Here is a 576,716-nt window from a genome sequence, read left to right as displayed (position 1 = left end):
AAGTTAGAACGCAAGCTTCCAACACAAAGAAGACCCCAAGAACAGAATGGCGATGTGAGGAATGCCAAATAACACTGAGTGACACTTCTCTTTCAGTTTGGAAAGTCCACATAGATAGGGAGAAACGTGTTAGAAAACATGTGAAGCTTGATATTCTTCCGTGTAATACCACGAAGATTAAAACTTTGATCCAGAGTAACCTGAAAGGGTTTCTCTAAGCATCTGCTGGGACCAGGAGACATGTGACATCACCGAGGGCTTCTGAGCATTCAGAAGCTTTTCTGAGTTCAGCTTGGTTGGGCATACTTTGCTGTATAGATCCATCTAGTGTGTCCTTAGTATCAGTGAAAGATGTGTGTATTTTCCCATCACAAATGCCTTGCTAATACTCCTATCCTGAGAGGCAACACATTGCTTTAATTCAGGTTAGGAGGCACAACTCTAAAACCCCACACACCTTTTTAAAGTTAACCTTCTTATTTTAAGATAATTGTAGTTTTGCATGCAGTTGTAAGAAATCTTCGTGCCCTTTATGCAGTTTCCTGCAATGGTGACATCTTGCAAAATCACAACCAGGCTCTCGACAGTGATGCAATCCATCGATCTCATCCAGATTCCTGTTTTGTTTGTACTCATTTGTGCGCGTGCGTGTGTGTGTTTTGTCCTATGCAATTTTATCACACGTGTAGGCTGGTGTAGCCACCATCGTAGTTAAGATAAGGGGCATTGCCAGCATCATGAGGATTCTGCCTGGTGCCCTCTTACAGCCACACCCACCTCCCTCCAGCCCTCTGCCCCTCCTTAGCCCGTCAACTCCCACTCTGCTCTTTTTTTTTTAAAAGGACTTCCAATCTTTTTTTTTTTAAGTTTTATTTATTTATTTCCCCTTCCTGCTGTCCCCCCCCCCCCCCCCCATTGTCTGCTCTCTGTCCATTTGCTGTCTGTTCTTCTGTGGCCACTTGCATTCTTGTCATGCAGCACCGGGAAACTGTGTCGCTTTTTTTGATGTTGTTGCATCATCTTGCTGTGTCAGCTCTCCGTGTGTGTGGCACCACTCCTGGGTAGGCTGTGCTTTCTTTTGTGTTGGGCGGCTCTCCTTGTGGGGTGCACTCCTTGTACGGGGGACACCCCCACCTGCCACGGCACTCCTTGCGCACAGCAGCACTGCCTGTGAGCCAGCTCACCACACGGGTCAGGAGGCCCTGGGGATCGAGTCCTGGACCCTCCATATGGTAGGCGGATGCTCTTTCAGTTGAGCCACAACCATTCCCCTGCCCCCCCCCCCACTCTGTTCTTGATTTCTATAATTTCGCCATTTCAAGAATGTTATAGAAATAGAATCAGACAGAATATAATGCCTTGGGATTGGCTGTTTTCACTCTCCATAATTTCCTTGAGATCCAACCAGGTTGCTGCGTGCATCAATAGTTTCTTCCTGTTTTATTGCTGAGAAGCATTAATATTTCATGGCATGGATGTACCACAGTTTGTCTAATCATTGACCCTAAAATGCTACCATTTTTAAAAGTGAAATATGTTGAATTTTAAAAATCAAACATACTTTTGAAATTCCCCTTGGCTAAAACTTGAAAGTTAAAAGGAAAAGAAAAATTTGTCTTTAAGATGTTTGTGTGTGTTTTCTCAATTTTTATGATCTGAGGAAAGTTTTTGTGAATCACAGCAGGGTACCGTTCTTGATCACCACCTAAAACTAACATCAAACAATACATGTAGGAGAGACTGTTTTTGTGCCGGATGAGAATTGTGTAGTGCTCACACAAGTACTTAAAATGAACATTATTTTGCCCTTTTTGTATTTTATAAAACTCTTGATTTTAGATATTTATTATTTTCCATGAATAAATAGAATATTCTAACCCCAACTTTTAACATCCTGTGCAATATATCCTTTCAGTCTTCCAACAAAATTATAAATTACTGTGCTTGATAGCTATCTTAAAAACATGTAGCCTTTTAAATAAATGAAATACCTCTTCTGCAAGTGATGTGGATTTTTCCAGCTTGCTTGCAGATGGAATAAACGAACTGCTAAATACTTCTTATTTTTAACAGGCCTAACATCCTCTTTTTTCATTAACAACACTTTAATTTTTTATTTTTTAAAGATTTATTTTTATTTATTTCTCACCCTTTCTCCCCTGCCCCCTCCATTTCTGCTCTCTGTGTACATTCGCTGTGTGTTCTTCTGTGTCTGCTTGCATTCTTGTCATGCGGCACCGAGAAACTACGTCTCTTTTTTGTTGCACCATCTTGCTGTGTCAGCTCTCCATGTGTGCGGCACCACTCCGGGGCAGGCTGTGCTTTTTTTCACATGGGGCGGCTCTCCTTACGGGGCACGCTCCTTGAGCATGGGGCTCCCCTACATGGGGGACACCCTGTGTGGCACAGCACTCCTTGCGTAAGGCAGCGCTGTGCATGGGCCAGCTCACCACATGGGCCAGGAGGCCCTGGGAACGAACCCTGGACCCTCCATATGGTAGGCAGATGCTCTATCAGTTGAGCCACAATCACTTCCCTATTAACAATACTTTTAAAGCATCAATAGTTATTTAAATAATATAACCCCAAAAGCCCAACTCACAATTTTCTATTTCCATTAATTTGTAACAGTTATTGATTTTTGAAAAATTGCAAACACATTCTCTGCCTATAAATACTAGATCTAAAAGAAAGGATGGAAACATCAACTATCTTTGATTTAAACCACTTTCTAAGATTTCTGGAAAGAATTTTTATTTATTTATTTTTTAAAGATTTATTTATTTATTTCTCCCCCCTCCACCCCCTTGTTGCTTGCACTCACTGTCTGCTTGTCTTCTTTTTAGGAGGCACCTCTCATGTGGGAGGGAGGGGCTCAATGGCTTGAGCCACCTCTGCTCCCCTTTTGTTGTGTCTCTCGTTGTGTTTCCTCACTGCATTATCTCGTTGCATCATCTTCTTGCATTTCAGCCCATTGTGTCAGCTCACTGTCTTGTTCCTCTCTTTACAAGGCATCAGGAACCAAATCTGGGACATCCTATGTGGTAGGCAGGTACCCAACTGCTTGAGCCACATCATCTGGAAAGAACTTTTAAGAAGCCAGGTCACTTGATATGTTAATACATTTATAACCCTGTGGTAACTTTTTTACTGTGTTTATGAAGGTAAATTTTAAGGTTTTTTCCTTAAGTTTTCAAACTCAACTCTAATATATATCCCATGTCTTTATATCTCCTACAGCAACTAAAATCACTAAGAAATCTATCATTTCCTTGTCTTTAAGAAAAAGTTTTAATTTCTTCTTTTTTAAGCAAAACGTTCATGGAGTTAAGTTTTTAGAGTCTGTGTCCACTCTTTCCCAGAAGTCAGTTAGAGGTTCCTGTTAAGAAAAGCAAATGTGAAAAGAGATTAGATGGTAAAATTCATCTAAAGCAGCCTTTGGAGACCACTGCTTTTCTTCACATGTCCGAACCATTGGGACAGAAGGGAAAGACAAAAACAAAAGAAGACACATAAAGGAAAAGCAGTCCAAAGCAGCAGCGACAGAGGACTTCCCGGGGCATTTCTCAAGGTCTGGGGCTGAATTGTCATAACCAAGCAGATTAGATTCTTCCAGGAGTTCAATGATTATTTGGATTTATGGGCAATATCTTTTAATGTATATGTAAAATTTCAGTTCATCTGTTACACCAAACAAAGGGTTTTTTTTTTTTTTTCAGAAGATGCACCTGAATCTTAGTGTGTCTCCCATGTGAGGAGTTGTGGGGAATCAGATGCCTGGGATTGTCATGTCTTTTAAAAAAAGCATAAACTTTTAAAAAAGTTTAGTTTTTCAAAACTACATTTAACTCAGTGTTGAAAACAAATATGTCAAAGGTACTTTCTTTTATAGAAAAAAAAAGTTCATCTCTTCATATATCTGCAAACACATATTCTGGGATTGGGTGGAGGGATGTTTTTGTTTTCTAATTTTCTACTTTTTTTGGATTGTTTGTATCCTTTTAAACTAATGAGCAGGTTCTGTTTTTATTTTTTTAAGTCAGCTTATTCATTCATTTATTTTCAATTTTTGTACCTACCTACTTTTGAAATAACTTCAAGATAAAACATCAAAGCATTAAAACCACAGGACACAGATAACCTGAAGGAAACAGAAGGCAGAGATGCTCAATGATGATTATAGTCAAATAAGCTATGACTGGCTCAAGGCTGCCTGGCAACTCAAGAATAAAAAAAAAAGAGTTCTGGTACGTGCAATTGGGTTGAAGTGTTTGATTTGTTTTTTTGTTTTTGTTTTTGTTTTTCTTTTTAAAGAAGAATGCAGTGAATTCATACACTTCTGTACAATTTTCCTAGAACTAAACTCAAGCAGGAGTTTCTCATATAGATCCTTGAACGACATTTTCAACTATCATTTTACGAGAGAGAAATTCTGTTCAAATAGATAATTCTTGGAACCACCTACCATAGAAGTCTATAAATAGCACCTGAGTAGAGGCATTTCTGGGATTCTGTAGTCTTGATGATAAAAACACATAACAAGGAAAAGCACTCCATGGGAAATCATAGAAAGTTCCTATTGTTTTATAGGGTGGCATTTATACAGTCTTAAACATGGAGAGAGATGCTGGTCTACTCACAATTGCCTTTCTTGGGTGGCAAACCCACACTCAGATTTCCAGGTGCAGATCTTAGTCACATTTTCATTAAAGCATGGAGAAGAGGAAGAGGTGGAAATAATAAAAATTACTAGAGAACAAAAAGTCCTCACAATCACTCTTTAGGACAAATAAAGCATGTAATAAGAAAAAAAACAAGTCCATAAGTGCTGTCTTTCTTTTCCATTGTTTGCCCATAATTTATTTTTATGTAGTTATCATCAGAGTGTACATGCAATTCTTTATTCCTTTTCCCAGTGTACATTTTTTCAGGAGCATTTTCCCTACATTGCTGGATACTTATTTTACCTGTCACAAATGTCTTCTTGCATTTTCTATATATGTAAATTGGTGCCTTAAAAATGTAGAATTACTGGGTCAGAAGCTTTGGGCATTTTGATGGTTCTTAATATATACTGACAAATACTGACAGACTGATTTTCAAATAGGATAATTTTCAAGATTAAGTACATTGGTTTTATTTAAATGTTTACTTTTAAAAGTACCTCACTCCATTTTAGGTTGAGCATAAACGCTATGTTTAAGCAAACATTTCTAAATTTTCAACTAAAAGTATTTCTTTTTCAAACATAGAAAACATCAGAAATAGAATGTTTTGTCTGTTTTATCAGTTTGGTTTTAGTGTTGCTGTTATCAGTTTACATAAGCTTATTATATAATAAAGATATTAAGTGTTGGTCATAGATTTTTTTAACATGGCCAATGTGTGAATATCAAACACGTTCCCTTGTCTCTTCTATCACAAAACCCTCTCCACTTCCCAGCTGGTGAATTCTCCAGGAGTGCAAGCTGATTTTTTTCGTTAGCCTAAGCAAAACATAATTAGGAAGATAAATTTGCTACTACCTCACACTCATACACAAAAAATCACATGCCATTTATAAATCGGTGTCAGTTCTACATGGCTTTTGGATTTCTTAGAGAGTCACAGCAAGAGGAGTCGTTCAAAGACTGAATGTGGGATGACAAGTCATTTACACCGCTATGACAGTTTACTTTTCTGTAAAATGGGGGAAATTATATTATAGCGTCTTAGGAGAAAATAACTAGGGTGGGAACAATTTGAAAAGGCTTTAAAATGACACATACAGTGTGATGATAATATTAATGATAATTCCACAACAATAAATATAATAACTAAGATTATCAATGGGATGATTTTATCTCTGCTACTTTGTCCCAGGTGGGTAATTGTGGAAATGGGATCTACAGGATCTAAAAAGCTAAAGGGGCCAGAATATATCTGGCCCAATCACATCATCTGGATTTAATTTCTAATCACAGTTAGGGCAACTGACATACATGAAGATGAATTTGATTTTTCCCTATGGAATGTTCTTTTTCTGGATAAAATATTAGATGTGGTAAAATATAAAGAGGAAAATAAGCATCATCCATAGTACTTAGAAATAACACCTATTACTTTTATTCTTTTTCTTTCCTTCTTTAGGAGTATATTTTGAAATTCATGTCCTTAAATACATGGATGGCACTTTCATGGAATTATGTTTTGCAACGAGGAAAATGACAAAGACAGGCATGTTTCTATGTTTGGCAAAGGATTTTTTGCACTTGTAGTTAACTTTCTATGGGTGCACGACTTTAAAAGGTATGACTTGCCTACAAAATATTGTTGAAAATTGGACTGTTCTTGATATATTTAAGTCCTCTTAAAAACAAAACGAAATAAATGAAACAAAACCCCAGATAATAAAGATGAGAGGTAATCCTTTACCAAGTAGAAAAGAAAAGGCTACCACACCTCAAAATAAGTTTCTGTCTACAAACTTATCGAGTTACCATTTGTGCCTGCAAACAGCTGATATGAGAAAAGAATACATCTACAGGAGAGTGGGTGTAACTCAGTGGTTTGAGTGCCTGCTTCCTATGTATGAGGTCCCAGGTTCAATCCCCAGTACGTCCTTTAAAAAAAAAAATCTGCAGAGATGGTCAAAATAATATGTCCTCTCTTGGTGAGGTGTCTTCAAGATGGTGGGACCTTCTTTTCCTGGGTTATGCGGCACACTTTTTTCAGACAAATAGATTACATTCTGGTTTCTTGGGCAAGTTGTGATTTCTTCAGCTCCTTCACAGCTTTCTTCAACAGATATTTCTTGCCAGCCATCAGGTTTTTGGTGTAGAGCTGAGGCTGCTGGGGAGGCACAGAGGCATAAGGTTTATCTCCTTCCTTCTAGAAAGTTCCACATACTTCAGGGAGTTAGGCAGGAAAACCGGTGGCCTTCAGTGAGGTGAGTGCTGTAATGTGGAACACAGTTGTCCCTTCTGCCAAAGGTCAGAGTCTGTTTAAAGTCTAATAAATCTGAGAAAAATAAGCACATGGTAAAGAAAAAATTAATATGAAAGGCTTTGATTTATAATACATATTACTTAAGATGTTTATATTACTTTTGGTCTGCATCAATGCAAGACTTTAAGGAATCAAATTTCATTAGAACTCATTGTTTTAGTTTCTTAAAGTTGAATATATAACTCCATATTTGATTCTAATTGAAAACAGCAGCTAACATATTTCTGAGCACTTACTGTGTACTAGATACTTTGCATACTCTACTCCCATTAATTTTATCATTTAAAAATTATAATCTAGTGTTTACTTGTTTTTCCTGAAAAATGAATATACATAAAGAGTTAAATAACATGGCAAAATAGTTCTGCAAGCTCACACACTGTGTAGGTAGCTGAGCTCGGGTCTGAAGTCTGTTTATATGGTATGATATGACAACCCCTGACAGGGACTTGGATAGAAGAAATCTTTACCAAAGAAGAAATGAGACATTTTTATTTCATCGAAATCAAATGAAATAAAGAGAAAAATCAAATGACAGCAGTCTTGTTTTGTCATATGGGAAACTGCAGCAATTTTTTACCTAATCATGTAATTATTTTGGACTTGGAGATTTCTCTTAATGGCACAATAATTACATATCTTTGAAAAAAATAATTCTCTCCTTTTTGGGCAATGTCACTTATTTGTCATTTTGGTAACAGTTAGTTAAAGGCAGAAGGGGAATTTTACTGTGTCAGAGAATAATCATAGTTTGCTCTGGTAGTCTGTAGTTCTTAATGACACACTGGATATCATACAGTAATAAGTGCTTTTTAAAAAAATGGAGACAAGAGTATGGAAACTAGCTATTAATTTGGGATGGTGTGGTTTAGCTAATGCAACTTGTTATTCCATTAATATTGTGTCATTAGCTGCCAGGGAAAAATAGAAGAGTTATGATGACCTTGTAAATTACATCTGAAAGAGAGAGGGAGAGGGAGGAGGGAGGGGGCTGAGAGAGAGAGAGAAAGAGAGAGGAGAGGGAGAGAGAATCCTTCTCAGTCTTCCACTGCACATGAAATTCTTAGGAATATATACAGAGGAAAAGGGACGTTCAGTTTTATCATTTGAAAAGAATGCAGGAATATTACAATAAGCACTTGAGTTTTTTTAAAAAAACTAAAATGTTTTCCAATGGAGGTTAAACATTTTTGCTTTTTTAAAAAGGCATTTCCCCGTGGCTATAGACTATTTTAACTCTTTTCAAATACCTAAATTTAGAAAAATTCCATATAGACTTGATTTGTCTCTGTTACACAGACTTCGTTGCTATGACAGCAACATGATACAATTATTTATTGCCATGACAATCTGCTGTAGGTTTTAAAAATATGTTATCTATTTTTATTAGTGTTGTCAATTGTGCTGGGAAGGGATACCGCCACTCCACATAATTGAGAGCCTGTTATGCAGGGAACACGTGGAATTCATTTTGCAGGAGAGGCAGAGCCCGGAACAACCCAATTCCTTGGAACCCTCAGCAACGCGTCCCTCCTCTGGCAACAGCGTCCTTCCCAGCAGTCTGATTGCAGCGAGCGTTTCCACAGGGGATGTGCGGTGTTTTTGCTTTCCCTGTGGTTTCAGCACTGCCAAGTTAGGTAAGGGTCAAATTCTAAGAGGACTAGGGACAGAGGACCTCTTGCACACAAGGAATCTGTACCTTTTATATCTCTCCAGGAGGAGAGGACAATATATGTGCTTCTGGAGGCTCCCCTGCTCTGAGAAGGCGGCTGGGATTGTTTGTGGACGGTTGGGGGTGTTAGCTAACCCAGTTGCTCCAGAATGGTGCTCAGGGGTAGCCGGCACAACTCACTTCCCTCTTTCCTCTCCTCCCTGTTCTCCCCACCTGGTAGTCTTGTAGAGAGATGATAGAGATAATAATCCTTTAGGTGCTCTGGAAGTGTTTTATCCAAGAACAGAGTATGCTGTCAATCAGCTAACAACCAGCTAGTGAAAAGTCCTGGAAATTTAGTTTCCTTTGTTGTTTCTAAAATATAAAACTTTCCTTTTAAATCCATCAGAAAAAGCCTCCCTGTGGTTGAAATGTCTATTAAACATTTAATGCGTGTTGTGTGTTACACAAAGTGTTTTGGCTGTCTGGGCTCATTTGTTACTCACAACAGTCTGATGAGTTAGCTGCAACTATTAGACCCATTTCCACAAATGATGGCACTGAGGTTGCCCTAAGGGGAAACAAGTTTATGGGTCATTTGGCTGGTATGTGGTGGGGCCTGCCTGATGCCACCTGCTCTACATAGCAACTTGTGCAAGAAAGGACATTCTCATCCCTCCCTGAGACCTGGTTAGAGAAGAATGTCCTTGACGGAAATACTTAATGGCAGAGCTATGCTCTGGGAGGAGGTGAGGACTGATGCTTGCATCTTGGAATCCCCAGAAAAATGCCTGGGTGGGGGACTTATAATGGCTTGGTGGTTTAGGCGCAGATCACCACTGCAAAGTTTTTTGTGCCTGGTGAATGTTTTATCCAAAAGAAAATATGGCATTCCTGTAGTATAAAAACTAATCTGATCATCACTCACCAGCTTGTTCTGTTGTCCTGAAAATTTCTCTTTTGTTGCCACTTGTGAAAACTAGGCTTATTAATACAAATCAATAAGAAAAACACAACCCCTTGTTCCAGTGGCCATGGAGAGGTGATTTCCCTTTCCCCCCAACTCCCCCACAAATTAAAAATAAAGATGTATTTTTAAAAATCAAACTCACTAGTAATCAAATGGGCAAATTAAAACAATGGAATGACTTATTTTGTCTTTGTGTTTGTTGTTATTTTAATGATAATATCAAATGTTGGTAAGGATGTGGATAAGCAAGCATATCTGGGGTTATTTGAATTATTTGAAGTCGTCTAGGAAGCAATACGAGACTATTTATCAGAAGCTACTTAAAACTTGACTGTGCTTTGCTCCAGAAATTCTGCTTGTAAGAATGTATCCTAAGAACATAACAGGATTTGCTCAAAGTGTTGTATACAAATGTCACCAAATACTGAGTTAAATTGTGGTAAATTTGCTTGACTACCACGCAACAATTAAAACTCATGTTTTAATGTAAACTCTGGTCCATGCAGTGTGGCAGTGCTCCAGGGGTATTCACCAAGTGCAATGAAAGGGGAGGTTGATGTGGGAGGGGTGGAGGAGGGGATGGGGAGTGGGGTATATGGGAACCTCTTATGTTTTTTAAAAAAAGAAAGAAAAAAGATATTGTATTTTAAAAATGAAAAAAAAATGAACAGGAGCTACTTTAGTTGCTTAGAAGCAGCTTTAAATAAATAAATAAATCAGAACTGCTTGATGGTCAGAGATAAAGTATAATATTAGTTGTGTCTTTATTAGTTTTAAGGGATATTAGAGGACCCTGAAGTCAATGCCTTATTCCATTTTCTGCTGTGTATGGAGAGGATATGATTCAAATTTTGGGATTGGACTGGATTTAATAATACCTGCTCTGCCACTTAGTAACATGCAACCATAGGTCTTACTTTCATCTTCTGAAAAAAGGGCTTAATAATTGTATCTTTCTCACGGGGTTGTTGAAAGGAATGAGTGACAATACATGGAAAACTCTTATGATAGCGCCAAATACACAGGAAGTGCTCAATAAGTGTGAGCTTTTATTATTATTTTTTTAAAAAGACTATTAAGCAGAGGAGAAACAAAAAACAAAAGACAAAAACCTAACGTTTTGCAGAGCAGGTGCAGCTCAGTGGTTGAGTACCTGCTTCACAGGTCCCAGGTTCCGGGTTCAATCCCTGTTACCTCAAAAAAATAAATAAATAAATAAAACTCACGTTTTTAGAATATATTTAATGATATGATATGTCATTTGTGATGGACTACATGAGAAAAGCAGGTTACAAGTCAGAAGGATGACAACTATGAAAAATAAATATCATCGCTGTAGATGATTAGAAAACAGACAGAAAATACTGCCACATAAATGTTTACTCTGGCTATTTCTGGGTGGTGGGCTTATGGTAATTTTTATTTTATGACTTGTGCTTTTCTGCTTTTTTCTGGGATTTTTTTCAATGAATACAATTTACCTTTGTGGATGTGAACCATATACACATATCCCTGGGCAGTTGACTGTGATAAGCCTGTGGGGCAGGTTCCAGAGAATACAAAGAGGAAGGACCATCAGATCATCCTCTACTTGTCTCATTTCAGACAGAAATACAATGGCTGGAAAATATTTGTCCTTCTGTGAGAGGAAGTGGGAAACTTTGGTATGGTGGAGCATACTGAAGTTTCCCCAATCCTGGATGGATTTTTTGAGTGATCGTTGGGCAAACGCAGAACTGAACAGAAGTACCTTGGGTGAAATTTATATTTTACTTATTTTTAATTTTAAAAAGGAACAAGTCTAAAATATTTTTGGAGTGACAGGGGGTTTGAAGAGTTCATAAGCATTTGTACAAATAACCCTTACTGTTATTTGCAATGGGACAAGTACTGTTCATATTTTCAACAAAAGGATGTGTTATCATCAAAAAATAATTCCATATTCTAGGTCATGAGATGGTAATGGACATCAAAAGATGGATTGGTAGGAAGCAGCTGTGGCTCAACTGATAGAGCATCCGCCTACCATACGGAGGGTCCAGGGCTCGATACCCAGGGCCTCCTGACCTGTGTGGAGCTGGCCCATGTGCAGTGCTGCCACGTGCAGGGAGTGCCGTGCCACACAGGGGTGTCCCCCGCATAGGGATGCCCCTCGTGCAAGGAGTGCACCCTGCAAGGAATCAAACCCCCTTTCATGTAAAATTACTAAAGAATAAACTGATAGTGGATTCTCTGAATTTAAATAAAAGGATTATTGTTTCTGGAAAATTATTCCTAAGAACTTTTTATTTAAAACTTAAAAATAAGCTATTGTACATAAAAATTGCCATATCCTTGTGTTAGAGCAGAAAAAATTCTCTTAAAAAATTGGTCTTCATATTGATGTTATAATAGAAGACATAAATATCCAGAATTATTTTTCTTCCAAGATTTTTCCTATAAAACCTTGACTTCGTGTAAGTCACATATTTTCGTAATGTCAAAACCTTGGTAAAACACATAGTGATGATGATAATGATGAATGCCTAATATTTACAACAAACGTTTACAGTTTCAAAACAACTTCAAACATAGCATCTCCTAGGATTCTGCAGAATCAACCTGGCAAGGATTCCACTTCCCCACCCCACCCCCTGCCATTTTACAAATGGTTTCATGGTAAACCCAGCCTTGAACTCTCCCTGGGCTCCCCACCCACCACAGTTTTCCAAATGAATTCCTGAGATTCCTTTAGGTTTCTGAGTGAATTCCTGTGATGTATTTAATATTCATACATGAAGACAGTATTTTAGGGGCACTTATAGCAAAATTTATCAAAGCATAGTGCATGAAGACAGAAAATACATAATTCTTGAGAAGACCAAAAAGAATATTATTTCTTTTTAACTATGAAGTAGAAGAAACCTTGCAGTGTAACATTTTGTAGATATGAAATAGCTTTAAAATGAACTATATTTACAAATAAATACATGGAAAAAACTAATGCTAGGAAATACATCAAGACGGTACCAACCTCACAAATTATGCCACCTAATGAAACTAAGAAAATGGCATGTAAATAATCAGAGTTTCAGACTGATAGAACAACAGGTGACATGTTAAAGAGAAAAGGCATGTGTACAGATTCATTCATTCAGTCATTAACTATGTGCCAGACAGTATGCTAAGCACTGGTAATGTAGTTGGGAGAAATACCAGAAGGAATCCTGTCCTCCTGGATCTTAAGTCTGGGGCAAGATAGATGTCAATCAAATTTTCACTTGGAGGAGTGTACAACTACAAACCATACTTATGAGCCATCTAACAAAAGAACGCAGTGCCTTTAGAGTACTACTAGAAGAACCCCACTTACTCTTGGGGTTGGGTGAGGTATCCATGGGAGGATCCAGATATTTTAGGGCCTGAGGCTATATAAGGGAAGTCTCTATTAAAAAAAAGTACAAAAATACAAATATAAAGCTAGGCATGAAAATGAATATTTATTTAGAATGAGAAAAGAAATGGTAGCAAATTACAATATGTTTAAAGCTGTAAATACCACAACATAAAACAATCCTCTTCCCCTATGAAAAAAAGAACCCTATTTTGTGTTTTGTGTGTGTGAGGTACCTGGGCCAAGGACTGAAACAGGGACCTCATATGTTAGAAGCCTGCACTCAACTACTGAGCCACATTGGCTCCCTGGAGTTGGTTTTATTGTTTGTTTGCTTTTTTGTTTTTAAGGAGGCACTGGGACCTGAACCCGGGACCTCCCATGTAGAAAGCAGGCACTCAACTGCTCGAGCCACGTCCACTCACCCTACAATATTTTTATTAATTACTTCCAAGATTTTTAGGTTTATTAATGTTAATTGCCTCTACATTTTTTGGCTACATATTCTTTGATCACAGTTTCCTATGGTAAAAATTTGCAATCTATTTTTCACATGTTGTTCTAGCATTGATTGATGAAAATTTATTTTTATTATTGACTATTGAAATGTTTCCTTCAGTTCTCCAACTCGTTAGTGGTGATCTCATGTACGCTACTGCCCTGAGAATCCCAAAGCAAGCTGCTTGATATTTTGGGGCTGCTGCAGAGCTTGTTTGAAGAAAGGGCTCTGCTGCCAATTAAAGAAACAGGCAGCACAGTAAAAAGCTCTGTGGCTGGTAGTCAGCCTTTCGCACAGCCCCTGTCCCAGAGCTGGTGTCATGGTTTCACTCTAGCTTGAGCCAAATCCTCCCCAGGGGTGAGGGTGGGCTGGACTCTTCTCTGCAGAGGTCTCAGGTGTACTTGTCATCACCAGCACCTGCACCTTCCGTGAAATGCCCAGTTCAAACATGCTGCTCTCCCACTGTGCTCTCCCATTCATCCTGCGTCCATATGACAGTTCTTCAGCCTCATCAGGGTTGTCACCTTTCACCATCCATCCCTCCCGCCTCCAGTTGGAGCCACCCATCCAATCTCCAACCAGAGTCAAATCTAATTCGTTTCCTTTTCTGTGCCTGTACCTGAATAGCCAAATGCGATTCTAGACATTTTCACTACTCAGCTGAATGGTGCAACTTTACACATTTCATCACAAATATCATATAGTCCTCTCACTATGCAGCAATCCTCCTTTCCAGAATAACTGATTGTTCTCTCTTCTCTGTTCCTTCATACTTCATTTAGAACTGGAAGCCGTTGAAGGCAACCACCCCCACCTTCTCATACCTTAGTCCACAAACCTGCTTCATCCCTCCCTCCAACTCCATCTTCCCTCTTCTTACCATGCCTGCTCCAATCAGACTCACCTCCTTCAGTTATCCACTTCTCCGTTGGACTCTACCCTCCCTCACCCATTCCTCTTTCCTTTCCTCTCTCCTTAATATTAGTATTCAAATGCTCCTGATGATCTCCTTTTTTTTCCTCCAATGGAGTTGTTTGAATCAGGATTCAAACAAGGTCCACACAATGCATTAAGTGAATATATCTCCTTAGACTCTTCTAATCTACAATTCCTCTTCTCTCTGTTGTTTTGCATTGCAATTTATCTGTTGAAGAAACTGGGATTCTGTGGAGTTTCCCATTTTCTGGATTTTGCTGCCTGCAACCATGTTGTCTTAGCATGTTCTATCCCTTGTATTTCCTGTAACTTGGCAGTTAGATCTAAGGGTTTAATCAGATTTGGACTCATTATTTTGGCGAGATGGTAGATGGGTGGTGGTATGTACTTCCTGTTTTGCTGCTGAAAGGGGCCCATTATGTCTGATAGAATTTTTTTGTTGTTGTTGTTGCTGTTGTTAGTAAGATTGATCAACGTCTCAGGTGCAATCAGTCCAATCCATAATTTCAAAATCCCCATCAGCATTTCACCTCCTGAACTGAGTAGCCATTGATTCATTGCTTACATGCATTGTTTAACTAGGGGGTGGGAAGTGGTGATAATTCCATCATTCCTTCTGTATTTATTAGCTCTGAAAAAGAGTTACCCTAATGAACTATTTAGTAGCTTTGAAATAAATTTCATTAAAGAAAGACAGTATAAATGCATGTTTCTTTACCTTTATTTATGACATATTAGAGTAATGAATTGGTATCTAGCAAACTCCAGTGGTGAGCAATGATTTTTTAAAAAATATCATTATGAACTCATTGAATTATGAACTGATTGATATTTTTAAAAACTTATTTTTTATTTACTTCTCCCCCTCCTATTCCCCCCATTGTCAGCTCTCTGTGTCCATTTACTGTGTATTCTTCTGTGCCTACTTGTATTCTCATTAGGCAGCTCCAGGAACCAATCCTGGGAGCAGGAGAGAGGCGATTACTCTCTTGAGCCACCTCAGCTCCCCTGTTCTGCTATGTCTTCTTATTTTCTCTCCTCTGTGTCTCTTGTTGTGTCATCTTGCTGTGCCAGCTCTCTGTGTTGACTGGCACTCCTGTGCGGGGTGGTTTTTCCGGAATGAGGCGGCATTCCCACGCAGGGCGGCTCTCCTGCGCAGGGCTGCATTCCCGCATAGGCCAGCACTCCACGTGGGCCAGCTTGCCTTCACCAGGAGGCCCTGGGCATCGAACGCTGGACCGCCTATATGGTAGATGGAAGCCCAATTGGTTAAGCCACATCCATTTCCCCTGATTGATTTTTAATTGATCTACTTCAATTCATTGCAGCTTTATTCTTATTGTTGCTCAGATTGTCCTGACTTTGGCTAGTGGGAAGTCTAATAGATTTTGATAGCTTTCCTGCTTTTAATACAAGTTCCAGGACCTTCTTAAACATTTTCTGCCCCATACCTGACATTGGCCAATTCTCCAAAGATCTCTGGCTCCAGGCTCCTTTTACTGGGAAATGGTATTTAGAAACCAAAATATGGGTGCTCAGGTAACAATGAACTTTATCAAGCATATGGGTAGCTTTCTTGTAGAGCACTGGCATTCTGGATTGTCTGATAATTTCCTCATGCTGTTGTTTAACTTGTTCCTCTACTCTCATTATTTTCTACTTTCTGAAAATTAGGTCTAAAGGTGCAATCATATTTAGGTCAAACATTTTTCTGGAAAGAGTATCTCTCAGGCTCTTTGTTTCCTTTCTTGAAACACAGCAGAGGGCATGTAATGTCAGGTTGTTCCACTGCTAGTAATGTTAACCTTGATCATTTCTTTAAGATGGCCATAGTACTCTCTAATATAAAGTATATATTTTTCCTATGAAATTGTTAAGTAATCTGCAGAGTAATGCTTTGACACCATGCAAGTATCCAGTTCCCCAATAACTTCTCACCTAATGGTTTTACCAGGCATTGAACTCTTGCCTCAATCAGTTGTTAAACTGGAGTTTGAAATATGCTAATTTTCTAATTTTACGACTCTACCTACATTAATTGGCTGGCATTTTTTTCCATAATGAAGTACTTCCTTTTCAATTTTTTTGAATAGTCATGAATTTCTATTTATATATTCATGAATCTTTATTCATTCAATATGTTATAATCAATCACAGTTTTTAATCTGATGCTCAAATTTTCTAAAATTGGTTAGTGGGAACTCCTTGGAATTTGATTTTGTGTACTTCATATCTACATTAGTCTTTGCCTTGAGCATTGCCTTGCTTTCTGGTATGAGATGTTCTAGGCTAATCTAGTAGATTTCTTACCTCAGACTTGGAATCGAATCAGCCATTTCTCTCAGGAGCCCTAGTTCCTTTCAGTGGTAAATGGTAGGTAGTTAGAGATCACAATCTAAGCACTAAGTGTGCTCTTGCTACTGTGTTACCATTGCTTCTAGGCCTCAGTGAGCAGAGCTTATAAACACATTTTATAGAAAAACAATATCATAAGCTCATATTTCCAGACCCAATTTAAAATTAATGGGTTTTACTGGGTTCTTCTTTAGTTTTATGCCTGTCTTTTCTTTTCTTTTGAAAATCCTGACTTTAGTGCCATTAACCTAATCACTTATATTACAATATGGTTTCAAAATAAAATACCAATTTTACTACTAAAAAATAAAGCTGTGGAATGCAGGTTAAGATTTCTTTGTGGGTTTTTTTGTCCTTAGATTGTACCTCACTGAGATGTATAGTCAAAATGCTGCACTTTAAAGTCTTTAAAGTAAATTTCTTCTTTATCTGGTTATGCCACCAACACAACATAGAGTTAATTTCAGTCATTTCCATGTTTCAATTTGCAAGACTGATTATCACCCTTTCAATTTGACTTCATTCTTAAATAATGCAGAATATTTTCATGGTTTCAATATTACAACTCTGTACCAAGGTATCTTCATAATCTGCCTTCTACTTTGTTCACTCCCTTCTTCCATAGGACCCATGTTAGTTGTTTCTGGTCTATTTTTCCATTGTTGTTGTTGTTTTTTTAAATTAAAAGCAAATACATCTATATCTATATCTAATCTACATCTATATCTATTTCTATATCTATTTATCTCTTCACCCCTTCATTCCATAAAAGGCAACATTCTTTAAACATTGTTCTCCATCTTGCTTTTTTCACTTAATAATATACCCTAAATGGTACCCTGTATCTCTATATGGAGATCTTTCTCATTCCTCGTAACCACTGCAGTGTCCTCCAACTTCATCGTATGCAAGCACCAGAGTTTATCGAACCATTTCCCATGTATGGTTATTTGCCATTTTAAGTCCTGCCCTGAGATCAAGACGATTCAGAGAATGGGATGAATCCACAGTCAGAAGGAAAAGAAATGGTTGTGGCAGGGAACTGGATGGGAAGAGGGGAACCAAAGAAGATGCATCAGCCACTTGTTGGGATCTTCAGCAGAAGTTCTCATGTAGGGAATCTTTAAAGAGCTCATGAAAATTCCCATGACAGAGTCAGCTTCCAACATCTTCTAGACTCAGAGTGCCCAAAACACCATCAAGTGAGGACTTCCTTATGCTCTGATTTTTTCCCCCTCTTCTTCCTTTAGCCAATTGGGGAGGGGAAGAAAAAGATGGGAAAAGAGGGGCTAGAAAGTGGACAATATCCCCTTCCTTTGTTTTCCAGGCTTTTGTTGGAATGACCATATAATTGACCTTCCAAGCTGGGACAACACTTTGAGGATTGAAAGGGGGGGGGGGTAATAAACATAAGTAAAATTATACGGTTTTTGAAATATTTATTTATTGACCAACAACTAATTTTTTTATATTGGATTTGTAAAATAGTTCTATTGAAAAATTATTTTTGAAAATACAATTATTTCTTTTTAAATTAATATCTATCTACATACACTAAAGCGAAATATAAAAACTCCTTCATGTTGATATTCTGAGCATTAAGAAAACATACATAGAACAACTAATCTTGGTGCATATTCACATACTTTTATCAATTTCTTAGCCTTATCTATTCTGATAGAATTCTTTCTTCAATACAGCTTTTCATAAAATTGCCTGCCATCAGCCTCAAAGATGCATTTTATAATAACTTTGAAACTGGTGACAATTTCAACTGTGTCTTCCTGCATATCATGATAACTTTAAGGTGAAAATACTCTTTCTAAAAAAAAAAAAAGAAAAAGAATTCCCTCTAAAAGTGTCAAGGAACCTGGTATGCTCAGATCAAATTCTGTTAAATGAAATATTCTATTTTTTCAATATTTGATATTTGCAAACATTTTAACCAAAATATTTTCACAGGTATTGTCATTTGTATTCATTCATAGAACACTTGCTTGACAAATATTTGGACAAGGCAATATTCATCAAATAAACTGTCTCTATTTATGATTCACCAAATTTAGATGCTGTAAAATTTTAGCCTTTTCAATGTCATCCCATTCTGTTACTGATTATAATACTAAATATCTAATGAAAATAGGAGCCCCATTATAAGACTTTCCACAAGTAGAATCATTTCAAAGCACAAATAGAGAATTTCAAAGTTAAGTCTTGTAATCTATTCAGTTTTTTTTACATTTTTTTTCAAGATTTATTTATTTATTTATTTATTTCTCCCCCCCCCCCCCCCCCGGCTGTCTGTTCTCTGTGTCTATTTGCTGCATCTTCTTTGTCCACTTCTGTTGTTTTTGGCGGCACAAGAATCTGTGTTTCTTCTTGTTGCATCATCTTGTTGTATCAGCTCTCTGTGTGTGTGGCACCATTCCTGGGCAGGCTGCACTTTCTTTTGCACTGGGCGGCTCTCCTTACGGGGTGCACTCCTTGCGCGTGGGGCTCCCCTACGCGGGGGACACCCCTGTGTGGCACGGCACTCCTTGCGCGCATGAGCACTGCACACGGGCCAGCTCCACACGGGTCAAGGAGGCCCGGGGTTTGAACCGCAGACCTCCCATGTGGTAGACGGACGCCCTAACCACTGGGCCAAGTCTGCCACCTCTACTCAGTTTTATATGTTCAGTTCCTAATTTGCTTTCATGGATAGAAATATTTAATATCTTCCTGTCTGCAAGTTTTGTTTTCAATAATTATAATTCACTAAAAGGTTTCAAAAACAGATCACTTTTATTGCTCCATTCTTTGAATGTTTGATTGAATATTTCCAAATGATTTGAACAAAATATAATAAAAATGCAACCAATAGTTAAAAGATGCATCTCAGAAAAGTTTAATCCTAGTATGGGTTTGTTTATAAATATTTCTTCAAAGGCTCTAACATTTAAAAAATCTTATTGATTATAGGGAAGTGGATGTGGCTCAAGCAATTGGGCTCCCATCTACCATATAGGAGATCCAGGGTTCGATGCCCAGGGCTTCCTGGTAAAGGTGAGCTGGCCTGTGTGGTGAGCTGGCCCACGCAGAGTGCTGGCCTGTGCGGAGTACTTGCCCCATGCAGGAGTGCTGCCCCCCGCAGGAGTGCTGGCCCACGTGGAAAGCTGATGCAGCAAGATGACACAACAAAAAGAGACACAGAGGAAAGATAATAAGAGATGTAGCAGATCAGGGAGCTGAGGTGGCACAAGAGAATGATCGCCTCTCTCCCACTCCAGAAGGTCCTAGGATCAGTTCCCAGAGCTGCCTAATGAGAATACAAGCAGACACAGAAGAATACACAGCGAATGGACACAGAAAGCAGACAATGGAGGGAGGGGAATAAATAAATAAATAAATATTTCTTTAAAAATCTTATTATTACAGAGAGCAAATATACATATATATAAAAGCACATATTGTCATGCTGAAATATGTTTTGTACTCACTATCAGCTGAGTTGTTGATTGCAACAGTTTTGTAGCTCAATTACTAAAATACATAATGCTTTTTATGATAACCAGCCTTCTATTTTGAATAATAAAATGTTTTCAACTTGTTTAGTTGCCATTATGAATTACCTGTGTCACAACCAATTCCAAATATATTTCAGTTCCATTAATTCCTTAACTTACAGATAACAATGTTTTTACCATAGTACTATGCTCCATCAAAACTTGTAATTATATTGTCACCCAGAAAGCAAATAAACTCATCTTCAGTCTTGACCTTATCTGGTCTTACATAGGTATACATATAATGTTAGATGCTTAACTGTTGACAGGGCGAGTCTCCAAAAACTGACTTTGACTCCATGACTTGGATGAAAATATTAAATTATTATCAGAGTTAACTGTTTTTCTGTTTGAAACATCTGATATTGCTAAGTCTGGCATCACTGAACTATTTGAAAAAAAAATTCTGTTAATGAAACCAATACAGCTATTATATTTCACTTTTCATATATCCACAGGAAAGTGTGGAATTGAAAATGAGCAAAATTAATTTAGAAGAAAGATATGATCTAAATGAAAAGTTATGCTCCACAGAGTGATGTGTAAACACACTTTCTGCAGCTGTATATGTTTAATGCAATAGATATTATGTAAGAGAGAGCAGAAAGTTATGGGGCCTGCCTAAGTTATACTCTTGGATAAATTTTAAAGAAATAATTGGAGAGAAAAATTCAGTTCTATTTTTTTATTATATCTCAAGCATCCTGCCTACTTAATATATCCATTACTTATGAAACTTGCACGTCTCATTTAATAATATTTGGAACTAAAATTTGTGAACAACATGAAATCAAATAAAAAGACTATAAGCAACCATTAAAATTCAGATGTGTTCTCTTGGCTCACACAATTGAAGAGATTTTCAGGCTCACTGATTCAGGACACCAAACTATAATGGCAGGACTTTGTCTCCCTCACCTCAGTTTCTCCAAATGTCAGCCCACTTTTGGCGTAGTCAGCACGCTCAGGTGAGCTCCCCCTCCTGAGGTCGAGATGGCTGCTGTCTTGCTGTAGCAATCTCTGTTTGCTGAGATTTCCAGAAAAGTACTGGCCATGGGTCTCTAAGTGGCCAGGTTTGGGTCACATGTACACCCTGAACCAATTGCTGTGGCCAGCAGAACACAAGTATCTGATTGGCTAAGCTGGTGTCACACCACTGGGAAGGCACAGGAACGTCTTTCCAGGCGGGGGTGGGGGTCAATTTATGAAACAGCCTACCACCCATATGACACAAGAACTTGGAATCGGGCTGATAGAAAGTTATTTTAAATATTTATCTCAGACATCTGAGCCCCTGCTTTATTATGTTGCTGAGTAAGAGAACCTGACTGATATTTATTTTATTTCTACTTTTTTAATTGCTTGGTCACTCGTTGTCCTCAGCCTCAAAGAAGGTGTTTCTCTATAGTTGATGTGCAATCATAATAATGTGAACCTCAAAGAATGAGGCTTATTTTTTTTAAATACCATCCAAGAAACTGGTCACCAAGTGACTTGTTCTTCCAAGTCAGATATTTAAAACCTTTGAAGGCTATACTTTCATTCCAGTGCTAATAATAAAAAAAATAAATATTACGATCTTATAGAGAAGCAGATAGAGCATCTACCTACCACATGGGCGGTCCAGGGCTCAAACTGAGGGCCTCCTGACCTGTGTGATGAGCTGACCCACGCTCAGTCCTGATGCGCACAAGGAGTGCCATGCCACGCAGGGGTGTCCCCCGTACAGGGGAGCCCCACGCGCAAGGAGTGTGCCCCGTAAGGAGAGCCACAAGCGTGAAAGAAGTGCAGCCTGCCCAGGAGTGGTGCCACACACAAGGAGAACTGACACAGCAAGATGACACAACAAAACGAGACGCAGATTCCGGGTGCCACTGACAAGAATGCAAGCAGACACAGAAGAACATACAGTGAATGGACACAGAGAGCAGATACCTGGGGGTGGGGGGGGGGGGGAGGGAAGGGGAGAGGAATAAAAAAATAAATAAATAGGTCTTAAAAAAGAAAAAAGATCTTACTGAGCTTAGTGTGTGCCAACCTCTGAGTTGGTTACCTTCTCTGGATTATTTCACAACAAACCTATAAGGCAAATAGTATTGTTTTATAAATGAGCAAGCTAAGGCCCAGAGAGATGTTAAATGTAAAACTTTCAAAGGCAGAGAGAATAAACATATGTCAAATTCACCCTGTTTGAGGCACTCAGCTGGAATTCTGAGCCCAGTCTGTTTGGGCTTTAAAACTTGGGGCTGGTTATACTGGCCCCATCATGCCTTACCAACAGGCCGGGGAGAGAAAATATAGACACAGAAAAAAGAGATAAACACAAGGCAGATTAGAATAACAACCTCAACTGAGCACTAAAGGTACCAAACATTTGGCAGAGGTAAGGAAAACACGCAATTACAGCACACTGCTACCTCGAGACGTGCGCAGTGGCTGCTTGTCCCGTTTGGTGGAATTCGTTACCTGGGTTTGTGTTCTGTCTCAGAGGTGACACCTGTTTGCAGTCACACTGTGGCTCATTGACCTGGGCGCTGAGCAGTCATTCTGGATTTGGGGATGAAAAGAGTCATATGAACGGAACATTCATTCACTCCCAGGGCCACGTGCCTGTCAAGTGTGAAGGCAGGTTCCCATAAGGTTCCTCTGTGCCCAGGGAAGCCTGAGCCAGCTACAGCATTCTCCCTGCTCCATGGATGTCTCTCTTCACCCTTTTTCAGGGCTGTGTTGACTATGATTTCCTATCCTCTCAACTGAAATGGTTTAAGAAATACCATTGCTTCTATGAATTCTTCATACTTATCCTTGAAAAAAGGGTTTAATGGGTATGTTTGGAGATGTTACTATTTGCTTGTTTTCAGCTTTAAAAGCAACAAAAAGCCTACTGGTTTTCATTTTTAAAAAAGTTTAACAATCCTTTGTTTCCAGGGGATCAGCATTTCTCTGTTGGAGAGAATATGCTGTGTCAAATCATTTTAGAATCGTGAGAGTACATTTTAAGCTACACAATGCTAATGTTATCAAATAAATATTGGATCAAAAATATAGCTGGTTAAAGGTAAAAATCTGATGACTTTTAAGTCAGTTAGATTAAAATAAATTCTATTGATTTATTTCTGCACAATAATGTACTCAAACCCTTTAAGATAAATACTGATTTAAAGAAGATAAATTTTCAAGGAAATGCCTTTCCTGACCTGGACAAGTGGAAAATTTTGTATGAAAGAACACAAGGAGGCAATTCCTGAGCATGGTGGGGTGATAGTTCATTTGAATGAAAATAGGTAATGAACAAATAGAAAATACTGAAATCAACTGTGACAGCAAGCACCACTTCCTCTTGAAAAGGCAGGGGCCTTGGAGCAAGGTATCCCCGTGTTTGTATGCATGTATGCATATGTGCATGAGGGTGTGTGAGTATGCATGTATGCATGAGTGCATGTGCATGTGTGTGTGCGAGTGCAGGGACTGCTCCAGGAGTAAAATTTCAGCCACTGCATCTCAGGCTGAGCTCCCCTCACCATGCCTCCCACTAAGGAGAGGTCTGCTCCTTGCCAAGGTAACTGGGGTGGGTCAGTTTTAATTGGGAAGAAGGTATTTTGATGGTCACCGTGATAGCTGATGTGCCCTGAGAACTTACCACCTGCCAAACATTTTTACAAGCATTCTTTCATTCAGCCCCCACATATTCTTTTGAGGAAGGTCTCATTATCAGCCTCTTTACTCAAGAAGGAAAACTGGGCTTAGTGACATTAAGTGACTTGCCAAAGTTACACAGCTAGCAAAGGGCTGAACTGGAATTTTATGAGAGATTTTGTACACCCCTGGTCCTAAGCAGTCCTGCTTCTGGACTCTGGGATTCAATTAGTAGCAATAATAACTCATCAAGTCCTCTGCTCAGACTGGTGGGCTAGAGGCGATTATCATCCCCATTTCACAGATAAGCTTGTTGAGGTACAGGAAGCTTAGGTAACTGGCCCCAGCTTTCATGATCCGTGGCTCCTGCAACCATGCCCTCCACCACTCCACCATCCTATTTGTCAGGCAACCAACTTCCGTCCCTTTGCACCATTCTGGGGCAGCTTTGGTTCAGCCTTCCAGTCTCATGATGGGAGTTTCAGCAGCAATTAGATGAAGAATCTGTCAGCTGCTCCTCAATTACAGAAACTGCTCTAAAGAGCTCGGGTGAAGGACTGCAGTTTCAGGCTGGGACAAGAACAAGCAGTCTGGTCTCTTGCTGTTACTTAAAGGACAGACTAGGATGGCAACTGAGTTAGTCACAAGACAAATGAAGGACGGAGCCACAAGGACTGATGGGAAGAAGCTGGGAAAAATAGTATTTCAAGTGTTCATTTGGATATACAAAATGTCTTCCCGTTTTTAAAAATGTATTTGCTAAATGTACCCTGGCTCTTTGGGTTGCAAGGGTCAGGAAGCCCAACTCAAATATAGCCTCAATAGGAAATGGGAATTTCTCAGCTCACCCAACTCAGAGGTCCACTTGTGTTCCTGACTCGAAGCTCAGTCTAATCTCAGGTGCCAATGATGACTTCAGGTCTCTCTACTCTTTCCACCTCCATTCTGCTGCCCCTGTGCTGTGGATCATTTTCTCCTGTGACCAGGTAAGATGACTGAGCTTAACAGTCCCAGTAAAAAGCTCATTTCACCCTAAATTTCTGTGTGAGTCCCCAGAAGGAACTGGCTTTGCCCTTGCTTGGGTCATGTGTTCATCCTAAACCAATCACTGTGTCCAGAGGTTATGATTGGCCAATATTAGGTCATGTGTCTACCCTTGACCAATCGCCATGTCCACCTTGGGTCGTGCACTCATCTTTTGGGAGAAAAACAAGCACACTGATCACACAGATGAGGGAGGAACATTCCTCAAAGAAAGGGATTCTGGACAGACGCAAATGCCATGTCTACCACACGGGGGCCTTCCGTTTTAGCAATTTATTAGGGAAATTATTTCGGCTGCAGCTACCCATGTCTGGGGAGAATCAAAGCACACCCACACAAAAAATAAGGAAAGCTTCAGGAAGAGCTTGTAAACACTTTTAAGTGTCACCTATGAAAATTGTATCAGGCTGAGCCTTTCCAAGACTCTTCAGGAGTGTTGGGAATTTAAAAATAATCCTAACAGAAGAGTCAAAGCTAGTTTTGCTGGTCCTTGTGGTTGAAATGAAGCACGCAAGATGGAAAAACCAAAAATCTCCCTCCCTGGCTCCCCTGCCAGTCACCTGAGCACTTCTTCCCCAGGTGTCAGCCCCACAGCTTGGGCCACCTGTGCCTCTGGGGTCAAGTTAAGGACCATTGCCTCCAGAGCTCTCCTCTGTCTCTCATAAAATTCACATCTTTTTATCCCCATTTTCAAAAAAAAAAAAAAAAAAAAAAGCAGCAGCGGCTCCTCCCCCACAAAGCAAATAGAAAACAGCACATTCTAGGAAGGCGCTCCCCTGGCCAATGTTTGTGCTCATGTCATTACTAAATATTCCCGCTTCCAACAGCTGCCCACCTCTCCTTAATGACTGCTCTATTTCACCAGCCGGCCATCCATAAATCCTTCCCAGCGGTCCACTCTCAACAGGCCACTCTCCTCAGGCCTCCCAGCCAGGCTGCCAGGGCGTAAACACTCTCCAGCTTGACAGTTGCTCCCGCCAGCCTGCCCTGCTTGGGCCTTCACAGTCATCTCGAAGTCCTTGCTTAAGGAGGATCAGATATGTGCAGCTCAAAGGGCACAAGTGCCCCAGGCAGGGTACTAACGAGGTGTTTATGGGGCTGAGACGGGCCCCAGGCAAAACTGGGCAAAAGGTGTGACCTGAGACATGTTTGAGGTATTAATGTATAATATGTTTCCTTCTCTGTGTTTTTTCCTTTCTCCACCCCATTTCCAAGCAAGGAGTCAGGCCTTTTGTCATTCTTTACCTCAGGGATTTTTGCTCTGTGAAAGCTTAAAGAGTATGTGTGTTTGGGGAGGGGGTTCTTGTCACGGAAAACTCCCAGCTCATTGGACAGGTTTCTGCTTGAGGTCCCAGAGTAGGAGTGAGGGGAGTGTCAGAGGAGAAGAAAGGTTTCTAGAAGGATCCTCAGGGACGCTGGATTCCCCCTGCTGAGGTTCCCAGACCTCAGTGCTACAGAAGCTGAAAGACCCTCAGCAAGGCCCCAGAAACTTGAGGGACACCACGTTGGTGGCTGCCATGATGGAAAGCACTGAACAGCCCTCCTGGGCCATGGGGGTCTCTCTGACTTTGGTGATACGTTGCAACAAGGAGGAATCTCTGGCTCTGAGTCAGGTGAAATTTCCCACCAACTCAAAGGGATGGGGATTCTACATTGTCTGTAAGATGTTTTGTATTGTTTTTCTCTTTGTTTGGTTTTTTTCCTTAGGAGGTACCAGGAATTGAACCCAGTACCTTGTACATGGGAAACAAGTGCTCAAACCACTAATCTACACCTATTTCCCTGTAAATTTATTTAAATCTGAGGTTGGCAGAATAATGGACTCCCTCACCCCCCCACCAAAGATGTCTCCATTCGAATCCCCTGTGAATATTTGTATTCCATGACAAAGGGGAATTAAAGTTGCAGATAGAAATAAGGTTGCTAATCCGTTGAGCCAAGATAGAGAGATTATCCTGGATTATCCAAGTGGGCTCAGTGTAATCCCATGGGTCCTTAAAAGTGGAAGAGGGAGTCAGAAGAAGAGAATCATAAAGAAATTTGAAGAGGTGGCTCTGCTGGCTTTGGTGATGGAAGGGGACCAGGGACCAACGGCTGCAGGTGGCCTCTAGAAGCCAGAGAAGGCAAAGATATGGATTGTCTCCTAAAGGCTCCAGAAGGAGCACAGCTCTACCAACACCTGCCCAGTGAGACCCTTGTTGGAATCAACCCATAAGACTGTAAGATAATAACTCTGTGTTATTTTAAGCCACTGATTTATGGTAATTTGTTACAGTAGCCACAGGAAACTAATACAAAAGAAAATGAATGAAATCAATAATTCTTACACACTGGCTTTTGATTTGGCTCCCATCCTTCCATGTAGGATCTCTCCTTCCTTGGCTGTGTTTCCACAGTTGCTCATGTCTTAGGGTTCCCACTGAAACTCCATTCCACGTATTTGAACTCCACAAATATCCTTTGCGTGCCTACTCTATGTAGAAGGTCTGAGAGTAGAGTGGGGGTGGAAATGTGAATATGACATTGCCTGCCCTCAGGAGCAATGAGCTAGGGAGAGATACAGACATACGTGTGACTAATTCAGGCATAAAGCAGGCTGTGGCAAGTGTGGTCAGAGAAGAATGAACCAAGTGTAACAGGAAGAGTGAGATAAATATCCCTGGAAGAATATGGATTAGTCATCTCATTTGAGGAAAAAAGCCAAAGGCAGTCTTGAACTAAAGCAGGGATAAGAACTACTTAGCGTACATACTTCAGTTATCTATACCTTGTCTCTGGCAGACATTACTAATCAATCACTAATTCCTCTTTTCTGCAGAGCTCAGATTTCACTTCAGAATTTTTCTCAAATCTAGTGCTCTTGGCAGGCAATAACAATTGGAATGAATTTGGCACTTAACGTTAAAATCTGTGGCTAAGGTATATAACCCACTGAGATAGTGTCAGGCAAATAAGGTAGAAAATGTAAATCCCCACTTTCCCTCTTTACTCCTGCCTGGAGTGCCCCACTTGGGTTTTCTGTGCTCCCCCTACTCACTGAGGTTTGTCTGGTATCTAGAGTTTCTAGCCCTAAAACATCTCTGAGCTGTATTGCAATTGTGCAAGACCAGACAATAGTGAATACCCACTCACACACACACCACCACCTCTGCCTCCAGGTAAGAATGAAAGAATTCCGTAGGTGAAAACAGGAGGGTTCAGGAATGAAGTATTGAAAAGCTGAGCCTCCAAATGTGATTGTTCTTACTACCCAAGCATCCCTGGAGCAGTGGTAAGGAGGCCTTGGGGAAAGGATCCAGCACCCTAAAAATTCCACAGAGGAGACTGTGTGGTCAGCGAGGTGGACGATGGAATAGATGCTGGCATGCCCCTGCCCAGACTACCTATTTTTAACATTTTATTTGTAAAGTTATACATACTCACTTTTTAAAAATTCAGGCAGTTTTCTTTTCCTCTAGCCTCAGTCTAACTCCCCAGAAGTTACAGTAAGTCTTTTTCTTATCCATCTAGAAAAGTTCAATGCCTACATCATAGATACATACGAGTAAATATATGCTCGTGGATAAGTGCCCCCTGTCCCTCTATAAACACTAATGGAGTCAAAATCGGGCTGAACACACTCGTTTTCACTTACTAATCTTCCCATGATAGTACATATGAGGTGGGGGCAAGGCTGGACTTTGGAGTTGGATGGCCTGTGATTAAATCCTGGCTTGGGCACTTGCCATTTGCATGACTTTGGGCAAGTTCTTTGAAGTCTTTATTCCAGAAATACTATTGAAATACATTTTCCTTTACAGAATTTTTATTTTTGGCCTGGTATAGTATGGTGTATTTGGCCATATAATTTTCTTTAAAATCTGCGATATCCAGCATGTGTTAATATCTCCGTTTGGTCTACTTTCAAAAGAGATGCCACAGGCAACTGTGGCCCGATGGCTGTTCTCAAGGACCACACATTTTCCTAGTCCTCACCTTCAAGGCTGGACCACTGACCTGGGGGAGTCTCTCATCGGAACACTCAGCTGCTGCTGTCACCCCTCAAGGAACTGCTCAAATAATTCCCCTCTTTGAAGTGTACTAACCCATCCCATGCTTCCCATCTTAATTTGCCTTGTCTGCTGTAACAAAGTATCACCACAGCCTGCCTGGCTGAAACAATAGGAATTTATGGTCTCACAGTTTTGGAGGCTGGAAGTCCAAAGTCAAGGTGCCGGTGGTATCACATGCTTTCTCCGGAGTATTCTGGGTATGGCTTGACGGCAACCCAATCTAGGCCTGTCACAGGGCTGTCTCTCCCCCCATCTGTCTCCGCTGACTGTGTCCACGTTTCCTTTGCTTCTTGGGACTCCATCATTTTAGATGAAGGCCCATCCTGATTCATCTTGGTCTCACCTTATCTTTTAAGATCCTATTTCCACATGGGTTCACAGCCACAAGATCAGGGCTTAGGATTTGAACATGACTTTGTGGAGAACATCATTCAATCCCCTGAGAGCACTGGTCACACCTTCAGGTGGGCACGGCTGTTCCACTCAGAACAGGTCCGCATTTCTCAACCCTTTTTCTATATGACTGCCTCCTCTCCTGGACTAGGAGCCCCTTAAAAGATGGGACTTGGGAAGCTGATGTAGCTCAAGTGGGTGAGAGCCTGCTTCCCATGTACAAGGTCCCAGGTAAAATCCCTGACTCTGGAACTTTTTTTTTTTTTTAAGATTTATTTATTTATTTATTTCTCTCCCCTTGCCCCCCTCCCCCACCCCGGTTGTCTGTTCTGTTTGTCTATTTGCTGCATCTTCTTTGTCTGCTTCTGTTGTTGTCAGCAGCACAGGAATCTGTGTTTCTTTTGGTTGCGTCATCTTGCTGTGTCAGCTCTCCATGTGTGTAGCATCATTCCTGGGCAGGCTGCACTTTCTTTCCCGCTGGGTGGCTCTCCTTATGGGGTGCACTCCTTGTGCGTGGGGCTCCCCTACGCAGGGGACACCCCTGCGTGGCACGGCACTCCTTGCGTGCATCAGCACTGCACGTGGGCCAGCTCCACATGGGTCAAGGAGGCTCGGGGTTTGAACCGCGGACCTCCCATGTGGTAGATGGATGCCCTAACCACTGGGCCAAGTCCGCCACCCTGACTCTGGAACTTAAAAAAAAAAAAAAAAAAAAAGCTGGGACTCTGCCTTTAGACTCCAGTGGATGCTCGTTGTCCATTCTAAAAGAGGGCACAGTTCTAAAGAGTTGAATGAGTAACCTGCTCTCCCTGCCCTCCTCCCTTCTAGGAAACAGCATGGTGTCCATCTGGTTGCCTGAGCCAAAAACCTTGGAGTCAGGCTTGATTTCTCTCCTTTCTCATACCCCACATTCCATCCATCATTGCATCCCAGGGTCCTAATTCCAAAACATATCCTAATCCCACCACTTCTCACCACCTCCATCACCACCATCCAAGTCAGAGCCACAGTTATCTCTCACCCCATTATGCAATAGTTCCCTCCCTGTCTTGCTGCCTTCTCTCTTGCCCGCCCCCAGCCCAGCCTTCACTCAGCAGCTAGTGGGATCTTCCTACAGGGGAAAGCACATCCTGCCACTTGCCTACTCAGAGTCCTCCAATGACTTTGTGCCTTTCCATGGCCCTTAGAATAGAATCCAAATGTCTTGCCATGGTCTTTGGGGTGCCATGGATACTGCCAAGCAATGCGGCCTCATAGCACACACTCTTCTGCAGACACCCCAGCCTTCTCCCAGTGCCTTGAGCACGCCAAGCTGTCTCCTCTCTTAGGCCACCTCTCTGGAATGGTCCTCCTCCTGTCCTCAGCTGGCCCCTTCTCTTCATTTGGGGTTCAGCATGCAGTTCACCTCTTCCAAGAGGCCTCTGATTGCCCTTCTAAGAAAGCCCCCCAAACCTCCCACCAGCACACCACCCTGTTTTACTGGCTTCACTAATCCCTTTGAAATAATTTCTACTGTTCAGTTGTTTGCTTATTTATGGTCAAGAATATAAGCCCAAGAAAGCGGAGAGTTTCCCCTGTCTTACTCACTGCTGTACTTCCTGTGCCTTGCACAAAGCCCAGCACATAGTGTTTGTGGAAAAAGAAAATCTTTGTGGAATGAAGGAATGCATGGTCACCTCGTTGGGTCACTTTTCCTGGAGAAGTTGTGCCTTGATTTTAATGAGCTGCTATTCCAGTGCCACTTGCTAGAAGGAAAGCTGAATTTGGAGAATATCTGATAGGATGGCTTTAAAGGCATTTGGTTGCTACGGTGCTGAATATCGCTTTTATTATCAAGGCAAGTGACAGAAAGATTGGGGGAGGTTAAAACAGCGGAGAAACCCCTTTGAGGAATGGAAACTGTTAGAGCCAAGGTCCCGGCCCAGAGCCACCTTGGATCCTTAATGCTTTGAGACAATTAAGGAGCAGAGGAAAAATGCCTACATAATTCTCATTTCTAAAATAGCATCCCAGGCTTCATATTATTGATGGTATTAGCAACTAATTAAGAAATCTTGACATTACTCAAGAAAGATATAATTGAAATGGAGTCGGAAGAACTTTCGATATCTATAATAAGCCTAAAGTCAAGTACTAAGAAGATGTTCCTGATGAGTCTTCCTGAGAAAAACCAGGGTTGTTCAAACCGATGTGTCGTCAAAGCCTTCAGTGGGGTTGCATTGCCTCTAAAAAAGAATCACTGTCTGCATTTACATGTGGAGTCGCTGACTGCCATGAAGTATGGCTATAGGATCAGGCGAGGCTGGGCCACCTTTGGGTTTGGAAGTTGCTGTGCCACACTTTGGGAAAAACATTATCCAAGGATAATGAAATTAATGCCTCAGTAACATTGTGATGCTCTTTGTGGGAAAACAAAAGGATGGTCTCAAAAAGCAATGTATTCTATTAAAAGGGCTACTGGTATTTGGGACATAACCAAAATCTGAGCTCTATCTGGATAATCACCAAAGAATAAAATTAAATATCTATCAGGGTAGTTATTGAAGACCAACAAACTCTGTGGTTCTCTACAATTTTCTGGCTTAACATACTTGAAGAATGTGACTTATCCCCGACTCCAACAGTGGCTCCCTGTCAGGGGAGGGCTGGAGGTGGGAAGGGAGTACAACCCTTGAGGCGGGTGTGGAATGGACTTTGAAAAGCCCCTGGGGATGATTCTAGAAACCTCTCCTGGTGAACTATGACCACCAGTAAGCTAAGCACTACTTATTCGTTACATTGAATTTACACTTTAAAATATGGATCTGATGGAAAGCAAATTAGTGTTTCCCTGGAGTTCGGGGTGGGAGTGGAAGGAACTGAAATGGGCATGAGGGAACATTTTGGGATGATAGAAGTGTTCCAAAACTCGATGATAGTGAGGGTTACACACATCAACTAAACACATCAAACCATACATCTAAAAATGGGTGAATTTTATGGTATATAATTATACCTCAACAAAGCTGCAAAAGGAATGGATCGACCTCATCTGTAGATACAATGTTGGGACATGTCCGATCCCAAGCTCGACTTCTCTACCAAACTTCTCCAGCGTTCCCTGTTGTCTCAGTGAATGGAGTCCTCTCCACCCAGTTGCTTAAGTGTCTGCTATCTTTGGTCACTAGTCTTTGTCCCCTACCAGTTTGTTGGTCTCCACACATTACCTCTTTAGTATCCCTCGAATCTGTCCATCTTGCCCCATCCCTGATGCAACTCCCTAGTTCAGGTTGTCACTGTTGCTCTTGCAATGCTGCGCTTGCCTCCCAGTGATGCCTGTGCCTTCCTCTAGGTGCCTTCCTCCTCTCTCTTAAGCACAAAATTCCCTCAATGGCTCCCCATGCCCCTCAGGATAAAACCCCAGCAGCTTAGTAGGACACAGCTTACAAGCCCTCCCAGGACCTAGGATCTGCTTATTTCTCCTGCCTTATGTCTGGGCAAACCAACTCTAAGCCAAATTGACCTCTTTATCTTTATCAGTTTCCTGAAACAAGATTTATTCTACTTCTTTCCTTTCCTCACACAGCTTTCTCTCCACCCACAATCACCACTTCAGCAGAGACAGCTGGTTGTTTCCCCACACCTCCCCCTCTTCCTTAGTAACAATCCTAACTTTTACCTGAGCATATTGCCATGCAATTAAAAGATCTTATTTTCCAGGCTCCCTTGCAGCTATGTAGGCAAAGTGAAAAGTTCTGATCAATGAGAAAAGCAGAGCATACATGCAGGCCTTCTTAAAAGGAGAGCCTCTCTCCCTTCAACCTTCCTGCTGTTTGGAATGAGGTTGCCATGGCTGGAGCTCCTGCCGCCATCTTGGACTGAGAGTATACACGGGAGAATGGAACTCTGTAAGGCAGTGCAACAAGATAGAGGAGGCTTGGGTTGATGACACCAGAGACCCTCCATATTAAGTCTGGACTTCAGTTTTGTGAGAGAGCAGTTAATTTCTAGCTCTTATCAGCCACTATTTTGGAAGGTCAGTGTTATTTGCAGACAGATAAGATATTATCTTGTGTAAAGAGTGCTTTCAGATATGGTTTTAACTGATTGACCCACTTTTCAGTCTAATTCTCATTTTTCCTGTAACACTTAGCTGAGGAGACACTTACCCTGGGAAACCATCTTGGCCTCCCAAGCTGAATCAGATGCCCCTCCTCTGACTTCCACAGTTGCCTCTGGCACTTCTTCCCATCATGCTGCTGCTATGGATCAGGTCTGCTCACATTTGGTCTCCATGACCAGATTCCCCTCCCCACCCCAAAGGAAAGGACCTCCTCTCATTCCCTTTATATGCATGTTTGCTGAGTAATAAAATGGTTTAACACCTGTATTAGTTAGCCAAAGGGATGCTGATGCAAAGTACCAGAAATCTGTTGGCTTTTATAAAGGGTATTAATTTGGGGCAGAAGTTTACAGTCACAAGGACAAGAGTCCAACTCAAGGTTACTTCTTTACCAAACTCTGTTGCCACGTGTTGAAGCAAGATGGTGGGTGACATATGTGAGGATTCAGCCTTCTTCTTCCCCCTTAAGGCTCCATGGGTCCAGCTTCTTCCAATCTCAGCCAAAGGGTGACATAGGGCTCCTCTCTCATCCCAGGGCTCATTTCTTTCCGGGCTCAGCTGCTCTGTTCTCTTCAAAGTTCAGCTGTAAATTATCAGGCGAATTGCTCATCTCTCTTCCCAGGGCCACTACTGTGTGTATGGAGCTGTCTCACTTCTGCATTTCTTCTCTGTCTATCTACTTCCATGTTCTTTTATATAGTGTCCATTTATATAGTCCACCAAGGAGGCAGGGACTCAACCCTACATGTCCTAATGACATGGTCAAATCAAAGCACTAATCTTTTTTTTTAAAGATTTATTTATTTCTCTCCCCTCATGCCCCCACCCCAGTTGTCTGTTCTCTGTGTCTATTTGCTATGTCTTATTTCTTTGTCTGCTTCTGTTGTTGTCAGCGGCATGAGAATCTGTGTCTCTTTTTGTTGTGTCATCTTGTTGTGTCACCTCTCTGTGTGGGTGGCACCATTCTTGGGCAGGCTGCACTTTCTTTTGCACTGGGTGGCTCTCTTTATGGGGCACACTCCTTGCGCATGGGGCTCCCTATGTGGGGGACACCCCTGCGTGGCACGGCACTCCTTGCACGCATCAGCACTGCGCATGGGCCAGCTGCACACGGGTCAAGGAGGCCCGGGGTTTGAACCGCGGGCCTCCCATGTGGTAGACGGATGCCCTAACCACTGGGCCAAGTCCGCCACCCAAAGCCCTAATCTTAACATAATCAAATAATACAATCAAAAGGTATCATACCAGAGGAACAGACCAGTTTACAAACATAATCAATACCTTTTTTTTGAACTCATAAATAATATCAAACTGCCACAACTCCCAAGTGATTAACCCAAGGGGAAAACTCAAATTGCAATTTTGAAAGGAACTGAGTGAGCAATTTTTTCAGTTTTATATCACCTGCGCCTCTCTGAATGTATCTGTAAACAATAGGTCTGGATATATTGTATACATCAATAATTGTTGCAGAAAATACAAAAACTTCACTTGCAATATTATGAAATGAGCCAGGCTCTTGAATTCGTAAAAGGTTGGATAAATCGAAATTTTTCTATCAAAGTACCTAAGGACATGCTAAAAAGTTACTGACCCTGGAAAAAAATAACAGGAAGGTCAAAGAAGAAAATAAGTGACTGCTCTAGGACAACCACTTGAATAAATTCAGAATAAATGTTCAGACTGGAATATTGATTTCAAATAGATTCCTATCTAGTTACAGATACCACTTCCCTGGGGACATGTCAGGCACACAAATCTCAGAATGCCGGATTAGATTTTAAAGCCAGGGTTGTGGTTTTATGATCAACAAGCTATGGGAACCAAAGTGGAAATTCAAGATCTTAAAGGCCAAGTGCATGTTAAGAGTGGGGAGAGGAGAGGATTAAAAATAAGAGCAATTATGGAATGAAACTTAAGTCTGAATCAGATTAAAGGGAAAAGGCACACCTATGAATTAAAACCAACAGTTCAAAATTTGTTCTGTGCACCTTTAGGATAATTTAAAATGCACAGACCATCAGAATGGCATTGCAAAGGCTGTCATCTCATTTGGAAGTGCCAGATGATACAGATTTGTAGTAGGGTTACATGAGAAAGACATTTTCTTAATTTCAGCATCAAACAGCAAGAGAATAAGTGAATGCCTTGCACGTGAGTCTAAATTGTGATATTTTAATGCACCTAAACTCTCACGGAATCCACAAAGGCATCCCAGCCTGGAACTGAACTCCAGGGAGGCTTTTAGCAATTTAGCATCTCATTTCACGTGGGAATGTACCCAAGAGGCCCGCAGATTGGAGACTCTGGCTGTTGCTCTGAGGCAGGGTGGGTTAAATATTTCCTACCTAACCACTCTGATTATTACCCCAGCAGCAGGGGTCTCTCAGAGGATTTGACACCTAGAGGTGGCGAAGGTGTGGCAGACAGCCCTGTTTGCTGGAAATACAAGGGAAGCGGTGTAGGCACTAATATGACCTTCCCGGGGCCCAGTGGGGGGTCGTATTAAGCTCCAGAATGATATTTCAAAGACTCCGTAGTTCTGGGGTGTTTCAGGATGGGGAGTGCAGTGTGTGTTGGGGCGTGGGGGAGAGGAGGCAGCAGCATGAGTAAGTTACCCAACACCTGCCCCTGGTCCCCAACAACGGAAAAGTTCAGTTAAAGAAGCGATGAGAGAATAAGTCGATCCCAGGGCATGTATTTCACAAAAGCTCTTAAGTGGTACCTTGAATCCTGCTAGTCTTAGGACTGTGCTTGTTACTTCAATCAGGCTCATAAACAACCAGGCTTCACCTATTTGGACTAATTAGGAGAAAATCCATTGAATCAGTGCAGAGCTTGATGTGTAAGTGCCACAGGGATATATTTTTTAAAGCAACATTCCCTTATGCAAATGCTGTCTGGTGCAGTGAAAAAAGAACTCTGGATTTGAAGCTAGGGCTCCTGAATTTGAGTCCTAGCTCATCTGCTAGGTCACTAATACAGTGACGCTGGCTGCTAATAAGACCAGCAATAATTTGACACAGATGCAACCTTGTTTAAATTCATTTTATTCATTCCTGTGTATTTCACAATATAGCAGCAAAAGAGACTTTGGTCCCACGTCACAGATTAGGAAACTGAGAGGAAAAAAGCTCAGGTTACACACAACTAACAGTGGTAGGGCTGGGGTTTGCACCTACCCTGAGAGGTGCCCCTGTTCCCACAGACACTGGCCTTCCCAGCTCGCCACACAAACCCACCCAGTTGGCCGTGAACCTCCCTGATCTTCTTACGCACTTGTTGGATCAGGTTTGAACCTGGCCGGCCTCTGAGTCGCCTCCTGCTGTAAAAGGCTTGATTTCCAAGTACCTGGAGTGAGCCAGCATTGGCCGCTAATTCAAGGTGCTCATGAAGGCTTTGTTTCATCAAGCACAGCCATGAATGTTATAATTTTTAATGCACGTTTGTTGTTTGTAAATACCTGCTTCTAAAATGCCAGAGACCTCCCGAGAAGAGGGCGGGCTCTCTGGCATCTTGTCCACTATTGATTTATTTTGCAAACCTCTTTAAATGGAGGAAAAATACATAAACTCGAGCCGTGGCCCTGGCTCTGATAGTGGCTCCACACATCGCTTGGTAACTTGTCAGATGTGCACATTCCTGAACGCCTCTGGGGGGCGGGGACCAGCATTCCGGTTGTGACGTGCCCGCCAGGCGATGCTGATGGACGGTCCAGCCTGACGGCCACTGCTCGAGGAGCGCTGAGTCTCACGAGATGGTCCTCAGTGTTGATTTGGTGCGGGCGCCAGTAGACTGGGCGTCCCTTAGATTGATAAGTGAACAACACTTGCAAACAAGAACGCATTTCTGGGTGCCTTCCCCTAAGCAGGGGAGGAATGGAAAGAAAGGGAAATTCTGGTAGACTTGGAAGGCAAAGGGTGGGGCTCGGGCGGCGCGGGGCTGGGGGAGGAGAGCGGAGCTGGAATGCGGGGGGAGGGAGCTGCCCGTGCGGTGGGAAACTGCACCCAGGGCCCGAGCCTCAGGAGCCAGAGCTACGACTGGTTGATATAAGTGTCTCCCGCCACCCGCCCCTGCCCCATCCCAGACGGCCCTGGGATCCTCCCCTCAAGACAGGGCTCTGGAGGGTGGAGGGCGTCTCCTCGGGGCTGCTAGACTCGGGGCCAGTTCCCTGCGTGGGAAACTTGGCTGCGTCCCGCTGGTGTGTTCCGGAAACCTCCGGGGCTCGCAGCCCGTCGTGGATCAGAGCGGGGTCCCCGCCGCGCCGCGCCCCAGCCCGGTCCCCGGAGCTAAAAGAGGAGGTGTCTGGGCCGCTCGGGTTCCCGCGGCCTCCCCGGGGCGCTGTGAACTCGCTGGGGTTTATATAACTCGTGCCTTTCACGGAGGACTGCGCGACGCCCTGCATCTCTGAACCGGGGGAGAGCCGAAGAGCGGGGAGCAGGGAGCGGGAAGGGGGTGGCGCGCGGGGGCAGCGCCTCCCGCCCACGTGACCGGTCAGATGACTGCGCCCTGGGTTTGCCCCGGCTCATTTACTGTAATGCCGAAGGTTTCTCATCAAAATCAACCCTTAGTCAGCCCCGAGCGACATGTGATCTGAGCGCAACAACAGCTCAGTGCGAGGACGCGGCGGCGCGGCTGGTGCTGGAGGGGCGCGGGCTGCTCCGGCCGCAGCTGATTTTTGTGGGAATTGGAGCTTTTATGCTGAGTCGAGGAAACCGACTGCGGAAAGCGCCGGGGAGGCCGGGTCGCGCTTCGGAATAAAGATTCCTCCGGGTCGGCGGCAGAGCGGCCGGGAGATTCCGGCCCCTGGATGTCCGCGGGCAGCAGCCCACCGCGGCCACCTGGGGGTCTGCGGGTGGGTGCTCGGAGGCGAGCGCCTGTGCGTGGCAGACGCTCCCGGGTTCAAGAGGAGGAGGCTGGCGCGGTCCGTTACCCTTCACGGCTTCTCCAGTCCAGAGGCGGTGCGGGGGCCAGCGCCAGCCTCGGCGAGCTGGTTGGAACTGCAGACGCTCCGGCCCCACCCAAACCTCCCCAGTCCGCCCGCCTTTGATCACCAACGCCCGGGGCCCGGGGAGCGCGGTAGCCGAGAGCACACGTGTGCCCTGCAGGCTGGGCGAAGAAGCCAGCCACGAACGCGGCACGGCCGCCTGCTACACCCGGAGTGTGCGCACGCTACACCCTGAGCTTTGACTTAGGGCCACTTGAAGGAAGTGACAGCCAGCCCAGCCCACCCCGAGCTGAGTCAGACTCTCTCGGTTATGCTTTGGCGGTGCCCCGATTGTGGTCACTCCCTCCAGCTTACACACAATTTGTTTACGAAAAAAAGAGAAAGGAAAGATGGAAGGGAGGGAAAAAGGAAGAAAGACGGCAAGGAAGGGAATGAAGGAAGGAAAGAAAAAATAGGAGGGAGGAAGGGGAGGAGGAGGAAGGGAGGAAGGAAGGAAGGAAGGAAGGAAGGAAGGAAGGAAGGAAGGAAGGAAGGAAGGAAGGAAGGAAGGAAGGGAAGAAAAAAGGAAGGAAAGAAAAGATGGAAGAAGTGGAGTGGCTCAAGCAATTGGGCTCCTGTCTACCATATAGGAGGTCCAGGGTTCGATGCCCAGGGCCTCCTGGTGAAGGCAAGCTGGCCTGTGTGGTGAGCTGGCCCACACGGAGTGCTGGCCTGCGCGGAGTGCTGCCCTGAGCGGGAGTGCTGGCCCACGCAGAGAGCTGGTGCAGCAAGATGAAGCAACAACAACAAAAAAAAGAGAGACACAGAGGAGAGCTCATAAGAGATGCAGCAGATTAGGGAGCTGAGGTGGCACAAGAGAATGACCGCCTCTCTCCCACTCCAGAAGGACGCAGGATTGGTTCCGGAGCTGCCTAATGAGAAGACAAGCAGACACAGAAGAAGACACAGTGAATGGACACAACACAGAGGGCAGACAGTGGAGGAAGGGGGCGAAATAAATAAATATTTTTTAAAAAGAAAAGATGGAAGGAAGGGAAAGAAAGAAGTAAGGGAAGAGAAAGGGAGGGAGAGAGAGTAAAGATGGAGGGGAAGGAGGAAGGGAAGAAGAATGGAGGGCAGGGTGGGAGGAAGGAAGGAAAAAGGAAAAGGAAGTAAGAAAGGAATGAAAGAAGGAAGAAAACAAAGTAAGAAAAAAGTGGGAGGAAGGAAAGAAGGAGGAAAAGGTATCTTTAAACAGTTAAAAGAACGAACACCTATTTATCTTTTCACTGGAAACAGTTAACTCCATAAGCGATTTCCTCTGTAAAAGAAAAACAAATGAGGTAGGGTGACAGGCTTTGAAAGGGGGAGAGAGTTGAGGGAGTGGTAACCTAGCTTTATTTACCTGTAGGGCCTTGTTAAGACACATTTGCCTGGAGATAAAAGGTTTTCTTTTGAGACAATCCCGAAATGACTTTGCTTGATTCAATTAAGTAAGGCCTAATGAAAGAGAATTCCAGCTTCGAGATAAGCATCTTCTCACCAGGTGAGTTGTAAATACTTTCTGACCAGGTTTAAGAGGAAAGCTCTTAAAAATTTAATCTATTTTAAAAATGCATATCCTTGCCACAAATTGCTTTGAAGAAGACAGGCTGCGCTGATTGCACGCTGAGATAATTATTCCCTATCACCACTTAGGGAACAAGGTTTTTTTCTGATAAAGACTACAATGTCAGTCTTTGTTAATGACTTGGGAGAAGGAGAGAATGTATACAACTGAAGCAGGTTTTATTCTCCTGCCTCCTTTCCATGAACCCCGTTTCAGACTCAGGCTCTGGGAAACTGGTAGTGTCTTGGTTTATGACCTGGTAGTGTCACATGAACCCATCAGAGTAACCTCTGCTCACCTGTCAAATTCCTAATCCCGAGAGGAAGGCGAGAATCTATCTGATTGGTCTATAGGCTGCGACTCTGAGACCGCTGCTTATCCACCCCGAGCAGTCCCCTGCTTTGTGCTGGGTCCACTTTCCTTCCTGAAGGAGTGGCCCTCTGCGTGAGCCCCGGAGGGCTTGCTGTCCAGCTCTACAGAGAGGGATGCCATGAGTGAACGAAGCCATGCTGGAGTGTGGATGGTGCTGAGAGGACAGCCCAGCCCTCCGTTAGGGAAAATATGGTTGTGCAGGACCCACACATACAGGGGTGCTGCCCCTCTCCACCCACTGTGCACGGCAGCCACGGCTTGTTTCTGACAGCTCTCTGTCCCACCGATTCCTTCTTAGGACGGCATTGCTCATTCTTTCGCATATTCATTCATTGAGTAACTTTGATAAATGCTTATTAAGAATTATAACCCAAGCACTGATCTGCTATGGAAAGGTGGTATAGATAGCAAATGCAATGCCATAGGCTGTAAAATATATGACAGAGTTATGAAATTTAAAAAAAAGCAGTGATTTGGAGGGATAACTTTTGAATGGGAGATAAGAAAGTTCTCTTTGAGAAAGTAACGAGAAAGTTCTCAAGAGCCAGGCAGAAGGCATTCCAGGTAAAAGAACTGCCTTTGCAAAGGCCCTGAGGCAGGAAGGAGCTTAGAGCAAGGGAGGTGGAGGGCTTGGCCCAGGAGATAAACCTCCTGAAAGCAGGCCCTTGGCATTTAAGTGAAGTTATTCTTGGTTGACATTTTATGGGCATCTCTAACTTTAATGGTAAGTGCATGAGAAAGCAATATAAAATGACTAAGAGAGTGGGCTCTCCGATTGGAAGATCCAGATTCAGATTCCAGCTCCTCTTACTGTTTTTGTGACCTTGGACAAATCACTTTATATACTCTAGGCCTCAGTTTTACTGTAGAATAAAGAGAAATAAAACTGACCATCACATAGGAAAATAGATAATTTATCGAATAGCTTAAGTCACCAAACAATTCACCAAATTTAGCAATTTACCAAAATCTTATATTAAAAATATTTTTATGAATATTTTTAATGAATGTGAATATTCTTCAAAAATATATATCCTTATACATTCAATATTCATTCAAAATATTTAGGAACATATTCAAGAATATATGTAGTGCATTAATATGAGCTATATGAATATTACTGTTCTCTTTTTTCTCATTGTTTGCTTGTTGGTTTGCTTGTTGTTTGTTTTTCTTTAGGAGGCACAGGGAATCAAACTCCCATGTGGAGGCAAGTGCTCAGCCACATCTGCTTCCCTGAATGTTACTATTTAATTTAGTCAAATAGAGAAGTGTTAGAAAAGACTCCCCTTCTTTACGTGCCCTAATTATTTTCAGCAATAATTATAAAATGAAACAAATAGTGAAAATGATCAGAGAAGAAACACAAACCCTAAAAATTTTCTTTTATTGAATATTTGTTTATGTCATCTTGCCAGGAAAAAAATTGAACTGAAATCTCTCTTTTTTTTTTTTTTTGGTATTGTGCAGAAAAAGGGAAAAAAACAAATCCAATTATTCAATAGTTTTTATACATACTTAGCATTAAAGTTGAATTCTTTGGTTACAATCTAATATAATACTATTTTATGTAAATAATTGTTCAGCAACTAGTAAGTGAATATTAATAAAACCAAAACATCTGAATTTTAGGCAACTACCAAATCATACCACTGTTGTACTAATTTATTTTCTTGATTTGTTCTTTAGTTTAAAACAATAAACAATTAGAAAAGGGAAATACATTTCAATGTCAAATTAAAATTTGTGCTCACCAAATGAAAACATTGTACTTTGCAATTCTCAAGTCTCTTTCACTGTTTTAAATTTAAAAACACAAATAAAACTCAAGTGGTCACAGAGAATGACAGAATTGAAGTAAGTCAAGTTCTGTTTTGTCTTTGCAATCCGTGTGCCAATGGTGTATTCTCTGAATCTACAATTTAAAGGCAGGTGTGTATCGTAGCACAGAGCTGGTAACGCCAGCTGAGCCAATGCATACCATGACGGTGACAGATCCTCTCAACAGGAACCCACATAACTGCAGGGAATTCTGTAATTGCGAATTCTGTAGAATACAATGTTTATTAAAGAGTAAGTAATAAGAATGTGTTTGTTTGAAGTTTAAACTCAACAGTAACTCAGCAACTGTTTAAAACTTACACTAAAAAGACCCCTGCCCCACTTCCAGGCATAGCACAGTAAGGAGATCAACCTTCAGTTGGTTTTATTATTGCCTTTAAATCCTGACAGGTGGAGTTCTGCCCCTGCCACCTCACCACTGCACTTAAAAGCCAGGGACACGGTGACTCTTTATGATTATGATACAGGGTCCTCTAAGATAGTGGGGTGTAGGACCACATCTAGGAAGACTTCCTCCAAGCAGGGTTCTTTTTTAAAATTACTGAGTATAATTCATATAACACAAAATTCACCCTTTTAAAGTGCACAGGTGAATTCTACTTAGTATCTGCCCAGCCATAAGCACTATCCAATTTCAGAGCCTTCTCATCACCCCAGAAGAAAACCCCTCATCCATTAAAGCCACTTCCTGTTCCCAGCTCCACAGGCAACCACTAACCCACCATCTGATCACTTGAGCTGAGATCTCAGCAGCGAGGAGAAGAGCAAATTGGCAGAGAACAGCATGAACTGTGTTGAGAATTTGAATCATGTCGCCCACGAACGACAAGGTCAAGTCTTAACCCGCATTCCTGTTGGGTGTGAACCCATTTGTAAATAGGACCTTTGAAGATGAAGGTGTGGGCTCTTTGAAGATCCCATTTAGATGAGCCAGTTTGAATCAGGATGGGCCTTAATCCCATATAAGGCAGAAGAAATCCAGCAGCAGTAGGCCATTAGAAGCCAGAAGCCAGGGGAAATTAGAGGAGCAGGCACAAGCAGAGAGCTGGCCAAACGGTGGAGATAGAGATGCAGCTGCAAGCCAAGGAACCCCAAGGACTGCAGCAAGTCAGCACCAGAACCCTACGGACTCCAGGAGAAAGCCTGGCCTTCGAGACCTTGATGTTAGACTTCCAGCCTCCAAAACCGTGGAACAGTACATTCCTGTGGGTTAAGTCATCCCGAGTGTGGTATTTGTCTTAGCAGCCCTGGCAAACTAAGACAGTCAGCAACTAGAGGAGAAAGGTATAGGCAAGGAATTAACAGGAGACCAGGGCATAGAGGGCAAGGGGGAAGGGCTGAAGCTAGGTGCAGTGAAGCCCCGCAGGCCACCTGCAGGACTTCGCTAGATCTCCTAAGAGCAAAGAGCCCTTTGGGTCTAATACAGAGCCTTCCATACAGTGCATGCTCAGAAAGTGTGGTTGAATGTGTGGACACATGAAAACGTCTTTCATGCCCTCTTAAAACATCATAAGGGATTGCTTTATTTTAAATGTTCACAACATAATAGCATAAATATGAGCGATAACTGTGTAGTCATGCTGTAATCTTACTGTTCATTTTGTAGAAGTCTGATTTAGACTTTTTAAAAAATTATAACACAGATATATTTTATTTGTTGACAAAGTTAAAAACAAAGAAAAGCACAGAGAAGAAACCATAGATCACCCAAAATTTCACCACCTAAAGAAAAACACTGTTAATAATTGGAAATGTATTTGCTTCCAATCTTTTCTCTAAATATATATGTTAATTTTAATAATCATTTACTATATATTGTTTTGTAATTTCTTTTCACTTAACTAAATATCATGGCTATTTTTCCATCATTAAACATTTTTACATAATTTTATTTATTATTTTTAAAATTTTTGCTTAAATTTTAAATAGGTCTTCCCTGCATGTGTGACAAAATTTAAATGATGCAGAAGGCTATACAGTGAAGAGTAAGTTTCTTTCCTACTCCTCTTTCCCAGCTACCCAGTTCCATTTTTAGAAGGCAACCATTATTGGTCCGGACTTTTATACTAACCAAAACCTGAGTTAAACTTGGAAATCAGTGGTAGCTTATCTTCTCAGGAAGCTGAAATCGAACTTGAAATTTCTTGTTGTGGTTTGACAGAATGGACAGATGGCGCTCAGACCAGGGATCTGGAGCTGGTGGAATTCAGAGCAAGTTCTTTCTCATTTGAGTTTCTTATTACTGACTTCTCCCTTCCTTTTTTTATTCGAAACTTAATATGTCCACTTAGTCCCCTGGGAAGACCTTGGACCTCCTCATTTAGGGAGTCAGACCGAGAGAGCAAAAAGTCTCAGTCCCTCTCCTGTCCTTTGCTTCCCTGTTAAGCTACGCATCCCCCACAGCCACTTGTATTTGTTTCTTGTGTTTCTTCCCAGTGTCGCTTTATGCAAATACATGCCAATATGAATATGTAATCTTCCTTTCCCTCTTACTTGCAAAAAAAAGTAGCATACTATATACACAGTTCTGAAACTTGCTTTTCTCACTTAGTATGTTATGGAGAATTTTCCTCATTCCTATTTTAACAGCTGCATACTATTCCATTGTTTGTTTAGCCACTTTCCTTTTGGATACTTGAATTGTTCCCATTTCTTTCCCCTTACAAGTAATGTTATAATGATGAATCTTGTTTATATTTAATTTTGTTCATGTGCTGCTGCAGGTCAGCTCTCAGCAATGCGATTGCTTGGGCAAAGGTGGTCTTAGTGATTTTTAAAATACTTTGTTACCAAATTGCCCCCCCACAGGAGCTGAAGAAATTAGCACTTCTACCAGCTATGTTTCCCCCCAGCCTTACCGTTGTCAAACTTTGGGGAATTTTCCAAACTGATGGGTGAAAAGTAGTACCTTGGTGTAGCTTTAATTTGCATTTCGTTCATTAAGCATCTTTCATAAGTTTAAGAAACCATTTGTACTTCTTCTTTGTGAACTCTCTCTATCCTTTGCCCCTTTTCTATTAGAAGGCTGTCTTTCCATGTCTCAATTTCTAGGAGCTGTTTATATATTAAGGAGGTATGAGATGGAAACAATTTTCCTCAATTATTATTTGTCTTTTGATTTTGCTTATGGCACTTTTTGCTCTCTGGAAGCTTTTTATTTTAATATAATCCAATTTATGTATCATTATTTTTATGGCTCTGGATTTTTAAGTCATAAGGCAGGCCTTTTCCACTTCAAGCTTCCAAAAAAATTTTATTCCAAAGAATTTTGTCCATGTTTTCTTCTTATACTTTTATGGTTTAATTTTTCACATTTAAATATCTTATCCATTTGGAGCTTATCTTTATGTTCAGTGTAAGGAATGGATCCAGCTGTATCTATTTTGAACGGTTATCCATTTGTTCTAACACTTTTAAAAGGTTGACATATACTTCACTGAATTGAGAGATTACTTCTTTTAAAGATTTTTTTTTTTTTTGCTTTCTGTCTCTCTTTTCTTTTTAAAGCTTTAGATTTCATAAATGTTACATCGGAAGAGAGATAGCTTTTTTCCCCTAAATTCCTGTATATCTCTGGATCCATTTCTGGATTTTCTATGTTTCCATTGGATATCTGCATATTTGACTATAGTGTTTTCATTACTTCCACACTATTTTAATTATTGCGACTTAGTTGTATGTTTTATTTTGTGCACGAAGTCCCTTCTCATTTCCTTTCTTTTACTTAGTTTTCAATCTAGTCTTGCTTGTTTGTTTTTCCCATATAAATATTAGAATCAGATTGGCTCATGGCAGGTGGGAAGCATAGCTATCGTTTTCAGGATGGTATTAGCTTCCCATTGGCTTTTCTTTTTTAAGATTTATTTTATTTATTTCTCCCCACCATCACCACTCCCCTTTTGTTTGCTCTTTCTGTCTGCTATTCTGTGTGCTCTCTGTGTCTTCTGTTTAGGAGACACTGGCAACCAAACCTGGGACCTCCCATGTGGGAGGGAGGCACCCAATCACTTGAGTCACATTCACTCCCTGCTTGTTGTGTGTCTCATTGTGTTTCCTTGTTGTGTCTCATCGCTGCGTTATCTTGTTACCTCCTTTCATTGCGTCCTCTTGTTGCATCAGATCACTGTGCCAGCCCCTTGTGTGAGCTTGCAGTCTTGCTCATCTTCTTTAGGAGGCACCGGGAACGGAATCTGGGACCTCCCATGTGGTAGGTGGGCACCCAACTGTTTGAGCCATATCTGCTTCCTCCATTGACTTTTATTGATTCATTCACCCTTAATTGCAAGTTTCACCTAGACAGGTCATTTAGCTACACACTGAATAGCTCTGAATTTGTTCTGTTGATCCCTGTTTTTCTAACCAAGCCCACTCCTCCTTCCCCACACCAACCCCCATATTATCATTTTCCAGGAAACCTGGCGCTGCAAACCCTTTGGAGATAGAATTGCCCTTGCTGGCTTCTTGTGCCCACTCCATCTTCTTCTCAGTATTAAGAGAGGAGGATGGCCCCTGCTTCTCCACTTTGTAATCTAGGTTGATTAAACTTAACACACCACTTGGCAGATAACAAGTATGTATTTAAGGACTAATCCACTTGAGACACAGCATTTGCTGGCCATGATCATCGAGATTGATGTTCTGAAGCTGGGTAGACCCCAGAAAAGTATGTTCTTAAAGGTAATCCATTCCCGTGGGTGTAGTATAAGTAGGGCCTTTTGATGAGGTTACTTCAGTTAAGGCATGGTCCAGGGTGGGTCTTAATCCTCTTACTGGAGCCCTTTATACAAGAATGAAATTCAGGGAAACGGACTTTGGCCCAGTGGTTAGGGCGTCCGTCTACCACATGGGAGGCCCGCGGTTCAAGCCCCGGCCTTCTTGACCCGCGTGGAGCTGGCCCATGCGCAGTGCTGATGAGCGCAAGGAGTGCTGTGCCACACAGGGGTGTCCCCCGCGTAGGGGAGCCCCACGCGCAAGGAGTGCACCCATAAGGAGAGCCGCTGAGCGTGAAGGAGGGAGCAGCTTGCCCAGGAATGGCGCCGCCCACACTTCCCGTGCCGCTGACGACAACAGAAGCGGACAAAGAAACAAGACGCAGCAAAAAGACACAGGAAACAGACAACTGGGGGAGGGGAGGGGAATTAAATAAATAAAAATAAATCTTTAAAAAAAAAAAAAGAATGAAATTCAGACAAAGAGAGAGAAGGGTAGGGAAGCTGAAAGCTGAAGCAGTGAAACTTGGAAGAGAAAGGAGATTCCAGAAGATGCTGTCATGTACCTTGTCATGTGACAGAGGCGCCCAGGATTGCTGGCAGCCAGTCTTCAGGAAGAAAGCATCACCTTGATGATTTGGACATTTTTCTCCGTCTCAAAACTGTAAGCTTATAAGCTAATAAATCCCCATTGTTCAAAGCCAACCCATTTCTGGAATATTGCTTTTGGCAGCCCAGCAGACTAGAAGAGAGGCCCAGGCACAGAGGAATGAGCACTGTGACTAACAGCAGCTGTCCCCCCACCAGCCAGTTTCTGGAAGCTTGAGACCTTCCCTCTGTTGGGCAGCAAGTCCCAGGGAAAGAGACTGAGAATTAGGGGCATGGGGTCTCCTTTGGCTGCCATTCAAAGTCATCTTCTGCAGAAGTTTTCTGCCTGTTGGACCCAGCGCCCAAACAAAACAGGAGAAGCAGAAAGAGATGATCCTGGGAAGCTGGAACTGTGAATCCCAGAGTCCTCTAAATCACCAGTGAGATGAGGGCAAAGTTGTTCACCCTCTTCTTACCAGGGGAACCATCTTCCACAATTACAATGTGATGTGAAAACCTTAAATGGCAAAGTATGCAAAAAGAGAGTTATTATGAGATCCCTGTGGCAATATAAATCTTCTACAGCTGTGTTCTTTGAAGAACTACTTTTTTTCTCTTTTTAGGTATTTACTCAGTTCTCTCAACAAGGCGACACCACAGGGGTGGTGGTAGCTGAAGATGCAGGCACAGGACACTTACTTAGATACAGAATTTCTCTCGGTTTTCTTCTGTGTGTGGTGCATAGTTACTGCCTTGACAACGTATTTTCATAATCCCTTGCAGGGTGAAGTCTGGTTACCTTTACCTCTCCATACCCCTATAAACTAACCCAGTGCAAACCCTCTGGGAGGGCTGATCTCTTGGTGGCAAATCATTTCAGGCAGACACTTTCTTGAATTGGGAAAAGAACCCCAGAAGCAATCCCATTTAAGGGAGTCAACATGTTCTGTTCGTTGCCAACATAGTTCAGAAACTCCTGCTCCAAAACATGTCCTGAGCCCGCAGCTATAAATTAGATCATGTTCTGGCACATTCTCATGTCTGTGACATCACCTCCACCTTACGCCTCTGCTTTCTCTGTAGAGATCTTGCTGTGTTTCTCCACATCCCTTAAATCCTGTTTTCAGAATCATATGATGCTTGAGTTCTTCCTGGGAGAGATAGGCTCAGACAGCTCCGGCTGATGGCCCAAGAGTATGTTGCCCAAACAGACAGGTGTGCACAAGCCCAGAGGAGCACCTGGCACAGGTGTTTTGCTTTCACTTAGAGGGACCTGTCAGGTGGCCTCAGGAGGCGAGGGGAATGCAGACATCACAATCATCACCATCACCGGCAGTTCCTGTTTATGGAGAGGCTGAGACACTCGTGGAGCTTCAACGTTCTACCAACCATATCCTCACAGGTAGCTCTGCCCATCGGTGAAATGGGGGGACACAAGAGGGCTTGGCAGGGGAGCCATGTGGCTCTCTGTTGCCTTTTGCAGGCAAGAGGATGAAACAGCTGACATCTGTTTAGGGCGTGGGAATTCTCCGATAAAGTAAACCAAAACATTTCATTAAAATTCATTTCCTTTTCTCACATCTTACTGAAAACAGAAAAATATTTCAACCTTGGCATAGCCACTGAATTATTCATCTGAAAATTAAAAACAAAAAAACAAAAAAGAACCTGATGCAGTGCAGCCTGGATCCTCCCTGCCCTCTGCTCGTGGTCATCCTCTTCCTCTGAAATGAGGCCGGAGCCCTGGTTTCCCGCTGTGGCCAGTGCCAGAGGGAATGCGTTCTGCCTCGTTTTCTTGTGAGAGGAGCACTTGCGCTGGAAGCGTGGCTCCGGTACTCAGAGGGGTAGGGGAACTCCAGGCTTGGGCACACCGGGGAGATTCAGGACAGAAGCCCTTGAGCTTCTCATTGCTCCACTGCCAGGTTTCAGCTCCTGGGCAACTTGTCCCACCGCTGCCTTTGCTCTCCATTCTCCTTGGCTAGGGACCCAGCCTAGAGAGATGGGGGAGGAGGCTGACACTGAAAGAGTGCCAGACCTGGGGTGCATATACACCCCCCCAAACACCTGCACTTAAACACTCCCACACACAACCTCACACACATTTACACACCCTCAGCAGGCCCATAGGGACCTATGACTGCCCTCAGGTTTCCTCTTTTAGGTTGGCCATTTGAGACTTCTCTTCCCTTCCAAGGCTGCCTTGGATGCTCATTTCAACCAGATGGCACTTGCTTAACAGTTTAAGGCAGGAGCCTGTTGACTGAGTCTCCTCCAGGCTCTGGGCCCTCGGAAGAGCCGCTCTCTCCAGATCTGGCTGCTCGGCCAGGTTGCGCTCTTCGCCCCAGTCCTCCTCAACACCTCTGAGTACTCCCCCTTCTTCTGTGCACTCGGGTAAGCAGGGGGCCCCTTCATGAGCGCTGGGCCTGTGGTGGCCATGTTTTCTGAAACCCAAATCAAGACGTGGGTAGACAAGTATGGGAATTCTTAAGGGATTCTTTGAAATCTGGGAAGCCTGGGCACATGGTGGCCCAAGTGTCCGATGGCCTGGGGACTTTCCAGTCATGGGTCTTCCTTTTGGGAGATGATCGGAATAGTTGGTGGCTTTTCACTTCACGTGTTTCCTCAGCCTCTCCTTCATGGAATTCACTTATTTCAGTTCTCTGAAGTGCTTTATAAATAAGGATTGCGTCTTCTTTCATTGGTGATCCTGGATGCCAGATCGTTTAGAAGCCCTGGGTTAACCACTTGGCCCAGAGATGCCATATCTACACATTCGAAGGAGAGGGAGTGCTGAGGGCCCACCCCTTGCTTGTTTCTGTCAGTATTTACCAGATTATCCCGAGGATCCTGAACTCTTTCATTTTGCTGCACAGATAAAGCCTAAAGGTAAGTTAGAGATTGACTTCCTCTAAAATACTGGAAACAGTTTTGTGAGAGGAGAATACATAAAGTGAGTGTGGTCCTTGAGTGTCATGGCCAGTACAAGATGTGTTGACAGCAGTGACTGGAGGATCACAGGGTGGCAGGGAGAGAGCAGATGGGCAAAAATCGGGATGGAACATTGAGACGGGGTTGGAGCCGAAGGCTGAGACCAGTGGAGGAGTCCCAGTCTGGGTGGCTGAGGCGAGGCTTGGCTGCTCAAAACCAGCTGGTGAGCTGGAGCCAAAGCAGTTTCAGAGGGTATGGCCAGGCCTGGATGGAGGCAGGGGAGGTGCTAGGAAAGGTGAGAACAAAGCAAATGGCCAATAGTCCAAGGCTGCCATTAAGATCCCGAGGTCCTCAGGGACTAAAGAAACAAGGAAACCAGAGACAGTAGTTGAGGCATGGATAAAGACAGGCTTCTGGCTCAGAACTCCTGAATGTTTCCAGGAGGCAGGGCCCATGGGAAGGGAGTTAGTCCAGTCTAGGTGCACAGGTGCCGTGTGCTCCCCCATGGATGTTGGCATCCTGTTATTCCATTTAGACAGTAAAAGCTGGGGGCTTGTTTGTCAGAGCAGCTGGCATTGCCCCTACAACCCTCAAGGCCATTGTGGAAAAAATTTGTCAGATTAGCTTTATACTGCCAACATATGGGCTTTAACATAAGAAAGAAACAAACCACTATTCTTGCTTTCTCTCTGTTGTCTCTGAAATGTCTGTATGTCTCTAAAATGTAATTTCTATTTGCTAATGGGGGTTTTCTGCTATACACAGTGAATCTAATCTTAAGAGAGAATGACAATTGCATTTGTCCCTCATGATGCATCACTAGTCTCCCACCTTTGACCCTTAGAGCCTCCAAAATACTGGTTATTCCAAGGATGGTTGGTGCTTCCAGTCTTGGCTACTTCAGGAACCAGCCCTTGTACCTGGAAGGCTTGGGCACCCTGACATGGAAAAATCCACACTGGCTTGACAGATGACTCTGTCAGTGAGTGATGACTTACCAGCAGGATTTACTACAGAGACCCTTTAGGTAGTGATCTTCCCAATAAATAATTCAATAATGATCTCTACAACTTTCATAATTCTACTGGGACATGCGGGTTAACAAACAAATATGGGACCTAACTTTGGAAAGACTCTTTCCATATGATGGAAAGCTGACCTAGCTAATGGCAGTGTGAAATTATAAACCAGGGCATTGCCACTTCCAGGTGTGAAAGTCTTGCCCTTCCTCTGTAATAGTTTCTGAGGAGCTCAAAAGGCCCTTGGAGCTGGCAGCTTGGCCTGCACACTTAACTTACTGCTACAGAGATAACCATTACTATTTCCCATCCTCTGGATGTCCGCTATGATTAGACCTCAACTCTGGAGAAATCTTGCTTTGCCCATAAGTGGGAATCCACACCCACAGTTCTGGAAAACTACTGGGGAGGAGACCCCATGACCCCTTTGGGAGGGCTAAGAGAGTCCATCCTTCTCTAAATCAGCCAGTCATGGAGTGGTGGAAAAAGAACAAGCTGTTGGTCAGACAGAACCAAGTTCACACTCCTATTCTGCCGAGTTACAAGGTATGCAAGTTTTGCCGAGTGATATAAATTCTCCAACACTCAGTTTCCTCATGTGAAAAAATGGGACTGATTCCTACCTCATGAGGACTAGAAGTCTTAGATGTAAAATTGTCAGTAAATGTAGTTATTTTGGAACACAAATCAAAGGCACTCTTGCCCCAGAACATTCTTGTATGACTTGACACAGGTCAGTCTTCATTCTTATGTACCCCTCCACTGCAACCTGTCAAGTAAGAATCCCAGCTCTGCCACTTAGCAAGATGATATGAGTACCAACCTCCTGGGATGGTTGTAGGGATTAAACAAGTTAAAGTACATGAAGCACGTAGAAAAGCATCGAGCACATAGATGTATTCAGTAAATTATCACAGGGCGTGATTACTTGTTGGTTTATCTCACTTGCCTATTAGAACTGAGAGCCCCTTGGGCTTTGAAATCTTGATTCTTTACCAGCCACAAACTCCCATTTGTTGTTCAACCTAGTTCTCAGGATACTCCATGAATTCCTGTGGACTCACTGGCTGGTCTGCTTATGCAAGGAAATGCGGGCTGTGGCTCCTCTCCAGGATGAAAAATCATGGGTCACACACCAGCCTCTGAGGCTCAGGTCCCATGTGTAAACTGCTGGATGATTCCTCATCCCCCCAGAGTTCAAAGGATGGTACACAACCCATTTTTCAATGTTTCCTCCTTTTTTTTTGTTTGAGCACCCACAACCAACCCTGCATTCGGGGCCTGAACATTTAGATGGAGGTTTTTTGCTTTGTTTTTTTCCAAGAGGTGCTGGAGATTGAATCCAGGACCTTATACATGCAAAGCAGATATTCAACCACCGACATCCACCCACTTCCCTAGATGGATTTTTAAAAAATTAATTAATTAATTAATTCCTTTCCCTCACCCTCCCCACACCCCCACCCCCGTTGTCTGTTGTCTGCTCTCTGTGTCTATTCACTGTGCGCTCTTCTGTGTCTGTTTGCCTTCTCTTTAGACGGCACTGGGAACCGATCCTTGGACCTTCTGGAGTGGGAGAGAGGTGCTCAATCTCTTGCACCACCTCAGCTTCCTGTTTTGCTGCATCTCTTATTGTCTCTCCTCTGTGTCTCTTTTTGTTATATCATCTTGCTGTGCCAGCTGTCTGCTCAGGCCAGTTTGCCATGCAGGCCAGCACTCAATGCAGGCCAGCACTCGGCATGGGCCAGCTCACCACATGGACCAGAGTACCTTCACCAGGAGGCCCCAGGAATCGAACCCTGGACCTCACATATGGTAGATGAGAGCCCAATTGCTTGAGCCACATCCACTTCCTAGATGGACTTTCTAAAAATTATTTATTTATTTACTTTATTTTCCTTTATTTATCTCCCCCTCCTCCAGATTATTTTTTCTGTCTGCTTGCCTTCTCCAGGAGGTACTGGAAACCGAAACTGGGACCTCCCAAGTGAGAGGTAAGTGCCCAACAGCCGGAGCCAGCTCCACTTCTCACAGGCTGTGGTGTCTGCTGGCTTGTGGCATTTGCTCCTTGTGGCAGGAGGCAGCATCTAGCTTGTGGCAGTGGGAGGTAGCATCTGCTCATCTTTTTAGGAGGCACTGAGACCCGAACCTGGGACCTCCCATTCAGTAGGTGGGCCCCAACTGGTTGAGCCACACCCACTTCTCTAGATGGAGTTTTAACGTCACTGGGGAGCAACATGTATTCTGCTTCCAAAGATGAAAACACACAATCTCGCAGTGTGACAATTCAACTTTTTCTTTCTCACAATCCCAGAAAAGCAATGGGAACCATATCTTCTCAGCTCTCTATCTTTAAGGACTGTTTGAGACCCAATTATAAGTCAAAAACTCATTTAACTGATAGCTAACCAGCCATCAGATGTCACTGAGGATATCTGATCTATCCTTTTTATGTCCACAGGGAGGTATAAAGGAACAAGGAGAGAGGGGGAAATGCTAGAAGTGGCAGTAACACATATCATTAAATAAAAATGTGACCAGTCTTGATTGCAAGTGTTGTCATCTTCATTTAACAAGCAGGCAACCGCACTTTCATTAACCCTGCTAGCTGAGCAGCAACTTGTTTAACTGAGGTACTGGGGATTTTGTCAAAACCCACCTTAATGAAAACGCCGGGGCCACCTACCATGAACTTTTCTCTATGACTTCATTCTTCGGCAGTGATCAAGTGTAAATGAACTTGTTTACCAAGATGAGAATGGCCGTGTTAATGAAGTCCTGTCTGTGTCACCACAATGACAAGTAATTTGTGCACAGTTGAACTCAGGAGAGTGGGAGGAAATAGCCAGAGAAATTTCTGCTTTAAAGTTTCTGTAGAGATGTCTTGGGCCAAAGTTAGTGCTGTCAACATTCTCCTTTTCTTATAATTGTGTGTCCATGGTAGGGAAAAAGCTTGTTGCTGTGCCTAATGTGGTAAACAAAATTATACTGTACGCAACGGGAGGAAAAGTGAAATAAGAAGCATTGGCGAATGTATTGAGGGGTATAAACTGGCCAGTGTGTGGCTTTTCTGAAATGAATGCATGAATATGAGGACCCTAATTATTGCTTTCAATGTATTAAGTATGGCAAAAATAGAGAATGTTGCAGTACAAATCTGGCTGTGTCTCAAAGAGGCTCTAGAAGTAAATGCAGACGTTTTTGTGTACAAGGCATTACATAAAACTTCCTTAAGAAAAGCAAGGAGTTTTTTTTAAAGATTTATTTTTATTTATTTATTCCCACACCCACCCCCAATTGTTAGTGGTCACTGTCAGCTCTCTGTTTGCTGTGTGCTCTCTGTGTCTGCTTGTCTTCTCTTTAGGAGGCACTAGGAACTGAACTTGGGACCTCCCATGTGGAAGGGAGGCGCTCAATTGCCTGAGCCACCTCACCGCTCTGGTTTGTTGTGTCTCTCATTGTCTTTCCTCTTTGTGTCTCTTTACTGGGTCATCTTGCTGTGTCAGCCTGCTGTGCCTGCCCATCGCACCAGCTCGCCTTCTTCAGGAGGCACAGGGACCTGAACCTGGGACCTTCCATGTGTGTGGCCCAATCACTTGAGCCACATCTGCTTCCCTAGCAAGGTGATGTGTAATACCTTATTGAGTGGAGCTGGGGGGGATTAATTTAACTGTTGTTCACGGTGGTGTTCTGTATCGGGGACTGGCAACCTGCAGTCCAGGGGCCAAGTCAGTCCTACTGCCAGTTGTTTGTCATCAACATTTTATTGGAAAAAAGCCACACTCATTCATTCATGTATTGTCTGTGACTGCTTTCATGCTACAGTGGCAGAGTTGAGTGGTTGTGACAGACCCCTATAGCCTGCAAAGCTTAAAATATTTACTATCAGCAAAAGTTTCGCTGACCCCTGTTCTATGGGGCACAGTTATTTCAGAGAAGGTACACATGCCATTGATGAAGTGATGGACAGGTGAGCCAAGGAAAGAAAAAGCCACATATGCCAAGATCAGAGTCTATACTGGGGAAATTGGGGCCTTTAGTTAGAGGTTCCAACGTGAACAGGGAATAGAGAGGGCTGTGTGGGTTGAGATTCCATGTTTAATAAGCAGTCTACCCAGAGTATAAATCTGCAAGTGCTTGGGTACAAAGAGAAATTACCATGTAGGGTTTTTTTTAAATAGAGGTATTAAACATTTTATCAACTCATGGGATGTCTGACTCACAAATAAATCATATCAAAATCAGAACTACAGTAGAGTGAAACATCTCTTTGGAAGCTCCAACCTGGGAGGGAAGGACCCTAACTTTCTCGCGCAGACTGGCGGGGGTGTCTCTGGCAGTTGGATTCTTTCGCTCTTAAGGCTTTGTATGGAAACCATCACCTACATTTGTACTGTTGCTACAAATTGAGAGCATTTTTCTCATGCTTAATGGACCTGTTGCCCAACGGGATTCTTTATGACAGACCAGTGCCTACCTGTTCAATCATCCTGTGTTTGGAATCACTAATCCAGTGGGTAATAAAGGAGGTGCTGGCTGTGGTGTTTGCTGGGAGACAGAGATCTTTGAATCCCCGAAGGTGGGGTGCAGGATGGCACTGGGTCGACACTGGTAAGATTGTGTGATTATTAACATAGTAAGAACTTTTTAGCTCAGATAGCCCAACACCTGGCCTTCTATTCATCCAAGGTGACTTGTAGGTCAAAGAGTCCTAGTAAAACTTTTACTGCTGCTTTCCCTTCCCTCTTCTCTTCGTGATGACAATGACCACTGCAGTGATAATTGCTGACCCGTATCAAAGCACAGCCCTAAGAGGTGTTTCTGTTTTGTTTTGTTTTTGAGGTACTGCGGAATGAACCCAGAACCTTGTACGTGGGAAGCAGGTGCTCAACCTGCTACATCCACTCCCAATGAGAGTTAGGTTTTGTTTGCTTTTTTTCTGTCTGTTTGTTTTAGGGAGGTACTGGGAATCAAACCCAGGACCTTGAACATGGGAAGCAGGTGCTCAACTACTTGAGCTACACCTGCTCCCCCTAAAAGTTTTAAACAGACTAACTCTTTTAATCCACACAATGGTGTCAGAGTCCATGACCTTAATTTTATCTTAATGGACCTCAGGTACACAGAATTGGATTATTATAATCTTGGTCCATGGCATGCTCTCTCATGAGCCCCTTTTCATTTACTGATGAATTTGCAAATTGTCTTCAATAAACATGCACATACAGAACACACACACAGTCTTTTTGGGTTCCCCTAGGAGAGACCCCGAGACTGGGTTTGATTCCAGATGGTTGACTGGCGAGGTGCAGATGAGTGGAAAAAGTGAGACGAGGAAAAGAAGGCAGCAAAGAAAGGGTCTGTTCTAGAGTAGCAACTGCAGGCAGCAACAAGGCTTACTCCCGGGGGCAAACGCTGGGAAACACATGCCTCAGGCTTGTCCAGTGCGTCCCAGGGGCGAGGGCGTGGGGCGTTAGTCCCTGGCTGGCAGGTGCTGAGGAGTGGGGAAATGCTCTCATCCTGGGAGCTGGAAGTTGTCTGGAGGACATGAAAAAGCAGGGACCTGGGCAGTGTTTCTCAACATTTTGTTTGTTTGTTTGTTTGTGTTTAATCATTGCTACCCCTAAGGAGTCTTTTCTTCTTTTTTTTAATTGTCTTTTTTAAAAAAAGGTAAATAGATCACACAAAACGTTAGTTGAAAAAACATGCGAGGTTCCCATATACCCCACTCTCCACCCCACCCCTGCTCCTCCCACATCAACCTCCCCTTTCGTCAGCGAGGCACATTCATTGCATTTGGTGAATGTGCCACGGAGCACTGCCACACCGCATGCACCATAGCTTACATTTTGGTCACAGTCCCCCAGTCCATCCAGTGGGTTATGGCAGGATAAACAATGCCCTGCATCTGTCCCTGCAGTATCATTCAGGACAATTCCAAGTCCCGAAAATGCCCCATATCACACCTCTTCCTCCCTCTCCCTGCCTTCAGCAACTCCCATGGCCACTGTCTCCACATCAGTGATACAATTTCTTCCACTGCTAGAGTCACAACTGTTCTATAGTAGAATATTAGCAAATCCACTCCAATCAATATTATATTTCTCTATCCTGTGGTCCCTGGGATGGTGATGTCCACTCCACCTCTAAATCGAGAGGGGGCTTAGATTCCACATGGCTGATGGATGCGATTCCTAAGGAGCCTTTTAAAACCTTTTCTTTTTCCCTGATTGTCTCCCTCCCTCCACAAAAAAATTTTAATACCACAGATCTATATCTGTTTATGTACTATGGTACATAGATATTATGTCTAATTTCATTAATTAATATCTAATTATTTTTTGCCTGCCCAAAGAACCACTCTTCTCCCTATTGTGGGACAATAGTGGCCCTATTGAGAATGTATGGTCCATGTGACACGGGCAGGGCACTGGAATCATCATATATATGTAGATATGAGTGTGTGTAGATGTAAGTGCTGTGTGTATATGTATATATGTATGTATATATCAGGCCCTGCACCATACTGCCCTTTACTCTTTTTTTTTTTTTTGGAGGTATCAGGCATTAAACCCAGGACTTTGTACATGGGAAGCAGGTGCTCAACCACAGAGCTACATCTGCTCCCCAATGAGAGTTGGTTTTTTCATTTGTTTGTTTGTTTTGTTTTCAGGAGGTACTGGAGATTGAACTCAGGACTCATACCAGGGAAGCAGGCGCTCAACCACTTGAGCTCCATCCTTTACTCTTTCCCTGTTCAATGAAGTAACTGTTGGTGTTGAAATGGTGGACAGAAGAGAAGTACAGCACATCGTTTCATTCTTCCAGGCTGAGGGATACTGTGGGGGAGAAGAGCAAGAGATAGGAGAGGGTAGGGGACAGATTTGAAGCAAGGGATTCACTTTGACGATCCACCACAGCAGAAATGAAGCCCTGGCTTTCATTCTTTGCAGGGATCTCTAGGTAGTTTTGATCCCACCACCAACACCGTGCCCCGACAGCCCCAGCACAGTGTGATTAGGCTTTGCCTTGGTACTTTGTGGCTGTGGAAATCAGATCCTTGGGAGAATGTGAACAGCCGCCCCTCTGCCTGAGTCCCGCCACAATCTCGCACCGATGTCAAGCTAACTTCTCATGTTCCCAAGCTGAACAGCAGTTGAACAGATGGTGGCTGACACCTTTCTTAGGAGTCCTGGAAACCCACCAGTCTACCCACTGAGGCACGAAATTTTTAAAAAGGGATCTGAAAATGTGGTATAGAGAGAAAAAAAATCACTAAAGTGGGATGAGCCCAAGAGAAGACCATTCTGTTTATAGCAGTGGAGGAGAGATCTCCATCCCAAGCCAGGAGTTTGGGGGTGGCGTCCCTGCTCTGTCCAAGGTGAGAGGAGCCTCCTGACCAAACCTGGTCCCTGGGGAAACTCCTGCCCCCAAAGATTCTGCAGATGAGCTCGAGTAAAGCATTCCAAATTTTTATACTTGCCTTAAAATAACAGAATTTCTTCCAGCTTCTAAATGGAAGCTCAAGTTGTGAACATGAGATTATAGAAAAAGTGAAAAGAAGAAAAGGAAAAGCAATACACCATGGCCTGCATGCCTGCTTTTACCTTGAGAGAATACAACATGCTACAACTCTAGAGCAAGCCTTTAGCACTGGAAGAAAGGGAATTTTTTTCTGCTGGTTCCTGGATAGGAAATCTAACTAAAGAATATCTTCCAGGGGAGAGGGAAACCATAGCTCTAACCCATGAACTAATATTTTGAGAAAGTGTATATACTTGCTTCTATGCCAAAATATTTCACATTTTTAAGTAAGTGGGACAATAATTGTAGCATATAACCCAAGACACTAGACCAAGTTCTCTCTCCTTTTGTTAAAATTAAGATGAGATGTCTACATAGATTTGTCCTAGTAGCAAACCATATTTCAACCTCAGTGAAAATTTAGATTACTAGAAACTAAATTACTCTGGCGTTGTCGCACAGAATTTTAAGTTCCTACAAATTAAAGGCAGTAGGACCATGAGAACCTTTATAGAAACAGGAGAGAATCTTAGAATATGAAACATATCATTATTTTAGAACTGGGTGGAATCTTAAAATACATGGAACCAAATCAATCCTTCACTTTACAGAAGCAGAAACTGGCATCCAGAAAGACCAAGTAATTTACTCGAGATTTTCGGCATGTGGGCAACAGATAATGGAAGAATCCAGATTTCCTACCTCCACTAGGGCTTTTATCCTCCTAACACAAAATGAGAAAATTACCCACAGGTTTACTAAAAACCTCAATAACTGAGAACCTGGGTCAACAGGTTGGCATTTTAGAAACTTTAAGATGGAAAATGTACTCAGTTCTGTGAGAAGGAGAGAAAAACAATGTCTTGAAATGGCAGCAAATAGGGCCACTTTTACATTTACCTAGTAGAGAAGTGTCAGAAGGAGTCATGGAAAGGATAACAGGAAATTCTCATGGCCAAAAAACAAAACCCCATATCTCTTCTTCTCTCTCCCAAGAGATATGACATGGGGGCATTTTCAGGACTTGGAGTTGTCCTGAGTGGTACTGCTGGGACAGATGCTGGACACTGTATGTCCTTCCATGGCCCACTAGATGGACTGGGGGAGAGTGTAAATTACAATGTAAACCATTATCCATGTGGTCCAGCGTGCTCCAAAATGTCTTCACCAAATGCAATGAATGTCCAACGATGATGAAAGAGGTTGTTGATTTGAGGGGGTGGGGGTGTATATGGGGACCTCTTATATTTTTTTAATATACATTTTTTTTTAAATGAAGAGAGGGAAATAAAAGGAAAACCAAAAACCTGTGCATATATATGCCACACACTTTTTTGCATATGCTTGAAGAGCAGTAGTAAATGCTTCATTTTACAATTTAAAAGGACTTTTCATGCACATGGTAGTAGTGTGGTTATCCCAAATAAAGCTTTATTGTAGAACCACAGACACAGAGTGGAAAGCAAGATTAAGCATTCTGGCCAAAATTTCCGTAGCAAAAGGAGGAGCTGGGATCAGAATTAATTAACACATGCCCTGACAGCAGATCTCTTTCCTGGAGCAGGTTTTCATAGAACCATGGGATCCCTGGGGTTGACAGAAAGCAAATTCAACATATATGAGATGGTCTTTTGGGAGATAGGAAGGAAATATTAGACTTTTTGTTTTTATTTTTGTGTAAAAAATTTTTAAAATAAGCTACTTCATTAATATTTAATATGTGGCTCATACCACTGCTCTCCTTTCATCAAACATCACCAACAAGTAAGGTATCAGGAATCGTGGGGGAGGAGTCAGTATCTGTAGTGTAAACAGGTTGATGGGGCCTGGGAGCACTCTCTCAATCATCAAGCCACCAGATTAAGAGGATTCACACATTATAATATGTAGTTCGAAGCAAACTAACTCTAACAAAATGGGCAAGTGGAACCTCTGGAGGTGTTAATGATGAGCTAGATTATTTGGACTAACCGTCCCACTGAAAGCATCTCAGAATGCTAGATAAAGTATTTTTTAAATCTTAAAACATCAAGAAATTGGCAACATAGGAATTACAAGGTAATTGATATATAAAAGTGTGATTCCTGAGAATCCTGGTGGTCATGACATTTGTTGTTCCAAGTACATATACACATTAGTTTTGACAGCATTTTGGGGGCAAGAGGAACAGAAATCCAAACCATTAGGAAACCTTTCCCTAAATAAACTAGGACTCCAAAAGGAAACTCTTTCAAGTTATGAGTAATCCAGAAGTGAACCAAACCTTGGCATGGATTTGCAGCCCAAAGTAACATCATTTGGGAGGACCCAAATGCTGCTGGCTGTGAATTTCATTCAAAGGAATCTCAGACTGTAGTTCTTTTAGCCACTCTGTAGAACAAACACAAATCCTCTTATGAGGAATTCTCCTCTCCCTTGATCCCAAATTATTCCTAATGACAAAAATCAACATACAGTGAAAATAGTCAGGCATACAAAGAAAACAGGCACTGTGAATGAGAGCCAGTGAGGACTGTCAGAAATAACATAAAGTAGAAATATTCTTAAAGCCCTCATATGTTGGAATTGACAAACACAAATCATAAAACAAGTACGCTTAAAGAAATTAAAGACAACCTTAAAAATATATACAGAGAATGGGAAACTATAAAAAGTGACATAGATTTTAAAAAGAAGGAAATTGAATTTCTACAAATGGAAAGTTCAAGAATTGAAATTATGAACTCAATATCTGCATATAAAAAAACAAGCTAGACATAGCCAAAAAATATTTAGTGAAGGGAAATGGATGTGGCTCAACCAATTGGGCTCCTGTCTACCATATAAGAGGTCCAGGGTTCAATGCCCAGGGCCTCCTGGGGAGGGCAAGCTGGCCCACGCAGAGTGCTGGCCCACTCAGGAAAGCCACCCTGCACAGGAGTGCCAGCCAGTGCGGAGAGCTGGAGCAGCAAGATGATGCAACAAGAGACACAGAGGAGAAAAAATAAGATGTAGTAGAACAAGGGGGCTAAGGTGGCACAAGAGAGTAATTGCCTCTCTCCTACTCTGGAAGGTCCCAGGATTGGTTCCCAGAGCTGCCTAATGAAAATACAAGCAGACATAGAAGAACACACAGTGAATGGACACAGAGAGCAGACAACAGGGGGAACGGGGAACAGGGAGTGGGCGGGAGGGGGAATAAATCTCTAAAAAAATTTTTTTTAGTGAACTGGAAAATATGTTAGAAGACATTTTCCAGAATGCAGCATAAAGATGGAAAATATATAATAGAGGATACAAGATATGGAGGCTATAGTAAGAAAATCTAACATCCATTTAAGCAGAGTTCCTGAAGGAGATATTAGAAAGAATGGTTCAGGAGCAATATTTGGAGAGTTAATGGCTGATAATTCAGTCACTGAATTTCAAGAATAATAAATAAAGAGAACCTAGATACATAATAGTGACAAAGCAAAACACCAAAAGCAAACAAAAAAATCTAAAAGCGGCCAGAGTAAAAAGAGATACTGCCTTCAAAAGAATGACAGACTGACAAATGACTTCTCAAATGCTACAATGGAATGATATCTTCATGAGTGGAACAAAAATGACTGGCTGCCAACCAAGGATTCTATACTCAGGGACAATATCTTCCAAGAATGAAGGTAAAATAAAGATCCTTGCAGGGAAAAAAAGTAAACATTGGGAGTTCACCACAGTAGGCCCTTATTAAAAGAAATTCTAAAGGCAGAAAGAAATGGAGCCCAGATGAAAGGTCAAAATGACAAGAAGGAATGAAGAGCCAAGAAAGTAGTATATGGGTAATTATAAACAAACATTGACTGCATAAGATAATAATAATAGAGTTTTGTGAGAGTAAAAATAAAAATATAAATTAAAGAGGAAATAGTGGCAGTGACAATTCTCTTTTCTTGCTCAAAATTTCCACATAATAACAGAAAATGTTTATACAAAGCCTGTGACAAGGTATTTTCATAAACCTTAAAATGTAAGTGGGTATGGACAAGCTACCAATGATAGTAAGATCTGCATGACATTGGAGTTTGTGTAGGAAGAAGGAAAGGAAGCAATAGAGCAGCATTTGACGGACCTGAAAATGGCAGAATCCCAAGTAACCAAGAGTATTTCATTGGAAAGCATGGGAAGCCAGCAGAGAACAGCAGTTGGAACTAGGAGGAGCCAATATTGGATGCAGGAAAGGGTCATGAACTCTAAAAACCGACACACCCAGGCTTCCTTCTAAGACAGAACCCACACTGAAGGGAAAGTGCTGGGAGTGGAATTAAAATTGAGTGATAGGGACAATATAGATGAAGGAAAGAGAAGTTTCAGACTAAAGCGGGAGAGATCAGAGAGGAAATTTCTGAAAGCATTTTTTGAACACTACACAAAAACAATGGAAGTTTCTTGGACCTCTCCGGTGATGATTAAGTCCAGGTGTCAGCTTGGCCAGGTTATGGTGCACAGTTGTTTGGTCAAGCAAGTAAGATCGTCACTGTGAGGACATTTCTTGGATTTAAATCATCAGTAAGTTGATTGCATCTAAGACTGATTGCATCTACATTCAACTGAGGAGATTGCCTTCAACAATGAGAGAAGTCTCATCCAATCAGTTAAAGGCTTTAAAAAGAGAAGTGATAATTTCAGCAGTCAGAAAAGAGAATTTCCATTTTACCGCAGCCAGCCAGCTTCTCCTGGGGAATTCACTGAAAACTTTCATTGGAATTCCCAGTCTGTGCTCCAACCTACGGAATTTGGACTTGCCCATCCCCAGAGTTGCCTGAGACAATTCTTAACACAATCTCATAAAACTTTGAGATACCTCCTATTGGTTCTGTTTCCCTGACTTAAACAGCTTTGGTACTGAGAGTGGTTCTTGAGAAATAGAACCTTAAGGATGAGATTTCTGAATTGGTTCTGGGGATTTTTGAATTGGTTCTCTAATCAGATTAGATTCAAAGCACTAATGACTATTTCCAGTAATCAAAATGGCACTGATAGCCCATGGTGTGACTTGGCAATAGAGATATGCAAAATATCACCATTGGTGATGGAAATAATTATGAAATGATTGGAAATAAAAGACACAACCAATTCAGAAATGAGGACTGAACTAGAAGGAATATGAGAAAGAATTAACGTCTCACAAAATATAGAAGGTGAAAAAAAAACCTTTTAAATTAAAAAAGAAATGAGAAAAGAGATGGAAAAGGATTTGAGAAAAAGTGACAATTGTTGAAGATGTGTAAAGCCCTAACATATGGATACCAGCTAACTAGAAGAAACAAACCATATGAGGAAACCTGACAAATACTAAAGACTGTAATCCAGGAAGACTTGTTTAAAATGAAAAACAAAAACCAAAAACCAACACAAAGGATTTGAAATTACATGTCTAATAAGTATACCATGTATCCGCAAATAAACAAAAGTCACCAACTCTGACAGACATTCTAGTATAAATCCTAGACTTTGAGGAAAAAGAAAAAGAAATTCCTTAGGCATCTAGGGACAAGAAAACAAAATTCATTATGAAAATAATATCATACAGGGTTTTTTATGTATATGTATTTTTATTTTTAAAAAGATAGTTAGATTACATAAATGTTACATAGTATCATAGAAGTTTTGACAGCAGCATTTTATACTAGAAAAAATATATAGTAACATATTTAAGATACTCAAGAAAAGAAAATATGCACTCACAACTTCATGCTCATCAAAATTGAACTTCAAGTGCAAAGACAAATTGTTATCAACATGCAACTAGTAATCAGCCAGGATCTGTTCGGATGAACTGTTTGGGGAACTCCAGAGACCAGGAGATCACAATGCACCATCAGGGAAGAACAGGAAAAGGAGACTGACCAATTGCGGTGAAGATGCATAGATTCCTCCACACTGTAGAGACAGTTGCCCAACCCCTAATGCTGAGACAGGCTGCTCTAGACCCATTCCTTGGATGAGAGCAGAAGCTTTTTCCCAGAAGCAGGGGAGGGAAAATGGCCTGGCACCAACTACAGTTGTTGATTGGTAAATTTGGCTACCTAGATTCCAATCTTGAGCACAGCTGAGGTTTAAAACCTGCCCAAGTCACCAAGAAGCCAGCAGCATTTGCGCTGTCTCCATCCCCAGCAGGAGTGGAAGCAGGGAGCGGTGACTGAAAAACACCCCCGGGGCAAGAGGGGTCAGATCCAGGGTGCCCAGTTTGGAAAGCCATTGCTTAGACCCCCACACCCAGCAGGCGTGGAAAGTGAATAAAGTTTGAACACTTTCTCAGGGCAAAGCAGGTAGATTCACACTGGGCGCATTGCCCCCTGGAAGAACGGGAGGTGCTCACTCTCTCAGCGGCAGGGCAGGCAGATTCACCAGCCCACCTTGAAGGGCTGCTGCACTCTTGGTGTCCCTGGACAGAGAGGAAATGCACACTCTCTCTGTGGACGATATGGGCAGATTCACCCTTCCGACCTTGAACAGCTGCTGCACTCTCATCCCCAAGGTGCCCCAGGAAGGAAAGGAACCAAGAGCCATCTGATCACTCTCTCTCAATACAGTGCAGAGTCACCTCACCCACCTGGGTGGGGGTGGGGGAGTGCAGCACAGAGGGTGGCAGTTGATCAGAGAATTCAGATTTCAGCATCTGGGAGCTGTGCAACAGTTTCTCCCAGGTAGGCTGGTGACCTCAGCCTCGACCATGTCACCACCAAGAGCTAAGTCAGCTGGGAATTAACTGCACAGAATAACCTTAGGGGGCAGGGGAAAATGGGATAAAGAGTGCTATCTGCTGGGTACTTTAGGGAAGCCTAAATTGGGGGAGACATCAAAGAGAAGATTGAAAGCCTGTAGGTTCTCTTCTCCAGAGCACACTGGAATCTATCTACACTTCCTTCATAGGTCCCTTGAGCCTGTTTTAACTTGGAAACCAGAACTGCGAAGGTTGTCTCCAGGGGGACACTTCTCCCAAAATCCACCCTTCTGGAAATAGTAAGAAAAGACAAAAGGAGTATTAAAAATATAAAGAGGCAAATACAGAGCACAATAACAATTCACAAAGGAAGCTTTAGAAAAAAGTCAACCAATAAGGAAGTCATTGGCTAAAGAAAGAAACTGAGCACAGAATGAACACATTTTTAAAAAATCATATGCAAAGACACCAACGAAAAATTATAAGCCATCCTAAGAAAAAGGAAGATATGGCCCACCCAAAGGAACAAATTAAACCTTCAAATAAAACACAGGATTTGAGACAACTCATCACAAATAGCCAAATAAATTTCCTTAATAAATTCAATGAGATGGCTAAAGAGATTAAGAATATTAAGAAGATACTGAACACAAAGAAGAATTTGAAAGTTTGCAAAGAAAAGGAACAGACCAGATGATGGTGTAACTAGAAAATGACCTTGAATAAAAGGGTTAACTTGGACCAGCAGAATATCTCAGTCTACATATAAAACCAGGAGTTAAAAATGCTTTTTGACCTGAATCAAGGGGGAAATGGAAAGGACAAATGAGTTTATATGGCTATGAGTCTCCAAAAAGAGCCGGGAGGTTATCAGAGGGTTTGCCCTTATGCACAACTCAGCAGAGTCCCAGAGACAGATAAAGTAGATACAATCCTGGGTGATGGTTCTTCTGAGGGCTACAGAGACCCACAGATTCTATGGACATGGCAGACGGAGTTCAGTGCCATGTCAGTTGGCCCTTCTTTGGAGTTTGTGTTTCTGTGTGATGGAGCTGGACTCAAATGTGATCTTTTTTCACAAGCCTCTCCTGTTACTTTTACCAGAACTGTAGTTGGTGCTGGGGTTTAATATATACCCAGGGGACCTGAATCTCTGGACTGACCATATGATAGCCAGACCCTGAGCCTCAACAGACTTCAGCTCCTACACTCTGGATTATTGGACTTACCCCACTCAGCTAACATGGAGTTGAAGAAGGTCAACCACCACACCATGGAGCCAAGAGTGCCTACAACTGAAAGCAGGAGGATTGCATCCAGCATCCATGTGGAATCTAAGGCCCCTCTTGATATAGATGTGGAGTGGACACAACCATTCCAAGGTCCACGGGATGGAGGAATAGAATATGAATTAGAGTGGACTTACTGATATTCTATTCATGAAATATTATGATTAGTAATAGAAGAAAATGTGGCATTGGTGTGGAGAAAGTGGCCATGGTGGCTGCAGGGGGTGAGGCATGGGAGAAAGAGATGAGATGTGGAGGCGTTTTTGGGACTTGGAGTTGCCCTGGGTGATGCTGCAGGGACAGTTACTGGACATTGTATGTCCTCCCATGGCCCACTGGGTGGAACATGGGAGAGTGTGGGCTATGATGTGGACCATTGACCATTGATATGCAGCTGTGCTCAGAGATGTATTCACCAAATGCAATGACTGTCTCATGATGATGGAGGAGATTGTTGCTATGGGGGGAGTAGTGGGGTGAGGGGGGTGAGGGGTATATGGGGACCTCATATTTTTTTAATGTAATATTTAAAAAATAAATAAAGACAAAAAAAGGAAAGAAATGCTGGAAGAGATTAAAAATACATTGGAGGCATATAACTGCAGATTTAAATTCGATGAGGACAGAATAAATGAACTGGAGGACAGCATCTGAATTTGAAAAGACAGGAGAATAGAAAGAGAAAAGAATGGAAAAATGAAACAGGGTCTCAGGGAATTGAAAGACAATGTGAAATGCACAAACATACATGTTATAGGTGTCTCAGAAGGAAAGAGAATAGAAAAGGGGTAGAAAAAATATTTGAGGAAATAATGACTAAAAATTTCCCAACCCTTATGAAAGACATAAATATCAATATCCAAGAAGGAAAACACATGCATACAGAATAAATCCAAATAGACCTATTCTGAGATATCTACAATTCAGAATGTCAAATGACAGAGATAGAGAGAATTCTGAAAGTAGCAAGAGAAAAACAATTCATCACATACAAGAGACACTCAATAAGACCAAGTACTGAATTCTCATCAGAAACCATTAGGGAAGGAGGCAGTGGCATAATATACTAAAGGTTCTGAAAGAAAAAAACTGCCAGGCATGAATTCTGTACCTGGCAAAACTGTCTTTCAAAAATGAGGCTGAGTTTAAAGTCTTCACAGATAAATGAAAACTAAAAGAATTTGTCAGCAAGAGACCAGGTTTACAAGAGATACTAAAGGGAGTGCTGCAAACTGAAAGGAAAAGACAGAAGAGAGAGAGGCCTGGAGAAGAAAGTAGAAATGAAGATTATTAGTAGGGTAACAAAAAGGGTAGAAAGACTGATAATAGAAAGATAAGTCAATGGAAAGTCAAAAGATATAATGGAGGAAGCAAATAATGCCTTTCCAGTAATTATGTTAAATGTGTTAATGGATTAACCTCCCCAATCAAAAGACACAGACTGGCAGAATATATAATAAAATATTAGCCATCTATATGCTGTCTACAAGAGACTCAACTTACAAGCAAGGACACACATAGATTGAAAGTAAAAGGCTGGAAAAAGATATTCCATGCAAACAGTAATCAAAAAAGAGCTGGAGTAGCGATACTAATATTGGACAAAATAGACTTTAAATACAAAACTGTTACAAGAGATGAAGAAGGGCATTATATATTGATAAAAGGAGCAATTCACCAAGAAGAAATAACAATAACAAATATTTATGCACCTAACTAGGTGACCCAAAATACCTCAGGCTCACACTTGCAAAACTGAAGAGAGAAATAGATGTCTTTACAATAATAGTTGGAGATTGTAATACAACACACTCATCTTTGGATAGAACAACTGGACAAAGAATGAATAAGAAAATAGAGAACTTGAATAATATGATAACTTAACTAGAACCCACAGACATACATAGAACATTACACCCTGTGGCAGTTTGAGATTATTCATGAACCCCCAAAAAGAGATTATGTTTGTAAACTAATCTGTTCCTCTCGGTGTGATACCCTTTGATTGTATTAGATTCAGCTGAGATGTCTTTGATTAAATTATGTTAAGATTAGGGCTTTGAGTCAACCATGTCATTAGGGCGACTTAGAGTTAAGTCCCCACCCCCTTGGTGGGCTATATAAATGGACACTTACCCAAGGAGAACACCAAAGCAGACAAGTTAGAAAAGAGAGAGAGCTCCATAGATGTGGAAGAGGACTGTGATCTTGCAGCCTGAAAAAGGAGATGAGCCTTTCACCTAACATTTTACAGATGATCTTGTGAAGATAACAGAGCAGCTGAGCCCAAAAAGAAATAAGCCCTCTAGCCTACAGCTGAGATCAGAATAAGCTGGGCCCACAGAGTCTTAAGAGGAAAGAGGAAGGCTGAGCCCCCGTGGATATCTGCAGCCATCTTGCTTCAACACATGGCAACAGGCATTTGGTGAGAAAGTACCTCTTGTGGTACCTGGAGTTGGACTCTTTAGGGCCTTGTAACTGTAAGCTTCTACCCCAAATAAATGCCTTTTTCAAAGCCAACAGATTCTGGTACTTTGCATCAGCACCCCTTTGGCTGACTAATACACACCCCCAAACAGCAGGATATATGTTCTTCTCAAGTGCTCATGGATCTTTTTCCAGGATAGACCGTATGTCACAAAACAAGTCTCATATAAATTTTAAAAGATTGAAATTATTCAGAGGACTATCTCTGATCATAATGGAATGAAGCTGGAAATCAACAACAGGTAGAGAAAGGGAAAACTAACAAATATGTGGAGGTTAAACAACACCCTCTTTAGCAATCAGTGGGTCAAAGAAGTCACAAGAGAAATCAGGAAATATCTCAAGATAAATGAAAACATGAGCACAACTTGTGCAAACCTATGGAATTCCGTGAAGGCAGGGCTGAGAAGGAAATTTATAGCCCTCAATGCTTACATTAAAAAAGAAGAAAGAACTGGGAAGTGGATGTGACTCAACCAGTTGGGAGGTAGGTTCAAGTCCTGGTGCCTCCTAAAGAAGACAAGCAGACACCACTCCCACCAAAACAAGCTAGATGCCGCACTCTTCACAACAAGTAGATGCTTAAAGGAGTAGATGCCACTAGCCAGCAGACACCACAGCCCATGGGGAGCAGATGTGGCTTAGGCTGTTGGGCATTCACCTCCCACGTGGGAAGTCCCAGGTTTAGTTCCTGATGCCTTCTGGAGAAGGTGAGCAAACATTCAGCAGACAGACAAGAGAACCATCTGGGGGAGGGGGGGGGAATAAAAATTTTTTTTCAAAACAAGAGAAGAAAGAGCTAAAATCAAAGACCTAACTGAGCACATGAAGGGACTAGATTTTTTTTTTTTAAGAAAGGGCAAACTAGTCCCAAAGTAAGCAGAAGGAAAGAAATAGCAAAGATTAGGGCAGAAAGAAATGAAATTGAGGGAAAAAAAAAACAGAGAAAAACAACAAAATCTAAAACTGGCTCTTTGAGAAAATCAATAAAATCAACAAACCCTAGCTAGACTAATGAAGAAAAAAAGAGAGAAGATGCAAAGAAATAAAATCAGAAATGAGAGGGGGACATAACTACTGACTCCACAGAAATAAAAGAGATCATAAGAGGATACAATGAACCTCTCTATCCAACAAAGAAAACAATGTAGCTGAAATGGACAAATTCCTAGAAACATGCACAACCTACACTGACCCTAGAAGAAATAGAAGACTTCAACAAACCAATTACAAGTACGGCGACTGAAATAGTCATATTAAAAACCTCCCCAGGATGGAAAACCCAGGACCAGATGGATTTATAGGTGAATTCTACCAATCACTCAAAGAAGAGTCAATACCAATCTTGCTCAAACTCTTCCAAAAAATAGAACAGGACGCAACACTACCAAAGTCATTCTATGAAGCCAATACCATCCTAATACCAAAGCCAGGTAAAGATAACATGAAAACAAAATTATAAGCCAATTTCTCTAATGATTATAGATGCAAAATCCTCAACAAAATACTTGCTAATCAAATCCAACAGCACATTAAAAGAATTATACATCATGAGCAAGTGGGCTTAATCCCAGGTATGTAAGGGTGGTTCAACACAAGAAAATAAATCAATGTAATATATCACATTACTAAATTAAGGAAGGAACATCACATGATCATCTCAATTGACATGGAAAAGGCATTTGACAAAATCCAACATCTTTTCTTGATGAAAACTCTTCAAAAGATAGGGATAGAAGGAAACTTTCTCAACATGGTAGAGTGCATCTATGAAAAACCCACAGCAGGAGGTCCTCGGTTCAAACCCGGGGCCTCTTTGACCCCTGTGGAGCTGGCCCATGCGCAGTGCTGATGCGGGCAAAAGAGTGCCATGCCACGAAGGGGTGTCTCCCACAGAGGGGAGCCCCAAGTGCAAGGAGTGCGCCCCATGAGGAGAGCCACCCAGTGCGAAAGAAAGTGCAGCCCTCCCTGGAATGGTGCTGCACACACGGAGAGCTGACACAACAAGATGATGCAACAAAAAGAAACACAGATTCCCGTGCTGCTGACAACAACGGACGAAGAAGACGCAGCAAATAGACACAGAGAACAGACAATGGGGCGGGGAGGGGGGGAGAGAAATAAATAAATAAATCTTTAAAAAATTAAAAAAAAAAACCCAGAGCTAACATAATGCAGGGAAATACATTGTACCATGAGGATGCAATCAGCAAAATTTAAAGCTGAGGCTCTGCAACAATAAACTGTCAGGAAAAGAAAAGGACGGGGAGGGGAGTTTTAAATGATAAGAGACTTAAACATCAAAAAATTTTAAATGAGCAAGGCAATGTCTAGGGATGCATATTTGGTTAAAACTATTTAAAAAAATAACAAGGAAGTATTAAGTATAGAAGTCAGGATGGTGTGAAGAGTGGTTACTTAAGGGTTTGTGATTGGAGTGAGACATATAAAGGTGCTTTTTGGGTGGATGGCAAAATTTCATTTCTGACCTGAATGGTGTTTATCCTAAAATCATTCATTCAGCCATACATGTGGCTTTCTATTAATAAAAAAAGATTAAACCATAGATTGAAGTACATGGCAATGATGCTATATAAGATCAAAAGAGAGACAAGTGGAGTTAAAATGGTCTAGGGTCTTTATGTTGTCCTGAAACAGGATAAAGGTATTGGTCAACATTAGATTTAAGTATGCCTATTGTAATTTCTAGAATAACAACCAAAGAATAGAAGCAGAATATATAAATCTAAGAGTAGTAGAAGAAAAAAGTGGAATGATATAAACAATTCAAAAGAAAGCAGGAAAGGAGAAGAAAACGAAACACGGAACAAGTAGAACTATTGGAAAGCACAAAATAAGATGGCATATTTACACTAATATATCATAAATGTAAATGGTTAAATGCTCCCCTTAAATGATGAAGATAGTTAGACTGTTTTTAGATTTCAGCTACATGCTGTTTTTTTAAAATACATCTACAACAAAGGCCATAGAAAAATTAAATTAAAAGGTTAGAGAAATGACAGAAGAAAGCTGGTGTGGCTATATTAACATCAGACAATATAAGCTTTAGGATGAACAGTTTTACCAAAGATAAGAAAATCACTTCATAATGATAAAAGATTGAATTCACCAAGAAGATATGTAATTTTATGTGTATATGTACCTAGTATTGTATCCTCAAGCTATATAAAGTAAATATTGACAAAACTATATGGAGAAATAAACTCTCAATCGAGGGGAATTTTTTAAAACTTTTTATTCTGAGATATTTTCAAACTTATAGGAAATTTTCAAAAATACTACAGAGAATTCTAATATACCCCTTACTCAGTTACCCAGATTTACCAACTTTTAACATTTTGCCAAGTTTATTGTATCATTCTATCTATCTATGTATCATAGTTGAGCGTAGATTGCACATAGCATGCTAATGTTGGAGATTCTATAACAAAATGAATAAGTACCTAAAAAAGATTTCTGGAGTATTACCACATATTAAAGTTTATATGAACAATTTAAGCATAAACAAATTAAAGAAATTTGCAGAACTGACACTTCTTCAATTCCTAGTAAAAGCTTTTTGCCACATTACAAGATAGAAACGATGATCTAATCAGATCAGAAAGAAGTCTAAAGAATGTTATATTTTCCAGGCATAGTATTTTATTTTTAAAAAGATTTATTTGTTTTTTTGTTTTATATATATATATATAGCAGTTGCAGTGTTTATGAAATTTTGTCTGAGTGATGAAAAACAAAGAATTTGGTTGTTTGGAAGCTAGTAAAGGAAAGATATAACATAGAAGGTATATTCTCAATAGTATATAACTCTATTAAAAATAACGTTTGTGGGAAAATGATGTAAATGTAACCATACCAGAGAAGGCTGCTTTGATTGCATTTTTTTAAAAAAAAAGTTCCAGGGTTGGGTTTCAGAGAAAGCACTACAAATGAAGTTCATTTACCACATAATTCAGAGGCAAAACATTGCATTAGAGAATTTTGAAGCCAAAAATAAGCAAAGTATTACAAGATGTCATCAGTGTGGTTCATTTTTTGAAAACAAGGCTTTTAAAATATAGTGAGATCTTTATGCAATGTTATAATGCCAGGCAGTGATTTTAAGAAACAGATACTGTCTTTTGTGATAAAAAGAAAAAATGCTCCTGGTTTACTGACATTTCTTGGGATGCAAGTGGTTTTCAATAATAAAGTTATATAGCAGGTAATATTGAAGAAAGAAACTGATTTAATCTGTATCTTCAAGTAAAAGTGACACTTTTAACAATGAGTCAGAAATTAACTGTTTTTCAAGAAAACACACTATTGAGAAATGATTTTGAAATTATGTTTTGAAGTGTTTTCAGCATGTTGTGATTTTATGAATTTGTTATCAATAAACTCTTCTTTGTATGTATTTTAAAATTTAGAAACAGAATTTTAATTTTCCAAATGAAATATTTAATTGGATTTTGAGCCCCATGATTAAAAATATAAAGCTGCAACACTTTCCAATTCAGTTTTGAGAATAACTGATTGACAGCAGAGAAGACAAAGTATTACTAACCATATTTCATTTAAAATTTTGTGGTCAATTGATGGTAGGACTGAAAAATGAACGTCATGATTCATTGATTATGGCCAAGGATCCCTGTCTATTCAGAACAGGCATCTTTAAAAATTATTGTATATAGCTCAAGAGTTATTAAAACCCATTATTAAACTAAATTTAGAAACAGACCTTCACATTACTGAATGTTAGACCAATATAAAAATAATGAAATATTTCAATCACATCACTCTAAAACATTAATAATCAAATATTTTAGCAATAACAAAGGATTTTATATTGTTAAATAAATTAAAAATTAATTTAAAGCAGGTTTATTTCATCTATTGCCCATCCTTTGTTTACTGTGAAACATATCCATAATATATAATTTGCCATTTTAACTATTTTTTAAGTGTACAATTCAGTGAAATTACTTTTTTTTTTAAGGAAGTATTGAGGATGAAACCTAAGACCTAGTATATGGGAAGCAAACAAACCACTGAGCTACACCCACTCCCCATTAATTACTTTTATACTGTTATGCTAGATCACTGCCTTCCATTACCAAAACTTTTTCATCACCCCAAACAGAAACTCTTTAACCTTTTTAGCAATAACTCACCAATCCCCAGCCCCTGCAACCTCTAGCCTACTTTCTGTCTCTGAATTTGTTTAATCTAGATATTTCATGTAAGTAGAACCATTCGATATTTTTCCTTTTGTGCCTGGCTTTATTCACTCAGCAAAATGTTTTCAAGGTTCATCATGTAGCAAGCATGTATCAGAACTTCATTCCTTTCTATGGCTGAATATATTGTATGTGTGTACTACATTTTATTTATCCTTTCATCTGTTGATGAACACTTGGATTGTTTCAACCTTTTGTTTTTTTTTTTTTTTGGTTTTTTTTTTTTTTTTTTTTTTTTTTTTTTATGTTTCAACCTTTTGGATACTGTGAATAATGTTGCTTTTAATATCCATTTTAGTCCCTGCTTTCAGTTCTTTGGAGTATACATCTAGAAGTGGAATTGTCCAGTGTGTGCCAATTCCATGTTTAACTTTTTGAGGATTTTGAGGAATTATCAAACTGTTTTCCACAGTGACTGCCCCATTTTGCATTCCCACCAACAACACATTAGAGTTCCCATTTCTCCAATCCTCACCAACACTTTCTCTCGTCTATTTTTAAAAAAAAAAAATAGCCATCCTAGTATGTATGGGGTAGTATCTCATTATGGTTTTGATTTGCATTTCCTTAAAGGCCAATGATGCTGAGCATCTTTAATATACTTATTGACCATGTGTATATCAAGTCCTTTACCCATTTTTAAGTTGAATTGTTTCTTTGTTGTTGAGCTGTAGGTGTTCTTTATATATTCTGGTTATTAAACCCTTATCAGATATACGATTTCCAAATATTTCGTTCCATTCTTTTGGATGTCTTTCACTTCCTCAGTTTATCTAGTTTGTCCTTTCTAATGTCTATTTTATGATATTTTATTGCAGGCATAGTTATTATTACATAAAAGCATGATAAACATTTGAAATAAACAAATGCATATGTATTTGGGTTGCTTCCTCATAATATTTTGCTGATGGGTGTACTCAGTCAAAACCCTTTGAATGCACCCCTACATGGTTCGTTCACAAACCACCAAATCCCTCCAAGTGCTTGCCCAGAGGATGCTCAAATACATCACATGCCAAGGAATGGCTGTGTCCCAGTGGCCCAGGGGCCCTTGGAAGGGGTTGGAGATTTCCTCCTTACACCAAATCAAAACCTGCTCCCTGACACGTCTACCCATTGGTGCTGGTCTCTGATCTTACAGTACACAACACACTCTATTTCCTCCTTTACCTTCACACACTGTAGACCATGCCCTGACTTGCATTGCAGACTCATCTGCTTAGAGTGGATTTTCACTAATTTTTGCTTGTCCAACATCTCACACCATTCCTAACAGCAGCCAGGGGCCTCTTTGTGGGTTTTGCCTGAGAGGCTCTGTGACAGCAGCCAGAGGCATGCAGATGAGGTCCCAGGACTTTGAATCTTGAGCAAGGAGAACAAGCTGTGGGACCACTGGAGCTCATATCTCTCCCCCTGGGTCTTGTATGCCTTATGACACAGACACACACAAACGCATCTCTCAGTTTGCCAGTTGTCCCCATCTGAGTAGATGGCATCTCATTTAGCCAGAGACCTAGGAGTTATTCTTGCCTCCTCTCTTCCCCTCCACCCTTTCGAATCCATGTGCCCTTAGCTCTGTCTCTAAAATACCTCTCGAGTCAGGTCATTCATTATTTGCTTCCTAATTGAACAGGTGGACCGCCTCCACCTGTTTTCAGGACCTCTACAGCAGTCTCTCTCTCTCTTTTTAAGTCCTGGGCTGGGGACTGAACCCAGGACCTCGTATGTGGGAAGCCAGCTCTCAAACACTGAGCCAAATCAGCTCCCATGAGTTGTTTTTTTTCATGTGTTTGCTTGTTGTTTTTTTGTTTTTCGGGGGCACTGGGAGCTGAACCCAGGACCTTCCATGTGGGAAGCAGGCGCTCACCTGCTGGAGCCCATCTGTTCCCCTCAGTGGTCTCTTAACCATACTTCCTCCTTGGACATCTACAATCCGTTCTGCTTTCAGAAGGCAGAGTGAGGCCTTTCAGCATGTCAACCAGATGGCATCATCCCCTCGTTCACATCCTGCCAGGGAGGCTCCCCATTTCACTCAGAATCCACAGTCCTCAGCCTGGCCTGCAAGGTCCTACCCCATCTGGCCCTGGGCCCTTCTTCAGTTCACTCAGCTCTAGCCACACTGGGTCTAACTGGCCCTTGACGGACAGAGTCTCTTCTAGCCTCTGCACCTCTGCGGGGGATGCTGTTACCCCAGAGATAGGCACGGCTTCCCCTTCTCTTCCTTCAGGGTTCTCCTTGGGTGGCTTCCTTGGACAGGACTTCCCTGCTCCCCTACCCCCGTCTAAAACAGATGTCCCCTATGCTGCATCTCCCCATGCCCTGCTTTTCTCTTCCTCATCAGCTCTCATTGCCGCTTGTCATTGTGCTATCGATGGATTTGCTTGTTGCTTGTCTTCCCCAATAAGGCTGTCAGCTCTGTGAAGGGAGATGCTCTGTCCACAGCTTTTGAACAAGGCTTGGCAACTCATAGACACTCATACGATGCCTGAAGGAAAGAAAGAGGGCTCCGTGCGGCTCTGGGATCCTTGTTCATTTCTCAAGCCCTGTCCTTCTGCCTACACAGGTTTTATGAGCTCTGATACCTTCCAACAAATGCCTTTCTTGATAAGCCTCCCAGCATCCATTTCTGTTACTCCCTACCATGAGCCCTCATTGATATTCTTAAAAGCCAACACCCGCATCTCTTTCTGGTGTTCTTTCCACAGTCCCTTCCCTCTCCTGTGATGGGAAGAGCCACTATCCTGTTGGGGGAGATGTGGAATGACACTGGGTGAGGAGGTGCAGCTGGGGGGTGGGGAGGAGCCCCACTGACTTTAATTTCTGTCCCATCTCCAACTCAACTGCCCGGTCCCCTAGGTCGAACCAGAGTCATTTCTCACCTGGATCCCCCTGCCCCCCTCCCCTGCCAAAAGCAGCTCTTCTAGTAAATCTGACCCTCTCTAATTCACTCTCCACACTGCAGCCTGGACGATCTTTCTAAACTGTGAACCCGACCTGCCACCACCAGGCTCCACGCAGCGCTCAGGATCCTGCCTCGTTCGCAGCATGCACACCTGCATCTCAACCACTCTGACCTCCTGCGGTCCGCAGACCCCAGTGCTCTGGCCAGCCTCTGCTCCTTCGTGTGCTCTGGTCCCTCGGCCCTGCCCTCTGTATCTAGCTAGCCTTCAGACGTTCACTCAGACGTCAGCGCCGGGAGCAGGCCCTACCCACCTGAGCCCTGAAGCTTTGATGGATTCTTCTCTCAAGCGCCAGCCTCGCTCTGCCCGAGGGTCCTCTCTGGCCACGGCAGCAGGCTCAGGTTGCTCACGGTGCCCACTCGTAGTGCCGGTGGGGACTCCACGCTCCCTGAGAACACTTGTCAACCAAAGAGGAGCAGAAGCTGATCAACACCCCATCTTCCTCACTTGGTGGTGAGACAGTTGTGAAGCGTATTCTGTGTGGTCTCCCAGCATGTCTCCAGCAGGACTGAGCTCCAGCTGCCCACAGTAGTAGGTTTCCTTTAGCATACCCTTTACTGACTTCCTTCTCTGTCTTACTTCCCAGTTCTTTCTCTGTGTTCATCTCCCAGAAACACTATCTGCCCTCATCTCCTGTCTCAAGGGCGGTTTTGGGTAGAACCAGGTGAAGATGGTAGATCTCCCTTTACATGATCTACAGTACTGGGTGCCTCACCTTCAAAGCATATTGTGTAGTTTGAAATATAGGACTTATGATGATTTCGCTACTGTCTGTCTCTCCAATAGATTCCAAACTCCCTGAGGGCAAAGTCCAATCTGTTTTGCTGCTCACTGACTCCAAAGGCACCTAGTAAAATACCCAGCAAATATTTGGGAAATGAAAAAATGAGTCCTCGGGGCCTTGGACTAAAAGTGGTCTCATGCTCTTCCTCTCTCTGTGATCTGGGGCAAGTCACAACGGGATTTCCTTAAGCCCCATTGTCCTCTGTGTAAAATGAAGCAAATAATGGGGCCCCTGCCCGGGGCAGTTAGAGGAGGAGATGAAATTGCATGTGAAAGGACTTAGTATACTGACAGCGAATGCTCAGTAGCTGACAACTGCTGTCACCAGCCTCAGGGTCAAAATAGACCTGCCTGGTGGGGGAACCCGAGAAGCAAAATCAGAGTTTCAGAAAGTCAGAGAATCAGGAGAGAGAAAGAGGAGGAGGGGACACACCTGGGCAGGGTTGGTCTTCCCTTCTGCCTCCCCCCTCAAATCCCCAATGGAGACCCAACATCTCCACCCCAGAGACAGTGGTCAACACAGGAAGGGGAGTGGGCTGCACGCAGAAGGCAGGACCTTGCCCACCTCCCTACACGGCAGCCCTCTGGGTCCTGAACGTGGCACACACCTGCACGGTCTTGCCCTTGACTCAGGGAACTTTGAAACTGGCAGGAAAACAGCGCCTTGGAGTCTTGCAAGTGAACATCCTCAAGACTGAGTGAAAGTGCCTGTAAGTTCGTGACACTGAAAAATTTGCCGTTTTGCTCAGGTCTCAATCTGAATTGCAGCTTGTGAGTAGACTTAGCCAACAGCCTGGCGTCCAGCCTCAGCACGAATTTGGAATGTTTTATTTGTGGCTGTGTGTGTGTGGTGATCCTCGTTAAAGGTCTACAGGGATCTTTAATTCAATAACTTCAGTAAGGCTTTATTATTGCATTTCCCCATTTATTTATATATCACTAGATCATAATAGTATACACGTATAAATATATTTTTACATTTACTTGCATGTATTCATGATATGATGGCATTTTACTATATGTTTTATATTATCATATATTACATCGTTATAGCATTTTGCTACTGGAGGACATTGAACTTTCTTAGGCCTGAATAATAAGGGCCAAGAAGGGTTGATGAGAGCGCGAACCTGAGATTAAAGCCAGCATGGAGGAACTCAGAGTTGTGATATGGATAAGGCCAATTCTGAATCATGTTGCTGAACTCCAAGGATCAAGCCATGTCTGAAGATGAATCTTTTCATTTTCAGTTCTATCAGCCAACTAAATCCCCTTTTCACGTAAATCCGGTTGGGTTGGGTTTTTTTGCAAAAACTGTCAGAGTCTGTACCAGTATGTAAACTCTCTCCAACCGGGGCTTGAAAGGGCTCCATGTGGCTTTGGGGATTTAGGGAGACAAAAATCAGGAGACCCAAAGATGGCTGCTGGCCACTGAGGTTTGTATCTGCATGAGTACTCAGCCTTACATCACTGTCTCCCACAGCCACATCCAAGAAACAGGGACTGTTACAGCAAGTTTGTCATACTGAGGAGTCAGTTATAATCCCCCTTCCATGGAGACCCTTCAGTTCCCACAAAGGACTATTTGTGACTTCTCTCCTACAGGGCTGCCCATAATCAAAAGGGCCCATACCCTTTGGGGCCACACAGATCCTGGTCCTGCCATATACTAGTTGTGATTTTGGCAAATTTATTTAACCCACCAGATTCTCAGTTGCCCATACATGCAATGATTTTATCTACACTCTAGGTTTTTCTGTGAAGATTAGAATGTACATGAAGATTAAAATGTGCATTAGAATGTACATGAAGGTTAGAATGTACATTAACTAGTTGGTAACATATAACTGACACTTAAAAAGAGGTGGCTGACTATACTACTAGTCAAACCCCTTATGCTACAAGCCCTTTGCTGGGTGCCTGGGCTGAGGGCTTTCCCAGGCAGGATTCCATATGGCCCTCACAGCCCTGTGAGGTGTGCATTCTTGTGCTCTCCTTGGGCCAGACCCCGTTTTAAGTCCTTACCTACGAAGAAATCATTTATTCCTCTCAACAGCTGAAGTGCGAAGAGGTGAAGGAACATGTCCAAAGCCCTGAAACTCTGCTCCCCAAGTCTATGCTCTAGATCTGTGGGTGCCCCGACCCTCCCAACAGTCCCTGAGACGATGGCAGTGCAGGTGACTTTCCTTGGGTCCACCTTCTCTAGGCATGAACGAAGGGCAGGACTCAGGCAACTTACACGGAGTCCAGTCGAGAACTGGGGACAGTTTTATGGTGGGGAAAATGGTGGAGCCCAGAGCGAGGGCTCAGGGACCGCCATACTCCAGTTTACCTCAACATCCTGGTAGGAGGATGAGGCAGGGGCCAGGGGTGCCTCATTCCTGACCCCCTAAGGAATGTCTCTTGGATGGGGACCTGGGCTCTGGAATGTCAGGGTAAACAGACGGGGCAGACGCTGTGTCAGAGGGACAGCACTGGCTTCTCACTGGAGCTTTACGCTCCAGCTAACATGACTGTTCTCAGAGTGATCACCAAAGACAGCGAACCTGGCCTCTTGTGATGTTAGGTGGAAGCCTCACTGGAGGCACTGGCCAACCTAAGGCCAACTCGTGATTGGTCATGAGTAGGGCACAGGATCTAGAAAATTCCTGAAACTTTAGAGAGGGAGACTTAACTACAGTTTACCAATTTGTTCCTATTGGGGAATTGAATGTAACCAATAAAGCGATGACTGGAAAGTAATGGTCTACAAGATATTCTTGCTGTACTTTTTTCCACAGAAATATAGTCTGTAGCAAGCTGAGTAAATCTTTGGAAACACCCCAAAACTGGTAAAAGCAGCTTTTTTTTTTTTTTACTATTTTGTGAAAAAGAGTGTGTGAGAAAGCACATTTCTTGGATTTAAGATATTCACACAAACTTTCTTTTTTAAAAAAGAAAAACTGGCATCGTTCAATCTGAGGTATACATGAAACTGTCACTGCAGTAACACTTAAAACTTGCCTATAATTGTGTGACTTGGAAAATTCATTTCTTTCCAGATGAAGAAGACTGGAACAGGTCTTCAGAGTGAAAATTATTGTTACCCCCTCCCCCCTCCCACCCCGCAGGAGGCAGATGAGACAACGGAGGTGGCGGAGGACGGGGTGGGGTGTTCAGGCAACCAAAGGGGCTGCCTGCGACTTGCCTAAAATAGAAAATAAAAGTTAGCAGCAGTTTCCCGCCTAGCAGGTCCTCTTTGGAGTCCCCTGTGGAACCACAAGTACCCCTCAGAACGCTGCCCGCAGCTGCCTCTTTAGAGATGGAGGAAAGGTCTCCCATGCCCTTAGAGTGGAAGCGAAAGGGCCCTTGCATTCCCATTTCTGCTTTCCCCAGCCGGGGTCCCCAGAGAGGACCTGGGCAGCAGGTTCACGCACTAGATCCGCCTCCTCACAACAGTAGCGTTTGTTACCCTTTCTGCGAAGAAATTCAAATCACGTTTATGTTTTGGCTCTTTGTAAAGGTTTGGAGAGTGAGACACACTGCACGAACTTTGTGTGGAGCAGTCGTTAGCGGGGTAAGGTGGGAATGATCGGGGAACCAGCCGTGGCTTTGAAATGTGAAGGACTGGGGTTCACATCCCAGCCTGGCCTCTCCCTGTCCGCCTGACCTCAGCCTGCTAGAGCCCTTTGTAAAATGGCGATAGCTCCTCTCCTGCTGGTAGGGTGCGAGGGTTGGCACTAAGGTTGAGCAAGAGCGGGCCTGCACGTGGTGAGCGCTTTAGAAACTGTGGCTTCTCTGTTACCCAGACCACAGGAATGCAGGTGGCTCATTCGCTAGGCTCACCTGAGGGGCTGGAAAAGGGAGGGGGGAGAGGGAGGAAAGGAAAGGAAGAAAGAAAGGGAGCTCCCAAGCCGGGGCAAACCTCCACACAGTATCTTACTCATTCACCATAAAGAACTTGCATCCCGTACGGGAGACCTTACAGCGGATTCCCGCATCCCATCGCGCACCCGCGAATGGTTCACGTGGAGTCGACACGGCAAAGTCACACACCCTCCCACTGAAGCAGATTTTCCTATTTGGAAAGCTTGACTTTCCCTTAAAAAGGCTTTGTTTTCTGCTTTTCCCATCTCCTCTTCCCCTCCTCGGGCCCCCACCCCGCCTCTCCGGCTCCCCCTACTTCCACCCCGCCTTCCCCCAGCACAAGCACAAAAGAAAATCCCCCGAGACCGAGGTACCGGAACCTGCGAGGCTTGTTTACCAGCGCGGGCCTCTCCCGAGGCGCTGGGCGGCAGCGCCACCTCGCGGCGGGAGCCGGCACTGCCCGCTCGGGCCCGGGGAACAACTGCGGCCGATGACCCAACGCCGCAGGCATCCGAGGATAACCTTTCCCCTTTCTTTCCAAGACCAAATAAGGGGGCTCTTCCCTCTCGGAGCCGGGCCTCTGGCGGTTAGGCCAAGGGGCGTGGAAAGGAGGATCCGGGAACGAGGCAGACGGTCTGCACAACAACCGACCACATTGTTCCCGCGGCCGCCGGCCTCCCTCCTCCGGGCGGGCCCGGCCTGTGCGCGGCGGGCGGGGCGCTCCCTGCAGCGGGGCGGCGGGAGAGCGGGGCCGGCGGGGCCCGCGGGAGCTCCGGGACCCCCCGGCCCCCGGCCCCCGGCCCCCGGCGCAGCCCCGCCCCGCCCCATCGAGGAGTGGAGGGCGGGGTCCCGGGGCTCCGCCCCCTTGCGGCGCTGCCCGCCCGCGCTCTCTGCAGACCCTCGGCGGGCCCCCGCGGAGCCCCGGAACCCCGGCCGGGGCCGGGGGCGCAGCCGGAGGGGGGCCGGGCCCGGCTGCCAAGCCTCGGAAGCCTGGAGGCACCCCCAAGGAGGGGAGTCGCTGGTGGTTTGCAGTGTTTGGTAACCGCAGAAACCGAGATTTGACCTATATTTTCTAACATGGCCTCAACTCCAGCTTTCGTGCTAAAAATCAAAGTGGGAGAGTTTCGACTTGACTTGCTGGTTAATATGCCTCCTGCTTTATGTTCCGGAATGCCACCCTGAAAGTTGGGCCCGCCACTAAAACCCGCTGGCTTTCCTCTCCTTCTTAGGAAAGGGGGGCGTGGGGTGGTGGAGCAGGCAGGGTCGTCTGGACTCAGGAGGCTCTACAGTTCCCCGCACTGCTTCCCTCCCGTGCACGGTGTGCTGCTGCCCACCGATGGGTGGCCGGCTTCTGGAGGGCAATCGGGTCATATTTATCAGGATTTTAAAAGTGGATGTCTGTCTTTGGTTATTTATTTCCACTTGTGTTTATCCCGTTTAGGTAGTTGGAAGACTGCACAAAGAAAGACTCTATGTACAAAGATGCCCTAAACCCTGTTTATAAAAGAAACAGCAGTTGGCATTAATTGACCATTTGCTATGTGCTAGAAACTGTTCTAAATATGTTACAATACGTACTCACAACAGCCCTATTGGGTGAGTGTTACTAATAGCCCCATTTTATACAGGAGAAGCTGTACACAGAGAGGTTAGACTTTTCCCCAAGCTCACCCAGCCACAGAGGAACAGAACCAGGATTTGAACTTGGGCAGTGGGCTCCAGAGCGCGTGCCCTTGACTGCAACACTAAATGTTTATTGGCTGGGAGTCAGTTGATTTAGTGTACATCTGTATAATGGGATACTGCCTAGCCACTGAAATGGTGAATTCGATTGGGAATACTTGGCATGGAAAAAATGTCCGTGACCTAGTGCTAAGTGAAAACAGTGTGCAAAATAGGATCTTGTGGCTGTGGGGAAGGGCACTTGTGGCTGAGCTGGTGAGTCACCTACTGGCGGTAGAATTTCAGGTGCCTAAATTCCACAGAAATTAGACATACAGGTGTGTCTTCTGCATTTTTTTAACTGTTTTTGAAAATGGGTGCGTATTATTTACTACTAAGAAAGGCTGTCTCTTGGAAAAAAGGAAACGGTAAATGTTTCTTTGATATATACATATGTAAATATACATATTTACGTATCTGTATCTATCACTGCCAGGGCTCTGCTCAGATCATGCTTTATGCATGCAGTCTTTCCTGATCCCTGACGTTGGAAGTTTCCGCTCCGCACATCCCTTTTGTTTGTGAACTTGTGTCTGGCTGGGCACTCAGCTATGTGTTACCAGCTAAACTGTAAACTCAGGGAAGGGAGACATGTATAGTGTACTGGGTTTTTGTTTTTGTTTTTTTTTCTGGTATGTCCCTTAGTGCCTTGCACAGTCTTTAACCCATTGCAGCATCCAAACATTTATCAATAGATCGTTAGTAACCAAGGAGGCTGACCCACAGAAGAATTCATGGCCTTATTTAGTTGTTTGGCATCTCCCTTGTTAGCCAGTCTGTGAGTTCCGAGGAGGGGCCAGTCCTGTGGAGCTCCCCACCCTGGCACTAGGACAGGGGTTCTTAACCTTGTCCTTAACCCCAGACCCCTTTGCCAGTCAGGTGAAAACCACGGACCCCATCTCAGAATGCAGCGGCGGACAGTGTTATGACACTCAACATGGGCATGCCTTTATATTAAATTTTAGGATTATTCAAAATCACATTTTACAACTTTCCCGTAATTTCAATACCTGATAACCTAACACAGTTCAGCGTCTGTTCACATGGTCATTTTTGGCAGACATTAAGAAATTCGAGTTTTCCCATGGCATCATAAAACCCGCTCCGCCATCCTTACCAACCTTTTTTGCAGGCAGTTATACACTGCACTCAGAACATGCTGCATTGCAATAATCATATTAAATCCACACTATACTGTGTATTATTTCATAAATACATCACATTTGCACCAACATGTCCCCACAAGAATAATGTTTTTTTGAATTTTCAATTCAAGCTCATGAACCCCCTGAAATCTTTCTATGGACCCCTGGTTGAGAACCCCCGCCCTAGGACAAAGCCTGGCACACAGTAGGTGTACCACAAATGCAGGGGCTTTCATTGGTTCTTTAGCAGCCTCCAGTGGAAATATTTGACTGCACATCTGTGATGTGCTTCTCCCCCAAGAGGGCTGCTCACCTCAGACCCACAGACTCTTTCTGTTGAGATCTCATTGCTCAATAGGGCCCACACCTGAGCTGTGGGACATAGTCACACATCTTTGGCCCCATCAAACTGGGAGTGCAGGCCAACCCCACTGAAGCAGCCCCTCAGCTAGTCAATCTGTCCCCTGTCCCCAAGAGTTCCTGAGAGTTGTTAGACACCAGTCTCCTGAGTCGCCTTGACAGCAAAGGACACACATCCATGTGGTCCTGTCAAAGCCTCTCTTGACTTGAGGACAGCAGGAAAGCAGCTCTCCTCTTCTCTTGGGTGGGGCTGTTGTTCTCTCAGCTCAGCCTTCTCCAAAGAGAGGCTTTTTATACATCTTCTCTAATATCCATCAACCAAATCCTGTACACTCAAGTGGGTTTGTGTTTCAAGAGTCAGGTGACTGGCTTTGTGCTCATCACTCTGGAATGCAGCTTCTCCATACATTGGTATCTCAGTTGAAACTTCCAATTCAGCATCCTGAAAAAAAAATTTTTTTTTAATCAACTGAGATAAAATCCCAGCATCTTAGGATTTAGCCATTTTTTCTCTGTGTAAGTTCATATGAACAGATAGAAAACATTTATTACCACACCAGAAGGCAATGATAGTAAGGGAAATGGATGGGTTCTTAGACAAATAGTATGAGAAATGGTAAAGATAGTTTTAATCACTTTGTGTTGTTTTAAGGGGTTAAACCAAATTCTTGCATTGCAGGGAGTAAGGTATGATGTGAGTCTGGGATAGACCCCAAGGGCAGGGAAACTGTGACACTGGCTGGTGGGAAGGTGAACTCATGAAAATAAATCAGTTCGATCATCTTCTCTCTACTCTCAAAGCCTTGCACATGTTCCATGCTGATTATTCTGTCTTTCTATCAGACTATTAACAATTATTGAAAAGACCCACTTTTGGAGACTGTGCTTCCCCTGGCCCTCCACCTCTGCTTCTGTCTCACAGTATCCTTGAGGGAAATGTTAATCATCAATTAGCCAAGGCCTGTAAGTTTCTTAAATAGATTCTCAACTTTTTATATCATATGCAGTTTGTATTAGTCAGTTTGAGATAGGACACGCTGTAGTAACCAACAATCCCCACATCTCAGTGTCTTAAAATAACAAATATTTATTTCTTTTTATTTTATTTATCACCCCCTGCTGTTGTTTGTACTTGCTATCTGCTCTCTGTGTCTATTAGTACTAGTTGTGTGCTTGTCTTCTTTTTAGGAGGCACCAGGAACCAAACCTGGGGAACTCCCCTGTTGGAGGGAGATGCCCAATCGCTTGAACCACCACTGCTCCCTGCTTATTGCATCTCTCATTATGTTTCCTTGTTGTGTCTCTTCATTGCATCTTCTTCTTGTGTCAGCTCGCCATGCCAGCGCATCACATCAGCTCACTGTCTTGCTCATCTTCTTTACGAGGCACTGGGAACTGAACCTGGACCTCCCATGTGGTAGGTGGGCACCCAACTGCTTGAGCCACATCCTCTTCCAATTTATTTCTTAATCATGCTTCCTGCCCATTCTTGACAGATGGGGGCTTTGTATTGCATCATCCTCACTCCAGTACACAGGTTGACAGAGCAGCTGTTAAGTGGAGCATTGTCATTTGTGTGGCAGAGGTAGAGAGATTCATGCACTAACTCTTAAAGCTTCCACCTGGAAGACGCACACATCATCTTCACCCATGTTTCATTTGCCAAAAGCAAGTGCCATGGTCAGTCCCATGGCTAATGCCAATCCTACCATGTACCTGGGAAAAGGAGAAATATTTGATGGACAGTACTAAGGACTACCCCGGGGCCCTTCCCTGAGCCCTGCTGGGTGCATTCAGAGGATGGCTTTCTGAGAAAGTAGGAATAGGACAAAGATCAAAACTAGGTTAAATATTTTGAGTTAAAAAAAAAAAGGATAAGGAAAAAGTTATGCCTATAAGATGGTGGTGGTCGTGGGCCCTGTGGATAGCCAAAAAGAGAGGTTTAAGAGAAATGGGTTGGGTGGTAATGGAAAAACAAGCCAGGATCTAAGAAAGATAGAGAATGAGGGAAGACATTCTCATTGTCATCCTCTTGACTTCACTAGATACTCACACAATGGAGTTTTCTTTGTTGGTTTAGTAGATTCAGCTTGGAACCTCCCGGCTGGCTTCTCTTTGCAGAGAACTTGAAAAGCCTCCTGAGCACAGAGAGAAAATACAGATTTTATACTTTGCTCTCTACATTCTCCTATCTGATCCTTCCAGACCTGCCCTAAGCCCCCTAGTGGGGCTTCTACCTTCCTTTCTTCTTAAAATACTCAACAGTAGAGAGACTAGTACAGTGACCCTCCATGTACACATCAGAGAAGGCACTTGCTGCAGTTGTGTTGTTATTGTAACATCACTGTGCTAAGCCCTGCACAAACTTGGTGTCATCCAGTCTGCACAATAAGCTTTATTATTTGCCCAACTTTATGCATGAGGAAATCAAGACTCAGAGAAGTTGATGGCTTGGCTGAGGACACATAGCTAGAGAGGCAGAGGCTAGCAGGGCTGCTGGAGGGCGCTACAGCCTCAGGGACAAATAAGGGTTAGTTGGAGTCCATGGAGGGAAAGGGATCAGGGCATATCTTTCTTAACAAAAGCCCCTGAGTGAATTTGGCTTCCAGACCAGCCTGAGCTGGGCTCATTTACACTGAGCTTGGCTCTTTTTTCAGAGGTCAGAGGAAGAAACAACATCCACAAAAGATACTTTTTCCCCCAGAAAGCATCACCATGAAGTGGAAATGTAATGGACCCATGAACATGCATTCAGCCATTTACTCTTCTGGTTATTCGTTCCATAGTTATTTACTCAGCACTTCCTCTGTACCAGCTCCGTGCCTGCTCTGGGAATATATAAAGATAAGCCTCTCCAGCTGATGGACTGGATGACCTCCAGTGCCTTCACTGGAGCCTCAGTTTCCTCACCTGCTATATGGGCATAATGACAGTCCCTACCTAGCAAGATAACTGTGAAGAGGAATAGGGATCATGCCCATAGATGATTGGAACCCACTAGCTCCTTCCAATGCCCTCGGGCAGGGATAGCCTTCAAAATATTGAACATGGGAAGACACAGGCACTGGCCGACCGGAAGGGAAATCTGAGCAGTTGGAGCCAGGTTAGCCAGTGTCTGAATCCTGGCCTTGGCATTGCCGTGTTTTCACAAATAGATGCTAGGGCAGCTCGAGGTAACCGGAGCATGTGGATCTAATGGAGGCAAAGCTGCCCAGAGTTAGTTGGCTGCTTGACCCCTGGCTGGTTTCTTGACCCCTTCTGGCTGAGACCCATCTGTGTCACCAGGGCTGGCAAGCATGTGAGGGTGGCCCGCCATCGCTGGACTCCATTCCTGGCCCCTGTGCCCCTTCCCCCACCCTCACTCTTGTAAGTGCTGGATCTTTAAACTTTGAATTCTGAAGTAATTTCAAGGTACAGGGCTGTTGTGCAAACAATACAAAACCTATACAGAGATTGCCAACATTTGGGTATCCCTGGATACCCAAAATCCATCAATTTGCCACCTTTGCTGTATCATTCTAGCAATCCATCTATCAATCAGTCTATCAATCTATCTTCTAATTATTTGAGAGTAGGCTGTACACACCAGTAATGTTTCTTGAACTCATAATACATCAATGTACATTTCTTAAGAGCAAAGTTATTCATTTGTATAAGCACTTTAAGTCCAGTGATCAAGTTAATGAGATTTAACATTGACATAAAGCTTATAGTCTATATTCTAATTTTTCCTATGTCCTAATAAATCCTTTTGAGCCTTTTCTCTTCCATTATTAGATCCTGGCCAGGATCATGTCTTACGTTTAATTGCCATGGTCTTCTTAGGTGCTCTTTTTTAAAAATTTTGGAAATATTTACATATAAACTTTCCCATCCCAATCCCTCCCAAACATACCACTCAGTGAGATTAATAACATTCACAAGGTTGTGCTGCCCAAACTACCATCCACTACCAGAACTTTCCCATCAGCCCAAAGATAAACCCTGCCCCTATTATGCATGAACCACCCAAGCATATTTAAAGAGTAAAAGATTTATATATATGATATATATCACTATAACCCAGATCTTCAGCTTGTGCTTAAAGCCGTGTCTTTTGCTCCAGTGCCTGGAAGAGTTGAGGGAACAGCTTGTTCCTCTCGCCTCGGTCAGGAGCCCTTCCTTACAGACCTGCCCTATCCAGAGTTCCCACAGAAGACTCAGGTAAAACACACCTGCTGGAGGGATCGTGTTGTAAACAAAAGCTTCCCCCCGCTGCTGATGTGAACCCACCAGAAATAAGTTAATTGATGCCATGCTGCTAACAGGCATATTACAAAGCCGGCATCAATTGTCTTTTACTGTCAATGAGGATGATTCTGAAAAATAAGAAAAGAAAAGAAAAAGGAAATGTCTCTAGAACAGCATTTTTTTCTTTCAGGATGTTAGACTCGCTGCATTTCATTACCCAGAGCAGGTTCCCTCCTCTTCTTTCTCTTCCTTATTATTAAAAAGCAATTTGTTCCCATGTTTTGTGTGGCTATGTTTAGACCTCATGCTAGAAGTGGAAAGAAGGCTATTGAAATTGGTACTGGGATTGAATTTAGGAGTAAGAAGTCAGTTGGTACTGTTTGGAGAAATCCACATGGAAAGGTAATTTCCAGGGAGAAACCCTGACAGTTGTGTGAAGTATTGATGCATCATTATGAAGGACTTAAAATTCACACTTCTTAGAATCATTGTCCCCATTTGGAAGCTACCAGAAGAGTGAGATATTCTTTTATGTGATCATGAGAAGTAGTGCTGCTGTGTGTGGTTTACTCTCCCTCCCCCTTACTAGCTCATGGGGACTTGGAAATGCTAATGAATTAGGTGACACATGGCTATTATTACACCCACGTTACCAATAAGAAACTGAATCATCAGAAAAAAAGCGCTGTGCCTCGTGTCAACCTAGAGGTTCATTGGGAATGGCTTTGAAGGAGCCTGCTGCTCCACCCTGGCAAACGTCAAAGCCAAGGTTAACAGACAAAAGGTCACCTCCTAAATTCTCTGCCCTTCCAACCCTCTTCCCACTGTGTGGAAGAGGAGGGAGGCAGTGGGAGGAACGCTGCAGAGAAGTGACAAAGGCGGAAGTTGGAAGGTCTCTGCACACCTGGGGCTGGACCGCTGGTGTGGATATTGATAAGAGAAGGGAAAAGGAGATTCCAAAAGGAGCGGGGCTCTAGAGCTGCAGCCTGGGAGGGCCCACTCTCTTAAAGCTGCCTAATAAACCTACACCCTAGTTCAGCCCTGAAGAACTAGTGGGGAGGGAAGGGAAGTAGGGCAGCCCTGGAGCTGTCCTCTCCTCTTTTCGGCTCCTATTTTGAGGCCAGGAGCCTGGGACAAGCTTGCTTCTCCCAAAGACAGCTGAGGAACGATCACTCACCTTGGGCTTGAGCTCAGACTCAGGCAGACACCTAAGCTTGGGCAGTTTTGAGGGGGTGGTAGGTCCTGAAAATGTTGTCATTTCAACAATGGGAAGGATTTTGTGCTTCCATGAGATGGAAGCCTAAGAATAGCTTTAGGAATGTTCTTGAAAAATCAAACAGGCACCCCAAAATTTATGGATACCAATGTTTGAAACTCTGCCCCATGCAGGTGCAGAGTCTTGAAAACAGAAGTTGCATGCAATCATCTGATGTGACCAGTTTGGCCTAAACAGTGTTTTGAAAAGATGCACTTTCATACTTAAAAATCTGGACCTTCTACTTTAAATATCCCTGAAAATCTGCACCTGCTTTTGCAGTTGGCCAGCCCCATTCCCTCTGGACTCCAGGACCCACTCTCGCATAACCATATTGCCTGTAAGACCCCCCAATACGGAAGCTGAACATCAGAACAGACCAGTCATGTATGATTTCATTTGCACTCTTCTTTTTATTATATTCATAGAAGTGTTTTCCTTTGTACCTGGACAGCTATTAAAAAGGGGAAAATATGAACACTTAACACACTGATGCTGCCTGCTGGTGCCTTGGAGACATTTGGGTTTGTATCCCTTGATTTAGAAGATTGTCTCTTCTGAAGGCCAAATGCCAGTGAGGTTTCCTTTGGGTAGCCTTTTTCCTAAGGAGGTTTCTGGACAAGCTGTGGCATCCAACTGTTGTTTGTTTTTGAAGAAATAATAATAATAGTTAATATTTATTGAGCATTAACTCTCTGTGCCTGGCAATTTTCCAAGCTTTTTATATGAATTAACTTACGTAGCGCTCATAAGAATATGCAGTAAATACAAGGATCACTATTTTTTTGTTGTTGTAGACAAAGACACAGAGGCATAAAGAAGTTGAGTAATTTGCCCTGTTTTAGGATTTAGCCCGAGAGACCGTGAAGTTAACCACCATACTGTACTGCGTGGGTGTGTTTTTCCTGGGAAAAAAAAGGATGGGCTAACCCATGCTGCAGTAACAAACAACACCGAAATCTCAGTGGTTTGAAAAAACCAAGATTTATTTCTCCCTTATATAACACGATTATTGACAGTTGGCTGGTGTGTCATTGTCATCCTCACTCCTGGACCTGGACAAAGAAAACCAGCCCACCTGAACCTTGCCCTTTGCTATGGCAGAGGGAAAAGAAAGCCCTACAGTTGCCCATCAGCTCGTAAAGGCCTCCCCTAGGAAGTGGAGTTCATCATTCTGCTCACATTTCATGGCCAAAGCAAACCCCATGGCCAAGTCTGACTCCAAGTGGTCCTCCTGCAGAGACTGGATTTGGATATAGGTGGACAGTCTACACCACAGGAGATGGAGCTTATGTTGCAGAGAGATGTTTGTGAGCCTCAGGGGATAAGCGGAGCTGTTTGGGGGCTCAGAGGACAAAGTCTGGCACACAATTAGGAAGGAGGCTTTTCCCTTCCCCCCCTTGCCTATCAGGAATACTGGCATGGAAAGAGCACACTTCAAAATCCAGGTTCTTTGCAAGTGCTCTTCACTCTGCATCTCTCCTGCCTACCCAACCCCATACCTCATTAGCTCCTATTCGTACTTCATATCACAGCAATAAATTCACTTGCCAGGGAAGTCTCCCTCTTGCCTCGGAGTGGGTTAGGCCTTCCTGTTATTCTCTTTCACAGCACCCTGTAGCTTTCCTTTGCAGCACTTATGTAAGATTATCATTGCATCTTGATTTGTGCGATAAGGTGTGTTGCCCTGTCTTCCCTAAAAGGCTGCAAGCTTCACGAGGGCATGGAGCCAGGAGACTCCAGCTGGTAAGATTTTGAGGACTCTAAGAAATAACTGAGCAGAAATCTCGAGGGATCCCGAGGTCTATCAGTGAGATGGGGTTGAGGCAGAGAGAGCCCATAGAAAGGATGAGCACGATCTTATTATAAAGCATAACCTGAGTCAAGGATCAGTAGCAAGTAGTTTACGGGAGAGGGGATCCCAGGGGACACTGGTAGGGCTGGGGGGTAAGCCAGTGCATTAGCAGGTAATGCGCTGTGGGCCGTTTGAGAACCATCCCCTGGAGGACTCTGGGAAAGGTGTGAAATACTTTCCTCAGCGCTAGCTCATCTGAGGGGAGGGGGCTGCGTGTTTACACTCCCACTTCTGTCAGTCAGAGGACCAGCGAGCAAGCTCCCAGGGGCCAGCTGAGAGGATGGCTGCACTGGCTCCTACAGCAAGAGAAAGCCTCAGGCAGAAATGCAGGTGCTGGCGGTTGGGAAGGGCCAAGTAATATGGGCAGGGCACAGGCAGCTTCACTGAGGAAGAGCAAATTCACCCATGCCCTTGCCGTGGCACTCCTGTCACGACGAGAGCTGAGGCACTGTACTAAGGCCTTCCAAGCCTGACTTGCATCTTCTGACTGTTTGGCAGTGGTCTGGGAAATCCCTGCCATAGCCCTCAGCTAATCTTGTGTAGGGTTTATATTTATGTCTTGGCCATACCTCTACCGCCATTTCATTCATCATTTCATTTAATAGACCCTCAAACATTTCTCTAGCCCTTTCTGTTTGGCAGGCACTCAGCTGGAGATTGGAAGTACGAAATCAGAATAACCAGTCTCTGCTCTGCAGTAGATTCTTGTTATTTGGAGAAGTGCTAAATAAAAAAATTAAAAAAAAAAAGATTTTATGTTAAATAAGTTTGGAAAGCTTTGCAAAGAATCAATCACCTCTTCTTGAATAATCATAAAGCATATATGACATAATAAAGGCTCTGAGAATGCCTAAAAAAGAAATTTAACTGTTTTGTCCAGGATTTCCAAATGTATTTGACATTGGAACCCTAATTTTAAAAACCAAACGGCCTGTCTTAAAACTCCAAGGAACTAGAATTCTGTGGATCACACTTTGGGAAAATTTGGATTTCTAAAAGATTATTGAGGCAACTGATGGTCCGAAGAAGCACCAGCCTTCCCATGAATTCTGGATAGAATGGCCCCTGGGAACTTGAAGTTCACAGACTACTTTATGGACTAAGAGGTATGAGGGAAATCTCAAAACCATCACACCTCCTTGCTCTGGGAAATAATAGCCACCATCTCATTCCTTGTGGAGTTGGCGTTCTTTGTTCTAGGAGACACATAAATTATGCCTTCATTAAAAATCATTATTTGTAAATTCTGATGGGGAAAATTCCAAAGGGTGGAAACACTGATACAGTAATTACACTTAGTTCTGAGGTTAATTTTATTGCAGTTTTCCTTAAATTACGGTGTCTTGACTTTGCTCAGAATCATTACGACTTAAGCACTTACAGGAAATCAGCATATGGCTCTTTAATGAATCAACAGTGCATGACCAAGAAATGTGGAGGATGGTGTTTATTCCGAGATCAAAGGGAGAAAAATTAAGCCCAGAGGTACTTGTTTTCAGGAAAAATTACACTCTTGTGTGTTAGGGGGATGGTAGTCTTCTTAATTTCACAATTTTACTCCTGACTCTCCTATTTAGTCCCACCATGACATCGGAATCTATAAATAGTGTTTGAATATTGCCCTCCTGGCTATTTACTTCACAGTCAATTACGTACTTTTAATTAGGAGAGTTCCAAAGAGCCTCATTCCATTTTGCCCTTGCAGCCAAAACAACAGAGGGTGTGGCCCTTCCACAAAGAATGACTTTCTGCAATTGGCATCCAAGAAAAGACAAACTTGGAAGGACCAAAGGCGCAATCAAATTCACGCTTAAAACACGACGAGAATCTGTTTCCAAAACTTAAGAAGATGCATGCTGACTACATATAGTGTGACGCCAAAGCCAGGTAGAATACCTGGTCTCAGATCTGGTCTGTTCAATCTTAACGAGCTCCCTCCCTCCTACTTCTCCTGCAAAAGATTTCTGCAAAAACCTGGTTGTTGAAATGCTTCACGTGGACAATCTGCCATCTAGTGGGCACTAGGACAATTGCAAAAACAGCTTCACAGGTCACGTGTCAAACAATTCCAAAAGTGGGCTTCAGACCTGCGTTATTTGTGCCACACAGCTCTTTAACTTTGCTGCACATTACAGTCGCCAGAGAGCATGTTCAAAATCTGATGCCTAGGCTACCCCCCATATCAATTAAACCAGAATCTCTGGGAGTGGGGGCCCAGGGATCGGCATTTCTCCAGTGGAGAGCCAACACTGAAAACCGGTGATCTTTAGAACAAAACAATGCACTAAAAGAAAGACTTCATGCCGTCATTTCATATCGCATGTACCATAAGAGGGTTTCAAGTACAGGGATTCCGCAAGCCCCCTTCTTTACAAGTGGATGATTTTTTAAAATAGGATCAACGTGCAAAATACCAGAGAAGTTACAAGCACAGATGGGAGTCAGCTTCTGTTCAAATCCCAGCTTCATCACATACCCGTTGTGTGCAGTGTCCAGTCTACACACCAGGGCAGATAGGACCACCGGCCCCACTGACTGTCCTGGTATTTCAATGTATCAATAGCTGTGAAACACTTGGCAGTGAGACCGCTGCATAAAGCGTATGTGAATGTGTGCCATTATGAGTCCAGAACATTACCTTACATCTTGCCTTTTCAATTTAATATATATGGACTATTGCCTCAGTCAAAGTACAATAGATCTAATTCATTCTTCAATCACTGCAAAAAAATCTGTGAACATGTGTCCTTTGAGGCTTAGCATCCACCCAGTGAATTTGTTGTTGAATGATATGTACATTTGACATTTTAACCTGTGATGCCTGCCAGCTTATTTTACCAAAAAGGATAGTAATTCCCTCTCCCACCAGCATTGTATGAGACGGTCTGTTTCCAATACACCTCCATAAACATTGAGTGTTATTAAGTATTGTGAGCCTTGCCAATATGATTGGTGAAAAATACTTTTGCGTTGTTTTAAGTTGTAGTTCTCTGGCTAGTCATGAGTCAGAGGATCTTTTCACGCTTCAATTGGCCGTTTTCATTTCTTCTTCTATATAGTGCCCAGTCATGTTTCTTTTGGGTTGGTTGGTTGGTGTTTTTCCTATCAGTTGCAGTAGCTCCTTGTATATTAGGGATATTAACTTGCCAGTCAAAAAAGTTGCAAATATTTCTCCCAGCCTGTCTTTGCATTTTAACTTTCTATAGACAAACCACTCAGTCTTTCACCTTCCAAAGTCTAGCTTCTCTGTATTGTATAAGTGCCCCTCTATCTTGAGGTTATATAAATTTTCCTTTAGATTTTTTTCTTTTAGTTTTGGTTTTATGTTTTTTTTTTATTTAGAGTTTTCATCCATTCTCTAAGATCAATAGCCACTTGTGCCAATAGCATTAATTAAAGAAACCATCTTCTCCCCCACTGAACCAAAATGCCATTTTTCCATATATTAAATTTCAAAAAGGAATGAAGCTCTGTTCCATGTGACATGGATGAACCTTGAAGATATGTTGGGTGAAATAAGCCAGACACAAAAGGACAAATACTCTGTGATCTCACTGATATGAAATAACTAGAATAAGCTGACTCATAGAGTCAGAAACTAGAATATAAGTTACCAGGGGCTGGGGTGAGGGTAGGAAATGGGAAGTTAATGCTTAAATTGTACAGAGTTTCTATTTGGATGGATGGAAAAGTTTTGGTAATGAATGGTGGTGATGGTGGCACAACATTGTGGACATAATTACACCACTGAATTATGTATTTGAATGTGGTTAAAGGGGGAAATTTGGGGTGTATACATGTTACTAGAATTAAGAAAAGAACCCGTAGAACTGTATAATACAGCAAACCTTAAGGTAAATCACGGGCTATGATTAATAGTACAATTTAAAAATGTTATTTCATCAATTGTAACAAATTATCACACTAATGCAAGGAGTTAATAGTAGGGGGAATATGAGGACCCTCTATTAGATGCATGATTTGTCTATAAACCTACAAATTCACTAATAAAATTTTTAAAGTTCCATATATATTCAGATTTTCTTGACTTTTCTTGTCTTCTAATCAATAAGCTTCTTAAGGAACGAAAACTATACAGTTTTTAAAAATTATATGAATTTTGTAGTAACTTTTAACACCTGGTAAGGCAATCCTACCTCACTGTTCTTTTGCAAAATTAAAGATTTTTGTTGTCAATTCTAGAACATTTAGATATCTTCAAATATAAATGCTAAAATGCAGGAAAACACCGTTAATATTGATTGGAATTATGGAAATATTTATTTGTAAAACATTGACACTTTTATGATAATTAATTCTTCCCTTTCAAAGATATGCTGTACCTTGCCATTTGTTCAAATACTGTTTTTTATACTCTTTAATAAAATGTTATAGCTTAATTCAGGGGGGTCGTATAACTTTTGGCACATTTGCATAATTATTTCTTTTTTTTTTTCTTTTTTTTTCCGAGGTACCGGGGCACTGGGGTTTGAACCCAGGACCCTCATATGTGGGAAACTGGTGCTCAACCACAGAGCCACCTTGTCTCCCGTGAGTTGGTTTTTTCGTTTGTTTTGCTTGTCATTTGTTTTTATTTTTTCTAGGAGGTACCAGGTACCAAACCCAGGACCTCCCATGTGAAGCAGGCACTCAACCACTAGAGCCACATCCGCTGCCCATCATTATTTCTCTAATGAAATAAAATATTACCCATAAAGCACTTAGCCCAAACATCTAGCATATAATAACTATTAAAAATGTTAGCGAATATTATTTTTATTATTATTATCTTCACTTATTCTCATTTAATAAAATCATAAGAAAGATCAGGCTTGAAAAATTCCTAGTTAATAAATTTATTCAGAGCCTCAGTATTGTGAAAATGTCAATTCTCTCCAAAATTGATATGTAGAGTCAATTAAATTCTAATAAAAATTGCAGGTACAGTGTGTGTGTGTGTAAATTCACAAGTTCATTATAAAATGGATACAGAATGCCAAGGGCCAAGGTAATCTGGAGGAAAAAGAACAAAATAAGAGGACTTACATTACATGAAACCAGTATTTATTATGAAACTCAACAATTAAGGCAATATGGAATTGGAGCAAAATTAGACAAATAACCAATGGAAGGGAGAGAAGGTCTAGAAACACAAACATATGCTCCATGCTCTATTTCTGACAAAAGTGATACTTTGATCATCAGAACATTAGGAATGTATGATCTTTTCAATAAACCATGCTGGGTCATTTGGATGTTAATATGGACAAAATTTATATCAATCCCTATAAACACACAATACAAAAATCAATTCCAGATAGATTATAGATCTAAACATGAAAGATAAAACATGAAAGCATATAAAAGATAATACAGGAGAATACTTTCACCATCTTGGGGTAAGGAAAGATTTCTTACAGGACACATAAAACACAAAACCTAAAGTAAAAGTTGATAAATCGAACTATATTAAGACTGGGAACCTCTGTTCATTAAAAGACACCATTGATTGGCTCAACGTATGGAAATCAAGCTATATAATACATCATATCAATGAATAAAAAATGCTCAGGGGTATACAGGAACCTCTTAATGTTTTTTAATATAACATTTTTTGAGATGTATATATCTTCAAAAAATACAATTTACAAAAATGGTGGGGGTAGGGGGTGGGCAGTGGGTTATATGGGAACCTCTTATGTTTTTTAATGTAATGTTCTTTGTGATCTATTAACTTTATTTATTTATTTTTAAAGATTATTTATTTATTTCTCTCCCCTTCCCTCCCACCCCCGCCCCAGTTGTCTGTTTTCTGTGTCTATTTGCTGCGTCTTCTTTGTCCGCTTCTGTTGTTGTCAGCGGAATGGGAATCTGTGTTTCTTTCAGTTATGTCATCTTGTTGTGTCAGCTCTCCATGTGTGCAGCACCATTCCTGGGCAGGCTGCACTTTCTTTCGCACTCCTTGTGTGCATCAGCACTGCACATGGGCCAGCTCATCACACGGGTCAGAAGGCTGTGGGTTTGAACCCTGGGCCTCCCATGTGGTAGGCAGATGCTCTAGCCATTGAGCCAAATCTGCTTCCCAAAATGACCTTGAAAAAGAACAAAGTTGGAGGACTCATATTTCCCAATTTAAAAACTTACTAAAAAGCTACAGTAATCAACAATGTAGTATGCATAAGGAGAGGAATGTAGATCAATGGAATAGAATTGAGAGTTCATAAATAAACACATTTATCATCAGTTGATTTTTGACAAGAGTCCAAGACCATTTAATGGGAAAGAACAGTATTTTCAATAGATAATTCTAGTACAGCTGTTTATCTATATGCAAAGGAATGAAATTAAACCCCTACCTCACATCATACACAAAAATGACCAAAATGGATCATATACCAAAATGTAAAAGATACAACTATAAAACTCTTAGAAGAAACATAGCTGTAAATCTCTGTGACCTTGGATTAAGTAATGGTATATCTGATAAGGGACTTGTGTGCAAAATATATAAAGAGCTCTTACAACTTAATAATAAAAAGATAAAAGCACAATTTAAAATTGGACAAATGATTTGAATAAATGTTTTTACAAAACATAAAATGGCCAATTAGCATAAGAAAAGATGCTCAACATCATTAGTCATTAAGTAAATGCAAATCAAAACCATAATGACATACCACTTCACATCCTCTAGGATGGCTAGAATAAAGAAGATGGACAATAATTAGTATTGGCGAGGCTATACATCCAAAAAGTCTTGAAAATATATGTCCACACAAAAACTTGTACACGAATGTTCATAGCATAATAGCCCCAAATTGATGAATGGATAAACAAAATGTGGTATATCCATACAATGGATTATTCCATCATTAAAAGGAATTAATTTCTGATCCATGCTGCAACGTAGATGAACCTTGAAAACGTTATGTTAAGTGATAGAAGTCAGGCACAAGAGGCCATGTATTACATGATTCTATTTTATAGGAGATGTACAGTATAGGCAAATCCACAGAGATAAAAAGTAGATTCATGGTTGCCAGGGATGGGAGGTAGGAATGAAAAGTGACTGCTAATGGGAATGGGGTTTCTTCTGGGGGTGATGAAAATGTTCTGGAATTAGATAATGGTGATGGTTGTACAACCTTAAGAATATATGAAAAACCACTGAATTGTACACTTTAAATATATATTTTAAGGTATGCTAAAGTTATACTTCAATAAAAGGAGACACCATGAAGGAGATGAAAAGGCAAGACTCAGCATGGGAGAATATATTTGCAAAATATATAAGCAGAGAGGTTCTAATCACAGATACACAGAAGGGCTTATATCCAGAATCCATAAAGAACAAATCAATGAGCAAAAAATCTACAGCCCTACAGAAAAATGGGCAAAATATGTGAACAGACACTTCACAAAGGAGGTCATTTGGATAGCCAATAAATATGTGAAAATATGCTCAACCTCATTAGGCATCAGGGAAATGTGAAACCCCTATACTAATACTGATTCTAGTACTAATCTTAACCCTAAACCCTAGCACTTAACCATCAGCCATAATAGGTATCTTTAAAATCCTGGGATGCTCCAGGAATATTGTCTTCTACCTTATCCTCAAAAGGAAACATAGGCAGTGACTTCTAACTCCATACCTTAGTTTTGTTTGTTTTTGAATTACACATTCTTTTGAATTTGGCTTCTTTCACTCAACTTCATGTTTGTGGAATTCATCCATGCTGCTGCATGCAGCAACAGGTCATTCATTTGGGTTGCTGCTTTGCATTCCATTGTATGAACAGACCACAGTTTACTTATTCATTATTTCCGTTGTTGAGCATTTGGGTTGTTTGCAGTTCTTGACTATTACAAATCCACTCCTATTTTGAATGAAAGAAGCTAGATACATAAGAACATAGTGATTCCATTATCCTGGATAAACCAGTGTATGGTATTAAAGGTAGGGGGCAGTACCTAGGAGGGGACACCAGGGAGGCTTCTGGGTACTGGTTATCTTCTGCTTCTTTATCTTGGGACTGGAATACAGGTGTCTGGGATAATTTGAAGAGCACACTTAGGATTTGTGCCCTTTCACACTTCAATCAAAACCTATTAGGGAACTCACAATTCACCTGGGACTAAAAGGGGCAATATATTTCCTTTGCCATCTACAAGCTACCAAGACCACTTTATAAAGACAGGTAAGCTGGAGGTATTCTAGAAAGAGGGATGGCGCATGGTATGACTGAAGGCTGAGGGTTCCTGCTTGACTGCCAGTCTTTGGATTCAGTTCACGGCCATCCTCTATTTCCTTGATGCACAGGCTGCATACAGCACTTCCTTGCATCTTCCCCCAATCCTAAAGGTGGTGATAGTGGCTTTGCCATCCTGGCCTATAAGTACAAGGTTATCATAGCATCATATGATATTATGAATGACAGTCGGATGCACTCATCTTTTTGTGGACTTGTGTTACTGTAAGGAGGTAAATGAATTACTAGCAGTGAAGGGCAATTGGGCAAAAGGAGCACAAGAAGAGAGTTCCTTAATCACCTCCAATTCTCTTAGATGGAAACAAAGATAACTGTTCCATTATAAGTTGCTGGATAAATCAGAATGAAAACGCACATGCCAGTTTCCTTTCAATGGTCATGGAAGAATGCCTTTGGCGGAGCACCTCGGAAGAGCTAATGGTTTCACACATGGACTGTCCTCTGTCTGGCATCTCCACTTGGCATTCTGACAACTGAAGTGTAAGTTACAAATTACATATTTTCATCTATTAAAATATAGTTTTTAAGAACAGTAGACTGGAAGTCTGACATGTGTATTGATTTTTATCACATTGTCATATAAGGATGTTTCTAAATACAATGCCTTTCTGCTTAGAAAATGATTAAATATACTTAATAATACAATCAAGTCTCAATTATCTATACTGTGAGGTGTGCGTTTTTTAACTATCCTAGAATATTTTTAATTCCAAGTTGGCTTTCAGTTCCTTGACGCTACCCTACATAGGTCCCTATCTGTTCATCTTCACTCCTTCTGCCAATAAAGTTCCTTGACCCCTACCCCTACCCCTAGCCCTAGCCCTGCCCCTCATCATCACAGCAAGAGGGTGATGCCTAGGACATCCTGTCAGGCTGGCAGTGCCGATCTGAGGAGACAGACGCCATCTTTGACTGCTTTGTGTCCCATGTTCAAGCCGACCCTTAGGTTAGCAATAGGCCACTATTAGCTCTCTCTTGCCCTTCTAGAAAATTCCCCATATGCTTAAATAACTGGACCTTTGGCTCTCAGTTTTTTGGCCATTCTCACCCCTGGGATTTGAGAGAAGATGAAATGGCTAATATCCACAAACTTGCTACCTGGACCCATTCCCTCCACACAGGGCAGATGTGATGCCTCATTCTCCTGAGCTCGGACACAACCTCAGAAAGATGACCATCACGATGGGTCACCACAGTGGTTGAAAAAGTTGGAGAAAATAGACTTTTCTGCCTAGAATCACTGCACAGTTTGTTTCTCTCACCGTTTTTTACCCTGCAGACTTACTACCTTCCCAGATCAGCCCCCTGTCCTTTGAGATGCCCCAGCCTCATAGGCACTCTTTGCCTTGGGTGGGGACCAGGGGATCAGGGTGCAGGTTCCCTTCCTTGGGAATCACACTCTCCCTCTGACCTTGCCAACAGCTCTTCACTGATGATGGGGCATCTTTTCTAGTCTGAGGGTCAAGGGCTGAGTGGGGATGGGGCAAAAAGCTTTGCTCTTCTTCTTGGGTATTATCCCAGATCTGTTCACACTGCAGTTCCTTCTATGACCCCAAGACCAAGGCTTTGGGAAAGCTAACACCTAGGCCTGAGTCTGTGGGCTCTCACTTTCTGCTGAATCTCCCCTTTCCTGAGGGATGTGGAAAGACTACCTGCTGGAATGGGGAGGGAGAATTCAGCTGGTATTCCAAATATTATCCACCCCAAACCCCACCCAGGGAAAGGAGAGGAAGCAAGATCTACCCCGAGTGTCTCATGCCTCATATCTAATCAAATTGTTACCAGATTTTATCTAGGTTCTTGACTATGCTGCAGAAATGAATTTCAAGAGCATGTCAGGTGAGTTAGGTCAGTAATTTATTCAGGTAGGGAGGGACGAGAAATGGAAGAAAATAACAGACCAGGGGTCCTAAGTAGAGAGGAAGGGGTTGAAAAGTGATGAAGTGGGCTGATTTACAGACTACAATTCCCCATTATAGATTATAAATGCCCAGGTTTTACTTGCATGGCCACATGGCAGAGGAAAAATGGCGTGAGCAGTGTGCAGAGGGCAGGAGAGCACAAGAGAGAGGGCATTCAGGCCTCACTGTCTGCTTTTTGAACCATTAATCATTCCACCCCCTTTGCTAATGGCAGGGGAGGAGTTCCAGCTGTTTGCTGTTTTGACTGATTATCCCACTCATCAATCCCCCCATGAGGGTCCAATGATAAAGTCTTTGGGAAATATCCAGGGCTTCTCCTGGCCTCCAGAAGAAGTCTTGGTTCTGAATAGCAGAATCTTGGGGATGGGGGTCTTCCAGCAGCCATCTTGGGGGTTATTGATGTCCATGTGGACTCTCTTCCAGGTTCCAGTTCCATTTATTGACCTATTTTACTAGGCTGCTTCAAAATCCCAGATAATGACCAAGTTTCCACCTGCACCAACAGTCAGGTCTGTCCAGGCATCCTGGTTTACAATGGTCAATATAAATTACTTCTGGATTCATGCATTATCTTGGGTTAGCTTTTCACTGTGGCCCTCCACTAACTCAGTTAGTGAAGTCTGGACTGGTTTTGGATCTGTTGCCCATCACTGAGATCCTTGTGCCAAACTCCAGTGTGGTCCCAGCGGAAAAGATAGCTGGGACCAAACTGATCTCCTGGTATTTACGTTATCCTGTGACTCACCCTGACTCATCCAGTCACGCCTAACGAGTCATTCAAACCTTTTGTGGCTTGGGCTTGCTGCAAAACCCTCATGACATTGGCCCCCTCCCTTCCTGACAATTGTGTTGTGCAAATAAGTGAAACACTGTGCTACCATCACCATTAAAAACAACAAGTTATTGACCTCGAGATACTTTCACATTTATTATCATTCCGATCCAGAGACTGTTTCAGAAAAATTTCTTGATGTGACATACCAATAGAAGGGGGGAGAAATTGTTCATTGATAAACTAAAAAATTCACAGTTTATCTTCCAGAATTTCATCCACTAGTATTTCCGTTTTGATTGGTTTTCTGCTCTTGGTTCCCCAAGCATGTCTTTATTCCACTAACGAAAGGCAAACTCATGTGGAGGAGCAAAAGTGTGTTCAGCTCCTTGTGGTCTGTTTTTTAACAATTTGAAAGGTAACTGTGGGAAGAAACAAGGAATCTGCCTCAACAATCTTGGTGAAGTGGCCAGATTTGCTGGAATCAATAGGAAGTTTGCAGTCCAGTCAACAACCCCCTTATCTCAAATCCAGTGAAAGACTTGACGAACAGACTGGACACCCCCTCAGCTTCACACTCTTTCCTCTGACCTCACAAATCCTATTTTCTGTCCCACCTCTTCCCTGATTCTCTAGCAATATCAAAAATTCCCCCAAATCCCCATCCAAAAGGCAATTAATAAGTTCAGGATGGGGTTTCTCTGATAATATTATTTAAATAAGAAAGTAATATAATAAAAACCTATTTGATGGAGCAGATGCTTCTAGAGGCACACACTTTAATCTCCCAGAGTTATCTCCCCTGCCATCCATGCTTCTTCCTAATTTCATTTTTGCACACGCTTTCATTCTTTCAACCAATGTATATTGTAGGATGCCTCCATGGGGCACCCAATCTGAGGATGTATTAGTGAACAAAATAGACACTAGCCCTCCAAATGTGTTCCATCAGTTTCAGGCATTCTCCCCTCTCTCCCAGCCCCTTTCTACACTCTCCCCATTCTCCTTACTTCACTTGTCTTTGGCTGATTCCTGAGACTTAGGAATCATTCTTGATCTGTGTCTTCCCCTTTCTTACAGGTCCATCATAGAAACCTGAGCCCATCGGCGACTTGATTTCATTTGGGGACCTATGATGGACCATGCCCACAACCAGAGGAGAAACAAGCCTCCTTAACTTACTCTCTGTGACCTTAATTTCCTTCCCCACCCCCTGTTCATCATGGGACCACAGGCTCATGATAGACAGAAGGTCACTTCTTGTCCTGCCAAAAGTCTTTTCTTGATCCAGGCAGGTGAAGTTGCCCCATTGCCTGGGTGTCTCTCCCTCCCCTCCCTCTCTACCTCTCCCCTCCCCTCCCCTCATTTGTGAATTAAAGGGTTTAATGAAGCAAAACCATCAAAGCTTTGTGAACACATAAAAACAATAAAAGAAGTATTATAATTACAACATATATTTGGACATTTTTAGAATTTATCTCTTTGTGATTTTGGCAAGGAGGAATAGGAGAGGCAAGATTGACAATTGTCATAAATTCAGCTTTTCCTGAATGAGACAGACATAGTTCAGGGACTTTAAGGCTTATAGGATTTTAGAGGCAGAAACAGCTTTTATTAGTTACCTATTGCTGTGTAAGAGATACCTCAAGTCAACAAATATTTATTATTGCGTAGTTTCTGAGGGCTGGGAATCCAGGAGCAGGTTAGCTGGATGGTTCTAGCTCTGGGTCTCTCATGAGGTTGCAGTCAAGCTATCGGGGCTGCAGTCATCTCAAGAATTGAGAGGTTGGAGAATCCATTTCTACATTCACTCACAGAGTTGTTGGCAGTCCTCTGTTCCTCACTGGCTGTAGGCTGGAGGCTTCAGTTCCTCGCCACTCAGGCCTCTCCAAAGGGTGGTTTATGACATGGTATCTGACATCCCCCAGAGTGAATGATCAATGGGAGAGAGAGCATGACCAAGATGGAAGCCCCTGTGTCTTTTATAACCTAATCTTGGACACCATCCCCACTGGCATATTCTATTTGTCACACTGATTATCTCTGGTACAATGTGGGAGTGAATACCAGGAGGTAGGGATCCTTGGGGGCCAATTGGAGGTGGGTCCCCATAGGACCTTAAAGATAATGTCATCCAATTCCTTCAGTAAAAGCTGAGGAAGCTGAGGCCTAGGAAGGTTGAGCTGGCCAATATCTCACCACTGGATAACCGCAAAACTGAGACTAGAACTAGGATCCAGACTTTCCATACCCGAAGATATCTCAGGCAACTCTTAATTTATCCAGTGTCTACTGAGAGCAAAGACTGGACTAGGCAGCAATGGAGATTCAAGGGTAAAAAATATAATCATGGCTCCTGTCCACAAGTCTCACAGGAGCGGTGAGATCTACTTATTGAAATTACCCAGTAGACTGGAGCACATTTTATCAGCGAGTTGTACCTGAAGACCCATGAGAGTTTAAAGGAGGCCTGGTTTTCACAGGTGCCATCGGGGTAGGCTTTGTGGATATGTGTGGTAATATTTGAGTTGGGCTTTGAAGTACAGATGGATTTAGGCAGATAGGGATGCGTGGGGTGGGGCTAGGTTTAGTATCCATGATTTAACCACAATATCTCCAACTCTAACTCTGTGAGGTTCAAATAGGACCATAGGGCAGTATTAATCAAACATTCACTATCTGAATCACTTTCTTGGCTCCTGATGACTAAAATTTGGGGTTGTCTGGAATGAGAACCCTGGCAGCTTTTCTGAAGCATGAGTTGCCTTGGCTGCCACTGCTGTTTTTACTGGTGGGGCTGATATTTTGTGACTGAGGAACTGAAATCAGCTTCCTGACCATGGCTATCTATGTCATCAAGACAATCCACAAATACAGTGGGAAAAAATTTTAAGTACAGTTGGTGGTTGGTGAGTTGATGTCTGCTGCCCATTGACCTAATTATCTCTGAGCTGGTCTTGGAGATTTATTGAGGAGGTGACAAGACGTTTTAAAGGGTGGACTTGGGATGCGGGGGCTGCATTTCCCAGACTACAGGCCAGGAACCCTCAGGGATGTGGGGGTGGAGGAATGACTAGTGGATATCAATTATAGAATGTGTTCAGATCTGACCCATTATTCATCACATTCAGAAAACCATTGGGGATTGATGAGTGCCAGGCCAATATTAATGATTAAAATGTAGATGGCATCATTTTGATGAAGATTTTTCAAATAAATCAGGACCTATTAATGGGTTAAATTTGTGGGTCTAAGCCAGCATTAAAAAAAATTAAAATAGAATGGGCTAGAAGAGAAGATTACAAATAGAAAATATTGGAGGGATAAGTATTGTATTATGGAATTTTTGTTTCATTTACTTACACGTATGTGTATTAGGTTACAATGTAAACTATATTCCCTTTTGATTGTGGTAACAGGCAAAAACATTTGAAAGCCATGGATTAATAATGATTATGCTCAATGTGAGAGAAGAGAAAGGCATCCAAATTCAACCACTCTCATTGAATTCTTTGCTAAAATGCAACAGTGCTGATGGCAGGAAACATACCATGGTGAAATGGAACATGAGTTTAGGTTGAGGTGGATGGAAAAAAGGAGTATCTTACTAGTTATGTATTTATTTTAAAATGTTTAGAAACGTAAAACTGACATTTCAAATGGGCAATATCATACATATTATTGCTTTAGTTTAGAAATCAACTTTATTGAGGTATACTTTACATACAATAATTCCCACTAATTTTAAGTGTACAGGTCAATTAATTTTGACAAATGTATATGGTTGTGTAATCACTCTAAAAGTCAAGATATGGAATAGTTCTATTACCCCAAGAGGCTCTCTTATTCTGCTTTTCAGTCAGCCCCTTCATTCAGCCCAGCCTCTGGCAACCAGTGGACTTCTTACTGCCAATATAGTTTAGCCTTTTCTAGAATTTTATGTTAATGGGATCATACCACACAGGTGGTCTTTTGAATCTGGCTTCTTTCACAAAACAAAATGTTTGAGATCCACCCATGTTCTTGTGCATATAATTAGCTTTTCCTTTTATATTATTGAGTAATTTTCCATTGTATAGATATACCAGTATGTCTACCTGTTCACTAGTTGATGTTTCCACTTTGGGGTTATAATGAATAACTGCTATTAACATTCATGTATAAGTGTTTGTAATGACATATGTTTTCAATTCCCTTTGGTAAACACCTAAGAGTGGAATTGCATCAAATGTCTTTCTAATATAAATACAGTATATTTAAGAAAATATGGTAGTCAATTTAAGGAAAAAGGTTAAGCAACTAATAATATAGACAGTGTATAGATATGATAAAAATTTTAGAAATGGAACTGAATACCACCAAAAACAAAGAACACACTCCTCAGTAGATACCCTCGGTCCTCTAAGACATAGCTGGAGTCTACTGCTCCCCCTTCATCTACCCCTGCCTTGCCCACCTTCTCCCCAACCTTTGTAGTTCCCCATGTGCATTAGACTATCTCATGTCTCCCTGATTCTATAAAAAGTGTGCTTTCTTCTGGAAATGTCCTCTCTACCTTTTATGCCCAGAGAACCTACTCATATATCAACACTTAGCTCAAAGGTCATCTCCTCGTGAAGCAGTTCCCAACAAGTCCCACCTCCTCCATCCACTGACTGGTCACAGAGTACCTAGATGCTGGATGTGTCAGTCTCTCTTCCTGGACTATACCTTTCTTGAGGGCAGGTCTCATGAATTTCTTTCATTTACTCAATAAATATTTATTGAGTAATTTTTGAGCACCTGCTATGTGTTGAGTTTTAGATTGTGGGATGCATCAGGGAACAAAGTATACAAAAATCCCTTTCCATGTGGTGCCACATTCTAGTGGGGTGAAATAGGAAATTAATATAATAAGTAATCAAATTACACTGTGTATTAAAAGCTGATTAATACTATGGGGAAGAAAATAAGGTAAGAGAGAGGGATTGTGTCTGGCAGTAGGGAGAGGAGTGCAGGTTCCAATTTCAAATATAGGATGGTCAGGAAAGGTCAGGTTGAGAAGGTGACATGCATTAAAGACTTGAAGATGAGCAGTCATGCACAGATATTTGGGGGAAGAGCATTTCAAGCAATGGGAGCAGCAAGGCCAAAGGTCCATGCCTTGAGGATCATCAAGGAGGCCAAGGTGACTAGAACAGAAATTAAAGGGAAGGTAGACCAATAGGTAATGGGGACCTACCTCATGTAGGGTCTTGTAGGCCATTGCAAGGACTTTGGGTTTTAATCTGTATCAAATGGGGAGGCATAGGAGGGTGTTGAGCAGAGGAGAGAGATGACTCAGACTTTAAAAAGAGAAACCACCTGTACACTAAATTGAGCAAATAAGTAAATATGCTGTAATAATGAAAGCCAGGTTTCTCACTGTCAGAGGAAGAAGTTACAAATAAGCAAAGAGGGAAGGAAGGCTAGAATGAACTTGAACTTTGTGGGTCAGAGCTTGTGTATAGATAGATGCAGAAATATAGATATGTGTATATACATGGATACATGAATATAGATAGATAGGTATGTATATATGTAGATATATAAAAATAAAAAAATATATATATTTCCTTGCTCTGTCCATTGACAGATCTAGACACAGTGATACCCCACTAGCAATGGACACATTCAATACCCTGATTGTGGTCTCTAGGTACCATTTTCCAGTGAAAGGAATCACAGCAATTGGGATCCTAGAAATGGTTGATTCCAGAGCTAGGACAGGGAAAATACAACATGAGCCTGAAACATACTGTGGTGCCAGAAAGCAAGGGAATGCTCCACAAAAAGCAAGGAAATGCTCCACAAAGTGGAAAGAAGATTGTGGGGACATGTCAAAGCATACAGAAGTCAGCCCGAAAGAGCTCCCAGAAATAAAGATGAAATAATTTGTGAAGCAAAATAAATAACAAGTATTGGATTATAATCTAAGGAAAAAATAAAATATCAATGGGTCCATACTGATATAAAGGATTGGATAAATAAATAAATTGAGGAGAGTGGACAACTCTTAATTATGGAAGAATTCCAATGAATAAATGTAGAAGTAAGGAGGGAAATAGAAAATCACCAATAGAATACCACAGTAATAATTTTTGCAGGCAAGATCCACTGATGAATGCTAAAATTAGTGAGCAAAGATTGAGGAAAGCCAGGACTTTCGCAGAGTCTCAAAATATTTCCCCCCAAATATTCATTAATTCTAAGGGGAAAAAGATAACTTGACAGTTGAGAAACTTAGTATCTTAACCAAGTGATGAAGGTTAATTAGTATCCCCAATAATAGACACATTGACATTGGGTACCTCTTGATATGAATGTCACTCCTATGACTTTTTTCCCCCTTAAACTCAATCTTTCATAAGAAAACATAAGCCAAACCCAAATTAAAGGATATTCTACTAAATAATTGACCAGTTATCTTCAAACATGTCAAGGTCACAAAAGGCAAGGAAAGACTGAGGAAATGTCACTAACTGGTGGACACTAAAGAAGGCTGACAAATACTATGTTATACCAATGTTAATTTTCTGGTCTTGAGAGTTGAACCATGGTTATGTAAGGTGTTAATATGAGGGGAAGTTGGGTAAGGATATACAAGTATTCTGCAACATTTTTTAAAAAGATTTATTTTTTATTTATTTCTCTCCCCTCTTCCTGCCCCCCCCCCCCCGGTTGTCTGCTCTCTGTGTCCATTCGCTGTGTGTTCTTCTGTGACGGCTTCTATCCTTATCAGTGGCATGGGGAATCTGTGTCTCTTTTTCTTGTGTCATCTTGCTGTGTCAGCTCTCTGTGTGTGCGGCTCCATTCCTGGGCAGGCTGCACTTTCTTTCGTGCTGGGTGGCTCTCCTTATGGGGTGCACTCCGGGCATGTGGGGCTCCCCTACGCGGGGGACACCCCTGTGTGGCACGGCACTCTTTGCGTGCATCAGCACTGCACATGGGCCAGCTCCACACGGGTCAAGGAGGCCCGGGGTTTGAACTGCGGACTTCCCATATGGTAGGCGGATGCCCTATCCATTGGGCCAAGTCTGCGTCCCATCTGCAACATTTCTTAAGTCTGAAATGATTTTAAAAGAAAAATAATAGATGATGAGAAGCAAGGAAGAAGCAGAGAGGTCCGTGAGGAACTGCTTGGATGGTGTTGGTGCTCACCCAAGTCCCTGACTCCTCCACAAGAGAATCACCCTAGGTCTCCAGGAAGAGACACCCCATCCCCGCAGTCTAGGGACAGACCCCAGACAGTGACTGACGGGGCTTCTAAAGGTGGCCATTTGGCTCAAGGTGGGACTAAAGTTCTGGTGTCATTTGTGCTTCAGAATTTCCCACATGGGATCAGGTCAAAGCTGGTCTCCAGCTGAGAACATAGCCTTGCTTACCTTTTCCTCCTGCCCTATGCTGCTTTCCCAGTCCCCTTTTCCTGAAGAGTATTCCTCGTCAAACTGACTTGAATGAGAATCCCTACCTCAGACTGTTTTTAAGACACTTAACTTAAGACAGCTGGTCCCAGGAGTGGTCCCAGGTAGCATCCTCTAGAGGGTGGGATTCTGGCGCTCGGTCATGTGGCTGTGGAATGGCATTGAGGAACCCCCTCACTGGTGGCAGGTGGAATATTTTCAAAAAATAAAGTTTTAAATTTTCGAATAGATTTAGACTTACAGAAACGTTGTGAAGATAGTACAGAGTTTCCCATATACCCTACATACAAACTCCTCCAGTATCACACAATTTTTATAGCAACTTTATTGGGATATAATTTACATACCATAATATTTGTCCTTTTAAGGTACACAGTTTAATGGTTCAGGGGGCAGGAGATAGTCATAATATATTCACAGTCTATATTTACATCATCTGTATCCTAATTTTAGAACGTTTTCATCATCCCCAAAAGAAACCTCACGTCCATTAGTTATCACTCCCCATAACCCCTCCCCGGCAACCCCCTAACTTACTTTCTGTCTCTGCAGACTTGCCTGCTTGGGTCATTTTATGTAAATGGAATCATATAACATGTGGCTGGCTTCTTTCACTGAATATGACGTTCTCAAGGTTCATCCATGTTGTAGTATGTATCAGAACATCATTCATTTTACATGGCTGAATAATATCCTATCATGTGGATATACTGCCGTTTGTTTACCATCATCAACTGATAGAAATTTGGACTGTTTCCACTTTTTGACTATTATGAATAATGCTTCTTTGAAATTTGTGTGTAAGTTTTTGTGAGGACAAGTTTTCAATTCCCGACCTAGGAGTGGACTTATGGGTCACATGGTATGCTTAACTAGACATCCCCTGTGCCAGAGTCAGGGCCCCTGGCAAGGAAGGAGTGGGATTTGGAGACTTGGGATGGGGGTATCTGGATAGCTGCAGCTAAGAACCCTGAATGTCCATCTTCTCCAATATCCTCTGGGCCTGTAGCAGTGACTCATCTACTTCTCCACCCCCTCGATTCCTGCAGAGGTCAGAAACAAGGCAGGCGCCTTGCAAGGCAGAGCTTGCCCTTCAGGATTGACCACCACTTCTCTCCTGGCCACCAGAATCCAGCCTCAGCCAGCCCAGCAGGGGAAGTGCTGGGCCTGCCAAGGACAAAGAAAGAATTATACACCACAGGTGCTACAGAAGCCTGCCACCATGGGCCAGCAGGGCCTGGGATCTGGGTGTGGACCCTGAGGGTGTGGGGTCCAGGTGGGCAGAATATGTGAGGCTGGATAAGGATGAGTGTGACGCAGGACTCACTCCTGGCAAGGGCCCTGGGTGACTGTTCTCGTATGCTGCTGGGATGACTCTGGGAAGTCTGGAAAAGTGTTGGCCCACTTTAAGTTAAGTGGAAATGTCAAAACTGCTGAGGAAGGGAACAAACGATCAAAGAAGTGGGCCTGCTACTCTAAGACCAGGAACCCCACCTAACTGGCCAAGTTCCTTGGGAGCTTGAGGACACTCCAACTACCAAAGTGATGAGGAATGCATGGGTGATGGGCACAGAAAGGTTGAGTAGCTCAGTGGTGGCTGTCCTTGGGAGGAGGAGGAAGACCCGACAGTAAGAGATGCTGGTGCTCCCTGGCACAGATGATAGGATACAGCAGTGTTTTCACACTTTATCACACATTAGAACCAACCAGAGGGCTTACCCAACCTAGAGGTTCTGCTTCAGTAGGTCTGGGTGGGACCAGAGAATTTGCATTTCTAAAAAAGTCCCAGGTGATGGTGCGGCTGGTGATCGGGGGACCACTGGATACAGGTTAGGAGGGGGCAGGAGATGGCCCTCAACTGTCAGACGCAAGGTGAGCTAGATCACTGTAAGGAGCAGTCAGTTCGGAATGGCGACCTTGGAGAAGGGGAGCATGACTTAAGGGACCTATGGAGGTGGCATCTAGGACGTGGTGTGTCATTCCTATCTAGGTAAACCTAAAGAATCAAAGCACCCTTATCAACAGCCATGATCCAATTTCCCTAGGGAAAGGTGTTACCCAATTTCTAGGCCTGAGTCAGTTCTCAGACCCAGAACCCATTGACCAAATGGAGGACCTGGCAATCCCCATGGCCAGTTGCAATGCCCGAATCCTTCCCCAAAGAACTACAGTCATTTACACGGGGAAAGAGGAACCCCCATTTCTTCCAAGGCTGATTGGGTACCGTAGTAGATTGAATTAGGTACCCTGACATTGACATGCTCTTATTCTTAATCTGCATTTCTATGGGTGTGAACACACTGTAAATAAGATCTCCTGAAGATGTAATTTCTAGTTAAGGTATGAACCAACTGATGAGAATGTGTCTTAATCCAGATTACTGGAAGCCTTATAAAGAGAAGAAATTGGGAGCCAGAAGTTGGAAAAGGCCACACAGTAAGAGGACAGAAGTCAGTGGAAACTGGAAGAGCCAACAAAAGAAGTGGATATCACCATGTGACAGGAGGCCAAGAAACTCCAAGGATTGCTGTCAGCTAGCACTGGAATGCTTGAGACTCTGGGAGAAAGCCAGCCTTGCTGATACCTTGATTTTGGACTTCTAACCTCAAAACCACAAGCCAACTGTTGTTTAAAGCACCCCACTGTGTGTTATTTGTCGTAGCATCTCTGGCAAACTAAGACAGGTAACTACTACTGAGTTTGAGTTGACACTGGCTGATCCCCAGGGATCCAAACCACCATCATGGACCCCTGTTAACGTAGGGGGAAATGGGGTCACATCATAAATACATGTGGCCCAGGATCATCTCATAGAGAGACAATACGTGGGAGAGTCACTGGCATGTTGCTGGTAGTTAAAGGCAGGTGATTGGTTAAGAGCAGCAAGGTGCAGACAGAGGAGAGAAGAGACGTCTTGCCAAATGCCTAGTGGTCTGCAATGAGGAGAGTGATTATGTACATGTGGCAGCACTGGGGAAAGAGAACTTCCTCCCCAGAAGCCTCCCATACTCCCCAGGCTGACTTCACAGGGAAAGAGGCTGTGGCTCCCTCCTCTCTGTGTTGCAGGGCCCAGCCTGGCACCAGGAACAGGGTGAGGACTCAATGACTCTTTCTTGAATTCTCTCCCATCATGGCAGAACCAACGAGCTCCATGGAGAACGTGCTTATAAGGGCAGTAACCATGAATGCACTGCTCTTCTTTGGAAGCAAATTGTTCCTTTTTTAGTTCTTATGAAGAAATGAGAGTCTTGTTCCTATTGGGAAGCTTACCCAGGGGATGTTTCTTTGCTACTTGGGTCCCTTCCCAAGTTCATTTGTAATGTATATGACATGACTTTCCAAATTAAGAGAGCGAAGTTATGTAGCTTAAGTTACTGGAAAATTTTTTCATATGACAAATTCTATTTTTGAACCTCTTGAAAAGGCAGTCTATACTGCAACAAACACCTGCTTTACTCCTATGAAGCAGCAATAAACAAATGATCTGCTCACCCCAAAATAGCCAGAAAAGCCATGACAGGGAGAGGAAAGCTCCTGGCTCTGAGGAAGAGTGGCTGGATTCAAACCCTTTTGAGGTGAGGTAGGATGTTTGTTCCAAGTGCCTTTACATTCTCATCTTATATAGTCCTTGCAGCAACCTCATGAGGGAGGAGCTCTCTTCATTTTACAGAGGAAGACACTCTCCTACTGCTCCCTTCATTGGTCTGTCTGACCAGGGACCTTGCTGAGCTGCCTGTCGTTTGCATCTGTCCCCGGGGTCTGGAGCATCTCCTCCTGTTCTTCCTGAGACAGAGCCCTGACCGGGGGTTTCCATGTGACCCTGGACGTCGGGCCTTGTGGCCAGGCCCTGAGTGCTGTGAGCCAGGCACCGTGTGGCATGCTTCACACACAGTGTGACAGGGAGAGTGGGGAGACCAGAGAGCTGATCTGCCACTTTCTACTTGCAAGACTTTAAGCAAGTTGCCTGCTCTGTGCCTCAGTTTCCTCATTGTTAAAATAGAGCTGATAGTGCCTGCTTCACAGATGGCAGTCCCGATTGTAGGCGCTCGGCCACGTAAAGCACCTGGGTTGGCATGAGGTAGGGGCTGCACAAGGGCTCTGATTGGCTAACTCTGGTTCTCCACAAGGTCCCGGACCAGCAGCACCCACTGACTCAGAAACTCTGGGGGTGGGACCCAGCAATCTGGGCTTTAACCAGCCCTCCAGTCCTTATGAACTCTAGGAAAGGGCCATTTTGTTCTGGTTCTTACATGGATAAGGAAATGGGCCCAAGAAGTTGTGCCCAAGATCACGCTATCAGTAACTGCCAGGACACAAAGCAGCTCCCTGTGCCACTGTGCCCAGCTCGGACCTTACTGCCAGTCCACTGGATTACCCTTCCCCCACTTGCTTCATTTGATACTTGGCCAAACCTGTGGTAGGAATACCTTTTAGTCCATAAACTTAAGTGTGCAAGAAATGATGACATCAGGCTTCTTTTTTTTTTTCTTTTTAGGAGGTACTGGGATTGAACCTAGGACCTCGTTCATGGGAAGAAGGCAGTGAGACTCAGTTTTTTCTTTTGCTTGTTTTGTTTTTAGGAGGTACCAGTGGTCAAATCTGGGACCTCATACATGGGAAGCAGGTGCTCAACCACTTGAGCTACATCTCCTCCCAACAGATTTTTTTGTCTTTATTTATTATTTTAATGTTACATTAAAAAAACATGAGGTCCCCATATACCCCCCACCCCCCTCGCCCCACTCCTCCTGCCATAACAACAACCTCCTCCATCATCATGAGACATCCACTGCACTTGGTGAATACATCTCTGAGCACTGCTGCACCTCATAGTCAACGGTCCACACCATAGCCCACACTCTCCCACAGTCCACCCAGTGGGCCATGGGAGGACATACAATGTCCGGTAACTGTCCCCACAGCACCACCCAGGACAACTTCAAGTCCCGAAAACGCCCCCACATCACATCTCTGCCTCCCACTCCCTACCCCCAGCAGCCACCATGGCCACTTTCTCCACACCAGTGCCACATTTTCTTCGATTACTAATCACAATAGTTCATGAATAGAATATCAGTAAGTCCACTCTAATCCATACTCTATTCCTCCATCCTGTGGACCTTGAAATGGTTGTGTCCACTCCACCTCTATATCAAGAGGGGGCTTAGATTCCACAAGAATGATGGATGCAATTCTGCTGCTTTCAGTTGTAGGCACCCTTGGCTCCCTGGTGTGGTGGTTGACCTTCTTCACCCCCATGTTAGCTGAGTGGGGTAAGTCCAATAAACCAGAGCCAGCAGATTTCTTTTTACTATATCTCAACCTAATGATTATTTTGGGCCCCAATTTTCACCAGGGTGATGGAAGTTCAGTCTGTCAGTGAAAGGTTCTGGCTTCTTTCTCTGGGGTTGCACCAGAGTTGTTGAGGTCTTACATGGTGCCAAGTTACTGGGATGGTGGCCTACCTGGTCCTCATATCACCTGCCTGTCCTGGCATCCACCAGCTTTCCATCCCACCCCTAGAACCCTTGGTCTTTATCAGAGGCTGGGACGATAGACCATTGTGGACAGTTGAGTGGGTTGTCCACTGCACAAAGTCACCTGGATGAGGGGACGAGTGGGAGAGAGATTCAGCCTATGCTAAACTTGCTAAGCCATGCATGTGGGTGCAGGGCTGCTTCCACTCTGAGGAAGGGACTCCTTTTCCTTTGCATCAAGGAACCATTCACTGACCAGGCCATGCACCTGTGGGTACATTCACCTACCCAGCAAGGGTGTTTTATCTAATTTGCACAAAGGTACCTCAGGTCTGCTGCCCTCCTGCTGCTTCTGGGTGGTGCACTCAGGAAAGGCTCCCCTGGGCTGCAGCTCCTCCCTAGGGTAGGCTACCTGCTAAGGGTGCACCTGGGAAGCAGGGCACAGGTGTCTTGCTCTCTCCTTGGGGTTCTTCCCAGGAAGGGATGCAGGCTGCCCTGTGCAGGACCCACCAAAGGCTGCACTTTCTTCACTACCCTTCACGCCCATACACCAGGGCATCCTTCTCTTGTTTCCAGGGAAGCTCTACTCTCCCCAGCCTTCTGCTCTCCTCAGGATTTTCCACCTTAACATATTGTCTAGGCAGAAGTCCTCCTCCAAACCCCTAAAAACGTGGAAACTGGAGACCAAAGTTAGGAGGACCTTGCAGACTTGCCTTTCTGTCTGGGGCAAAGCCCTTCCCTCAGGCAAGGGGCAGAAAGGGTAAGCTGGGGAGGGAGGGAGAGGAAAAGCGAGAACTACCGGAGGGCGTGTAAATCCCTTCATCTCCCCACGCCACCCTCCCGAATTATTCCACCATGCCTGGGAGCCCGGTGGAACACGGGCCACAAGGCTGCAGCTTTTGAGAAGTAGGAAAAAACCAAACCCTCTAGCCTCTTTCTCCAGCCCAGCAGATGGGCCGACGGAAAAGCCCTTCTCCGGCTTTCCGTGAAATTGTGGCTCGGCCCCGCCCTGCCCCCCGAGTTCCCATGCACCGCGCCTCTTCCCCCAGGGTGGAGGAAAGCGCCGTCCTGGAGCGCGCGGCCCCGGGCCCTCTCGGTCCTCGCGCAGCGCCCCCTGCTGGATGATCCGGAGTCCCGCCCGGGGGACCCGCGCATCCCTTCTTGTCCTTTGGCCGTTTTTACACATGACGAAAAGCTTCTTACTGTGAATCTACTGAAAATCAGCCAATGTTGCTAAAGTGTAACTTTTCTTCTCTCCAATTCCTTGATAGCCCTGAGTTCTGTTTTCAATGGAAATTGTTAACAGGCGGGGTCTATGGTCCCCGAAGTGTTTAACCTAAACGCTGTGGTTAAAAAATCATTTAGACCAGTAGAGGTGAGCAATTTCTTTTGTATTAAGTCAATTTCAGAAAAAAACATTCTAGAAAAAAACATTTATAGACCTTTTTTTTCATTCAAAATAAAACATTTTATTTACTCCCATAGGATATATATAGTTGTATGTACACAATATTTTTTCTTACACTTTAGATTATGTATTGAAGAGAAGAATGTTAGTAAGAAATAAGGGCTGCAGCACTCCCCTCGCCCCCATTAAGCTATTAATCAAAGAAGGAATTAATAATGGCAGGAACATGCAGGCAGCTTTCAAATTTTTCTTATAAACAATAATAAAGTAATATACAATACTCCTTCTTGTAAATTCCATTTACAAAACTGATTCTCACACAATGCTTTCATTGATTTTTGCCAAACTCTGGTATCCCTAGCTAACCTATGGTTACAGTTAACAACTGACTTGAGTGTTGGTTGATATTTTTTACTTATTTTAACAAGAAAGTCAAAAGTGAAATAACTAAGGGACTTCAATCATTTGCCCACGTGAAGATGCTTTTTTTCACTGACTTGGATAATAGTTTTGAAACTGGGAAAATATTGCCCTGCATTTTTGTGCCATTCACAACTCAAGACACAACTGCCACTAAATCTAATCTGTATTAGTGCTTTCTTCATCACTTTTAAAAATACACAAAATGCAAGATATGGGCTATAGTTAGTAGTAATACTTTGACTGTGCTCTTTCATAATTTGTAACAAATGTTTCACAACAATGCCAGGTATTGGTTTTGGGGTGATATAAGGGAGCCCTGTATGATGCTATGCATGTTTGTTTTGTTAAGTTCACAACTTGTTTATATATGTTCATATATGATGATATACTTCAATAAATTTTTTTAAAATAAAAAAATCTAGACAATCAACAAAATCATTAACTAAATCAACAGTACACACACCATAAATCAGGTGCTGATTTCAGTGGTGTAACTACTCCCATCATGACCAATTTCAAGAACCCATAAGATGCCACTGGGCACAGAATTGGGACACAGGTGCAGTGGCCACTGTATACAGGATTTCCAACACCCAGATACCTTAGACGCGCACAACTTTGAGAACCGAGAATAGTAAAAATGCAGTAAAATAATTAGGAAGCGGTCATTTTGAGTACTTAATACTTTTGTTTTGATATAACTAACTGTAAGCTTCTATAATTTAATTGTTAACGATAGGGGTGTTTAACCACCAGCTCACAAATTCCTGAAAATGGAACAATTAGCTCTCAAAAACCAGAAGCAGCCAGGTCCAGTACACCACTGCCAGGCTCCTCACTTCTGGTTTCCACATGGGGAGGCAGGAAGAGGGGAAGGTTGGGTTTTCCTTCCCTTGCTCCTTCCTGCACTGCATCCCCCAGCTCCAGGCTCCTTCACACTCAGCCTAAAGTGCTTCCAGGCTTCTGCCTTTGGTTGGTCCCTTGTTTCTTCCTTTGCTCAAGCCACACCTTTGTAAATAGTCCCCTCACTACCAATGTTCCGTCAACTTCTCCCTTTGCGTGCACTTCTGCTTTCTGGCTGGAAATGCCTGCTCACATATTTAAGAATTGTGTGTCCTTAGGGAAGTCACTCAACTTCTCCGAGCCTCAGTTTTGTAAGGCTTCTGGAATGCCACTGGATATTATTTTGAAAGATTAACCAATGCCCTATAATCCTTTCCCTAACCAAGCTGTACCCTGCAGCAGTCATTTCCTTAGGGACAGGATTGAGAGAAGTGCGGGAAAGGTTTTTGAGATTCAAAATCTCAGGCCCCGAAAGGCAGGCCAGGCAAAGTGTCCTGCTAGGAGACTCAGAAACATACCCTTACCTGGAGGAGAAGCACTGAATATCTGAGACGGTCCTCTCACCAAGCAAAGCCACCCCTGCCCCAACCAGGAGGGGTGGGACAGCAGAAACTCCTGGTGGGGGGGGGCAAATGGCCACAGGTTGAGTTCATCCAGCTGTGTGAGCTGCCCTGTGTCCCACCCCAGGACAGCTGCTGGGCCTGGTGGGCTTCCAGACAGGACTGGGCCCTGGCAAGAGCCTGGCAGAAATGGGCAGAAGGATGGATAACGACGGGTCCAGGGCCCCCTCACCATTCCTTGGCTGAATACCCTGACACCCACCCCCCAACATAGCCTTAGCTCAAAGGAAGGTGAATTCTGAATCAAAAGATGTTACAGTTCAGAAAAACAAAGACCCACTCCCTGCCCCTGTGTGAATCTGGAGACTCACATCTGCCACAAGGACGGGTCCTAGAACTTTCTCAAGGGAACATCCCTGAACTGACTTGCTAATCAACCCATCTTTCCATTCTGTCTGCAATATACGCTGCTGCGTGGTATCCCTGCAGGGAGGCGCCCTCCAGCCCGTGGATGGTTCTCCAGCCCTCCCCTGGGCACTTCTGTCCCCTCCATCCAGAGGCACTCCAGCCACGCGCCAGCTGTGCTTGTTACCGAGCTCCTTAAGGCCACCGGAACTTGTAATTATCATTCCTAACCTAAATACTTGTGATGAAAACCAGTAGCATACACGTGTGAAAAGAGCTGTGGTTCCTACCACAACCACTGCTTGCTTTCATAAAGGCCACTGGTCGGGGGAAAACAGTTTAGGTGTAGGGGAGACAATTATAAAGTTTGGGGAGATGTTAGGAGTCTAGAAAAATTTCGCTCTGGAAGGACTTGGCAGGTCTAAATTCTCATTCCATCGGAAAGGAACTGATATTGGACAGTGTAGACTCTGCCCCCTGTGGGTAGTTTGTGTAAGAAGGTAACTGTGGAGCGCCAAACGGTTGCCCTTCCCTCAAAAGAGAGTTTTTGGTTCTACATCAAAACACTAGCAAATGGAAGTGTATTTATGCTTTAGATTAAAATAGAATATTTATTGCACATATATGTGCGTCTATATACTTATGAGCATATATTATATATTATAAAGGAATATTCTATATGACATATTGTATATATATGTGTATATGCGTAATTTTTAAAAGTAAAAAAACCGCGGATCTCCAGCGAAGTCCCTGTAACTGAGCGGGATTACAGGACTCAGCATCTCTCACCTAGCGGGGGCTTCGGTTTTCATCCACATACGCCAGGGCACACACTTGGGTGCCGCAGGTACGTGTGACATGGCAGCGACAGGAAACCCTCCCCGGCAGCTGTTCCTAGGACCCTGCCCGGCGAGCGAGCCACCCCCGGGCAATGATCACCGGGCCGCGCCCCGACGCGGGACTGGGTGGCCGCCGGTGCCAGGGTCAGTCCGGCAGGGGGCGCTGTCCGCCAGCAGTGGCCGCGCCGGGGCGCAGCTCTGATTGGCTGGAGGCCGTGGCCCGCGCCCGCCCCGTCCGCTAAGTGCCGCCGCTCGCCCGCTCCGGCTCCAGTCTGCGGGACTCCGGGGCGGCGGCGGGGCCCGAGCGGCGCGGCGGAGGGGACAAGACCAGGGCAGGAGGGAACCGGCCGGCCGCCAGAGCCCCGCACCCAGCAAGATGCTGTCCTGGCGGTTGCAGACGGGCGCCGAGAAGGCCGAGCTGCAGGAACTCAATGCCCGGCTCTATGACTACGTGTGCCGGGTGCGGGAGCTGGAGCGCGAAAACCTGCTCCTGGAGGAGGAACTGCGCGGCCGGCGCGGCCAGGAGAGCCAGTGGGCCGCGGGGCAGGCCCGCTACGCCGAGGAGGCGCGCAGCCTGCGGCAGCAGCTGGACGAGCTGAGCTGGGCCACGGCGCTGGCCGAGGGCGAGCGCGACGCGCTGCGGAGCGAGCTGCGGGAGCTGCAGCGGCTGGGTGCGGAGGCGCGCGCCGCCCGCGGCCGCCTCGACGCCGAGCTGGGCGCGCAGCGGCGCGAGCTGCAGGAGGCGCTGGGCGCGCGCGCCGCCCTCGAAGAGCTGCTGGGCCGGCTACAGGCCGAGCGCCTGGGCCTCGACGCGGCCCACGAGCGCGAGGTGCGGGAGCTGCGCGCGCGAGCCGCCACCCTGACCGTGCACTACCGCGCCCGCGCCGCCGCGCCCCCGCCGCGTCTGCGGGAGGTGCACGACAGCTACGCGCTGCTGGTGGCCGAGTCGTGGCGGGAGACGGTGCAGCTGTACGAGGACGAGGTGCGCGAGCTGGAGGAGGCGCTGCGGCGCGGCCAGGAGAGCCGGCGCGAGGCCGAGGAGGAGACGCGGCTGTGCGCGCTGGAGGCGGAGGCGCTGCTGCGCGAGGCGCAGGAGCTGGCGGAGCTGCGCGCGCGACTGGAGGACGAGCTGCTGCGGATGCGCGAGGAGTACGAGCTGCAGGTCGAGGAGCGGCAGGTCCGTGTGCGGGGACTGCCTGGCCAGACCCCAGCGCGGAGTGGGGCGTGGCGGGGGGGGGGGGGGGGGAGCGCAGAAGCGCGCGGTCTCGGGGGCCGCAGCCCTTCAGCCTGGGGACTGCCTTTCCGACGGGTGGGGCTGGCCCAGAGGGTGCTGAAAGGTGCTTGGGAAACCGACCCATGAGGGGGCCACGCCTTGCCCAGCCTTGGATAGAGTGCGGTTCTTTGGTCCATCCACTCAGCTGGGCGAGTGCCCTGTGGCGGGTTCCCGGTGGGTAGCCCTCCCTCTCAGATGATTAGGTTGTCAACTTGTTTAGAGCTTGACATGACTAGGTGCTGCCTGACCAACGATCCCTTCAGCCCTAGGTTTAGTTTCATAGGCCTAATTCACATAAAAGCCAACCAAGCCTCTCAGATATACAAAAGTGACAGGCCATGGTTTTGGGAAGGCTCCAAGGCAATAGCCAGCCCTTACCCAAGCCATTCAGAATAGCAGCCCCGTTGGCTAAAAGCCTCCCTCCGCCTCCCCGGGAAAAGTTAGTTTTCCGTCTCTTTTGATTTTGCCTGAAAGACTTTCCAGCTGGAAGTAGCTGGTCTTGGCTCTCTGGGCGGCTACCTTGCTTGTTCTTGGGAGGGGCAGCAGCCTTAATGCAGAAGAGAGCTTCATCAAAGGCATTTTTCTCACAGTACAGTCTGATGTCGGATCTCTGGGTAGTGTAAAAGTTGTGGAAAATCAGGTCTCTGCAGCAGGATGTTTTTGCAAGTGCACAGTCATATAAGCAGTTACTATTTCAGAGAAACAGAGCCCCAACGCTCTGACACGGATGGATGACACAGGCTGATTTACTGTCTGTACGCTCAGTCCCGTCCTAGCATTTGGCCCTGGGTCCTGCCCAGTCTTGGCCAGAATGGGAAATATTCCCAAACCATACTCTCAGTAGTTCTCCTGGCCAACAATTTGAAATAACGTCCACACAGTTTCAGAAATATTTTGAGTTTAAATATTTTGCAGCTATGGGACTGATTTTGTGCTTTCTATAAATCAGAAGTGAAGGGAACATGTTGGTTGTGGCAGTGATGACTGGTTATGTGACAGGTGTCTACAAATAATCAGCAAATAGCTCTTGATTATCCCTGGGTTCCCAGCAGGTAATATTTAGTATCCAAAGAGCTGCAAAATCATGAAAAGCGATATGGTGCTCAGTTGGAATTTAATCTTTTGGATTGTGGATTTTGTTTAACCTCCATCTCAGAATTTTCGAAAGCTTTCTCCCCAAGAAATGCAGTTGTCATGGAGCTTTTGACCAGTGAGTGTTGTGAATCACCAAAAAAAAGGAATACCTCCCAAATGTATACTGTCCACTGCACCCCTACCACTGTCTCGAGAACTGGAGCTGTGCAAACAGGCTTGCAACATGCTTTTGGGGAGGTAGTCTGTGGTCTAAGTCCTCACTGTTCATTTAAAGTTGTGGCTCACTTAGCTAGCTCGTTTTGGGCCTTTATGCTTTAGTCCTCTGGGTCTCAGTGTTCTTATTTATCAGTAAAACTCTTTTCCCCTCTAATGAAACCCTAAGGGGAACCCCAAATATGGAACAGGTAAAAGCTGAGTTCCTCTGAGTGGAGGAGAGATTGAAGACTTGAGGGGTGTGGTTAGTTGTCACCCTCAGGCGCCTTAACTCGGGGACCCTGGGATCCACAGTGGCAAGTGGCTTCCCCAGGGTTGCCCTGGGACCAGGGCCCCCTCAGCTTTCCGCCCAGTGATACCTCTCACTTATTGGAATTTGTTTCTTCCCTTTGCAAGAAAAGAGCAAGGAAAGTGTTGATAATAACTTGGATAATAATGTGTGGAGGTTTCATCACACCAGATGTTACCAGTCACTACAGTGTCCATACCCTGAATCTTTTCCCAGTTCATTTAAAGCAACTGTATTTCAGATTACATATCAAGAGATTCAACCCTGAGCATTAGTACAAAACAGAAAAAAGACTTCTAAAAATGAGAGGAATTATGTTAAAGACAAGTATTGATGATTGAACACTCATGATTTTCAACAATGCTATAGCAACTCACTTCGGGAAGACTGAAAATATCCTAAAAACTGATATAACTGATATGCTGTAATCAGTGCTTTCCTCCATGTTCACCTTTATTGAGTGCTGCTTGCATGCCAGGCCCCAAAGGGGCAAGCCCTTTAAACATGTTCCCTCTTGGTCCTCACTCCAGACCTATGGGGCGATGTTGATGTTAACCCCATTTACAGATGATGAACCGAGGCATAGAAGTCATGCAATTAGTAAGTGGCCAAACCAGGGTTTACCTTGGGTTCCAGTGCCGCAGCATCACTACTCTCCTCTCTGTTCCAGCAAAGAGAAACCCTTAACAAAACTCTCTTTGCATTCATAGGAACTTGGGCTTGTTCTGTCTCAAGTCTAGCTCAGACGTGCCTTCATGAACCTGAAATGCCTTCAGACCCTTGCAGCTGTTGTCAGAACAGTTTTATTGTTGTGTCTCCTGCACTTTTCTTGCTGAGTTCTGAGCAGGGTAATAGTAGCCCCCCTGCCTCCTCCATCCTGGAGGTGGGAGCTGGATCCAGGGGACGGAGGGCCCACAAGTATTGCCCTGCCACCTCCTGACTTCTCTGCGCTCTGCAGCTCTGCCCCCTTGGACTTGACCTCAGGAAAAGTGGCCTTTCCAGAGGGCCTCTGGGCTCTCTCTCCATGGGTGAGATTTGCCGGCCTGCCCTATGCCCCAGATTTGCCAGAGAAAAATTTACTGAATTGACACCCAAGTTCCCAGAGGTTTATACCTGGCTCAGATCACTTGATGCCTTAGGAACACACCCTTTCTTTCAGACTGCAGGAAGGGGCTTTGAGAGGAAAAAAAATTCTAGACGTTTGTGATTTATGCCAGCCTTGTGCTATAAACATTAAGACTTTTGAGGCTATTTGTGAGACTCTCCAGTCCCTCAAACACAACAAATGGGAACTTTTTTGATCAGAAGGAGAATGAGAATGAGATGTGGGGCTTGGGCTGGATTCAGACTCTGCCACTAACTCTCTGGGAGGTTTAGGTTCCTTAACCCTTCTGTTGTCTCAGTCTCCCCATTTGTAAAGGCCAGATAAAGTAAGCAGCTTGCAAGGCATGTATATTTGGATGCTTATTTATCCAACTAACAACTATTGAGCACTTGATATATGCTAAGCTCTCTTCTTTTTTTCCAGGAGGTACCAGGGATTGAACCCAGGACCTCGTACACAGGGAGCAGGTGCTCAACCACTGAGCGACCTCTGCTCCCCGAGCTCTCTTCTTAAGTGCCAGGGATATGGCAGTGAAAACAACAGCAAGCAAAACAGAAAAATCCTGCCCTGCAAAGTCTCTTGGGACCCCTCAGGGAGCAGTCAGGAGGCCAGGGTGGTGGGAGCAGATGAGCGAAGGGGAGAGAGGCTGCTACCAGACTCATGCTTTTACTAGGAGGCTGTGGAAAGCCTCGGGAAGGTTCTGAGCAGAGGGGCGTGAGTCTGACCTGATGGTTTCTTAACAGAATGTCTCTGGTGCTGTGCTGAAAACAGACTGGGTGTTAGCATGGAGATCTTTTTAGGAGATGATTGCACTCATCAAGGCAGGAGGTGCCGAAGGCTTGGACACAGGCAGCAGTGAAGGGGTGGAGGCTTGGACCTGGGGGCGGCCTGTGAGGGGGCTGACAAGTTGAAGTCATCATGATTTGCTGATGACTTGGGTGTGGCCATGAGAAAAAGGGAAAAATCGGGTGGACTCCAGGGTTTGTGGCTTCAGCCAGTGGAAGAAGGGAGTAACCTTCACCGAAGGGGGTGGGCGCAGGGGGCAGGTTTGGGAGGCAGATCAGGGTTCAGTTTGAGATGCCTCTTAGATACCCATGTGGAGCTGTAATGGATTATAAGATGCCATTTGGGCAGGGCTGCTGTCTGCCCCAGAGATAGCATTCTATTAATGCTTGTTTTATTTTGTTGTTGTTTTTTTTAGCGGGGGGGGGGGGGGGGGGTGGATACTGGGGCCAGGATTGAATCCGAGGACCTCATAAGTGGGAAGCCAGTGCTCAGCCACTGAGTTATATTGGCTCCTCTGAGTTGGTGTTTTCATTCGTATGTTTGTTTGTTATTGTTTTTAGGAGGCACTGGGAACTGAACCCCGGACCTATCGTGTGGGAAGTAGGCCCTCAACTGCTTGAGCCACACGGCTCCCAATGCTTGTTATTTTTTGTGTTCTAATTGAGCTCATTCTAGTATTTAAATTCTCTTTGAGCTCTAAGATCCTAAGTGACTGTGACATTTGCAAGCTCTTCCTATCTTGGGTTCACATTCCTGGCCCAATAAGGGTAGCTCACATTTGGCTAAGAGAAAGTGATCCTGACGGCAGTGTGCTTTCATGAGTATAGCCCTAGATTTCATCATTAGTTGTGAGGCTACCCCAGAATTTCCTAAATAGCAACTGAAAAAGGTGACCTTTCTCCCAAGCTTATATAACATTAGGTGATGCTGGTTCTGCTTGGGTTAAAATTAGCCATCCATTACTGGTGGCTCCCGTGCTCCTGGGCTGGCTAACATCTTGAAAGCTTCTGGCAGAGCAGAGCCCAAACCTGAAGCTTCATTGAAAGCAATTCCAGTGGAGTTGGTTATGATTCTGTGGAGACTTTGAGGAGCCAATAAGTCTCAGTCCTACTTTCGAAAGTCAATGAATTTTCCTTTGACCATTTAGGAAGATTTGACTCATATGGATATATAGCTGGAACTACGCTTATTTAAACTCAAACTCAGTTTGATTTTCTTTTCCAGATTTTGTGGGCTGCAGAACCATTCTGTGCCCTCTTGGAGAAGAATCTCTACTTCCTTGATATGGAATAATTTGTGGTTGGAGAATTGTTCTTTTTTTTTCCTAAGCAGTTTAAAAACACTTGAACTTCTTTGAAAATAATAAATTACTATAATTTTTTTTTTAAGATTTATTTATCTCTCTCCCCTCCCCACCCCCCCCACCCTGGTTGTCTGTTCTCTGTGTATATTTGCCATGTGTTCTTCTTTTTGTCTGCTTCTGCTGTTGTCAGTGGCATGGGAATCTGTGTTTCTTTTTGTCGCATCATCATGTTGTATCAGCTCTCCGTGTGTGCGGCGCCATTCCTGGGCAGGCTGAAATTTCTTTCGTGCTGGGTGGCTCTCCTTACAGGGCGCACTCCTTGTGCGTGGGGCTCCCCTACACGGAGGACACCCCTGCGTGGTGCGGCACTCCTTGCACGCATCAGCACTGCGCATGGGCCAGCTCCACATGGGTCAAGGAGGCACGGGGTTTGGTAGACGGAGGCCCTATCCACTGGGCCAAGTCTGCTTCCCTCTATAAATTTTTGAGTATTAAGATTTAGGCCAAATTTTCTTTAGTAGAAAGGAATAATATACATATATGTAATGCACATTTTATATTGTAACCTTATACCTGAATTTATACTCTGTCCAAAATGGAACAGGGTAAGGGTGAGGAGCCCTGAGTTATTAACCCTGAGACTTAATGTTGTAGCTAATTTTAGGCAATTCTGTCATGTAAATCAACACTTGGTACATGGACTGCTTTTCTCCTTCTAATGCTAGCTTTGGTGTATGTTAACAAATATTCACCATGGGGCCTTAGCCAACAGTTTATCACTCTACTCTTTTGCTTTAAAAGCTAAGTGGTTTTGGTTTTGGTTTTGTTTGTTTGTTTTAGGAGATACCAGGAATTGAGTCTAGGAGCTCCTACATGGGAAGCAGGCTCTCAACCACTGAGCCACATCCACTCCCTAATGAGATTGGGTTTTTCAGTTTGTTTGTTTGCTTCTTTTTAGGAGGTACGGGGATTGAACCCAATACCTCGTACGTGAGCAGGCACTCAACCAGTTGAGCTAGATCAACTCCCCTTTTTTTGTTTTTAGTACCCCTTATATATACAGAGAACCTAACAACAATTATTGGCTTGCAAATAGACCTGGTAAGAGCAGCAGAACTATTTATGGGCTGATCATGCTATTTTTTTTTTTTTTTTAAAGTAAACTCCAGCAGTACCTGGCATACTGTGAGATTTTAGTTAAGCTCTTTCCTTGGTTTCACAAACATTATGTGTTTATTGTGGACCTTCACATCTTGCCAGGTGCCTTTGGTGGCAGGATTGCAGGACGAAGATATATTCCCTCTTCTGATGGTTTTAGAATTTTTTGAATTGTAAAATGATATATATATTTAAAAATACAGCCCAGTTCAGTTCATTGTCTTCAGGAATAATGAATGCTTTTTTCCATTAAACCTCAGAAGTTAAAGTATGTGGACATATTTCAACATTTAAATATTTGCTCATTTGATTATTCCTTGGAGAACTGGTTAATGATCAGGAAGAAAACGCACAACTATAAAATGCTGCAAATGAAGCCAGGGTGTTTATTAATTAAAGGAGACTGTCCATTTAAAATGGTAAATTTTGAGCAGGGTGATATTAACTTGATCATTTCATTTACAGTTCAATTTATCAAATATGGACCGTGTAAATCCATTTTTCTAGAGCTGGGAATCACTTGATCCCTGCCCTCCTCTGGTCTCTCCCCAACCAGGGAGATGGGGGCAGTGTTGATCAGCTAGTGTGAGTGAAATTGTGATGAGTGTGAGTGCAATGTCAACAAGCACTGAGGGAAGTCCAACCAAAAAGGGAGATTTACATCCAGGTCTGAGTTTTGACATTTATACCCAGAATACGTTATGATCTCATGGGTGTAACTTTTCTCCCCAGATGATTTAAAGTAGTTTTTCTAGATGAAACCAAGAAAAGAACTCTGTATCAGCTTGCCTGCTTATGATTGGGGAATTCATGGTTTGGGGGAATTCCATTTCAAATCTGAGTGACTTATGTTTTAAATATTGTCAGCCCCCTGCTTTGTAGTCTTGGCTTGTTTTCAGTAGCATCTTAGTCAACCAGTTTGATGCATTGAGCTTCATAAGCAGACTGATGTCTGAACTGCCAAGATGATTTCGATAAACAACTAAGCATTCATCATTATGAGAGAGTATGAATAGAGAAGCCAGTATCCTATCAAACTCTTCTATGTGCAGTAAAAAAAAAATCTCCCATATAGAAGAGATACAGTATTTGAAAGCATCCTTGCAAATAATGTGTCTTTAGTAAGCCTGGGGGTTTTCATCTCTTTTTATGTCCTGAACTGCTGGTACCTCTAGTTCAACTCAGCAAAGCCCCAGTTCTCTGATCTGAAGGCCCCTGTTTTCTCTTTAGAGAGTGATCAACTGCCTGGAGGATGAGAAGGCAGGCCTCACCTTGACCATAGCTGACCGGCTGCGAGATTATCAAGACCTCGTGCAGGTGAAGACTGGCCTCAGTCTGGAGGTGGCAACCTACCGGTAAGAATGCTATGCCGAGTCTTCCTGAATGAACTCAAAGTGTGAAATCAGTGTGGCCTCTAAGTCCCTATGGCTTTGTGCCCAGCAGCTGGCAGCCATTGGCACGCCCAGGCAAGGGCTCCAGGGCCAAAGGAGTAGGAAGAGCAGGGACTCATTGAGATAACTGAGCGGGTGTCTCCCAGGTGATGGGAATAGTGTCTTAGTTTGCCAGGGCTGCTATGACAAATACCACGCAATGGGTTGGCTTAACAACAGGAATTTATGAGCTCATGGTTTCAGAGGCTAGAAGTCAAAAATCAAGGCATCAACTAGGAACTGTCTTCCCTCCAGCGTCTGTAGTGTTCTGGCTCTGGCTTGCTGCAATCCTTGGGGTCCCTTGCTTGCATCTCCGTCTCCTGTCACAGGGCCGTCTCTCTCCTTATTTCTGCTCTTTTGGTGTCTGTTGACCACTGGCTTTCTTTGATTGACTGTGCCCAGTTTCTTTTTATAAAACACTCCAATTGTACAGATTTAAGACCTACCCTGATTCAGTTGATCTGCCCCTTAGTGAAAAATAATGTCTTCAAAAGGTCCTGTTTACATGGGTTCACACCCGCAGGGGTGCAGGTAAGGATAAAATCTTATATTGGTGTGGTATATTTGTTAAAACTGAACAAATATTGAAGCATTGCTGCTAACCATGGTCTATAGTATACATTATGTTTTACATTTTTGCATTGCCCAATTTTATAGGTTTTGACAAGATGTATAATGACTTGTATCCATCATTGTAATATCATGCAGAACAATTCCAATGCCCCCAAAATGCCCCACATTCCACCTGTTCTTCCCTAAGAACATGCCTTTTGAGGGGGTACATAATTCAGTCTACCCAGCTAGTTTTGGCTGTGTCCCAGGCATTGCTTAAGTGTTTGGCTCATGCCAACTCATTGAAAAGCTTAGAAATCAGGTATCCTGTTTACAGATGTGCAGACTTCGCTCACAGAAATCACAGAGCTAGAAAATGAGGAAGTCATGACTTGAACCCAGGAAGTCTGACTTCACCTGCTTGTTTGCTGTTGTTGCTTCAAACCCCAAGATTCTGAGTCTGCCTCTACCCTACCACTGGTTTGGCTTTGAAGAATGGCATCTCTGTTGACAGATTATCCTGGTGCTCTCAGGCCACCAGCTTTATTTACTAAGCTGTTGACATGAATTCAGGGTAACCAACCCAGATCAAAACGTCAGAAGTGCTGGGCAGGGCAGAAAACGCAGTCTGGTGCTACCTCTTGGTGTGACCCCTTCCTGCCCACAGGTAGTAAATGGAGGGGGGAGTGGTGGTCTTTGGTGGATGTGCTGCCCCTTGTTTCCTGGCAGCTTTCATGCTCAGAACCATTAGGGGCTCTGATCTCTAAGACCTACAGTGGATGAAATTTTAGGGACCCCCACATGTTCCCCACTTATAAGAATAACAGTAGCACGCATTAGGGAGCCCTCCCTGAACCCTAAGTACTTTGCAGCTATTCACTGCTTGCATATCCCTCTGTGGCGCATACCATTCCCCATCTTACAGTTGAGGAGTTGAGGCTGGAGCCCAGGCTGGTGAGGGGCCGAGCCAGGCATGCCTGGCTGCAGATGCGTGCCTTACCCACCAGGCCCCACTAAGTGGACAAAGGGTCTTCTTGTCTCCCAGATCGTCGTGAGCGTCAGTCGATCATGGCATGGAGGAGCTTTGGAAACTCTGCCTTGGAAAGCCAGTGGAAGGCACATCGTCAAGGTCCCTTCCACCAGTGCCATTAACAACAGAGGGGCACCATTAGAGCTGGAGAGGATGAGAAGGGGCCAGCGTCCACTCCTCTGGTTAGAGGCAGAGGAGGGGCAAAACTCAGCGCCTGGTGCAGCCTCCCTGTGGGCTCTCTCCCTCCATTCTTTTGCTCTAAGAATATCGAAGTGTCCTTTGTTGCTTTGGTGTCCATGAAAAGACAGAGTGTCTGGCTGGGGGATGCTCGTCACCACGGCACAGCCTGGGGCTGGTTTCGCTGTGTCTGTTGTCAGGAAGCCTGACGGCAGGCATCTGTCAGCTTTCTTACCATCAGGGAAGAGAGAGCAGGGTCCCAGGGAGGCTGCTAATGGCTGAGGCCTGCCCAGGGGTCCAGCACCCTCTGCAGAGCCCCCCACTGAAGTGAGAGGAGGTCCTGGGGCCCAGCCCGTGGGGCGTTACGGGGTTAATCAGGAGTTTCACAGTTGCAAGTGACAGAAACCCTTGTCAGACTGGCCGAAGTCAGAAAAGGAATTTATTAGCTCTCACAACGGAAAAAATCTATAGTTTCAGGCACAGTTGGCCCTGCCCACCCTATGCCAGGATGGCCCCCAACTATGCAGCCCTAGTACCAGGAGGGGCCCTTCCCCAAGCAGTCCCACGAAGCCCCTGGCCTCAGCCCCCAGCTCCTGCCCTGAGCCTGCCCCTGGAGCACTTTATAGAGTTTGGGTGGGGTCCACCTCTTGGGAGTCACGTGGACCAAGATTGGGGCAGGAGGTGCCCAAGTCAGGCCCTGTTTTGAAGCAGATGCTGGGCAGGCCTGGAAAACAGACGTCTCCACTCGTGTTATGTTACACCTGATGTAGGATGAATTTTTCTCCCCAACGGAAGCAGTTGGGTTTTTCTGTTTCCTTTTTATAATAGTTTTCTGGGTGGAATTGTGAGACTGGTACATTGTGCTTTGTTCCTTTGGAATCTTGAGCCCTTGCCTTTCCCACTTCGTCCTGCCCCCTGTTCTCTGGCATCTTGTCTGAGAGCCCAGGGCCTGCTTTTATGGTAGGGCATTTGCAACCCTGCCAGCTTGGCTTTTCTCCAGGGCATCAATCGAGAGCCATTTCTGTCCGCCCTCAGCAGCTTGACTGTCTTCAGGGACAGAGTTTATTGCTTCTCTCTGATGCTGGCATTTTCCTAACCCAATTATGGATCAACTTGGCCATCTCCAAGGAATTTAGGAGCAAGTAGTACTTTTAGGGAAGCCAGTGATTGATTTCACTCTGTCTTTCCCCTGTCCAAATTTGAACAGGAAAAATCAGGAGCCTGTTGGCCTCCCAGCCGGCTTAGATTCTTGCAGGCCATCCTGCTCAGGGTTTAACCTGGGAGACCTCCACAGACAGAAAAGACCCGGGCAACTGGCTATAACTCAAATCTTTGTTCAAGCCAAAAGCCTAGGGCTATTTTTTAAAATCACGGATGAGTGTCCTGAAGATGAACCCTGGTTACCACCTCCTGGAACTCTTTTTTAGAAACCCTGCTGAGAAAGGTGCTGCTGCTCAGACTCTGAGAACAGGTATAAATATTCACTGGGTGGAGGGCACTTATGTGGTTTTGACCCTTCCTTTCACAAGTGCGCATTTGGTCTTTGCCAACCTTGACCCGTGCGTGGCCTTTGGGAAAGTCGACCTTCCTCCCGCTCTGCCTTTAGAGAGGGCAGCAGGGCTTGGCCGCGTTCCCCTGGGGCCACAGCCATGGGCCAGTGTGGTGAGACCCCCTCGGAGCCCTGCCACAGGCGCTGGGAGTGGCTGGCCTGCAGCTCGAAGGGCTTCTTTTTCAACAGAACATCATCCTGCAGAACGTCTGGCTTAGCATCTTACGCCTAAGAGAAGGGGCGGTGGCTTGCTAGGGCTGAGAACAAATTCCAGGGTAGCTGGAATGCCCACCCAGCTCTGGAGTGTTGGGGCACCTCCGAACCCAGCTACTCAGCCCTTCCTTTTCACCTTCATTATGCAGGAGAAATACCCCAAAATACCAGTAATAAAATTTAAACACAACAAAAGAACCTAAGACGTGAGGCTTTCATCAAACCCTGGCGTGCCAGTTTATGGCCAGGAAGGAGATTCCTGGTGCGTAGACAGGCTGGTGCCCTCTTGTGTCTGTGTGACCTGCATGGCTGTGCAGCCTTAAACCTGTGCTGTGGGTGGAGATGCTGATCGGCCTGGTGACATCTTCACAAGGTCTGTTCTTGGAGTGTGAGGCTTTGGTACACTAGCAGCCTGGTGGTCAGAAACAGGGTCAGGCAGGCTGCTCAAGTGGTCTGCACCTGGGAGTCACCTGGTGAACTTGAAAAAGCATTGGCCCCTGGGGCCACCCCTAGAGCTTCTGATTTAATTGGGGTGGGGTGGGACCAGGACTTGTGTGTTTAGCAGCAACCCACATGACTGTTGGGTGCTGCCAGCATTGACAACCACTGCTGGGGCCTGCGTGCTCTCCAGACTGCAGACCAGATTGGCTGCACTGGCTCCAGTAGCCACCACGTGTTTGTTGAAAATGCAGAATCTCAGGCCACCCCAGACCTATCGAAGCAAATTCTGCATTTAAACAAGATCCCTGGTAATGTATGTGCCCCTTACTATACACCTAGAGGAGGCAGCAAAAGAGGGATCGCTGTAGGAGGGAGGAGCAGAGGAAATGTTTAGAGATTTGCGTTAGGCCCTCTTGGAGGTCTTGTCTGTGCCCGATGGGTATGGCTGTCCCCATGGGGCCATGCTGGACCCCCCAGGGTCCATGCCATGGGGGGTGAATGGGAGAACAGGCCTTAGCAGGCAGAGTGCCGGAGGGACCCAGGTGCTGAGGTGGAAGAGGGTGTGTGTCTGTGGGTGGGTTCGGGGGCTCTCGGGTTTCCAGGAGTTCTGGGACTTGAGCAATGAGGGCCTGGCATCGTGGCCCATGGATGGGGTCTTGGAACCCGCCTGGTACAGGTAGTGAGGAAGGGGCCTGAGGGCCGTGGGCGAGGGGCGTGATGATCGCCCTGTGGTTCTGCAGCCTGGACCACCAGCAAAGCGCCCGCCCCATAAAGGAGGCGCCTCTTAAGTATCAGTCACTTATCTGAAGCCGATGGACACTAAGGCAACATCCAGAACCCACATTGTCCCAAACACTGCCGACGTGAAGTCGGAAGAACCTGTCCCAGCCTGAGAAGATGGGAGGATTTGGTCCAAAAGTTAGAGATTGACAACTTTTAGAAGCAAAGTTAGACAATACAGTCCCGTGTGTCTCTCCCCACTCCCCCCCAAAATGAAAAGAACCCAGTCATCAGCAATAAAAGGTTCCCCAATATTTATATTGGGGAAAAAATGATACTAAAAATTGAAATAAAAAAATGCATAAATACCCAGGAATACACTAAATGCAGAAAACTGTAACGCTTGACTGAGGACCATAAAACCCTTCACAGTAAATGAAAAGGCCCATCTCAGGTCTTGGGTTGGGAAGACAGTGTAACCTTCATCAAAATTCAAAAATAGAAGCTTTTTTTTTTTTTAAAGAGGGTAGTGGATTGGGCTATTCTAAATTTCACCTGAAGAAGTGGGAAAGCAGGACCAAGATGATTTTTCAAAAGAAAAGTACTTGAAGCAGGCAGAGGTGGTGGTGTCTTGCCTAGCCAAACATGAAAATGTAATGCGAAGATTAACTGCCTGGAATCTTCAAGGAAAATGTTTTTTAAAAGGTTAGGTGAAAAACATCATCCAAGCACTTTGTATGGATGTGCAGGGGAGGATGCCAGAAGCATTTGGTTTTATTTTTCTGATTGCGGTGGGCAGAAACGGCACTTTTTTAACTGGGAAAAAAAGTCTAGATCTAGATTGCTAATGAAGTGACACAGATTACTTATAATATCTTACAGTTTCATCATTTTCAGGCTCTTTCTCCTTGTTCAATCATATTTTAGACCACCTGTATCTTTTCACTTGTCTGTTCCAAGGGACACCTTTCTCAGGAATTTCTAAAGGTCTTAGAGAAATTCATTTTCTTGTATTAAACCAAAGCATCATCCCATTTTTTTGAGAATTTATAAAAATGTACTAACACAGAGATATACCTTGTTGTTAGGTGAAATATATGAAGTTACTAAAATCTTGTAGGTTTTTAAAATACATAATTTAAAGTATTAACTAATACATTCAGTTGCAGATTTCCCCCTCATTGCATCAACAAATTAACCTCCAGTTAACCATAACATTAGGTTAATCCAGGGAATCTTAAACTTTTTTGTTCCACAGACCCCTTTGCCAGTCAGGTAAAAACCATGGACTCCTTACAAAGTCCACACTATACTGTGTATTATTTAATAAATATATCATACCCATACCAACATATCCCCACAAGAATAATTTTTAAAAAAATTTAAATTAAAGCTCACGAAACCCTTGTTAAGAACCCCTGAATTAACCAGAATCACTTCCTGTCTTGACCACTTCAGTTAATTGGGTTAGCTGAAATCAGTGTTCTTCTGAGGGCACTAGGTGATGATCGTGATAAGGGCTAACATTTATTGAACATTATTCTGTGACAGCCATTCTCCAAAGAATGTGACACTTATTTACTTATTGAATTACCACCATCACTTTATGACAGCTCTCCATTTTAGGGGAAACTGAGTCACAGAGGGTTTTTAAGTGGCTTGCCCAAGGTCACAGAAATGGGAAGTACAATCGAGTCCAGGCGACCCGACTTCAGAGCTGGCTTCTCTGTGAACCAGTCCCTGGACTTCCTCTCTCTGTTTTATCAGTAATTCTCTGTTTATCACTCGAGTTGTTCCAGCATCTGGTGTTGACGAATAGGCTCTTGGGAAGCGATGTAATTCTGACTGCAGAGTGAATGACCGGAAATGGTCCAGCACCATTGCCTCATCATGAACTTTCATGTAATATCCGTGGTCGTTCTGGTTGAGGACAGAACCTTTCCGATTCTGCTGCTGTCTCTCCGCTCTGTCCTGTATTTGCTTCCGGTGTCTTCCCAGTGGCTGACTGAGCGTGTGCTTGTTTCTGGGGCATGGAGGAGGAAGCACTGCCTCCTTGGCAGGCGCTGCAATGCCAGCCCTGGCCCTGCCTCACTGGTGACCCAGCTGCCCCTTAGCCCTGCCTGGGGCTTGGCTCTCCTCGTGCATCTGAGGAGGCTGGCGGAAGTTCTGAGGCTCCCGGGGCCGGCGGCCTCCTCTGCCTTTCTGGAGCGCTCCACCTGCCTTTAGCCAGGGAAGCACCAGGTGAACCACACGTGGACTTCAGGGCCATGGCAGGCTTCCCCACGGGAAGCCATCTTATCCTCACTTCTTGTAGGTGTGCAATGCAGTAGTGTCATGCCAAATAATAGTGGCTGTGCCCTGAAATTCCACTGCTGTCTTCTACACCTGAGGGAGCACCCCCTGGGGGCTCAGGTAGATGGCAGGTGAGCGACTGGCCAGAGGCCCTGTTGCAGTCATTTCTGCCCAGTGAATTTATGGTCAACGCCTTCGTGACGCAAGGGACCTCTCTCCTGCACGTGTTTGCTTATTTTCCTGCTCAAGAGGCTGCCTGCCCTGGAGTTGTAGGAAATGCTCACCAATAACTGGTGATTCAGGGAGCTGGCATTTTTCACAGCCCCGTTGGCACCTGCACAGATTTCCTTCACCAATTTCAAAATAACTAGGCTCGATTGGCAGCTTGGAGAATGTTCTACCTATTTCTTAAAGCTGTTCAAGGCCAGTCCTTAAAACTGCTCCTTTAAAGAGCTTTTTTGGAGAAATCATACATTTCCGGCATCTCATTAGAGAGATTCCGTTTATATGTGCCCTTGCTAGGTGAGTCTTTTGTGCTGTTGATGGAGAGCAGGATAATGGGTCAGTTACTGAGATGGCTGTGAACTTGACACAGGAGTTAAACCTGGGATGGGGGCAGGGGTATGCGGACCTGCCTAGCTGGGGTGGGGGGTAATGAGTTCTTTCCCAATGGGATCTTCATCCTCCCATGGAAGAGCTCTGTATGGGCATCATGAATGGAACCACCTAGAGTGTGAAATGACTTTAATTTAACATGTTCTGTGGGGTCTGTCTGCAGGATTTGTACTTCCAGAAGCCGTATGCAATGCCAGCGTTCCTGATCGCTTAGGGAGGTTTGGCAGCTCGGGAGCCAGACTGCCTGGGCTCTCACCTCGTGGCCTCTGTCCCTTCCAAGCCGTGCGGCCTTGGTCGGGAGACCCTTGTCTCTGTGCTTCTTCCCTCTAAAGTGAGGGTGAGGCTCACAGGCCCAGCGTCAACAGGCTAAGACACCAGACAGGCTAAGACACCAGACACAGGCTAAGACACCAGACACAGGCTAAGACACCAGAACCCAGTGTCAACCAGGGTTCCCCAGGGCCCTCCCTATGGGAGGCTTTTGTGTTGGGTCTCATCTGTCCCTGCCCCGGACCCTGGGCCTTTTGGAGGGCTGAGGCCCTGTCTTAATGTACCTGGATTTGCCCTGAAAGAGGAACAAAGCCATGCTCCTCTGTGGGGTAGGGGAGGACATATTCTCCCCATCACAGACATACTTTCTTTACCCTGACCTCCTCCCCAGAATCTTCTACTGATTTTCCCTTGGACCCAAGCTCCTGCAGGCCTGCCATCCTCAGGTCACAGCCGGATCTGCAGCAGGTACTTTCTGTCCTGCCTTCTCAGCCCTGGAGTGAGAACCCCTCTGGGACTCTGGGGCTTCCTGCTGAGCAGGCAGAGAAGACGGGAAATAGAACCTGGCCACCGTCCTGTTTAGGCCGTCATCTCTCCTGCTGGTCCCGGGGCGTGGACTCTTGCAATCTTTTACCCTGAACATCCCCCTGATAGTGCAGATCTTGGTGTTTTCTCAGAGATGGAATCTATTTGTATTTCTGGAACCTTGGTCATGAAGGTGTGGGCTTCGCGGGATGGTGTCCCATTTCATGACTCTGACAGTGAGTGGAAGGGACTCTGGCCAGGCAGTGGGATCCAGGCACCTGTCCTCCTGGACTCTGCGTAGAGCCAGCATCGACACATATGTGCTTCCATGACACCAGTGTAGACTGCCCCTAGCCGTCTGCTTTGCTTGTGTCCTCCGAAAGGCACCTCCTTTGCTTTTCTCAAACTGCCAGCAGGGTCCTCGCATTTGGGGGACTCATATTTCACTAGGTGGAAATAAAGCTTGTCACCAGTTTGCCTGAATCGCCGACATCCCTCCTCATGTCCCTCCTCTGTTTCTGTGCCCAGCTCTCAGGAGCGAAACCAGCATTTCCAAGTGGGCTCGGGTTTCCGGTGCCCTTTGCCATATTCAGTGTACTTCTTGGAACCGTGGCTTAGTGATGTCATACATTGCTCTAGCAACTGAACAACTGTTGTTTGCTATTTGTTGTTTGTAGCCTAGCCACTCCCCCCAGGCCACAGACTAACTTATAATCCCAGGACTAAACCACCACCCACGTTAGGTGTGTTGGACCCAAAGCCTGATGTGTCCACTACCTCTCATCAAGGCCGTAGTCTTACGTTGTAGACTTGGAGAACACCAAAATGAAGACTGTAGAATTTTTAGAGTTAGAAGTGGCCAAAGAAATCACCTAGCTGAGGGGCTTCCATCCTTTTTATTATAGGAGATGGCAGGAAGCAGCTCTGGATGAAATGAGGTTGCTGAAGTAGGGGAGAGGTGAGGGAGGGGGTGGCTCAAAGCGGTTCCTTTTCCTCTTCTACATGCCCACCTTGCTTCTCCCCTCTCCAAAATGCCCCCAAGGAGCCCAGTTTGCAACCACAGACACAGTTCAGCTGCTTGTCCTGGTCCTAGTCCATCTGGGTAAATGCACTGAGCACTCAAAACCCTGCAGGCTACCTCCTCCCCACTGGGGTTTGGGATTGTTTTGGGGCCCTCTAGACCCAGGTGAGCTCATTCCATATTTCCCCAGAGAAACAAGGCCACGTCTTTGTTCTTGGGGGCCCTCCATCTCTCAGGCACCAGGTTTAGGAGGGCTTGGTTGTCCAGCTCTCCTGAAGCCCTAGCCCACTCAAGTTCACGCAGCTGATACTGAGCATCTGTGGGTGCTAGGGACGTTGCAGTGAGCAGAACAGAGAGCTGCCCAGGGTCGGCTCACACCCCTGTGGTCCAGCCCCCTGCCCACAGCCACATCATCGGATTTGAGTCCTAAAAACCCAGACATGTGACAGTGCGGTCAGGAACCAAATGCTACGTGATACATTTTATTAGAGGTGCTTCTCATTCTTTTATTTTCTTATGAATGATTATTTTTAAATTACTTTTTGCAGAGCCTTACTGGAAGGAGAAAGTAATCCAGAGATATTGGTCTGGACTGAGTATATCGAAGACATGCCACAAGGTAAATATTAAAAAGGTCATTTATTTAACTTTTAAGATGCTTTCCATTGAAACTATTCATTCTGTGGATAAATAGTAAGGCCCTATTTATCTGGAGGAATAGGGATTTGATCAGGTTTTTCAGATAACTGTAGTTTACCCCTCTTTTAAGTACCAAACAGATACTGGTTTAATGCAACATAATATAAATAATAATAGACGTGAGACCGTGTGGGGAGGTGTTTGATATTCATTCATCTAGCTAATATTTTTAGGGGCTGCTTCCTAAACATGGTGAAGGAGGAGAAGGGAGTATAAACAGTGGGGAGAAGGTAGATATGGGCTTGTTCATCACACCCTTTGAAGGGAACATCTTTTTACAGATCAAAAGTTGGGTTTTTGAGATGAGGGGGGTATTACTTTATACAGCAGGCAAGCACCCTGCAACTTACTTCCCAACCATGTGGCAGAGGTGGGAAGGACCACACTTTGCAATCCCTTAGGTTGGTATGGACAGCTCAGGGGGAGGTATGCAGCAGGTGTCACCCACCGGGGCTGAGGGCACCCTTCATTCAGGCTGAAAGCCCATGCTTCCACTACCTGCAGCACTGGTATGGAAGAGTGTTCATTAGAATCCTTTTTTTTTTCTTAAAATACCTAAAAGCCCTACAGAATCCTAAAGTGCATTTTGGTTACCCATGGACAGATTAAATTATGTACAGTGTGTTCAGTACGTACCTCAACCCAGCCTTATTTTAGTCTTTGCAAGTATTTTAACATATTCAAAATCATGGCAGATTGGGAATGCATCTATGTGATACCTTTATCCACAGGATATTTTAACAACCAAGCTGGATTGATGGTAGATTTAAAAAAATTTTTTGCATCTTTATTTTTCAAAAGCAGCATTCTTCCCCAGTAGACATTTCATGGATAGACTCAGAATCATACTGTTGGTTCCAGTTACTTAGAGAATTTCCTTTCTAATTTTACAAGTGACTTTGAGAACAGCAATGATGTCCATAAGTGGCTATTAATCTGATACCTGCCTGGCATCGGCCAGCATCTGATGAAATGGCTTCTGTAAACTAAGAATTGTCTATTCACTAAATGTCAAGGTTTACTAAGTCACCTACAATGTCTGACATGTGGATACATAAATGGAAAGTCATCCATCCTATAACCTAAAGAGAGTGTAGAGAGAGGGGAAAAAGGGTATAGGACCAAGCTCTGATGAAGACAAGTGTTTTAAATGGACTTGCTGATATTTTGCTAGTCCTGTGATTTTGGAGGCAAGGAAGAACAAGAGCTCAGGTAGAGGGTTAATGGGTATCTGTGTTTCATTTTAAACTCATTTTCCAAGCTTCTTGAAGGGTAAAGAGACTTCATGTCCTTAAACTAAATTTACTTGTGCAATTATGGATTATGCCAAAAGGAAATAAACTTTTAGAAAAAACAGTATTGGTTGGGAATTCTTCCATTAGGGTTTAAGCTTCCCAGTGATTTTGAGTCCTGTACTATTTGGTTGCATTAACTGATTGTGGAATAAATGAATGGACGAGTTCCTAGATAGGGAATTTAGAAGTGCTTCTTAATCTAATGCACTTATGTTTCTTTGGTGATATTGCATAAAATAATGTTGGCCGAGTTCCCACAACATGATGGGGCTAAAGCTAGTCTGTGATCTTCCGCATCTCTTGTTAATTAAAAGCCAGGTAGTTCCCGCACTGATTCCTGGGGATCCATCTTCTGGCTGGATCTGTTTGTTCTCCTGTGTCCTGGGATCTGTCAAAAGAGGCATCTGGCCTTGGCCAACATGGGAGAGTCCAAGGCAGGGTGAAGGCTCCGTTCCCGCTTAGTTGGACTGGGTGTGGAGAGGCAGCAGGGGGTGTTCTCAGGACCACCAGGGGGTGCCCTTGGGATGGGCCGTGCCCCACCCACCACCCGTAGGGCAAGTGGTCATGGGAGAGTTTGGACACGCCAAGATGTAGCACTCTCTTTGGACAGTACTGAGCAGGAAGCCCTGTAGACTCCTTCCCAACTCCAGGACAAAAGGAGAACAAGTTGTAGCATTGGTAAATGTTCTGCTTCCTGCACAGATGCCTTTTCAACCTAGAAGGCTGTCTAGTGTAAAAATAGAAGTCAGATAGCTTGGAAAAAAAAGTTAAATTCCTCAAGAATAGTTGGCTCAACATGAAAATCTGAAAAATAAGGGCATAGTAAATGGTAGAGGGTTAGTGCTGTTTAGTGTTTAATGAGGATTTTATGTACTTTGTCATTTCAAAGCTCTTCTCTACTGAAATAAGTAGAAGAAACTTCTCAAAAAAGGGGAAACTTACGATTCCAAAAGAGAAGATTGTGGAATTTCAGCCGTTAAACTATGCACCATGCTTTATAATCAAATGTTTAATATTTTTTATTAAGATAGATGAATACTTTAAAACCAATAACTGGAGAAAGCTCTCATGCTGAATTATTTGCAGTACTGTATTTTATTGTGATGAGATTTTAAAAATTACTAAAACTAATTTGGGGATTGAAAGTATTTATAAAGACCTTTTTGTGGTAATACTTAATTCCAGGGGTTCTTAACCAGGGGTCCAAGATTTCAGGAGGTTGTGAAAAAAAATCAACTTGTTATCTTTATTTTCTATGACCTCTAACTGAAATCTAGCATTTCCTTCACTTATGAATGCATGCAATAAATAAATTACAGCAGTATTCATTTCACCTGACTAGCAAAGGGGTCCATGGAACAAAAATGGTTAAGAACCCCTGCTTAATATGATGGGGTGGGGTTTGACCCATGGTGATGCCTTTAAGATGAAAAGAGGTAATGATGACTGTCGTTTTAATGAACCTTTTGTTCAATTTTACAGATTTCAGAGCCTATCAATATGCCAACTCAATATTACAGAGCGAAAATGAAAGAAATCTTTTTCCAAGGCAGAAAGCTCCTTCAGCAAGTTTAAATCGCAGCTCTACGCTGTATTCTAACCTGTCAACCCACCTTGGATCTCAGACAGCCACGTCTATTGGGAGTGCTGCCAGTCGAGGCCTCCTGGCCTCAGAATATTCTTCCTCAGCCACCAGCAGGCAGGAAAGCTCATACGAAAAGACTGTCAGCAACCAAACAGGTTTCAGAACTTTCTCTCCAAGCCGTGGTCTTTTAAGAAATACAGAAGCGCCAGCAGAAACATTCCCCAGTAGACCAAGAACAGAAGGTAAACTTGATGCCACCACATATTTAGCCAAAGATTCCACCGTTACCCGAGAGCCATCTCGAGAATGCCGAGACAACGTGGCAGTGGGTGTATCGAAAAGTGCTCGGTCCAATGAGAGAACCATCATTTTGGAAAATAAAACAGAATCTAAAGCCACATGGGAGCAACGAAGGAATATATCAGGAACGGTCAAACCAAAGCAAGAAGAGAAAATGTTTGATTCTAAAGAGAAGGCTTCAGAGGAAAGAAACTTAAGATGGGAAGAAATGACAAAGTTGGATAAAGAAACAAGAGAGCGAGAAAGTCAGCAAATGAAGGAAAAGGCTAAAGGGAAGGAACCATTGAGGGAGAAAACCACGAAAGACAGACAGATACCGATTAGTCTAGAAGTATCCCGGGACAGCACACCAGAGGTGGCCCCAAAAAGCGCCCAGACACCCGTAAAGAAGGATGCTGCTGATGCTGCAGACACAGGGACGGGAACAAGAGAGACAAGGTTCAGGCTAGACACCAGCGATGCCGCCAGCTCTCTGAAGGGTGATTCCACAACCGAGACCATAGCTGAGAACATTGTTTCTAGCATCCTGAAGCAGTTTACACAGTCTCCTGAGGGAGAAGGATCTGAGGCGCCTTTTCCAGACACAAAAGTCACTTATGTGGACAGGAAGGAGCTTCCTGGTGACAGAAAAACAAAGACTGAAATCATCGTGGAGTCTAAACTGACCGAAGACATTGATGTCTCGAATGAAGCTGGCCTGGATTATCTTTTAAGCAAGAATGTGAAGGAAGTGGATCTGAAAGGGAAGTCAGCTGAGCGGATGCTAGGGGATATAATCAATCTTGGTCTGCAAGGAAGGGAGGGTAGAGCAAAGGTCGTCAATGTGGAGATCATCGAAGAGCCCATGAGCTATGTAGGCAGTGAGGTGACAGGTGAGTTGTCCACCCCATTTGAAGTGGAGGAGGTCGATGACATGCCTCCGAGTTCCAAGGGGCTTGTTGAGGAAGAGAATGGTGACCGGGAAACAGGCAGAGTGTTTTCAGTTAGTCAAAGTAAAAGCACCAAGCAGCCTCATCAGCACATAACTCATGTTGAAGAAGTGACAGAGGCAGGTGACTCGGAGGGAGAGCAGAGCTATTTTGTGTCGACCCCGGATGAGTCCTCTGTGGGGCATGACAGAGACGAGGGCTCAGTGTACGGGCAGATCCACATTGAAGAAGAATCCACCATCAAGTACTCCTGGCAAGATGAAATAGTGCAAGGGACTTGGAAGAGCAGAAGGCGGGACGGCGCATTGGGAGAGAAGGTCGTGAAGCCGTTGGATAGTCCAGCTCCCTCTGTGGAAGGCGACGTGGATGCTTCTCGCTGGAAGGAACAAGTCAGAAGTGGTGAATTTCATGCTGAACCCACAGTCACTGAGAAGGAGATTAAAATACCACATGAACTTCACACATCCATTAAGGAGGCCTTCTCCAAGGAGCCCAGACGCCAGATGGTGGAGGTGATCGGGCAGCTGGAAGAAAGCCTTCCCGAGCGGGTGAAGGAGGAGCTGTCCACCCTAACCAGGGAGGACCAGGGCGAGCCTGGGAGCATCTCAGTAGACGTAAAGAAAGTCCAGACCCCTGACGGTGGTTCTGTGACTTTAGTTGCTGAAGTCAACCTCTCACAAACTGTAGACGCCGATCAGTTAGACCTGGAAGAGCTAAGCAGAGATGAAGCTGGGGAAATAGAGAAAGTCGTGGAGTCAGTGGTACGAGAGAGCTTGGCCAAGCGGCACGGCCAAGCGCCTGAGAGCCCAGACAGGGAAGATGGAGGGGACACCCCTGCTGGCAGCTTTCGCTTTAAGCGCTGGGCCACCAGGGAGCTGTACAGCCCCTCTGATGAGAGGGATGAGGCTGGCAGGGCCTCTTGCAACAAGGAGCACATGGCTTCCCAGGGCCCAGTGTCGGCCACCGTGGAAATCAGCAGCCCAAGGGGCTTTGCCCAGTCGCAAGTGCTAGAGGACATAAGCCAGTCTGTAAGACATATTAAAATGGGCCCCACTGAGATTTGGAGGCCTGAGCAAGTCTCTCCCAAAGGACCCACTTCAGAAGTGTTAGAGGTAAGTGGAGAGGGCCAGCTCGATCAGACAGAGCGCTCAGTAGGAACCAGCTGGTCTGTGAGGCATTTGACGCTGGGTCCTAATCAAAGCCAAACATCCCAAGAAGTCATCTTCCGAGGGCCAGTCCCTGCCTTTGAGGAGGAGGGGGCCGCTGAAGAGCCTGGCCAGGCAGAGTTTCCCACAGATAGTGACAAATCGGGGCAGCACATCACACTAGGCTCCAAACAGTTTCATGATGAAAAGGAATCTGTTTTTCAGGGCCCCATCTCCAGGGCAGGGAAGGTTGGTGAGAATTTTCAAACTGAAGAATCAGTGGGGACCCATACTTCTGTAAGGCATCTCAAGTTAGACCCTAAAGAAGGTCTCAGGGAGCAAATCCAATTCACAGTCCCCCTTTCAGACCAAATGGAGTTGGGTATCAGAGGAGATTCTGTACACACTGAAGAGTCCCCAGGTACTGCCACATCCATCAGGCACATCAAAATTGGTCCTCGGGAGCACCATTTCACTGAGCAGATAGTTTTCCAGGGACCAGTTCCCCAACCTGAGGAGTCGAGCGACTCAGAAAGCATTGTCCACAGAGAGGGTTCAACAGACATGACCCGAGCCACGCGTAGTTACACTTTGGGGAAAGAAACTCTTATGACTGAGAAAAGCACCTTCCAAAGAGTCGTTTCTGCCTCTCAGGAGGATAGCACAGGAGATGCATCAGGGGCAGAAGTGACAGCGGACATTAGCAGGTCCTTTAGACACATTAGACTAGGCCCTACAGAAACGGAAACCTCTGAACACATTGTCTTCCGTGGACCCATTTCCACAACATCGGCACGTGCTGGTTCAGGGGATTCCCCCGAGCTAGGCGAGGTAGGCAGCAGCACATCGTTCAGGCACATTTCACTGGGCCCCAAAGAAACCTCGTTTACCTTTCAGATGGATGTGAGTAACGGAGGGGAGATTCCCGGCTCCGCCAGGTGGACACGAGAGGCTGCGGTCCTCTTCCCTGGAGGGAACGAAGCAGAACCTCACGGTGTGTCTGACAGTGGTACCGGGAGAGATGCTGGCAGTAGGCATGCCCAGGCAGCAGGTGTGAGTTTCCAGGCCTCGGCTGGCGCTGGGCACGAGGCCCACGGGGAGAAGGGCCAGGAACGGGCCATGTTTGATAAGACGGTGCAGCTACAGAGAATGGTAGATCAAAGGTCAGTGGTTTCTGATGAAAAGAAAGTCGCCCTCCTCTATCTTGATCATGAGGAGGAGGACAGTGATGGACACTGGTTTTGAAAAGCAGAAATATTTTGTTTTAAATTATTCACTAACATGCCAACATGCAGAGGCCTTATTTTAACAGGGGGGCACTTCACTCTTTATTAAAAGCTCCCCCTTTTTATTACTTTCTTCAAAGGGAGCTCCAGGCAGTGTCAATTTACCTTATGGTTAATATGTAAAGGTTTCAGATGAATTTATGCCATAAAAGGCATTGGAATTTTATTTTTGAGATTGGAACGTTCACAAAATACGTTTTATCTCTTTAGTCTTAAAAGGTTCCTTTTTCTGGAGTTTTCTCTCCACTTCTGAAGACAATTTCTACCAGTTTTGCACTCAGTTGTAGAAAATGCCTCGCATCTGTTTTTGAAACTATAATTATCTATAGGTAAGATTATCTACAGTAACCAGAGTAAAGTAATATATTAAAGAGCAAACTTTATTTGCATGTGCGTATATGAAATAGTAAGCTAATCTTTTAAGGGTAAAATAAATAGATTTTTCTCTTTCCAAAGTCTTTCCACAAAGAATTTATTTCAGCAGACTGCTTACATTTTAAAAAATCCGCTAAATGGTTTCGTCTTTAGGAAAAAGTTATTTGCCATAGAATTAAACTCATTTTAGCATTTGAATGAATTGCTTTCTATGTGCAGAACTTCAAAGAACATAGTATTTTATTTATGGAGAAGCCAGCTGCAGTCTATTGCGGTATTTTAAATCAACATATTATGTTTGCATAGGTTCTTGGAACATTGTACTAGATTGACGTGTAGGTGAGAAGATTACTGTGAATTGCTTATGAGAGTGGTTCTTTTTTGGGCGCACTCAGTAGTTAAGTAGTGTGTAGCCTCAAAAGTGGTTTTTTTTTTGTTTTTGTTTTTTTTTAAGCTCATTACCTAAGTTTTGGAACAGCCGGTGCCTATCAGAGTACACTTAGTTTCTCTGCACTGTCACCCTCAGCACCTAAGCATTTAAATTCACTGGTGGGAGGTAGAACCTGCAGACAAGAATTTTGATGCCCAAACTGTAGCTAGACTTGCAAGATGGGGATGCACAGTAAAATCTGAAACACAAGAAGCCCTTCTCCACCGACCATAAATGGGATGGTGTTCTCCCTGAGCTTAAAGACCAAAAGGGTAAATAAAAATGACAGCAGTCCAACCTCATGAAAGTTTATGTACTTTCAGCACAAATAATTACAGTTGGGGTGTTTGGTCCAGGGAAAGGAATACCAAGTTAAATGGAATAATTTGTCTTGAGGTAGGAAGTGGGCACTTCTCCTACTGCCCAGCCCAGAGGCACCAAGAAGGACCCCAGGGGTGGGCCAAGGCCCACTTTTCAGAGGCCACAGGTATACCAGTAGGTCCGCAGGTATAGACCCCCGAGCTTAGGATGGTAGAAAGAATGCTCGGCTGGATAAGTGTTATGTTACCCAAGTGTGCTGTTTTCTAAGCTTCCATCTTTTAAAGGTGTAGAGTCACAGGAGAATAGCATCTCCTGCCACACGACATTATTTTTGCCCACACTTTAGTTCCTTTCACATAATGCTGTCTGACCTGTACCTCCTAGTTAGTGGCAGGTAACTAATTAGAGGTCACTGAGTAATGATGATCCAAGGGGTCACGCCAGCCTTAGATCAGTGATCACGGGGGTGGCGGTGTCTGAAGATCCTGGCCCCCCACAGTAGATGGAACCCCCCACAGCCTCTCACAGCACACTTTGCAGGTCATGGCAGTGTCTACAGTAGGTGGTCTATGGAGAGAGCCTTTCTGTAGTCAATAAGTGGAGGAGAAATGCAGTTCAGCTTTGAAGATGACTGTGGGACAGAAAGAAAGTTGATTTGGTTTGTAAAAGTTTAAAACCTTGCTTATATTACCTGCCAAGATGAACTAGCGATGGGCATGAACTGGTCCAGAGGCCACTGTTCCACAGTCAGAGACTTCTCATTTGTAATATAGCCAAAGACTATCTCATTTTACTTCAGTGGAAATTCATATTTGTATAAGTAATTTACTTAAGGGCATTTGGTCAAGGTGCCCAGTCTGTTTGCATGGCAACACAGACTGACACTGAGAAGTCTACTACGTGGGTTAAAGTGGGCTGAGTTTGATACACGGATCCCAGCTGGCAATCTGGTAAAGGGATGCTAATGCGAACAGGTTATTACTGGGTTATCATGGCCCATTTCTGTTTACTTTGGGAAATACAATGAATATCTTAGAGCGTAATTTTTATCTTCAAGTCAGAATGCATATCCTTAAGAAGTATCCATTACTGTATGGAATCCTGGTTATGTTTCTGGATCACCCGGGAACAGTGTGGGCCTCAGCAGGTCATCCCATAGCTCCCATATTTTTTAAACTAGTCACTTGGAAGACAACAGAAATCAGCTCTGTAGTTGGAGGGGTGGGGACTCAGCCAGTCTTTTCCTATCTGTTGTTTTTAGGCAAAACAGTATCAATGGAATGTTTTTCAGTTTCCCACTGGTTGCTTTGGTATTGTTTGTTGAAACTGTATATTCAGATTGGAATCATCTAAAAAGCTGATTTTGCTAACCTCCTGTTCATCCCAAAGACAAATGTCACAAGAACGTGTAAAAATAAAAACCTAAGAAAAACGATTCCATCTTGTTTCTGAAGAGAATGAATATTCTCCAGGAGATTTTGTTGTGGTTTCTATGCAAAACGCCAGTGAAAGCAGCACCGAATCATCGGGGAAATCTATATGGAAAGTTGCTGAGTCCTTAATTCCCCATCTGAATCAGAACATGATAATGATCAGCACAGGACTAGAAAGCATTGCAGACAGAGTATAAACCAACTGGCTTGTATTCAAACACAGACCAAACAGTGCGTGGTAAGAATGTAGTTGTCACAATCTCGGGAATTCTAACACCAGTAGGATGGCCAGGATGGGTGGGATGGAGGGGTTTCCTGGCATGGGAGACTTGCAATGCTAAAACCAAGGACAGCCCTGGGCATACCAGGACAGTTGGTTACCTCACATGCAGGTGGGAGGGTCAGTCAGTCGGCCGTTTCTGAGGAGCTTGAAGAATCTTAGGTGACTGAGTCAAAGTGGCAGCCAGACCCTTACCCATTTGTCACCTCCTAGCCTCTGCAGGGCCTTTTACAAATAATAGTAAGTCGGCTAGCTGTCGTCATTTTATTTTGCAGTTAACAAATGTAATGGATGGCAGACATCTGGTGGAACATTCTGGAAGCCAGTCTTTCCATGCAGGGCGGGGTTGGGGCTAGATTTAAACATGTGTGTTTTAGTTTCTGTGATTCTAAGATACTGTCTTCCAAGAAACACAGAAAGGAAGATCAGATTGCACATTCTTTCAAAAAGCTACCATGGACTCTAGTGTGACATATATGTAGAAGGTTTGCTCTACCATCCGCCTAGAAACCTGTGTCTTCAGCTCAGTGGGGCCCTCTTGGTGGGTAGTGACCATAGCACATATCTTTTTTGCACATTGCTGCCATCAAAATATATTAAAAAATCTCCCCAAGCTGTGAGAGATTTACAAGTGTCTGTGCACTGAAAAACAGATGGGAATATTGCAAATATATAAACTAAGGAAAAGATTTGTATATGAAAAATGTTGAAGCAATTTATAATTGTGAGGTTTGCAGTATTTGCTAAAGAATGAAATGTTGAGGAAAAACCTGGGCTGGGCAGAGGTTGAAATGGAGTGTCTTTGTTTCCAGGATACTAAGACAATCATACAGTGTGTTGGCTTAACCAACAGGGATTTATTGGCTCATTCCTCCTGTGGTAAGTAGCGTTCTGGCTGGCCCACAATCCTTGGGGTCCCTTGATGTTCCCGTCACATGGCCACATCTTCTCCATTCTCTTCCTGGTTCCGTTGATTTCCAACTTCCATTGATTTCTGAAGCTCCTGCCTGTGGCTTTCTCTCTATAAGGCCTCCCGAAACAGGGTTAAAACTCACCCTGATTTGGTTGGTCACACCTCAACTGAAAATACCATCTTTGGAAGGTCCTGTTTACAATAGGTTCACACCCACAGAAACGGGTTAAGATTAAGAACATATTTTCTTGGGTATTATTCTACCACATGAGGATATCGGCTCTTAAACCCAGGGCTGGGCCTCCTGTGTATGTGTCTCCATTTATCTTAACTGGTGATTTAAGCTTTGTGTCTTTTCTTTTTTCATTGATTTTTCCCCTTCACCCACTGTTCAATAATAAAGTTTAAAATGAATTTAGTTGTTTTTCCCCCTCTACAAGGTGGGGGACGATGTTGAGTGCCAGCCTTACCACATGTGTTCTTTCTGGCTCAGAAGGGGAGGAGGAAAACTGTGGCCAGCCATGGATGGGCCTCGCATGGACGTCAGGGTGTACCTCTCCAGGCTTTAGGCAGCAGTACCCACTTTCTTCTTGGGGTGCCCCATTCCCATTGCATGCTGCATTGGTGGGACCGTTAAACAAAACCTACCAGCCCTATTGGGCTAGTCAGACTCTTTTCAGGAATTTTTACTTTAATGGGGTAATCCCAGGATAAAAAGCCAACAATAGGGGAAGCGGCTGTGGCTCAATCAGTTGGGCTCCCATCTACCATATGGGAGGCCCTGGGTTCACGTCCTGGGATCTTCTTGTGAAGGCAGGCTCGCCCATACGCTGCAGAGTGCCCCCTGGCCCACAAGTACAGCAGAGAGCTGACTCAGCAAGGTGATGGAACAAAAAGGGAGACAAGTAAAAACACAGAAGAGCACGCAGCGAATGGACACAGCAGACAACAAGCAAGCTGCAAGGCGGTGGGGAATAAATAAAAATAAATACAGACACACAGAAGAACGCACAGTGGATGAACCCAGCAGACAGCAGGAGGGGAAGGGAACAAAAAAAAATCCAAACAACCACCGTAGTGTGTTTCCCTCTTAAAACATGGCCTGTGGGAGTGGATTTAGCTTAAGCGGTTGGGCACGTCCTTCCCATATACGAGATCCTGGGATCGATCCCGAGTAGCTCCTAAAAATAAATGAAAAAACCAACTCACGGGGGAGCAGCTGTAGCTCAGTGGTTGAGTGCCTGTTTTCCATGTACAAGGCCCTGGGTTCAAGTCTTGTTACCTCCTGAAAAATCAGCCTGTTCGTTCCTGGCACCTGCCCTGGTACTGAAACTTTCTGAGGCCTCCTTATTCATCATTTCCTGCTAATGACTGCCCCATGTTGCCAAATAAAAATTCTTCTCCACCAGTTATCCAGAATTGGTTTCAGTAGTCCAAGCACCCTCGCTTGGAGCTCCCCAGCCTGTAGGCATGCCAGGAGTGTATTAATGGGGTGCAGGCTATTTCCTCAGCTTGCAGGGTGACCAGGCGGGGTCTGGAGTCACTGAGCTGAACTGGGCACGACTGTGTGCGATGACACCCAAAAGGTTGAAAACCCAGCCCCATTCAGGAGGTAGAAAGTGAAGATCAGCTCACCTGCCATCTCTTGCTTGCCTGGAGCTTCCCGGAAATGTCGGAGGGGAGAGGATGTTTTTAACCCTGGTGGTTGTAAGGGGAAGGCAGGATGACATTGGAGGAGGCAAAGGGAAAAAGAGGGAGGAGGAGGGAGGAGAAGAAGAAGGAGGTAACAGGAAATTAGGTGGTTAAGGAAGATTAAAAGAAGAGAAGCGGGAAGAAGATCTATAAGGGGAAAAATCCTAGTGGGAACCAAAAGGCAGAGCAGCCACTGCACACAGGAACAAGCAAGAGGACAGATGTGGAACACTGGGCACAGTGCTAACTCGGCGGGTGGGGCTGGGGGGGGACGCCCACCAGGCAAGTGGTTTTACTCAGGCCACAGGCCTGCCTGGCTGCCCCCGCCCCAGCCCCCTGCAGCCTGGGTCCATCTCTGAGCTGATGGGGAACCCTCAAACACCAGCCCTTCAGGACTAACTAAGGCCACCCCACACACGGGAAACTGAGGTCCACTGACCACTAACACTCATCCCGCCCCACCCCGCCCACGTGGCTTAACCCAGGGGACACAGTCTGGAGGGCAGGTGGCCCCTGCCAATGGCTGTGCTGACAGGAAGCAGTGGGGGAGAGCCACACCTTCTCCCTGCCTGGAGGGCAGAGGCCCCAGGAGGAAGGCTGTGACAGGACCCCTCTCCTAGCAGCCCTCAGTCTCCCCCTGCTCCCCCTTCATTTCACATCTGGGACGAAGCACACATTTATTCCCTGTAAGAGAGTACTCGGCTTTTGGCCTTTGTGACGCTTCCACCGTCATCACTGATGAATTCTGTCATTTTAGGTTTCATTTCTAAGATAGGGACTGTGTGCATCTTGTTTATGGTTGTGTCTTGTTTATGGTTGTGTCCCCCGGCTTAAGCACTTGCTTGCTACATACTAGGTGCTCAACCAAATCTGTGGCTGGGCTTGTGAATGAAGCCTCCTGGGGCCCCTTCCCAGACTCCAAGGAACTCTGAAGTGAGGCTTCCTTGAGAAACACATAACTGCAGCAGTTCTAGGTTTCCCTTTATAAGCATTTATTCTCAATCCTCATACCTTCCTATGAGAAAGGGCTTTCACCAGAATTTTCTCCAAATCTGACTCCAGACCCATGCAAGAAAGGGCTGTGTGTGTACAATTAGATGGCAAGTCTCTTTTCCTGCACAGGCAGTTTTGAATTTTCACAGGGAAACCTTTCAGCCACAGTAGGGCTAATGGGCAAAAGTCTGCTGGCAAGAAAAAGACGTAGGTGGTTAAAAAGAAAAATACTTTATAGAAGCACCAGCTCACAGGGGCTTCCACTGTCCAAATGGGCCTGTGGGTGGTTTGTGGTAGTGTCGCACACAGTGGAGCAAACGACCTTGAAAATCCTTACAGTGGCTGCTGAATTCCATCTTCTAGTTGGGGAGAGAGTCATAGAGCACCCTAAGTTTACAGCGTGACCGCAGCTTGCTTTGGGAGTGGTGGCGGCCTCAGTCAGCCACGTTGGCCCTAGCCTTCCCCAGCGCGGCGCAAAACGTCGGCCTGGCTCTCTCAGGCTGCCGCGGCTTCGCCACCATCTCCGGAGGCCTGCAAAAGAGCGGAGGGTGGAGGTGAGCGTGGGGGGCCTTTCCCAGCAGGTGCCAAGTTACACTTCGTGAAGGCACCTCAGGAGGCAATGTACCTGAGGAGATTCTCAGCCTCAGAACATAAAACACGACATTTTTCTCCTTTTTTCTAATTCCTCCACTTTTGCTGGACTGGAACTATCCGCAGCTGGCTCAGGGAGCAGTACACTGAGCAAAAAGGATGGACAAGACTGGGCTGGAGCCTCGTTGGCAAGATTTCCCTGCATATGAGGGGCCAAGCCACGCACTCGGCCTGTGCTGAGGCTGCGCTCCCTGCCGGCTCGGGGCTTTCTGGAGCAGGACTTCACAATCGGCCCCAGGCTCTCAGTGGGGGGAGGCTCTTGCAGGTGGGGGGTGCTGTGCCTGGGCTCAGAGATGTGGGGGCAGCCTGCAAGGGGATGTCAGAGGACAGGCTGCCCAGGCCCTCACTCCTCCCCAGCCCCGGCCCTGACGGGCACCCAGCAGAGCTCACTGCATGGCCCCAGCAGACCACGCCAGTGCTATGTGTCCTTGCCCTCCAGCAGCTGAGTGAACCTGCTGGTCTGTGGGAGGAAGAAACGCAGCGTGTGTTTGTGACCTTATTCAAGAGCTATTCTTCGTAAAACCTGGAGCAGGATGACATTTTGCAACTGAGTTTTCAAAGGAACTGGCTTTGCAGAGTCTATGAGTTATGGGAAGTCAGTGGAACTTTCCATGGATCACCTCAGAACCTTAGAGGGAGCCATGGCAATGGAATGAGATACTCGGAGAAATAATGCGGGGAAAAACCAACTCACTTGGACAGAACATCAACAGCCTGCTGGGTGGCTAGGGTCCTCTTGTCCTGCGGTCCATACAAGAGGGTCTGAATTTGAAGGCACTGCAGAACACCAAGTTGCATTCATGAGGTTATGAAAATGCCACTGAGAGAATTTGCAGGAAAATAAAATTTCCCTCTAATGAGAGAGAGGGAACTTCATTCATGGACTCATGCTATGACAGAATTAGTCGTCTTGGGGCTTCTCCACTGGGTCAGTCTGACCTTGGACTTGGAAGGCTCTGAGGGGCCCAGGGAACAGATGCACAGTTTTAGCATCATTTCACAGAGCTCTCCATGACTATTCATATGTCCACTTTGTTTAAAAGGTAGCATTTCTTTAAATAAAGCTAAGACCATTGATATTAGCCAGAAGATACTCTCCAGTTTCTATTTTTAAATGGCCTTTGCTACAGCCAAGAAGGTTTTTTTTTCTTAAAAAAAAAAAAGTTTGCTCTGTTTTTGTAATATGAGCTTCCTATATTCATTACTCCAAAGTAATTTCTTAGTTTTGAGAAGTTAAATAGTCGCTTTATGGATATTCCCTGCTGGTTTACTTTGGCTTGATTTTTCCCTTCTGCTTATTGTCTTGCCTTTTGATTGCTTATCCCAGGTCCAGAGTGAACTCAAGGAAAGGTGATAAAACTTAAAGTTGTGTCAAAAATGGCCAGGATAATTGTGAAGAAGGATGTGAAAGAACTTGTGTTACTGGATGTCAAGGCTTTTTTATAAAATTATAGTAATTAAGACTGTGCTTTTCATCCAGGGATAGAATAGGATAGAGAGCCCAATCCTTGATATGTGATAGAAGAGACCTTGCAGATCAGTGAGGAAGTGACAGATCATTCAATAAGTGGTACTAGGGCCAGGTTTTTCAAATGGAAAAAAAAAAAAAAAGAATCCTGGTCCATCTGGTCCCATACCAAACACAAAAATTAATCTCAGATAAAGAACTAAATGTGAAATGCAAAAATTGGAACTTTTGAATGAAAACTTTGGAGACTATCTATGACTTTGAAGTAAGGAAGTACTTATTAGACAAGATCCCAGATAAATCATCAAGTAAAAGATGGATAAAATGGAACTCTTTTAAAACTCAAAACATTTGCACACCAAAATTTACCATATGTGCAAAGACTAACCACAGATTAAAGGAAGATATTTACAATGAGCAAAACTGAAAAAGGATTAGCATTCAGAATACAGAAAGAACTCCTATAAGGCAATATGAAGAAAACTAAACCTTCCAATAGAAAAATAGGCAAAAGATATTAACAGATAGCTCAAAGAAGCTGAAAACTGAACGGCCAATAAATATGCTAAGTCTAGTCTTACTTGTAACCAGAAATGCTAAAAAAACTCCAGTGAGGCACCCTTTCACCCAGCATATTGCAAATATCATAGTCTGATAATATCAAGCTTTGTCAAAGATACAAAGCAAGAGGAATTTTTGACTGTAGATTGGTACAATCATTTTGTAGAGCAATATGGCAATATTTATTATTTGTATAAGTAAATTGGGCTTTATAAATTGTGTATTATATCATATGTATATCATACAAATGTTTGATATTTGTGTGTATTTATTCACATAGATGCATTTCATGATTATAGAGGGGGGAAAGCATTGCAGATGAACACATATAATACATACTTATATGAAGTTTAAAAGCATGCAAAATGGTACCATAGTAAAATAAAAAAGAAAAGCATAAAGAATCAGATAGTCTCAAATTCAGGATAGTAGTTACCTGGGGATGGGGTGACATGAGACATACAGGGGACTTCATCTACATGGCTAAAGTTTTATTTCTTGCATTGAATAGTGAGTTCAGAGGAGTTTGTTATTATTACTCTTTCATACTTTACTGCATGTCTAAAGTATTTTATACTATATTTTAAAATTATTTAGTTTTTCTACATGTTAACAGCTTGATTAAAAAAAAACAAGTGTGAGGATTGGGGTCTTAGTACTGTTGGCTATTCATTGTCATCTGCTAACCAATTTTAAGTCCTCAAGAAAAGTAAAATGCAAGTAACCAAAATGCTTTGTCTTCATAAGCTGTGGGAAATGTCAAAGTGTTCTGAATGTTTGGTTTGATTTAGGACTCTGATAATTGGTTTTCTTCTGTTGGAAAGAAATATCATTAGGCTGGAATATGGTAGCATTTTTCAAATAAATTATTTGCTACGTCTCAGTTGAACTATATATAACCTAGAAGTAGTAAAATTTTTCTAGGTTATCTTACATTATTTCATATATAATTCAAATTGGCAAAGGCCAGGACCCTGGCTTTGAAAATCAGCTTTACACCTGGTCTGGCCTAGTCTGGATGGCACCAGCTTTGCTTGACTCTGCAGATAGATGGTTATGGCCTTGGAAATTTAGAATTTTAGAAAGTTCTGTTGTTGCTTTAAGGGGGAAGGGGTAGAGACAGGTTTTGGGTGGTACCTGGCGAAAGCTCTTCTAGTCCTTCTCTCCTGCTTGGGAAACAGCTTTGGAAGCCTGGGCCTATCTCCTTTGCTGTGGGAACACTCTTACTCTACCCAGGGCCCCACAGAGAAGGGGCTCCGCAACAGACCTCCTAGCGAGAAGCAAGCATGCTTTCCCCTCACTGCAGGTTGACCAGAGGCCTTTTTCAAGAGCTGGCGCTTCCTGCCAGAACAGACTTCATTTTTTCCAGTGTGACAAGAAATACCTTCCCTCAGTGTGAAAGAGCGGGTCTAATTTTAAACCGACAAGATTGTTCCTGTTTACATATTCATGAGTGCCTCCGATTCCACTCACTTTGAGGAAGGCTGATGCCGACACAGCTTGGTGTTAATTCATTCACTGCGGCATTAGAATTTTACTGACATTATGACGATTATTCGAGACAGTTCTGAGGTCTCACTTCGGTCGGCCTTACAGATGGCCTCCAAAATTGAATACTCTAGAGGAATTTCCATCCAGTCTTGTTAGTTCTGGAAGCTTCCTCTTCCCTAACCCTTCGTTCACTTGGGAAAGAGATACCAATAGCTGAATGATCATGAATTCCCACGAAGAATGCCAGGACAGTTGATAAGAGTTTATACAAATTCTCACTGGCTCTACCAACCACTTCCATTTCTTCAGAGCTCGCAAGGGGAACCACGGGAGAGAGGAACATGGGTACCCTTTTCCATAGTGGTGCCCAGAGAGGTGAAACCCATTCCCACCCTACCCCCAGGACTCCAGTCAGGCTCCTTTCTTCCTGGTACCAGTAGTTTTTTTAAAGAAGGCTACTTATCACCACGAAGGAGATTTGTCTAAAATTCCAGCTGAAGTGAGAGGAGATGCAAAGAGATGTCAAATAGGAGACTGGACCAGACCTGCAGCCTTTACCCAATCTCTTTTATGATTACAAGGCATGAAAATGGTTCATCCATTAATTGAAATAGTCTGCAAGAGATACTTTTTTAAAAGCAAAAAAGCCACTACTGAATTTTACTAGAAAATATTTTACACAGCTGCATACATATTTATTTAAGAAACGTACATTGGCTTTTTGCATGTTCTGCTGTTTTTAGTTAAATTTGCTTAAGCAATTTTTTTGTGGGGTAGGCATTTTGATCTTTTGTTAAAAACACAGACATGGACAGAGACAAAGTCAATAAATGTTAATTGAACCTATTGAAAGCCGGGCATGGTAAACATCTCACTGAGCTAAGTAAGCCTTGACATTAGAACATTCTCCACTGTAAACAAAGGTATTTGGTGCTCTCCAGATGCTTTCCCAGAGTCCAACACACTCCTCTTGGAAATCAGCAACACCAAGTTCTTTGTCCTTTGCAGTGGACAAAGAAAACGGAAATGATGAGTATGCAGACAGAGCCATTATGTTGCTGATATTCTCCCTGGTTTGGTTGGCAGTGGTTGTGGGAAGTCACTTAGATTTCCATATTTCTTAAATACCAAACAGGGAGATTGACATCCCCCTGAAGGAAGACAAAGGGGACCACTCCCCTCTATCCTGGACTCGAGCTTCCAGCCATTGGCAGGTGTGGTATTTGCTGAGTGGATGAATGTTTAAAGGAAGAGAGAGAGAAACCGGGACCTCTTACACGGAACCTTAAGGATGGGGTTGGCCCATAGGGCTTCAGGGATAGGTCAGTCCCTGAAACCTCTGGCAGGGAAGCTGCACTGTGAGCGCAGCCCTCAAACTTTCAGAATCATAGTCCCATCAAAGAGCTCAGGGGCACCCTCAGTTCAGTTGTAGGAAGAGTGCTGGGTGCTCTTTGCTGCTTTCTCTTAGGAGCCATTTGTAAAACTAGGGTAGTTAAGAGAGGATCTTAAGCCTTTGAGGCAAAATTTAAAAATAAGTTTTGACATGACTTCTAGTTTTAAAGGCTAGATTTCTAAGGAGCCCAAGAAGCAGGAAGAGGAGCCACCAGCTCCTTGTCTTCCCCACTAGGGCCTCCCCCTGTGCCCCAGAGCTGGCACCTCCCCAGTGGGACAAGGGGCAGCTCGGTGGCAGCTCTGGCTTGGGGAGAAAACCCCACAATAGTTAAACACCAAAACTCACAAGGGTGCATATTTTTCTGCTTTGGGGGCATCTCTGAAAATATTGCAGCCATGACTCAGGGCTGCTGCCATGGCAGCCCCTGAGTGGTGGGGTCTCAGCCTGCTCTCCCTCCCTCAGCCCCTTTCCGGAGGTCCTAGATTAGCACTGTAGTTTCTCTTGGTGAAATGAAAATGCTGCTGGACCATATCTTATTTATTAATATGCGTTACAGCAGGGACCACACCTAAGAGCCATTTAAAGAGCAAGGCTCTGTGACTCAGTAATATGAAATTGAGAAAGACATGGCTTTTCATTCCTGGTAAGGGGCCAGGCAAGCTTGCCATGCTAGTATTTCTATTTTGTCTTTATATGAAATGAAGAAATAAAGCCAGGGAAAGGTAAAAGAATTTTTTTAAAAGTCCTTTGATTCTGAGGCTCTGAAATATGTCTTCTTCTTCAGACATATTCTCTGAGGCTGGATTATGTTCACAATAGGGAAATTCCCCAGGAACTCATGTCAATTATCAAGGCTAATATTAAGAAAAAGAGAAAACTTTAGAAACCATAATGCACGGAAGTGTGAGATATCTTACATGTTTTGAAAAGCCCACATTCACATTGATTCACTAATCATTACAAAGAAGGCAGGAATGATTATTTTCAGGGTTAAGTTGGGAGGAATTGAAAGGATAACCCCAAGCACATTCAGCCTTCAAGGTGAAGGTCGGTTTGCCTCAGGCAGCGGGAAGCCGCCCTGGCCTGATCCCTCTGAGACCTTCTCCCTGCATCCACTCGTTTGTGAGGCCGCTGCTGGCTGAGTAGCAGGCGCAGTGGGGGAGCTCTCGGAGGGCTTCTAATGTTGTGGGGAGACAGACCCTCAGAATACACAAATAGGAAGGTTGTAAGTGCTATAGGAAAAAGAAAAGGAACATGAGGCTATGAGAAAGAATAAAAGGGAGTGTTAGTGGTGGCAGAGGGTCAGCAGAAGCCTATGAAGGGGGTGGCCTTTGAGGTGAGACCTCAAGGAAGGGGAGGTGAGGGGGTGTTTGAGAGAGCGCACTCTGTACCCTATCCAATCTCATTCTCACACACTCTTACTTGAGGGGCTATTAATTCTAAAACCTGAGGATGGATATCCCTGTGAGTGGAGACTCCCGTGAGAGAAACACAGGTGAGATGGGAGCACAGGGACCCTAGGATGAGGAGGAAGATGGGCCCTGAGGGAGAAATAGAAGGAGAAAGAGCCAGGCACAGCCACCCCCACCATTGACCAGACGGAACCCTTCTGGAAAGCTCTTCCAGAAGAACGGCCGAGGGCCAGGTGGATGCGGCGAGGTGGATGTCTTCCTTGCCCTCTCCCTCACTTCTCACCTCCAAGGTGCCCCACGCCGTGGGTTCTCTATCCTTATCGACATCCCTCGACTCGCCCATGACTTGGCTCCATCCCCTGGCCACTGTCTTGGAGCAAGCTACCATGAACTCTTTCCAGGACAACTGCAACACAAATGTTTAGGAGACAAGTGCGTCAGCAGGACTTGCTCGTGAGAGGAAGCCTGCTTTGTACCCGCACAAAAATTGAGGCTTTGTTTCTTAAAGTGGAGAGTCAGCTTTTTATATAGAAATTGGACTCGCCTATTTCTGAACCTGCTAGAGCCAGGGAGCCAGTACCTCTGAAAGCCGAGTCTTTTGAGCTGTCTGTCCTTGGTCTGTTTCCCTGACGGCGTGGGCCTGAGCCCCCTCAGGCGGGCCTGCCCCAGCTTGTGCCGTCCGCCCCAGTCACTCCTGACCATCCCTCTTCAACTTGTTTAGTGTTATGCTGAATTTATGCGCTAGGAAAGCATGCTGTTCCCTGTCTCTGGCCATTGGCCCATCAACTCACAGTTCTTCGACCTACAGCGAGGCTCTGACAAATTGCCAGGGAGCCTCAGGCCGGGCAGTCTGTCCAGACTCACAGCCCTGCACCCCTCCAAACCCAGATGCCAATTTAGGAGCTTGTAGGGCACTGTGCACTTGCCAAGCCACAGCAAGAGCTTGGGTATTTGGGGCACTTTTCCAGCTTTGCCCTGTAGTGCTGTCTTTGGGCACTTTGGGTACACTGCACATCTGTGCTTTCTAAGGGACAGCAAATGTGAACCTGGGCTGCTATCACTAGGGGCCCCACCCGGGGATGTGGGGTTCTCTGGCAGGCAGGGGGGCTCTGCGCTTCCCCACGGAAGCTAAAAATGGAGGACTTGACTCTGCGAAGCGTCCACTCTTGTTCTCATACTATAGCAACCAGTTTTTCCAAAAATCTTCAAGTTATGAGTCTTTGAGTACAATTCTCAACCGGAGGACAGGATTTTAATATGACATTCATGACATTATGACCTTCCTCTGTCTGAGAAAGGATTGGAGGTGGACTGCCGCAGCCCAGCAATGGGTTAGGAAAAGACCACTGGAAAATCCGCATCAAGGGAAAATGAGAGGCTGAACATGAAAACAATGTGGGTTAACATGGTGGCTCTGTGTGGGCTCCAGACTTGGCTCTGGATTTCCTGGTATCCAGGGCAACAAGGAAAACACCAAACATGCTCAGGGGAAAATAAAACTAATTGGGACACTGATGGAATTATGGGACCTGGTATGGCCATCGCCAAGAAGGGTCTGGGTGCTGGGACAGTTTGAGGAATGACGAGGATATAGCAAGGACCCAACCCTCTGCTCTCAAGTCATGACCTATGACCACCAAAAACCTTTCCGGCATTTGGTGTTCTCAGCTACAACAAAAGAATAAATAGGTTTCCTCTTACCTCCTTCAAAAGATTCATTATAGTGGGCTTTTGAATTTCTTGGGGAAAAAGAGTCACATAAAATCATGCTGCTCTCTTTCAGGTTTGTCAGGTTGTCAGAAAGTGCACTGAACCCTGACCTCGGAACCTAAAATGTAGACCAGGTTCAAGACTGGGCCCAAAGCCAGCTTCACAATATAACTAGCCCAAGGACACTGGAAAGTTGACCTATCAAACAGCCTGCATGAATTCTTTCAGGTGAAAATGTTGGCAATTTTGCTGATCCTAGAATCAAACCAGGTCTCTTTGTGGCAAAGAATGCAAACTTGCTATGGAAATTTCCACCTGGAGCCAACAGTATTCTCCTCTTTTCCTTGCAGGCAGAGGCCTTTAAAAGACCGTTAATGTGGTTTTCTATTCAGTGATTTGATCCGTGTTTCCCTGGTGTCTCCAGCCTCTCCAATTTTCATGCCCATCAGGACCCAGGCCTATAGCATTTAGCACAGGATGGGACATCTGGAAAAGCCACTGTTCAATGACTTCCTGCTACTGAGTTGAAAACTTGGGAGAAACAGCTGCTGTTGTGTGAAAAACAAGAGAGGCAACACTTGGCCAGTTACTTTGGGAAGCTCCTGGCTTCCCCGAGTCCAGTGCTAAATGCAGCATTTGAGAGGTGCCAGTTTAGCAGCGGATGTGAAAAGCAGGCTTGAAGTCCGCGTCTGGGCCCTGCTGTTCACAGAGAGGCCAGCCCTGTCCTCAGGTGGGTAATGTGGAGACGTGAAACCATCACTGCACAGACACAGCAAGTACAACCTACACAGATCCACGCATTGCAAACCTTTTCTCTCCACTTCTGGCAAATGACCAGATCTCCTTAAAATGTCAAAGGCATTGTTTTCAGGACTGATAATTAATGAGGCCGAATTAAAGGGGGGAAAATGTAACCACTTCCCCTAGAGGTTTTCCAAGTGATGACACCTGAGAGTTTCCTGAAACTGGCCTGATTGTCAGGCCCTGGGTGGCAGTGTGGCCAAAGGCAGTGATTCTGAAACCTCCCTCAGAAAGCTGGCTCCACTGCAGATCCCTGGGCCCCTGCCCCAGAGAAGAACTCTGAAGGCAACCCCGAGGCAGGAGTTTGAGGCCCACACTTGGTGAGACACTGGCCAAAAGGAAAGAGCATAGGTTTTGCTTGACAGTAACCTGTCCATGGAAGGTATATTAACTTCCATGCACCTTAGACTCCTTCTCTGCAAGCAGGGCTATTTAGGTATGACTTGCAGGATGGCTGTGAGGATTAGGAATGACAGAGGGGTGGACCCAGGCAGCAGCCCAGCCTCATGGGGCAAGAGGTCAAAGCATGGCTCTGGGAGCCAGTAGGGATTGTGGGATTGCAGTAGGTCTGTGCGGCCCCTCCTCAGCCCTGCACTTTTGTCAGCTTTGCTGCTCATCCCCACCCCCCCGCCCCCCCATTCTTTGGGTCCATGCCTGTCTGGAGGCAAATGGTCAGGCCGAGCCATTAGGAGAATTTTCCCATCCTCCACCTCCCTCCTCAGGGGAGAAATGAGGAGAGGGGAGGAAAGCAGCAGGTGGGAGGCTCCAGTAAACCTAGTCCTCGGGCTTCTGACCGTGGGCTTGTGTTTCCAGGGACAGCTCCAGCACGGGCCACCAGCTACCTTGGAAGCACCATGTTCTTACATCCTGACTGCTCCAGAGGTGGGAACCTGATTTGAGGCAGGCCAATCAGTCTTCCCCTCCGTTTTAAAGCTATGACTAAAACAGAGTCATCTCTTTTTGATGACACAGGGGTAGGATATAAACTCAGGGGTGCTGGTAGACCATGATCTCCAGCTTGAGGTCAGATGCTGCCATGAAAAAGAAGGAAGCTAATGTGCAGAGACATGCAGAGAGGAGCCCTGGGCACAGAGAGTCCTTGTGGCATTAGGGTCTGGCATCTGCAGTTTCTCCAGAGGCTCGTCAGCTGCATCCCTGCTCGCTAGTCATCTGGCTGTTTGTCTCTTCCTTGGATACCACAAGACAATAAATGCCGCTTTATACCTGAGCTAGTCTGAGACGTATTCTCTCAGTTACCACTCAAAGAGTCCACTATCTGATCAGGGCATTCTCCCCCTCTATCACAAACGTTTTCAAACTATTTAAAAGCCTATGTTTCAATGAAATCTTTCCCAGTAACCCATGCTGTGAACTAGATGACAGCGTAGCGTGGACTGTAGAATACAGGCTGCCTGGTGCTAAATCCCCACTCGGACAACTCCTAGTCATGCAACCAAGGCCAAGATATCCACTCTCCCAGACTCAGTTTCCCTCTTTGTAATATACAAAGACTAGAGGTATCCAAGTCCTAGAATGTAGCAGGATTTGAATGAGTTTATATATGTAAATCATTTAATCCAGTGCCAAAGATTTAACAGTCACTCAATAAGCATTAGCTATTACTATGTAGAAGTGGGGGAAGGAGAAACATGGAGTAAATGCCACCCTCAGTTTCTCTTCTCACCTCTTTCTTACCATATCTTTCATATATACATAATGTTAAAATTATTTCAAATGATTGGTTTAATATATGTCTTCCTGGCTAGACTGGAAGCTCAAAAAGACAATGAGCCTATTTGTCTTGGTCATTCTTTTCTCCCTGAGACAGTCTAGCACAGTAACTGAACCATAGAAGGGGTCCAATAAATATTTGTTGACTAACTGATGATAGATAGATGGATCATCTCATGAATAATAGGCACCGTACATGTTAGAAAAGACATAGGAAGAGATAAAGAACTCAACTAACAGGATAGTCTGCTCAGAACTAAAGTTGATGCTTTTGGTTTGGTCAGTTATGTTATTGAGAGGTGCCCAGGCTTCTCCCATTTTAGAGCTAATTAATGGAAACACAATTATAACAACTTACGAGATGTATTAAAGCAATAAAAAGAGGAAAATTCATAGCCTTCACCACTTGTATCAATAAAAACGAAAACATGAAAATAAATGAATTAAATTCTCCCCTCAAAGGGATAGAGGGCCCCTATCAAGATGGTGGAGGGAGAGGTTTCATTGCTCCATCCTCTCACAAAAGCTCTGAATAGCCAGAAAGAATGGACAGAAAAATCTTTCTCAAAGCTCCAGAAAATAGTTAATGGACTTCAGTAACAGAGCAAGTGCCAAGTTAAGAAAAAGGCTACTTAAAAGCAGTAGGATCTCTTGGTACATAGTTGGGTGGTGTCCCTCCCTTCCCCTCCCCCCTCCCACCCCCAATTCACTGGTTTAATGCTGAACCAGCCCATATCCCACTACAGGTCCTGGATCCAGAGGGAGCAGAGTAACCTTCAGAGCTCTCCTACAGAACACTGTAGAAGAGCAGTCCAGTCACGCTGCTTGGAGCAAGGGATTGCTGGCTATAGGACATACAGTGCAGTGCCTGGGACCATAAGGAAACTATTTCTTAGGGAGGAGGGGACATTCAGAACTGTATAAACAGGGGCATTTCTAGGAATTCCATCTGCATGCCCAAATAAGAAGGTTCAGGGAGGCCCCTACACTTTGGTCTTGGGCTATCCCCTAAACTCATTTTATGGATAAGACCTGAAGGAAAGCAATGGCAATGTCCATGTTGCAAAGACTGGGTAAAAGTGTTTTCTTTTTCTTACTTTTATTCTTTTTCTTTTTCTTATTATTTTTTCTTGTCTCCTCCTGGCATTCAAAGAAACCTTTGTCATAACATGAACAGGATATAAGGCTAAGGAAAGGATGCCTCATTGTCTAAATTCCAGTGATAAGACACCAAAATATCAAAATGTTCAGGTTTCAATAAAAGGTTTCAAAACATACAAAACAAAACAAAACAAAACAGGAAGTGATGGCTTAGACAAAGATGAAAGTTAAAGCATTAGAAGCTATCATGAGGATGACCATACTTTGGATATTCCAGACAAAGACTTTTTTAAAAATGGTACTAAATATGTTCAAAGAAAGGAAAACATGGACAAAGAACTAAGGGAAATCAGGAAAATGATAGATGAACACAAAGAGGACAAGAATAGGGAGATGGAAATCATGTAAAGGAACCAAATAGAGCTTAAGACCATAGTAACAGAAATTAAAATTCCCGGGGGAACGGATGTGGCTTAAGCAGTTGAGTACCAGCTTCCCACATGGGAGGTCCCGGTTCAGTTCCCGGTGTCTCCTAAAGAAGATAAAAAATGAGCAGACATTGAGCAAAAACAATGAGTGGACAATGAGCAAACCAACAAGCAAACAATGAGCAAAACCAATGAGCAAGACAATAAGCAAAATAACAGCAGACAAGCAAAATAAATGAGCAGGGAGCAGAGTTGGCTCAAGCAGTTGAGCACCTGCCTCCCACAGGGAGGTCCTGAGTTCAGTTCCTGGTGCCTCAAAAAAACCAGACAGACAACAGGCATACATTGAGCAAAAAAAATAATGAGCAGACAACAAGTACAAACAATGAGAGAGAAAAAACAACAACATAAAAAAATGAGCAAAAACTGTGAGCAAACAGACAAGGGAGTCATCTCAGGGGAAAGAGGATTCCCTAGAGGTATTCAACAGTGGAGTGAAGTTGACAGAAGAAAGAATCTGTGAACCTGAAGATAAGACAATTGAAAACTTCCAGTCTGAGGAACAGAAAGAAGAAAAATGAAGAAAAGTGAACAAAGCCTATAAGATCTGTGGGACACTGTCAAGTGTACCAATGTATGCATTGTGGGAGTCTCAGAATGAGAAGAAAGAAAGGAGCAGAGAGAATATTCAAAGAAATAAAGGCTGGAAATTTCCCAAATTTAACAAAAGACAAGAATATACATATCCAAGATACCTAACTAACTCCAAACAGGATAAACCCAAATAGCTCCACATCATGGCATATTATAGTCAAACTGTTGAATGGCAAAGATAAATACAGAATTCTGAAAACTGCAAGAGAGAAGCAATGTGTAAAGGGAGCCTAAGTACTGCTTTCACATCAGAAATTATGAAAGTAAGAGGGCAGTGAGATGACATATTTATAGTGCCAAAAGGAAAATTTACCAATCAAGAATTCTGTATCAGGCAAAAATGTCTTTCAGAAATGAGGAGAGATTTGGACATTCCCAGATAAACAAAAATGAGGTAATTTGTCTTCAATAGACTGTCCCTACAAGAGATGCTAAAGGGAATTTGCAGGTTGAAAGAAAAAAAAAACAATAGACAATATATTGAAGCTCCAGTAAGAAATAAAGAGCTCCAGTGAGGGTAACAACAAAAGTATAAATGCCAATACAATTGTATTTTTGATTTGTAACACCACTTTTTACTTCCTACAGCATCTAAAAAGCAAATGCAAAACATGTAATGATAAATCAGTTTTGGACTCATAATGTATAAACACGTAATTTGTGACAAGAATTACATAAAGGTGGGGAGACAGAGAGGCATAGGAACATAGTTTGTGTATATTATTGAAGGTAAGTTGGAATGAAAGCAAACATGATTATTATAAAGAGGATATTAAATTTAACTACAAAGAAAATATAGAGAATATGCAAGCTCATAAAGACAGAAGTTAGAGTACAGGCTGCCAGGGGTGGGGGCAGGGGGAATGTGGGTTCATGAATAATGAGTATAGGGTTTCTGCTTGGGGAGATGGGACATTTTTAGTAATGGAAGATGGTATAAGTATTTCAATATTGTGAATATGATTAATCCCATTGAACTGTATGCTTGGGAGTAGTTGAAATGGAAAAGTTTACATTGTACATATGTTTATGTTCCTTCAATTAAAAAAAAAAAAAAGAACAGCTAAAGAGATAATTACTATGAAATGTAATACATGATCCTGGATGGGATGTGGAAGGGGAGAAAAGGCTCAAATGGACATTATTGAGATACATGAAATAATCAGAATATAAACTATAAGCTTTATATCAATGTTATATTTCTTGAATTTGATAACTGTATTTGAGGTGGTTACATGGGTAAATATCCTTGTTCTTGGGAAGTGATGAGGGAAATATTACGTGTTCAAGGATCATGATGTATACAACCTACACTCAAGTGTCTAGAAAATGACTTGATGGATGAACAAATAGATGGATAGATGGATAGGTGGATAGATGGATGGATGGATAGAATGATATCGCAAATGTGACAAAATGTTAAAATTGGTGGATATGAGTGTCTGGGGTGTTTGGGGTATGATGGTGGTCTCTGAGTGGGATTTGTATGGTTTTTCTAACTGTACTATAAGTTTGAAAGTACTTCAAAATAAAAAGTGAAAAAAAAAAACTAAAATAAAATAAAGCATAAGGAAAGAAATAATAAAGATAAAAGCAGAAATTAATTAAATAGATAGCAGAAAGATAAAAGATCTACTGAAAGTAATGCTAGTTCTTTGAAAAAATTAAGTGGACAAAGCACTAAGTCAAGAAAAGAGGGAGAAAACATAAATACAAGACTAAGAAATGACAAAGGGGAAATAACCATAAATATAGAGGAAATTCTTTTTAAAATCATGAAAGTTGCAAATCTCTATTCAAATAAATTTGAAAATATAAATTAAATGGATAAATGCCTAGGAAAATAATGATTACCAAAAATACACCATTAGAGGTAAAAAGTTTCAACAGATCAATTTTTCAATAGAAGAAATAAATTTTCAAGGATTTTCCTCACAAAACATCACCAGGCCTAAATTATTCCACAGGATCTATAGACCTATGAAGACCTGATAGTTTCAATGGTACATGAATTGCCCCAGTACATAGAAAATAAAGGAAAACTTCTGAATTATTTTTATGAAGCAATTATAACATTGATACTGAAACATTACTTACAAATATTGGTACAAAAATCCTTAATAATGTATTGGCAAACAGAATCCAGCATCATATTAAGAAAATAATACAACATGACTAAGAGGTTTTTTTTCCTAGGAATGTAAGATTGTTTCAATATTATAATAGAATACACCATTGTAATTGATCTAAAGAGAATCATATGATTATCTCCATAAGATGCTGAAAAAGGTTTAGATAGAATTAAAGCATCATTTCTAATTTAGAAAACGTGAAAATATTAATAGAAATTGATGCACACATTCTTAACAAGTTAAAAAATATTCTAAACCTTAATTTAAAGCCAGCATCTTACTAACTAAGCAATTACTAGAGGCATTTCCACTAAGACCACTAGCATGGCAAGGGTGTCCATTATCGTCATTTATCATTGTACTGGAGGTCTGAGTCAATGCAATTAGACAAGAGAAATCAATTAGAGGTATAAGAATTGGAAAATAAGAAGTAAAACTGTATCTATTTGCAGATCATGTAAGGGTTACTTAGAAAACCTGAAGGAATCAATGTTTAATTCAAGCAATAAAAGAATTAAGTAAGCTAGTAGGACATAAATTAACAGAGAAATAAATTGTCTTCTTATATACAAAAATAAGCAGCTAAAACCTGTAATAGAGAAGTGGATGTGCCTCAAGCAGTTAAGCACCCACCTCCCACATGGGAGGTCTCAGGTTTGGTTCCCAGTGCCTCCTAAAGAAAAAAACCCAAAACAGACAACGAGCAGACAATGAGCAAAAAAACCCAAGCAGACAATGAGTGCAAACAACGAGTGCAAACAATGAGCAAAAACAATGAGCTAACAAATAAAGGAGCTATGGAGGGGGTGGAAAGTCGTAATAATGGGCGAAATTCCATTCATAATAAAAATAACGAAGATAAAATACTTAGAAATAAATTTAATAAGAAATGTACAAAACCTTTATGAGGAAAACTTTAAAACAGGCCTGAAAGATACAAATGTAGACATGAAAAAATGGAAAGACATCCCTTGTTTTTGGATAGAGCCACTCAACATCCTAATGATGCCAGGGTCCCTGAAATTCATTTATAAATAACACAATTTCAATTAAAACACAAGCAAACTTTTTATGGAGCTAGACAAATGAATACTAAAACTCATATGGAAAAATAAACATGCAAGAATACCTAGAAAAGTTGGTAGTCTAGGGTGAAAAAAAGGTCAAGAGGTATCTACTCCTAGATATTAAATCATACTATAAAATCTCTATAATTAAAAGAGTGATGTACTGGCACATGAATAAACAGAGAGCAGTGGAGTAGAATAGAAATCTATGGAAACCTAGCATATGATGATGTTATCTTAAATCACTGGAGTAAAGATAGGCTCTTTAATGAAATGGTGCTGGACAATTGGGTGGTCATTTGGAGAAAAGACTCATACCTCACGTCATATACATGAATAAGCGCAAAATGTAAAATCAACAAAGGAAAAACAATGTAAAAGTACTAGAAGAAAACTTAGAATGCCTCTATTAACTATGTGTACAAAGGGATTTTCTAAATACAACTCAAAATCCAGATACAATAAAATGAAAGATGGATAACGACACCATACACAAATGTAAAAAAAAAAATTTGCATAGTTAAAAAAGTTTCATTTAAAATATATATGTACATACGAGGATTACTGTTTTTTTTTTACCCAGAATGTGTTAGCTTAGAGTGCACTGCAAAAGTGATGTCACTTCCCAAAATGTCACTTATAAAGTTTCATTTAAAAATAGCACAGTGCAGGGAGAGAAAGTGCCTGTGGGGAGGGGAAGGGAAGCAGGGTTTTGTTTTGAGCTATTATTGGGCTCCAGCTTTACCTTCTTCAGCTTCTTGTGTGCCCCACTGTGCTCCCCCTGTGCCAGGTCTGCCCCACCCAGGAGCCGGTATGTCTCTGCCACCTCAGGGCTGAGATCACCAAACGCGCCCAGTTTGGCTTCCAAGGACTCTTTCAGGATTGAGGTTGCTCTCTGTGAAAAGAACAAAACACTGCCTGCTTAAGAAAAATGGAAACGCTGGTAAAGATCAATGCCTCTTAAGAATACTATGTAACTGAAGTTTATTTTTACTTTTTAGAGGAATGGGTTTGGGAAGCTTGTCTCTTGAACCGAGCCCCCTCTTCTCTGGTTAAATGGAGACAGGAAACAACGTGTGGAGGAAAAAACAAAAGAGTATAAACTATGAAGAGAGAATGCACAAGACTCCTGGAGAAAAAAGCCCATTTCAGATGTTACAGGAATTCTTTTTAGTTGAGTTATAAAAACAAAAGCTAACATGTATTGAATCTTTTATGTGTCAGGATCTCATTTAATTCTTACTGCCCCTTTTAGAGGAAACTGAGGCATAGAGTAGTCAAGAAACTTGCTTGGAGTCAGACAATTCAGTAAGGACCTGAATCTGGGCAGTAATTTTAATATAATTTTAATACTTTAAACTTTTAATACTGTGTACACTGATGCTCTTACATAAGTAAAAGCTACAGAGTTTCCTGGCAATGTCTCTACTTACATAACATTCAGAACACACTCCAGGGTTTTCTATTTCATAGGAAATAATTTAGGAAACCAGAAGTAAACATTCCTACATGACATGACATTTTGTTTGGTTTATTGAATTTATTTATTCCCACATGAAATGAAAAAATAAGAGTTGGTCAGAAAACAAAACTTTTCTGATATTAATTTCTTCAGTCAGACACCAAGAGATATGAGGGGGGGTTGGGGGAAGGACGGGAGGGGACATCGTTAAAGGCTCCCACACTTTCTCCCAAAATTATTCCATGCTCTTTGCCTTGAAAGCACAATTACAGTTGCAGAATACAAATGCTGAATTTGAGAGGCAAATAAAGCAGGGACCAGTGAAGGGGGCTTCCCCACTGCCCAGCCCCAAAGGCCTGCAGACAGCATTTCACAGACAGTAGCAGGCAGGAAGGTTTTTTACCCTTTCATTGGCAATAATATGAATTAGTTGTTGGGGGTGGGGAAACAATAGTGCTGGTGAGGTAGAAAGAGGAATTGCTGTAGGTGCGAAGAGACTGTGTAAATGGCCAAGTGTGACTCATCTCGGTAGTGAGGGACCAGGATTTAAACCTTAAGCCCATCACACCCAATATACCACTCTGCCTTCCAACTCTGTGAGCAAAGACTTAGCTTAGTGCAAGTGTGGGCTTTAGCAGCTTTTCAATGGGAATTGAGTGACGGGCTCTACATAGCTAATGATGGAAAGAAGAGCCTGTGACTCCTTTTCCTAAATGACGCTTTCGTGCCATTTACAGTAGCCTGACTGGGGAAGCTCGAGACAAATGTGCAGGAAGGCAAATGGCAGGTGATGATGACAACTGAAGAGGTGCTACATGGGTTAGAGGAAACAGAGACTCCATCAGCTTCTGATAGGACAACTCAGTGGATAGGAGTGAAGAACACAAAGGGTTTAGGTGGTTGAGAATAGGGGCTGTGTTATGGATAGAATCATGTTCCCCACCAAGGAATGTTCAAGTCTTCCAAGATCCTATTAAAGTGAGGCCAAACTGAATCAGGGTGAGCCTAAATCCAGTAAGACTAGAGTTCTTAGAAGCAAAGGAAATTTGGACATGGCAGTAGGAGTGAGGACCAGATAGGGGACGGAGCACCACATAACAGAGGCAGAGACTGAGTTATGGACTATTGGCAAGCCACCACCAGAAGGTTACAGACTTCAGAGAAAGCATGATGCTGCTGACACCTTGATTTTTGACTTCTAGCCTCCAAAACTGTGAAACAATAAAGCCAACCAGTCTGTGGTGTTATAGCAGTTCTGGCAAACTAAGACAGATGCGAAACTGAATGCTGTAGCATGAGGGCGGGAGAAGCCCACGGTGTGTTCAGGGCCAGTGTCCGGATCTATTTGACTGTAGCCAAGCAAATAGGAAGGAAAGAAGAAGGAAATGCAGACAGAGTATCTTCAACTGCAGAAGAGTGTCCCTCATTTACATTTTACCTTAAAGGCATCTTCCTCCCAAAAAACCACCTTTCCATTGGAGCAGGGTTCTATGCGTAGGCTGAGACCCCACTGGGGGTGGTCTGAGTGCGGCTCAGTGCCCAGGACATGTTTGGTCAATTCCTGTTAGAACCCATGGTGAAAGCTGGGCAACTGAAAGAGTGAGAACAGTGCCACATTGGGTTGGGCAAGTTGGTAGGAGAATGAGTGAGGGTAGAAATCTGTTCATGTTCTAGTCTCTAAGCAATGTGCCCTGGCATGGCTCTGAGGAAGTGGCAGCTTTTTCCATTTTTATGAGGGTACTGTATGGGCTCGTAGGGGGCCTAGAATACAAATAGCTGGCTTGCTAAAATCTCCAAGGGTAGCCTGGGAGAGTGAGGTGCATCTTCAGGCCAATACCAGCTGATCTGAGTGGCTTGGGCAAGAGCGGTGAGACGCAGCATCAGGAACACCAGGCATCCGTTGCTGCAGCAACAGACATCATGGCAGGAAACCAGAACAGGAATGGGAGAAAAAGTGGATGTCCCTTGGGAGCCAGCAGGCCTGCAGGTAAGCATCTACCCATCCATTCATCTGCTCATGGCTTGACACCACCTTTGTGAGAGGGGCCTTGCTGTTATGGAAGTCAAACTAGTTGGGCAGGAGGCATCAAGCATACCCATTAATATATACTTAGAAATATATTATTGCATAAAACAGGGTTCTATGGGGAAGGATAATGAGAGAATCTAATGAAGACTGGGGAGAGGAATCAGGGAAGTGTTGAAACCCAAAGGATGGATGGGCATTGGCCAGGAGATGGATAGGGAAGAGCTTTCCAAGAGGAGGAAACCAAAGCTGGCCCTGCCCTGAGGTGGGAATTAGAAAGGCCAGTCTGGCCAAACACAGACCAGTGGGAGGAGTAAAAAATGGGCCTGGGATGATGTCATAAGAAGCCACATCCTATAAGGCCTTCTTGCAGGGATTCCAGCTCATTTAAAGGACATTGAAAGCCACTGGAGTGCTTTATAAATGGGGGCTCACTGATCAGATTTGCTTTTAATAAAGATCACCTTGGCTTCCTTATTCAAAAGGGTTAGGAAAGGGGCAAGAATGGGGGGATCTGGGAGACAGACACTTGGTAGACCTTGAACCAGGTGACAGTAGTGGAGAGGGACACATATGGATGGATTCAAGATACATTTTGGAGGTAAAAGTCACTATGAAATTGGACAGGGCAAGGCATGACAAGGGCAGGAAGTGTTAAAGATCCCTCTAAGCCCCCACCCAGACTTCTAAATTTTGCATTCCCCACAGGACTCCTAGAAATGAGTGGTGAAGAATCTGAGGCCCCTGAAAGACTCGTCTCTAGTTGGTTGGGTGACCCAGAAAAATACAGAAACACCATTGGCTACAATTACTGTAGGCCTACCTTGGCTTGAGGAAGATGGGTTCTTCTAGATCGAAAGCCTGTGCTCTTTAAGCCCACCCCAACTGAGGCTGGGGTGAGATGGTAAGGGTTAGGAAAAGGCTGAAGGGAAGATCTACAGAACAACCAGGTTAATAAATTTTTCATCTCAAATTGCCTTGATACATGAGAGTGGAAAAAAAAATGAATTGAGTTTTAGTATGTAGCTTTCTGGTGGCTGTTAGACTTTGCATTGAATAAGACCCCAAGGGTTTAATTACCAATGAATCTGAACTCTGGGTCTGCATCCATTTTTGTAAGCCATGGAAAATATACCTACACAGTTCAGGGGTAAAAGTGGACTGTAACTTGAGCTCTATGTAGTATTCATTAAATATATATATTCTATCCATTAACCAAAACAAGGAGAAAGGAATTAGAAACAAAACACAGGCTGGTGATAAGCAGGGTCAGTCATTTGGGTTCTCAAGTTTCTGGTCTTTTGGGATCCTTTGAGGGTAGAGATGTCACCTATGTTCTCATAAACAGTTTTCCAGTTTCCTGAAAGCAAGGAGCTTGGAGATGCCCAAGAGCACCCACCTGGCCTTATTTATCTGGGCCCCTCTGGGTCCTAGCACATACCTAGCATATAGTAGGTGCTTAATGGATGTGTGCAGAGTAAAGCAGGAGCCCTTTGGATATCAAGTAGGTTGCCCACATAAATAACTGGTCAAATGTGATTCAAACTCACTTACCTCTTCTTGTCCAGTCATTTTCAGAAAATGGCAAAATTCATCCTGAATTGAAAGAAATTTGGCTCTTCCCATCCCTTCAGCATCCTTAAGCTTGGCCAGGCTTTCTTGAAAATACTGCTCAGCCACATCTGAAGAAAGGCATCGTAAAAACCAATTTTGAAAACTGCTTGAGGATATGAAATGGAAATGGAATGCATATGCTCTTATTGGTGGTAGACTATTTGAAAATAATAAGCATTTGAACAAGACAAAGCAGTTAAGGAGATGTCCTTTTTGCCCATTCATCTGCCTGTTTTATTAGAAAGGCTTTAGGCCTTAGAAGCATACAGCAGTTTACTTCCTTGGTTCTCACACATCTTAGCTTTGCCAGTGATACAGTAAGCAAAGCCAATACAAAAGGGGAAACTCTCTGCTACACTTGGGCACATGGGTACATCTTCAGGCTGATTAACCAGTAATTCTTATAACTCTGACTGCTCTTCACTGTAGTTGAACCCCAAGGACTCACCTACCTTAATGGTCTCTTCTGTAATAAAATTTTTGAAAATATGGTTGCTGAGGGGAGAAACCTCAACCACTCCAAACATACAAACATACTGGTTATAATATAACAACAAATATCCTTAGATACCTGCCGATCTTGACAACAAGAAATGGAAGACCTTGAGTATAGAAATGAAGAGGCAACTAAAAGCCAGAACAGTGAATAGGAATTGAAGTCGAATGGTCTACAATGGTGTTAGAATAAAACGGTCTATTCCACAAGGACTGGGGTTTTAGAAACTTGAGCAGGACTGGAGATGAAGCCTAAGGCCTGAGTGTGGTAGAAAGCTACACAGAGCCAGTGAGAAGGGGAGGATTCCAAGGTGCCCTCAAATGACCTTCATCCATGTACAATCCTCTTGCCTTTGACTGTGGGTGGAATTTGTGTCATTAGATTATGATATTGGCACAGTTAACTTAAGGAAAGGAAGCTTATCCAGTGGGTCTAACCTAATGACCAGAGTCTTTAAAAGCAGAGATTTTTCTCTGGCTGGTGGCAGAAGCAGAAGCATGAGAGATTCAGAGCATTAGAGACAATTGACATGAAGGAGGCTCTTCGTGCTAAGATGCGGGTATGGGGGCTGCAGTGCGAGGACCTGAGAGTGGCCAGTAGGAGCTAAGAAGCCAACAGCTAGAAGCTCAGCACTTCTGTTCTACAACTATGAGGACCTGAATTCTGCTAATTACAGGAAGAGCCGCAGCTGGGTGACATCTCAATTTTAGCTGGAGCAGAGAACCCAGCCTTACTGTGCCAGAGTTCTGACCTACAGGACTGTGAGCTAATAGATGGGCCCATACCCATTTATTAAGCTGCAATTTAGTATGCAGCAACTGAAAATTAATACCAGGAGAGCCAGGAACCCCTAAAATGATAAGAACAGCCTCATTGGTTCAAGGTGAGGCCTCAAGACCAGGGCTAGTAATAGAAGGTCTGAAAGAAACAGGGACTCTGTGCCGGGGGCATGCACCTTAGTGAGGTCTCAATTTACACCACCTACTTGATTTGGAAGTCCTGGACCAAGAACTTAACATAGAAACTCATCTGGAACTGGAAAAAGTATAGGGTTCTCGCATAGGGGTCAGCAGAGATTTTCTGGTAAAGGGCCAGATAGCAAATATTTTAGGTTTTACATAGGGCCAACAGATTCTGTGGCCATGACTCACATCTACTGTTGTAAGGACAAAAGCAGTCACAGACAACACATAAATGAGTGAGCATGGCTGTGTTTCAATAAACTTTTATTTACAAAAGTAAGTGGTGAGATAGGTTTAGCCTGTGGATAATAGTTTGCCAACCCCCGGATATGTGGGACATCCACTGAAGCACTTGCTGGAAATGACCTCATGGTAATACTTGACAAGCACATAAAATTTGTTGGGGAATATTATGACCCATAGATACAGAGGCCTACTTGACATTTCCACTTGGAAAATGTCTTACTATATAGAGCTGTGTAAGGCATGATCTTTGCTTCTTTAAATTTCCTCTGTTTGGTTATTTCCCTTTTATCATTTCTAAGTTTGTACCTGTGCTTCCCTCCTAGGTTCTTGGTTAGGCTAGCTAGTGTTTTACTATTTTAACATCGTTATTTTTCTCGTACTGTGATGTTGAAGCCAGGTGAGTGAGCTACAGGTCACTGGTCCAACGAGCACAGCTCTCCAGAACACAATAGCACCAAGATTTGGACCCGCCCTGCAGAGGGTGGTTGCTCTTGTCGGCAGATGACTGAGTGCTAAAGAAGGTAGGCTCTGGAGCCAGGCTGCCTCTGCTCTGCAGCCTCACCATGGGAGTCTGTCACTGGACAAAAGTCGCTGGACTTGTATTCCTCTGCCCTTCTCTTTCCTTAGAGGACTGTCCACTGCCAGGCCAACAGATGCATTTCTGGAGTATCACTCAGAGGTTACTCTTAGTAGGAGAAGATTCTACCATTCTGAAAGTGTTTTACTCACTTTTACTCACGGCTGGCTCATGGGAGATAACATAACAGTACAGATTTAATGCTCAAACTGGTATTGACTTTGACTACTTGAATATCTTATGACAGCAAATGTTGGGGGGATGATGTGGCATTTATTTTGTTGATTCTCAAGCCATCACAGAAATGAACACCCTGTGTCTGAAAATTCATGTGAATATTTGGGCGTGGAGTACTCTTGATATTTTTGTTGCCAATTAGGAATTAACCAAAGATTGTGACAGAGCCCTTCTTTCCAAGTTTTGTTTCTTCTCCCTGGATGTCGGCCCTGACTATAAAGACCGTAGGATGTGAGGGGGTGGGAAGGCGTTGGGGCTGAATGTGCACTGACCTGAGATTCAGACCTTGGACTTTGGCAGGCAGTGCCCCTGTTGGAGGAAAAGGAGAGGCCACAAGGGATGGGAAGTGTTTTCTGTCCTCTCCAGGGTTAGCAGCCAGGCTCTGAGACACAGGTTCAGGCAGTCACATGGGACACCTTTCTAACCCTTTCCTTGTGATGTTCTCTCACCTCTCACTGTTCCTTCTCTGGGTGGTCTCGTGCTGCCTTATTACCGCCATCCTTTCTGCACCCCCCATGTAGGCTGGTCCTCTAGACTCCAGTGCAGCGTCTCCTTTCCCTCATGCAGCTAATCTCAAGGAGATGCTGTGAGAAAGGGAGCTGCTTGGGCTAATTCAAACTAGTATGTAAATGGCTCATAAACTCTAATTCAGGCCTACTCATATTTTCCAAAGAGGATGCTTGCTAACACATAGGAATCTTTGGAAGACAGAGTGGAAGTGAGCGAGGAAGGAAGGGAGGGGAGCGAGGAAGGGATTTATTACTTAACCGAAGGTCATGTGGCAGTGTGGTAAGATGGTGATGGGCCCTCCCTGAGACTCTGTCCTCTTAACTGTGGCTGCTTCCCAGCTTCTTCCCTTCATTTTTGAGTCCCCAGCTTCTCTAAAGTTCTGGGTTTTCCCAATTGCTGTCCCTGGAAGGTCTCCATTGAAGGGGGATGACAGCTGTTGTGACACACAAGTCCATCACATATCAGGATCTATAAACTCATGCCAGGGCCCTGGTATATCAAAACAGCCTTGAGCTCAGGAACCGAGGAAGGTCGAGTGCATCCACAGTGGGTGCACTTCCTGCCTGTAAACTTGAAACCACTTTTGTCTTTATCTGGGATACAGGAAAACTCTCTTGCAAGACCCTGACTTATTTCCCAATCCCCCAAATTAACTTTGTGAACAATAAACCATAAACCACATGATTCATCTTTGACAGCAAATTTAGTCTGATTACAAAAACAGAGCTGAATTCTTGGTGAGCAGTATTTATTCTCCTGGGGGTGGACATCTCAGGTCCACCTGGGAAAAGTGACAACAGGATTTCGGAAAGACAAGAAGTCATCGCCCTGGGGATCCCAGCCTGGGCCTCATGCCCTGCCATGGGGTGGAGGTGCACAAAGAGGCACAGTTGGAGCATTACACACGGCCATTCCTAACTTTAAAAAACACTCTAGAATCATCCACAACCTGACACCAATGGCCTAAGCAAGAGATGAGGTCATTTGCTCAAACACGGGAGCATGACTTAGCCTGTAAAGCCGAGCCCCAGCAGCACAGGTGTTCAGAGCCCATTAATCTTTCCCTCCAGTAGAACATTTCATTTGTCTGTGAGTCAGAGCAAGGGAGACAGTGTGGCCCAGTGGCTTTTCCCTCTCTGCAGAGGGCTCAGAACGGGCTCCAGAGCCATGCCCTTCCTAGAGGCTCTGGAAGACTGTTGAAGATATACAGATATTGGCTAAAGAAAGCAAGGCCTCATTCACAGAGCAAAAGGAATGCAGGATCACAATTTGGCAGACTGGAGGTCAGGAGTCTTTAAATTAAAATAAATTCCAGCAACCCTGGACACATTTCCCCGAGGCTGTCCTAAGTCTGGAGGAGTTAGAACAAGTGAGGACAGCTTTCATTAAGAGAGAGGCCTCCATGTACAACGTGACAATGAGCTTTTATGACAGTCTTGGAAAATACTCTCTGCCCTGTACTAAATGCAAACGCATTCAGAACCCCAGGGAGTTTAAAAACGGAAAGTCTCAAGTCCTAGCCAGCTGTTAAGCCAGAGGAGCTCAGGCAGGGGCAAACAGCCGAATCCGTTTAGACCCTGCAGGGGTCTCCCAGTTCTGCACAGGCTGCTGTCTGCTTCGGCTGAAGCCCGAAGGTGAACTGAGCAAGGACCAGTTCTCTCCTCACCCAGGAGACCCTCTTTGGGAGGCAGGCCTGCGAGACAGCTTCGGGGAGTGGCCTCGTGAGGCTTACACGGAAGGATGTACAGAAAGTGCCTGCAGAGCCTGACACCCTGAGGGCCTGGTGAGGGGTTTGGTCCCCAGCAGGAGCCCCCAGACTCCGTATCTCACTCAGGGCCACTCCCGCAGAGCCCAGTGCTCCAATGATAGAAGAACATGCATTTTCAGTAAGCTGCCTTGAAAATCCCTTTTTTTTGGAGGTACCAGGGCTGGGGATTGAAAACCGGACCTCATCTGTGGGAAGCCGGTGCTTAACCACTGAGCCACATTGGCTCCCAGAAATCTTTTTTGAAGACAAGTCAAGTGATAAACAAGGTAGGCTTTCCTGAGAATGTCCTAACACAAAATTATCAGCCAGCACAAAAGTGGAAAAGCCTGAGGCTCCGGACGTGGTTGCCCTAAAGCTTATGCATTTTAGCCCCATGGGGAGAGGACCAAGCCGCCCTCATGCTGCTCGTGGGCGATTTGGGAGCACTGCTTCTCAATGTTTCCGTCCCGCCCCATTTCCCTCTGTGAAGAGCAGATGAAGAGCCTGGGCTCTGGGGCAGGGACAGGGCGCCCCTTCCATCCTCTGCCTCCGCTGCCCACACCCAAGCACAGGCTCCAGAATATGAGGAGGAGGAAGTGCTGGGGGTTCCCTCCCAGGCCTGGCTTTGCTTCTCACCTGCTGCGTGAACCTGGACATGCCTTTGACCCCTAATCCTCTACCCAGGATGAGCTCTAGGGTACCTTCCGGGGGCAGATGGAAGTTTCTCAGAGGGGATCCTCATAGTAGTGGTGGGAAACCAGAGCAGGAGGCCGCACTTTTCACCTTCCAGCTCCGCCCCTCTCTGCTCTGTTTCTGCTTCCTGGCCTTGGACCCTGAGAGCCTGCAGGGCAGGCATGGGTGCTGACCTCTGGCTTTGGTGGACCCACGGGTGGGCCACACTCGGGTGGATGGGCATTTTATAATCAGAAAAGGGCCTTGAGTTGGAGCTGAGGAAGGGACTTTCAGAGCACACAGGGCTGGAGGAGGGTGGGAAGGCCGAGGAGGGATGACGTGAGTGAGGAAAGAGGACAAAGGGTGAGAGAGGCGGGTGGGTGTAGCCAGCTGTGGTTCAGCTCCCTCCCCCACAGGACGGCATCCCAGCCCCGCGGGGGAGGCCTCGGGGTGCAGGTAAGGTGAGGGAGGCAGCAGGGGCCGCTACAGAGCAAAACGGGAAGGTGAAGGACACCTGTTACCAGTCGGGAGCCCACTGGAGCCAGGCACCGGTGTCCACAAGGGGCCACAAGGTCAAGAAGCATCAGTGACCCAGTAAGCGTGGTAAGGGGTAGGGGCAGGACAGGGCCCAGCATGGGTGCTGAGAAAGCAGGCCACAGGCGGAGGCGGCGAGAAAGAGAGGATCGGATACGGCAAAACAGAGGAGACGTCCGCGAGACTCCTGCCTCACTGCAGACCCTTCAGTATTTTATGTCTGTGTAAAAAGTGGGCTGAGGCCAGGATGAGTCGTGCCGGGAGGTTTATATATTTATGCCCTGGGGAGGTGGCCCCACACTCCTGAGGCTGGTGCTAGTGAGGGACCCGCCCCTTGCCCTGAGGCTCCGACAAGGCAGGGCCCATTCTCTCCCTCTAGCACTGGGCCAGGCCGGGTTGCAGATGGGCCCACTTCCAAACAAGGCCGTCTGTGCTCAAGGGGACTCTGCTGCTCAGAGGTTTACACTGAAATGTACTTGGCCTCGGAGCCATTTCATTTTCATATCCTTTAGGAGAAGAGTTATAAACACGAGGCGTTGCCCTGAACACTTCGCAGGGCTGGGGAGAGCTGTTCATACCAAGTTTGTCTATGGCTGCTCTGGGAAGCTGGCCAGGCTCAGGTTAGTGATATTCCGGGAGCCCAAATTGGGAATCCTTATGCAATCACAATCCTTCGTGACTTCTAGGGCAGTTTTGTCTGTATCAGGAATGCAGGGGGGGGAGGCAAAGAGCAAAGGGATTAGCTCCAGCACTGAGCCCGGAACACTTGCTTCTTGGTTTGTTAGAGGGCAATGCCTTCAATGGGCATTCGGCGGGCGGGCTATGGAAATATCTCCAAACAAGAAACTTTTCTCATTAAAGATTCTCTTTTTTGGTGGGTGGTGGTGGTGGGGAGGGACATAAACAGGAACAGTTTCTGTCCTCGGGCACAGGCTGGGCTAAGCAATGCCGAGATTCCCGGGTGTGTGGCTCTCCTTGGCGCATGGTGGACCATGCAGCTTTGCTTCTGGGGGAGCGGGTGGGAATTCTGAACTGGAAATGACAAAAAAGTGCCAGTCGCAAAGTCTGGTCTGGGTGAGGCCACCAAGGATCTGGCCTCCTCTTTGTTGTTAGACAAAGGTAAGTTCCAGTGCTTGCCACTTTCATTTCTCCCTGCTGGAGGCAGCAGTGGCCTGGGAAAACCTCAGCCCTGGGTAGGTTTCTCTCATTCTGGCATGGGGGCCGCAGCCAATTGTTGGGGTAACAGAGAGTTGACCTGAAAAACATGTATCCTGAAAGACAGTGGGAATGCCCCCGCCGGGCCCCAGCCCACTGAAGCTCGCGACGGGGTGCAGCCTATCGCCTCCTAACTGTGCCAGCCCCACACTTAGGACCCTGGGCGACACTTGCTGTGCCCACCCCTCCTAGATGCCCTTGGGGGTCACAAAACCTTTATCTCAAAATGAGAGCTTGGTTAGAAACAACCCGCGAGTCTACCAACAGATGAATGAACGAACCAAATGTGGTATGGACATACAATGGAAAATTACTCAGCCGTGAAAAGGAAGTTCTGACACCTGCTACAACAGGGGTGACCCTAGAAGACACCACATTGAGTGAAATGAGCCAGACACAAAAGGACAAATATTGTACGATGTTACTCATATGAAATACCTGGGATAAGCAAATACATAGAGACAGAAAGGGGATTAGAGGTCACCAGGGCGGGGCAATAGGGAGCTATTGCTCAACAGGCGAAGTTTCTGTTGGGAGTGATGGAAAAGTTCTGGGAGTAGGCAGTGGTGATGGTGGCCCTCCATTGTGAGTGAGAACAATGCCACTGAATTGTACAGAGGAGCGGTTCAAATGACTAATGTTATATATATGTTACCACACACACACACACACACACAATGCTCGCCCAGCTGGCTCATTTTCCATGGCCTTTCCCACATTTGCCACAGAAGAGCAATGATCCCAACAGCAGAGATGCTCAAACTAGATGAACGTGGTATAAATAATTTGGGGGTTCCCCTTGTTTTTCTTCATTTCTCACTTGCCCATCTAGGTGTTTTGTTTGAGGTCTTAAGAGTGAGGACACGCTTGGTTGCAAATGTTCCTGTGTTTCATGCTACTGCTGGACAATAAGCAGCCTTTTCGATCCAACTACTTTACTGCTAAACCTCTTTCCTTAGCATTTCCTTGCCTAGAAGGTTCCAGTAAGCTTTCTCCCTAGCAGCATCAAGGTTATAGACATTTCAAGCGCCGCATGACTAAGAGATGCTGAATCTGAGAAAGGCCTGTCTAGAAGCATCCTACAGACCAATTGGGGCTTTGTCCTTTTGAGGGCAGAGCAATGAATATTGAGTGAGAAGGTTCTCCAGATTGCTGGAGCATCTTGGTATAAAGAGCTGGCTGTGTTACCTTGTTTGCACAAGGGGGTGGATGTCATGGCCACTTCCAAGGGTTGTTAAAAGGATTAGATGAAAGTGCCCACATCTTGCAGCACCTGCTCAGTTGCTGGAGTTCAATTGTTGTTGTTACTAGACTGATTCCTTCTTGCTCCAAGTTCCTCAATCATCTGTTGCCTATGTTTCAAGCAGTCAATCCCCCAGGCCTCAAGCAGCACCCACCACTCCTTCCTAATCTATAAGGCCATTGCATTTGTCCCTTGTCCTGGGAGAAGTTTACTTAGGCTTCTACCTTTACATGTCTCACATATTTCAAACACTGACTTGCAAAGTCTGTTCTCTGGGTGCAAGTCACCAAATGCTCTGAATTACTGAGAGACATGGGGCAGAGAGGGAGCTTCTCTGTGCATGCTTTTGGCCCCTGCCTCTTCCCATTGGCACTCCGCCCCTTCTCTCTGCTTTCTCTCTGCCTCTGCTCTTCTCCTATCCTTTGTCTGCTCCCAAAGCCACAAACTCTTTGGTGGGCCTAAGGGAAAAGGAGCAAGGAAAGGAAGGGGCCAGGTGCAGGGCTGGTCCCTGTAATACAGTGAGGTGGTAAAGAGCCTCTGGGGATGGACCTCCTGAGCTCACATCTCTACCACTTACTGGACAAATTACCTAAACTCTTTGTGCCTCAATTTCTCCATCTGAAAGATACCCTCATATTCCACTAATTTAAATGCTTGGGATGCTTCCATCACCTTAAACCATGAGCACTACTGAAAGGAAGGAAGGCTCTGACAATCACTTATTTACATGCATGCTCTCCAGCTCAGAAGTTACAGTGTCAGCCCTCACATTTGTTTGGCCTTGCTCAGAGGTTGCAATATATTTAGGTTAGTTACCATCAATTGCAAATTAGAGATTTTACTTTTTAAAAATCCACACTTCTGCTTTCCCTTGAAAAAGCAGATCTTCCAGCATGAGCCTGCATTCCACCAGGCAGCAATGGGTGGAACTGAGTAGCTGCTGACCAGTTTCAACAGGGTACGGGCACTTCAGTTTGCCATAGTCCCCACAACTCTGTATTGCCTCTCTCAGACTGAAGTCAAGTGTTAGCCTCCATTTATAATTTTGCTTGTGGCTGCTATAGTTTTCTAATAACCACCTGCTCCAATCACATTGCTAGCTTGGTTACTGTAGACATTTGGATCTGTGACTCCTGCTAATCTAGGGGTTTCTTTCAAACATAATTTGTATTTTAGGTGTTTTAGTAGCCGTGGAATGGAAGTTTCTTCTTCCCTACTAAAGGAGTTTTAGGCACCAATGAGCTATCAAAATGTTGGTTCTTTGAAAGCGCTGAAGGAAAACCTGATTGTTACTGTGGCATGTTCTAGGAAGGGAGGATCAGAAAGGTCTCTTGGGGAAACGGACTTGGCCCAGTGGTTAGGGCGTCCGTCTACCACATGGGAGGTCCTCGGTTCAAACCCCGGGCCTCCTTGACCTGTGTGGAGCTGGCCCATGCGCAGTGCTGATGCGCGCAAGGAGTGCCCTGCCATGCAGGGGTGTCCCCCGCGTAGGGGAGCCCCACGCGCAAGGAGTGCACCCGTAAGGAGAGCCGCCCAGCGCGAAAGAAAAGTGCGCCTGCCCAGGAATGGCGCCGCCCACACTTCCCGTGCTGCTGACGACAACAGAAGTGGACAAAGAAACAACAAAGAAACAAGACGCAGCAAATTACACAGAGAACAGACAACCAGGGGACAGATAACCGGGGGGGGGGGGGGGGGGGGGGAATTAACTAAAAAAAAAAATAATCTTTAAAAAAAAAAGAAAGGTCTCTTGCCTCCTCTCTCCATCCCTAGTCAGGATCCCCAGCTCTAAAAGGTGCTCAAAGCTCCAGGAGGCCAGGATGAGAGGTCTACAAAGTACAGTGGATGGATGTGTGAGCACTGGCACCCCCTCCACCGCTTCTACCTGGACTGCAGCCACCAGCCCTGGCCAGGGTCCTCTGCAGACAAGGCTGCTCACTGAGACACCCCTCCTTCTCCCCCATGGGCCAGGCGTCCTTCTTTTCACCCAGCTATTGCTTCCAGAACCCAAAATCTCTATTTTATGCTTTCTGGTACACTGGGGATTATTTAATTCAGTATAGGATTTTTAAAATATCTGACACCTTGGAATACACTCCTAGGTCTTCTGTATGAGTTATACTGTTTCTGACTATTCTGGCCAAAAATATTGCCACTGGAATGTGTGCTGTCAGTGGAGGCATATCATATGCACTGAGCCCAGGATGGTGAGTTCCTAAACATGAGAGACCATGTCACACCCACTAGGATGGCTATTATTAAACAAACAATGACAACAAAAACAAATATAGAAAATAATATGTGTTGGAAAGGATATGGAAAAATTGGAAACCTTACACATTGTTGGTGGGACTGTAAAATGGTGCAGCTACTGTGGAAATTAGTTTGGTGGTTTCTCAAAAAGGTTAACATAGAATAACATGGGACCCTGCAATTCCACGTCTTGGTATTTACTCAAAATAACTGAGACCTGAGAAAGTATTTGTACACCAATGTTTATAGCAGCACTATTCACAATAGCCAACAGGTGGAAGCAAGCCAAGTGTCCATCAACAGATGAGTGGATAAACAAAATGTGGTATAGCCGTACAATGGACTATTATTCATCTGTGAAAAGGAATGAAGCTCTCATCATGGATGAACACTGTAGACATCCATATTGAGTGAAATAAGCCAGACACAAAAAGAATAATATTGTTTGATCTGCCTTATATGAATACCAGAAAAAGCAAATTTCATAGAGATAGACAGTAGATTATAGGGTTTCCAGGGGTCAGGGCGGAGGGCAGGGGAAGGATGATTACTGCTTAGTGGATGCAGAGTTTCTGTTCGAGATGATGAAAAAGTATGGATAATGGATAATGGAGATAGTAACATAATACTGTGAATGTAATTAATGCCCCTGAATTGTACACTTGAAAGTGGTAAAAACAGGAAAATTTGAGTTGCATATACGTTACTAAAATAAAAAGTAAAAAAAGAGGAATTCCCAAAGTCGACTGCTCTACCTATTTCATGGGGCCAAGAAAAACCATGAGTCACATAAATGGCCACTTCCTTTTGCAATCCTGAAACTGTCACTCCTTATTGAAAGCTCAGCCCTGTGGGAGTCGAGGCTGACCCTGCGACCTGCCAGCTCTGTTGCCACAGTAGCTCCACAACAATCTTTAAAAATAGATCACCTTTGAAAGCAGAGCAGATTTCCCCGTGAGCCCAGCACAGATTGACTGGGACTCTTAATAGCTGCCTTTGGAAGAAAGTAGCTGTATTAAAAAGTAAAAGATTACAGGAGGACTATCCAGGGTTTAAAGCCAAAGGAGGCTGATGAAAGCGACAAGGGACACAACCACAATCATCAGGCGACGTGACGAGGTTGCTCAGGAGGGCCCAGGGGCAGCGGCAGCCACCCACTCACCCACCCCGCGGGCTGTGAGGTCACAGACCCACTGTGGGCGGGACCCAGGGGAGCCTGGGAGCCCTCCATCCCCGAAGGCTTGCTCTCACCGCAGTGCTCGGGCCTCCTGGAAGCGACGGCAGCTCGGGCTATACAGTGTGCGGAGTCAGCTACCTCCTCTTGACTGGGGTTTTTCCCCAGGACCACGAAGTGCGCCTGCCATCACAAAGAGAAGAAATGAGCACGGGGACGTAACTTGGCAGCGAGGCTCTGAGCTAACAGTCCTAGTGATGAGCAGGAAGCCAAGGGACTTTCCACAGGCAGGAAGAGATCATTTAGGTGGAGGCACCATCAGCTCCTGGGAGAGCTGGATTTCAGCAGCACAGTAGAGCAGACTGAGCTCTAGGCTGAGCGCCAAGGGCCTGAGGCTGCAACCAGGGCCCATCACTAAGAGAATCATTAAAAAATCTGTGATCCTATGAACATAAAATAATGATGATGACCTAGTGATAATATAAAATACATCCCTTCAAATAAAAAGATCAAGTTACTATTCATCTGCCTGCCAACACTTGGAGTTTTTAAAAAACCATTAGTAAACCCAAAACAAAACAAAACAAACAAAAAATACCATTAGTAATATAGTCACATTCATTGACTAAACAGATACAGATTACCTCCTATAGGCAAGGTATGGGCTAGAAAAAGTGGGAACTACAGGAAGATAAAATATGGTGAAATCCATTCCACTAATATGAAAGGGTAGGTGGTCTACAATTAATTGCCAGTGAATAAGAATAATTTAAAGTAATACTAAAATACTATGAGTTTATTAAAGAAGGGAAACACTAGATAGTGATAGGCAAAACCCCCCACAAAACAACAACAAAAAACTAGCAACAACTAGGATTTAAGTTGTACTTTTTAGGTTACTAAGTTTTTCGTGGGTTTTTTTTTTTTTTTTTGTGATATAAATTCATTTTTATGACAATTTTCATTATGTTACATTTTACAGAAGAGAAAACAGAAGTTGCTGAATGGGTAATTTGCCCGAGATCTCACAGCTAATACGGGGTGGGGTGGAGATGCAGGTGGAAATACTCTGGCTTCAAATTCTGCTTTTCTACCAGGTCATAAATGCTGCCATTCCTTCTGCCCTATGCATGCCCCCTCCACCCCCTGGCCTCCCCCAGAGCACCCTGATCCAGATCCGGTAAGCCACAGCTAATCAACAGGAGCTGGCAGAGGCGACAACGCCCCATCACAAGAGCATCTGCCTTCAGCCCAAAGGTGAGAGAGCAAAGTCACAGAATCGAGACCTGCTCCTCCATGACCAACTGAATGCATTTCTGAGAGGGGACTCCAGGATGGAGGTATGATCTTTGGCTCAGGACTGATGCCTCCTTCGCCATTTGTTGAGATCAGCTGAGCTCCTGGCTCCAGGCGTCTTATGACCTGGGCACTTCCGAAACAAGATTCCTGGTCATCATTTTTATTGCTATGTCACAACAATCAGAATTTCTTATTCACGAATGCTAACAATACCCTTAGCTTTAAAGTTACATTTCAATTCTAGACTATCAATAAATTGAATAAGCAATTTCAGCGATCCCCAGATTAGTCAGAGTCTTTGATTTAGCCTGATAGGCCCAATCTTTAGCTCTGACTTGAAATGCTTTTCAAATTATGGGCACTCCTAAGTTCAACTCCTATTTGCACAGGTACAGACATACATGTGGGGGATGGAATAAAGCTATCACTGTTAGAAGACAGTGTTAGAGTCAGTGTTTAGGAGAAGAGAGAGAAGAAAAGCCTCTCCCCCTTCCACCCCCAAAAGGACAAATATAAATCAAGTCATATTTACTTGGTGTTTCCCTTTGGTTAACTATTTCTATAATCAACTATTTGAGAAGAGCAATCATGATGGGATGCCAGAAAAGATTTAACTCCTAAAAGTTGCAAAAACTTTTAACTTAGCAGTATTTTAAAAAGACTAAACCTCAAATTCCAGGGGAGCGGATGTGGCTCAAGCAGTTGAGTGCCTGCCTCCCACACAGGAGGTCCTGAGTTTGGTTTCTGGTGCCTCCTAAAGAAAACTCAAATTCTAATTCAAAAGAGGTTTTATATTGTTTCTATTCAATATTATAATTTGAGGAAATGTAATAGATTTGTGTCTACCAAAGTTACTTTTTAAGCAAATAACTGCATGTTCTGAAAGTTCTACAAGTTGCTTTTGGCCTTGGAGACAGGAAGCAAAGTTTTCTAAGAACAAAAGCCCCCAAGTGTCAGGAAAATTGGTCTTGAAAGTTTAGGAGGATCTGAATTTATCATGAAATTTATGTAACTATGACATTTTTTTTGGCATGAGATGCTAATATAAGTTAACATTTATTCAGTGTTCATTTCAGCTATGGAATCACTGATCTTATTTATTGTTTGATGTTCATGAGGCTTCTGAAAACTATATGCTGGCAGGTTAGGGGTAGGGGCACCCATGATATTTAAAATGTACAAAATTAGCATCTCATTTATTCAGTAAAATTCAATTCAATTCAGTTTAATTTACTTCAGTCCAATTCACTTTATTTCAAAAATGCTTTCTACACGTCAGATATGGTGCCAACATGACAAATTCACAAAGAAATCAGGCAGGGTTTTCGGTTTTAAAGGAGTGTTCCCAGACAAACCACCCAAATATGGGGTAGTTTTATATAAACTTGGAGACACTGCCCCTCACTAGGCATTAGCCTGGGTTTTCTGCCTTTCTCTCGACCCTGACCACTGCACCCTTTTTGGTGATTTCAGTATCCCTGCAGTTTGGCCTGCACGTGTCAGGCAAGAAAGAGATGGCACGCTCAGACGGGTTCCTAGGGGAGAGTGCAGTAAGAGGATTCTTCACAAGGAGGAAACCCAAGGAGGGGAGTGCAGTACCCCAGGGTACAACAGCAGATGCTTTACCTTCCCAGCAGGTAGAGTCAGGCAGGGAGACTTTGCTGAAGGGGAAAGATGCACCGTACAAGAGGGAGCTGCAGCCCTCCGTGCAGGGACACAGCCCACTTGCAGTGGCCTCCTGGGGAGGGGTGGGGGGACAAACACCCATCCTCCCTCTCCTCCCCTGTCCAGGCTCCTTGGGTGCCCTCCAGCCGGAGGGCAAGGGTGCCACGGACTCAGGACTTAAAGGTCAGCCTCGGAGGCAGGGGAGGGCTGAGAAGGATGCACAGTGGAGCTGAAGGGGCAAACTCACCACACCCAGTGAAAGACCTTGGCCTCCCAGGTTTAAAGGCTCCCTCCCCAGCGGGTCACATCCAGGGCCTTATCACCGATTACTCTCTGCTGCCTGGGGTCCTCCAGCTCACCCACCCCTGGCCCTGTGACCTCCTTGCAGCCCACTACCCCCTCGCTCTCCATCAGCCCCTCCTGTTGTCCCCTCCATCCTGGCCCAGCTTAGAGGGCACTGTCCATCATTTTCTATATATATATATATAAAATACCTTCGAGTCCATTGAAGCATTATTTGAAAAGGTGAAAAATGGGGAACCATGTAAATATCTATCAGCAGGGGAATGAACATACTGCAATTCATTCAATGATTGAACTCTATTTACATGGTTACACTTCAAAAGCACACTACTGAGTAGAAAGAGCAACTTGCAAAAAGGATGCAAACACCAGGGCGCCAGTGATTTTCAGGTTTTGTTGTTGTTTTTAAGCAGAACTCCTTTTATTCTTCCATGGCACTCTACATTTGGAATAAAAGGGGTTCTTCCTGTGATACTCTAATACATACGGCAGGGAAGGGTGCAGCTACTTGTGCGGATGCAGGGGCAGAGGGCTGGAAGTCCACTCTTCTGCTCCCACCCAGCAGCCCCAGGAGAACCTTTGTGGAGCATGAGGGCTTGGGATCACCTGGTTTGAGCACCCTCTTACCACAGCACCCCACCATGCCGGCCTCAGGTGGGAGGAAGTGCAGAGGAAGTTGACAAAGCTAGTGATTAGGTTACACAATCTTTCCAAACGATACCACTGTTCACCATCTTGGAACATTTATTTTGTTGGCAAAGAAAATATAAATCCCCCGTTATACACATCTGAGAGCATTTAAGGACTTGGCTTTATGCAGAAGCCGAGTAATGGGTCCCACCTGGGGATCTGTTGCTTGACGGCTCGCTCCTCCCCCTCTCGGTTTATTGATCTCCCCAGGGCTCCCATTTCCCCTCACTCCCTTTGTTGTTTCCCACATCTTACGGTTATGCGCTTATCAACTGTCATCTTGACGCTGGGCAGGGGTGTTTCATAGCCCCAAATCTCTGGAGCGACCAGCACGCCTTACTGAGTTTAAAAAGAAATCAAGGAAAGCTTGAATATCCCATATTGAGCAAGGTCATTCATTGAAACAACTCACTCCCAACACCTGCCACCCCAACCCTACCAAGGTAAGGCGCAGCTGTTCCATTCTGCTGCCTCGAGCGCATTTCTGGGAGAAAGTGCCGACTCCCGTGCGCTACTTCAGCGTTCAGTGGACGCAGCCAGAGCCAGAGCTGGCGGACGCTTATCTAACTGGGCCTGTCCCCTTGGACTGGTAGAATGTGCAGTGTTTCTTGAAGGGAAAGCTTGAAGACCAGCAAAAAGAATGAGAGAGTATTTCTAATATGCAGGCGGACCCCAACATAGGAAACCTTTAAAACACTGGGAGGAGTGTTTCAGGACTTGGAGAAATCTCCTCTCCCACAGCCAAGTGGAGAGGGAGCAAGTAGCTTCCTCTTAGACTGGGGATATTTACCCTGGAGATCAGAACACTCATGGCGAAGACAACAGACGTTTCCAACTCAGTAATAGCCAGAATCTCATTGCAAAGCTAAGGGCTAGCACGAGGGAGGGGCAGAGGGAAAGGGAAACTAGTGTTGATTAAACACCTGTTTTTGCTAATCTTGATGCTAAGTGAAATACGTATGTCAGCTCACTTAATCTTCAAAATGACCAAAGTGATGTAACAGCCCGATTTACAAGATGGGGAAATGAAGGCTCCAGGAGATTCAGCAACTGTCACATAGCAGGTCAATGGTGAAATGGGGATTAAACCTGTGATTCCAAATCTCATGCTTTTCTAGTCTTAACACCCAGGTATTGTGAGGGTAGCAGCAACAGAAATATGATTTCTGAATTAATGTTAGGAAGAACTATTTATTTATTTTATTTTATTTTTTTTAAAGATTTATTTTTTATTTATTTAATTCCCCTCCCCTCCCCCGGTTGTCTGTTTTCTGTGTCTTTTTGCTGCGTCTTGTTTCTTTGTCCGCTTCTGTTGTCGTCAGCGGCACGGGAAGTGTGGGCGGCGCCATTCCTCGGCAGGCTGCTCCCTCCTTCGCGCTGGGCGGCTCTCCTTATGGGTGCACTCCTTGCGCGTGGGGCTCCCCTACGCGGGGGACACCCCTGCGTGGCAGGGCACTCCTTGCGCGCATCAGCACTGCGCATGGGCCAGCTCCACACGGGTCAAGGCGGCCCGGGGCTTGAACCACGGACCTCCCATGTGGTAGACGGACGCCCTAACCACTGGGCCACAGTCCGCTTCCCAGGAAGAACTATTTAACAGTCAGAAAAAAGAGCTTGCTTTTTTCTGGTAGGTTCTGGGCTGGCTGGGTGGATAGTGAACTACCAATACGTGGGCACCTGAACAGCATCTGAGGAGACTTTAGAGGGATGCCAGAGAGGAGCATCAAGCAGCAGTGGGTGGGACATGGGCAGATGTAAGGCGTCTTCCACGGAGAGCTACATTTCTGCTTTGATTCAAATCAATGCCTTAATTCAACAGACAACTTGCCGCCTGGAGACGCAAGCGTGCTGTGTTACTTTTGTAACTGACCAGCTGTGAGGCTGCACACCTTCCTCCTTTGGCCCTGCCAGAGCTGGCCATCCTACCCTGAAGCTTTGAGCTGACGCCGTGGGCAAGATGGGTCAGGTTGCAGCCCAATGTGGCCGTCTGCTTCCTCTTCCACCACTGCCCCGATGGGACACCTCCCGTGGCCGCGCAGGCTGGGGCAGCTGCAGAGCCTTGGCTGAGAAAAAGATGGAGCTGGGAATCCCAGGGGGACTGGACCAAAGGCAAGGGCCTGGAGTACGGTGAGCACTGGAAAACTGAATTCTGGGGGTCCCAAACTAAGCCAGTTTCTTTCTTTGTTTTTATTAGAGCAGTTGTAAGTTCACATAAAAATCATGCTGAAAAGTTTAGGGTTCCCATATACCCCCCTCTCACAAAATAGTTTTCCCTATTATTAAAGTTTTGCATTAGTGTGGTGCCTTTGTTACAGCTGATATAACAGTATTAATATCATTATACAATGAACTATAACCCACAGTTTATATTAATTAAGTTCCACTTTTTATGTTGTACAGTTCTATGGTTTTTTTTCCTGGTAACTTATGTGCAAGCTAAAATTTTCATTTTATCCACATTCAGATATACAATTCAGTGATGTTAATTACATTCATGAAGTTGCTGCCTCCATTATCATCATCCAATAAACTTTTCCATTGTCTTAAAGAGAAACCCTGTACCAATTAAACATTAACGCCCCATCCCCACCCCCACCTGGTAACCTATATTCTAGTTTCTGACTTTATGAATTTGCATATGCTGCTTATTTCATATATGTAGATAATATTTGTCCTGTTGTATCTGGCTTACTTTACTCAACAACTTCAAAGTTCATCCACGTTCTACTTTATGGCTGAATAACATTCCATTGTATGTATATATCACATTTATCCATTCATTGGCTGATGAACACTTGAGTTGCTTCTAGATTTTGGCAATTGTGAGTAATGCCACTATGAAACACTGGTGTGCAAATATCTTTTTGAGTCCCCACTTTTGATTCTTTGGGGTGTATACCTAGAAGTGGGATTGCCGGGTCATATGGTAATTCTATACTTACTTTCTGAGGCAACGCCAAACTGTTTTCTATAGGGGCTACACCATTTTTTTTTCTAGGAGGTATAGGGGATTGAACCCAGAACCTCATACATGGGAAGCAGGTGCTCAACCACTAAGCTACATCCTCTCTCCAATGAGAGTTGGTTTTTTTAATTTGTTTGTTTGTTTTTAGCAGGTACTGGGGATTAAACCCAGGATCTCATACATGGGAAGCAGGCACTCAAACACTTGACTTATATTCGCTGTCTGGCTGTACAATCTTACATTCCCACCAACAATGTACAACTATTCCTATTTCTCCACATCCTCTCCAACACTTATTTCCTGTTTTTTGTTTTTTTTTTAATAGTAGCCATTCTAATGGGTATAGAATGGTTTCCATTGTGGCTTTGATTCACATTTCCCTGATGGCTAATAATATTGGGCATCTTTTCATGTGCTTATTGGCCATTTAAATATCTTTTCTAGAGAAATGTCTGTTCAAGTATTTTGTCCACTTTTTAATTGGTCTGTCTTTTTGTCATTGAGTTGTAGAACTTCTTTATATATTTGGATATTAAACCCTTATCAGATATGTGGTTTCCAAATATTTTCTTCTATTCTGTAGGATATTCTGTAGATACTTGCTTGATGAAGCCCTTTGATGCAAAAACATTTTGAATTTTGATTATGCTCCATTTATCTATTTTTCTCTTTTGTTGCTCAGGCTAAGCCATTTTCTTTTAAGAGCCAGAGAAAGTCCTTGGCATCCCTGGCAGTCCAGTCAACTTTAGCTCCTCTAAAGGGCTGGGGAGAAAGGGCCCTACTCTTTGTGAGGGGAAGCATCAAAATGGACCTCTTTGGTGCTTGTGTTTTCATCTTCATTGGCTGCAAGGGTAGGTTTTCTTAAAACTTAACCAGGTTTTAAAATTAGTAAGGCTTGCACATGATTTTTAAAAAATCCAAAGTGGTAGAGAAGGGTGTGCAACTAAAATAAAAATGCCCTCTCCCTTCTCTCTTCATGCCTCATCTCCTCCCACCACCCCAGTCAGACTGCCCAGAGCTAACTATTATCGACAATTTCCCGTGTATCCTTTCAAAAATATTTCTATGCTTATACGCCGACACATAGGCGCACACCCTCTTAAACACCTGTGCACAGACAGGATCCTAACTTGGCCCACCCTCCTGCCTGCACCATCTCCCACCCCTCGCTCTGTGTTCTCCCCACAAAGGCTCCACTCCCATCTTCTCTAGAGGCAACACCTCTGCAACCTTCTGATTTTGGTCTCATGACTGGTTCCCACGGGACCCCACCTCCAGTCAGGCTGCCCTGTTGGGAGCTCCTGTGGGGTACCCAGTACCTCTCCCTGTAGCAGGTGTAGTTTCACATTCACTTGCGTGACTGTTCGATTAGGGTCTGTCTCACTCACTGGGCTGCTCCTGGAGGGCAGGACCCTTGTGTGCTTCAGGCTGCAGTATCTTCACTGTGCCTGGTACCCAGAGCCTGCTCAACCAATGGCTGTCGACTGAATGGACCTACTGGTCTACATCAAAAGTTAAGAATACTTTGTGGGAAAGCAGATGTGGCTCAAGTGATTGAGCTCCTGCCTACCATATGGGAGGTCCCAGATTTGGTTCCCAGTGCCTCCTAAAGAAGACAAGCAAGACAGAGGGCTGACACGATGGGCAGATGAGGTGAGCTGATGCAACAAGATGATGCAAAAAGAGACACAAGGAAAACATATTGAGAGACACAACAAAGTAGGGAGTGGAGGTGACTCAAGCCATTAGTTGCCTCCCTCCCACATCACAGGTCCCACATCCAGTTTCTGGTGCCTCCTAAAAAGAAGACCAGCACACAACAAACAGACACAGGATATGCAAACAATGAGGGGGTGGGGAGTATTTTAAGTAAACAAATCTTTAAAAAAGTACAGTGTGGACATCTTTTGTCTCATTCTCTTTAATGGCTTTACAGTACTCTATCATATGGATATATCATAATTTTGTAACCAGTTCCCTATTCATGGATTTTTAGGGTTTTTCTGATTTTTTTGCTACTGCCAACAACAGGGCACCACTGTTGATATACCTTTGTGTGCTTGTACACATGACTCTCTTAGGTAAATTCCTAGACATGAAACTGCTGGGTCAAAGAATTGGTATGTTACCAGAAAAAAATTTTAAAAAGCAACACAAACCGTAGAACTGTAAAACACAGTGAACCCAATCGAAACTATGAACTATAGTTAACAGTATAATTATAGTAATATTGTTTCATCAAAATTGCAACAAAAGTACAGTATTAGTGCAAAGGGTCAACAATAGGGAAAACTGTGTGTGTTAGTTGGGGGTGGTATACGGGAATGCTGCACTTCCAGCATGATTTTTCTGTAAACCTACAACTACTCTGAAAAAATGAAAAATGGACAATGCATGATAAAACTGGAGAGGGATTAGCAATTGCCTTCCCACAAAGTGGTACCAACCCACGCTCTTGCCAGCAGTGCATGAGGCTGCGGCTTCCGTGCACCCCTGCCATCGCATCCTTTATTCCCCACTCCCCCATCACCATTTTGTTTCCTACTCGTTACTCTATTCGACCCCCTCCCTGCCCCCGCTGTTTTGCTGTCTGTGTCCATTCGCTGTGTGATCTTCTGTGTCGGTTTCTTTTTGTCTTCTCTTCTTGTTTCCTCCTCTAGGCTTCACTGGGATTCAATCCCAGGGACCTCCAATGTGTGAGAGAGGTTCCCCATAGCTTGTGCCACCTCAGTTCCTGGTTTCTTTTGTGTGTTGCCTTGACTCTCCCCTGCGTCTCTCTTTTGTTGCATCATCATCTTGCTGTGTTGCTCACTGAGTGGGCCTGGTCACTGCACACAGGAGCATGCTTTACCAGGAGGCCCCGGGAATTGAACCTGGGTCCTCCCATGTAGCAGACGGAAGCCCAATCACTTGAGCCACATCTGCTTCCCCAACTTTTAAAAAATTTTTTTCACTGGTAGGTGAAAAATGGCAACTCCTGGGTTAAACTGGATTTCTTTAATAATGAATGAGGTTGAGGATTATTTTTGTGTGGCTGTTGGCCTCCTCTGTAAATTGTCTGCTCTTGTCCTTTGTTCCTAAGTCTATTGCGTTGTCCTTGTCATCGAGATTTTATAAGAACTCTTTTATATTTTCCCCCTTGCCATTTATTATTAATTTTTTTTATTTTATGAGATGTTGCCACACAGAAGGTTTCATTTTTATGCTGCCAAATCTCTCACTTTCTTTCCCTTTTCTCTCCTCCTTTCTCTCGATCTATACCAATCTGCATATAAGCATAGGAAAGATGCTTGGAATGATGCTCAACAAATGTCAAGATTGGCTAGTTCTAGAAGGAGTGGCTGGGATGACTGTGGCTCATTTCTTGGCCTTTTCCAGTATGGCTTGATTTTTTTGGTATGAGAAACAAGTACAATTTTAATTTAAAAATTGTCACTTAAAAATAAAAAAATAATCTTCCTTTTTGGCACCTAGGTTTATGTCATATTGTATTGTTTCCTTCCTAATTTTAACAAAAGGGCTGGTATTTTCAGAGATTTTTTTAAATTAAAAAAATAGCATTAGTCTATTTGAAATAAACACATTGCACATGACAGAAGATCCACAGCAAATAAGAAGAGCCCATCAGAAGTGCTGCCATTTATGGAGTCCTTTGCACCTGCCAAGAGCCAGGTGTGAGCGTCAATCAGCCATTACCCAAGACAGGCCTATAGCTTGCCCAGAATGGGGACCTGGAACCAGATTTTCTGACCGCAAAGGCTTTAGTAGAGCAACACATTTTTTTAAAAAAATTAAATTATTTCATTATACTTTGCAATCCAAGCTTGCCAAATTTGGGAACTACTGCTTGGCATTGTGGCCCCCAAAATGGAAAAGACAGACACGTAATTCAAGATGTCAGGGATGTGAAAAAGCATTCCAAGTTAGTACAGTGTTAATTTATACCCTTTGAAAACACCCACAAGTATGCTCTCAAGCACATAAGTGAAATACTGTGATTTTTCTTTTGGATAGGAAAATAAGGTCCTAATGCCAAAATCTGCCATGAGGAGTTTCAGAAACAATTACAACTGAGTGGCATTCTTCCAAGTCCCCGCTGTGGGGTGGCAGTGGGGCCCGTGACGGCTCTTTCTTTGGATCCTTCCTTCTTGGTGGCTCTGTAGGACTGGGCTTGGTTTTCTTCATTTTAATGGGCTAGTTCCTAAAATACTTTGAAACTTTTCTATGTTTTATAGAAAATAAAACGTCTTTTTCTCTCTGGGTGTTTCTCTCATTCCAAAGGAATGAAGAATGAAAAACAAGAGGGTATGAAATACCCAAACCCCTTTTCTTTGTGTGAACCTAAAATGTGCCTTTTAGGCATGGACTCCCTTGGAGAGCTGAGACCACACTGTACCTTTCTGTATTGTGATAAACTTCCTAAAGAAAAGGGGAACCTTGATAAATGATTAATAATTACTGTTAATAAATAAAACTACCTCACCCTGGCTGCGTGCCTAATCGTTCACAAAGCACTTTCCATTTGGAACTTTCAAGCAGCTCTGTGAAGTGGATGGCCTTTCCTTGTAGGGTTTTTTTGTGGGTTTTGTTTTGTTTTTTTTTGCTGGTTTCTATGTTTGTTTGCAGGGGCTAAATGACTTGCCTGTAATCAAACAACTGGTAAAGAGAAGAGTCTGGACTCTAACCCAGATTTTCTGGCTACAAATTCAATTCTATTTTCACTTCACCAAGCTATCTCTTTAATAATGCTCTGTAAGTACTTATTTAAAATACTCTCTAATCTTTATTAACCTAAAGAATAAACAATAAGAAAAGTACTTTACAAGGACTATAAAAATGGGTGAGTTCCTCTCTAACCTGGGCTTCTAACTTAGACTTAAAATCCAAATGTAATATTCAAAGGTTTACTGGGACAATGTACAACTCTGTGATGAAAGTGAGAACCACTGAGTGTACACTTTAGGTAGAATGTACAAGGCATTGGACTGTATAATACAGTGAACTATGTGGTAGAAGATAGACTGTGTTTAACAGTACAGATATGAGAATATTCTCTCATGAACTGTAACAAATGTAGAATACTAATCCACAGTGTTAATATTATTAGGGGATGTATGAAAAAATATACCAAGTGTACACTATACACATAGTGGAAATAGTTTGATCATGTTCTCTCATAATCTATAAGAAACATTCCACAACAATGTAAGATGTTGGTGGAGGGGTGATGTATGGGAATTCTGTGCATTATGCATGATAGTTTTTTAAGCTGACAATTTCTTAATTTAAAAAATCCAAACGTAATAAAAGAAAAGGTTGATTACTTGAACACATTAAGAAAACTTTTGCATGGCAAAAAAAATCCATTATGAATCCACAAACACACAGAGAAAACTTATTAGAGCTAATATGAGTTAAGTCAGATTGCAGGATATAAGATGAGCATAAAAAAATCAATTGCATTTTTATATGCTAGTAATGAACAGTTTGAAAACAAAATTAAGAAAACAATTCCATTCATAAAAAATGTCAAAAAGAACAAAATACTTAGGAATACATTTAACTAAATAATGTAAGACCTGTACACTGAAAACTACAAAATATTGTTGAAAGAAATAAAAGAAGACCTAAATAAATGAAAAGACATCCTATGTTGATGGATCAGGAGTCTTAATATTGTTCAGATGTCAATATTCCCCCAAATTGATCTACAGATTCAATGTAATCCCTATAGAAATCCCAATGGTCTTTTGGGCAGAAATTGACAAGCTGATCCTAAAATTCATGTGGAAATGAAAGGGACCCAGAATAGTCAAATCTATCTTGAAAAAGAATAAAATTGAAGGATTTACACTCACTGGTTTTAAAACTTACTATAAAATAGCAGTAATAAAGACTGTGTGATAGTGGCACAAAGAAAGACATAAAGATAAATGGAATAGAATTGAGGGTACAGAAATAAACCACTATATTTATGGTAAAATTGATTTTTGACAGGAGTGCTAAGTTAATTCAATGGGAAAAGACAGTCCTTTCAATAAATGGTGCTGGGACAACTGGATATCCACATGCAAAAGAAGGAAATCAAACATCTATCTCACGATAAACACAAAAACTAACTCAAAATGGATCAAAGATTTGAGAGCTGAAACTATAAAACTCTTGGAAGAAAACATAGGTGTCAGTCTTTATGAACCTGGAATAGTCAATGGTTTCTTAGATGCGATGCCCAAAACCAAAGCAACAAAAATTAAAAATAAATCAGGACCAAACAAAATTTAAAACTTTTATGCTTGAAAGAACCCTATCAAAAAAGTAAAAAGACAACCCACAGAACGGGGGGAAATATTTGCATCTCATATATCCGATAAGGGTCTAGTATCTAGTATCTAGAATTAATAAAAAAAAAATTATTACTGATCAATAATAAAAAGGCAAATACAATTTAAAAATGGGTAAAGGATTCAAATATACATCTCTTCAGAGAAAATACACAAATGGCCAATAAGTATATAAAAAATATTCAACATCATTCATTATTGGGGAAATACAAATAAATACCACAATGACTTACCAGTTCATACTAGAAATGGCTAAAATTAAAAATTATTTGGAAAAAAAAATAGTACATGCATAAAATGGATTATGATGCCAACGAATGAGGAAGATTTCTATGAATTGCTATAAAGTGATTGCCAGACTATATTGCTAAGTGAACAAAGCAAACATACAAGCAATAAATAAATAAATTGGTGGGGAGGTGGAAGGATATTCTCACAGTAGAATGCCAACTGATAAATGTGGATAGAATGGTAGAGTTGGGTAATCATTATTTTGCACCCATCACAGTAATGACTGGTTTGGAAAAGATTCTTCAATAGGTGCTAAACCTAGAGGGAGAATGTTGAAGTGGAACAGGATATTTACATGGTCTTCGAATGTCTCTTTACAGAATCCTTATTAGCTGCAAGGGGGGGGCAGGGACAGCAATCATACAGTGACAATACTGGACATGGCCTTGACTGGGTGACCAAAATTAACATGACCGACAAAGAGCAGATGGGTTTCATGTGTGTCCACATACAATACCCCAAGAAGGACACAATAGCCTTCTGTAGGATTATAGCTAGGCATATGTTGTCTCAATCTAGTGATGGTGAAACATCAGACAAACCCAAACTGAGGAACAGGCAGGAAACAACTGGCCTATATTCTTCCACAATATCCATGTCATAGAAGACAAAGACAGGCTTAAACTGTTTTAGATTAAAGTAGACCAGAGTCATAACTACTAAATGCAATGCATGATCCTGGACTGGAGCTTGTGTTGGAGGAAAAGAAATGTCCTGAAGGACAGTTTTAGGACAATTGACAAAATTGGAATATGGCCTATACCAATGTTAAATTCCCTGAATTTGATCACTGTACTGGTTTTCCATAAGAAAATATTCTTGTTTTGATTAAACATACACTGAAGTATTCAGGGATAAAGGGACACAATAGGTCTGAAATCCTTTGAAATGAATAAAATAAAAAATAAAAATCTCACTGAATATGTGTGTGTAGATGTGTGGATGTTTGTATTTGTGTCTATGTCCACAGAAAAACGAACAGGGTAGCATATTTTAAAACGGTGAATCAGGGCCCTACAAACATAGGGCTCTACCTAAACTCATTTCCCATTCGCACTGTGCTAAGGGCTCCTGATAGGGATAAGGTCAGTTACGTAGGAAGGCAGCATTTCTATTTGAATCCCTTCGCTAAATCCTTGCCTTTTAGATATTTGAACTTTCTTCTCTAAGCCAGTGTTTCCTAAGACCACTTTCCCAATTCATGATGTACACTGGCATATTTAATGTTCTGTAAAACCATTGTTAAAGACACCTGGTTAATTTTACCTTAATATTTCCCAATTTTATTTAATCGCAAACATTTTTTCTAGGAAGATCTGTGAACTCTTTTGAGGTGCCAGTAGCCTAGGGAGCACAGTTTGGGCAATGCTTCTCTAAACCAACTTTCTAATTCTTGATTTCCTTACCCATGAAATAGAAATAATAATATGTCACAGGGTAGTGATAATGATTAAAAGAGATAATCCAGATAAAGTGATACTGTGAGGCACTCTAACAAACTGTGGCTGGGGGAATACATTGTCTGATAAATTTTAAAAGAAATCAAAATAAATTTCTTAGTATCATCATTATAACTTATCTGAAATAACAGGAAAGTTTTAGTACTATTTTTTACAACTTTAATGGGGAAAATTATCAGAAAAATAAAAAAGCTGTGCTTTTAGCACATAATATGATACAAAGACATCAAACTGAGGAATCTTATAATGATGAAGTAGAACAGCAGCTAACTAATGTCTAAATAGTATGAGATAAAGGTTTTAGAATGTAGTAGAAAAGATCCTGAAATGGTTTGATAATATAAGCACTAAATAAATAAATACACAGGAATAAAGAAATGTTATTGGGGAAAGAATACTTAAACTAGGCACAGGGGAGTGGATGTAGCTCAGTGCTCAAGCACCTGCTTTCCACATATGAGGTCCTGGATTCAATCGCTGGACTTCCTAAAAAAAAATTCTATGCACAGACTATAAGGAAACCCATCATTAGGGAGTCTCAAGGTTCTTCAAGGACCCTGGTAAGAGCGGACTAGTATCCAGCACTCACTTGGCATCTAAAATGTCAATGTTGGTTGAAGATCTACTCTAGGCCAAGTATTCTCCTTATCTATAGCAAATAACAAAGCCAGGCCTTTCAGTGCTACTGTTCCACTTGTGTCTATGAAAAGCATCAGGTCTAGAACAGCATAGGAGGCCACTTTGTTGCAGTTTACCTGTAGAAAATGGTTGATAGATGAGTCGTGAAATCCCAGGACTTGTTCTACACCTGCCAATTCCCTCAGTATTGGTACACAATCAAGACTTTTTTCACCTTTACTGATCTCAGTAAGTTCTAAAGCTTCTTGGTAGTAGGGCAGAGCTTCTTTTGATTTCTTCTGGCCTTGACACAATCTAAATCAAAGGAATTATTTAAAAAATAATTAAAATAGGAAATACTGAAAATATAGGGGTCCTGATAGTTAGAGGCCACTATTGCAAAGGTTTATTTCCCATCCAGGTAGATCTTTCCTCCAAGAGATGGCAGGGCACGGTGGTGGAGAGGATGGACTCTGGAGTCACACCACTTGGGTTCAACTCCTGACTCCACCACTATTGGATGTAAGACTCATGTTGCCTAACATGTTTCCTCCTCTGAAACTTAAGGATAATAACAGTATCCACTTCATAGGGTTATTATGAGGATTAAATTAGTTAATATTTATAAAATCACCTAGAGCAGTTTCTAACACATAGTGCTATGTGGGTATTGGTTTGAAAATATATAAAAATATAAAATACTTAATGAAACAACAACCAACATCATAAAGGACGCTGAGATGCTGACAATTGATCAGTTGAGAAATTATAAAAATGGCCCAGTATTGGTGAGGATGTGAAACAGTCTCATTAACTGTTGGGGAGAAAATAATTTAGGTATAAAATTTTCTATGTCAAAATTGTACATATATATATGTGTGTGTGTGTGTGTGTGTGTGTATTTTTCTTTTCACCACCAATTGTACTTTTAGATGTTTATCCTGAAGAGTTACTCTTGTAGGACAAAAATATATATGCAAGAGTGTTTACTTTAGCATTCCTTATAATGGCTGAAAAGTGCAAAGCACTTAAAATGCAACGCTGGGGATTGTCTAGCCAGGTTACTGTAAGTACATCTATACTGTGGAATGCCATGCAGCCATTAAGCCAATGTTGGGCCATATTTATTGATCTAGAAATATAGCCATTATATATTCTTCCATAAGAAAGGAAGCTTTACCAAAAATATTATGATAATATCATCTCATACAGGTGGAAAATTTATATCTAACCTGTCTGTACACATATGCATTTGATATCTGAAAGGATGGTGACTAAAATGTCAGCAACAGTTATCTCTAGGCAGTTAGGTTGTGGATAATTTTCCTTTCCTTATTTAGGTTTTCCTAGATTTCTCAAATTTTCTCCTGCAAAATGAGATTACTTTTACATAAGAAAAATGTTCATTTGAAAAGTATAAGTAAAAGTGGCAGTGGGAAAACATTCTTATAATTATATCATAGGATAAGAATTTGTCTTATAAAAATTTGTTCCTTTGTATTGTTCAACAAACACAACAACAAACCTTTAAAAACAATCTCTTCCAAAATACTTACCAAAACTCTTACAAGCTTTTGCTTTTAGAGAAAAATGTTATGCATAAAACTTCAAAAAAATTCTCAGTCCTTCCTATTTTGCCCTCCACTTCAGAACCTTCAGTACACAATGGTCTATGATTCCCAAATTGCCAGTGGGAATGTAAGATACTGACATTCACTGATACTGAAGAGGGAAGCGGATGGGCCTCAAGCAATTGGGCTCCCATCTACCATATAAGAGGTCCAGGGTCTGATTCCTAGGGCTTCCTGGTGAAGGGGAGCTGGCCCGTATGGTCAGCTGGCCCACACAGCGAGCTGGCCCTAGCAGAGAGCTGGCCTGAGTGGAGAGCTGGCCCAAGTGAAGAGCTGGCCCATGCAGAGTGCTGACCCACGGAGCATGCTGGCCCGCACAGGAGTGCTGGCCCATGCAGAGAGCTAGCGCAGCAAGATGACACAACAAAAAGAGAACAGAGAAGAGACAATGAGAGAAACAGCAGACCAGGGAGCTGACGTGGAGCAAGAGACTGAGCACCTCTCTCCCACTCTAGAAGGTCCCAGGATCAGTTCCTGGTGCCCTTAAACAGAAGACAAGCAGACACAGAAGAATACACAGTGAATGGACACAGAATACAGACAGCAAGTGCAAAAAAACGGGGGGAGGAGGGGCAATGACACGGGTGTAGAAATAAATAAATCTGAAAAAAAAAAAAAAACTGACGAAGAGACCACAAAAAATAGGTCTTGTTTTCAACCCAATCATTGGGTATTTTTCACGTCTACCTTTGCTCTCCAATAAATTTCAAAGGAATTGACTGATAGAAGTAAAGATCCTTCTTTGATCTGTGATTCAGATGGCCATGATGAAATAAAGTGCTAACTATAGAGTTTATGGGTGGGGACATCATCTAGAATTCTAAAAAAGTTCAAAACACAGGAAGAAGTCAGAAGTGTGCCTGGACCAAAGAGGGCTGTAGCCTGCAGTAACTCGAGTCTTAGAAAGGAAGACAGAAACAGGTGACCCAGCACTACTGCTCTTGCCTCCTGACTCCTAATGAAATATTATTATTTATTTATAAATAAAATCTTAAAAATGATTTCAGATTTTCCCTCCACTTACTTCTTAAAGAACTCAGACAATGCCATAGCTATCTAAGCAAAGGAAAAAAATATTCATTTTCTTTCTTTCTCATGTTGGTGAGTAATGCAGCTGTAAAAAGGGAATAAAAGCCTTTAAAAGAATACTTCCTTTGTTTCCAAGGCTGCCTATAAGTTCATAGAAAAATAACAAAGCAAACACCACCACCACCATGATCTCATCTGGGCAATTGGTTCAAAAGACAGCAATATGCAAAGTTTAGTAATTAAGTTGATAAATGAGAACAAAATAGAAAAGTAAACAATAATAAGGTCTGCATTAATTCATATATTAAACATTTTCCCTTTCCAGAGATAGGGAGCCTAAAGAAAAGTACTTGCACATTTGTAATAGAGACCATGGATAACTTGCCACCAAACACCTATTTTAGCTAGTAATGCAGCACATCATTCCATGTTAATGTCAAGTTGGTCTTTTCAGATATCAGAAAGTCACCATTGAATACATGACACTCAGAAAATTTTCTAGAAAAAGTACAAGATGAGAGGCAAAGTAATCAGTAGCGAAGGACTGCAGCAGGAGTCAGAAAACCCAAACTCTGCTTGAGCAGATTCACTAGGTCATAACCTTGGGGAAGAACAAACATCTCTGAATCGTGGTCTCCTCATCTGAACATGGTTTCCAAAACTGGAATCCTCCTACACTTCTGGTGGGAATGTAAAATGGTGCAGCTACTTGGAAAAGTGTCACTTCCTCAAAAAGTTAAAGTTACTATGTGACCAGCAATTTCCCTCCTAGCTACATTCCCAAAAGAAATAAAAACACATGTCCATGTAAAAAGTCATACTCCACTGTTCATCACAGCATTATACCTAATAGGTAAAAAATAGAAACAACCCAAATTTCCACCAACTGAAGAAGGGATAAACAAAATGTAGTATACCCAGACAGTGGAATATTACTTGACAAAAAGAAGGAATGAAGTGTTCCAGTTTCTCCGCATCCTTGCCAATATTTGTTATTTTCTGGTGCAGCCACTGTGGAAATCAGTTTGGGGGCTCTTCAGAAAGCTGAACATAGAATTACCATATGACCCAGCAATCCCACTTCTTGGTATATACCCCAAAGAATTGAAAGCAGGGATGTTAACTAATATTTTTACAGTGATACAGCAGCATTATTCATAATAGACAAAAAGTAGAAGCAACCCTGTGCCCATCAACAGATGGATGGATAAACAAAATGTAGTACATACACACACAATGGAATATTATTCAGCCATAAAAAGGAATTAGGTTCTGATACATGGGACAACATGGATGAACCTTGAATACATCAGGTTGAGTGAAATAAGCCAGACACAAAAGGACAAATATTCTATGATCTTGCTTATATGAAATACCTAGAATAAGCAAATTCAAAGAGAAGGATAGTAGATTACAGGTTACCAGGGGACAGAGGTAAAGGGAATGGGGAGTTATGGCTTAATGGGTGCAGAGTTTCTGTCTGAGGTGATGAAAATGTTTAGGTAATTGATGTTGGTGATGGTAGCACAACATTGTGAATGTAACTAAACATGTATACTTTAAAGTGGTTAAACTGGGAAATTTTGAGTTGTATATATTTCCACAATAAAGTTCTGCTTGTTTTTTAAAAAGGGAATGAAGTGCTGATACTTGCTACAATTTGAATGCCTTGAAAACATTATACTAAGTGAGAGGAGCCAGTCACAAAAGGTCACATATTGTAGGATTCCATTTGTGTTAAATGGCCATACTAGGTCGATCTACAGAGTAGTAAGTAGATTAGTGGTTGCCAGGAATTGGAGGAAGGGAGAATAGGGAGGGACTGCTAATGGCTACGGGGTTTCATTTGGGGTGATGAAAACGTCATAAAATTGATTGTAGTGATGGTTGAACACCTCTGTGAATATACTAAAAACCATTGATTGTACACTTTAATTGGGTGAATTGTAAGGTAAGGGATTATATCTCAATAAATCTGTTATTTTTTAAAAAAGGTTTGTGAATGTTTGGAAGAAAAATTGGATACAGATAATAGTACCGGTGAATCCAGTAATTTTTATACAGACAAATAACTAACGATAATTAAAAAACAAAAATCAAAAGTTGTTTCTCTTATCACACCTGAGCCAGTAAGCGTTTCTAACTTGCTCATTCAAAGCAGGTCTGAAAAAGATGTGTGAAATTGCTCCTGCCTGATCAGATGATCCTGCAGATCTGTTTCAGGCAGGAGCCCAGCTGCTCCTGATGCTCAGCCCGGGGGGTGTTCCCACGGGGCTGCTATCAGCTGGGGTGAACCATGAGCCACTGACCTGGTCTTGAACCTCCCAGAACCAGTGGGCATGTTTCCTAACGAAGGGCAGGGCCCGCCACTCCTGGAAAAAGCCTAGGTCTATGAAAAATATGATCTTAGTAAGAAGTCAGGAAATTCATCGAGGGGAAAAGCCATGTAAAACAGCTTTGTAAACAGAGCATTCTAGTAAATCAATTATTCTGTTAGCTTAAATATGGTAATATGTTTCATATCATGACTCCTGGAGAACACAGGTTTGGAAGAATCCAGAAATCAGTGAGAAACCCAGAATCTTCTTCCTTCAGCTGACTGCTTCAAGCCAATAATACCCAGACTTAAACTACTACTTAAACTGTGTGCCCTAGATGCCCTTACACTGTTCCCTAACATCCCCTGCTTGGGTTAGATGCCTCTGCATTGTATTCCCACAGACTGTGACCACCCCTGACCGTGAACCATCTCTCATACTGTGTTATAACTGACTGTGGACCCATCACCATCCCTGTTAGTACTGGGGCTCTTTGAAGGCAGGGACCAAGTCTGTCTTGTTTCCTTTTGCATCCCCAGCATCTTCCACAGAATCTAGTACAAAAGGAGGGAGGGAAGAAGAGAAGGAAGAACCTGCAATCCTATCGGCTTAGAGAGCTGAGGCTTCGGCTCATACTTAAATTTTCACGGATTTTAGAATAAGTTTTGAGGGGAAAAATACTTCAAGAAAGGACCATGTTTTCACATTGATTCAGAGGCAGACTATAATCAACTATTTTTCTCATTGAGGGATGGAGAACTTGTTAACATTTTATAAAAGGTGGAGTAAAAGAAACCCTGTAAGAACCCCTCACTGGCAGATTCTATGCCCAGAGAGTTTCCTTTCATAAGCACTTGTGTAGACAGACATTGGGTTCACTCACCCAGGGCACTTACTCTGATAATGGGAGCATCAAACCTTTTTACTTTTTCTTAATGACACTTTGCTCAAGTCCAAGTAGCTAACTTTCCATCACTTCACTGCCTGGGAATTTCATTTGAATATTTGCTGAAACAGAGAACTGGAAGGAGGCGAATTCAGTGGGAACAAACATGGGTGTTGGCTGGCCATAGTTTAGTTCCTTTTTCTGCTACAAGAATGTTTTGATGAGAGCACGGTCCTCATGAATGACACCCACGAACTTAGTGGGGGTGCCCAGGTCAAAGGGATGCAGTCATATGTAAAGTACCTGTTAAGGTGACCTGTTGCTATTTCTGAACTTTCTAAATTCAAAGGATTATTGTCAGCCTATTACTGGCCTCACCTTTAAAATCCTGCTGAATTCTTCAGACTTTGAGATCTTCACCTATAGCTAGAACTACTATCTCTGTATCTGGGTTATCGCCAAGGGGATAGGGGGAATTAGATTCCCCACACCATGTACACAAAAATTCCAAGTGGATTAAAGTCCTAAAGTTAAAAAGTAAACCTTTGAGGTTTTAGAGAAAATATAAGAAAAAATAACTCCATGACTTTGGGTAGGGCAGGATTTCTTAAATAAGATGCAAAAAGTACAAATCAGAGTAGAAAAGATGGATAAATTTAGCTTGCACAGGAAAAGTCAGTCTGAAGAAAGTGAAAAGGCAAGTTACGCATTGGGAATAGATATAATGCACGTAACCAACAAATAACTTATAGCCAGAAATATAATGCCTCCAAATTAATAAAAAGGCAAACAGCCCAATAAGAAAGTAAGCAAAAGAGATGAACAGACAATTCTCAGAACAGGAATTCCAAATGTTTGGAAAACATCTGAAAATATGCTTCACCTCAATAATGATCAGGGAAAAGCAACTGAAGAAACCATGAGATATAGTCTCACAACCACATGATTGGCAAAGATAAGTCTGACAATATCAAGTGTTGATGAGGATGTGAAGTAATAGGAATTTATATAAATAGGAATTTATGATAGGAGTATAACTGGTGGAAAGCAGTTTGGTATTATCAGGTAAAGTTGAAGATATAGGTACTTGTCAAGTGAGCAGCTCCACTCCTAGGCATGTACCTTAGAGAAAATTGTGCATATGTGTCCAAAGAGACATAAACAAGAAAGACTGTAGAAATATTTATTTGTAATAGTGAAAAGTTGGAAGCAATTTTCATGTTTGCCCTCAGGAGCATGGATAAATTAAAGTCCAACAATTTAACACTGTAAAATGAAGAGCTTGTGCTACGAGTCTCAACTGACATGGATACATCTCAAAAATACAAATGTAATGGGAAAAAGTAAGCTACAGAAGGAAACATACACACAAAACATAAAATATGAAAATAACATAGTTTATGGGGATATATATATATACACAGTAAAGGTATAAAACCATTTAGAGAAATGAGATACCCTAAATTCAGCATAAGGATTACCTCTAATGTGGGAAGAAAGAAAACTGGATTGGGAAGAATGCATAACAGGTTTCCATTTATCTGAAATCTATTTTGTAAGCTGGGTAGTGGGTACAAGAGTATTTGCATAGCAATACCTATATTTTTATATGCCTGAAATATTTCATTAAAAAGATGAACAAAAGCAGCACTCTGTTATTTAGTGTTTCCAAAAAAAAATGAAGTATATCCTACTCCTCACCCTTTAAAGTTGCATTTTATGCTATTACAGGATCTTAGCACTAAAACACAGCAGCCTGAAACGGAGGCTATCATGCAAAAGCAACCAACAACAAGCCTTCTGAAGTTCACTGGGAGTACACTATTCATAGAAAAGTAAAGACAAAACAGAAAATAAAATTACTTTTGTTTCACAATATATTTAATTTTAAAAAGGCATTGAGACAGTACTATATCAAGAAATGACTGAATTATAGTCTTACCTCCTTCTCCAGCTCACTTAAAGCATCAATTTCAGGTAATCTTGCCTGTTTTCATTTGCTCGGATGTAACATTTGGGATATCGATATTTTCTCTTTTCCATTTCTATTTACCTTCCAGGGATGCTTTGAGGAATGATTATCTAGTGTGTCCATAACATGCTTGGGGAGCTTTAGGAAACACACTAGATAGTTGAAAAGACAGAGAAACTTGAACAACAGAATGTGGCAGTATGTTAATTTGGCAGGTCCACAACTTAAAATCATGGCATATTTTATTGAATGAAAATATATCCACAGTAATTCCACAGAGTACATGACTAGACATTATCTCATCTCAGATGAGCCTCAAAAGATCTCACAGGGATTCAAGACTTGTTTGAACATTCAATAGGCAAATGCAATCTTGCCATCTCCCCTGGCATTACTAAAGCAACAGAGAGTTTCCTTTCACAAGCTCTTGCATTTAGTTGGAATTCTGAGCACCAGCAGAAAGGAAAGGCTTTGTGGGAATTTTATGGATGATTAGAATCTGATGAGAAATCCATCCAGAAATGGGACAAGTGGGATTTCCCAGGGTTCGAGTGAGATAAGATTTGCATCTGGGATCCCTCTTGACCACGTAGGCACATGGAGGTCATGACTTGGCCCTGTAGACTGTACTGGGGATTCTCCTTTCTGCACTGGTGAACGTTGAGTGGTTAAGCACCTGGACACTAGAGTTGGATAGACCTGGGTGAAGCCCTGGCTCTGCTCTGCTACTTTCCAGCTACGTGGCATTGGGAAGGGACCTCACTTCTCTCCGTCTCAATTGCTTCACTTGGAAATGGGGATACTAAGAACATCTACCTCATAGAGAGGACTGGGGATTAAATGAAATGAAACCTGCCAAGCATTTAGCACAGAGACTGACACAAGTGGCCAATCTTTGGTAGCTATTATTGTTGCCGTGAATATTTTTGGGAGTTATTTAAGGAAACTGTGTATTACGAGGACACAGGGTTAGAAAAGGAAAGACAAAATTGCAGTACAATAAAATATTAAAGCTTTAGCAGTTTCAAGAAAGAGAAAACTGATAAAATATATGAAAGTCATCTGTGACAGGATAGATTTCTGCTTCCCCACTTTCAAAAAAATGTGTGTGTTTTAAATCAGACTGTGTGTGAGCTAAGACCATTTCTTCAATCACACAGCAATATAGGTTTGGGAATAATGCCAGAAAAAAACAAAGAATTTCCTTCTTGGTTAAATAAGCCTAAAGAATTTCAGGCACATAGCACCTCACAATGAGGAACTGAGGACAGAGGCATCTCTTCTGGGAGAAACCCATTCATAGAGATCCATCTTAGACATCAAGGGGCTCCAGCTGATGGGGCAAACAAAAAAAAACAAAAAAGCTGAGTCCTGAAAGCAAAAGTTAGATGATTTGAGGCTTGGGGCTTACTAAGTGGGAGAATTTAGAGGGGACTATGGGAACTAAAAACAAAGGCTATTAATGAAGTATCAAAAACTGTCAGTAAAAGATGCTGGGAAGCATTTAGGAGAAGCACAGGGAACTAGGTAGAATTCTACCATCTTAAGAAGGTGACCACAGGTGGGTGCATCCAGTCCCCCTTGCCAACTTCATTCCGACTGCTTTCTATTCTTTCCCAGGAAAGAACTGGTTAAGAGAGAAGCCCCCCCATTCCCATTCCTCTTTGGAAACTTTGTAGTAGATTCATTTTACAAATTTTGGAACTACAATGAATCAAGAGAGACCAAGACAAAGAAACAAAATCAAGCTTAAATTAAAAAAAGCACATAAGGTTATCTGACTGTAGCCTAGGTAGGATTTACAAGGGCAAGGATAACAAAGCTTAGCCTTTCCAAGCCACAGGAAAGAAAATACATGAAAGGATGTTGCCTGCCAGGGGCAGTCTGAAAGCACAGAACTGTAATCAGCTTTAAAATCAAATCATTTCTGAATGAAACTGCAGAAAGGAAATGCTCAGTTAGGTAACAATGATAATAATAGCTGTCCCTCCCCCTTTTTTATGAGGTCCTACCATGTTCCTAGTTGCTTTAATATGGTGTCCACGTAATCTTCACAGCAACTTTCTGAGGACTATCATTCCCAGTTTAACAGAACAGAAGAGGAATAGGACATGCCCAATGCCCACAGCTGGGAAGTCTGGTTGAACCCAGATTTGAACCACAACTGTTAGCTACTCTGTGTTGCATTCGTTAGGAATGTTTTGCTGATGACGCAAAGAGAGAGGTGTTTACTTGTTACAAGCCCCCTTGAAAGTCACATCAGTACAGCAATGCTGGGAGGAGCATTTACTGGGCAAGATGTGGAGGACACCAGAGATGACATGTCCACCCCAGAGGAAGCCAGGGGCAAGTCTAACGTTCTAGAGCTGCAGTCTTAGTAGGTAATCCCCACAGAGCCACGCAGAAAGCCCCACCCCACCCCCTTTTTTTAGGGGGTACCCAGGATCAAACCTGGGAACTTCGTACATCAGAAGTAGGTGCTCAGCCATTTGAGCTACATCCACTTCCCAGAAAGGTCCTTTCAAAAGGTGAAAGGTGTGTGTGTGCGTGTGTGAGAGAGATGGTTAGGTACACCTGTGCATATAAGGACGCCTGTCTCCGGGGATCTATCAGTAACCAGGATTGAATATAATGCTTAGCACTTGGGGTGAGTTTTCCATCTCTTCACTAGTGACTTTCTTGACCAGGTTTTAAAAATACAACCGCATACACAGGAACACGTGATGTAGATTCTCTCTTCAAAGCTAATAAACAATTACTGAATGAAGTAATGACTAGAACAGAGGAGAAGTAGAAGGAAAGATTCTCCATGCCACGGGCAGGGATGGAAGGCGCATGAGTCACTCGGGAGCACTTGTCTGTCGGCCCAGGGAGGACAGCACTGGCCTGTGGAAACCATAAAAGGAGAAGCAGATGGGGAAGGTGGTGCTCGAAAAGATACCCTTTTATGAGAAACAGAAATCCCATGAGAGCCGCCTGAGAAACTATCCTGGACTTCCATCTCCAAGACCTGGCAAAAGAAAAAGCCCCTGTGGTTCAGCGTTAACTACTGAAATGCACTTGTTACTTTCAAAATACAGGTTTGGGCGAGATATAACATTTCAATGAGGAAACAAAGAATGGAAATATTGCCGTTTAAACACGCAAGTTCCAGCAAAGGCATCACCGTGAAGAATCAAGATCGAAAGAAGCAGCAAAGTTTAAAGCAACTGCAACAAAAGCAAAAGTAAGTTTGTAGGACAGCCTGGAACCTTAGCACTTCAATTCTAGTTGGGTAGTCAGCACAGAAATGTACAAGGCCTGCCATCTGCTGGCAGGGTTTGGTATTGCTACTTGGGAAAGCATGTGCAGGACGTTGGGGATTCTGACCGAAGATAATTTACTCTATTTTACAGCACTGCTGCTCAAAAGTAAGAACTAATTACATTAGTCAGACTTCAACAGATGCAATACATATCAGATCTTGGAGCTCTGATGTATTTATTCCCTGTCTTACAATAAAGACAGAATACCTAATTTTGGACACAAAGAAATTCTGGACAGATCCGGATAAAGAGAAGGGACTAACATTCCCCACTTATGAGAATTTTAAAATGTCTTTAAAATACACATACTGAAAGGTACCCAAGCTGTAAGAGTGCAGTTTTATGAATTATCCAAAACAAACACAATTGGGTAACCGCCACCCAGCTCAAGAAATAGAATGTTATCTGCACTCCAGGGGGCCCATGGCACCTCTGCCCTTTTATATAAATGGCATCAACGGAGCATGAAATTTGGGGGGTATGGCACCTTTCACTAAACATTATGTTTATGAGAGTTACCCATGATGTTAAAGCACAGGAGCACTTTGACCATTTTCTTTGAACAACTAGATCATAATTTTGTTTTTAAGATTTATTTATGTCCGCCCCTGCCGCTTGCTTACTGTCTGCTCTCTGTGCCCATTCTCCGCGCATTCTTCTGTGTCTGCTTGTCTCCCTTTGTTGTATCATCTTGCTGTGCCAGCCTTCCGCGGGCGTGGGCCAGCCTGCCTTCACAAAGAGGCCCTGGGACGCAAACCCAGGGCCTCCCATGTGGTAGACGGGAGCCCAATGGGTTGAGCCACAGCCGCTTCCCTGATCTCTTCTACTTTTGGTGAACATTTGGGTTGTTTTCAGTTTGTGGAGCATGCAGATCATGCTATGTTACACATTCTTGGATGTGTCTTTTTGATGAACACAGGTATTGCATTTCTGGTCATATATATTTGGGAGTGATACTCCTAGGTCCTAGAGTATGCAAATGCTCAAGTTTAGTAGATAATGCCAGTTTTTCTAACATAATTACACCAATTCTAGCATCTGGGAGGGCAGAGGAGAGCACCACATGCTTGCTAACACTTGATAATATCAGTCTCTTAACATTTTTAGCTGTTCTAGTGGGAATTTAGCAGTTTCTTATGATTTTTAATTTTCATTTCCCTAATGACCGATAAGATGGAACAGCTTTAAATAGGTTTTTTAACCATTCTGGTATCCTTTTTTTATGAAAATTCTCTTGCCCATCTTTCTGTTTATTTTTGTTGTACTGATAGATTCTAAAAATGAGTGCTTTGCCAGATATGTATGTATGTATGTATGTATGTATGTATGTATATTTAACAAATACCTTCTCCCTTTCTGTGCTTGCCTGTGGTATAAATATATCATGATTTAAATACATGACAACAATAGCATCAAACTGGGCTTGTATAAGGGTAGGGGTGGGGAGAGAGAATAAAGAAACGTTAAGTGCTTGAAGGTCCTTGCATTATCCATGAAATGGTTTACTGACAAATGTACATTAGACTCTAATAAATCAGGGATGTTAGTGGCAAACTCTATGGTAAACACTACAAGATAAATAAAAGAATGTATACAAGCTAATAGGAAAATGGAATGATGAAAATATTTGACAAACCTAAAAGAAGATAAGGGGAAGCAGAGGTGGCTCAACTGATAGAGCATTCGCCTACCATATGGGAGGGTCCAGGGTTCAATCCCAAGGGCCTCCTGACCCGTGTGATGAGCTGGCCCACGCACAGAGCTGCCGTGCGCAAGGAGTGCTGTGCCACGCAGGGGTGTCCCCCATGTAGGGGAGCCCCACGCACAAGGAGTGCACCTCGTAAGGAGAGACGCCCAACACGAAAGAAAGTGCAGCCTGCCCAAGAATGGCGCTGCACACATGGAGAGCTGACACAACAAGATGATGCAACAAAAAGAAACACAGATTCCAGGTGCTGCTGATAAGGATACAAGCAGACACAGAAGAACACACAGTGAATGGACACAGAGAGCAGACAACTGGGAGGAGGAGGTGGGGAAGGGGAGAGAAATAAATAAAAAATAAATCTTTTTAAAAAAACTACCACAATAAGTTACTACTTCACACCCACTGGGGTGTCTATTCAAAAAAAAAAAAAAAGGAAAATAACAAGTGTCATGGAGGTTGTAGAGAAATTTAAACCTTTGGACATTGCTGGTGGGAATGTAAGTGGTGCAACCGCTATGGAAAACAGTTTGCCGGTTCCTCAAAAAGTTAAACACAGAATTACTATATCACCCAGCATATTATCAATAATTAAAGTAAAAAATTTTGAAGATTGAAATAAGGGAATGGAAAAAGATATCATAGGAAAATTTGAACCAACAGAGATCTAGGGTATATATTTTAATATTTAATTTTAATAGGGTATATATTTTAATATTTTAGGGTATATATTTTAATTAATAGGGTATATATTTTAATATATATTTAACAGCCAAAATAGACAGAAATACAAAGGGCAAAGAAGAACAACATATACTGGTCAATAAAGCAATATATTAAGAAAATATGCTGCTATTGATCTCTCGCCCCTCAAAATTGCCTTAGAATTTATAAAGCAATGACTGACAGAACCATGGGGAGACATAGATAAATCAATAATCGTAGATGGAGATTTAAACAGACTCACCTTAAAGACTAATGTATCAAATTGGCAAAAAAAGTAGGCAAAGATATAAATTTGAATAAGAGAATAAATAAGATTAACCTAATACAGATTTATTAGACAGAATCTTAGGCACAATGAATAAAATTGACCATGGTTTAGGTCACAGAGACAATTACGTTCTGTCCATACTGCAAAAAATTAGAAATCAACAACAGGATACCTTGGAAAATCCCATATAGTTGGAAACTAAAAAAAGACATCATTGGCTAATCTCTGAACTACAGAGTAATTTATAAACTAAATTATGAACTATTAAGAACTTAATGAATGACAATGATAATGCTATGGGTTAAAATACATGGGGTACAGTTAAAGCAGGACTTAGAAATGCAGGGAAATATCTCTGAGACCTTTGGGTGGCAAAGACTTTCTAAAGAAACCCTCAAAGTATAAATCATAAGGTGAAAATTAATGGATTTGACTCTAGCAAAACGAAGCCTTTCTGTGAAATGAAGTACATAGACAAATTTATCAAACGGGCAATAGATGTAAGGAAATATTTGCAACATTATATTTATATGTATATATAATAAATTAATATATACTAATAGTTAAAATAGACAAGCAAACCTTATCAATAAGAAAAGTACAGGGAACCCCAAAAGAAAATTGAGGAAGAATACAAACAGGCTATTTGTAGAAGGGAACCCCCAAATGTCTGAGAAGCTTATGAGGAGGGACTCAAACTCATTCATAAGAGAAATGTACGTAGAATTTAAAAAGGATTAGCTGGCACATGACACCCATCAGGTCGGAAACCGTTAGAAAGTCTGACTGAGGTCCATGTCCAAATAGCGTTAGGCAGGTGAGAAAACAGAAACCCACTTGCCCGCTTGCCCTGCTCACGGGCATGTGGAGCCGTGCAGCAAGCTGCCGCTGCTTAGGGAACTCTAAGTACCTACATACAAAGCAGTCAGTCCCCCACCTGGGGTATCAACCTAGGGGAAAACTTCCTGTGGCTACAGAAGCGAACCTGTGTAAGGACAGTCACGGCAGCACTGCTGCGGCTAGCAGGGACTTGGTGACAAGCTGAATGTCCATTGCTAGGACAGAGAGGCAGAATGCAGTAAAAGCATTCTGTGGCATGCTGTGCAGCTGCCAGCAGCAATGAACTAAGGTCCATGCAGCTGTTAAAAACATGAGATGTAGACGACAAATTTATACAACATTAAAACACATAAAGCCATAAACAATGCTACTTATTATTCAGAGATACATAGTCAATGACATAAACTAATTAAAATAGATATCTGTCTTGTATATGGGGGTAATAATGAGAGTGAAGATCAGAGATGAAGAGAAAAATTCATTTTAAAAAGCATGCAAAAAGGTCTTGCATGGGAGCATGCCCTTTAAGTCCCCCAAACACCCCAAACAAACAAATTAACAAAGGAGAATTTGTTAATAATAATAATTTTTAAAATCCTGAAAAGCATCACTGAGTTGGTCCTTTCCAACTTCCATTCACAAGGAAGCATTAGGTGTGCTTCCAAAGTCCTTCCCCAACATCTTAAAATGATCCTATTGGGTTTCTTAGTTCTTTCCTGGGAATCAATCTATGCATGGAGTCTAGTTATGAAGATAAACTGAATTCTTCCAGCTTTGGCTAAGTGCAGCCACGTGGGTCTGCTGGGGATTCTCTGCCTTTTTCTAGAATAGTCCATTGTCTCCCCTCGCCCTGCCCCCCAAACCATCCTTCCAAAGAGCATGCACATCCTCTGTCACCCCAGAACTCTGGGGGATTGGCTTAGGGTTGGCCTTTGGGGTATAATAAATGTGCTGACTACAAAGACCCATCTTCTCTTCCCTTTAGGCTTCGAGCATTTATGCCTCTTCTGGCTCAATGACTAAGGTAGGTGTGGAATGGGGAGAGGAACAAAGAACATGCCTCTCATGGTCATGGACTTGGATATGTTTAAGATCTTCCTACTTGAAGGCTTTAATCATCAACTCAATCTATTGAAACATTCTAAGCTGGAGCAGTGGAGGGAGGAAGGGAAAGGCATGCATGTAGGGGGAGCAGACAGAGACAAAGTCAAGAGAATGAGGTTTAGGGTTCTAGGTCCCACAGGTGAGATGAGAGCACTATACCTTTGGTGAAAGGTGTCACTGATGTGAGCATGAGTGGTGGCCGCATTGACTTGACTGTGTTCCTCTTTTATACCTAGACAACCACGGAGTTGGGAAAAGCTCCATGTTGAAGTTCCTCCTACCTGAAGACAGATTTCTACTTTCAAAGAATCTCCAATTATCACATAGACCGAGTCCTAAACTTGAAACTTACTGTGCAAACGACAATTTGATCTGTGCTTGAATTTCCATCCATTCTTCCTTTATAATTCTTCCACACTGCAGCAGCTCCTTTGAGAGTCTTTCTGCTTTTGTCAAATTCTGTGACGCTTCCTTAAATCTTGAGTTGTGTTCAGGAAACTGTACACTTGGTTCTAGATTCTGGAACCCAGATTCTAGACTCTCTCAGCTCCCCTACTTCCTAGCACCCTTCCCAAGTCATCCATCAACTTTTTATTTGGCCTTGAGAATTAACTGTAGGTGTGATGAGCAGCATTTCCTATTTATAAAGATGAGAGACAGAAGGATACTTTTGAAGTGTGGTTAAGGCTCTCCCCAAGGTGTGGAAAAGCTCCACTGAACACTTGAAAACGTCCGTATTGTCATTACTGGACGGTATAACGGCATTGGTGAGAATTTCTCTGGCTTTTTCTGCATGTTGTTTTGCTTGCAGTGACAGTCCTATGAACAAAGAAAAAGAGACCTCAGTTTCTCTTTCATCTCAGGTGGACAGGAGTCTAGTTCTCCGTCCAGGGAATCCAATGGCATCTTCCTCACATCTTGTCGAGTGCACCTTGCCACAGGTGCTAAGATCACAAAGAGTTTACCTGAAAATATTGTCATGACTGTGAAAAGCAAAGAAGGGTGAGGCATTTAAGTACTCAAGATACATTTTTCCAAAAATGGTCTTTTTAGAGATAAACAGAGCACGTTGCAATTGAACAGCTTTGCAACCTCATCAATAGCAGTCATAAAATATGTTATAAAAATTATAAAAAACAAACTAAATACAGGATGATAGCATTCTGGGCAGGAAATAAGATCTGTAAATTTTTTTTTTTTTAAAGATTTATTTTCATTTATTTAATTCCCCTCCCCTCCCCCGGTTGTCTGTTTTCTGTGTCTTTTTGCTGCGTCTTGTTTCTTGTTTCTTTGTCCGCTTCTGTTGTCGTCAGCGGCACGGGAAGTGTGGGCGGCGCCATTCCTCGGCAGGCTGCTCCCTCCTTCGCGCTGGGCGGCTCTCCTTATGGGTGCACTCCTTGCGTGTGGGGCTCCCCTACGCAGGGGACACCCCTGTGTAGCACGGCACTCCTTGCGCGCATCAGCACTGCGCATGGGCCAGCTCCACACGGGTCAAGGAGGTCCGGGGCTTGAACCGCGGGCCTCCCATGTGGTAGACCGACGCCCTAACCACTGGGCCAAAGTCCGTTTCCCAAGATCTGTAAATTTTAATGCTGACTTTGTGACAGCAATCGTAATGAAATAAATACTAAAAATTTTGAATTTCTTGTTCATCTATAATCATGATAAAACATAATACAAAAATGTGATAGCTACAAAAATACATAAATACAATTCCTATGAGGTAATAAATTAATGTGTATTAATATCTTATTCCTATGTGAAACAAACTGGAGCAAAAAGAAAAATAATCCTACCAAGAACTAGCTCCCCAGTGCATCCTAGGGTTCTTGACATGGGCGTATTAACCACGGCAGGGTGGCCCTGGGGACAGCCACCGGTTATGTTTCAGAACTCTTTGCTTCCCCACACTCCATCCCCCTCCCCTATGTTGACAACCTGTTCCACACCCCCTTCTACCCACATCCGTACCCCCCGGTCTTATGTTCTTAATTATATGGGATTGTATCTCAAATCTCTAAGAAAGCTGTCAAAATATGAAGTGAATTCTGTTCCTATGTCTATGAAACAGGAAGGATATATTTTCTAATGAAGGAAATGAAAGGTGTGCTATTCATGTGTGAATTCTTGTAGAATTATTTTGTCTTATTTTTTTTTTTGGTCACATATTTAAGCAACCTACCAGAAATTCGTAAGTGCCAGTTACACATGCAATATGACAAAAGGTACAGTGGACTATATTTTCAACTGGGTTCCATTCCCTCAAGGAATGTGAACTCAATCTACTGGAGACAGTGTAAAGTTTAAGAACACTGGCTCAGGGTGGGGAGGAGGGGAGATGGAGGGGATAAATAAATAAATCTTTAAAACAAACAAAAGAACACTGGCTCCAAAGTCAGACTCTTCCCAGATTGAATTCCCTGCTCCACCACTTACTAGGAAATGTCACCCTCAGCTTCTTCAACTGTAAACCGTTTCACAGGACTATGGTGAAGACTAAATGAGATTATGCATGGAAAACGGCATGGTACCTGGTGCTCAGTAAAAGCTAGATAAAAATAATTAGATAATTGCATTTATTTTCAAGTGAGGAAGAAGGACTGACATTCAGGCGATGGAAGAAAAGCATCACTTGAAATCCCAGAAGCCAGAACACTGGGGTACTGGCATCTGAAATCCTAAGCCTGAGTCTTAGATCACCTACTATTAATAATGTGATCTGGAGCAAGCTGTTTCCACCCAGACTTGTTTCTACTGCCTAGAAAATAGAAGGGCAGGTTTGAACTAGGTCCCTCTGGCTCTAACTGCCTTTGACTCCAGCAGGTAGGAGCAGTCTATAATCAGATTTGGCCACATTTATTAGGTGGCAATTCAATGCTTGGCATTGTGGTGTTTTTCATATCTACTACTTAATTTTTTAGTGGAACAACTTTGCAAAGTTAGTATAATCATCACCATCATTGTCGTCATCATCATCATCATTTTCTAGGTGAAGAAGAAACTGCATACGGAAATATGTTTAGTAATTTGTTTAGTTTACTAAACGTTCTTCTTACATTTAGTAAGAAGAAGACACAAATACTAGGTATCTGCTGTTTTTGCCTTCCCAGCATCCATTCTCCCTTCTTATTTTCTTTAGGAGATGTCCCACTCCTATGCATCACACTATCAGCTTCTCCCCCAATAGCTAATCAGATTCTTGCATTCCTTTGGCATGCAACCCAAGTTGGTCCAATTAGAACCCCCAAATCCTGGGAGTTTAAGGGGCTATTCTTTTTCTCCTAGGAATGCTGAGGAGGGAAGCCTAAAGGTGCTGGCAGCCTTCCTGCTGCCATGTGTGCAAAGCCTGGCTAAGAATGGGGTCAATCCAGAGATAAGCAGTGGGAAAAGACAGGAACTGACTCCTGATCACATTGTTCAAACACCCTGATTGGCTAAGTCTAAAGCAAGTTTTACCACTTGGACTTTTGAGCTGTATGAGACAGTAAAAGGCCTTTTTGTTTATGCCAGGTTCAGGCAGGCTTTTATTTATTTATTTTTGGTTACTTGCAGTTAAAGGACTCTTCATTGTAGGTGGAGAGCAGATCCCATTGCAGATCCATAGCCAATGCCCCCAGCTCTTGCCACAATGCCTTTTGAGCCAACAGATTAATCCTCTTCTAAGAATCCTACTCTTAAGATTATAAAAAACAACTGAGAATGATAAAATCTCTCTTCCTTTTTTCTCCCTTTGAATCTTTATCTATTATATTTCCCACTCAATGTTTCTGAACAGAAATGGCTTCTCAATATTTGGAGAGGACAATACCCATGAAAATCTGATTCTTCTAGTTAAGGGTGAGTCGAATTTTGGGAAAAGAGCAGAACTGACTGATGTCCTTAGTCTGAAAGGAACTCACCTTTCATTCGGAGGTAGCCTTGGGCCAGAGTGACATATGCCTCCGCTAGTTTCCAGTGTGAGTCTCCATAGCAAATTCTTGTGAGGGCTACGCAACGCACGAGCTCGTGGACAGCCTGTTTATACTGTTAGGAAGAGAAAATGGGCTTTGCATTTAGACCAAACAAAGCACAAAATCAACAAGCCACAATTATTTACTGAGTGACTACTGTGTCCGAGGCAGGGTTTCAAGCCTTTGGGATGTATCAAGAGAACAAAACAGACAAAGATCCATGTCCCTGCTATCAGAAGGTAACATTCCAGTAGGGGAACCTAGACAATAAACATAAGAAATAACTACACTTTATAGTATATTTAAAGGTGGAAAATGTAATGGAAGAAAGAAAAAAGAGAAAAAGTAGAGCAGATATCTAATCATTCCCTAGATTTTCCAGCTGCCCAATCAATGAAGAGCTACAACATATTCAGGCACAATAAGTGGGCAGGTGACATCAGGTTTCAAATAATACACTTAAGCTCTCAACTCAAATACCTTTCTTAGCAGCCAATGACACTAGCATAGCAAATGATATAAAGACTGGCAAACAAATAAATGAGAAACACTCTTACATTCAGGGCGAGGACAGAGGGATGAGGGACTGTGGTTTTCAATTCCAGGTCAGCTCAGGGAAGCAAGTGTGGTAGTTTTAAACACAGCTCCAAAATTCTTTGGCACTCCCTCCATCAGAGATGGGGTCTATGTTCCCTACCCGTTGCATTTGGGCTTTATGACTGTTCGACCAACAGAACGTGGATGATGAGAGGATGTGGCCATTTTTTGGCCCAGGTCTTAAGAAATGGCAGCTTCTTCTTTCTGTCTCTTGGATGCTCACTTTTGGCACCCAACTGCCATCCCGTGAGGACGCCTAAGCTGCCCCATTGAGAGGCCCACGGGAACGGGGCCGATAGGCAGCACCAGGTCCCCAACCACATGAGTGGGCCATCTTGGAAGAAGAATCTCCACTCCCGTCGAACCCAGATGCTGCTGCCTGGAGCAGAGCTGACCCAACCCCACTGGGCTGTGCACAAACTGCAGGTTCATGAGCAAAACGCAGGACTCTTTTTGCTTTAAGTCACTAAATTTTGGGGGTATTTGTTATGTAGCAATAGATAACTGGAACAACAAGAGAGGAGGTAAGAAATAAGCCTGCTGATTAAAGAAAGCTGAAGGGGCAAAGCAGAGGAGGAAAAGTGAGGAACAGGCCAGAGCTCTGAAGATTCAGGAGAGACCTTGGGATGAACTCCAGGAAAGACAGTGGCTAAGCTCCAAGTGCCTGTACTTCCAAACAATCCATATATGGAGAAGAAACGTTTTCACCTTGAAATAATGCTCTTCTTGACAAAGAGACAGAGCAAGACAGTTGACCAAGGAAAGTTGCTTTCGTTGCAAATTTAGAGGTCAAATGGCCTGGCAGGAGGAAGCTGAGAGACCCTGTGCTCACCCCCATAGTGAAGAAAGAGGGAGACATGTTCTTTGTGTGAATCTCCCTCTATCACAGATTTCCAATGCTGGGTGGTGGGGGAAGGTGACTGTGCAGACTGAGAGACAGGCTACCCAGGTCACAGTCTTTGTCTTACTTCCTGAAACAGGGCCAGGGGTCTTGAAAGAACAGTTAGCCCTCCTTCCACTTTCTTTTTTTGCCATAATGCATAGTCCAGATATCTCTTTTGGTTTTACAAACTTTATGCTGCCAGGTTCTGGTAGCTTTTGCAATAGGCATGGCTAGGGGACAGACAGAAGTGTTAGCAGGAAGATATTTTCAGACTAGGGATGAGCCCTGGCAACTATCTCCTGTAATCCCCTCCTTTTAAAGAAGAGGAAATGTAAGACCAGAAGGGTGCTCATTTACCATTGAGTGGGAGAGTTAGAACTCACATTCAAGTTCCTTGATGCCAAGTCCATAAGTCTTTCCACAACATCATTCTTACTTTTTAACTTTCTAATATTAAAATATGAACATCTAGATGATCAGTCAGCCTGTTCATATGTATATATTTTTAAATGGATGTTTATACTCAGCCCTTTGTTTCTGAATACTATTTTCCACTAAGAGGAACCAAGATTCCCTGAAACCAGGACTAGAGCAGGCAAAGTTTACAAGATGAACTGGAAAAATCTTGTGCCTCTGTGGGGCAATGAAGGAAATATTCAAGGATGATGGGAAGGTAGTAAGGATACAGGAATCAGCTGGAAAGGGCACCCATTGGAAGCCTGGGACTATTTAAGTCTGAGATTATAACACATTTGAATACATGGAATTCCTGAATCCATACTGCTATAAATAAATGAATAATAAAGTGGGAAGAAGGAAAAACTCTTCCTAATAACTGAATGCCAACAAATAAATGTTGAAAGAATGCAGAAGTCAGAGACTCACCATCTGAAAAACATCACAGCAATCATTGATTCAGGTGAGATCATCAAACCCAGGGGGTGAAGTTTTAATGAGGAATAGGATATACACATAGTATCAATGTTTACTTATGATGAAGGAAAAATAGGAACTCTACAGCGGAGAAACCTGCTAGACAGCACCTTAACCACATGGTCAAAATTCAAATGGAGAAGTATTCTACAAAATCAATGAACTGGACTTTTCAAAAATATCAAGATCATGAAAGATAAAGATAAGGTTCTGTTACATATGAAAGGAGACTAAAGAGACATGACAACTAAATTCAACATGAATTCATGGATTGGCCCATAGATCTGGGTTTTTTGTTTGTTTGTTTTGCTTTTTCTCCCTGTAAAGGACATTGTGGGGATAATTGGAGAAATATGGATAAGCTTTGTAGATTAAATATTAGTATTGTACCAATATTGATTTTCTAATAGCAATCACTGTACTGTGCTTATTGTAAAAGAATATCCTGACTCTTAAGAAATATACACAGAGGTATTTAGGAATAAAGGACTATAGTGTTGGTAACTTACTCTCAGATAGTTCAAAAAATAATTAAACACAGGGAGAGAGAATGCAAATATTAACTTGTGACTCTTGCAACTTTTCTGTAAGTCTGAAATTATTTTAAAACTAATTTTTTAAATGGGAAATATTAATAAATTACATCATGTCAATATCCTGCTGAAAGCACTTTTATGACCTGCCGGGGCACTTACCTTGAAACCTGAATTTCTTATCACCTTTCTGCAAAGCCCGATGAACTTTGATGGCCTCTCCAACTGCCTTGCACGTCAGCCCACAGGCTACCTCCCTGGGCTTCAAAAACATCAAGCTTGGGTCTACTTTACCGATTTTACGATTTTACCCGTGCTGTTTCCTCAGCCTAGAACTTGAGTTCCTCCAGGCTGCCTTCTTCTCTTTTTCAGGTCTCAGCTCATCTGTCACCTCTAACCAGAGGCCCTTCCTGCCTGCTCTCTGTTCCCACAACACTTATCACAATCTGTAATTATCTGGCTCATTCACAATACCTATTGGCCCTCAGCTCCACGAGGGCATGCAACTTGTCTGTTTCCTGGGGTTCTTGTCTGAACCATGAAACATAGAAAATAGTCTAGACCCATAGAAGAGAAGTTCATTCTTTACATACACTAAACAGCTTAGGGCATTAGGGCTTAATGGTCATGTGGGACTCTGGTTGAGAAAGGCTGCCCACCAGCCTAGAATCTACCTAGCAGAGGGCCTGGTACACAGTAGGTCCTAAATAAATATTTGTTGCATAATTAATAAACACAAATTCAGAACTGAACTCACACCCTCCCTCCACAATCCTACTCTTCCTCCTGTATTCATTACATTAATGAGGGTCACTGTCAAGCCTCCAGCCACCCTAGCAGGCTCAGACCTAAGCCAGGAAATATACCCACTCCCTCTGCATTGTTCTCATCTTTCCATTCCCTATGCCACAACAGTCACCGAGTGCCACTCTTCACCAGCATCTCGCCTGCATGGCCAGAAGTTCAGGCTCTCATATTTTCTTGCAAATATCCTCCTTCCTGGTCCTCCTGCCTCTAGTTTTGCTCCTTTCTCATCCCTCCTCCACACAGCTATCTGAGCAATCTTTCTTAAACTCAAATCTGCTCATGACATTCTCCTGATTAGGATCCTACAATGGTCCCTAGCACCTTAAGGAGAAAATCTAAACTCTTTTTGCAGAGCACTGAAAGCCCTGTAGGACCCAGCTCCTAGTCTGAATCTAGCCTCATTTTCTACCTTGTGTCACTAAGCCTGGTGCCCAGAAAGCTCCTTTAGTTCACCAAATGTACTGCGTTCCCTCAGACGGTAGGTTCTTGCCCATCTACTTCCTTCTCCCAAAACACCTTTGCCCTCTCTCTCACCTGGCTGACTCCTAAGCACTATAATCAAAGTGGTCCAAGAAAGAGGCCTTCTTTGCTATCTCTCCACTCGCTGCCCCTCCATTTTGCTTCTCTATCACCCTGAGCTTGTTATTCTTGTGACACTTGTGATACAGAACTTATACCACTGACTAAAATGATGTGACCCTTCTATCTTCCCAACCAAACCATGAATACCTCGAAAGTGGAAGCTTTGACTTTCTCTTTGGTGTCCCCAGCACTTGCTTAGCACCTGGAATATATTGGGCATACAAAATATTTGTGAAATAAATGAATGAACAAACAGGGCCTGATATGTAGCAGGTGGTAGAGAAACATATATTGAGTGAATGAGTAAAACTTTTGAGAAGACAATGTGGGAGAAATATGCAGAGAATAAGATTAAGAGCATAAGGACTCTTACTTCTAGGATTATAAAATAAAACTTGTTTATGTTGTATTCCAGTGCTCAGACCTGGCACATAATAGGAGCTCAATAAACATTTGTTGGCTGATTGAAAATGACCTAGTAGGTCAAGCCCACAGCCAGGCATCCTAGAAAACACTTACCAGAGGACTTGTTTGTAAATTTGTGCATTTGTTCAATAAACAGGTATCGAATGTTTCCTGTGCCAGTTGCTGGCTTAGAGCCCTGACATGCTACATTCACTGATGCTGTAGTGAAAGGTAGTCTCTTATATACACCCTTAGATAAAACTCCTGAGATTAGGAATGTAATAAAAAATATCTGACTCCCCTTGATCATATGTCATAGTTGAGTTAACAGAGAACAGGTACAGAAAAAAAAAAGGCTTCTTACTTCATGTCTGCTGGAATAGTTCTTTGCTTTTTCTTCACAGAGGTGGAGTTTCTCTCGAGGAGGCTGGAATAGAGTTGTCTGAGGCAGCTTGTTTCGGATCTTCTTCCTAGGTGTTATACTGACAGCAGCAACAATTTCATCGAGATGGCTGGATATTTGGGTTTCCTGAGATTCTTGCATATTTTTATATACATTGTCTTCTAATTTTTAAATAAAAAGTAAAGGTGTTAATGATGATTCCCATAAATGCTTTTAGAAATACGCATTTTACCTAAAAATTAAGGCTAACATCTAGCAAACTAACACTCTGCCTATGATTTCTTTTAAATTAGGAGCATTATGTAGGAAAAAGATCATGATGGCTAGTACTGACTTCTTTGTAAAACTTCCAGGCTGATTTCCAGTTTCAACGAAATTGAACATTCTTTGTTCACTGAAAAACATACATATGGATGGCGAGCAGAAATCAGCTGAGCCCAACTCCCAACAAGACCAAATGAGATCAGCTGAAACCCAAAAGACTCACAGACTAATGATGGAAAAAAATAAAAGACTGTTAGACTTTCACTTGTAGCCAAGATGGAGTAATAGGGACCAGATTGAGCTTCCTGTCGGAAATAACCAACCAACCAACCAACCAACCAAACAAACAAACAAACAAACACCCCAAATACAACATACAACCCACACACAAAAGTAATGAAATGGTGGCTTTCAAGATACAGGACAACAGGCAATAGGATGGTGATTCTTGAGAGATGGGAAAAATAAACAAGGTAAGACCCACCATTGCCCCAGCTTATTTCTTTTGAGAGTTTCCAGGCTGGGCTGCAGGGAGGAGGAACCAAGAAGCAACCCAGAATGACCTGAGATGGAACTTAGAGAATGGGGAGATAAAGGTGGCTAGAGTTCACAGGACAGACTAGTGGGGGAGGAGACAGCTATACAGAGGAAGGACACAGAGAAAAGCAGAGGGACCTGTCAAGTATGGGGGAGAACACTGATCGGCATGTGCGTGAGGAAACTATTTTAGTTTCAAGAAAGAAACATCCAATATGCTTATAAGGAACAGTGTCTGAAACTCACAATGGGCTACATATTCCCATCAGCCAGAGTGGAAAACCTGACAATTCATGGGGCATTGAGTAAGGGACTCAGAAGGGTTTTATCTCGGTAACAGGGAATAATTATCCTTAGACTTAGCACCACTAGAATCCACCTAGCAAATCATAAAAGGATCAAGTTATGTCCAAGTGAGTTAACTGTACCAGAGAACAAAACTCAAGGATGTTCATAAGAATACAAAAGAGTCAGCATCCAACAAGATAGAATTTGCAATGTCTGACAGTCAATCAAAGGTTACCAGGTATTAAAAAGAGGCAGGAAAACATGACCTGTAATGAGGAGGATAATCAATCTAACTGTAACTGACCCAAAACTGGGACAGATGTTAGAATTAGCAGAGAAGAACACCAAGACAGATATTAAAAGTGTAGTATATATGTTTAAAAAGTTAAGTAGGGTAGCAGATTTGGCTCAACTGATAGAGCATCCGCCTACCATATGGGAGGTCCAGGGTTCAAACCCAGGGCCTCCTGACCCATGTGGTGAGCTGGCCCACATGCAGTGCTGTTGTGTGCAAAGAGTGCTGTGCTACACAGGGATGTCCCCCATGTAGGGGAGCCCCAGGCACAAGGAGTGCACCCTGCAAGGAGAGCCGCCCCATGTGAATAAAAGTGCAGCCTGCCCAGGAGTGGTACCGAACACACGGACAGCTGACACAGCAAGATGACACAATGAAAAAGAGACACAGATTCCTGGTGCCACTGACAAGAATGCAAGCAGACACAGAAGAACATACAGTGAATAGACACAGACAGCAGACAATGGGGGGGGGGGGGAAGGGGAGAGAAATAAATGAAAAATAAATCTTAAAAAAAAAACAAAGTTAAGTAGAGACATGGAAGATACAAAAAAGACCAAAATTGAAGTTCTAGACATGGAAATTATAATGTGTGAGGTGAAAAATACATTAGATATTGCATGTAAAAGATGAGTGAACTTGAAGACACAGCAAAATGAAGGAAAAAGTCATTAGTGAGCTATGAAAAAACTTCAAGTGGTCTAATATGTATTAATTGAAGCCCTTAAAGGGGAGGAGAAAGGAGGGTATAAAAAATATTTATATATTTATATATTTATATAATGGCTTCAAATTTTCCATACTTTAGGAAAATTATACAGAGATCTGAGCTCAAGTGAACACTAAACATAAAAAAAAATGAAGAAAACCACACCATGGAATATCACAATCAAATTACTTAAAACCATATTAAAGGGAAAATCTTACAAATAGTAGGAGGAAAAAGATACATTGCATACAAAGGAATGAAGATAAAGATGAGAGCAGACTTCTCAGAGAAAAGAAGAACATGAGAAGAGAGTGGAACAATATCTTTAAAGTGTGGAAAGAAAAAAGTTGTTGACCTAAAATTCTACACCAGTGAAAATATCTTTCAAAACAAAGGTAGAAGGCGGGGCAAAATGAGTAAGTACACCATCGTCATCTCTCCTGCAAAGGGCTGGCCAAGCGGTGAAGGAATCCTGCTGGAGCGGGCTGTTTCAGGAACCTACAAAGCAGGAGGTATCTGGAGAGACTGCAACAAAAGGGAACTTAGTCTACAACAAGGAAATAGAATAAGAAGAACAAAGTGACAAAGAGAAGACTTAACGTGCACACAAAAACAACAACTAATTAAACCCTGAGACGAAGAAGTTAATCAACTGAATAAACCCAACAAGATAAAATGATGACGAAACAGCAACAAAAAAAAAAAATACAGACCATAGGAATAATCAAGAAAACATGGCCCAATCCAATGAACAAACTAAAAACTAGGAAGAGGAGTGGAACATCAAACAACTAATTAAAGCTCTCAAACATGTATCATGGACCAATTTAATGAAGTGGAGGAAGAGATTAAGCATATTAAGAAAACACTTGGAGAGCATACAGAAGAAATTGTAATCATATGCAAAAAGATAAGGGATATGATGAGGATCAACAGGACAATCCAAGACATCAAAAATACACTCTCAGCAAATAACAGTAGATTTGAAGAGGCAGAGGAAAGAATTAGTGATGTGGATGACAGTACATCTGAAATCAAACAGATAATAGAATTGACCAATAAAAAGATAGAAAAAATCCAGCAGGGACTTAGGGACCTGAATGACAATGCAAAATGTGCAAATATACACATTATAGGGAAGGGAGGGGAAGGAGGGGAAGGGAGGGGAGGGGAGGGGAGGGGAGGGAGGGAAGGGGAGGGGAGGGGAGGGAAGGGGAGGGGAGGGGAGGGGAGAGGAGAGGAGACTTTAACACACCACTATCAACATTGGACAGAACATCTCAAGAGAGAATCAATAAAGAAACAAAGACTTCGAACAATGTATTAGAGAATCTGGACCTAATAGACATATACAGAGCATTACACCCAAATACAGCAGGATATACATTTTTCTCAAGTGCACATGGATCATTCTCCAAGATAGACCACATGCTAGGACATAAAGAAAGTCTCAATAAATTCAGAAAGATTGAAATCATACAAAATAATTTCTCTGACCACAGTGCAATGAAGCTGGAAATCTGCAAGGGCCAGAGACCCAGATTTGGCACCAAGATATGGAAGTTAAACAACACACTCTTAGAAAAACAGTGGATCAAGGAGGAAATCTCAACAGAAATCAATAACTACCTTGAAACTAATGAAAATGATAACACAACATATCAAAACTTATGGGACAAAGCAAAAGCTGTACTGAGAGGGAAATTCATAGCCATAAATTCATACATCAAAAAAGGAGAAAGAGCTAAAATTGAAGAACTAACTGCACAATTGGAGAAATTAGTAAAAAAACAACAACAACCAGCTCCAAAGAAAGAAGAAAGAAATAACCAAGATCAGAGCAGAACTAAATGAAATAGAAAATAAGAAAGCACTTGAAAAAATAAACAAAAGAAAGAGCTGGTTCTCTGAGAAGATCAATAAAATTGACAAACCCTTAACTAGACTAACAAAGAAAAAAAGAGAGAAGATGCAAAATAAGAAATGAGAAAGGGGATATCACCACTGATCCCACTGAAATAAAGACTATCATAAGAGGATACTTTGAAAAACAGTATTTCCACAAGAAAGACAATTTAGCAGAAATGAACAACTTCCTAGAAACACATAAGCAGCCTACATTGAAGAAAGAAGAAATTGATGATCTCAACAAACCAATCACAAATAAAGAGATAGAATCAGTCATTAAAAACCTCCCACCTAAGAAGAGCTCTGGGCCAAATGGCTTCACAGGTGAATTCTACCAAACATTCCAGAAAGAACTACCACCAGTCTTGCTTAAACTCTTCCAAAAAATCGAAATAGAAGGAACATTGCCTAACTCATTTTATGATGCCACCATTACCCTAATACCAAAGCAAAACAAAGACACTGTAAGAAAGGAAAATTACAGACAAATCTCTCTAATGAACCTAGATGTGAAAATTCTCAACAAAATACTTGCTAATTGTATTCAACAACACATTAAATGAATTATACACCATGACCAAGTGGGTTTCATTCCTGGTATGCAAGGATTGTTCAAAATAAGAAAATCAATTAATGTAATACACCGCATAAACAGATTGAAGGAAAAAAATCACATGATAATATCTATAGATGCAGAAAAAGCATTTGACAAAATACAGCACCCTTTCTTGATAAAAACACTGCAAAAGAGAGGAATAGAAGGAAACTTTCTGAACATGATATAGGGAATATATGAAAAACCCACAGCTAAAATTACTTACATGATGAAATCCTAAAATCTTTCCCTCTAAGGTCAGGAACAAGACAAGGATGCCCACTATCACCCCTTCTATTTAACATTGTGTTAGAAGTACTAGCTCGAGCACTGAGGCAAGACCCAGATATAAAAGGAATCCAAATAGGAAAGGAAGAAGTCAAAATTTCACTATTTGCAGACATAATCTTATACATAGAAAGCCCTGAGAAGTCTACAATAAAGCTTCTAGAATTTATAAATGAGTTCAGTAAAGTCACAGGGTATAAGATCAATGCACAAAAATCAGTAGCATTCCTGTACACTGATGATGAGTAATCTGAGGAGGAAATCAAGAAACCAATACCATTTACAATAGTAAATTAAAAAAACCAAATACCTAAGAATAAATTTAACTAAAGATGTAAAAGACTTATACATAGAAAACTATATAACACTGTTCAAGGAAATCAAAGAAGACCTAAATAAATGGAAGAATATTCCCTGTTCATAGATAGGAAGACTAAATATTAAGATGTCTATCCTACCAAAACTGATCTACAGATTCAATGCAATCCCAATAAAAATCAACACAGCATTTTTTAATGAACTAGAAAAACTAACTATGAAATTTACTTGGAAAAGAAAGAGGCCCAAAATTGCCAAAGACATATTGAAAAAGAAAAACAAAATTGGAGGAATCACACTACCTGACTTCAAAACATACTACAAAGCTACAGTAGTGATGGCATGGTATTGGCACAAGGATAGACACACTGACCAATGGAAATGAATTGAGAGTTCTGATATAGATCCTCATATATACACTCATCTTTGACAAGGCCACCAAGCCCACTTAACTGGGAGAGAATGACCTCTTCGACAAATGGTGCCTAGAGAATTGGATATCTATATGCAAAAGAAGGAAAGAGGATTACCATCTCACACCTTATACACAAATCAACTCAGGACAGTTCAAAGACCTAAATGTAAGAGCCAAGACCATAAAGACCTTAGAAAACAATGTAGGAATAATAGGAAATGGCTTCATGAACTTCACTCCCAAAGCACGAGCAGCAAAAGAATAGATAGATGGGACTTTTTCAAAATTAAAGCCTTTTGCACCTCAAAGGAGTTTGTCAAGAAAGCGAAAAGAAAGCCTACTTGGGAAGCAGACTTGTCCCAATGGATAGGGCATACCGCCTACTGCATGGGAGGTCTGCGGTTCAAACCCCGGGCCTCCTTGACCCATGTGGAGCTGGCCCATGCGCAGTACTGATGCGCACAAGGAGTGCCCTGCCATGCAGGGGTGTCCCCTGCATAGGGGAACCCCACACACAAGGAATGTGCCCCGTAAGGAGAGTTGCCCAGTGCCAAAGAAAGTACAGCCTGCCCAAGAACAGCATCACACACATGGAGAGCTGACACAACAAGATGATGCAACAAAAAGAAACACAGATTTCCGGTGCCTCTGATAAGGATAGAAGCAGTCACAAGAACACACAGCAAATGGACACAGAGAGCAGACAACTGGGGGCGGGGAAGGGGAGAGAAATAAATAAAAATAAATAAATCTTTAAATAAAAAAAGAAAGCCTACTTAATGGGAGAAAATATTTGGTAACCATATAACTGATAGGAGACTTATATCCTGCATATATAAAGAACTCCTATATATGGAAAATAAAAAGACAAACAAGCCATTTAAAAAATGCGAAAAAGATTTGAACAGACGCTTCTCCAAAGAAGAAATACAAAAGCACATGAAAAAATGCTCAAAATCACTACCTATTAGGGAAATGCAAATCAAAACTACAATGAGATACCATCTTACTCCCATAAGACTGGCAGCAATCAAAAAAACAGAAGACTACAAGTGCTGGAGAGGATGTGGAGGAATGGGAACACTCATCCACTGCTGGTGGGAATGCAGAAGGATCCAGCCATTCTGTAGGACAATTTGGAGGTTTCTCAAAAAGTTAGCTATAGATTTGTCATATGACCCAGCAATTCCACTGCTGGATATATACACAGAAGAAGTGAAAACAAGAAAGCAAACTGATATATGCATACCAATATATTCATAGCGGCATTATTCATTATTGCCAAAAGCTGGAATCAACCCAAATGCCCATCAACAGATGAATGGATAAATAAAATATGCTATATACATACAATGGAATACACTCAGCTATAAGAAGGAATATAGTACAAACACATGTGATAACATGGATGGACCTTATGTTGAGTGAAGCAAGCCAGGCATTGAAGGACAAATACTACATGACCTCTCTGATATGAACAAGAAAACGAAGCTGTCTCAGAGAGCTAGAGACTGGAGGATAGGCTTAAAGGAATTTGTGGGGGAGAGGAAGGTTGTGAGCTGATGTCTACATGGGTGAAGTCTATGATAAGCTGGAGGTTAGTATTTGTATAGGGAAGGGATAAAATAGGGGCATGGGGTTACCTTTGGGTAGGCCTTTGTGGGTTTGAGGAGGGCTAGGGTTGGGAGCATGGGTCATATGGCCCAAGGAATTGGGGGGAGGGATGGAGGGGACAGTTGAATATGGGAGATGGTCAGGCATATGGCTGAAACTATAATGTTGAGAACACTCATTAGAAAATATAATAAGGATTACGTGTTTAAGGTGCTTAAAGGGGGGTATCTGGTACAGGGGTAGTCTTCTAGGGAGTGTGTGAGTGCTCATTCTGTCATTGTGTATTATATCATTGGGTGGAGACCCCTACAATGAGTGTGAAGGTGTACCCACATCCTGGAGAGTTCTTATGTTCTCATACAGTGGGAATTGTGTCTCTCAAGAGAACCAGAGGCTCCCAATCAATTAGGGCAGTCTAGCATGTCAAGCCCTCAGCATTGTTGCAAGTATCTCTAAATCTGGTCCCTCAAGTAGTGAAGATTGATTGTCACTGTGGGCCCTAAGGAGAGGGGGAGAGAGGTATAGAATAGATGGAAGTAGAGCAACTGGGGGGCAATGGAAGTGTTCCACAAGATCATGTAATGATGGCTATAGGACATGTTAACTTACACCAAAAGTGTACAAAAGCCTATAAGCTAAAATGTAAACCATAATGTAAAACATAAGGAAACTAAAAATTTTAAAATGTCTAAAATATAAACCATTATGTAAAATATAAACCATTATGTAAACCAAAATGGAACCATGTTTAATAACTATGTTTCAAAATCTGTACATCAGCTGCAGCAAATATAACATGGACATGTAAAAAGATCATTGCTGGGGAAAGGGGAAAAGGGTTTGATGTTGGATATATGAATCCCCTATATTGTATATGTGAATTACTGTGATCAAAAATTTTTTTGAAGACAAAAATAAAAATCAGAGAGAGAAAAAAAAAAGAAAGGATGTAGACACTGAGGAAGAAATGAAAGAAAGTGCCTTGTTCACTGTACATACAGGGCAATAGCTATTACAGTGATGAAAGGCAAAACATTAAAAACAAAGCTTTATAATATTTGTCACTTTTTAATACACCAATTTATTTTTATTTTATTTTAGTATTTCTAAATTAGTATGTATTCTATTTCTAAACTTTAAACCCATCACTATATTTCAATTTCCTATTAATTGAGTTTGTCAATATATTAGGCTTCATTGTTGAATAAGTTTTGGACCACAGAGAGGTTCAACTATGGCAGGGAAGGAACACTGGTGAGGGGTGTTATTGATGGGGGGCACACGGGTGGGAGGGAGTTCTCCAGGGCATGTATATAGGGGACATAAAAATATTCTGATATATGTTGTATATTTTCATAGTAGTTACAGTTACAAATGTCAACTGAGGGAGTGCTGAGTTCCTACCCAGGGGAGCTCTGTCACATTCCCCAAGGGAATAACAATAATCCCCCAAGTGCAACAACAAAGACCAAAAAGGAAGGATGGTACAATAATGAGCCCTTGATACTGATGACTATGCTTATGAGCCTGTGTGCCTGAAATATGCACTAGGCCTAGAGCTGCAGGGTGCCTAAGAGTTACCTCCTGAGAGCCTCCATGTTGCTCAAATGTGGCCACTCTCTAAAACAAACTCAGCATGGGATATGACTCCCAGGGATGAGCCTCCCTGGTGCTGAGGGATTACTACCAATCACTAGCTGGTGAAGCAACCAGAAAGAGACCTTGAATAAAAGGGTCAACTCAGACCAGCAGAATATCTCATGTAGGATCATGTGTTAAAATATGTTAAAAACTGCTTTTTGACCTTGAATAAAAGGGGGAAGTGGCAAAGACAAAAGAGTTTATATGGCTAAGAGCCTTCAAAAAAGAGTCGGGAGGTCATCACAGGGGTCACACTTATGCACGCCTCAGCAGGACCCCAGAAAAAGCCAAAGTAGATACAACCCTAGGTACTGGTTCTCCTGACGGCTATGGAGACCCACAGGGTATATGGTCATGGCAGGTGGATTTAGAGTTCTGTGCCATGTCAGAGGGCCCTACTTTGGAATTTGTGCTCCTGAGTGTGATGGTAGACTCAGAGTGACCTTTCTAAACATGCCTCTTCTGTCACTTTTACTGAACCTGTGGTTGGTGCTAGGGATGATGTATAATCAGGGGCCTTGAATCTCTGGACTGCCCATGTGCCAGCTGGGCTCTGAGCCTCAGCAGAGTTGCAATTTCTACTCTCTGGTTCATTGGACTTACCCAGGTCAGCTAACAGGGAGATGAAGATGGTCAACCACCACACCAGGGAATCAAGAGTAGTGCCTACAACTGCAAGCAGAATTGCATTCATCATCCATGTGGAATCTAAGCCCTTCTTGATCTAGAGGTGGAGTGGGTATCAATCCCAGGGTCCACAGAATGGAGGAATAAAACATGGACTAGAGTGGACTTACTGATATTCTACTATAAAACTATTGTGACTAGTAATAGAAGAAATTGTAGCACTGAGGTAGAGAAAGTGGCCACAGTAGCTGCTTAGGGTAGGGAGAGGGAAGAAGAGATGTGATGTGGGGGCATTTTTGGGACTTTGAGTTGTCCTAAATGATATTGCAAGGTCAGATGCTAAACTTTATATATCCTGCCATAACTCACTGAATGTACTGGGGGAGAGTGTGAACTATACGGTAAACTATTATCCATGTGATGCAGCAGTACTCCAAAATGCGTTCACCGAGTGCAATGAGTGTGCCACAATGATGGGGGAGGTTGTTGGTGTGGGAGGAGTGGGGTGGGGAGGTGGGAGTATAAGGGAACCTCATATTTTTTAATGTAACATTTTTTGAGATGTATATATCTTCAAAAAATACAATTTACAAAAATGATGGGGGTGGGGGTTGGGGAGTGGGTTAAATGGGAACCTCTTATGTTTTTGTGATCTATTAACTTTAATAAAAAAAAAACAGGTAAAAGTATTCATCACCAGCAGACTAGTACTACAGTGTTCTCAAAGAAATGTTAAAGGAAGTCTTTTAGGTGAAAAGAAACTGATAGCAATTAGAAATTTACAACTGCACAAAGGAATGAAGAGCAGTAGAAATGGTATTTATAATAGCAACTATATGAGAATGCTTTCATGTTACTTAAATCTATTTAAACTATAATTGAGGCTTTAAACAAAATTAACAATGTATCATGGGATTTATAGAATATAAGTAAAATACATGATGATGATAGCATAAAGGCTAGGAGGGGAGGAAAGGAATTATGAGATTCTAATATTGTAGATAAAGTGGCATAATATCACTTGAAGGCAGAATAAGGTAAGCTAAAGATGTATAGTATAAAACCTAGAGAAATGATTAAAATAAAAAGTAAAGTTGTAACTAATAAGCCAACAAAGAAGATAAAGTCATTAAAATAATCCAAAAGAAAATAAAAAAAGAATAAAAAGCTGACAAGTTTGATTACAACTATATCAATAATCACATTGACATATAAATATATAAATGTAAATTGATATATAAATATACATATATAAATGTAAATGGTCTAAACACCCCAATTAAGAGGCAGAGTGGCAGAATGGATAAGAAAGCAAAACTCAACTCTATGTTGTTTACAAGAAATTCACTTTAAATATAACACAACTAGGTTAAAGTAAAAGGATGGAAAATAATATAATGTTCTAAAATTAGACAAAAAGAAACCTGGAGTAACTATTTTAGTATTAAAGTTTCACAGCAAAGACTATTACCAGAGATAAATAAGATCATTCCATAAAAATAAAGGGGTCAATGCATCAAGAGGACGTAACCATCCCAAATGTGTCTCCATCTAATAAGTTTTGAAACATATAACCCAAAATAGAGAAACTTGCAAGGAGAAATAAACAAATCCTTAATTATAGCCAGAGGTTTAAAAACCTCTTTCTCAATAACTGATGGACCAAGCAGACAGGAATTCATAAAGTATATGGAAGACCTGGACAACATAATCAACGAATTTGTTATTTATTAGAACACTCCACCCCAAAAGAACAGAATTTACATTCTTTTCAAGTACACGTGGATGTTAAGGCATATTGTATTCTGAACCATAAAACAAGTTTCAATAAATGCATAAGAATTCAAGTTGCGGGAAACGGACTTTGGCCCAGTGGTTAGGGCGTCTGTCTACCATATGGGGGGTCCGCGGTTCAAACCCCGGGCCTCCTTGACCTGTGTGGAGCTGGCCATGCGCAGCGCTGATACGCGCAAGGAGTGCCGTGCCACGCAAGGGTGTCCCCCGCCTAGGGGAGCCCCACGCGCAAGGAGTGCGCCCGTGAGGAAAGCCGCCCAGCGTGAAAAGAAAGAGCAGCCTGCCCAGGAATGGCGCCGCCCACACTTCCCATGCCGCTGGCGACAACAGAAGCGGACAAAGAAACAAGATGCAGCAAATAGACACCAAGAACAGACAACCAGGGGAGGGGGGGGGGGGAATTAAATAAATAAATAAATCTTTAAAAAAAAAAAAAAAAAGAATTCAAGTTGCACAAAGCGTATTTTCTGGTCACAAAGGAATTAAAATTATACATCAATAATGGAAAGATACCTGGAAAATGCCCTAACATGTGGAAACGAAATAACATACTTTTCAATAATTCATGGGTTAAAGAAGAAATTAAAAGGGAAATATAAAAGTATTTTGAACAGAATGAATATGAAAAGACAACATATAAGAATTTGAGAGATGCAGCTAAAACTGTCTTTTCAGGGTGGGAATTTAAAGATTTAAAATGTATGTTAGCAAAGATCTCAAATTCATGATCTTGGTTTTTACCATGAGAAACTAGAGAAAGAAGAGCAAATTAAACTCAAAGTAAGCAGAAGAAAATAATTAATAAAGTAAATAATAAAGATTAAACTCAATAATCAATTAAATAAAATTGGAAAAACAATAGTGAAAATCATGAAAGCAACCAAAAACTGTCTGGCTCCTTGAGAAGATCAAGAACACTGATAAATTTGTAGCCCGACTAATCAGGGAAAGAGAGAAGACACAAATGACCAATATCAGGAATGAGAGCGATGACATCACTACATATTCTGCAAATATTATAAAGTTAATAGGGGAATATTACAAACACTTTTGTGCCAATAAATCTGACAACTTAGATGAACAGAGAAATTCCTTTAAAGACACAAACTATCAATGATCACTGAAGAGGAAATAGATGCTTAAATAGCCCTATACCTGTTAAAGAAACAAAATTTGTCTTTAAAAATCTTCCACCAAAGAAAATGCCAGACCTAAATGTCTTCACTAGTGAATTCTAGCATATATTTAAGGAAGATATAATATAAATTCTACACAACCTTTTTAGGAAAATTGAAAAGGAGGAAATATTTCCCAGCTTATTTTATGAGACCTTGATACCACAAGAGAAATATATTAGAAGAAAACTGCAAATCAGTAGCTGTCATGACACAATTGTAAAAATTCAAAACAAAATGTTAATCCAAATTAACAAATCAAATCCAAAAATATAAAAAAGGGAAAATACTTCATGACCAAATGGGGTTTATCCCAGGGATGCAAGATGGTTTTAATATTCAACAATCAATATAATTCACAATATTAATAAGCTAAAAGAAAAACTGTATGATCATCTTAATCCCCAAAGAAAAAAAAATACTTGTGGATTTTATTGAATGTTCATTTCCAATAAAACTCTCAGCAAAGTAGGAATACTCAATCTGAGAAAGCTTACAGCTAACGTTAGACTTAATGGTGGAAGACTGAATGCTCATTCGCTAAAATCAGAAACAAGACAAGGAAGTTCACTCTAAACTTTTCTGTTCAACACTCAAATGGAATTTCTAACCAGTGCAACCAATCAAGAAAAAAAAATTGCATTCAGATTAGAAAGGACAAGGTGAAACTGCCTTTATTTGCAATTATATCACAGTATAACTCTATGATATCCTTTATTGAAAATATGATGGAATGTACAAAAAAAGTCTACTGGAACTAATAAATGAGTTTAGCAAATTTGCAGGATACAAGATCAATACATACAAATTATATTTCTATACATTAGCAATGAACAATCAAATTGAAATTTAAAAAAACATGTACAATATCATCAAAAATATGAACTAGGAATAAATCTTTTAACTTTACAATTAAAACTAGAAAACATTCCTGAGAGAAATTAAAGACTTCTGTAAGTTTGAAGTTCTTTTTTGAACCCCAAAAGATTATGTTAAACTAATCTATTCCTGTGGGCGTGGCACCCTTTTATTGCATTAGATTCATCTTGATTAGATTACTTGATTAAATTGTTTTGATTGGACTTCATCATTGAACATGACTCAGGCTGACTCTACCTTCACAGAGAGACACAGAGAAAAAGAGATGAAGCACCATGTGTGAGAGAGAACTAGAGGATTGCTAGCAGCCAAAACTGAAGCATGAAGTCCCCAAGAGTTTGGTCCCACAGAGCAGCTCAAGGCTGAAGAGATGAGCCATATGCTTATCACCCTCAACTGGGCTCAGCCAAGGCTGAGAGAGCAGGTCTGGAAAGAGACAAACCATGTGCCTGACTGCCCTTAGCTGGGCTCCAGGAGGCGGTATGCCGGAAGGGGAAAGCCAGACCTAGCAAAGATGGACTGTGGTCTTGCTTTGCCAGGTAGCAGGACTCCAGGATCACCAGTAGCTGACTTGTGAGAAAGCATCTCTGATGGTGCCTTAATGTGGACATTTCACAGCCTTGGAACTGTAAGCTTTTACCCCAAATAAATGCCATTTATAAAAGCCAACCCATTTCGTACTTTGCATTGGCTGCCTTTGGCAAACTAAGAAAATCTCAATAAACAGAGACATATATTATGTTCATGGGTTGGAAGACTCAACATCGTTAGGAGGTCAGTTCTTCCTAAATTTATCTATAGATTCAAAGTCATACCAATTCAAATCCCAGTCTTTTTTTTTTTTGTAGAAATTGACAGTTTTTAAAGTTCATATGAAAATACAAAGGGCCTGGAACAGTGCGAACAACTTCTTTTACAAAGAACCCAAACAACTTTGTAAGAGAAGAAAAAAACTGGAGGACTAACACTATTTGTTTTCAAAATCTATAATAACCAAGGAAGTTTAGTATTGCTGTTAGGATAGACCATAATGGAGAGTCCAGAAATGAACCCACACATGTATGAATAAATGATGACTGACAAAGGTGCAAAGGCAATTCAGTGGAGAAAGAATAGTCTGTTCATCAAGGGGTGCTGGAACAACTGGATATTCACATGTGAAAACAAAACAAAAATGTAAAAAATCCCTATCTCAAAACATAAATAGAAATTCACTCAAAATGGATTATAGACCTAAATATAAAACCTAAAACTATAAACATATCTAGAAGAAAACCTTTGTGATCTTCTAGTCAAAATCTAGAAACAAACCAAATGTCCAATGATGTATTAGACTTCATCAAAATGAAAAATTTCTGCTCTTCAAAAGAAATTCTTGAAAGAATGAAAGACAAGCCATAGACTGTGAGAAAATATTTGCAAAGCATATATCTGAGAAAGAGCTTGTGTCTTGAATATAAAAAGAACTCTCAAAACTCAATAAGAAAATAAACACTTCACTCTAAAAATGGGAAAAATATTTTAACAGACACTTCAGCATAGAAGATATGCTGATGACCAGTAAGCACATGAAAAGATGCTCAACATCATTAGTCATTAGGGAAGTGCAAGTGAAAACCACAAGAAGATACCACTCATACCAATTAGAATGGATAAAATGAAAAGACTGACCACACTGAGTGTTGGTGAGGAGGTGGAGGATCTGCACTGTAACACACTGTTGGGGGGAATGTGAAATGGTACAACCACCTGGAAAACAGTTTGGAAGTTTCTTAATATGTTAAAAATAGGGAAACAGACTTTGGCCCAGTGGTTAGGGCGTCCGTCTACCACATGGGAGGTCCGTGGTTCAAGCCCCGGGCCTCCTTGACCTGTGTGGAGCTGGCCCATGCGTAGCGCTGATGCGCGCAAGGAGTGCGGTGCCACGCAGGGGTGTCCCCTGCGTAGGGGAGCCCCACGCGCTAGGAGTGCACCCATAAGGAGAGCCGCCCAGCGTGAAGGAGGGAGCAGCCTGCCGAGGAATGGCACCGCCCACACTTCCTGTGCTGCTGACGACAACAGAAGCGGACAAAGAAACAAAACGCAGCAAAAAGACACAGAAAACAGACAACTGGGGGAGGGGAGGAGAATTAAATTTAAAAAAAAAAAAATGTTAAAAATATACCTAGTGCATGATCCAGATATTTCACTCCAAGAGAATGAAAACATACGTTCATACAAAGACTTGTATACAAATGTTCATAGCACTTTTAATAGCCCAAATCTAGAAACAACCCAAATGTCTCCAAATAGGTAAATGAACTCTGGTTTAACTATACAATGAAATATTACTCTGCATTAAAAAGGAATGAACATGCTACAATGTGAAGCTCAAAATAGTTATGCTGAGTGAAAGAAGCCAGACAAGAGAGTATGTACAATATGGTTTCATTTACATAAAATTCTAGGAAATGCAAACCAATGCATAGTGACTAAAAACATAGGAGTGGCTGCCTTGAACTGGGTGTGAGTGGTGGGATAAAGGGATTACCACCCACCAAGGACAAGGCAAGTTTTTGGGGTAATGAATACGTTCATAATTTTTATTGTGGTGGTGGTTTCATAGGTGTATACATGTATCAAAACTTAAATTGTCCACTTCTATGTCAATCAATAAAGTTGTTTTTTGTTTTGTTTGTTTCTTTAAAACCACATGTATGGATCAGCCTATCAGAGATCCTACCACATTCCCCACCTCTTTCTGCCTGGATACTTCAAACTCCAATTCCATTATTTATTACAGATAGCTTATTTTACATTTCACCTCACTGTCATTCATTGGTTTATTCATTGAAAAACTATGTATTGAATTCCTGCTATCAGCAATGCATCAGACTAATGCACTATGAGGAAAGTAGGAACCTCAAGAAAAGTAAGACCTAGCTGTAAAAAATATCAGGTACCCAATTAATTATGATAATAGGTGGTACAAATGCTGGAAGTGTGGGAACGATTAAGACTTCAGAAATGGAAGCCATTATTGCTGCAGTGCTTATGGAATAACTCAGCTTGTTTGGTTGAAAATATTTCAGAAAGCAAGGACAGAAAGGAAAAAGCTTCTCAGGTACAATAAATAATTATCAAGGGCTAGGAAGTGGGAAAGTGAAATGGGTATATGGCTAATTGCTGGTGGTTTTATTTGTCTGGTTTGTGCATGAGAAGGAGGGCATGGACATAGAAAAAAATTTCAAACCATTCTGTAGTGCACTAGAACCACAAGACATGAATGCACTTTCCACGACGAAGAATTATGCTGCTTCTACAAGAGGAGGGTTCTTTGATCAAATAAATAGGGAAACATAGATAATTTTTTTTAACCTGAGGTCTTCTCAAAGCTTTAAATATGGCATAGTAGCTTGTAAATATCCCAGAGAGTGGTGAGGTATGTAGTACTTACTCAAGCTTTTTTTTAAACCATAAAATCCTCTTTTTTTTTTTTTTTTTGAGTACCTATTAAATCCTATGGAACTAATATTTCTTGAACATTAGTTTGGGAGACCCTAAAATGGAGGAGAAGTGCCAAGTTTAAGTCAGATGTAGAAGGCATTGATTTCAGCCTAAGAGTCTGATTAACTGACTACTGAATATGGCAGGTAGTGGTATATCAGGAAAGAGACAAAGAATAATGCTACTATGAGATTGGTTTGTAATTAGTAGACATACACTAAATGGAGATGCAGGAATTGAAATGGTCCCGATTTCCAAACTTAAGATATTCTATTATAGTAACATCTTGATGAATTTTACTCTATGTTCGACCCACACTATTAACCTTTCTTTAAATCCACACACCTCTTTGAAACTTAAATACCTACTTCAGCCTCATCCTAATAAATAATGGGTGATATCATGGATTTGGTGTGCTATTTATGTTTTTTTTCCATATACACATTAAAATAAAGAAAAACGTAAATATTAACATTAAAAATGTTGGTCTGTTTTCCACCCAGTAGCATATCAGTTATCACCAATTGTAAGCATTACATGCCTTGGGAAATTTTAAATTTGAGCAATGTTTTGCAACGATTTTTAAATGCAACCTACCATCTAAGAAGACTTCATCAAGTTTATATTCTAAGAAAATGGACATTTTACCCCCAAAATAAAGCTATAATATTCCATATGCTTCTTAAAACTTCCCGCAAGGGAAGTGGATGTGGCTCAAGTGATTGGGCTTCCATCTACCATATGGGAGGACCCAGGTTCAATCCCCAGGGCTTTCTGGTAAAGGCGCAGCAAGCCAGGGCCCTCACAGCAAGTCACGCAGCAATATGATAACGTGACAGAAGAGAGACACAGAGGAGAGTCAAGGCAAGACGCAACATGTTGGAGATTTGGACCCGAAGGGTATCAGGACTGAAAGAAAGAGAAAAGGGGGAAGGAAACAAAGAGCAAGAACAAGCGAGAGAGCTGGGATCAGGGCATCTGTGAGTAATAACTCCTCAGACAACTTTATTGTTTACAAGGGGCTCTCTAAATACCCCAGTCTATGTGACAACAAGCAGAACACATAGCCTACGTGACAACAAGCAGCAACATGCAGTTAACTATCAGCATTACTCAAAGTCTAAGGAATTAAAAAAAATTCTTATCTCAAGGTACAAAGTATAAGTGTTCTATTTACTACAAAAGGTATGTGCTCATCTTTTCTTTCAGCCTTTAAAAGCTTCATCCTATTTGTCAGGAACTCTTAATTATCACATTCCTTAGGTTGCAAGCATAGCCATGGAGACAGCACGTCTCTATTTGTGAGACCACTGTGCCTTAGTTTCTAACAGCAACAGAAACCAGGAACTGAGGTGGCACAAGTGACAGGGAACCTCTCTCCCACATCAGAGGTCCCTGGAATTGAAGCCAGGTGAAGCCTAGAGAAAATGGGAAGAGAAGATAAAAAGAAACAGACACACAAGATCACACAGTGAATGGACACAGACAGCAAAACAGCAGGGTGGGAGTAAGGGGGAGAAAAAAAAAATTCCCCCGAGAAACTGATACCCCTTCAGTAAATAAGTAGGTTACAGCACCCAACCACTTATCTCCAGTTGAAAAAGCCACTGAGTGAAGATTTTACTGCAATTTTACACAACAAATTAAGATGCACAGTAGCAGTGAGAAGTGAAGGTAGAGATGAAGGAATTACTAAAAGTAATAATTATTATAACTTGAGAGATGCTTGATTATAAAAATAAAAGAAGGGTAGCAATCAAGACAGACTCTGATTATTTGAACCTGGTACTCTAGAATAGGGGTTGCCAGGCCAAGTTCTGCCCACTCTGTTTTTGTAAATAAAGTTTTGGTTTTTTTTTAACACAGCCATGCTCATTCATTCACATATTGTCTATGACTACTTTCACACTACAACAGCAGAGTTGAGTAGTTGCAACAGAGACCCTATGGTCCACAAAGCCTAAAATATTTACTATCTGGTAAAAGTTTACCAACTCCTAGTCTATAACAGTGATGCTATGAACAGAAGTGGTAAGATAAAAGGGAATGGTTATTTTGATAAGATGATAAACAGTTTCAGTCAGATTGAATTTGAAGTTGTGGGAGAATACTTATATAAAAATATCCAGCTTAGAAGGTAGAAACATCACTAGGTTTGAATGGCATCTTTTTAGAGACAGTAGTTTTTTCTTTTCCTTTTTTAAAAAAACTGTACAATTATTTTGTGCCTAAAGGTGTTCCATCTAAGCTTTGCCTAAATCCTGCTGTGCAGAACACTCAGTGCTATCTCAGATTCCAAGATTGACTGAGTTTCTTCTAATAAGCTCTGGCCTTACATTTCTTCATCTACTCAACCACTGGCTGATTTCAGTAGGTGGTATGTTTTTAGAGAAAGAGCAGTAGCTGGGAATGGAGCATGTGAGATTCAAGAATCTGTGCTGTCCCAACTATTCAAGTAGTTTGGGTAATAGCAACAACTGCTATTTCCATAATACTTTATTTTCACGTATTTTATCTCACGTGGCCTTTACCATAACCATGTGAGGCACACAGGGCAGCTACTCTTATCCCTATTTTATAAATGAAGATGCTAAAGCTGAGAAAGGCTAAATGACCTGCCTGCCACATGGCCAGTATCAGAATCCTGGTCTTCTAAAAATTCGGTAGTTTCCCACTCATCATTCTACCTTTCACTAACCACAGTCTATATAAGCAGGAAGAAGATGCTTTTTGCTTTGGAAAAATAAGACTGCATCTAAATAAGTAATCGTGTAGTACAAACACTGTGTGATCTCACTTATATTAAATAATTAAGACTAAGCAAATTCTTAACATCAGAAACAGCTTAGCAGGGGCTGAGTGGTGGTGGAGAATGGGAGGTTAATGCTTAATTGTGATGGAGTTTCTCTCTGGGATGATGGAGAAGTTTTGGTAATGGATGATCATAATGGTGGCACAAAACTGTGAATGTAATTAATATCACTGATAGTATAATTACAAGTGGATAAAATGGAAAATTTTAGGTTGTATATATGGTACCTGAATTTAAAAAAAACAAAAAACCACTCATGGAATTATATAACAAAGAATGAACCCTAATGTAAACTATGGACTATAATTAATAGTATAATTATATTTTTCATCAATTGTAACAAAGGTGTCACACTAAAGCAAAATGGTAATAATGTGGAAAACTGTGTATGTGTGTGTGTGATATAAGATAACTCTGTACTATCTGCACGATTTATCTGTAAACCTACAACTGCTCTAATAAAAAAGTTAATCATATCTTATATTCAGGAAATGCAGCATCTTCAACATATTCAATCATACTTTCTTATCTTCTATTTGGAGGGGGAGGCAGACATGAAATTTTAAAAACTACATAAGTAATATGCCCTGCAATTTGCTATTCTGGACCCCTGAACCTTGTGTTCAACTTTGACGTTGATTTAATTTTTCTTTTTCTTGCTTTACATGACTTGTAAAAAGTAGCTTGCCTCATGCTGCCTCTTACTACTGCATGCTTAAAACTAGAGAGTACCATCTGAGCCACAGGCTCAATATAACGGGTTTGCCCAGAATAGTTCTGAAAAAATTGAGCCATTATTTTAAAATTAGAAGTTTCACATGAAGACACAGATTTTGGATGCATCTCTGACAGACTTGGAGCAGTTAATGACTGCTGCCAAGGTTTCCAGTACAGATGCAAGGAGAAAAAAAAGGTCCTCATGCTTTCTGTTAGTCCAATTGCGGCAGCCAAGATTGAACAGGGGAATACAGGAAATTCTAAAAACATGGAAAAGGGGAAATAATCTTTGTAATTCAGAAATAAACTTCAAAACAGAAAAAAAATCCAGATTTTGGATTTCTGGCTTCCTTTGAAAATTCAGAGCATCTATCAACGTTGGTCCTATGCCACCATGAGCAACAACAGGCAAGGGTGGAGTGGCAGCTGCCTCTGCAGACAGGGTGAACTCTCCAGTTCACTAGCTACCTCTGTTCTTTTGGTTCCTAGACAAGGAGGCAGCAAAGTACTTGCCATTTGTCATTGCTTCTATGCCGCTGTTTTTCTTGTTGTAAAAGAATGGGTCTTTGCATCTATACTTGTCTTCAAAGTGAAAGACTGAGGTAGAGGGCTGTGATTTTCCTTACACCTGACCCAAATCATTCGTTTCCTGAATTGCACCTAATCCAAAACAACACTGATTATAAGACACCCCACCATTTTATACACCACTGAGAAGGAAACGACACTGCGAATAAAATATGACTCGCCGTCAAATGAAGCACACATTGCCAATTTCAGAGATGAAAGAAAAAGTGTGTCTCTTAATTAATGAAATGTCATTTGTTAACTGCCTGACTTCTGGAGGTATTTGAATTCAGTCACCTTACTTTGAATGTGTGTATGTGTACATGCACATGTGTCTGTTTCAATGAATGTTGCATCATATACCATGCCTTTGGCATAAATATGTACGCTTCATTGCACTTACTTTGAGCTACACGCTTATCATCAGGCACTTTTCTTTTCTTAGTAACAGCCATAGCTGGGGCTTAAATTTTCACTAGAAATTAGCCAAGGCCCCACACACCACCTTCTCCCTGACAGCCTTGGTTGGGTTCAGTTTCCCCAGACCTCTTAATTAGTATGTACAACTGCCAGTCAGACATATCCAATCAATTGATGCTGTTACCTACTGCCAGACCCACCCAGTAGAATGCTGAAGCATGTGATCATCCCCAGATCAAGGGGGGAGGAAGAAGGGTCTGAAGTGGTATCTCAGTGTTCCGGTTACAAAGGGAATGTTTAAAATATTTAATAGCTGGTGTAGCAGGGGGACCAACAAGTCTGTATTGTTGGCAAGTACGCTGGAGTTGGATTCTTAAGGTCTTCTGCTATTCCAAATGTTAAACCTGAGTTCTGGGGGAGATCTCAGGGAGGGGAAGGGGCTCCAAGGCAGTGGCTATTAGGAAATAACAACCATCATGACTGTGTGAGAGTATACATTTTAAATATCAACCTTGTCCATATGTAAGCTGAGGCATTAGAAAACTGTGAAATGGATACAAATTACCGGAACTGAATTTTAAAAAATAGAAAATTTGAATAGACTCAAAATACATACAAAAATAATTTAAAATGCTTATAAAAAGTAAATGCCAGACCCAAATGCCTTCTGAGGTGAACTCTACCAACCTTTAAAAGATAAATAATATGAATCTTGTACAAACAGTGTCAGAAAATAGAGACTTTTCCACTCATTTTATGAGGCCAGTATTACTCTATCAAAGCCGGACAAAGACATCACAAGAAAAGAAGACTACAGACCAATATCCCTCATGAATGTAGACCCAAAAACCTCAACAAAATATTAGCAAACCAAATCTTGTACTATGTAGAAAGGATTATACACTATGATCAAATGGGGTTTATCCCAGGAACATAAATTTAAATTAATCTCTGAAATCATTAATGTATTATATCATGTTAATAGAATAAAGCACAAAAACCAAATGGTTGTCCCAAGAGATGCAGAAAAAGTATTTGACAAAATCCAACACCCATGCTTGATAAAAACTTTCAACACACTAGGAAACTTCCTCAATCTGATAAAGAGCATCTATAAAAATCATAAAGACAGCAACATACTTAATGGTGAATGTTTGAATGCTTAAGTCTTAAGAACAGAAAAAGTGATGTCTGCTTTCACCCACTTCTATTCAATATTGCACTGGATGTTTTAGCCAGTGCAATAAGGCAAGAAAAAGAAATAAAACACATGCAGGTCAGAAAGGAAGAAAAAAATTTTCTTTATTATACATGACCTGATCCTGTATGTGGAAAATCTAAAGAATACACCCCTCCCCTGCTGAATTAATAAAATGTTGCACACACACAAAAAAACCCTACTAGAATTAATAAACAAGTTTAGCAAGGTTGTAGGACATAAATAAAAAATCAATGGGATTTTATACACTAGCAATGAATAATATGAAAATGAAATTAAGTAAATATTTCCAGTTACAATAGCATCAAAAAGAATAAAGTACTTAGGAATAAATTTTACAAAGGAAATGCAAGACTTGTACAATGAAAATCACACAACATTGCCAAGAAATTAAAAAATATCTAAATCAATGGAGAGAATTCCATGTTCATTATTAAGATGGCAAAATTCCCCAAATTAATCTATAGATTCAATGTAATCCCCATGAAAATCCCACCTGCTTTTTAAAAATTTTTGCAGAAATTATAATACTGATCCTTAGATTCATATGGAATTGCAAGGGATCCAGAATAACTAAAATAATCTCGAAAAAGAAGAACAAAACCAGAGGACTCACAATTCCTGATTTCAAAACTAACTACAAAGTGACAGTAATCAAAACAGTGTGGTACTCACATAAGGAAAGACTTAAAAATCTATGGAATATGGGAGCCAATGTGGGTCAGTGGTTGAGTACCAGCTTCCCACATAAGAGGTCCTAGTTCAATTTCTGGCCCCAGTACCTTTAAAAAAACAACAGAATAGAGAGTCCAGAAATAAACCCATATATTTATAGCCAACTGATTTTTGACAAGAGTGCCAAGTTAGTCAATGCAGAAAGAATAATCTTTTCAATAAATGGTGATAGAAATGTCAAACGTTAATCACATACAAGGAACGCCTAGTAAGAGTGCAGATTTCTTGTCAGAAAGCATGGAGGCAAGAAAACAGTGATAAGATATCTAGGATACTGAAAAGAAAAACTGCCAACTGAGAATTCTTTATCCTGCAGAATTATCCTTCAAATACAAAGGTGAGTTTAAAATATTCTCAAATTAACAGAAACTAAGAGAGTTTGTAAAAAAGAAATCACTTTTGCAGGAAATATTAAAGGAAGATACAGAAAAAGAGGCTTGGAGGAGAATATAGAAGAAAGATTAGTAGAAAGGATAACCAATAGAGTAAAAAGACAGATGAAAATAAGATATGACATATGAAAACCAGAGCATAAAATGGGGGAAGTAAAAGCATTTATAGCAATATCACTGAATGTGAATGGATTAAACTCCCCAATCATAAGATAAAGGGTGACAGAATGGGTGAAAAAACAGGAACCATCCATATGCTGCCTACAAGAGACTTGGCTTAGACCCAGGGATACAAACCAGTTGAAAGGTTGGAAAAAGATACTCCATGCAAACAGTAACCATAAAAGAACAGGGGTAGTATACAAATATTGAACAAAACAGACAAAAAAAGTTATGAGATACAGAAGGCCATTATATATTAATAAAAAGGACAATCCACCAGAAAGAAATAACAGTCATATATATCTATGCACCTAACTAGGGTGCCCCAAAGTACATGGGCAAACTGTAGAAAAACTGAAAGTAGAAATAGACATCTCTACAATAATCATTGGAGACTTCAACACACCACTCACATTGTTAGACAGAACTAGACAGAAGATCAACAAGGAAACAGAGAACTTGAACAATATGATAGACCTCAGACATATATAGAACACTGCACCCAAACTCAGTAGGTTATACATTCTTCTCAAGTGCTCCTGGATCATACTCCAGGACAGACTACTTGTTAGGTCACAATGCAAGTCTCAATAAATATAATAAGACTGAAATTATACAAAGTACCTTCTCAGATTGTAACTGAATGAAACTGGAAATCAATAATAGACAGGAAAGAGATAAATTCACAAATGTGTGGAGGCTGAACAACACATTCCTAAATAATCAGTGGGTCAAAGAAGAAATTGTGAGTGAAATTAGTAAATATATTAAGATGAATGACAACAAGAACACAACTTATCAAAACTTATGGGATACAGGAAGGCGGCTGTGGCTCAATTGATTGGGCCCCCATCCGCCATATGAGAGGCCCTGGGTTTGCTTCCTAGAGTCTCCTTGTGAAGGCAAGCTGGCCCGCACCTGCAGAGAGCTAGTGCAGCAAGATGATGCAACAAAAGGAGACAAGCAGACACAGTAGAACACGCAGTGAATGGACACAGAAAGCAGACAGCAAGCAGCTGCAAGGGGAGTGGGAAATAAATAATTAAAAATAATCTTAAAAAAAAACCCAACTTATAGGATACAGTGAAGGCAGTCCTGAGAGGGAAATTTATAGCTCTAAATGCCTATATTAAAAAAGAAGAGAGCACAAAAATCAAAGATCTAACTGAACAACTGGAGAAACCAGAAAAACAACAGCAAACCATTCCCAAAGCAAGAAGAAGGAAAGAAATAATAAAGATTAGAGCAGAAATAAATGAAATTGAGAACAAAAAAAGAACAGAGAAAATCAACAATGCCAAAAGCTGGTTTTTTGAAAAGATGAATAAAATTGACAAACCCCTAGCTAGATTAACAAAGGAAAAAGAGAGAAGATGCAAATAAAATCAGAAATGAAAGGGATGAAGTAATGACATACCTACCCCACAGAAAATGAAAAAGGATTATAAGAGGATATTATGAGAAACTGGGTGCCAACAAACTAGACAACCTAGATGAAATGGACAAATTCCAAGGAATGCACAAACAACCCACACTGTTGCTACAAGAACTACAAGAACTTAACAAATCAATCACAGTCAATCATCAAAAATCGATCAGCAAAGAAAAGCCCAGGACCAGATGGCGTCACAGGTGAATTCTACCAAGTATTTCAAAGCAAATTAACACTAAAATTAACACTAAAACTGAAAAGGAAGGAAAATTACCCAACACATTTTATGGAGCCATCATCAACCTAATACCAAAGCCAGATAAAGACAATACAAGAAAAGAAAATTACAGACCAATCTCTCTAATGAATATAGATGCAAAAATTCTAAACAAAATACTTACAAATAGAATCCAACAGCATATCAAACGACTTATACATCATGACCAAGTGGGATTTATTCCTGGTATGCAAAGATGGTTCAACATAAAAAAATCAAAATGTACTATACCACATTAACAAATTCAAGGTAAAAAACACATGATCATCTTGATCAATGCAGAAAAGGCATTCAACAAAATCCAGTATTCTTTCTTGATAAAAAACACTTCTAAAGATAGGAATAGAAGGAAAATTCCTCAATATGATAAAAGGCATATATGAAAAACCCACAGCCAACATTGTACCCAACTGGGAAAGGTTGAAAGCTTTCCCTCTAAGCTTGGGAACAAGAGAGTATGCCTACTGTCACCATTGTTATTCAACATTGGGCTAGAAGTTTTAGCTATAGCAATTAGACAAGAAAGCAAAAAAAAAAAAAAAAAAAAAAAGCATCCAAATAGGAAAAGATGTAAAATTCACACTATTTGCAGATGATATGATAGTATATAGAAAATTCTGAAATGTATGAAAAAGCTACTTGAGCTAATAAATGAGTTCAGCAAGGTAGCAGGATACAAGATCAACTCACAAAAATCAGTAATGCTTCTGTACACAAGTACTGAACAATCTTAGGAGGAAAAAATTCCATTTACAATGGCAACAAAAAGACTCAAATACCTAGGAATCAATTTAACCAAAGAAGTACAGGACCTATATGCAGAAAACTACAAAGCAATGTAAAAGAAATTTAAAAAGACTAACCAAATGGAAAGACATTCTGTGCTCATCAATCGGAAGACTAAATAAATAGAAAAGGCAATTATGAAATTAATTTGGAAGGGAAAGTACACCCAAATAGCCAAAAGCATTCTAAAAAAGAAGAGCGATGTGGGAGGTATTTCACTCCCTGACCGTGAAACATATTACAAAGCTATCGTGGTCAAAACAGCATGATATTGGCATAAAAATAGACATATCAACCAGTGGAATAGAACTGAAAATCCAGAAATAAACCCATACCTGGATGGCCAACTGGTTTTTGACAAACCTACCAAAGACATGGTAATGGGACAAAACAGTCTCTTCATCAAATGGTGCTGGGAGAACTGCATATCAATAACCAACAGAATGAAAGAGGACCCCTGTCTCACTCCCTATACAAGAATCAACTCAAAATGGATCAAAAACCTAAATGTAAAAGCCAGGACCATAGACCTACTGGAGGAAAATATAGGGAAACATCTTAAAGACATGGTGGTAGGTGGAGGTTTCTTGGACCAGACTCACAAAGGATGAGCAACAAAACAAAAAATAGGTAAATGGGACCTCCTCAAAATTAAACACTTTTGCACTCAAAGGACTTTGTCAAAATGGTGAAAAGGAGCAGACTCAATGGGAGAAAATATTTGGCAATCACATATCTGATAAGGGTTTAATATCCATGTATATAAGGAGATCATACACCTCAACAATAAAAAGACAAAGTATCCAGTTAAAAAATGGGCAAAAGACTTGAAAAAGCAACTGTCCAAAAAGAAATACAAATGGTGATGAAACACATGAAAAAATGTTCATCATCACTAGTGATTGGGAAAATGCAAATCAAAACTACAATGAGATATCAGGGAAGTGGACTTGGCCCAATGGATAGGGGGTCCGCCTACCACATGGGAAGTCTGCGGTTCAAACTCCGGGCCTCCTTGACCCATGTGGAGCTGGCCCATGCGCAGTGCTGATGCGCACAAGGAGCACCCTGCCAAGCAGGGGTGTCCCCCCCATAGGGGAGCCCCACGCGCAAGGAATGCACCCCATAAGGAAAGCTGCCCAGCGCAAAAGAAAGTACAGCCTGCCCAAGAACGGCACCGCACACACAAAGAGCTGACACAAGATGATGCAACAAAAAGAAACACAGATTCCCAGTGCCGCTGATAAGGAAAGAAGTGGTCACAGAAGAACACAGTGAATGGACACAGAGAGCAGAAAACTGGGGTGGGGGGGAAGGGAAGAGAAATTTTTAAAAAAGAGAAAAAGAAATATCATTTCACACCTATTAGACTGGCCACTATTAGAAATTTAGAAAACTGTAAATGTTGGAGAGGATGTGGAGAGATGGAACACTTATTCACTGTTAGTGGAAATGTAGAATGGTATAGCCACTGCGGAGGACTGTTGTGGCAGTTCCTAAGGAAGTTGAATATAGACTTGACAGGGGACGTGGCAATACCATTGCTCAGTATATACCCAGAAGAACTGAGAGCAGTGACACGAACAGATATCTGCACATCAATATTCATATCAGCATTATTCACAACAGCCAAAAGTTGGAAACAACCCAGGTGTCCATCAACTTATGAATGGATAAACAAATTGTGGAGTATATACGCAATGGAATATTATGCAGCAGTAAGAAGAAATGAAGTCTTGAAACATATGACAACATGGATGGACCTGGAGGACATTATGTTGAGTGAAGCAAGCCAGACACAAAAGGACAAATATTGTATGATTGCCCTATTATGAATTATATTATGTGAAATATAAATATGTGAAATATGAATATGGGTAGAATTGCATATATAAGACTATTTTTCTCTGAGGCTGGACAAATGTAAGTTAATAGTATCTAATGTTTATATCAGACAAAAAAAAAATTATACTAAGTGAAGGAGACCAGCCACAGAGCACAACTTATTATATAATTCCATTTATATAAAATGTTAATATAAATCAATTTATAGAGATGAAAGTAGATTAGTGGTTATGTAGGTCTGGGGAAGGAATGCTAAGGGGTGTAGAGTCTTTCTTTTTGGAGTAATAAAATGTTCTAAAATTTTTGAGATAATGAATGTACAACATTGTGATTATACTTAAAACCATTGATTATACACTTTGGATAGAATAGCCAGAACTAGTAGCTAAGTTCAGTGGGGGAAGCACAGAGCGATTGAGAGGTGAGGAATTTTCATGTTTGTCTGTTTGTCTGTTTTTTGTTTATTATTATTACCAAAATAATGAAAGTGCTCTAATAATGACTGAAGTGATAAACGTACAACTATGTGATTATCACAAATACCACTGTACACTTTGGATGAAATGTATGTTTATTAATATGTATCAATATAATTTATTTGTAAAAAAAATGTTCAACAGCACTAGCGATTAGGGAAATGCAAATCCCTACAGTGAGATATCATTTCACACCCATTAGAATGGTCACTATTAAAAAGGCAGAGAACTACAAGTTCTGGAGAGGATGAGAGGAGACAGAGAGTGAAAAGACAACCCACAAGGTGGGAGAAATATTTGCAAATTATGTATCTGATAAAGGATTCATATATTGAATATAGAAAGACCTCATACAATTTAGTAAGAAGACAAATAGTCCAATTTAAAAATAAGCAAAAGATTTGAATAGACATTTCACCAAATAAAATATAGGAAAGACCAATAAGCATATAAAAAGATGTTCACCCTCATTAGTCACTAGGGAAATGCAAATCAAAACTATAAAGAGCATCATTTCAACCACTAGAATATAACAAAAAGACATTTAATAACAAGTGTTGGTGAGGATGTGGAGAAATCGGAACCTTCGTACCCTAATGGTGGGAATGTAAAATGGTACAGCAAGTTTGGAAAGCAGTTTGGCAATTCCTGACAAAGTTAAACAGGGAGTTACCATACAGTCTAACAATTAAACTCCTAGGTATATATGCTAGAGAAATTAAAATATATGTTCACACAAAAACTTTTATACAAATGCTTATGGCATTATTCATTATAGTCAAAAATGGAAAGCAATCCAAATGTCCATCCACTGTTGAATGGATAAACAAAATGAGGTAATGTACATTCAATGGAATATTATTCAGCAATAAAAAGGAATAAAGTACTGATACATGCTACAATGTGCATAAACCTTGAAAACACTACACTGAGTGAAAGAGGCCAGTCATAAAAGATGACATATTGTACAATTGCATTTATATTAAATGTCCAGAAAAAGTAAGTCTATAGAGACAGAAAGTTTATTAGTGATTGCCCGAGGCTGGGAGTAGGAATGGGGAGTATCTGCAAATGCGATCTTTTTAGAGTGATGGGAATGTTCTAAAATTGGAATCTGGTGATGGTTGTACAACTCTTTAAAGTCTCTAAAAACAACCATTGAATTGTATACTTAATACAAGTGAATTTTATGGTAATAAATTATAATAAATTTATTTTTTATAAATCACACCTCACTTAAGCTGTTAAAAATAGCTATGGAAATTATATAGCAATTTTATGTATAATTCTGGCTTTTATATATCTTATGAGAAAGACTTTTATAAGATAGGCCAACCCTGATTCTCAGAGGCAAAGTGGCAGAGGCCCCAAAAATCTTGAAAACCACCCTTAAATTAATATCTTGACCTCACAAATAGAATGATCATGACATGGTGCCTGGTACCTAGTAAGCCTCAGTAAATAATGACTGAATAAGCAAATAAACTATTTTTATGGTATGATTTTTCTCCCCACATACCTCACCCACCTGATACCTGAAACTCAGTTAATTGGAGCTTTTTTTTTTTCCTTAAGAAAACGTGAATAAATGAAATGCCAAAATTCCCAGGGGCAAGACAGTTAAACGGTTGTGGTAGTTAGAATTGGATAGGCTAAGACAAGGTAACACAGTATCTCCTTCATGGCTACGCACACAACCTGCTTGGTTTGGGAACAAGGGAGAATGTCAGCTCCATCGAGTCACTCAGAGACCCAGGCTAACCAAAGCTTAACTATACATGAATAGGAGTGATGGCAGGAGAGTGGGAATAAAAAAGCTTTTCACTTATTGCTTTTCACCACCATTTTCCTGAAGTGTAACATTTCATTTGCTCCCTAACTGCAAGAGGGCTGGGATATCTAGGGGAGCAAATTGATTATTTGGTGAGCATTACTATCTACCTGCCACCTCAGTTGTCTATAGCAGGGGGTTACTCCTCTCAGAGTGCTTTTCCATAACCAGAGATTCCTCCTTCTCCTTCTGCCTAACTAAGAAGCACTGATCAATAATTTAGGCAAGATAAGCATCAGATGTTTTGAAGCAAGTTTCATTGGAGGAATGGGGTCCCTGAAGCACTTTTGTTCTTTTTTGCCAATAGTACTTGATTCACTTTCACTGAGCAGAGTGTCTGGCAAATTCACTGAGTTTGCATAGTTTTGAGTTTTGTGTTGGAGCAGTTTAGATGAAAAGCCTACAGACTAAATAAGAACATCTTCCATGCTGTTCTTCAATCATAAGCTTTATGTGGTGGTGATTGTTGAAATTCCTTCAATTCGATTAAATAGAATGAATGAACATACTTAAATTCCGAGGGAAGAGGAGAAAGATTCGATTCAATGTGCACAATAATTACTTTTACTGTTTTAATCACATCATAACCACTTGAACCTCTAATAAAATTTGTATTCATGGTAACAAACAAAAAGTAAACTCAATGCTTTTGAAGAGTACAAAGAAATACATCGAGATTTATGTTATTCAACAATGGTAGCGTAATGATATTTGAATAATACTATTTAAGAGGCTCAGTCCTAATCTGGATTCCAGTATTTATAATATCTAGCTCCTTTGCTTCTGGTTTCTGCCTTTGGAGCCATCTAAAATGGCACTGTCAGCTTTATCCTCTTCAAATATTACTTTCATAAATTCTTTACCTATTCAAAGCCCAGGACCAAACTCCTTAATTCCAGAAATTCTGGCTCTTCATGCTATCTTCTTATGCATTTGTTTGTTTACTTTTCTTTTTAATCAAATCCTCAAATGAACCTTCTGCTGCAGTCAGAGCCAATTCTTCCTTTCTTAGGTGTTCATACTTGCTAACATCTCACCCACTACTGGAATGTGGCCTTACTTCTTGTCTCTTTCTGAAACTTTGCTCATTGCTCAGGCTCAAGTTGGGTCTCCCTGTATATTTGAAGCTCACAGGGAGCAAGCAGTCACAATCTGTAACAGTCATCTGGGAATCAAGAACTATCCAGAAGTTTTAATTTAAATGTTTGAGTCTGATTTATCTCCTAGCTAAAGTAATGAGTGATATTTTATTATTTTTTCCCCATATATGGACTAACAAAGGCCACTTAAGAAATATTTATTGTGTACCTTCTATGAACTAGGCTCTGTAGAAGCATAGAGGTGCTGTAAGGCATTATATTTACTAATTGAAATAATATTTGAAGAATCTTTAAGATGCTTTATTTTGGGATTATATCTTGGGCTGGATCTGAAAAAAAATGTTTCTACTTCAAATGTAAGTTTTAACATATAATTAAGTTATTCTTATTTATTAATATTCTCCTGCCTGGTTATATCTTAGTTTCAATGAAAATAACATTTTTGGAAAAAAAAGGATTTCTTTTTTTTTTGAGATTTTAGCCTTACATTAATTACTTGATTCTGCTTCATATACCAATACAATGTTGTGCCTGGTTGTTAGCAGATCTGTTCCTGAATTTCCTAACGCAAAAATTTACACAAAATTTGCATCCAAAACTGACTCTATTTTTCTCCTCGATGGCTTGTCTAGTATTCTAGGTATGATAGTATACAGATTAAAACATCCATTTCATTTTAAAAAATTAAATGTACCTCTAAATCCATATTAAAACAAAAACAGTAACAACAAATCAAAGCTTCTTAAAGTAGAAAAGTAATCTATATTTAATCTCGTCTTCTCTTTACTTTTCAAAAATCCACTGATAATCCGACGATGGTGTTCTTTCCAACTTTACCCTAAAGAGAAAAACCCTCTGAAAATCCCCCTCATACCACCCTTAGATTGTGCCTGTATTTTCTCTGGTTTTCCTTTGACAAGTTACGCCTTTAAAAACTAGAGAAAAACCCGAAAAGTTTCTTTAACTCTCAAATCTCTAACTTTGTCGTAAAATCCTTTGTTAATTTACCCTGTATTCTCGAAAGGTTCTCCGTTTCTTTTTCGAGCAATTAACAGTTGTGTCGGCAGCTTGGTTTGCTAGTTTGATTCCCGCCGCATCAGTTTCGTGATTCTTTGTACAGGCATAACCATGCAAAAGTCTTAAGTGGGGCAATTCAAGACTAAAATAGAACACACTTTCCCGGTAAAGCAAAGTGGTACCTCACGAAACTCAAGGCAGTAGAGTGAATGATGGAGCATGCACCAATAGGGAGTGGAGAAGAGTATTTTGGCGAAGTTTGTAATCCAATCCTTGGCAGCCAGAGGTGGGAATTTTAAAAAGGAATTGCCTTTTCCTTGCAATTTTCTTAAAGTGGTATTCCTGCCTAATGATGTTAAAGTTTATCAAAGATGACAACATCACTTGCTTAAATTAGGAGGTTTTTTCCCTTTTAAGTGTGGCAATATGCGAAAAATGACCATATACATATTGAGAGAACTTCTAAGAGTGGTTATGGAATATTATATTATCACACAGAATCACTTGGCTACTTTTTCAGGGGCATGTTATTTTAGTATGATTCGTTTTTTCACGATCAAATATCAGATGTTAAAATGATACATTAAAAACATTATTTTCTTTTTTAAGAAATGAAAACAGGTTAACACTGATTGTTTTAAAAAAATATTCTATTGTTAAGCCTTTTTTTTCGCTCTTCCATACTAAGGACCAAGTCTTATTACTTGTGTTGATCACTCACACCGTAAGGATTTCTGCTGCCTCAAGCCCAGAAAAAAAAAACATTTCTATGCACCAGAAATCCTTACGTATTTAGAAACCTGTATAAAATTTAAAAAGGTTTTAGAAGTATATGAGATATACCTTGCCTATCCCTCAGTTCTCCTGAAAGCCAGATTTAACTAATAGGTAATTGACAAAGATTTTATTCTAACACCTTGTTTTGGCAAAGGTGTCATTTTTATTTAAAATAACTTAGTTTTCTAAGAGTAATTAAGTAAACCAACCTGAAACTAGTTAATTATAAAGGTTGCTTTACAATGAGTCTCTGTCAAAACAATCATCAAGCTTTTCAAAGGCCAATAAATAACAGCAGTTTCATGAGAGGAAAATTTAAAAAAATCATTGTGGCAAAGTTGCAGTGACAAACGTGGTATTTTAAAAATAAGTTTTTGTTTTTATGTTCCTGAAAATTGCTTGGATTTTTAAAAACCAGCTTAAAGCCCTCTTTTTCTGATCTTTTTCCTTTGACACTGTATTTTCTTTTTCTTTTTAAATTATAGTTTATATTTTTCAATTATAAATGTACAAAATAAAGGTTAAAAAAAAACAAAAAAGCTAAGTCAAAAGCTCCCGTCCGGAGACCCTAGCCCCAGACCGGAGCCGGAAGCGAGGGTGGAGCCGGGGGCGGGGCCAGGTTGGAAAAAGGCGGGTTCTCGGCCAATAGGCACATGGCGTGGAAAGCGGGTCTCTCGTCCCATCCATCGTAAAACCGCGAGAACAGGCACGAGTTATCGTGATGTTCTGTCCTCTCTACGGCTCCGGTTTCCCAACTCCCACTGGTGCGGGTCCCACCCCTCCCGCCCGGTGCCCGGCCTTTGACCGGCCTCCCGTCCTTTCCGTCCCCACCCGTCCCCGCCCTCGCCCCGCCCCCGCCGCCCCGCCCCCGCCGCCCCGCCCCCGCCGCTCCGTCCGGCCTGCGGCTTTCAGCTCCCCGTCCAGCGCCGCTTCAACCCGGGAGTGCTGGCTTTGCCCGCGCCGAGGTGAGTGCGGCCGCTTGTCGCGCTAGGTGTTCACGTGGTGGGACCTTCGGGCTGGGCCTCCGGCAGAGCCGCCCCAGGCTAGGTCCAGGAAGCCTGGCGGGCGGAGGAGAGCGAGATCTCGGCCCGAAGCGGACCCGGTGGGGTCTCGGGTCACCTCGGCCTGCCCCGCCCTCCGCGGCTCGCAGCCCCTCGGACCCGGGAAGCGTGATGCCGAGTCTGAAATCCCTGCCACGGGGCTCGCTGCACCCTGACTGATGATCCCAGGGTTTGGCTAATCCGGGCAAAACGGCATTTGTTTTGCCTAAGACTTTTGACAGCGTTTCTTCGCGCTGAGAAAATAATCTTTACAAACGCCTTTAATAGTCAGTGTATAATTCTCTAGTCTATGCTGTTGGAAAATCGGGGTAGTATTCCACTGAATCAAGTATGGAGAAATCAGTCTAAGGGCTCCTTTACTTTAAAACATTCCTACTTAGAATGTGTGGAATTTTCTTACGATGGAAGAGGTTTTATTTTATTTTTTTTAAACAGTAATTGGTGGTGTTTATCTGCCAGAAAACTCGTGTGGAAATGCAGTTGTCTGCAGTTAATATTACCTATACCCATTTACTTTAACAGTAAATAAGTAGTGAAATGGATTTGGGTAGAAAGATTATTCCTGTTAAAGGCTGATATTGCCATGGATGCATATTGGAAAATTATTCGCATTTTTATTATTGGCCTCTTTCAGATTCTTATGTGTAGATCTTATCTCCCTAAGATGCATTTTAAAGGTTTAGTGATGATTCTGAGGCAGCCAATCCCATCCAGAAGATTCAGAAGGAAAAGATCAGATTACAGTGAATTCTCTTGTAGATTCTTCCATCAGTAAGTGTGGATATAGTTTTGCTTTTTAATATTACATTGTGTAAGCTTTGCCTGCCTCTTAAATGATAAGAAGAAGCGCTGTGGTCACATTTTGCAGCAAATGAAGTGCATGAAAGGCGAAATGATGCTCAGACTTTGAAGTCAGTCGGCTTGGGTTTTAGTTCTCGCAAGTTACATCTCATGAGGCTCAGTTCCCTCCTCTATAAAATGGCTAAATAATATGTAATGCAATGCGGGTTGCAAGGATTAGAGGAGGTCTTTGTGTTATTTAGCAAGTTCTTAAACAATAAACAGACACGCCAGTAAATTACAAATTGTGAAGAGTCTTAACCACCACCCCCCCCCCCCCCAAAAAAAAAAACCCACCCAAACCAGGTTAATTTGAAAGAATAATAGAAGAACACACATTAGATTGGTTAGGGAAGTGATTTTTATGTTAAACCTGAAGAATGGGACAATGCTTTCCAGGCTAAGAGAACAGAAAGTACTCTGGGAAAGTTTGGCACTTTTCGGCCTAGAAAAAAGCCCAGTAGCTTGGTGGAGGAAACCTGGGAAAGTGCTATAAGCTAAGGCTGGAGAAGTAGGTGGGTTGGATTTTAAAGAGCCCTGAAGGCCTTGGTGAGAGCTTGATTTTCTAAATAAGAAGCTTTTGAAGGATTCATTTAGTAGAGTGTGTGTTCAAAAGCCAGCCAGTGTAACTGGATTTGCATTTTTATGCACTGCTAAGTGATTAATGTGTTCGGAAAGTGGCTAGAGTAGAAACTGGGGGACCACTAATACAGTAGGCCAGACAAGACATGACACTGGAACAGGGTTTTGGCAGATGGAGCCATGTGAATAGATTTCAGATACATTTTGGAGAGGGAAACCCCTGGCCTTGTGACAGATTGGAGATGACTGTTGCATAAGAGGGTGTAATCATTGACTTCCAGGTTTCCCACCCACAAATGAGACTGTGTGGATGGAGGTCTCTCTCTGCCATTGGCTGAGATGGGAAAGAGTAGGAAAGGATTCCGATTGGTGGTGCAAATTAAAAGCTGTTTTGAATGTGTTAAGTTAAGGTGCTTGTGAGACATCTAAGCTGCTTCCAGTTGAGAAGTTCAATGAATAATTTCCTAGAAAGCTTCACACAGAATCATGGATGTTGTCTCTAGTTCCACTTGCTTTACGGATGAGAAAAAATGTAGAGGCACTGAATATCTTACTCCTTATGGGAAAGCACTTTTGGTAGCATCAGTATGGGAAAGTATTGTATTCCTGTGTTAACTTTGGAGATATTACTGAATATTCCATTCACCTAGTGCTTTCTCACTAGCTAGAAATTAGAGTTTAGAAATCTGTCTTGGACTCTGGCCTTTAAATAGATCAATTAATTGCTAGCTCCATTTTATATGTTAGACAGCTGAGGCCCAGAGAGATTCTAATAGAATAACCCAGTGTTCTTAGTTTCTAGTACAGTTTTTTTTTTTTATGGAAATAATTTAAAATAATAAAACTGTCCTGGTGCCTATTTCTTTGCTGCTTCCAATATTCTGAAAATCTGAAAGAAAAAAAGAATAATGAGATAAAGAAAAAATAAGAATATAGGACAATATTTAGAAGTAAAGAAAATAAAAGTATAAGTGTTCTAGATATTATTTTATATATTTTAAAGTATTTTTGAAATACCTTAAACTGATTATGGAAGGAGGTGGTTCAAGAAGGAAAGCCTTTCCTTGGTTGTATGTTAAGAAACTGGTCTCCATTCTCTTAGACCGGGATTCCTATCTCAAGTCTGAGAACTATTTTTTCAGTTAGAATTATTTCTATTAGTGGTAAATATTGCTTTAAAAGTGAAGTATTTTTATTAAATTGTCATTCATTTTAATCTCCTTCTAAATATGTATGGCCAATATAGTTGTTTTGAAAGAAAAATACAGGATTGAACGTATAATTCTCTTTTTAGTGTCTGCAAATAACTTTGTATGGAGATGCTTGTAAGAAGTATTATAATTATTTAATTTTCTTATTCTCTTTAGAAATGGACCAATTTTGACAAGATGTAGTGCTACAACGTGCCTGATGGGATATGTTCAGTCATGGCCTCCGAACTTTGTAAGACGATTTCTGTGGCAAGGCTGGAAAAGCACAAGAATTTGTTCTTAAATTATAGGAATCTGCACCATTTCCCACTGGAGTTACTGAAAGATGAGGGACTGCAGTACTTGGAGAGACTCTATATGAAAAGGAACTCCCTTACAACCTTGGTACAGTATTTTACTGCATTTAAAAAAAATGTATTTATAAATTTGGTCCTGGTCAAGATATAGTTGTCATTATTCTAAAATAATCAGAGCAAGATGTATTTCCCCTCTTGTTATATATACAGGTAATTCTCATTAGCTGAGAATTCTTCATCCAAGTCTCTGCAGTCTGAGGGTTATATGAGGAAAGCAAAATATTTACTTAGGTACTGCTTACAAAACTAATTTGCTTTCAAAAACCTGTCTTCGTGTGGTGTGTGCGTCTGTCTTGGCCTTGCTTTCTTTGTGAGGCTTCCTCAGTGAGTTTTGGATATTACAACATCCAGCAGTCTGATTAGAAAGTACAGAGGAGAAAGACCAACAATGAAGACTGAGTTATAAGCATATAAAAAGAAAATGAAATGAATATTAAAGTATTAAGAGAGGCATTTGGGAAGCTTGATTCAACTGTTGATTATTTTTGGAAAAAAATGGCCTCCTTTATGATTGCACTGTGAAAGGCAAATGAGTTTGAATTGGGTTGTCGTACTACTAGTAGGAAAAATTTTTCCCCCAAAAGCAACATTTAATTCACTCCTTTTAAATTCTTAGAACAAATACGTAGTTACAATTATAACCTAAATTTTATGACATAGAAAATAAATTATTGAATTTTTTTTTCAAGAGAATATCCCAAACTTTTTATTCCCACTATTTATTATGAAATTTGGTCTTTGTTTTAAATGGATTTACTTTATGTGGCCTTTCCTGGTTATCATTTGAATCTTGTGCTGAATTTCAGTTCTTACCTTACTCATTTTAGAAGATTTATGAAGTATTTTTTCTTTGTGAATTGACACCTTCTTTATTCCCTCTTTTTGGACTTTCCTAAATACCTGGAATGAAGATCTTACTGGCTTGCTATTTATGGAGGGTTTTCCCGGAAAAGTTTTATTTAGTTTGTGTCAGACAACTACAAAGAGCACAAAGCATTTAAAAATGTGCTTATCTTTGCTGAATCTGGAAATAAATGGACATGCATCTTCCATTTGTAGTGTTTGGCATATTGGTTTATATGTTATATTGAGTACCTAGTTAGATTTTAAATTAGATTTTTCAGTATTCAAACTCAATAATGTACATAAACGGTTATAGGAATCCTTTTTGCAGAATCACTGTATAATGTGAAACTATTTTTTTCCCTTTGGAAAAAAAGTGGTGTAAGAAATAATTTGTCAAGGATTATAGCCCAGATTTTCCCATGATTGTTATTGATGTTCATAGAATAAGTTTGAGAGGAGTATGTCTTAACAGTCAAAGCACAATGGAGATAGCCTCTTTAAAGCCTTTGCTTATAAATATTACAATAAATTTTTGGTCTTGTGGCAGTGTCTCACCTGGAATTTTCTATTTATGAAAATGTTTTAGCTGTTGTACAATTTTAACAGAAGCTTATAGTGACTCAAGCAAACATTTCAAGTTCATGCTCTGCCACCCTTTTAATCATCAAAGATTAAGTTGTATATGTTTTAATGATAGATGTATTTTACTTTATTTGCTTTCTCTTATCTGAACACTTGAGTCATGTTTAGCAAAGAACTTTGTAAACTGTAAAATGCTATTCAGATAGTAGTGGTGGTATAGCAACCATCGTGAAGCCAGGCCCTTCTCTGAGTATACTGGACAGCTTACTGCACAGATTTTGAAAGACAATGAAACAATACTTATCTTTGAGTGCTCTAAACAAGCTTTTAGAGAATTTACAGAATGTTTGCTTGTGTTCTAGATAAGATATGGTTTCTAAAGATTAATAGGTAGAAGTTGATTTATAACTGGAAAATTTTTTCATTAGAAACCTATACTGTTTCCATCACATTATGCCTTAATTGACCTTTTAAAATTTTTATTTTATTTTATTGTGTTAAATGCCCTCCCTGTCAATATTTCCGTTCTCCTTTCCTTACCCCCCCAACACACTAATTGAAGCTTCTTGATGAGAAGAGAATTAATAAAAAATGCGCACTCTGTCCTTCTCCCTTTCTTCCTTCAAGTTGCCTGGAATAGCACAGCTCTTTATGAGTAGGATATTTGTATGTCAGATATTCAGAAGTTGGGAAAGGTCTATATTTAGAACTAAAGCACAGGGGAAAAAAGCCTTTTTATATATTTGAAAGAATAACTTTTTCATTTTACAGAGGAATACATGGAAAGTAATTGTCTCTCTTTTGTTCTTCTAGTTCCCTCCTGTGGGATAACCTATGTTAATGCTTGGATTGTATCTTCTCTTTTGTTTGTGTTTGTATAATTATATACAAACTACTTTGTAGCTATTAATTTCTTCTCCTTTTTTAAACAATAAAATTAGAATCATACTATGCGTATTTCTCTGCAACTTTTTTTTTTTTCTTCATGGTATTCTCATTGTACTAGCCCCTGGCCAATATAAATACACGCATGTACTTGTGTGTGTGTTTGTACATGTGTGCATGTGTATTTAGGACAGAGTCTCAAAAGTAGAATTTCTGGATCATTTTATATTTTAAATACTAGTTAGCATTATGGCATAATGCAATATTAGCATTAATTGTGTAGCTAAGAAATCTAATGTGAACTGGTTTATATAGGATTCCAGTTATGTAATTAATGGGTAAATAAGAAGTAATTAAGAAGCATTATGATTTTGGTTCCTAACATTTACTTTAGAAAATGTTTTAAAGTATTTTTCTATAATTATCCTGAATGCAATTCAAGAAGTAGTAATTGAGTCTTTGGTCTTTGTTACAGCTATAAGATATAGGAGACATAGGTTTTGTGTTTGACATGTGATTAGGTATTCACATAGTTGTTGAATGAATGAATATGTAAATATAAAGTAAAATAGCATAAGAATTATGGCAAATATAAAAAAGTTCTAGACTGGCAGCCCTCGAAGGCAGGAACTGTGTTTTTAGTGATATATCCACATTTCCTAGCCTGCTGTTGAATGTTTGTAGGACACATAATTTAATTCTACATAGCAGAATTATAGAAGACTTTCTAAAGAAAATGTCCTTTGTACTGGCTCTGAAGAATGAATGAGACTGACAAAAGATTAAGAGGAAGAGCATCATTCATTCATTCATTCAACTCATATTTATTGAGTACTTACTGTGTACCCAGCCTTGTTCACTGATGAGAGATGCATGATGAAACAAATTCTTACTCTCATGTTTGTTGGACTCCCAAGTTGGAGAAAAAAATGTGAACTAAGACTCAATGGCAAAAAGTTTGGGAAAAAAGTCTAGGTGCCTGTTTTTTAGAGCGGTGGTTGTACATGTTCTTCAGCGCTCGAGGTTTCCTGAACAGTGCCACGGTGGGGAAGTATGGGGAGAAGGGAAGATAAAGCTGTAGAGTCTCCACTTCTGCCAGAGCAGCTCTCTTCACATTTGCTTTGTAGGTTGAGGTGTTAGTGCACTCCACACAACCCTCTGCCTGCCCTCACTGACAGGTGGGTAGAATGGGATCTTTAGAAAGAACCTCTAGTAAACATTTTCAAGCCCAATTTAACAGAACATTAATTTTTTTAAAAGTTCAGGAAGTAAAGTAGATGCCATTCTTTTCAAGGGAGGGGCTTAGGCAGGAGTCTTGTTCGAGGTATAACTCCTCCCCTTTCAAGGGAATGTATAGAATGTGTAGGAATCCACAGAGTAGAATAGAAAGCTACTCACAGAGTTTGTGAGTGGTCAGAACAGGAGATAAGGTTGAGATAAAAACGCTTCATTGGAGTCAGGTCTTATTGAAACTTAAATATCTTAAATAATTCCAAAGAAATTAGAACTCTATTCTGTAAGCCCTGTAGAGCCCTTGAATGTTTTTTGAATATGGGCAGTAACAGACCTACAACATTAGATATTCTTTGGGAACTTTTGTGGGTAAGAGCTTTGTAAATATATGCGTTTATTTCATTGAGTGCCTCATCTTTTCTTGATTGATCCTTTTAAACAAAAATCAAATATGTGGGTTTTAAAATGACTGTCAGAGCATCACTTTCACTCATTTATTTCATAAATATTTAAAGAGTACCTCAGTGTTCCAGGTAGCAAGAATCCAAGGTGATAAACAAGACAGATATAGTAGGTCCTACCCTCATGGAGCCTCTGTTCTCTTGGGGATGATGGATGTTCAACAGGTAATTACCAGGATCCTGATAAATGCCGACTGCTAGTTTGGTTAATAATAAGGGTTATTTAACTTACTCTAGAGATCAGGGGGAATATCCTTAAGGACATGATATGAAAGTGAGACTGGAAGAATAAGTAGGCATTAACTAGATGAAAAAGAAAGGAAGCACTTTATAGACAGAGAGAAAAGCATGGGCAGGCTCTGACATTGGAAGGAGTGAGCACGACCAAAGAAATGACCAGTCCATTGTAGCTGGAGTGAAATGGATAGCTGAAAAGGTTGCCAGGCCCCTCAAAATTGTGAACATGTTAAGGTTTGGGAACTTCTTAGCTAGTGAAGACATTTAGGTGGAGACATGATTTAGGCAGGTAGAGAAAAGTAGGGGTTGTAGAGGTGAAGAAGAGATTTTTGGTGGTAAAAAAAAAAAAGTCAGGTTTGCCCAATTTTGATTATCATGATTGGCCCAGCCTGGAGACTTTAACTTGACCTCTTGTGGGAAAAAGCACACTCTATTGGGTTGCCAAATTGATAGACTCTAAACTTGAAGCTTCTTGTGGTCGTCCTGGCTCTTACCCTTGAGAGCCTACCTGAGACTGAAGCAAGAACAGAGGAATGCAGATCTGAAAAGTGAAGAGAGATTTCTTCCTGACAGCAGCATTTGAATACCTTGATCCAGCGTGCACAGAATTAGATTGACCCCCTGGACATTTTTAGAGTGCCTACTGCTTGGTAGTTACCTGAGTTAATAATTTTTTTGGCTGAAACCAGTTTGAAGTGTTTTTTTGTTTCTTGTTTTTTTTCCTTTGAAATAAATTCCTGATTAATAAGGTTTGAGGTTTGAACAACTTGTCGATGGTGGTTTACTGATCTGGGGAAAATTAGAAGTGGAGAGAAAAAGTGTTCATAGGAAAAAAGTGTATATAAATGTGAGAATCTGTCATGCTGGTGATAATAGAATTTAAGGACCAGAATGAGATTACTTAGAAAGTGAGAAAAGAATTCCTTTAAATTTTCCCGTTTAAAGGTTGAGTATAAGAAGATGAGTAGTAGCTTTCAGGCGGAAGGAAATCCAAGAGTTTGATATTACAGAGGCCAGAGGAAGAGAGTATTTTGAGAAGGTGTGATTGTGCCTAGGCATCAAATAAGATGAGACCAACATGTGTCCTAGGAATTTAGTGACAAGGTGATAGTGATTATGTTAGGAGAGGTGGAAGCTCTAGGGAGTAGAATCTGCGTTTGAGTGGACTAGAGAGTGAGAAGGAGGTGGGAAAACCAGGCAGCAAATGTAGACAGATCTTGAGGTTTGACTGTGAAATGGAAGAGCGAGTGAGGGTCGTAGCTGGAGGGAGCTTGGCCCCAAAGGAGTTCTTTTAATTCTCTCCCCTTTTTTTTCCTCTCTTCTTTCTTCTTGCCCTCTCTTCTGTTTCCTAAGATGAAAGATTTGAGCCTGTCTAAATGCTGATAGGAAATCTCTATTAGAGAGGAGTTGAAGATCCAGAAAAAGGAATTAATTGAAAGTCCAAGATTTTAAGAAGACAGGATGGGATGGACTCCAGAGTTAAGGTGGCGGGATTGACTTTGGGAATATTTCCTCTTCCTCCTTTGTGATAAGAAAAGTGGGATGGTACAAAAATAGATGCAGACTTGGGGGAGAACAAGGCAGTTGTGTGAGTTCTCATCTGATGACTTCTGCTTCCTTTTTACCAGGCAAGGCCATCTGATTGAGGAGTGAAGATTTGTGGAGTGCACAAGTTTGAAATTATTTGATCTGAAGAGTCCCGTAGCAGTTTGGCTAGAGAAATACAATAGAATCAGGGTGCGTTATTTACCATGTGGTTGGTGACAAGTGTAATGATGGAAGCTTCTGCTTGTTTAGAGGATTTTCTCCTACAGTACCCAGTTGTCTGAGAGATGAAGAAGGTAGACTGTTGCAGTTATGCAGGTTTGGAATTTTGACATGTAGATGCAATACAAGTACAGAGAGCCTAAGGGGTTTGGGATTTTGTAAAGAAAGTGATTAAAATGACATGCCTCACATAGTAAATAAATACAAAGCTCAAACAAAAATGCTCCCAAGGCTCTAGGGACATCCATATACCATAGGCAAGCCACATGACCTCATGAAATCAATACCTCTTTGGTGGGCCCTATCTGGGAAATATATGAAAATCTTATTTCCCCAGTAGAATTCCCCTAACCATGATTCATCTACTCCTTTTATTTGAACCTATACTTTTCAGTGTATGTGTTAAGTATATTTCTCAGAGACTTAAATCTTCAAATTGTTTATATGTTGGTTAAATCTTGAAACCCAGCAGAGTTGCAATCAGCTACTGTCCAGTTCTTGGGTCTTTCCCTGGACAACTAACGAAACGATGATGAGGGACCGTCCCATCCCCAAAACAAGGAATATCTTCAACCACGAGTGAAACAGTTCCTTTCCTCCCCATAATACCTATGTCCCTTCTCAACCTGAAAGTAGTCAGAGTGGCCATCATCCTGAATCTCTCATGAATGAGGAATGAACAAAAATAAGGGGGGTGTCTAACCACAGACCAAAGCAGTAGTTATTATAGTTATTATCTCATGTTAATGGAGTAACTTGTAACATTGGTATAAAAATAATAATAATAAAAGAATGGGCCATGGAATCTGAGCTGGGTGGGAGGCAAAGAAGGAAAGGAGGAGAGAATGAATAGAGAGAACGGGGAGAGCCAAAGGACTTGAGTAACTGATTGAGTAAGCCATCAGGAGGATGGGGTGTTGTGGTCATGGAGAAAGACTTCAGTCTTGGAGAAGTTTTAGGTGATGATAGTGTCTGAGGATTGCAGTAGGGAAGGGGCTAAGGTGGAACTTCCTCTTCCCTACCCTCCAAAGCTGGGATCTTTGTAAGGGAGAGAAGGAATATAGCTTGAAAGCATCAAACACCAGTTCCTCTTCCTAACCCTGAAAGTTCATTAAGGGAGAGGCTTTGCATTAGAAGCATTTGAGAGCTGTGGTCCCAGGAAAAAGCGTTTCATTGTTTGGTAGCAGAACTCAGAACTGGGAGGTAACCAATTCAAGTTCTTTATATAATTAACCTTTTTGGGCCAATTCTTTCATTTTTAAAATAGAAGGCCACAGGAGACTTGGAAGAAAAAAAATCCCAGCCTTGGAGCAAAATCACTTAATCATATGTCAATATATGAAATAAAGTAGCAGTACTTAAACCAGTTGCCAGTTTTATTTATAAATATTATAAATACGAATGGACAACAAAAGGCATCTAAATTTTAATGAAAGAGAGGAGTCTGGCTAAGCAGTAAGAGCAGATTAGTCCTGCTTAAGCAGCAAATCTATGCAACAAGAGAGAACTTAACTAAAAATAAGATCTTATGGAGATTGAAGAGAAGAGGACGTCTCTCATTCCCATTCCTGATTGGGAGGCATATAGGACACAGATGTTTTTTTCTTTCCTATTGGCCCAGGAAAAAACATTTCTAACCCTCCCATCAAATATGAACTATCAAATCAAAAGAATACCGCAATAGAGGAAGTGACAAAAACGGCCATTTTTATCTGTCAGATTGGCAAAGATGAAAAAGACTATTCTTAAGGTTAAGGATTATTAATGCCCAATGTTTGGAGAAAATACAGGGAAGATACTCTTACATGCTGTTAAAGGGAATGCAGATTGACTCAGTGTTTTTGATGGACAGTTGGACCATGTCTAAAAATTTTTTTCTGTGTGTATGTTTGAGGTCACATTTTTACTTGCAGGAATTTAACCAACAGAAAAAAAGTCAAGTGACAAATAACATTCATTGTAGCATTCTATATATGTTCAATGTAGCATCGCATATATATTTGTCAAGTGACAACAGTTCATTGTAGCATTGCTAGCCTAAATGTCCATCAACGTGGGGTTGGTTGAACTCTGATAGCAGCTAACATTTTTTGAGGGCTTATTACATTTCAGTCACTGTTGGAAGTAGTTTACTCGTATGAACTTATTTAATCCTTAAAACAATCCTATGAAGTAGACACTATTGTAATACCTACTTTATAGATCAATAAACCAAAGCATAAAAAGACAGTGGTGATAGCTGTGGATGGGTGGCAGGCATGAGGATGGGGGAAAGAAACAGAGTTTTGATTAAGTACTTAGAGTAAAAGGGAAAGGTTCTACTCTTAGGTTTGGTTTATATTCAATAAATGTTTGTTATTTCAGTAATTAAAATATTGAAATATAGTGCCACTAAGGTTTTACCCACTTTAAGGTTAAAATTTAATCAGTGAATCTAAATATTTGCCTTGATGTACAGTGATGGTGATGCCTGTGTTTATATTGTATTGGCATAGATTGCTTCTGCAACTGGTGACTGGATTGAGAGTGAGAGAGATTGATGACTGGGAAAAGTCACACAGCAGCCCCTCGCCCTCCCCTCTGAATTTGGTAGTAGGATCTGATTCAAATGAACATTGGACCACCTTGAGGGGGAAAAAATTAAGGAATTAGTATAAAAGAGCATCATGCAACCAAGTGTGATAGAAGAAATAGGAAGAGGGAATTAAGTTTTGCTGACTGATTTTGAATTCCAGCAAAAGGGCCTTCTTAATTTCCCCCAATCTTGGACCTATGTAGCTTCAACTGCTGCTAGGGTTTAAGGGCTTATATAATCCCCATGATTTGCTCTGTTTTGGAGCTAGCCTTATAAAAGTATGTTAATTATTTCTTAAATTGAACATGTGGAATTTGATTAATATTTCCAATAGTGAAGTCTTCTGATGCTCCATTTGTATTTTAGTGCTTATGTGTATTATATGGTACAGTTGTGCAGAACTTTCATTACAAGTATAACTGTCTGGATAATACACAGGTGCCTGAAAATTATGAATTTCGTTATAAATCAGAGATTCTTTTCTTATTGGATTTTCAGATTTAGTAGTTCCTCCCTCATCATTACTGATTGACTGACAGTGGCTTCTTGTCAAATCCTCTTCAAGTCTTATTTGAAAGAATCCCAGTTTTTAGAAAAATGTATGTCTGATATAATTTATTAGTCATAGAATATTTCAAAGCTAGGAGGAGTTTTATAGATAGTTGAGGCAAATTTTTATTCTTTGGGGAGAAAATAAACTTACAAGAGGTTAATGGATGAGTCCAAAGGCACTTTTAAGACCATTTAGGGCAAAAGCTAGATTTTCCAATTTGTAGTCCAGTTAGTCTTGCTTTCACTTGCTTTCACATTGATGACCTATTTCTAGCCAGCCATGTAGTTAAAATTTAACCAAACTTATCCATCATGGAGCAATGAGGTGTTTCATGTTAAGTGAATTTTCCTGGTTACCTCAAGGAAGTTTCCTTCTGAGTTTTACTATGAGTGAAATGCTAACTTTTCTTGATAGAAATATTTAAAACACTATCCAATCATCCTATATTTTAAAGAAGTATAAGGAACTCAATTCAACCATTCTTTGTGATATATAGCTTCTTACTAGAGATTTGGGAGGGAGAGTTGAGGAGGAGGTGGCAGGGATATGGGTCTTTCTATTGCACCAGACAATTTCCTTGTACACTTGAAGGGTTTTATTTGCAAGCGGAGGGGCCAAAAAAAACATTGCTATGTATTTGTTTTTACAAGTTCGAATTCATTTTTATGCATCCATTATATTATACTGTGGTACCTGTGCACTAAAAGTGAGATACCAGTTTCTAAATGTTAGTTAACCCATCAAATCAGACAACAGATATATATCTGTTGTGTGTTTTTGTGTTTTGTGTATATAAAGTCATTTGACATATCATACTTTGAGCTAGCAGCCCCCCCTCCCCCACCCCCAACAGTCAAGAAAACAAATATGTCATAAACTTAAAGAATTATTTAGACTAGGTCTAATTTTAAATGATTGGTCTCGCTTTATGGAAGTGTTTAGTATTCTAAATTTTTGTGTATTCTCTTTGACAATTCCATTTATAAAATTTTACTTCTTATTGGATGCATATTAAATAGTTTTTTAAAATAAGAAAATAGAAAGCTAGGCAGGGGCAAGTGATTCTTTAATCTTCAACCCTTATTCATGATATTTATGTAACTTTCATTTTTAAACACATTTTTAAGATGAATACTTTAAGAGCAAGTCAGTAAATTTTAAAATTTGTTTAATTTTAAAACCTTGGTAATCAAAATTTAATCACAGTTTAGATACCTGTTTCATTTTTGTGCATGAACTGGATGAACAGCATTTTAAATTTTGAGCATATTTTCTCTAAAAGTGCTAAGTCAGAAATGTCAGTCACGAAGTTTGGTTTACATTTTTGGCAATGAAACATTTGCAGTTTTGAATGTACTTAAATTTTTTAATTTATATTTTTAAGGTGACAATTTCAGTCAATAAATGCTAAGCAAAAAAAAAGTAAAAATTATTTTTACAGTTTTTTTTAACATCTGAAAGAGCTGAGTTTAAGTGAAAAAATGATAATTAGTATAAATATATAAATTCAGCCTTAATGTAATTGCTGCTAGCCACATGTGGGCTATTTGCATTTAAATTAAATTTAAATTAAACAATATTAAAAATTCATTTCCTTATCCACAATATCCATAGTGAAAGTGCTTAATAGCCACATGCTGGACAGTACAGAAAGAGAACATTTCTGTCATGGTAGAAGGTTGTTTTGGAATGGCACTGTACAAATTGAAAAGAAAAAAAAGAGTACATTAAAGTTAATAATGTCTACTCATTTTATCATGAATGTCAAACTGTCACTGTATTTTTTTTTAATTAATTATCGCCCACCCTACCCCCGCGGCTTTTTGTGTGCTGTCTGCTCTCTGTGTTCATTCACTGTACGTTTTTCTGTGCCTGTATTTATTTATTTCCCCTCCCTCCTTGCGGCTTGCTTGCTCTCTGCCCTCTGTGTCCATTTCCTGCAGGCTCTTCTGTGTTCTTGCTTGTCTCCCTTCCTTTTTTTTTTTTTTTCGTTGCCTCACCTTGCTGAGTGGGCTCTCCGCAGTGTGCTGCCTTTTTTTTTTTTTTTCGTTGCCTCACCTTGCTGAGTGGGCTCTCCGCAGTGTGCTGGTGAGCCTATCTTCACAAGAAGGCCTCGGGACACGAACCGAGGACCTCCCATATGGTAGAAGGGAGCCCATATGCTTGAACCACAGCTGCTTCCCTGTCACTGTATTTTAATGCTATGTAACTATAGCGCAAAGTAGTAAAGAAAAATGATCTTGATGTTCTTTCAGGCATCTCAAAGAACTTTAGAAACAAAAGAATTTGTCCACAATGAAACTTTTATTCTTTCCCTCCTTCCCCCCCTCCTTTTCCTCCCTTTAGAAATAACTTTATTTTAATATTTGTAATGCTTGGTTCAGTGGATTTCCAATGGGATCCTCATTTTAATGAACTTGGGACATAATATACCTGTGATTATTTTATGGAGATACTAAAAAAAATTTAGGTATTTGTTGAAGTTTCTTCATTGCTTTTCTTTTGGAACCATTAAACCGAAGAAATTGTAAACTAAAGATGTTATGCTTGTGTGTTCAAATAATCAAGATTTCATTACTTGCAAAAACACTGTTATGTTTTGCGTTATCTTTTAAAATATTGCTTATGAATAGATTTCCCATTATTTGCGTTGCATACTTGTTTATATTTTTCATGGGAACAGCTAGCTAAACATGTGTAAATTGCTGGTTGTGCTTGACCTATCAATGATTTTGCTTCCTTTGTTAGGAGAGGTTTTGTTAGCAAGAGGAGTTCATGAGCTGATGATGTTTTATTTTATTTTTTAAAGATTTATTTATTTATTCCCTCCCCCCTCCCCCCGGTCTGTTCTCTGTGTCTATTTGCTGCGTCTTGTTTCTTTGTCCGCTTCTGTTGTTGTCAGCGGCACGGGATGTGTGGGCAGCACCATTCCTGGGCAGGCTGCACTTTCTTTCGCAATGGGCGGCTCTCCTTACGGGGCACACTCCTTGCGCGTGGGGCTCCCCTACGCGGGGGACACCCCTGCATGGCAGGGCACTCCTTGAGCGCATCAGCACTGCGCATGGGCCAGCTCCACACAGGTCAAGGAGGCCCGGGGTTTGAACCGCGGACCTCCCATGTGGTAGACGGACGCCGTAACCACTGGGCCAAATCCGTTTCCCTGATGATGTTTTAAAACACATTTCCCAGTGCTAACTCATTATCAGAAGAGGAAAGTTTGTGTTCTTTATCTCTCTCTGTTTAGCCTATGAGGATTCTGATTATTCCATTGAGCAATACTGCTCTGTAACATTTATTGAAAGGGAGAGAAATACTGGAGAAGGAATGGGCTAAAAAAGTTGGGAAGAAAAGAAATCTGTCACAGTTGTTCCTATGTAGACACATGATATTTAACTCATTCTCTAATTTATAAGCTCAGAAACAATGAGATCATATTATTGATCCAACTAGAAAGCTTGTTGAGGGTATTGTGGTAATTTATGAATGAAGCGATTTTTCTCTTCAATGTTAACACGTCATTAACTTGTTATAACTGCTGGAAGAATTAAAATTCATTCAATTTGCCACTTCTTTGAAATGCATTCCCTGAGGCTAGGGTAGACAAGGTTATGCTGAACCCCAGAATCCTAGTGGCTCATAATAACACATTTAATTTCTTGCTCATACTTCACAAGTACTTCAGGTCCCTTGGGGACTCTGCCCCATGGTATCTTCACCAGGTGGAGAACATAGTGAAAGGGGCAAGGTCTTTGACACTCAGGCTTTTTAAAGTTTCCACTTTTTTAAAATTTCATCGACCAAAGCAAGTCACTTGACCATAATCACCCTGAAGAGAGAAGAGCAGGAAGGAGGAAAAAGGATATAGATGGTGAGTACAGTCTACCAGAAAGTGTCAACGTACTTGTCGTTTGCAAGATGTTTGAAGTGTTTGTTTCAAGATACAATTTTAAAATGCTCCCATTTAAGGGGGTTGAAAGTTTTTTTTGGAAAGGATGTTGTAAAGCTTCATTGATTCAAAATTTGAGGTGAGTTTTATACTAATTGCTTGCTGAAGTTCACTGTTTCATTATTGTAAAGAGAAATTTATTTCACTAAATAATAATGTAAGAACTAATGAAGAAAATGTTGAGCTTAGTTTAAGAAAACAATTTGAGTATTTTAGGAGTTATATGCTGAAGCAATTTGGGTACAGATTACTTATTAAAACATTTTTATGTCAATATATGAAATAAAGGAAATACTAGTAATAACAGATTGCTTTCATATATTAGGATTTTAACTTTTAAAATTTTAAAATTTGATCAGCTATAAATTCTGTGGATCAAAGATGACTAATTTGTAGCTGTGATATCCATAATCCAACCTCAGAGCTCACTCTGAGTAGTAACAAAACCTTTGACATTAATTTAGTGGAGTCCAATAGTTGTGCCTAGTCTCTTACTCATTTTATCTAAACTATAAAAGTATAAAAATTAAAAAATATATTTCCCTTGTATTATTTAGTTACTTTGCTAAAAATATGGCAGTTAATACAAAGCCAAAACGATATTACAGCTTACCAGTAGGGGTCAGCAGTAGCCTATGCAATGAGCTGCTTATTTGTCAACTTTTTGAAATGTACTAATAATTTTTTTTTAAAGGCAGTATTCTAATGAACTGCAATTTTCTCAAAATTAGTGTGCTTATTTTTAAATAAAATAAATGTACTCACTCATTAATAAAAACATAGTGACATAGTATTGGCAGCAAAAACATTGAATAATGTTTTTAATAATGCTTAGTTATTTATATAGCTATGACTCAAAAGAACTGTTTTGTTCTGGAAAGATTAAAATCGTATCTGACTGATGCGATTCCAGTAGTTATCTGGAAAGAATGACCAGAGGACCTATGAGTTAACTAGATACAATATTGGTATTGTTCAACAAAACTAGCTGATGGTTTAACTTCATTTCTTTTCTGGACAAGTCTTTCCTTTATAGAGGAGCAGCTATTAGTCTCTTGGTTTATTTTCCTCTCCTCTAGAGTTCTCTAGTTTGCCTAAGATGCTCTGTATGTGTGCCCCTAAATGAAAGTGTATGCACTCCTTGTATAAGAAGTACTGATACTTTAAAAAATAAACATTTAGATCCAAGAGTAAAGCCTAGGAAAGGACTTGTCACAAAGGACCTCACTGTAAATCAATATCAAAACATGGGGGAAAAAATAATTGCAACTTTCAGCATTTGAAAACTACCAGTGGTTTTATAGAGAGTGGGTACTTAATGAATTCTTCATTGACTTCATAGCAGTATTTATATTCAGTGATATATGCTTATCATAGAAGAGCAAGGATGGTTGGTTATATGTAAGCAGCTTGGGATACTACTGCTAAGTGTGTAAATATATCAGTACACTAATATGAAATTAATAATGTCATTTCCTTGTGTAAAATAAACTGGTGGACTTCCACTGCTTTCATGATTAAAAAAAAAATGATTCTTTAATAGGGAATATAAACCTTTCATGATCTGTCCCTTGCTGTTCTCTGCAAAATCATTATACACCTTCATACCCCATGGTTCAGATGTATCAACCATTTGTTGGGATATTTCTCTAACTGAGTATTTAGAACCCAAGTTGGATATAATATGATTGATTAATCAATTATGTAACAGTTTATACTGGGCATGTCACATTTTAAATTTTAATTTTCAGTTTTTAAAAATAATGAAAATAATACATGCTCATTGTTAAAAATTTTCCATCTCCACACACAAAAGTAGATGGAGAATAGCAATCCTAATTCTTTTTCTCGTGATTATTACTGGCATTGTATTTATGAAAAACTACTCGTATAAATCTAAAATTTTCTAATCTTTAACACTTTGTGTTGACATAATTGTTTTTATAACAGGGTTTTTGAAAATGTAAGATTTCTTCAGGAATACTGTTCTGCTGTTACAGTAGAATAGATTCTTTGGCTATTTCTGAAACATTCCTTCTTCTCTCTTGCCTTGTTGCTACCTATGCCAAGAAAGCTAGCCAGAACTACCCTTCCCTGCCTCCTCAGTCAACCTCTGATAAATTATATTTGTCTTCTCAGGCCTTAGGTTCTTCTGTGTCTGCTTGTATTCTCATTAGGTGGTTTCGGGAACCGATCCTGGGACCTTCCAGAGTGGGAGAGAGGTGATTAATCTCTTGCGCCACCCCAACTACCTGTTCTGCTACGTCGTCTTCTTTTCTCTCCTCTGTCCTCTGTGTCTCTTATTGCATCTTCTTGCTGTGCCAGCTCTCAGTGTTGGCCGGCACTCCTGCGTGGGGTGACTTTCCCATGCTGGGCGGCATTCCCATGCAGCGGGGCACTCCTGTGTGGGGTGGCATTCCAGCGTGGACTGGCCCTCCACGTGGGTCAGCTTGCAGTGTGGGCCAGCTTTCCCTCACCAGGAAGCCCTGGGCATTGAACCCTGGACCTCCTATAATGGTAAATGGGAGCCCAATTGGTTGAGCCACATACATTTTCCTTCTTTGTTATTGATATTTAGTTTACCTATACAGTGTATTTGGATGTAGAATATTTTAAAAATAGTGGACTTCAAGGAAAATGGCACAAAAGTAGGTAAATAGAGTGGGACCCTCTTACAAAAAAAACACAACAAAACAATGGAGAGAAGGCAGGAACGTATCTAAAGGAGCTGCTTTGGATATATATAGAATGGGAAGCTGCCCTAAGTCATCTAAGAGAGTACTGGAAAGATAGAGAAGGCAAAGGAAAACCATGAGTTGCTAGCTCCTGTGGCTAGAAACACATATACCACACCCTCAGAGCAAATAACCATGGTGGAGCCCCTGACTTGCTGCTGCAAACTGACTGGGAGGGGGCATTTCCTGGGAGGAAGAGGGGTCTGACAGAGGGCGAACTGTGGTTTCTTTGTGGTAAGTTTGGCCATCTGAGCCTCCTTTGAATCTGGGGAAGGAACCCTGACCTGACAGGGAGAGGGGAGGGGTATCTGCTCAGGCAGGCTGCCCCCCCCCTCCTACCCCACCCAACCTTCTCCCTCCAGCCCCATAAAGAGAGGAAATAGAGAGGGTGGGACAGGTGCCTAATAAGCAGGACTCCAGCAAACTGTAGCCTAAAATGCCTGGGGGAAAGGAGACAGATAGCTTTCTGAAGGTTGATTAACCTAACGAGACAGTTGATTGTGGAGTAATTGCCTCCTTTCATATATGAGGGCCCTGGTTTGATTCCCAGTTCTCCTTAGAGAAATGGAAAAGTGATCCACTGGGTTATTAGGCATCCAGCTGATACCACATGTCAGGGAACATAAAGACTTTTTTTTTAAGGTTCCTTTTTTTTCTTTCTTCTTTCCCCTTAGTTTACTTGCTAAAACCCTGTACACTACCTGCAGAGAGTAGGCTGTGGGGTTATTTTTTGATGAATACTGGCAGCCTGAGAAGCTCCTTGGGGGCTAAGAGGGAAAGCTGTTTTTCCTAGGGTGTTTTGTTTTTTTCTTTCCTTTTTTTATTTTTTATTTATTGAAATATATCACTCATACATAAACATATATAATAAATGTATAATAGTTGTGAACTTACAAAACAAACATATATAAGATCAAACAACATATATAACATCTCACCCTACCACCAATAACTTGTATTATTTTTAAGCCTTTTTAACTAATGATTAAAGAACATTGTCAAAATATTACTACTAAACTATTTTTCTCCTAACCAATCTGATTATTATCTATATCATTTATATATGAACATACATAAACAATTAAGTGTATAGTAAAAGTTGTGAATTTACAAAGCAAACATGCATAACATCATATAGGGGTCCCATACATCAACTCTCCACTAACACCTTGCATTGTCGTGAGACGTTTGTCACAAACTATGAAAGAACACTGTCAAAATCTTACTACTAATCATAGTTTTTATCTTACGTTTGGTGTGTTTTTCTCCCAACCCACCCTATTATTTTTAAATATTTTTTTTATGACAGAAGTTGTAAACTTATAAAACAATCATGCACATATGCAGAATTCCCAAACAACACCCCTCCATCAACATACCACAATGTGGTGTGTCGTTTGCTACAGATAAAATAATATCATCTGATTATTACCATGTCCATAATGTACATATGACTCACATTTTCCATACTGACTCAGTATCGACACAGTACATCTTTTGCATAGATGCAAGAATATTATATTATTACTACTAACCACAGTCCATAGGTCACTCCAGCTGTACTTTTCCCATGCTTCTCCACATTCCCAGCAACTGGAGTAGTGATATACATTTGTTGTAGCTAACAAAGGACACTCTTACATCTGTCCCATTAACCACAATTCTCACCCACCTTTTGGTTTACTGTGCTATCCAGTTCCTAGATTATTCTCAGGTATTCTGTAAATTGGCATTTACATAACTAGACTACCATTTTCAGTCACATCCCCATTTATAAACTAGTTGTTACTCACTTTGTGTTATCATCCACTCTATACAATTTCCACAGTTTTACAGTAAAGCTAACTAAAACTTCTAAATACATTAAACATCAGTAGTCCACTCAGTCCTTCTCTTACCTCCTTTAAGAATCTACCATCTACCACCAGGTCTTGAAGATATTTTCCAATAATTTCTTCTAGAAGTTTTATGGTTCTTGCTTTTATTTTTTGTTTTTTGATCCATTTTGAGTTAGTTTTTGGATAAGGTGTGAGATAGGGGTCCTCTTTCCTTCTTTCAGCTATGGATGTCCAATTTGTTGAATGGATTGTTCTGCCCGAGCCGTGTGAATTTGACAGACTAGTCAAAAATCACTTGACCATACCTGTGAGGGTTGGTTCCATTTGTCTATTGTGCCTGTCTTTAGGCCAGTACCACACTGTTTTTACCACTATAGCTAGATAATATGATTTAAAGTCTGGAGATGAGGTTTTGCCTTTCCTTTTTATGATGTTTCTGGCTATTCAGGATCCGTTACCCTTCCAAATAAAATTGATGATTGTGTTTTCAATTTTTTTCTTTAATGCTGGTGGAATTTTTATCAGGATTGCAATAAATTTGTATATCAATTTGAGTAGAATTGGCATCTTAATGATATTTAGTCTTCCAGTCCATGAGCATGAAATGTTCTTACAGTTATTTAGGGCTTTTAAAATTTGTTTTAACATTGAGTTGCAGTTTTCTGAATACAAGTGCTTTATATCATTGGTTACATTTATTCCTATTTGAGTTTTATCTGTCATATTTTATTTTCACCACTTTTTTGACACTTTCATTACTTTTATTGATATAATCTTCATTTCTAGACTCTCTTCCAGGCCCCTCTCTCCTGTCTTTTCTTTTCAGACTCTAGCATACCCTTTAGTATTTCCTGAAAATCTGGTCTCTTGCTTAGAAATTCTCTCAGTTTCTGTTTATCTGTGAATATTATAATTTAGCCTTTATTTTTGAAAGACAGTCTTGCTGGATGTATGATTCTTGGCTGGAAGTTTTTCTCTTTTAGTATTTAAATATATCAGACCACTGTCTTCTTGTCTCCATGGTTTCTGGTGAGAAGTCAGCACTTAATCTTATTGGATATCCCTTACATGTTATGCATTGCTTTTCTCTTGCTGCTCTCAGAATTCTCTTTGTCTTTGGCCTTTGACAGTCTGATGAGTATGTGTCTTGGAGTTGGTCTATTTGGATTTTTTTCGGATGAGAGTATGTTGTGCTTCTTGGACAGGGATACCTATGTCCTTCAATAGGATTGGGAAATTTTCTACCATTATTTCTTTAAATATTCCTTCTGCCCCTTTTCCCTTCTCTTCCCTTCTGGGACACCCATGACACTTATGTTTGCTGTCATTTAGTTCCCTGAGACCTTGTTCAATTTTCCATTCTTTTCTTCATCTCTTCTTTTGTATGTTCACTTTCAGAGGCCGTTTCTTCAAGTTTACCAGTCCTTTCTTCTGCCTCCTCAAATCTGCTATTATATGACTCCAATGCTTTTTTAATTTCATTGATTGCACCTTTCGTTCCCATAAGATCTGTTATCTTTCTGTGTATGCTTTCAAATTCTTCTTTGTGCTCATCCAGTATCTTAATATCCTTAATCTCTTTAGCCATCTCATTGAATTTATTAAGGAGACTTGTTTGAACATCTGTAATTAGTTGTCTCAACTCCTTTATGTCATCTGGAGGCTTATCTTGTTCCTTTAAATGGGCCATAGCTTCCTGTTTCTTGGTGTGGATTGTAATTTTTTGTTGGTGTCTTTGCATCTGGCTTACTAGAGTATTTTTTCTGGGTGCTGTTTTTCTCTCTAGTTTAGGGCTTCCTGTCATTTGTCCCTTACTGGTTATGCAGTAGGAGCCAAGTATGTAGTTGGTGCTGTAAGCTGTGGAGGCTCAAGCTACCCTCATTGCACCAGGGATCAATGAAGTTTCTTCCAACTTTCTCCTTTGCCAGGGGTAGGAACAGAGTCACAGCTATGTGGAATAATCCACATGCAGGCCTAGACTGTAGTTGCCCAGAAAGACTAATGGAGCTTCACATCCTTTCTCCCCTACCAGGGGCAGGGATGGAGCTCCAGGTATAGGCAGCAATCTGTGCAGTGCGGGTCCTAAGATGACTGCAGTTGCACTGGTAGACTTCTGATTTTCAGTCTATGCCAGCCAAAGTTCCCTGCAGTTACTTGTATAGGCTGGTGCAGGGCTCCTCAGCGTCCTCCCTGCCAGAGGTGGGACTGGAGCCTAGGTGGGCTGCAGGCTGATCTGTGTGAAAGAAACTGTCAGCCTGGCTTCCCCTCAGGCTGGGACAGAGTCAGAATGGTGGCTACTGGCCTCTTTCTGACTTGGGCTGGTTGTCACCCCAGCTGTTCCCAGGGTTATCTCTTAGCCAGCCGAGTCTCCCAATCAGTAGCTGAAATTGGCAGCCAGCTGTCTCCTCCTCCCCTGTTTCTGGGAAATGTAGCTTCCAATTCCTGTCACAGAGCAGTTCCTGGGGCGACTTGTGCAGCTAGAGTAGGACAATCAGTGGCCTCCGCGGCTTGGCCAGGAATTTCCCGGAGAGGCTGGTGCAGGTTCCTGCAGCTTCTTCCCTGCTGGAGGTGGCATTGGGGCCCAGGCTAGACCTGCAATAAGATCTGGATGGGAAGAAACCTGTCCCTACCAGCACTGGGATTCTCAGTCTGCCCCACTTCCCCTTGTGCCAGGCGTGGAGTTAAGATGGCGGCTCCCAGCCTCTTTCTGACCTGGACAGGCTCAAACCTTAGCTGTTCTCAGGATCATACTGTAGCCCCACTGAATTTCCTCATCATAGCTGAAATTGGTGCCCAACTGTCTCCTCCTCACCTGTTTTGGGGAAGTGAAGCTTTCACTTCCAGCCACGGAACAGCTCCCGAGGTGGCTTGTGCCTCCAGTGGAGGATGGGCACTGGCCTCCCTGGCGTGGAGCACTTTACTTGTGAGTCTTCTCTGCAGACGGGCAGTCTCTTCTTTCCACTCCCCTAAGGGCGTTGCAGGATGCTCTTCTGGCCTCCTGGAGCCCCCACACAGGTGCTTCAGCTAGCTCCATAGAGCTCTGGGTGTTTGCTAACTGTCCTGTAGCAGGAGCTGACTCTAGGAGCTCCTTATTCCACTGCCATCTTGCTCGCTAAGGTGGTTTTGTTTGTTTGTTTGTTTTTTAGTTGCTACTGTTTTGTTTGTCCAGGAAGTGTAGTGCACCCCAAGCTGTATAAATCTAACAGGCCTACCCCAAGACATATACTTGTCAAATTGTCCAGTGCTTAAGACAGAGAATACTAAAAGCAAGAGAAAAGAGATTCATTACATACAAGGAAAGCTTCATAAGATTAAGTACTGATTTCTCATCTGTAACCATGGAGACAAGAAGGCAGTGGTATGGCATAAAGTGTTTAAAGAAAAAAACTTCCAGCCAAGCATTCTCTATCCAGCAAAGCTGACATTCAAAAATGAGGGAGAGTTCAAAATATTCACAGGTAAACAAATTAAGAGAGTTTATCCATAAGAAACCTGCCCTTTGAGAAATACTAAAGGGAGTTCTGCTGGTTGAAAAGAAAAAACAGGAGAGAGGGAGTTGGAGGAGAGTATAAGAAAAACTAAAAAGGTAAAAGGGGAAATAAAAAGCACATATGGCATACATAAACCTAAAGACAATATGGCTAATGTAAGTAATTCCTTGACAGTAATAACTTTGAATGTTAATGGATCAAATTCTCTAATCAAGAGATACAGATTGGCAGACTGAATAAGGAAATATGATCCATTTATATGCTGTCTGCAAGAAACTCACCTTAGACCCAGGGATGCAAGGAAGTTGAAAGTGAATGGTTGGAAAACAATTTTACATGCAAACAATAACCAGAAAAGGGCAGCTATACTAATATCGGATAAAATATCCCTAAAAATGCAAAGCTACTGTAAGAGACAAAGAAGACCACTGTATTTTAATAAAAGGGGTAATCTATCAAGAAAAAGGAGCAATCATAAATATTTATACACCTAACCAGGGCTCCTCAAAATGCATGAGGCAGACATTGGAAAAACTAAGTGGAGAAATAGATACCCCTCTAATTATCTCAGGTGACTTTAATAGTCCATTATCACCATTACACAGAACATCTCAGCAGAGAGTCAATAAAGAATCAGAGATCTTGAACAATGCATTGGAGGATATGGACGTAATAGACATATACAGAATATTACTCTCAAATGCAACAGGATATACATTCTTCTCAAGTGCACATGGGTCATTCTCCAGGATAGACCACATGCCATGCCACAGAACAACTCTCAGTGAATTCAGAAAGATTGAAATTATACAAAGTAATTTCTCTGACCACAGTAGAATGAAGCTGGAAATCAGTAAGGGGCAGAGAAGCAGAATAGGCACAAAGATATGGAAGTTAAACAATACACTCTTAGAAAATCAGTGGGTCAAGGAAGAAATTGCAAAAGAAATCAGTAACTACCAATCACTAGCTGGTGATGCAACTAGAAAAAGATCTTGAACAAAAGGGGGAAATGGTAAAGACAAATGAATTTATATGGCTAAGAGACATCAAAATGAGTTGGGAGATCATCAGAGGGGTCACGCTTAACGCACGTTTTAGCAGGATCCCAGAGACAACCAAAGTAGATACAACCCTAGGTACTGGTGCTCTTGAGGGCTATGGAGACACACAGGTTCTGTGGTCATGGCAGATGGCTCTGGAGTTCAATGCTTTGCCAGTGGATTCTACTTTGGAAGTTGTGAATGTGATGGAGTTAGACTCAGATGTGACCTTTCTGCACATACCTCTTCCGTCATTTTTACTGAACCTGTGGTTGGTGCTGGGGTTGGTGTATACTCAGGAGACTTGAATCTCTGGACTGACCATGCACCAGCTGGGCCCTGAGCCTCAGCAGAGTTGCAACACCTATTCTCTGGTTCGTTGGACTTACCCAGGTCAGCTAACAGGGAGGTGAAGATGGTCAGCCACCACACCAGGGAACCAAGAGTGTCTACAACTGCAAGCAGGAGAATTGCATACATCAGCCACATGGGATCTAAGTCCCCTGTTGATTTAGAGGTGGAGTGGGCATCACCATTCCAGGGTTCACAGGATGGAGGACTAAAATATGGATTAGAGTGGACTCACTGGTCACTATTGTGACTTAAGCAATGGAAGAAATTGTATAATTGATGTGGAGACAGTGGCCATGAGAGTTGCTGAGGGCAGGGAGGGGGAAGAAGAGATGTGATGTGGGGGCATTTTTGGGACTTGGAGTTATCTTGAATGATACTGCTGGGATAGATGGAGGACATTATATATCCTGCCATAACCCACTGAATGGACTGGGGAAGAGTGTAAACTTTGATGTAAACTATAATCCATGTGGTGTAGCAGTGCTCCAAAATGTGTTCACCAAATGCAATAAATGTGCCACCATGATGAAAGAGGTTGTTGATGTGGGAGGAGTGGGGTGGTGTGGGGTGTGGGGTATATGGGAACCTCTTTTATTTTTTAATGCATCCCTTTTTTGTGATATATGTATCTTTTTAAAAAAACATAAAAATAATTTTTAAAAAAATCAATAACTACCTTGGAACAAATAAAAATGGCAACAACATATGAAAACCTATGGGGTGCAACAAAAGATGTACTGAGAGGGAAATTCATAGCCATAAAATGCCTATATTAAAAATGAAGAGCTAAAATCAAAACCTAACTGCACACCTGCAGGAATTAGAAAAAGGACAACAAACTAACTCCAAAGGAAGTAGAAAGAAGGAAATAACAGAATAGAGCAGATCTAAATGAAATTGAAAGTAAGAAAGCAGTAGAAAAAATGAAGACCAAAAACTGGCTCTTTGCAAATATTAATAAAATTGACAAACCCTTAGCTAGTATATCAGAGAAAAAAGGAGGGAAGATGCAAATACATAAAATAAGAAATGAGGAAGGGGATATCACCACTGACCCCACGGAAATAGAGCATCATAAGAGGATACTTAGAAAAACTGTATGCCAACAAGGTGGATAATTTAGAGGAAATGGACGAATTCCTAGAAACACACAAGCAGCCTACATTGACCAAAGAAGAAATTAATGAACTCAACAGACTAGTCACAAGCAATGAGATTGAATTAGTCATCAGAAACTTCCCAACTAGGAAGAGCCTAGGACCAGATGGCTTGCTTATCTTGTCATAACTTCGAAAATTTTGTGCGAAAGAGTTTAGACTATAATCCACACTTAGTGGCGAGCGCCAATATGTGTTCATCAACTGTAACAAAGGTACTACGCCAGTGAAAGATGTTAGTGTGGGAATGTGAGCGGGGTAGGCAGTGGGACATATGGGAATCCCCTACATTGTTATGTGACGTTTATGTAATTTAAGTATCTTTAAAAATTAAAAAAAAAACTTTCTTATTTCAAGGCTAATATTACTCCTTTGCTGGGGCGGGGGAGGGGGGATATTCCTGACTATGTCCTCCTTCAGTCTTGACAACTCATATCTTTGTGCATGTGTAAATCTGAGCTCTGTGTATGTGTGTGCATGCATGTGTAGGTGTCATTCTAGTAGGCTTTTAAAAAAAATCTACCCAGTGCCTCCAGTGGAGAGAAGACTGCTTTCAGCCCGTGAGTAGAATTATTCTAGGATTCTTTTTGAAAAGGGCCAGGCCTTTCACGGCTCTGACTCGGTGGGAAGGATCCTTCCAAGGCCTGTTTCCCACACCTGCCAAACAACACCCCTCCTCTTCCCTCAGGCCCTTTGACACTTCCTTGGACCAGCTCTGTTTATCCTGAGCTTAGGGTTTCTGGCCCTTGGGGATTTCCCTTACTTTCTCTTAAGGAGCACTGTATGGGAGTGTGTGTGTGTGAGATATTTTAACCAACATTTGTGTTTTATAGTGGAACGGGATCGAACATCAATGTGGTCTTCCACAGATCCACCAGTTCCTCTGGAGAAAGTAAAAATTGTGTAAAAATATGCATTAAGAAAACCCTTCGTAAAAGGAAAACCAAGTTATTACAGAGGCATATTAGAAGAGTAACTTATTTTATGGACAGTCACTATTAAGTAATCTACCAAGAAGTAAAAAGTCAGGTGAGGTAGGTAACTTTGTCTTGGGAGTGTAGCAATAAACCAAGGCAAAACTTCATTATGTATACACAGAATGGAAAGGCCTTTTGATAAAACCTTATAGATCTCACGTGAGCATCATCTTTGTGGACGATAATCCAGTTTATGCACACTGCAGTTCTTCCATAGTCATGGTTTTAGATTTGGGTACCCACATTTAAAGATGCCTGATCTTTTTAAAGCAGAATTCACTTCAGTCTCTATCAAATTCCAAAGCATTAATCATTGCTTCCCTACCCCACGTACCACACCATACACTATGGGTGTGTGACCTGTTTTGTAGACCTATTTTATTTGGTCTGCATAGTATTTTGCTTTGATTAATTTCCAAATTAATAAACAATAATTGAATGACAAAAATCCCAATTTCTGGCTTGCTTTGGACAGACTGGAAGATGTGGTACTACCATGATCGCCTCCTGGCTTAGTAGCTGCCAACTGGAGCTGAATAGTCTTGTCCCTTTAGATGAATAGCTTGTCCCTTTAGATGGGGCATGTACACTTCAGATTCTGCAGGCTCCATTAGGACCTGCTCATTCATTTTAGTTATGTCCATAGCCTCTGATCTATGTGAAAAGCAGTACAAAAAAAGATTGGTTTACTTTTACTCACTCCAGGTATGGATAGAAGATTCTGGCAGAGAAGCACTTTCCCCTGGGCTCCATGAGTGAGGGGGCCAGAAAGGATATCTGAGCATTTCCATAAGGGACAAATACAAGAGCAAATGGTACTTTTTAGACTGATAAGGGGTGATTTGAAAACTTCTGAAAATAGTATGTATGGTCTTCAAAATATAAAACGGGTAGGAAAATTGACCTCAGCAGAAACTGCTCCAATTTCTAAACATTAAAGGTGAATTAAAAAAAAAAAAGATGATAACTGGGAATCATCTACAAGCTCAGATTTTGAATGTCAAGAAATCTGGTTCATTGTCCATTGTCCACATTTGTAAGAAATGCAGTGTTTAGTGTCATTTAATAGTTTTTCTGTTTTTCCCCCTCCCATCCCCCCAATGAACATTTAATCTTATCAACTCTCATTTTCACTGGCCTTGATTTTTCCAATTCTCTATGGTTTGGAGAAGGTTTGCTGTATATATCTCTTTTAACTAAACTTTATTAATTATTGAATGGATATATATGTGGAGGAAAATTTAAAGCATTTTATTTGAAAGGAATTAGTGATTTATTAGCAGTATTAATGAAATCTATAAATTTTCCTTCAACTTCAAAAACTTTTGGATTCTTATTAATAGGTTCATGATGTAAATAGTAGATTTCCATGCTCAAATGCTAAAATCCCTGCATCTTTAGTGATGACTGAAGTATTCTTTTAAAGTCATATTTTTTCCCCATCATATCTTATAGTATATCTTCATCATATATCAATTTAGCAGTTTCAATTTTTTCACTACCAAAGGGTCATAAAGGTCCATTATAGCGAATGGTTAATGATTTGCTGAGGCATTAATTTGAAGATACATGGGATATGGCTGGTGTTGATGTATTAGTCATTTGATAATGTACGTCAGTGGTTCTCAAAGGCAGTCCCTGGGCTGAAGGCATCAGTGTCACCTGGGAACTTATTAGAATAAAGACTTTTGGACCCACCTCAGACCTACTGAATCTGAAACTCTGGGAGTGGGTCCCAGTACTCGTTTCAACAAGACTCTCAGGGGATCCGGATGCACACTCAAGCTTAGTGTACCAGCTTAGTTTCCCTCCTAGCATCTATATCTGGAAAGAGCTTTGTGGTTCTCTAATTTGAGTCAGATGATTGAGAAGCAAATTGTTTTTTGGTAAAGAAAGAAAACCCAGTTGTGTTAAAGTGAAGGCTGTTCTTCACCAGAGAATAAAAATAGTATGGACAAAGTAATATGCCATCATGGTATTATAAAATTACAGTCCTTGATGATGGATTTTTGCAAGTGTCTTGTACAGTCTGCTGTACTTAAAAGTGAAGGTTCAACCTCATGGAAGGGTCAGCTTTAGAGGCTATGTAAGAGTGACGTTCATTTCACCACGGGAATGACTGGCTTGGTTTCCTGGGCCAGATTACAGGAACTAAGAACATTTTTATTTTTTCCGTGACCCACAGGATATGAGGTTTCTGATTTCTCTAAGGGATATTGACTTTATATGTTCAAATTTATAAATTTAAATTGTAGTATGGTCTCTGTAAGCGTGAAACTCAGACCTGCTGATTTACCATATTCAAATTGTTTTCTTACAATTTATACCCCACAAAAGATAATACTTTGTGTTTAAGGTAATTAGAAATGATTATACTGCTTTCAAAAATAAAATTTAATTCTGAGTTTTTAATTTTCAGCCAGAAAACCTTGCTCAGAAGCTTCCAAACCTTGTGGAACTGTGAGTCTATTTACTCAAAATTTTTAAAAAGCAAGAATGAAAATAATTTTAAGTTATTTGAAATAATAGGATATGTTATTTTAATGTTCTTTCTAATTTTCTGATATCATGATCATGATACGTACATAGGTAAACTTCTGATTCTGGTAAATGCAATAGAATTTAAAATTATTTTACCACCTAAATCTGTGTTTTAAATATCTTACCTCCAGGTAGTACAGATGGTAAAAGATACATTTTCTCTGGGTATAACATCTTTGTCATAGAATCCTACTGGATAATCCATGTAATTGAAAAAATCTATTATTATTTCTACATGTAATAGTTGATACAGATAGTAAGACAGTATAAGAGATTTAAAATATAAAGCTTCATTCCATGAATCCTGCATATTTCATTTGTTTTAGTTGTTTTGATGATTACCTCTATAATACTAAATGATTCGTTTATATCTTTTTTTTTCCCCCTAATACATCAACGTTAAGTGTCTGTTGACTCACCACTAAGGAAGATAAGAAATTTCTTCCCATCTGCCTCCTAATTTTGTAGAAGAAAGTTTACATTTCTGTTTCTTTTTTCTCTTTGTTATCTGGCATGATTTGCAGGAAGTAAAGAGGAGACAGCTGACTTAACACCTCCATCTTCAAGCTGAAAGTCTCTGTTGTTTCCTCTTTTCCCTCCTCAATTTTGTATTTTGAAAAATTTCAAACCAACAGATAAGTTGATAACTTAGTGCAATGAACTGCATATCCCCTTTGCCTAAATTTGCCAGTTGTCCAACATTTTGCCAAATTTGCTTTCTCTCCTTCTGTCCCACATCCTCACATATATATTTACATCCATACATGCACACACTTGTTTTTTTCTGTGTAATTTGAAAGTAAATGGTATGATACTTTGCCCCTAAATGCTTCAGCATGTATCTCCTAAGAATAAGGACATTTTTGCACATAGTTACAATATCATTACCCACCCAAGGACATTGATATTCAATTAATATTATCTAATATACAGTTCATATTCAAATTATCTCAGTGTCTGTAATAGCGATATTTATAGGTGTCTGGGTTTGTCTGATTATTTCTTCTCAATTAGATTCAGTTTAAACATTTTTGGTGACGTTTTACTCCCTTTGCTTTATCAATTTTTTGCTTTCATTCTCTTTATACCTAAGTATATGTATATTTATTACTTTTTTTCTGAACCTTATAGTAAGTATGTTAGTCAATCAAAAGGGGTGATGATAAAAAGTACCAGAAATCTGTTAGCTTTTATAAAGGGTATTTATTTGGGGTAAAAGCTTATAGTTACAAGGTCCTAAAGAGTCCAGCTCAAGATTACTTCCTTACCAAACTGTGTTGTTGCCATGTGTTAAAGAAAGATGGTAGGCAATGTCTGTGAAGGTTCAGCCTTCCTCTTCCCTCTTAAGGTTCCATGGGTCCAGCTTCTTACGATCTCAGCTGTAGGCTGGCATAGGGCTCGTTTCTCTTCCTAGGGCTCATTTCTTTTGGGAAACTTGCAGGCAAAATGACTCAACACACTTCCTGTGGCTTCTGCCATGTCTGTGGAGCTGTCTCTCTTCCTCCATTTATCTTCTCTGTGTATCTACTTCTGTGTTCTTGATTGAGTGTCAGTTTACTAAAGGAGCAAGGACTCAACCCTGCACGCCCTAATGACTTGGTCGAATCAAAGCACTAATCTTGATTTAATCAAGTAAATGTGAAGCCTTTGAATTTAAATCAATCAAAGGGTGTCATGCCCAGAGGAGCAGGCCAGTTTACAAGCATAATCAATATATCTTTTTGGAATTCGTAAATAATATCAAACTGCCACAGAGAGTAAGTTACATATCCCTAAATACATCAGTGTGTTTCCAAGAATAAGGATGGCTTTTCATTTTTTAAGTTCTACTTTTGTGTCTTTTAGGGGTGCTTTATAGTTCTCTTCATTTAGGCTTTGAACATTTCTCAAGTTTATTTCTAAATATTTAATTTCTTTGCTATTGTAAATGATGGTTTCTCACCTGTTATATTTTCTAACTGGTTATTGTTAATTGTGTAGATGAATGCTGTTGATTTTTACACATTAATTTTATATCCTGCTACCTCATTGAATTCTTTTATTCTTTGAGTTAGTTTTTTTATTATTCTCTAGGGTTTTCCAGGTATACACTTGTGTCTGCAGATACAAATAGTATTATTTCTTCTTTTCCAAATCTTATGCCACTATTTTTCCTAGTCTATTTGCATTGGCTAGTCCTTCCTGAACAATGTCAAATTGTACTGGAGAACATGAACATCCTTGTCTTCTTTTTGACCTTAGTGGGACTGACTCTAGGGTTTCCCCTTTAATGGAAGCTGCTGCAGCTCCAGCAATTGAGCACCCATTTACCATAGGGAAGACCCGGGTTCAATCCCCAGGACCTCCTGATTAAAAAAAAAGTCATCCCAGACCTCTGCAGTGAGGCACAGGCCCCTGTGTGGCAAAGCGACGAACCAGAAAAAACGATGATGCAACCAGATAGGGAAAGAAAATAAAGATGGCTGCTTTAGAGCTAAGATATGCATATTCTGTTATATTTCGGAAACATCCATCTTTATTAATTATCTGTTGCTCTATAGCAAGTTATCCCAAAATGTGATGGTTTAAAATAGCAAACTTTTATTATCTCATATTTTCTGTGTATCAAGAATCTGGGCACAACCTAGAGAGGTGCCTTTGTCTCAGGGTCTCCCGCAAGGCTACAGTGAAGGTTGTTGGCCAGGGTTGTGGTCTTACCTGAAGGCTCAGCTGAGGAAGGATTCTCTTCTACATTTGTTCATGTGGTTGTTGGCAAGATTCAGTTCCTTGCAAACTGTCGGACTGAAAACCTCAGTTCCTTGCTGGCTACTGGCCAGAGGCCTTCTTAATTTTCTTGCCACTTGGCTTTTATCTAGGGTAGCTCACAGCAGAGAGTTGACTTCCATCAGAATGAGTAAGCAAGAAAGCAAGATAGGGTATACAAGATGGAAGCCATAGTCTCTCTGTAATCTTGGAAATGACATTCCATTACTTTTGATATGTTCTATTCATTCGGTAGTCACTGGGTCCAGCCTGATCTTGAAAGCAGGCTACTACACAAAGGGAGAAGTGCCAGGTGGTGATCGATGGAGAACACCTTAGAGGCTGCCTATCACACCATTCATTTCTATTTTCCCAAGAATTTGTACTGGGAATGGATGTTGAATTTTGCCAAAAGCTTTTTCATACTTTGAACCTAAAGAAAAAACCCTTGAGGACCTCACATAAAAAGATGAAGCAATCTTGAGGATGAAGACTACAACCTGAGACGCCTAAGTAAATTACATATAGAATGACTGTAGAATTCTCACTTGACAGTTTTCTTCATTGAGTGCTTTAAAAATACTTTCTACTTTTTTTTGGTTTTCATAGATCCACATGAGAAGTGAGTGGTAAAGTCAGTGGTATTTTAATCATTGCTCACCTGTATGTAATATGTCATTATTTGTCTGGCTGTTTCCAAGATTTTCTTTTTATCTTTGACTTTCAGCAGTTTGTTTATGATGTGCCTAGGTGTGATTTTCTTTACATTTATCTTGGTTGAGTTTGCTGAATTGCTTGAATCTGTGAATTCATGCCTTTTACCAAATTTGGGACATTTTCTACCATTATTTCTTCAAGTATTTTTTATGCTCTATTCTCTTATTCCTTTTGAAATTCCAATTACACACATGTTAGAGCTTTTGATATTGTCCCACATACTTCCAAGGCTTTGTTGTTGTTTTTTTAAAATATTTTTTCTCTGCATTTCAGATCAGATAATTTCTATTGATCTGTCTTTAAGTTCATTGACTCTTTCCTTTGACTTCAGTCTGTGTTCAGTTTTGGTAGTAAAATTTTTAGTTATAGAATTTTCTTTTTTTTTAATAGTTTCTATTTCTCTGGTGAGAGTCCTTATTTTTTCTTCATAGACATATTTTAACTTAGGCCACTATGCATAGTTATAATAGCTATGTAAAACATCTTTGCTAATTCCAGTGTCTGGATTATCGTGGACTATCCATTGTTTGCCTTTTCTGTTGTTGTTAATGGGTCACATTTTCTGTTGTATGGTGGTGTTATTTTAGATTATATCCTGGCAATTGTGAGTTTTATGTTTTGGAGATTGAATTCTGTTATTTTCTGTGTGTTTGTTTTTTTGAAGTAATTTACTTAATTTGACTCATGGTAAACTTTATTTCTTGGACAGCACAAAACTCAGTTCTGTTCTTTTATCTTTAGCTGAAGTTTGTTCCTCATATATGTGATTCTAGGGTCAACCATAGCTTTAGGCAAAATTACACATAGAATTTGGGGTTCTTTCTCTCTGTCTAGTTCATTCCTTTCTGGTTTTCTCCCTTCATTACTTCCCAGTGACTGTGATTTCCCTAAACTCTGTAAACTAGGTTCTTTGGGCTAACAAGACTGGAGTTTTCCATCAAAGTTTTAGCCATTTTGCATGGTAGCCATGTGTACTCTTCCTTAGACTAAATACTGTTGTTGTTGTTGTTTTTTAAAGGAATAATCCAACAGTGCCATTTCCTTCTTGTTTTTACTCCCCCCAGAATTATCTTGCTTTTGTTTCCTACGTAGTGCTTTTGGGGCATTGCGTGTTTTCTGTGTTTGTTTGGTTTTGTTGTTGTTTTATTGCTGTTTTCTTAAAAGAAATTTTAGTCTAACAACATATATACAAACAAAAATTTCCTCTTTTTTTAACAACTATATAATTTATTCATGTTAACTACATTCATAATTTGCTACCATTGCCACCATCTATTACTTAAACTTTTCTATCTCCCCAAACAGAAATTCTGTACCAATTAAGCATTACTTCTCTATTACCTATACTTACCCAGCACCTGGTAACCTCGTATTCTAGTCTGACTCCATGAATTTGCTTATTCAAATTATTTCTTATCTGTGAGATCATATAATATTTGTCCTTTTGTGTCTGGCTTATTTCTCTCAACATCATGTCTCCTTAGGGTTTTAGTTGTTACCTACAGAGGATCAGTCCAGTACAATGTTACTCTCTCATACTGGAATTGGAACTATCATTCTTTTATTTTAACCTGTCTATGACTTTATATTTAAGGTGGAGATCTTGAAGTCAATATTAGTGGGTTAATCTAACAATATAGGCCTTTTAACTGGAGTGTTTAGTCTATTTACATTTGATATGATTATTGATATGATTGAGTTTAAGTTCACCATCTTGCTATTTGTTTTCTATTTGTTCTATCTGTTCTCTGTTCCTGTTTCCTCTTTTCTTCTTTTAAATTAGTTCAGTGTTATTTAGGACTATATCTTATCCCCACTATTAGTCAGCGTCCAGTTAGGAGAAAGAAACCACACCAGTAATTTAAAGAGGAAAAATTAATGTAAAGAATTGCTAACTAGTAAAATGTTGACTACAATAAAAGGTTATAGAAGGCTTTAAGGGAGTTCAGTAAATACAAAAAAGCTACTAAGCAACTTCCTCTGGGCTTCAGGGGAATGGATAATGAAGGAACTAAAGGCTTAGGAATTCACCCACTGCTGAGATTTAGACCTCTTCAAATAAGGTATGGCTACCACCAGAACATGCAGCCTGCTGGTGTTGCAGAAACTTACCAGAGGATTTCTGGCAGAGCTGGTGTGTGGAATTGGTGCACTCTTGCTAGAGGTTGTTGATTGTCTGGAACTGGTCCACTGAGTCATGCTATGTGCTGGAGATTCAATTGTCTGGCAGTGCGGCAGAGTTACTGAAGAAGTGGCACTGGGGGGTAAGACAGTTTGCCAGGAGGGTGGTTGAAGCTGGTCTGTACAAGTGGCTTGCTGGATGGGGAGGGTGTGGCCTGAGGGTGTGGCCACATATGCTGAAAATGGGGCAGTTCACAGTTGGAGAATATGACTTGAGGTAGTCCATGAGGTCTGCTGAGGTGAGTGCCACCCGGTCTTGGCTCTGGGCTGAGTGAAAAATTGCAGAGGGACTACAACCTTGAATGGAAGTGCCTTCCTGCTGTTTTTGTTTTGCAAAGTCACTCCAGCATATTCTATTTGCCAAGCCACCTGGCAAAAAAGAAATATTGGTAATGTCCAGCTCCCATATAAAAGAGGACATCTTAAGAAAGCAGATTTAGAGCTGAGAGAAAAATGTTAAAATATTATAATTTTTGCTTTTGATAGCTAATGAAAATAAAAAATGAGAACAAATGGCTTTTATAGTTGTTCCCATATTCTCTCTGATTTTGTTTGCTGAAAATTATTTATTTATTAAACTTTTTACTTTAAAGTAATTTTAGATTCACATGCATTTGTAAGCAATCATAAAGAGAAACCCTGTGAAGTCTTCACCCAGTTTCCACCAATGGTAACATCTTGCATAATTATGGTACAAGGTCCTAGAAGGAAGTTGACCTTGATACAATCCACTGATCTCATTTACAGTCCACCACTTTTATGTGCACTCATTAGCGTGTATGTATTTAGCTCTGTGTTTTTATCACAGGGGTATATTTGTGTAATCACCACTGTAGTCAAGACCAATAACACATATTTCTATCAGGATCCCTTTTACAACCATCAACATGTCCCTTGTCCCTGATCCCTCAAAAGCTGGCAACCACTAATCTGGTCTCCATTTCTATCATTTGGTCGTTATAAGAATGTATATAAATGGATTCATATACTGTGTAACATTTTGGGATTGGTTTTTAGCAATTAGCATAATTCCCTTGAGAGTGATCCAAGTTGTTGCATATATCGAGTTTGTTCCTTTTAGTTGCTGTTATATTACATGAGATGGATGTCCCACAGTTGGTTTGCTCATTTACTCATTGAAAGACATGTTGGTTATTTATAGTTTTTTGTTACAAATAAAGCTGCCATGAATATTCATGTACAGGCATACCTCAGTGATCTTACAGGTTCAGTTCCAGACCACCTCAATAAAGTGAATTTTGCAATAAAGCAGTTCATGTGAATTTTTTGGTTTCCCAGTGTATATAAAAATTATGTTTACACTATACTGTAGTTTTATTAAGTGTGCAATAGCCTTATGCCTAAAAAACTATATATATCTTATATATATATTTTAAAGATTTATTTCCTTCTTTCCCCCACCGCCCCATTCCCCCCATTGTCTGTTCTCTGTGTCCATTTTGCTATGTGTTCTTCTGTGCCTCCATGTATTCTCATTAGGCGGCTCCGGGAACGGATCTTGGGACCTTCTGGAATGGGAGAGGGGCAATTACTCTCTAGCGCTACCTCAACTCCCTGTTCTGCTATGTCTTCTTATTTTTTTCTCTTCTGTGTCTCTTGTTGCGTCATCTTGCTGCACCAGCTCTCAGTGTCAGTCGGCACTCCTGCATGGGGCTGCTTTCCCTCACAGTGGGGCCACTCCTGTGCGGGATGGCATTCCAGCATGGGCCAGCACTCTGTGTGGGCCAGCTTGCCACGTGGGCCAGCTTGTTATCAGTAGGAGGCCCTGGGCATTGAACCCTGGACCTCCTATATGGTAGACAGGAGCCCAGTTGGTTGAGCCACATCTGTTTCCCTATACCTTATATTAAATTAAAATATGACAGAGACACAAAGCAAGCACATGCTTTTGGAAGAATGGCGCCAATTAACTTGCTTGAAGCAGGGTTGTCACAGCATTCATTTGTAAAAAATGCAATATTTGCAAAGTGCAATAATATGAGGTATGCTTATACATACTTTTTTTGTGCATATAAGCTTTCAATTTTCTGGTATTTGAATTCCTAAGAAGATAATTGTCAAGTTGCATGGTAATTGCATGTTTAGGTTTTTTTATTGAAGTATAATTCATGTAAAGTTTACCCTTTTTAAGTATATAATCCAGTGATTTTTTTTACTTTATTTGTAAGGTTGTACAAACATCATCAGAGCATTTTCATCTTCCCAAAAGAAAATCCGTTAGTACTAACTCTCCATTCCCCCTTCCTCTAGTCTCTGGTAGCTACCTAGTAACCACTAACCTACATTCTGTCTCTGTGGATTTGCCTATTTTGGATGTTTCACATAATTAGAATGATATATTATTAGGCCTTTTGCATCTGCTGCTTTCATGTAGCATAATGCTTTCAGGGCTTATTCATTAAGTAGTGTGTATCATTCATTCTTTTATGGTTGAATAATAGTCCATTGCATGGCTGTGCCACCTTTGTTTATTCCTTTATCAAATGATAGACATTTGGGCTGTTTCCACTTTTGGGCTATTAATGAATAATGCTTCTATGAACAGTGATATGTAAGTTTTTATGTGAAAAGGTATTTTCAGTTCTTTTAGATATATACCTAGGAGTGGAATTGAGGGCCATATGGTAATTCTGTTTAACTGCCGGGAACCACCAAACAGTATTCCAGTGTCTGGACCATTTTACATTCCTACCAGCAGTGTATGAGGGTTTGAATTTTTCCATATCCCTACCATCCCTTCTTATTGTCCATCCTTTTTATTGTAGCCATCCTCATGAGTGTGAAGTGTTACCTCATTATAGTTGTGATTTGCATTTTCATACTGATTAATGATGTTGAGCATCTTTTAATTATTGAGTTTTAAGAGCTCTTTGTATTTTCTGGATTCTAGACTCTTACCAGATAGATAGATGGTTTGCAAACATCTTCATCCATTTTGTAGGTTGTCTTTTTACTTTCTTCATAGGTTCTTTGAAATATAAAAGTTTTTACCTTTGATGAAGTTCAGTTTATCTATTTTTTCTTTTGTTGATCATGCTTTTGGTGTCATACCTAGGAAACCATTGCCTAATCCAATGTCACAATGATTGGCTCTTATATTTTCTTCCAAGACTTTTATAGTTTTAGCTTTTACATTTGTCTTTCATTCATTTTGAGTTAATTCCTGTATATGGTGTGATTTGGAGTCTGCCTTCATATATTATATTTGGATAGCTAGTTGTCCCAGCACCACTGGTTGAAAAGCCTAGTTTTCCCGCATTGAATTGTCATGGCGCTTTTGTTAGAAATCAGTTGACCACAGGCACAGGCTTTTTTCTGGACTCTCAGTTCTCTTCCATTGATCTATATGTCTATTCTCATGTCCCAGAGTCTTGATTATTGGAGCTTTGTAGTAAGTTTTGAATCAGGAAGAATGAGACCTCCATTGTTGTTCTTTTTCAAGATCATTTTGGTATTCTAGGTCTCTTGTAATTTTTATGTGAATTTTTTAATCAGCTTGTCAATTTTTGCAAAAAGGAAGCTGGAATTGTGATAGAGATTTCACTGAACCTGTAGATTAATTTGGGATTGCATTGAATTTACCATCTTAATAATATTATGTCTTCCGATCCCTGAATGTGAGATATCATCCATTTATTTAGGTCTTTAATTTCTTTCAACAATGTTTTGCAATTGTCAGTATAAAAATTTTGCAGTTCTTCTGTTAAATTTATACCTAAGGGTTTCATTTGTTTAGATGCTATTCTAAATGGGATTTGTTTTCTTAATTTCCTTTTTGAATTGTTCATTGCTAGTGTATAGAAATTCAACTGTTTTTTGCATATTGATCTGGTATCCTGTAACCATGCTAATATTGTTCATTAGCTCAAATAGGTTTTTCTGTATTTTTTAGGGTTTTCTAAATACATGATCATGACATCTGTAAATAGAGGTAGTTTTACTTCTTTCTAGTCTGGGTTCCATTATTTCTTTTTCTTGCCTTATTGCACTGGTTAGAGCCTCCTATACAATGTTGAATAGAGTGGAGAGAACAGACATATTTATCTTGTTCCTGATCTTAGGGAAAACTTTCTGTTTTTTGCCGACAAGTATGACATCAGCTGTAGTTTTTTCACAGGTGACCTTTATGTGGTTGAGAAAGTTCCCTTCTATGCTTAGTTGTTGAGTGTATTAACATGAAAGGATGTTGGATTTTATCCAGAGCTCTGTTTGTGTGTGTTTGTATTGAGATGACCATGTTGTTTTTGTCCTTTATTCTGTTAATGTTATGTACTACTACATTGATTGATATTAAGTTAAAAAACATTTAATTACTAAGGTAAATCCATTCATCATGATGTATAATCCTTTTTATATGTTGCTGAATTTGGTTTGCTAATATTTTGTTGAGGATTTCTGCATCTATTTTCTTAAGGGATATTGGTCTTCAGTTTTTTTTAAATTGTGATGTCTTTGTGTGTTTTCAGTATCCATAGAATACTGGCATCGTAGAATGAGTTGGGAAGGGTTCTCTCTTTACTTGCTTTTTTGAAGAAGCTGTGAAGGATTAGTGTTCATTCTTCTTTATTTATTTATTTATTTTTAAAAGATTTATTTATTTAATTTCCCCCCCTCCCCTGGTTGTCTGTTCTTGGTGTCTATTTGCTGCGTCTTGTTTCTTTGTCCGCTTCTGTTGGCGTCAGCCGCACAGGAAGTGTGGGCGGCGCCATTCCTGGGCAGGCTGCACTTTCTTTCGCGCTGGGCGGCTTTCCTCACGGGCACACTCCTTGCGCATGGGGCTCCCCCACGCGGGGGACACCCTTGCGTGGCAAGGCACTCCTTGCGCGCATCAGCACTGCGCATGGCCAGCTCCACACGGGTCAAGGAGGCCCGGGGTTTGAACCGCGGACCTCCCATATGGTAGACGGATGCCCTAACCACTGGGCCAAAGTCCGTTTCCCTTCATTCTTCTTTAAACGTTTGTTAGAGTCTCTCAGTGCAGCCCACTGTTCATAGTATTTTCTTTATAAGAAGTTTTTAAAAATATACTTTCACATTTTTTAAAAAGACTTAGATTACGTAAGTGTTACATAAAATATACAGGGGATTCCCATATGTGCTGCTCCCTACCCTGCCCACATTTTCCAACATTAACAACATCCTTCATTAGTGTGGTGCATTTGTTAAAATTGATGCACATGTTTTGGAGCATTGCCACTAAGTGTGGATTATAGTCTACATTGTAGTTTACACTCTCAGCTGCACAATTTTCTAAGTTATGACAAGATATAATAGCCTGTATCTATGATTGCAGTGTCATTCAGGGCAATTTCCAAGTCCCAAAAATGCCTCCATATTATACCTATTTTTCCCTCTCTCTCCACTCAGAACCTCCAGTGGCCACTGCCTCCACATCAGTAATAAAAGTTCTTCCTTTGCTAGAATCACAGTAAGTCTATAGTAGAATAACAGTAAGTCTACTCTAGTCCATCGCTCATCCCCCAATCCTGAGGATTCTGGGATGGTGATGGCCACTCAGCCTCTTTTTTTTTTGTTTTTGTTTTTTAAGATTTATTTATTTATTTATTTATTTCTCTCCCCTCTCCCCCTCCCCCCCCAGTTGTCTGTTCTGTGTCTATTTGCTGCGTCTTCTTTGTCTGCTTCTGTTGTTGTCAGCGGCACAGGAATCTGTGTTTCTTTTTGTTGCATCATCTTGTTGTGTCAGCTCTCCGTGTGTGCGGTGCCATTCCTGGGCAGGCTGCACTTTCTTTCACACTGGGCGGCTCTCCTTACAGGGCGCACTCCTTGCACGTGGGGCTCCCCTACGCGGGGGACACTCCTGCGTGGCACGACACTCCTTGCGTGCATCAGCACTGTACATGGGCTAGCTCCACATGGGTCAAGGAGGTCCAGGGTTTGAACCACGGACCTCCCATGTGGTAGATGGACGCCCTAACCACTGGGCCAAGTCCGCCACCCACTCAGCCTCTTAATTGAGAGGGGGCTTAGATACCATGGGACAGATGGATGGGACTATCTTGGTTGCAGTTATAGACTCTCTCTGTTCCTTGGGATGGTTGTTATCCATAATCATCTCCTTGTTAATTGTCCTGGGTGAGTCCAGTGACCTGGCTACTCTGTTGAGATTTGGCACATGGACAGCCCAAAGATTTAAGTCTCTTGGACATACACCTATCAACTCCAGTATTATAGGTTCAAAGAGCCATGTGTAGGGAAACCACTCCTGAGTCCAGCTCTGTCACACTGGGAAGCATAAATTCCAAAGTAGGGCCCACTGGCAGGTGGCCAAACTCCTGAGCTATCTGTCCTGCCTATAGTGTCTGGATGCTCCAGAGCCCTCAGGAAACGCCCTATTTGAGACAATATTTACTTTGCCAGTCAGTGAGATCCTGCTAAGACATACATAAGCATAACCTCTGGAATGACCTCCTGACTCACTTTGAAGTCTCTTAGCCATATAAACACATTTGTCTTTATCCTTTACCCCTTTTGATCAAAGTTTTTTCCCCAGTGGCAATGCTAATTGGTGCTTGGTAGTAATCCCTTGGTGCCAGGGAGGCTTATCCCCGGGAGTTATGTCCCATGCTAGGGGGAAGGTAATGCATTTATATGCTGAGTTTGGCTTAGAGAGAGGCCACATTTGAGCAACATGGAGGCTCTCAGGAGGTAACTGTTAGATACCCTATAATACTAGGCTAAGTTTCAATTTCAAAAGTAAAGGGTTGGGAAGCAGACATGGCTCAACTGATAGAGCATCCACCTACCATATGGGAGGGTCCAGGGTTTGATACGCAGGGCCTCCTCACCTATGTGGTGGGCTGGCCCACATGCATAGCTGCCACACGCAAGGTGCTGTGCCATGTAGGGACACCCCTGCGTGGGGGTGCCCCACGCCCAAGGAGTGTGCCCTGCAAGGAGAGTCGCCCTGCATGAAAAAAGTGCCGCCTGCCCAGGAGTGGCACCGCACACACAGAGAGCTGAAGCAGCAAGATGATACAACAGAAAAGAGATTCAGTTTCCTGGTGCCACCAAGGGTGCAAACGAACCCAGAAGAACACAGCAAGTGAACACAGAGAGCAGACAACTTGGGGGAAGGGGGGAAGGAGAGAGAAATAAATAAAATAAATCTTAAAAAAAAAATAAAAAATAAAAAGCATCATTTAAAAAAAAAAAGTAAAGGGCCCATCAGTGGTTCATCCTCCTTCACTAGTCATTGCCCCTATACTTAGAGGATTCTTGTTGTCCCATTAGAGAATGTGGTAGAGCTCCCCAGGAGGGGAATTCAATATTCCTTAATTTATTGTGTCACTCTCCACCTACCATGACAATGTCCCATAGATACTTGAACATATTCATATGCCTTATAGGTATGCCCCACATGAACCTCTTTCCATGCATCCCTCATCACTGACACTCTACACCAATGATCCTCCCTTGCCAGAGTTGTAACGCTTTTGTGATCCAAAACTTCAAAAATGAAGCCAACAAAAAAATCAAATACAGTTAATAAGGAAATGAAATAATGATGATAGTTTTAAAAATAACAAATAAAATACAAAAAATTTAAAAATAAATTTGAAGTAATAAAAATAAAAATTTAAAAAAATTCTTTTAATATTGTCTTTCATCACTGTAAGATTTGTTGTCTTATATGTGCAGTGACATTTTCTTGTTTAGTCCTCCAGTGCTTTATTTTTCTCATTTTTTCTTTGTTTTCCATTTTTCATTTAGGTTACAGAAAAGTCATACAGAATATAGGGGATTCCCATATACCCAACATCTCCCCCTTTCCCCCTTTCCCATATGAATAACATTTTACATGCAGCTGGTACATTTGTTGCAGCTGATGTACAAATTTTGAAACATTGCTAGTAACCATGGTCAATTATTTACATTATGGTTTACATTTTGGACCATACTGTTTTATAAATTTTGATGAAATTTAACATGACTTGTATCCATCATTGTGAGATCATGTAGAACAATTCTCTCGCCCCTCAAATACCCCATGTTCCATCTATTCTATTCTTTCCTCCCCCTCCCCTCAGGACCCATAGCAACCACCAAGCTTCACTCCTTGAAGAGCAACATTCATAGTTACTTGTAATAACAGAGGGTTTGACATATTGGACTGTCTTCCCTTATTAGGCACTGCCTATGCTCTTGATAGGGGTGAGCACTGCCCACCCCTCTATTTGAGAACATAGCAGGACCCCCCAGCATGGGGGTCCAAAACCTTCCCACTCATTATGTGGATCTCTACCCACTGATACAACATATTATGACAAGATGAACACTCACTCCTACAGGAAGCTTTTTGACTGCTCATTCAAGCCCTATCAACTAATATGTTTTCTTCCCTGTAGTTTTGCCTTTTCTGATGTCATAAATGAACTGTGCAATATGTAGCCTTTGATTCTTCATTTAGTAAAATGTATTTAAGATTCATATATATTGTATGAATCAATAGCTTATTCCTTCTTACTGCTAGATAGTATTCCATTGTTTGGGTGTGCCACGGTTTATCCATTCTATTGTTGAAGGACATCTCGTTTGCTTCTAGTTTTTAGCAATTATGAATAAAGCTGTTATTTTGTGTTATGTATATAAGTATTCAAATCTTTTGGGTAAATAGCTAGGAGTTTGAGTCTGGGTTTTATGGTATTTTTATATTTAACTTTATAAAATTTACCAAACTTTTATAAAGTGGCTGTATCATTTTGCATTCCCACCAGTAATGAATGAGTTCCTACATTCTTTGAGTAGACAAGCATGATGAAACTACTTATCACTGAAACACTAAAGATTTCAATTACTCCGAAGTTAGAAAAATTAAGAAAAAGGAAGTGACTTAAAATGAAAAGTCCTAAGCCTATGTCTACAAATGACTTTTGACCACGAAGATGATAATTATAACAGTAGCATTTATTAAGCTCTTACTATGTGCTAAACACAAGTGCTTTATAATGGTTATGTATATTACTGCATTTATTAATTTATTAATCCTTATAACACCTCTATGTTGTAAATACTATGCTTATCTGTGTTTTTTAGGCTAGCAAACTGAGAGGTTAGGTAATTTTCCCATGATTACAAGACCATTGAGATGCATGCAGTCTGGTTCCAGAGAATGCTCTTAGATCCACAACTCCAGTGATGATTCTTACTTGGTTGCACATTAGAATAACTTGAGGGGTTAAAAAAAAATACTGAAGTCCAACTCTCTTCACCAGAGGGTATTTTACTTGGTATGGGATGGACTTGGACCAATCTTTTTCAAGGCCCCTCGTTTATTCTAATGTCTACTCAAGAATTGGGAATATTCCATACTACTTTATATTCCATTTCCATTATAATGTAGCTAATTTAATGTGTTAAAATATACTTTTTGATATTAATCATAATAATGTATACTTGCATTCATAAAATTGATTTGCACATTTTTAAGATCTTTTTATATAGGTAGAACTTGAACTGGGAGAATAGGCAAATATTTGGTTTGAAAAATTGTTATATTTCAACCAGCAGTCTTTTTATTTTGGTAGTTAGGCACTCTGGCTTTTGTATAACAAATGGCAAGTGTATGTGTGTGTGTATGCAAGTGTGCATGCCTATTTACATTTAGTCTTTTGACACAATTTTGAGAGTCATCTGATAAAGTATTTAAGTATTCCTTTCTAATATTAATGGTCAAAAAGTATTGGTTTTAAAATGTGGAATCATTTCATATACACAAAGCAAGGAATACAATATAGGATAGAATGTTGTACTTCCTTCAATTATATTAGACTCAACAGATTTATACCTCTTCCAAAATTTATTTCAGCATAAAATAATCTTTGTAAAATTCTTAAATTTCTATCTTTCTGATTCTATGTTCATTGACATCTTAACATTTGATAGTAGACTTAAAAATATAGAAGAAAATTTCAAAATTGTATTTAAAAATACTTAATAGATTGATTTATGAAGTATGATAAACAGCTAGAGATTTGAAAATCAAGTTTATCAAAATCTAGTGCTCTTATATCAAAATTAATGATAAAATTGATTTTCTTAAATTGCTGTATGATCTCCTGTAGCCACTTTTTTATGTGGCCCTGAGTAGTTGGGTTACTGACAATTCCATAAAATTACCGCCAGAGTGAGCCAAAGATACTTCACTATGAAAAGTGTTGTTCACTCATACTTGGCCTGGACTTGCCAGCCTTTGTCAACTATTGTTGTCTTTCTTTCTTTTCTTTCTTTTTTTTAAGAAAAGAATTTTATTTCTTTCTCAAATTCTTTTTATTGTGAAATAAATTCTATACCTTGACAATAGAGAATTTCTATAGATATAATAAATGATGAGTACTTAATCTCTCCATTCTTAGTTCTTCTAAGCATGCTGACTGGAAATGTCTTTGATCTGTTTATTTTGTGAAGTTATCCTTTAGAAACTAAAAGTTGCATCTTCCTTTACATAGTAATTTATGTCCCTTTACACAGTAGGTGCAATTGTGAAAACATGAATATTTGAAATGTAGAAATTAGTCATTTGTTTTAGGAAGTAAAAAAATGTTTCATAATTTATCTAATATGGATGCTTTTATTTTAAAATAGCTACTACACCAGTAAATATATTTAATATTTGCAATTTTAGCATAAAACATTATTCCCAAGGATTATCAGTTGGTCAATGAGCATTTTACAAACTGATTACCTAGCAAGAGTACTGAAGGTTAACAACTGTTTTGTTTTGCCTTTTTTCCCCCACCAGGTACCTTCATTCAAATAACATAGTTGTAGTTCCGGAAGGTAAGTTCTCCAGTTTTTAGTTAGATGATGCTAAGATGTCAGCTTTGGTTATAAGTAGAATACATTGTCTTTTTTTTTTTTTAATTAATTTATTGGAATATCACCCACACACAAATATACATAAACAATAAGTGTATAGTAATAGTTGTGAACTTACAAAACAAACACATATAACATCATACAGGACTCTCATAACTCACCCTACTACCAACACATTGTTGTTAAACGTTTTTAACTTATGATTAAAGAGCATTGTCAAAATATTACTGCTAACCAAAGTATGTTCCCCCAAACCTCCCTGTTATTATTATCTTTATGTCATTTATATATGAACATACATAAACAATTAAGTGTATAGTAAAAGTTGTAAACTTAAAAAGCCAACATGCATAACATCATACAGCGGTCCCATACATCAACCCTCCACCAATACCTTGCACTGTCGTGAGATATTTGTTACAAATTATGAAAGAATAGAATACATTGTCTTTTTAAACCTGTTTTGGTTTGGGTATTAAGGAATTTTAGTTATAAAGTGTTTTTAATTTACATATGTTCAAAGCTGTTTTTTCTAATTTAATAGGTCCAATTAAGAACTATGATTACATAAGTAATAAGTGTAAAATGGTTTTAATGGTTAGCTACATTATTATTATTAGATGAATTGTTGTGATATAAATAACAAAATAATAAATTTGAAATGTAATAAATTCATTTGAGAAAGAAAAGAAAGCGGAGAAGTACTGAGACTGAAGCATCTTTATTGCAAGGCACTGGATCTTATTTCTTCACTTCCCTTCCCCAAACTAACCAAACTACTGTGTTCTGTAAATAATATGTGACTTCTAACTATTTTTTGGGGGCGGGACACAGCTTATTTCTCTTCATCCTGTTTTTTGGATGATTTTTTTTCTTCTTCTTCAGAACACTTTGGTCTACAATAGACTTTAGGTTGCTCTGTGTTGATGGAGAGCTCTGAGGCCATTCATAAACAGACCAAGGAAGCTTTTTTGTGTGTGTGATAGTGCTGGTTAAGACTTAATAAGTATTTTTCACCAAAATATCCAGGAAGTTGAATAAACTTAACCATTTTTATACTGTAAAGATAAATAAATTAATTAATTAATTAAATTGAGACTTATGGTTAGGCAAAAATGACCTTATGCATCATTTCATGAATTATCCAAGCAATTTTTACATTGTTTTAATGATTTTATTTATGCTTTTTTTAAAAGTTGTATTTTATTCTTGAGGTAGAAATATTGTCATTCCCATTAAATAAAGTTCATTCTGCATTTTTACTATCTTGTGAGCAACTGAGACAGAGACATTAAGTATTAAAATATTAACTTGGAATACTTCATCAAAGAGTAGGCCTAACATCTGGCTCAGATTCATTTTGCTTTTGCCATTCTTCTCTCTTTGAAAGCCATTGGATCCCTTGCAAAACTCCAGTGTCTGGATCTTAGTGACAATGCCTTAGAAATTGTTTGCCCAGAAATTGGTCGTCTGAGAGCTTTACGTCATCTTCGATTAGCTAACAACCAACTACAATTCCTACCTCCAGGTAATCATAGTCTATTGCACATAATAGTTTTTTGTCTATTATATGTTTATTTTTATTTATGTTTCTCATTGTGTACCCAGGCAGTGGGCCTTGGGTGTATTTGTATTAATTTGTTTGAAGATGAAACCATAGAGAAGGAGTATAGGTGAAATGTGACAAGTCTTTTCCCTGCCACAAACATAGGAAGGTGGCATTTATGTTTTAAAGCTGCAGTTACTGTAATTGTGCATTGTAATCAGGGCCCCCTTAGAATCAGTACCCTGGGAAAACATTTGGCCGTAAAGTCACTTTAGTTCTGAATTTCACATAAGAAAATTTAGGTGAACTTTGCAGAAAGTAATCATTTTAGTATCCAAATGGCAGATACATTACAGTGTTTTCTCTCATTCTCCAATAGGATATTTGATTTAATAAAAAGTATATTAGACATTAGTAGCAGAATTTAAATTTGAGTTCTAGACTTAATTGTCAGTTCTGCCTACTGAACTCCTGGTTAGGTTATGAGGTACCTATAGATAGCACTAAAATTAGTGTTCTCTCTTTTTTTTTTTTTTTTAAAGATTTATTTTTATTTATTTAATTCCCCCCCCTCCCCCGGTTGTCTGTTCTCTGTGTCTTTTTGCTGCTTCTTGTTTCTTTGTCCGCTTCTGTTGTCGTCAGCGGCACGGGAAGTGTGGGCGGCACCATTCCTCGGCAGCTGCTCCCTCCTTTGCGCTGGGCGGCTCTCCTTATGGGTGCACTCCTTGCGCGTGGGGCTCTCCTACGCAGGGGACACCCCTGTGTGGCACAGCACTCCTTGCATGCATCAGCACTGCGCATGGGCCAGCTCCACACGGGTCACGGAGGCCCGGGGCTTGAACTGCGGACCTCCCATGTGGTAGACGGACGCCCTAACCACTGGGCCAAAGTCCGTTTCCCTAAATTAGTGTTCTCTTGAACCACACTTTAAACCCTTTGACTTCCTTATGAGAAACGTCCAGTGATGTTTTGTGACTCCACACATTTGCAAACTTCACTGCCATATATCATTTCCCATATTAAGCAAAGATGAAGTATGATTGAAAAATAAAAATAAAAAACCCTTGTGTTCCAGGTACTGCATGAAAGTTACTGTGTAATCAAGGATGAGCAGAGAAAGATAGAAATGCTAGTTAGTTGGCTGAGATCATTTATATTTAGAAACTCTTTCAGGAACACCAACCAGTTTTTTAGTGTATCCAAGTGAAACGGTCTTCAGGGTTACATGAGATGATTAAAAACTATTTATGTTAAATCCATGAATGAAAAGTCTATTATATTTCTTTGTGATTTAAAAAATGTGTTTTCCAAAGTTTTTTCAAGCACAGTTTTTAACTTTTATAGAAGCATAGTTGCTGATTCGTTTTTAGACTTTATGTAATGGTATTTATCTGTTGGTCCAATATTGTTTACAAAAACAGTACCACCAGTATAGTACTGACTGCTTAAAAAATAACTTTAGCCTTATATAATGAGTATTTTATTTTTCCCAACAATGCAATAATTTTCCAGATATATAGGAATGTGAGCTCTCCTTTAGAGAGGGTATTGTATGTAATCAGGCTCAATGATGTTTCATCATTCTAGCTTTTATCATGTTTATGTATGCAGATGCTCAAGAAATTAGATTCTCTTTTAGAGAGTCCTAGGAAATGTAGGAATAAAGATAATACTTTAAGTTTTCATAATATTCTCATATATGAAACATTTACAAGATATATCATATATTTGTAAACTCCTTTTTATATACTTTTAGGGAACAAGAAAAAATTTATTTCTTGTTAAAGTATTGTTCTGGTTTTGTGCATTCTATTATTCTGTCTTTTCCTGTATTTAAAATATGGACATTATGTGGTAGAACATAGCCATTTCCTCCCATCATATATTCTTAGAGGTTAAGGATGTACTTCTAATATCATCAGCTGTCTCCTAATAGTCATTGAAGGGTTTATTTTTCCTGAATACTTTTAGATTATTTTTTATTTGTATCTCACGTTATTGCACAAGAGATTTGAGGCATTTGCTTTTGATTTCATTTTCCTAGCTTTTGTTCTATTGTCTATGTTTGGTGTTGACTATTTTGAATAAAATTACCTGTAAACATAGCTATGTATTTTGAACAGGAACTTTTGATTGAGCCATGTATTGATATTTTTCCTCTCTAGGTCACCATGTGTAGTGACAGACTAGGCCTTACTAATTATTTCATTAACTTTATACATTTCTTTATGAGTAGTTTGAAATGTTATAATTTGAATGGGTAAGGGGTTAGGTACACATTCTCAAATGTTTGTGTTTGGAGATATGCTATGGAAAATTCTTTTCTAGTGAAATGATGTGAGGGACTGCAGTATCATCCCAATTTGATAATGTAGATGCCAATTGGTATCTGATTGGTAGTTCCTTCCACACAGTCTTTTCTATTACGGACAGACTTCTTATATATTACATTCTCCAATAAAACCTAACTTTTACCATGTTTATTTGTTGTGGTTAAAAACCTTTGAATATAATTTCACGTTCAATAGTTAAAACTTGAAAAATTTTAGAGCAACATTTAAGAAATTTGGAACATTTGAAAAGCTAGGTTGATCTAGGGGATTCTTAAATTAGAGTCTCAGGATGAATTTCAGGGGTTCCCTGAACTTCCTGAAATTGTACACCCAATTTAGCATTTGTTAATGTGTGCATATTGCTGTGAAGTAGACTCAGTATTTTCATTAGATTCTTGAACGATCTATGACCCATATGTTTGATACCTATTGGGTTGTCTGCCAATACCTGAGAATTTCTCTTTCCCCTGCTTTATTAGATTCCAGGAACTGTCTTGTTCTACAATATGAAATTATTTTCTACCTACAGTTGATTGGTACAGATGTAGGTACCTGACCCAAGGAGAACCAATCAGTTCTTTTCTTGAGAATTTTGGAAGAAGCTGTTGGAGAAGAAGGAAAGAGAGAGGAAGGGAAGGAGAAAAGAAATCCGTCTTTCTCTCTAGGCCATTGCACAATACTATCTAAACTTGTGAAATGTTGGTAGTATTCATGTGGACTGGGAAACAGGAAAAGAGAACGTTGAGGAGAACACTTCCTAACCCTTCTTTAGTATCCCAATCACTTGTTCGATCCTGAGCCTCATAGGCTTTGTGGTTAAAGTTACCTCTAGTTGCCTCCTATGTGTTGCAACCAAAAGAGCTCAAAGTAATGCAAAGGTTAAAAACAGTTTGTCTAGACTGGAGGACTAATGGTATATTGAACTCTCCTATTTACTTCACTGTTGTACTTTGAAATTGTAAAGACTTTTATTGGTAGTAGGAAGTCCAGCATGGCTGGATAACATGATCACTGGTATGTCTGTGCAGTGGTTCATTGTGTTGGTCATCTGTTTCTCCCCCCTTTTAAGAATTTATTTGCTCCCTTTTCTATTAGGGTCCCCCCTCTGCCCCAAATGCAAGTAGTTTTTTTGGTAGGTGCAGAGAACACAAGTATGAGGTAGTGATAGGATGTAGGAAAGAAAAGGGAGCCTACACAGAGTGATTACTAAGTCAGCCAGCACAACGAACAACTAGATCCTCATCCTGAGGGAAACCTGGGAAGTAAGGCAAAACACCTTCCTCAGAATTACCCCATTCAAAGGTTGAGGGAGCTGACGTATTTATACATTACCTCCAGAAGTCATAGGTTGAGAGTTGCACAGGTGTGGGCCCTCATGGCGGGCAGCACATGTACACATGTGGGTGAGCAGCAGCCTTCCATGGCTTCAGTAAAGGCTTCAGGCACATGGATAGAGATGTTGGCAGGAGAAAATTGGCCAGAGAACACTGAACAGATAGGTAGGGTCTGAAGATAGTAGTAGGGCCCTGAAAATATTTGGACTGAAGCAATCAATGTCTTTATCACAGACTGAAGAAAGGCATTTGCGTACACCTGCTTTAGAGTTCCTCTTGGCATGGTCTGTAGACTGCAGCCTTAAAGATAAGGTTGTTTTATAATAGTTTGTGTTTAACTTGGTTCTAAGACAAATAAATAATGATCATGCAAAAAAGATCTTACCAGCTAAAAATTATTGAATTCATGGTCTATAGTCCTTTTTTATTATGGAAAATTTTAAGCAAAATCAAAACTAAATAGAATAGTATATTGAATCTCTTATACCCAGCATCCAGCTTCAACAATTATTAACTCATGGCCATCCCCTTTTGTATTTTTCTTTTAATTTTTATTCTTCATGTTTCATTTCTATCTTATAGATTTTTTTTTAAGGTAAAATTTACATACAGTGAAATTTATGAATGTACAGTTTTGTAAGTTTTGGCAAACGTATATACCCATGTAACCAACACCTTAATCAAGATATAGAACATTTCCATTACCCCAAAAAGGTTTCTCCTTCCTCTTCTAATCTACTTGGAATATACAAAAACTCTTCTGATTCCTATTACTATCTATTAATTTGATCTGTTGAGGAGTTTAATATAAATGGAACCATTTAGTAGGTACTCTGTCTGGTTTATTTCACACAAAATAACGTTTTGAGATGAATCCATACTGTTGCATATTTCAGTATTTCATTCTTTTTTACTGTAGTGTAGTTTTCCATTGTATGAATATACAATTTGTATATTTAGTTTTCTCTTGATGTTCATGTGGATTGTTTCTAGATTTGGAATATTATGAGTAAGGCTAATATAAACATTTTCATGTAAGTTTTTGTGGACTTATGTTTTCATTTCACTTGAGTAAATACATAGGTGTGGAAATGCTAGTTCGTAGGGTAGGTATATATTTAACTTTATAAGAAGTTGCCCAACAATTTTCAAAGTGGTTGTACAATTTTATACTTCTTCCAGTAATATATGAGAGTTCCAGTTACGCTGTATCCCTGCCAGTGTTTGGTGTTGTCAGGTGTTTTTTGTTTTTTTTTTAAACTTCAGCCATTCTAATGGACATGAAGTGGTATTGCATTATTGTTTTATTATTTTTTTTAATATTTATTTATTATTATTATTTTTTAATTACATTAAAAAATATATATGAGGTCCCATTCAACCCCACCGCCCCCGCCCCCCACTCCCCCCACAGCAACACTCTCTCCCATCATCGTGATACATCCATTGCACCTGGTAAGTTCATCTCTGAGCATCACTGCACCCCATAGTCAATGGTCCACATCATAGCCCAGACTCTGTCACGTTCCATCCAGTGGGCCCTGGGGGGATCTACAGTGTCCCGTAATTGTCCGTGAAGCAGTATCCAGGACAACTCCACGTCCCGAAAACGCCTCCACATCTCATCTCTTCCTCCCTTTCCCCACACCCAGCAGCCCCCATGGCTACCGTTCCCACACCCATTTCACATTTCCTCTGTGGACATTGGATTGGTTGTGTCCATTGCACACCTATGTCAAGTGAGGGCTTAGATTCCACATGGGTACTGGATGCACTCTTCCCGCTTCTAGTTGTAGACACTCTAGGCTCCATGCTGTGGTGGTTGACCTTCTTCAACTCCATGTTAGCTGAGTGGAGTAAGTCCAATAAGTCAAAGTGTAGGAGCTGAAGTCTGTTGAGGCTCTGGGCCTGGGTGTCATATTATCAGTCCAGAGATTCAAATCCCCTACATATATCTTAAACTCAGCACCAAATACAATTCCAATAAAGTAGCATGCAAGTCTTGTGAAAAGAGATCCCCTCTGAGTCCATTTCCATCACACAGAAACACCAGCTCCAAAGAAGGGCCATCTGTCATGGCAGTGAACCCCTTCTGCCATGACCATAGAACCCGTGGGTCTCTTTATCCCTCAAAAGAACCAATACCTGGGGTTGTATCTACCTTATCTGTCTCTTAGACTCTGTTCAGTTGTACATAGGGGTATTCCTTCTGACAACCTCCAGACTCTTTTTTAGAGACTCACAGCCTTATAATCTCATTTCTCCTCTCCATTTCCCCCTTACATTAGGTCAAACCGCTTCCCGAAGTCATGTTATTATATGTAGACAGGTATATTCTGCTGTTCCGCATTGAATCTTTAATTCAAAGTCATTTTCTAGTTGCTTCTTCAGCTGGTATGTGGTAGTGATCCCTCGGTGCCAGGGAGGCTCATCCCCGGGTGTCGTGTCCCACGCTGGGGGGAATGCATCACATCTACACGCTGAGTTTGGCTGTGAGAGTGGCCACATTTGAGTAACATGAAGGCTGTCAGGAGGAAACCCCCAGGCACAATGCTACTCTAGGCCTTGTTCTTATTGCAGGTGCATAGGCTCAAAAGTGTAGCCATTAATATCAAGGGCCCACTGTTGGGCCCTCCTTCCTTCCTGGTTCTTGCCGTTGCACCTGGAGGATTGCCGCTGCTCTCCCAGGGCCCACAACAGTGACCCCCCGGCCAGGAGCCCAGTACCCCCCCAGCTGTTGTTTTTAATTGTTTCCACTATGAGTATATATAGACATTACCATATACCCTGGGCATATGCCCTGTATAACTCCCTGTCAACCATATATATCCTGTCAATAACATCCCATATCAGTATTCCTCCGCTGCCATTGTTGAACCACTCTGTGATCCAAAACTTCCCGTAAAGTGAATCCCAACATAATGTCAGCTTCAGAAGAGTCTTAGATCACCAAAATTCGTATATACAATATACAGTATTTCCCCAGATCCACCATAAAACCTTTTCCCTTCCACAGCAATAATCTTTTAACTTATTCATATCATATTTCCTGAAACTGATGTACAGATTCCGAAACTATAGTTTTCAAACAAGGTAACATTTGTGCTTACTATGTGGTCCATACTTTAGGTTGTACAGTTTTCTAAATTTTTTAGTTATCCTATGTTTTGTCTTATGGTTTTCATTATTAGTCTGTCGTCCCCTATATGTTTTTCGTGTAATATTAGCTGTTTTATATTCATCCTCGTGTACTCTCACATAACTCCTCTTTTGCCCCCTTATTTACCTTTGTTCTATCCATTGCACGTCCATTTTCCCCTCCCCTTAGGGCCCACAACGCCTGCCAATCTAATGCCCTGGGAGCCGTCCTTTCTCACGAGAGATACAGTTCTCTCTATTCGACGGCATTAGTCTTCCCCAGGATATGGGTCCACCCCACCCAATGGTAGAACGCACCTTGGCAAAATGAGCCTTCAGCTATTCCCTCCGGAGTCCGTCCTGCATCAGACCATACCCCCTGAGCGTCCTAACCAGGTGACCCTCCTACTTATACTTTGATACGTTTTACTCAACATTTAGTTCTCAACAAACTTCTGGCACTCTCCCATGTTTGTATGTTGCCCCTCCCTCCCACCTATTTCTTGGACCATATTATCCCTCTTCCCATCCCCAGCCCCCCTCAAACCCAGAAAACCCCACCCGAAGGTAACCCCTTGCCCCCATTTTGTCCCTTCTTTGTGCTCATACTTACCCCCAGCTCATCACAGATTCCACCCCTACAGACATTAACTCACATCCTTCCTCCACCCCCCGATTTCCAGTAAGCCACTTTTCCAGACTCTAGCTCTCTGAGGCAGTTAACTTATTTCATATCATTGAGGTCATATAGTATTTGTCCTTCAATGCCTGGGTTGCTTCACTTAACATAAGATTCTCAAGGTTCATCCATGTTATCACGTGCGATTGTAGTGTATTGGTTCTTACAGCTGAGTAGTATTCCATTGTGTGTATATACCACATTTTATTGATCCACTCATCTGTTGATGGACTTTTGGATTGATTCCAACTTTTGGCGATGGTGAACAATGCTGCTATGAACATTGGTGTACATATATCGGTTTGTGTCCTTGTTTTCAGATCTGATGGGTATATACCCAGCAGTGGTATTGCTGGGTCATATGGCAAATCTATGGATAATTTTTTGAGAAACTGCCAAACTGTCCTCCAGAATGGTTGGATCCTTCTGCATTCCCACCAGCAATGGATGAGTGTTCCCCTTTCTTCGCATCCTCTCCAGCATTTGTATTCTACTGTTTTTTTCATGGCTGCCAATCTTATGGGAGTAAGATGGTATCTCATTGTAGTTTTGATTTGCATTTCCCTGATAGCTAGGGATTTGGAGCATTTTTTCATGTGCTTTTTAGCCATTTGTATTTCTTCTTTGGAGAAGTGTCTGTTTAAATCTTTTTCCCATTTTTTAAATGGGTTGTTTATCTTTTTGTTTTCGAGATATATGAGTTCTTTATATATGCAAGTTATAAGTCTCTTATCAGATATATGGTTGCCAAATATTTTCTCCCATTGTGTGGGTTCCCTTTTTACTTTCTTGACAAACTCCTTTGAGGTGCAGAAGGCTTTAATTTTGAGGTAGTCCCATTTATCTATTTGTTCTTTTGCTGCTCGTGCTTTTGGTGTGATATTCATGAAGCCATTTCCTATTACAAGGTCCTGTAGATGTTTCCCTACACTGCTTTCTAAGGTCTTTATGGTCTTGGCTCTTATATTTAGGTCTTTGATCCATCTAGAGTTGATCTTTGTATAAGGTGTGAGATGGTAATCTTCTTTCATTCTTCTACATATGGCTATCCAGTTCTCCAGGCACCATTTGTTGAATACGCCATTCTCTCCCAGTTGAGAGGGTTTGGTGGCTTTATCGAATATTATATGGCTATATACATGAGGTTCTATATCTGAACTTTCAATTCGATTCCATTGGTCTGTGTGTCTCTCCTTATGCCAGTACCATGCTGTTTTCACTACTGTAGCTTTGTAGTATGTTTTGAAGTCAGGAAGTGTGATTCCTCCTATTTCGTTTTTCTTTTTCAATATGTCTTTGGCTATTCGGGGCCTCTTTTTATTCCAAATAAATTTCATAGTTAGTTTTTCTAGTTCCTTAAAGAAGGCTGTGTTGATTTTTATTGGGATTGCATTGAATGTGTAGATCAGTTTTGGTAGGATAGACATCTTAATAATATTCAGTCTTCCTATCCATGAACAGGGAATATTCTTCCATTTATTTAGGTCTTCTTTGATTTCCTTGAACAATCTTGTATAGTTCTCGATGTATAAGTTTTTTACCTCTTTAGTTAAATTTATTCCTAAGTATTTGATTTTTTTATTTACTATTGTGAATGGTATTTGTTTCTTGATTTCCTCCTGATCTTGCTCATTATTGGTGTATAGAAATGCTACTTTTTTTTGCGCATTGATCTTATAACCTGCGACTTTGCTAAACTCATTTATGAGTTCTAGGAGCTTTGTTGAAGATCTCTCAGGGTTTTCTATATATAGGATCATGTCATCTGCAAATAATGAAATTTTGACTTCTTCCCTTCCAATTTGAATGCCTTTTATATCTGGTTCTTGTCTCAGTGCTCGAGCCAGTACTTCCAAGACAATGTTAAATAGGAGCGGAGACAATGGGCATCCTTGTCTTGTTCCTGATTTTAGAGGGAAGGATTTCAGGACTTCGCTATTGTAAACAATGTTGGCTTTAGGTTTTTCATATATACTCTTTATCATGTTCAAAAAGTTTCCTTGTATTCCGATCTTTTGGAGTGTTTTTATCAGGAAGGGGTGCTGTATTTTGTCAAATGCCTTTTCTGCATCTATAGATATAATCATGTGGTTTTTTTCTCTCAATCTGTTTATATGGTGTATTACATTGATTGATTTTCTTATGTTGAACCATCCTTGCATACCTGGGATAAATCCCATTTGGTCATGGTGTATAATTCGTTTAATGTGTTGTTGAATACGATTAGCAAGTATTTTGTTAAGTATTTTTGCGTCTAGGTTCATTAGAGAAATTGGTCTGTAATTTTCCTTTCTTGTGGTGTCTTTGTTTGGCTTTGGTACTAGGGTAATGTTGGCATCATAGAAGGAATTAGGCAGTGTTCCTTCTGTTTCGATTTTTTGGAATAGTTTCAACAGGATTGGTGTTAGTTCTTTCCGGAATGTTTTGTAGAATTCACCTGTGAAGCCGTCTGGCCCTGGGCTCTTCTTAGTTGGGAGATTTTTAATGACTGATTCTATCTCTTTGCTTGTGATTGGTTTGTTAAGATCATCAATTTCTTCTTTCGTCAGTATGGGCTGCTTATGTATTTCTAGGAATTTGTCCATTTCCTCTAAATTGTCATTTTTGTTGGAATATAGTTTTTCAAAGTATCCTCTTATGATAGTCTTTATTTCTGTGGGGTCAGTGGTGATATCACCTTTCTCATTTCTTATTTTGTGTATTTGCATCTTTTCTCTTTTTTTCTTTGTTAGTCTCGCTAAAGGTTTGTCAATTTTGTTGATCTTCTCAAAAAACCAGCTCTTGGTCTTGTTTATTTTTTCAAGTGCTTTCTTATTTTCTATTTCATTTAGTTCTGCTCTTATCTTTGTTATTTCCTTCCTTCTTCTTCCTGTTGGGTTACTTTGTTGTTGTTTTTCTAATTCCTTCAAATGTGCAGTTAATTCTTCAATTTCTGCTCTTTCTTCTTTTTTGATATATGAATTTATGGCTATAAATTTCCCTCTCAGTACCGCTTTTGCTGCATCCCATAAATTTTGGTATGTTGTGTTATCATTATCATTTGTTTCAAGGTAGTCATTGATTTCTTTTGAGATTTCCTCTTTGACCCACTGTTTTTCTAAGAGTGTGCTGTTTAATTTCCAAATTGTCGTGTGAAGTCTGGGTCTCTGTCCCTTGCAAATTTCCAGCTTGACTCCACTGTGGTCAGAGATATTGTTTTGTATGATTTCGATCTTTCTGAATTCATTAAGCCTTTCTTTGTGGCCTAGCATATGGTCAATCTTGGAGAATGTTCCATGTGCGCTTGAGAAAAATGTATATCCTGCTGTGTTTGGGTGTAATGATCTATATATGTCTATTAGATCCAGCTCTTCTAATATACTGTTCAAATGTTTTGTTTCTTTAGTGATTCTCTTTTGAGATGTTCTGTCCAGAGTTGATAGTGGTGTATTAAAATCCCCCACTATAATTGTAGATGCATCTATTCTTTCACTTAGTTTTTCCAGCGTTTGCCTCACATATTTAGAGGCGCCCTTGTTAGGAGCATAAATATTTATGATTGTTCGATCTTCTTGACAAATTGTCCCTTTCACTAAAATATAGTATCCTTCTTTGTCTCTCACAATTGTTTCGCATTTAAAGTCTATTTTGTCTGATATTAATATAGCTACTCCTGCCTTTTTTTGGTTGTTGTTTGCTTGTATGATTGTTTTCCAGCCATTCACTTTCAACCTCCATGAGTCTCTGGGTCTAAGATGTGTCTCTTGTAGGCAGCATATAGATGGGTCGTATTTCCTTATCCAGTGTCCCAGTCTGAATCTTTTGATAGGTGAGTTTAATCTGTTGACATTCAGTGTTATTACGTTTAGAGAGTTATTTATGGTAGCCATATTTTGGTTGGATTTGTGTTTGTTATATTTTGTTTGTATTATTTTATTTTCCCCTTCTATTTTTGTCTTTCTTGTTGCTTTTACACTCTCCTCCATCTCTGACTGTCCTGTTTTTTCCTTTCTTCCTGCAGAATTCCCTTAAGAATTTCTTGAAGGGGAGGTTTCTTGTTGATATACTCTTTCAGTTTCTGTTTATCTGTGAATATTTTGAACTCTCCATCATTTTTGAATGCTAGTTTAGCTGGATAGAGTATTCTTGGTTGGAGATTTTTTTCCTTTAGTACCTTGACTATATCATACCACTGCCTTCTTGCCTCCATCGTTTCAGATGAGAAATCAGCACTTAATCTTATGGAGTTTCCCTTGTATGTGATGGTTTTCTTTTCTCTTGCTGCTTTTAGAATTTTTTCTTTGTCTTGAGCATTGGATAATTTGACAAGTATATGTCTTGGGGTGGGCCTGTTGGGGTTTATGACCAGTGGAGTGCGCTGTGCTTCTTGGATATGTACATCTGTCTCTTTCAGTAGATTTGGGAAGTTTTCATTCATTATTTCCTGCAACACTCCTTCTGACCCCTTTCCCTTCTCTTCTCCTTCTGGAATGCCTATAATACGTATGTTTGAGCGTTTTGCGTTATCATTCAGGTCCCTAAGTGCTATCTGGATTTTTTCTACCTTTTTATTGACCACTTCTACTATCTGTTTGATTTCCAATGCACTGTCTTCCACATCACTAATTCTCTGCTCTGCCTCTTCTAGTCTGCTGATATTTGCTGCAAGTGTATTTTTGATTTCTTGAATTGTGGTGTTCATTTCCATCATATCTGTTATTTTTTTGCGCATGTCTGCAATTTCCCCTCCAAGTGTTGTCTTCACGCTGTTAACCTCTTTCATTACTTCATCAAATTTGTCGGTGATAAATGTTCTGAGATCTTTCATTGCTTGTGCGAAGTCCTGCCCCCCTTCCTGATTTTCAGTTTGTTGATTGGATTCAGCCATGTTTTCCTGATTACTGGTTTGGTTTGTAGATTTTTGTTGCTGTCTTGTCAACATTTTTTCTTGACGGGTTTAATCAGTTCCTTAGCTTCTTTGTCTAGTCTTGGAGATTAATTAGCTGTTGTTTTTGCGTAAGTGTTATATCTTCTCTTTGTCACTTTGTTCTTCTTATTCCAATTTCTTATTGCTAGTTAAGCTCACTTTAAAGGAAAGTATTAGTGCTGGGGAAAGTCAATTGTGTAAGGAAGGAAAAAGTGTGAAGTAGTATTGGTGATATATGTTTACAAAGCAACAATATGAGTTCTGGGAGGATGGAGGTTAGATCATGTAAATTGTGTAGAGTTATAGTAGTAGGAAAGTACCTATAATGAGGTAGACGACTGAATATCGGAGGAATGTGGTACGTACTAAGAGGCTATTGTTTTCGTGAGAGAGGGAAAGAGAAAAGAAAGGTAATAGTTTCAGGGACGAATACCAGATGGAAAACTAAACAAAGGTATTAGAAATTAAGAGTTAGACACTTTGTGGATCAAAGAAAGGGAGATGGAATATAGGAGAGATAGCAGATGGTGGAGGATATCAAGTTGTAGGGGAAAGGGGATAGTGTAGATAGGCTAAATCTATTCACAGAGAAATGAGGCAGTGGAGGGTGAGGAAACCCAGCAAATGTGAGGTATTTCCTGTAGGACCTATTGTATTGTTAAGGTAAAATAGTATAAGAAGAATATTGGGGACAAGAAAGAGAGGATTGAAAAAAAAAAAAAAGAACAACAAGAACAACAACAACAACAAAAAATAAAAATTAAAAAAAAAAATAAAAAAAAACAAAGAACAGAAACCCCGCCGCCAGGCTCGGCTGGGCTCAGCTGGGCTCCGGTCCCCCGCCCGCCGCCCGCCGCGGCTCGGCTGGGCTCGGCTGAGCTCAGCTTTCCCGCCCGCCGCCTGGCGCGGCGTGGCTGGGCTTGGCCCCCCCGCCCGCTGCGGCTCAGCCGGGCTCGGCCGGACTCGGCTTCCCCGCCCACCGCCCGCCGCCGCGGCGCAGCGCGGCTCGGCTCTCCCGCCCGCCGCCCGCCGCGGCACGGCTAGGCTCGGCTGGGCTTGTCTCCTTCGCCTGCCGCCCGCCGCGGCACAGCGCGGCTCAGCTCTCCCGCCCGCCACCCGCCGCGGTGCTAGCTGCCTCGGCTCCGCCTACCCAAGGAGGGAGTCCTCCACACGTAGCTGGGATCTCCGTGTATATTTCACAGATGGATCCTCTCTGTTACCTTCCCTCCAAATCGATGTCCAGACACCTCCGGACCAGGAAAAATCCCGAGACAGCTGGTCCCAAAGAGTCTCCGACGCCTCCCAGCCGATTCCCCCCAGGAGCTAGTAACCGGGAAGTTCACTCAGCCGCCATCTTGCCTCCCCCTCCTGAAAAGTCCCAAATTATATCTTATAGACCAGTCCTTTCCGTTACCTTCCCACCAAATCGATGTCCAGACACTTCCTGCCCTGAAAAAATCCTGAAAAAGCCTGGTCCCGGAGAACCTCCAGCGGTGCCCAGCTGCCTCTTCCTAGGAGAGACGGCAAGGCAAGCTCACTCAGCCACCATCTTGCCGGAAGTCGCATTATTGTTTTAATTCACATTTCATTTGCTTTTAATTTAACTTGAATTTTCCATCTTAAATAATGATGTTGAACACCTTCTCATGTACTTGGGCTATTCTGAATTTTCCTTTTGAACTGTGGAAGATTTCTCCTTGCTTTACAGACAAGCTACCAGTTTATTGGTTTGCTCTTCAGTTCTGCCCCTTACCTTCTGTGATGGTTAGGCTAATGTGTCAACTTGGCCAGGTAATTGTGCTCAGTTGTTTGGTCAAGCAAGCACTGGGCTAATTGTAATACAGGGACATTTATGGGCTTTAGTCATCGGTGAGTTTATTGCATAGATGGCTGATTACATCTACATTAACCAGGGAGATTGTTGTCAGCAATGAGTGTTGCTTTATCCAGTCAGTTGAATGCCTTAAAAGGGGAAGTGATTTCAGCATTCAGAGAGAATTTCCCTGCTTGTCTTTGACAGCCAGTGTCTCCCAAAACTCATCAAGGACCTTCATTGGACTTTCATAGTGGCCCTGGTTTGCAGCCTGCCTGTGGAACATGGACTTGTGCATCTGCAGTCACATGAGAGACTCATATAAAATCTCATACTATTTATGGATATCTCCTGTTGATTCTGTTTCCATAGAGAACCCTGACTAATCTACCTTCTGTGCCTTGAACTGTCTTCCAGCCCTGCTGCCCTATCCTTGACCTTTGGAGGATGGCTATGCCTGCCCTGTACACTGTAAAGGTAGATATTGCCTCTGAGAGGTTTCTCTTGGCTTTCTGCCTCCCACCTCTCTGTCTTCCTTATTTGAAAGCCTAAAGTACATTGAAAAGATATTTCAGATCTCCTTTCCCATCTCCATTCTTGGTGAAGACTGGTGAGAAAGAGTTGGAGGGAGTGATTGATAACAGTTGTCTCTGCATCTGGAGCTGTTCTAGATTCTCATTTGACATGCAAGTCCCTACATAGCCTTGAAAAATTAGACTGGTATCTTTTCCTGTGGCTACATTTAAATTTTTCTCTTTATCTTTGATTTTTGCAGTTTTTCTATGATGTACCAAGATGCAGGATTTTTTTTAAAAATCCCCCCCCCCCCAGTTTGTCTGTTCTCTCTATTTGCTGTGTGTTCTTCTTTGTCCGCTTCTGTTGTTGTCAGTGGCACGGGAATCTTTGTCTCTTTTCGTTGCGTCATCTTGCTGTATCAGTTCTCTGTGTGTGCAGCGCCATTCCTGGGCAGGCTGAACTTTCTTTCACACTGGGCGGTTCTCCTTACTGGGTGCACTCCTTGTGCATGGGGCTCGCCTACACCCTGTGTGGCACGGCACTCCTTGAGCGCATCAGCACTGCGTATGGACCAGCTGCACATGGGTCAAGGAGACCTGGGGTTTGAACCATGGACCTCCCATGTGGTAGATGGACACCCTAACCACTGGGCCAAGTCCACTTCCCAAGATGTAGGATTTTTATATTTATCTTCCATGGGGTTTTACAATTCCCAAATTGGGAAGTTTTCTGTTGTTATTTCTTTAAATGTTTGTTTTTCTGCCCTACATTTCATCTCTTTCTGGAACTCATTACACACATGTTAGATGCTTTGATATTGTTCCACAGGTCACTGAGACTTGGTTCTGTTCCCCCTCTTCCCCAGTCTTTTTTCTTCTAATCTTCAGATTGGATGATATCTACTGATCTTTCGTCTGGTTCATTAACTTTTTTTGTGCCCTCTAGAAAACTCTTATTAAGCCCACCTTCACCCTCTCACAGCTTTTTCCTCTTCTGTGCCCTGTCCTGCATATTATAGCTGCTTCAGCAACCCCAGACTCTGATCTCTGCCACCTCAGTTCTGTGTGACTGTTGAGCTCTGCTTAGACTCTGCTTCCTTGTATGATGGTCCAGACATGCCCCATGCTGGAAGTCAGGTCAGACACAGGGCTTATCTTTTGTTTCCCTGACCTCAAGCCTGACCATTGCTTGGAAACAGTTACCTCAAATACTTTTTTTTTTTAAAATTCCACCCGCTGAGGCTTTTTGCATGCTGTCTGCCCTCTGTTTATTCGCTGTCTGCCCTCTGTTTATTCGCTGTGCTTTCTTCTGTGTCTGTATTTATTTTTTATTCCCCCCCCCCCCCCGCCCTGTAGCTTGTTTTGTTGTTTGCTCTCTGTGTCCTTTTGCTGTGCACTCATCTGCATTGTTGCTTGTCTCCCTTTTTGTGGTATCACCTTGCTGAGTTGGCTCTCCGCAGTGCTGGTGGGCCGGTGGCACTCCACGGTGCTTGCTGGCCAGGTGGCACTCCACGGCGTCTGGGCCAGTGGCACTCCACGGCGCCTGGGCCAGTGGCTCTCCGCAGCATGTGGGTGAGCCTGCCTTCACAAGGGGGCCCTGGGATGCAAACCCAGGGCCTCCCATATGGTAGATGGGAGCCCAACTGATTGAGCCACAGCTGCCTCTCTACCTCATATGCTTTTGCCTAGTTTTATCATTGTATTTTGGTGGAGGCAGGTCTCCTGTCAGTTACCCTGTTGTATTTGGAAGTAGAAGTTCTCTTCGATTTATGTTGACTTCTCATCCGATTGCTAACATGCATTCTTTTTCATTTTTAAAAATTAAGTTCACTTAAGCATTTCTATATTGGTTTCCTCTACTCTTGTATCAAAACTATAACATTATTTGTTACGGGACAAATCTAAACTAATTTTCTTCCTAAGGCTTTTTCTAAGTTGATTAAGGAAAATGATGTGGTCTATTATGAAGAGAAATACTGTCCACTTGCCAATGAAGAATTATGGGGGAAAGATTTCCATTAGTTTGTAGGCTCCTTGCCCAACACTGTGTGCTTTGCGTTTGATAAAGACAACAAAGGTCAATAGATACTGGGGGAGTAAGAGAGACCAGCCAACCCTTCGTTCAAGGGAGCCCGATACTTGTGTGATTCGCTGTAAACTCTCTGTGAACTCCTGTAGTTTGAGCTAACAAACAAATAAAAATAACCTGGAGTCAGAAAAAGTGATGCTTACATTTGGCACAAACTCAGCCTGTTTTCTTGGAAATGCTTTTATGCTTGAAAGTTGTTTTGTGTATCAGAAAAGGGAAGGACTCTTAGTCCAAATTAAAAACATTAAAAGTCTCTATTGTACTTTAATGACTAAGTGTATGCACAGCCATAAAATATGCACTACATATAACATGTATGAATAGCTTCTAAAACTCAAGGTTCAAGTATGGTACAGGTTTTTTTCTTTCCCTTATTTTTTTTTCCTCCTCTGTTGCTTTATTGCTTTATTAGAATGAAATTTAGTCTGTCTTCTAAGATCTATTCTGTTGTCACGTAAATTGTTCTGAAATCTCTGTGCTTAATGGTCCCAGGTATAGGTGGGGAGTTGCAGATTACACTTCTTCCTACAGAGGTCTAAAGCATCTAACATGTGTGTAATGAGTTCCTCTGGTCACTCCGGGCTTCCGGTTTGTTACCCCTCTGGCTGAGACGCTGTTGGCATAGCTCTATAGATGATGGCACAGGCTACAATGATGCTCCAGTGAGGTTGCCCCTTCCCTGGATAAGTATGGTCACAGGTGGTCTACCTCTGAGTTTCCTTGGTTACAGTTTCTAGGAATGCTAAGTGGCTCTAGGAACATGGGATTGGCTCTGGTTTCATTGCTCTCTCTCCCCTATTCCCTGCCCCACACCCCCATCAAGTCAAAGTGAGATTAGGCTGCTATCTTTTTGAATCATCAAAACACAAAAGATCTAAATGTGCCCTTTCTCCCCAGATAATCATAGCTATTCACCCACATTACCCTTCTTAGGGGGGATATCATGGTAATTCCAAGGTGATATACCTTCCTAGGGAGACTTCACTTTTCACTGATTCCACAGCAGTGCTAGTATCATAGGTGGCACTTCTATCACTAAAAAAGAATTTTAAAAAATAATCTCTGGCAGGGCTCCCCTCTTGTGTTACCAGACTACTTATATATGACCAGCAGGATATGTGAACAGACTTTATTCTGTGGGATTATCTATATGACCTGGGAGACTTCGCATTTGACCTGTTTAACAAATTGACAGGTTGAAAGTACCACACAGAGTACTAGAGGATGTGGGAGCTAGAAATGTGAACAAAATCTGGACCCAATTAGCCATTGCCTGAGTATAGTGCCAAGTGGTTAAGAAACCCAGTTTGACAACTCATGGGTGAAGGCACAAAATCTAACAATCTACTTCATCCTCAGCTTGCTGGATAGCTGCTGAATAAATGCATACATTTTGTACCAGAGTCCTAAGTTCATATTTAGAACCTGTTCTTTCTATGTCTTTTGTAGATATAGAATTATTTTGTTCATTTATCATTTAAAAATTGACTATATATAGTTAGAAATGAAGCTCAAATATTTACACTTTATTTACAAACTGCTAAGCTTTGAAAATTAGGCAAAAACCTTAGAATAGAAATGACCATTAAAATTCCTCTAAAAGAAAGTTTTTTTGTCTAGGTTGTGTATCTATCTTGGTGTCAAATATAGAAAACATTCCTTTTTGGGAATGGTTTGAGGGGGAATGTAGAAAACTTGTCAAATGTCTGGAAAACAAAAGTTCATTGTGATAATATTTTGGATAAAAGGGAAAAGGCAAGTGGAGAAAAGTTAGTCCCACAGACTTAGGGAGCCTCTGCTGCCAATTGTGTCACTTGGCTTAGCAAGTTGAGCTCCTTTCCTTGCACCATACATTTGTGAAAAGAGTTAAAAAGAATCTGACAACTAAATACTAGTGAGCCAGTATGAAATCTTAAGGTTAACTAATTCCAAATTCACTGCACACTTAGTACTTCTCAGCCCTTTCTGTATACATTTTAATTTATTTCGCCATAATCTATTCCAAACTTGGTGCTGTATGGGGACTGGAACAGCATGAGGTCAGTGGTAGAGTCTAAGGTGAAGCCATGCATGGCATGAGGGTCTGAGCTGGTGGGTAAGTGACATGTGCAGGAACCGACCACCCAGTTTTGGATATTGTTTGTGACTATAGCTCTCTGAAATTTATTCTTTTCATAGTCTGTTATCCCCACTGCTGTCAGGATTATCTTTCTAAAATGCAGATTTGATAAACTGCTTCCCTAATTAAAAGCCTGAAAGTATTACGGTTGCTGTGATAGAAGTCTATCCTAGGTTGATAACTGCTTGTTGATTCTGAATACTCGGAATTAAGGATATTGAAAAAAATGATGGCATTATTAGTGTTATTAATCTTTTGGAGTGAATTTTCTTGAAAGCTTATAAAATTTGTTTTTCTTGGATGTAACCTGAAAATGGAAATTCAGAGATTAACTTGTTAAGTTTTGAATCTTAATCAGCCTGTAGTATTTTAGAGGTAGTATGGAGCGATTTTTACCATACCTTTTGATACTTTGGCAAAATATGGGTTCATAGTTCATTTTTACAAGAGAGCTAACGACTATTAACCATGTTTTTCTTATGTTAATAGAATAATTTGATATAGTGCATACATTAACCAGTTTTTGGAAAAAGCAAGTTTTAAATGGATAAAGATAATTTTTTCTTGGTTACTTAATAGTTTCAGTTAAGTTTTCAACCTTGATTTCATTATATTGTTGTTTCATGACATGATCAGAAAATTATGCTTTCATGTCAAACCATGTATTTGTGAAGAAAAATTAAATGGCAGAATATAGCTTACATGCTAAAATAGTTATTTCTGGGAAGCGGACTTGGCCCAATGGATAGGGCTGTCTGTTTACCACATGGCAGGTCCGCGGTTCAAACCCTGGGCCTCCTTGACCCGTGTGGAGCTGGCCCACGTGTAGTGCTGATGCGCTCAAGGAGTACCCTGCCATGCAGGGGTGTCCCCGCGTAAGGGAGCCCCATGTGCAAGGGGTGCGCCCCATAAGGAGAGCTGCCCAGCGCAAAAGAAAGTTCAGCCTGCCCAGGAATGTCGCCGCACACACGGAGAACTGATGCAGCAAGATGACGCAACAAAAAGAGACATAGTTTCCCATACCGCTGATAGCAGAAGCCAACAAAGAAGAACATGCAGCAAATGGACACAGAGAACAGACAACTGGGGGTGGGAGGAAGGGGAGAGAAATAAATAAAAATAAATCTTTAAAAAAAAAACACATTATTTCCTAAAATGTAAGGTCTTCTGTGTGTGAAGCATTTTGTTTGTTTTTTTTCACTTATTTATGTATGTTTATTTCTTACTACATCTCTAAATTATGCTTTATCTGGTTAAAGGTTTTTACTTAAATTGTTCTACAAGTAATTTTAGAATTAAGGATTGTTTTAGTGAATGAAAAGCTTTATGATATGCCAAGAGTTGATGTAATGAGAATCAATTAAATTTTATTAATACTTTGATATGGTTTGCTACCACCCCCCCCCCAACCCAATTGGCATTACAGTATTTGTTTAATTCCTGTATTAATCAGCCAAAGGGGTGTTGATGCAAAATACTGGAAGTCTGTTGGCTTTTATAAAGGGTATTTATTTGGGGTAGGAGTTTATAGTTACCAGGCTATAAAGCTTAAGTTACTTCCCTAACCCAAGTCTTTTCCATTTGTTGGAGCAAGATGGTTGCCGCTGTCTGCCAGGGTTCAGGCTTCCTGGGTTCCTGTCTTCCTGGGGCTTGCTTCTCTCTGGACTCAGGGTTCCTCTTTTCTCGGGGCTTGCTTCTCTTCCCTTACAACCAAGCTCCTCTCTGTGCTTACTTCCCAGGTCTCCAGCTCAGGACTTGAGCATCAAAACTCCAAAAGCAAAAACTCCACCATCAAAAAGCTCCAACTCTGTCCTTTACCATGTCCTTGGTGGGTGGGGACTCAACACCCTACTGACATGGCCCAATCAAAGCCCTAATGTTAATTTAACCATGCCCAGGTACAGACCAATTTACAAACATAATCCAGTATCTATTTTTGGAATTCATAACTATATCAAACTGCTACAATCCCTTTTATTAGACATTTTTTAAGAGTCAACCTTAGTGTTAATTAAATTTAAAATCTAAATCAGATTCATTGATATCCTCATGCTTTGCTTTAGTTTTCACAATATATTTTTTTGTAAAGTACTGAGAAAACTTGAAGACAGAGGTGTGGCTGTGGAAGTGATGAAGGTTACAAAATATGAATGGCCTTAAGTTTTGTAACAAATATCTAGTTATTTATTATATCCTAGTTGGTTGTCCTCTCTCCTTCTTAGATATATGTGCTGACATCTCTGTCTCTGACATAGAGTTTTCATTCTGGCAGGTCTGTTTTGGTGACTTTTTTGCTTTTCATTTCAGAGGTTTTGTATCTGTCACTTCAGTGTGAATTTGTAGTATCATTATTAGTTCCTTAGTATTTTACTTTTTAGGAGTAATCGTAGGATTTGTGTGAGTCTCATTATTTACTTATACATGAGTCAATTTTCCTTAAGTGAGGTAGCTTCAACTTTATAGTCATTATCATGAAATGTTGAAATAATAAAAAAGTTGGTTGGAAAAAATAGCTGAAAGATAACTTATATTAGGCCTCAGAATTTTCCCTTCCCTAATACATTTTTCCACTTTTAAAATATAAATGTTTATTTTTATGAAGGAAAGTACATATTTCTTATTAGTGATGTAAGATTAAAATTTTGATTATTAAACTCTTCAATTGAATGATTAAAGAAATATTCTTAGGGTTTTCTTTTATTTTTGTGTGCTATGAAAAAAGATGTTTAATGTAAACCAGAGCAAATATACTTGGAAAACATTTTTAAAAGTATGAACAGTTATGTTCATTGTTGTATATATCCCAAACCAAAATTATGATTTCTGTGATACGTTTCTTCTGATATCATTAGAATGTGAAACAAGTTTTCTTAACCAATGCTGTGTGCATAACCAGTGAAGAAAAAATCATCAATAATGTCTTGTATATACAGAGTATTGCCTTGCAGTTTTATACTCACAAATGGGGCTGCTCATGTTTAAAGATAAATTTCCATTATTCCCTAACTTAAAGTGAAATGATCCAATGATGTAATTGAATATATAATTTTGATAGGTCAAATTGTTATTAGCTATCTAAGAACAAAATATTTATGTTGTCTTTAGTAAGTGATATGATATAGAATATAGGGTACTGTTAATATTAAAAGAAAGAAAAAATGAGTGTTTTAATTTTTTCCTCTTTTTTTCAGGCTCTTAATATATTAGATTCAAGTAAGCTCCATGAATGAACAATTAGCAGTACTTTTACATATTCTCTACTTCTTGAGAATTTTTTTCTAAAATGTCAATTGCAAATATATTTTATTTAGATGTTTTTGGTTTGCCTATGATCTCCTGTGAAACTGCTTTTGAACTTTTTAAAGCTGTTTAAGTTTCCCACACCTAGAATTCCATGGAACTTTAAGAACTATAAACTTTCTTTCTTTTTTTTAATTTTTCTCTCCCCATCCCCTCGTTGTTTGCACTTGCTGTCTGTTTGTCTTCTTTGTTTATTAAGGAGACACTGGGAACTGAACCTCATACCTCCTCTGTGGGATGGAGGCACCTAGTCGCTTAAACCACCTCCATTCCATGCTTTGTTGTATCTCTTGTTATATTTTTCCTCTTGTGTCTCTTGTTGCATCATCTTGTTGTGTCAGCCTTCCGTAACTGCCTGTCACGCCAGCTTGCTGTCTTCTTTAGGAGGCACTGGGAACTAAACCACCGTCCTCCCATGTGGTAGGCAGGAGCTCAATCACTTGAGCCAGATCCACTTCCCTATAAAGTTTCAGTACGGCAAAAATTAAAATTAATGTTACTTGAAACTCATGTCTGTGATATTCCTTCTATCACTAAAACTCAGCATTCTTAAATTTATACTAACAGATTTGATAGTGTGAAGGACATAGAGTGAGAGACTTGAAAATTTGCTTCTGCGGTTAAAAGATATAATAGGGTATGAGAGTTGAGATTATTATAAGTCTGTTTATTTCTTATCCATAGTTTAAATTTCTAACCACTTTTAAATTAGAAACAAATGTCAAGTTTGGATACGTAAGTGGAAAAACAAGAAATAGAACCTTTATTTCACCAGGGCATTATCTATAACTAATTTACAAAGTGTGGTCTACATATCACTTTTTTTTCCCTACTCATTGTTTTTAAATGTCTCCCAAATAATGTTCTGTTATACTTTATGGCAATGCCAGTCCTTTTGTTCTTGGCATGTGATGTAATTTAAGCTATCCTCTACTGATATTTGTAACAGCTTTATTGAGTTAGTTTTATCTCTTAAAATTCACTGTTTTAAGTGTGCAGTTTGGTGAATTTTATTTAATTTATACTCTTAAGAAACCATCACCACAATCTAGTTTGAGAATACTTTCATCATTCTAATATGTTGTCTCATGCCTATTTGTTGCCCTCCCGGGTTCCCATCCCAGCCAACTACTTTGTCTCTATAGTTTTGTCTTTTCCAGAAATATCATATAAATGCAATCATGGGATATATAACTTTTTATGTCTGGCTTATTTCACTTAGCCTGTTTTTGCATGTAGTTGCATGTGTTCATAGTTTGTTACTACATATAAGTATCTTATGGATGAATGTGATGTATTACCTTTAGCCTTTAGGTAGTTTTAAGTTTGGGCTATTATGAAAAATGTTGCTATGAACATTTGTGTACAAGTCTGTGTGTAGGCATATATTTTCCTTTCTCTTGGGTAAATACTAAGGAGTAGAATTGCTGTATTGTATACTAAGTTTACATTTAACTATGAAAGAAACTTTGAAACCATTTTTGAAAGTGGCTGTACTATTTAAATTCCCTCTAGCAATGTATGAGGTTTCCAGTTTCTTCATATCATTTGTTATTTCACTTTTTTCATTGTACTATTCTGGTGGCTGTTGAGTGGCATCTCATTGTGGTTTTAATTTGTACTTCCTTAATGAGTAATAGTATTAAGTATTTTTTCACATCCTTATTTGCCATTTTATATCTTTTTGGTGAAATATCAATTCAAATATATTGCCCATTTTTAAAAGGAATTGTTTGTGTTTTTATCATTGAGCTGTAAGAGTTCTTTATATATTCTGGTTTTACTTTTCACACAAAAGGCAAGACCATGACTCAAACAGATAAAAAAATATTTCAAGTTTATTGAAGCTTTTATTTAAAAACTCGTTAATGAAGAAACTGATAAGATGTTATATAACATGTTCAAAGGAGAATACAGAGAACAAACACATTACTAGACCAGTAATACTGAATAAATGTTCAGGTGGAGGCAAAACTGGTTTTCTCCACAGAGACAGAGGGTTGTCCCTACACCAGACATAATTCATTTGCATGTTTATAAGCAATAATTACTTTGTGTTGCTCTGAGTTACCTACAACTTACAGAGTTCTAAATAACTCCTACAGAATTAAAATTAGATAACCTAGAAGGAGATCAGAGGTTGGCAAACTATGGCTTGAGGGCCAAGTCTGACCCTCTGCCTGAGTTTTACTGAGATACTGCCATATCCATTCAGATACATATTGTCAATGGCTTCTTTCATGCTTTAGGGGCAGAGTTGAGTAGTTCAGGTAGAGACCATATGGGGTCCAGAAAACCCAAAATATTTACTAAATGTCCCTTTGCATAAACAGTTTGCAGACCCCTGCTGCTGTCTAGATACAAATCCTTTATCAAATATATGATTAAAAAAATATTTTCTTCCAGTCTGTGACTTGTCTTTTCATTTTCTTGATGATGTTTTTTGAAGAGAGTTTTTAATTTTGATGAAGTCCATTTTAAAAGGTTTTTCTCTTTATTTTTTTATTTATGTAGAATCATTTTATTTTGTATTTTAAAAATTCTTTTTTAATTTTTAAAAATTTCAGTTTCTATTTATTTTAAAGAAACTTTAGATTACATAAATGTTACATAAAAAAATATAGGGGATTCCTATGTGCCCCACTCACTGCCCTCCCTACTCTTTCCCACATTTAACAACATCCTTCATTAGTGTGGTACATTTGTTAAAATTGATGAACACAGGGAAGCGGATTTGGCTCAACTGATAGAGCGTCCACCTACCATATAGGAGGTCCAGGGTTCAAACCCAGGGCCTCCTGACTCATGTGGTGAGCTGGCCCATGTGCGGTGCTGATGCGCACTAGGAGTGCCGTGCCACGCAGGGGCATCCCCTGCGTAGGGGAGCCCCACACGCAAGGAGTGAGCCCCATAAGGAAAGCTGCCCCGTGCGAAAAAAAGTGCAGCCTGCCCAGGAGTGGTGCCGCACACGGAGAGCTGATGCAGCAAGATGACGCAGCAAAAAGAGCCACAGATTCCCAGTGTGCTTACAGGAGTACAAGTGGACACAGAAGAATACACAGTGAATGGACACAGAGAGCAGACAACTCGGGGGGAGGGGAGGAAAGGGAGAGAAATAAATAAAAATCTTAAAAAAAAAAAAACCAGAAAAAACCCAGGTAATGGGAATTTTGAAAATAAATAAATAAATAATTGATGAACACATATTGAAGCATTGCCTCTAACTGTGAATTGTAGTTTACACTTTGTCCCATGCAATTTTGTAAGTTATGACACAATATATAATGGCCTGTATCCATCTTTGCAACATCATGCAGGACAATTCCAGTATCCTGAAAATGTCCCATATTACACCTATTTTTCTTCTTTTTCAGTATTTTTGGCCTCAATGATTTTTTGCAGCAAAAGAAAATTTATTTTTCCTCTTTTTTTGACTATTCCATTTGTGTATGTTTCTGTGTGTGTGTACGTGTGCAATAAGAAGATAAGGACGGCGGCGGACTTGGCCCAGTGGTTAGGGCAACCATCTACCACATGGGAGGTCCGCGGTTCAAACTCTGGGCCTTCTTGACCCATGTGGAGCTGGCCCACGTGCAGTGCTAATGCATGCAAGGAGTGCCCTCCCACTCAGGGGTGTCCCCCGTGTAGGGGAGCCCCACGCACAAGTAGTGCGCCATGTAAGGAGAGCCACCCAGCATGATTGAAAGTGCAGCCTGCCCAGGAACGGCACCGCACACACAGAGAGCTGACAACAGGAAGACGCAACAAAAAAAAGAAAACACAGATTCCCATGCCGCTGACAACAGAAGCAGACAAAGATGACGCAGCAAATAGATACAGAGAACAGACAATGGAGGGGGGGGGGAATAAATAAATAAATAAATAAACTTATTAAAAAAAAAGATAAGGATGAAGCTCTGAAGGACCTTTTATCAAAACGATCTTTGGGGATCATTGCACTATACAGTGTAATTTCTAATAACTCAGTCTTTTTCTTTTATTTTTATTTATGTAACTGATGACTTTAGGCTTGTTTATCCAAGTTTGTCATGCCTCCCACAACAGAATGTCTTCTACCAATAATACAGGGGCAGTGAAGGAATAGACAAAGGGACAAGATGACATGCTCTACAGTGTGACTGGTAGGATGGATTGCTGAAGATAGAGGACAGAATTGAAACTGAGGGGCCCCACTATGCTTCCCCCATCCCATTCCCATGGACCCTGCCTCTGCTCTTCACTGGTGGCCGAGTCTTGGTGGTGTGAGCTAAACAAAACAAGCCGAGAGCTCTGGGCTTTGGCACACACATACATCTATGTGTATGTTTAGGATCTGTACATGATATACATATAACATGGATGCATACCAAGCAGTTATTTTCTATATTGCTAAAGGATGGGAAGTAAATATTGTGAGCATCCCTTTTTGAGTCATGGTTGGTACATGTCAGGACCAATGTAACACTCAAATTTTATTCAATTTTTCTATAGTTTCTCTATCCTAGCATTTAAATGCATAAGGAATTCATATAGAAATAGACTTGATAATAAAGTACTCATTTGAATTTTTTATTATCTTTTAGAACCAAGTAAAAGAAATACTATTTGAAATTTACCAATATTGAATAAAATGCTTATGAGAAAAATGTTATTTATTGATAGAATAAACTAAAATTCTCACAAGACCTTCAGGAGTCAAGCTTTAGCTTTGGATAAGACATTAGGGTGTGTTTAAGAATACTTTAAGATGTTCACTAACTACCATCTTTTTTCTAATCCATTGCTTTTCTTGTTAGGGGCAAGTAAAATTTGGATAAAGGAAAAGTATGTATTTTTCCTTCTATTTTTTTTTATGTCATTTATAATTTAATATGCAATATAAACACAGTGACTTTGTTTTCTTGAAATACTTCTTTGTGTTTCTGTAGTCAAGTCCCCTTGAATGCTCTACTTAGTTTCTCTAAACAGAGCTCTACATAATATTTGTCAGTAAATCTTTGTAAAAATTGTGATGAATAACTTCCCATTTCTCCTTCACTGTTTAGTAAAAGACTGCAGTATTTTAATGCCAGTCATTGAGACATTAAGCCTGGAGTGGTAGTAGGTAACTTATTTTCAACATCATGATTAAGATTGTGGAGAAGAATACTTTTGTTAAACATTTGGATTTGTCCCCATTGTTTTCATTTAGGTATTTCTTAGTATTGCTCCTTAGGCTAAAATACTTTGGTATCTCTAATTAAAAATTAAGTATCTTACAATGCTATGGCTTTTAATGACACTTACAGAATAATGATGCTGAGTCTTTTCTGTTGTGCTTTTGGCCTCGACACCATCCACTTTGGTTTCCTAATTTAGTAACAGAAATAAAACTATGCACGACTGGGCAGGTTTGGTATGCCGGCACCCAGCCAGGGAACATGGGTTTCTTAAGTAAATGGACTAATGGGGATTTGAGGAAAACACAGATGATGTTACATGAGCTTTGCACTTTGCCAATCCCTAACTATTTAAAGGAACTCTGCTAACCCATGGCCACCTAAATAAAGTCAGTTTTGTTTTTAAAAATACAGACAAAATGATGAATTGTTTCCTTTTCTAGAATCACCTTTCATATTTGGGTTTTTAATTTCATAAATTTTGTGAACTTTTTAAAAGCACTTCCTATTTTAATTAATTGGTGTTTCCATTCAGTGACTTTATTATACATTTGTAATACCTTACAACACAGCAAAATATATAAAAGAGTTGCTCATACATGTGAGTAAGGAAATGAAAGGAACAGAGACACATAGGCTGGCTGCTCTTCTACCCTGACTCGGGCACCCCCTTGGCTGGGAGATCTCAAATGCCTGTTCTCACACCCAGAGAGGGTTCTTAGCATTCTGCCTCATGCTCATGTTCACTTCACTTGGTTGGGTTTGGTCTCTTCCTTGAATGTTTGAATACAGGCTGCTTTCCGATCTGCTGACACTTTTTCTTCTTGCTAGATCTTCCTGCCTGACACATGCTTGGTTAGCTTGGGGTCCATTGCCTCTGAATTTAGAGAAGAACTTTGAGCCTTAAAGATTGGTCCCCTTTTCTCCTTCAAACCATTGTTTATTTCTTCTAGCTTCTGCCTTTCATTATCAGAAGAGTGACAGCTCTCTACCCTGAGAATTTTTTAAAAATTTGACAGGCTTTTCGTAAACAATGGAGAGAGGTAATTCTGAAGCATGTTTTCCTTGGGAGAAAGTGTGTGTTTCTCATCCCTTCTAAGACTTTTGACAGTGAATTCTAATACTTGGAATTATGTGGGTAGGGTATGGAAGAAGTTACAGAGTGTTCCAAATCACACTTAAAACAATATGGATCAATATATGAAACAAAACTGATTTAATATAGAGTTAAGTGGTTCAAATTTCATTGAGTTTTAGAATCAATATGTTTTGTCATTCTGTAAATGTCATCCAAAAGCATAAATAAGGGAGAAAATGGGGCATCACAAATTTCTTTACTAGAGGTGACCAGAGAATACTAACTTGTGAAAATAGTCAGCTTTTAAAATGGTCTGTTCCTTGACTTTTGTGAATATCTAAACAAGGCAGATGCCTAGTTGGAGTTCCAGGATTCCTGCCTCTTTATCCCCTTCCATCTCATTCTTTCACCTTCCAGTTTAGCTCTATGCTGTAAGATTCCACAGCCTCATGAAGACTGGTGTGTCGTTCCTTTGCTTTCCTGAGAGACAGGGCACTGTTCCAACAAGGTTTCTGGCTGACTAGGGGATGGGCAGAGGGGAAGTCCATGTTGCCAAAGACTCAAAGTGGCATCTATAGTTGGTAGGTAATCCTAAACAGTGGTGGTATATTATGTAAATATTTTTGTCTTCATTAATTAGTAATTTTAATTTTTAAATGTACTATATATAATTTTTATTGTTAATAGTAATGATAATTTACCAGTTATTGCAAAAACTGGTCGGTCTCACCTCCACAGGTAATCAAGAGATTATTACTATTGTTGATACATTTATTAAACATTTAAACTATGCATAGCATACTGTTAAGTGCTTACCTGTGTTTGCTCAATTCATTGTCACGTTGTCATATATAAGACAGGTATTGTTTTTCACATTTTTTTTTTAGATGAGGAGCCTCCACTTCTCTTTGTGTAAGTTCTGGGATCCCAAAACAGAGATGAGCACCTTGGGTCAGTCCTTCAGATAACCATTAGATGGGTCAGAACACACATATGTACATACTAATATGCTAATAAAGTGTACTCTGTCCCCTCTGGGACCAGAGACTTGAATGGGAACATGTGCTGCTGTTTACAGACTCCTGCTCGGTTGTGAATGGGGTGGGTAAAGGGTAAAAAGCACTAGGAGGTTTTCCTTTTGTTTCTAAGGCCCCTTTTTCTTGACTCAATGTTCACTCAATTGCTTAGACTTTTGTTTTCCAGAGTTCTGAGAAGTTGGTTCTGATGGGTTTTGCTTGTTTTACAAGTTCCTAGTGGAGAATGGAGTTTGGTAGCTTCCTCCTCTGCCATCTTGATGTCAATCCTATGAGATTCTTTTTTGAAACCCCCTACCTGACTTGCTCGCATTTGGCCTGTGAGAGTCCTCCCACTGTGTACTCATTGTGTTCTGACCTGTCTCTTATAATTAAGTTTTAATGCATATTGCCTCAACCAGTAAACCTTTTGTAAAGTTTGTAGTTACGTATTAATAGCATTTCTAAATTTAAGCTTGTGTAACAGTCATTTCACAAATACTTTTAGTCACTCATAAAATATAGTTTGTTTTATATATGCCCTCATTCCTCATTATTTATGGATTCTGTATTTGTGAATGTGCCTTCACTAAAATTTATTTGTAACCCTGTAATCAGCACTCATGGTGCTCTTGGTGTTATTCACGGACCTGAGCAAAGTGGCAAAAAATTTGAGTTGCCTGATGTTATTAGTCAGGCAAAGGAATGCTGATACAAAATAACAGAAATTGGCTGGTTTTTATAAAGGGTATTTATTTGGAGTAGGAGCTTACAGATACCAGGCCATAAGCATAATTTACTTCCCTCACCAAAGTCATTTGCCATGTGTTAGAGCAAGATGGCTGCTGATGTCTGTGAGGGTTCAGGCTTCCTGGCTTCCTCTCTTCCTGGGTCTTGCTTCTCCTGGCTCAGGTCTTCTCTTCCTGGGGCTTGATTCTCTTTCCTCTATGTGCTTACTGCCTGGGGCTCCAGCTTAAAGCTTCAGCATCAAACTCCAACATCAAAACTCCAACATTAAGAACCCCTTACTCTGTCCTTTTCCATGCCTTTTATCTGAGTCCCCACCCACCAAGGGGCGGGGACTCTATGCCCTATTTGCACAAGAGGTTTACTTGATTAAATAATAATCTAATATACCTGGAGGAAAAGACCAGTTTACAGACATAATCCAGTATTTCTTTTTGGAATTCATCAATAATATCGAACTGCTACACCTAACATATCTGTTGCCAGCTCATGTCAAAGAAGGTGAGGCATTGCTTTTTTTGTTGTAGTTCTCAGGTTGTAAGCAAATGTCCTTTTCATAGTGTATTTAGTGTCTTATTTTTTGCATTTTTTTCTTTTTGAAGTACTGGGTCTGGGAATTGGACCTGGGTGTGGGAAGATGGTACTCAACCGTTGAGCCATGTTGGCTTCCCTGAATTGGTTTTTTCATTTGTTTTGCTAATTGTTTGTTTTTGTTTTTTTCAAAAAGGGTCAGGAAATGAACCTGGGACCTCCAATGTGTGAGGCAGGTGTTCAACTGCTTGAGCCACATCCGCTCCCTTTCTTTTTGCATTTTTGTGCTTTTGCTTGTGATCTCCCCAAGTATAGTGTTAAAGTGATGTGTTGTGTCTCCAAAAGAAGATGGCTGTGTTGTTTAAAATGGCTGTGTTGTACAAGATGGCTGTGTTGTGCCTTAAGGAGAAAATAGTGCATTAGATAAGTTTCATTTAGGCATGAACTTTAATGCTGTTAACTGTGAATTTAATGTAGATGAATCAAGATATAATAAATAAGATGTCTTTAAACAGAAGCATACATAAAACAAGGTTATGTATGATTGCTTTGCAAAAACTGTTGTTACCAGAGGCTTACAGAAACCTACCCTGTATTTCTTCTAAGAGTAATGTTTCAGTATTCACTAATCTAGTGTTTTTAGTGACTCTATAGAAAATAACTACTGGAAGTAACTGCCATACCACTTTTGTCTGGATGGAAATTAAAATGAAGGAATTATTAATAATTGTGTTAACAAGAGTTTACACATATTTTCTTGGAGGCCTTTCAAATCAGAATGGTCTTTTTTTTTTTCCCCTTTAGTTTAATTTGCTTAATGCTCTGTCTGAGACTTATTTGGTGAGGAATTTTTATGGTAGAAGTGACCTGTCTGGGAATAAATGAAAGTCATCTTTTTGTGGGAGGATTTGAAGATTTCTGTGTATGTGGCTTGTTCTCTATACGCAGAGAGACTTTTAAATTACTGCTGTTGTTATGAGCTGGTAGACCATAACAGGCTGAATACCTATTTGCCTGAGGGAAGAAAGTGGGAAGGTGATGGGTGATGAGAGAGGGTTTTGAAAACAGTTCCTGGCAAGGTGTAACTTCAAAATTCTTTGAACATTTGGCCAAATGACTGCAATAATAAAATTAAAATTTCTGCAGAATTACATTGATAGGACCATGGCTGATGTAGGCTTGGATCTTAGGGAACTTTTTAAAAAGCTGATAGCCTGAAATTATAATAATCAGCGTTTTCTCACAAATATTACATGTATTCACTTATTACAATGACCATGATGATTAAAATATAGTTCAATTTTGTTTCCCTTTTCTTGAACAGAGTAAATGATCAAATATAATTCCTTTTTGCTTGTACATAAAAAAAATGACTAGAACTATTGTTTAGAGTGTTGGGCCTTTCTTATGGAGTGCATAGAGCTTACAAACATGTCTTAAAATGTTGATTAGCATTTTCAAAACAATCCACATACTGTTGAAAAAAGTGTACTGTTAACAAATTAATGGGAAACTGTGGGTTAATCACAATTTAATATGATAAATTGTATGATAATATGTGTTAAGGTAAACAATACCGCATATTGTTTTTCCTAAACTTTTGACCACGGGAACACAGTTTAGAACCCATGGTCTTGTGAACATAGTTGGAGTAAACCCTGCTCTAGATAAGTGACGTTCTATAGGCGCTGTAAAAACTATTGCAGGATGCAGACTTGGCCCAATGGATAGGTCGTCTGCCTACCACATGGGAGGTCTGCGGTTCAAACCCTGGGCCTCCTTGACCCGTGTGGAGCTGGCCCATGCGCAGTGCTGATGCATGCAAGGAGTGCCGTGCCACACAGGGGTGTCCCCCGTGTAGGGGAACCCCATGCGCAAGGAGTGTACCCTGAAAGGAGAGCCACCAAGTGCGAAAGAAAGTGCAGCCTGCCCAAGAATGGCGCTGCACACACGGAGAGCTGACCCAACAAGATGATGCAACAGGGAAACGGACTTTGGCCCAGTGGTTAGGGCGTCCGTCTACCATATGGGAGGTCCACGGTTCAAACCCTGGGCCTCCTTGACCCGTGTGGAGCTGGCCCATGCGCAGTGCTGATGCACGGAAGGAGTGCTGCACCACGCAAGTGTGTCCCCCGCGTGGGGAGCTCCACGTGCAAGGAGTGCGCCCGTGAGGAAAGCCGCCCAGCGTGAAAGAGAGTGCAGCCTGCCCAGGAATGGTGCCGCCCACACTTCTGGTGCCGCTGATGACAGCAGAAGCGGACAAAGAAACAAGACGCAGCAAATAGACACCAAGAACAGACAACCAGGGGAGGGGTGGAATTAAATAAATAAATAAATAAATCTTTAAAAAAAAAAAAAAGATGTTAGTTATGAATCTGGAGTTAAAAAAAAAAAAAGATGATGCAACAAAAAGAAACACAGATTCTGGTGCTGCTGCTAAGGATAGAAGCGGTCACAGAAGAACACACAACAAATGGACACAGAGCAAACAACTTGGGGGGGGAATAAATTAAAAAAAAATCTTAAAAAAAAATTATTGCAAACATTTGGTTTTGGTAAAATTAATGTAAAAATTAAATATGGGCTTTCTAAGTTTCCTAATGTTTTTTGAAACCGCCAGTTCAAAAAATATGACTAGAGTATAAAATTAATTAATTTGGAAAAGTGTTAGTATTCTTGGAAATTTATTTACAATTAAAGCATTTCCGAAAGAAATACACCTTATTATAGGGTACAAGTTATCTGTTTACATCGAACTGTTATTCTTTATATGCTTGTAAGTTTTGGATTTTTTTGGGTTCCATTGTAACTGTTACAGAAGGGCATTTGAAAGCTTAATTGCTGCAATGCACAGCAGTAAATTTATAAAGCACATAAAAGATTCTGAACTCTGGTGTATATTGACTGACTTGGAAAAAAGCAGTAGTTCTACTTCCCCTTAGGTTGGGGGAAAATATAGAAATCTGAAGAAATGTTTTGGTATATGTTTTCATTAGAAGCACTGTACAATTTTCTGTATTACTTTTATTTGATAGAAACTGTATAAACTTTGAAAATTTTCATTTTATGACATATCTTTTGAGACCCTCAGCGATAGAGTTGCATGGAAGCACTGTATACATACATGTATTAAATTTTTCTTTTATTGTATTTCATTGAACCGAAATGGATATGTTATTAGGACATCAGTCTTAGAATTTTAATTATAGATTTCTATGTGATCAGTCTTAGGCAAAATAAATACATAAATAAAAATATACACAACATTACAAATGAGTCTCTTATTCTAAGGAATCCTAAAGTGGGTAATGAAATACCATATTAGGTTGTAATACAAATTAATTTTTTAATTATTCATGTAATACATGGACATAGAAATAAAAATGAAAACTCTATAGGAAATTTTTAAATGAATAGATAACATCTTCTGACCCCCATTTAGTTCCTACTATTCAGTATTTTTTTTGTATTTGCTCTGTTATTGGTAATCTCTATAACTATAAATAATGGCAGGTAATACATCTAGAGACTTGTGTTGCTTTCTTATTAAGATTGATAACCAATACCTGCAAATTTAGAAATCCCTAAAGAAAAATTTCTCATATTAATAATAATAAAGTGAGAGTCTTATTGTTTTTTATAAAGGATATATATTTAAATTTAATGTGGAATTCTTTTAGTTGATGGAGAATTCCTTTAAAACCACATAGTTCTTTTATTGTGCACAATGTGTTTTTCCTGTGGTTTCTGAGTGTTCTTTTGGTGGAGGTCATTCTTTTGTGAACAACTTTCCATTTTCCAAGGTAGTTACTTTTCTTATGAGGATGTCAAAGAAATAAACTGGAATGAATCAATTGATTGAAATGTATGCACACTAAAAATTTTTGTCTTTAAAATTTCTTCCTGTTTTGAGTTCAGCAAGAGAAATGAAAGCAATCATCTTAATATTCTTTTCAGAGAGTAAAGTATGGGTTACTTGTAGTCATTCTCTGCAAAGTACTAACTGCATAATTTCTATTCTGGACTACAATGCTGTGATATTTCTTGAGGTAGTGATTATAATAGTTTTATGCCAACAGTGGACACCCTGTGTGCTTATTCAGATAAAAGCCTATAAATTCCATTGTACTACCTCAGTAAAGAGGAAGAAAGCCTACCTAGAAGAAATCTGTGAAATAGACAATTACTAAAATAAGACATAAAAAGAAAAACTGAGTATGTGGTCTTACAGAATGAGGAAAATAAAGAATTTTTGCAAGTAGAAGTACATGCATGCATTAACACAAAGCAATAATAAAGATGCTAAGTTTTAAAATAAATGCTTTTTAAAACCAAAGACTGAATATATCTTAAAAAGAGGTATATGCTGAAATTCTTATTTATTTCCAGCAGTTATAACTGCCTCTTAGCAAGAATACCAGATATTTTTTCTGATCTTCTACAGTATTCTTAGTGACATTTTGTTAGGTACCCTAAATGTTAAATTGACTATTTGGTTGGATAAAATCCATGAACACCTGGTAGATAATTTATTTTAATGAATATTGAGTAAAATTCTATTGTATAATTTAATTACATGTAAAGCACCAGGTAAAATGCCTTATAATGTGATTTTATTTGGAGTAATATCTTTAAAATTTTTAAATCTCTTTTGGGAATTAGTTCTCAGGCTTGGCACCTAGACATAAATATTTAAGCCAAGTCTGTTTGTGTTGTATTTCTAGGAGCATTTTATTTTAAAGCGCTGAAATAGTATTTAATTATCTCGGATGAATTATAAGATATTTTTATTCTGCTAAGAGGATTTCTTAATTGCTAATTTGATTTTCTTAAACAGTTCTCCTTGTATATTGCTTGTTTTTGACAGATGCAGTTAATAAATTGCCTTAATGCACTTTCTGGTATTTATTTTCTTTTCAGTTGAGATTGTTATTAAACATAATTTGCCACACATTTAAATTTGTGAATTTATGGCAAGCACCTTGTGATTGAGGAAGTTGTGTCCAGTGCTGGCAGAACCTAATAACACATTACTTAGAATATTAAAAGTGTTATTTGTAAGTTCATGTTTAAAATTGTAAATCATTATCTCTTAGAAATAATATATTTGGTAGATAGGTTTAAATCTGGTCTCTGTTAAAATATATTATGCACCTGCTATCATAGAACTTATCGTTTAGGCTAGAACACAAGGAGAACACGATCCTGGTACCTCCTTAAAAAAACAAACACAAACAACCGAACAAAAAAAATAAAACAGTTCTTATTCGGGAGTGGATATAGCTCAGTGGTTGAACTTCCATTTCCCATGTCCCATGTATTAAGTCCTGGGTTCAGTCCCTGGACTTCCAAAAACAAAAACAAAACAAACTCAAATGATTGTTAATTCCTTCAAAGTAGTCAACTTTACAGACATACTTATTCCAACAAGCCACTATGGTCTTGTAAATTTAAATAAAATCTCCTCATAGAGGTTTTAAGTAATTCCAAAAATAAGAAAGCATCATCATTTTAGGAATGCTCCTGAGTTGTCATTGAACATTACTTTGAAGATGCCAGTGTTATTTAAACCTTTAAAAAAATGTTTGTTTGTTTCTTTTGGACTTTCCTTCAGACTCTGTGGCATGTTCTCAATAAAATTGATACGGCCAAATCCTTACGCCTTTTCAGATGAATTTGATTCCTAAAATGCCTGGAGTCATTCTATGTCAGTATCTTTCAGGCAGTTCCAAAACAGGAATTTCAAAAAATATGATTGAAAACCTATTACTGGGTTTGCTTTGCTGGCAGGTGACCTTGATGGCCAGTATTTATTTGCTTGCAAAACATGATGCTTTTAAAAAAATTATTACATTATTTTATTTACTCTTTGTAAGTTACAACATGGTATGTATTTCTCTAAAATTGTTATCAGCACTAGCAAATTGCACACAATAATTTGAAGAAGCATAACAGTCTGGGGCTATTTAGTATATGGACAGCAGGTCTTCCATCAGTAATTCTGTTGTACAATACTCCCATTACTTGTGTTAATTAGGATAGGGATAATTATAAGACATTTGGGAAAACTTACGTTTAAAATGCATCAAACCTCTGGTAGTCATGGATGTAACATTTCCTTCTTCAGGGATTTGTGAGTTATCTCCAAGGTACACAACAATGGTTGTTTGTAAATTTACTCAGCAATAAATTTGAAACATAAGTTGTGAACCGTGCATACAACTGAATGAGCTGCGTTACCTATAAGTAGTGAGACAGTTTAAGGGATTCATTAATTAAGTCAGTGAATATTTTCTGAACACCTACCCTGAGCTAGATACTGCGCTATGTGCTATGTTTATAGCAATGAATAAGACAAAGCCCCTATTCTAATAAAATTTATTTTCTAATGAGAGGCACAGTTTATGGTTTGTTAAGTAAACATGAATAAACAAAATTATTAAAGATTGTGGTAAAGTAGGGGGGAAAATAAGGCAGATGCTATCATTGAGAATGAGGAGACCTACTTAGAGTGTCAGGGAAGATCTTTCTGAAAATATGATAATAAAGTTCTGAAAGACAAGATTAGCCCACAGTTTGATGAGTTGGGCAAAGAACTTTCCTAGAAGAGTTGTAAGAAGATTCAAAGGTTCTGAGGGAAGAAACTTTACAGATTCTTGGGCTAGACCAAAGGGCAGGGCAGTTAGCTTATAGTGAGGTGGGTGAGAGAGGGACTCCAGGACTGATTCAGTGGAAGGGATCTTATTGCTAGTACAATGGCATTTAGATTTTTATTGATGCACAGTGGGAAGCCAGGGAATAGTTTGGGGCAGGGAAAGAACATGGTCTGAATTATATTTTAATATCACTTTGGTATTTGTGTAGAGCATGGATTGGAGGGGACTAGGATGGAAGCAAGACAACCAGTAAGGAAGCTGTTGGGTGAGTCCAGGCAAGAGTTGATAATGGTACTTGGCTTAGAGTGGTAGCTGTGGAAGTAAAGAGAAGACAGCAGATTCAGTTCATATTTTTGGGTATGGCCTATGAAACATTTGTTGTCTTATTATAATTTACTATGGGGGAAATGGCAGATCGTTGTGGTATTCTCAGATTTGGCTATTATCTAGTCCCTTTTATCATCCATAAAATGTAAGCGTTTATTATATACTCATGTTTTAAAAAATGATTAAAATAAAAAGGGCTTAAAGGGTAAATTTTACTTACCTGGAAAGTTATCTTTCTTAGTGTACTTTAGTCACCCAGTAAGGTCCAAATATCCAGAAATTGTTGTATGGTATTTTAATCATATCTAATGTTTTTTTTTTTTTTCCAGTTTAATTCATTCATTTAGCAAACATCTATTGAGTGTTTACTGTGTGCCAGTCACAGGGCTAAAACAGCATTACAGAGATGAATAAGACAGTCCCCATCCTGTGAACAGGTCAGCATCTACTGGAGCAAAGCAAGCAAGAGCCAAACAAACAACTAAATTACTATTCAACTTTGTGGAAAGAAGCAGTTAACTGAGTTAGCTTGGGGTGGAGATGGCTAAAGGAAACTTTGGCCAATTTATAGATGCTGCTGATTTTTCTGTGGCATTTTTGTTTTAAAAGATAATGGTTTATTTTCCAGCTAGTTTCCATTATCAAAGAAGTACTAGCTATACCATCACCAAAGTGAGCAAAACAGAAAATCCTCTGAACTAGCACTCCTTATCTACCACCAAGAGATGCTAAACCAATACTGTCCAATAGAACTTTCATTGATGATGCAGATATTCTATTATATATTTAATACAGTAGCCACTAGTCATGTGTTGCTTTGGACCATTTGAAATGTGGCTAGTATTACCAAGGGATGAATTTTAAATTTTATTTGATTTTAATTCATTTAAATTTGAATAGCCACATTGCCTCTTAGCTACAACATTGGGCATTATAGTTTTTAGAGGGAACTACTATGCAATATAGATGTGTTTCTCAAGTAGAATCATTGGCAGAGGAAAGAAAACTTAGGACCTTCTATTTAGATAGCTCCTTAGATGCCATATATAATGCTCTATTGTTTTTATAGACTCAATAAAAATAATAACTAGTTTATGGCCTACCGTGTTCCAGACACTGCTCTTTTATACATAATAGCTCATTTCATTTGCCCAAGTACTACCTGTGGAATAACCATTTACTGATGTGGAAATGAGCTCTGAAAGAGTAGACAATTTGCTTAAGGTACTACAGCTAAATGAGTGGTATAAATAGGTTTCAAATCTAGTTTTATTCAGCCTTGAAATCCATGTCTTTTCCTTTCCTCTAGATGAAAAGCTTTTAGAGTAATAGATATTCCTGATCTTTTTATAATTCCAATTATGATGATGCCTTTCTTAGTTCTTCTCCGTGGTAATGTGTTTATCTCTTTTTATTCCCTAGATAGGTACTCCCCCGTTTTGTTTTAGTTGAGGTGACTGTGCCTGTCTTAGGTTGCCCTCGTCTGAGAGTCTTACCTGTCATTAACTACCGGCCAAGCTCTTCAACTAGGGGAAGTTATTGAAATGCTTTTCCTAGCACCAGATTATTTGCATGTCCCACGGCTGTTACGCTTTGCAGTTTTCTTTGAAAGCACTGTCCGGCACAGGCAAGAATCATGAGCAACAGAACAAATATGATTAATCCTATTCCTAAAGCTGACAGGAAATGCTGTGATTTCCACCAAATAACTGGGTTAAATTTTGTAATATGTGAAATCATATCTGAGAAAATATCCTTATTATTGGCTACATGAATTTGGTTTTGAGATATTTCTAATGTTTTTCTTTGTAATTCAATTACTTCCAGAGAGATATTACTTTTATGGCCTAGCAAATGATTCTTAATTTTTCTCCATTCTGTATCGGATGAATTATAGGCAACAGGAGTAGTACAAAAGTTGCTTTCATTCCAATCACACCTTAACCCCCTTAACAAATTTAAATTATTCAATTGATCTCCAGTATGTAAAACAGCAGATTCTAAATCATTAACCTGATTATTTAACTGTTCATCAATGTGCTCTTGGCTATGCCACAAATCACTAGCATTTTTATGCCAATCATGCACGTATAGTTGAGTGTGAACAGTCTCATACAAAGTGACAGCAGCGGTTACAGCAGCTATGATGATTCCAATTAGTCCCATTATACTAAATATTAGGAGTCCAACAAATCTTTCTGACCGTTTCAGGATTTCTTGCGCCATGTGAAGCAGTAGCTGACTTTCAGGTGATGACTGCCATATTCGGTTCATTTGGATGGGAATCCCTATACCTTGTCATCTTCTGGCTATTGTGGCGGTGTCTCTGGCCTGCAACACACTTTCTGACAGACATGTATACAAGGCACCATTTTTATAAAACAAGGCATTATCTTTTATGGTTATTTTTCCAGTAATGAATATGAAAGGATCCCTGACACATGCTTTCAATTGATAGGTTTGATCTAATTGTAGATATTGACCTGTTTGACTGTAATTATCAATCCATTTATAAGTAGGGGCAATTCCAAGAAATACTTTCCACAAGTTTTTATGTGTTTTAAGATTATAGGTGTCACTAATCCAAGGGGTTGGTAACCATTTTCCTTTACATTTCCAAATAGTAAAATTGTTAGTATATACCACTTGTTCACCCAAGAATAGAGATTCTGAAAAAGGGCATTGCATATTACTAACTTGTTGACCCTTGTTGTTAAGTCCATACCATATAAATCTGCCGTTACATTCTTTGGGGATCTCCATAGGAGCACTTTCCCACACTATTCCATAGGAATCATTAAAAATGACAGATCCTCTTCCTATATGGCATTCCTCCATCCCACTTTCTCTTCAGGTTCTCAGGGTGGACAATTATAATTTTGCTTTTTAGTTATGAAAGAATTATATGAGGGAAACAAAGTTATTAATAATTTGGTACCATTACTTTTCATGGTAACCACAGTCCGATTTTTTGTTTGCATGTAAGGAGGACTTTTTCCAATACATAATGGTCTATGATAAAAAAGGAAGGGTAAGATTATATATTTCCTTCCCTTCATCAGGTTTTAAGGGTAGTCTGTCATCTATAGGCCCAAGAAACACATGTGTTTTATTCAAAAATACAGGAAATGGTGGGTCTCTCCATGGTAGAGCACGTACTAGAGGTGGGTTAGGAATATATGCCCAGTAAGTATGATTTTCACCTGTATGATGCAGAGTTACCATTAATATGATCAGGAGAGGAGAAATCATTGTTAAAATTCTTTCTTCTCTATCCGCGGTTTAATCCATCAAGCTGGCAGCCAGATTTGTTCTCTGTCTTCTGTAATGACAAGAGCATATCCTCTCCCCCATACTTTAACCTTTCCCTTTTGCCAAGTATTAGTCAGTACATCTTTCCAATATATTGGCTGATATTCAGCTGACTCACACAGCACCTTTTCTTTATTCTTTTTCAATGCATACTGCCGTTCAGCAGGTGTTATTGAATCATATACATTAAGGAAATTTAAAGTGAATAAAGCTTTTGCCAGTTGATCCTTTGGTACTATAATGCCATCATTTCTGTCTTGCTTTTATAGTATTTGCAATCCACCCCTGGATAGGGATGGCAGTCTTCAGAATGACCAGACACTATTGGGTTAAGTCTTTCACTTTTAGTAGGACCTCTCATGCTGCACACAATTGCTTTTTTATATTTTGCTTTTGGCCTCTTTTCAGAATTGTGATTAAAACCCAAGGGTTACTTGTTTAGAATTTTGCTTTTGCCACAAACTCCACCCAAAGCCAATATTGGTGCTTGCCACATCCAATTCATAGGCTAAGTTAATGTCCACAATTTACCTTCCTTTTATTATTATTTAAAACAGCTTGCTGGAGGTTTTCCTACTTCCATGAAGGACTTTTCCCAATTAATACATAACAATGGTTTTAATATTTGAGCTAAATGAGGGATGAAAGATTTTTAGCATTTCAACAATATTACAAACTATTTTTTTTTAAAGATTTATTTATTTATTTAATTACCCCCCTCCCCTGGTTGTCTGTTCTTGGTGTCTATTTGCTGCGTCTTGTTTCTTTGTCCGCTTCTGTTGTCATCAGCGGCACAGGAAGTGTGGGCGGCGCCATTCCTGGGCAGGCTGCTCTTTCTTTTTACGCTGGGCGGCTTTCCTCACGGGCGCACTCCTTGCACGTGGGGCTCCCCCACGCAGGGGACACCCTTGCGTGGCACGACACTCCTTGTGCGCATCAGCGCTGCGCATGGCCAGCTCCACACGGGTCAAGGAGGCCCACGGTGTGAACCGCGGACCTCCCATATGGTAGACGGACGCCCTAACCACTGGGCCAAAGTCCGTTTCCCTATTACAAACTATTAACATGCGAAGACGTTGCATTCCATCAATTATAACAGAGGGCATAGTTTTATACCACCCAACCAAACCACATTTAGGAATTTGATAGAGTAGCAGGGACTTTGCAGCCTGTCCCAATTGTTTGCCTAGTTCAGGCTCTTAAGATAAGATCCTATTGTCTTTGATGTTTCTTTTCATTCTGAAAAAGGGATTACTGGTTAACATAATGTCATCAGTAGAGTTTCAGCCACCAATTTTTTCCCATGCAGCTAGATTATTATCACCATGTCACGACAGATGGTTAGGCTATGCACACAGCTTGGAGAGGCACTGTAAAAGTCTATTGTTGACTTTTCTACAGGTAGGAGAATGCAGGCTGGCTTGACTTGCCTAAAGAAATACTAAAGAAAGTCTTAGCACGTTTTAAAACAAAGTGAAAGTGACAAAGCTAGATATTAATTTTTTGCAACAAACTAGCAATATTTGGACCGCTGCATACTACAGTGTTGTTATTTTAATTTATAAGAGGTTGTTTTTGTGACACATACCTTTTTATAATAATTAAAGCCATAATTAACTACATTGTACTTCTGTTTAATATTATGCTGAAATATTGGTAAATTTATACACTCTTAAGTACTCATTTGAAACTTTCACTCATACAACTCTAATTAACAGGGGGTTAAAAAATCTTGTTAATTTATAACACTTTTAAACACTCTCAACTTATAACATATTAAATGAACTTAACTATTTTATTACCTTTATTTTTCCCTCAAGGTTAATGAACACATTTTTTGTAACTAGTTTGAAATAGAAAGCTACTTTTTAGGATTTGATTTTGAGAAAGCAGGTTTGAACATTATTTTCCTTTAAAAGAGATAAGACCCTTTCTTCAAACACTGAGGAAATGATGAGGTTAAGGCACAGGAAGCTATTTTGATAAAACAGACTTTCTTTGTATACTGATTATTCAGGAAACTTTCACTGACACAGACTAATGACTTGAGAGACTTTGCAAAAGGACAAAATTTTTAACTTTGCATTAGTATACTATTTGATACTAAACCTTTTAAAACTTTATAGACAGACCCATCAAATCTTACTCCACTTTAATCATAAAAATTTCTTTTCTATGAACCTTCTACACTTTCAGTATTCATTCAGGTTTTGTCCCACATGCTACTCCTTCCCAATAATCAATCATTTTATCTTAGGACAAAATCATCTCCTGTTTCCTTAACAATAAAAACACATTCTATATATCCCACATACTAAGTTACCAGGCAGACTTCTTACAACATATAATTGCCATCAACACTTAACAAGCTTGTTAAAATAATGAACTTTTCTTCACTTTAAATACTTAATAGCATGCAATACCAGAAACAGTCTCCTAGAAGCAAGTTGGCAGGGGAGGCTGGCCGCCAACAAGTTTTCCTGTTATAAAATTACCTTTTATTTTAGTATTACTAATTCAGGTTTTGTTTAATAATGACTTTTTGGAATTAGCCATTTAAATACCTTAATTTAAACAATGCTTCATTAAACTTCTTATAATTATTTATAACCATATAGACTATAATTATATTATTTTAAGACAAATTTTACCTTCAGAGAACACATTCCCTTACTTAAACTTACCACAATACCTTCTACAACTTGCCACATGCATTTAAGTCCCAAGAGTTTATGAAAATTAGCCATCCTATTTTAGGACAAAACACACCTTTTTGAAAAAACTTATTAAATTTCAGCCAGCATTCCCACAAACTTTAACCTTCTTTAATATTCATTTAATTTTTACATCCTTCATTGTTTCCTGTGAAGAAAAATAAACTATTCATTTCAATCTAGGCAAGAACAACCTTTTATGAAAAGACTTGTAATTTTGTTGCTCAAGACTTACAATTTTTATCATTGTAGAGATCTTGTTAACATTTAAACTTAAGTATTAATATAAGTGCTTATTTAATTTTTGGTCATTTGAATAGAGCTCTTTTAAAAATTTTTATTTATTAATTTATATCACCATCCGGAGGTATCAAAATATACACTGACATTGAACAAACAGACAAACACAAAACAATTAAAACACACCAATACAAACATACAGTTTAAAATTGATTCATCAACAATGCTTTTGTATTAAAGAAAACAATTCTAGTAATTCATAACTTTTTACAGGCACCCCATTAACTTTCAGTAAAGTTTTTAACACTTGCGAATATGCTTCCACATGTCCCATTTGATTACCCATTACCCTGATGACTTCGCGGAAAATGTTACTTACCAAAAAGAAGACTCAAGTCACACTGCTTTGCACGTCACACTACCCTCGATGAGGTCTTTTCCGTGGTTCCCGATACTGATTTGGAAGACTCACTAACTTCTTCAGGCCCCACGTTGGGCACCAGATGTTGGAGATTTGGACCCGAAGGGTATCGGGAATGAAAGAAAGAGAAAAAAGAGAGTGAAATAAAGAGAAGGAAACAAAGAATGAAAAAGAAAGGACGAGAGAGCTGGGATCAGGGGGTCTGTGAGTAGAGACTCATCAGAAAACTTTATTGTTTACAAGGGGCTCTCTATATACCCCAGTCTACCTGACAACAAGCAGCAACATGCATTTAACTATCAGCATTACCCATAGTCTAAGGAATTTTAAAAAATCTTATCTCAAGGTACAAAGTCAAAGTGTTCTATTCACTACAAAAGGTATGTGCTCATCTTTTCTTTCAACCTTCAACAGCTTCATCCTATTTGCCGGGAACTCTTAATTACCACATTCCTTAGGGTGTAAGCATAGCCATGGAGACAGCATGTCTCTCCTTGTGAGGCCACTGTGCCTCAGTTTCCAACAATAGGTACTCTTGAATTTTCTTTTCTTCTTTAGTAAGATAGGCCTCAATTCTTTATCTTTCTTCAATTTCACTTTTTTTCTTTTGCCATTTCCGATGTACTGTTAAGCCTGTTCAGTGGATTTTTCATTTTCCTTATACTCTCTAGTAAAAAGAACCATTTAGTGTTGAAAAATAAAATTCTACTTTTCTACCGAGAGTCCATGTATCTTTGAACTCATATGTAATATTTGCTTTAATGTCTATACTAAATTCAACAGTACCTGTTCTTTCTCTCTATCAGTTTCTATTGATTGCTTTATTTTTTTGATTGTGCAGCAAGTGTATAATTCAGTTATTTTTTAAAATATATATTTAAAAAGTTGTATAAACATTGCAGTGATCTAATTCCATAACATTTGCATTACCCCCAAAAGAAACCAATTAGCAGTCATTCCCCATTCCTACTTTCCACCAGCCCCTGGTAACCCCAGGAAACCATAATCTGTCTATATATGTGCTTAGGTTGAATATTTTATATAAATGCAGTCATAGAATATGTGGCCTTTTGTGTCTGGCTACTTTTACTTAGCATAATGTGTTTTGTTTTGTTTTTCTAATTAGAAAAGTTGTAGGTTTACAGAAAATCATGCAAAAAATACAGAGTTTCCATTATACCCACTACCATTTTTAATATTTTGCGTTAGTGTGATGCCTTTGTTACAATTGATGAGAAAATATTATTGTAATTATTGTATTAACTGTAGTTCATAGTTTACATTAGGGTTCATTGTGTTGTAAAGTCCTATGATTGTCCTTTTGGTTTTTTTAAATTTTTACTCTAGTAACATATAACCCACCTAAAATTTCCCCCTTAAAAAAAAAATGTAATCATACATAAAATACAGGATTCCCATATACCATCAATAAACACATTGCATTGGTGTGGAACGTTTTTTAAAATTGATAAAAGCCCCTTATTATAATTGTGCTTTTAACTATAGTCCATGGTTTATCTTAGAGTTCCCTGTTTGTGGAGTGTAGTTCCATGGATTTTTTTTTTAAGATTTTTCGTTTTTATTTTATTTACCCCCAACCCCTGCTGCATCTGCTTGCTGTCTGCTCTCTGTGTCCATTCGCTGCATGTTCTTCTGTGTCTGCTTGTCTTTTCTTCTCATTTCTTCTTTAGGAGGCACTGGGAACCGATCCTGAGACCTCTGACATGGGAGAAAGATAAGCCACTTTCCCGGGTCTACTGAGTCTCTCACTGTCTCTCCTCTGCATCTCCCTTTGTTGTGTCATCATGCTGTGCCAGCTCTCTGCGATGCGGGCCGTCAGCTCTCCACAGCACAGGCCTGATTGCCTTCACCAGGAGACCCTGGGAATTGAAACCAGGGCCTTCCATATGGTAGACGAGAGCCCAATTGTTTGAGTCACATCCACTTCCCAGTTACATGGATTTTTAAAAAAAGATTTTAGGGGAGAAGATGTGGCTCAAGCAGTTGTGTGCCTGTCTCCTACTGGGGAGGTCCCAGGTTCGGTTCCTGGTACCTCCTGAAAAAAAAAAACAACAGTAAGCAAAACAAATGAAAAGAAAACCAACTCAGGGGAGCTGATGTTCAGTCCCTGGCCTGTCGTACTTCAAAAAATAATAATCTTTTTTTATTCTGTTACCATATATACAACCTAACATTTCCCTCTCTAACCATAGATATATAATTTGATAGTTGATTACATTCATACTGTTGTGTTACCATCACCACTACACATTACCAAAACTTTCTCATCATCCCAAATAGAAACTCTGCACCAATGAAGAATAAACTCCACATTCTTAGCATAATGGTTTCAAGGTTCATCCATGTTGTAACATGTATTGATAATCATTCCTTTTAATTCCTGAATAATGTTCCATTTTATGAATATACCACACTTTGCTTATTCATTCATCAGTTAATGGACATTTGTGTGTTTCCACTTTCTGACTCTTATGAATAATGCAGTGGTAAACATTCAGGTACAAGTTTTATATAGAACTGTGTTTTAAATTCTCTTGGTTTAAACTTAGGAGTAGAATTGCTTGGTTGTATGGTAACTCTATGTTTAACTTTTTGACAACTTGCCAAACTGTTTTTCAAAATGGCTGTACTATTTTATATTCCTACCAACAATGTATGAGGTTTCCAGTTTCTCCACATCCTTGCCAACACTTTTTATTGGAATGTTTAATCCACTCAACATTTAATGTAATTATGGATCAGATAGGATTTAAGTCTGCCATTTTACCGTTTGTTTTCTATATGTCTCATGTCTTTTTTGATCTGTTATTCCTCCATTACTACCTTTTTTGGTGTTAAAATATTTTCTAACTTTAAGTTCCTTGTTGTAGATTTTACTGTATTTTTTTGAGTTGTTTCTAAATGGTTGCCATAGGAGTTATGGTGAATGGTTTAATTTTAACAATCTAGTTTAGATTACTATCAAATTAATTTCAAAAATTTACAAAACTTTCTCCTGTATAGCTTTATTCCTTTCCTCATCCTTTGTGTTATTGTTGTCGTACAAATTACATCTTTTTTTCATTTTACTTCTTTCAGTGCAGATTTCTATTTTTTGCTTTACTTAGTTATTTTTAAATCAGATAGAATGAAAAAAAGTGTTATAAGCAAAATATATTTATATTGTCAGATATGTTTGTCAATTATCTTTTTTTTTTTTAAGATTTATTTATTTCTTCCCCACCCCTCATTGTTTTATGCTTGCTGTCTGCTTTCTGTGTCCATTTGCTGTGTATTTTACTGTGTCTGCTTATCTTCTCTGTAGCTGACACTGGGAACTGATCTTGGAACTTTCCAGAATAGGAGAGAGGTGCTCAGTCTCTTGCACCACCTCAGCTCCCTGTTTTGCTGCATGTCCTATTGTCTCTCCTCTGTGTCTCTTTTTGTTGTGTCATCTTGCTGTATCAGCTCTCCACACAGGCCTGCACTCTGTGTGGGCCAGAAATCCTGCAAGGGCTAGCACCCTGCGTGGGCCAACTTGCCTTCATCAGGAGACCCTAGGAATCGAACCCTGGACCACCTATATGGTAGATGGAAGCCTAGTCGCTTGAGCCACATCCGCTTCCTGTATGTCAGTTATCTTTATAAGTGCTCTTTATTTCTTCATTTGGTTTCCAGTTACTGTCTAGTGTCTTTTCATTTCAGCCTGAAGGACTTGGTTAATATTTTTATATGTCAGATCTGCTAGTGACAAATTCTTTTGGTTTTTGCTTATCAAATTTTTAAAAATCTCTTCATCTGTTAATATATATTTGGGTTGTTTTCCATTTGGAGCTATTATTATGAGTGAAGCCTCTATATACATTCTTTCTGGAGATACATGTTTTCATTTCTTTTGGATAGATACTGAAGTATAGAATTGCTGGTTCATAGGGAAGATATATGTTTAATTTAAGAAACTGCCAGATGGTTTTCCAAAGTGGTTGTTTTACTTTATATTCTCACTGGCAACGGGGTTGTCATTCAGTTTCATTTTAGTCAGGGAGGAGTGTGTTGTGTTATCAAATAATTTTCACTTACATGATGACTGACGAGTTTAAGCACTTTTTCATGTACTTATTAACTGTATGTATCTTTTTGTGAAGTATATTTTTAAATCTGTCCTTTTCTAAAAAGTTTTAAAGAAGCTTTAGATTACATAAATGTTACATCAAAAATACAGGAAATTCCCATATTTTGGAATGTTTAATCCAAACATTTTCCCCCATTAACATCTTTCATTAGTGTGGTATATTTGTTACAATTGATGACCACATATTGAAGCATTGCTACTAATGATGCACTATATAGTTTTTACATTATAATTTACACTTTGCACAACACAATTTTATAGGTTTTTGACAAAATGTATAATGGCCTGTATCTGTCATTGCATTGTCATGCAGGACAATTCCATTGTCCCTAAAATGTGCCATGTTACACTTACTATCCTTCTCCCTCCCTCAGAACCTCTGGTGGCCACTGCCTCTATATTAGTGATGCAAGTTCTTCCATTGCTAAAATAATAAATCTGCTTTAGTCCATTTAGTTGAATTCCTCCCTATGTTTGTTCATTCCTCAAGTTTGACGATTTGGGGATGGTGATGTCTCCTTTGTTTCTGATTGAGAGGGAGCTTAAAACCAATGGGGCAGATGGATGGAACTGTTTTGCTTGTAGTTGTAGATACTCTGTTTTTTTAAATGGGTGCTGTCCATCATCATCCTTTTGTTAGTCATCCTGGATGAGTCAAATGAACTGAAGAGTAGGTGTTACAACTCTGCTTAGTTTCAGGGTTCAGCCAGCCTATGAACAGACTGAAGAGTTAAGTCTCTGGGACATATATTTAACAAGTATAGTGCTAATTATGGGTTCAAACACATGACAGGAGAGTCATGTGCAGGGAAATTATAAATGAGTCTAACTCTGTTACATTGGGGAGTATATATTCCAAAATAAGGCCCATTGTCAGGGTGTTGCATTCCTGAGATCGTCTGCCCTGCCTGTAGGGTCTAGATGTCTCTAGAGCCCTCAGGAACCCCAATGTTTGAAGCACTGTTTACTGTGGCAGTCAGTGAGATCCTGCTGAGATGTGCATAAGGGTAATCTCCTGATTCACTTTGAAATCTCTTAACCTTAAAAACTTACTTGTGTTTAACATTTCCCCCTTTTGGTCAAGGTCTTTTCCAGTTGTACTCCTAGTCGGTCCTTGGTAATAATCCCTAGGTGTCAGAGAGGCTCATCCCTGGAAGTCAAGTCCCATGCCAGGGGAGAAGGTAGTACATTTGTTTATATGTTGTATTTGGCTTAGAGAGTGTCCACATTTAAACAAAAAGGAGGTTGTGGCAGTTTGATATTATTTACGAATTCCAAAAAGAGATACAAGTTATGTTTGTACACTGGTCTTCTGGGTGTGATAAACTTTTGATTGTATTAGATTCAGCTGAGACTTCTGATTAAATTATGTTAAGATTAGGGCTTTGATTCAACCACATCATTAGAGTGCGACTCAGCATTGAGTCCCAGCTCCCTTGGTGGGATGATAAAAGGGACTCTTACAGAGAAGTGGATACACAGAGAAGAGGACAGAGGAAGAGAGAGCTCATTAGACACTGTAGAAGCCCCAGAAATAGAGATAAGCCTGATAGTCTACAGCTGATCTTGTAAAGAGACCAGGCAGCTGAACCTGGAAAGAAATGAACCCTAGAAGAGAGATGAGCCCTATGCCAGCCTACAGCTGAGATCAGAAGAAGCAGGGACCATGGAGCCTTATGAGGAAGAAGGAAGGCTGAACTCTTGCAGACATCATCCAACATTTTGCTTCACCACGTGGTCACAGAGGTTGGTGAGGAAGTAACTTTGAGTTGGACTCTTTAGGGCCTAGTAAGTGTAAGCTTCTACCCAAAATAAAAAGCCTTCATAAAAGCCAGCAGATTTCTGGTTGCATCAGCACCCCTTTGACTGACTAACACAGAGGCTTTCAGGAGGTAACTCTTAGGTACTACATAATGGTAGGCTAAGTTTCAGTGTCACAAGAAAAGGTTCATACATACAACCATCAATATCAAGGACCTGGCATAATAGTCTGTCCTCCTTCACTAGGCACTGCCCATGTACTCAGGGGATTCTTGCCACTCTATTAGAGAATATAACAGGACTTCCCAGGATGGGAATACAATATTGTTTTGGTTATTGTTTGGGTCTCCACCCACCAAGACAACATCCCATGACCCCTTGAACATATTCATATGCCTTAGAGGCATGCCCTGGGTGCACCCCTTCCCACACATTGCCCCATTACAGACGCCCTGCACCAGTGACCCTCCCCCCCTGCCACAGTTGTGATCCTTCTGTGATCCAAAACTTCCCCCCAAACAAAGCCAAATAAATAATAATAAAATAAAATGGTAATAAATAACAAAATACAAAAATGGAAAATAATAAAAGTTTTTCAATGTGTCTTTCATCATTGTAAGATATGTTATCTTTTATGTATAGTGATAATTTCTTTTGTTTGTTCCCTCAGTGTCTTTTTTTTTTGCTTTATCTTCAAAGAAGCTTTAGGTTACAGAAAAGTCACATAGAAAATATAGGGGATTCCCATATAGCCAACCCCCTCAGTTTCCCCTATTAACATTTTACCTGTGTATGGTCCATTTGTTACAATTGATGTACAAATGTTGAAGCATTGCTACTAACCATGGTCAGTGGTTTACATTATGGTTTACGTTTTACACTATACACTTTTATAGGTTTTGGTGAAATTTAAAATGGCCTGTATCCATCATTGCAAGATTATGCAGAACAATTCCAACGCCCTAAAAAAGCCTCATGTTCCATGTTCCTTCCTCCCCCTTCCCCTCCCCTCAGAACCTATGGTAACCACTGAGTTTCAGTTTTTGAAGAATAAGGTTCATAGATAAATGCAGTAATATTGAGGGCTTGACATATTAGTCTGTTTTCTTTTATTAGGCACTGCCTATGTCCTTCGGAGATTCTTGCCCCTCTAAATGAGAACACAGCAGGACTCTCCAGGATGGTAGTTTAATATTTTCTTGTTTACTTTGTGGGTCTCCACCCACTGAGATTACACACTATGACAAGATGAACATTTTCATATTCCGTAGAAGCATGCCTGAGGTATGCCCTATCCCCTATATCTCCCCTCCCGTGATGCCCTGCACCAGTAACCCTCTTCTGACATATTTTCCAAAAGAACATTCCCACCATTGTAGTTTTAACCAGACCTACAAATGCCCAGAGTTCCTATGCTCCATCCTCAGCCCTCCTCCCTAGTTGCACAGATAGTCCAACCCAAACCCCCCAACCTACTCCCCCTCACATTCCAGCACTATCAAACCCAATCACATCACTGCACCACTACCACTGCCATCCATAGCCCAACCACCCCCTTCCACCTTATCATAGATTTTGCCCATATTGAGCATTGGCTCGTCACTCTCTGTCTCTTCCAAACTAAATCGGTGGGTCTGCTCAGTTTAAGTCCTATCAGTGAGGTCATATAATTATCCTTCAGTGAGTGGCTTCCTTCAGTCAACATAAGGTCTTCAAGATTCATCCATGTTGTCCCACGTATTAATACTGTATCCCTTCTTACAGCTGAGTAATATTCCATTATATGTATATACCACAATTTGCTTATCTGTTCATCTGTTGATGGACTCTTGGTTTGCTTCCAACTTTTGGCAATAGTTAATAATGCTGCTGTGAACACTGGTGTGCATATATCTGTTTGTGTCCCTGCTTTCAATTCTGGGTATATACCCAGAAGTGTTTTGCCCATTTGTTAATAGGGTGGATTTTAAAATTCTTGGGTTGAAATATTTCATTGTATATTATGAATAAATGTCCTTCTCAGATATATGTGTTGCGTATTTTTTCTTCCCAGACTGTGGTTGGCCTATTTATTTTCTTATTGGTGTCCTTTGATAGGTGGAAGTTCTTAATTTTGGTAAAGTCCAGTTTATCAATTTTTTTTCTTTGTAAGTTTTGTCTTCAGTGTGTCCTTTTTAAGAACTTCTTGCTTGCCCTAAGATTCCAATGATTTTCTTCTATGTTTTCCTTTAGAACCTATAATTTTAGCCTCTACACTTAGATCTGTGATTCCTCTCAAATTAAGTTTTGTACATGGTGTGAGGTAGAGATCTAGATTATTATTATTATTTTTTAAATATGGGTATCCAGTTATCCAGCACTATTTGTTGAAGACATTTTCCTTTCTCTATTGGGTTGCTTTGATGCCCTTGTTGAAAATTGTGACTATATATGTATGTCCATTTGTAGACTTTGTTTTCTGTTCCACTGATTTGTCTATACCATGCTGTCTTGATTACTATAGCTTTGCAATAAGTCTTTTTTAAAAAAAATTATTTATTTATTTTTAAAAATTATTTATTTATTTTTTAAAAAATTATTTATTTATTATTATTTTTTTAATTACATTAAAAAAATATGAGGTCCCATTCAACCCCACCGCCCCCGCCCCCCACTCCCCCCACAGCAACACTCTCTCCCATCATCATGACACATCCACTGCACCTGGTAAGTTCATCTCTGAGCATCACTGCACCCCATAGTCAATGGTCCAAAAAAATATGGAACGCTTCACGAATTTGTGTGTCATCCTTGCGCAGGGGCCATGCTAATCTTCTCTGTATCGTTCCAATTTTAGTATATGTGCTGCCGAAGCGAGCACTGCAATAAGTCTTGAAGTCAGGTACAGAGGTACTCTAATTTTGTTCTTTTTTCAAGGTTGTTTTGACTATTCTCATTCTTTGAGTTTCCGAATAAATTTTAGAACCAGATTGTAAGTTTCAATGAAAAGGCATGCTAGAATAATGGATGATTGGATAGAGGATTGGAATTGCATTGAAGTCTTAGAGCAATTGACATCTTAAGAATATTTAATTTCCTTTTTTTAAAAGATTTATTTATTTATTTCTCTCCCTCCTCCCCCACATTGTCTGCTCTCTGTGTCTATTAGCTGTGGGTTCTTCTGTGTCTTTGTGTCTTCTAGTCTTCTCTTTAGGTGACACTAGGAACCAATCCTGGGACCTTCCAGAGTGGGAGAGAGATGCTCAATCTCTTGCACCACCTCAGCTCCCTGGTCTGCTGCATCTCTTATTGTCTCTCCTCTGTGTCTCTTTTTGTTGTGTCATCTTCCTGCACCAGCTCTCCCCTAGGGCCAGCTTGCTGCACAGGCCAGCACTCCTATGCACACCAGCACTCCTGCATGGGCCAGCTTGCCATGTGGGCCAGCTTGCCTTCACCAGGAGGCCCTGGGAATCGAACCCTGGACCTCCCATGTGGTAGACAGGAGCCTAATTGCTTGAGCTACATCCACTTCCCTTGAATTTCTTAATCCATGAACATGGTATATTTAAAATTTTAAAAATTGGTTTTTTTAAATTTTTATCAAATTTTTGTTATATAGTTTTCAATGTAGGTAGGTGTCTTACACATCTTACATGAAATTGATAACCTATGTGTTTTGTATTTTTGTAAAAAGAAGAACATTCTTACATTTATACTATTAACCATAGTCTGCATCCATCACCAGAATCACTGTTATACATTCTCTAGATTATTCTCTAGTTTCCTTTCAATTGACCTTTACATCCACAGACTACCCCTTTCAGCCACAATCACATTTATAAATCAGCAGTGTTAGTTGTACTGACTATAATGTGTTACTCTCTTAGTCAGCCAAAGGAGTGCTGATACAAAGTACCAGAAATCTGTTAGCTTTTATAAAGGGTATTAATTTAGGGTAGAAGCTTACAGTTACCAGGTCATAAAGCATAAGTTAACTTCCCTCACCAATGCCGACATCTGCAAGTGTACAAGCTTCCTCTTCCTCTTAAGGCTCTGTGGTCCCAGCTGTAGGCTGAGATAAGTCTCATCTCTCTCCCCGGGCACGTTTCTTTTTAGGATCAGCCCCTCTGCTCTCTCCACAAGGCCAGCTGTAAACTATCAGGCAGACGACTCCTCTCTCTTACCTGGGCCCCTGCCATGCTTAATGGAGCCTTCTCTCATTCCTCATGTATCTGCTTTGTGTATTTACTTCCCAAGGCCCTAGCATTAAAACTCCAACTGTCTCCTCTGCCATGCCATTTTCTCTGTGAGTCCCTGCCCCTTTGGGGACTACTGACATAGCCCAATCAAAGCCTTAATCATAATCTAATCAAGTAAAAGTATAACTAACCCAGAGGAACAGGTCAGTTTACAAACATAATCAGTATTTCTTTTTGGAATTCATCAATAATATCAAAATGCCACAGTTACCATCAACTCTCCTCATTTCCACACGTCTGTAATAAATCTTACTAAAATTTCTACATACATTAAGCATTATCTCCCATTCTCAACCCACGTTCTATCTCCTATACTCTAAAGTTTACCTCCATTGATTTATTCATTATATTAGCTCATATTAGTGAGATCATACAATGTTTGTCCTTTTGTGTCTGGCTTTGTTTTGTATTTTTGAAATCTATTGAAAACGGTATTTTAAAATTTCATTTTCCAATTTTGCTTTAATTTTTACCTAACTAATTTTAGTTTTTAACACAGTATTATATTGAGTTGGCATGATATTTGGTCTTTAACTTATATTTTTCTTATTACCTATATAGTTGAACTTCTTTTCATATATTATTAGCATGGCTCTTTTCAGACTGAGTTTGAGTCTATATGGTAAACTTCGATAGGTGTAAGCTCTTTGGGGTGCTCAGTATTTATTTATGAGCATAAAGGAGTTTTGAGAATTACAAACATAATCAATACCTCTTTTTGGAATTTGTAAACAATATCAAACTGCCACAATGCCTGTCTCCCAATACTCAACTTTCATCATGTTAGACATAACAGATGTATGACTAATGCATTCCTATTTGTTTTAATGATAAAAGCTACATCAACAAAACTACTTATTTTCATAATTTACATTAGAATGTTGTGCAGCTATGAAAGCCAAAAATTGGGAATAAATATTGAGTTTCTGCCATGTATTGTTGCATTATATAAGATATTTCTTGTAATCATATCATTAATTTCTTGAGGTAGGTGTTATCCTATCGTTTTTTCAGATATTTTTTTTTTACCAGCAAACCATTGATCTAAGTTGAATAAGTAGCCCAGAGTTACACAGTTGATAAGTAACAAGATTATGGTTTAACCTATCTCTACATACCAGAGTATGCACCTTCCATAGTCCAATTCAGAGAAAGAAAATGAATATAAAAGAGACTTTTGTACATAGAATAAAATTTGGCCTTGAAATATTGTCTTTTCTTTCTTTGTATGCTCTCCCTAGTTTGTGTGCTGTGAAACTCAAATTAGAGCTGTTTTTAGTGGTACCAGAAAAACCCAGGGCTTGAAAATAGCAAGCCTTGATATTGACTCTCTGTGGTCACTGGCTGGACATGGAGTGGGTGGCTTCCTTCCCATTCTCATTTAAATTTTAGGTTAGGTCAGTGTGTACCAGCAGACAAAGATGATTTAAAGGGGATTTACTGTTTTTTCTTTTGAAATTGACACTCTGTTATTTTTATGCTTGGTCTAAGAAATTACTAGGTAGCAATAATGAAATTGTTTTTAGGACACTCTGTAAGTAGCTGAAGTTTTAAGGTGTTGGCTATATTTAGCATAAAAGTAAATAATGCAAACACTGGGAAGTTAGGATTATTACAGGCACACTAAGAAAATAAGTTGTACAAACTATTTACTTCCAGGGTAGAGGGGAAGAAAGATGGAAGTGGTGTGATGACAGGGAGATCACCTAAACAAAGTAGGATTCTACTAGATTCCAAAAACAATGCATTGTAATTCTACATCAGTAATACTACATTAATCCAAGGTAACATAGCAATACATATTTTTGAAGGTATCAATAAGGTTAAATGTATTAATGGTAAAATTAATTATCCAGAATTTTATTAAAAAGTAACAAAATAAAACAAGAAAAGTACAAGTAAACAGTGTTTAAAGTTCTGATTTTATTAGAAATTAATATTAAACTAATCAGATTGTGTGAATTTATACCAAGAATAATTTTCTGTTATTTTTAATGTTCAGATAATCAATAAAAGGAATTTTTAAATTTTGCTTTAATATACATACACGTTTTTGTTTTGTTTTTTTAGGAAGAGTTTTATTTTTGAAAATAATTTTTATTTTTTATTTTTTATTTTTAACTTATAGGAAAATTCACTCTTTCTGTGCATGATCACAATCAAGATATAAAAGTATTCAAAAACCCCTAAAATCCCTCCCTTCTCCACCTCCCAGCTCCTGGCAACTACTATTCTATTTTCTGTTTCTATAGTTTGTCTTTTCCAGAATGTCATGTGAATGGAATCATACAGTATATAGCTGTTCAAATCTCGTTCATTTAGCATAATATGTATGTTTTTATATGCATCCATAGATTATTCCTTTTTATTGCTGAGTAGTGTTCTCTTGTTTGAGGATATGATGCTTTTATTCCCATGTATTTTATTTTGGTGTGATTGTGAAAGGGGTTATTTTCTTAATTTCATTTTTGTATTGTTTGTTCTGTTATACAAAAATACCTTAGATTTTTAAATCTTGATCTTGTATCCTTGTGACCTTGTTAATCTCATTTATTAGTCGAGTAGTTTTTTTGTGGATTTCTTGGTGTTTCCTACTAAGGATCATGTCACCTGTGAATAAAGAAAAGTTCACGTTTTGTTCTGTAATCTTGATACATTTTTGTTGCCTTATTATGTTTGCTAGGACCTCCAGTACAATGTTGAATAGCAACAGAGAGCAGACATCCTTGTTTTGTTCCTGATTTTAAGGGGTAAAGCATTCAATCTGTCATAATTAAATATTATTTTAACTCTAGGTTTTTTGTAAACACTCATTATTTGGTGGAGGAAATGTTCTTCTATTCCTACTTTGTTGAGGGTTTTTATCATGAACAGGTTTTAGATTTTGTCAAATACTTTTTCTGCATCTATTGAAATGATCATGTGATATTTGTTCTTCTCTGAACATCATGTATTGCATTGACTGATTTTCAGATATTTAAATAATATTCCTGGGATAAATGCCACTTCTTCATGGAGTGTAGTCATTTTGTGTGTGTGTTGCCAGCTTTGGTTTAATACTTTGTTAAGGATTTTTTTTCCTTGATTTTCTCCTCAGCTTGCTCATCACTAGTGTATAGAAACACTGTTGATTTTTGCATGTTGATCTTGTATCCTGCCACCTTTCTGAACTAATTTATTAGCTCTAATAGCTTTGTTGTAGATATTTCAGAATTTTCTAAATATAGGCTCATGTCATCTGTGAATAGTGATTTTTTCATTTTTTAAAAAAGATTTATTTATTTATTTCTCTCTCTCTCTCCCACCCCTCCCACCCCCTGCCCCCAGTTGTCTGCTCTCTGTGTCCATTCGCTGTGTGTTCTTCTATTCTTGTTTTCGCTTCTATTCTTGTCAGCGGCCGGGAAATCTGCGTCTCTTTTTGTTGCGTCATCTTGTTGCATCTGCTCTTCGTGTGTGTGGCACCACCCCTGGGCAGGCTGGACTTTCTTTCGCGCTGGGCGGCAATCCTTACGGGACGCACTCCTTGCGTGTGGGGCTCCCCTCCACGGGGGATACCCCTGTGTGGCAGTGCACTCCTTGTGCGCATCAACACTGTGTGTGGGCCAGCTCCACATGGGTCAAGGAGGTCCTGGGTTTGAACCGCGGACCTCCCATGTGGTAGGCGGACGCCCTAACCACTGGGCCAAGTCTGCCTCCCGATAGTGAGAGTTTTATTTCTTCTTTTCCATTTTGGATGCCTTTTATTTCTTTTTTTGCCTAATTTCTCTAGCTAGAACTTCTAGCACAATGTTGAATAACAGTGATGATGGTGGTATCCTTGTCTTGTTCCTGATCTTACAGGGAAAACTTTCAACCTCTCCCCATTGACTACAATGTTGGCCATGGGATTTTCATAGATGCTTTTTATTATGTTGAGGACCTTTCCTTTTATAGCTATCATTTGAAGTGTTTTTATCGAGAAAGAATCCTGGATTTTGTCAAATGCCTTTTCTGAACCAATCAAGATGATCATGTTTTTGTTTTCCCTTCAATTTGTTAATATGACATATTGCATTAACTGATTTTCTTATTTTGAGCCACCCTTGCATACCAGAAATAAAGCTACTTGATCATGGTGTATAATTCTTTTAATATGCTGTTGGATTCTATCTGCAAGTGTTTTGTTGAGAATTTTTACATCAATGTTCATAGAGATTGGTCTGTAATTTTCTTTTCTTGTATCTTTATCTAGCTTTGGTATTAGGGTGATGTTGGCTTTATTAAAAGTGTTGGCTGATTTTCCCGCCTTTTCAATTTTTTGTAAGAGTTTAAACAATATTAAAATTAATTATTCTTGAAATGTTTGGTAGAATTCACCTGTGAAGCTATCTGGTCCTGGGCTTTTCTTCCTTGGAAAATTTTTGATGACTGATGGAATCTCTTTACTTGCGATTGGTTTATTGAGTTCCAGTATTTCTTTTAGAGTCAACTTAGGTTGTTTGTGCATTTCCAGGAATTTGTCCATTTCATCTAAGTTGCTACAGTTTCTCATAATATCCTCATATGATCCTTTTTATTGTGAGGTCAGTTGTAATGCCCCGCCTCTTATTCCTCATTTTATTTATTTGCATCTTCTTTCTTTTTTTCTTTGTTAGTCTAAATAAGGGTTTGTTGATTTTACTGATGTTCTTAAAGAACCAGCTTTTGGTTTTATTGTTTTCCTCTATTGTTTTTGTTTGTTTGTTCCCAATTTCATTTCTTTCTGCTCTAATCTTTATTTCTTTCTTTCTGTTTGCTTTGGGATTGGCTTTGCTGTTTGTTTGTTTTTTCCTAGTCTCTCCTAAGATGGTCAGTTAGGTCTTTGATTTTAGCTTTTCTTTTTTAATATAGGTCTTCAGGGCTTTAAATTTCTCTCTCAGCACTGCCGTCACAGTATCCCATAAGTTTTGATAAGTTGTGTTCTTGTTTTCATTCATCTTGAGGTATCTACTAATTCCCATGCAGTTTCCCTTGCAATTTCTTCTTTGACCCACTGATTGGGAGTATGTTGTTTAGCCTCCATATATTTATGAATTTCTCCCTTTCCCACCTGTATGTCTGTCACATCTAGCTTGTTTATCATATTGTTCAAGTTCTCTGTTTCCTTGTTCATCTTCTGTCTAGATGTTCTGTCTATTGACGTGAGTGATGTGTTGAGGTCTCCAACTATTATTATAGAGATAGATGTCTATTTTTCCTTTCAGTTTTGCCAGAGTTTGCCTCATGTATTTTATGTATTTTGGGGTACCCTGGTTAGATGCATAGATATTTATAACTGTTACGCCTTCCTGGTAGATTGTCATTTTTATTAATATGTAAGGACCTTCTGCATCTCATCACGTTTTTGCATGTCTGTTTTGTCTGACACCAGTATAGCTACCCCTGCTCTCTTTTGGTTACTGTTTGTGTGGAATATCTTTCCCAACCTTCACTTTTAGTCTGTTTGCATTCTTGGGTCTAAGGTGAGTCTCCTGCAGACAGCATATGGATGGTTTATGTTTCCTTATCCATTTGTCACCCTATATCTTTTGATTGGGGAGTTTAATCCATCAGCATTCAGTGTTATTACTGTAAAGGCATTACTTACTTCAACGATTTTATCCTTAGATTTTCATGTCATATCTTATTTTTGTCTGTCTTTTTACCTTTTTGGTACCCTTTCTGTTAGTCTTCACTTATACACTCTCCTCCAAGTATCCCTCTTTTGTCTTTTCTTTTCTGGCTGTAGAACTTCCTTTAGTGTTAGCCTGCAGAGCTGGATTCTTCTTTATGGATATGTTAGTCAGCCAAAGGAGTGCTGATGTAAAATACCAGAAATCAGTTGGTTTTTATAAAGTGTATTTATTTGGAGTGGGAGCTTACAGATACCAGGCCATAAAGTACTTTCCTTACCAAAATGTATTTTCACATGTTGGAGCAAGATGGCTGCTAACGCCTGTGAGGGTTCAGGTTTCCTGGGTTCCTCCCTTCCAGTATCTTGCTTCTCTTTGGGTTCAGGGTTCCTTTCTTCCTGGGGCTTCAGCTTAAGGCTTCAGTATCAGACTCCAAAATCAAAACTCCAACATCAAAAACCCTTAACTCTGTCCTTTGCCATGCCTCTTATCTGTGAGTCCCCACCCACCAAATGGTGGGGACTCAAAGCCCTACTGGCACAAGAGGTTTACATAATTACTTAATCAAGTATACCTATGAATCCAATACAATCTAATATGGCCAGAGGGAAAGACCAGTTTACAAACATAATTCAATATTTCTTTTTAGAATTCATCAGTAATATCAAACTGCTACACTCCACCCTCTGAATTCCAAAAAGACATTATAATATACAAAAAAAACACCCTTAAATCACTTACAATGCAAGTACTTAATCATATCACAATCAATTTAAAGAAATACAGTTGTCTTGGGGCAAAGTCCTGTCTGCTATACCTCTGAAACTTATAAAACAATTCATCTACTTCCAATACACAAATGGACAAAGGATAAACATTTTCATTACAGTAAGAAGAAATTTGGAGGGAAACAAGAATGAACATTTCTCTACAGTTCAGTAGACCTGCAGGGAATCCTCTGTTTGATTTCAAAGCCTGGGAGTTATTCTTAAGAAGATGTTTTCTTCTCCTTGGAGCCGTGTGGTGACTCACCCTTTCCACCTGCTTGTCCAATGGCCATTTTCTTGGTTCCACCCTCATCAAGCATCTGGGTGTCAACTGACTCCAGACCTCTCCCTCCAAGAGTGTTGGGGTGATTGCCACACCTTACCCAATCTTTGGGCTAGAGTCTTAACCCCCCCCAGTACAATAATGTGAAGACAACATTCCCCCTAATTTTGGCATACACGCTTAACCCGCTCAGAGCAATGTGTTGACCACCTGGCCTTCCCTAACCTTTGGGAGACAGGTCCTCTCCTCTCAGCCCTGAGGGATGCTGACCTTAACTGCCATAATCCCTGGGGAATGTGCTCCACCCTCTCTGTACCCTGGGGCCTCAAAACTCTCCCAGGACATCAGGCAGGAGCATCCACCCTCTTCAACTGCTGGGGCAAATTCACCCTCTCTGTACACATAGGTGGGGTTCTTCTCTTGGCCCAAGATGATGTCTTAATTCCAAATCTCAGCTTTCATGATTTTCCTCTTAAAGCTGTTTCTCCTTCAGTCTTTCCTTTCCATGTCCCTTTTATTCCAAGCTAAATATACTTCTGTTCATACGGCTCTCTCAAAAAATCTGTTGGTTTAATATGCAAGAAGCAGGGGTCCAAGCTATCAGACAGTAACACTTTCCACTTTCTGAGATAACTGCATTTTCAATCCTCATTTACAAGTTCCAGATTTAGTTAAATCCTCCAATGGGGTACTCTCATCTGGAAGCTTGATTTCCAGAGGCTTGGAATTTCCAGAATTAGTTTTTGTTTTCTTTGTGCCTGTCAGTTCTGTCCTCAGTATGTCTTTCTCTTCTAGCATTTTGCTATAAGCTGCGAGCAGAAGCCAAGCCTCATTCTCCAGGTTTACTTTGGAAATTTCTTCAGCTAAATGCCCATGCTCGCCATTTTCAAATTCTGCCTTCCATAAGACACCATAAGTTAATCTTGCTAAGTTCTCTGCAACTTTAAAACATGGATCGCCTTTCCTCTAGTTTCCAATAATAGTTTTATCACTTACTTCTAAAGCATCATATAAAGAGTCTTTACCATCCATATTGCTATCAACAGTCTCTTCAAAGCAATCTAGGCCTTTTCCATCAAGCATCCACAATTCCTCCAAAAAATACCCCTTACCTATTTATAAAACCATTCCAGCATTTTGGTAATTGCAAAAGCACTTCCTCACTCCTCGGTACCAAATTCTGTATTAGTCAGCCAAAGGGGTGATTCAAAATACCAGAAATTGCTTGGTTTTTATAAAGGGTATTTATTTGGGGTAGGAGCTTACAGATACCAAGCCATTAAGCATAAGTTACTTCCCTCACCAAAGTCTATTTTCACATGTTGGAGCAAGATAGCTGCCAACTCCTGTGAGGGTTCAGGCTTCCTGGGTTCCTCCCTTTCGGAGTCTTGCTTCTTTCTGTGTTTAGGGTTCCTCCCTTCCTGGGGCTTCAGCATCGAATTCCAACATCAAAACTCCAACATCAAAACCCCTTAACTCTGTCCTTTGCCATGCCTTTTACCTGTGAGTGACTTGGCGCCCTCCTGGCACAAGAAGTTTACATAATTACTTAATCAAGTAAACCTGTGAATCCAGTACAATCTGATATGGCCAGAGGAAAAGATCAGTTTACAAACATAATACAATATTTCTTTGTGGAATTCATCAATAATATCAAACTGATAAAATGAACTTTCTTAGTTTCTGTTTATCTGTAAATATGTTAAATTCGCCATTGTATTTGAAGGACAGTTTTGCCAGATAAAGAGTTCTTGGCTGGCAGTTTTTTCTCTTTCAGTATTATACCACTGCCTTCTTGCTCCATGGTTTTTGAAGATGAATCTGCACCTTAGTCTCACTGTATGTCCCTTATATGTGATGTTTTGCTTCTCTCTGCCACTTTCAGAATTTTCTCTTCATCTTTGGCATTTGGCATTCTGAATATTATGTATCTTGGGGTAGATCTATTTGGATTTGTTCTAATTAGAGTACACTGTGCTTCTTGGACACATATTCATGTCTTTCATGAGCATTGGAAAATTTTCAGTGATTATTTTCTCAAATACTCTTTCTGCCCCCTTTCCCTTCTGGAACTGGCATGACGCATATGTTGTTGTGCTTCATGCTGTAATTCCACTCCCTGAGCCCTTGCTCAAATTTTTCCATTCTTTTATCTCTCTCTTTTCAGTTGTAGCTGCTCTATCCTCTATGTCACTGATTCTTTTTTCCATGATTTCACATCTGCTGTTATATGCCTCTGGTGTATTTTAATCTTACTAATTGTGTCTTTTATTCCCATAAACTCTATTAATTATTTTTCTATCCAGATTTCTCTTGGTGCTTGCCCCATGTCTTACTAATGTCTTTTATTTCTTTAGCCATGTTGTCCTTCAACTCCATGATTTGATTTGGGAAATTTGTATGGACCTCTTCAGGTCTGCATTTCATCTGGAGCTTTGGTTTGTTCCTTTGCCTAAGTTATATCTTCTGTTTTCTTAGTATGGCTTGTAATTTTTTGTTGATGTTTAGGCATCTGATTATGATGCTGTGTTTACTCTGATATTCAAATTCTCTCTCTTGCCTAGGGATTTACTGTTCAGTAGCTGTGTGCTGCCGTTCTTCTTTGAATCTTGATTCAACTTGTTCTAGATTTTAGGGTTCCCCCTCTTTAACTGCTCAATCCAGGGCTACAGGACCCAGTAATGGGGTATGGGTTGATTTCCAAGAGCCTTGGAGAGGGGGTAGTAAAGGCACCTGATTGCCTCTTTTTTTAACTTATTCGTTTATTCATTCATTCATTCATTCATTCATTCATTCATTCATTCATTCCTCTGGTCTGCCAACAGATGGCATTCTTCGGCAGACCTCACAGCTCAGCCCCAGATGCTGAGAGGGATGCATTCACTGTAACCCCTCCTGGCCAGACAGTGCAGGAGCAATGTCCTCAGGGTGGGCCAAGGCTTACAAACAAACTTTCTCAGAAGCTGTTCTCCTTCTTTGGCCAGCTACACCCTCTCTCCCTTTGTTTTCTCATCAACCAGCCCAGAGCTGTAGGAGGGTATTTGAGAAGACAAATTATCTTTAGCTCCCTGCTGGCTCTCAGGGTAAACAATGTCACAGCCCCACCTGGCCTGGAAGTGTGCAATCCCTCCAGCACAGCAAACCAGGTTCGCTGGCCACAGTCTGAATTTGCTATAGTCTGTGTCCCTTCCTCTCTCCTCTTGTGGGGAAGAGCACCCCTGCAACTCCCTCAGTCCTAAGTCACCTGCCAGGGGTCTGATAACCTAGTGTTATTTGCTCTCAGGATGGGCAAATGGGCACCAGCTGCTGCTGCAGCTTTATTCACGGGAGATTTCTAGCCAGCCCATATGCCTTTCCTTTGCCCCTCTCTCTTCTGGGTGGTATCTAACCTTCCACTGGTGTCCTAAGCCCCAGAGCAGCCCTCCAGACAGTCTCTGCCCATCCTCTCTTTTTCTGGGAGAGATATGATCCCTCTGCCTCTTATTCCACCATTAGATGAGGATCTGTTAGAATTCTTGCAATTATGTTTGTGAGGAGTATTGGTCCCTACATCTTGTGATGTTTTTGTGTAGCTGTAGTATCAGGATAATGCTGGCCTCATAGAATGAGTTGGGAAGTTTTTCCTCTATTTTCTGAAAGAGTTCATGAAAAATTTATATTATTTCTTCTTTAAATATTTGATAGAATTAACCTGTAGATGGACCTGCACACTTCTTTTAAATTACCAATTTAGTTTTTTTACTTGTCTCATATTCACATTTTAAATTTCTTCTTGAATTAAAGTCAGTTCTTTGTGTCTTTCTAGGAATATGCTAATTTCCTCTAAATTGTCTAATCTGTTGAAGTATATTTACTCATAATATTCCCATCTCATCCTTTTAATTTCTGTAAGTTAATAGTGATGTGTCCCATCTTTTGTCCCCAGTTTTGGTAATTTTTGTCTTATTTTTTTAAATCATTCTAACTAAAGATTTGTTAATTATGTTGATATTTTTAAAGAGCCAAGTTTGGTTTCCTTGATTTTTCTCTGTTGTTTTTCCATATTCTCTTTCATTGAGAAAGAAGCTGCTGGTTATTTGTAGTCTGTCCTTCAATACTAGAACTATTGGACTGCCAACAGGGTAGGGTGATGGGAACCACCTCAGGTTAAGCATGCCACAGGTTTCTATTGTGGGTGCTGAAATGGTTGCTTTTGAAAATTTTGCATAGTTTTTGTGTACACAGATTATTGAAAGCAACCATTTTAGCACCTTAGAAATTGACCAAAGGCTTTCAACATACAGAGAAGCAGTTATTCATAAAAAATTGCTGAACTTCAAATAAGAGTAGAAACCTCTCACACACTTTGGACCCTTTTGCTTATTCCTGCCTGATATTTTGCTCTCCAGTTCCCTTCCTGTTTTTAGTGTTTAAAGTTAAAATCTTCGATAAAGTTTGCCTGTTGCTTTCTGCAAATGTGCCTTCCAGTGGTTGTGCTTAGCAAATAATATTCCAAATTTATTTTTTAAGTAACGATGTCATATATAGTCTTAATGTGTGGCCTGTTACAAAATGGTCATGAAAATTACTCTTAATTCAGTGAACCTGAGAAGCTATTTAATTTTCTCTCTCTCTTTACGCAGTATTTTTGTAGTATGACAGAATCATTCATTTTCCAAAAATTTTATATATGGTTTTGTGGTGGGTTGAATTGTTACAAGGTTTGGACATGTTTTTAGTCTTGGTCTGCATTCTGATGGACCCATTGTAAATAAGATCTCTTGAAGATGTTACTTCAGTTAAATTGTGGCCCAACTGAATCAGGTTGTGCTTTAATATTGATTACTGGACATCTTTATAAGCAGAATGAAATTCAATATTGGAGAGAGAAAGCCACTGGAAATAGCCGGAAGTAAATTGAACCTGAAGGAGAAAGAAGATGCCGCAGTGTGCACTATCATGTGACAGAAAAGCCAAGGGCTGAGGATTACTGGCAGCTAAGAATGCCACAATCTTCTGGGAGAGAGCATTGCTTTGCTGACACCTCAATTTTGGATTTCTCCATGCCTCAAAACTGTGAGCCAATAAAATTCTCTTTGTTTAAGCCAACCCACTGTATTTGTTTAGCAGCCAAGAAACAAGAGTCTTTTCAACTCATTATTTTAATTGGAATAAAATTTGTAACAAATGAAAGGGCCTACATAGTAAGCTACTTAGAAAAAATGTCCTTTTATTGCATGTGTTCATTTAATATAGGCAGTCCTGCATGTTTCAAATTTAATAAAATAATATATTCTTTAATTTATCACATATAGGAAGCAAGAAATCACAGCTTCTTTTCTCCATTCCCATTGCCCAGTAACTTGGCCTTTGATACTGACATTCTGTGTTTTCCCTTTCTTTGTCAAAGTTTTATTATGCGTGCATACCTGCTTAAGCAAAATATAAATATTGATCTGTTGTCACCAGTATAAAAATACTGGTAATCATCACATTATGGAAAATTTTAATGGATAATTATACATTATTTCTTCGTTTCACAGTACAGCAAGGCAAAGCCCAGTTAAAATGGAGAACAATTCCAGGCCTTATTATTTGTGCAGCCATGTCAAAACTTTTTTTTTTTGGGGGGGGGGCGTATGTAATTATTTTTTGAAATAATGATGAGAGTAATTTATTTTCAGAAGTATTGCTAAATTTTAATATTCTGCAAAAAAATAAATTTTTAGTGTTGGCATCGCTATAATTAGAGTAAAATGATCTAGAAACTTTAAAATTAATTTTGACTTTTCTCTTATTTCATTATTTTCCAAACTTAAGCCTACTGTCTTAGTTTCCCAGAGCTGCTATGATAAATACTGCACAGTGGATTGGCTTAAACAAGCTTTTATTGTCTCACGGTATTGAAGGCTAGAAGTCCAGCATCAAGGTACTGGCAGGGATTGCTTTCTCCCAAAGTCAATAGTGATCTGGTGATTATAGTTCTTTTTTACGTGGTAATCTCCTCTCTCCTCTCTGGCTTTTACTTCTAGCCTCTAGCTTCTTTCTGTGGCTTTATCTGACTTTGAATTTCTTCTCTTTATATGTCCTAGAGTCATAAGGATTAAGACCCACCATGGTTCACTTTGGCCACAGCTTAACTAATTATAACATCTTCAGAAGGTCCTATTTATAAATGGGTTCATGCCACAAGAATGCAGATTAAAGTTTGAAGGGCACATGATTTAATCCCCAACAGCTACTTTATGCTTGTCTTAAATTATTTCTGGAATTTACCTTCAAATTCTATCACACTGCCTCTGTTCTAGTCAAATGTCTAATTTTCTTAGCTTAGAATCTCCTTCCATTTCATTGTCTTTTGCATTCTTACCAGTTGAACCTTTCCAAAAGAGCCCTTTTATCCTTCAAGAATCTTCAGGAGATGTCATATTCTCACTACAAGACTATGTATTCTCAATTCAAGAGAAGTCCAGGCTTTTCTAGCCAGTTTTCATCATCATCCATATCTCTTCCATGCCAATGTATTGAACTTATTTTCTGCTCGTCTCCCTTTTTGGTGTCCTTGGCACTTGTTGGACCCCAGTGTACATGATTGTATAAAAAATTTTCACTTCCATTCCTTTCCTCATGCTTTTAACCTCCAACCCCTGCTAGGAATAGCGGGTCCATTTTCCTTTTGATCTACTCATCTTAACCCTATCAATATCCCATCTCCTTCAATAAATCTTATTTCTCCAACGCTCATGTAACTCTTCTTTCTCTGAGCTCCTGTCCCACATTATCTTTTCTAAGTATATGCTTCTTGATGGCAGAGACTTGGCACCTGACCCCTATTCTGTGTGGCTGACTGGTTACACTTCTGTCCCATTTCACTCCTAAAATCACTTTATGTAATGGTAGGTAAGAAAGAGTCCTTATTTTTTTTTCTTTTTCTTCACCTCTTAAACTTTATTATTCTTCTCCCAATTTCCTCATCCCCATGTACCCCAAATCAGAAGCGATTTTTAAAAAATTTTTTTAGTGAAATAGACAGGCAGACATATCTAGTTAGATGGAATAATGTGCTAATTGAGCCAGGGAGGAAATTTTCTTCCATGTAAGTCAGGTAGATTCACAGAAAATAAAACTCCTGTTCCAAGTCACAGGCTATACACTGAATCCTTCCTAACCTTCATATGTTTTTTGTTCAGTGTTGGGGAAATTGGGCAATAGAGTGTGAACTTCCTAGCAAAAAGTTCTTGTAAATATTAGAGAAATAAAAAATTAATGTGTTTTACACTAATATTACTTGCGTAAAGAAAAATTTCTTAAAAATGCACCTGTTAACAATGAGTCTAATTCCTTGGTTGTCTGCCCTGCATATAGTGTCTAGTTGTCTCAAGAGCCCTCAGGAGCCCTAGTGATTAAGGCACTATTTATTGTGGCAGTCAGTGAACTCCTGCTGAGACATGCTTAAACATAACCTCTGGAATGACCTCCCAACTCACGTTGAAATTTCTCAACCATAAAAACTCATTTGTTTTTTACTATTTTTCCCTTTTGGTTAAGGTCTTTTTCCAGATGCATTGCTAGTCAATGCTTGGTAATAAATGTAAAAACCTGTCTTAGCTTGTGGGCAGTACAAAAGTAGACGATGGGCTAAAATTAGCTCATGGGCAGTGGTTTGAAGACCCTTAGTCTATATCAGTAAGAATCTAATCTGTTTAATTGGGCATCCAAGAGGGCAGAAGACTTTATTCTCCAGTTGAGAAGACATTGCTAATAGTATCCCAGGGCCTGAGCAAACTAGAATGTTCCCAAAGGGAAGTCAAGTGGAGAAAACATAGGAACCCTCACACTAAGAGGACTGACTTGAGTAATGGAGTAAGGAATAGCTAGAGAAGGCTGAGCGCTTACATCATGGAGGTCTTCGATATTTGAGTGGCCATGATGCGGAAGAAGTAGACTTGTCCTGTATGGTGCTTACAGTAGAATCTTGAGTGCACTGGGTGTCCTGAGACATAGTAATATCCTTCCCCTGCTCACAGATGCTTAATGGTGATGTTCCTTGAAAAACAGTCATTTAGTATATTACAAGGATATAATTATATTCACCATGGAACAGATTACAATTACAGACCTCAATGCTGAGGCAATATTGGAGTCAGTGGAATTAACATGTATCTTTCATAGACTAAGTACATTTTGAGTGAGTTTTTTAAAAGAAGCCAAATGGTTGGATAATATCTAAAAATTATTCCTCATTGGTTGGAAGAGGATGTGGCTCAAGTGATAGGGCTTCTGCCTACCATATGGGAGGACCCAGGTTCGATCCCTGGAGCCTCCTGGTGGAAAAGAAAAAGAGAAGTGTACCCACACAGTGAGCCAGTGACCACATGGTGAACCAGTGCCTGCGCAAGTGAATCATGCAGCAAGATGATGATACAACAAAAGAGAGACAAAGGGGAAAGTCAAGGTGAAATACAGCAGAGACCAGGAACTGAGGTGGCACAATTGACAGGAAACCTTTCTCCACATCAAAAGGTCCCCAGGATCTAATCCCAGTGAATCCTAGAGGAGAAAAAACGAGAAGAGAAGATAAAAAAAGAAATAGATGCAGAAGATTACGAAGCAAATGGACAAGACAGCAGAAATAGCAGAGTAGGGGGAGGGAAGGGGGATATAAATAAATAAAAACTTAAAAAAAAATTATTCCTCATGATTTTGTTTTATTATTATAATCTTTATCATGAAATCTTCCAAAAGCATTTTTCTTAGTCCAGAATTCTTTCATTTAGTTCATTTGACAAATGCACTTAGATACTATAATTTTTGTGTTTTTTGTTGTTTGTTTTGATTTTTGTGTATGTGTGTTTTGTTGTTTATCTTATTTTGTTTTGTTTAGGAGGTACCAAGAATTGAACCCAGGACCTCGTACATGGGAAGCAGTGCTCAACCATTTGAGCTATATCTGCTCTCCAGATACTATAATTTATATTTTAAAATTCCCTATTCTCTACTTAAATAGAGGGTACAGTACAAAAGTATCAAAAATCAAGGACCATAAAGTGATTATAATCATTCTTTTCTTACCCTAACTACAACTTTTGATTCACCAAAAAGAAACAAGCCATATTAACAGACTTCCCGTTCAAATTCACCTTTTGCGTCTCTCCAGTCTCCTCATTCCCATTCTCTATGCCAGTGCTTTTCTCCATTTAAGAAATTCTGACTGATAAATTTCAAAATACCTACCTAGGTTGCATACTAGATCAAAATCCTGTTCTTTAGCATTCAGATCTTTGGAAATAGTTGTAGCTACTGATTTTATTTGGTTGAACTGTTACAGTATTGACTCATTTTGTATATTTACTTCATTAAATTAATCAAGATATGATTTATCTTAATTTTGATTTTGGTTGTAGAGGTTGGCGATTTGAAGGAGCTACAGACACTAGACATTTCTACCAATCGTTTGCTAACTTTACCCGAGAGGCTTCACCTGTGCCTTTCTCTGCAGTACCTAACTGTGGACCGAAATCGTCTGTGGTGTGTACCGCGTCACCTTTGCCAGCTTCCCAGCCTCAACGAGCTCTCCATGGCTGGAAACCGTCTAACATTCTTGCCACTTGGTAAGTGATCATTTTTATATGGTAAAGCAAAACAGCCAAAGGATTGAATGGAAAGCATTTGTTTTCTTTGCTTAAAAAAGATTAGTTAAGTTCCATCTTTGTTTATCTTGTATATTGGTGCACTAAATCCATTTTTGCAATGATCAAAGCTTCATTCCCATTTAATGAATAAAGTTTATTTCATTTAGGGATTGCACATTCTTTTAAAAAAAGCATCTGTGTTAAAAATGTGTAGAGACAAAACTTATCAGATTTATAATTTGTAGAAGAAACTAAACATATTTGTATATATATGAATGTATATATAACTATAAACTTGACAGTATTGAGCATTATGAAAGAATAGCTACTATTACAGTTATATCTGTTTAGATGTTCTCTTCTAGGTAAAAAAAAAAATTGGTATTGGGTATCCTAATTGATGTTGTCAAGTAACAAGACTACAAAAGTTTAAAGATTTTAATAATTGGCTGAAACTTCATGCTGAGCAAGAAATAACACCTTAACTAATAAATAACCCATTATCCACTGCAGATGTCTGTAGCTGGCCTTTTTGCGCATATTATAGGTCAAAGAACATAGACCTTTAAGAAAACAATACATTTATTTTCACTGAGAATTGAATTATTTTGTTAACTTAAAAGAAATAAAAGAGCTATTAAAAAATTAAAAATATGAAGCCCTGTAGAACCCTAAATTGTCACAATAAGCATCATATAATTTTACTCATAAAAGCATTTTTTAATGAATAATTTATCTCTGAGGGCAATGAAGTGAATAATTTACTAGTCCTTGAAAGGAAATATTTTCCAACATAATGCAGGGCACATATTATTTTCAATTTGAAATTTTTTCAAGGAAACTTTAAAATATTGTGATACATTAACACCCATTTGGGTAATAATAAATCATTATCAAATTTAAGGAGATTACTTTTCTGTAAATATAATTAAATTCCATACTCAAAATTTCAAGAGCAAGATACATTTCTAAGGAATCAAAGCTTTATTTCATTGAAGTGGATTTGGCCCAACGGATAGGGCATTCGCCTATCACATGGGAGGTCCACAGTTCAAACCCTGGGCCTCCTTGACCCATGTGATGAGCTGGCCCACACTCAGTGCTAGTGCACACAAGGAGTGCCATGCCATGCAGTGGTGTCCCCCACATAGGGGAGCCCCATGCGCAAGGAGTGTGCCCTTTAAGGAGGGCTGCCCTGCGCGGAAAAAGTGCAGCCTACCCAGGAATGGTGCTGCATACATGGAGAGCTGATGTAGCAAGGATGACACAACAAAACGAGACACAGATCCAGGTGCCACTGACAAGAATACAAGTGGACACAGAAGAACACACAGCAAATGGACATAGAGCAGACAACTGGGGGGTGGGAGGAGTAAAGGGAGAAAAATAAATAAAAAATAAATCTTTTTTTAAAAAAAAGCTTTATTTCAAGTGAGAAAAATATCAAATCTAAAAAGATTTAAAAAATAAATGAACCTGCTGCACTCACCCATGGGTTATAGACAAGCACCAAGTTTCAAACTCTGGAGATCCAGGTTCTAGCTTATTTCTACTGTTTGACAATGAGTGACCTTGAATACATCACCTAAACCTCTCTGGGTTCATTTTCCTTATCTGTAAACCAGACAATACTGTTTATCCTGCTTACCTTTGACTTATTTTGAAGTTGAATAAGAAACTATGAAAAGTATAAAGCATTATATAGAAATATATATATATGTATATAAATGCAAATGCTTCTCACCTGAGAAGGCTCAATTTGAGGATTACTATATTCTAAAAAATTTTTTACCTTTATTACATTCAGGAACCTCCACCCCACCCACCCCCACCATAGTAACCATCAAAACTTTCCTTTACCACTTCCTACGGGCTGTGACCTGTACCAATGCTGACTCCCTGTCTATTGATTGCTAGGGTGGTTCAGTCAATGCCGATAATAAATGAAGGAAGGAAAGGAGAGACAAAGGGGAGGGAAAAGGAAAAGGTGTGGTTTGCTCTGTGTGGTGTACAGGATTTTATTGTATGGATGCATAAAAAATTATGTCTAATCCATATTGCTGCTGAAACCAGCTATAGTTTCAACAAAGACTTTGTCTCCTCAAAATATGACAAAAACAATTGTGATGAGGAATCAAAGAAGAAACTTTCTAATGAAGGTAAAAAAGTGGTTTGATTGCTTAGAAGGAGAACTTATTGGCATAACATCAGAGTTAAGGGTTAAAGCTGCAAATTCCAGTATAAGCATTGCTTAACTTAGCAAGGTTTGACTTAGAGGTGTCACCAGAAACAGATTAATTTGTTTAATTTGGGGTTGCATATTCTTATTCCTATTCTATTATTATAGACGATATGTGTAAGAAAGAGTGTTTCCTCTTCATTGACAGTAATATTTTATGTATACTACTGCAACTATTAGAAAGAACACTAATAGCATCATTCTTTTAGTACCTAATGTTTGGTTGCATATCCCATTAAGCATTGTACCCACAGCTCTAATTTAATGATTACAAAACCTTATGGTGGGAAGCGGACTTGGCCCAGTGGTTAGGGCATCCGTCTACCACATGGGAGGTCCGCGGTTCAAATCCTGGGCCTCCTATCCCATGTGGAGCTGGCCCACGCACAGTGCTGATGCGCTCAAGGAGTGCCCTGCCACGCAGGGGTGTCCCTTCCGTAGGGGAGCCCCACGTGCAAGGAGTGCGCCCCGTAAGAAGAGCCACCCAGCACAAAAGAAAGTGCAGCCTGCCCAGGAATGGCACCGCACACGCAGAGAGCTGACACAACAAGATGATGCAACAAAAAGAAACACAGATTCCCCTGCCGCTGACAGCAACAGAAGTGGACAAAAAAGAAGACGCAGCAAATAGACACAGAGAATAGACAACTGGGGTAGGGGCGGGGGTGGGGGAAGGGGAGAGAAATAAATAAATAAATAAATCTTTAAAAAAAAAAAACCTTATGGTGAAACTAATGGTTATAAAATCTATTGACAAATTCCGGGTTGTCAGATGAGGAAATTGAGGCTCAGTGAAGTTAAGTCACCTGCCCAGAATCACAGCTAGTAAGAAAGAGTTGAGTTCCAGACTCTTTGATTCTATACCTCACATTCTTTCTACTGTGAATTGCTGTGTCCATTTTGCAGCATAGTCTCTCTGCGAGGAGCCTCCATTTGGGAATAAGGTTGAGCTTATTATGTCTTACATCTTATCTTTCTAGTTGTGGTGTGGTTAACCTCTAGTGTTAAGTTTGGCGCTGCCATTTTTGAGTTCACATATGCCTGTGGACACTCTACTTACCCTCATTCCCAATCTATCTGCCTATTTGCTTAGTACCTACCCTTTCTGTGTATCCCTCAGCTCCATCTTGCCTGCCAGAGTCTGAGCCACAATGCTATTCTCATGTCTGATAAACAAATATTCTCTTATCAGAATGCCCATCTCATTTGAGACCCTTATTAGCTTCCTAGGACTGCTATAACAAAGTACCACAAACCATGTGGCTTAAAACAACAGAAATTTATTCTCTCACAAATTTTGAAGGCTAAAAGTCAAACTCAAGGTGTTCGTAGGACCTTGCTTCTTTCAAAGGCTCCAAGGGAGGATACTTCCTTGCCTCTTCTGGCTTCTGGTAGCCCCAGCATTCCTTGGCTTGTGGCAGCATAACTCCAATCCCTGCTTCCAGAGTCACATGTCCATCTTCACTCTGTGTTTATTCTCTGTGTCCAAATATTCCTCTTCTTATAAGGACACCAGTCATATTGCATTACTTCTGTAAAGGCCCTATTTCCAAATAAGGTCACAATAACAAGTACTGGAGGTTAGGATATGAACATTCCTTTGGGGGGGATACAGTTCAACCCACAACAAGACCTCTAGCTCTGCTTAGAATCTCACATGTAATTGGAGTTGTTCAAATGAGATGAATCTGGTTTACTAGTCTTTAGTCTCTGGAACCTGTCTTGCGTCCCACTAGTTTCCACGTCCCTCTTGTTTGTTCATGCTATCTTACTGTAGCTGCCCCAGCCCTGCCTCTTCATTCCCCTGTAGTTGCAGCGCATTCCTGCCTGGTGTCCTGGCAGTGAGTATAGGAAGGTGAGTGTGTGCTGTGGCTGCTGTGGCATTGGGAGAAGAGATGGAAGCCATTCCAGTAGGAAGGACCCTGACAACTCTTCATAATGGTGCCAAGGAGTGACATTGTGTCTCCTGAAAAAGGCTTGCATTATTGGGTAGCCCAGCTTCAGTGGCTGCTGCAAGGTAGAGGTGGGATAGAAATAGTTGTTGGGTGAAGGATGAGATCTGCTCGTGCCCTTGGTGCCCCTAAGTTATTTACTGGGCATATTCTGCCTGCATTGTGCTAAATGATGATGTCACTAAGGAAATGGGTATCTTCTCATTAGTACTCAATTTTTAGTGGTGAGTAAAACCTTACAGAATAATTTCTCTCTCCAGCTTTTTTGTCACCCTCCAAAGCCTTGCTCTATGTCAGGAGAATTTTTCCTTGGTAAACTTATTAATTTGGTGTCAAAGAGCATTAGAGGCCAGAGCTACCCCAACTTGTGAATAAATATTTACAGGGGTCCATGCTGGGTTCTGAATAGCATCTCATGATAGTCAAAGTAACCATACTTCCCAAGCCTGGGACTGTGGACAGCCCAGGAAATGGAAGCAGCTTTCACACTACTCTGGGCACCTTCCTGGGCTTGCTGTTTTGTGAAATGCTCTGGTTCCCTCTGAGTCTCAGGTCCAACTTCGGCAGCCTCTCTGGCTTTCTCTCCCCCATCTGCCAGGAGTGATCGAACTGCCCTGGGGATGTGTTCCACTTTAGTATAGGAAGAAATACAATCAAGAGGTGAGATGACTATTGCCAGTAAGAAAGAGACAGGCTGCCTGAAGCAGTGCTCTTCCCTGGTTTTGATGCCTGGATTCTTTGAGGACCTCAGGAGCAATGGGCCAGGGAGTAGATCGCGGATGGTCTTTCTACTGTGTGCATATTGGATATTCTTTACAAAGAAATGGATGAGACAACCAGAGAGCAGCAATGTGAGGTTGTCAAAGAAAGATTCAGGAAATTGGAGACAGAAAATCTGTGAAGATGAAGATGATGAAGCTGACAGAAATTTAGCATTCTCCTCAGTCTTTTTTTTTTTTTTTTTGACACCAAGAAGGTAGGTTAAGGGAACAATTAAGTCTTTAGGAAGAAAATAATTGAGTCCATAAGCTGTCCTTCTATGGAGCTTATGCTTTTTGAAGGCTTTCCCTGTACTCCTTCCTGATAAGCCAAAGCCGTCTAGTGCTAAAAGTATCCAGGAGAGAGTCAAGTTAAGCATGTCTCTGCTGGGCCTGCCTTCCTTGGAGATCAGAACTGTTCTTGGAAACTTAGCAAGTAGGGGTGCCTCTTTAGAGTAGTTTGGAGATAGCTGCATACACACACACACACACATGCACAACTGAAGTTTTCAAGTTTTTGAAGGACCCTAGGTTTTAGCCATGATTCCACCAGCATAATATAGGAACGTGAAGGTTTTACAAAATAGGTGCTGTAATGTCTCTGCCTGAGGTGGGGATCTTACTTTGGGAAGTCACTTACTGAATTCAGTTTCTTGCTAAAGACATTTGACTTAGGAGAAAAGCAGTTTTCTGTGAGGCCTCTTATAGGAATGTCAGATTATGGCCTTTTCCAAAAGCAGTTACATGTAATTTTTATTTAGAGATAAACAGTTTTCATAGGTGAGCCACATCTGCTTCCCTAAGCAGGCAGACTCTTGACTCAGGCATACCTTTAAATCCCAGCTCTACTATTTAATAGCTGTGTGATCTTGGACCTAGGAAGGTTATTTAATTTAAGTCTCTCAGTAACAGGAGAATATTGATACCTATGTAATAGTACTATTGTGAAAATTAAATAAGGTCCATTTAAGATACTGTATCACTCCTAAATATTACATAGCACCAAATAAGAATTTCACTAGATTGTAAGAAAGAGTAGGTGCTCTGTGTGTGTTTTCATTTTATACCCCAAACATCTAGCACAGTGCCTGGCCCACTGCTTGTAATCATTTCTTTGTAACCTGAACTGTACAACAGAAATAGAGATGCTGAAGCATATTTAACCCCACAGCAGAGGAAGCCCTTTGGTCATTTGAATTCATTAAAATCAATTTATTTCCATTCAACAGTTGATGATTTACTGTGTATAAAGCTTCTTATTAAATTATAATTCACTGTGAAGTATTATTTTATAAAACCTTAATAGATCAGAAGTAATATAACTGTGTAAAAGATTTAATGAACTCTCTCTCTGTATGTTTATATATGTATGCATTTTAAAAAAGCTAGTACTTGGAAAAGAGTTCCTGAAAAAGTGGTTGAAGTGTTCTCTCTGTAAAAGACATCATGTAGGTTATTTTAAATTAGTTTTAAAGATTATTTTGGGGGAAGCAGTTGTGGCTCAACTGATAGGTGTCCACCTACCATATGGAAGGTCCAGGGTTCAATACCCAGGGCCTCCTGACCCGTGTGGTGAGCTGCCGCATGCAAGGAGTGCCGTGCCATGCAGGTGTGTCCCTTCTGTAGGAGTGCCCCACGCACAAGGAGTATGCTCTGCAAGGAGAGCTGCCCCACCCAAAAAAAGCAGCACAGTTTCCCAGTGCCAAATGACAAGAATGCAAGCAAACACAGAGGAACACACAGTGAATGGACACAGAAAGCAGACAACGGGCGGGGGGGGGGGGGGGGTGTTAAAATAAATCTTTGAGAAAAAGAGATTATTTTGGAATTCACCATAAATTACTCTGAATTCATTGTGAAGAAATCCCTATTTTATAGTAATTAAGAAATGCTGTCATTATGACTGATACCTCTGACTTACTGAATGAACTACGATAATAACTGTAATATTGATAGAGCATTCCAAACAACCCAGTTTAGTCTTTTGCCTTGATGTTGTGGTTTATGGTATTGCACTGTCATTTGGTTGAAGACAATATGTCATTCACCTTTTGATAAAATAAATGAGTTTTTCAGACTGGTCAGTGTGCAGTCAACAAAGGTCCTATTCTGTTCTGGCCCACACCGTCGCGCTGTCTTGCTTTCCCAGGACGACTAAGAGCAACAGCCTAGACACAGGAGCATTTTGTTCCATCTTCCGCCGTATGTACTGCATATGCCAGAGTCTTGGGGTTAAAAAAAAAGGAGTTGGAGTTTGTGTAGGACTCCTAGCTTTTGCTAATTTCTAAGCAAAAATGCTTTGATCTGTTGAGCCTGGTCAGGGTGGGGGGCAGGGAACATTGTAGACACAATACCCCACTTTTAAAAAGCCACATGAAAAAGTTCTCTGTTCTTCTAGCCTCTATGCAGATGGAAGGCTTCCTTGCTTTATAAAGTTCACCAGCTGAGTAGCTTTTTTTTATCCTGAGAACTTTAAACTATTATTGCGTGGTATATAAATTACAAGGTATTGATATATTAATAGAAAGAAGAAAACAAATCACCTCAGTTAATAGATGAACGGTCTCTTCTAAAGTTACTTATTGAGCCAAAATTTTCTGTTGTAAGAGTATAAGAAATATCTCAAAGCTTTTTCACACTGAAAATACTCTTTTTTCAGTCTCATTATGATTAAAATGCCATTCCATTGTGTTCGGGGGTTTTGCTGGCAAACTGCTTTCTGGCTGAGAGCAGGCTCTCATGAATGTATCACAGCAAGGCCTCTACAAGCCTGTGACCTTGCCCAGCTTCTGGATGTCTCAGTCTTTCCAGCAGGCTTTGCTGTGTCAACTAAAGGAACAGAGTTACCCAATTCTCTCTTTATAATCCTGTTCTCTGTTTTGTGTTATTTTTGTATTCAGAAGAGGGAGGTAAAAGACGAAGATGTATTGAGCACTACTTGTTATGCCAGAAATCAAGCTTGACATTTTAATGTTTGTTTAGTCTTTGTAACAATTCTTTAAGTATCATTATTCCCTTTTGTAAAGGGGGAAACAGGCTTAGAGGGGTTAATTTGCCATGGGGTACGAAGCAACAAGTGGTACTGTGAGGATTTAGCCCCAGTTTTGTCTCACTCCAAAGCCTACTACACCATGTAATTTCAGCACTGCATTTTCCCACTCTATATCAGATTTGTTGTCTGGAAAGATTAAGTGTCTGTATTAAATTCTCATATCTGTGAGGTATTGTGCTGGCTAATGTACAATAGATTTGAACATGGGGGGGGTCCCTGATTTCTTTCAGCTTCAGGATAAAATAGTTCATACCATTATGGACATATATGAAAACTTTAAATCCCCAGACAAAGTGGTCAGGAGGCGCAAACAAAATTCTTTGAAATATTGACAACCTAAGATAAGATCTAAACCAGGTAGCATTTTTAAATCATTGACTCTTCATTATTTTCTCTAAAACTATAGCAAAGAAGACTAAACTATATAAGAAGTAGCAAGTACCAACGTTTATTTAACTTTGAATTATGGCCTTTACAAGTAACCTCATTTCATTTTAACAAATCCTTTTTGTGGTATACAAGAGAAGAGAAGTGCTTCCTCTGTTATATACCATTTTGTGTCGTTGGCTTGAGGGGGTCAATCACCATCCTTAGAGGCTTTGGCCACCAACTCTTGGTATTGTTTGCTGCATGCCAAAGGAAGTTTTTCTTAATTGGCCTTCTACTGTAGTCCATACTTCCAAGTAGATCTCTTAATAATAGTGATAGTAACAACTGCTAGGGAGATGGCTGGTGAAGACAGCATGTCAAGAATGCTAAGAATTCTGTCTGAGGATTATAAACTTTGTTAGTAATTCCCACTGAATCTGAAGGACAGTATTATTTTCCCCATTTTACCGATTTGAAAACTAAAAGCACACATGTAGTAAGTGGCAGAACCAGAATTCAAATCCGAGTTGTCTGACTCCAAGTTTGTGTTCTACTCCCTTTAATTAGTGTCCAGCACTCCTTATCACAGTCTAAACTCAAGTAAAAAATCTTTTCTTGGCTCCCTTTGGCTCTGAAAAGCTAAGCAGAGACCAAAGCTCATTTTTATTCTATCAATGTAGTTTCATTAAAAAAAGAAAAAAAATTCTGTAACGTTCTGTATACCTTTATAGTCTGCAGAATTTTTTTCCCTTTAACTGTCTTTATCTTGAAATAATTTTATACTAACAGGACAGTTGCAAAAATAATACAGAACCCATACAGAGAACTCCAAATGCGGAACACCCCATACTCAGATCCACCAATTTTAACTTCAAATTTCCTTTTGTGATTACAGGATTTGTATGGGTATCAGAGAATTTTAGAGAAGTACTAAAGAAGTTTAGAATAGGAATTCTTATTGTAATTTTGAAGGCTTTTCAGTTACAGGTGGATTCTAACATTTCAATCTATATTTTTCCATCTATGTTTTAAAAAATTTATAGTCTTGTACATGAGTAGATATATGCTTACTCAAGTAGCATTATATAATGTTTCAGTAATAATATATTCTGATACTTAAAGAAACATAGCATACAGTGATTTAAATTCCACAGATGGCTTTCACCCTTAGTTAACATAACAACTTGGTAGATTGCAGTGACCAGGTACTAAAATACCATTTGACATATATGCAAACTGAGGCTTTGCTCATGTGGTCAGAAAGGGAAAGAACTGACATATATGTCCACTTATACCCTACATTATAGTAATTTTTCCGTGACCCACCTTTTCTCAATTAGTGCCTTTTATTTTGTGCATGTTTGCAGCTTGATTTTACAGCATTGTTATTCTCTTCTAGAGTCTACATACTTTATGATTTTTTTCTTTTCTGGTCTTAGATACATCTTTTGGGTGCTTTTTATGTGGAAATAAGGACGTGTGGTAGGAATGTTGGTTGAGGTTGGTTTTCCATTTTCATTAAATCTCTTCTATCCTAGAGAATAAGCAAAAGATTACAATCATATTTCCAATATAATTATTACAAGATATTAAGAAAAATTGTATATAGGGTGCCTAAGAGTTGCCTCCTGGGAGCCTCCTTGTTGTTCAAATTTGGCCTCTCTCTAGGCTAAACCCAGCATATAAATACATTACCTTCCCCCCAGTGTGGAACATGACTCCCAGGGATGAACCTACCTGGTACTGAGGGATTACTACCAAGCAACAACTAGCAATGCAGCTGGAAAAACACCTTGACCAAAAGGGGGAAAAGGTAAAGACAAATGAGTTTATATGGTTTAGAGACTTCAGAATGAGTCAGGAGGTTATTCCAGAGGTAACACTTATGCACATCTCAGCAGGAGCTCATTGACTGCCAAAGTAGATACTACCCCAAATAGCAGGACTCCTTAGGGCTCTGGAGACATCCAGACACTACAGTCAGGGCAGATAGCTCAGGAGTTTGGTGCCTTGCCAGTGGGCCCTACTTTGGAATTTATGCTCCCCAGAAAGACAGAGTTGGACTCAGTTGTGATTTCCCTAAACATGTCTCTCCTTTCTATTTGAACCTATGATTAATAGTAGAGTTTGTAGATATATGTCCAAGAGACTTAAATCTTTGGGCTCTCCATGTGCCAGCTAGGCCCTGAATCGCAACAGAGTTGCAAAACCTATTCTTCAGTTCATTGGTCTCACCCAGGAAAACTAACATCGAGGTGATGATGGACAACTACCATACCAAGGAACCAAGAGTGTCTACAACTGCAAGCAAGAGAGTCCTATCCATCAGCCCCATGGGATTGCAGCCTCCTCTCAATTAGAGGTGGAGTGGACATCGTCATCCCAGAATCCTCAGGATTGGGGATTGAACTACGGACTAAAGTAGACTTACTGGTATTCTACTATAGACTTATTGTAATTCTAACAATGGAAGAAATTATATCTTTGGTGTGGAGGCAGTGGCCACTGGAGGTTCTGAGGGCAGGGAGAGGGAAAAACAGATGTAATACAGGAGCATTTGGGGGACTTGGGAATTGTCCTGAATGACATTGCAATGACAGATACAGGCCATTATATATTTTGCTATAACCTACAGAATTGGGTGAAAGATAGTATAAACTACAGTGTAAACTTTAATCCACGCTTAGTGGCAATGCTCCAAAATGTGTTCATCAATTGCAATGAATGTACCTCACTAATGAAGGATGTTAATGTGGGAAAATGTGGGAGGTGTGGGGAGTGGGGCATATGGGAAGCCTATATATTTTTTATGTGACATTTGTATAATCTAAGTATCTTTTTAAAATAAATAAAATTTTTAAAAATAAATGTTAGGTGATGGTGGTGGTGATCAAATAAAGAGAATTTTAGTCAAATACAAGAAAGAAAAGTGCTCACTAAAATGTTTTGATTGGATAGTCTGTGAATTATATAATTTTCAAATAATTATTTTCAAAATGATTTTTGTTCTGGTTGAGTCTTTGTGATCACTAATGAGGACAGTTTGGGGTGGCATATTTTTCCAGCATTTTTTTTATCTGTGTGACTTTTGGTTTGTTAATAAGCTTTCTGATCAGCATGGTGGAACAGAGTAATAAGACAATAGAATTACTGAATTTTAAAGTTTGTTCAGTACTCTGATACCGGTTTTGCAAATGCCCTCTCACGTTCTGTTAGCTAGTGTATTAAGAAAAGAAAAAGTATAAGTATTCATATATAATTCTACAATTTTTCTTGCTTTGGCAACTTTTTTTTTTTTTTTTTACAGTTTATAGTGACTTCTATTTTTAATTGTGGGAGGATAATAATAGCTCATTTGCAACTAAAGTAAAATTGTCTTGAGCAGCATAAATATTTTAATAATTCTAAGGAAAATCTGATCACATTACTGACAATGGACTTTGTAAGGAAAGTCCTATCCAATTCATTAAATGCAGTGTTCTGATCATTAACCAAATGTTTAAATGCTTTAGAAAACAAGTTACACAAATTTTCATAGTAATTACAAACCTTAGAACTACCCCTGCAACTAATTCTCCCACTGTGGTATCAACACTTAAATTGCTCTTTTGTTTTCATCTGAGGGAGCAGGATTGCCACTGTAGACAAGCCAAGAATAGGCAGTTAGGGCTGAGCCAGATGACCTTCGTCCTAGATGCAGAAGATGGTTGTGCATTCTGAAATGGTTCTAACCCAAGCCAGAATTATTGGGCAGGTTCCTCTTCTCAGGGCAGCCTTGCATTCCATGGCACTGAGACTTTTTAGCCCTCACCTTTTAGCTAGGTTGCAACTCTTGCTCAGCAGAAATTCGATTTTTCTCAAAATCAGGTCCTTTTTTCCAAAATGTTTTATCCCTTAAGTTTGTCAGCATTTTATTACCCAGAACTTAACCCTGTTAAATTTAGTCTGATCTTATAGGCTTGATCCTCCAATCTCTGGGTCATTGCATGATACTGAACCCTTCTTTTTCCATATATGGTTTCAAAAATCACTAAGAGTCTCTCTCATAAAAATAGTCAAAATATGGACAATATATATATATATTTTTTAATTGCCAGCTTCTGGCACAGTACCTACTATTAGTAGGCGTTGAGTTTTTGTTGAAGGAATACAAGGATAGGTGAGGGGTTGAAGAATGAAGAAAAGTGAAGATTTTGCAGAAATGAGGACTTTTCTTTCTAAAAGCCTAATATGGTATATAGTGATTAGAAAATGGAGTAATACTTTAGTTTAAAAAATTTAAGCATAAGGACTGTTGTTTTGCTATATTTATTATTCAAATCATAGGAAAGGAAGAAAAAATCATTAAAATATCCACCAGAGACCTGATCATTAATGACCCTTTATAGCTGTGTTTCTGTATAAGTAGTGTACTTTGAAGTTATCTGGCTATAACTTTGAATGACTACCTGGGAGATGGCCTCTCTAGCTAGTGGGTCCAAGAGTTCCCACATCTCCTTCCTTTGACTATAATAAAATAAATTCTCACTCAAACATTCCTCCCTGCTTGATCCTAGCATCTAGTCTCTGCTTATCTCTTTGATGTTTCAGTCCATCTTCCAAGGGAGCTGTTTTTTTTTTAACTTCCAGTAATACAGTCTTATTAAAATGCTAAAATTTGTCATTAAGGATATATTTATTGAGTGACTACTGGTTGCTAGTTACTCATCTATATGCTGGAGATTAAACTGTATAAAAGATAGTCAGCTCTCACTGAATTGAATTCTCATGAAGGATTCAGACAATATACATTCCAATATGTAATATTAATGAGTGCTGTCAGGAAAATTAAAATGGAATAAGGAATCAAAGAATGACAGGTTTGCTATTTTAGACAGAGTAGAGAAAACTTCTCTAAGAAGGCAACATTTGAGGAGAGACCTGAATAAAGTGAGGGTACAAGCCACAGATACCTGCAGGAATACAGAAGAGTTTTGGTAATAGATTGTTATGGTAGCACAACATTTTGAATGCACTTAACAGCACTGAACTATATATTTGAATGTGGTTAAAGGGAAAATTTTTAGGTTCTATATATGTTACTACAATAAATTTCTAAAAAATTATAGGACTGTACAACACAAACAGTGAACTCTAATGGCCTATAGTTAATAGTACAATTATAATAATATTCTCTCATCAGTTGCAACAAAGATACCACACTAATGCAAGGTGTTTGTAGTAGGGGAGGAGGGCAAATGGGCATTCTGTAAGTTCTGTGTGGTTTTTCTATTAATGTACAACTTCTCAATTAAAAAAATAAATTAAAAAAGAGATAGAGGTTATGAAAAGGAACCAAAAGGAAATTCTGGATTTGGAAAGTACAATAACAAATAAAAATCTCAATAGAGGAGCTCAACAGTAGATTTGAACTGGCAGATAAATGAATAAGTGAACTTGAAGATAGATCAATAGACATTATGCAAGCCAAAGAACAGAGAGAAAAAATAATGAAGCAAAATAAGAGAGCTCAAGAGAAATGTAGGTCACCATAAAGCACACCAACCAGAAAAAGAAGAAACAGAAAATGAAGCAAAAAAAAATTGAAGATATACTAGCTGAAAGCCTCCTTTATATTTCTTGGAATACAATAACCTGCATAGCCAAGAAGCCAAATAAACTCAAGTAGGATAAATAGAAGGAAATCCACAAAGAGAAACATTACAGTAAAAATGCTATAAGTCAGAGACTAGGAGAAAATTTTGAAAGCAAGAGAAAACAACCCATTACTTACAAGAGAATAAGATTAACAACTTATTTCTCATCACAAACAGTGGAGACTAGAAGGACTGAGAAAACATTCAATGTGCTCAAAGAAAAATACCTCCCAACCAGAACCTATATCCTGCAAAGCTGCCTTTCAGAAATGAAGATAAATTAAGAACTTTCACAGATAAACTAAAACAGAAATTGTTGCTATCATACTCAACATACTCAACAAGAAATACTAATGGAAATTCTTCAGGTTGGTAGCAAGTAATTGCAGGTGATAACATGAATCCACATGAAGAGACAAGAGTACCAATAAAAATAATTTTGTAATTGTGAAGGATAATATCAATGTATATTTTTTCTTTTATTTAAAATGCAAATATAGTATTATTGGGTTGATAACATATAGAAATACATGTCTACTATATTTACCAATAACAGCACAACAGAGCTGTGTGGGAGCAAAGCTGTTTGGGCTAAGGAAATGACTACAGTAACATAATATAAAATAATAATTATAGTAATATATTACAGAGTTTCTCACATTGAGATGTGCTATAACAATAATAGCATAAAAGTGGAAAAGAAGGCAATAGAGCTCTATAGGAACAACATTTCTATGTATCACTGGAATCATGCCATATAAATTTGAATCTGATTTTGAAAGTCCACCTGTATCTAATAAACCCTAGAGGAACCATTAGAAAACAAAAACTTCTAAAAATATGAAAGAAATAGTTAAAAAATTAAAATTCTTCATTAGGAGATATTCATGTAATACAAAAGCAAGCAGGAAAGGAAAAATAGAAAAACGAGACATGAGACCTATAGACAAAATTGTGAATGACAGCCATAAATCCAACTATGTCAATAATAACATTAAATGTGAATGGATGAAACAATCTAAGCAAGAGACACAGATTGTCAAACTGGATAATAACATATCGATATATTTAGATTCAGTAAGCAAATTGAAAGTAAAGAGTGGAAAAAGATATGTCATGCAAACAACCAGGAGAATGCTGAAGTGGCTATTCTGATATCAGACAAAATACTTTAGAACAAAAAAATGTTACTAAATATAAAGAGGAACATTTTACAAAAAGATCAGCCCATCAGAAAATATAATTAAAAAGATACATGCACCTCATAGCAGAGCACTAAAATAAGAGCACCAAAATACATGAAGCAAAAACTGGCAAAAATGGGGGGAGAAAATAGACTATTCAACATGAATAGTTGGAGGCTTCACTACTACACTTTCAGTAATAATGGAAAACTATACAGAAAATCAACAAGAAAAGAGAAACCTTGAACAACATTATAACCAAGTAGCCCCAACAGACATTTATAGAACACTCCACCAAAAAACAACAGAATATATGTTTCTCAAGTGCACATAGAACATTCTCTAAGCTAGACCATTATCCAGGCCATAAAACAACTTCAATAAATTGAAAAGGAAGAAATAATGCATAGTATGCTCTCCAACTACAGTGGAATTAAAGTAGAAACTAATAATAGGGAAAATTTTGGGAAACTAACTAATATGTGGAAATTAAACATCATACTCCTAAATAATAAGTGGCTCAAAGAAGAAATGAAAAAGGAAATTAGAAAATACTTTGAATGAAAATGAATACACAACATATGGAAACTTACAGAATATAGCTAAAGCTGTGCTTGAGGGACAATTTGCATATATTAAGAAAAATCTCAAATCAATAACTTTCCATCTTAAGACATGGGAAAAAGAACAACTTATACCTAAGCTAGGAGAAGGAAGGAAATGATAACAGATTAGAGAGCAAATTAATAAAATAGAGAATAGAGAATTAGTAGAGAAAATCAGTGAAACCAAAAGCTGGTTCTATGAAAAGATCAACAAAATTAAGAAATCTTTAGGTGGAATGACCAAAATTAAAGCAGAGAAGACTCAAATTGTAGAATAGAAATGAGTCTTTCAGAAATAATCAGAAATAAAAAGGATTATAAAGGATTCCTCTGAACAAAACTATTATGCACTAACAAAGTAGATCATTTAAATGTACTAGACAATTCTTAGAAAGACAGACGCTACCAAAACTAACTTAAGAGTAGAACGATACCAAGTGAAAACATTGAATTAGTACTTTCAAAATTACCTATTAAGAAAAACCCAAATATTGAAATTCTCTATATGATTTTGTATTATTTTTGCACCTGTCCTGAAATTTGAAATAATTTCAAAATAAAAAATTTAAGGGGAAAAACTCCAGGCCTAGATGGTTTTACTGCTGAATTCTACAAAATGTTTTAAGAATTAATACCCATTGTTAAACTCTTCCAAAAAGCAGAAGTGGTGGGAACACCCATTGATTGTTGAAGAGTGCATTTTAAAATTTCAACCTATTTCTGAATTTTCTATTTCTCCCTCTGTTATTAATTTCTAGTTTCTTTCCTTTGTGGTTTGAGAAGGTACTCTGCATGATCTCAATATTTTTTAATTTATTAAGGCTTGTTTTTTGACCAAACAGTTGAACTGTCCCGGTGAATGGTCAGTGTGCCCTAGAGAACAATGTGTATTCTGCTGCTATTGGGTATAATTTTCTATTTGACTTGTTTGCTTTGACTTAATTACTTCTAAGACTACTCTAGCTATCTGTAAGCACTTTCTGACTATGGGGCAAGTTGTGGGAGGGCAAGCCAGAAAGGAATTGCGTGGCTTAGTCTTTTATCTGCCACTGATATTGGCCCTTATATATAGATACCACAGGCTGTGTATAGGAATTATGCCAGATGCCCAGCTGCTTGAGCCATATCCACTTCCCCCTATTGTTTTTTGGTTTGTTTTGTTTTTTATTTTTTATTTCTCCCCCTCCTCACGGTCGTCTGCTTTCTGTGTCCATTCATGTGTGTTCTTCTGTGTCCACTTGTATTCTTTTCGGCGGCATTGGGAATCTGTGTCTCTTTTTGTTACGTCATCTTGCATCAGCTCTCTGTGTGTACGGCCCTGCTCCTGGGGAGGCTGCACTTTTTTTGAGATGGGCAGCTCTCCTTACAGAACTCACTCCTTGTGCGTGGGGGTCACCCCTTTATGGCATGGCACTCTTTGCGCCCATCAGCACTGTGCATGGGCCAGCTTCACCATACTGGTCAGGAGGCCGTGGGTTTGAACCTTAGCTCTCCCATGTGGTAGACAGATGCTCTATCCATTGAGCCAAATCTGCTTCCCCCTATCTTTTTTTAAAGCTACATTTTATTAATTTGACACTTACCCAATTACTGCAACTCTTCAGTGTTTTGTGGAGTTGTAGGATGATGACTCTGCCAGTTGTTGTTAGTTCAAAGAGTTCTGTGGGGGAATGGCACCCTGGGAACGTGTTACACTGCCACCTTGGTCGACCAGAAGCTCAAAACACAGTAAATCTTAATATAGCTGCAGAACTAGGTTTGTTTAGGCTGATCTGAGAACTTAATCACTTTGTATAACGCTTCTAAAATATAAAGCCAAATGATCTAAAACAAACTTTGTTCTTAAGTTGAAATTGCCTATAAAAATCATAAATTTTTTTGCAGGAAAGATGTTAATATATTCTAATCCGAGTTATATCATTTTACACTTAGAGTTAAATATTTTTTTCTAGAAAGGAAATTTTGACTTGTTTCTAATACTGTTTCTGAAATTTTACACTTCACATTGTATTGGTGCCTATTTATAGGAATGATAGTACTTTCTTTCTAACCCAGATTTAGGTCGATCCCGAGAACTTCAATATGTGTACGTGGATAACAATGTTCACCTGAAAGGCTTGCCGTCCTATCTGTACAATAAGGTCATCGGGTGCAGTGGGTAAGACTGATTTCAACTCTTTTGATGTTTTGTTTCCATTTCATTATTTGGTTCTGATATAACTTAGAAAGAGATGAACTACTTTTGATAATTCTCTTCATTTTTCTCTTTGACCGTAATATGCTAAACCAAATATCCTTGGAAACTCAGTATAGATAATGGCATCATTGGGCAAACTTTTTTTTTTTTTTATTTTTTTTAATTTTTAAATTTTTTTTTTTATTTTTGGGGGGGTAAGCGATTTAGAGTATAGCACTTTGGGTTTAGTTAATGAGTTAGTAAGTTGTTTATTATTTTCCAGTCAATGAATCCATTGTACCATTATTAACTCAGGTGGTATCAGTTGTGGAAACTGGAGGAATAGGCATTAGTTTAGAAGCTTCTCTTCTTCTGTCTTCCATTGCAGTAACAATTTTACTACAGTAATGGACCTGGTATCTAAGACTTTACGAATTGGAAATATTTAGAAACCAAAATTTGAGAAAGTCCCTCCTATCAAGTCATGATTCTAACCACCAAAACAGATGCTTCTGTTAGTGGGAAATGGTAGGCTCTTATTTTCAGAGCAGCAATAATCTTTTTCTGTCATTCAAGCTTTTAGAATATTGCTTTGGCTTCTCCTTCTAAACAGTAGAACAAAACCACCTTAAAGTAGTTCCCAGAGGGGAGAATTAAGATAGGGCTGCTCAGTTACCAGACCCACTTTTGACTAGTCTAACTTTCCCCACTTAAGCAGCTCAAGAATCCTTCAAATTCTTTTAAGCTACCTAATAAGCATGCTTGACTTTCACCTTTTAATTCCTAGCATCCCACATAACCTGACTTATACTATATATAGTTATGACAAGAAAGATGATGACAATAGCTTATGCATACAGGCTGGCCAGTCCCCTATTGACATGGCTCCAAGGGATGATCACTGTACAGTGATTGCTCCAGAGAGGGCAATCCTAGGAGCAGTGGCCTTCCCTCAGGAAAAATTATACAATTGTTTTCTTGAAAGAGCCCTGGTTGAGTTTAGTGCCTGTATGAGAAATGAATAGGCTGATGAAATCCAAGTCCAGAGATGTATTCCAAAACCTTCTTGTGAACAAGAGATAATAGAGTATATGGTGGTGTTTTATAGTTCAGTGATTTTTCTCCATATGGTTATGTTACAGCTGTGATACTACACGTAATCATTAATCCTAATGAGTTCTTAAAGGGGTCTAGAATCTAGCCAGATTCTTCCAAGTGGTGAATTAAAATCCTCATCACCATGATACGTGAAATGATGCAAGCACACTCCAGAGCTGAAGGCAGTTTTCCCATACCCAAATCTTTAGAGACTACACTGAAATATTAATTCCCTACCATACGTAAAAGCAGTACTTTACTTATGATAAAGAGCCTTCCATTTTGATATTTAGATATGTATGTTTTGGACTACCAGAAAGTACAGTTTGTATTGAATAGATATGATGTCTGATAACAGTGGTAGTGAATTTTATGAGAGCTCTAAGTCTTTGAGAAAATAAGATTTAGGGAAAAATAGATAAGTTATTAGGTAATAGTCTACATTTTTTATTATTGTAAAGGTCTTCTTTATTTGTAGTAATAAAAACAAATAAAATTATGATTAAAAATACAAATAAAATAATTTATTATTAATATTGGATAATATCAAACAACCATCTTAACAATATTAGTAATTTTGGGGGTGTAGGCAGTCCTTACAAATAGACTGTGATCCAAAAGTTATTTTTAGTCTGCTGGTTTAACTCATAACTCAGAGTGCATTTGTCATAAAAAACAGTTCTTTCAGTCATATTCCTAAGCTAGCTCCCAAAAAGTCATTTAACCCATTTTGGGCCAAAAAAAAAAGGATACTTAAAATAATTTTATGGTAAAATGTGTTCATAATTCTAATGGATGGTGACTGTGAAACCTTAACAATGGAACTAAGAACCCTTCCATCTCTTTTACCTACTGAATATATTAAAAGGGACTGCTCTGTTCTAAGTCCTAGTGGTGATGCTTACTGCCTCAGCCTAGGGAAAATGAGAGGTAAGGGGTAGAACAAAGTAAATCTATTATAAAGGTCTTAAGGGATTTGAGACCCAGAAAATGGGTCTTGATTCTGAACAAGAATCATAGTTCAGTTGTTTATTCAGTAAATATTTATTGAGTAACTACTTTGTGCAGGATTATGCTAGATGATGCCCATACAGTGATGAGTAAAACAATGTAGTGTCTGCCTTCATGGACCTTATGGTCTAGTTAGAGTGTCAAACTAACAAATAATTGAACTTGGTTTGAGTTATTTTTGAGGAGATGAGGATTTACTCTGAGACTTGAAGTAAGAAAGAGCTACCATGCTGCTTGTTTTTAGTTTGGTGGGTGTTAGATATGCAATATCTGCTAACTTTGTTTTCCACTGTTATCACCCGCGGCTTCCAGTCCAGATGAAGGCCTAGTATATCAGAACACAGTAATTTCTGCTCTACTGTCCTATCTCTGAAAAAAAATCACACTATCCTCTTCAGATTAAGAATCTGAGACAATTAGAACAACAGCAGGACAAAATGAACACAGCTTCCAGGACCTACAGAACAATGTTAAAAAGTCTGATATATATATATTAAGATCCTAGAAGAAGACTAGAGAGAAAGTAGAGTACAAAGGGTATTAAAATAACAATTTATGCTGAACAAAATTATCCTTTATAGTCATGGAAATGTGAACAAAGGCAAATTTGAGTTAGCTCAAATTTATCAAATTATTAATTATTTATCAAATAATTATTGAACATATTAACCAAGAAGTAAGCTGTGCTAGGCTTTGTGGGAAAGACAAAAATAATTTAGATGTTTATCCTAATATAGAATAACTTAATACAAATAAATACCCCAAGAGAGGTAAAGTGATCATACTATGAAAGTTTAGAGCATGGGACTGTCTTTTATGACCAAGTCTCAAAGTCACACACCATCATTTCTCCTATATCCTATTGATTGCACAAGTCAACCCTTTTGAGTGTGGAAGGGGAACTTTGTAAAATTGTAAATACTAGGAGGGGAAGATCTTTGGGCACCATTCTGGAGCCTGGTTATCCACTGCTCTTCATTGCTTTCATAGAAAAGTATGATTTTTATTTTGTCAGGGTTTTCCTTGTTACTACAGGAATAAATGTCTTCAAGTTCTTCTACATCGTTGTATCCAGAAAGAGAAGTCCCTTCCATGTTAAAATTTTAGAGAGTAGTAATAGACATATTTGCTTACTGAGGAGAACTTAATGGTAAAATAATACTTTATCAGAGCAATTTTTGCAGTTGTCTGGCTGTATGAGAAAAATAAAACTAAGCTACTGCTTTGCTTTCTCTGGTGTAAATAAGCAGATATAGCTGGACTTTGGTGCAAATAGTATAAAAGACCTAATGATTTCTTGATGTAACCACTCAAGGTAAAAGAATTGTTTGTGTAAGTTTTGAGTTAAACCAAAAGATGTAAAATTACATTTTAGATCACAGACCATTTTAAGTGGGACTGCCTACATACCAAAAAGTACCAATATTGGATACCTGAACCGTGCATGCATGGAGCTGGCTCAAAGCAGCCCACCTACTGATAAAAACTGAAACACAATTTGAACTGCTATCCTGGAGAAAGAGTTTATGGTTTGACTCCGGGGACATTAACTGCTTGCTAAAACAAAAATTAACACTCTTTAGAGTTTTAGAGGAACATGATAGAATCTAGTGTTTCCCTTATACAATATAACTTCACAATGGCCAAGATTCAACCCAAAATTACATATGAAGAACCAGGAAAATGTGACCCATTCTAAGAGAAAAGATAATCAGCAGAGACCAGTCTGAGATGACCCAGATTTTAGAATTGACAGACAAGAATTTTAAAGCATTTTAAAATTCTAAAGAATTTTAGAGCTGTTACAACTATTCTGAATGAAGTAAAGAAAAACAAATATGATTTACAATGGATGAAAAGACCAAGGAATAGAAACTATGAAAAAGAAACAAATGGAAATTCTAAGATTGAAAAGAACAATATCTGAAATTAAAAATTTTTCTTGATGAGCTTAATGGCAAAATATATGTAACAGAGGGAAAAGTCTGTGAACTTATAGATTAATCCATGGAAATGATCCAATCTGAAGAACACAGGAAAAAGGATTGAAAACAAAATGAAGACAGTATCAGCATCCTAATGGGACAATTTTTAAAAGTTTAAGTATAATCGAAAACCTGGGAGGAGAATACAGAGAAAATGGAGCAAAAACACCAACAAAAAAAAATGTTTGAAAAGATAATGTCTAGAATTTTCCCAAATTTGATGAAAGATATAAATTTACATTTTCAAGATGCTTAGTGAACCCCAAGCAGTATGAATAAATACAAAGAAAACCATGCCTAGGAAAAGCTGCTGAAAACCAAAGCTAAAAATAAAATCTTGAAAGCAAACCAAAGAAAAATGATACATTATATACCAAAGAACAATTCAAAAGACTGTTGTCTTCTCATCAGAAACTTTGAAGGCAAGAGTACAGTGGAATGTCATCTTTAAAGTACCAAAGAAAAAAATGGTCAACCTAGAATTATAAATCCAGCAAAAATATCCTTGAATAATGAAGCAAAATAAACACATTCTACGATAAAATATCCTCTTCTCCTCTCACCCTTCCCCTTACTTTTGCTAAGAAAACTAAAAAACAACCTTTTTTTTTTTTTTTTGGCTAAAAAGGAAGAGAGTAAATCTGGTAGCAGCTTCCACAATAGTGAGCACATGGAATGGATGACATAATGTACTTTCTGAAGGATAAAAGTTATTTGGTTCTTTTGGCAAGGGAATTTAAATCTTTACTTTTAATACATTGTTAGTAGAGTAGTGAGAGTGAAAATGCCTATGAATTAAATTGATAAGTCTTATATGTTTGAAACATAATCTCTATGGAAAAATGGTGTCATTCATTTTGCTTGTTTGGAGCTAAATATTGAATGGCAACTCTGAAATCATTGAGTTGAAAGGAAATATATGAGAATTATTATAAATTATATATATAGCTAAGCTAAAGGTATAAACATTTTTAACAGATTTCACTGTATTTTAATAACTCATTTAAGGGAAACGGACTTTGGCCCAGTGGTTAGGGCGTCCATCTACCACATGGGAGGCCCGCGGTTCAAGCCCCGGGCCTCCTTGACCCGTGTGGAGCTGGCCCATGGGCAGTGCTGATGTGCGCAAGGAGTGCTGTGCCACACAGGGGTGTCCCCCGCGTAGGGGAGCCCCACGCGCAAGGAGTGCACCCATAAGGAGAGCCGCCCAGCGTGAAGGGAGGGGGCAGCCTGCCCAGGAATGGCGCCGCCCACACTTCCCGTGCCGCTGAGGACAACAGAAGTGGACAAAGAAACAAGACGCAGCAAAAAGACACAGAAAACAGACAACTGGGGGAGGGGAATTAAATAAATAAAAATAAATCTTAAAAAAAAAAAAAAACTCACTTGAGTATTCATATCTTTTTTGTAACCCCTAGGCATTTAATCTAAAATAATAAAAACTATTGAGTTATAAATCAGAGACATCAAGACTTAGTAATTGCCAGCTAGTAATGATGTCGTTTCATTGTGAACTGACCTCATGGGGCTTCTGTCCCTTCTTACTGACAATTCACTTCCTTATAAATTCTTATTTAGGTTAGTGTCCCTAACTTTTCCAAGCAGGTAGCTTTCCTTCCTTATCTTCTACTTGCCAATCCCTTCCATGTACCTTATACTATAGCCACTGTGATCTATTTTTTTTAACCCTATGTACCCTGTGCATTCACAGAACTGAATCTATGTTTATGTTTTCCCTTTCCCTGGAATAGCATCAGTCTAATCTTAATTTGTAACAATAAATAATAATAAAAATAAAGCACAGCTAATAAACATTGCTTTTAACCTTACTGTGTATCAGGTAGTGTGCTAATTGATTTATTTGTATTTTTTCATATCCTCCCAGCATCACTTGTGATATTATCCCCATTTTAGAGATGAGGACATTGAGGCTTAGAGATAATGACTAAATTGTCTGAGGTCACAAAGCTAGGTAGTGGTAGTTATTGTCTACTTCATTAACCATACTCTTAACTTCGGTACTACTACATACATTGCCTCCCTCTTCTTTTTTGCTTGGAATCTCTGCTAGCTCCTTGAGAATAGAGACTGAAAATACATTTTCTATTCCTGTATCATTCATGCAATAGGGGTATACATTTAGTTTCCAACGCAAGTCCAGAGGGATTAGCCATGGGCCAACAGATAGGTTTCTAACTCACATGAATTTCTCCCTTGTAGCCTGCTTTTACATAGTTGCAGCTCCTTCTCCAATGTTAAGCATAGAAGGCATTCAATAAATGTCATCCTAAAATGAATTTAATTCACTTATTATATCCAGTGGTGAAGAGTAGAAACTTCTGCTAAAAGAATTGTCAAAGGGATATTTAGGCTTTATATACAATAAGGATGCACTTATTTGTTAATGTGAGCCTTTACAATTGTTTAATCAGACATCTGTCTTTTAAATTATTGGAAACAAGGAAAACATTAGGAAAAATCTGACTTTGGGTTTTATGAGTCTTTGTTATTCTTTATCGTTAAATTCTTTGTGCAGGTGTCCTTTAGAGTTCATCTGCAATTTGAGTTAAGAAGCAGCAGCTATTAAGGCAACATGAAGTAAAATACTCACAAAGAACTTGCTTACTTCTCACCCTGCATATTTCATTTTTATATTTTGAACAAGGTTCTCATACAACCATGTGGCTACAAACTCTGGAAACACTCAATACTATTTTACTATACATTATAGTACGTTACCAAAAAAACATTTATTATGTGTTTGCCTGTGTTTTCAGACTTGGTGGCCACACTATATAATAATAGCATTTTGGTGTGATCATCTCATCCTGATTTTCTCTATATTAAGAACAAAACAATAGTTACAGTTAGAGTAAAATTTAAATTCATTACTTCATCATCACAAAATGGTCCATAAGAGTAAAATCATTCTAACCCACAGAAACACCTATACAAAGCCATAAACATACTGACCACAGACTCCATCTCATACTTATTTCATCACATGGAGTCAGTAGAGGTTCCAAGGGTAAGAAGGGTAAAGGGAAAGTAGCAAATTAAAGAAAAATACAGAAAAGTGAAACTTCATTTAAAGTTGGACACCAGTTAACAAGCTAATATGTAACTGGTTTGCACTAGTGCAACCACACCAACTGCTAAATTACTGACATTGGTGAAGTAAGTGCATACAAGTTGGTGAATAACTATTGAGCTAAGACCCCAGAGTTTCCTCTCCTCCAACTCTGGCTCTCTCCCCGGATGTCTCTATAATCCAGCAATTAAAAGACTAACTACTGGAAACCAGTGTGGCTCAAGTGATTGAGCTTCTGCCTACCACATGGGAGGTCCTGGGTTCAGTCCCAGTGCCTCTTGGAGAACACAAGCAGGACAGTGAACTGGCGTGACAGGCTGGCGTGGTGAGCTGGCACTGTGAGCTGATGCAACAAGATGGTACAACGAGACTCAAAGAGGAAACAAAATGAGAAACACAAAACAAAGCAGGGAACAGAGGTGGCTCAAGCAATTGAGTGCCTTTCTCCCACACGGGAGGTCCCAGGTTCAGTTCCTGGTGTCTCCTAAAGAGAAGATGAGGGAAGCGGACTTTGCCCAGTGGTTAGGGCATCTGTCTACCACATGGGAGGTCCACTGTTCAAACCCCGGGCCTCCTTGACTCGTGTGGAGCTGGCCCGCGTGCAGTGCTGATGCACGCAAGGAGTGCCATGACACCCAGGGGTGTCCCCCGCATAGGGGAGCCCCACACACAAGGAGTGCGCCCCGTAAGGAGAGCCGTCCAGTGTGAAAAGAAAGTTCAGCCTGCCCAGGAATGGTGCCATACCCACAGAGAGCTGACACAACAAGATGATGCAACAAAAAGAAACACAGATTCCCGTGCTGCTGACAACAGAAGTGGACAAAGAAGAACACACAGCAAATGAACACAGAGAGCAGACAATGGGGGGGGGGGTGGTTGGGGGGGAAGGGGAGAGAAATAAATAAAAATAAAAAAATTTAAAAAAGAATATGAGCAGGCACAAGAGAGCACACAGCGAATGGACATAGAGCAATCAGCAAGTGCAAATAAGGGGGGAATAAAGAAAAATAAATCTTAAAAAAAAAAAAGACTAGCTGAGCAAAGGGCTCCAGGGTGATGCTTCAGCACTGTGGTATTGGGTTTTTTTTTATTGTTTTATTAAGGTATAATTTTCATATAGTAAAATTCACCCCTCTTAATGTACAGTTCTGTAAATTTTGACAAGCACATACATTTGTGTAACCATCACTGTAATCAACATATGAAACAGTTCACTCAGCCCCAAAATGTCCTCATACTTCTTTGTGGGAGTTTTTAGAAAAAGGTTTCTGCTAATTCTTACTGATTGTTCAGAATTGTCTTATAAATGGAGTCATACAAACTGCTGTAAACATTCATGTCCCAAGACTGGACCAGACATGTGTTCTCCCAGTATGTGCAAGAAGGTTGCTTTTCTCCTTCTGGAACCCAGGACCAGGGATCCGAGCGTGTACCAGCTCAGGAGAGCCGGTGAGGGATTGGGGAGGACTAGCGAGAGAGCCATGAGAACCTATTACTTTTTTTTTTAAGATATATTTTTTATTTATTTATTTCCCCTTCCCCTCAAACCCCCCCCCCCCACCCCATTGTCTGCTTTCTGTGTCCATTCGCTGTGTGTTCTTCTGTGATCGCTTCTATCCTTATCAGCGACATGGGGAATCTGTTTCTTTTTGTTGTGTCATCTTGTGTCAGCTCTGTGTGTGTGTAGCACCATTCTTGGGCAGGCTGCACTTTCTTTCACGCCAGGCAGCTCTCCTTACGGGACGCACTCCTTGCGCGTGGGGCTCCCCTACACGGGGTACACCCCTGCATGGCAGGGCATTCCTTGCACGCATCAGCACTGCACAGGGGCTAGTGGTCTTTTCCTTGATTCAGTGCTTGCCCTGTTTCTACAGTCCTTTAGCTGTTCTCTGTTCTCTGGGAGTGTTTATTTTATTTATTTTATTTTTTATTTTATTTCTTTCCCTCCCCCCCCCCCCCATCCTGTTGTCTGCTCTTTGTGTCCATTCGCTGTGTGTTCCTCAGCATCCGCTTGCATTATCCAGTGGCACTGGGAAACTGCGTCTCTTTTTTGTTGTTGTTGCGTCAGCTCTCCTTGTGCTGCGCCACTCCTGGGCAGGGTGTGCTTTTTTCACACTGTGTGGCTCTCCTTGCGGGGGACACTCCTTGCGTGTGGGGCACTCCTGGGCGGGGACGCCACTGTGTGGCATGGCACTCCTTCCAGGCCACAGCACTGCGTGTGGTCCAGCTTACCACTCTGGCCTGGAGGCTCTGGGGATCAAACCCCAGACCCGCCATATGGTAGACAGACACTCTTATCAGTTGAGCCCTGTCCACTTCCCATCTCTGAGAGTGTTTAGAAAGAGGTTTCTACCAGTTCTTACTGGTTGTTCAAAGCTTCTGTGGGGGAATGGAGCCCGGAAGCGTATCACTCCACCATCTTGATCTGGGAAGGTCTTGGTATTATTTTTGCTATTTCTTTTTCTCTTTCAAACTTCTCTCCCTATGTGTGAAGACTCAAAAACCACCAGTCTTTATTTGGAACTGCTCAGATATAATAGAAACTATAGAAACAGATGGAAGAGAAAACTGAACACATTAGGTAAGTTAACAACAGAACACGTACAATAAAGTTAGAGAATATGTGATGGAAATACTGGCTGGATCATTGGAGAAAGGGGGTCAGGGAAGAAATGAGGGAAGGGGTCAAGGAGGAGGTCAGGGGAGACTTTATAAAAGAATTGGACATCGGATGAGTAAAGTGGATTTGGAAAGACAGGGTTTGGAAGATTCTAGACCGAGGGGCAATTTTGCCTCCAGGCAGGACTAGCCATGGCTCATTTTAATAAAGACAGGATTGCCTAAGATAAGGGGTGTGTCATAGTCCACAAGAAAATGGTGAGGCCACATGCACACAGGAGGTGCCTCTGCTTTACTTCTCTTCTTTTTGTTTCCAACTAAGGGAAGAGGATCATTTCTTAAAAGTTGGCTAGAAGGTGACCCTGCATATCAGTGTGCATATCACCCAGCTTAAGAAAGAATATTACCAATAATTTTGAAGCCCCTGTATGTCCCTCTCCATTTGTATACCTCTTCCTCTTCTCCAAGGGTAGTCACTGTTCTGAATTTTGTATTTATCATTCATTTGCACTTAGTTATAGTTTTAGAATATGTGAATATATCCTATATAGTATATTGTATAGTTTTGTATAATTCTTTTAACATTTATGTAAATGGAATCATGTTGTATATATTATTCTATCATTTGTTTCTTTCACTTCATTTCATTTTATCCTCCAGCCTCTTCCCCATTTCTCTGCCCCTCTTTAGAACAAAACTCCTTGAAATATATGTCTATATTCACAGTCTACTTCTTTCCATTCTCTCATGAACCCATTCCAGTTAGGATTTTAACCGCCATTCTCCACTAAAACTGCTATTTTAAGGGTGCCCAATTCAGTTCTCAGTTTTTATCTTTCTTGATTTCTTCAGCATTTGTCAAGGTCGGTTATTTTCTTTCTTGACATACTTTTTTTCACCTGACTTCTCAAATGCTGTTCTCTCTTAGTTCTCTTCCTGCAGCACTGTCCACTCCTCATGCTTCTCTACTTGTTCCTCCTCACCCCCCTGACCACTAAATATTTGGCTTAGGATCCACAGTTCTTTTCCACCTAAGCCAATTGTTCTCAATCAGGGATAGCACTTTTCTACTTGGGGTCATTTTGAAATAACGTGTGAGCTGGGGAAGGGTTTCATTTTTTAAAATGACTGGTGGGATGCTAAATATCTGCAGTGCACACAACAGTACTAAACAATAACAATATTCCTTCTCAAATGCCCAGAGCATCAGACACTGTAGATTATTTCATGTGGTATCATAGCTTTAAGTATTATTCTTGCACTGATGTCCCCCAAATATAGAGCAACATCCTAGACCACTCTCCTGAACTCAAGATTCCTATATCCAACTGCCTAATAGCATCTCTACAGGATGCCTAATAAACATCTAAAATGTATATAACTCCTGATTCCCTTACCCTCTAACTCAGATTTCTTCCTCCTACAGTCTTATGATAGAAATTCCATTCTTTCAGTTACCCAGCCTAAAAGCTCTGGAATCAGTCTTGAGTCTTCGTTCTTTCACATCCCCTATCCAAACCATCACATATCCCGTTGGCTCTATCTTCACAATATATTCCGGTTTTTACTACTATCACCACTTCCCTTACTAGCACTTTGATCCAAGCTACCAGTCTCTCAACTAGATAATACCAATAGCCTACTACTTCTACCCTGAACCCGTTAAAGTGCATTCCCCACACAGTACCTAGTAATTCTGTTAAATCATAACCCAGGTCCAGTTATTCCTCTATTCTAGCGTTTCCTTTGGCATTCCATATCACTCAGAATAAAAGCCAAAGTCTTTACAGTGGACTGCGAACCTATACGTGATCTGTCCTCTTGGCTGCACCCTTGAATTCATCTCCTAATGCTCTCCTCCTTCCTAACTCCACTTCAGGCACACTTCTCCTCTGTTTCTTGAACATACCAAGCAGACTCCTGCCTCAAGAATTTCTCACTTGTTGTCCTTTATCTGGAATACTTTTCTCCCAGATTTATATATAGCTCACTATGTCACATCATTCATGCCATCACTTAATCACCTTCTGTGACCTACTTTATCTTAAAACAGTATCACCAGGAAGCAAATGTAGCTTAATGGTTGAGTGCCTGCTTCCCATGTACTAGTCTAGGTTCAATCCCTGGCACCTCTTTTAAAAAAAAAAAAAAGTACCCCCGCACCTTCATCCTTACTGTGGTCACTGTCTTTTTTTTCTTTTTTTTGACATTACAGTGTGTTGGTTTTTTTTTATAATACATTTTTTCTTCCCCTCCCCCTCCCCCACCCTGCAATTTTTGTTGTCTATGTCTACTCACTATGTGATCTTCTGTATCTATTCTTCCTTTTGTCTTCTCTTCTCATCTTTCTCCTCTAGGATTCACCAGGATTCAATTCTGGGGACGTCTGATGTGGGGAGAGGTTCCCTGTCAATTGCACTACCTCAGTTCCTGGTCTCTGCTACTCTTCACCTTGACTCTCCCCTTCATCTCTCTTTTTGTTGCATCATCATCTTGCTGTGTGACTCACCTGCGCAGGCACTGGCTCACTGTGTGAGCACTCAGCTTGTTGTGCAGGCACTTGGCTCACCACCACGCGGGCACTCACGTGGGCACTCGGCTCACCATGTGGGTACCCACGTGGGCACTTGGCTCACTGCACGGGCATTCGGCTCAGCATATGGGCACTTGGCTCACCGGATGGGTACTTGGCTCACCATGCAGGTGCTGGCTCACTGCACAGGCACACTTTTTTTCTCTTCTTTTTCACCAGGATACCCCAGGGATTGAACCTGGGTCCTCCCATGTGGTAGGAAGGGCCTTATCACTTGAGCCACATCCACTTCCCTGGTCACTGTCTTTTAATGATGGTTAACTTTTCTTCATAGCCTTAATACAGTATATGTCACAGTTCCCAGTTTACTGTTGAAATTTTCAATCTTAGATATAACTTCTTAGACATATTAAGGACAGTTATTTTAAAATTTCTATATGAGAATTCCATTTTCTGGCATCTTTTAAAGAATGCGTTATCAGTTATTGTTTTTCTCACTTTTCTTTTATGTAACTTTACCTACTCTTGTAATTACCTAGTTATTTTTTTAACATATCAATTTTATTGGTAGATATTAATAAAGCATAAATCCATCCAAAGTATACAATTAGTGGTATTCAGTATAATCACATAGTTGTGAGTTCATCTCTTCAGTCATTTTTAGAGCATTTTCATTGTTCCAATAATAATCATAATAAAACAAAAAAACTTCATCACCTCTCAATCTCTCTATGCTTCCCCTACCATACATAGCTGCTATTCTGTTTCTGTCTCTCTCGTTTATTTGTATTTATATTTTGTAAAAAGTCTTATATGTGCAATATCACCCATAATCGTATTTTACATGGTTTCACTATGCTATACAGTCCCATGTTGCATTCTTTACCTTTCCTTCTAGTAATATACATGACCTTAGACTACCCACTTGTTTTTTATTGCCTGCCACATGCTGTATATTGAATACTGTTAACATTATCCTAGGCTTCAAATTATATTATCTTTCTCTTGAGAGGATTTATATATAAGTACCTCTATTGCTTCTCAGCTCCAACTCTACTCCGCTTTGCCCTGAAACTAGACCCTCTAGCCATTTCTTTGTCACCTGCTTAATGTAAGCCTTCTTCAAAAGAGGGGCATGGAGAGACACTGCCAGAACAGGAGGAAGGGGCTTTCCTTCTTGCTTCCAGGATGCTTTTTTCTTTCAACAAGTGGGAGAGAGAAGCCCAGTAGTACTCACCTCAGCAGCCCTCACAGGCCAGCTGTGGCCCACTCCCTCTAGCAAGTTCTCTGCAAACCAGTGGGCTGCTAGCCACTTGACGGACTACTCCTGCAAACCAGGTGGTTATGTACCACCGGTGGGCTGCTTCCATGAACCCGCTACAGCCTCTGGCAAGTTTTTCCACTACCTAGTGGCCAGCCAATCTTTCCACCAAACTTCTCTGCCATGTTTTGGGCTGCTCCTGTAGACTAGCTGCAGCCTGCCCCTCCAACAAGTTTCTTCTCCACAGCACCACACGTTCCTCTGGTAGCGGCACCCTCTCCAGAGATCGGGGGGTGGGGAAGCTATCCAAGTTTCTAAGTAACTTCCTTGTTCATGCTCTTTCCAGCCCTAGAGGTAGCAGCTGCTTTCTGCTATTATTTCTTCCATACTCCTTAGAGTACTCTTCACCCCTTTTAGTAAACAACCTTTTTTCTAGTTAATTCTTACATCAAATTTTCCCTTTCAAATTTCTGGTGTGGGTTCTGTCTCCTGACCGGACCTTAACTGATATAGTGTATTTCTGGCAGTTTGCTAGGAGCACTGATCATTAATCATCTAATCCATTTTCAGAGAATGAGATGATCTGAAGTTCAACTTCCATCCCTGAGGAGATGGCTTCTAATTTCAGTACATACTTCCTCTAAAGGCAGAGCCCTTTGTGTGGGGCATTACCAGGCTGCCACCTTCCTTGATGACCTCTGGACACCAATTTTTGTCAAATGCTGTACTTGGTTTCATTGCCATTTTTTCAATAATTGCAAACACTCTTATGGGAAAAAAAAAAAACAGACCCAGATGCTAGTTTATACCTCTGCTTTCTGTCTTCTCCTGGATCTTGGCCCCATAATTTTTTTGTTAAAGCTCTTTGATGAATTTTAGCAGGCTTTTTTTTTCCATATTCTATTCAGCTTTTTATATTGTCCTCAGTTGGTTCATATTACCTAGTTTGCCAACTCTTTCATATCTTTTTTATTAGCACTTTTTTGTTTTATTTATTTATTTTTTTAAAAAAGATTTATTTATTTATTTATTTAATTCCCCCCCCCCCCTCCCCTGGTTGTCTGTTCTTGGTGTCTATTTGCTGCATCTTGTTTCTTTGTCCGCTTCTGTTGTCATCAGCGGCACGGGAAGTGTGGGCGGCGCCATTCCTGGGCAGGCTGCTCTTTCTTTTTACGCTGGGCGGCTTTCCTCACGGGCGCACTCCTTGCGCGTGGGGCTCCCCCACGCGGGGGACACCCTTGCGTGGCACGGCACTCCTTGCGCACATCAGCACTGCGCATGGCCAGCTCCACACGGGTCAAGGAGGCCCAGGGTTTGAACCGCGGACCTCCCATATGGTAGACGGACGCCCTAACCACTGGGCCAAAGTCCTTTTCCCACTTTTTTGTTTTAATGTACTTTTTTGCTTTCTCATTTCTTTAATCAGGATGTGCCAGGTGCATTTTTAAATTCAAATAACAAATTTTTGGTTTTATTTATCCTTTTACTCTTTTAAAGTTTCCATTTCATCAATTTCATCTCTTATCTTTTCTTCTAGAAGTTTTATGGTTTTAGGTTTACATTTAAGTCTGTAATCCATCTTGAGTTAATTTTTGCATGTGATACAAAGTATCATTGAAGTTCCTGTTTCGCATATGGATAATCAGTCATTCTAGCACCATTTGTTGAAAATATTATCCTTTCTCCACTGTATTGTCTTTTCACCTTTGTCAAAAATAATTGTCTATTTTTGTGTGGGTCTATTTCTAGACACTTCTGTTTCATTATCTATTTTTCTATATTGATGCCAATACCACATTATGTTGATTATTGTAGTTTTACAACAAGGTTTGAAATTAGGTGGTGTTAGTTCCCCAAAAAGTTTTTTTCAAATTTGTTTTGGCTAGTCTAGTGTGGTTTTGCTTTCCATGTGAAATTTAGAGTGAAAATTTCCATTTGTACAGAAAATACCATACTATGATATTTGATTGATATTTGATAGATGGTTGGAATCACTTTGAATCTATAGATTAATTTCAGGCAAATTAACTTCTTAACAGTATTGAGTCATCTGACCCATGATCAGAGTAAATGTATTCATTTCTCAAAAATATTTTGTAGCTTTCAGTGTACAGCTCTTGGGCATCTTTTGTTAGATTTATCCCTAAGAATTTCACATTTTTATACTATTAGAGATAAATTTCAATTTAAATTTCCAACTTATTGTTGCTACCATACAGAAGGACAAATACTTTTTGCATATCAATTTTATATCTTTCAACTTTGCTAAGCTCACTTCTTAACTTTTATAATGATTCTGTTGGATTTCCTACATGTATAATCACGTTATCTACAAATAAAGACAGTTTTACATCTTTCTTTCAAATCCAGATGACTTTATTTCTTTTTCCTGCTTTATTATATCAGCTTGAAGCTCCAGTATAATGTTGAACAGAAGTAATGAGAGTAGACATTCTCTTCTTACTCCCAAACTTATGAAGGAAACATTTGTTCTTTCAACATTAAGTATGATATTGTCAGTTTTTCGTAGATATCCTTTATCAGATTGAAGAAATTCCCATGTATTCCTAGTTTGAGAATTTTTTATTAGGAATATGGGTGTTCAAGTTTGTCAGAAATTTTTTCTGCATCTATTGACATTATATGGTTTTTCTCTTTTAGGTTTTTAATGTGATGAAACACATTAATTTTCTAAAGATTAATACCATCTTGCATTAAGAGTATAAAACTTCTTTGGTCTTAGCGACTTTCTGTATTGATGAATTTGATTTGCTAAAATTTTGCTTAGGATTTTTCTGTCTGTTCATGAGGTTGAAATTTATCAGAAGTTTTTTCTGCATCTATTGACATTATATAGTTTTTCTTTTATATAGTTTTTAATATGGTGAAACACATTTATTTTCTAAAGGTTAATGCCTTGGTGGTTTTAGGTTCTTTTTTTCTTGTAAAGTCTTTGTTTTTGGTATGAGAACAAGGCTAGCCTCATATTAATAGAATAAGTATGGAATTATATCACTGATGTGGAGACAGTGGCCACAACAGTTGCTGAAGACAGGGAGAGGAGAAAAAAGAAGTGTGTGATATTGGGGCATTTTCAGAACTTGGAGTTATCCTCAATGATATTGCAGGAACACCTGCAGGACATTATATATCCTGCCATAACTCACTGAAAGGACAGGGAGAGAATGTAAACTACAACATATATTATAATCCATGCTATGTAGAAATGCTCCAAAATGTACTCATCAAATGCAATGAATGTACCACACTAATGAAAGAAGTTGTTGATATGGGAAGAGTGAGGGGTATGGGGAATGGGGTAAATGGGAACCTCTTATATTTTTTAATGTAACGTTTTGTGTGATCTATGTATTTTTTTTAAAACAGATAATAAAATAATTTTTAAAAGTATGGAAGTACTCCTTTTCAATTTTCTGGAAGTGTTTGTATGGAATTGCCATTGTTTCTTCTTTAAATGTTTGGTATATTGTATTAATAACACTGTAGCCATGTGGGCCTGGAGTTTTCTTTCTAGGAAGGGTTTTAACTGCATATTCAATTTCTTTAATAGATATAGGGTTATGCAGCTTATCTATTTCTTGAGTGTGTTTTGGTAATTTGTATCTTCTAAGGATATAAGGACATAAAGTTGCTTATTACCTTTTTAATATCTGTAGAATCTATATTGATGTCTCTTCTCATTCCTGATATTGATAATTAAGTTACTTGGAAACAGCTTGATTTCTTGGGTCTAGCTTTTAGATTTGTTAGGTGGGAAATGAATGGTGGTCAGTCTAGTGCTGGTTATTCCCCATTAAGAGATGAGACCCTTCTGTGTCCTCTACCCAGTGCCCCTTGAGCTATGACGTTTCAGGCTGATTGGTGAGAAGAGGTATTATTCTCTACCCTATGTGAGTTCTCGGTACTGTTATATCTAATCCTTTCAGATGACTGTTTCTCTAGCTTCAGATAGTTTCTTCACATGCATGCACTGATCAGTCTTCATCTGAATACTTGAAGGGGGCCCTCTGCACATCTCCTGAGTTTCTTTCTGTGCATCTTTCTCTTCTGAGGTACCCCGTCCTGCAAACTCTAGCTGACTTGGCTTCCTTGGACTTTTAAGTTCCTTGACCTCAATTTATGGTATCTACCAGATTGTGACTGGGTTCCCCTTCTGTGCATCTCTTCCTCTCTTTATGCCAGTCTCACTGATTCCAGTTTAAATGTCACCTGCTCAGAAAGAACTTTTTCTGATTATGCAGTCTAAATAATATAGCTCTTTCTCTCTACACACTCTGTTTATTATGAATTTATTTTTTTTATTGTCTGTCTCTTCTCACTAGAATAAGCCCAGTGAGGGTAGGAAAATGATTAGTTTTGTTCAAACTACATTAGTCGATCTAGGATGATGTCGTGGCAGCAAACAACCAATGTGGGTTCATATATCAATATGTATTTTTCACTCATGCGAAGACATTCTAGGTCCTGAAAACCAGTCTTCCATGGACAACTAAGCAATTCGTGCTGATTTTTTTTTAAAGATTTATTTTTTATTTATTTCTCTCCCTTTCCCCCTCCCCACCATTGTCTGCTCTCTGTGTCCATTCACTGTGTGTTCTTCTGTGTCCACTTGTATTCTTGTCAGCGACCCCGGGAATCTGTGTCTCTTTTTGTTGCATCATCTTGCTGTGTCAGCTCTCCGTGTGTGCAGCGCCACTTCTGGGTGGGCTATACTTTTTCGTGTGAGGCGGCTCTCCTTGCAGGGTACATTCCTTATGCTTGGGGCTCCCCTATGTGGGGGACACCCCTGTGTGGCATGATACTCCTTGGGCATGTCAGCACTGTGCACGGGCCAACTCACCACACAGGTCAGGAGGCCCTGGGTTTGAACCCTGGACCCTCCATATGGTAAGCAGATGCTCTATCAGTTGAGCCAAATCCACTTCCCATGCTGATTTGATCTTATTGCTTCACAATCTTAACATAAGGACTTCTAGGTGGCAGGGACAAGTAGCACTGAAGGGTGGCAATTAGGTGCTGTGACCCAGATTGTAACATGTGACACTAATGCTCACTAGTCATTTGGCCATACCTAACCACCAACAGGGATTGGAATTGTCATTCATGTTCCAGGAATGAGAAGTGAGTCAGATATTTTTGAACATTAAAAGTGATTATCACGAAGTATGTTAACCCCAGGCACCAAAACAGTATCTGGCCCACATTAATTTTTTTTTAATTTTTAATTTAAAAAAAAAAAGCTATTTAGATTACCTAAATGCCCATATTAAATATTAACTATTTTCTGGATGACCATAAATATTGAGAAATGTTTAATTGTATTATTCATATTCTCTGTGTTCTTGTTTAAACTACTTGACTGTGCAAATTTTGAATAATATAATGGATCTCCCATTATCATTTACTCAAGGTTTTATTGTATTTCTATATATTTTCCCCCATGAGCTTTATGGTTATAATATTTTTGGGGGAATGAACTTCCTTATCAGAATATTATCAGTCCTATTTCTTTCGGTTTGCTTTATCTAATCTTGCCATTGCCTTTATTGTCAACTTTATTGTCATCTTGTTTTCTCATGTTTCTTATAAACAACATATTGTTAAATATTACATTATAAAGATGCCATTATCTTAAATAAACTTTTATTATAGTATAAGATACATAAAGAAAACTTCACTAAGCATACAGCTCAACTCTTTTTCATAAAGCAAGCACACCAATCTGTCCAGCATCTAGTTAAAAAAAATCATAATGTTCCCAGCACTTAAGAAGGCCCCTTTGTTCCCTCTTCCAGTTATTAAACCAACACCAATGAAAACCACCATCTGGACTTCTAACACCATAGGCTAGTTTCATTTGTTTATGAACTTTATATAAATAGAATCATTTTTCATATATTTTATCTTTCACATTGTATTTGTGAGCCTCATCTATGTTGTTACATGTAATTGTGGTTTACTCATTCTTGTTGCTTTATAGTATTCTACTCTGAATATACCAGTTTAATTTATCCATTCTTCTGTTGTTGGATGTTTGGATTTTTCACTTTTGTGCTACTTTGAAGTAAGCTGCTCTGAACATTTTGAACACGTTCACATTTCTTTCGGGTATATACCAAGAAGTAGAATTTCTAGGCTGTAAATTCGGCTTTTGTAGATACTGCCAAACCGTTTTCTAAAATGGTTGTAGCAATTTCTAGGTGTATGACTGTTCTCATTGCTCCACATCCTCACTAACATTTGACAATGTCAGTTTTCACTTTAGCCATTCCATCGTGTGTGTAGTATATTGTAATACGGTTTTAACTTGCATTTCTTTGTTAACTATTGAATTTGAGAATCTATTAATGTTTTTATTTGGTATTTAAATATATTCTTTTCGAAGTACCTGTTCATTTCTTCTGCTCATTTTTTTTATTAGTTTGTTGTTTTCCTTTTGATATTTAAGAGTCCTTTCTGGCTATCAGTCCTTTGTTGGAATTTATATTACACATACCTTCTTCCACTAATTGACTCGTCTTTTCAGTTATTCCCTTACTTATGTAACCTTTAATCTTCTTTAATAGAAGCATTTAAGAATATAAATTTTCCTTAAAGTGTTACTTGGCCCATACCTTACATCATACACAAAAGTAATTTCCAGGTAGATTGTAGATCTAATTGGTAGATCTAATTGTCAAAAGTAAAACAATACAGGTTTTAGAAAATAACATAGAAGAATATTCTGATCCCAAGATAGGGAAGATTTCTCAACAGGTTACAGAAATCAACTATAGAAGATAAAAATGGAAAATTAAACTCCTTTAAAATTAAGAATTTCTGTTCATTCTTAAAGGTATCAGTTGAATAGTGAAAATTTAAACCACAGACTAGGATATTTGCAAAACATATAACTAACTATGATGGTTCAATTCATGTGTCAGCTTAGCTAGATTATGGTGTCCAATTGTTCTGTCAGGCAAGCACTGGCCTGATTGTTACTATGAGGGATTTTCGTGGATTTAAATCACTAGTCAGTTGATTGTGTCTATGGATGATTACATCTACAATCAACAAAGGAGATTGCCTATAGCAATGAGAGAAGTCTCATTCAATCAGTTGGGGCCCCTAAAAGGAGAGCTGATGAGTTTAGCAGGCAGAAAGAATATACTTCTCTACTTCAGCCATCCACCATTCTCCTGGTGAGTTTATTAAAACCTTCAACAGAGCTCTGAGTTTGTGACTTGCCCTACAGAATTGTGACGTGCCAGTCCCCACGGCTGTGTCATTTCCTATGATAAATTTTATACTGTATGCATACATATGCATATACATGCAGACATATGTACATATGCATAAATCTGCAATATGTGCATAAATCTGCATATATGCATAAAGCTTGTGCTGTATGCATACATTTACATATATACACATACATATACTTCTCTCTTTCTATATATACTGGCCATTCTGTTGGAGAATCCTGACTAATAACTGGACAAAGTGTTTATATCTAAAATATATAAAGAACTACAAATTAATATGACCAAGAACAACCTAACTATGGGATACCAATGACAGGTGATATATGACTGATAGGGAGCTGTACAGAACATATGTCCAGGGTGCATGGTAATGTTTGGATATACTCATAGTGGCAACAATTAAAAACCACAGTAGGGGGGGTACTGGGTTCCTGGCCAGTGGTGCTCTGTCGTGGTCCCTAGGGGAGCAGTGACAGTCTCCCAGGTACAGTGGTGGGGACCGGGAGGGAGTGAGGGTTCAACAGTGAGCCCCTGATACTAATGACTATGCTTGTGAGCTGATAAACCCAAAATAATAACAAGGCCTAGAGCAACTTTGTGCCTGGGAATTTCCTTCTGTCAGCCTTCATGTTACTCAAATGTGGCCAGTCTCGAAGCCAAACTCAGCATGTAAATGCAATGCCTTACCCCCAGCGTGGGACATGACACCCGGGGATGAGCCTCCCTGGCAACGAGGGACCACTATCAACTACCAACTGATGATGCAACTGGAAAATGACCTTATACGGAAGGTTCAATGCGGATCAGCAGAATATCCATGTCTACATAAAATACCATGACTTTAAAATGCTGTTTGACCTAAAGTAAGGGGGAAATGGAAAGGAGAAATGAGTTTATATGGCTACGAGTTTCTAAAAAAGAGTCTGGAGGCTGGCAGAAGGTTTGCCCTCATGCACAACTGAGCAGAGTCAGAGAGACAGATAAAGCAGATACAACCCCCAGATATTGGTTCCTTTGAGGGCTAAAGAGACCCATGGGAGTTATGGTCATGGCCGATGGGGTTAACTACCAGGGCAGATGGCCCCTCTTTGGAAATGGTGTTTATGTGTGATGAATCTGGACTCAGATGGGATCTCCCTTCATAAGACTTTCATGCTAATGTGCTGGAGGTGCAGTTAATGTTGGGGTTTAAGATATATTTAGGGGATTTGAATCTCTGGACTGACAATGTGATAGCCAGATCCTGAGCCTCAACAGACTCCAGCACCTACAATCTGATTTATTGGACTTACCACACTCAGCTAAGATGGAGGTGAAGAAGGACAACCACCACACCATGGAGCCTAGAGTGATTACAACTGAAAATGGGAGGATTGCATCCAGCATCCAGGTGGAATCTGAGCCTCCTCTTGACATAAAGGTGCAATGGACACAACCAATCCAGTGTCCACATAGAAGAGGTGGCATTGGATTGGGAAAAGTGGACATAATGGACAAAGGGTATGGGGAAAGGCAGGAAGAGATGAGAGGTGGAGGCGTCTTCGGGACATGGAGCTGCCCTGGATGGTGCTTCAGAGGTAATCACCGGACATTGTAAATCCTCACAGGGCCTACATGATGGAATAGAGGAGAGTATGGGCCATGATGTGAACCAATGTATATGAGGTGCAGAGGTGCCCAAAGATGTACTTACCAAATCCAATGGATGTGTCATGATGATGGGAACGAGTGTTGTTGGGGGGGCGGAGAGGGGGGGTGGGGGGGGGTGGGGTTGAATGGGACCTCACATATATATTTTTAATGTAATATTATTACAAAGTCAATAAAAAATAAAAAAATTAAAAAAAAAAAAAAAAAAAGAACAACCTAACTGAACCATGGGCAAGAGAGTTATGGACACTTCACAAAAGAACAAACATAGTTAAAGTTGCTGAGTCTTCTTAATATCAAGGAAATGTATGTTAAAATCTCAATAGATCTCACTGTACACAAACTATAGCAAAATAAATATAAAGATTGACAATAGTGCTAGCCAGGATTTGGAGTAAGAGCAATTGTCATAAACTATTGGTGAGACTATAAATACTACATCCACATTTTAAAAACAGTTCTGAATTACTTATTAAAGTTGAACATATCCATACCCTGTGACCCCACAGTTCCAATCTTAAGTATGTACGCAACAGAAAGATATGCTCCTATGTACGAAATAATGTACAAAAATATTTATAGAAGCGTAATCCATAATAAACCCACACTGGAAACAGCCCAAATGTTTATCAATTAATACACAGCAATGAAAATGAATGAACTACAATACATACAACAAAATGGATGAGTCCTACAAATATAATGTTGGCAAAAGTGTTACCGGATTTTATCTAGGTTCTTGGCTATGTTGCAGAAATGAATTTCAAGAGCATGCTGGGTGAGTTAGGTCAGTAATTTATTCAGGTAGGGAGGGAACAAATGGGAGAAAATAACAGAGCAGGGGTCCCAGGTAGAGAGGAAGGGGGCGAAAAGGGATAAAGAGGGCTGATTTACAAGCTACAATTTCCCATTATAGGTTATAAATCCCCAAGTTTACTTGCTTGACCACATGGCAGAGGAAAAATCGCAAGAGCAGTGTGCAGAGGGCAGGAAGGTGTCCAGAGGCAAGAGAGCAGAGCACGGGAGCTCAGGCCTCGTAGTCTCCTTTTTAAACTATTAATTATTCCATCCCTTTGCTAATGGCAGGAAGGGGTTTCAGCTGTTTGCTGTTTTGATTGATCACCCCACCCATCAATTCCCCAGTGAGGACCCAATGATAAAAGTTCCTAGGGAACATCCAGGGCTTTTCCTTGCATCCAGAGAAAGTCTTTGTTCTCAATATAGAATCTTGGGGGTGAGGGTCTTCCAGCAGCCATCTTGGGGGTTACTGATGTCCCTGTGGACTCTCATTGATTCCCTGTCTTACTAACCTGCTTCAAAAAAGAAATAAACACAGAATATTTTACAATGTTCAAAAAGGCAAAAACAAACTATAGTTAGGATTCAGAATAGTGGTTCTCTTTGGGGAGAAGGAGGTATGGATTTTTTCTGATGGGGGAACCCAAAGTGGTCTTCTGAGGTTCTTTTTTTCTTGATCTGTGTGGTGGTTACATTGGTGTGTTCATCCTGTGAAAATTCATTGAGTTGTATAGTCATGATTTGTGTATTTTTCTATATGATTACTATTATTTCAAAATAACAGTATTTTAAATATTTTAAACTTAATTTAAAAATATCTATCCATAATTTATTACCCCAGCATATTAAAGGAAAATATGATTGTATCAGTATGTTTAAAAAATCTGACCAAATTCTTCAGCATTTTCTAATAATTTTAAGTAAAATATCCTTGATAAAATAATTTATAAAAAGCAAGACCAAACCATATATTAAATGATGAAGTACCCAAACTATTGCCATTAAAATGAGGAATGGGACAGAAATGAGGGCCCACTATCTCAGCTATCATTCAGTGTTATCGTGAAGGTTTTGTCTAATGCAATAAGATGAAAACATGGGATAGATATTATAAATATTGGCAAAGAAGAAACAAAAAGATCTTTATTTACAGATGATAGGATTGAATACCTAGAAAAATCCAAGAACTTCTATTCCCCCCCAAAATAACTTTCAGAATCATTAAAAAAATTTAGTATGATGACTAAATATAAATGTATACAGATCAGCAGCTTTTCTTTATGCCTTTATTAACTAATCAGAAGTCAAAATATGGGTGAAAAATCCCATTCATAATAGTATCACAAAGTAAAATACTCTGGAATAAATTTCACAAGGAAGGTACTGAATTTATATGAAGAACACTGAAATGTTTTTTAAAGGATGTAAAACAAGAGCAGACCAATGCAAAGATATCATATTTGAATGAGAAAATTTAATATCAAATCACCAGGCTTATCCAAATTAATGTATAAATCAATATAAATCTAAGCAGAATCCCAAGAAAGTGGTTTTGGGGAATCTAGACAAAATTAATATAAAGTTCAAATGGAATGATAAACAACTGAGAATTTCAAGAAATAAATTGAACAAGAATAGTTAGGGCAGACTTACCATAATAGGTAGAAGAATAGCTTCTATAAAGCTATTGTAATTTAAACAATGTAGGATTGACACAGGATTAGACAAGTACATCACTGGAACAAATCAATGACTCCAGAAACTAATGCAAGGGTATTTGGGAATCTGATACAATGAAGAGAGCATTTCAATTCAGAGATAGGTGATAGTTTTTATTTAATAATGTCCATTTGAAAGAAAAAAAAATGTTTTATTTCATATCATATACTAAGCTGTATTAGGGTTCTCTAGAAAAACAGAATCAATAGGAGATACCTGTAAATAGTATTAGATTTTGTAAAGTTCTCTCATGTGACAGTGGGGATGTACAAGTTGAAATTCCACAGGCAGGCTGTAAACCAGGGGCTCTGATGAAGGTCCTTGATGACTTCCCAGGAGACGTTTGCTGTCAAGCTGGAAAATTCTCTGTGAATGCTGAAATCACTTCTTTTAAGGCATTCAACCGATTGGATAAAATATAACTTGTTGCTAGATGGCTGTCTCTTAGTTGATTGTAGATGTAATCCGCCATTTATGCAAAAAGCTTACTGATAACTAAAGTCCGTAAATGTCCTTGTATTACAATTAGCCCAGTGCTTGCTTGACCAAACAAATGGACACAGGTACCTGGCTGAGTTGACACATTAGCCTAACCATCACAGTCCATCCCTTGACAACTTGGCAGCCATACACATCACCTTAAACCATACTTACTCTCCAAATAAAAATAATAACAGACATGCATATATATATATTTCCACCTAACAATATTCAGCTGTCCTGCCTATAATCAGAAATGCATTAATTGATAGACATTTGGGCTTTTTCCATCATATGCAAAGTAAATTATGTAAATAATTAAATTATGGTTCATCTTTACTAGGGAATATTAGACAGCTATTATAAAGAACTCTAAATCTATCTTAATTGGCCTTTTAAGGGATTACATGAACAAGAGCATATTATAGAATTTGCAATCCTATTTTTAAAAAAAAACAAAAAATGGGTGGGGAGAAGGGACCTATCTCTTTATATTTTTTGCCTGAGTGTAGAGAAAAAGAGCAGAAGAGTAAATACCAAATTGATAATTGTGATTAATTAGTGAAGGTGGTGAGGGGGGTCAAAAGGATTAGGAGAGACTGTTCACTTTTTTTTCCCATTTTCTGTATTGTTTGGCTTGTAATAATGATCATGTAGTATTTTTGTGATTTAAATTTACAATTAGATTCTTTTTAACCCTTTTTCCCCCCCTCAGAGACACTCCTGGCTAAAAACCAGAACTCCTGTGATCAAATCAATAAAAATAGCTCTATGTGAAAAAGAAGTCAAGTGAAATTTGTCAAACCCACCTCACATATGACTCACTTTCCTGCTTCTGAAATGTGATGACATTTCTATTTAAAACAACCCCCCCAAGTTATCAATCGCATAAAAGTGTGAATTATTTGCTTTAAGAACACACAGGGAAAGCCAGTGGCTTCTTATCCATTATAACTCTCCCACACCTCTTCTACTTATCTCAAGCCCTCAATTTCAAGACCCTGACACCTTCCACTTTCTTAATCTATTTCCTTCTATCTTTGTGGTTTTCTCTACCTCTTTGCTACCAGTCTCTTCCCCATCTGCCATATTGTGGCCAGATGGTTTTGTAAAAACCAACTAACAATCTTCCCCATGAATTAAAACCGTCAAACTTCAGCTAATCTTTCCAGCCTCTTCCTCCTACTGTTGTAAGGCTGTCTCCTCTTCTCCAGCCCCAACCCCACCTCAAAACCACAGACCGTGCCCTGGTCTTCCAGGTTCCACACTGCCGCACCAGCTCTTCCCTCTGCTTGGGTGTTCTCCCTCCTTTCATTCCTGTTCAGATAATGACCCCTCCGTAAAATCCTCCCTGATTCCCTCTACAGAGTTAATCACCTGTCTTCTCTGCCCCCAAATTATAACTGCATAGTAATTATTCTCCAAACGTGTCTTGACTGACATATAATAGGTGCTCTGGGAGTGTTTTCTGAAGGAGGGAAGGAAGGAACAAGTGATTCTAAAGAGCAAATGAACCTTCCAGTCCTGGACCCTTTTCCTTCATTGCCTGTTACTGGCTGAGGTTTGGGATCATATGTAATGTTGTGTTTCTTGGCACATAGTTGCCGTTGGCAAAGAAAAACGTTGAGTCATTTGGGTAATCAGATAGTCTCAGACAGGAGGTAGAATGAACTGGGACCCCTGAGTTTTAAGGATCCTTCAGTTGAAGGAACCTGGGCAGCCCTCTGATTATGAGAGACTAGAGGGCATAGGAAGTGATTGGCTCATTCAGTAGGCTTTGCCAAGAGTATTTTCCTCACTAGTTATGGTGGGATGCAGTCTTATTTCCCAGGGCTTCCATAACAAAGTACCACACACTGGGTACCTTAAAACAATGGAAATTCATTGTTTCTGTTTTGGAGGATAGAAGTCTGAATGAATTCAAGGTGTCTGCAGGGCCACGCTCCCTCTGAAGTCTCTAGGGAACAAACTGTTCCCTGCTTCTCTCCTGGCTTCAGGCCATGGCCAGTCAGCAGTCCATGGTGTTCTCTGTCTCAGTCTGTTTTTGTCCAAATTTCCTCTTCTTATGAGGATACCAGCCATATCGGATTAAGGCCCTATTCTGCTCCAATATGACCACTTGCCTAACTGCATCGGTAAGAACCTTATTTCCAAATAAGGTCACATTCTGAGGTACTATGAATTAGAAATTGAGCATATCTTTTGAGGAGACACACAGTTCAATCCATACCAGGATCTACTAATGTTATCTTCTACCGTTAAAAATCTATTTGTTTTGTATGTTAAAATTTTTATATGTAAGGTTTCCATTAAATCAAAATTCTATACCTCTGAGACCTTTTTCCTTTTAATTTTGAAAATTTCAATAAACATAAACTTAGGGTAATAAAATGAAGAAAAATAGAACTTAGAAAAGCAAATTGTGTAGATCTTCTGAAGGAAAGTTCTTTCAAAGTTTGTCCTTGGTTGAAGTGACTGGACCTTGGCAATTATTTAGCCAGGTTCCACCTGATGAGCCAAGTTTTATTAAAGAACCATAGATGACATCTGTTTGCTTTAAACAAATTCTTACCATTCAGCGAAGTCTCTTGAGTTTTCAAATGTATACTTTAACACATTTTTATTGGCATGTGTAGTCTTTTCCTTATGACTAATGCTATTGTGGCTATTTCTTTCTGCAGCTGTGGTGCTCCCATTCAAGTTTCAGAGGTGAAGCTGCTTTCCTTTTCATCAGGGCAGCTCACTGTTTTCCTCCCAGCAGAGGTGAAGTCCATAGGGACAGAGAATGACCATGTCCTGCCTCTGCAAGAGCTAGCTATGCGGAGCCTGTATCACACCTATCACAGGTTTCTAAAAGGTACATGGACTTCCTTGTAGAAGAAAAAGTTTTAATATTTTACCCACACTTACCCCTTTAGGATCCCCTATAGACACAGAGAAGCATTTATTAAAATATGGTCTTCTGCAACAAAGGACAGTGGTTAAAAAAGTTAAACTCTGTGGTTTAAATGCAGAAATTGGCGTTTAGAAACTTGCATTTGGTTAAAGTGAAAAGTCTGGATAAAGGCTTTCTACAGTAGAAAGAAAATTTGGAAAGATGTTATCGTTAACGTAAAGTTGGATACCTCTTCCTGCAAAGCAAGTTTTTGCCTTGCAGCCTCCTCACATGTGAGAAATTTATATACAGCAAGAAAAAGAAATATCAGAAGCCTCTGGCAGCATTGCCGCAGCATGACGGCTCTTGCTTTGGAAAGGCTTCAGCAGGATGTAGATTTCATAGGTGCTGTGATGTGGGGTGGATATCTGAGATGCCTTAAGAAAATACCAGGCTATATTAATAAGAAAAATACATTTCAAGTATTTCTAAAACTATTTTTTCCTGTCTTTGCTTTAAAAATAAAAAAAGGTACGAAGACATCTAACCTTACAGGAATGTCTAGTACAAACTTATTAAGTTGTTTTTTAAAACTAAACCAAAAATTATAATCATCTATGAATAAATTACATTTGCTAAATGATTATTGATGAATCCAAACAGATACAAAAGATAAGAAGATAGTTCAAATTTCCTTCCAAAGGTGAACTGAGTTTCTAGGTTTTACCTTCTTTTGACCAGTTTGTCTCTACTGGATGTTTATCAGCAACATTAACTCATGGTACATTCGTGCTCAATATGGGCTGGGCCAATGGGATGGTTTGCTTTAAACTTCTCTTTCGTGTAGCTTGGACTAAAGCTGGGAAGGAATCGCCCTATTTTGATTAATGATAGCTCATGAGAGTGAGACCAGGCAAAGGCTGGGTTTCATTATTTTTCATCTTTGTTTTCCCTTCAGTGTTTCCCGCTTTTCATTCTTTTAAATAAATATGACTTAGCTGGTTGATGTTTGACTAATACAAAATGCTCAATAGATTTAGTGAAGAACTTAATGAAAGGCAATTTTTGTGTTCAGTCCAAATCCTTTTTTCAAATTCTCTGTCTCCTGTAGAAGTTTTCAAAACCCTCTCTGGGTAAATTGATGCCTTTTTAAAAATCTTTGTTCTTAAAGAATATTTGATCTTATTCTTTCCTTGCCTTTCCCTCAGGACAGCTTCTGGTTGCTTTTCAAAGAACAGATTTAGGCTTTCTTTTTGTATCAAAAATTTAAAAGCCGTCTTTCATTTCCAAGTAATGTTAGATTTTTATTCAGTACCTATCAGATACGAATTTTCAACTCACAGTAACTTTTAACTAACTTGAACTTACTTGGTAACAAAGAGAAATATGTTAAGAAGTCTAGTTTGTGGAAACCTGGTTTCTGATTCATGAGCCTGATTTTCTCTTATCTTCCAGATTTGAACTTTCTGTCTCCAATCTCACTACCCAGAAGTCTCCTGGAGCTGCTGCACTGCCCTCTGGGGCACTGTCACCGGTGTAGTGAGCCCATGTTTACGATTGTCTACCCCAAGCTCTTTCCCTTGAGAGAGACGCCAATGGCGGGGCTGCACCAGGGGTAATCAGTCCTGAGTGGGCACCAGGGTTTCTGCCTGGGCAGTAGGGTGGAAGCATGCGTGGAAGTATGGCTAACTCAGCAGCTCTAAATGGCCATCATGTGTTTCCTGAGCTGGATCATCTTGAATGAAACAAATTCCCATTTTCAACATCACAAAAAAACTGGGCTTCCATTTATTAGTGAATTTTTTTGGTCAAATACAGAACAATTCTCTTGTATATGTTATTTAAAGTAGCTCAGTCTTTGTGGAGTTTTTACATTGCTCTTCCCTTATTCACAATAGTCTTTGGGCAATGAGCAAAGCCAAAAAAAAAAGAAGGAAAAAAAATACTTGTTATATAATGGGACAAGCTCAACCCTTCTGTTTAATTGGCGTTGCTAACTGAAAGAGTGTGAGGCTGAACAGTCTGTTGGTGTGTGTGTTTCTGTTTTGAATTTCTAACCCTTCCAAATGGCATTTGTTTGATACTCTCTATTTCTTGGCACAACACTTTGAATTTGCTATGAATGTTCACTAAGTAAAACCCCCATATTGGTAGTTTTAAAAAAAGAATACCAGACAATTAGAAATAGGACATAAAATGAAAAATCTCCCATTAGCACAATTTTAACTTATACATTTTCTAAATTCAGGTTTTTCCAGGTTTGCAATGTTTAATTTTTAAAAGTGAAAAAAAGTACAATTGTACTTCTTATCCACTGAATATAGTACTATGAATGAGTAAATTTTTCAGGTAACTGAACCTTATTACTCCTCTTCAATGTCAAGGATCATTTCAAGTCTTACCGTTTTTACAGAAATATTTCTACAATTTTCTTTCCTTCCCTGGTTTCTTAATCCATGCAAGGAAGTCAAACACCTGGCACATCATAGGTGTTCAACAGATGGTAGTCACCTTTTCCATCTTCTTTTTTTTTCTTTCAAATTCTACTCAATTTATTCATTTTTTTAAAAGATATTACATTAAAAAAAATATATGAGGTCCCCATTTGCCCCCACCCCACCACTCCCCCCACAATAACACTCTCCACCATCATCATGTCACATCCATTGCATCTGGTGAGTACATCTCCGGGCATCACTGCACCCCATGTCCCGTGTTCCACACCACAGCCCACACTTTCCCACGTTCCATCCAGTGGGCCATGGGAGGACATACAACATCTGGCAATTGTCCCTGGGGCACCACCCAGCACAACTCCAAGTCCCAAGAATGCCTCCACATCTCTTCTCTTCCTCCCCTTCCCTGCACCCAGCAGCCACCATGGCCACTTTTTCTACATCAGTGCCACATTTTCCCGATTATTAACCACAATAGTTCATGAATAGAATATCATTAAGTCCACTCTGATCCTTACTGTATTCCTCCTTCCTGTGGACCTTGGCTTGGTTGTGTCCATTCCACATCTATATCAAGAGGGGGTTTAGATTCCACATGGCAATTGGATGCAATCCTCCTGCTTTCAGTTGTAGGCACTCTAGGCTCCATGGTGTGGTGGTTGACATTCTTCAACTCCATGTTAGCTGAGTGGAATAAGTCCAATAAATCAGAGTGTAGGAGCTGTAGTCTGTTGAGGTCAGGGCCTGGCTATCATATTGTCAGTCCAGGGATTCAGATCCCCTAGATATATCTTAAGCCCCAGCACCAACTACAATTCCAGTAAAGTAGCATGAAAGGCTTGTGAAAAGAGATCCCATCTGAGTCTTTTTCATCTTCTCTACCTTGACCTCCCCAATCTTTTTTGAGTAATCCCATTTTGTTATACTTTCAGTTCCTGTTTCAGCTTACCATATTTTTAATGTTTCCTGTTTTACTATGTGTGCCTATTGAAGCTTTCCTCCAAGCCTTTCTAATTTGTTATTTCTAATCCTAGGCAATCAGATAACCAAATTTTGTGAAATTGCATTTAAATTAAATTAAATTAAATTTGCTGTTGATCATGGTAATTCATTTGTGAGAAAAGTAATAGATATTTCAGATGAAGTCATTTTTGTTACTGTAAATGAAATTTGGGGCATTTAGTCAGTCTTTGCATTTTCCAGTTACTTTCCTAGCTACAACCTGGAAAGTCAGTGTGAATAATCTTATATTGTCTCAGAACATAAATATAATAGTATTAATTTAATAAGCTGAGTATGCCAGGTATGTAGAACTTAGGCAGTGCCCTTTTGATGAGCAAAGCCAGAAGTGCCTGTGTTTATAGCAGAAATGAAATGCCAAGATATAAACTTGGCTTTCTGTGGTGAGTTAATGCTAGGGTCTGAAATCAAGAGTTTGTGGCTTTCATTTGGTGCACCAGGCCAGACTACTTCCCATGTTGCCATGGAGATTGTACTAAAAGCATTGACTTCACTTTCTACCATAGTCTTTAAAATACTTTTTTTTGTAACTGAAAAAACAAATACTTGACTCCAGTGAAAGTGAAATCAATATTTTTAATGTCATAAGCTAAAAAATTTCAGTAATATTATTTTTTAAGTTTTCTAAAATAGTTCTGTGTGCATAGCTTGTCATAAAATAATATATTTATCAGTCAATCACTTGTGGCCATCTGGCATTATTTTTAAAAGAGAACATATTGAATATTCTTCCAAAATATTGAATTCTATAGAAGTGTTAGTTCAACCTAAATTTAACAGACTGAAATAAAATTATGACAAATTACAATATTTTGAATAAACAATAAAGTTCCAGATCTTCAAATACACATAGGACAGTAGAATGGCTAGGAAATTTAACAGAATTTATTATTCATTTAAGAAAATGAAGAACATCTACTTAGAGAGTTGTTTATTAGTAAACTAATATGTGTCTATCTTTTCCCAAGCATTTCTGGTTTTCACAAGTTCTCAATTTCCCGATAGGAATTCAGGCTACCCAACATTTTTTCAGAAGCATTCAGAAGGCCTTTCATGACCAGGGAATTTTGAGACAGGAACTACAAATGGTTCTTCCCAAAATGCATGGTCATTTTTGGCCATGATATGTACTACAGGGTGCACTTCGATTTGGACATGGTGACATCTGCTTTTGTGTGGTGAGGCCTTGAGGTGGAAAGGAAAGAAAACACCAGTCTTAGAGGTCAGGAGACCCAGCCTGGAAGCTGAACTTGCTGTTCTTGTACTTTGGGCAGGTCACGGTGCTTCTCTGGCTTCAGGTTTTTGTTTTAAAATGGGGGTAATAATTTCAAACTCACCCAGTTACTACAAAATTAAATAAGAGAATGAATGTAGAAGCACTAAAAAAGTCATGGCAAGTAGTTGTGCCTCCATAAATGCTGTTGAATTTGATTTCATGGAGTGAATCTGTACCTTAAAATTATTTTTCAGATGTGGTAATTGGTTATTTTAGAAATACCAGCCTTTTAATTTGTATCTTCAATAAAATAATAACAGCTAATACTTATAGAGTTTATGATGTGCCAAGTCCTGTTTAAGCACCATACAATATGTTTATTCATATATCTTCTCTTAATCCTAGAATGTAGGTACTGTTATTAGGTTGAATCATATACCTCAGTGTGTCTATGTAGTTCAACCCATACTATACCCATTTTTTAGTGGGTACTGAAGCACAGGAAGATTAAAATCTGGACCAAGGTCTTGAGGAGTTGGGATTTGACCCCAAGCAGTCTGGCTCTAAATCTGCATTTTAAAACTACTGTGAGGAGTGGATGTGGCTCAAACAGTTATGCACCTGCCTCCCACATAGGAGGTCCCAGGTTCAGTTCCCAGTACCTCATAAAGAAAAAAATAAGAGAGCAACAAGCAAAAACAATGAGCAAAACAGATGAGGGAGCCATCTTCTGGGGGTAGGGACACTGTGAGTGTTCACTATACACCACGAAGAAATTTTAATACAATACTCATAAATACAAAATTGAGATTATCTCTAATCTTCTGAACAAGGTGCTTTTGAAATCTATATCTGCATGATTTTAGCGTGTGTCCTAAGAAATCCAGAAAGATGTAGGTTCAAATCTTACCTATGGTTACTTTAGGAGGGGGGAACATGGTATTATGGGGGTAGAGTCAAGGGACTTTAATTTTCAGTTCTGTATAGTACAGAATCATTTGAATATTTTCAGTGAGCATGTTATTTATTTTTTTTACAAATCCACAAAAAATAATTTGGAAAAAAATATATTTTTAAAAATCCCTTACCTAAAGTGTAATACAGGTTTAAAAATAAAAGGAAAATTTCTTAGAGCAAAATTGTTAAAATTTAATTAAAAATGTTTTCAAACAAGTTACATAAAAGTACATATAGTATGGTCCAATTTTTGTCGAACATATATGAATGTGAATATATGTGAGCATGTATAATGCTTAAACATGTACAAGGTATCTGTATACATACATTATGTACACACACATTTATATACACATATATTTAAACAAGTGTATATGTAGAAAAAGTCTTGAAGGACTCACACATTACGATAGCAGTGGTTTCCTTGGAGTAGTGTTGTTGAATATTTGTGATAAACTAGTATTGCGTTAGCAATTTGAAATATATGTATTTTGTTATTTTTATTTTTTTATTATTTTTTTAGGAGGTACTGGGGAATGAACCTGGGATCTTGTATATGCAAAGCACACACTCAACCACTGAGTTACACCTGCTCCACTGAAAATATTTTTAATCATGAAAACATTGGCAGGCTAGTGGTTTCTTGTAAAAAACAAACCGAACCAAAAAAAACTCTTCAGTTAATTTCAAATTGCTCAGAAGAATTCATCCACTCATTTATTAATTTCTCCAGTCAGTCATCAAGCATGCATTGAGCATCTGCGACCAGCTGGGTGCCATGGTAGGCGGTGATTCCATGGCTGAGTTAGGCAGCTTGCAAGCTGGCATCTATGTAGCTTAGTTGAGGATTCTCCTTGGTCTTCAGGCTAGTGTGATTACCTAGACAAGCCTGAAGTCTGGTTATCATTGTGCCTTGGAATAGAGACCATTTGTTAGAAGGGATGCAGTTACTGTCTTTGTACAAAGGGCTTCCCTTTCTCTTTCAGAACAGCCAAATACCATACTTCTCCCACTCATTAATAGTGGTTTTTTGTTTTTTTTAATAGTCTGTTCTATCTAATTCTTTTCTGGTTTAATCATTTTTGAAATATTTTCTTACCCATGATTTCTGTGGCTATTACTTTCTTCTTTGAAACCAGTTAGTATCAGTAACACATTATTTGCATCCTTGTGTTTGGGATTTTTTGTTTTCTGTCAGCAGAAGCCTATTCTTTAGTACTCTTTTAGGGTGACATAATATTTTCCACAAGTATAATATTCTTCAAAAAATGTAGGTAAATTATTCTTGTTTCTTCCGCATTGTATCATTTAGCAATTAGGTTTTAACCATCTGCTACATGTAATGCTCTTTACTACATACAGGGTATTCAGCTATGACTCATCTACCTGACACTTCTTTTCCCATATATATCTCACTCCCAAAGTCTGGGGCATGGATTAGTCAAATGGAGAAGCAAGTATGTAATGTTATAGCCTTTGCTTCTGCACACAGAATCTTCCCATGAGAGACAGTTGTTATTAACATAAATATAGCAAGCAGATACAATATGTTAGTAGTTGAGTCTCCCAAAGTAAATATGTGCACAGGCTGGAGATTTCATCTAATCAGCTGGGTCTCCTAAATATTATTTTTCTTCTGGCTCGAGTCTCTGTATGAGTCAAGGATATGCTTTTTGTTTTTAATAAGGCAACACGTTTGCAAAGAAAATCCCACATTTCTTATGATTTTTGTGGGCTCCAATATGTGCCAACAGCATTGTGATTTGTTTTATTTAAGGACTAGTGATATTTCTGTATTTTAAAAACAAGGTGAAATGCTCTTTATTCTGCCCTGCCTATAAATATGCTCAAAGATTCTAAAACCACAAATGTCACATCTAATGTTCTTTGTAGAATTTATCAGAATCTTTTTCTGAACTGAAGAGTTTATTGCTTAGCTTAAAGTTTCTCCCCTGTAACTACCATGTCTCTGGTGCCACAGTTCTAAAATTTTAAAGGGCTTAACCAACAAAACCCATTCTTAAAGGAGCAGACTTGTTGGTATACTTGTAACTACTCAAATCATTAATGCAACAAGCAGATACATTGTGTTATTAGGTATTCTCCCAAAAGCAAATATGTACACAGGTTTGGGATTGTCTTTATAGCAAAAATCTGGCACCTCCGGGTTACCACCCTACTCCCTTGAGTTTCCTAAGGGGTCTTTACGGAGTTGGATTCTTTTGCTTAGAACCTTTATTTTTAGAAACACAGTGGTTAAACTCCATGAAAGATTTACATTTACATAATCACCATTTTTTAAAAATAGGGAGAATAAATTTAGTGAGCTGATCTCAAAAAATGCACTTGACATTGAAGATCATTTTGTGTGTGAGGCTCATTTCAGTTGTGATTGATACATATGTATACGGCCTGGTGTAGCAAATCATCTTAACTGGGGTTCTAGTCAACTAACTTTTTAAAAATTAGAGGTAATGTAAAGTATCTAATAACTGAAAGTTTTTATGTAATTTCTTGAGTTAAGGAACAAATTAAAAGAGATGCTTGCCTTTTCATTCTCATAAGGGTGTCATTTAAAAGCAGAAGATCAAGTCATATTTATCAATTTTAATTTTATGGTTCATGCTTTTGTGTTCTAAGATATATTTCCATACCCCAAGGTCATGAAGATGTTCTGCTATGTTTTCTTACAGAAGTTTTATAGTTTTAGCTTTTTTCATAAAGATACTTAGTTATTACAGCAAAATTTATTGAAGACTTTTCTTTTCCCTTTGAATTACATTAGCATATTTTTCAAAAATCAAATGACCATATCTGAATTGCCCTTCAGTTAAACTGATATATATGTATCTTTATACCAATACCTTGATTACCTGCCTTGATTCCAGTAACTTTATAATAAGTCTTGACACTAGGCAGTGTCAGTCTTCTAATTATGTGCTTCTTCTAGATTACTTTGACTATCATAGGTCTTTTGCATTTGCCTATAAATTTTAAAATCAGCTGAGATTTTGATTGCTAATACAGTGACTATATAGATCAGTTTAGGGAGAATGAATACCTTAATAATATTGAATATTTCAATCCAGGAACATTATTTATCTCTCTGTTTATATCTTCTTTAATTTCTCTCAGCAGTGTTTTGTAGTTTTCAGTATAGAGGTCTTACAATTCTTTCACTAAATGTATAAGTATTTTTATATTTTTATGCTACTGTAAATGGTATTTAAAAATCTTTTCTTTTCCAATTATTTGTTGCTAATATATAGGAATGCAATTGATACATATTAACCTTATATCATGCAGTCTTGCAAAATTCCCTAGTTAGTTTGGAAAGATTTTTTGTAGATTCCTTAGGATCTTTTACATAATTACGTCATGAGTCAATGAAATTATTTTTGATTCTTCCACTCAAATCAGAATCCCTTTGGTTTCTTTCTCTTGCCTTTTTTGCATTGCCTGATACCTCCAGGAGAATATTGATTGGAAATGATGAGAGTAGACATCTTACCTTTGATCTTTGGTGAAAAGCATTCCATCTTTCACCATGAAGTTTGATGTTAGCCTTAGATTTTATAGAGATGCCCTTTATCAGGTTAAAGTTTCTTTCTATTCCTAGTTTTCTTAGAGGTGTTTTTTTTTTTTTTTAATCATGAATGGGTGTTGTAATTTATCAAATATTTTGTGGCATCTAAGGAGATTATTATAAGAATTCAATTTATATCATGCTTATGGGAATATACAGATTGCCTCTTTCAACAACATTCAGTTTTGGTAAGTTGCATTTTTCAAGTAATTATTTTACTCAAATTGTCAAATTATTGGGATAAAGCTTATTGTAATATTTCCTTGTCATCTTTTTACTATCTGCAGACTCTAATGATATTTTCATTTTATACCTATTTTAGGTAATTTGTGTTTTGTCTCTTTTTTCCTTGATTACACTTATAGGGTTTTTATCAATTTTATTTTAAGAACCAGATTTTGGCTTTGTTGGTTTTCTCTATTGTTTACCTTTTCTGTTTCATTGACTTAGGGGCTCCTCTTTATTTTCTTTCATTTTAATTACTTTTTGTTTAATTTACTCTTCATTTTTCAGTTCTTTACTGTAGAAACAAATCATTGATTTTGACCTTTTTTCAATATAGATATTTAAATCTTTATTTCCTTTCATTTTACTTTGTGTTTAATTTACTCTTCATTTTTGAGTTTCTTACTGTAGAAACTTAGATAATTGATTTTAACCTTTTTTTCAATATAGATATTTAAAGCTGTAAATCTCCTTCAAGCATGCTCTAGCTGCATTCCACAAATTTTGATATGTTATGTATTCATTATCATTTAGTTCAAAATACTTTTGTCTTAAAATTTTCTCCTCAATGGTGCTTCAGAGGTAATCACCAGACATTGTAAATCCTCACAGGGCCCACTGGATGGAATGGAGGAGAGTATGGGCCATGATGTGAATCATTGTCTATGAGGTGCAGAGGTGCCCAAAGATGTACTTACCAAATCCAATGGATGTGTCATGATGATGGGAACGAGTGTTGTTGGGGGGGGAGAGGGGGGGTGGGGTGGTGGGGTTGAATGGGACCTCACATATATATTTTTAATGTAATATTATTACAAAGTCAATTAAAAAAAAATATTTCCTAAAAGAAAATGAATATATTTACCTGTAAGTACAGAGAGTTAGGTGCTCTGATCCTGCAAAAAGTGGGAGAGTTGAAATAAAGAAAAACTGAGAAAAAAAAAAAATTTCTCCTCTAAATCCATTGATTATTTAGAAGTACACTTTTGGATTTCCACATATATGGCACTTTTCCAGGTATCTTTATTATTTAGTTCCATTGTGGTCAGTGACCATAGTCTGTAAGATTTACAGCCTTTGTTTTTTGTTTTTTGTTTTAATTTGAGCTTTATTTTTATGACCCAGTATGTGTTATATCTTAAATATTTCATGTATACTTGAGAAGAGTTTTAAACATAATACACCTCTTGTAAACAGCATATAGTTGGCTCTTGCTTATTTATCCAGTCTAACAATCTCTACATTTTAATTGGGGTTTTAGTACATTAATATTTAATGTAACTGTTGATATGGTTAGGTTTAAGTCTACAATCTTGCTATTTGTTTTCCATATGTCCCTTCTGGGCTTTTTTTTTTTTTTAATGTCTTCAAAAAAGTTTTAGGTCATAGTAAAGTCACATATAGAATATAGGGGACTCCCATATACCCAACATCAAAACCTTTTCCCCCTTCCCCAGCGATGATCTTTTACATGTGGATTGTTACATTTGCTACAACTGATATACAGATATTGAAACATAGCTACTAACCATGGTTACATTATGGTTTACATTTTGGACTATATACTTTTATAAATTTTTGGTGATATTTAACATGGCCTGTATCCATCATTGTAGGACCATGCAGAACACTTCCATTGCCCCCCAGTTACCCCCCTCTTCCAACTATTCTATTCCTCTTTCCCCCTCCCCTCAGGGCCCACAGTGACAACCAAGCTTCACTGCTTGAAGGACAAGATTCATAGATACTTGCAGCAATGCTGAGGGCTTGACACACTAGTCTGTCCTCCCCCATTGGGAGCCACCCATGCTCTTGAGAGACACCCTCCCCTCTGTTTGATCACATCAGGCCTCCCCAGGATAGGGGTATAACATCTTCCTGTTCATTGTATGGGTCTCTACCACTGATATAAAACACATCGTGACAAGATGAGCACTCACACAGTCCCTAGAAGCCTGCCCCAGGTGTGCCCTGTACCAGATGCCCCCCATCAAGCACCTTAAACCAGTAATCTTATTATATTTTCTAAAGAGTTTTCTCAACATTATAGTTTCAACCATATACCCAACAATCTCCCATGTTCACCTGCTCCCCCTCAACCTTCCCCCCATTCCTTGGGCCATCTGACCCATCCTCCCAACCCTAGCCCCCCACATGCCCACAAAGCCCAACCCAATAGTATTCCTATGTCTTCTGGGATTTTTTTGTTTCTCTATTTTTTCTTGCCTGTTTTTCAGTTAATTTAATGTTTTATGTGTGTATTTAGTATTATTAATTTTTGGCTTCTTAGTTTTTCTCTTATTATTGTTTTTATGGCTGTACTATACACCTTTAATCTGAATTTATTAAGCAGCTATATTATACCTCTTCATTCTTCACCCTTTACTGAAAGATGAAACTTCATAATTCTAACTTTGCCTTCCTCTTCTGCCTTGAATCTCCCTGCTTTGCACGTGACAAGTATAATAACCTGATTACATTTTCCTGCCTTTCTCCATCTTCTAATAGTTAGAATGAATGTTACACAAATTCCTCATTATCTGCATCAATCAAGTGTCTGAGTCGTAGTAAGAACCAAGATTTAAGGTACCAAGTAATATCAGCCCTATCTAAAAAAGAAAAAAAAAATCCAAATTCATTTGTTTCCCAGGTTCATATGGCAAGAGTTCAGATGATATGGTATATTTTAGATGATAAAGTATTCTTTTTAGAAAATGAATTTGTCCAAAGACTTCAATATTAATAATGATCAAATGGTAGGCAGAGGAATGAATCCTGTCTGCTCTTAGGGACTTGATACTAATGTTAAAGAGACTAGAATAGACTAGAATAGCTGCTCCTTCCCTCCATCCCCTTCCTCCCCCTGTGGTCGAACACTTTCCAAGGTTACTTTACCCTTTCTAGGTTGGGCTAGACAGTTTCAACTTCAGTTAACATGATCACCTCTGTTAGAAGCATTCCTCCCTTGAGAACTAGGACTTCCAAACCCACTGAACCCAACATGAGAACAGAAACAAGTTTATAGGTATGATAGTAAGAAGGGTGTTATGAACTGAATTGTATCCTCCTAAAAGATATGATGAATTCCTAATCCCCAGTACTTCAGACTGTGACCTTATCTGGAAATAAAATCATTACAGATGGAATTAGGCAAGTTAAAATGTGGTCTTACCAGAGAAGGGTGAGTCCTTAATCCAATATGATTGGTGTTCTTATAAAAAAAGGAAATATCAGTACAGACTAGACGGACATAAGGGAGAATGCCATGTGGTGAATGAGCAAAGAACAACACGGCTTGCTGGCAAGCTAATCCCAGAAGCCAGGAGAACGGCATGGAACACATTCTTCTCTACAGATGTCAGAGGGAGCATGACCCTGCTGACACTTTGATTTCTGATCTCACCTCCAGGACTGTGAGACTATACATTTCTATTGTTTTAAACCATCCAGTTTGTGGTACTCTGTTATGGAAGGCTTAGGAAACTAAGAAAAAGGACCAGTCTCACTCACACCCCTTGGTTCCTAGACTCTTATATTTGTGCCAGAGGGAAAACAGCACCATATGTTGATCACTCGTTTAAAGCATTAATTGCACCCTGTAAGACAGCACCCCACCTTATAGGTTGTCCCACCCGGCTGCCATAGTAACTGAACCTTCAACCAGCTCTTCCACCTTTCTAACAGGCAAGATGCTTCTGAGTGGTGATACACATGGCAAGACCCATGAATTTTGTAGATATGAACCCATTGCTATACTTACTTCACCATAAAATTAGTTCTTTGGTTGTCGTAGTGGTTTGAAGCTGTATGAATTCAGAGAAACCTGTCTTAAATTTAGTCCATTTCTGTGGGTGTGGACCGGTTGTATGTAGGACCTTTTGATGAGGCTACTTCAGTTAAGGTGTGACCCACCTCTTTCAGGAAGGGTCTTAATCCTATTACCGAAGTCTTTTATGAGAGAATGAAATTCAGACAAAGAGAAAGAAAGCCACAGAAGCAAGAATGTGAAAGTAACAAAACCTGGGAAAGAAGGGAGAGACCAGAAGATGCCACTGTGTACCTTGCCATGTGACAGAGGAGCCAAAGATTGCTGGCACCTCGTCTTTGGGAAGAAAGCATCACCTTTGTGATGCCTTGATTTGGACATTTTCCCAGCTTCAAAACTGTGAGTAAATAAATTTCCACTGTTTAACTCTACCCATTTGTGGTATTTGCTTTGCACTGCATAGGAAACTAAAACAGTTGGAGAGGATATTATATGAAATACCATGGTAATGAATAAGACATTCTGTGAGTCCATGAATGGCAGTAGAGTAAAGCTGTTGCAGGGAGAGAAGGCACATGCATATCTGGAATAAGTATCTGTTGGGAACTGAACCATGGCTCCCACAAAAGGCAAGTTCAGATCCCAAGTCCTGGTCCTATGGTTGTAAACACTTGTGATTAGGACCTTTGAAGATGTTATTAGGTAAGGTGTGCCCAAACTGAATTAGGGTGGGCCTTAACCCAATGGCTGAAAACCTTATAAGCAAAGATAATTGTACACAGAAGGAGAAGCCATGGGGAGGAGCCAGAAGCTGGAAGTCAACAGAACCCTGAAGAGAGAGGAGAGGATGCCATTATGTTCATTGCTATGTGACAGAAAAGCCAAGGAACACCAAAGATTGCTGGACAGCCAGAAGATACTTACTCCATGAGGAAACAAACCTTCTAGCCTCTGAAACCATGAACCAATAAATTCCTGTTGGTAAGCCTATCCATTGTATGGTATTCCTTTTAGAAACCAGCCGCCTGCTGGTCCCCCCAGATAGTGGTGCCTTATCAGGAGATAATACTGGCCTCTGCTCTTGTCGTTTTGGGCATTTATCAATGACAGTAGCAGGAACAACCTTGGTGAGGGGAGGTCCCTGCTGTGGTGTCCATACATAGCTTCTGTTCCTGTTGCCATTACCACTGTTTACATGGGCCCACTGAGGAAGCTGTGGGGACTGGATACAGAGGCTGACTGATAGGCATTGTCATCTAGTCCACTTGATCAAGAGCCTCCTCTGCTGCAGATGCTGTTCCATGGATTTTACGTGATACAAAAATAACTTCATATTCTATACCCATGCTGAGGTCCACATACATTTTCCCCCAGAGAGCCTTTCAATCTTGTTCTTTCTAAGTCCCTGCCACCCAACTAATTTATCACTGTCCCTGAGTGTGATCCTTGTTTTTTTCCCTAAATTTGTTGTTAGATGTGTTCTGTGAGTATTTGAAGACTCCTTGAAGCCCACTCATAGTTTTAGAACCATCATGGAGTAGGGCTGAAATGCAGCAGCAGTCTACCGCCTGCTTGATGCCAGCATACCATCTTGAAACACTTTGTTTTCTTCTTCTTTTATTTAGTCATAAGAAATTCTCCATGAGACCAAAGATAGAAGTAGGAGTGTTAGAGCTATAGGAGCAGGTATCATGCAAATCTAAGCCACCTGCTTATTGAACACTTACTCAGGGATGATCTCCTATAAACCTCCATTCAATGAGTAAATTGTGCTACATATGATTTGATCAATCAGATAACACCCCTTGCAAGATAGGCAGCTCAAGTTGCATAGTCACTTGATGTCTTATGTTAGGCATTCATTTTCAATCGGGGCCTCAAGGAAGCCAGGATTTGGTTTTCCAATGAAGAGTGATTGGCTACCGAAGAGGACAAGGCTTTGTTCCAGAATCCTACTGGTCTGTGTCTACTGGGAGTTGCCGGAGACTCCATGCAATATCCATACCTGCCACAGTCCTGAGACCCAAATGTCAGGATAGCTTGCACTACAACCTGACCGTGGTCAAAGCCCTCTCTTTCTCTGAACTCTATTCAGAATCGGCAGCAAATGAGTCAGAGAGGAGGACCCAGAGTTGTTCTCATTAAGCTTAAACATTTTGAGGTAATTATAGATTCACGAAATTGTAAGGAAAAACAGAGAGACCCTATGCACCCTTTCTGCAGTCTCCCCCAGTAACATCTTTCAAAACTATAGCACAATATCACAGCCAGAATATTAACATGGATATAGTCCAGACACAAAACATTTCCATCACCAAAAGGATCCCTCCTGTTGCTCTTTTATAGGTACAATAACCAATCTCCACACATCTCTTAACCTTAGCAGCCACTAATGTGGTCTTCTTTTCTATGAAGAATGTTATATGAATGGAATCATTCAGGATGTCACCTTTGGGAATTGGCTTTTTTCATTCAGTCTTCTTTTCTGTGGGATAAATGTTCAAGAGTGCAAATCCTAGATCTTATGGTAGTTGCTTGTTAAGTAAGACGCTGCCAAACTGTACTCCAGAGTGCCAGTACCATTTTGCATTTCCACCAGCAATGTGTGAGTGATCAGTTTCTTCATATTCAGCAGCATTTAGTGTTGTCCTCTTCTTTATTTTAGACATTCTGCCCTTGATCTTAGCCAAAATGCTGAGAAGCAATATTTTTTAGCCATTAGCAGTTTTAATTTGCATTTCCCTAATGCTTGATGTTGAACACCTTTCCATGTGCATATTTGCCATCCATGCACCCTCTTCAGTGAAATATAAGTCCATGTCTTTTGCCCATTTTCTAATTGGATTGTTTGGTTTTTTACTGTTGGAGTTTTTAGAGTTCTTCATATGTTCTTGGCAAAAATCCTTTGTTAGATATGTGATTTGCAAATATTTTCTCCCAGTCACTAGCTTATTTTTTCATTTTCTTATCAGAATCTTTTACAGAGCAGAGGTTTTAATTTTGGTAAGATGCACTGTATCAGTTTTTTTCCTTTTATGAGTCAGGCTTTTGATATCAAGCCAAAGAACTCTACTTAGCCCTAGTTCTCAAATATTTTCTTTGTTTTTTCTAAAAATTTCATAGTTCTGTATTTTACATATTTTACATTTAAGTCTGTGATCTATTTTTGGTTACTTTGTGTATAAGATGTGAAGTTTAGGTCAAGGCTTTTGGGTTTTGTATGTGTGTGTAGTTTTTTGTTTTGTTTTGTTTTTCCTATGGATGTCCAATTACTCCATCACCATTTTTTGAAAAGTTTATCCCTTCTGCATTGAATTGCTTTTGTACCTATGTCAAAATTCATTTGGGGTTCTGATCAAGATGGAGTGAGACACTCTAGAGCTCTGTCCCCCTCACAGAAGCTTTGAACAACCAGCAAGGATTGGTAGAAACATTTTTCTCAAATCTCCAGAACACTGTTAAAAGATTGCAGTAAAACAGCAAGCACCAAATCAAGGAAAAGGCTATATAAAAGCAATAGGATCTTGTTGTGCCCTGGCTGGTCCTTTCCCCACTCCTCACCTGCTTGGTGCAGACCAGCCCACGATTCCAGTGTAGATCCCTGGTTCTAGTTCTGGAGGGAGCAGAGTAGCCTTCTTGCACATACTGGGAGCATATGTATTTGGCCTAGTCTGTCTGGTAGTAGTCTGAGGGATTCACCATCCCAAAACTTGCCCTACATATAGAATCATAGAGCATTCCTTCAGAACACTGGGAGAGTGGTCAAGTGACTGCTTGCAACAAGGGGTTGCTAGCTGAGTAAAATGTTTCCTAGAGGAGAGGAGACGTTCCTATTTGGATCCGTATCTGTGTAAATGGAGGAATTCCCAGAGCCACATGCACATGCCCAAGATATGTGAGCAAAAAAGATCTGGAGCTATTCTCCAAACTTATTGTATGGATAAGCCCTGAAGGAGAGCACACATAAGGTGAATCTGCAGAGGCTGGGAAAAGTGTTTTCTTTTTAAAATCTTATTCTTAGCTCCTGGCATTCACACAAATTTTTGTCGTAACACTACTTGAATACAAACCTAAGGAACAGATGCCTCGAAGTTCCAGAGATAATATGTTAAAATATTAAAATGTCCAGATTTCAACAAAAGATTACAAAACATACAAAGAAACAAGAAGTGTTGGCCCAGGCAAAGGAGAAAATTGAAGAATTAGAAATCATCAGTGAACAGAACCTGAGGAACCTGTGGGACACCATCAAGCATACCAGTATACACATTTTAGGAGCCCCGAAGGAGAAAAAAGAGAGAAAGAGGCAGAGATAATATTCAAAGAAATGATGGCTGAAAGCTTCCCAAATTTAATGAAAGGTATACACATCCAGGATGCTCAATGAACTCCAAACAGGATGAAACCAAATAGACCCACACCATGACATATTAAAATCAAACTGTTGAATACCAAAGATAAAAGAATTCTGAAAGCCACAAGAGAGAAGCAATGTGTCATGTGCAAGCGAGCTTCAATAAGATCAAGTGCCAATTTCTCATCAGAAACCATGCAGGCAAGAAGGCAATGGGAAGACATATTTAAAGGGCTGAAAGCAAAAAAAATTGCCCCAAGAATTCTATATCCGAGAAAATTGTCTTTCAAAAACAAGGGAGAGATTTCCAGATAAACAAAAACTGATAGAGTTCATCACTACTGGACCAGCCTTACAAGAGATGCTAAATAGGGTTCTGCATGTTGAAAGAAAGAACAATAGACACTAGATCAAAGCTGCATGAAGAAATAAAGATCTTCAGGAAAGGTAACAACAGGGGTAAATATAAATGCTGATACTATTTTATTTCTGGTTGTAACTCCACTTTTTACTTCCTACAGACTCTAAAAGACAAATGCATAAAATGCAATGAGAAATCAGTGGTTTTGGACTCATAATGTATAAACATGTAATTTTGACAAGAACTATGTAAAGGTGGGAGGAGGTAGGGGTATACGAACATAGATTGTATATAGTATAAAAGTTAAGTTGGGAAAAGCGGATGTGACTCAAGTGATTGGGCTTCCATCTACCATATGGGAGGACCCAGGTTTGATCCCTGGGACCTCCTGGTAAAGGCAGACTGGCACAGTGAGCCAGTGCCCACGCAGTGAGCCAGTGTCTACAAGCCAGGTGAGCCATACAGCAAGATGATGACACAACAGAGAGACGAAGGGGAGAGTCAAGGTGAGATGCAACAGAAACCAGGAACTGAGGCGGCACAAGTGACAGGGAACCCTTCTCCACATCAAAGGTCCCCAGGATCAAATCCTGGTGAATCCTAGAGGCGAAAATGAGAAGAAAGGACAAAGAAATAATAATAATAAGTTCATATCAAAGCAAACCAGATTATTACAGATTTAGAATAATAAATTTAAGCTGCATGGTAACTACAAATAAAATATCAAAGGATATGCACACCCATATTGACAGAAATTAGAGTACTGTTTGCCAGGGGGCAGGCATTGAATAGGGAATTTATGCAAAATGGGTATAGGGTTTCTATTTGGGAAGATGGGAAAGTTATGGTAATGGAAGGTGATGAGGTTATCACAATATTGTGACTGTGATTAATCCCTCTAACTGATATGCTTGGAATGGTTGAGATGGGAAAGTTTATGTTGTATACATGTTCCCACAAAGTAAAAAGGGCATCTAAATGGGCAATGGCAGGTATAGGCAATACATGGTCCTGGACAGGATCCAACAAAGAATAAGAGAAGGTTCTAAGGAACATTATTGGGACATATGAAAATATTGGAATGTAGATTAATCTTTATATCAATGTTAAGTTTTTTGAACTTGATAACTGCACTTAAGGTGGATACATAAGTGATTATCCTTGTTCTTTGAAAAAAAGTACTTGGCAGAATTAAGTGTTCAAGGAGCATGATATATACATCCTGCACTCAGGTGTCAGGAAAATGGATTAATAGATTAACAGACATATAAACAGATAGACAGATGGATGGATGGATTAATTGATAATAGAATGATACATGAATGTGACAAAATGTTAAAATTAGTGGATCTGGGTATCTGGAGGCATAGGGGTATATTTGGAGTTCTCTATGGGTTTTTTATTATTTTTGTAACTGGCCTGTAAATTTGAAAAGTGTTCCAAAATTAAAATTTTAAAGGTTTTTTTTGTTTGTTTTTTTTTTTAAATCACTTGGACATATTTGTGTGAGTCTATTTCTGGGTTCCCTGTTCTGTTCCACTGATTTATGTGTCTATCCCTCTGCCATTCCACATTGTCTTGATTATGGTACCTAAATAGTAGCCTTAATATTGGGTAGAGTGATTCCTCCTACTTCATTCCTCTCTATTAAGATTGTTTTAGCTATTCTAGCTAGAGCCTGTGCCTTTCCATATAAATTTTAGAACCAACTTGTCTGTGTCTACAAATAACCTTGCTAAAATTTTTAATAGGAATTACATTTAACCTATAGATCACTTTGGAGAGATTTGACAACTTTACTATGTTGAGTCTCCCAGCTTCTGAACAGAGTGTATCTCTCCATATATTTAGGTCTTATTTTACTTCTCTCGTTTGCATTTTGTAATTTTTAGCATTCAGAGCTTCTGTTTTTGTTAAGTTTTTACCTAAGTATTTCATTTTCTTTGCGTGATTATAAATGATATTGTGCTTTTAATTTTGATGTCCACGTGTTCATAAAATTTTATCTATTTTTAATTATAGTAAGATATTTAACATAAAAATCATTTTAAGTCGACGATTTTGTGACATTGATTACATTGTCAGTATCATGTAACTTTCACCACTATTTCCAGAATATTTTCACCATCCCAAACCAAAACTCATACACATAAAGCAGTAACTCCCCATTCCCCCTTCTCCCTTCTGATACTGCTATTCTGCTTTCTGTTTTTATGAATTTGTTTATTCTAAGTATTTCATATAAGAGAAATTATACACTATTTGTCCTTTTGTGATTGGCTTATTTCACTTAACATGATGTCTTCAAGGTTCATCTATGCTGTAGTAATGCTGTAGTATGTACCAGCACTTCAGTTTTGGGGTTTTGTTGTTGTATTTTTGTGTTTTTTTGAGATCTGGAATCAGGGAGTGAACCCTGGACCTCATATGTGGGAAGCCGACACTCAATGACTGGGTCACATTGGCTCCCCCAAGTTGGTTTTTTCATATGCTTGCTTGTTTGTTTTTTGTTTTTAGGAGGTACTGGGAACTGAACCCAGGGCCTCTCATGTGGAAGCAGGCACTCAACCACTTGAGCCACATCCGCCCACCACTTAATTTCTTTTTTTTTTAGGATTTCTTTATTTTTCCCCTCCCCAGCCCCCTCCCTGCTGTGTTTTGCTGTCTGTGTCCATTCGTTCTATGATCTTCTGTATCAATTTCTCTTTTTTTTTTTCTCTTCTTTTCTCATCTTTCTCCTAGGATTCAGAGGGATTCAATTCTAGGGACTCTGATATGGAAAGAGGTTCCCTGTCAATTGTGCCACCTCAGTTCCTGGTCTCTGCTGTACTTGACTGTGACTCTTCCCCTTCATCTCTTTTATTGCTTCATCATCTTGCTCTGTGACTCATTTGCACAAGCACTGACTCACCACATGGACACTCACATTGGCACTTGGCTCACCATGCAGGCACACTTCTCTTCTTATTTTTCACCATGAGGTCCCAGGGATCAAACCTGGGTCCTCCCATATGGTAGGTGGAGGCCTTATCACTTGAGCCACATCTGCTTCCCTTCATTTCTTTTTAATGTTGAATAATATTTTATGGTATTGCTATACCACATTTTGTTTTTCATCTTTTTTTAATACACTTTTATTACATAAGTTGTGAACTTACAAAACAATCATACTTGGGCAAAATTCCCATACAAGAGCCTTCTATCAACACAACACACAGTGGAATATTTGTTACAGATTATGAGATAATAGACTGTAACCAATAGTCATGGTCCATAGCATACATTTGGCACACTTTTTCCACACTCCCCCATTATCTAGACAATACATCTTTGCATAGATGCATGACTATTACAATATTGCTGTAAACTACAGCCCACAGGTCCCTCCACTTATAGTTTTCCCATGCTTCTCCACATTCCCACCATCCTGCCATAGTGATGTAAATCTACTTTAGCTAATAAAGGACACTCTGGCATCTGTCCCATCAGCCACAATTTTCATCCACCTCTGGGTTTACCATGTTATTCAGTCCCTAGATTATTCTCTCGCTGTCTTTCAATTGACATTTACATCCCTAGACTACCTTTCCAGCCATATTCCCATCTATAAACTAGGTGTTACTCTCTCTAATTTGTTACCTTCAACTCTATACATTTCCACACTTTTACAGTAAAGTTAATTAAAACTTCTACATACATTAAGCTTCAGAAATCCATCTCAATCCTCCTATCTCCTTTAAGAATCCACTACCTACCACCAGGTCTTGAAGATGTTTTCCTACATTGTCATCTAGAAGCTTTATAGTTCTTTTATCTTTAGGTTTTTGATCCATTTTGAGTTAAATTTTGTATAAGGTGTGAGATAGGGGTCCTCTTTCTTTCTTTTGGCTATGGATATCCAGTTGTCCCAGCATCATTTGTTGAATGGACTGTTCTGCCCAAGCTGGGTGGGTTTGACAAACATGTCAAAAATCACTTGACCATAGATGTGAGAGTCTGTTTCTGAACCATTAGTTCAGTTCCATTGGTCTGTCTTTATGCCAGTACCAATCTGTTTTTATGACTAAACCTAGGTAATATGATTTAAAGTGCATAAGTGAGAGTCCTCCAACTTTGTTCTTCCTTTTTAAGATGTTTCTGGCTATTTGGGGCCCCTTAACCTTCTAAATAAATCTGATAATCATGTTTTCCACTTATTTTTAAAATGCTGGGGGAATTTTTATCAGGATTTCATTGAATCCGTATATCAATTTGGGTAGAATTGACATCTTAATAATGTTTAATCTTCCAGTCTGTGAGCATGGAATGTTTTTCCAATTATTTAGGTCTTTTAAATTTTTCTTTTAACAGTACATTATACTTTTCTAAATACAAGTGCTTTACATTGTTGATTAAATATATTCCTAAGTTTTGATTCTTTTAGTCACTACTGTAAATGGAATTTTTTCCCCTGACTTTCTCCTCAGATTGCATTTTACTAGTGTCTTTTAAAGTCTATATCATCTGAAATAAATATAGGTACTATGGCTTTTTTTTTTCTTTTGTTACTAAATGTGTGTAATATCATTTTCCAACCTTTCACTTTCAATCTATTGGTATCCTTGGATCTGAAGTGTGTGTCCTGCATATAGGCAGCTCATGTTTTCTCATCCACTGGGCCAGTCTGTGTCTTTTGATTGGGATTTAATCCATTAACATTCAATGTCATTACTGTAAAGGCAGTTCTTATTTCACCCATTTTGACCTTGGGTTTTATCTGTCATATTTTATTTTCACCACTCTTGATACTTTTAGTTACTTTTACTGCTTAGAGTCTTCATTTCTATACTCTCTTCCAAGTCTCAGTCTCCTGTCTTTTTTTTTCAGACTGCAGCACACCCTTTAGTATTTCCTCCAAAGCTGGTCTCTTGGTTACAAACTCTCAGTTTCTGTTTATCTGTGAATATTCTAAACTTGCCCTCATTTTTTTAAGTTATTTTTTTTAATTTATGGAAGTATATCACTTACACATAAACATGCATAAACAGTAAGTTTATACTAATAGTTGTGAACTTACAAAACAAACATACATAGCTTCATACAGGACTCTCATAACTCACCCTACTACCAATACTTTGCATTGTTATTAAACATTTTAAACTAATGATTAAAAAACATTGTCAAAATATTACTACAACAAAAGTATTTTCTCCAAACCCACCCTATTATTATTATTATCTTTTTATCATTTATATATGAACATACATAAACAAGTATATAATAAAAGTTGTGGACTTAACAAAGCAAACATGCATAACATTATACAGGGGCCCCACACAGCAACCCTCCACCAATACCTTGCATTGCTGTGAGACGTTTGTTACAAATTATGAAAGAATATTGTTAAAATCTTACTACTAATTATAGTCCTTATCTTACATTTGGTGTGTTTTTCCCCCAACCCACTCTATTATTATTTTTTAAATATATTTTTTATGACAGAAGTTGTAAACTTATAAAATAATCATGCACATGTGCAGAATTCCCAAACAACATCCATCTGTCAATACACCACACTGTGGTGGAACATTTGTTGCAGATAAAAGAATATCTGATTATTACCATGTCCATAGTGTACATTTAGCACACATTCTCCGTGTTGCCCCATTATCAACACAGTACATCTTTGGCATAGATGCAAACATATTACATTATTACTGCTAACCACAATCCATAGGTCACTCTGGTTGTATTTTCCCCATGCTTCTCCACATTCCCACCACTCCACAGTAGTGATGTAAATTTGCTCTAGCTCACAAAGGACACTCTCGCATCTGTACCATGAACCACAATTCTCATCCACCTCTTGGTTTCAATTCCTAGATTATTATCTAGCATTTGGTCAATTGGCATTTACATCCTAGACTACCATTTTCAGCCGCATCCTCATTTATAAACTAGCTGTTACTCACTATTTGTTACCATCCACTCTATGCGTTTCCCCACTTTTACAATAAACCTAATTAAAACTTCTGTATACATTAAACATCAGTAGTCCATCTCAGTCTTCCTCGTATCTCCTTTAAGAATCCACCACCTACACCAGGTCTTGAAGATATTTTTCTACAATTTCTTCTAGAAGTTTTTTGGTTCTTGCTTTTTTTTAGTTTTTTTGATCCATTTTAAGTTAATTTTTTGGATAAGATGTGAGATAGAGGTCTTCTTTCCTTCTTTCAGCTATTGATACCCAGTTCTTACTGCACAGTTTTGCTGAATGGACTGTTCTACCCGAGTTGTGGGTTTGACAGGCTAGTCAAAAACCACTTCACCTTACATGTGAGGGTCTGTTTCTGTTTCTGAACCATTAGTTTGGTTCCATTGGTCTATATGTCTGTCTTTATGCCAGTACCATGCTGTTTTTACCACTATAGCTTGGTAATATACATAAAGTCCGGAGATGAGGGCTCGCTTTTCCTTTTTATAATGTTTCTGCCTATTCAGGACCCCTTACCCTTCCAAATAAATTTGATAGTTGTGTTTTCAGTTTTTTTTTTTTTTTTAATGCTGTTGGAATTTTTATCAAGGTTGCATTGTATCTGTACATCAATTTGGGTAGAATTGACTTCTTAATGATATTTAGTTTACCAATGCATGAGCATGGAATGTTCTTCCAGTTATTTAGGCCTTTTTTTATTTCTTTTAGCACTGGGTTACAGTTTTCTGAATACGAGTGCTTTACATCATTGGTTAAGTTTATTCCTATTTGAGTTTTAGCTGTCATTTTTATTTTCCCCACTCTTTTAACACTTTTGGTTACTTTTATTGATATAATCTTCATTTCTAGACTCTCTTCCAGGCCTTTCTCTCATGTCTTTTCTTTTCAGGCTCTAGCACACCCTTTAGCATTTCCTGAAAATCTGGTCTCTTGGTGAGAAATTCTCTCAGTTTCTGTTTATCTGTGAATATTCTAATCTCACCCTCATTTGTGAAAGACAAGTCTTGCCAGATATAAGATTCTTGGCTGGAAGTTTTTCTTTTGTAGTGTCTTAAATATATCATACTACTGTCTTCTTGCCTCCATGGTTTCTGCTGAGAAATCTGCACTTAATCTTATTGGATGTCCCTCATATGTTATGCATTGCTTTTCTCTTGCTGTTCTCAGAATTCTCTCTCTATCCTTGACATTTGACATTCTGATGAGAATGTGTCTCGGAGTTGGTCTATTCGGATTTTTTCAGATTGGAGTACCTTGTGCTTCTTGGACATGGATATCTATGTCCTTCAATAGGGTTGGGAAATTTTCTACCATTATTTCTTCAAATATTCTTTCTACCCCTTTTCCCTTTTCTTTTCCTTCTGGGACACCCATGTCACATGTTTACAGGTCTCTTACTGTCCTTTAGTTCCCTGAGACCTTGTTCAATTTTTTCCATTTTTTTCTTCATCTCTTCTTTTGTATGTCTGCTTTCAACACCATTTCTTCTAGCTCTCCAGTTCATTCTTCTACCTCTTCAAATCTGCTGTTATGTGATTCCAATGTATTTTTTTATCCCCCCGCCCTTGCGACTTGCTTGCTGTCTAGTTTCTTTATCCATTCACTGTGCATTCTTCTGTGTGTCTGTATTTTATTTTTATTTATTTCTATTCCCTTCCCCCGCCCCCCCCCCCGCCTTGTGGCTTTCTTGTTGTCTGCTCTCTGTGTCCATTTGCTACATGCTCTTCTATGTGTTTGTGGTTTTTTTTACTTGTCTCCCTTTTTGTTGCATCACCCTGCTGAGTTGGCTCTCCGCGGCACTTGCATGCTGGGCAGCTGTCCGTGGTGTGCAGGTGAGCCTGTCTTCACAAGGTGGCCCTGGGATGCAAACCCAGGGCTTCCCGTATGGCAGACAGGAGCCCAACTGATTGAGTCACAGCCGCTTCTCCAATGTATTTTTAATTTCATTTATTGCAGCTTTCATTCCTGTAAAATCTGCTATTTTTCTATGTATGCTTTCAAATTCTTCTTTGTGCTCATCCAATGTCTTCTTAATATCTTTAATCTCGTTAGCCATCTCATTGCATTTATTAAGGAGATTTGTTCAAACATCTATTATTAGTTGTCTCAACTCCTTTATGTCATCTGGAGGCTTATTTTGTTCCTTTAAATGGGCCATATCTACCTGTTTCTTGTATGGTTGTAATTTTTTATTGGTGTCTTGGCACCTGCTTACTAGATGTATTTATTTTGGGTGCTTCTCTCTTTAGTTTAGGGCTTTCTTGCCTTTCTCCCTTGCTGATTTTGTAGTAGGAGCTGAGAATATAATTGGTGCTGTAAGCTGTGGAGGCTCAAGCTGCCCACATTGCCCCAGGGACTGATGAAGCTTCTCCCACCTTTCTCCTCTGCCAGGGATAGGGACAGAGCCACAGGCTTATGTAATCTAAGTTGTGCAGGCCTAGACTGTAATTGCCAAGAGAGACTGATGAAGCTTCACGCCCTTTCCTCCCCTGCCTGAGGTGTGGGAGTGGAGCTGCAGGTGTGGGGAGCATTCTGTGCTGTGCAGGTCCAAAATGACCACAGTTGCCCCAGTAGACTTCCGACTTTTCAGTCTATGCCAGCTGAAAGTACCTGCAGTTATCTGGAGAGGCTGGCACAGGTCCCACCAGCTTCCTCCCTTCCAGAGGTGGGGCTGAAACCTAGGGGAGGCCTGCAGTAGTATGAATCTTCTCTACAGATGGACAGTCTCGTCCTTCCATTCTTTCAAGGAGGTTGCAGTATGCTCTTCTCACCTCCTAGAGTCCCTAAACAGGTGTTTTAGATAGCAATGGGTGATTACTAACTGCCCTAAAGCAAAAGGTGACTCTAGGAGCACCCTTACTCTGCCACCATCTTGCTGGTTGTCCTGTTTTCTGTTTTTTTAATAATGACCATTCCGTGCAGTGTGTGATGATATCTCATTGAATTGATTTACATTTCCATTTCTCTAATAGCTAGTGATATTAAACATTTTTTCATGTGCTTTTTTGGCCTTTTATCCATTCATCTTTTGATAAACACATGAGGTGTTGCTTCCACCTTTTGGCTTTCGTGAATAATCCCATAATGAGCATTGGTGTATAAATATCTGTCTGAGTCCCTGCTTTCATTTATTGTGGGTGTGCATCATTTATTGTGGGTGTGCATTTCATTTATTGTGGGTGTGCATTTCATTTATTGTGGAATTGCCAGATCAAATGGTAATTTCTATGTTTACCTTACTGAGGAACAACTGAACTGTTTTCCACAGCAGCTGCACCATTTTACAGTCCCACAGTGTAGTAAGGTTTCTATTTCTCTGCAACCTCACCAACATTTTTTATTGTCTTTTTTTTTTTTAATTATAGACATCTTAATGGGTGTGAAGAAATATCTCATTGTAGTTTTCATTTGCATTTCTCTGATGGCTGATTATGTTCTGTATCTTTTCATATGCTTATTGGCTGTTTGTATATCTTCTTTGGGGAAATGTCTGTTGAAATTTTGTACCATTTTCTAATTGGGTTGTTTGTTCTTTTGTTGTTGAGTGTAGGAGCTTGTTACTTACTTTAGATGTTAAACCCTTATCAGGGGAAGCGGACTTGGCCCAGTGGTTAGGGCATCCGCCTACCACATGGGAGGTCCATGGTTCAAACACCGGGCCTCCTTGACCCATGTGGAGCTGGCCCATGTGCAGTGCTGATGCATGCAAGGAGTGCCGTGCCACGCAGGGGTGTCCCTGTGTAGGGGAGCCCCACGCGCAAGGAGTGCGTCCCATAAGGAGAGCCGCTCAGCGCGAAAGAAAGTGCAGCCTGCCCAGGAATGGTGCCGCCCACACAAAGAGCTGACACAACAAGATGACACAACACAGATTCCCGTGCCGCTGACAACAACAGAAGCAGACAAAGAAGAACATGCAGCAAATAGACACAGAGAACAGACAACTGGGGTGGGGGCAGGGAAGGAGAGAGAAATAAAATTTTAAAAAAGTTTTAAAAACAAACAAAACCCTTATCAGGTATATGGTTTCTGAATATTTTTTCCCATTCTGTAAATTGTATTTTTGCTTTCTTAATAATGTCCTTTGATGAATAAAAGTGTTTTTTTTTAACTTTGTGATTGATTTTTGTGAGTTGATCTTGTATCCTGCAACCTTGTTGAACTCACTTATTCTAGCAGGTCTTTTGTAAATTCCTTGGGATATTCTACATAGACAATGTGTCTTGCTATCTGCAAATAAGAAGAGTTTTATGTCTTCCTTTCTAATTTATATGTCTTATTGCAATGGTTAGAACTCCAGTACTGTATTGATTAAAAGTGGTGAGAGTGGGAAGCAGATGTGACTTACAAAGTTGGGTGCCCACCTACGACATGGGAGGTCCCAGGTTCAGTTCCCTGTGCCTTCTAAAGAAGACGAGCAAGACAGTGAGTTGATGCAGTGGGCTGGCAAGGCAAGCTGATGCAACAAACTGACACAACAAAGAGACGCAACAAGGAAATGTAATGAGAGACACAACAAGCAGTATTGGAGTTGGCTCAAGCCATTGGGTACCTCCTTCCCACATGGGAGGTCCTGGGTTTGGTTTCTGGTACCTTCTAAAAAGAAGATGAGCACACAACAACCAGACACAGAGAACCCACAAGTGCAAAACAACTGGGGGGGAGGGGAGGAGCAGGGGCGGGGGGCCAGGGCAGAATAGATAAATAAAAATAAACCTTTAAAAACAAAAAAGTGGTGAGAGTGAACCTCCTTTCCTTTTTCCTGATCTTGGAAATCATTCACATTTAATATTTAATATTGTGATCGCAGTAGGTTTCTGTAAATGTTCTTTCTCAGTTTGAGAAGAGCCCTCTATTCTCAATTTACTGAGAGATTTTTAAAAAATCAGGAATGGGTGTTAGAATTTGTCGTAGTTATATGATTTTTTTTTAGCCTGTTGATAGGATGGGCTACATTGATATTTGAATATTGAACCAGCCTTACACACCTGGAATAAAGCCCACTTGGCCATGGTGTATAATACTTTTTTTCCATTTCTGAATTTGACTGTTAATTTTTTTGAGGATTTTAGTGCCTAAATTCATGAGAGATATTGGTATATGGTTTTCTTTGTACTGTCTTTGTCTCATTTTGGCATCAGGATAATACTGGTCTCATAAAATGAAAGCATTCTTTACTATCTACTATTGGGAAGCATTCTTTACTATCTACTATTTTTCTGAAATAAATTATTTTGTAAAATTGCTTTTAATTTTTCTTTAAATGTTTGATAAAATTTTCAGCGGACCCATCTGGGCCTTGAGATTTCTTTATCAGGGATTTTAAAATTACAAATTCAATTTTTTAACAGTTTTAGGGCTGTTTATACAGTCTGTTTTATCTTGGTTGAATTTTGGTAATTTATGACTTTCAAGGAATTGCTATATTTCTTCTAGGTGTAAAATTTATGAACATAAAATGGTGCATAGTATTCCCTCATTATCCTTTTAATGACTGCAGGATCTGTATGATATCACATCTTTTCCCTTTTTAGCATTTTTGGTCTTGCTAGAGGTTTACCAATGTTTTTTATCTTATTGATGTTTTCAGTTTCATTGTTTTCTGCTCTTATTTTATATCCTTCCTTTTGCTTGCTTGGATTTAATTTGTTCTTTTTCCAGTTTCTTGAGGTGGGAGATTATTTTATTGATTTGAGACCTTTCTTCTTTTCTGATGTAAGCTATTAGTACTATAAATTTCTCTGTTAGCACTGCTTTAGCTATGTCCCCCAAATTTTGATATGTTGTGTCCTGCTGTCTTTCCGTTTTTTACTTCCAGTTTGATTCCATTGTAGTCAGAGAACATACTCCATATGATTTCAACTCACTTTAGAGAAAGATTCCTTCTTTTCGAATACTTGTTTTTAATGCCATAAATTTCCCTCTGAGCACTGCTTTTGCTACTTACCATAATTTTTATTGATAAGTCATATTTTCATTTTCACAAAATTAAAAATATTTTAAAATTTCTCTTGAAACATCTTCTTTGACCCATGTATTATTTAGAAATGACTTATTTAATTTCCAAATAGCTGGGAATTTTTCAGCTATCTTTGTGTTGATTTCTAGTTTAATTCCATTATAATCTGAGTACATAGTGTGACTTCTGTTAATTTGAATTTGTTAACGTGTGATTTTATGATCCAGAGTATGGTCCGTTTTGGTGAGATTTACATGTAAGCTTAATGTACGTTTTGGTGTTTCTGGTTGAGTATTCTGTGTCATTTAAATCCAAGTGATTAGTTGTGCTATTTGGTTCAGCTATATCCTTACTGATTTTCTGTCTACTGAATCCACCCATTACTGAAAGAGGCATTTATTGAAGTTTCCAATAATAATGGTGGATTTGTCTGTTTCTCCTTGCAGTTCTGTCAGTTTTTGCTTCACGTGGTTTTTTTGTTTTGTTTTGTTTTGTTTTGATTTTTATTTATTTATCCCCCCACACACACACCCCGTGGCTTGTTTTGCTGTCTGTTCTCTGTGTCCATTTGCTGTGCGTTTTTTCTGTGTCTGCTTGTCTCCTTTTGTTGCGTCGTCTTGCTGTGTCAGCTCTCTATGGTGTGGGCATGAACACGGGTCGTCAGCTCTCTACAGTGCGGGTGTGGGCCAGCTTGCCTTCACAAGGAGGCATATGATAGACGGGAGCCCAACTGATTGAGCCACAGCAGGTTCCCACCTCACATATTTTGATACTCTTTTGACAGTTGCATAGATGCTGAAGATTGTTATATCTTCTTGGATAATTGACCCTTTTATCATTGCATAATGCCCTTCTTTATCCCTGATAATTTTCCTTGTAGTAAAGTCTATTTTTTTTTAATTAATATAGCTACTCCAGCTTTTTTGAAATTGGTATTAGCATGGTATAGCTTTCTCTATCCCTTTACTTTTAATCTATCTGCATTTTTATATTTAAAGTGGCTTTCTTGTAGACAGCATATAGTAGGGTTATGCTCTTTTAGCCACCCAGATAATCTCTGTATTTTCATTGGTGTATTGATGACCATTTACATTTAAGGTAATTTTTTTTTTAAGATTTATTTTTTATTTATTTCCCTCCCCTCCCCTTCCCTCCCCCTCCTCCCCCCCCCCCACCCCAAGTTGTCTGCTCTCTGTGTCCATTCACTGTGTGTTCTTCTATGTCTGCTTATATTCTTGTCAGCAGCACCCGGAATCTGTGTCTCGTTTTGTTGCATCATTTTGCTGTGTCAGCTCTCCGTGTGTGTGGCTCCACTCTTGGGCAGGCTGCACTTTTTATGCCTGGGCGGTTCTCCTTATGGGGCGCATTCCTTGTGCATGGGGCTCCCCATCGTGGGGACACATTCTTGTTGGTATGAATCCATTGTAAATAGGACCTCTTGAAGGTGTTACTTTTAATTACGGTATAGTCCAACTGACTGAGAATGGGTCTTAATCTAGACCACTGGAGACTTCATAAAGTGAACCCAGAAATCAAAGAAGCCGGGAAAGTAGAGGATATTGCCATCTGATGGGAGGCAAAATACAAGCCAGGGCACCCCAAGATTGCTGGCAGCCACCACCAGAATGCCAATATCTTTCCTCAAAACTGTAATCCAGTAAATTCCTGCTGTTTAAGCCAACACATTGTGTGATATTTGTGCTCAGGTCTCTCATTTTATTATTTGATTTCTGTTTATTTCCTCTATTTTTCATTCCTCTATTCCTTTTTTTTTTACCTTCCTGTAGGTTATTTGAACATTTTTTAGGATTCTATCTTGATTTACTTATAGTGTTTTTGACTATATCACTTTGTATAGTTTACTCAGTGGTTGCTCTAGTTGTTACAGTGTGTGTGTGTATAACTTATTAGTCTACTGGCATTTATGTTTTACCAATTCAAGTGATGTGTAGAAACCTTACTTCCATTTACAGTCATACGTTGGTCTTTGACGCATTTTGACATGAAAATTTTGTCCTGGTATTCATTTGTTTGTTTGGTACTCAACATGCAAGCTAGAACTTGTAGTGTTGGTTGCCTCTTGACTCGCTACCCTTTCCATCTGAAACAAAGGGTCACGTGTTAGTCATGCAGTAGCTCTTGCCCTGTACACATCCCATTGTAGTTTTATCTTAGTTTCTGGGTCATTTTGTGTATGTTTGCATTTTTTTTCTCATCATGGGTCCTAAGAAAATGAGCAGTGATAGCACTGAGCAGAAAAGAAAATTACTTCGCACCACCATTGAGCAAAAAACAAACAATAGGTAAATAAGGGAGCAGTATTCACATTACTGATATTGTTCAGGAATACTGTATGCCTAGAACAATGGTCTCCCCCATGATTAAGAATAAAGAAGCAATAAAAAAGGCTGATGTTGTGAAAGGAGTTAAAGCAGTAACAAAACAGTGTTTCCAAACACTCAAGGAAGTTGAAAATCTGTTATTAATTTGGGTAACCAAGAAGCAGTTAGCAGGCGGCAGTATATTGGAAGCCATGATATGTGAAAAAGCGAAAGTGTTGCATGCCAATCTTTTGAAAAACAAACCGGAACCCAGTGATGAGGGTGTTGAAGTTTTTAAGGCCAGTCACAGCTGGGTTGATAATTTTAAAAAAGAGGAACGGCATCCCTAGTGTCGTGAGGCATGGCAAGGCAGCAAGTGTTAATAAAAAGCCTACTGATGAATTAATCAGTGAATTTCAAGACTATAAAGAGGCTGAGGGTTTTATTCCCCACCAAGTTTTTAACTGTGATAAGACCAGAGATTTTGGGGAAAAAATGCCGAGTAGGACTTACATCACGAAAGAGAAGGCATTATCAGTTCACAAACCAATGAATGACAGACTCACTCTATTGTTACGTGGGAATGCAAGCCAGGGCACTCCAAGATTGCTGGCAGCCACCACTTGTATTTAAGTGGGGACTTAAAACTCAAAACTCTACTGGTCTATCATAGTAAAAACCTGTGAGTTTTCAAGAAGCATCAATGCCATGAAAAACAAATTCCATGTGACATGGAGGGCAAACAACCAAGCTTGGGTCACGATGCAATTTTTCACTGAGTGGGTAAATGAAGTGTTTGGTCCCTCAGTGAAAAAAATATTTGCTGGAGAAAGATTTACCTCTGAAAGCACTCCTACTTTTGGACAATGCACCTGCCCACCCTCCAGGTTGGGAGGATGACTTCCCTGGAGGAGTTCAGCTTCCTCACTGTAAGGTTCCTGTCCTCCATCACTACTCTCATCCAGCCCATGAACCAGCAGGTCATTTCAACTTCAAAAAGTTTTACACCAATGCACTTTTCCAGAGTTGCTTTGAGATCACCTTTGACACCCAGCTGACCCTGACAGAATTCTGCAAGGAGCATTTCAATATCCTGTACTGCCTTAACCTTATTGATAAGGCCTGAAACAAAGTTTCTCATAGGACAATGAATTCGTCATGGAAGAATCTGTGGCCAGTAGCTGTGACTCAGAGAAACTTTGAAGGGTATGAGGCTGATCCCCAGCCTGCAGATACAGAGGGTAGAGTTGTGTGGGATATTGTATCTTTGGACCAATCCATGGGTCTGGAGGTTGATGCTGCTGATGTTGAGGAGTTAGTGGAGGGACATCATGAAGAGCTCAGCACTGAGGAGCTGCAGGAACTACAGAAGGAGCAGCAACAAGAGGTGGCTGAAGAGATTTCTTCAGATGAGGAGGAGATAAGGGAGGATGCCCCCAGTTCCCTTGATAAAAGAAATGTGTGCAAAATGGGCAGACATTCAAAATCTTGTGAAGAGGTACCATCCAGACAAAGCTCTGACAAGCAAAAATGTGAGTTGATTGAATGACCAAACAATTGCACACTTTCGAGGAATTTTGAAAAGAAGACAGAAGCAGTCCTCATTGGATAAGTTGTGTTTTTTTTAAGATTTTATTTCTTTATTTCTCTCCCCTTCCCCCCCCCCCGCCCCCACCCTGTTGTCTGTTCTCTGTGTCTATTTGCTGCATCGTCTTTGTCCGCTTCTGTTGTTGTCAGCGGCATGGGAATCTGTGTTTCTTTTTGCTGCGTCATCTTGTTGTGTCAGCTCTCTGTGTGTGTGGCACCATTCTTGGGCAGGCTGCACTTTCTTTCACGCTGGGTGGCTCTCCTTCCGGGGAGCACTCCTTGCGCGTTCCTTGCGCACATCAGCACTGCGCGTGGGCCAGCTCCACACGGGTCAAGGAGGCCCGGGGTTTGAACCACGGACCTCCCATGTGGTAGACGGACACCCCAACCACTGGGCCAAGTCTACCGCCTGGATAAGTTTTTAGTGAAGGTGACAAAAGGTGTGTCAGAGCCTGCGGTGCAAGTTGAAAAAAGGCAGAAAAGAGAACCCCTGAAGTGCAAGTGCCCAGTGTTCTATGGGAGAGGGACTCTCCTTCCAAGCATTATACTCCATGTAACCTCTCCTCACCACTCTCCTCCCACCATCCCTTTAGGCCATGGATTCTTCTCAGAGTGAAGTTTTTATTTTATTTAATCTAAGTATTTATTAATTTTTAGGTTTATTTCTCATATAAAGTAACAATATACAACCCTATCTTTTTACATGTTACCTTAAAACTGTGCATTGGAGGCAGACATGGCTTAACTGATAGAGTGTCCATCTACCATATGGAGGGTCCAGGATTCAATCCCCAGGACCTCCTGACCCATGTGGTAAGCTGGCCCACACGCAGTGCTGCAGCACGCAAGGAGTGCCATGCCACGCAGGCGTGTCCCTACCTAGGAGTGCCCCACACGCAAGGAGTGCACTCTGCAGGGAGAGCCACCCTGCATGAAAAAAGTGCAGCCCACCCAGGAGTGGCACCGCACACACAGAGAGCTGACACAGCATGATGACACAACAAACAAAGAGATACACTTTGCCAATGCCACCCAATAATGCAAGTGGATGCAGAAGAACACACAGTGAATGAACACAGAGAGCAGACAATGGGGGGGATGGATAGAGAGAAATAAAATAAATCCTTAAAAAAACAAACAAAAAACTGTGCATTGCCTTTGGTTTGGGAAGGCATTAAATTTTATTTACGTTATTCCTTGTGGGAAAAATTTGGTACTTGTCGTGTTTAGTTCTCATCGCGCCTCCCAGAACAAATTAATGATGGGAACTGAGGTACCACTGTGGTTACTTTTACCTTCCCCACTGTTTAAATAAAATTATCTTAGGTATTTCCTCTACATTGAGGGGCACACGATATGGTGTTGTAATTTTTGCTTCATCCATCAAGTATGATGTGAGAAATTCAAGGCAGGCTATTTTATTTACCATATATTTACATTATTCTTTCATTCTTTTTTCTTCCTGAAATCCTGAGCCTTTTTCTGTTATCATTTCATATCCTTTTCCTCCTTGGCTTCTGTAACAAAGTACACATACTGGTTGGCTTAAACAACAGGAATTTATTGTCTTATAGTTTGGAAGGCTAGAAGTCCAAAATCAAAGTGTCAGCAGGATCATGCTTTCTCTGAAGTCTGTAGCATTCTGGTGGTGGCTTGCTGGCATAACTCAGTCTATAGCTCTATCACATGGCTTTCTGTCTCCTATTCACTCCTCCTCTGTATCCAAATTTCCTTTGGTTATGAAGACTCCAGTCATATTGGATTAAGACCCAGTTTTGACCTCATCTTAACTAATAACATCTTCACAGATCCTATTTACAAATGGTTCACATTAACAGCACTTCCACATACCTTTGTGGGAGACATGATTCAACCTATAACATTTCCTTTCTCTTTCAAGAACTTCCTTTAGCATTCTTTAAGGTAGATTTGATAGGAACAAATTCTCTTAGTTTTCCTTTGTCTAAGAATGTCTTTATTTCACCTTCATAACTGAAGAATATTTTCATCAGATATAGAATTCACAGTTGACAGTTCTTTTCTTTCAATATTTGAAAATTATTGTGTCACTTTCTACTGTCCTTTGTGATTTAAGATTAGAAATCCACTTTCACTCCAATTGATGCCCTATAATCATTTCTCTCGGTGTCTTAAGTATATCTTCTCTGTCTTTTAGTTTCCAGAAGGTTAATGATGATGTTTCTTGGTGTGCATTTCTTTGAGTTTATCCTATTTGGGGTTTGCTCATCTTCTTGAATCTATAGATTTTTGTCTTTTTTTTCAGTTTGGGGAAGTTTCTGGTTATTATTCCTTTGAGGAGTTTTTCAGTCCCACACTCATCTCCTAGGATTCCGATGACACAAAAGTCAGTCTGTGGTTGTCCCACAGGTCCCTGAGATACTGTTCATTCCTTTTTGTTCTATTTTTCTCCCTTATTCAGTTAATTCTGTTAATCTGTCCTCAACCTCGTATAACAAATTTTTAATTTGGGTTTTTTTTTCATAGGTTTTAATTCTGTAATTTCCATTGGTTCTTTCTTTATAACTTCTATTTCTTGGCTGAGATTTTCTTTTTCATTTGTTTCAAGGCAGTTTTCCCCATTGAGGTATAGCATAAGAGCTGGGTGAAGTGTGTATTTTAGCTTGCAAAGTGGGGCACTGACTCACAGTACCTTGTTACGAATGAGTGGGTATAGAAGTTCAGCTTCCCACCAGGCCCCACTGACACCTTCCCAGTGAAAGCATAGCATGGATTCACACTTCCACATTGTTGCAGCGTCCTGGTGGGCTCTTCTGACAGCAGGAAACAGCTAGGGGAGGAAGTAGAGTGCCACTAGCCCTGCCTCTTACCAACTTGTTCTGCCTGAGTCTCTGCTTCCCTCTGGCCTTGCTGACAGCCAGACAGGGGTGGGGGGAGTGGAGTGGTTACTAGTCTCATCTCACACTATACCATTGAGTCTACTTGTTGCTAGTTGGTAGTGGAGATTCAGATCAACACTTGACTTCCCTGACCTTCCTGGTAGGAGAATCAGAGCATTGCCTAGTTCTGCTGGGAGAGTGGTTCATGGGATCAACTTCCCACTCAAGCACCAGTACCACCAGAAGGGAAATCCTCTGCCAGGGGAGAAATAGATTTGCTCCTTGCTAGGCCTAATCAGTACCAATCAACAGGGGAATTGGTGTGAATGGAATCATATAAGATATGCCCTTTTGTGTCTGGGTTATTTTAATCAACATGATGTCTTCAGGGTTCATCCATGTTGTAGCATGTATCAGAACATCATTCCTTTTTACAGCTGCGTAATATTCCAGTGTATACATATACCACATTTTGTTTATCCCTTCATCTGTTGATAGACACTTGGTTTATCTCCACCTTTGACTATTGTGAATAATGCTGCTATGAACATTGGTGTACATATATCTGTCCAAGTCCCTATTTTCAATTCTTTGGGATATATACCTACAAGAGGAATTGCTGAATCATATGGTAATTCTATGTTTAACTTTCTGAGGAACCACTGTTTTCCACATCATTTGTTACCATTTTATATTCACACCAATACTGAATGAGTGTCCCTATTTCTCTGCATCATTGCCAGCACTTATTACAATATTTTTTTAATAATAGCCATTCCAATGAGCATGAAGTAGTATCTCATTGTTTAGGTTTGTATAATATTTCCTAATGATTCCTAATGGTGTTGAGCATCTTTTAATATGCTTATTGGCCATTTGCACATCTTCTTTGGAGAAATGTCTGTTCAAGTTTTTGCCCATATTTTGTTGTTGAGTTATAGGATCCTTTATATATTCTGGATATTAATCCCATATCAGATTCGCAACTATTTTCTCCCATTCTTTAAGTTGTCTTTTCACTTTGTTGATAATGCCCTTTGATGCACAAAAGTTTTAAGTTTTGATGAAGTCCCAGTTATCTATTTTTTTCTTTTGTTACTTATGTTTTTGGTGTCATACTTACCTAATATGGCTTTTCCCCATATGTTTTCTTCTAAGAGTGTTATGGTTTTGTTCTTATATTTATATCATTGATTCTTCTTACGTTTATTTTTGTAAATGGTTTGAGATAGGGGTCCAATTTCATTTTTTTGCATTTGGATAACCAGTTGTCCTAGCACCATGTGTTGAAGCATTGAGTTTTTCTCCATTGAATATACTTGGCACCCTTGTTGAAATTCAATTGGCTGTAGATATATGGGTTTATTTCTGAACTCTCAAATCTGCTCCATTAGGTTATTGTCTGTCCTTATGACAATACCAAACTGATTACTTTAGCTTTGTAGTACTTCTTTTTTTTTTTTTTGCAGTACTGGAGCCAGAGATTGAACCCAGGACCTTGTATGCAGGAAACTGGTGCTCAACCACTGAGCCATATTGGCTCCACAAGTTGATATTTTTCATTTGTTTGCTTGTTTGGTTTTTTTTGTTTTTAGGAGGTACCAAGCGCCAAACTTGGGACCTCCCATTTGGGAATAAGCACTCACCCACTTGAGCCACATCCACTTCCCTGTAGTACATTTTGAAATCAGAACGTATGATTCCTCCAACTCTGCTATTTTTCAAGATGGAGTTAGCTATTCAGGGCCCCTTGACATTATATACAAATTTGATAAATTGACATTTCCATTTCTGATGAAAAACTCACTAGAATTTTTATTGGGATTGCCTGGAATCTGTAAATCACTTTGGATAGTATTGATATCTCAACAATATTAAGTCTTCCAATTCGTGGTGACAAGATATCTTTCTGCTTATTTAGGTCTCTTTAATTTCTTTCAGTAATTTTTTGTTGCTCTCAATGCACAAGTCTTTTACATTTATTCCTAGATATTTTTATTCTTTCAGATGCTGTTGTAAATAGAACTGTTTCTTGATTTCCTTTTCAGTTTGTTTATTGCTGGTGTTTAGAAACACAACAGTTTTTTGTGTGTTGATTTTGTTCCCTGTAACTTTGCTAAATATGTTTATTAATTCTAATAACTTTCAAGTGGATTCTTTCGGATTTTCTTTGTATAGAATAATGCCCATCTGTGAATATAGTTTTACTGATATCTTTTGAATTTGGATTCCTTCTATTTATTTTTCTGGCCTAATTGCTATTGCTAGAACTTCCAGTATGATGTTAAATAACTATGGTGAATAGTGAAAGCATGCTTGGCTTTTCCTGATCTTAAAGGAAAATTTTCAGTATTTCACCATTGAGTATGATGGTCTTTCATATATACCGTTTAGTATGTTGAGGAAGTTCCCTTCTTTTCCTGTTTTCTGAGTGTATTTTATTAAGAAAGGATTTTATCAAATGCCTTTTCTGCCTCAATTAAGATGATCATTTTGTTTTTTGTATTTGTTTGTTTTTGGTTGTTTATTTTTTGCCTTCATTCTATCATTGTAGTATAAATGCCTTGGTTTTCTTACATTGAACCACCTTTGCATTCCTGGGATAAATCCCACTTGATCATGGTATATAATTATTTTAATGTGCCATTAAATTCAGTGTGCTCATATTTTGTTGGGGATTTTTGCATTGTGTTTATATATTGTTCTGTAATTTTCTTCCCATGATGCCTTTATATGGTTTTGGTATTAGGGTAATGCTGACCTCTTAGAATGAGTTAGGAAGAGTTCCCTCCTCTTCACTTTTTCAGAAGAATTTAGAAGTATTAGCCATCTTCTCCTGGACATTTCTTTGTTGAGAGGTGTTTTATTCAGTCTCTTTACTTGTTACTAGTTTTTTGAGATTTTCTGCTTCTTCTTGAAGAGTCCATTTAGGGAATTCTCTGTCTTTCTAAGAATTTGTACACTTTCCTCAACATTATCTAGTTTGTTCTTCATAGTATCCAGTTATAATCCTTTTTTTTATTTCTGAAAGATCAGTAGTAGTATTTCCACTTTTATTTCTTTTTTTAAAAAAAGATTTATTTTATTTATTTCTCTCCCCTTCCCCCCGTTGTTTCCCCCTCCTTGTCTGCTCTCTGTGTCCATTCACTGTGTGTTCTGCGTCCACTTGCATTATCTGGCGGCACTGGGAAACTGTCTCTTTTTTATTGCGTCATCTTGCTGCATCAGCTCTCCATGTGTTCAGAGCCACTCCTGGGCGGGCTGCACCTTTCTTTCATGCAGGGTGGCTCTCCTTACGGAGTGCACTCCTTGTGCGTTGGGCACCCCTATGCAGAGATGCCTCTGCATGGCATGGCACTCCTTGTGCGCGCAGCACTGCGCATAGGCCAGCTTACCACAAGGGTCAGAAGGCCCTGGGGATCAAACCCTGGACTCTCCATGTAGTAGACGGGCACTCTATCAGTTGAGCTACGTCTGCTTCCCTTATTTCTGATTTTATTTATTTTTGTTCTCTCCTTTTGTCATTCTTATCTAGTTTTATCAATTTAATTGATCTTTTTGAAGAACCAATTTTTTGTTTTTCTATTCTCTTTTTCATTTACCTGTACTCTTTATTATATCCTTCTTAACACTCACTTTGGGTTTAGTTTACTCTTTTCAGCTGGTTCCTCTGGGTGTGTGGTTAGGTCGTTGATTTCAGCTCTTCTATTATAATGTAAGGATTTACAGCAATAAATTTCCCTTTGAGCACTGTCTTTGCTGCACCCAGTATGATTTGGTATGTTATGTTTTGTTTTCATTCATATCAAGATATTTTCTAATTTCCTTTGTGATTTCTTCATTGGCCAATTGGTTTTTTAAGAGGGTATTGTTTAATTTCCACATATTTGTGAATTTCCTAGTTCTCACATTGTTATTGATCACTAGCTTCATTTCATTGTATTTAAGAGAAGATACTTTTTATTATTCCAGTCTTTTTAAAAATTTATTGAGACTTTATGTGACCTAATATATAGCCTATCCTGGAGAATGATCTATGTGCACTTGAGAAAAATGGTTATTCTCTTGTTATTGGGTGAAGTGTTTTATATATATATATATGTATATATGTATATATATGTGTATGTATATATGTGTGTATATATATTTATATGATCTGGTTGGTTTATAGCTTTGTTCAAGTCCTCTATTTCCTTAATGATCTTCTGCCTAGATGTTCTATCCATTATTGAAAATGGTGTATTGAAGTCTCCTACTATTAATATAGGGTTGTCTATTCCTCTCTTTAATTTATCAGTGTTTGCTTCAGAGCTATGGGGGTTTTGATGTTAGGTGCATATATGTTTATAATTGTTTTATTGTCTTGTTATATTGTCTTATTGAAGTTACCTTTTATCAGTATACAGTGTCCACTTTGTGCCTTTTTTTATTGTATTTTTTTGAAGATACATGATCACAAAAAATGTTACATTAAAAAATATAAAACGTTACCACATACCCCACACCCCACCCCACCCCCACTCCTCCCACGTCAACAACCTCTTTCATCGTTGTGGTACATTCATTGCATTTGGTGAATACATTTTGGAGCACTGCCACACTGCATGGATTATGGTTTACATTGTAGTTTACACTCTCCTCCAGTACATTTAGTGGGTTATGGCAAGATATCTAATGTCCAGCATCTGTCCCTGCAATATCATTTAGGACAACTCCAAGTCCCAAAAATGCCCCCACATCATGTCTCTTCTTCCGTCTCCCTGCCTTCAGCAACTACCATGGACAGTTTCTCCAGATCAGTGCTACAGTTTCCTCCACTACTAGTAACAGTAGTTCTATAGTAGAATAAAAGTTATAACAGTTTTTGACTTAAAGTCTTTTCTGATGTTAATATCTTGTCTGATATTATTATAGTTAACCCAGTTGTCTTTTGGATACTTTTGCATGGACTGTTTTTTTCCTGTCCTTTCACTTTCAATCTGCTGTTTAGGGAATTTTTTATTTCCATTAATGTGCTTTTTAGCTCCAGTATTTCTGTTTGGTTCCTTTGTGTAATTTCTATCTCTATTGAAATTATCAGTTTGTTCATTTATCATTTTCCTGATTTTCTTTAGCTCTTTGTCCATGTTTTCATTTAGTTCTTTGAGCATTTGTAAGACAGTTTTTTAAAAGCTTGTTAGTATTTCCAATATCTGGGGTCCTTCATGCGTGGTTTCCATAGCTTTATTTTGTCCTTTGAATGGGCCATCTTTTCCTGGTTCTTCATATGCCTTGTGATTTTTGTTGTTGTTGTTGAAATGTGGACATTTGAATACTCCTTACCCAAGTTTTGCTGTGTCATCTTTTTTTAAACTTCTTATTGTTCAAAGCTCTATCAGTCTATTTGCTTAGCTATTTTTCCAAACTATTTTTGCAAAGCCTGCTTCCTTTAACTGTGTAATTACAGAAGGCTCTATTCCTTAAACTTGTATTCAGCTAGTGTTATGACAGAGTTTACCCTGACTCTCAGGAGGTAACAAAGAAAAAACACCTTTCCCAGTCTTTGCTGTTTGGCTCTGTGCTTGTACTCTCCTTTGCAACTTAGCCAGCCTTGCAGTGGGCCTAAATAACAGCCCAAGGAGAAAGCATAGGTCCTCTCAGGTTTTCTGAGTATGCATCTTGTCCTGGGCATCCATGTGCATGATATTATCAACTCCCCCATAAAATGGGCACTTGGTATGCTCCTAGCTTCCCCTAGGAAATTCATAGCTTTTCCTACAAATCTGGGCACTATTTTCCTACGGATCTGGGCATTATCAATTCCCCCATATACACGGGCATTTGGTATGTTCCCAGCTTCCCCTAGGAAATTCACAGTCTTTCCTACGAATATGGATGCAACTAATGATCCTTTACCCAAGACATCTGTGGTTTGATTGTTTTCTTACTGAGTTTTATCAGCCCTGCTAACCCATATTACTCTAGGGCAAGTCCTCCTATGGACTGGTGAGCCAGAGATGAGTGTCTTGGATTAGTCCTTCAGCCTACCACCCCAAATATTGGTACAAACATACATAAGTCCCAATATGTGCATAAGGGTTACTCTGTTCCCTCTGGAACAGATCAGAAATCTCTATGGAAGCACAGGCTGACACCATGCTGAGCTGTGAAAGGGGTGGAGGAAGAGCCAGTAAATGTGCCATCAGGTTTTTCTACCATTTTTAAGTTGCCTTTTTCTTGATCTGGTATTTGCCCATTTACTGCAACCCTTTACTGCTCTGAGAAAGTTGGTTCTGTCAGTTTCTACTGGTTCTGCAGTGTTGCTGTTGGAGGGTGGAACCTGGGTGTTTCTTACTCCACCATCTTGCTGATGTCATTCCTTCCTCTGGGGTGCAGTTTTTCCATTGGCATTTGGGTAGTGTAGGACAGTTCCTGCAGAAGAGTTTTATCTTATTAGGACACCCTCTTTCTGGCCATATGGATGGGGGAATAGACTTTTCTTGGAGTTTTTTTGTCTGTGCCTATTGGCAGTTCTGGTTTTGAGGCTTCTGGAACAACCTATCTGGGATATGTGGGAGGCAATAAGGAAACCAGGGACCTAACTGCCATGCTTTTCCTCCTGACTTGAATCCCTAGCCATCCCCACCCCCTTCTTTCTACATTTCAGATGCCTCCTAAACTTATTTATTGTTTTGTTTCCAGGGTGTTTTGTTGTAAGAGAGAGGACCTGGGATGAATGAGGCTACTTCATCTTGGCGGAACTAGAAGTCCCATTCAAATAAATTTTTTCTTCAAATCTAAAAACTACCAAGTGTGTGTCTATTTCTTCACAGATACAACTTCTTGTTCCCTTTTGAAACATCACTGGTATAGCTGGCACATGAACTTTTGCAATACTTATCTCCCTTCTCTAGTTGATCGCAAATACCTTATTAGAGCATCTAGGGAAGTTGCTATTGCCAACTTGGATTCCCCTCATCAGTACATTTCTTAATGCCTCAGTGAGGGGAGTGTCCTCCCAGCCCTCCCAGTGGTGTTTCAAGTGGCAGCTGAGAAGGTGGCACCACACTAAATCTTCTCAAACTTTCCCATTTCTCTATGACTATAGTTCTCTCCCTCTGTTTTTTTTTAAAGATTTATTTATTTATTCCTCCCTATCCCCTCACTGTTTGCATTTGCTTTGTCTGTTTGTTGTATGCTGGTCTTTTTTTTTTTAGGAGGCACTGGGAACCGAACCTGGGACCTCCCATGTGGGAGGGAAGCACCTAATTGCTTGAGCCCCATCTGCTCCCTGCTTTGCTCTGTCTCTCATTATGTTTTCCTCCCTGTGTCTCTTGTGTCATCTTACCACGCCAGCACATCACGTCAGTTCACTGTCTTGCTTGTCTTCTTTAGGAGGCACCAGGAACTGAACCTGGACCTCCCGTGTGGTAGGCGGGGCCTCAATCACTTGAGCCACATCCACTTCCCTCCCTCCCTTTAGAATATGCTAGAGATTTCGAGCAGCTCTGCTTTACTGACTGTAGGTCTCTACTGAGTCAAGATGTCTATTATCCTTCCCACATGCTCAAGCTAACACATTTTTTAAAAATTTTTATTTCTTAATTATCTTTTTTTAAAGTTAATAGAGCACACAAAATGTTACGTTAAAAAACACAAGATGTTCCCATATACCCCACTTCCCACCCCCACCCCCATCATTTTTTATTGTATTTTTTTGAAGATACATAGATCCCAAAAAGTGTTACATTAAAAAATATCAAGAGGTTCCCTTATACCCACACACTCCCCACCCCACTCCTGCCACATCAACAACCTCTTTCATCATTGTGGCACATTCATTGCATTTGGTGAATACATTTTGCAGCATTGCGGCACCACATGGATAATAGTTTACATTGTAGTTTACACTCTCCTCCAGTACATTCAGTGAGTTATGGCAGAATATATAATGTCCAGCGTCTGTCCCTGTAGTATCATTTAGGACACCTCCAAGTCTCGAAAATGCCCCCACATCTCATATCTTCTTCCGTCTCCCTGCCCTAAGCAACTACTGTGGCCACTTTCCCCACATCAATGCTACAATTTCTTCCACTACTAGTCACAATAATTCTATAATAGAATATCAGTAAGCCCATTCTCATCCATATTTTTTCCTCCATCCTTTGGACCCTGAGATTGATGTCCACTCCACCTCTATATCAAGAAGGGACTTAGATCCCACATGGATGATGGATGCAATTCTGCTTGCAGATGTAGGCACTCTCAGTTCCCTGGTGCAAGCTAACACATTTGATGAAGGAGATTATCCTCATTGACTAATATACTTGGAATTCATTTCTTTGTGTGCTCTCCAGGTTTCAGCTAAATAATTTGGCAAGATCCTATAACTCTTTCAGGGTGTATATTATCTTTTCCAGGAGTGAACCTTGCAGTCTCTCTTTGGATCCCTAGTGCAATGAGTGGTGATTGTGGTGGGTCCTGAAGAAAAGAGACATTTCCTTTTTGGGAGCCACCCCTAATGAAGTCATTGAAATATTTGCTCAAGGACCGCTAGTTTCCTTGAAATGTGGGAAAGGCTGTTTCTTTATTTTTTCTTTTCCTTTTTTTTTCAAAGGAGGTACCAGAAATTGAACACAGGACCTCATGCATTGGAAGCAGGCGTTCAACCACTGAGCTGCATTTGCTCTTCAATGAGAGTTGCTTTCTTCATTTGTTTGTTTGTTTTTAGGAGGTTCTGGGAATCAAACCCAGGACCTCATACATGGGAAGCAGGCACTCAGCCACTTGAGCTACATCTGCTCCCAAAATCTGTTGCTAATGTCAGGAAATGTTTAGAGATAAGAAATTCAACATTCTCAGCTTTTTATGCCTTCCAAAAGATCTCCATCTCAAGTCTTAAGTTCATACTCCTTCCCAACCAACATCTTTATTGTAGCAAAAGCACCTTGGAGTAAATGTACCTTTAACTGGCATTAAAAGTCTGCAATCTATACATTCAGGGCTCAGCCATGTCTGTTCTACAGCTTCATAAAATAATTCCTTTAAGACCATCAGAGATAATTTCTGATTGTCTACCCATGCCCTGAATTGAAAATGCAATGCCCCAAGCTTACCTTTTTCTTCTAGAAATGTCTTCAGCACCATCATAAGAAGCTATCTCGCCCCACAGTCTTTGAATCCACCATGATGCCATAGCAATCAAGTGCCAAAGCCACTGATCTCACAGTGCGTTAATCTCCATCCACATTCTACTAGATAGCACTGTGCCTAATTGTCAGGCCACAGCATCCTACAGATTAGCAGGGTTCCATTTCCCCCTAGGAAGGAGGAACCATTCATACACTCATCAAATGCATGAGCCATCTACCCCTAGAATCCCATTTAGATGGACTGTTTCCTTGCTCCACTACTTATAACATTCTGAATCAGTGCAGGGACTGGCTGGAAAAGAAAATGCACATTTGGCTAGGGTTCTGAAGGGAAGTTAATGAGGAAGGACTATCTACAAAAGTTTAGGTAAGGTCCAGGGCTCCCACAAGTGATGTGGAAGCATCTTGGGACTCAAAGCCATTATCACCCTTAATCCATAGCCTTGCAGAGCAAAGAGATATCTGGGGCCTGGTGAGAACTGGAACTGTGAAAGGGGCTCCCCAGTAATAGCTGGTGTCATGAGATGGAGAGGGACTTGGGTATAAATACCCACTCTTGTTCTCTCCCTGCCTGATAGCCTCCTGCTGGTGCTGCCCAGCCAGAGGCAGAAGCAGCTTTGGTAGTAGAGTCTGTAGAGGCTACCACTTTGGGCCACAGCACAAGGCAGAGAATGAACTAAGGTGGGGAAATAGAAAACAATCAGCACAAGGGGTCTTATGAAAACAATAGTAGACATGTTCTCTCCTCACCAAAGGATACTTCTGGCAGGAAACAAGCCATCTAAAAATTGGAGCTGTCAAGAGTGAATTGGATGGCCCCAAAGGGCTCATGACTCACTGCTGTTAGGTGCTCAAAGAGGAGTTTGACCTGAGACTCTGTTAGTACAAGGATCCTCTAACTCTGTTTTTCAGATTCTGAAATTATCTCCAAGAGCAATCTGTGAAATAATACATTTGTAGGATGAGTTCCTTAAAGTTGTTTTTTTAAGCTTTCCAATATATGTGTGTTCTAGCTAAAATTGGTAGCATTTTCTGTTACATAATTATTTAAAATACTTAAAATTATATTGTTTCATTGTTGGTTCTAGTAAGCACAGTTCAGGACATAATATGGAAAAGGCTTCTTTTTTTCCATAGCTGCTAATTTAAGGATATTATATCATCTGAAAAGAAATGAACGTACATACCCCACCTGATTCCAGGCTCATCTTTAAAAGGAAATTTACATTTCTATTAATGCAGTATATTGACCGTGTTTAATCCTTTATTTTTACAAAGAAAAATCCTGTCTCTAATGGAAAGAATCCAGAGACTTTAATCTTTAACTAACAGTGTTCTCTCTCTCTTTTTTCCCCTTTCAGGAGGACAACTATTAGTTTTGTGGCCTACTGCTGCTCCACCCAGTGTCTCCAGACTTTTGACCTACTGAGTTGATAAACATTCAAGAGCCCTTCGACACAGTGCCAGCCAGCTTGACATTGCAGTTGCCTGCCTATCACACAGACAGAGGGGCAAGAGAGGCCAGCCAGGGTACAGCAGACCTTACCTCCTGCCCTGCCAAATGTGGGTGGACTGCAGAAATCTCTGGAAATGAGATTCCAACCTAAAATGCCTTCCCTTTCTTCCCCAAGTTGTAATATATCCCCCCAAAATTAAGGAACCTTTGTCTTCTGTGTGGTTTTTTTATGTGTGTCTAATATACCAACTATTTAGTTTGATATGCCTCCCCAAACCTAACTGAATGCAAGTTTCAGTTTCCTGAAGACCTATAATTTGATAATACAGCCATATTAACTTGTGAACATGCAGACCTTCGATGATAATTCTAATCTTCTCCTCTCTTTTTTTCTCCAGAGAATTATTTCCCCCAGAGGTTATTCTCCATGGCTTCCCCAGTGGAAATTTGTCAGTTTTTAAAGAGTTTCAGCAAACCCAAGGGCCTCAATAACATTGAATAGCAGGGTGCGGTGCCTGAGTTGGCAGCAAAGTTAGGCTCCCGTGGAGGCTTGGCAAGGATCTCTAGCACACACCCTCTTGAAAGTTACCACATTGTTTATAACTTTAATGATGTATTAAGAAACTTTTTTGGGGGAAGGTTTAAAATAAAAATATGGACTGTAAATGAAATATACTCCTGCTTTAAAAGACTATTAATGGAAAAATAATTTTTGCAATTTTTATTTCCTGATAAGATTTTTTTATATGGGAAGAGGTTAAGGAATATTTGAGGCTTTAAAATATCTGATCCTTTCTTTCTAGATTTAAACATTTTCAGTATAATGCAAAAGGGCGGGGAATATCGAAATATGCCCTCCAGTTTTCTTTTTTTATGAGCCTATGATTAAATTTATATTGACTATTAAATATTTTTGTTGCATATGGAAAAACAGGCTTCAGCTACTTCTGTGACTGATATTTAACATGACAACTCTTAAGTACAGCTGTTTACCTTATTTTAATACATTCATTATGACCATAAATTTCTTAGGTCCTTAACACACTGTTGTGCAGACATCACTGAGAAAATAGAGGAAAAGCAGTTCCAAATTCTGCCTTGGACTTCAGCAAAAAGACCGTAAACTGAAAGTGCACGAGATTACACCCTGACAGAAAGAAATGCTCCCAATGGAGAAATGTTCTCCATATTTGCTCTTCCTTTGAAAAGATGGCATTTTAATGTTGCTTTACTGCCAGATGTTCATCTGGTGGCTGGGAAGTCTGCCTCCTTCCCTCCTTCCCTTCTTTCCTTCCTACCTTTTAATGATAACAAGTTTTCCATAACGCAGGACTAGAAGAGGAACCAAGAAGATTTGCTCGGCAGAATAATTATTTTAAAAGACTTTCAGTCTTGTTAAAAATTGTGTCTATGGAATTTTAATAACTGCCCTAAATCTGTAATGCTAGATTCTAACAGTGCTAAAAATCCTACATAGTTACTGACAAATGTGTGATCTTTTCACAGTCACACCACCTGCTGCCCAGAAAGCAGACTATCCATGTAGAATGGTGAAAGCAGAGAGTTAACATGTCTTCCAACTGCATTTGGCATTTGCACTATACTTAATTCCTCTTATCCCTTTCATAATGTGGTCTGTTTAGCTTTTACATTTCAAAGGCATATAGAATAATAGGAACTGAAGATCTATATCAAAATATAACACTTCTTTCATCCTTTTGGATGACTGAAGTTTTAGCTATAACCTCTACATGTACATAAGTTGGTGAGTGAAAAGTGTAATGTGAAACTTCACAAATGTGTATCAGGCCTAGGTGACAGAAAATATACTGCAATATCTTTCTATTTCACCCTGAATAACCGTATGTCTTAAAATGGAGCTATGATATATCCTAACCTGATATTCAGGATTCCTATTGAGATAAAGGCTTGATATGTAATACTTTTAACTTCTTTGACATTTTACAGACACTTGCAATCCAAGCATCCTCTTGCAATATATAGATAATAGTTTATCTATTTCAAACTACAATGCATTTGAACACCAGCAACAATCTTTGGTCTGTGTCAAGCTTAATCCCTGCTGCAACACCTGAGTTTAATTGATGAAATGTGGAACTTACAGTTTAGTTTCCCTCGTGCTCTTCATTATGGAAATAACTCAGTGCTAGATTTGCTGTTGTTATTCTCAACCTTTCAGTATTATAAAGAAGGAACATAGACTGGAGAATATTTGCTGTGTATTTGAATTGTGTCCATAGCTTTGCAGAAAAGCTAATTCTAATATGTTGTTTTCTTGAGCAACAGTTATGCTAGGTAGGAAAATATTTCATGCAATAATAATGGAGTAAGAAAATAAGCTATTCAGGTAAGTTCACATCAGTATTCTGATGTGTGGTTAATGGTGAATTTTAAAATCCAGGATTGCCTGTTGAACATAGGCCTTCATATAACGTAAGGCAGATGGAGTCCATTTTAAGTAGATCATTCAGCAGTGTCCTTCATGATACCCTCCTAATTGTTTTCATACCAAAAATTTCAGTTTTTACATACCTGACATGGATTAAGTAAATGTTGCATCTTCAATTAATAAAAACTATACTTTGAACACACTTTAAAAATTATTTTAAATGATCAGTACACAAAAGAGCTTGACTGGTAGAGGATCCACTCTGGTTAATAGAGAAGAGTTGAAGAACACCTGTGTTGGTTACCTGGCCTTCCTTTTCTTGAAAAGTAAGGTGTGCATTAAACATTTTTTGGTTAACATATTCACCATGGACAAAAACCTTTCATATTCTGATTTGTCTGACTAATTTAATGTACATCTCACTTTTGTTTCATTGAGGATTATGAATTAAAATAATCATAGTTTAAGATAAAAGCCTTCAGTGACAATTGACTTATGAGGCCCTGCATATGATTTTCCTAAAATTTATGTCTATTCTGTGGTCTCTGAAGACTTTCAAAGCCAGTTTTTAAAACTATTAATAGAAAAATTAGGTTTTTGTTTTCTGAATTGAAAAACCAGACATTCTTATCTTTACCATAAAAATTTAAATAAGATACATTGCTTCAGCAGTAATCAAAATATTTTTATTCAGATGATTTATAAATATGGATTTCTAACTGGGCCAACACTAATACAACCTGATATAATTAAATTAAGATATAAATTCATTTCACAGACATAAACAGAGTCTTTTTAAAAATCTCATTTAAAATGTGTCGTTACATAACCCTGGCCATTTTATTATGCTTTTTTTAATTTCATGGTTTCCATTCATTCCTGCTTGTTGCTAAATGAGGCTTTCCTACATTTCTCCAGGAACTCAGTGAATACCTGTCTTTCTCTTCAAATGGGGGATTTTTATAAACTCTGTATTCTTCAAAATAACCCTGTGTTTCTCTTGAAACCATTCAAGTCTCACTGTCCCTACACAGGAAGCACCTACCTGTATCATCAGCTAATAGATCTAAAGGTGCAAGTGTGTGTAGGAAAGGAATTGATAAGAGGTGAGTGACTGTTACCTACCCTCAGACAGGAAAAGAGATTGCTTCACAGCCCAGGATGTTCTCTTTGAAGCAAGACCAGCCCAGCGTGGCAGCTGGGCAAAAGGCAGAGCATGAAGATACCATTTCTATTTGTAATTAAGAGAGTTGCCAGAGATGGCCTTTTTTTAACCACCTCCCCCCCCCCCCCAACACACACACACATAAACCTTACAGCAGAGTATGGGTTATCTTTACTGCCTGTGTTAAGTTTTGTTTTTCATAGCAACCTTGAGACCCTATAATCAAGTTTTTTTTTTCCTGTATAATGAAAGGATTTTCTAAGACTTTGAGTCTACCTTTTGAAAAATTATGAAAAATTCTTGTGGAGTATAGAAATTTCTCTAAAACTCATACTGTATCGAGTTTGGTTGCATCTCACAACTGCTGCTGTCTATAGATATAATGACTCACCTTGAACTATGTGAATTCCTAGAAGTGTCAATTGGTGATAGCTTCATTATTTTAACCAAAATCATTTTGTTAAGAAAAAGGCATTAAATGCTTAAATCAAAACCAGTTGTAATGTCAACAAAAATGGTGGAGTAAGGACCTCCAAAATTTCTCTCACCAAAAGAAGCAAGGAGAAAACTGGCAGAATATTTTAGAATTAACTTTTTCAGAACTCTGGAAATTAACCAAATATTCGCAATACTCTGAGGAACATTTATTCAAGAAAAATGCCTGGATTTCAGTAAGAAAGTTGAGCTTATCGTGTATTGTCCTGTTTCCATCTCCCTCATTCTAGCTCCATGTTACTACTGAAATCTAACAGCCTGCAGTTACAGTAAAAAGCATCAGTCACCAGAGGGGCCACAATGATACTGGAGCTCCTTTAAAACTTTTTGCCCAGAGAATTGTCATTGTATGACCTGTCTGGTAGTTTTCCTAGGGGACGTCACTTGCAAGACTGTCTTTATTTGACTTGATAGGAGCTGCCAGATCTGAAAACCCTCTTTCTTTCCCAGGGACATCTGTTGACAAAAAAATTACAGGCAGTTGATTAACTTGAAGCAGTGAGTAACAGCTGGGGCAAACAGTAGGCTAATCAAGGGCCTTAAAAGGAAAAGCTTGGGAATGAGAAGTCTGGAAATTTAGATGGCCATGCATATGCATGGGCTTTGCACATAACAAGAGCAGTACTCAAATCCACAGGAAAGATCTGAGAACATCCTGAGCTCTCACCACAGACAGACATTGAGGCTCTGCAGAAGCAGAAAATGAAGCCTAGGGTAGAACTGTCAACTGCCTGGCTGAGAATTGAAGACATGCTCCAGCACACACCCCAAGCACCTTGGCAAAGACTGGGAGGCCTAATGGTTTCAGCTGTTTGTACAAATCTCTGTCCAGTCATTAGTTGACAACAAAGTTACCTGCAGCGGCCACACATAACAAAGAATACAGACCTTATAATTTCAGCAGAGTTGCTAAACAGCAACAACAGAGAGCCTTGGGAGAGATCAGAGTCTGATTTCCAAAGTTGCCACTTTATTATTTTAAACATCCAGTTTTCAACAAAATATTATGAGTCTTAAATAAGAAAGAATGGCTCATACCCAGTCAAAAGAGCAATTAACTGAAACTTTACAGGATGAAAGCCAGACTTTGGACATTCTAGAGAAAGGCCTTATGTCAGCCATCTTAAAATATGTTTCAAGAGTAAACATTTTAAATATGTGTCAAAGAATTAACTATATCTAAGGAAAAGTATTAGAATTTTGTCTCACCAAACAGAAATTATCAATAAAATGATAGAAATTATAAAAACCAAATAGAACTTCTAGAGTTGAAAAGTACAATAATTGAAATGAAAAATTCACAAGATGGGCTTAAAAGCAGCTTTGAACAGATCTAGGAAAGAATCAGCAAACTTGATAATAGTTCAGATTATCCAGTCTGAAGAACATGAAAAAAAGAATGAAGAAAAACAAACAGCCACAGGGGCCTGTGAGACACCATCAAGTGTACCAACATATGGATAATGGAAACTCCAAAAGAGTAGATGAGACAGGCAGAACATTTGAAGAATCAATGGACAAAAACTTCCCAAATTTGAGGAAAATTTTAATGTACAAGAAACTCAAAACCCCAAGTAGTATAAAGTCAAAGAGATCCTAAGCTAGACACATCACAATCAAACTGTCAAAAGAAAAAGATTCTAAAAGTTAGAAGACAGTGGAATGGCATATTAAAAATTCTGAAAGAAAAAATTCAAGAATTCTGTACCTAGCAAAATTATCCTTCAAAAATTAAGAAATTAAATTATCCACAGATAAATTTAAAAGAACAGAGAATTTGTTGCTAACAAACATGCCCTGAAAGAAATGCTATAGGGTCAAATGAAAAGACAGTAGGAGGTAACTCGAATCCACATAAAGAAGAGCACTGGTAACTACATAGATAGATGGTATAATTGTATTTTTGTTTATAACTCTTTTCCCCTATCTGATTTAAGAGGCAATACATAAAACATTACTTATAAATCTGTATAAATAGACACAATGTAAAAATATGTCATCTGTATGGCAATAACACAAAGGAGGGGTGAGGAGCAGACATATATAGGAGCAAAGTTTTTATATACTGTTGAAATTAGCTTGTTACCCATCTGAACTTATTGTAAATTAAGATGTTAATTGGAAACAGACTTTGGCCCAGTGGTTAGGGCATCCGTCTACCATATGGGAGGTCCGCGGTTCAAACCCCGGGCCTCCTTGACCCGTGTGGAGCTGGCCATGCGCAGTGCTGATGCGCGCAAGGAGTGCCGTGCTACGCAAGGGTGTCCCCCGCGTGGGGGAGCCCCACGCGCAAGGAGTGCGCCCGTGAGGAAAGCCGCCAGCGTGAAAAGAAAGAGCAGCCTGCCCAGGAATGGCGCCGCCCACACTTCCCGTGCAGCTGACGACAACAGAAGTGGACAAAGAAACAAGACGCAGCAAATAGACACCAAGAACAGACAACCAGGGGAGGGGGGGAAATTAAATAAATAAATCTTTATAAAAAAAAAAAAAGATGTTAATTGTAATCCCTAGGGCAACTTAATAATATACAGTAAAAAATACAAGATAATTAAAATATTACACTAGAAAATACTAATAAAAAAGGAAGTAATGAAGGAGTAGAGGAACAAAAAGACATAAGACACACAGAAAACAAAGCAAAATGGCAGATATAAATCCTACCTTATTGGTAATTACATTAAATGTAAATAGATCAAACACTCCAATTAAAAGGCAGAAATTGAGAGAATGATCCAACTATGTGAGCCTACAGTTTAGATTCAAAGACACAAATAGAAAGTAAATGGATGGCAAAAGCCAAACCTTGAAATCATTAACAAAAAGAGAATTGGAATGGCCATACTATTATCAGGCAAAATGGAATTTAATACAAAAATTTTACAGACAAGGATATTTTATAATGATAAAGATTCAATCCATCAAGATGATATATATATGATCTTGATGTAATATCAGCTAACAACAGAGCCCCAAAATACATGAAGCAAAATCTGATGGCATTAAAGAAAATAGACAATTTTACTGCACTTGTTGGAGACTTCAATACCTCACTTCCAGTAATGAAGAGAAAAACTAGACAGAAGATCAATGAGGAAGTAGAAGACTTGAACAATGCCATAAACCAACTAGACCTAAAAGACATATAGAACACCCAACAACTGCAGAATGCACATTCTTTGGAACTACACATGGAACATTCTCTGTGGTAGGCCATATGTCAAACCACAAAACAAGACTCTTATTTTTAAAAGATTGAAATTATACAAAGTGTGTTGACACTATGACAAGAGTTGAATTAAATTAGAATTCAATAACAAGTAAATTTGGGGAATTAGCAAGTATGTGGGAATTAATGCACTACTAATTAATAAATGGGCCAAAGAAGAAATCACAGAGGAAATTAGAAAATCCTTTGAGATGAGTGAAAATGAAAACACAGCATACCAAACTTATGGGACATAGAAAAGTAGTGTTTAGAAGGAAATTTACATCTGTAAGTACCTGTATTAAAGAAAACTCTCAAATCAAGAGCTAATGTTCAATCTTAAGAATCTAGGAAAAGAAGAATAAACAACCTAATGCAAGCAAAAAGAAGTAAATAAAGCTCAGAGTCAAAATAAATGAAATAGACAAAAGAAAAATGATAAAAGCAATGAAACCAAAATCAGTTCTTTGAAAAGATTTTTAAAAGTTGACAAATATTTAGTTAGAACAAGAAAAAAATAGAGAAGACTCATTTCTAAAATCAGGAATGAAAGATTACTATCAACTTTATAGAAATTAAATGAGCAAATTATAAGGGAATTTTATTTGCATGCTAACAAATTAAATAACGAGATGAAATAGACAAAATTCATAGGCACAAACTACCAAAACTAACTCGAGGAAGTAGAAAATTTATATAGATCTAAACAAGTAAAGAGATTGAATAAGTAATCAAAAAACTTATCACAAAGGAAAGCTCAGGAACAAATGGCTTCACTGGTGAATTCTACAAAACATTTAAAGAAGAAACAAAAGGAATCCCTCACAAACTCTTCCAAAAAAAGAAAAAAGAAAAGAAAAGGAAAGATCTTAGCCAGGCCAAAGGAAAAAAAAAGGAAAAATAAAAGCATCTAGATTGGGAAGAAAGAAATTATCTGTATTTGCAGATGACATGATCTTATATAGAGAAAGTCCTAAGGAACACACGCACACACATGAACTACTAGAATTAATAAATGAGTTCAGCAAGGTTTTGGGATACAAGATTAATATACAAAAATCAATTGATTTCTTCATATTAGCAATGACCAAAAATGAAATTAAGAAAATTCCACTTACAATAGCATAAAAAAAAATAAAATACTTAGGAATAAATTTAAGTACAAGACTCTCCCATTAAAACTACAAAATATAGAATATAAAGAAGACTTAAGTGTAAAGACATCCCATGTTGATGGATTGGGAGATTTAATATTGTTAAGATGGCAAATATCTACAGATTCAATGCAATCCCTAGCAAAATTCCAGCTTCCTTTCTGTAGAAATGGACAAGCTGGTCCTTAAATTCATACAGAAATGCAAGGGACTCAGAGTAATGAAAACAATCTTGAAATAAGAACAAAGTTGAAGGACTACTTCCCAATTTCAAAATTTACTGCAAAGCTACAGTAATCAAGACTGCATGGTGCTGGCAAAAGGATAGACATATAGATCAATGGAATAGAATTGACAGTCCAGAAATAAACCCTTACATTTCTAGTCAATTGATTTTTGACAAGTGTGCAAGACAATTCAGTGAGAGAATGAATAGTCTTCAACAAATGGTGCTGGTGTTATACCCACATGTAAAAGAATGAAATTGGAAACCTCTTTCACATCATACACAGAAATTAAATCAAAATGGGTCTGAGACCTAATTTTAAGATGTAAAATAATAAAACTCTTAGAAGAAAACATAGGGGTAAATCTTCCTGACCTTTGATTAGGCAATGACTTCTTAGGTATGACACCAAAAACACAACCAAATGAAGAAAAAATAAATTGGACTTGATCAAAATTTTAAAATTTTGTGCTTCAAAAGACACTATCAAAAGAAAAGGAGAAAAAAAGACCATTAAGATAGTGAAAAAAACAACTCACACAAAAAAATAAAGAAAAAGACAACCCACAGAATGGGAGAAATAATTTGCAAATCATATATCTCATAAGGGTCTAGTATTCAGAATATGTTAAGTACTCTTACAATTCAACAAATAAAATAAAAATAACCAAATTAAAAAATGAACAAAGGATATGAAAAGACATTTCTCCAAAGATAAACAAATGGCCAAAAAGCACATAAAAAGATGTTTAATAAATATCACTAGTCATTTGGGAAATACAAAACAAAACTAAATTGAGATACCATTTCATCCCCCCTACATTGGCTATAATCACTTAAGTGGACATAACAAGTGTTGACAGGATGTGGTAAAATGGAACATTGCTAGTGAGAATCATGAACTATACATTGCTGTTTTAGTCACTTCAAAAAACAGTTTGGTAATTTCTCTCAAGATGTTAAACCTAGAGTTATATGATCCTATAATTCCACTACAAAGTACATATCTAAGAGAATTGAAAACGTATGTCTACTCAAAAACTTATACGTGTGTATGCCTAGTAACATTATTCATAATAGCCAAAAAGTGGAAAAAATTCCAATTCCATCAACTGATGAATGGGTGAACAAAATGTGCTAATCTATACAATGTAACATTACCCATCCATAAAAAAGAATGACATACAGAGACATGCTACAACATGGATGAAACTTGAAAACATTATGTGGAAAAGAAATGAAATTAGAGACAAAAGGGCACATGTTTTATGATTCCATTTATATGAAATGTCCAGAATAGGCAAGTCCATAGAAATGAAAGTAGATTAGTGGCTTCCAGTGACTAGCAAGAAAGGGCAATGGGGAGAGACTGTCGATGGGTATGGAGTTTCTTTTGGGGGTTATGAAAATGGTCTTGAATTAGATAGTGATGATGGTTTCACAGCCTTGTGACTATACTAAAAACCACTGAATTGTACATTTTTAAATGGTGCCTTATGGTATGTGTATTATATCTCGATTTTACAAATCAAAGATACTAAGCAATTTACTTTACATGTGTTAATAAATTACTTCCTGATGGACCTACACTCCATTCAGAAGCCATAAATGGAAATGCTGTCACTATGGCTGTACAAATGTATGGAAACTCAGTGCTAACAGCTCATCTGTTTCAGATTCTGTTCTCACTGGTAATGCCAGTGCCCCACCAATACTGCAATAATTTTTAAAAACCCAGTTGGTCAGCCTTCCAATTAACTTAATCTATTGATCAGTCACCGTTCCAGTGAGGGCCCCTCAGGGACCAAAACATCCCCAAAGTAAAACACACCATGAAATTAAGGTGTTAGGAAATATAATAATCAACTGGGAAAACCCACAAAGTGCTAGGAAGTACTCTTCTCTAAAGTACTTGAAGGACATACTTGCTTTTTTCCTAAGTTTCCTACTCTGTGTTTTGATACCTTTCTTTACCTAGAAGGAAAATGTACAGGGAAGTATTAATTTACTAATGGTCCTCTCTTTTCAGCTTAATTATTAAATATTTGTGTTTACAGGTATTCCAAAAATACCTTAATCTAAGGCTGTTCATAATTCTCTGAAACTGATAAAAGTCTCATATAATTTTTATTGACCTAAAATTTATACCTTCTTTGAATGCATGTGGTCTAATTCAGTAGACCAATAATATCTCTAGATTTTTAATAAAACTATAGGTTTTTAAAATTGTATATAAGAAACACAATGTCTTTCTTTAGATTTTTGTTCTTTATTTTTTATTGATTAAGCTGGTAAAGAATTTTTAAGAGAAAATTATCCAATTATATTATTATATTACTGTTAGAAATAATCCAGTTCAGTTGTGTTTTGAGCTATTACTATTGAGTCCTGTACATTATTATATTCATTCATAAAAGCACTTGGTGGACTACCCTAAAAGGGAAAATGTACTCTTTTTATTTACTACAGGAATAAACCTGAATCCCAGTCTCCCTGCAGAATTCTTCATCCATGTAGTACTTTTTATGTTTTCTAATTCAGATTAAAGTAGCTGTAACAGGATAAAGTTTTTTGTGAATCCCAGAAAAGATCGTGTTCTTGGAGTTAATCCATTCCTGTGGGCGTGAACCCTTTGACTGGACTGAATTCATTTGGGGGCCTTTGATTGGAGAACTTTATTGAGGCATGACCCAGGGTGGGTCTCAGCCCTCTTTCTGGAGTCCTATATAAATGGGAGGAATGTGCAGAGACACACAGAGAAAGAGAGCTGCCATTTTACCCTGCCATGTAATAGAGGACTCCAGGATCGCCTGCAGCCCAGAGGCTGAGAGAGAGAAGGTCTGATGAAGGCCAATGAGCCATGTACCTTATCACCCGCAGCTGAGCTCAGGGAGAAAGTGTACCTGGAGGAGAAGGCAGAGTCCAGCCACCATTCTGCCTTGCCACGTGGCAGGAGTCCAGGACCACCAGCAGCTGACATTTTGTGAGATACTGTCTCTTGATGATGCCTTGATCTGGACATTTTCACAGCATCACAACTGTTAGATTTTACCCCAATAAATTCCCATTATCGTGTTTTGCCTTGACAGCCCTTAGCAAACTAAAAAAGCCTTTTTCTGAATCCTAGAGCAATACTTTAGGCTGGAGAAAAGCATGAAATAAAAGGTTGAAATCCCAGTACCTCCCACACACATTTTTTGATGAGCATTGTCAATATTTTGATATTGTCTATATTTTTACTTTTCCATGAATCCTACACACACATGAATTTACTTAAATGACATCTTACTATGTGTACTGTTTTATAACTTGTTTTTTCACTTAAAATAGATATGCATAATCACAAACTTCATATTATTGCATTTCCACCAATATTATTTAAGATATTTCCAAGCTTTCCTGAATTTATTTTATTTCTCTTGTATTTTAAAATATCACTTTCAATTCTTCCTCTATTTAGTGACAATTTATTTGAAAAGGCAGATTGATTCTTTTAAAGTAAGTATTAGATTGCTACTACTTTTATAAACATAATGTCAGTTTAGCTCTCTTCAACCAGAATAATCTTAAAAATCTTCATCTTTTATTTAATGTCAAACTCATTGTGATTGGAGCCCTCCAACAGGATTAAAATCAAAATATACTTTTATATTGTAAGTGGTATACCACAGCTACTCAATTTTCAGTAAAAAGATTACACACACACATAAACACATACTTCCATATGGTGTATTTTTTAGATCAACTACCAAAAAAATGAGCTGGGGTTTGATTAATGAAGCTTTTGCTTAATAATAAATTCACAACATTGATTTCCATCAGATTCGCAGCCAAAATATTAAATAGCATGTTTATCTGAGATCACTGTAAAAAATAAGATGGGATCCAGCTTTAGTTAAAACAAGAAGCATACAGGAAGAGCGGGCGTTACTGTGGACAAGAAAATGGCATAAAAAAAGACTGGGGGAGCAGTGGTAGGGGCGTGTGTCAGCTGCGGAAGAGCAAGCCGCACCCTTCGGGGAGCTTCCAAGACTCACATCCCAGTGATTGAGGAACTCTGCAGGCTTAGGTAGTCTAGAGTAAAGAGATGAGGGTTAGGAAGAGTCAGAAACAAAAAACATGACCACTTCAAAGAGAAATCATTTCTTAAAACAAAAATGAGCATAATGTTACCAGTTTTCACTCTATCTTCTTTTACTTTAACACCTTGCACCTGCTTAGTAAAAAAATCCAAATTGAAGAAAAGCAGTGTTACGCATTTGTTACCATCAGCTTTCTCCCCTGCCTCTACTGAGCCATCTGTAGTCCTAGGATGTCTTGCAGTGCCCCTGACAGCTCACCTGCCGGCTAAGTGAGCAGGGGCTAGGGGCTTGGAATCTGTTTTGATGGGTGTGGTGGTAGTGATGACTCTTCTGAAGAAAATCTTAGATTCAGTTCAAAGAAAACCTACCCTGAAAGAAAGCCCATCTCTGATTAAACTTTAGGATGCTCGGGTAAGGGAGTGATAGAAGGTGAAGAGATATCCTGAGGCTTTCCAGGTCGCTAAAGAGGCCCTAACTAAATGAAATAATGGACCATTTCAGAAGAAATGGTGCACAATATTTTACAAAGAGTCCCTGAATTTCAGGGTTTGGCAGAGGAAGAGACCTGGAGAAATACTGAAATTCACCCTCTAGTTAAACATGAAAATATGAGATTAAAGAGCAGAATCATCTGATATGACAAATATCAAAAAGAAAGCAAGAAATAACTTGATTTTTGCCTGTGCCTGTGGCCGCCTCCAGGAGTTGTCCTCACATGCTACCTTCCTTTGGGACAGTCCTGCCTAGTCCCATATCTTTGCTGGATCTTGCTGATGTATCTGAATTGGCAACTCTGTCTCAGAGGATGTGGAAAATTCCTTAACAGAATTATCAAGCACTGCCTCACCTCTCCCCAGGTCTTCCACAATGGCTCCTTCTCAGCCCCTTTGCCAAACCTGTATCATGCAACTCTAGATGATTCCTACTTCACATCAGGTACTCTACTTCTGTTAGGAGATCCCCATTTCTCATAATAGTTCAGTGATCTTAACCAGAAATTGTGGTAGCTGTAATTTGCAAACTGCATTTTCCACATTACCAATATTAAAATAACCTTTATTCAACTAGTATGTAAAGGACTTGGCCATAAGCCCTTTCTAGAAAAAGCCAAGAGTTTCATTTGGACAACTTTGACGTCATGCTTTTCAGCAGAATCTTAAAGATCCAATCTAGCTGAGACTTCATTTGAAAACATACCATCTGGTGCTTTACTTTGAGTCATCACCTTAAGTGGCTGAGGCAGTGCACACTTCAAAGCTTTTGTCAAATGGCTGTTTTCCTTTTTATCCTGCAGCTTCCTCATAACAAAACTTTTTAATGTTATTTTTACTATCCAGAGTAATATACAAAGCCTTCACCTCTAAGTGATATCCTGGTTACTTTAAATAAAAGAATACAAATGAGACTGAAATTTAGGCAGGGAGCCCACCCAGACCAGCAAAACTAGAGGAAACTGAAGGAACACCAAATGCCTGCCAAGTTTGTAAAGCTTTTTGAAAAAAAATTCTCCCCTCAGCCTCATCCTACCATGTACTTAAGCAGAAAGAATGCAAGGAATAAATAATGAATGAATAGAAAAAATAGAATTGGTGGAGATGACGTTGTGTAAAAACAACCAGTCATACTTTTAGACTTGTGAAGTCAATTCTTTAGCTATGTTCTGCCCTATATAGAGATTAAAGAATATTCAGACATGTATCTGTTACATGAAATAATCACTTCAGTTCCAAAAATACTCTCCCACTACTAAATGAATTTTTTTTAAAAAAAGGCAGCAGGCAAGTTTAATTAAGCTTTCCAGGTTGTTAAAACCCTGCTTCCAGAACAATATACTATTCTTAGAGTCCCACAGTCAAATTGCGAGAAACAAGTAATAGATTATCAGTCAAGAAATGCTGGTCACTTTCTCATTCTTAGCACTGAGTCCATTGTCGGATTTTAAACTGAGTGGACTCAAGACTGGATTGGGCAGTCGATGAGAACTTTGTTCTGCTAGTACCCTCTGCCTTGGAGAGAGCGGAATCGACGCGAGGTCAAATTCCTTAAGGAAATTTGGGATCAGTTGAAACCACCCTACCCCACCTTGCTTTGATGACGGGAATGGATGATAAGTTTTAATTTTTCAGCACCTGGTGTTAGCAGCAGGCTTCACAGCACCAACACAACAACAAAGAGAGCTAGAAACACCATTTCCAGGTTGGCAAAGCATGTTGCAGCGCCTACAGAGGGACAGGAAGCAACAGAACAAGGAGAGAAACGTGGTTCCCTTTTCCAGACACCACAAATGAGAACATCCAAACTGCGGAGAAACCACAGGAGACAAGAAAGAAGAGCGGGGTTTGGGGACCTGTGGAAAGGCGCCCACAGGCAGGGCAGGGCTGGCACCCGAGTAGACTCAAAGACGGCGCCCTCCAGGAGAGGCCCAGTGCAGGCTCCTGAGGCACTGGTCGCCGGGGCTGGGCCTCAGCCCGCTCTGCTCTGCCAGGTGCCCTGGGGCGGTGCAGGCCCCACGTGGGGAACAGGCTGCACGAGACCAAGTCCACGGCGACAAACAGTCCCGAAGCAAACCAAGGTCCTCAGGGGCCTAAGCAACCAACCAGATGGACTGTTATGTGGATAGCACCTGCCCCCGTCTCCTTCCTCTCCTGGTGTCTCAGGCCAGCAGCGTGTCCTGCCCTAAAGGCCCTGTCGTCCTCCCCTCTCTCTGCCTATGACTGTGGATCCCCCCCCTCCCTCCATCCCCGGGGTCAAGGCTGTTCCCAGGTGGTCACTCATCACTCTGTCCCTTCCCCTCAGCCCCCACCTGTAGCTCCCACCACAGCCTTTACAAAGGTGCCTCCACAGCAACATGACAGAGGATCAGGGAGACAAGGGGAGGCCTGACCTGCATCTCGGCCTCACGGAAACCCAGAAGGTCATTTAAAATAATGTGGTGGAAATACACTAACAATGCCAATAACCATTGAATTCTATTAATACACTTAAAACCAGAATTTTAGGGTGCATATAAACTGTAAACAAAACAAAGAGAAAACACATCCATCCCTTGCCACCAGCGAGTCTCCACCTCCTCTAAACACATGAGTCATGCTTGACTCTTCCCTGTGACTGACTTCCCAAGTTCAAAAAGCTGCCAGTGTCCGGCCACTCTCGCCCGTCAGTGTTTCTCACCTCCAGGCCCCCCACCCCCTTCACCACCTGTAGCAGTTTGATATTGTTTATGAATTCCGAAAATAGATATTCGATTGTTTGCAAACTGGTCAGTCCCTCTGGGCATATTAGATTATATTGGATTCAGAGGTTTCACTATTATTTCATTAAGTAATGACTAAGGCTTTGATTGTACCATATCAGTAGGACATTGAGTCCCTGCCCCCTTGGTGGGGACAGTCTCACAGAGAAACTGCACTGCAGAAAAGGGAGTTTTTAGTTTTTGAGCTGGAGCCCAGGAAGTAAAGACATAGAGAAGCAAATACTGCGGAGGCCCCGGGAAGAGAGACGAGCCGTTCGCCTGATAACCTACAGCTGGCCTTGTGGAGAGAACATAGCAGCTGAGCTGGAGAGAAGCAAGAAGAGAGGAACCCAGGAAGCCTGAACCCTTGCTGGTGTCGGCAACCATTTGGCTCCAAAATGTGGCAATAGACTTTGGTGAGGGAAGTAGCTTATGCTTTTTGGCCTGGTAACTGTAAACTTCTTCCCCAAATAAATATCCTTTATAAAAACCAACCAATTTCTGGTATTTTGCATCAGCACCCCTTTGGCTGACTAATACACCCCCCCCGCCCCCCCTCAGCCCCCACTTCCCTCCATGAGACCCCTCTGGACCTCTCTTATCTGGGAGGTTCACAGCCTGGCCATCAGTGAGGGTGAGGTGGCTGGAGGTGCTGTCAGTTGTCATGGTTCCAGGCCCTCCAGCATGAGGTGGGGGGGGCCTGGCAGACGTGCTGCCATGCTCAGGACAGCACACATGACAATGGCCCCTGTCCTGTGGGACATTAGAATGTCCCTTCAACCTTCTCTTATATACAGGTAAATCTGCTCTCCTATCATTTACCCTAATATTGGTTTAATTCTCATATCCACTTGTCCCTCTGGTCTTTGTTTTCCTGAATGAATTTTGATACAGAATGGCTTCTGATCCTCTTATTTGCTTGAATTCAAAATTACTCATTAAATCCAGTTGCGAGCAGCATAGTCCAAAATCAGTCTGGGTTGCTTGCACCAGCCAGGGGTTATTAGAGTGGCCTCTTCCTTCGCAAGCCCAGCCCCTCTGGGACATGTGATTTCTCTGCCACTTTCCTGGGCCCACAGTCTCCAGGTGAAGGGTGTTCCTTGGTGACTCCTGCAACCAGCTGCACTGAAGACCAGGCTCCCTGGTACCGAGGCCGGGTATTCCCACTCACAAGGCTGCCTTCTCATGCTGCCTCTATAAAAAGGTAGAATGACAGGAGTGAGGACCCTCCACAGGAAAAGCAGATGGCCAGGCCCTGCCTGCCCTCTGTGGGATGGAGGAGGACAGGGGACTCTGCCTCCCCTTGTCTCCCTGATCCTGGCCGTGAACCTACCCACTTCTTCCAGTCAGGCCTGCTCCTTGCCTGTGCCAGTGACAGCACGGAATCCAACCTGGGCCCTGTGGACACACATGGCCACTCTTTGCCAATTTTTTGTCCTCTGGGTCAGATGCTCACCCCACTCATCATGGCTGGTCAGCAGCAGGCTCTTCCTTCTCGGATATTTTATTGGTAATTCTCTAATGAGAAGGATCTCTTCCTTCCTTATGGGTAAGACTGCCATTTCTCTCAGTATGGAACTTCCCATGCAGCCTACAAAGGGTGAACACATAAGCAAAGCTCAGGTCCTATCTTTCTAAAAATAGCTGATAAGTATCTATGATATTCAGGATTCACTGCTGAGTGATATACATAAGTAATGAGAAGTTCATAATGTATCCATTACAGCCCATGGAGTGAAAAGACATTAGTCAGAAAAGGGTGTTGAGAGAAGGAAGAGGCCACACTAATAACCAAATAAGAATTGTCACCCTGCCTTGCCCATTTCAAACCCATGAGTATATCCGGTTGGGTGTGTTGTGACAGGGTGAGTGGAGCCCAGGAGACTGGCGGCTGGCAACAGCCATCCCCTTACCCCCAGAACCTTCCCCTGAAGCTTGGTGAAGATAAGATCCCACTCCTGAGGCCTTGATGAGTTCCCATCTGAATGTCCCTTTAGTACATCTCTCTGCTTCTGGCTTGGACAGAACAGCTCCCCTGGGAAGGAAGAGTTGGGCCCCATGAATATCTAAGACATGCTTCCAGCCGTGTTGGAGGGAAGCTCAAACCACAACTGCTACCAAAACATCAGGAGAATAAAGAGGCTCTTGAGAAATACTGTGGGGAAAGGGGTGCCACATGAGGAGACCACACTCCTGGGTGACTCCAAAAATGAATCTCACAAAGAGTCTATAACTTGGACAAGGCCCCTCTAAAATGAATGAACAGATGAAATGGATGGATGAGAAAGTAAGTGAGGTAAAATAAAATGACTTGCCCACCATAGCGGTGTGTGGGCTTGGGCTCGGGTTTCTGACTCTCCAGCCTCTCCCCATTCCATTCTGCAGGTGTCCCTTCAAGGGCAGGAAGGTGAACGTGGCTAGCCGGGGAGACTTCCCAGGAGCCCTAATTCTCTGTCTTCGTTGGCAAGCATTGCTATTTCCAGCCAAGGCGCCCTTGGGCAGGCTGTGGTTGAAGTAATTGAACATAATATGGTCGGGGCAAAGAGTACCTGTGTTCATTATGGGAAATGAAAGAGTACACGTTTCATAATTGTCCATCCGGTGACCACACCACTCCCCAGGTTAAATGACCCTTGTAGATGTGAAATAGTGCCAGCCACGTCTTCTTGCTCATAAAAATAATCCTTGCACCTAAAAATGTTTCAAAAAATTTTTTAAAGTGTTGTCTTTATTCTAAACATTTGATTGTCCTTGCAGGGCCAGACATTTGTGGCAAGAATTTTTATCCTTGATCTCAACGCAATGGCCGACCATCCAGGTGGACTCTCAATAACCCATTTTCAAGCTGCATCATAGCCCTCTCAGGTCTCCCAGGCTCCCCACCAAAGGCCACTCTTTAGTTTTGATGGGCCATGGTTAGCTTCTTAAAAATAAAAACTCCTTCCAGCTGAAGGACTGAGACAGACTTGATGAGATTTCTTCAGACAAGAAAGTAGAAAAGAAAAGATTCTCTGAAACTGGAGTCCTGCTTCTTCCCTAAACCCAAGCTGGACAACTGATTGGTTCTATGACACTCAGATTTCCCTGCTCAGTAACCTCCATTTGGAGATCCTCTCCACCCTGGCCCAACATGGTGCTGCGTGTTGCCCTCAAGAAGTTTTTGTCCTTCCGGGTAGGCAGTTGGGACCAGAGAGACAAAAAACACAAGTAACCGCCTGTGCCAGAACTGGCTTGAGAGGGCCTGGACCCATTTATACTACTGTCTCCCGTCCCAGCCACTTCCTGTCTGGGCTGCCTCATGTCGCTCCAGCTCTCAGCATCCGACCCACCAAACAGCAGGTCTGCAGGGAAGCCCTTCCCAAGCCCATTGGTCACCACCAACAGTTGGAGAGCAGGTGGAGCTTCCAGCCACAAGTCAAGGAGGGTCTCAGAGAAAAGAGACAGTCACAGGGCTCCCACAAGGACATTTGACATCTGCCCCCCAAACCTACTTGAGGCCCCCAATGTCTGAAACATTTTATCTGCCTTGGGAAAATGCATTTATTAAATCCCAGTCCTTTTGTTTTTCTTGATAATCAAAGCCATAGATGGGAAAATCCAGAGGCTGCAATCAGGCTGAGCGACCTCTGGTGTGATGTTAAGCGCACCCGGAGCAGAAGCACGTGCCTGTGACATGGCGCGTGACCTGTGTCGTGGGCCACAATTGCCTTCACGTGCTGTTTCCCTGGCCCTGCTTCTCCTCTGCTGCCTCCTGGGTCCTGGGCTCCAAGGGCTCCTTGGAACGCCCAAGGCCCAGTCCCGGAGCCAGAGAACAGTGAAAGCCGCGGAGGGAAGGGTGGGGCTGACCCTGGAGGTGGCGCCCTCGAGGTCCCATGTGCCAGCCCCCACATTTCATGCTCCCTGAAGTCTGCAGGCATCCTTTGTCCCCCTGGTGGAGGCCCGGGGAGGGCAAGGCTGGCCCTGCAGTCAGGCGGGCGTATGCTTACCCAGCTCAGCCTCTCCAGGCCCCCTTCCAAGAGCAGCTCTGGGCAAGTTTCTGAGGAACAATGGGTCTGGCATACAGCAGGTGCTCAGAAGGAATCTTCCCTTCTCCAGCCCCAGTTACACTCCCCTCTGGCCAGCTCTCACCTCCCCTTGGACTCAGCATTTATCTTGTGCCCCGAGACTGAGTTGGAGCAGGAAGGGGGTATCGGGAAGGCCCCTCCTGTCCCCTGGGATTCCACCCCGCCCCCCCCAGGCGTGACTCCAGGCGTTCACTCAGGACACACGCCTGCCAAGAGGGCTGCACTTCCTCCCCACGATGGCGGGGAGCCCAGTTTTGGAGACATTTTGCTCTGATGCACTTCTGAGTGCTGAGACAAGTTACTTGGATGCCTTTAAACCCCAAACAAGGTCAGACATCATTTCACATTTCCCCGCTCAGCCAGACCGCCACGCACGCCAACCCCGTCCAGACCACGGATTGTGCGGAAGGCTGTCCATGCACCCCAGGCTCCTTCCCTTTCATCAGAGGCACCCACTCTCAGCAACCAGGTCTCAATTTATTGTGTAGATGCTTACATACCTAATAAACCCGTATACAATACAGGAGTATGGGCCTGTGGGCATTTTTCACTGGCTTTGCATTTTTGAGCCGCATTCATCTGTTTTGAGGGTGGTTTTCCTAACTTCCCACCTCAAGCAGCACGTAGGTCCTACTCTTAAATTAAAGTTGGGCAAATATGCTTTGTTTTCTATTTCTTTAAGTGATCCCATCAGCAAACTAATCCTGAGTACACTGCCTCCCACCCCCGCTCCCCAGAAAGAACGCGTTTCCTGGCTATGAGGTTGTGTGTCCATCCAAAGAGCCCTTTTCCTTCCATGCATAAAGGCTTTCGGTGCCAGCTGATACTTAAATGACAGTTTCCTGTTCTGGGCTGTGGGGACAGGGCTGGCAGCCTGAAGAGTCCCCAGAGCCTAATCCAGGCAAGGAACAGAGGGGCCTGGGAGCCCGAGCCAGGCAGGAGATGGCTGCTCCACCTCCTTCTGGCTCCCCAGCTGCCCGGGGGAAGCTGCTGCCATGTTCAGGCACATCTTTCATCTGTGCTCATCAGAACCCTCAATGGGAGCATCTGTCGGACAAGCATCATGGTCCCCGCACCATCAGCCTCCGGACCCTTAACTGGGAACCCTTCTGGAAGGATTCCATTGTGCATGCCGCACCAAGCCGGGGGGCGGGGGTTGTTGCTCTGGGTGGGCGCCCTCAGCGCCTGCCCTGTAGGGTGGAGGCTTCCATGCTGTAGGTGAGCGGGTGAGAGGGGTGGGGCTGGTGCCAGGCCCCTGCCCATGATCATGCCCTTTCATCACTTGGGCAGTTTTGCTGAGTCATGGGTCATACCTCCCCTCAGTTTGACTTCATGCTTCACGGAATATAAAAATGACAAGGCACCAAAGGCCACGAGTTGCCAGGGGTCTCTGAAGAGCTAGGCAACTTTGGGCATATCAGGTGTTTGGGACGGTCAAGGACCCACCACAGAGGGTCTCCACCCCAATCCTCACTCTGAAGCACCTAAGGTGCTGGGTGAAGGCTTGGGCAGTACTGCTGCTGCTGTTCTCCCTTCCTCTTCCTCCTCCTTCTCCTCCTTTTTCTTCTTCTCTCCCCTCCCTCTCTCCTTCTCTCTCTCTGTCTCTTTCTTCCCACTCCCTCCCTGCATCCTTTCCTCCCTCCCTTCCTCTCTGTCTCTCTGATGGTTGAAAGCTTTGGCTTCCAAGGCATCCAGGATAGATCATAAAGGAAATACCCATGTAGGAACAGAGCCTCAGATGGCCTCAATGCTCAGCCCCTGAGGCAAAAGACCACCCTGAGCTGGGAGTTGGATTATCTGGGGCTTGTGTCCCTTGGTGACCAAACTCCTTGCCTTTTAGACTGGGGTTCATTTGCCGGCTGCCCATTAGTGCTTGCCCCAATTCCGTCTTCCTCAGGGCTGCCCCGAGCATCCCCAACCCAGGTTCAGCCTGATTGGTTGAGGCATCCAGACCTAAGCCAATCAGTGCATGGCAATGTCCTAGGTCCAGGCATTGGTCCTCCAAGGGCTTGGGGGTGGGCATGTGACCCAGTTCTAGACAGTGAGTGAAAAAGGCTCCTTGCTCTTAAAAGAGAGCCAGTTGTAGCAAGGCCTTCCCTTTCTCTGGATGTCTGGGCAGAGCCCTGGACTGCTGCCGCCATTTGGCCACCATGAAGAAAGCTGGCCTTAGGTTGAAGCTGACACACATAGGGTAGGAGAAAGATGGGGCCAGAGCCCCTCAGTTATGCCAACTCTGAAATCCGCCCCAGTACTGGGCATCTACACCCGTGAAAACAAGCGTCCTGTGGTTTGACATCTTTAATGGAGGCGATTTCCTTTGGACTGAAGTGAGCAAAAGCTGGAGGCTCTGGGAGGAGGGTACCTGGAGAGTCCTTGGGGCAGAAATCCCTCTGCAAAGTCCTCTCTGACAAACATTCCTTCTTGGGGACTAGTCATCGTGCTTGAGGATCAATAGCTAGTATCAATAACTGATGCTGCCCTCTCCCAGAAGACAAAAATCAGGGCCCGAATGAGTGGGCAGGGCAGAACCATTTCCCTAGATTAGCAGAGTGCATGGAAGGTTCCGTCGACTTTGGCTCTGCTTGCCCTAGGATCTCTTTCCACCATCTCCTCTTTGGCCCTTGTAAAGACCGTAAGCAGAAGACGAGGACTGCAAAGCCTCTTGGACTCCACCCTGGTGGGAGCAAACTACTCCCCGCTTGGCCGGGAGGGAGCCCAGGTTCGCCACTCTGCAGTTCTGTTGAGGGTGAGCGTGAACTTCTCGGCTAGCGCTGCCACTTGTTAGCTGTTTAACTTTGGGCAAATTACTGAACACCTCCGTGGCTCAGTTTCCTCATCTGTGGAATGGGAGAGACACCAACCTCATAGGATTGTTGGGATGAAACGAGTTCATTATTCGTTAGGTACTTAGAACAATGCTAGGTTCTTAATAAGTCTGCAGTCAAAATGAACTGTTACTGTTAACATTGTTCTTGTTGTTATTTGTTGGGATGGAGACTCAGTCAAGTTAGTTCCCACGTTTTGACTTTTTTGTGTGATATTTATTTTCTTCTTCCCAGGGAAAGGGGTGTGAGGGCCCTGAGCCCTGGTCATCTGGCCCTGCTTCCCAGCAGCAGGCAGGGGTGTGATATCCCAGAACTCCTAGACTTGTTGAGCTTCAGAGAGCAGGGCCAAAGAGAAGGGCAGGGCAGGTGGGGGAGGGGGGAGGAAGCAGTGCCAAGGCGGGAGCCGCAAGGACAACGGAGGTCAAGTTCCCTCCAGCCCAGTACCCTAAAACCTGGCGCTCTATGGAAACTGACCAATGGAAACTCAGGAAATGCAGTATTCCTTCCCATCCTGAGTTCAAGCCCAGCACGTGTGTAAGAATCGCATCATCCATAGTCGGGGGGCGGGGGGAGTTAAGGCTACTGTAATCACGCTTGTTCCACACTCTGACTTTCTTCATGAGGTACCTTGCAGGGAGTCTCATTTCATTCTACCACAAAGAAGGAAAAGCCACAGAGACAGCAGAGAGGCTGGGGGTGGGGCTGCGTGAGTCTTGGGAAGGCGCCAGGAACTTCGAGCTCAGACAGGTCATGTTTCGGCCACTGAGTCATTGCACCCAGGCTGCTGTGCTCCCTCAACTGCCCTGCACGGAGCCCACCAAGAGTCTGCCTTCTGGGACGGGGCCCCAGGGTATCCTGGCCGCCCCTCTCCTCCTTGCCCCACTGGGCCCCTCACCCCTCCCAGCCATGGCTGCTGGCCCAGGCCCACGTGTGGGCTGTGACCTCCGACCGGCTCCAGCCACCACGCCAGCTCAGAGCAAACGCAGGCCTCCCGGGCTCCCTGGAAGTCGTCCACTCAGGACCCTGCTGATTCTTTGGTACTCTGCTGGCTCAGGACTCCAGGACACCGTCGCCCACTCTGCTCCAGCCTGTGAAAGTCCTGGGGGGCCTGTGCACCTGCAGGCTAGTGTCAGGCCTAGCTTTATATATTCTCGCCCCTGAGGCCTCATTGCTGCCCCTCCTTCTATCCAAAAGAGCCAGGGCAAGCAGCATCTTTTCCAGCCCCCAGCCACCCTGGGGATTGAAAGCCCTTCCCTCCAGCGCACGCCGCTCCCCACGGCAGAGCAGCTCGGGGTACCAACCTCCGTCCCCTACCCCAACTGGGGACAACCCGAAGGACTCTCCTAGCGTCAGAGCTCCCAGAGACCTTCGCGGGGGCCATATCCCAATCCCGCCCTCCCCTACCCGATCCAGCTTCAGTCCCTCGCCTTCCCCCAGGCTGGACCCCGGGACCTGCTAAGCAGCTTCCAGCCGGTAAGCCTCCAGCTCGGAGCCGGCTTCCCCGGGCACCCACCCCACAGAGGTGTGCGGGGGAGAAGGGACTGAGCCACTCCTCCAAAGCCCCGTCGGGCCCCACTGCCTTCGGGAGAAGCAGGGTGGCTCTCCCCTGCTTCTGAGGGAAGCCACACATACTAGTTGAGAGAGTCCCTGGCTGGGTGGCTTGCCAGAAAGCATCATTCTGAGGGTGGGGGGCGGGGCCAAAGTGGCCCCGAGGTGAAGGCCTCAGGGTCCCACAGCACCTGCCTGCCGGCAGGGCCTCCAGCCCCGACGGAGCCATGACAGCGCCGACTGCGAGGTTGCCGGAGAAGGCCGGGCAGAGGCTGCCGGTGAATCCCAGGCTGGGGGCCAGGCCCGCCAGCCCTCAGCTGTCCCCCACCCAGGGGTGGGGCATTCATCCTTGCTTACCAGCTATAGATAGCAAGGATCTATATACTCTATACAGAGTTTATAAAATGTATGATATATTTTATACTTCTGTGATCTGTATATAATTATTTAACTAATTACATAATCTCTGCCCACCTGAGGGAATTTATGCCATTGTACTATAGCAGAACACCAGGCTGAAATGGAGGGTAAGGAAGGGCTCCTGGGGAAATTCTCTGAGGTCCCCTGATGGCTTGCCAGTGGCTGGGGAGGCACCAATTCAGATGCTGAGCTACAAAAACCTCAGGGCGTAGTAGACGAGACAAGACTTAAACCCACCCAATGTCATTCCATCCTTGCATGCCTGGTGGGTACCAGGTACCAGGCTGGGCTCTGGAGGGGGCGCCAGCCAGGACTGTTCCATGAACTCATTGTACTTCTGAGAAACATACATGCCGCTGCTATGTGAGGCTGTAGCAGGCGGTATCTTAGCAACTACACACTGCTCAGTGGAAGAGAAGCACAAAAACCGTAGATGTCCAAGTGAAGGCAAGATACTAACCAGCCAGGGAGATCGGGGAAAGCTACACATATGGGAGAAATGACATAAAAACAGGTCCATAAAAACGCTGGCAGAGTTTTGAAGGGGCAACTGTGTAGGCACATGCATGGCCATGCCCTTCTCCAGCACAGGCCACACTTACCTGCCCTGTGAGGGCAGGGTCCAGAAGGACCATGTTTTCATCCTCTCATCACTGTCATTTAGCACCCAGCATGTGTGCAACTCAGTGGGAGTTTATTATATGCATTTTGGAGGAATGAATGGACAAGACAGAGGTGCACAGGTGTATTAGCTAGCTATTGCTGCATAACAAATTACACCAAAATTTAGCAGCTTAAATAACAAACACTCATGATCTCACAGTTCCTGTGGCTTAGGAATCTGGGCATAGATTAGATCTGGGTCTCACAAGGCTGCAAAATCAAGATGGTGGCCAGGCTCTCAAGGCCAGTCTCAATCAGTGTTCAGCTGAACTGGAAACTCCACCTTCAAGCTCTCTCACAAAGACAGTGGCAGGCTTCAAACCCTCAGTGGTCATTGGCTGGAGATGTCAGTCAGGTCAATGGGGAAAGCAGGTGGCTTTCCCAAGAGCGAGGGCTCTGAAAGAGAAAGAGCAAGAGAAGGCAAGCAAGATGGACGTCACTGAGACCCATCACCTTTGCCATATTCTTTTTATTAGACACAAATCACTAGGTCCAGTCCACAGTCTAAACAAAGGCAGGAACACGAGGAGGCCAAGGAGCCGGAAAGCAGAGCACATGCAGGACTCGGTACACAGGGACACTGCAGAGCCTTCTTGCCATTCCTTGCCTTCCCTGAGAGAGGCCAGCAGCAGCCCACCCATACCCTCCTCCTCATAGATCAGGGTCCCCACTTCAGGGGGGGAAATCCTTCAAGTTCTAATCTCCCCCCTTTGCCTCAGCCACCTTCCTACAGTTGCTGCCTCCATTCTACCTCCTTTTCCCCTTTTCCTGTACTTAGTGGGCCATTCTTTATGGTTAAACTCTCTGTTCTCTGTCTCCTCCTGAATGCTGAGTGACCCAGCAAGGAAGGGGTCAGTGGCTACAGAGCCACCTTGACCTGGGGATCCACACATGCTCTTACTGTCATCTTCCACGTCACCCTGGGAGGGAGGTGTGATTGTCCACAGCTAGAAAAGGGAGTCGCCACGGGGCTGCAGCACCAGAGCCCAGGCATGTCTCTCCATCCATCACGCTACCTTCCAAGGATGAGACGCTTAATCTTGTTTCTTGGGGGAAGATGGGGACTTGAGAATCCAGGATCAAGTTGCTCCTATCTTTGGGAGCATCTCTTTAAATCTGTGAGGACATGGAGTGGGGATTATTTACGGGAAGCACCCAGGGCTTGAAATTCTTGGGGTGGGATAGGGGCTAGAGTAGGAATGTGGCCTGGGCCTTCAGGATCCTGCCAGTAAGGGAGACCCTGGGGCAGCCTGGACCTCTTCATGGGTCACACCACGGAACATCCCAGACCTCCTGAAATGGCTGTCTCTGCACTGCCCTCTTGCTCATCCACCCCCAGATGCAGAGAAGTGGCCAGACTGATGCAGGAGGCCACAAGGCTGCGGACAGGATGCTGCAGGGACACCCAGATCCTTGGAGAAGGCTGTGGAACATTCTCACAATTAAATCCACCCCTTGCTTTGGAACATGCTTACTTGCATAGTGCACTGTTATTGTGTTTACACACAATTAAACCACAATCTGTGGGTTCACTGTGTTCACAAAAAAAAATGTTGTGAAAGGATTGGCCATTCCTGAGTTTTTCCTTGAAGGTTGATTTGCTACTGGTTTCCTCTCCTTGCCACCCACTGGCATGTGCCAGCAGGCAAGCCTCTGCCCATAGTCAGGAAGGTTTAAAAATAATGCACCAGGGAGAAACATAAATTGGAGGAAAAAGTCCCTCGTGGACACTGCTGGGTGACTCACCTAGCTTTCACTACCCCACCTTCTGCTCAAGAATCCTGACTTTTCGTTAGGTCACCCCGTCCTCTCTCTTAATAAACAGGGCCCCAAAAGGAGCCCCAGAGGCCAAGCTTTCTGGACCTTGTCCTGAACAGATGTATGCCTCGCAGATGGGGCCCCCACTCAGAGAACCACGAGGACCAAAGATGAAGCTACCCCTGCCATCCCTTACCTCTGGACCCCAGCCAAGCCAGCCAGAGAACTTCTTCAATCTTCCAACTAGTTTGGGCTGGATTTCCTGTTACCTGCAGCGGAAAGATTTCTGACTTCTGCAATTCAATCCAACTTCTTTCTTTCTTTTTTCCCCTAAACTGTAAATGGCTGCCTGGACCCATCTCTCCAGCAGAATCCTTTGTTCCAGTTAGATACAACATAGCACTTGGCATGGGGGCACCAACTCACCTCTCCCTGGCAGAAAGGGACACTTCTTATGGGTTTCCCACAGAGAAGACCCCATGACAAGGACGTGTGTGCAGGTGACTTCTCTGCCAGGGGACCCCAGGAAGTACAATGTGGAAGTGAGGAGGTGAGCCAGGCAGGGAAGGAAGCCCATAAGAGTGAGGAATGGGTGGCTCTCCACAGGGGCAGCAGGCTCAGCTGGAACAGCCCCCGATCTCCCCACTGAGGAAGGAAGAGGCCTTTATCCATGGGCTCCCATCCCCATTGGATGAGGGAGCCCCCGGGACGCAGGAGCTCCCTTTCGGCACTTCCTGGTCATATGCTGCTGGACAGGGCCAGTTCCCAAGGCCTCAGAGAGATTCCTCTGCAGACAAGAAAAGAGAGGCCGGCTGGCAGGGTCTCCTGCCGTGGCGGAGAGCCAGTGATGGGGGCATGGAAGCCTCAGCTGCAGGTAGCACCCAGGTGCACGGGAGGACGTGTGCATCCCCCAAATCTGAGCTCCACATGCCCTCATTTAAGCCTGAGTGTCCATTGCAAAATGGGCCAGCCAGTGTGAAGCATGGGATGTAAGAGATGTCATTTCTGGCCTACAACAGGGATTCCCTAAGTGTCACTGCTTTCAGAGGATGCCAGGGTGTGCCTTGGTTAGCTCGCTGAATGCGGTGCATGCCTCTCGTTCTACTCTCCGTCCTGCCACCCCCTCTTCCTGCACCCATGGGCATCCTGGGGCTCAGGACAAGTTTGACTTTAACCCACTGAGCTGCACTGCTGGCCTGAGGCCTGAGACATTGTCCTGGCATGTCCCAGCTGAGGGGTGGGGGGGAGGCCATGCCAGTGAGCCAGGCCAGCCGAGAAGGCCAGCAGGGTCAGCAGCCATGGCCCAGGCTGACCCGTGGGGTCCCTGCCACGCACCTGTGCCCTGCAGATCTGAGTCTATGCTCAGAAGCTCAAAGGTGAACTTCTGAAGCACGAAGCTCACAGCAGTGGCCTAGACATGGGGGCGCTGAGCAGGCCTGGCCCTTCGCGATGTCCAACACGTCAGAATGTGGCTGTTGTGTGGCTTCTGTGGTGGCAGGAGGGGGTGAGCAGGTGAGGAGGGGCTTTCTAACCCACAGTGCTCTGGAATCTGAGAACTGGGGCAGCCCGGTGGTGGTCATGAGTGCCGAGACACCCGGTGGGGCTGCCGGGGCAATGTGACTAGTTCTGGCCAATGTGTGGAAGTGATGGATGATACTTCCACACAGCAGCAGTCAAATGGCAGTGTGAGACCTTCTGGAGTCTCCTTTCCCCTGAAACAGACACTGGCAAAATTCAAGATAGCATCTTCTCTATCAGTCTGGGTCCCTGAGAGACAACAATGAACAGTCCTCCTGCCAACCCATGAGGGACACGTAGCATGAGCAAGAAATCTTAGTTGTTCTTTACCACCAAGATTTGGGGGCTGTTTGTTACTGCGGCATAACCTAGCTTGTTCCGACAGGTTCAAAACACAAATACTCTGGGTAACCCTGGAGAAAACCACTTGCTTTTTCTCCCAGCCGTGGTCAGGACATCCGGTTTTCAGGTTCTTGGTGGGTCTGGTTTCTTGACCAGTCCTTTCAGCAACAGTGTGGATGGCCCAAACTCTTTCAACGCTTCCATCTGAACCCCACCCCAGCCTCACTTGGAAAGCCCCCAACCCGTCTCTCTGTGGTATAGCTCCAGCTATGATAGCTGCTGCTGGGAGCACCGTGACTCCAAGCCGGGCTGAGGAATTGCGGTGAACCAGTGGCCTCAAGGGAGGGCCTCCCTGGAAGCCTGGGCCCCAGTTGGCAGAAAAAGCTGTTTTCACACTAGTTTTACTTCTTGCTGAGAGCTGTTGGTGTCCTCTGGATGTGAAACCGCTGGGAGCAATCCCGGTCCCCGGAAACACAGTGTCAAGCAAGGAGCTGCAAGGCCCCCTGGGGCCCCTCTCCTGCGCCCACACATGCGCACACCCACACTCCGCAGGGACAGCCCTCTGTGCCCTCTGGGCTGAGCAGGCCGCCAAAGGAGAATCGCTGGCTCCCAGCCAGCGGCAGGCGCGATGGGGACGTGGTTTTTAACAACCTCCTGTGTATCGATTTCTGTGGTGACGTCAACTTCAGCCTGCTTTTCTGTGGAGAGAGGCTGAAAACCAATGCTGCTTTGTCCGCATCTATTTCCTGCGGGCTCTTAGCAACATGACTGGCTCCTGGCTGGCTGTGTGACCTTGGGCAAGTTATCTCACCCCTCTGGGCCTCAGTTTCCCCATCAAGAAACTGAGAAGACTACTATCCTCTCATTCCTGCGATGGCTAACAATTAAAGAAAGCCTACCAAGGGTAGCTTTTTAGTTGCTTACATGAAGGGGTACAGTAAATAAATCCTCACCCAGCCTCATTGGGTAGGTACTATTCATACACATTTCCATTTTGTCAGATGAAGATAATGAGGGACAAACAAAGACGTTGAGTAATTTAACCAAGGTCACATGCTCATGACATCAGATGAGAGAAAGTGCTGGAAGTTAAGGCTCCAATGTGATAGCTAAGACCCACCCCCATTTTCTACGGGGCACCCCTTTTCCTGATTTCATTCTCGGTGCCAGTGTCTCCCTGGTCTTTACGGTCACGTGATCTCCTCTTGTCCATAGACGGTGGCCGTCCTCCTTGCAGGGCTCAGCACCTCCCCTGGGGGTGGGCAGAAGCCACCCAGGGAAGGCCATGTCCGGGTAGTCCAGGTGAGTGATGGGGCCCAGGGAGGTGCCTCCCCACCCCCACCCCAAATGGGCTCCTCTGCACACCACCCTGCACCCCCCGCAGAAGCCCAGGACCAGCCTGACCCATGCAGCAGCTCCTGGGATGCAGTGAGCACCCACTGGGTGCTGAACCACCTTCCTCCCAGTTGGTGCTGGGGAGATGGGGTGCCACCCTCCAGGGGTCTAGGTCAAGCAGGAATGACAAATAGGGTGTATCAGCCAGGAATCCCCAAAGAAAGACAAGTACAATTGAATATATGCATATCAACAGGTTTATTTTAAGAAATTGGCTCACCCCAATGTAGGGGCTGCCAAGTCCCAGATCCGCAGGGCAGGCCAGCAGATGAAGATTCCAAGGAGAATTGGTGCTGTAGCCTTGAGGCAAAGTTTCTTCTTTTTCTGGAATCCTTACTTCTTTGCTCTTAAGCCCTCCAACAGTTAGGCTAAGACTCACCCTCCTTATGGAGGTTCATCTCCTTTACTTAAAGTCAACTGGTTGTAGATGTCCATCCCATCTACCAAATGCCTTGATGGCAACAGTTAGGCCAGCCTTTGACCAAACAACTGCACCCCATAACCTCACACAGCATCAACCATCACCCATTAGGGGCAGGCCCTCGGGAATAGGGAGGGAAGGTAGTTGTGAAGTGCAGGTGTGGGGAGGGGGGCTGTCAGGGGAGGCCCTGGGCTGGCCCCCAGAACCCAGTTAGGCAAGTCGTGCCCTGCCTGGGGCACTTCCACTGTGGGAAGTGAGGGGCAGGATTCGAAGCTCTTGGAGGCCCTTCCCTCTCTTTGGGGGGCAAGAGGGAAGGAGTCCTCTCTTGCTGCTAGAGACACGATATGGGCTAACAGTGGAACCCAATCAAAGATTCTGGCCACGCTGGTGTGACTTAGGGCGGCCCCTCCCTGCCTGCCCTTGGCGTTTGGAATGGGGGCCACTTGGGAGAGGGGTGATAGAGCGGAGAAGTGGGGGGCACCAGCAGTCTCTGGCCCGGGCTATGCCCGCACCCTGTGGGAAGGAGATACAGGGCGTGGGGTGCTGCTCCCCCTCCCCTGCCCTGAGGTCTGGCTGCCCCGCTTGGACCTGCACTGAGAGCTCACCATTTCCGCCCTCCCTCCCACTCCTCCCGAGTCCTGCTTGAGTTCTGCTGTGTCAGACATGAAGCCAGAACCAGAGGTGCAAGGGACTCACTGGGGAAGACGTGGGCAGGAGGGAGGAGGGTGGGTAGGAGTGGCCTCAGCCCGCAGGCAGGTCTGGCGCTTGGAGAAGAGAGGGAAGGGTAGCGGGTTGCATATGGGAAGCCTCGTGCTCGGGGCTGTTCTGAGAGCATCTCTGCCAGGTGCAGGGGCAGCCTGGCTCCAGGTCCCCAGCCACCCCCGTAGTTGCCTGGGAGCAGCCCAGGAAGCACGGTGAGGTGTGAGCAGTGAATCCTAAAGGCGCAGCTGGAAGCTTCCCCTTGAGCAGGTGCCCTCACAAACGGGGAGCTGAGCGGCACCCTACTATGGCCACGCACCCCTCCCCGGTTTCGGGATCACCTCCGCCTGCCCCCACTGGACCACCCTCCTGGGCACTCTGGCCCTTCAAGCCCTCTGTCCATGGACTGACCAGCAGGTAGTTTCTGCCGCGGGGTCTTGGGGCTCATCCTCTGGGGGCTCGTCCAGTCCCCCAGCTACCCAGAATTGGCTCCCTTTGGGCAGCCTCAATTCATAAGGGGTCCCGTGTGGGGCAGAAATGGCTCCTGTGGGTGAGCCTGGGACATGAAAAGGCCACCGGAGACAAAGGGTGCACCAAAGACGGCTCACCTTGGCCATGCCCTGGCCTAGCTGGTCCACGGTGGTGGCGCGGGATCAGGCGGGGCACACTCGGGGCAGCTCCTGCTTCTCATGGGACCACGGCCAGCTGGGCATGGCACTCCAGCGAGGGGCCAGCTCTGGGTCACTCGCGCTGTTAGGTGGAGAGCAGTGGGAGGAAGCTGGAGGCTGGGCTGGGGTGGGGACCTCGCCTGGCACGGGCCTCAGCTTCCGGGGAAACGGGCCGGCCCTGCCTGAAAGCTCCCCTCCACCGGGAGGCTGGAAAAACAACACCCCAGGTTGGCGAGGGGCCTGCAGCAGGCACCACGCCCTCCCGCCCCCTGAGAGCTATTTCTGCAGCTTCCTGGCCTGGTTCCTGGCGCTCCGCCCCCACCTCGTCCCAGACCTGGAGGGAGCAGAGGCCTCAGGAAAATTGAAATGTGGAAAAATTTCAGCAGGTGGGGGGAACCCAATCCAGCCCCTCCCTGCTCGCTTGGCTCCAGGGGATGCAGCCCCCACTTGACTGGTTGCAGGGCTTCAGGGGTTTCTTCGGTGGCACGGACACCGCAGATGGCGGGGGCCAGGGGGTGGGCATGCGGGGCGACCTCCGCCTGAGCTGCTGGCCTCCTGCATCCTTCTCCCCGAGAGCCAGGGCAGACACGGGCGGCCTCGCTCTGAGCGCAGGCGCCCCGCCGAGCCTGGGCCGAGGGGATTAAATGATGAAGCAGATGCACACCCAGTAGGCGCTGATTCAATAGCTCGCAGCTCGCGATCCCCCACCCCACCCCGAACCTGCCAGCATCCACGTGGACGTGCCCTGGCCCTGGAGCAACCTGCACCCTGCCCGCTCCCCGCCCTGGGGTCCCCACTCCAGGCCCGGGTGGGGAGAGCAAAATGTGTTAGGAAGGAATTCATGCCCTTGTCACACATTCAGAATACCCTTTAAAAAAAAATTAAAACCAATACTTTGGGACTCTTCTAAGAAATCGAGCTTCTCAAAGTCCACTGAGATCTCCCAGCACCCCATTTAAAACAGCAGCGGGGCAGCTTACTCTCCCCCTGTGGCTTTGTTTATCTCCAGGTCATTTATGGCCAGTGATTCTCTCTGCCTTTTATTTCTTTCCCTCCTTTGGTGTCTCTTCCTGTCTCTAATCCCATCAGGATAGAGAGCTCCTTAAAAGTGTGATGCTTTCTGTTTTATTTACACTATGTCGTGGGAGCCTAACCTCTTTGTGTGCCATTGACACTCAAGAAGTGGCTCTTGAATGAATGAAAAGCATCATTTTCTCAGAAGAGGGTGACAGCCCTCTTTGCATGCAGTGGGGGTGAAGTCTGGGGTCCCCACCACTCCTAGGAGCTGCCTAAGCAGCACCTGCCCTGGGCTCACATGGAGCCCTGAGCCAGCACCCCCAGACTGGGCGGGTGGGGGAGGCGGGACCTGCTCCAAGTTCCGCTGCCACTGCCCGGCTCTCCTGGCTTCCCCTTGGCCCTTCACCCTCCCTCCTCACCCTGCTGGCTAGAAAAGCACCATCTCCACCAGACCCCGGCCCACTGGGCCAGAGTCGGCATTTTAAGAAGCGCAGGTCGGTGCACCGACCTTTCAGTTTGGGAAGTGCTGACCTCCCACCAATGCTCCTAGTCCCGGCTAGGACCGGAGAGAGGCTTTCCCGCAGCCGTCTTGGATTTTATCCCCTGCAGCTACTGACACGGCAGCGCCCAGCGGGCCTTGGCCTCGCGCACCGGAGCCGCGCAGGGCAAACCCTGCGAATAGCGGTGGAGCGCGGGGAGGCGAGGCGGGCACGAGGGAAAGCCGGGGAGACAGCAGCCGTATAATTGCAGGGTGTGCTGGCCCGGGGTGGGGCAGGAAATCGCAACAAGACGGCAACCCCCTGTGCGCCTGCGGGGCGCGCGCCCGAGAGAGGAAATGGGGTGCCCCAGAGAGGGGTGAGCCTCCTGACCCGGGGGCTGCCCGGCCTGGACCCAGCCCCCTGCCCCATCTGTTCCTGCAGGTCCCCAGCCTGAGGTTGGGGGGCTCCTCCTGCAGGGCCCGCCGTGGCGCTGGCTCTGGGACTGGGGCTCTGCTTCTTAGAGGGACTTACCTTCCTCAAGGCCAGACCCCTTGCTGCCCCACCCTCAGTGCGAGACCCCAGGGACCCTGCCCGGGCATCCACAGAGGCTACCTGGACTTTTCTTGGCAGCTGGGGGTCCTCCTGGGGCCTCTGTTGGCCGCCTCAAATAGGCCCCGGAGAGTTCTGGGCCTTTGGGGGTGGCTTTCACACTAGGCGTCCCCTGCCACGCTCGTCTTGCCACCCCATCCCCATCTTCCCACCGTGCCCACCCAGCTCCACCCAGGCAGCTCCGCGCTTGTCTGTCGTATATGCTGGAATTCTGAATTAGGCTAGAGGAATGAGTTTTCTTAAATACAAGAGAGAGAGAATGAAAGTTATCAGTGTGATGTACAGCATCATTTTACAGATGAGAAGGTAAGTGGCAGGTTCCAATTATTGACCAAGAAGAGAGAACTTTGTCCTCCTTCCTCCATCCAGGTCACGGCCTCAGAGATGGGAAACCTCATGTTCCCCGAGGAAGTCGTCGCCTTTCACAGCTTACCAGAGTCTGGTTATTTTTATTGCCCTAAAAAAAAACCAAACAAGATAAAGAAGCCGAGTATCCTTAGGACCCTTTCCTTCCCCGAGGACCCGCGGAGGCTAGACGGTGGGTGGGCTGGGGACCCAGATCTGCAGGAAGCAGAGAGCAGTGGGGCCCGAGGCCCGCGGGGTGGAGGTCCATTTAAGTCAGGCGGGATGTCACCACCTTTCAGCCTCCACTGTGCTCCCTCACCACGGGGGGAGCGCTGAAGGCAGGGACCCGGCTGGGTGCTGCGGCCAGAGCCCAGAGCCACCCAGACACTTCCCGCTGGGGCCACAGGCCACAGGGGAGCCGGACAGGGCACAAAACCACACCATTCCACTCATAAGAAAGGCTTGGAAGGAAGAGTGAACTATTCGGGGCCAAGATGGGGCCTGCATTGTCTTGGGCTCAGGCGGCACCTATTTCCTGTCTGGCCTCCTTTCTTCCCCTGGGACCTCTCTGCAGTCTCATCAGATAGAAGCTGACCCATCCTCCAGGTCCCACGGCCAGAGTGGGGCGCACTGCGTCTGAGGAGCCCCCCCTGTGCCCTCAACCAAAGGCGCCACTGCCTTCTTTGAGCCCTCCCAGGGCAGGTGCCCCTCCACCGTGGAGAACCCAATTCTGCCAGGTTGAGGGGCTCCCCAGCCCCACTGCCTACCCCCAACTCCTTCTGCTGTGCACATAAGGGAGCCCACTGCTCCTCTGCCTCGCTGAGCCCAGAACTTGGCTTCTGTGGTGCTCCGAGGGGAATTTGCCTTGTGTTCTCAGAGCAATGACCCCTCTGCGCTTCCAACCCCCAGTGTAAGTGGAAGACGGACCTGCAAAACCTCACAGCAGCCAGGGACCCCAGCCTGACCTTCCGTGACCCACTGTTCTCCCCTCCCGTCTGGGACAGGTGAACAAAGCGGCACGTTGTCGCCGAGGGCACAGTGGAGCGGGGAGGGGGTGCTGCCTGATGGCCTGGCGGGCCAGGGGCCTTCTTCACGGAGGTTGTCAAGTCACAGGATGCCGTGGCGACGTGGGGCGTGGGTCTGCTCAGCACACCTTTGTCTTACTGTAGCAGCACACCTGCCTAGGGGGTCTGCCTCCTGCCCCCCCACTCAGTGTGGTTCTGGGGGGCCTGCAGGTCCCAGGCTGCTGGGTGGGCTCATTCCAGGTTTATACCTGGGCCAAGCTGGGATGGTGGGAGTGGAAGCCAGGGCCACCAGCCGGCTGTGTGCCCCCTGCCCTGCGGAGAAAGTGAGGTCCTCATACAGAGCTACTGGTCCCAGCCCCCTTCACAACAGTGAGTACGCAAAGCCTTGGGTGTCCCGACCAGTGCCTGGCCCAGGCGCGGCCCCTGGCTACTGCTGGCCACGGGCTCCCTCTCCAGCCTCTCTCTCTCTGCTGCCTCTGCATCTGCCCGGGAGGGCGCACTGCCTGGCTGGAAGAGGGGCAGCCTCGGGCTTTTCCCCAGGTTGGCCCTCTCGGGGGCCCAGCCATGCCCCAGCGTGGCCAGGCAGAGGTGAGGACCACCGCCCTGGGAAAGGGGGAGCCTCAGGGGAGCAGAGCTGGGACTAGGAGAGCAGCCCTGTACGTCCTGGGAATCCCTCTGTGCCTGCTGGGAGGCTCAGGCTGAGTATGCTGGGACCTGCCACCCAGGGGCCAAGCACCCGGGGACAAGATGAGATCAACCACAGCACAGAGGCCCACAGGGCAGGCAGGCCAGGCAGAGAGCCGGCAGAGGCCAGCGGGGGAGTGGGGGTGCGTGGCCAGCTTTCCCAGGCCCCCCTCCCTGGTGGACCCCTCTGATCACAGATCCCCCCCCAAGGCCCCTCCTCTGCGGGTCCCTCAGATCGCAGATTACCCCCAGTCACCCCCCTGTGGGCCCCCCTCTGATCACTGGTTTCTCACCCCTTGACAAGTTTCTCCCTTGTGGGTCCCTCTTTGATCATTGGTTTTCCACCCATACTCAGGGCTCCTGCTTCCCTGTGGACCCCCCTCTTTTAATAGCTTCCCCCACCCCCTCCACTGTGGATCCCTCTGATCACAGGTTCCTCCCCCAGCCCCCTCCCCCGTGGACCCCTCTGATCCCTGGGGAGCTCCTGGCCTCTGCTCCTGACCTGAGCAGGGGAAGGAAAGCGACCGGGCTGGAGCTGAGTTCTCAGGATGTGAGCGCCTTTCCTGCTTCCTTTCTACCTGAAAGGTTCCCTGAGGCCTGGAGGGAGGTGCTGAGCAGGCCTGATCAGCCCTGGTGAAGCAAACGGGGCCAGGGGCCACACTGGTCTGTCCATCCTTCAAGCCTCCTTTCTGAGGGACTGTCGGCCTTCCACTTGCCTCCTGGAGCACCTGGGGTGGGAACGCGCTTGCAGGGCTGCCAGGGCAAGCAGCATCTAATCCTGAAACCCTGCGCTTCGCCCTGGGAGGCCAGTGTGGCCGGCACAGCCTTTCAGACCACCCTCTGGCTGCGCCGCTGAGCTCACTGCAGGGACCCGGAGTCGTTCTGGCTAAGTGTGGTGCGTGACAGTCATTTTCTTTTAAGATGCAGAATTCCCAACAGCTGTACCAGCTGTCTTGTGACTCTCTGTGTCAGTTCTTGTTGAAAAGCAGATGGCAGGGCCAGCACCCAGCTTTGGGGATGGGAAGACCAAGACTGGACTTTTGATTGTCTGGGAAAAAAAAAAAAAAAGCAGAGCCATTTCCGGGTGGGACGCCCATGGGGCTGGGATAAAGGGAAGCCAGGTCCTGTGGGGGACTGCACTAGTGGAGTGAGCCTGCAGCCCAGCTCACCTCTGCTGCCCACTGCCTCGGGTCAGCATGTGCTTCCACAGCCCATGGAAAGTGGGGACCTTTCTCCACTGCCCATGTGCCACGTCCGTCTTGAATGTTGGCTTCGGCTCTGGTGGCGTATGGGGTGGACAGATGGAGGGAGCCCAGATGCCAGCATCCCTGACCCCCGCCAGGACAAGGGACAGGGAGGGGACAGTGAAGGGTAAACAAGAGATTATATAAAAAGGTTTTATATGGAAACAAAATCCCATCTTCCCACTGGAAAAAAAAAAAAAAGACTTCAATTTCTTCTTGGGCAGAGTTTAAAGACCAACAGAGGATTGTCCTTGTGAAATGTTTCGTTTTAAGCATTTACTTTGGGGGTTTGTTCTGGATCTGTCTTTTCTCGCCTTCCTGCAGCCATTGAACATGAAAAGCTGGGGTCAGGCTGGGCACTGGGGGCCGCTGGCTTGGCTTTGATTTACCCGAGAACAGCAGGCACCTCCTTCTACCTGGAGAGGCCTGGTGCTCTCCTTCGGGTCAGTCCCAGACTTTGCCAACAATAATTCCTCCTTGACAAAAATATAACAATTCCCATTAAATGTTTCAAATTGCCCACGCCAAACTCAAAGCTCGAGGAGAGTGCTTTGAAGGCTTTTCATGGGACAAAAATAAAACTCTTCGCAGATGTTGGAGAAATTTGGCTGAAATAACTGCCAGGTATGTGAAACACGGCCGAGAGGCACAAGCTGCTGAAAGACAGAGGCGGGGGGTGGTAATGAACTAATGGAAGAAACAAGGAACGTGGTTGGGAAGGGGCTGTTTGAAGGGGTTCCAGGGGACTTTTATGAATTGATTATTCTAAGCCAGTGTTGCCACTACTGATTATCTCCACTGAGGAAACCAGATTAATCCCAAACAATGACTCATCTTCAGGCGAAGGCGCACTTCACCCCCCTTCTTATAAGCACTCCAGGCTGGAGACAATGGAGCCCAGTTGTGGCTGAATCCCCTCTGAGATCTGAGAAAGGTCCCCCAGGTATTTCACAGCGCAGAGCCTAAACCCAACCATACCCAAAGAGACTGTATTCATTCATCCATCCATTCATTCAATCAACATTTATTTTTGTTTATTTGTTGAGCACCCACTATATGCCGACTCTTGTTCTTGGTGCTGGAGATACAGCAGGGAACAAAACAAAGATGCCCACCAGCCATGTTCCTGGAGGACTCAGCTGTCCCGTAAAGCAAGAGGGAGTCATTTACAGTTCTCTGGGGCAGTGCTTCTCAAAGGGTAATGTGCTGACAGATGAGCTGGAGACCTTGTTAGAAGGCAGGATCTGACCCAGGAACTCCAAGGAGGGTCCTGAATTTCTAGTGAGTTCCAAGATGGTGGTATCACTGCTCTCCTAAAGTTGGGGTACCTGATTACCTGAGTTCTAACCCTGACTCTGTCATGTGCTTGTGATCTTGGGCAACCTTTTGAACCATGTTTTGCCTCAATTTTCTCATCTGTGAAATGAAGGTTAAAAATCATCTCTATCCAAACTACCCAGAAATTTATTATAGAAGTCAAATTTTATTTTGCTTTAGCCTCCTTGAACTGGGGTTCTCCATCACTTGCAGAGTGCTAAGTGGGACATTCCTGGATCTTTCTCTGACCTTCCCTGTCTCCTCTGCCACACCACCATGAAAGGCTTCTGCCAGGCCTGACGGGTGGGAGGGAGCCCAGGTCTCTCCTCTATGCTGCTGTGTGTGTAGCTGGGGGTGGGGAGGTCAGGTTTTCTCCCTAACATAGCTGCAATCTCCTAGGTTCTGAGAGCACAGAGCTGGCAGCCGTGTTCTTGGCATCACATGGGGAACCCTGGAGCCATCCAGAAAGACAGGCCCCAGAGCTGCCATCAGACAGCTTGGGTGCACAGCTTGGGTCTTCTGCCTGATGATCTCAGCAGGATACCATACTTCTCCGTGCCTCATCATCCTCATCGGTGACATGGGATCGATAACGGGACCAACTCTATTTTTCTACTTCCTTGTCATCCAACTTGGCAGCAGGCACACAATGCAATGGTTGGGAGGCACCTATTCCAGGCAGGTGGTGTCCTGATGTGGGGTTTTCATCTCCTACATGGACGACTTTTTTATTCAGATGCTACTCTCATTGTGGTCACAGTATGTGATGAGTTGAACTGTGTTCCCCCAAACAAAGCATGTCCAGTTTCTAACCCCCAATCCTGTAAATGTGACCTTATTTGGAAATAGGGTCTTTGAAGACGTAATTAGTTAAGAGGAGGACAAATTGGCTTAGGGTGGGCCCTAATCCAATATGACCAGGGTGCTTATAAGAAAGGGAGAACCAGATACAGATGAGGGGAGATGGCTGTGAGAACAGAAAGGCAGACACCAAAGCCCACAAACTGCTGGCAACCACCAGAAGCCAGGAAGAGGCAAAGGATTCTCTCCTACACAGCTGGGACTTTTGGTCTCCAGAATGGTAAGACAATAAATTTCTGTTCTTTTAAGCCATCCAATTTGTGGTAACTTATGGCAGCCCTAGGAAGCTAAGACACATGGATGTATTGTAGAGACTGACACTATCCTCTGTCCCAGTGGGGGTTCAAAGGTCTCCATGAGTGATACTTCCAAAGCTGAAAAGGTAAAGGAAAGCTAACATTGAAATCCAAGAGGCAGGCCGGAAACATTTCCCATGATGCCTGAACATCTCCATCTGAGCAGAGATGAACTGAGGAACCAAGTTCAAGTCAGACCAAGGTGGCAGCATCTGTATCTCATAGTCTCTAGCATGGTCCTGGCTGCACCTCACAACTTCAAGGGTCACAGGAGGCACATGGGCTCTCAGTGAGAATCCAGATCTGCCAGGATAGACAATGTCCAAGAGACAGGGCAATTTCGTTATAAATTGAGAACATTGGAATGATAGTTTCCAAGGACACGTGGTCTAAGACTGAGTGGGGCAACAGTGCCTCCTGCAGGACAAGAGTGGTGGACATGTTCTTGACCCTGGCCCTCATTCTGGTGGGTGTGGATTGTAAATAGGTTCTCTTGAAGATGTTACTTCAGTTAAGACGAGGCGCCACTGAGTCAGGTTGGGCTTTAATCTAGATTACTGGAGTCCTTTAGAGGCAAAGTGAAAGTCAGGCTTGGAGGGAGAAGCCAGAAGTTGGAAGTCAATGGAATCCAGAGAAGAATGGAGAAGACACTACCATATGCATTGCCATCTGACAAAAAAGGCCAATGAACCCCAAAGTTTGTCCACCAACCAGAAGATACTAACCCTGGGACGAAGCCAGTCTTCTCATCTCTGAAACTTTAAGCCAATAACTTCCTGTTGTTAAGCCAACCCATTGCATGGTATTAGTTTTAGCAGCCTGGAAATGAAAACAACAGGGTCATGAATATTATTATAACAGGATGAGTTTCACCTTGGTCCACTCTCACACAAACCATGTGTGGAGGCTTTCTCTTCTACAGCCATACCATGCCATATTTGGAACATACTTATACTTAAAGATTATTCACTCCTTATCAGAAGGTCAAATTTAAGTTTGTGATTTGTCCTCTATTTTTCTGGCAACCATACCCCTTACTCTCTTCTGGTCTCCAAAACCAATCTTCCAGAAGTCTTGCCCTTCCTTTTCCTCTACCCACCCCCCATCCAGATGCCCCTCTTAGGTGTGTGTGTGGTGGGGGTGGGGGTGGGTGGGTGTTCTGTTTCTCTCTACACTATTATTAAGATGCAAACTCTATGCTCTGCTTTATCTTGGGCTCCCTTTTTGATTTTCCAAAGTCTGTCTTTTTTTTTTTAGTTGTTTCTTTTTTTTAAAAAAATTATTTATTTATTTTTAGAAGACATTTAGTTTACATAAAACGTTGCACAAAAAATATAAAGGGATTCCCATATGCCCTACTCCCCACACCTCCCACTTTTCCCCACATTAACAACTTCTTTCATTAGTGTGGTACATTCTTTACAATTGGTGAACATTTTTCGAAGCATTGCCACTAGGCATGGATTATAGTTTACACTGCAGTGTACACTCTCTCCCACTCAATTTTGTAGGTTATTGCAGGATATGTGATGGCCTGTATCTGTCATTGCACAGCCATTCAGGTCAATTCCAAGTCCTGAAAATGCCCCCATATTATACCTTGTTTCTCTCTCACTGACTTCAGCACCTCTAGTGGCTACTGTCTCTACATCAATGATATAATTTCTTCCATTGGTAGGATCACAATAAGTCTATAGTAGAATACCAGTTAGTCCACTATAGTCCATATTTTATTCCCCATTCCTGAGGATTCTTGGATGGTGATGACCACTCCACCTCAAATTGAGAGGAAGCTTCAATCCCATATGGCTGATGGATGGAATTCTCTTGCTTGCAGTTGTAGACTCTCTTGGTTCCTTAGTGTGGCAGTTATACATCCTCACCTTGTTAGTTGTCCTGGGTGAGTCCAATGAATTGGGGAGTAGGTGTTGCAACTCCGCTGAAACTTAGGACCCCACTCTCTCATGGACAGCCCAGAGATTCAAGTCTCTTGGATGGCCACCTACCAACTCCAGCATCAACTATAGGTTCAGGTAAAAGAAACAGAAGAGGCTTGTGTAGGTAAGTCACATCTGAGTCCAACTCTGTCACACTCAGGAGCACAAACTCCAAAGTAGGGCCCACTGGCAAGGCACCAAACTCTGGAGCTATCTGCCATGACCATAGCACTTGGGTATCTCCAGAACCCCAGGAGCCCCACTATTTGTGGTAGTATCTACTTCAACTATCTATGAGTCCTGCTGAGATATGCATAAACATTATGTCTCTGATAACCTCCCAACTTACTTTCAAGTCTCTTAACCATATAAACTCATTTGTCTTTATTCCGCCCCCCCCCCCCTTTTATTCAAGGTCTTTTTCCAGTTGCATCACCAGCAGGTTCTTGGTAGTAATCCCTTGGTGCCAGGGAGGCTCATCCCTGGGAATCATGTCCCACGCTGGAGGGAAGGTAATGCATTTATATGCTGAGTTTGGCTTAGAGAGAGGCTACATTTGAGCAACATGGAGGCTTTAGGAGGTAACTCTTAGGCACCCTACAATACTAGGCTAAGTTGCAAATTCAAGAGCAAAAGGTTCATAAGCATAGTTGTCAGTATCAAGGGCCCATCAAGGAACCATCCTTCTTCACTAATACTGCCCCTATATTTGGGGCAATATTGTTGCTGTTACATTAGAGAATGTGGCAGAGCTCCCCAAGATGGGAATTCAATATTCTTTCAATTGTTGTGTGAATCTCTACCCTCTGTGGCAATGCCCCATGAACATTTGAACATATTTATATACTTTTTATGTATGCCCAGGTGAACTTCCTCCCATATAGCCCCCATCACTGACATCCCACACCAAGGATCCTCCCCTGCCATAGTTGTAATCCTCAAAGGCTATCTTACATTCTCTCTCTCTCTCTTTTTTTTTTTTTACACATTGCCTCTTTCTTGCTTTTTTCTTTGCCACTCTAACTAACATTCCTACCTCCAAAAGCAATGAGAATGTGGTCTATTTCTGACCTAGGAAAAAGGTTGGATTCAAGGACTTAAGGAAAGGAAATGTTCATTTTTTGAGACTCTGTCTCCCTGTGCAATGGACTATTGAGTGACCCTGCCATCACTGTGATGGTAGTGTTGGTGGGAGGGGTAAAGTTGGGTAGGAAGGGGGAATAGTCACCCTGGAACCAAAGGCATTGGGCAGGGTTTAAACATCTAAGAGATCTTGTTTGGAGCCCTGACTGTGTTCTGCGATGAGGTCCCCTTAAATATTTAAAAGAATTAATAAATTCATTTAGGAAATAGGAAATGCTTGCGTATTATTCTTTTTACTCAAACAATACAAAGTGGCATTGAATGAAGCCTCACTCTCACCCCATGTCCAAACCCGGTGTTTATTCCCTGGAGGCCAACACAAAGGCCAGTGCCTTTTTTGCCCAGCCCATTGCAGCTTGTGCACACATAAAAGTGTTTGTTCTTTTTTGTATTGGGGTGTGCTTTGTGCCGAGTGTAGCAGTGCAGTGTGCACCTTTTGCATCTAACTTTCTTCCCTCACCATCTTATCTGGGAGAGCTTTCCAAACCTGCCTCCTTCTGAGGTCACCTTTAACTCGATTACCTGAGGTGGCAGTGAAGGTGGCCTCAGTGTCTGCATTGCAGTTCAGGAAGTGAGCCTGGCTCTGGAATTTCGTGAAACACTTGAATAGCCCCTGAGAATGCTACCTTTCCTCCTGGGACTCTTGCTCCAGATCTCTGATTAATATTTACAAGAAAAATTTAAAACAAGCTTGTATTCAAAAGAGAGTCCAGCACAGCACCAGTGGCATAGCTTTGCGATTTTGCCTTATCTTTGTAATGTATTTAGAACTGTTCCTACACACTTTTAATTAGTGGATACATGCCAGCATTTGTTTTTCCCCCTTTAATATTGCTCATAAACATTTCCCTGCACTAACATAAGATCATATCTTTTTGGTTTGCAATGGAAAAACTATGTCACTTTTTTTTTCATCACTCAAGCATCTATGGAGTTGAACTTTTGGTCAGAGTTCTCCCACTGATGTTTGAGTATAAAAAAAAAAAAGATATTTGTCATCTGAAAACCGCTGATTCACTAAAAATGTCTCAGCGCTCATTTGCTCTGCATGTAAAGATTAAAGCAGTTATAGCCACATTTCCCCCTCTTTTGCTTCAGACAATGGCAAACAGAGGAATTTCCCTCCATCTTAGTGGTGTGTGCCCGTCCTCACAGGTTCTTGGCAGTGGAAAGGATTAAACTATTTCAAAGGCCAGCAGCCAAACATCACGCCCCAAGTTAGCCAGGGAAACACTCTCCTCCTCAGCTGTGCCCTCTTCCTGCCAGCTCTGACACCCCAGGTTCCCGGCATGTAATCACCCAGCAGGAGGACGGGTGCTTAGCCGACTAGAATGGGGGATGGAAGCTACATGCTCCTCTTCACTAATTCACTTACATATTCCTTCCTAAACCACACTAGAAGAGTGTAAATGGTTCTCCCTCAGAGGATGAGCATTCCCTAAGATAGGATTTTCACCGGAAATGTTATTTGAAAGATGAATCTTGGGCCTGGTGCAGTCTCTGAAAATACATGTAACACGGGATCTGATGTCCCAACATTTAACCTCTGGGGTTGGAGCAGTGTCAACCCATCAGAAGAGAAGGCAGTGGGCCACCTGATGCCAGATCCTGGAGTCCATGCTATCACAGAAGATGCAGGTGTTAGTCCTTTAGATCCTGGGTGCAGGAGGGACCTGAAGAGGCACATGATGGGGGCACCAGCAGGTGATTGGGCAATGGTCTAGAAGGTGCCAGGGTTTTAATAACCAGCACAGCCATCCCTGGATTCCTGGCTGGATAGAAACCCCAGATGTAACCAGAAGTGTGGGCTGCTATGGGTGGCCCCCTATTCTCTCCATGCACTTGACCCGAGGTCATCCTTGGCAAACTTTGCATCCCCCAGCGAGATTCAGCTCCACAGCACTAATAAAAAGAGACAATGCACTGCAGCCTTTGAGGGAGCCAGGAGAGACTCATACAACATTCGGCAGGAGAGAAGAACCTGTCAGGTCTCAGCCTTCCTGGCTGCTTCTCCCATCAACCTCTAAAACCCCTTCAGTGGTCCTGAGCAATTCAGCTCTGACTAGGGGATGGTACAATTTATGATTCTAACTGGGACTTCTGAAAGTGAGTGGGGACAAGGTCAACAATCATACCCGGTCCGTCCCTGGCAAACCACGACCCTTGACCTTCTGTCTTCCTCACTCTGACTTCAGCTATAAACCCTGCTTAGCATAAGAGCCAGGAGTTGCAAATGTGGCCAGTCTCGAAGCCAAACTCAGCATGTAAATGCAATGCCTTCCCCCCAGCGTGGGACATGACACCCAGGGATGAGTCTCCCTGGCACCGAGGGACCACTATCAACTACCAACTGATGATGCAACTGGAAAATGACCTCATACGGAAGGTTCAACGCGGATCAGTGGAATATCCCTGTCTACATAAAATAACATGACTTTAAAATGCTGTTTGACCTAATGTAAGGGGGAAATGGAAAGGAGAAAGGAGTTTATATGGCTACGAGTCTCTAAAAAAGAGTCTGGAGGCTGTCAGAAGGATTGCCCTTATGCACAACTGAGCAGAGTCAGAGAGACAGATAAAGCAGATACAACCCCCAGATATCGGTTCCTTCGAGGGCTAAAGAGACCCATGGGAGTTATGGTCATGGCCGATGGGGTTAACTACCAGGTCAGATGGCCCCTCTGTGGAACTGGTGTTTATGTGTGACAAATCTGAACTCAGATGGGATCTCTCTTCATAAGACTTTCATGCTAATGTGCTGGAGGTGCAGTTAGTGTTGGGGTTTAAGATATATTTAGGGCATTTGAATCTCTGGACTGACAATGTGATAGCCAGGTCCTGAGCCTCAACAGACTCCAGCACCTACAATCTGACTTATTGGGCTCACCACACTCAGCTAAGATGGAGTTGAAGAAGGACAACCACCACACCATGGAGCCTAGAGTGATTACAACTGAAAGTGGGAGGATTGCATCCAGCATCCAGGTGGAATCTGAGCCTCCACTTGACATAGAGGTGCAATGGACACAACCAATCCAATGTCCACATAGAAAAGGTGGCACTGGATTGAGAAAAGTGGACATGATGGCTGATGGGTATGGGGAAAGGCAGGAAGAGATGAGAGGTGGAGGCGTCTTTGGGACATGGAGCTGCCCTGGATGGTGCTTCAGGGGCAATCACCGGACATTGTAAATTCTCGCAGGGCCCACTGGATGGAATGGGGGAGAGTGTGGGCCATGGTGTGAACCGTTGACCATGGGGTGCGGGGGTGCCCAAAGATATACTTGCCAAATGCAATGGCTGTGTCATGATGATGGGAGGGAGTGTTGCTGAGGGGGGGGAGAGGTGGGGTGGGGGAGGTAGGGTTCAATGGGACCTCATATATATATATTTTTAATGTAATATTATTACAAAGTAAATAAAATAAAAAAAAATTGTACAAGAAAAAAAAAAAAGAGCCAGGAGTTGACTAAATAGGGAGCTTCTCTTTTCCCCCAAACATTCTCCTTGGAGACAAGAACAGGTTTCTCCCTGTGGGCTGTTCAGCTGCTAAGGAACTATTTTTCTCCCTAGGCTTCCATGAATGTTGTCAGTTGAAAACGAGGAAATAGACATTTTATAGGCAGTCTTTGTGTACCAGGACTGCCACGTTTATTCTCAATCAATGTAAGCGTGATGAACCTGTGGGGAGAGGAGCCCTTCCCTCTCTCATAGGCAATTGACTCTCAAGATGTCCCAGGTGGATGTTGGTAGAGTCAGGCTCCTAACCCACTCACCAGCTCTGTCTGACTCCATGTCCTTAGCTCTTCCCAGGATACTTTGCTAATGTCTCTGAAAGGGAAGAAGTGAGGTATATTCAAAAGATCCTTTAGCTGTAAAATGAGTGTTCTTCATAAAAGATTCAACTTGTGACTGGTGACACTTAACCCTTTCCTTCAAAAGCGTTTTCATTTTTTCCTTTGGACCCCTTTGACGTTTTTCATCAGTGGGTTGATTCTGGCTGGGTTTGATAGCTACATTTTTATTTACATGCAAATTCACAGCAAGCAGCTTGCATGTAAATACTATACTAATTATTAAACTTCTATGGCTCATCAGAATGCTGTATCCTAATTGGCTGGGAGATTGCCGATAACCCACAATAGCCTGATTTGGAGCTGTACAAATTTTTGCATCTGCTTAATAAAAGGAAACAGGAGACTGGGCTAGTGTACACTTTTTTGTATGTTTTGCTTCAAGGTCAAAGCATCTTTTATTCCCTTCCCAATCTACATATTCATAAAGACCCTTGTGCAATTAATGAGATGGAAGACTAAATGGTTGCAGATTAAGAATAAATCCTACTGTTCTAATTAGAGTCAAAGTTACTTAGTCAATCAGATAGAATTCCAAATTCAAAGTAGCTAACATGGAGGCATAACAATATCCCCCCACACACACACACATACACACCCACAATCCTCCTCTTCCCCAAACCAGGAGCTTCCAAGCAGACACTGGAGCCTTGGCAGGAAAGCCAAGAGTCCTGGTGATCATTTCTACCATTCCAAAGATCTAGAAATGTGTTTACCTCAAGACACTAAGTGTTCTGATGATAGAAAACTGGAGGAGAGCTCTATTGGTGATAGAAGAAGAAACAAGGTTGTACTATGTTGATTGGGTTATAGATTTTCCCCAAATGATTCTTCAGAGAGCTTTAAGCAATAAAGAGTTTTGACAATCAGTGAGTGCTCATGCAGTATGTCTTTGAGCACTGGGGGGAACATTGAAGACATGGTCCCTTCCTTCAGGGAGCTTGCCATTTCCTTTGGGATGTCAAGACCTATACACCTGAAAACCACCAAATGAAGACAGGCTTGGAGCAGGGGTCCTCACCTGGGGTCTGTGGGCTCGTTGAGCATTGTTTCTTAAAATGTGGTTCTGGAACTTGCATCTGAATGACCTGGGCATGTGCCAAAATACAGAATCCTATTTGTACCCAGACCAGCTGGGAAAGCCTAGATATTTATATTTTTAACATACCCCACACCCTGAAATTCAGAAACCACTGCCTTAGACTAGGGTCCCTAGATGGACTTCAAAGCAGCCATGAACTCCCAGAAATTGCACACAAAATGTTATTTTTATGTACATTTTTCTGGGAAGAGGTCCATAGCTTCCATCAAGTTCTTAAAACTATCCATGATCCAAAGAATGGTTAATAACTCCTGGGATAAAGGAACCAGATGAGGAGGCCAGAATTGTACAAACAGTGGACATAGATCACTGCATAACCCAAGACAAATCATGTAACCTGCCATCTAGAGACCTTTCCTGAGCAACAGGGTGTTGGCAAGAATTTTTCTTCCCAACTCTCGTGGCCCGTGTGAGAGTGCCACAAGAGCACAGAAGAGAGGGGCTGGTGAGGGGATGCCACGGATGAGAGCTCTTCCCAGCAGAGGGGAAAGGGTGTGCTGAAGGATGGTGCCTCTCTCTCCTTCTTTGTTAAATATGCTGTTTTCCCACCACTCCCCCATTGTTCCCATGAATGTTGGAGCTCAGTCCCCATTGCACCTGGAGCAGGTGGCCTTCTCTGGTTTGAGTATTTCCCTCAATCCTGCAGAAACACATGGTACTTTCCCAAACTCTGGCTTGACCGCTGGGTCTGCCTCCAGGAAGAGGCCATGAGCTCATGCCCGGGCTTATTACCCTTTTTATACATGGCACTCAGCCTGCCCAGCTGTCTGCCCTCAGGGGGCTGCACACACCTGCCTGGGCCAGGGCAGTTGCTGGAAGGTGCTGGAAGGTGCTCCTCCTCAGCAGCTGCCTCCTGGGCAGACACGCCCCTATCACCACCCCAGGCAGGCAGCGCTGGCTGGGGGACTGGAGGCGGGCGCATGGAGGAGAAGTGGGTGTCTCCCCGGGGTGCTGCTCCACCCAAAGTCCACCCAAGCCAGCTCAGCCCTGGAGTGGCCAGGACCCTGCAGGCTGTGGAGGCTGAGGAGGAGCTCTTGGAGTGCAGGGCCCTCGTTTTGTGGACAGGGCTGGTGTCCCCATCAGAGGCAGGTGGCCCCGCCCCACGTGGACAGCCTTCATCAAGCCCTGTGGGGACAGCGGAGGGGGCAGCAACAGTCTCCCCGCCCAGGGCCATCTCCCTGCCTTTGGTCCGCAGGGTTGTTCCCATCACATCTGTTGCTCCTCCAGCATGTGGACTCTAATCACCACCTCCTGACAGCTCAGGAGAAGGCTCTAACCAGAAATCCAGCTTTTCCAGCTTTTCCTCCACCTTCTGCACTTATTGCCACTCCCCACCTGTCCCCCACCCCGTACCTCCTTGGTTCTCCCTTGGTTTGGTCCCTGTTCTTCTGGATCATGTTGGTTGGCAAGGAAAAGGCAGGAATGTTTTCTGAGTGTCCAGGACCACCCACCACCCATAGGAGCCACCCACCCAAAGCATGAGGGAGCGGTACTTGAGGTCCCAGAATCAGAGGCCAGGCTGTCTTCTCCCCATCACTCCCCACCCCTCCCCCCCCACACACACACCTGTTCTTGCCGCGGCTGCCTGCAGGCCTCTGCAGGGCACCCAGCTCCCAGACGTCCAAATGCATGTGCCTGTCCACGCCTCTGAAGGCAGGCCCCTCCCTGTGGCTGAGCACCTGTCCTTGGCTTTGATGTTTGTCCCAGCACAGAGCTCTCACATAGTTTCTTTCAAATTATTCAGGGGAGTGGGAGGGTGGTTGTGGGGGAGGGCAAGAAGGAGAAAGTCAAGACAACTGTTGTCTGTACCTTTGGGATGGGGTGAGGGGTAGATACCCGGATAACCCATGTTCCCTACTTGGGCTAAACTGACTCCCTCCCTGTGTCGGCCCAGAGAGCAGAGGAGAATGAGGCTTGCATTGGACTCCCCAGAGCATCACAGGGGCCCCAGGACCTCTCCGGGTCTGCCGACCTCCCAGGAGATCCTGTGCCCTCCCCTGGGAAGCCCCCACTTGGTTTGTGACATCTTGATTAGGAGTCACCATGAAGGAAGCAAGCGTGTACCCAGGCTCAAGAAGGGCTGCTCTGTCTTGGAGTTGGGAGATCCTGTGAACAATTGTGAAAGCTCCAGTTCAACTTTCCAGGTCTGGAGCTTTGGGAATTTGAGGGTTTGAGACCCTGAAGAGGCCCCCCAAGGAAGGGTATGTCCAATCTGGCTTTAGGAAGCAGGCGCCGTCACCCCCACTATGCAGAGTACAGAAGTGAGTGCAGGGAGCTGGAGGGCTGGGGTTTGAATCCAGGCTGCCTCGGGTTAGGGCCTATGCTCTTACCCAAGAACTTGAAGACAACATAGGGAATCCAAAAAAAAAAAAAACCTCAAGGTGGAAAAGGCTATTTAAAGCATGACACAAATCCAGAAACATGCAAGGAAAAGATCAGTACGTTTAATATCATAAACTGCTCCATGGCCAATTAAAACAATGGTAATGACCAGCCAAACAACTCAGACAAAAGACAAAGGAAGTGCCAGGAAAAAACACTTGTAACATATGACAATTACCAAGGCCCTTAATATACCATGAGCCCTTACAAATCGATAAGAAAAAAACCAATAACCCAAAGGAATAATGGAAGAAAAAACCTATTGAACAGATAGCTCACAAGAGAAATACAAGTAGGTACTAACAGGTGAAAAGTCATCTAATGTCACTCATAGTTAAAGAAATGCAAATCAAAAGCACTGTGTTTCCATTATCAACTACCAGGGTGGCAAAATGGAAAAGTTTTACAATTCCAGTACTGATGAGAGAGCGCAAAAAGGAAATTTTTTTTAATTATGGGGCGGGGACTATAAATTGATAGAACCTTTTTTTAGCACTATCTGGTCTGGCAGTATCTTAACAAAACGGGAAAAATAAGTCCCATTTGACCTAGTGATTCCACCATTGACTATTTGTCCACAGATAGAATGTCAGAGAATTCTCATTGCATCAGCCTCTGAAATAGTAAAAACATAGAAAAAGTCTAAATGCAACCAGTAGGGTAATTATTGTGTGGATTATGCTTCCTTGCCCCCTAAAGTGGAATTCTACACAGCTATTAAAAGGAATGAGAAAGGGTCATACATCTGGTGTTTGGAGGGAATAAGTAGGGTGGGGTGGGGCTATCTAGGGCATAGTATTACATTTTATTAAGTGGAAAAGTGAAGTGTCCAGCAGTATGTAAAACGGTGTGATCCTGATGTAATATTATACACCGTTAAGAAGAAATGAAGTCATGGAGCATATGACAGTATGGATGAACCTGGAGGATATTATCTTGAGTGAAGACACAAAAGGACATTGTATGATTGTGCTATTATGAACTAAATATATTGTGTAAACTCATGGAATTAATGACTAGAATATAGGTTACCAGAAAATAGAAGGAGGGTAGAGAATGGAAAGTTGAGAGTTAATCTGTACAGAATTGGTAAAAAAAAAAAGTTGTTTGTGAATCCTTGGAAATGAATTGAGATAGTTCAAGCATATCATGGTGTTTGTAACTAGCAGAGCTATTGTAAGAGTAAGACAGTGGTTGAAAAGGAAAGTCTAAGGTCATGAGTATTACTAGAAGGACTGCTAAAATTGTAACATGGGACTGTATAAAATAGTAAAACCTCATGTAAAACACAAATATGGGGGATATTGCATATATAAGGCAGTTTTTACAAACTATAAATACAAAATATACTAGAAAGAAAGAAAAAGAACAGTGGTTACATACAGCAGGTGAGGCATAGAGAGATTGAGAGGTGATTAGTTTTGTTTGGTTTTTGTTTATTATTATTATTGGAATAATGAAAGTGCTCACTGGGGTGATGGATGCACAAATATGTAATTATGCCAAATACCATTGATTGTACTCTTTGGATGGATTCATGCTATATTAATATGTATCAATAAAATTGAATTGTTAAAAAAAAACAATGGAATATGTTAAGTAGGTAAGGTTAAGTGAAAAAGTAGGGCAGCAATATACCTCTTTTTTTTATTAAGATTTATTTTATTTATTTTATCTCTCCCCGCCCCCTCATTGTTTGCACTTGCTGTGTCTGTTCGTCTTCTTTATTTCTTTAGGAGGCACTGGGAACCAAACCTGGGACCTCCAATGTAGGAGGGAGGTGCCTAATCGCTGAGCCACCTCCGTTCCCTGCTTTGTTAAGCTTTTCCTCTTGTGTGTCTTGGTGTGTCATTTGTTGTGTCAGCTTGCCATGCCTGCCGGGTCGTACCAGCTAGCTGTCTACTTTAGGAGGCACCAGAAACTGAACCATGGACTTCCCATGTGGTAGGCAGGAGCTCAATGGCTTGAGCCACATCCACTTCCCTATCCCTCTTTTTAGAAGTTGCTGATGAACTAGATCAGGATTGGCAAACTTTTTCTGTAAAGGGCCATACAGTAACTATTTTAGCCTTTGTGGGGTATAAATTTTTTGTTGTAACTATTCAACCCTGACATTGTAGTACAAAAGCAGCACAGGCAACATGTAACCCAGTGGGCACGGATGTGTTCCAATAAAAGTATTTATGGGTCAAAAAAAAAAGATCATCAATAAACAAAGATTCCCTTGGGAGAGGAACACAGAGCAAGAGGGAGGGAGCCCGTTCCCTTCAATGTTCTTCTTTTCTGCAGTCAAGCTCTCCTCAAGCCCTGCTGTGGAGCAAGACCCCGGGAAGGACTTTTTCAGACAGACTACAGGCGCCACCCCCTGAGTTTCGGATTCTTTAGGTCTTGGACAAGCCTGAGAATTTGCATTTCTGTGTCTCAGGTGCTGCTGGTGCTGCCGGTCCCAGGACCACATTTTGAGACCCACAGCTGCAGTGTGTGAATTTGGCATCATGTCCAGGCATTGGTTGTATGACTTGTAATAAATAACTTATTAAAGAACCCCTTTTCATCTCTCCGCAGCGCACACCAGGCATGAGCTTGTCTTCCCCTTGGCCGCTGGGGAACCAGGCCCCGTGTGTAACCCCAGTCTCTCCTGCTCTAGCCTGCATGCCGCCTCGCCCCACCCCATGAGGTCACCCACTCACAGGAAGGGCCAGTCACCTTCAGAACAAATCCCCGGCCCACTGGAAGACAATGGCCAGACCCCCCACCCCCCGAGCCTCCCGCTCCTAAGATCAAAGCGCCAAATTCCTTCCACTCTAGAGCAGCCCTTTCTGGTTTCGTGATGACAAATCAAAGGCTCCGCGGGCCTAGTCTTTCCCCACCAGTTAGGAGGGTGTAGGAAAGGAGCCACGGGCGCCCGTTGCTGTGGAAAGCTTACAGCTTCCCTGTGACAAGCCCGGAAGCCGGCGCATCCAGAGGCGTCATCACAAACCCGAGCGCTCGGCCCTGCGCTGGGAAGAGAGGCGCCGGCTAGGTCGCCCGCTCTAGTGAGGAAGATGGGGCCACCGTCCAGACGGCTTGTTCTGCTGAACGAACTTCATCTGCAGCTTCTCTGCTGCGATGCTGAAGGCAGGGAACCGGGCACAGCCTCCAGGTCATCTCCCGAAGAAGGCACCAGCAGCCTGCGTCACCGTAATTATCCAGATGCCCTGCTCAGAGGTTTTTGGGGGCTTTCTGCCCTCCCCGCCCCTATATGAGTGGAATCGAGTCCTGTCCACAGCCCTTTCCCTTCTGCCCCCACCCCAGCCCCCTGGTGAAGCAGGCACCCCCGGTGCAGAGCCCACCCCCAGGCCCTGCAAATCGCTTGGTAATACCAAGGCGTGGACCACATCCTCCTGGGCCCCTCGTGCCCCTCTCCCCAGGCGTATCTCACAGCCTGGCCGAGGCGCTGCTGCCCCAGCCCCTTTCCGTGCAGGCCCTGGTTCCCTCCTCCTCTCTCCCTCTCTGCCCACCAAAGCTGTGACCTTGTTCCCCTCTCTCAATCCTTTACGTTCTTTCCCCATTTCTGTTTTCAAAAGAGGGAAAAAGCATTTTGATGACGAAGCATTTCCAGGGCGGCTCAGGTCTGCCAAGTCCTGGCTCCTTTGTTCGCCTTCCTCCCAGCCCGTGCCTGCGTGGAGGAAATAGCCTTATCGCCTCTTTACAGGTGAAGAAGTGCTGACCCAGAAAGGCCACGGGCCGGCCAAGATTTGACTTCCAGGCAGCTAATGGGGTGTCGGCGCCGTCCACCACCCCCGGGGAGCAGGGAGCGGGGAGCCTCGGGGTGTGCGGGTGGAGGCTGCGGCGAAGAAGACCCTGGCCCAGCCAGGGGCGAAGCTGCCAGGCTCTGGCCCCGGTGACTGCCGGGAGATCCAGAGGCCACGGGAAGCAGCTGGAGTGGTAAGGACGTGGGAGTGACTCCCACCTGCGCAGAGAAGATAAGACGTGAATTGTGAGGTTGTGAGAAAAACTGGAGGCAGGCCCCCAGTGAGTTGGGATTTCATCCTAATCCCTGGTGCTTCATCAGATTTTGAACCGCTCAGTGGCTTCCACAATCACTTCCTTGTTTGAGTCTTATAACCACCTACCGAGGGTCAGGGAGGTTGTGGAAATCCAGACTTGGAGGGCAAGGTCACCCGGCTCATGGGCGTGGAATCCAGGCTCCCAAAGCACCGTCTCTGGGATTTACTCGGTTTTGAAGGGGAGGCAGGTTGGGGAGGCACAGGAGCCTCTGGTTTGCCCCATGGTGGTCCCTGAGTACAGTCACAGGACCCTGCCGTGGGGTTTCCAAGAAGAGGCGGGCATCGGGGCCCCCACGCCCATTCCAGGAGCTGGGTCCCTGGTGGCTGAACACTGAACCCCAGGCCAATTGAATCAGAACTGCTAGGGGTGAGACCCAGGCATCGGTATTTTTTTATAAACTTCCTCAGGCAACTCCAAGGTTGGGAAGCGCTGCTCCGAACCTTCCAGAGCCACCTTCCCGGTGCTGTGTAGGGACAGAATAGCGGGTCTGCTCTCTAGCGGGCATCAACATCCCCTGGAGGGCTTGTTGCACACAGGTGTCTGGGTCTTACCCCCAGACTTTCCGACTCAGCAAGTCTTGGGGCAGGGAGAAGCAAGAATCTGCATGGCTGATGAGCTCCCAGATGCTGCTGCTGCTGGGCTGGGGACCACACTTTGAGAACCACTAGTGTAGGAGAAAGATGGAGCAGAGGAAAAGCTAAGAAGCTGTTCCCATTGGCCATTGCTAAGGTGCCACTTCCTCTCTTGAGCAGCAGCCATCTGGTCCTATTTTTGTAAGTGTTACACATGTTTCCCCAGAGATGGGCTTTCCCACAGGCAGCTATGGAGGATGGGAACCTGTCTGTTGCAACATCATGATGTCCACATAGGTGGAGAGGTGGGACCTTGCACCCATGGTCCCCTGGGATGGCTGTGTAGGTTGTGCACTGCACAAATCCATGGCTTCCATTTACATAGACATGCCTCATGCCCCTGGTAGTGTCAAGCCTAACAGGCTTCCTGCTGGAGTTTCAGAGTGTCGCCATGGAGATTTCACATCCTGACTCAGAAATTCTATACCTACATTGTTATACTTTGTCCCCCATTCCCTGAGAAAGGACCCCTGTGCCCTCCATGGCTCCCGCAGGAACCCCACCTCCTTGGTGGCCACCACCCTGGCTGACCTGGCCCGGGAGGATCTGGCAGCATGGCTTGAGTAGTGGGGAGCGGGGAGGAGGGGCTCTCCCCTACCAGGGGCCACCGGAGGTGCCTCCCTCTGGGACCAGGTGTTCCAGGACAGCTGCCTGCTGGGCCCCTGGACCCGGCACAGGCAGCTCGGCGAGGGCCGGAGTGCATGGCCTCCCTCCTCTGCCACTTCGTGCTGCTGACCACTCCTCCTCTACAAGGAGATAAAGCTGCTTGAGGAATTTGTTTTCTCTGGCAACACATGCTCCGTCCAACAGAGCTGCCGGCTGAGTCACCAGCCCCGCTTCCCGCAGAACCCCCCCGTTCAGGCTCCTCTCTTTCATGAGGCTCTTCCCATCCCAGTCTGAGGTACGTACGTGTCCTGGGTGTTTCTGTCTTGTGATTCCGGCCCATCTGCCACCACATTCCTTTGGTGACACTTGGCTGGTGTGGGTGGGCAGCTGCCAGCGGGCTGGGGTAATCTTATCAGTGGGTGTTCAGTTTGCGGCCTGAACGGTAAGAGCACGCCAGCCCCCGAACCTGGCTGGGGGAAGAGAGGCCCACCCACTGCCCGCCAGCTCACTTCTCTGCAGGGAGAGGGCAGGTGGACAGGGCACCCGGGGGAAGAGCACCTCTAGCTGGTCAGGGGAGAGCAGGGCCTTTGCCAGGTATGAAGTGACCAGGGAAAGAATGTCTGAACCAGCTGATGCCTCCCTGCTAGGCATCTCCCCTGAACTCCAGGCCCATAAATCCAACTGCCTCCTCCCCTCTCCTCTTGGATGCCCCCTCACCAGAGCTCCTGATTTCCACCCCCGAAAGTTCCTCCTCCTCACACCTTGGCAATGCTGTCCCATCTCAGCTTAGGCCTCAATCCATGATTAGACCCTTCACTGCTTTATTTCCCTCACACCTCACAGCCAAAGCCTAAGCACATTCTCCTGGTTCTGTTGTTTGTTTGTTTTGCACACCTGAGTTTGACCAGGTGGCTGTGAAATATTATCTCTGGTGACTTTCCAGGGCCATCTAGGCACCTGGAGAAGACCTCCCTCTCTTTAACCTTCTGGCAGAGAGAAGAATCTGTTGTCAGAAGGCTCTTACCTTGGGAGTGGAGTGTTGCCCTCCAACCTCCCCCCGCCCAGGGCAGAGGTGACCGACGGAGGACGTTGCTGGTGCTGAACTGGGGCAGGGTCCAGCAACCTCCTTCTCCAAGCCCCGCACTTGGGGCCGAGGCTTGGGGAGCCTGCTGGCTGGAGCAGCTCCAGAGGCTTCCTGAGAATGGCTACCCAGGGAACTGTGCCATGGGCAGGAGGGGTACCTTCTCACAGCCTTGGCCTCAAGGTCCCACATCTCCCAGTGGCCCAGGCTGGGCAAGGTGACTGGGGCTGCTCACTCTGCCTCAGCTGACCATCCTGGCCATCCATGACTGAATTTCTACGGAAAAAAAATCCAAGCCCCAGATTTCTCTCTACCGTTGGATGGAAGGTAGAAGTGACAGGGAGGAGGAGGCATGTAGACCAGGTCCCCTAACAGCGGCTGTACTTTGGAAGCTGCCACCAGCTGCAATTACTTGCTCCTGCCTTTAATTTCATGTTGAGAAGCCACGGGTGATGGAAAAAGAAATTGGTCCCCATGGGCAGGATGCTTTTCCGATATGCATTTATTAGCAGAGCTTCTGAAGGTGTCGTGAACTGAATGTGCAGCAGCTGCCTGTAGAAGTGAGACTCGCATGCAGGGTGGGAGGGGTGGGTGGGGACAGCAAGAGGAGAGGTGTTTTTTAGAAAACTCCTCTTGAGCAAGGCAGCTTGCCTTTAAAGTTCAGAACTTTTTTAAAAAAAGATTGATTAATTAATTAATTTATTTATTTATTAATCCTCCCCTTGTTGTTTTATACTTGTTATCTGCTCTCTATGTCCATTTGTTGTGTGTTCTTCTGTGTCTACTTGTCTTCTCTTTAGGTGGCACCAGGAACCAATCCTGGGACCTTCCAGAGTGGGAGAGAAGTGTTCAATCTCTTGTGCCTTCTCAGCTCCCTGGCCAGCTGCATCTCTTATTGTCTCTCCTCTGTGTCTCTTTTTGTTGGGTCATTTTGCTATACCAGCTCTCTGTGCAGGCCAGCATTCCTGCACAGGCCAGCACTCTGCATGGGCCAGCTCTCTGCTCAGGCCAGCTCACTGTGTTGGCCAGCTTGCCTTCACCAGGAGGCCCTGAGAATCGAACTCTGGACCTCCTATATGGTAGAAGGGAGCCCAATTGCTTGAGCCACATCCGCTTCCCAGTTCGGAACATTTTTGCTGTTCTCCTCCCCTGGAAACCTCCTGAGCTGGCCCTCCTTCCAAATGTATCTTTGTTCTCTAAGGACCCATCTGAGTAGATGTTCCCTTCTGAACTTGTGGGTCTGGGAAGTTTGGTATAGGTGCACCTCGTTTTACATAATCAATACGTATCTAAAGAGTTATGTATTAATTAGTTTTGTTCTAAATCAAATGCTGTTTTAAATGCACCAAGATGGTTTGCATTTTAAGATAGTTCTACAGAGAATTCTTTTATAGCCAGTTATACTTGAGTTCATGGCCCTTTTCCTGAACAGTCTCAAAAGCATGGCTGGCACAATGTTTTATGATTCATAATATCTCAGAAACTTACAAATGGAAGGAAACTCAGACATTTTTGCTGTGGTTTCCAAATGTTCTCTCTCTCTTGTTTTGGCCATGGAATTTTTCTTCAAATGAAATTGCAACCAGAAACAGAGGAGAGGATCTTCAATTGAATGACAGTGAAGAACCCAAAGTCCTACCTGCCTAATGCAGTTACCCAGGCTCCCCCCTGAAGTCTCCAGGGCCTCATGGAACCCTTAGTTGAAAAGATCCTTCTACATGAGCACAAATGCCAATCACAGTTTCATTTATGATAGCAATTTTTTCAATAAGGAAAATGATTTACCCTGCTACTTTGTTGTCAGTGGAGAATACTTGGGGAGTATGGGTTTCCACTTCTAACAGACAGTAATGAGGCACCTCCTTCCCTGTCCACTGGGGTGGTATCAGTGGAGGCCTAGTGAAGATCGACTTCACCCAGCCATAACAAGTAGCCTCCCCACTTAGATGTTAAGGGAAGTCAAGTAAAGAATCTGGACTTATAACTCCACCTGACCATAGTGAGGTGGCATCCCCCTTGTCCTGCTGGAGTGATGTCAAAGAAGCCAACTAAAACAGAAGGTTTAAATAAGATCCAGAATCTTATAATGTATTGCCTGAAATGTCCAGTTTTCACTAAAAAATCACTCATAGTATCAAGAACCAGGAAAACTTCAACTTTTAATGAACAAGACAATCAAGAGATAACACCAAGGTGACTTAAATGTTAAAATTATGGGACAAAAATTTAAAGCAGCCATTATTAAATGTATGAACACCAGTTATGAACATAATTGAAACATGTGAATAAATAGAAAATTTAAGTAAAGAAATAGGAAGTCTCAGTAAAGAGACAGAAGATGATTTAATCAAATAGAACCAAATGTAAATTTTAAAACTGAAAAATGCAATAAATTATTTTTCTAAGAATAAAAACACTCAATGATGGACAAACAGCAAAATGAAGGGAGCAGAGGAAAAACTTAGTGCGCTGGAAGATAGAATGATTTTTTTAAAAAGTATCCAATCTGAACTACAGAGAGAAAACAAGTGGAAAAAAAAAAAAAAGAACAAGACCTTAGAGACTTCGAGACTATCACAAAAGATGTAACATTCATGTCATTGGAATGAGACGAGAAAGAGGGTCACACTGAAAAGTACTTGAAGGAATAATGGCTGAAACCTTCCCAAATTTGGCCATAGACATGAACTTACAGGGTCAAGAAGTTGTATGAACCCAACACAAGAAAAACCCAAAGTAGTCCACACCAAGACATATCATAGTTAAACTTCTGTAAACAGAAAGAGAAACAACATTGAGTAACAGTGGATTTCTCATAAAAAACCCTAAAAAGGTCAGAAGGAATTGACACAACATTTTCCAAGTGCTGAAAGAAAAAACACCGTCAACGTAGAATTTGATATGCAGTAAAAGTGTACTTCAGGGATGAAGGGAAAAATCAAGACATTCTCTTTGGCAGGAAAACTAAAAATTTTTTCATTTAGAGAAAAAGAAGAGCTAGAGGGCATTCATTACACAGAAGGAAATGTTAAAATAAGGAATCTTGGAATATTAGGAAAAAGGAAAGAACAATGGAAAGAGTGAAATGATGTGTTAATATGGTACATTTTCATTCTCCTCTTGAGTTTTCTAAATTATGTTTGATAGTTGAAGCAAAAATTATAACACTGTATGATGTGGTTCTAAATGTATGTATATACATACATACTGAAAATGAGCAATTAAGTAAATAGATGGTGAATGGTGGGATTCAGGTTTCTTACTGTTGGAAAAGGAGGTTATAGACAAAGCAAGGGGAGAAGGCTAGAATGTGGTAATGAATTAGAATCAGAGATCTCACTATGAACTTATATATAATATACATAGAGATGGATATACACAGAATATATATGGATTAGTCTACGTGAATGTATTTCCTTGGTCTGTCAGCTGAGAGGACCTAGAGGCAACAACATCCCAGTAGAAATGAGCACATCTGGCCCCAGATCTTGATTTCCAATACCATTGTTTAATAAAAGGAACCTGGGGTCCCTGGAGAAATGACTGATTCTACATTTGGAGCAGGAAATATACAAGATAAGCCTAGAGCATCTTGTAGTGCCAAAAAGCAAGGAAGTATTAAAAAACAAAACAGAACAAAAATACAATGATTAAGGTAAGTCAAAGAAACACAGAAGCCAACTGAAGAGCTCCCAAAGGTCAAAACTGCAACAAATTGAACATCAGAAAAAGTAGTATTAGGTTATAACCTAGAAAATAAAATAAATTTTCATGTGCATATACTAATATACTTAAATGATTGATTGAACAAATAAAGGCAAGAGAAGAGACAAATCTCCAGTGCAGAAGAATTCCAAATAATTTAAGTGCATACTCCAGGAGGTGGAGCATAACTCCCCATTTCTTATATGCAGGATATGTATAGTGACTTTCTTTCCTAAGTAGAAGAAAATCTTGAGCATGTAAGGAAAGCCAGAGTTTCTAGACTTGACTCCAAAAATATGATCCATAAAAGGAAAGATTGATAAATTGTACCTCACCAAGATTAAAACTTATGCTCTATTAAAAAGAAAAAAAAAAAACCTGTCAAGATGATGAAAAAACAAGCTATGGGCAAGGAGAAAATATTTGCAAACTATATATATATATATATATATATATATATATAAGGGCTAGTACCTAGACTATGTAAATAAGTCCCAAAACTTAGTTAAAAATAGAAACACAAACATATTAGAAAATGGCCAAAAGACATGAACAGAAATTTTCCCAAAGAGGATCTATTGATGACAAATAAGCCCATGAAGTATATTCAACATCAGTAGGCATTAGGGAAATGCATATTAAAAACACAATCAGATATCACTACGTACCTGTCAGAATGGTTTAAAAGAAAAAATAATGACAACACCAAGTGCTGACAAGGATGCAGGAAAACTGGATCACTCATAAATTGCTGGTGGAACTGTCAAATAGTACAGCTGCTCTGGAAAACAGTTTGGTAGTTTCTTATAAAATTAGTCATACACCTACCATATGACCCAGCAATTGGACTCCTGGGCGTTTATCCCAGAGAAATGAAAACTTAGGTTCCCACAAAAAAAATATACATGAATGTTTATAAGCACTTTATTCGTAATAGCCCCAAACTGGAAACAACCCAGATGTCCTTCAGTGGGAGACTGGTTAGACAAACTGGCACATCCACACCATGGGATAATAGCAACTAAAAGGAGCAAACTATGGACACTCACGATACTTTGGCTGGATTACCTGAGAAATGTGCTGAGTGAAAGAAAAAAAAAAAGTCAATCCCAAAATGTTGCAGACTGCATGATTTCATTGATATAACCTACTTGAAATGACAAAATGATAGACATGGAGACCAGATCCTGGTTGGTAGAGATTAAGGAAGGAGTGGGGGCAGGAAGGGAGGGGTGGGAGGGAAGGAAGTAGGTGTGGCTATAAAAGGACAACTCTAGGGATCCTTGTGGTGTTTTCTGTATCTTGAATGTCGATATCCTGGTTGCCATATCCTATTATAGTTTTGTCAAATATTACCATTTGAGGAAATCGGGGAAAGGGAATATGTTATCTCTCTGTATTATTTCTTACAACTCCATGTAAATCTACAAAGGATCTCAAAATGTACAATTTTATTTCAAAAATTTGTTAGAAAAAGAAAAACACTTAAAACACTTGTGCTTAAGAGCCCAGCTAAATAATCTAGGGGCCACTCACATTTTGTGAGGCAAGCAGCTGTTGCACAGAAGAGGGGAAGTCTATGTGAGGGGACATGGAATCAGAGCTGAGTGAAAAGAGCAAGGCAGAGACCAGTATGTACTTGTGATGCCGGGTTTTTTTTCATTTTTTTAAATTGAAGTATATCATTCATACATGAACACATATAAACAATAAGTGTATAGTAACGATTGTGAAATTACAAAATAAACACACATAACATCACACAGGGGTCTCATATCACTCCTCTACCAACTCTTTGCATTGGTGTGAAACATTTGTTACAAACTATGCAAGAGCAATGTCAAAATATTGCTACCAACTATATTCCTTATCTTGCTTTTAGTATATTTTTCCACCAACCCATACTTTTTTTTTTAAGTATTTTTGTTACAGATACTGTGAACTTGCAAAACAATCATACAGATGTGTAGACTTCCCATACAACTCCACACCCTGGTGGAATATTTATTATAGATTATGAGAAATATCATCAGACTATTACCACCAATCATGGTCCATAGCATACATTTGGCACACTTTTTCCATACACCTCCATTATCAACACAGTACAGCTTGGCATTAATGCAAGAATATTATAGTATTGCTGTTAACCACAGTCGATAGGTCACACCAATTGTAGTTTTCCCATGTTTCTCCATATTCCCATCAGAACAAAATAACTTGGAAGTATGTTTGTAAATGCGTAGAAAAAGGTCTGGGTGGCCGCCCTGTACGTGTTCACGTGATTCCTCTGGGGAGAAGGATTAGTTGACACATTTTTGCTTTTAACGACAAACATATTTTGGGGCTTTTTGTTTTTGTTTTTTTCTTAAAACCTTCATTTTACAGATTAAGAAACTGAGGCTTGGTGGAGGTGAAGGGAGTGGCCAAGGTCACCGAGCTGGGAAGAGGTTCCGGGCTTGGCTGGGAATCCAGACCTTCTGATTCCAAACCTTGAAAGCCCCAGGCAGGAAATCGGGGAGGATGGGCCTCCCCCCCCCTGTGAGTCCCTGAGTGTCTGCAGATAAGGAGTTCTCTGGAGAGGAAGAACCCCAGACAGGGAAGAGCTGGGCGGACATGGAAGAGCAGGAAATGGCGCCGGCCGGGGTTTTCCCTCCCTCCTGGTGCAGGGAGCGCTGGGCCTGCAGGAGAGGCAGCAGGGCCAGGGAGTCTGGTCTCCAGGAGACGCCCAGTGACCATGGCAGGCTCCGTGCTGGGCGCCGGGGGGCACAGTCCCGCCCTCCAGGAGCTCACCCTGCAGGCGGAGAACTAGCCCAGACAGGTGCCTGGGGAGATGTATGGGTGATGCTGAGCTGCAGCTCTGCACGGAGCCCAGCGGCCAGCCCCTGACTTTGCCAGAGGTCCAGGGGAAGGGCTCAGGGGACAGCCCGTGTGTGCCTTAGGCCCTGACAAAGGATGAGTGAGAGTGTGCTGGGGAGAGCAGGAAACTTTTTCCCAAGAAAAAGGATGGGCATGGGCAGCGGTCAGGAGGCAGAGAGGGAGCTGCGGCAGAACCGCTGCCCAGCAGTGCGGGCAGCAAGGCAGGCAGCCAGCGTGAGCTCCGATTTTGAAGTTCCCTTGTTCTGTGGGTAATTGGAGGGGGGCTGTCGGGGTTGTGTAATGGAGAGTCACAAGATGCTGTGTGTTTCCGGAAGTGACTTGTGGCAGCTGGACAGAAGAGGGATGGGAAGAGGAAGAGGAAGAGGCGGCAAGGAGCGGGTGGCTGCTGCTGCAGCAGCAGTTGAATTGATGGAAAGTGGAGACCAGGGAAGTGGAAAGGCAGGCATGGATTTGAGCTAGATATTAGAAATATGTTTGAAAAATATATCATAGGCAAGATAAACAGATGGGAAAGACTTGGGGACCCAGCAGCCATTTCTCCCCCTCTCCTGATCGAGGACACTGATCCTCTTAGGCAGTGTCTTCGGGGCTCTCAGCCAAGGACCCCCCTCACAACCCCAGCTCAGCCATCTTTACCTTCTGCCCCGAGACTTTTGTTACCGGGTTTTATGTAGGTTCTTGGCTATGCTGCAGACATGAATTTCAAGAGCAGGCCAGGTGAGTTAGGCTAGAAATTCATTCAGGCAGAGAGGGAAGAGAAAAGGGAGAAAATAACAGATCAGGGGTCCCAGGTAGAGAGGAAGGGGGTGAAAAGTGATAAAGAGGGCTGATTTACAGGCTACAATTCCCCATTATTGATTATAAATGCCCAGGTTTTACTTGGATGGCCACATGACAGAGGAAAAATGGCAAGAGTGGTGCGCAGAGGACAGGAAGGGGTCCAGAGACAAGAGAGCAGAGAGCGAGTGCGTTCAGGCCTCACCATCTGCTTTTTGAACCATTAATTATTCCACCCCTTTGCTAATGGCAGGGGATAGGCTCCAGCTGTTTGCTGTTTTGATTGATTACCCCACTCACCAGTCCCCCATGAGGGTCCAATGATAAAGTCCTTGGGCAATATCCTGGGCTTCTGGCTTCCAGAGGAAGTCTTTGTTCTGGATGCCAGGATCTTGGGGGTGGGAGTCTTCCAACAGCCATCTTGGGGTTATTGATGTCCACATGGGCTCTCTGCCAGGTTCCAGATCCATCTATTAATTCCCTAACTTACTAGCCTGCTTCACTTTGACTCTCGAGAGGAGGATCTGCAGAGCCCTAAGTCTGTTTTTCCAGTCTTCCAGTCCAGTCCATGATCATACCTTCCAATGCAACCCCTTTCTACAGCTCACACCCAAAGGATCTTAGGGGGCAGGGATGGGGTGGGCCATGGATGGCATCGAAGAGTGGACAGAGTCCACTTGGCTCTCATTTCTAACCACTCTGAGGAGATTTCTCAGAAATTCCCTTGGGCCTTGTGGACTTCTTCAGTTCTCCCTGCTTGGTCTGACGGCTGTTAGGTTTGAATCATCTGTTAATGCTGACTCACTCAATGAACAAAACTCAAAAATTGAAGAGTTTTCCATGGCCCAGTCTCTTGAATCTGTCTCTGATGGTGACTTCAAGGAAAGTTGTAACCATTCCAGTATCTGGGGCGCTGGGTCGAGATATCCAGTATGGTTGTCAATGAATGGGCCGGTTTACATTCTTCTCTTTGACAGCTAATTCTCCCAATTACCCAAACACCCCTAAGTGGTCCTGCCTCATCTACTTGCAGATGACACCAGTTGCCATGAGGACTTTGGCTAAAAGTCATTAGAAGTTGCCCTGGCCCAGAAGGACCAGGAGGAATGAAGTCGTCATCTTGGAGGACTTCAGGTGATGGGGAGAGGATCCAAGGGCTCTGAGGTGTAATGAGCACCTTCTACGTGCCACCTGCTGAACTAAGTGAACTGTGGCCTGATCAACATCATCGCTGGTTCTCACAACCCCGAGAGATAAACTTACACTTTACTTACATTTCACAGGCAAGAACACCAAGATTTAAAAAGGTCAGACGGCAGTAAATGACAGCATTTTTTGCAAGAATCTGGGTGAATCTGAGATCCAATTATACCCTTTCCACTACCCCACATGGACTCCCATTGAACGGAGGATTGAAGAGTGGAGAAAGCTCTTTCAGCGCCCCCAAACCCCACCGTCCAGCCCAGCATGCCGACATCTAAAGTGCCAATGGAGGAACCAAACTTTACACCATACAATAAGCGGTGAGGCTGAGTGCTGACGGTGCAGGTGTCTGTTGCCAGAGCAAGTTGTAATAAAGAGAAGGGGAGAGGGCCTGAGACAGTGGGTGGGAGAGTCCATCAACCTGTTCCTGGCATCAGGAAATCCAGGAGTGCCAGGGTCTCCTTTTGGAGTGAGTCCCACTTGCAGTGACTCTGTTCTCGGAGCTCTGAGCACACCCCATGCCCACAGGGGAAGGCTCCTGGCAGCTGTGTCTCTACAACTCCACCCTGCCCTCCTGGCCCCAGATGATTGAATCGGGAGTGGACATCTAACCCAGGCTGGACCACTCAGTGGTTGCCCTAAGAAGTTTTTACCTGAGACTGGGAGACTGGTGGTCATATAAACAGATGGAATAAAAACTTGAGGCAATGTAACAACCCCCTCCACCCATCACATACACAGAGCAACAGAGAAGATGGGGTGGAAGAGGAAAGCAGAGACAAGAACATATGTGGTCTGCATGAGAGACAGGCAGAGAACAGCTTTCCTGGGGCCTTCTAAGGCTTCTACTTCTCTTGAGGCCCAGTCGTTTGATCTTAGGCTTGTTTGAAGTGAGTTCCTGTCACTTTCAACCCAAAGCGTCCTAAGGCCATCTCAGATGAGGGGGAAATGTGTCTGTTTGAAACACTAGAGTTTTCCCTCAAGGATTCTCCCCAAGGGTCTCAAAGAGGCTGGGGAGAGAAAGGACCAGCTCTCTTATGTCCAGTTGAGGTTGGAAGTCCTCATTCTAAAGGAAGAGTTAAACTCAAAGGATATTTATCACAAAATTACACCCTATCCAAATTAAGCTGGCATCACTCTTCTCATGAAAACTGAACCTTTCAATGTCAACCCCAAGGGCTCATTCACAGTTTCTGGATGTAATTCATCAGCTGAGACTATTTTCTATTAACCTACTAATAATCTGCGTATGGCTAATGACTCAAGACTGCATGTTGACCTTGACTTCACTTGAAGGTTTTTATCACAGCTGCCCTCCCAAATAGAAAGCGAGGATTGCAGGTGGCTGCTTCTCATGACACACTTTTCCCTCCACAACTTTCACTCCAGTATTTCAAACTTTCCCTTTCGCCCTCTAGCCAGTGTCTGACCACCTTTCCTTGGGTCTTTCCCAAAAGTGAGAGAAGCCCCTGTCTCTGGTGTCGGCTCTGCCAAGCCCTCTACCTCTTATCCTTCATCTGCACTCGCCTCCTCCCAAGCACCAACCTCTTCTAGCAGCGCGTGCCCCGCGTAGGGACAGGCAGGCCACCCTCACCTGGCTTCATGGAGGGTCCTCCCATCCTCCCTGACTCCCCAGTGCTGTCGGACCCCTGCTCAGCATTGAGGGGAGACCTTGGGAGGCTGGTGATGGCAGGAAGCCAGGAGGGCAGGTTTGTTCCGTGTCAACCCCTGCCCTTGCTTTCCTAGAGGAGTGATGGAAGGGGCATGCTGTGTTGCTGGCAAGGCGCAGGGAGCTCAGCTGGCCTCCTTTCTACCAGGTTCTGGAGGTGGCCTGGGGGATCAGATGCCCTCAGCAGCTGGGTGTGCCGGCTTGAGACCAAGGCACCAGCACTGCCCCTACTGTGACCACAGGCGTGAGGTCCACCCTGGGTTCGGCCTGTCTGACCTCGAAGCAAAGACTTTGCCTTTAATTAGAAGCCCCCACGCAAATCACAAGCCTCCAAAGGCATTTATTAAGTGCCTGTTTCTCTTTTGTCTAGTTCAGCACCAGACCAAAGAGCTACATTTTCAAATTTCACTGACTGATTTATACCCTGCTCACTTCCAAAAAGGATGACAATAAAACCACAGGTACAGTGTGGACAGGAACAATTAACAAGACAAAGGAGCAGAACAAAGACAGAGAATCATGCCCAGCCCCAGGCTTCCAGGAGAGGTAAAACCTAAGTTTTCATTCTCTGGATGTCTTTAAACCTCCCCCAAGATGTCAGGGTGACTCCATTTATTTCTGCACATCTCCCCACTTCCCACCAGAAGGAGCAGCCCCCGTGTGACCAGGCCCACAGGCCTGTGCCCGCCTGGAGCCCTGGCTAACAGGCTGGACGGCCACCGCAGCTGATGCCCAGGCTGGCCTTTCTGCCCTGTCACTTGACAGTCTCCCTCCTGCCCAGCCACGGCCTGGAGAGGATTGTGTTTCTCAGCTGAGTCAGCACGCTGGTGGCAGATTGTCCACGCCACCCTCCAGCTCTGGCTTCTGCTGCTCTCTCATCTCCTTTACAGAACTGAAGGTGAACCGCGAGGGCGAGGCCACCGTCTCCGGCCACCGTGCCTGGCCCCGTGTTGGCCTCAGATGAGCCAGGCGAGCAGAGCCCCAGAGGAGCCAGATGCAGCTCCAAATAGCATCTGGAAGTGAAAGGGGAAGGGGGTGGTGGTGGAAAGTGCTGAGTGTGGGCTTTGCTTGAAGCCTCCATCTGCAGAGTCCTTCCAGGGGCCCCAGAGCACAGGGCGGGGAGAGGGGAGGAGGAGAGCAGGGAAATGGTGGAGCAGGGGATACTGTCCGACAGGGCCATTGAGACACCCTGGCCACCCCAGGGTGACAGGCCAGAAGGCTCCTTGCTTAAACTCCACTCCTTCTGGTGACACTTTCAGCCTTAGAAATAACAGACACAGAAACTTCCTTCAGTTTCTATCAGAGGAGCATAATCATCGAATCCTGCAATTAGAAAAGGTGCCGAAGCACCCCCCTCGCTGCTCCTCTCTTGTTGCATGACCACTGCACGGGGCCTGGTAGAAAGCAGGGGTTCACCCTGGACCCACAGCACGTGGGATTTGCATTTTGTTCTGCCGTTAGCTTATTGGCTTAGTTCCCCTGGGGCTTTCTGAATCTCATTCTTCCTTATAAAATGGGGTGTGGGGTGGGGGAAGAAAAACTGCTGCACAGGATTCTGGGAAATGAAATACTTATGTATCATGTGTATTTACACACACATGCATACACACCCACACATATGCACACATATACATATACATGCACACACATGCACACAATGTAAACATGCAAATGATATACACATATGCATATACTTACACACATCTGTGTAATGCATATGTGCACATGCATGCTTGTGTATATACATACACACGCACATATGTTCGCATATACATGTGCACACAGACATGTGTGTATGCACACACATATACATGCACACATAAATATATGCATATATACTCATGCATGCATATATCTATACATATTTATGCACACATACATATATCTCCTGCCTCAGAGTCCATGTTAAACACATAGGTGGGGCGTCCAGTTTCACTTCAGATCACTGGGCCCCCTGGCAAAGCATCTCTTATGTCTCAGGACTTTGTGGCCGGGAGCCCCACCACTCCCTCTACGTCCCCTCCCTGCCGGTTCTTCAGCAAGGACAGCTGCCCCTGGACCTCTGCTCTCCTCCTTGCCTGCCCACCCCAGTTGGCAGCAGCTGAGTCCAACTGAGAGAGGCTGAGGAGGCTCTGGCAGCTGGTTCTAGACGGGAACTTGGAGGCCTGACCGTGGGCAGAGTGTTCCCTCTGCGGCCCCCAGCCCTGGAACTCCTGCCGGTGAAACCCTAGCCGGCTGACCTTTTGGGCACCACACGAAGCAAAGCCTGCCTGGTCCTCGGAAGCTAGGCCATGGAGGGAGCTGGGGGTGGCGGGAAAAGCTAGGCTGTTGACCTGGTGGTGCTCAAAAAATAGGTACTGAATGAATGAATGGATGTGGAAGCAGACGTTCAGAGAGGGTGAGTGACTTGTCCAGAGTCACAGAGCTGGAAAGTGGTGGAAAGAGGATTAAACCCCATTGTCTCTGACTCCTGGAGATGCTGGTATCTGAACTGCATGCCCACTCCCCCCTGCTCAGAGGCCCCCTTTCCTTGGCCTACACACACTCCACCAGGGCATATTCTCTCTGCTGTCAATCAACACCCTCCCATATCCCTGGGGGCACACCCAGATGGCATTGCCCAGGGGTCCAGCCAGCCCAGTTTGTGACCTTTTCTAAGCAGGGCAATCTGCTGAAGGGGACAACGACCATTTCCCCCCTAAGCCGGGGTGGGGGGAGGAGGGTACCCAAGCAGGAGCTTCCTATTGCAATCCCCTTCTGAAACCCTGGAGCCCCATGCCAGGACTTTTGAAGACAGGCAAGCCTGCTCTACCTGTCTCAGATTTGGAATCTAGGTCATTCCACTGCCACCCCCTCCTGCTCCTTCAGAAGATAAGCAGGAATTCTCTTAGGGTCTGGGAGCAGGAAGAGGGATAGAGCATGTCGGTGGAACCCACACCCTGTCTGCTGCTGTCAGGAATATTTCATTTTGGAGCCAATATAATTTATGTGATGCAAATGGATTTAGCATTAAAACACACACAAGCACAAAAAAAAAAAACCTTGGAAAGGGTACAAAGAGCACCTCACACCCTTCTGCTAAAGCGTGTTTGGGGCTCCATTAATCATCTTGGGCAAAAGAGATGTAATCTGAGGCCGGCTGATCTGCAGAGCGCCCTGCAGTTGTCACGGGTGCCCGGGAGGCCGGCGGGCGAGGCCCCGTGCAGGCTCCCGGCCCCCGGGCACAGGGTAGCACTTATGCTCTAGCGCTGCTCTGAGTCATGCTGTAGAAGAAATTACAGAGGTTCCTGCGCAGGATGAATCAGAAAGTCGGATCAAGCCAAATATTTGGACAAGTCTTGCCCCGAGAGGAGCAGGATGGAGACTTAGCAGCCAGCCAGCAGCCTGCCAGCAGCGAGCCCAGAGCTGGTTTCTTACAAAGCACCGCCGCAGGGCCAACGGCTGTTTATCTGGGAATTAGCTGGGATCCGCGCAGGCACCCTGCTGTCGCCAATGCCATGGAGAGGAGACCCAGGAGCATCCCAGGACCCTGAACCATGATGCAGCCTCATGTTCAGAGAAAAGAGGGGGCTTGTCAGTGTGCAGCGCCAGGGGTGGGGGGAGGGGTTGGTTCACTTTGAGTCACTCCATCTGCCTTCTCTTTCTGGAAGTCATCAGGGCAGTGGACAGTGTTCCTGCAGCCATGTGGAGACCACACATCCCTCACACTTCTCCCCTCCCCCCCCACCCCCGCCCCAAGCCCTGCTGGGGGCCTCAGGCAACATGGTGGCCCCCAAATGGGGACAGAAGTGAAGCTCTGAGCCCCTTGGCAAGGCTATGCTGCTGCTGCGATTATTTTCACCAGCGGCCTAATTACTACCCTTGGTAGCTTCAAAGCCAGGAGTTTTTCAAGGCTGTTGGGAACAATGAAGCCAGTAATAATGACGCTAACTTAGGTCTGTCTGGAATCTTTTTTTTTTTAAATTAACTTTTGAAGGAGCTCAGAGGTCTAGGGGCTGTTTGAAGCTCCCTTTTCTCCTTTGCAGGAAGCTCCCAGAAGCTAAGAGTCTGCATTGAACTGAACAAACAAATGCCTACAAGCAAATCGTTCAGATTGGCGAAAGCAATAGTCACCAACATATACTGTGCTCGTGCCACTAACTCAGTGCTTCACATGAGAGCATCTTGCCTGAGACTTTCAAGAACTCCAAGGAGATAAGGGCTGTTATTTTCCCATTTTGCAGATGAAGAAACATCTTGGCTGAGGGAGGTGATGTAACTTGCCAAGGCTGCACAGCGAAAAAGTTGCACAGCCAGAATTTAAACCCAGGCAGTCAGACCCCAGCTTCTGTTCTGCCTCCCAATAGCAATAGGGTTATACAAACTCATTAGTGCAATGACCCACAAAAACAGGGTCAAGCAGTGCCTTCGGTTTCTAGCCCTCCAGGCTGCACTCAGACCCTGAAGGGACCAGACTGGAGTGGGGGGGGAGGCGGGACCACTCTCCAAGCTCGAAGAAGGAAGAGTTGGCTGCTTCAGATGCCAGGGAGAGCCCCCCACCCCCACATGTGTTCACCAGAGTTGAGACCACATGAGCAGCCCTGCTTCCTTGGAAACAAGACTCAGCAAAAACCTTCCTAACCAGACACCCTCTGGACACCCAAGGTTGCTGAGCTGGCATCAGGGTGCTGAGAAAAGGCCAGACCCTGGAGCCAACCCTCATTCAGTACCTGACTCTGCCCCTTGCCAGCTGCAAAACCACATTCCAGTTAATGTTGCTGCATAAAACCCCAAAACCTGGTGGCATTAGACACCTATTTTATTATGCTCACGGATTCTATGGGTCAGGAATTCAGACTGGAGGGGTATGGCAGGATGTGCTTGCTCTGTGATGTCTGGATCCTCATCTGGAAAGGTTCGAAGGCTAGGGGTGACTCCATGGAATCATCAGGAGACATCACCACTCACTTGTCTGATGGTTGCTGCTGGTTGTCAGCTGGGACCTCAGCTGGGGATCTCAAATAGAGTACGTACACATGGCCTCCCACGTGGCCTGGGCTTCTTGAGAGCATGGCAACATCTGGGTAGTTGGGCTTACATGGCAACTCAAGGGAACTCAAGGCAGAAATAGCCTTGGGAGCTGAGCTTCATTCTAGCAGTTCAAGCAAGTCATTAAGATCAGCCCAGACTCAAGGAGATGGAACGAAGACCCCACTTCTTGGTGAGAGGAGAGTTAAAGAATGTATGGATTTGGGGGGGAGGTAGGTACTATTTTTATTCCCCTTTTATAGGCAGAGAATGCAAATCTTCCAGCAGACAGGTAACTTACTCAGGGTCTGACAGGAGGTGCTTGGCAGAGCCAGTATTGGATCTCGAAGTGGATTGAGACCTCTCACAAATTACTCGACCTCTGGGAACTCTGATTGCATCTGTGAAATGGTGATAATGATGCCAATTCATGGAGTTGTTTTAAGGATCCAATGAGGTAAGTTACGTAAAATGCCTGGCACATGGCAGGAGCTCAATTAATAGGAGCTTATCTTCTCCTCTTTTTCTTCCTCCTCTACCTCCTCCTCCTCCTTCTCCTCCTTCTTCTCTTTTTCATTCTTCTTCTCATTATTATTGTTCTTGTAATTATTAATCTTAGTGGAAAAATGACAACAAGAAGATTTAAGGGTGTGGGGTTGAATGGGACCTCACATATATATTTTTAATGTAATATTATTACAAAGTCAATAAAAAAAAAAAAAAAAAGAAGATTTAAGGGTAAGGAAAATAGAGAAGCACCAGATTGGAAGTCAAAATCCCTGGATCTTAATTTTGGCTGTGGATGTTTATTTACAACTGCTAACTTTTATTGCAGGCATAGGATAGATCTGATGCTAAGCTGAGCACTTCCATGTTTGATCTCACTTAATCTTCATGCCAGCCAGAAAGGAGCAGGACCCAGTCTTGAACCCTTGAGCCTGTGCTCTGAATCACAATGCTATCCCACTATATGTGAGAGCTTTTCCAGTTGTAACAATCTACAACGCATAATAATATAGCAGGTGTAAATGCCACAGCATGTGTTACGTGTGCAAAGATTTCACTTCATTTACTTTTCTATACCCACTCCTACTACTCCCTATCTTTAATCCCCATTGCTACCTGATGACAAAAAATGTAGTCTAGCCATTTTTATGAAAACCCAATGAAGTTTTGGAATTTCTCAATTCAGGTTAAAGCTTGTTACAATTTGGGGTTTTCTCCCTGAGATGGCATCTCAGTTCCGCAAGAGATTTATGAATCTTGGTGTCCAGGAAATGCCTGGTTCATGATGATGGTAGAAATAATACTAGATTTTCCCAACTCCTATTTCCTCTGCCTGGGCGCAGAGGAAGACTGCATTTCCCAGTCTCCTTTGTAGTTAGGTTTGGGTCATACGATTAGTCTGACCAACAGGCTATAGAAATAAATAATGTATGTCATTGCCAGACTAAGGCAGTAAAAACTCTCTGTACAATCATCTAGTCCTCTCTCCAAGCCCTCTGAGGCCAACCAGAAGTCACAATTAAAATGGAGCAGATTGGATCCCTGAGTCATCTCTTGGAAGGAATCTACTCAGGAGAGCCACCAGATCTGCAGGGTATCAGACCACCATGAAAGAGAAACTGACTTGCGTGTATTAAGCTACTTAGTTTTGGGGTTTCTTTGTTACTGCAGCACAGCCTCACCTAATCTGACTGTAATGAGTCATCCTGTGCTGGGCCACACACAATGTCTACAGCTGGACTTTGTCTATCAACATTGATTTCCACTGGTAGCTGCTGAAGCAATCACCACGCCCCCACATTGGTGTCCATGACATATCAGACATGTCTCCATCTGGCTTCTGGTTTGCACAGCCTGCTCCGCCACTGATGGATGTGTCTTGTCCTGACTCCAAAATCCCATGGGCCACTGCTTCTGCTTTCTGCTTACTGCCAGATCCACCCCAGAGACAGAAGATGTTTTGGCTGCTCTCCCAATCTCTGGAGGACTGCAGGAGACCCAGGTTCTCTGACTCTGATGAGAACACTTTCCTCTCTCCTCAACGGCTCTCCTACCAGGAAGTTCAAGTTTTCCCTACCCTTAGTTTTCCCCAAAGTCACTAAGGTTTTTGTGTGTTTTTAAAAAAATTTTTTTATCCTTCCCTTTCAGCCTTTCACCATCTTGGCAAGACCAAAGAAGTGACAAGCTTCTCCTTCCCACATCTCCTTCTCCCTAGGCCTTGGCATCTGGTCTGTGCAGCAGGTGTCTTATTTAGCCTCTTCTTCTATCCTTTTCCCATTCTATTGTTTGGGAAATAAATTTTATGCTCTGATTTCTTAGTTCTTTGAAATGCACTAAGCTCTTTCTCTTTCAAAAACTTCACTCTCACCTAGTAAAAAGCCTTGATGATCCCAAGATTATTTTCTCTTTGATGAGTTTTAAAAGTCTGCTTTAAACCTCTAGAGCCAAGAATTTTATTCCTTGGTGTTTGTATTCTTTTTTTTTTTTTAAGGTATTAAAGCAGTTTATTTAAAACAGTAAATTCAGTACTTTTATTGTCTTCAGATCAAAATTTAAAATATTCCACAAAAATACCATTTTAGTAAAATAAACAATTGCACCTTTTTTGAAGAGAACATTCAATAATCAATTTTTCAATTTGTTGTAACAAATCTTTAACTTTGAAAAATACACCACTCAGAATGAATCATTATTAAAGTATAACTCAAAATACACTAACATCTAAAGTGTTCTAGAGAACATCCAGAGATCTTTCTAGAATTCTATTACTCTTGGAGATTTTTTTCTTCCCCTTCTCCCCTGCCCTGCTGTTTTTGCTGTCTATGTCCATTCACTCTGTGATCTTCTGTATCTATTTCTCTTTTTGTCTTTTTCCTCTAGGATTTCCCAGGATTTGATTCTGGGACCTCTGACGTGGGGAGAGGTCCCCAGTCAATTCACCTCAGTTCCTAGTCTCTGCTGCGCTTCACCTTGACTCTCCCCTTTGTGTCTCTTTTGTTGCACCATCATCTTGCAGCATGACTCACTTATGCAGGCACTGGGTCACCGTGCAGGCACTGGCTCACCGTGCAGGCACTCACGTGGGCACTCAGCTCACCATGCAGGCACTCAGCTTACCACGTAGGCACTTAGCTCACCACATAGGCACTTGCCTCGCCATATGGGCACTCATATGGGCATTTGTTTACCACGTGGGCACTCAACTCACTGTGCAGGCACCCACATGGGTACTCAGCTCCCCGCATGGGCACTTGGCTCACCATGTGGGCACTTGGCTCACCACATGTGCACTTGACTCACCGTGTGGGCCCTGGCTCCCCATGCAAGCATGCTTTCTCTTCTTCTTTTTCACCAGGAGGATCAGAGGTTGAATCCCGGGTCCTCCCATATGGTAGGCGGAGACCCTATTACTTGAGCCATATCTGCTTTCCTACTCTTGAAGATTTTTCATAACTGTATTCTAAGTACTTTAAAAAATCAGTGAAAAATGGAGGGAAATCCTAATGACTTAAAGTGTTAGTTTTGTTATTAAAATGAAATAGGGTCCTCTACGGAATAATGGCTAGGCAAAATGTGGTAAATACATGCAATGGAATACCACTCAGCTGCAAGGAGGAATGAAGCACCAACACACCCGACAACACAGATGAATCCCAAACCCCTGTGCCGAATGAAGTCAGTCAGTCACCAAAGGACAGACACTGCATGGCCTCACCGACATGACCCAAGCATACCGAGCAGGCTCACAGACACGGAGCCCGGATGGTACGTTATCAGGAGAGAGAGAGGGAGTAGAGTGTGGCAAGCCCACGCTCAAGACGGGAGGATCCATGATGGTGGAAAGGCGTGGTGCTGAGCGGAAGGGGGTGATGGTGCTGCAGGGATGTGAGTGGGCTCGATGGTGCTGGAAGGTGAGGGTGAACGGGAGGTGGGGGGGTCGGGACGGACGATCCATGGAACTGGGGGGAGATCCGGAGGAAGGAGCAGGTGAAATCAGGGGATCCGTAGGTCTGTGGTTGAAACTGCAATGGTGGGAATGTTCTCCTGGCAAATAAGGCGGGGGTGGGTCACGGCTGCAGGATGCCCACGGGGGGCGTACATGTGAGAAACGGTGCACCTGGGGGCGTCCCCTTGGAAGATGAATGTGCTCATCCCGCCGCAGGGTGTCACCGCAGCGGCTAGAGACCCACACAATAAACAAAATATCAAACTCCCTTCCTGGGAAGTCTGCTACGCTCTCAAACAGAAGGGCAAGTGTCCCTCCAGTACGTGGGCAGTGCCGGGCCAGGCCGGGCGCTACCAAGCACCAGCAGACTCAGGCCGGCCGGGCCGCCCAGCGCCCCCTCCTCCGCCGCGCCTCCGGGCTCTTCTCGCCCTCGCTCTGCTTTCCGATCTCCACAGGGGCTCCTTTGGGCCCCCACTTCTTCCGGTTCTTCCCCTCGGTCTTGTCTGAAGGTCTTGAGAACAACAAATCCAAGGCGAATTCTTCACCCGCTTCTCTACATAATTTCCCCCAAAACCTGAGGAAATCGTGGCTGGCTCCCCGCGTGCACGGGTAGTGAACCCCCGAGGGAATAAGACCCGGCCTCGCACCCGGCATTTGTATTCTGAGGCATTTGAATTCTGAGGCTACGTTCTCACTCTGGGAAAGGAGATCCCTGGAAGAATCAGGGCAATTGGAAAGGTTGGGGGTTGGAAAGAGGAGGTACCTGCATTTCTCTCTCTGAATACAATTGTGCCTCAATGGTAAAGAACATTTGGATCTTGCTTGATGCTTTCCCTCCCTTCCTCACAGCAACCCTACTGTGTACTCGTTACCCATCTTTCAAAGAAAAGGGGCCTAGGAAGTTAATTAAAGTGTCTTGCTCGGGATCAAGTGGCAATGCCTTGGCTTGGGGAGAATAGTCTCTCTGGGACACCAGCACATATCAATCCAGCAAGGAAAAGAGGCCACACAAGGAGGAAAAAAAAGGCCAAATGCTTGCAGCCAGTACAGGCCAGAGCAAGCTCTCAGTGTGTGACTCAGGAATTCTCAAGCCCAGAATGTTTACGGGCATCTGCTACGCTATGATCCAAAGAAAGAGAAAGGAGAATCCTGTTCAATCCTTGTTGTACCCCTGAGGCTTAGAAGAGTGACTGGTCCACAGCAGGAGCTTAAGTAGTATTTGTCAACTGAGTAAATGAAGTAAGAGAAATAGGCTCTGCTCTCAGGTGTCAAAGCATTTGGCTGAGAAAACTGAATTCACATAGAGGGGAAAGGGGGAAGAAATTAAGTGCTAAACTGGCAAAAGGGACTCTAAGCAATTACAAATGCAATGAAGAAGAAGGTCAGTCTATAGGTGAGGTCAGATGAATAGCATAAATGCCACACATCCGTGTCACACATCTGAGGTGGCTCGAGGGCTGAGGCTGAATGACTTCAGGGAAACTGTGAAGCACCCTTTTAGGGACTGAATCGCCACCCCCACAAAGGCATACTCAGGTCCCAACCCCCAGTCTTGTGGAAGTGAACTCATTTGTAAATAGGATATTTGAAGATTTTATTAGTGAGGGTGAGACCAAACCAAACCAGGGTGGACCTTAGTCCAATATGACTAGAATTCCTATATGCAGAGGAAATCTGGACTCAGGCAGGAGGAGACAGAGGGAGACAGATAGCCATGTGACAGACGCAGAGATTGAGAGATAGATTGACAGCAGGTCATTCCAGAATGCTCCCAACTTCAGAGAACGCACGGCCCTGCTGACACCTTGATTTTGGACTTCTAGCCTCCAAAACTGTGGGGCAATAAATTGCTGTTGTTTAAGCCAACTAGTCTGTGGTATTTTGTTACAGTAGCCCTGGCAAACTCAGACATACCCAGAGCTCCATTTTCTGTTAGTAGCTGCTGTGAGAATTTCTCATAAGGGGAGACTCAGTTTGTTGGGGGAAATATGTTTTTAAGCAAATTGAGAGGGAGAGGGAGTCTAGAGGGTAAACTCAAGGTGCAAAAGATGGCTGCTTCAGAAGGAATAAGGCATTGGAACTTTCCATAAGGAGACCCTCACAGGGGAAGAGACGGTTTCTCTGAAAGGAGATGGTAGGAGACTGTCAGAGGGAGAAGACAACACCTGATGGGATGAGGAAGGAACTGTGGGAAAGGGACTTGCCTTCTGGAGAATTTTTTCAAGTGAAAGAATGTATACACTATGATGTCCTCGACCAAGAAACATTGATGTCCTCAAGGAGATCACAAAATGCCTGGAGAGGTATTTTGTGGCAATCGTGCAGGGTGCAGGATGTCTGGTCCTTGGCTGAAGTGGAGCTGAAAAAGAGACCACTTGAGTGATCATACACACCTTTTCTACAAGACGAGCCTAAGGCTTAATAGTGTAAATACCTAGCACGAGGAAATAGGTTGACCACCAAATGTTTATTGAATCTGAAGGTGCTTGCGGGTGGGGCTTTAAAGATCACATTCCGGCGGATGGAGACTGAACACTAGTTCATTCTGTACAGTACTGGCAAACTCATGGCATAGACGTCATTGTCCTAGGCTGTGCCCGTGGCAGACATCACTAATGGGTTCCAGCACTCTTTCTCATTGAGGCGAGACTCAGACTGAGAATCTTTTTCAACATTTCACTCCAGACAGCCACTACCAATAGAATGGAGTTGATTCAACCAATTAGCCTTTCTTGGTCTGAACCAGAGGGCACAGACTATCAGCCCCTGATGTAGCCTGAAGATATGGGCTTATTTCTGCTTTGAATTTATTGATGACATTTTAAAATTGGGATATTTCACAAAAATATGCAGATTTCTGGCTTCTCTTGAAAAATTGGAACATGTGGCCATACTGAGTCCACTTTTCCATCTAGTAACAATTGTCTGCAGTTGAGGGGCAGCTGCTCACATTAAAGGGCTGTGTGCTCTCCAGCTAGCTGCTTTTGCCTGGAGGTATTTTGGGCTGCCCCCACTCCCACCTCTTGATAGTAACCAATTGAGCCTGGGTAAAAGAGTGAACTCTCAAGATGGCCTGAGTTTGAGTCCTGCTTCTGCAACTTACGTGTCTTGTGACTTTGGACAAGTCCTTTCTCTTTCCTGGGCCTTAGCTTTCTCATTTGTAAAACAGGGTAATAGTACTTCAGTCGTCTGGAGTAGTTGTGAAGATGAAACGAATTAGAACAGAACCTGACACACACAGGAGGCCCTAAAATAAGTGTGGCACTCATAGCCAAGCCTTTGAAGGTTCAGTAAACACTCAACCCTGTCTGGAACATGGCATCATAATGTAGGAGGTGAGGCGTGGAAGGGTCAGACAGTGCTGTCTAAGGGTACAGACAGGCCTGGCAGCCCAAGTCGTGGGATGCACTCTGTGTCCTTGCTGAATGAGGGTCTCTGCTGCCATCCCAGGCCTCGGGAGCTGGTTTCTGTGAGAACCTACAGGCCTCGGGCACCTGCACAGTGTGAGGGTATTAATTTGAGCTCCAAAAATGGAAAGAAAATGCTCGCTCTTTGTCCTTGCCATCTCAAAGGTGGGCCAGGAAGCTACTCCTGTTGGGGGAGAGGGAAGGAGCATTAAGAGATGATGCTAATTAGAGTAAAAATGTTGGCTGAGAGGAAGTGGATGTGGCTTAAGCAATTGGGCACCTGCCTCCCACATAAGGTCCCAGGTTCGGTTCCTGGTGCCTCCTAAATTTAGAAAATGAACAGAGCAAACAGATGAGGGAACCACCCTGGGGTGGACAGGGTAGGGGGGGAATTAAAATTTTAAAAACTAATAATAAATAAATAAATACATATTAAATTAAAAAAAAATTTTTTAAAGAAAATGTTGGCTGTGAATGCACACCCAAAGCCATAGTAAGGGGCCTGGCTTTTCTAATGACATGCTTTGATGGGGTAAGGGTGGAAACACCAACACAAAAACAAACAACGCCAAGACCTCAGTGCCAAGGCACAGGCTGGAAGAGCAAACACCATCCACTTCTGCCCTCTCCTCGTGCACCTGGCAGCTGCCCTTTGCCTTCTGGGTAACAAAGGCTAACAGCACGCTTCACCCACACGTTCCGACCTGCACTGAAAGACGCTCCCAGCCGTGGTGGCAACCCAAACTTCACCCGGGGACGACCTCCAGGTGACCTTCCTGAAGTGTCCCTTGTGACCCAGGTCGTCCTCAAAGATGGCTCCAGAGGCCACCACCAGGATTGCTGGTGGGGATGTTTCTGGGGTGGGGACCTGGGCAGGGCGATCAGGGCCACGTGGTGGAGCATGGGGCAGGCAACCTCGGGTGGACAAAAGAGCCACGGAAAGGAAGGGATGTTTTCAGAAAAGAAGCAAATCTCTTCTCCCTAGAACAGGGGTTCTTGACCTCTTTTGTTCCACAGACCCCTTTGCCAGTTGGGTGAAAACCACAGACCCCTTACTAAGTACACACTATACTGTGTATTATTTAATAAATATATCACACCTGCACAACACGTCACCACAAGAAAGTTTTTTTGAATTTCAGTTCAAGGTCACGGACCCCTTGTTAAGATCCCCTGCCCTAGGGAGACCGAGCCTAGCAAGGGCGTTTGAACTGCGTATATCGTCTCTTCTCTTCTTAGAGAAAAAAAGCCATCAATTCTTTAGAACATTCAGCTGAATGGGTTCTCTGAACTCCCAATGCCCGCTGGCCTTTCATTTCTCCATGCTTTCCAGCCTGCTTTGCAGGTCTTGCAGGTGTGAGAGGGTGAATGTAGTTACACCAATGTCCCTCAAGGACGCTGGCTGAGTTCTTGTTTGGAGAGCAGGCTCTGTAGACTTGGAAGTCTCTTTAGATCCATGAACCACTGGGGCAGGCTGGGACCAAAGAGGTGAGAGGAAGAAGCAAAGCGAATCTACAAGATAAAGAGTGGAGAGAGGGGCTGAACGGGGAGAGCCCTCCTGGCCTGGGAGACAAGGACCCCTAGAGGAAGGAGAGGTGCCAGAGGGAGGGGCCAGAAAGAGGGACCGCAGAAGTGTTGCTGGACACTGAGAGGTGTGGCTTTTAAGATCTTTGGGGGAAAGGTGAGTAAGAGTGAAATTCACTTCTAACTTAATTCCTGCCAATTAAGTTTGCCTCTTTGAATTCAGCACAGGCTCCAGGCCTGAACCTCCTGAGCCCTTGGCTTCCACAGGGTTTTGGAAGGCTGCTGGGGAGGTGTGAGAGAGGAGATGGGAGGACTCAGAGGGACCCTGCCTGGCCCTGCCTTCAAGGAGCCGTGGCTGGGGGAGGTGAGAGAAACATTGGAAAAACTGACATGAATCCTCCAGGTCCCCCAGGCCCTCAAATCCCCCGAAACACCCAGTGAACCCCCTTCCACCCTGCTTGGTGTGGCCAGTTTCCCCAGACGGCAGCAGGCATGGAGCCCACGGCCCCAGATCCGCTCCGGCCCGGGAACTGCTCTCTGAGATCGTGTGGCCTCCTACGGACCCCACCCTTGTCCCCTTTCCTGGGGCTGTGTGTGCTTCGTGACAGGAGGGACGTGCAATGTCCAAATATTTGTCCTGGAGCAGGAGGCGGGGGGAGAGGAAAATAGCACGGGTGGGAGAGGGAGCAAGTGTTTGCAAATGGTCTGCACAGTCAGGGAGGCGAGTCGCCTGCCAGTCCGTGGGCACAGCTGTCGGCAGTTAATACAGCATGTACGTGTGGCACGGTGCCCGGGGGGAGAAATCCGACACTGCCTTCCACACCGCTCCTGCTCCTACATGCATGTGCTCCACCCTGCTGCGAGCCAAACAGCTCGCGGAGCCCTGCAGGGGACAGGAAGCCGTCTCTTAGGCCAGGATATTTGTCACTTTCGGCTCAGATGGGCAGAAATGGAACTTTATTTTCTGTGGCTGGGCTCTGTGTGTTCGGGAGTCCCCTTTCTACATGGGAAGAAAAGCACCAGCCTTGTCCATCCAGGAGAATCCAACCCGGCAGAGCTCATTCCCTCCCTGTTAGGTTAACTCGGTCTCTTAGGGTCAATGCTGGGTCTTTCCAGTCGTCCCTGCCTTCCTGCAGGCTGCACATGGAGCATGGGAAGGTCTATGGAAACTCGTTCAAGGGTCGTCTGCCGGCTGACAGGAAGCAGAGCACGCTCCCTCTGTCCTGGGGTGTCTCCACTGGCTGGGTGTCTCTCCTTCCTCCCTCCCGTGTCAGTGGGTACAGAGGGCAGGCCAACCCTTGCTCAGGCTCCAGCTCTCCTGCTCTCACTCCCCTCTCCAGACTCTTCCTCCAGCCCCAGAAAATGTGCTGCGCGACTTTCCTGTGTGGCAGGAAATTGCCCGCATGTCACGTCCTGCATCCTTCCCTTTCTATAGCTTGAAGACAAAACTCCATGCTCGGTCTTCCTGGCTTTGGTTCCTGAGATTTAAAAGTGATGCTTTCGGAATTTAGAAGAAGACTTTCCTCTCTCAAGTTCCTGGCTCTTACAATTGACAGACTCACCCTTGTTTCTGAAATAAGCTTCAAGAGCCTATTCTTGGTGTCAAGAAACAAGTGGGTCTCTTTCTCTTTTTAATCTGGCTACAATAATCTTTGTCCTCCCCTAGCTAAGCCAGGAGAAGATCACTGGCAAGGAAGTACAAAAAAGAAAAACAATTATTTTAAAGAAGTTTAAGAGTTGTTATTAATCATTATAATTGGATAATGCTATTCCCCTGTGTGATGCTGTATGGTGGCTACGTGACATTAGGCATTTGTAAAAACCTGTAGAAAGTGGATAGAGTTGATGGTAACACACTGTAATGAGTATAACTAACATTGCTGATTTATAAATGTGATTATGGCTGAAAGGGGTAGTCTAGAGAGGTTAAATGTTAATTGAAATAAAGCTAGAGGATAATCTAGGAACTGTATAATACAGTGATTTCAGTAGTAGATGAGGACTGTGATTAAAAACACAAATGTGAGAATGTTCCTCTATTACAAGGTGCTAAGAGTATGGTGATACATGGGAAAAATACAACTAATGTAACTTACAGGTTATAGTTAATAATATTGAAATTTTTTGTAGCAAAGGTAAAAAGGTACTATATCAATGCTAAAGTTAAAAAAAGAATATGGAATTTAATTTTATGAGATATGAATCTGATCAAACTTTTTTTTTCATTTTTTTTATTTACAAGGAGATTTTGGTTTTTTTTTTGTTTGTTTTTTTTTTAATTTTATTTTTTATTGACTTTGTAATAATATTACATTAAAAATATATATGTGAGGTCCCATTCAACCCCATCCCCCCACCCCCCCTCTCCCCCCCCCAACAACACTCGTTCCCATCATCATGACACATCCATTGGATTTGGTAAGTACATCTTTGGGCACCTCTGCACCTCATATACATTGGTTCACATCATAGCCCATACTCTCCTCCATTCCATCCAGTGGGCCCTGTGAGGATTTACAATGTCCGGTGATTGCCTCTGAAGTACCATCCAGGGCAGCTCCATGTCCCAAAGACGCCTCCACCTCTCATCTCTTCCTGCCTTTCCCCATACCCTTCATCCACTATGTCCACTTTTCCCATTCCAATGCCACCTCTTCTATGTGGACATTGGATTGGTTGTGTCCATTGCACCTCTATGTCAAGAGGAGGGTCAGATTCCACCTGGATGCTGGATGCAATCCTCCCATTTTCAGTTGTAATCACTCTAGGCTCCATGGTGTGGTGGTTGTCCTTCTTCAACTCCATCTTAGCTGAGTGTGGTAAGTTACAAGGAGATTTTGGTCATGTCATTTAACCTAAGCTCATTTATTCATCATTCAGAACATTGGAGAAAAATTGAGTTTGTTTTTTTACTTTTAAAAAACTTTTTATTATGGAAAATTTCAAACATTTAGTAATCAAAATAGTATAATGAACCCCCCCCCATGCACCCATAATCCAAGTTCAACAATTATCAACATTTTGTGTTTTTCTATTTTCTCTACCTCCACCCACTCTCCATGCTTTCACTCATTCATGATTATTTTTATAGTTCTATTTTCTTTTTCTCTTTTTTGAAGTAAAATTTACTGACAATGAAATGTACAAATCTTGTATTATTTTGACACACAAAACTCACATTCTTATCACAGTGTAAAAATTTCATCTCCCCACAAAGCTCCTTCAAAGCAGCAACATGGATGAATGTTTTTGTCATTCATTCATGGTGCTGTTTTTTAAAAATTTTATTATCTTTTTTTTAAAAAAAGATGCACAGATCACACAAAATGTTACATTAAAAAATGTAAGAGATTCCTATATACTCCCATGTCCCATGACCCCCACTCGTCCCACATTAACTTCTTTTGTTAGTGAGGTACATTCATTGCATTTGATGAGTACATTTTGGAGCACTGCTACACAGCATGGATTATAGTTTACATTGTAGTTTACTCTCTCTTCCAGGCCATCCAATGGGTTATGGCAGGATATATAATGTCCTGCATCTGTCCCTGCAATATCGTTCAGGACAACTCCAAGTTAATAAAATGCCCCCATATCACACCTCTTTTTCCCTCTCCCTGCCTTCAGCAACTGCCGTGGCCACTGTCTCCACATCAATGATATAATTTCTTCCATTGCTAGAGTCACAATAATTCTATAGTAGAATACCAGTAAGTTGACTCTAATCTATATTTTATTCCTCCATCACCTTGGGATGGCGATGCCTACTCCACCTCTCAGTTAAGAGGGGGCTTAGATCCCACATGGCTGATGGATGGGATTCTCCTGCTTGCAGTTGTAGGCACTCTTGGTTCCTTGGTGTGGTGGTTGACCATCCTCACCTCCTTGCTAGCTGACCTGGGTATGTCCAACGAACTGGAGAGTAGGTGTTGCAACTCTTCTGACGTGCAGGGCCCAGCTGGCACATGGACAGTCCAGAGATTCAAGTCTCCTGAGCATACACCAAGAGTTTGTTTTTAGGATGAAATAAGATAAATGGAACTGGACAGAATTTTTTAAAATAATACTTCCATAATTTGTTATGCTACCTTTTGTCTTTTATTTTATTTTTTGAAGTTGAAATAAAGTTTAAAAAAATCATAGAACTGTATACACAGAGGGAACCCTGATGTAAACTATAGACAGCAGTTACTAACAATGTATCAATATTGATTCATGAATTGTACAAATGTGTCATACTGATGCAAGATGTTAATAATAGGGAAACTTTGGGGGTGGGGGTGGGGCTGGGGTTTGTAATGTGGCTCTGTATGATCTGCACAATTTTTATGTAAACCTAAAACTGCTCTAAAAAATACAGCTTATTATTTTTTAAATGTTTTCTCATTATTTTCAGCAACCATGCATTAGAAGTGCTGTCTCTAAGATTGGTTGAAGCCTCGGAGTTGGCATCAGAGGGTCTCAGGGTGGTTAGCTGATGGGATCCCTGAACTTGAAGAATGTTGGGGTCTGTTGGCCAAAGTGGCAGTTAATATACTTATGTATGTACTTATTGCACCTCACCCTTTATTTTATTCAGTGCTTTAAAGATGCCATTCTAGGGGGAAGGGGAGAGAAATAAATATAAATAAATAAATAAATCTTTTTAAAAATGCCATTCCATAATCTTTTTTTTTTTAAGATTTATTCATTTATTTCCCCCCTTCCCCTCCTCCCACCCTGCTGTTTTTTGTTTGTTTTGTTTTGTTTTGCTGTCTGTGTTTTCTTCTCATTTTCTCTCCTGTAGGATTCACTAGGATTTGATCCTGGAGACCCCCGATGTGGAGAGAGGTTCCATGTCAATTGTACCACCTCAGTTCCTGGTTTCTGCCGCACTTCACCTTGACGCTCCCCTTGTCTCTCTGATGTGTCATCTTTTGACTGTGTGGCTCACTTGCACAGGCACTGGTTCACCAAGCGGGCCTTGCACTCACCACAAAGGCATTCATGCTCGTCACGCGGGCCCTCACACAGGCACTGGCTCACCGCACAGGCACGCTTTCTCTTCTTCTTTTTCACCAGGAGGTCCCAGGGATCAAACCTGGGGCCTCCCATATGGTAGGTGGAAGCTCTATCACTTGAGCCATATCTGCTTCTCTCCATAGTCTTCTAATTTCTATATATAGTATATTAGTTTTCTGTTGCTGCTATAACAAATCACTACAAATGTAGTGACTTAAAACAACCCAACTTTCTTATTTTACAGGTCTAGAGTTCAGAAGTCCAAGGTGGGTTTCACTGGACTCAAACCAAGGCATTGGCAGAGCTGTGTTCCTTCTGGAGGCTCTCTGGGAGAATCTGTTTCCCTGTCTTTTCCAGCTTCTAGTGGCTGCCCACATTCCTTGGCTCATGGCTTCTTTCCAACAGTCACATCACTCCAATCTCTGCTACTATCATCACATCTCCTCTCTGCCTCTAGCCCTCTGGCCTCCCTCTTATTATAACGACCGTTGTGACCACATTGGGTCCACCCAGATGATTCACGATCATCCCCATATCTCAAGATCCTTAATTTAATCACATCTACAAAGTCCCTTTTGCCATGTAAAGTACCATATTAACAGGTTTTGGAAATTAGACCTGGACATCTCTGTGGGGCCATTTTTCTGCCAGCCAGCTATAGTTTCTGTCAAAAAGTTAGTGATCCATCTTAGAGCTGCTCCTTTGCAGGTGTCATGCCTTTTTCTCAGAACCACTTTTAAGATTTTATCTTTGGTTTGGTTTTAATCAGTTTGACTCTGACATGCCTAGGTGAGGCCTGACCTGGCCCAGTGCTGCTGTGTTGGGTTGGGGGTGTTGGGGGAAATGGGGAAGTCTGCCTAATTATTGCATTCCATCAGAACTCCTACTTGGTGAAGAGATCAAGAGATCTAAAGCTGAATCCTCCAATTTAGCTGTTACCTGTAATAAATGCTACATTTTTGCTTCTATTAAAAAAAAAAGACCCAGTGCTTTCTACAGGCTGTCCACTTTGAGAGAGAAAAGGAAGGGGTTGAGTTACGCATCTCCAGTTTAGATGTTCAAAGTAGCCTCCCTGTCCCAGGGAGGAACAGAAGGGGGAGAGGGCCCTCAGGAGAGGAGGAAATGAAGGGAAGGAGAGACAGAAAATAAAAAGCTGGGGAGATGATCTCCCATGGTAAATCTGGAGAGGTTTTGGAAAGAGATGATGCAGTTGCAGGGCAACAAGACAGATGCACAGGACTGCAAAAGAGGACGGAAGCCTGGGAGGGAAAGCGGACGGGGGACCCTGGGACTGCTGTGACTTTCGGCCATTGGATAGGGCAGGAGGAGAAATGGGGATGTGGCCAGTGCTAGGACAATAGGTCCCCAGGTTTCATTGCCACAGACCTGAATCCCCATGGCATGGCCACGGCCATGGAGCATCTTTCTGAAACTCGGATCCTCAGTCCACAGTCCACAACCTCATCCCTCTCAGGGGAAAGGCTCATCTCTTTAGCATGACATTCCAGGGTCCTCTCAGCATAATCCTTTCTGCTATTTTAACTCACTTCCCATCATTACCACCTTGTCCCCATCTTACGTTTTGATCTCTACCACAGGATGCTTCTCTGGTACTTAATTCTTCAGGGCCAGGGTCATAGAGAACTTCCCAGCAATATTTGGAAGGGAAGAGACAAGCTTTGAAGCCAGAGACAAAGTTAGGGAAGAAGAGACAGAGCAAGGAAGGGATGGGCTGGAAGGAGGTCAACCCAGGAACGGCCTCTGGGGAGCCAGCTTCCAGCCACAGCAGCCCTTCCTCATGGACCTTACTGCACCCTACCCTGGACCACAGCTGGGTCCCCTAACACCCGTGCCCTCTTATGGCTCCTTGTGTGCTGTCACAGATGTAGTTGTGCTCTCAGCATCTAGTGGAGCCACCCACCCCCGTCTGCCCCAGAGGCTTAATGGAAACTGTCCAAATGCAGGGTGGATTTTCATATAATGCTGGTCACTACATCAGGTTTTTAGTGTCCCCCAGGCAATCGCCATCCCCAGGGGCTCCTGGCTGGACCTGGGAGACAGCATTGTGGGTTCAGGTGTGCCTTGCTCGCAGGTAGCCTGTGGCTTGTGTGGAGAGATGCCCCTGACACCTGCTCCCCAGCAGCCCAGAAAGCAGCCATGCAGTGCCCTCACAGCACCCAGACCGGTACTCTGCCACCTCCTGATTCTGGTCCCATGCTCTGGACGCCCCACAGCCCTCTCCAGGAGTGGGAGCTGAGCATTGCTGGGCTGCGGGGACAGGACTGCAGCGGGTGCAGGGCCTGGCTTGCTGGACTTCCATGTCCATCAGCAGTGGTGGGAGCCTCCCACAGGGCTGACAGGTGTTGAAGCGGTGAAGCCAGCAGGGACGCAGGACCGCTGAGCTGGGCTGCTGATGTCAAGGGGACATGGGTCCTGCTGGGCTGGCAAAGTGGTGTGCATCGATCCTTTGGAAGAGGCCATTCCTCTGGGGACTGTGTCCACAAAGAGCCACCCACACAGAGCCACGGGGAAGGGACCTGAGCTGCTAGTCATGCTTTCAGCCAAAGAAACGTGCAGGGGACTTAACACGCTTTGAAAACAGCAACGAACCCCAAGACAGACCCTCGTCGGCAGAGTCAGGGGCAACGCCCCTATCCCAGCCATGGGGTGAGGATGGGCAGACTTGAGAAACACAGAAGCAGCTCAGGAGAAGCCAATCTGACCGTCCCTGAGAGAGACGGCCACATTTGTAACTGAGACGAGGGCAGCTGCATTATTTATGAAACGGCTGAGCCGAGTTAACAAGGAAGGAGGAGGCCTTTAGAGGAGAAAGTGGTTTAAAAAGCATCCGTATTTCGCTGAAAAAAACACACACCAGCTATGATTTAGAGTGTGCTGAGGTTTAGGACCGGAGATGACTCTAGTACAGCTAGAGACCACGGGAAGGAGGGTGAGGGCAGGGCAGGCAGAGGGGACAGAGTGGGCGGGGGCGGCCAGTCCTGCACGCTCCAGGCAAGAGAGGAACGCTGGGGGGGACGACTGCCTGACTATAGAGGTGTGTGTGTGCATGCCCCCAGGTGGGGAGGTGTGTGTGTGCCCTTGCCAGGTGTGCAGTGAGCACACGCCGCAGGTGGGGAGGTGTGTGTGTGCCCTTCCCAGGTGTGCAGTGTGAGCAGACACCACAGGTGGGGAGGTGTGTGTGCGTCCTTGCCAGGTGTGCAGTGTGAGCAGACACCGCAGGTGGGGAGGTGTGTGTGTGCACTTCCCAGGTGTGCAGTGTGAGCACACACTGCAGGTGGGGAGGTGTGTGTGTGTCCTTGCCAGGTGTGCAGTGTGAGCAGACACCGCAGGTGGGGAGGTATGTGTGTGCACTTCCCAGGTGTGCAGTGTGAGCACACACCCCAGGTGTGGAGGTGTGTGTGTGCACTTCCCAGGTGTGCAGTGTGTGTGTATATATGCTTGGACTAGATGAAGGGAGCGAGCGAGGAGGCAACTCCCAAAGATGTAGGGCTGAGTAGGGCTTTTGTGTTAATTCTTTTGGCCAGGTTAACCTGCAGTGAGCACGTGGGTCAAAACTCTAAGAAGAGGGCTTTTTAAATATTCTTTTTAAAAATTAAGGTACAATTTACAGTAAAATGCACATTTCTTATGTGTTTAGTTCAATGAGACTGGACAATTGGATATGCCCATGCAACCACTACCAAAAACAAGATATCGAGCATATTCATCACCCCAGAAAATTCTCTCATGCCCCTTACCACTTTTTTGACTTATATCAACATAGATTAATTTTGCCTGTTCTAGAAATTCATAAATCTTAACACAGTGACATCAGTGGTAACTAGGAAGGATTTATTCCCTTCAAAGAAATCATGAATCCTTGACTCGGCTCCAACGTCAATCCCAACTTCTGGGCCCTCCTTCATTCTGACATGCCACCTGACATTCCAAGGCTCAAGGCTCTCAGATCCCCCTCCTGGTTCCTGCTCAGCTGTTATCTCTGTGCCCAGCCTTGCTCCATTGAAGGCCAGGATTTGTCTAGTAACCAGCTCCTACATGCCCACTCCCAAGCAACGAAGGCGCAAGATCCCGAAACAGATTTCTTGGAAATGGCAGTCAGCCAAACTCAATTTGTGTTGGGCACACTGTGTGAGCCAGCCTTCCAGGTGTCATCAATGATCCCCACCTCTTGAAGGGTGGCCATGGTGGCTGCTGGGTGCGGGGAATGGGAGGAAGAGATGAGATGTGGAGGCGTTTTCGGGACTTGGAGTTGTCCTGGGTGGTGCTTCACAGACAACTACGGGACATTGTAGATCCCCCCAGGGCCCACTGGATGGAACGTGGGAGAGTGTGGGCTATGATGTGGACCATTGACTATGGGGTGCAGCGATGCCCAGAGATGTACTTACCAGGTGCAACGGATGTGTCATGGTGATGGGAGAGAGTGTCGCTGTGGGGGGAGTGGGGGGTGGGGGCGATGGGGTTGAATGGGACCTCATATTTTTTGAATGTAATATTTTTTTTAAAAAATGAATTAAAAAATTTTAAAAAAATAAAAAATAAAAAAAATATATATATACACACACACAAAAAAAGATCCCCACCTCTTAGTATTCATGCTCTTGGGTAATCCTTCCCACATGGGATCAGCCTTGGTCAGCCAGTGTTCCCAATAGAATGAGGCAGATGTGATGTTATGTCATTTCTGAGGTTAGACCATAAAATACACGTGGGGGAGCTTGTATAACTCAGTGGTTGAGCACCTGCTTCACATGTACAATGTCCCAGGTTCAAAATCTCCAGTACCTCCTTAAAAAAAAAAAAGACACAGTGGCTCCTGCCTCTCTCCTTCTTGGGCTGTCACTCTGGAGGATGCCAACCATCATCTTGTGGGGACACTCAAGCAGCACTGTGGAGAGGTCTAATGGGGAGGAGCTAAGACCACCTGCCAACAGCCACATGACTGTGTCACCTTGGAAGCAAACCAGAATCACCGTGGCTGGCAGAGGCGGTAGACGGGTTTCACTCAACAGCCCTGGCAGCTCACAGATGTGGAAGATAAAGCCCAGAGGAGTTGGGTGACCCACCCAACGTTACACATCTGGTCAGTGCACAAGCCAGGCCTTGGCTCACAGTTCCATTTTCAATAAACTGACAGGTCTTGGGGTCCTGGTGGTTTCTCAGACTTCACCATGAATAACTTAAGGAGGTGAGGAGGTTATAAATTTCAGACTCATGCAGGCAAATAACTATTTTTTTTTTCTGTGACTGGACTTGACTCATCTCCTAAGCCCTTATTTATACTTAGGCACTACCAGATTTTTTCAGTGTTCTTTGGGTCAAAACCAACTCAGTTATAATTTTTTTCCACTCTTCTTTCCTTCCTCTCTCTCCAGGTATTAAGTTTGAGGAGAATGCATTGTGGTTGGGAGAAGGGAGGTGCTGTGTGGCTGTGACAGAGAGGTGCAGTCTTCATTGGCCCCAGGATATTGGTCACTTACCTCTCCACACCTGTGTCTGTGGCCCATCCACTCTCCCATTGCCATATCCAAGCAGATCCCTCTGTGTCCACTTCATCCCACCCAAGTCTCCCCATTGTGCTCCCAGGCACTTCTGCACCCCTGTCCAGGGCACAGAAACATGGGCTATGCCACCTGGGGTGCTGGGGGCTCTGTGAAACCACCTGCGGCCCCCCTGGTGAACCCGCCCTGTGACTCTGACTGTTCAGCTCTGGTACCATGGCGCCCATAGGATTCTCCATGAGACTTAATTCCCCCTGGCTCTCCCTCCCCTCTGACTTATTTGCAAAAGCAGTCTTGGCTTTTTAAGAGTTTTGTCACTGCTACAAGTTTAAAAAATCCACTCAGCAATTCAGATGACTCTCCCTCCTTTTCCTTGTGGGGAGTTTGCAGGGCAACAAGAAAGGCAGGATAAAGAAAAGAAATCTCAGTGACCAGAGCTGTACTATGCTTTAAGGTGGAAGGGGACAGATGCTCTCTATAACCAAGGTCTTAGTAGCAAGTCACAGAAGCTGATTCTGGCTAAATTGGGAGAAAGAGGGTTTCTTAAAAGGATATTGGGTAGTGAATTTAGAGGGCCAGAGAACAGGTTCAAAGCTGATCTCCTAGGAATAAAGCACCAAACCACAGCAGGGAACTGGCTAATGGGGACAGCTGGTCCCACCACTGCACGCTAGATGATGGTTCACCACCACGTCTGGTGCTCCAGGAGCTGTGCTCAGCCACCCCTCAGTGCTGCTCTGGCCACCACCATCTCCAACCTCCTGAGACACTTGCTCTGAGTTGGGCTTGGTGCGTTTGCCCAGCAGGGACAAGGCCCCACGCTTTGAGCTCCAGCTGCAAGGCAGACTGGGAAAGGACATATCTGACAATCATGGCACCTATAGGAGAGGTGGGTTTATATTTGTCATGAAGCCCCATAAAACTGGGAGTTCTCCAAATAAAGATAAAGGCTCAGATGCTGGGAAACTAAAATGAAAGACATGCATCCTCTTTTCAGGTAAGACGCTCAGGTAGAGGGCCAAAAAGATTCTCTGAGAGACTGGGAGATGTTCCACCCAAGAATTCAAAACACCTGTCAGGTAAGAAAATGAGGAGATGGAGAGGCTCAGCCTCAAGAGGAGCAGAGGGTGACAGGGCTTGAGGGGAAGAGGGGTGGAGGGACTGTGAGAGGGGAGGGGCAAGAGAGACGAACATCACCATGAAGGACCCTCAGCGGTGCAGGAGCTGGGGGTGGGGAGGGGGTGATGGCACAGAGGAGCCTGTCCCCTGTGGGAGGTGTATGGGCAGGAAAACGTGACTGGCACTGAAGCAAAGGTCTATTGTGGCCATGAGCACTTGGCTGCTCAACAGCAAACTTAGTTAATAAAGGGCTGCACTGCCCCTTCTTTCCATTACTGGGAGGAGAACACTGATATTAAACCTGATTCTGTTGAAATTAGGTCATGGCAGGAGGAAGAGGGAAAGGTTCAACTCTTGGCTGTGACTGTGGTGGGAGCAGGAAGTCCCAGGTTAAGTGAGGCTAATGAATCCAGGTGGGCAAATGGCAGCTCCCTGGGGGTCCCTGCTGCAGCTTTGTCTCTGGTCTCTCATAAACAAAGGTAGTATTTCCACTTAGAGGTCACCTCCCCTGGGCCTCCATCATTACTGTTTTGCTGAGCATTGGGGGAAAGTTAGAGTGTAAACCACCAGATTACAAAGAAGAAACATGTGAAGAAGAGAAACAGAGATGCCGTACACTCACCTGGGAAGGGCACGGATGGGCAGGCGGTGAGCACGTCCTGCGTTTTTGTCTGAGTTTTATTATCACCATTAGCAGGGGTGGGGTGGGGGTGGGCGTGGGGTTTGCCTTCCTCATTGAAGGGACTGGCTTCTTTTGGTTAGAAACAAAACACCCACATCAATTCAGGTTGTTGGTAGAAGCTTTTAAAAGAGATGTCGGTTGCACTTAACACACAGTTGGGGCCAAAGTAAAAGCTGGGTAAGTGCCCGGGCTGTTCAGCTGGAAATTACACCCTGCTCAGGAACATAAATGTCATGCTCCGCAGGCCCTGACACAGTCAAACCGCCTCACAGCTTTCCTTCCCCAGGACTCCGAATTTTCCAACCAATGGCCCTGTGCTTGCCTCAGACACAACCTGTCCTGCCTGGGAAGGCCAAGTAACCAGGAGACCGCTGTGCAAGGAAGCAAACAGGAAACGCAAGCACAGTATAGTCGTTGCCCTAATCTTTTCTTTAGTAAAAACAATCCCAGTTAAAAGGCATCCGTTTAGTCTCTCCAGGCTCTCTAAATGATCTGCTCTGTGCATACTTTCAAACGGTCATCTTAACCCAAACCAGTTGCACTTTCAGGAAAAAGAATTGATTTAATATGGTTGAAAACAATCACAGGCAGGTGCTTAGTGCATATGAACTATAACACTCACGTCATTGGGGCCCTAATTCCAGAAACAGTGGGATGTGCCTGGCTTTGTTCTTTCCAGGGCACGATGACCCTCTATCTTTGACTGGACACAATCCTGTGGCACCTTGAGAAAGCGGGATCATAAATACAATCCAAGAGATACCTACAGACGAATTCCATCCAGATAACCAAAGTAAAGAAAAGCCTAAAACATGGCAATAGGAGAAAAGACAAACCAGCACCAGGAGGTGAGACTGAGAGTGACTTATTTTTTAACTTGAACATATGTATATTGTCATGAGAGCCCAGCGGCCATGAGTGATTTTTGTTTTAATGTACCTTGAAATGAACACACAACCATTAAAATAAATACGTACCTACCATAATTTTATGTTCCATTGAGGATTCTGTGACACACTGGCCTCGGGATTCCTGGAGGAAGCCATGGTCTGGACTTCCTAGCCCTTGTTCTTTGACCTCTTTAAATTCAGCAGTTTAAATTCAGCTTCTGCAGGAAGGCTGAGAAATCCAGAAGGGAGTTGGGGTAATTTGGGGCAGTGTATTAACCGCAGCAGAGAGGGTCTTGCTGTGCCCAGCAGGCCATGTGAAAGCAGAGATGCCCTCCTCAGCCCTCCTATCAAAGACCTCCTGAAAGGGTGGTGGGCAGCAGAGGCCCCTCACCCAAAGCGATTTTCAAATGACTTCTTACTTTTGGTGACAGTTTTGTGAAAATCTGTTGAGAGACTAGAGAATAGGAAAAAAACAATCCAAATTCCTTTCTGACTCTGAGGTGATTGTTTACAAAGTAAAAAGTCCCGGGTGGATCATTTCATTTGTAATTAAATCTAATAATAAGCCAATGTAGCTAAATTAATTTGGACCTAATTCCACGGGAACCCTGTGTCCTGTGTCACTTCTGAACAAAAGAGCCTGGTGTCGTGCAACATGACTCATTCCCAGGCTGGGCCTCCAGGGATGAGCTCCGGGAGGCCAGTGAATAAATACTACGTTCAAAGAGCTAATGCTGGGGACCTATGAGGAACCCCCACACGCTGGGTTCCGGGAGCTCCTGTCGGCTGTGTGAGGGCTGCTCATGCGAGGCTGGCTTTCTGCTCAGGGCGCCCACCTTTGAACAGCTCCCGGTGGGGGCAGAGCTTTCCACTAGACCCTGGCCTGCTTCGGCCACAGCCTGGAGGACCCAGAGTCCAGGCCGCAGGCTTTTCTGCACAGGCTCTTTTGTCCTTTGAAGGTGCCTTAACACCTTCTCATCCCCAGCCTGAGAGGTCTGCATGGGTTTCTCCTTTTTATGAACGCAATAAGGAAGCATTGTCTTAGGAAACACTGGGGTGTTTGGGAAGCTAAATAGATCAAAAACATCTATCTGAGTCTGTTCAGGCAAAATTGGGTGAACCTTTGGCCAAAAAGATGGTCTTTTGAGCATCTGAGGGCCCCTCCCTCATACTCGCAGCAAGATGTCTGGTGTTTTTCCTCTGTGTGCAGGGCCTTGGGCCTCCCCACTTCACTCCCGAGACCTGCAAAGAAACCTGGGCTCAGCCGGCCCCAGAGATGCACAACCCAGGGCGGTTTCACCCACAAGCAGGCAAAGGGGCCCAGGGCAGCAGATGGCCTGGGACGGCCACAACAGCTTCCCAGCCCACGTGGCGGAGCCTAAAGCAAAGGCCACAAGACCCACGTGCAGGCTGCCAGCTGCAGGGACCCACAGATAAGAGTGTTAATTTAGCCTGGCTGGCCTCCCGAAGCCAAGCAAAGCTAAGCCTTCAAGCTAAATAAATAAACAAATAGAATCAAAATCAGTTGGCAGATGTTTAGGGTCCCTTCGTAACACTAGCTGGATGCATTCAGTGCATCCTGTGTGCCCGGCGCTTGTGCCAGAACCTTGGCAGCGTGGTTTTCTGTCCCGCACAGACCCCTCGGCAGGTGAGTGCTGTCGCCTCCATTTCACGGTGAGGACAATGGGGCTCAGCGAGGTGTCCTGCCTGTGGTCACCCAAGCCTTCGCTCTCTCCCACCACTTTTGGCTGAGAGTCTGCAGTAGGCAGGAAATGGAAAGAGACGGTAGTTTGCAAGGCTGCAGCATGACCAGTTCTCCCTAGTGGATTCTGGAGTGAAAGAAATCTCACTCTCCTAATAAGGCTTCAAAATAGAAAGGAGTGCCTGCATCACTCTCTGCTTTGCCAACACCATCTCATCAATCTTCTCTGCACTTTGATGCAGACAGGATGGATTGTTAGCCACGTGGCAAACTTGGAAGCTCCTTGGAAGAGAGACTAAGCAAGCTGCCGAGATGTCCGCCTTCAGGACTTGCCCGTCTCTTGATAAATAGCCCCAGTGGCTGCACCTCGCCGGCCCTGCCAGAAGAATGAAATGGGATTGCTTTGGGAAGGTGCCCATGATGTCCTTGGTATACAGTGGGCACTTAGTAAATGGACCTTTCCCTCCCTCTCCCCACTCCCTCTGAATGTGGCTGGCCATTTGGGACCATTTCTTCCATCATCCCCCAACCTCAGCCACCCACCTCACCCCCCACCCACTACCCCTTGGCCCTTGCAGAGAACTAAAGTGGTCGTCAGGCTCTGTCTGGACGGGACTGGATTCTGTTGCTGCCAAGACAATTGGAGAAAAAGCTCCCTGCTATGATACTGCATCTCAAACATTTTTTATTCATGTTCCATTTTGACCAAGGCAAACATTTTGTGCCCATCTTCAATACCAGCTGAAATTTCAGATCAAATTAGATATCATGATTCAAGACCAATCAAATATATTATATAATTTAGTATACTTTATACAAACTCCCCACCCTCTGAGATCCTGATATGGCCCCTCCTACGAAGACAACCTGGCTGCCCTCTGTTGAGTCTTGATGGATCCAGCCATTGCCTGAACATGATGAAAATCTGTCAACGGTAAAGCAGATGCCAACCCTTTTCACCAGCCCAGCATCTTCATCTGCACTGAACCTGGTAACAAGCTTTGCCCCTCCTCCCCTCATAGGATGGGTATAAGGCCAAAGCTGGGCCAATCTCAGTACCTCACCTGCTCCTGGCTGCGGGGAGTGGGCACATGACCAAAGCTGGGCCAATCACAGGGCCTCCTTTACCCTGGCTGCAGGGATTGGCTCAGAGTGTGGGCGCATGACCTAGCCCTACTGGACTTTTCAAATTAGAGTTCACTGTCTGGTGTCCAAACTGAGACAGAGGATCCCAAAACCATGGCCACTGCCCTATGGAGGGGTGTTCTGGGGCAATGAAGCCCGTTAGCTGCAAGACGCAGAGAATGGTCTGCTCTCATCCAGGTCCCTGAGCAGTTTACCCCCGTGGCTGCTGCCTGCCTGCTCTGCCCACGGTTTGTCTACAGGAGGCAGCACATTTCTCTTACTTTACTTAACCTTGTTCAGCTAGGATCCTACCATCACCACCTCCAATAAGAAAGCCTGACCAAAGTAAGAGGCGTGGGAGAGGGTTCCCAAATGTCGCTGGGCAGGGAGGTGCCTGTCTCTCAATACGAGTTAAGGGGTAAGTTGCCCTGACCTTTCCCTGCACAGACTTGGTTTTCTTCCTCAGTCTCTTCACATCTTTCCCTCCCTTCATCTCTGGAGACCTCAAAGTCCCTCCCTGGCTTGCCATCCCCATACCTCCCACAACGTGCTTCCTTTTCACTACCTGCTTTTGTCCACCCAGGCCTCTGATTCATTAGGTACTTTGGGCTGTTGGTTACAGTATTTTTTCACTCTGGGAAATCAGAGCACCCACTCTTGTGTACTTTTTTGAGTGCTCTCCAGCTGTCTGCTCTTGCACCACTGACCTGGCTGGACCTGGCCTCCCAGCCGGATACACACACCCTGGTTTTATGTGCCTTGGTGGCCTGGGGAGATCTGGAGCCACAGCAGGCTTGCCAAATGCACACAGGACGCAGCCCCATTTCCTCTGCATCTGCCCTAATTTCTGTGATAAAACGTTAGCATCTGGAGGACTAGGCAAGTTGGGCCCCATAAATTAATAAAATCATTTGTTGCAGAAATCATTTTCAATAACCCCCTCTACAAGCTTTTATTTTCTGTTTGGAGTTGCACATGTTTTGGGGAAGAAGGCACTATGAACCATCATAATTTAATTTTGATTCACACAAAAGCAAGATACACCAACAAGTGACCTGATAGAAATCCAAAAATTTCAGATAACTAATGCAAATTCATGTGAATGGCTATGATGTCAACCCTGGACTCAGTGAGCCAGGATTTCAAGTCCCATTCCCATATGTCAGTTTAGACAAGTTTCTTATGTCCTTAGCATCGCTTTCCTGTTAGATAGCGGATACTTATAACAGGTTTGCTGTGGAGAATTTGAGGTGAAATGAGTTGCTATTATGGTCCTGGGCTGATGGACAGCCTGGGGATCCAGAACCAGAGGCACATCTCAATTCACAAATTTAAGTCGACCTTGTTGGTTCAGTAATATCATAACTTGTGTTAACCACATTGTGCCATATTATATAATGCTTCTTAAAATTTTGGGGAACAGTATCTCTGCTGCTGTAATTTAGTCTGCCAACAACCACTGTACTTGAATTTGAGAACTTACTAAACTACTTTCCATTCTAGAAGAGCATAAATTTCCCATTTGTGTGGGCACTTCAAAATTACTAATTCCTTCTGGCTTTCCATTGCATTTTACACTCTATTGCTTTGCATTTCAATGAGAATGGGCTTTAAAAGCTTTCCAAAAGTCTAAGTAGCTAAAAATGGAAACAAATTCATTTTCCATGTTAAAAAGTTTTTTCTATGATACCTGTAAATGGTAAAACTAATTTTTTTACTGTGGGGGAAGAGACAGAAACCCTTATCACCTCCCCCCTTTTTAAAATTTTCTGCAAATTTTTGCCTTAGAAATGTAGAAGCTGTTTTTCAATCAAGGCTTAGATTCAGTGAACACACTCCTTTTTCCAAAATGTAATTTTGTGGTGAGATGACCAAATAATTTAGAATGAGAAAAATATGATGATCTTATGAAGAAAATAGTAGACTTGTAATAACTTTTCTCTAAGATCCATTCAGATGGCTAACTTATTTTATGTTAGATATTAAATTCTAACCCACTTTTGTATACCCAGACTCTATAAATATCCCCACACCTAACACATTTCTAACAGAAGCAAATGTGTGCTGGGAAAACATTAGAACAATGAAGTTCCAGAGAGAAGCTTGTTTTTTCAAGTTATTAAAAGAAGGTGGCAGGCATTCACAAGGGTATGAAAATTTTAAGTCTGAAGGAAACTCTTGAATCTGGTTAGCATTGCTGCCAAAAAATCTCAGCTATGTTATGTCAGAATGTTCAATTGCAAGCTACACTTTAATGAATGGAAAGATAGGGTAACTTCAGAAAGTTTCTGCAGCAACATGCAACCACCTTGAAAACTGAATTCCCAGAGTTGGCTGAGCTCAATGTTCGGGGGTGACATTGCCGGGTGCCGTGATCCACCATGCCACCAGAGGACTATGGGGGGTGGGAGTGGAGGAAGATCAGAAATAGTCTGGCCTCTCTCCATGTTCTTGTAGACAACATTTAGATGAAAAACAAGTTCCTTTGACTCCTTCAGAAAAAAATGTGTGTTTGGAGAAATGCAGCACTGGATTCAGAAAAAAGAAATCAATGCCACCCTGCATTAAATACTTTATTCTCTTCTTCTCCATGTAGCTTGCTTGCTGCTTAATGTTGCTATTTTTATCGGCACTCTTCAGCCCAGCTGTTGCTTCATGTTAACATGGTGAATGTGTGAAAATCCCCAGCAGAGGAGCGTGAATCCCAGAGGAACCTGTCTTCTATCATTTCTAGCATGGATAAAATGTCATGAGCTTCAGAACATATCTGACCTTTACATGCCATTGAGGCAGGGACCCAAACTTTCTCCTCATCAACCCCAACCAAGAGCACACTGTGTACACATGCACACACACACACACACACAAATGTCTAGTGGCCACTGAGGCAACACCAATCTGTGTAGAAAAATTGAAAGGAGAAGACTTCACATTTCAAGGGCAGGCTATGGCCATCTCAGATGCTGGACGTTGTGGCCTCATGAGGTAGAATCAACAGCTTCCAGTCCAGCCTGGAGGCTGCCCCAGAGAACCCACTTCCTTTTCCTGACTTAGAATGTGACTTGTAATTTTAAACCCACTCTTTGTATTTCCTCTGTGAAAATAACAGCATTTTGGCAAGACTGTGTATGGGGAGGGGGGGAAGTGCCACCTAAAACTTAGACCATTTAAAAATATAACTCTAATTGCAGGATTGTTTTCCCATGGCTTGGCAAATTAGGGGGGCAAATTGAAGGGGCATTTGGAATTTGCCATAGGCACAACAAAACTCTTCTCAGTTATACCTCTGACAGGATAGTCCCTGAACTCATCTGTAATGTATGAAAATAAGATTTTAGGAACTTCCTTCTAGAATAGCACCTACTTTCTATGTGGGGATATTTTGTGTCTGAGTGCTGCAATTTAGAATGCTAGTACCAGGGTTTGAGTTTTTCTTCCCCTGTTTTTAATATGAGGATGAGATTATTCCCCTCGTATGGCAGATTGAATCAGGTAACCTAACAAAAGACATGTTCTTAATCTTCATCTCCATTCCTGTGGGTATGAACCCATTTGTAAATAGGACCCTTCAAAGATGTATTATCAGTTCAGGCATGGACTCATTGGTGAATTGGCTCTTCTAAGGTCCTGTTTAGCTGAGACCAATTTGAGTGAGGGTGGGTCTTAATCCATATTACTGGAAGCCTTATAAAGGGAGGAAATTTGGAAGCAGGAAATCAGAGAAGGCCACAGAAAGAAGGCAGGAATCAGCAGAAACCAGAAAAATAAACCGAAGGAGAAAGTGAGGCTGAGGTATAAGCCAAGGAATGCCAAGGATTGCAGCAAGCCAGGACCACAATGCCACAGACTTTGGAGAGAAAGCATGGCCTTGCTAATGCCTTGATTTTGAACTTCTAGCCTCCAAATCTTGAGACAATAAATTCCTGTTGTTTAAGTCAACCTACTATTTCTTTGGAATTGGCCATAGCAGCTCTTGCAAACTAAAACACCTGCCCACACCAAAGTTCTCAGACTCACTTAAGCCCTGATGAAATTCAGTGAGAAAATCAATACCTTAGAAAGCCACTTCCCTTAGGATTTACAAACTACAGGATCCTAAGGACAAGAGTTAGAGCTTTTAGATTTCTATACAGAACTTCATCTACTGTCACTTTATAATACCACTAAGGATTGAATTGTGTCCCCAGAAATATTGTGTTCAAATACTAATCCCCAGTCCCATGCATGTGACCTTATTTGGAAATAGAATCTTTGAAAATATTATTAGTTTATATGAGGTCCCACTGGATTAGGATGGGCCTTAATCCAGTGTGACTTGTATCCTTATAAGCAGAGGAAATTTGGATACAGGAAGACAGATAAGATGGCCATGTGATGGAGGCAGAGATTAAGCCATGCCAAAAGTGAAAGAACACCATGAATTGCCAGCAAGCCACTGCCAGAACCCTACAGACTTCAGAGGAAGTACGGCCCTACTGACACCTTGATATGAACTTCTAGCCCTTTAGAACTGTGAGACAACAAATTTCTGTTATTTTAAGCCAACCAGTTTGCAATACTTTGTTACAACAGTACTAGAATACTGAAACAAATTCCTTTAAGATTAAGAAAAGTTCTAATGTGTGATGGTCAATTGTGGATTGACACATAGACCATCCTACCCTTCTGGGGGCCTTTCTGTACTGAAAAGCTGGAAAGCTCACAACTGCCCTTTTCAGGATCCCTTGCAACTTAATTTTTGGATAGGATTCTGTTTTGACTTGTGGAGTACCCTTGCACAAAATTTGGAAGGCAGACTTAAGGTGTAGGCCACACTTCTGTGGTTTCTCCTGACAAATACCACCAAGAATGCATTGAATTGTGCTGCAGCATTCACAGTCTCAGTTTCAACTTTTACCTCAAGAGGCAGAGCACAGAAAATTCCCTTTTTTGTTGTTGTTGGTGTGGATCAAGAATGGTTCCTTGGCTTGAGGGCCAGTGTTCCAATGTTTCTGCAGTGGCTTTCCAATCCCTGGATGGTAGCTAAGGGGAAGGTATCCTACAGGCAACATATCTAGGGCAGCTTCTGCATTCCCTGCCCTCCTGGTTTGTAGCAGCTTCCTGCATACCAGTTATACCTTCTTATTCTGGAAGTTGTTCCTAGAGGCTCATCCTGATGCCTGGGCTTAAAGTCTTCCAATGATTTTTTAAAGCATTTATTTCCTTGTATTAAATCCCATTCTATTCAAAATAGCTGGTGTGAGTTCTGATGTCTGCAACTGAACTCTTACTTAGAAAGTAGGCAGCAAGTGGTGATGGAAAATTGGACTCTAGTCTTAGCTGTAGCTTCACTGTTTGATACAGTTGCTCTCCTTAAGA

General features: G+C 41.6%; 3 protein-coding genes, 1 long non-coding RNA gene, 1 other non-coding gene and 1 pseudogene across 8 annotated transcripts; 4 read left to right on the top strand and 2 right to left on the bottom strand.

The window, feature by feature from the left end:
* Nucleotides 1–121,563: 121,563 nt before the first annotated feature.
* SYNM (synemin) lies at nt 121,564–149,145 on the top strand. 2 transcript variants are annotated; one of them, XM_058294638.1, is made up of 5 exons: nt 121,564–122,465; nt 129,741–129,865; nt 139,894–139,964; nt 142,822–145,265; nt 146,196–149,145. In XM_058294638.1, exons 1-5 carry the CDS (start codon nt 121,665–121,667, stop codon nt 146,541–146,543), a joined length of 3,789 nt encoding a protein of 1,262 aa, XP_058150621.1. In that variant the 5' UTR covers nt 121,564–121,664; the 3' UTR covers nt 146,544–149,145. The 2 variants fall into 2 exon arrangements, with proteins under 2 accessions (XP_058150621.1, XP_058150620.1); XM_058294637.1 differs by having other exon boundaries at nt 142,822–149,145.
* A 4,091-nt stretch (nt 149,146–153,236) lies between these two features.
* TTC23 (tetratricopeptide repeat domain 23) lies at nt 153,237–259,937 on the bottom strand. Of its 2 annotated transcripts, XM_004483892.4 has the most exons (11): nt 259,711–259,936; nt 227,060–227,259; nt 221,905–222,028; nt 218,674–218,824; nt 218,358–218,483; nt 202,359–202,536; nt 186,667–186,772; nt 174,664–174,791; nt 170,367–170,516; nt 154,367–154,449; nt 153,237–153,552 (listed from the first exon to the last, which is right to left on the bottom strand). In XM_004483892.4, exons 2-11 carry the CDS (start codon nt 227,237–227,239, stop codon nt 153,456–153,458), a joined length of 1,323 nt encoding a protein of 440 aa, XP_004483949.1. In that variant the 5' UTR covers nt 227,240–227,259; nt 259,711–259,936; the 3' UTR covers nt 153,237–153,455. The 2 variants fall into 2 exon arrangements, with proteins under 2 accessions (XP_004483949.1, XP_004483950.1); XM_004483893.4 differs by lacking the exon at nt 170,367–170,516 and having other exon boundaries at nt 259,711–259,937.
* LOC105745245 (uncharacterized) lies at nt 212,984–218,843 on the top strand. Its single transcript, XR_001118026.3, has 3 exons — nt 212,984–213,283; nt 217,887–217,925; nt 218,242–218,843. It is a non-coding gene; the product is annotated as an uncharacterized lncRNA (long non-coding RNA).
* On the top strand, nt 247,581–247,716 carry LOC111762022 (small nucleolar RNA SNORA31; annotated as a pseudogene).
* A 1,257-nt stretch (nt 259,938–261,194) lies between the features above and the next one.
* Nucleotides 261,195–474,440, top strand: LRRC28 (leucine rich repeat containing 28). Of its 2 annotated transcripts, none has more exons than XM_058294635.2 (10): nt 261,195–261,461; nt 264,347–264,574; nt 291,646–291,686; nt 308,188–308,225; nt 309,655–309,792; nt 380,429–380,635; nt 398,507–398,609; nt 426,819–426,994; nt 428,468–428,627; nt 474,142–474,440. In XM_058294635.2, the coding sequence occupies exons 2-10, from the start codon at nt 264,407–264,409 to the stop codon at nt 474,212–474,214; spliced, it is 1,104 nt and encodes a 367-aa protein (XP_058150618.1). In that variant the 5' UTR covers nt 261,195–261,461; nt 264,347–264,406; the 3' UTR covers nt 474,215–474,440. The 2 variants fall into 2 exon arrangements, with proteins under 2 accessions (XP_058150618.1, XP_058150619.1); XM_058294636.2 differs by lacking the exon at nt 474,142–474,440 and adding an exon at nt 470,331–470,450.
* Nucleotides 362,881–362,987, bottom strand: LOC111765025 (U6 spliceosomal RNA). Its single transcript, XR_002797486.1, has one exon. It is a non-coding gene; the product is annotated as a U6 spliceosomal RNA (small nuclear RNA).
* Nucleotides 474,441–576,716: the final 102,276 nt, after the last annotated feature.

The sequence above is a fragment of the Dasypus novemcinctus genome, chromosome 3, assembly GCF_030445035.2.
Source record: "Dasypus novemcinctus isolate mDasNov1 chromosome 3, mDasNov1.1.hap2, whole genome shotgun sequence".
NCBI lineage: Eukaryota > Metazoa > Chordata > Mammalia > Cingulata > Dasypodidae > Dasypus > Dasypus novemcinctus.
Note: the sequence above shows the minus strand (reverse complement) of the source record. Positions and strands in the feature narration are given on the sequence as shown.

Excerpts from the sequence above, each read along its gene's own strand:
- SYNM (XM_058294637.1), top strand. The coding sequence starts at position 121,665 with ATGCTGTCCTGGCGGTTGCAGACGGGCGCCGAGAAGGCCGAGCTGCAG. Across the intron at positions 122,466-129,740 it reads TGCAGGTCGAGGAGCGGCAG|AGAGTGATCAACTGCCTGGA; the intron begins GTCCGTGTGCGG and ends TTTTCTCTTTAG. Across the intron at positions 129,866-139,893 it reads CTGGAGGTGGCAACCTACCG|AGCCTTACTGGAAGGAGAAA; the intron begins GTAAGAATGCTA and ends TACTTTTTGCAG.
- TTC23 (XM_004483892.4), bottom strand. The coding sequence starts at position 227,239 with ATGCAAGAATCTCAGGAAACCCAAATATCCAGCCATCTCGATGAAATT. Across the intron at positions 222,029-227,059 it reads ACTATTCCAGCAGACATGAA|TATAAACAGGCTGTCCACGA; the intron begins GTAAGAAGCCTT and ends TCTTCCTAACAG. Across the intron at positions 202,537-218,357 it reads ATCAAATTGTCGTTTGCACA|ATTGTGTCAAGGCCAGAAGA; the intron begins GTAAGTTTCAAG and ends CCTTTGATTTAG.
- LRRC28 (XM_058294635.2), top strand. The coding sequence starts at position 264,407 with ATGGCCTCCGAACTTTGTAAGACGATTTCTGTGGCAAGGCTGGAAAAG. Across the intron at positions 380,636-398,506 it reads TCTAACATTCTTGCCACTTG|ATTTAGGTCGATCCCGAGAA; the intron begins GTAAGTGATCAT and ends TTTCTAACCCAG. Across the intron at positions 398,610-426,818 it reads AAGGTCATCGGGTGCAGTGG|CTGTGGTGCTCCCATTCAAG; the intron begins GTAAGACTGATT and ends TTCTTTCTGCAG.